The following is a 430,820-nucleotide window of genomic DNA, read 5'->3' as shown; positions in this document are numbered from 1 at the left end:
GGTGGTTTCTGCTCATTCTTGGTTTGCTTTTGGTTTTTTTTTTTTTTTTTTTTTTTTTTTTTTTGAAGTGGGGTATGCTTGGATATTGAAGGAACATCCAAAGGCACCAAAAAAAGTCATCCTGCTTTTTTTATTATTATTATTTCTGAAATGGAAGAGCAGGATTACAGAAAAATCTTGGAAGTATTCAAGGTAGACAATCCAGCTTCACGTCACAGTGACCCCTTATACGATGACATTTGAGAAATTACAGCTCAGTAATTTTCCTAATCAATATATTCTTATTTACCACTTTACCCAAAGCCCGTTTGCACTGGCACCAACGTACGTATGAGATACTGATGAAATCACCTAGTTCTTAGAAGAATAAGAAGTACTGGAGAAAACACGGCAAAGTGGGATTATTGTTTGGTTTGTGAAGATGATCTGATAAAACTGAAACTTCCGCATGAGGAGGAGATGCAAATGAACTGAAATGCACTTTGGATATCTGAACTAGAATCCATGCGAGATAGAGAGGGGAAGCAGTGAGGAGAGCACTCATTTCTTTTACCACAGTACTACAGATCACAAATCAAAAAGAAACCTCAAGATGAAACAACCACAAAACCTGCTACATCACCAAAAGGATACACAGAGGCCACAGCCTGATTTAATTCGGCTTTATGCTGGAAATCTAACAGGCCCAAATCCTGCAGAGACATGCTTTCCTAAATGACAGAGGAACATTTATTGTTTCAAATTTAACTTGGTCAGGTTCCTGCTGACTTATAATGAGAGTTCACCCGAGTAAGGCACAGGTAGGAATCAGTGAGACTGTAGCCTAAGGAAACAGCAGCTTGAGTGGAGGATGCAAAACACCAGGCTCACTGTGGAATGAAACCCTCACATAAAAGGAGAAGAGGTCCTGGGCATTTAAACGCAAGTGCCCAGATTCTTCTCTCATTTATAATAGTCCCAGTCCATTAACTTCAAGGTGGAATGTCTGTGAAGCCTGCAAGTTAAACAGCTTTCTCTTCAAAGCTTTCAGGCTAGAGAATTTTTCTTCCAAAGCATTCCTGTCCACATATCACAGGGCTTTTTTTCGTTTGTGTCAATAGTAAATTATTATTCATTCTGCTTTCTACATGTAGATTTGTTTCAGTAGAGAATGGTGATCAGCTGTTTTCACTGGCAGTTTGAAAAATGGAAGAAGTAAGTTAGGACAGGTGTGGGTACACATTAGGGAGGCAATTAGGTTTGGAAATATTAATTTATCATTTGTAATAAGGTCATGGATTATAGATCTATATTCATGATACCCCTATTATCTCAGAGGTTCCAGTTCAAAGGATCTAAGAGAAAGAACATTTTGTTTTGCATGTTCAGACCACCTGCCAAAACCTAAACTTTTCTGGGATTGGAATTGAAAAAGCCATAACTCCACTTCTGTTGCATGATATTCCAAACAGAAGCCATATGACAGACACTAGTCCAAAATTCAACTAGAGTGGACTGAAATATTGTGAACATTTTAGACTTAGGATTAAAAATTGCTACAGTTCCATGAAGTCTATGTTTACGTGCACTTGTCTGTCCATACTTGCATAGTGCTCATAACTCACAAGCGTGGAGACAACATCATGTCATTTTTCAAAATCCTTTTGAGTTTATTGGCTTTTCTGGGGTTTTAATACCCAGTCTATATCAGGAGAAGGTGCCGTTTGCATTGCTATTATTATTGGTCATTCCCACCCCCAGCCCCAATGAAATAAACACTAAAATAATAATAATACAGGGGGAAAGTCAGTTTAGAATATAACAGAACAAAAACTTTTGCAAGAGTATCCACCCTCCTCATTTCCTGCTATTTCATGTAGCACATTACCAGAAACTTGAACATTGTAATTGCCATAGCAGAAGACCAAAGGTCAACTAATTCTGTCTCATTTGCAGAAATTAGCAGCATACAGGTGCTGTAGAAGACAGTTCACTAATCACGTGTCTAACTACCAAATAATCCACCCCTTTACTTCCACAACTTACTGTGCACTTAGGCCCGTATTATTTAAAAAAATATATATCCACCTGTGATAATACAGAAATCAGTAGAGAAAAGTAAATTAATCAGCTAAGTAAAAGGCATGAAAGGAAAGTAATATTTTAATTCAATGCTTGGCAAAGGCTCTGCTGAACAGGCAGAGTTGGCACCACGCTCAAGGATGCTAACCACTGGCTTTACCAAACTGAGCAGGCACAAACTCCCAAGCGAGGAAACCTTGCTGAGGACAGCCATCTCCTGCCTCTGTGATGTGGGCACTGGCTGCAGAAGCACCCCAGATGCACACTCAGCCCTAAACATACACAAGAGTTTAGAATGATGTGTGTGGCAAAAGCAGAAAAGTTGGAGAGAGGTGCAAGAAGCAGCCACATGCCAAAGATTCTGAAGGCATTTTCTTTCTCTGCACTTCTCTAGGCACTAGGCTATGGAGGATACTACAAGGCTTTAAAAAAAGAACGGTGCTCATATTTAAAATATTTGCAAAGCGATTATCATCCATTCTGCATATTTAAAGTTAGTCTTTAGAAATCAGTCTGCTCATTTACCTTGCTTTTAAAGTCATCTTTTTTGTTTTGTAGAGGTACAATGAAAAATGTCAAGGAAAAAAAGTGTTTGATATTTTTCTTAGAGATTTTTTTTTTAAACTATTCTGAACACAGCAGTGTTAGGTTCAGAAATTGTATCATCAGCCACACGTGCTACAGTAGATGAAAGTCTGGTCTCAAATCAGTATGGATATCTTGGGGGGATCATTACAGGAAATCGGTACAGAAGAAATCTCTTAAGGAGGGATTTGAATTGAGACAAGGAGATCATTTGACATACAAAGCACTGGGGGAACAAGGGGACTGTGAGGATGAGAGCAAGGGAAGGATAAACAGGAGGTAGCCTTCTTTCGCATAATAAAACCATCACACGTAGGAAAGAGACTGTGACTAGATACTGACACAAAAATGCACTGAAATTGGCCATAACTGCAAAGTCAATAAGATGCTCTTAATCTTTCAATAAACAATTTATTTTTAAAAGTTATTTTGGAGCTATTGAAGCTCCTGGGGTGGGGAAGTAAATGCATTTTAAATGTGCTGTACAATATGCAGTATCACAGGCTTAAGTTTCATTTTATCAGATGTATGGTTGAGTCATTTGAACTCTGGATTAGAAGCCAAAACTCCTTCAACTCTTAACACTGACTCCTTTTCCAGCTTTCAACAAATGATTTAAGGTTAGATTCCAATAGCTCTTCTCATTCAGAAGGGCAGGTACTATGCAGGTAGAAGACAGGAAAGCAAAATTCACCATTCAAATCAGATTGCTTCTGTAACTAGCATAAAATACCCACAGTTTCTTGCTAGGTAGTTACCAGAATGAATTACTGTAGTTAACAGTGGAAAAAGTTTGGATATGAGGAACACTAAATTGAGCTGGGAAGAAGTTTTGGCTAAAAGAAGGACTTTTCAAGCTTTAAGATAAAAGTCCTGTAGGAAACTAGTGCAATAAAAATTGTTTTGTAAACACGTTACTTATCTTCTTTGATTTTTCCTATCACGTTCCTTACTTCATCAACATAAAATGGCTACAAAGAGAAAGGAACAAAGAAGGAAGGAACAATGGCAAAACTATAAATATTTCCAGGTGTCGAATACCCCCAAAGTCATAGCATTAAAATACAATTTTTCATTAGACATTTGCTTTTAAGCATACTGCAGAATATGCTGGGCTCAAATAGTTGCTCAGACCAGAAATCACTCAGAGAAGACAGAATTGCAAGTTCTCATTCGCTGGCTTGATCCCAATTCTGCTACTTTAATGTCTCAGCAACAGCAAGGAGACTTTGGGGAGGTCATTCTAGCAATTGACTCTTTCATCAATTATTACTAACCCTTCTCAAAGATGCTACGACGCTTGCATATATTTTCATTACACGACTGGCTTAAAACAAACCTCACCGCCCAACCTGGAGGTAGCACTGTACTATGCAGAAACCTACATTAAAGATCCAGCATCAGTCTCTTGCTTCAGTGGTGACTTCAGTCTGATTTAATAGGGAATGCACACATCGTTAAAAGATTTTACTTCCTCCTCACTGCATTCTGAACTAACCCCTTCTGACAGGCCTTGTACAGGACTTTGTAAGGTATATACAACCAACGTCAGTTCAAAATACATTATGTTTACCCAAGCAAGATAATTTAAGAAGAGAAATGAAGATACACTGAAACGTTAAGGTTGGAAAAGACCTCAAAGATCAAGCCCAACTGCCAACCCATCATCACCATGTCCACTAAACCACGTCCATCAGTGCTCTCCATGTTTCTTGAGCACCTCCAGGGATAGTGACTCCACCACTTCCCTGAGCAGCCTGTTCTACTGCATTACCACTCCAATATCCAACATAATCAGGTCTAGTACTATAAGCCACTTCCATGACAGAAGAGAGCTAATGAAGATTTGTATTCATTTGCCAATAGCCAACCATACTATTACAACATATTCTGCAACTGTGATGCTTTCTAAGTCCTGAGGAGGTGCCAAAGAATTCCGGGATGTTAGGAAGTTTCTTCCCCAAGTGACAGAAGGACCACCACAGAACAGGAAAAAAAAAAAAGATGAACAGATTTGCAGTTTGTGAGGTCAAAATGTCAGATGAAGGGTGGCTATCAAGAAGCAAACCCAAGAAAACAGCTACTGCTGAGAAAGTCAGTTAAAACTAGCCAATGTATTCCTATGCATACAGAAGTTGTTCCTGGAAAAAAAGATCTAAAGGCACAAATGAAACACATTAGAGAGCTTATCCTTCACAGCACACTTAGACTTCTTGGTAGCTTCAAATAGAGGCCAGGGTAAACCTGTAATCTATATCCTGAAATTAGACCCAAGACATTTCATTTACGTAGCAATTAAAAATAGAGGCCAAATCATAAATGTGCTCAGAGAGCACCCATCCAGCAGCACAGCTCAGCTACCTCTGGCAATCTGCCCAGTTTGTTGCCTCGGCTGCGCAAGCATGTAGTAATGCTGAAAGTACCGAAGATGGTCCTTGAATTGCATCCTGGCTCCATAGCTTGCAGAAACAAGCTCAGGTACCAAGGGAATATTATAAAAATTAACACTGGAAACAGTAGGGAAAGTCAACACACTAACACTCATTGACATTACCAAGGGACTCTTCAAGTACTTCTTTATGTCTTGAATCTCAGCTTCTGCCTTTAACCATGCAGAAAGCAGACAAATGGTGACCTAATTACTATGAATTCTTCCATAACTGCTCTGCTAGTGTTCCAAACCCTGGAAAGGTTTCCACTTTCTTATCCTACCCCTCCACTTGCTGCACTTGATGACCTCTGAAGTGTTCATTTCCGAAAATGAGTATAATTTATTGTGGTGGGTAATACGCTTTATTCTAGGATTTAACAGATGCATTTTAACTTTATCAGTCTACTTTCAGTCTAGAAAAGTTCTGTGGAAGGCTTCCTTCCCCTCCTCCCCCCCCATGGAAACCAAGCTCCTCTTGCACCCCATATCAGCCTTGAGTTCTGTACGTACAGCTATTGCATATACCTAAGAATATTTTACCAGCACAGTCCCAATTTTTTCGGCAGATCTCCAAAAACCCAAGACAAGGAGACAGACATAACTTTACATTTGATCTACAGAATTTTTATACTGCCATTTCCCAGTTTTGTGTTGAGCATCAGTACCTTTGTTATACAGATTGAAGATGTAAATATTCCATTCCATCTTTCTCTGTTTCCTGGGCATGGCAGATAACATCTCATTGTTTTGTTTTTCATTTAACAGATCTCGGAACAGACCTAATTTTACCTCATTTCTTTGACTGAAGTAAAGTTCACTAACATTAAGGCCAACATTTAAATATTCGGCTATTGCAGAGAGTGTGGTTGATTCTCAGAAAAGTCAGACCCCAATCCTTCCCAGTTCTTGCAGGACTGGAAAAGAATAAAACCTGCAAACTCTTTTCTTCTGCTTTTCTACTTGCAATGCCGAGACAAGACAATCCTCGGTCAGATATTGACTAGCTTTAAAACTCTACACTAATCTCATTCCTAGCTACAGGTCAGTGCACTGATATATGTTCTTAAATCATACAATCATTAAAGGTTGGAAATGATCTCTAAGATCATCAAGTCCAACCGTCAACCCATTCCCATCATCCCCACTAAGCCACATTGCTCAGATTTCAGACACTAAGGCTAGTTTGATGCTGACACATGAAACATAGCTGAGACCATTCCCTAGCCTGGATCCACTGTTGCAGAATTATCACATCTGTGTGATTATATTCTCATGCTTTCTAAGGCAGGGTGGCTGGCTGAAGAGTGGGTTTTGTTACAGACACTGCTTCTGAATTTCCCCAAAATTTCCAGTCATAAGAAGTTCTAGGATTTGTGGCTTGACCAAAGATTTTAATGGGGGTAGAGGACAGAAGAACAGCAGTTCAGGAAAGCATATTACATAGTGATCAATAGTGTGTCTCAAGTGCCAAAAGCTCCCATCTTTTCAGCTACCATACACAGGCTAGCAACTCGTCAGAGCCACTTTTTTAGAGACATGCAATACAATGTTATATATGTAAATATATCAAACTTATTCCTGTGCCTCTAAATATTTTTACGATAAGAATTAACTTAAGTGTCCTGTCCTCCTTAACAACATACTGTGAAAACAAGTATATAGCATGAGTAGGAAGGAAGCTGCTGGATGCTGTTTTTTTTTTTTTTTTTCTTTAAAAAGAGCAAGGTCACATCTCAGCAACTGAAAAGTAGCAGAGCTCCTTTCATCAAGTTTTTAACTAGAAAAATAGTATGCCCATTTCTTTGTAATACACCTCTGGGCTTTTTTATTATGACTTCATTTCCCCTTGTAATATTGGAACGTCTCTATAATTGTAAAAGTGTAATAGAATCTAATAGAATTTCATTTGGAACTCTGAATGGTCTATGCCATCTCTGCTCATTTTGAGTAAAATAATGATTTTTAATGTCCACACATGGCTTCCCATGACCTTATTCAATCTTTGGGTTGATCAGGAAATATATTGATTCAATTACATACTGATGACAAATGAACTAAAAGAAAGAGGAAAAAAAGGTCAGCATATATTTGAAAATGTAAATCTTAGCAATGTCTTTTGGGTTTGCCCAAAAAAAAAAGTCATTTCAAAATGCCATTTGTGGCTAATAGTGTGGAGTTCCAGTTCCTATCTGTGAGCAGCAAAGAAATCATTAAAGTGTAAGGAGCGTACTCTCCTCTCCTTTTATCATTACAAAATCCTCTTTCCTTTAGAGGTTTGCATGGAAGGACCTCCTTTGGCTAAAAGACCCTTTTCCCCCTCACTATGGAGAGAAGGCTTCAGTTCATAAAGACACTACACGTTACACTAATTTTTCTTTTCTTCCTTTCTCCTCCTCCTCTATTCATCTTGTTTTCCTTGTAAAACAATTACCAGTGCAAACATTTCATCATCACCACTTCATAGCCCCACTGCTTTTCAATATCATCGCACCTTTATCCCCTCATCTTCTATCACATATAAAATGCAAAATGGATTGGTGTGCATCAGTGGTGTTATTTCCAGTTTAATAAACTGTAAGTGTCCATTTGTAGTGTTGCAGTACTTGATGGTATCTCATACTAAAACCCTTTTTAATCTAGACTGCAACTTTACCTCTACTCTGTGAAGCTGGGCTCTGAACCTTAGAAACGAAACATTTAATTGCTGTGAAGCTGTAAGATGTGAACAGAAATAAAGAGCACTCCAGAGCTGAAGCAGTCACTGCATCGTTAGCTTATTTGGTAATGTGGATTTCACACAGTATGTACGCATCCAAGGCTTTGGATTAGCTGTCTGGTCAGTATCATTAACTTTGAAGACCTAATAACGGGTCTGCAAAAAAGCGTCCAACTGGCAGCTATGCAGACTGACTATAATTTTTCACCAGAACTTTCCGACGTGAAAAGCCATTCTGCCCCAAACAGTTCTGACCAGGAGGACGTAGTTAAGCCCACGACTGTACTCTCTAGGTCACCCCCTACATCTGACAGTAGCTTTGCACAGCATCAAGGTTTGTTGCTATGAAAAGTGCATTCAGTGAGAATGGAGAGAGGATCATCACCTATCTTTGTGTATTTCAGGGAAGAGCTTTTTGGGGAGAACTTGCAATAACTGCCATCCTCTCCCAAGACAGTAGCAGAAGGCTACGCCCCTCATGCCTTCTGTGAGTCTCCTCAAATCAGTCTCAAGCTTTTAGGGAAGGAGTGAAGGGAACAGCAGCACAGGGAACTGACCCGTCATCTCATCCAGGGGGGTACACTAGTCACACTATCTTTTTCTGCAGACAAATCTTGCTTTTTAAATTTCCAGGTCTATCATCAGGATACACATGAAGGCAGACAAAAAAAAAAATACAACTCACCAGGATATGGACAAAAACCACAACATCTGAAACAAGATTTTGTCCAAAGCAGTATATTTGTTAATGCAAATTTTTAGGAAACTATACACACTAGAAAAGATCAATCAAGCATTGATTTTGAAAAGGAAAACATGTACATGGAGAGAAGTGGCTGCTTTCTAGAGATTAGTGTTACAAAATAAATTCAAATGTGTCATAACAAGATTTCTCAGTTATTTTTTTTTTTCAAACTCAGTCCAGAACAAAAGCAGATACAGTTTCCAGGATCTAATCAGCTTCAGAGCTGACTAGCACCACAGAACATAAAATAAATTGACTTTTTAAGTTTAAATCACATTTCCCCCCCACAGTTTTTACTCAAATACTCTAAGTCTTTACTCATTTAGAACAAAATTACCACAGGAAGAACGTTTTGCTGTTATCATTCAGTGGAAAATGCAGTTCATTGACAATAATCTCTTGAAAATGCAGGCATGCAATAACACTTCTAATCTGCAGCATTTTTTCTTTGAATGAAACAATGTTGGAGGATTAGTTTGTCTACAGTGGAGTGCTGCTTTATGCTACTGGTGTTTGGAGGGCTGACTTTGGAGCAGTAGAGGCCCTACAGGCTTTTAGGACAAAGTCATCAGTTTCCTGGGAAATGAACGTAAATTAAGTATCTTATTTTCTGCCAGGAGTTAGGATGGCACAATGCTTCTTCTTATTAAAAAACTTTACAATTTGCTCCAGTGACAGATATTGGATAATGACATTTTGGAAAGTTCCAGGAAAGCACAGAAAAATGAAATTAAAGACCTAACTCCAGACCTCCATGTCTGGTGAAATTCAGAACAAGTCCGTTCTTTCTGAGCTAGATACTGAAATAAAACATGGCATACAATGCAACATCACCAAATACGATTCAATTCCTTCAGCTACTCAGTGAAACTAAGACAAGTAAACTCAGCATAATGAAACTTTCTGTCTAATAATCTTTCCTTCTTCAAATTCATTTTAATGCCTTACTCTAGACAATATTCCGCAAAATCTATAAAATTCAGATCATAAAACAAGCCATTCAAATCTAAATATTTTCCATATATTTAAGTATTGAACACTATATATTTTTCAACATGATACAACAAATAGCCAGTTACTCTGAAGCCTGGCAAAATAGTGCATAGACTAATCAGACTTCTTCACAAGTCAGCTACCATAAAGAATTGTGTCCTGTCCTACTTCTCAGCAAACACTTAATGGCAAAGTGTGATAGTGAAGTCTCATATTACCATGACCTCATTAATTTCACAAAACAGACTACAGAACATTTGCTAGCATACTCTGAAGTATTATTGTAAATTATTTAAACTAAACTACACTTGTCAAACAAATGACTAAATTACATTTTGTGCTGCAGAATCCTAGATTTGTTCACTCTGGTCATGTTTCCCAGCTTGCTAGTTGTCTAAACAAAATAAATCTTCCTGCTGGACTCTTTTTACACCTACCTACCCTGAGACCAGTAGTCCTCATGCCTTGTTGTGGTATACAAGGCTACTGCAGAGCAAAGTCCAGGTGAAAAATGCATGAAAGCCCTTGGGCTGTTCGGCTCAGCTGAGGCTTGCAGTTTGACCTATAGCAGAAGTCAGCTTTACGTGGGTGAGGAGGCCACATGAGTTCTCAGTAGCCAGCTCCAGGGTCAGCACTGAGAACAAGGAGACTCTTTTCATGCAGTACCAATATCACCAGATCTGCCAGCATCGTAGTTTCTAAAATATCTCCATAGCCATACTACTCACTATTCACCATTGCCACATCCTTACCTGTCATATTAAATGCTAAATATATATATATATATTTACAGTAAGCTCCAGTGGTCCTGACCTATCCTTTAATAACCCAATCATTCAGGTTAGGCACACAGGAACCCATACGTAGACTGCAGATATATCTTAGTAATGAAGGGTGCATGAAAGAACTTGTTTGCTATGTCACTAGGGGTACAGATTGAAAATGTCTTAAATTAACATCATTTAGAAAATTTGAAGCTACAGGTTATTAAATATCAACTTTGTGCCAGGAAAATTAAAGACACTAATTTATTTTTATAATGCTTTGAAGTATTATATGGCATTTTATTTCTTGATAACCTTTCAGAGTCTAACCCCATTTAATTTACATACATAGTTAGCAGCTCATTAACAGCTCATTAGAAACACCAGGAAAAACATGAGACAATAACAAATCCAGTGCAGCAGAGGGGACCAAAAATCTATTTGGGAAATTATACAGAAATTTCTGCTTCTAAATGACAAATCTATGGTGTTTTGCCAGTACTGGGCCTTCAGGGCTCACAATTATTACAGGAAAACAGTAAAAATAACTCGATTTCTATAGCTGACTATTCTCATATTTATTCAGACAATACTAGAGGGCAATACACTGAAAGATGATCATGTGACACAAGGCAAGAAAGACACAACCAAAGATAAAGATTTTCACGTGTAGAGTGCTGCATTAGACAGATTGCAACCTGGTAGTTCACTGAAGATTATCATTAAAACTGAGCTTTTATGAAATGTTATCCCTTTTTAATTTTTAAATTACCTGCTTTGTTATCACAAAAGGCAAGTGTGCATGATCTATGCTCAAGGAAGTCACAAGGATAGATGTACCACATCAGACAATAGCCTACATAGCCCAGGCAAGCTATCTTCATCAGTGGAGATGAACAGAGTTTCTTAAGACAGAAAAAAACTGTTTCAAGAGCAACCTTTTCTTAGGTGCATCTCCTGTGAAATAACAAGAGATTTTCTAGGTTTGATTACTGCACATCCAGTCTGTCATGCTGAATAGTGACTAATGGACCTATCTTTCATGAAACTCTTTGACAGAGACTCCACGTACATACTGCTTTCATAAAGCACTACTGGATCCATGGAGCAGAACACTTCCAGTGAAAACTGTCGTCACCTTGACTTTGGAGGAATCCTAGAAACAAGAACTGCCAGGAAACGCTGTGCACGCTGGAAGGGGAATATGACAGCCCAGCACAAATCTCACCAACTTTGTCAGATCAAATTGCAGACTAGTGACACCCGAAGAGTTGATTTAAGGGCACCTAAAGGTACATGGGCCACAGAGCCCACCTGAGAAAATTTCCACATGAGGAGATGAAGCACACATATCCAACAGGGAGGATCTCTTTTTCTAAATGCCAAACCCTATCAAGTTCTCCAAACTTTCCCAATTAACCTGCTAGCGTACTCTGGTAAAAATTGAGTATGTGTTACATTTTTCAGAGTGACTCTCCCAGAATGCTATTGATAAGGTAATCTTAGATGGACTCACAAAGATGCCTTTCCCTTCCTTCATATTATTTCCTAGTTTTTCACTTAAGTATATTTAAAGTTCAAAATCCTTTGTGCTTGCACTGCCTTCTCCATTGGGTAACCAAAGTGTCTTCTTTGCCAGACAAATATATCTTCTATTTCTTTCTCTGCCTTCCTATTATCTCAGTAGCTTTTCCATTCTACCAGTTCAGCTGCTTCTTCCATTCAGAAGGGCACTACTCAAACTAATTTAAAGCAGACTCACCTATAGAATATGAGTATGCTCCTATTTACAGGAAAGCAGTGGCACCAGGATATTTAGATAACTAAAATGATTTGTCACAATCATATGAGTGTAGCTGTTGGTGTGTATGATGATCCCTACATTGCAGCCACCTTGTTCTTCCTGGCGTCGCCTGCATTTTCCATCTTTCCTCGCTCAAACCTGCTTGCCGTCTCCCACAAACAGAAACGTGCCTTTAGTGATTTTTTTTTCCTTCTTCAGTCGCCTGCCAGCTCTGCAGTTGCTTCAGCCATAAGCAGCACTTGGGCACTCGGAAGTTGCTGACAGCCGCGCGCAGCGCTCCGCAAGCGGACACGCACGGCGGGCCGGAGCCGGGCTCGAGGCCCGCAGCGAGGCGAGGGGTGCAGGCCGGGGCGGTGCTGCCACCTGCTGCCCGCAGCGCGGCGGTTCGGCCCGGCCCGGCTCAGCCCAAGCGCGTGGCAGCGGCCGGGCCACCACTCGCACAGCCCAGTGCCGGCTGAGCCCCGGGGGAGTACCCGGCACAAGGCCGCAGAGCCCAGCGGGCGGCAGCTCGCCCCTGTGCGGAGATTCGGTTGTGGCTACAACAGCGGCAGAACGATGGAAAGGGTTAATAAATCTTCCGTGAGATTACTCTGCGAATACTACTAGGTAGCAGTAGCCAAAGTAAGTTTCAAAGGAAAGCACCTACCCAACGCACCTTCTATGTAATCTTTAATCAGAGGACTAATTCCCTTCCAGACTATTGACAAGCAGCCCTGGCCAGTAAATCCACACTTATTAAATGCAGCTGTTCATTCGCTGATGAATTCTAATTTCAAATTAGTCTAATGTCTATACAGACATTTAAAATGATTGCAGTTCCAAGCTTAAGTGTGCAGTAAAACTTCTCAGGAGAACAGGAGGGTTTTTTAATTGTAGGGTCACTTACTTTTCAAGCGAGAGAGAACAAATTAAACTAGAAGATAACCACCTCTCCGTGAATTTTCCCCCTACCTTAACAATTAAGGAGGTGTTTCTTACAAATTTGTGTAATTAAGCAGCATCTAAACCAAGTAAATGGGAAACCAAAGTTTTAATGAACACCACGCTCTGTTATTTAACCAGCTACAATGCTACTGCTCATTGTTCACCCACTCCAAATCCTCCTCTTCAACATATTGTTTCTCATCCTATAAACCTAATAGGTATCTAACTGCTTTATATCAACCTTCCAGTGCATCATATCCAAGGCCTTTAAGACATCTCTACATCTTTTACTCTAGTCCATCAAATGATAAAATACTACAAAAATCATCTGATGAAGAATTGCAACCTTTCCGCTTCAGTTTTACATTGATGCGGAAAAAAAGTACATTGAAGCAGAGAAAAGAGTCGCTTCTGTGGCCCACATACAAAAGAGTCAGGCAAAAGAAGTTGGCTTGTGATGTAGCATAGAATGAAAGTGTTGTGATAACAGGCAAGGAAACAAATTAATTGAAAAGTTAAGTGCATGCTATGATGTAAAGGTACAGGCTATGGAGATCTTGCAGTTTTGCATAGCAGAAATGATGAGCGTGTGGAACTCTCCAGGATGCCTCTGCATGCAGCAGTTCACTGCAGCACACCCACACACAGTACTTTGTAAACATCTGTGACCAAAACACACAACACTGGGGGCAAACGTAACTCTTGGTACGCAAGTTTTCCTCCCTGGTTTTGCATAGCTAACCTCATCTACGCACTTAAATATACACTTGAAATTCTTGGAAGCCTCTGCATTCCACATCATGTTAGCCAAGAAAACAAAGGCCGGAATCCACTTATTCCATCAACCTATGCATTCCCTTTAAGAGGAGCAACTGCTATGGTTTGAGTGTTTAAATCGAGAGTTGAAGGGAAGCATCCTCCAAGATGCCAAGCAAGAGACTTCTGACACCTTGAAACAGAACATCAGGGAGAAAGCTAAGCTAATCACACGGCTCTAGACCATTACATTGTGGTGCTCTTCTAGATTTGCACCAACTTAAAATCACAGCTGAACTCAAACCAGAATGGAAAACAAGCTAGTGACAGCGAACTATACTTCCAAAATTACACTGTACTCAAATAGTCAGAGAGTTCCGACTGTTGAAGTAAATTTGGGATCATTTCTACTGCGCACCTCCTTAAGTACGAGGTGAGAACAAAAGAAAATGCAAGAGTGACCTCAGACATAACGCTTAGGAGAATCCTTTGAACTGGGCTGGGGACAGAGTCACACTCATCATTTTCCCAGCAGAAGTCACGCTGGGTGACTGCGTTCCCTTTACAAAACATACGCAATGACCGTTGCTCACTGCTATCCAGCAAAAGGCAGCTAAAACCGTGTCATGCCGCAGGAGAAAATACAGAGCACAAGTGGCTAGAATCCCGAGGAGCAGAGAGATTTAGCACAACAGAGATAAGAAAGGACTAAACTAGTCACGCAGGCATGAGATCATCATAATTTTAATGTTCTATGCAAAAGCATTTGAAAATAGGAAGTATGCAGATGTCAGCGCTTGGAAAATAAAAGCCTCCCTTTTAAGATCATCGATCTAAGGTGCACAGAAGAATAAGACGCATAATGGGGATCAGATACCTACTGAATTTGGTCCTCGTTCCCTGTTGCATATTTGTTAAGAGATTTCTTTTTATTACTTTTTAATTCATTATTGTGAGTGTAATCTCAGTCAAGTCAAATCACTTCATTAATTAAAGGGGATTGAAAAGGTCCTTAGCTACTGGATTCCACAAAGGCCCAGAAGCTCAGACCTGTTTAGAGGAGGTCGTATTTCATTTGCTGCCGATGTCAAACCAGTACCCGTCAGGCCTTTGCCAGGCCCTAGAGACAAGCCAATCAATGTCTGCTCACTAAAGCCCCTCGCATGAATCCATTTAAGCGATGTGGATGCTTCCTGTCGAAAAAAGAAATGGTCTCTTGGTATCTCTGATAGAAATTAGCCATGAATTAAAAGAGAAGCACAGTTGTTTTGGAAGAAAGCCAGAACCAGAATTAATAGGCCATCTGAGCCTCTTGAGTGTTGAATCCCATTTGTTAGCAATTCTTTATGAAAGGCTTCCCCTCCCTCCACCAGCTCTGACCAAACCCTGTACACTGTCTCCTGAAACTCAAATCGTTCAGTTAAATTTTAACCAGCTGAAATATGAAATGCCATCTTTACTACACAGTTTTAGAAACTTGCTTGATATTTGTACTACAATAAGCCATTTGCCCTTCATTTCTTCCAAAATACACATTTCCTCATGACTCACCATCTCCCCAGACTTGCATGCAGCAGGACCACTGTTACAGATGGATTTGCACTAGACATGAGTTTGGCTCAATATAATTTCAGTAATTTTGGCAGAATCTTGTAAAGGCTTTCACTATACATTTAATTGCTGTTATCCTGTGTGGATGGAATAATCTATCTTGTTGCCAATCCTCTGAGCCTCAGAAGTTTTTCCATATGAATTTACTAGCAGTGAAATTAAAGAACTTTTAAACGTCTTGACTTAAAACGCTATAGACTCCCAGTTTTACAATCAGCAATTGAGTTCAAGTCTAAGTTTCCAAAGTTAGCTTAATTTTCTCCAATTTTTGTTGCCTAAGCATAGGAATTATTTTTCCAAAAACATAGCTTCAAGTTCTGCATGCCTAAACAAACAAACAAAAAAAAAAAACAATACATCAGGTTTAATAGAGAACTAAATATTCAGTTCTCAGGGAAGCTTGCATAGACTTCTGAAGTAGCACGTCTCAAAAATCCTATTATTAACAGCTATGCTGCTCAATCCTTAAGTGAAGCTGTATGATCTAGAAGCTCCAGTGATGGATCTCATTATCCAAACACATGAAAAAATTAAAACAACTTTCTCTCTGTTCTCTTCAGCTTGTTTCTCTTGTTTTGCTATAGCCACCTGAGGTATCATATTGCTACTTCAGTCTGCAATGTTTATTATGGTCTGCTTTTTTAATTTTATCTGTATAATCTCTGGAACGGTAAAATGTTAATCTAGGTTGATGCTTTGTATGCTCAGGCTATGCAAATAAATAATTAGTATTAATAATTTTTATAAGCATAGAATCAGGAATTAGATAAGTTTTAGAATCACTAGCTAGCTCAAATGATCTCACTGGGAGAGAATGAATACTTGGAGCAATACATGTTTTTTTTAAACTGCTCGTTCAGAACGTTGGTTTTTGTTATAAGGAAGGTTAAACCTGACCTTTATTGGCTTTACTCCTGCAGACAAGTAGGCAGGTTTACAGTTTATTCTGTCTTGCAGACTCATGCATCTCAAGAACTTGCAGGACAGAAGACATCAGCTGTACAATTTAATTTTTAATGCGACTGGGAAGATTGCTTCTGTTCAAAGTAACCAGAAAATTCGAGTGATTATTTGGCTACTTCACAAATTTCTCACTTGTTCTCACTTTCAATTCTTTTTTTTTTTTTTAATTATTGAAGAATAAATAGCAGAATTATATCAAATGTCTCTGCCATCTTAATTCTATCTAATTGCAGTATCAGTTCATCATTTAGTAAGTCTTGGCAAAAGCACTCCACATATTAGAGCACACAGAAGAATCTTGTAAACAACTAGTCTGCCAGGCATCAGATCTAATTCATTTTCACTTGATTTGCATTGCCTGATTTCATTAACAACCAGAAGATACCCATTTCTAAGCAGTTCACCACAAAAATGTTGTTCTTCCTCTATTTCTGAAGGAGGCCTTGCTATTTAATCATCTATGATCTGTTCTTTTGTTTGCTACAAAAAGAAATGAATGTGACAATTTACTGTCCACTAAAGGAGAAGGAAAAAAGTTTGTCTTTCGTTATTATTCTAAAGCTATTTCAAACCACGTTAATTATGACAGCAGAAAAAGGCTATGGACACGATCCCATTGAAAAGTTCAACAATAAGTCACCATTTTAAAGCACCATTTCCTAGTGTAGATGAGCATCACCAAGACAACTGCTCTGCACAGCTTCAGCTGGTGAAACACAGTAACAGGGCCTTCAGTGACAAGGAGCAGGCTTCTTCCTTGAGAAGTTCATGGCTATACCTGTCAGTGTTTAAGAGGCGTTTGGATAACGCTCTTAATTACATGTTTTAACTCTAGGTCAGCCCAGAAGTAGTGTGTAAGTTGTACTCCATTACCTTTGTATGTCTCTTCCAAATAAAACTATTCTGTTCTATTCATTACATGTCCGAAGTGGAAAACAAAAACAGTTAGAAAGTAAAGTTTGACCTAACTTTATTTTTGCACGCATCAAATATAAACAAACTATAAATATCTCTTCCAAATTACTGAAGCCAAAGAGTTACTCTTTAAAGATGCACTGACTACTCTTACTCTGAGGAGAGATTGTTGGGCCAGATATTCTTAATCATCAGGTTGACAGGTTCAGCAATGAACATGGCTGGGCAGAGAATACCACAGCAACAGGACCCCCACCAAATACTGCAGCAGCTTGGTCAAATGCCTTTTCTCATCCACACCCAGAAAAGGAAAAAAGGAAAAATGCAGTCAGTACCACCATAGCAGTACTGCCAAACAGGCCCAAGGAGTTCTTAAAGCAGGTAAATGGAAGAACAGACACACAGCTGGATTAAAGTGGTTTAATCACTACTATTTCCCAGAGCTCATCTAGAGACAAATAAAGGAACCTGAGAAGCAAAACATGGTAAACAGTGAAGGCTTCAAGAACAATTTTCCTAAACAAGGCTGATGAACAAAAAAACGGGGGAAGAGATTTGGCTGGTTACAAGTTATAAACAGCCCAGAATTCAGATCAGCTTTCAGCAATTCCAGATCCCAGCTGTCTTGCATGTTTGTCTCCATCACAATGGCTGGTGGCCTTTATCCACACAGCACACAGAGTACCCACAAACACCATCTCTATAAAACATCTTGTTCTGGACAACTGCTTTGGTTTGCTGCTGCGAATCCAGTTCCAGGTCACAAGAAACTGTCCATTCTGTCTGCTAAATGTACACAGCACAAGCTTCTGCACCGTAAGCACCATGTTCCAGCCTGACAGCTCTCCACAGGTTGCAAAAATACTGAAAATTCCTACTTGTCCAGTACAGTCGGTCAGCTTTCTCTTTTAATTTATCTTACAGTCTCAAGCTAATTCTTTTCAAAGAGCTATTTTGAGGTTTGCTGTTCTTCCTCCTCTCAAGAGAATTCAGTGGGATTAATTGATTTGAAAAGGTGTTGATGCTATTAATATGGCTATTACTTCCAGCGTGGCTCTGAAAATGGCATGGATTGTTGTTGCAGAAACAAACATGAAGCAAGAAATGTTGTTTTAAAGACATCAAGAATACCAACATGGCTTAGAAGCCACACTCCATGTCCTGCCTTTCAGAAGCATTTACAGAAAACACATGTAGATAAGAAACACGAGATACTTACTACTAAACTAAAAGTAAAGCAGGATGCATGTCAGAAACAAATGTCACTTGTAAATCATCACAAATGTTACAGAAAATAAAGATATTTCATGACACAAGCCAGCAGAAACAACAGCCTGCCTTCATCCAGATATAATCCTTTGGAAGGTAAGTAGCATACAAGATGCACATCACAAGTTACTGAGATGGAGCATTAAAGTATTTTGAATTTACCCACTATTAACTTCAGCCAGATACAAAGCAAATCAGAAAGCAATGAGGCTAAGCCAGTGAACAAACTGAAGAATACTCTTGAAGTCTGTAAAGACTCCTCAGATACCAGTTTTGTATCTTTTGTAGGTACAAAGGATAGAAATATTATATCTCATCTTTTTCAGAATTAGCATACGGGTAGATACCAAGCAGCCTCAACTTCCTTAGCCAAATCAAAGGCATCCTCAGAAAAAGCTTTTTGGCTTTTTGTACTTTCTCTTTCAACAAAGCTGAAACATTAGAGCCCTCAGTTGGATCCCATCTTTCCTGGCAATTTATGTTGTGCTGAGGACAAAGCAGAAAAGTCTCTTGAGCAAATGGATTTTTGCATATGTACTTCAGAGGCTGTAAATTGTGCTATTAGTTAGATCTGTCTTACCCTATAAGTGCAGACACGATTTCAGAATTTTTATTACCATCAGTCTAGGTTACATTATAAGAGCAAACATCGTTGATACAGCTGTATACTAGTTCAGCAAAGAACCTTTATTAACACACTGGGAAGTCATAAAATGAATGCATTTTATCTGCAGTAAGCAGCAGAATACTTCCCCTATCTCCAGACAAGCGGTTCTGGAAGCAGGGGTTCAAATAAAGTTTCCAAACACTTTTATCCTGTGTATCAAGTAGATCACGTGCCATACAAATTTCTCCCGTGGTTTTTAAGTACTCTTGTCTTTAAGGACCCTCCAGTATGTGATGAGGGTTGCACAGCAGCCTGAGTGTTTGTTAGGGAACTAGCAATGTCTTCAGGAATGTTTTCATGAAAATTTTATTAACTCAATATTTTGAGACCACTGTGCTTCTAACTAACTACTTAATCCAAAAGTTGTCAGCAGCAGATGAAGAATGAGAAGATATACACAGAAAAGGCCATATCCACAAGGAAAAAATTCACAGGGATTACTTCTCTAAGAAGCAAGTGTGACAGCCATCCTTGTCTAACTAACTGGCTTTCTGAACTTCTTAGCTTAATATCTTTAAAGGTGTGGAACATACCTTGGCATCTTGCTGCTGATTGTGGTTTAACACATTGACTTCAGAGTAAATCAGCTCTACCAGAACACTTAAAATTTCATCAGCTGCAAACAAGAGATTAACTCTTCAGAGGGAGAGTCTATTTGCTACTCCAGGTAGCATGGTGAAAGCAATGTCAGATGAAGTTATACCCTAGCAAGACTCTTCTCAAATTTCCTTTAAATGTCTTTTTTTTTTCTGTGCAAATGCAACTTTATGCTGGCCTGTGATAAGAAAATTACTACAAAATAAACAAAAAACCCAACACCCCATCTATGATACAATCACCATATAAGAGGAAAGTCTGGTACCATGTGGCATTTACAGCCAGTTTAAGAGCCTCCTCTACTTCCAAGGTAGTTAAATGGGCATTTGTATACACATGAAGTGTGAGCTCTTCATTAATAAGGAATTAAGGTCCACAGCAGTTGAAGTCTAACATTCACTATTTGCTTTGGGCACTTTCATCACTGCAGCCAGGCTGGGGACCCAGTTTAGCAAGGCACCAGGCACGTACAAAAGCTCTATTCCATCCCTGTTCAGCAAAGCACTTACACTAACTCTTTCCATTCCTTCAGAGTGCCAGAACTGCAAATGTTTCCTGTTCAGGTGCCAAAAAAGCTAACTTCCCCACATCATCACCTAAGATGCTGTTCAGGTTCATTGGGAAACCAAAATAGTTCCAATGAACAGCTAAAAAGCAATTTTTCTTCTCATTAGGTTCCTTCCCCCCCTCCTCCTTCTCCTTATGTTTCTTTGTTTCTTTCTCCTTCATGCTATAGCAAACTTTGGCAGCAGTGCTGAATGCTGATGAGACACACACTTACTGGGTGAGATCCCAACAGCTTTTTTTGGCCAATACTGGCATGAACTGCCTCCTCTTTGAGAACTAATGGAGTTTGCTTATTAGGCTGTCTTGAAGAATTTTAGTGCTTCATTATGGTTCTCTGAAAAGCTTGCAAGTTTCACAAAACTACCACATTAACAAAGTCTAGCAACCCCTTAAGCATTCTCAGCATTAGGGCACCAACCTGGCCTTTCTTCTGAGAATACAAAAACTTCAGCAGAAGTATTTTTTTTTAATCTCTTCTAAAAAAAAAAAAGGATAATCACTGGATATATGAAGTACATGCTCATTTACCTTATCACTGTTTTCTTTTTAAAAACCACTGGCAAGCGTAAAGTTATAACAAAAGGCAATTATATAGTCTTCATGATATAGTATTACTAGCATCTCTCAATCCTGAGATGTCACAGCCCTTGGACTGCCCAAAAAAAGGCCTGTTGCTCATGGTCTTCAGTCCACAGTGAAACAGTAACAATCAGCACCCAAACTGAAGCCTTGAAGAGTATTTGGCAGAAGCTATTTGTCTGATCTCTAATTGTAGAGGACTAATCCAAAAACATTTGAGGCTTTCTTAGGTCTGATGATTTACAAATCACTACTTCAAACCCAGTTCTGCTATTTCTGAACACCAGGACTCAAGGTAAGACTTTCTTCCAACACACGCCTAAATAGATGGTTCAAGAATTATTTCAATTAAATTTTAGTGGTGATTGCATTTTTATCCTGCCCAGGATCCAAGTCTTATTGAAAGAAGAAAATTCAGAACCGCTAGCAAGTAAGGTTTTCTAAAGGTACCATTTACTACAGGAAGTTGAAGGCTAGGATTTGGGAAATTGGGCTGATCCCATCTGTCAACGGTTTACGGGCGCTAGGCCCGATTCCGTGACGAAGGGGATGGGGGACCCACGGGCCCACGTCCCGGGAAAAGGGGAAAGGGGAAAAGGGTAGGGAGATGGCCCTGAGAGCAAAGAACAGCGGCAACAATCTGAGGAGAAACAAACTAATTTACTAAATAAGATATCGGAATGCAAAACAACACACTATAGTACAATATAATTACAATTTAAGCTGATAAATCCAATGCAGAGAGAGAGAATGTCCCAAAATCAAGGTAGGCCTTACTCTACTACCGACGATAAGACGGCTGGAGAGCGAAGTGCTGCCAAGACGAGAGACGGCGGAAAAAAGGGACGAGGTCTCGTGATCTGCAAGTTTTTATACTGTGAGCTTTTATCTTTTCCCTCCGGCTGGAAAATGGTAACAGAGGAGCAAAGTACCGTGGGGAATGTAGTGGTCCTTCTCTTCTGAGAACCAGGTACATTCACTACATGATGTTATGATGTGGAGTACCAATAACCGAAAATCATAAAACCATGACACCATCTAACATTTTCTGATCACTAACCTTCCAATTTTAAATATGATTTCAGAAAGGAAAATAACTGAAAAACAATTGGAAGGTGGTTTACAGAGACAGAAGTTAGATTGCATTTGCACATCTAAAATTTGGTTTCTAACCCATTCTTAGTATCTCATTTGAATTTTTTGGCATGTAAAGCAAATCCCAGATTACTCCTGTCATGGAAAGGGTTCTTAGTGCTGTGAGCTTGGATCTGGTCGCTTTCACTATTTTGCTGTTAACCTAATGAAACACAGTGGTCTAACAGAGGGAACCATAAGCAGGAGAATGCGTTTCATCCTCCAGTCACCTCATTTTGTAAAGTTTAGTCAGGAGCTGTCAAAAAAAACCTTCTCTTTACCTTGAAAAAGATGTGGTCAGGACTTCAACTGAACTGAAAGGTTTGAATTTCATTAGGGCTTTAAAGTTTGGTGGTTTTTTTTCCTCCAGACATAACTAGCAGCCTTTGTTCTACACATCAATACAGTTATTTGCATAAAGTATTGATTAGAAGTCATTATAATCACAAAATGTTAATTACACCAATTAATTTCCAATCTGTTTGTACCTTAAGCCTGTTTGCCTTCAGCACAGAAGGTTAAAGCAAGAATGAATCAGTCTTGGCTTTCTCTCTGGGGACAACTTTTTATACATTGAGGACTTTTATCCCGTAAATAGCAAATTCTCGGTATGACAAAGCTTATTCCTTACTTTGTTTAATCTCTCTCCATACTGTTTGCAAGTATTATACACAGCCACCAAACCATTGGTCTTCTCTCCACCAAGCAGTTCTTTACAGTCATCATAATTAGTTAGTGGTTTCATAGATAGCGGAGTACATTAAAATGTTCTAAAGAATACCAGCTACCAGTTGGAGAAAGCATTTCTATGAGACAAGTAATAAGTCAGTGCACTGATCACCTCTGAAGAAATCAGAACCTGCAGCGTTACTCATCTGATCACATTCTCTCTTTCCCTTCTACAGAAAATTTCATTGAATCAATTTGTAGATATACATCAGTTCCTGCAACATCATAGGTTCTGCTCCTAAGGATGGCTGTCATATTCACTCTGAATACTTCAGCCCGTCTCATCACACTACTTACCTTCTATTAAGGGTGTTAGCAGCCCTCTTACTAGCCAGGAAAAGCAAAATAACTGTCACATGGGCACAGACAGCAAGTCCACCTTCCTATCTCTTTTCTTGAGCCATCAGTCAGGTGATTATCTTTTTACAAAATACTTCTTAGATCAAAATACCCAGCCTGCCATATTTAAGAAAATATTGTAAGGCTCTGCATAAGGGGATATCACAAACTCAAATGAGAACATTACGCTGACAAAAACTTGCATTTGATCCTGAACCCTGAAGTGCTTGGTCTGGAAGGTGATATTTCCAGGTGTTTAAAGACCTCACTACTACTTGAATAAGAAATCACTTCAACGTGATGCAGAGGCTGTCTATGATTCCTATTATCAAACACTTACAGAGATCAGCTCACAAAGGATAACTTTCCTGTATCAGGACCGCAGAATTCAGACTACAAAAACTTTTCTGTTTCACTGAACAGAGCATTTCTCCACCAAAATGACACAGTATTTAATCAACTGCATGCAGCATACCCACTGTTTTAGCAGGACTCATTAGTAACCCCTCAATACTGCTTCACATTTATCTCAGACATTAATTAGATGTCTGCACAGGTAACTCTCCTCTATTAGCCCACATGAGAAGCTGCCAAGTTCAGGGAAAACCACTAAAATGAAAGGCAACCACTGAAGCTATTCTAAGATGGGAGATAGACAGCATACCTAGACTCAAGCTGAGCTCCTCTAGCTTCCTAGGTATTGCTCAAATCAAGAAAACTCATGAGTCGCAGTCCTGGATCTTAATATTCTGAGGTTATCAGAGCATTGTAATATTAACTCTTCTGAGGAACAGTTTTGACTTTGCACTTGCATAACTCAGCACAGAGGGAACATCTGTCAAAGTCATTACATAACAAAATAGATGTAAGTTCATGCAACAAAGAAAGATTTTGAATGAAACAGGAAAAGCATCACTGGAATACGCGCTAGCTAATACATTTGATTCACCAGAAAAACCGTTTCTAGAGGTTTCAAGTTCAAAGAGTTTTTCTTTTTGAAACCCTAGAAACAGGTTAAAAATGTCTTGCATAAAATCACAGAGTTCTGTGCTAAACATTGGAAAGCCAGCTCACCTAAGCTAACAAGGATTTGAAAGTAAAATAAGTTACTGCAAGCATCTCACAGTAAAAGCAATTTAAAAAAAAGGAAATTAAAATTTCCTGACAGTTTAGCTTTTGTAGTAGACCACTACATTTTAACAGTCAAAAAGTTAGAGGTATATCTTTATAAAATAAAGTAAAATCTCCCTCAGCCCCCCGTATTATCATTACAGACATAAGGTGATAATCAAACGATGCTTAGAAGAACACACCCACCTCTTTCTCCATCCCTTTGGAAGGGATTTCATGGCTCAAAAAACCCATTGGGATAAAATCAAATGCAAAAACATTTGTACTTGCATCTATGTCCTCTCAGCACCGTTTCTTTAAAGATGAAATTTAGGTTTCAAAAAGGGAAAAGCAAGCGAATACAGGCCTAAGCCTTGGGCTCTGTTAACTACTGTCTACCTCGTTTCACTTTTCTTCGAGGAAAAGAGCAATGGTAGCAGCTGTTAAGAACCTCAGAGCCAGAACTCCAGTGGAACGGAGGCACCAGAAGAGCAGCGAGAACTCTCTATCAAGATGCACACCCTCTGGCCTTTTCCATACTCCTAGGGGCTAGAAGACTTGGACAGGAATGAAATGTACACTGACGGGTTCTGTGTTGTTACATTCCCTTCTGTCTGTAAGAGGACATAATCCGCATAAGGAGAGCCCAAAACATCAGACTATTAATGTCTTCTCAACACTGGAAATCTTGACCATCTATCAGAGGATTATCAAAGACAGGTTTATGAACAAGTCAGACTACAGACCTAATATCATTTATGAGTTAGGGAAGACATATGGATATTTCATGCATGTCAGACAAGAAGAGCATACGATTTCCTGTCATGATCATTTATGAAGTCCTGACCTTAATGTAACCACTCTTTACAGTGCCTATGACTTGTTTTCTTTGGTAGTTTCTGTGAATTAGCTTTTTTGCTCAGCTGTCTTAACCAACTTTTATAACATATAAAAGCCATTTCATGAATTAACAGAACTGTGCTTTTTACCTTTATTTTTTGCCTTTTTCCCTGTGTATTGATACAATTTCATAGTGAAGACAACTTTACATAAGCTATTTTCCACTCCACTGAATATTATGTCATTGTACATGAATATATTTCTAGGTTGATGCTAAGGCAAAATATTGCTGTAAATGCTGTATTTTCATAAATGCTATTCTTTGACTTTTTAATAGATTCATTCTATGCATAATATCAATACCAAGTGTTACTGATGGACTTCTATTAAGCTGCCAGCATTTCTTCTGTTGTCCCCCAGAGTTTTCACCTGTGAGTCAAAGGGAAAGAGAGATCACTAGCTCTTCTGTATTTCAAGGCAGTGAACTGATTGGGATTGAGGGAGAAGCTTCAGTGACTTGAAAAACTCCAGTCAGTAATACAGCAACAGAAAAAGGAAATTTGAAACTCAGAAGTAGAAAGTTGGAAGGTGGAAGCCAAAAATTCAGATCTAGCTATGGATGTGGATAAGTTAAACAGTGATAAGTGAATGCTAGGTCCAGCAAAAGTATTGCAACTGCAAGTTTCTGATAGCATATGAGAAATCTGTATGATTGTGATTCTGACAATGCAGGAGATGACAGACAGCATGACTTTTGCAAATTTAGGCTCCTTTTAAGTATCATTTGGCTCACTTTGGGACATACATTTTGTTCCCTCTTACATAAGCTTAAATCTAAATTTTGAGTAATTGACTCCAGGGTTATATTCTTCTAAAGGAGACTAAAGATCTGTGCTGCCCAGGCTTGTTTCTGGAAAAGACCCAAGAATACTTGCAATAGATACATATTTTATTCTAGCTCTTTGTGTTGGGAGCAATTAAACAAAGTGCATTAAATCCACATGCAGTGACTTTGATTCCTCATCAACATATTTACACCTAAGTTATTCCTTGGCTCTTAGAAATTTTTGATTACTGACATATTTTTGTCCAAATACATCAATTTTGTACCTGCCTAGTTGCATACGATATAAATATACCTTCTAGACATTATGAGTCACCTTAGCTTTTTTAGGGTTTCTGAAACATCACATAAGATTTTATCCATTTCTATAAATATATCCATTATTACAGAAAGACCGAACTTGCGAGATGTAGGCTTTGTCACTTTCTGGAAATAACAAATCCATAAAGCCATTTTTTAAGCTATGCTCTAAATGTTCTGAGTCACTGCCAAATATGAGAGAGCAAAGAATACATATATCGCCTTTAATCATCCTGCCTGTATCATTATACAATAAAGTCATGCAAACTGAGGATAAGTTCAGAGACAGTTCTGTCCAACTTCCTATTTTCCCACCAAAAACATCTGTCACCTTTTAACAGCAGTGCCAAAGCAGTTCTCTTAATACAACTCCATAGCAGGAACAAAGACCCTAGAAAGTGATGTTGGTGAATTCCTGTTCCATTTTCCTTGAGATATATACCTACTAATTTCATCCAGAACAAGAAAGGTCTAAGATACTGTGGTTTTTATAGGAGAGTTCTGCAACAAAACTTTGTATCCACAGAGACTACAAAAGCAACAGATTCTTGCATATTAAAGTCAAATCATCCAGGCCAAAGCATGGGCTAAATAGCAAGGAATTCAGATCTTCAGCTGCTTTTATCCTGTGAAACTCCATGGTTTGTGCAGACCAAGTGAAAACGTTGCCCCTTGTAGTCTAGGGGGGCTTGTAGTATATAGACAGGGAAGAGATGAAGTTACCACAAAGCAGTCTGAATGCATTTGATCACACCTGTTCTTGAACAGGCAATCTTCTGTGGTTTATTCTAGCAGCTGAGCGCAGCAGAAAGCATGTGGCCTACCAGGAAAATGTCTTCAGCCACCAACCTTCAAAAAGGCTTTCAAGACGTGGGTTACAGGAGACAAGTTAGTCTAGTTACAGACATGAGAGAATTCAGAAGAACCAGTAAAACATATTACTAAAGCTTCCCATACACATGAAGTTTGGGACACAGCTGTTTATAATCCTTTGTTTTTTAATGGTGAATCTCCACCTCACAAAAAAAAAAAAAAACAACCACCCAACAGTGAAAAGAAACACATTCACATAAAGCATAAAGTATTTGTTTTAGTTTTGGGAGACCAACCAGGAAACCCCTAGGAGGTGATGCAGCTTAGAGGACTGCCTATTGAGGCTAAGTCAATTTGCATAGAATTACCTATAATGCTGTTATTTTATTTCTTAGTAATATTTGATTTCTTCATTTATGAAACAGATGGTAGCTCTGAGGTTTGCCGACATGTTGTTCAGTTTGAAATTTCCCCTACGGTGCTGTCAGGCAACCAGTAAGGCTGCTGCACTGGCTTAAGATGGAAGAGACAGTGAGTTATTAGCAGTAACTTTGCATACCAGATAGGTAGTTCCTGGCACAGAGGCATCATCACCTTGACTTACTGCACAGGAAATTTCAGCTTTTACAGTTTAAGGTCTCCATCATCTCAGTTCATATTATCTAGTGCTGAAATCTTCACATCAAATTAATGTTGGAGCTGCAGAGCACCTGAACAACCTGTATGCCAAGTGAACATATTTTTATGTCACTTTTAAAGCTATTATTCTCGGAACACTGTATAGATGTGCAGGGTTTAGGTTTCCTGCCATGGAGAACAAATTGTGACTAGGACTTTGGAGTCAACGTCATGTCAGTTATCAGCTGAGCATGAATCCTAAACACAATAACATTGCCAAAGAGCTAGTCTGATCCCAAAGTGCTTAAAGAAAGCAAATACCAACATGGAATAAAGAATTTCTCTTAGTTTTGCTTTAGGGTGATTAGTACTGGAATACAGTTTAGTTTTAATATCCACAGTCAAGAAAGGCTATTAGTAAATTAGAAATGAGAAAAGCCTTAAGAATAACAAAAAGTTGGAGGACACATTTTTAATAATCACTCGTGCAGCTGAACCTGAGGATTCAAACAAGAGGAGGTTAAGATGTAAACTATGATTGCAGTCTGTAAGGACATAAATGAGGAACAAAGTCTGGTAGCAGATGTCTTCAAAGGCAAGAAGAAAAGTCCAGGTGTTTGGTAACTAAAAATTAAACATGAGTAGAAAAATGCTAGGAGTTCATTCTATTTGAGAGTTACTTTTTACCAGCACATAAGATGCAAGGCTGAAATTTTAGTTTCAAAGGCCTAACCTGAGCCTCAAAAACTAAGGCTATTTAGAACTCGTACACTTAGTTCAGTATATGTAACAACAGTATGAGACAAGGAATTTGCAATAGAAGTTTGTCATCCTCAAGCTCACAGAAGAATGCATTACTGATGCAATGACAGCTTTCATCAGAGTACCCTTTGTCATCTCAAGATCCCTTCATTTTCCCCTTTTTGATGTTCTTAACCACTGAAAAGCCTTATAAGCTGTGTGTCCCCAGTTAACAGGAGGAAAAGATCAGAATAAAGTTCCCTCTTCCTTTTTCCATTCTGCATCCAACATTAGCACGCATGCTTTTAGCATGAGGGCAGACTCTCATCTCCACTGTCTTCTCTACTGCTGGAGAAGGAAACAGAGATGCTCTGCCTGTAAGATAGGCTGCACAAGATGGAGGACAAAAGGATGTTTAACCCATTCATTCCCACTGTCTAAGACAAAACCAATTCTCAGAGCCAAGGCCTGACACTGCTGCTGCCCTTGTCATTGTGGAGGGCTGGACACCTTCGTTCTGTGTCTGCATTTAATGCCTTAGTCGGCCCAGAGAGGACACAGCTGTACACATCGCTGTTCCCTCAGCAGGTTGACCTGAAACTTCAACAAGACTGACATACTGTGCTGCAGCACCAACTAGTAATTTGAATAAAATAAAAATTGAGGACTATGCTTTGATATCTAATATCTTGCCCTTAGGGGAATGAAAATAAAGTCATCCAGTGTCCATAAGAGCTACTTACGTGTTTTCTGGTTTTTGTTGTTGTTTGAGGTTTCTTTGCTGAGGGAGGAGAGGGTGTTTGCTGAAGATCACAGAGCAATGGAACCAAGTTTTCTAAAAGCCCATAACCAACAATAATCCCAGTCACTTTTTCAAAACTTTTTTATAAGCTCATGTTTATTGCTTAATCAAGCACTTCAGGCTGCTCCATTCTAAAGTCTACAAATGTGCTTTAGCATAACTGACCGATTTATATTTGTTTGCTACATTTTTGTGACAATCCTTAGAATGATGAGCAAACCAGACAATATTAAAAATATTTCAAACGAAAAAATATCAAGTCCTTTTGCGAGGAATATCTTGCAGTCAACTTTTAAGATTTATCTGTGAAATGTAGTTAATCTAATTTCAGCACAAGATATGAGTTTTAGGCCTGCCTTTTCTTCCATTAGAAAAATACTATTTACTAGGGAACTTCATAGAAAGGAACCTGAGAAGGAAGGACGTCCATTTACAATTAAATGGAAGAGCACTACTCTGCCATTGTGTTCAGCTGAAGTTAACTCAGAGCAAACATTGCAGAAAAAAAAAAAGAGGCGGCTAGCTGAGTAGCCTGTCTTAGCTCTGATCAACAATGGACACAAAAAGGAGAATGGAAAGAGAGGACGTGAATACTTGTAGAGGTACTTCAGTCTCCAGCCATTACATCTTCCTAAACTTTCCAGACCAAAATTGGTTCGTTTTATTCTGGGTCCTACCTGGATGTTTTCTGGATCTGCTGAATCTCTTTGAAACTTTGTAAACTTTATCACCAACAACATCCTGCAGTTCTGTAGCTTTACCAACATGTTTGTACATGTAGGAAAGAAGTATCACCACTGTTTTTGTTTTCCTCCAGACTGCATCCTGGTGGTTTTATTTGATGCCCTTTAATTCTTCTACTGGGAGGGAGAGCTAGGGAGTGTGTATAAAGAAGAACGTTACCATCCAGCTATCACTGTTAGATTCCCTCACCCTCTGACCACTGAATTGAGGCAAAAGACAGGGCAAAACAATAACTTGTAATTGGATAAGCACAAAATACTTCCAATCTCCTTTAGCCATAAGTGAGACTGTCTTTTGATGCACTTATATTCAGAGGATGAGATATTCCTAGAGCACAGGCTTTCGCTTTTGGTATTTCCACGCTGTAAAAACACAACTTTATCATGGGCACACGTAAACAACTATCCTTGCCACATCTGCACTAAGTAAGATTATTTACAGCATTTTATCTGCTTTGTGAGGAAGTCTGCAATGAAAGTAACCATACATTGAGTTGGAAATATGACTACCATCAATCCATAGTACATGCAAATACTTAATTTTCCATCAATATCCAAATGATGGAGGTACATTGTATTGAAAAATAAAAACAGCTTGGCCTTTGACTTCCTTTGAGATTACTCTCTTACATTAATGTCCTCAAAAGTTTCTTGCAAGCGTTGAAAAAATTAGATGAAAAGCATTCAAGGAACACAGATGATATCCGTTTGTTCTTTACTTATTTCCATCCACACTTAGGGCCAACAAGACAGAGAAGCATTTAAAGTAAGTACACATTGAAACACCAGCACAATATGCCTCAAGGAGAATAGAAGGCCTTGATGGTAAAACCTTATTGAGACGTATTGTCAAGTAAAAAGAACTGCACAAAGATCAAAACCTCACCTTCACTGTGTGCAGCCTTCACAATACATCGGTAGCTTTGTCTCTTCTGCTAAGTTTTTCATATTTACTGTTCCTGAAGATAACCATTTAATTAAACTCAGAGATTGAAGGAGGCTTTTCACTAAAATTTGAATTTTGTTTTGTATCCATTGTCAAAGAGCGTAAATTGTAGAGCTATTAGTGATAGCCAAAGTTTCACAGTACTTAAGCAAAGCAAAATGGAGTTTAACTACACACATATTGACATTACAATCAGCCAGGATATATGATTGGAGCACAGTCATATATGTGCCAGTCTTAAACTAATTTAACAGCAGAAGGGAAGACATTAGCACAGGCTTTAACGTAAGCTAAGGGTAAGCAGTAAGAGGGGTGGTAAGCTTGTAGAGCCATATTTTTTGTATGTCTCTGTGACTCATTGTCAGAGAGATGATTTTGCAGTTCCTGAGTCCTTAGGAAGGACCTGAGCCCTGCACAGTTACTTGGGCATCAGGAAGGAAGAGAGGTAATTAACATCAGCTGGCAAGATGTGCTTGCTGATCAGGTTGGGAAGACTGTTCAGTGATTACGTGCTAACATTTGCTTCACATCAGAACAAACGAGATGATGCAGGAGTCAGGTGTTTAGCTCAGTATTATAGCTCCTCACACTGGGAATTTCCACCTGGTCAGGTGTCAGACTTAATTCCTTTGTGTTCATCAGATTGAACAAAGTATGCAGTTACATTCAATTTTTATTCCACACAGACAAAGTGCACCACATTTACTCAAGAGACACCGGAGAAAAAAGCCCTCATGTTAAGAGACTGATAAATGGAATGGATGCATCTTCAACAGTGCCAGCATCTGGGACATTACTATTTTAATATTTACTTTGTCTGAAGTGTTTTATTTTAGAAGCGTAATTCTTTCTCACCTCTAGAAAAAGCAACATGCTGTAGCAAATCATTTTTACAGATTCATCACTAAGCATGTACTTCAGAATAGTAAATGACATTCAGAAACAAGTCTGGCCCCAGTGGTGGTCAAGAGCAAACAGGAGGGTAACAGATTCTACCTACAATGTCACAACATGAAATGGAAAAGAGAATACATGTGAAAAAACTATAAAGTATCTGTGATAACATCCAGTGCTTTCCACCGCTGCCATGCCGAGAAAGAAATATTACAGGCCACAAAGCTCTTGAAGTTTCAGTTTCAAAGTTAAAGTTCAGAGAACCTAAGTTAAAACTCTCATTTCGTTGAAAATTAACCAAATTCCAGCAGAAAGAAGCAAAACCAAGTTAGCGCTCCAAGATGCAAGCATTTGGCTTGGCCTAAGGAATTGGGCAGCTAAAGCCTGAGATCCAGGCAATTTATTCAGCTCTGACTTTTGACTCATTTACAGACTCGTATTCTCTTTCACTGCAGCGATGGTGTACTCACTCCATACAACCTAACCTTTACTTCTTATGACCCTGCTCAAGAAATAACCAGTCACAAAGGCCACGACTGGTCTCAATCTGGCTCAAAGGGAGTTTGGGAGAAACATAACACAGTAGCCAAGACCTAATTTGAGCAATGTGCCCAACTAACCACAATGCTGAGAAGTGGCCAACTCAAACCAAGTTTGGAGGAATGTCCAATCTATTCCAATGTGGAAGAAACTAATGTCTGTGGTCAGTACGGAAGTATGACTATTAATGAATTCCACAAACAGTGAGCAGGGACACCTCTCAAGGTTACACCTGCTGCAGAGAGCCTTACACTTTGATGCGCAGGGATTCCTTGCTGCTACGCATCCTTGGTAAGTGACTCATAGCTTGCTAAACTTTGTAATCTAAGATATAATCTTAGCAAATCTTAACTGTACACATGTAATCCTTCAGACATAATCCATTGACCAAGTCTGGGACTAGGAGGGGATTCATTTGTACCTAGGCTCCTCACCTCTTCAGTTCAAGGTGCTCAGAAAGCAGGGTCCTCTCTGAACCTTGTGGCTCAGCGAGAGTGTCTTCTGGACAAACATGTTTAACCCTATCCTCTAAGTAGTAAATAATCAAGTGTACCTTGTCATTTCAAGTCTTGTTAAGTCACTGTCTTATTTATGATTAAGCTGTGTTAAATCAATATTTTATATCAATAAATATATTGCTGCTTCTCTCTTACGAGAGAAGCATATAATTCTATTTACTACAACTGCCCAGGATTTCTTTTCTTTAAAGTAAAACCATTAAAATAACTCACAGAAAGCACTAAAATGAGGACAATATATATGGACAATATCTTTCTAACCTTTCCAAAACATATTGGGGGCAGCACGGCAAGCTATGATCACAGAATAAAGAAAATTAAATTTTATAAAGTCTTTCCATCAAAATTTACTTTAAGTGCATCAGCAGAGCTAGGAACTGTCTCAGATTTCATTGAGGAAATACAGCTAGTCCTTTCCCAGCATTTTTTTAAAGAAAAAATTAAGCAGTCTCATTCCTTCTTTTTGCATGTCATTCAGTTTTTAATTGCGTGCCTAGCTCCACGATATATAGATCCATTCTGTATATTCTGAAGTTGTGTATCACTCATTCCTTCACTGCTTCCTCCAGTTTTCAATAAAATTTCACTTTATACTAGATAGCACCTCTCTACCCACCATCAACACAGTTTAGCATAGTCTTCATCAAACAGTTACAACATGATTGATCTCTAATTTTCACTATCCTGCCCCACTGGCAATAACACAACACTAAACATATAATAATAAAGTAGGAAACAAAGGTGATTTATAACTCCTCTACCAACAATATTCTTCCATCTCAGTAGCCTCCAATTACATTAAGATATCACCTACCCTTAAAAAAAGGATAGCTGAATCTTGTCTTGAGAAAGTTTATTTTCAAGTTACACCCAAAGTTTTGTAGACAGAGAGAAATAGCCATTCCATCATAGACTTACTTTCTCACCTTTAGGAAATAAAAAGCCCTACAGCTCATTTCTATTCCCAAAAGATAGAGAATATCCTGCTGCGCTCCCTCACTCTATTCCAAGCATCTCACAGAAAACTTCTAAGTACAAGTTCTTTCCTGCATTGGCAACTGTAACAGGATGGAAAGCACATCAACACAGCAGAGCAGCAAGGTTTCAAGCTACAGCAAGTGAGGATCCGCTCAAACGCGACAGCAGCAGACACAGAAACAAGGAAATTGCTTACTTCCAGAAGGCCTATAAGGTCCTCAGGTTAGCAGAGATATCCAGATGAGACACTCTCCCCTCCACTACCACTCCTTAAATGAGGTCTGGGAAGGGGTGGAGCCAGGGCCCACCCCTTCCGGTCACTCAGGTGCATACAATGCACCTGAGCTTGCCTGGATTGGTCCTGCCTTCCTACCAGGTGCTCAATCACTGCTTCAAGCCATGACTCAGCATTTCCACTACAGCAATGATTGCTCTTCTCATGATAGACAATTTATGGGATAAAATTTTCCCAATTCAGCAGAGAAAACTGCAAAGGTGTTCTCCACCATTTTACTAAAAACAGCAACCATATCTTTTTCACTGCAAACTGCAAAACTCTCAATTTAGAATACAAATTGGAACATACAGAGCCCTGAGTCAAATGAAATATGATGCAAATATTTTTCTTCCTAAGATTCAATAAGACCAAATGTATAACATCATTTTACAAAATGCAATTCATTTCTTAATTAGGCAAATGAAACACTCCTAGTTTAGAAGCATACGAGTGTATAAAGTTAATCCCAACCTTATTTGTTTTTATTTAGTTTCTTTTATATGTACCTTTGTTTGGCTAGGAAAACTCCAAAAGGTTTTATATTGGGTTTTTCTCCTCTTTATTTTAGTCCCACTAAAGTAAAAGATGACAGGTAATAATGTAATGTGTGGTAGAAGGAGAAATGCTGACAGATATTGTGTTACTTTGCTTCAATTAGGCTCTAATTACTTCTTCTCTTCAATTAGAAAAATCACATGAACCAATTATGCCAGATAATGTGTGCTTATCCTATTCAAACCGCACAATGGGTAAGGTCTATTCACATTGATTATCTTCAATTTATGCTTTTAGCCTTTTTTTTCCTTCTGTCTGCATGGCCCATTACAGTTTTAAAGTGGAAGCTCTTAAGCAGTTCACAGTATTATGATATCATTCATAACAATTGTTATGTTTTGATGGAAGAATAATTTTGATGCCTTGAATGCAGAGGGGAGAAATCTCTTTGGATTGAGTGTATTCCAATTTTGCTATTTTGGTTAACAATATTCCCATAGGTTTTTAAATAAATATGATACAAGGTGGTATACCACTAATGGACAACTGACTAAATGGTTGGTTCTATGAGAATAAAGACTGATTTCAAAACCAAGCCTATGGTATTGAACACAAGAACTTCTCTCATTGTCAGCACAGAGGTATCAGCCCTAAAAAGCCCCATCAGACCTCATTCATGAATGATCTGAAGAGCAAAGGGCAATCAGCAAAAGCGAAGTGACAAGTATAAAACCTAAAAGTGGAAAAAATGTAAGAATGCTTCCCTGCAAAATAAAGGAGGGAGAAGCATGTTGTAAATCCTCACCAGCCATAGAACAGCCAATAGATCTGGATGAACAGAAAATACCGAGAAATAAACCTGAATACCGGAGGCCACTTAGAGAACCTCAGGATTTAAAGGATTCTGCTGATACACTGTTTTATTTATGCTTGTGAACAGCTAAGGAATTAACTCCTTTTAATGCTCCAAAGATTAAAATACAGAATATGCCTTTTTCTTTCCAGCAGTTTCTAGAGATGGCCAAACACCAGGTAATCATCAGCTGACTCCAAATGACACTCATCTCAATCAATGGAAACCTTTCTTAAATAACACAAACTACACTCCCACTGAATTACTCAGGTAGAATTTATAGGAAGATGAGCTGATTTCCTGGGGAACGGAGTTGATTTAAAAAAAAAAAAAAGAAGAAAGAAAAATAAAAGTACAAAAAAAGAAAAACAAAAAAATCCAGCGAGATGCTCTCAAAACCAGTAGTATTCTTTCATCAGAAAAACAAAACAAAACAATACCGGCAAAAACAGCAACAAAAAATATCACAACAACAAAAACCATCCCACCCCTTGAGTGCTCAGTCATCCTAGAAAAGATTTCCGCTGACCACCAGAGGCACAGCTGTCTCTCTGTAATACACAAACTGCAAGACAAAACAAGCCTCCTGCTGAGTGAAGGAAATCACCATAAATTCTTCTGTTTAAAATGTGAAAAGGATTATTTTACTGTATTCCTCATCTACTATGTATTATGTGCCACTGCACTGTCCATTCACTCAGTATAAGGTGTAACTACAATTGCTTTTAGTTGCCTTTTATCCATACCGCTCTGAATGCCTTTGCATGATCAGCAGATGCTTCTCTTCTTAATGTTTGGAGGATCCATCAGTTTAAGCTCCTTTTAGTCCATCGCATTCTATTTTAAAACTTACCCAAACTTAATGTTTTTTATTTTCTCCATTTGGACTCAATTTTTAAAGGAAATTCTTTTGCTATTAGCAACCTTTCCTGCCCTGCTATTTAGCTGCCCTAAACAGTTTCTATCCTCTCACAAATCTTTACATGCAGGCATTATGCATTGGCCCTGTGCTTCCAATACAGTGTTATTAAGCGGCATCTAAGCTGCACGCAAGGATTTAATTCTCTTGGCTGTCCCTTTTAGATTCTCTTTAATGAGCTTCCTCATTTTCACATAAATCTCCTTTTTCAAAAGGAAGCACAACAGTAGTGGATTTTTTGTCTCTTTTGCTCCTGCGGGAATACTGACCCTATGTATGTTGTGACGACTTTATCTAGTAGCTATCCATACAAGACTTTGAACTTGTTCAGAAACACTGCTCAAGCCCCAGTCAAGAGTGCACTGCCTTCTATGGCATTTATAACTGGTTAGCTTTGACTGACAGTCAAAATGTTTATGGTGTTCTTCTGCATGACTTCCATCCAGAATTTAAGAGGAGAACTGAAATTTGCATTACCACTGTATTTCTGTCCTCAGCAGTTCCCTGATTTACAGAGATTTAAAACAATAGTTGTTTTTATGTTGCCATCTTTCAAAAATATTAACGGGCAAATTTGAATATGAAGGAGGCTACATCTTCAGAAAATGTTATTTTAACTGGGAAGGTGGAAGAGCAGAAGCTAGACATTAATGACGTTCATGTTAAATATAACATTGAGGTGTTCAGTATAAGGGGTCATCGTTGCCTCCTGAGAAGCACTGGAGAGGAGTCAGTAGGGCTTCTAAGGCAAATGGGAAAAAATCTAGAAGAATTTCTGCATACCCACAATGAGAGCCAGTAAAGTAGCTTAGCCTAAGCACTTAGCTTCTTGATGGGTACACTAGGTGAGATGAATCCCATTCTAAAAGTCTTCTATTATGTTAAAAATAGAGCGTGAATTAAAGAATCAAAGACTTTGTTAAATAAACCAAATTGTGACGGTACAGTGGTTAGGATACTTAAACTAGTTTTCAGTCAAGTACAGGTGCAATTATGCCTCTATATGCAAGTATGAAAAATATGAACACACATTAGGTATAAAACTGAGCTCATTTTTACATGTGGCATAAACATATTCCCTAAAAAGAAGGCTGCCCAAGAATACTAAAATCACATAGTGCATCATAGGGTGGAAGCTAAAGAGTTTAAAAAAAAAAGGAACATGTTATTTTCTGTAATATTATGAAGTGTGTGTTTGTCAATATATAATCACAAAGAACTTTTTACATGACATAATGAATGTCATAATGGAACTCTAGCATTACAGGGAAAATAATTACCTACAACAGGCACAATCGTTTTAAAGTTAGCTGTAACTAAGGGATATAAACAACTGATGTATTTGAGACGCCACTATTATAAGTTGCCACAGCATTCTCTACAGAGTTGTAGGTAAGACAAGCCTGAAACAGTAATAAAATTAAATAATAAAGTTATAATAATAGAATAATAAACTGTAGCTAGGCTAACAAGATTCTCTGCGATTAAAATGTTCTGTAAACTCAGTGTTGGGATTTTCTCCCCTCCCTTCAATCCACATGTTTTTGAAGGCCAGATCTAGGTCCCACCAAAGTCAAGGTATCGTGATCACCTGCCAGGTGGGAAAGGAGCCAAGGGAAAGAGAATTTCCTCGCAAAAATTTTGCAGTGGCAGAAATTTTTAAACGTTAAAATATCAGATGCCAAGAGACTTCTAGTCCATCTGCCAGATCAAAGACTGGAACGTGTTTAAACAAGGACTGAAACTCTTGGAAGCTGATGTGAGCAGCACACATTCCCCTTCAAAATCTTCCTACCATCACTCAAAATTCAGTAAACTTCACAGTCTTTCTGAAATACAAGAACACTTTCTGAGTCATAAAAATGACACAGAAGCATAAGCTAAATTTTTAAAATGCTTTTTGCACTCAAGAAAAAAAAAAAGCAAACAGATTTGTTTTTGAAGACTAGACTTCCATTTCTCAATGGCTCACACCTCTTCTTCATTTTAAGAACATTGAACATGGCAGCTCTTGCTGATTTGATTAGAGTGACTATAAAGTCTTTATAACTGCATAGTGAATCAATTCAATTGTCTCAGTTCATTTTACTAAAAAGTATAAATTTCTACAAATTGTATAGAAAGAGTCAACTGGACAAACTAGTTGTTTTTGTCTGAACTTGGATTCTTCAGTTGGAGGAATGGTAAGGAAGGTCATTGTTTTAAATGTAAAGGACACTATAACATAGAACTAGTAGACTTATTTCTATCGTCTAATAAAAATAAACCACCAAGAAGTAAAAACTTACAGTTCCTGTCGCTATACTGGCCTCTATCCAGAAGTAGAAATAGCAGTACCAACACCAACAGTTCTGTGAGTAGGTTACTTTATTGCTTAAAAAAAAAAAAATCCTTCTCTCTAATCCAAAGCACTCCATTAGTGGAGAGATCATACAAGAAGGGTTTCTACTGAGTTCAGATATGCTCTTACCTTAATAGAACTGCATCTTCTCTTTGCATCTCTTCAGCAGTATTACGTGCTCTCCAGCTGGTAAGAAAAAGAAGGAGTAAAATTAGACCTTGCATATACTTGCAATTATTTGGGAGCAGGTATGCTACAGTAATAAAAACAAGGTCAGAGAAATGAAGTAGCAAATCAGAAAAATAGTAGTTTCCATGCATACAAAAAAAAAAGGGGGGGGGAAGAAAACTCAGGTTTTAAAGTGTATGTGTGCAAATTCATTGTCTCTTGGGTTTTCATAACAGTTTAGAAGTGAAACGCAACTTATGAACATGAAGTATTCTCATGGTTGGTTTAAACTACTGTAAATTGCACTGCATTTACTCCTTATAAATACTACTTAAAAAAACAATTACAACCTATAAGTAAATGCTTTTACTTGAAATGTTACTTTTTATGGAAGACGCAATATCTTTATCATTCGAATGCCTCAAAGTCTCTGAAATAGATTACAAGAAAGACAGAACTGAAATATTTTACCCATGACAAGAATTCTAGTCAGCCTCTTCCTATACGTTACCTGTTCTTAATAATGGTACAAGAACTTTTGTATATAAATGCAAACACACAAATGTCAACAGGGATTGAACAGCACAGCAAGGAAGCAGACACCCAGAAGGAAGCACAAGAGATCAGACTGTCAAAAAAATTTCCTAGTTTTAAATATGAATAATAAAGACTTAACTGAAAACTTAGTTATTCTAGACAAATCAGATTTGAAATGAATTACTTGAAATCAGTTTTAGCACTAAAATGAAAAGCAGGTATATGCAACTCAGTGGGAGAAAATTAGGACTCTTCTAGGTAGACAAACTGCAGTAATCATTTAATCTAGTGAAGTAGCAGATTTGGATTTGGGGATTTATGTTTAACAATTATAATTATGGAGCTGTATTTGTGATGAATACTCTGTGTTGGGAATACAATAATATTGCATTTTTAAACTATAATATAATTTTTGGGCATATGTAGATCATTTTTCTGGCAACTCACTCATTTTATGAATCAGCAGGAGGTTTGACAAGATGAGAAAAAAAGGCTTCCTCCTCCCCAGACTTATATATACTCAGTTATGCCCATTGTTAGTGCTGTCCTGAACAACTTGCTTACTGTGACATGTGCTCCCTAGAACATTTTAAGTGATTTTATGTGTTCTGCATGTATCTCTTGCTTAAAAAATAAAGATTAAGAACAGCTTCAGAAATTAGGTACAGCTCTAAAGTCAATCTAACTATATGTTCACATGCTCTACAATGATTTGGATCTCTGCCCTTCATTTCTGGAAAGGTTAAGGGCTCCTCTGTTCTAGTCTCCTTTTTCTCCAAGAAGTCTACACTGGAAATAAACCAGTATAATCCTCCTTGTCTCCAAGTGTTAGGCCTGATTTTTATCTCTTCTCCATCCACAAAGGAGAGGAAACAGAATCTAAAGGCCTTGCTGGTGGTACCTTCCTTCATTCCTTTCCATGCTCCTCCCAGCAACAGATGGGCTGCTCAGCTGGGTTACTGTCCTTTGTGTCTCAATTATTCTCCTCTCTTACCCTCTGAAAAGCAGCTGAAAGTTAAATATAGGGAAGAAGAAATACACTGTTGGTAAAAGTTGAAAGGAAATGACACTCTCTCTCTTTCTTTCATAATTATACCCGTTCTAATGAATTAAAGCAGGTGCCACTGCAATATGCCACTTATTTGCCTCTAGGGCTCCCATCTAAAGTATTGTTGGTGCCTTTCAAAAAAAAAAAAAAAAAGAAAAAAGAAAAAAGAAAAGAAAAATAATAAAGATACAGACTTTAAATTCCTTAAATAACTTTTCAATTTCTGGGCATTTAGCCCAACGAGTCCTTACTGCTATTGTAATGCAAGTAATAAATAATTATCTTCCCTCTCCACTGACTAAGAAAATGATTGTTCCAATTTCACAGTTGGGGGGGTGGGGAAACAAAACAGTGACTTTCCAGATTCCTTGAGCTTGTCAAGTGAGAAAGTCACAAGTTCTCTTCTTTTTAAGGCATCAGTTGACTCTCCTATTTCCTACAGAAAGCAAGCATTCTATAGAAGGAAGCCAGTCAGCACTGAAAAAAAGGCAGGCAGAGCTCCTGTTCCTAGGTGCTGTCTGTCTGGGTTAGCATGCATATGGAGTTTTGCAAGTTTGTACACCCAACATCTGGAGCAGGGATGCCTCATAGAAGGAAGATGAAGTCCTACAGTAGAGTTTTCTATGACAGGGAATTTGACAGGCATGAGTAGGAGCACTGGGGACAATACATAACTCAAAGTAACGCTACGTGTCCAGGGCTCTTCATTATAATAGCAGAGGCAGATATGGAGCAACCCAGATTTTCTTCCCTGTAAAACAGCAGTCTAAAGTCAATTGCTAATTCAAACAATTCTGGGTATCTTAGCAGCTGCAAACCAGCACGAGGGAACTGGAGCCAGAAGATAATGCTGAGAAGCAGTTGTTAGTCTATAAGCAGGGTTAAAATACCCTTAAATAATACCTCTCAAAGGCACTTAGTTTATAGAAAATCAAAGTGCAGTTGGAAAAAAAAATTAAATGCATTAGACTTAGTACATAAAAAAAAGGCAAGTCATTAAGTGTATTTTGGGTCCACCTCTTCACTGGAAAAAAAAGAGACTAACAATAGCACCAGTGTGACATATCCCACAGTGACAGAGAAGTACATGCTGGGAACAGCTTGTCTCGGCACATCATGTACAGTAGACAAGGTTACACTGCACACCATGTCCACAACTTTGGCTACGTCTCCAGAAGCCAGCACGCTCCACAGGCTCTGCACTTCTCTCCGTTTGGCGTTCAACATCTCTTCCCTCTTTCAGGCTGGCATCTGCGATGCAAGCAGCAACACACTGCTGTGCTAAAGCACTGCTCCAAGGTCAAGACAGAAGAAAACAGCTGCGCACTCCTTTCCTGCTCTCACTCTTCCATGCCGCCTAAATCCACAGTGTCCTGGTGCACTTGTACTCCCAGTGTTATCACCAAATCCAGCAAAAGGCCAAGCATGCTCCACCATAGCCCTGCCCTGCTCACTCACCTCCCTCATGAGCCAGGCCTGAGAATATACTAAATTGTAGACAACATATTTTGAGAAACAGCTTAATTGAAGTTACCAAGGGATGCGAATCAGACTTCATAATAAAGAGACATGTACCAATTCAAGTTTGAGTCCAATTCCCAGAATGGCATTACCTGTGTAGCATTAACTCTTTATTATTCAATGGATTGCTAACTGTTCATATCTGCACAAATGCATTCATGCTTCGTTCATTTCAAGTCAATAATAATGGATTCTTACTATTGATTATACATGAGCCTTTTTGTCCCATCATAATGAAATTTTAATGTTGATGGTCCCCAAACTATTATTTCAACCGAATAACAGTGAGACTTGACAATTACCACGCTCCGCGAATTGCAGAGAGAACTAATAAGGTCATCCTTAATAACTTTTTGTTTACCTGACATTTGGTAATTCTATAGCTATTATGTATTATTTTAAAGTCAGAGGAGTGCTTTGCAAAGAAATGTTGTCTCTCCACAGAATAACATATGATTCCAGCAGGTGGAAGGCCTGTTCCCTGACCCCCACTCACTGCCACAACCTGAGCCCTGCGGCACGGGGGAGTGTGGCTCCAACACCACAAGTCAAGACAGATAATTACAAAATGACAACAAAAACACACCTGTGCTGTTTCCAGCATTTTTTTATCCCTTTTTTTTTGGACAGCCACAGAAGCACCCTCGTCCACAGGTCATAAGCGAGGCGCTGGCTGTCCCACGGCACTGACAGGAAGCTCTGTGGAACCTTCCGGAAGCCACAAGAGGGTCCCTCAGGCAGCAGAGGGAACAACATCCAGCCTCCCACACTTGGCTTTTTCCCCCTAAAAGACAAAGAGTGGCAAACAGGGGCCTGGGGGCACATGTGGTAAGGGAGGAAGGTTTACATGGAGAGAAACCAGCAGTGAAGAAGCTGCTGCATAGCTGCAGCAGCAGCTCTGGGCTGACAAAATGGCCGCCAGCCTCCTCTGGAGGCAATAAGTATATCGGATTCAGACCAGTGCTATTAGGGCAAACACATGCATAGGCGTAGTCAATATTCTTAGGTTAACTACTTGTATAAGCACTGTCATGTATCTGAGCTCCCCAGGACTGCGTTTCCACACCAGACCCACTCAGACCTGTCCAGATGCTCTAGGTTCCTTCAGGAGAAACACTTGTTGGTACAGACCTGTCTGTGCAACCAGGAAAGACACAGTGCATAAGGGTCATTCAATCTAGGAAAGAAGATTTCCATGGAAAACACTTCTCTGCTTGTTCTGGTCCCAGTGCTGCTGGCAAGGCGGCAAAATCCAGGAGTGTAGCTATTAAAAGTAAATAAATAAATTAAAGTAAATAAATGGCATTGATTTAAGCATGAAGATGGATCCCAGTGAGAAAGCTGGAAAGGCTTGCAAGGGACGTGTGGGGGATTCTCTGATCCCAGCCACTTTCCAAGGAAATGCCCACAGTCTCTCAGAGGAGACAGCACTGCTGCTCTCACCAGGGCACAGACGTGCTCACCTGGCACTGCATTACTGCTTGGGATCAGCTGGACAGCAGGAATCAACAGTGAACTCTCTTAATGAACACCATTTCTGGAGCAGGAAAGGGAAGAAGGAAAGAACAAGCTATATCAATAAACAAAAAGATATCCTAGGCCTAGGGTTACTTTTCTGCCTTCCAGTCTCATACTTGCAGTTTCTTGGTTATCCAGCTTTTCCAGTACTGCAATATCCCAAGTACAACAGGGATACAAATGCTAGGAATAACTATTTGCAATTGATACAATCTGTTTTAATTACAGCATTCCCTAGATATACTGAAATAGTTAGGGTTTGGTTTAATGTAACACTCAGCCCAGTGTAGGCAATTTTACATGGTTTAAGAACGCATCTGAACAGAGGAGAAACAAGTACCAGGAATCTGTACCTGAGCCTGCTGAGCAGTTACACCTGCATCCACCACTTTACTACGTGTCACTTATTGTGCAAAAGGTGAGACAGGATTTACATATTCTTAAATTTATTTTTTCAGTGCTTTATTTTACTGACTCCTCTTGAACACTCCTTTCACAACACTGTTTGTAGTATGCCAGGCAAGAGAACAGTACCCGTTCATTATACTCTGAAACTCCTTACCAAAGAACTTTTCCTCACCTAAAGTTTGCAGGAGCTGCTTAGAACAGGGAAAGAACATCTACCCATACCACTCACCATCTCTAGTGGAAATCTGCCTTTTCTGCAGATCTTTATCTTTTTCTTATCAAATATAAGAATGCAGGCTTTTTTAATTTAACAAACCAGCTCTTCTTACCCCCCTCCCCAGCAAAACAAAACAAAACAAAACAAAACACACAACCAAAAGCAACAAGCAAACAACCAAAAAGTGACAAAAATACATAAAACAAAAACATTAAATATGTTATGAAACAGCATATCAATGTTGCCCATACAGAGAATCCTTCAGTTTGAGGAAACAAGTTTCTTTACTTGTTTTACGTGGAGAATCTTAGATTAAAAAGCTGGAAGCAAGAGGTCTTGTAGTGAAACTCCCAATTAGAAACCTCCAAGTGGTTTTGCACTGAACCTGGAGTAGTGTATGGGGTAAAAAAAGAATGATGACCTGAGAAAACAGGATCGAGAATGAAAAAAAGAAAAACACATAAGAAAGACTACTTCAACTTTCTCAAGAAAATTGAGTTCTGTTTGGCTCAGAAAAGGATAAACAACCGTACGGAGGTTTTGCAAAGTCTTCCTAAAATTAAACCAAAGTCAATTACAGCTCAGTCACAAATAGAAACAAAAAATATTTAGAAGACAACAAGCTATTTTTCCAGCTTTTTTTTCCCCCCATATCTCAAAAATATCAGCAAAATTAAAAATAGCTCTATTTAACCTCAGCCCTGTTCCCAGTGCAGTCTAAGTGTGAAAGCTATACTGTGCATAAATCATAGCCAAGCCTTTTTGTATTTTCAGCATCACAGATAAAAGAATTACAAAAATCCCTGTCATCATATATTGGCATTCAGATTTCTTAATTATTTTTTCCTAAATAATATGGAAGTGTTAGTGCTGCAGGGTTCAGTTTGTTTTTAAAGCTATTTTGGGATAAATATTAGAGCTATCGGGATTTCCTGCAAAAGTACACATACTGAGACCTCATTTATTATACTTGAGTGATCAATATATTAATAAAAGTGAAAGCAGAGAGTTGGTTAATTATTTCCATTAACAGAACAAATGGGAAGGAGAAGAAAATGCCACCATTCAAACAATACCAATGCAATATAAGACAGAAAATCACTTCCAGCAGCAGTCATTAAACATCTGGACAAAACTTACACATAGAGTACACTGCTTAGAAAAAACAGAGTACACCACACCAAATCTGCTCTAACTATAATGAGAGAAAAGTACCCCAGAAGCAGTCTAATCAATAGCTCAGATTTTCTACAAGCACACACTCTACTAAAGCAGACTTCTCCATAATAAATAGATGCTTAATACATTGCATTAAGGGTAAATACAGTCACCTTAATAAACACACTTATTTCCTCCTTAAAGATAAAATGCAGTAATAAAAAATGCACACATCTGAAACTCAGGAGAACAAGTTTCTACCACAGCAGTTACATGAAGGCTCACACGTTCCTGCTTCAGATGAAAGATATCCATTTGACTTGTCATAAAAACTGCCCAAATTTTCAGCTATGTGAAAAATTTTTGCTTTACTGATTACACAAGGAACTGTAAAAGTTATAGCATAATGTTAGACTTCAAGAGAGTTTCAATCTACCAAAGAGCTCTGTACCACCACTGCCTGTCCTGTGTCTGATCACACTGCCCCCTCTCACTGCTCTGCATCATGGAGCTAAGCTCTCTTCCCACACGGTCCTCCCCATTTCTTAACCAGTTTTGAGCTCGATTTAGCAAACACAGGGAAAGTTTCATTTGCATTTGAACATCCACATTCAGAGCTCATAAATGAGCAAAATTGATTCCACCTCCTGTCTTTTTAGGGAACTGTAAATATTCACGTGCCTCTCATAGATGTTATTACTTGTACTTGGCTTTAACGTTCCCCTCCCACCTGGAGGTCCCAGCGCTACTTTTTACCAATGAGTTTCAGAAAAGGATTTGGGTCTCTCTTGGATTTTCTGGGCATTTCTACGCTCTGCTGATCTTTCAGGACACCTCTCCCTCTGACAGTTGTTTGGCATAAAGTCATCTCTGACCTCTCTTGTGTGCTCCTCCAAAATGCTCTGCCACTGTATCACTGCTGCATCCTCTGATGCCTTATCAACAGCCTTAGAGTTAGCGACATACCTCAGGAGAAACAGCCTCACAGCCAGTATCAAATGTATCAATATTGCAGTACATAATAAATCCCGAGTTCCACTGGAGCACTGTTTGTTCACAATTCATTTCCCCACTGCACCTTCCTGACCTTGAAATCAGAAGCACAAATGGTTCCCCCTCAAACAGTGCTTGCACGGACATTTCTTGGACCAGCACTTGCCTTGCACAGCAGAACAAGCTTTTCAGTCTCTCCTGGCATGAACCCAAGGTACGCCAGGAACTATAGCATAATTATTTTTCCTGTAATTTGCTCTATTCTCTGCATTTTTAGTTCTTAGCCCAATGAAAAGAAGTGCCCGTCTGTTGGACTAAAGCATTGCTTTTTCTTTTTTCTTTTTCCCAAATAAAAGCCAGAACCAAAAGCTTCTGTTTTGAACAAATTAGTCTGTAAGAGATTATAGTAAATTCCAAAAGCTATACGCTCTCAACCCACCACCTTTCTTAATCATTTATGAGCTCAGATTTGTGCTACAATTGCATATTCTATTTTTGGATGCACCAAAGATCTTTTAGAATTAACAGCATTTAACATGTTCCCCAAATGCTACACTTCAGTTACTTTCCCCCTGAAAAAAGCTCCAGCCATCAGAGGGCAGCATATCTGGCTGTACATCAGGGAGGTTGATGCTGCAGAACCAAAATCAAGGCGAGAACAGACACTCCTCAGTATTCATTGAGGATGTCAGAGTATGGGCTTTCCTAGCATTACAGAGTTCCTGTTTTAGATGTAAAGATTGCTCTCTTTTTGAGACCACGTGCCCAAAAGACTGACAATTTTGCCTTTAGCTGGAGAACCTGTAAAGTCTTGTACTGTTTTCACAGGTGATGTGACCTGAAATCCTGTCATGAGTCTCCATTCTCATAGACTGGGTAACCACGTGATGAACTCGTGCACAGCCACTGCCACCTTTGCTTGCCATAGCTATGGTACAGGCTGAGCCATTGCAAACCCCACTAGCAGCATGAGCTGGAGGTGGCCTTAGGACTGATCTTCATAGTGGGCTTAGAGATAAACCTGGCCAGCCAATAACTGCACAGCAATTTCTTGTCCAAACTAAGGCATATTGGTAGTTGATGCAAGAGAGCTTAAAATTCCACTAAAGTGACTTCATTCCATATCCAATTAAACAATATCTTTCTCATCTTAAAAATCAGAAGAAATAGTCAATCAAAACCTTCTTCAATTTGGCCATCACCGCTCCCAGGCCTCTGTTCCCATTATGGTACCATGATAAGACAAGCCTTTTGTGTTGCTATCCAAGTGACTACTATACCTGTTTTCTGTAATCTAGTTATCCTCTGTGTCTTTAAGTTAGAGAACAAATACAAAAATCTTAATATTAGAGACTAACAACACCAAAAAATTCTGGTAAACAGTAGTGATGCTAAAAGAAAATGGCATTTGCCTTTCAAGCTGACCTTTTGCAGCACAGTTTTAGGGGATCACCTGTTTTGCCCTCATAGCAAGATTCTTCATTGATTTGCTTTCCATTTGATCCATTATATTATATAGCACTTTTGAGCAAAGTACACAGTAATAAAACAAAATATGACAATTAGCAATGACAAAAGCATGAGCCAACAACTAGCGGCCTCAAGTGAGGACAAAATATTAGGCTGACATGAAAAGAAATCAAATCTATGGATGAAATGCTTTTAAGAAGTCAGGATAAAAGAAGCATTAAAACAAGACATTAACAGTGCAAAGAGCAGCAGATTAACAGAAAAGGAAAATCCAAAATATCAGGTCCAAAAGAAGCAGCATGGCATCCAATTTATAAATAGCATTTAGAAGGATTTAAAAAAAAAAAGAATAAAAGAAAAGATTTCTTGGGAAAACTAAGGAAGAATCACTTTCAGTCTGGGCAAATGATTAGGTAAAGCAACAAGAATTTGTCACTAAGATGCAAAGATTAAAATGAAAATATATCTCCAGTCTTATACAACAGACTGGGATTTGAATGTTCAGTTTCTAGATCTGCCACAGACCTGCACTGCACCTTGGTCCAATGACACAAACACTCAAATCCCATCTTGCACAATGAAGGTGCTAGTGCTTCCTTTCTAACTATTATTTAAATCCTGAGAAATACAGCTGCTTGTGTACATTCACATGCTATCACAGCAGGAGCTGCTGCACAGGTCTCATTTTAGGTGAAGCATTTGTGAGCAAACACTAAGACTGTGAGAAGGGAGTTGAAAATATGCCCAAGAAAAGAGAACACAAGGTACACGGCCTACTTTAAAGTTGGCTGAACAACAAAAAATAAGTAAATAAATAAATAAATAAGATGCTCTATGTGAGTAACATGATGGAAGCAACTATAATTTAACGGGAAAAACAAGCACAGAGCTCACAAACATAGCCAACTGACCAGTGTACCAAGTATTAAAGAGAAATCTTACAGGATATTCCCCCTCCAAGCGAACTTCTACCAGACTTTGTTTTCCCCAGAAGCTACTTCTAGGTGAAGTAAGAGATGATGCCTGACCGCGATGTTTTATTTATATTGAGACATAACCCTAACAGGAACTGACAGGTAACAGAGATATACGTCTTCATCCCTCTACTCCTATCCGAGCATCAGCTCCACCACCTTCCAGAGCTTAAGGACCCTCCTTCCCCTCTCACAGGTATATCCTTCTATTCAGCAACAAGCAGCTTCTGTTTTAATACATTTTATGAACTTGCTAAAGCACATTCTTTAAATCTGCACAAATCCACCTCCACTCAGCACACCATTAACATAGCCCTGCTTACTGTAAAGCTTTGCTAGCTATTAAAGAAGATACACTTGGAAAAAAAAAAAAAACACTAAGGTGGCTCAGGCAGAACAGGTATCAAGCTGCTTGTATTACTTCCAAACTGGCTGACAGTGTTATTTGCCAGCACAAATTATCTCTGAGTAGTTCTGCACATCTGCAATTTTTAGTTCCCACTTTCCACACCCCCCACACACCTCCCTTCATCCTTATTCCCATTAGGAATAGCCCAGATTCTTTAATTGACAAGAGACTGCCCACAGTTTGACATTTTTATGTTAAACTAACAGTCACATTACTTTTTCATTTTTAAAAGGTACTATTCTTGATCAGCGCCAACACACATATTATTGAGTGCCTTTCAAAGATGGCATTTAAATATTGCTAATGGAATTTCTTTGTAATCAGTCCCAGAGAGTTTAACTCTACCACACAGTAAAGCCTTCCTAGCATCTGCCATCGACTCAAATAACAGAAGATTCATAACTAACTCTCACTTCAGTTTTTGTAAACATGCTAAAACAAGAAAGTGGCTTTTCAAAAGAGAGCTTGTGAGTGCTGCACTGGTAAATTTCATCTGCAGATGTGCAGTGTTTGGTGAACCTCTGAAGACTTTTCCGATCATGGCAATTAAAGTAACAATTATGCAAGGAACTCAGACCCATTTGGATTTCTTCTCCGTTGTCAAGCTCCTTCCTTTGTCGACAGAGATAACTCTATTATTAACATTACCACAGATGCATATTGCAGCACTAACAAAAGTGGGTTTCAGCCTTAGATTCCTTTCCTCTTACTTTTCAAAAATAATCTTATTACCCACTCTAAGTTATTATGTTATTGAAATAAATTCTGGACAAGTCAGTGGGTTTTATTGTAGAAAACAGCCAACCAGCTTCCTTTAATCTGCTTTTACTCAGGAAGCAATGAAATATTTTTAACACTTCAAAAATCTGTCAGCCTAGTTTGGATAAAAAAAGAAATTGTTGGCATAATTTGGGGTAACATTACTCTAGGGATCACAGGCCAGTGTAACAAGGTTGGCTGTACCCGCTGCAAGGCAGGGACTTGAACAATTCCCTAGTTAATTCTAGCCTAGCACAGCTACCTTGATAAATACTAATGAATCAGACCCTCTCTCTATTCGTGCAATGGACTGTAAATTTGGCATCAGTGCAAAATGCAGATTTTAAATCCAGGGGCAATTTAAGTCAAATATCGCTCTACAAAGAAGTTCCTGTTGGTGCAGTTACTAGAACTATCCTCTTGTAATTGAGAGCTGAACCTCACCTTGCATAGAGCACATCCTAACAAACTGGATGAGCTGTCTCTGTCCAGGGAAAGGAAAGAAAACTCTTCTTTGTATATTAGGAAAGATTCTTACAGTGCCTTGCCATCTGTCCTGTCCTGTCAATATCTGGCCCTTGGGAAGAAGTAACTTATCCAACTCAACTGTGGATTTTTTTTCACCTACACTGATATCTCATCTACTTTTCTTTTTTTTAATATCATGGACTCAGCTGTATGCTATATGAATGGATTCCACAGGCTAAAACTTCCTTTAGAAGTTTAATGTGCCTTGGATTAACAAAAAAAATGACAATCAAGCAATGATTTAGGTTGAAAGGGACCTTAGAAAATCATCTGCTCTAAATTCTCCACTTCCCAAAACAAAAACAGCTTTGTTCATTCAGTGATAACAAAAGATCTCTTTATTTTGTATACCTCTGTCACGACCCCTTAAGAAAGCTAAATAATCTGCTTTCAAACTCATGTAGTAAAAATACTCCCTCTATGTTTTTTCATACCTCTGAGTACTTTTTCTCTGACATATCTGATGCTTACAGGAAGAACTGATCATTAGGAATAGTCCCTTCATTAACACACATGACAGCATGCAGTGCTTGACAAGCCAGAGTGCCTGTGATGCTTCTATAGCTATCATTTTTCTCCTCATCAGCACAGCCACATTCCACTGCTTTCAGCAGTGTCCCATTTTGTTCAACAGGCTCCTGCAGGTTATGCTTTACAAAGATAATGTGAGCTGGTGGCAACACTGCTCAAACATTCCTTGTACACAAAAGAAGTGTTTGCCAAGCCACAACCCTGGATGGCCAAATGGGTCAGATGCCACAGGCAGAGGGCAGGGAGGCAGGCAGCTAGCATACACACAACATTTGACTTCACAAAAGCTGTTTTACTTCTTTATCAGGTACAGTTTGAACACACTGCAGTCCTAATCTTAACTATCACTGTCTCAGTCCAAAGTCTTCTAAAGATTTCGCATGTATCAACTCAACCCAGCCTCTTCCTTTAGCCAAAAGCTTTTGGTGTTGCATGTCCTAGACAGGGAAATGTGCAGGGGGTACCTATAAATTGAACCATTTATTATCATAAACCCATTCCTCTCATGAACATATTTGTCTCTGGGATCATCTCATGCTGGAAGGATCCATACTTCCTAGCACTAAAAGGGTACGTTCCAAATTCCCTGAAGAGTTCTTAACATAAACCGAGATTTCTATAGTCTTTTTTCCTGTTTTGTTCCATTACTAACCTGCATCTCCCTAAGCAAAAGTGGATTTGCAGTAAAGTAAAAGTTCTGCAAAACAAAAGTTCTCTTTTTTTTTTTCCTTAAAACTACTAAGTAGTAATCAGGGTTTGAATTTTGATGTACCAGTTCATCTAAAAATTTAGTTGCAGAGACAAAATGCAAGCAACCCTTGAGGAACAGGTAAAGAAATCCAAGAATGTGGGAAGCTGACAAATGGCATCCTGACATCACACACATCAAGTTACAGATGGGTGGAAGTTATACAGTACATTCAAAAAAAGAGTTAAATTATTTTCCACCATAAATGATGAATTTCAAGCTTTAAAAGTTTTCCTAACACAAACTACATTACTTTGAATAATCAGAAACCCCAGTTCTATTTGTATTCCTACTCAATGGCTTAAAATGAAAAGTTATTCTTGAATACGAATAAAATTGTACTGTGGAATTTCAAATATTTAAATATTTTGGGTCAGTTGAAAACAAAACCATTATTAGCTTTATTTGCCACCTGAGGGAGAACGTGGAATTAAAGAACAACAAAAAAATCCCAAATCCTACACACACAAATGCACTCCCTACTGAAATATAAGCATGGTATCTCTATTGCCACACTGAATTACCTCAGTCAGAGAAGGACAAAAAAAATTTCCCAATAGCCAGAAGGCGGTCAGAGCCGGACTGAAAGCCCTCAGAACCCCTAGTGACCACAGAAATGTTAAGGACCCATAGCTAAACTGCTCCCTGGCTAACACTGTCATATTAGTTCCAGAAATACTGCCAATATTGTGGCATTCCCACAGGAAAACTAATGGAAAGCTATTCAAAATGAGAATCCTTCCTGCAGGTGGGAAGGTATTTCTTCAATCTCAGGTTTAATTGTGTCTCAGCTGTGACCTGGAGCCCCCTTGTTATTTAAGTCCTGAGCCTCCCAAGAGCAAAGAAATCATGCTAAGTTACAGTGCTTTTATACTAGGCAAGATGACGGCTAGATGCTAGCACTGAAACTATTGCAATCTTATTTGTGACGAAGACTGCTTGAAAAGAGATTTGTGTTTTTTTTTCCCCAAAGCACAAAACCTTGCTCACTGACTCACTTCAGTCCTCCCCCCTCCTCCCCCAACAATTTTCCTGAGTTACATGGCATTTCAACCACTTAGAACCAGAAGTCATGATTTCCAGCTTTTAACAGTAATTTAAGAGTAGCTCCTAGAGCCAGGGGCTGCATCCTGCTCTCAGCTCTGTTACACCCAGAGATCATTGAAGTTACTCCAGGCTTCTTCAGCTGCACAAGCCCACTCAGTGTAATGAGCTACCCATGCTTTAATTATTATTAATAGCATTCTTTATTGATTCTTTTATGGATATTAGCTGTCAGCAGGGACATCACAGCATGAATGGAGAAAGGGAAATGTAATAGAAATTAAATGATAGCCTGCAACCAGGCATGGAGAGACCTGTGCCGACATTGTGCTTTGGAGTCCACAAAGGCTTGTGGCCGAAGACGTGAAATATCTTTTAGGTTACACAAGATGTAAAGGAAAAGAGCAAAGTAATACTGTTGCCTCGCCTGTTTCTATTGCAGTAACAATCCACAGCTTTTCACAGTTTATAGGTTGCAGTTAATAACCTAAGCTCAGATACTTCTTCTGTTCAAAGCTCACTGTATTCTTTAGGATTTTAATATTTATCTTAAAAAAAAAAAAAAAAAGAAAGAAAGAAAGAAAGCAAAAAAGTATCTAACCCACCTGATTGCAAAGTTAGCCTCCCATCTGTAAATCGATACCCTACTGTCTCATGGAGTCTGCTGGCAGAGACCAAGAAAACAGTATCTAGCAAGTTGCTCGCTCCCCCAGCCAGCCTAATGCAGGGTAAGATGTTAATGTCAAAACCTAATTGCAACCACTTACAGCAGCCACCACTGAAAAGCACGGAGTCTCCTGCAGGTACTGCCAAGTCAGCAGGTTCCTGCTGTGCCAAGCACACTGAAATGGACCTTTCCCGCTACACTCACAGCGCATAGGGCCGGTAGGAATCAGCCCTGCACTCTGCAATGATATCTACTTTATATGCTAATACTGTTACAACAGCACATTGGGACTGCAGCTGTGGTCTGGGTTCTAGCTCCAACCACCTACTAGAAAGGCAATTTAAGCAAGAACAAAAAGATACAATGCTGTAAAGCTTGCTCATTGCCAGCTCAGTGAACCAAAGCAAATCTATGTCACAGTAATTATATTTACACTGTAAATCTAGGCAATAGCTCTTCAGGTGGTATAAATTGGCATTAGCCCATTACAATCAAGGTAGCCTTATTGATTTAGGTGAGCTAAGGCTCTTATACCAATTTTCTATCAGCTTCCAACCTAAAGCTACCTCTAGACCCAAATCGACCCACAAACAGTGCGCTTCCAGAATGTCTATAATTCCTCTTCTCTGTGTGATTTTTAATTCTAAGAGCTGAAATTTTGGCCCATGGTATGCAATTTTTTATGACTAAAAACTGAGCTAGGAACAGGTGGCCACGACTTCAGGTTTCACCACAAAGCCAGCCTTAATTATAACAGTAAATCACATGGTTTCAGACAGCGCTGTATTAATGCTTCTGATGCAAAGGCTGAATTTTCAGGCAGTCCAGATGTTCTCCTCCAATGTGGAACTTCGTTTACATCCTCAAATCTGATAACTTGCTTTCTTGTTTTTAGAACACAATGGTTTTTACATGCTGCCACCCAACTAGCCAATAACTCATCTGAAATGTGATGGTGTTCTTTTTTCTCCTCTGTGAATTAAGAACATCTGAGACATGAATAGTTCATATGTGAGCACGGGGTATTCTATAGCATTATAAATATTCCAAGATTTTAACTGTTCAACTACTGGGATTAAAAAACACGTTGGGGACATCTGAACAATAAATCTTCTCAATCAAAAACTCACCAGGCCAAGAATATGAACCAGAGGTAGCTTTCTAATACTTTAAGTAGGACATTAGCTACAAAACTTCCCTGAGAAGCTAATTTACTGCATATGGAGAACTTCTGTGTGTAGCAACAGATTATTCTCTCTCCTAAAAATACATTCTGAATTGATCACTTCAAATATGTACACTACCAGACTGTGTATGTGTACCCAGGGCAGAATACATCTTTATACTTCAGTATACCCTGCTAATCGCATGCCATCTGGTAATATATTATGTATTCAAAGATACACATGATATATCAAGACACATACTGTAGGTATATTATAGTGTGAGGAAGGAAGGAATTTATCAGATGTATTCACACAAGTGTAAATAACTTCTCATCCAAGAGAGCAGAACAGTTTTTAAAGTACAATGACATTTTGAAAGATCTGCATTATATCTAGAATTGAGAATTTTTTTTAATGAGTCTGAGCACTCAGTGATGCATTAAAGACTTCATCTGATTCCCATAAAAGTAATTGGAAAGACCTGCTGACTTCAACCATCTCTGAATCAGGCCCAGTAGCACATTAATTGAGGGTGAGTTTACATCTGCAGCAAGCCTAAATTAGTTCTCGGGACAGTAAATCATGGTTTCATGCATTAAATAGTGATATGCAGTTAATTTTACTTCTTGAAAGATCTCTGTTAAAAAGTATGCATTTCAAAGCTTCTCACTACTTAACATTTTAACGCTCAGGAAAAGCTTTATTATATTGGTTTAGGCTGCATGTAGAAGCAAGCAGCAGACCCTTGGAAGATGAATGTAGATGTTAAATTACTCCTACCCAGAGATTAAAAAAAAAAAAAAATGAAATGCACTATGAGAAGATCTGTTTATCTTTAAAAAAAAAAAAAAAAAAAAAGGTTTCTGGTTTTGTTGGTTGTTGTGTGTGTGTGTATGTGTGTGCATGTCTTTTTTTTTTTAAGTTGTGGCATTTAAACTGTATTCTACTGTAAATGCACTTAATTCCTGTCTCCTCTGAGATTCTCAGAGTGAGGTTGGACAAGCACACTCAAACACTTCTCTTCCACTGCTTTACCTTTTGCTGATCCTATCAGATAGTCATTAATATGCAAAGTATGGTATTTATTCAGCTGTGTAGGATTTTGTTTTCAATCCTATTTTCTTTGCCACTTGTTTCATCTCTTATTCAAAGAAAAGAATGATTCATGCTTACATATAAATATGGTATAACAACTTACAGAAGCTGCAGAAGACTCCATTTAGGAAAGGGCAGAAAGGAAGCTATTTGAAGGTCTTAATCTGCACTTGAAATAGTTCAGAAGACATACCCTGCTCCCCCTGTGGGGCTTTGCATCCACCTCAGCCCAACTCCCATAGCTGTGCAGTGAACACAGGCACCCACAGTGCTCAAGGAGCCAGGCGTGAGTAACTCCAGAAACACCTGCTGGACAGGAGGGAATGGGTGATTTCCCTCTGAATGTTGAGACCCAAGGTTTGATTTTCTTCTGATGCTGCGGATGGCTCTGAAGTTCACTGAAACAAGTAGTAACAAAACAAGATACCCAAAGAAACTAAATTTCCTTCTGGAAGGGAGACAAGTGGTGATGAGGACAGAGGCAAGCATCAGTAAATCTCACCCACAGAAATCAGTAAAAAATGAAATGTGTGCAGCATACTGGAAAACTTCTATTTCCCAAGCATTCACTTTTAACTGTCTTGCTGTGAGACAACATTTTTTTAAACAAATCAGTCCACTTTCACAGAAGAGATTACTGACATCCAATCTTGCTTTTAAGTGACCTCTTTAGCACAGCATAGAGAGGACTCTTTTGGCAGAGTCTGTGTAGTCCCCACTTCTCGGTTCCTTTGCAGGTTTGTCACACTGAGTTTCAAGCATCTTAAATTATGGTCACCTCAAACTGCATATGCCTGTTCCTTTTACCCTGCAGCTTATTACTTATAGCAGAATTAACCCATTCCATCTTCACACCACTACCAACAACCTCTGCAAGTGCTGTCTGCAATTATAACATCATCAAGGGTTAGAGATCACTAATAAACAGCATGATATTAAAAGAGATTGGGGAAGAACAGAGATCAAAGAGCATGGCCACGCTGCATAATTTGGGTGACATACTGAACTGATCCAACTACCTCCAGCTATACCTAAGCTTTTGCTTTTCATGGGTTGAGTTTTAGTTAGGGAGATGTGGTTTCACAAGCAGATAAGCCTTTAGAGGGACATAGCCAGAGTGCACTTTGAGGAAGGCACTGTATTGCTGTGCTCATTTTCTGTTCACCCCCCTCCTTTCCCTCTCCATCTTCATTCTTACCTGTCCACCATCTGCAGATTCAACTGTTCAGAGATCAAATTTTGATTCCTATAGATGCCAGATTTCAGCATCTCTTTAACTACAAGAAAGACACTCCTACACTCTGCAGGTTGCTGGCTTTCTCAGTAATTACTGCTCCATCATCATCCCCAAGGGGGAAAAAAATCTGCTGTTGCCCCATTACCAGCTGTCTTCTGATATTACCGTAACTCTTGTCTCCCTCAAGGTAGTTTTGCTATTATTGACCCTGTATTTTCTGATACATTTTGTGATTTTTTTCATATCAAAAAGATCACAGACATTTATTTGTACATACAACTCACTCATGTCTAACCCAGGTCTCTAACTTGTGTTCAGGCTGCCAGTCTGAAGGCTGCTTCTAATCTCCAGACTACTTTATATTCTGTATTACTTCCACAAATCTTTGCTAAAATAAATTTTGATGCAACTTTAACCTTGTCACAGCTTAAAATCTTGAATGCAATGAGCCTTGTATGGAGAAGAGCATGCAACATCTTCCCTGGAGCACCGGGGAGCTCAGATTCTCCTTTAATTTCTTCCCTTGGCTCTGTTCCTGATTCTCCACTCTTGGAGGAAAACGCTTGCTAGCTTTGATCTAAGAAATAGAATCCATTTATTTTTCATTTTAAGCTGCTTTTTCCTTACTTCTAGTTTTCTATTATCCCCACACAGCTCTTTCTGAGAAGACAGCCATGCTGGTAGGGCTGGTGGAGTCTGATACCTGGAGACAGGCCTATCCTGGCAGCTCCCGGAGACAGCCAGCATTGGCCTAGCAGTGCCCATCATGCACACCATTTTAAATTGAGTCATCTTGTTTAAAAAGCAGACACAGACGCATTCAATAAAATGAATCTAAATGAGATCTACCCTTAACTAAAGCCTAACAGTCTTTCAACAATCTTGTCTCCCTATTGAGAATCAACACAGCCTTTGAATCCAATTTAAACCTTCTCCCTGAGTGAAACTTCAGCAGTGTGCTAGAACATTAAAGCTAGAATATTGTATTAGTTGTTTCAAGAGATCAGTTTTCTTTGGATTATCCTGATGCGCAAACTCTAATAATCCTGGCTTGTACTGATTAAAGCTGCCTCCCCCCAACCTGCCTCATCTGGGTACTAACTGCCATCCACTTTCCCAGCAGCAGACACTTTCAATCCCCATCTGCTGAGATATAGAGGTGAAGAAAAGGGGAAAGGAATGAAATAAGATTACTTCACTAAACACATTGCACCGAAGTCTTCATCTCACCTTGTCATCTCTCCCTTCATATTGCACACATATTTGTAGTGTATTGTACTATATATTTTATGCGTACGTATAAGAAGGAATCTCTACCAAGCGTGATCCAGCAGGAAGTCTGTTGACAGCTGGAAGGGCACTGTTTATTTTACTGTTACTTTATCTTACTAACTGCAAAATCTCAACCTATAATTTAGGTCAATACATACTGTAGTACATAATCTATCTCAAACTCATTTAATGCACCAATGCCAGGGGCTGAGGGTATAGCTGGAGAAAGGAGGAGAGGAAAGCCGTTGCTCCTCTTCAAGTTAATTTACGCTATTTTTCCTCACAGTAACTTATTCTTTGCGATTATTAAATCCCCAGACTCTGAAAAAGATACACTTCTATCAATCATGCTGTCCACAAGCATGTGACTTGGTCACCTATGCTGCTCAGAATTGTTCCTGCATCTTTTTCAACCAAGTTAAAGTTTTAAGTATACTATTACACAACCACTTAGAACTTGAGTTTTCAAATGGGCTTGAATAGAGTAAAGAACCAGGTATCAACTGACCTCCAGTAAAAAGCAGTATTGTCTTTCTTGTCCCTTTGGAAAAGGGCTGTATGAGGCTGATGGACTGACTCATGAAACCTTCCTGTTCGCAAGCATTTATTGAGCAGGTTTGCTGAAATATTCATAACAAACACTGAATTCCCAAAACTTATCAGGCACTTATAGCAGTGTTTTTATTCATGAATATATTCTAAAATGCATTGTTTAAAACTCACCCAGTTACTATAGAGATGAAATTTTGCAGGCAGTGGTGTAAAATAGACGAGAGAGAGCAGCACAATTTGTAGATAGGCCAGTATTCAAAATGGTTCAGAAATTTACACTAGAGGGTTATTTCAAGACCGAAGGTGAATACATTGCAGAGATGAATCTGAACTTATGTTACTAACACCTCAGAAGAACAAAGCTGGTGAAGATCCTGGATGTGGAGGTGTTTGCAGATACCTCTACTTCACATAGGAGAAAAGGAAGCAATTTACCATTCACAGAGAGGTAACAGCTTGTGTTCTTGTCTGGCCAAGGCTGCTTGACATCAGGAAAATGACTGCCTGTATGTTTACGTGACAGCTTGCATGCAGAAACTCTGATCTTGACCACAGCCTCTAGATGCTGCTAAGATAATGACTATGCTTCTGAAAGTGTTAGTGGCTGGCTCATGATTTCTACAGCATAAAGAGAACGTAGCACCCTATTCTAAGCTATGCAGCCTTGTTTCCTACAAATGCATTATATAACACTACTTCAAAAGCTAGAAATATTTCCCAACTACAAGCCCCACTTTCTAAAAGCTAATTAAACTGCTCTAGGATTGCAGAATGTGTAATGCTAGAAAACAGGGAAATGTAAACTGTGGTTGTAAGAGGATCGTGCCGAATGCTGATGTAGTGATTCATACATAAGTCTACCCAATTTTTCAGCTGCAGTACGCATTCACTGCATATAAATTCTTCACTCAGCACAGGCAGTATGCAGTTCACCCCGTTCTTTGAGAACTCAGCCCCTTATCTGTATGCAGACTGCTTTTGTTCTGAGCCTTTCTTCATGTTCTCCCTCTCTTCTTAATTAACAGAAAACAGTTATGAATATTAAAGAAGAAATTAACAACAGTGTAAATAATTTCTGGGTGTTTGTAGATTCCATATTTAGTTTTTAATTAACCCCCACTGGTTTCAAAAAGCTGTTTAAGAGAACGATATACTTTCAAAATTTCCCTTGTGTTTAAAAAAGAAAAGGAAATAAGGTAAAACTGTGAGGCAGCAGCTTGGCATCGTGGACTCCAGCATCACATGAGGATGTCATTCTGACATTATTTCTCCTCCACTCTGCTCAGGTTAGGACCTAGTTTCACTAGAACTGTTCACATACTTCTGCCTCCATTTAACAAGCGAAACACAGGGGATCTGGCAAAACACTGTGTAACTGCGATAACATAAGTCATCTTCTGCTGAGTTAAAAGTTAACCAGAACCTAGGAACTGGTCAGCTTCAGTGGGCAGTTAATGCCATGTTTATATCACTGACCACAGCTAATAGCCAGTATTTTAGAGAAAGATGCTAAAAGCCCTGGTGTAGCTATTAGAGAATCCACTTTTTTACGTGTAGGTCCCTTAGTTACCCCAGTCTTATGGCCTTGGGGATTCTGTTTTGACTCGTACAACTCTTGTCACAGCTGCTCCACATGTCCTCACTGGCCATTGAAATGCCCAGTTTCACAGACATCTGATCAATCTATCCTCTTTCAAATTCCGTCAGCAGCCAAGGTCACGGAATAGGCTCTTCTCGTTTGAAGAAAAGTTCCTCACCAGCTCTTAATGGGCTTATTTTTCCATTGTTTTGGCACTCATGTAACATGCAAGCACGTATCTTGAAGTGAATCACTGCCATATGCACAGGGAAGTGTATGCATATCATATCATCAAGAGCAATTTGTGTCTATTTTACACTTCTAGAAAAGATCCAAATGAGACATCCCCTACCATCGAGCTGTGTGCAACAAACTCTCTGGAGTCAGTGGGAGATCTGCATGCGAGAACTCAAAGACAGTCAAAAACATCCAGTTTAAATAAGCCTCAGGAAAGCTTTAAAATGTGCTTCCCAGTGCCAGTAATGGGCTAGAGCATCCTCTCCCTTGTGCATAACACCCATTAGCGTTAATTTGAGTTATCCATGTTCACTGGGAGGAGAACATGGCCTGGTGCGGCTAAAGGAATTCCTCAGTTTCTCACCAACACCATTTATCCCCTCTGCTTCCTCACACAGCTGATGTGCACTCAGGTACCAGAGAAATACCCAGTGCTCTGCTCTCAGCACGAAGGCTGCACAGCAGGCAGAAATTTCTAATCTACAGCAGCCTAAAAGGTAGCTTCAGACCACTTGACAGATACTTGGGTCTTGGTGCCTCTGCAACAGCCAAATGACAGTATACTTGCATAAAAAAAGACATAAAGGGAAAGATGTATTACATTTAAAATGGCATTTTTAGGAACAACTATTGAGATGTTACTGGGAAAACCTGACAATGGCCACAAGTAAGGCAATGTACCTTCATACACAAGCTGGTTTTCATGCTAGCTAGGCCATTAGCAAATTTCAGTCCCTACACATTAGAAGTTAATCCTGCCTCAGGCAGCATCAACTTACACATTAGCTCTTTAATGTAACAGCCGCAGTGCTGGAAATGAATCATCTGGTACAAATATTTTCCCGCATGACTCCACTCCCAATTCCTACATTCCCTTTTCTCTTCTGCAGGAATCTTTTATATACCGTATTAGCTTGCAAGGCTGGAATTATCATGTCAGTATTGCATAAGGTTGTTTTTATCCTATATACATTAACTCTGAGCTTCCGTGTGTGGGTGTGTGGGGGTGTGTGTGGTATCTCCAGCAACACTCAATGAGTTGTGCAAGGTGAGAATTGTGATGTGGCATAAAGCCAAGGCTGCTGCTGACCAAACAGCAAAGACTTTAAACATCCTTATGAAAAACTCTTTGTGCAGTTTTCTGTTAGCACTTGGGTCATATCAAAGGTGCTGTGTATTTGTGAAAACCTGCACAGATCAAAGCATCCTGAATTTCAGGACAAGTGATGATTTATTTAAAAATGCATTCTAAATGCCTGATTTATAAACTATTAATAACCTAACAAGGGACAGAATCTATAGTGTTTTACTTGTAGACTTCTCGTGCAAAAACTGCAAAATAAGTAGTTTAAGAATGAGCTGGATTGATTTCCAGCTTGTGTAAAATCAAGCTGATTTCACTGCATCTACTTTTGTATGGTCGAATCATCTGTGTTTATGAATAATAAATACGTTTTTCAGATAATCAGAATGAGATTAAATATATATTGCTATCCTAAAAAAAAAAAGATCTATTTCATAAGGATGCTGTCTTAAAATAGTCTGAAAAATAGTCCTTTAAATTGCATGTTTAGATAATGCTTGCAGAAATATCAAAGAAAGAAAGTATTTATAGAAATTAATGCAAGAAAGTCACTAGAATAAGAACAGCAAAATTGTTGTAAATAGGCTTCTCAAACTGTTTCACAGGAAAGTCACTAATGAAACCCTTGGAGAGACTATAGGAAATCTTCAGTTCAACAACTCAACTTCCCCCTCACCCCCAACGTATTTTCTGATGTTCCCTAAGGTGCCTGCACTCAGAAAATACCTTCACAGAAAGACAAGTTCAAACAACTTGAAGAAAAATGCATGTTATGTCATTTTGATAGGGTGAGGTTATCACTTTCTTGTTCATAGACATCTCTGGCACATCAGCTGCTAAAGAACCAAGGACACTACTGTCTAAGTGAAGGTGACAAAGCCTTTTTTGGTTAAAGCACCTTACTTTTCAGTAAATGCTCCTGATGTATCCCTCCAGCTGTTGGACATCTGTACAGTACGTTTTTTCCCTGCAGCCTTATCCCTACCCAAGTAGAGTACCCAAGCCTTATTCCTTTAAAGAACTTTGTTCCCTTTCCTTTAAAGCAAAGGAATCTAGAACTGGAGATGCCAGCAGATAACGTGGTGGCTTGATCACATTGCCAGGGCAAGATCATCACCATCTTTATACGTTTGATTGCTATATCATCATGGGCTTAAATTACTTCATCAGCAAGACTGCCACCACTCCCCCTTGGCAGATCATTGCACATTCTGATCAACATAAAGGACATAATCTCCCATGTGCCTCTAATTCCTTTTTTTTTTTTTTAAATCTATCTCATTATGAGCAGATAGGCTGATATTTCAACAGAATTAAGCACCTAGTATAACTCTTAACTGTGATCTATGCACTGCTGAAAGGTAACAGTATACTACAGTATGACAAGTAGAGTCCATTCATTGTGCAAAGTGCTCATCCCCTCCATTATCACTGGAAAATCTACTGCGCTTTTAGTTTAAGAGTAATGTCATTTGTTGATGCCTTGCAATTTGATGGGATTTCCATTCATTAGCAGTAATAAAAGAACCACTTTTTATTCATCAAATTATTCTAAGTGACAGAAAAAAAAATCTTAAAAAAGCACATGCACAGCTGCTTTCTTTCTTGTGCAGTTGGGATCACCCATCTCAGCACATTAATATTGTATTAGAGGATGTAGATCGCTTTTTCATTCTTAATTGGTACTTAAAAATTTCTCTCTAGTGAAAATACTGATTGATTTGGTGTTCAAATGAACTTGTTCATCGCAACTGCAAATACCCTGAATACTAAGTAGTTTAAAATAACTTGTCATAACAAAAAGGTTGATTGGATGTATCTAGAAAAACTGTTATTAAAATTAAAATGTTCACTTCAGAGCTATTTTGTAGTATTCCTGAGTAAATAACATTCTGAAGGAAGCCTGGAATAAGTTAGTTCGTTCTAACTACACTCCATTTTTCCGTATTGCCAGGTTTAAGGAGTCAAAAATTACCAAACTGTAAGAGATAATGATCAGACTATAGGACAGTAAGTCACACTCCTTATATTTGCTCTTTCATTTCCAAGTCACTTCAGTTTTCTTAGTTTCAGAGTTTTCTCTGCAACCACAAGAACTAGTTGCTTTTCTTTTTAAATGTGTAAGAGAAACACACAGATACTTCTGACCTAACCACATCAGTCAGGATGAAAAGACAAACAAGAAGTTTGGCAGGAGTTATGAGAGTTGATTGCATTTCTATTTTATTTCTGTATCGCTCAGCTGATAGTGTTTACTCATCAGCCATTACAAACATGCATGGTGGCAGCGAGAGTTGCAGACACACAGAATCATAGAATCACCAAGGTTGGAAAAGACCTCCAAGATTATCCAGTCCAACCATCCACCTATCACCAATATTTCCCACTAAACCACATCCCTCAGTACAAGATCTAAATGCTTCTTGAACACCTCCAGGGTCGGTGACACCACCACCTCCCTGAGCAGCCTGTTCCAGCGCCTGACCACTCTTTCAGAGAATAAATTTTTCCTAATATCCAACCTGAACCTCCCCTGGCACAGCTTGAGGCCATTCCCTCTCATCCTATCACTTCTTAAATGGGAAAAAAGGCCAACCCTCACCTCACCACAACCTCCCATCAGGTAGTTGTAGAGAGCAATAAGGACTCCCCCCTAAGCATCTTCTTATCCAGACTGAACAATTCCAGCTTCCTCCACTGCTCCTCATAAGTCTTGTGTCATAAGAAGTGCAATGGAAGGCGCTGCTGGGGCAACACACAGTCATCTGTGTAAATTCTATGTGTTAGCACAGAAGACAAAGCTTGTGATTTGGCAGGTTCTGTGAAGACCTGAGTGAAAAGGTAAAAAGTTCATTAATTTGCTGCATGTTTATGGTCCTTAGTATTTTTGTTCACTGTAATCAAATCCAATTGAACGTGAAGATTTATTAACCAACTCTTTTGCTCAACAGAGTAATGTATGATCTTTATTTAACAGCTCTTGACACTTTTTATTTTTGTGTGCTTTATTCTAGGTCTGCTAAAACAGGAAAAAATGTGTATATCAGTGTATTTTCTACTCACTACTTATCGCTTCCTCAATGTACAGTGCCTTTAACAAGTCTCTGACTTTCAGGCAATGCTGAGTCTGAAACCTTCCCCCTTTCTAAGAGAGCACCCAAAACTGAGAACACTCTACAGCTTCTAGTACCTCGGAAAATGTGGGTTATATGTCACCACTTCTTTTTTATCTTCATTTTGGAGAAATTAATTTGTTCTTAATGTGGTTCGTTGTTTTGCTTTGTTTTTTTCACTCCTTGTTCTGCTCCAGCAGTGTTGATTGTTTCATCAGCAGTGGTCACAACTCAGGAGAAGAGGGTGTAGGCAAGTCAATTAACACTGCTGTAGAGCAGAGCCCAGGAGAGGAACGGACATATGGTATGCAATGATGTGCAATTTACTATTTTTTCATTACTTAGTAAAGAGAGTGAGCTAGAGGACATTCTTGGTCACATTAAGATGAAAGACCAACTATAGTGCTTTACTAATCTGGCCTCACTTAACATTCATAGATGTTTTACATGTCAAGTAACCTAACCTCTTGAAAATACACAGGAATAAGATTGAAAAAAAAATGGATTCTTTTGCTATACCAAATATTTGCTTTCATTATACATTCATTAGACTAGGAGAAGAGCTGGAGGGCAGAATTTAGGCTGCTTAATGTTTATTAAAACATCTTTTGTTAGACATGAAAAAGTCCTAATAGGTCATCAAATTCATATCATTCCCCATTGCAGTCTGACCCATGTTTATTTCCTCACATGCATCTAATCAATTTTTATAGCTGCTCTACAGTAGTCAATTAAGAGTTCTATTAATAGTAATGAATCCACAGCTCCAGCAGGCTGGAAATATCTTCCAGGATTTCCTTGTCAAGTATTTTTTACTGTGAGAAAGAGAAGTGCAGAGAAGCGAGCACCCAAGTACTGGCCTTAGGGGTGCTGGCATGATTCTGCTTTGCAGCCCAGGGTGGTCCCTTCTGGCCAACCATGGGCAAATAGAACACAGGTCTCCACAGCTCCGTCTTGCTGTGAGGAGTCAAAACAAAGCACACAGCCACTTCCCCCTAACTCCCAGACAGAGGAAACAGGACCAAGTGTAGGAGAAACCAATCTATTTGAACACGGTTTTATTTCATTAAACCAAAGGTGCGCAGCTTTGTCTCAGAGTGATCAGAGGACCTTCTCCCTTTTAACAAGCAACCACAAATAGGTTTCCCATGCTCTCTTAATGGGGGCAGTCAGTGAATGGAAGGTACAGGAAAGTGCAAGCAGGGCCTATATACTCCCCTGGGTACCAGCAACTACAGAGCAACGCGTTGGCAGTATGGAATATTTCTTTTCCATCTTTCTATGGGTGTAGACTCCTCCCAGCACAGAGCACATTAACTGCATGCTGTTTCTTTTTAAGTCCATATAGGCAGTATTGTGTTAATTAATACATGAACATGTGTCAATACAATGAAGCCTTTTTAACCAGCCAGCCAATCTTACCATTTACATATGCACTCTTTTCCTCATGATTCTAACAAAGACGGGAAGAAAACAAACATGCAACCTCCCTCCCACCTCCCCCCAAGTTTTTGACCTTTCCGGCTTTTTTGTACTCCCCTTCTCCTTATGAAACTGCTGCTCTCAGGAGCTGGCAAGGAAAGCCACCCATTGATCAGCAGCCACAACAGAACTGCAAGGCAGGATACAACAATGGTTCTGGCAGCTGGAATGAAAAATGAATCTGTCTGTCTCTAGCTAGCCAATTCAAAACCAGGTTAACAGTACCTGAAATTCATCACCATCTAATGTCTTTGTGAGATGAGACTGATGTCAGTTTAATTTAATAGGCCAGGCTGAAAAATGCGACAATTCAATAATTGATTCATGAGTGGATTAGACATAGCTGCCTCAGGGGTGGCAGCATCCACTGAGGGGTGGGACGATGGCCGGGGCAGTAACAGTGTTATCTGCCTCACACAGTCCAGCTGATGAGTCTGCCGGGCACCAGCCCGCACCCACACTGCTGCAGCAGCACGCAGAGAGGCCCTGAGCACACCTTGGGAATAAAAGCCTACCCTTCATCAACTGGTAGGGGATAAGCAGGGGAAACTGGTGCTAGAGATGTCTGTGCTGTATATCCTGCTGGGAACAAACCAAGGACTACAAGGTACAGAGCTGTCAACCAGGTGCTTTCTGCAAGCACTGAAATTCACTAAATAAATAAAGGGAGAAAAGGGAGTTGAAAGTAGTCCTTCCAGCGACATTCCTGCTGACTTTCCTCATCCCAGACTCATTCCAGTCTTCTTTCCCTATTGGATACCTGTAACAGCAGTTACCCTTGGGCTGCTGTTTCTCTCTCCAGCTCTTCAACTTCACAATCTCTTCTCCTTTCATGGCATGTAGTAATGCACCATCTTTTTCAAAATGCTTTCTTAGTTAAAGCTAAGAAGCCTCCAACAACTCCATAATGCATTCTTCAGCTGTCACACTTCAGTTAAGACTGCTCCTTACATGTATCTTTATAGGCAATTAGCAAACTAGTTACTTATGGGAAGGTAGTAACCGTTGTTTCAATTGCCATCTTTTATTTGCACAAACTGAACCAGAATGTCTGAACAATCATTTTGCACTTTTCATGCAAATTATAAACAGACATGCTGTTACACTGCACTTTCTCACAATATCAGCGCGAAATATAAATTCACTTTTAGAATGTACTTTAAGTAAACCTCAATTCTACACTAAATTCAAGTTTTACCAGAATTCAGTAATTATTCAGATAAACTTTGCATCACTTATGTTGTTATTTATTATGTTTTAACATATTAAGGACAGAATAACGAATTCCAGTAGTGGAAACTCCAGTCTGGACATAAAAAAACGATCTGTGCTGCATGCTGCAGAGCTCTTAGCAATCTAGTAGTTACCACAGCAAACTTCCACCTTTGGAAAGCAAATATTTCAGAGAGGAAGGGTCAGAAGCTTGAGGAATTATATGGTACAAATTGTTCTTAAAATGTTATTTTCAAGGCTGCGATCAGACCAAGCAGGGGACAAGCACAGGAAAGAGCGCTGCCTTGAAGTCACTTCCACCAAAGCCACACTCTCGTACAAACTCCAGCCCTGCCCCCAGGAGGGGCCTTCCTGCTGCACCAGCTCCTCCAGCACTCTCACAACAACTACTCGCACTCTTTTGGCGCCAAGATCCTCCCAAAGCACCTCACCTTGTCATGTTTGGATGTCAAGGAACATACCTTCACCTATCATTGCACTGACATCACAAGAAGTAAAATGGCATTTTTTCATTTTATCTTCAGAGGACATAAGCATTTCTTGTGCTATGAATCTGAACCTAATACAAGTAGATGAGAGTTGGAGAGAAGAATCAAAAGAAATTCATGAGCTTATTCTGCTTTCTTAATAAAGTAAGACAAGTAACCAGACTTGGAGACTCCTGAATCATACAGATTCAATGTATTCAAGATACCGTAAGTATAAAAATGATGCATAGCTATTATAAAAAACCTATTCTCTTTCTACATAGGGCTGAGCACTGTGTCAGCTGCTTTCTTCCTGGAAACAAAGCCTGGGTTAGACTCAAATATGGATTAAGCTTTAATATCCAGACAACATAAACAGCCATTCATTCATTAACCCTTTTGAATGTAATGAACCACAGTCTAGCACATATGGACTACTAAAGAGAAATTCTAAGTAGATAGGCCCAGAATCCATGCTGGAAACAACACAGAGATAGCACGGTAGGAGTAGCTGCAAAATGTTAACTGGTTTACTCCATGAGGGAGGAGTTAAATGGTATTGCTCTTTTAATTTCCATTACAGACTATTAGGATATGCCTTCATGCCCACAAATGAAAGCTGCCATATCTAGACCTGGCTTTACTGGTGGTAGCTGATCCAATACATTTTAAAGCCACTGCTGGCCACCATAACTGCGATTTTATTGTCTTCAGTGCTGATGTTACACCAGCGCCTCAGAGTCAGGCCAGCTCAGGTTGCAACAAGTGCCCTGCAAGTGCATAGTAAATAGCCATTTCTGCTCCCTGATACTCAGGGTAGCTAGGGATCACCAACAGTTTTTAGTTTTTAGACTCCATTGACATACTACTCCTTTTAAACTTGCAGTTTGGCCTATGGTTTGTTCCCCTAGGATTTTTACCTTTATTTTTTTTTATGATAAATCAAGACTTTTGGAGCACTTCTTTCCAGAATGTTTAGTTCTTTCTGCCAAACATGCTGCTGAAAGAAAACCAACCTCTTTCCTAAAAAGGGCAAAAGAAAACCTAGGAGTTCTGTGCCTGAAATGAACACTGAAATTCATCAAGTGGCAATCCAAATGAGAGGCTGATGCTGCCCTCTTTAAACAGCAAGGGACAGATCCTCCCTCCATGTAAACTGTCAGCATTTCACTGGAGTCCTGGTGTAAACTGCCAGTGCATCGAGATCAGGATCTGCCTCGAGTCATGTTGCCTCTTAGATTAAAATATTAGTTGAATACAGCTCAAGTAAAGGAATTCTGTATCTATAACGGTGAACTAAAATATCTATGCTTGATGATCTGCTGTAAAGAGGAGTAAGAGATTAGCCTGTCAACTTAGGTGGACCCCACCGCTCACCCTCTGAGCAAACTAATGATCCAGCAATGGCTGGTGGCTACAGATCTCCAGTTTTAATAGTGCCACATAGAAAATGCAGAAAAGAGACTTTTCAGGGACTTCTTCCTTCGGAGGTGTGCATGTACCACTTAGTGCTGCTGAGGACAAGAGAATCAAACACTGGTGGAGACTTTTAAATTTTAACTTAACTGCGAGGCTCATACTTTCTCATTGCAATGGGGTACTCTATGGATGTGTAGCACAATTTCTGGTGTGCGCCCAGAGGTCTACTCAGGGTACAAGGACTTTCTTTGGTGCAGATGATGCTATACAGCCTTGCTTTCTCTCGTATGAATTTATACATCAAAGTTAATTCCAGTAAGATGTTTTCTAACACTGACAAAACACTTCAGACAGGAAGAAAAATAAAAAATAAATTCAAAATGAAAAACACTGTAGAAAATTTGAAGTTTTTTTGAATTATTTTTACAAAGCCAAAAGAATGAATCATAGTCAGTATAATCATGCAGCCGTTCTATAAAGAAAACATTTCCTGCTGTCTTGGACCCATTTCAATGGCCCCATCTTGTGTCCCAGTTATTTTTAAAGCAGGATTTATTTACACAGTAAATAAGGATGGAGGTGGTGAAGAGAAGGGGAAAAAAAAGCCAACAAAAAAACCAGCAGTCAGTCTTCTCTTAGGAAAATAAGACTTTAATTAAAAAGCTTGCCATTGCTCTGCACTTAATTAGGGCTAACACAGCTGTTAATAAGTTTCTGATTGATAGTAAACCTGATGTCTGCACAGAAAACTACTTACTTGGTTCAAAGATGCTGATAGTTCCATACAGAAAAGATTCTGTTTTGTAATTGTGCATAATGTTAATATTTGAAACATCCTTAAGGGTGATTGTACCTATTAAAATTTCATATGTGAAATGAGAAATAAATGAATTGGTGTTGCATTTTTAAAGGATCGGATTACTGTTGATTAAAGCTTTGTCTACACTTGAAATTTCCCAGTAGAACAGCTCTACCAGTGGTTCTAGTAATAGGAGGACAAGCAGAGATAGGCTGCCAGCAACTACCACCATTTAAATTACAATGTCATATAGATCTGGTGGGTAATGTGTTACACAGGACTGTGGTTATAATGTGGCTGTTACAGTTACTGCTGCCAACATCGGAACTGTTACTGAGCATGCAATGGAAAAAAAATGGAAGAAAAAGCCAATATAAGTGCAGCCAGAAAGTCAGTGTTTGTCAGTAAAGCTGAGATGGATTGGAGTATTTAACATCTCACGTGGTGGATAAATATCAAGCAGCAGTAAGTGAAGGGGAAGACATAGTGGAAGGACAGAGCAAGAGAGGGAGAGAGGAGTAAAATGATTTGGAAGTGGAGGACGAAAGCATTTGAGGATGGTATACTTCACAGAAATAGGAGGAAAGAGAAATGGGCTTCTAGAGGTAAAGGAGAAATATGAAATTCCCATGCAATCTACTTTAATTTTTCAATAGCGTTCCTCCATGCAGCAAATACAGTGAAGAGACTAAAGTAGGCTCTGAGGGTTGAAAGAGAAACACAGAAAAGCCACATCAAAAGGGGAAACAAGAAAGAGATTTGTGGAAGAAGAAAAGAAATCTTCTGACAAATGAAAAAAAAAGAAAATCAACAGAAAAAAACGTAGGTATTGAAAAGAGTGAAAAAAGGCATAAAGAAAAAAGAGGATAAGGAAGAAAAAGGAAAAATGCATGGAGCTTATTGTAAGAGCTCTGTTTTGTTTAACAAGAGGTTTAACGCTAGGAGTGTCACTGATATAAAAGCTTCTTCTCCCGTCTTCGGGAGGATGATGTTCCACTCTTCTGCAATTCCAACACAAGCTTGACTGCTCTATCCCTCCTGGCCCCTTGCTGGAGCCCTGCTGAGGAAGGATGCCACAAACAGCCCAGTGGCACTGCCTTCTTGATGCATGCAGCCCATGGCCTCCTTCCCATTCACTTCCTCCCCTGAAACAACTCAGTACTGAGCAGGAGGCTGTTTACCAGCTGCAGATCTGACAGACTTGCACAAGAGCTGCCCTCCTCCATATGAGCCTCATGCCCCCCATACATGTTTGAAAAGCACTAACACATTGGGACAACAATGGGCATGCATGGGACATGCACACAACAACGCAGGGCAGACATCAGGTCTGTGGCCAAAAGGTAAGAGGAGCTATGGAAATGAAAACGTACCTAGGCAAAAAAAGTACAAGTAAAACAACCCCAGGAGTGCAGAGTGCAGTCAGAACAGGTGAGATCAAAGTCAAATCTGCTGAGGAGCCAACCACAAAATGTTCACGTTAACTGAAATATCTTCAGATTGACAGAGCTGGGAAACGTTTTAATACCTCAAGAAAGAAGAATGCACCCATGACAGGTAAATAGCTCACTCTTTAAAGATAAATTAGACTTACTGTGTTCTGCTAGTGCTGTAGAAATGACAAAATCCTTTGATGTGAAGTAGTAAGTTTCCAAGTTTCCTTGGTTCAAAAGAGTAGTGGTGGTAGAAAATGTCAGCACATCTGCTGGGCTTCTGAAAATGTTATCTGCGTTAGAAAGGAACGCATCTGAAAACAGAACAGCAGCACCCTCAATGCTGTGCCCCATCAGGGAAAGGAGTTCACCACTGTGCATCTGCGGTGATCAGGTAGGACTGCCCCAAGGTTGGCTAATGATGCAGCCACTGTTTTAATTGAGGCAGCCCAGGCATGCCCTTCCAGTGACTTTCTCGCTAAATGAAAAGAATAAGCAGTGTCAGTTAATAGCTGAGGAGATGGTTATTTAGGCCACAATCTGACCTAACATTTCAGTGTCACGAGAACCAGAAAGCAGTTTGGACTTTGTAAAAGATTTGAACCACATCAAATAAAAACAGTGTGACTATTAGAGCTCATGTGTGAAGTAGACTTCACTGCTGTTTGAGAGCACAACACAAAGAGAAAGAAAGGACAACTTCCTACTTAAAGCAAAATTCTTAGTGAATTCTGACAGAAAAGCATAGAAAGCCATGGCTTTCTTCCACTCATTGCATTTTGCAGAGCACAGCTTTTGTGTCCAGCTCCTCGATGGACTTCATGACTTTCATCTCACCTGCACAATGGAAACTAGAAGAGGAATAGTCCCCAAAAGATGCCTGATTACACACATAGCTCTGTTTTTCACTGAGAATGAGGGTGATACGTTACCTTTTTCATATTTTAAGCTGTCAAAAAGTTCTTAATTAGTTCACTGCAAACAAGATCTCTCCCAGTTTTCAGGTATCTTCAGGGACAGATGTTGTACCAGCAATAGAATTACTTCACACCTGTATAAAATCAAGGCTGTTGACAACTCTAAGAGGAGCTTTGTGATTATTGTAAAGAACAGAAGAGATTTAAGCAGGTGGTGTCTCCTCAGACTGATGTTCGCAGCAGAACGACTCGAATGAGCCTCAACAAAGAATTTAAGGAAATGTTTATAACCGATGAGGAGAACATGTATTGTGCGCACATAACGCACCACAATGGCAGTCCATTGCTGAGACCTGTCCTTAGACAACGGCTTTGTCTGTGGAACAGTAAATTGCATTGCAGTTTACACATACATATAATAAACTTAAGCTTAACTGTAGCTCATCCCTTTGAAAATGGAGATTAACTAACTTGTAAAGGCCGCTACTCTAACACCTGCTTTATTTAAAGGATTTAATCAACTCACCAGAAAATCAGCAGAGAGAACCACAGCAGTTCCATTGTACTTAAAACTACATTTCCTACTTGTCAAGCTTAAAATAATTTCTGCTTTAAAATAAGCAATTGACAGCAACCTAAAACAGCAGTTACAAATTCTATAGACTGAAGCACTTGTGCTATAATGCCTCGAGCAAATTTATAAGCAATTTCCTAGCATATTCTCACAGTGCAAAGCGCAGAGTTATCAGGAATCCCTATTACAGATTCCAGCCTCATTTTTCCCTCTAAATGTTTGTGACAAAAGTAAAGAAAGTAAAGGGAAGTAAAACACAGCAAAATGGATTTGTGAAAGCAAACTGCCTACCTGGCATGGAGCCTGTTGCTAGAGAACAAATAAATTACATACGTTTTTAGGCAATTCTATAATTTTTTCTCTGACAAAAATACTATCAGTGGATGTCCTCTTACAGGGTAAGAGTTCACACTTCTGTTAGGTTTCTCAGCATTAAAGGAAAGCCAAAGCTCTCAGATTAAAGGGTTCAGGAGAGTAAATAGACAAACACTTCAGGATATATTTGTCTGTCTTTATATACTCTGCTCTTTTTGGCACATGTAATAGCTGTTCACTCTTAAGTTCTTCAGAGCTGATGGATGTCCTGTGATTTCTTTTTGGTTCTGGGTGAGACAGCAGACTTCAGTATGCTTTTATTTCCCAGTCCCAGTGTTGGATGCGCCAAGGACTTGTCCAGCTCTCCTTTTTTTTTCTTGGCACTCCGATTCTGCTTTGTATTTGATACTGGAGATACTAGCCTACCTGCAGGGAACTATAATTTAAAAACAAAACTAAACTAAAACAAAAACAAACAAAAAAACCCCAGTAAGTAAAATAAAGGCTACATATTTAAAAACATACTAAAAAGGTGAGAGCAACAAAGATATGAAAAAAGGTATGCAACAACTACAAAACACTTTCCTAGTGTAACTCTATCATATTATCATAAAAATACGTCAGCAAAATACCATGCCATAACACAAGAGCTGCTCTCCCATGGTACAAAGAGACAGGCTTCTTGCCTTTAAATTTAACATCCAGTTCTGAGACAGAACTTCCTTGCTTTAACAACCATATTTGACTATTTTCCTGATTCGAGTCTCCACTACCAAGGCTTCTCAGTCAATTCCACAGTTACTAACTCATCACAATGCTCAAATACAACTCTAAAGTGTGCCTTCAGCTCTCATAAAAATGGTGCTCTCTGATATCTCTTTCTTTGATCTGCTTCAAGGCCAAAATTCAGCAAGCCTATCGATGCTCTTCTTTGGACAAAGTCTGATTTTTCGTATAATATTCCTCTCTTCAGAAAACAAGACAAGGCTAGTAAAACAACTGAATGCTCCATGGTACTGTTCTTGTTAATTAACAAGAAGCAGTAGTTTTAGTAATGATGTAATAATCATTATCACAGTTTACACCCACGGAAGAGTTAAGCTTAAATCATATTCCTAAATCTATATTTAGGAGCCCAAGTGTCAAAATCACAGTCATCTGAAAACATAGGGGGCCTTCAGCATTGTGTTTCTTACCTAAAATGGAGACCAGTATTTTATCAGGACATACACAAAGCAACCAGTCTGCGATTACACATTGCTTAACTTAAGGGATAAAGTAATCTCCCGGTAAAATGTTAGCAAAGGCACCTGAGAAGATACTCATAACATTGGAAGGGGAGTGAGATTCTTCTTTCTATATGTTACTTTTGATAAAGCAGGTGTGCTACTTTTTTCTTGCTGATCTGTAAAATACTGAAGAGGCTGAAGTAATAACCTGATACACCTTTGAGGCTTACAAAGGCCCTAGGGAATTTGCATCAACGAATTAAACCTGAGCATTGCTGTATTTGGGGGGAAAGGAACAGTCCAGCTAAGTGAAAACATCTGTAGATCTGTCAGCAGTAGAACTCTTACACAACTAAGCTCCTGGAAATGCGCTAAGCACACTTTTAATCCTAGGTGAAATCATATTTCTCCTCCCTTGTAAAACACAGAGAAACATACTTTAGAAAAGAAAAAAAAGAGAGAAAGTAAGGTACTGCAGTATGGGAAAAATAATCTGAAGGGCTACATGATGCTCAACTCAGAACTGGCAGTTGCCGTCAGAAATCAGGAAAGAGACCTTGGAGACATCACAGAGATGCTCTCTGACATTTACATCATACATTTGTTGTTGTTGAGATTGGTACTGAGAAATAGACAATACATAACCTTTTTCTAACACATGAAACTTTGGTGTCTCTGTGTCTTCAGCACTGTACGCAATTCTATTCTCCACATCCCAAGAATGATACAGAGGATTTAGAAAAGTTACAGAGAATAGCAATTAAAATAATCTAAGTGGTAGAGCACTTATATATGAGAACAGATTAAATAGTCTGGGACTTCAATATGGTGAGAAGGTGACTGAGGACAGAAATGATGGAAATTTTATTTAATGACGACTGTGACACCACATCCTGAGCTTCTAGAAATAAGGGCCCTGCGATGTAGCTCATACTCCATGTCTAGGCTATGGGCTACCATAAAAAAAGATCTGTAGCGCTAGCATCACCACCTCTACCTTTTCAAATCTCATCTCTGACAAAAAGTAGTTTTCAATATTTAATATAAATTCTATCCCCATTACGCTCTGACAGCATTGCCTGACCAAGCTCTTCAGAGAGACCGAGGCCGAAGAAGGCAAACCTTCAAGACCTGACATTTCTGGGCATGTTTAGCAGGCAAAATCTTGATGCCCATGAAGTCTGAAGGAAAGGATGGTGGTTTCGGTATCTCCAGCTAGGGTGACATGAAACAGAATTTCTAGAACTTTGATTTTGGCATATCAAGTGTATTTAAATCCTTTCTTGTATATAGACCCCTCACTTTCAATTCACACAAGAATATTCAGCTGTAATAAATATGCATTAATACTCCATATCAAAAGCTCATTCTTCACCAAGCAGACTCTTTGAAAGCAGAATCCACCCAATGTAACAATCATGCCTTTAGACTGCAGCACAGCAAGCTACCTTGCGACTGATAAATCTGAGAGCCTTAGAGGTCACAGCTAACACAGAATCCCTAGTATATGCATTATGTTTTTTCCTTAGTGCAACTGAAAGATAAAGAAAGGAACTATGAAAGAAAACTCAGTATCTTAGGCAATCGTGGGAAGAAATCAAATGGCTATCCTAAATGCTAAACTGGATTTCAGTATTAATTGGGGGATTAGATGTTTGTTCTTTATGAACAATCACTTCTTTTCTTCCTGTAGTTAGTATCCCAGGATGGCTGCTTACATTAAATATTGCTATCTTAGGACCCTTTTATCTGCCACATTTCTATACCCATGCACACATACACACACACTTGAAGAGAACAAACAGGAGACATTACCTGTTACAGAACTGATATCTGAGTCAAAAATGTTTCCTCACTGGTCACAGTACTTACACAACAGCTGTGCAGTGGAGAGTTCACCTTATATCCTAGTATTTATTCCTATTCTTACTCTACATCAAAATGTTTCACTAGACATCACCGATTTCTCCTTGCACCAGCTGACACTCAGCAATTCTGAAGTCACTCTTAATTCTACTTATCATTTACTTTGCTGTATGTTTTTAAAATAGGGAATACTGCCTCATTTCTTTTGTCAATTGTTTATTACTATTATTTCCTTATTTTATTTCTGGAGAGAAGTAGAAGACCTTTTCCTCACAACTCCTTCAGCTATGGATCCCAGAGATTTGCAAAGGAGATTTGACCTATACGCTCTTCCAAGTTCTTGCTACAAAAACAAAAACTACAAAATGCAAAAACTAAAGCATAGCTCTGGGATTTCCCACCGCTCCTGTTTCTCTCTAGAAGAGTTTGATTGAAAGGGATCTACAAAGACAACAAAGTCCAAGTGTTTGATTACTTAAGTGCTAACCAGAAGTTAGAGCCTATGACTGAAGCCTAGCACCTCCCCCTGCCTCCCCTCTTCAGGGAGGTTGCTTCTTGGCCTCTCCTCTCAACTGAGCAACCCCAGTTTAATATCACCAGCAGCCTTGCTGAGGTTGCTCTCTGCTTCTGCATCCAGATCCTTTCCCCTAGGTTATTATTAGACTAACAGTACTCTAGCACTGCTCCCGTTTGTTTTACGCAAAGACTGGTATTTATAAAATATTTCCTTTGCTTGAAATAAGTGGCTATGAACATATACATACCAAATGATGAAGGAAGAAAAGCTCGTAAGCAGTAGGCAGGAAGTTTTCAGCTTTAAACACCTCCTCATCTTTGGCAGATGCAAATTTACATCTGCAATTATAATTACTGTGGGCATAACTGAAGGCCTCTTTTGCAAAACTAATTATGTAGCTAAGTACATCGTGCGCAGTGAATTGTGCCTGCAAAATCAGAGGCTGAGTTTAGGCCTTTTTAAACGACCGAGGCCTTACAGTGCACAAGATAATTGTATACCACATAAAAGAGGGAGTTTTTAAGAAAATGGGACCATTTAAGTTAATTATCTATGTTGCCTCATTTGAACACCTGTTGGGTGTAATTCACCGGCACCTGGTGCCAACAGTCAGCTCACCAACTGACAGACCACATTGTTTCTCCTTCTTTTGTTTCCATTTCAGCTTTTTTTCCTGCTCAGTTTTTAAGAAGCAAAATGTAGCAGAGATATACAATTATTATTGGGAAATAAAGTATTTTTTTCCACAAGCACATCTAATGTACCCATAAATACACCAAGTTTCGGCCTGATGATCTTCATTCTGTCAGTCTCAGTAGTACATCTGCCAATTAGTAAGCACTAAGGAGAAGGACAGGCTGAAGTGATCATTTTCAAGAACTGTTTGGAGCATTGGTCTGGAGTATTTTAGGTAATATGTTGGGGGGAAAACATTCATGTACAGTATTGGGAAAAAATCTTTTAGGTAGCACCAGTAAACTGAGAGCAGGCAGCAGAACTGGCAAATTCTTGATTCCTTATCAGGAGTTCAGAATCCCATCAGCATACCACTGAAACAATTAAAACAGCAGAGAGATCAACAGAAGAGCCTTTAGATAAGGCACAGTACACAGCAAATGGAAGAAGAAGATATCTAAAAACACTAGAAAAGCTCTGCTATCATGGGGAAGTTGACACAGGCAAAGAAACACCTTGATGCACGCAGAGGGGTCAAAGAGTCAAAACAAAAATCAAAGTAACTACAGACAAGGCAAAGCAGTCCCTGTTTTGCCTGCTTCCCAATGTTTCTGCACAAGACAAGAAGCTAGAGACAATACTTTTGATTTAGTTCAGAGAAATCGTGGATACAATTGCCAATTGTAAAATGAGCTTCTGATCCACAGAAACGGAAAATCTAAGCATAACGTAACTAAGAGGGAATAAACTGAGAAGGACAGCCACAAACCAGTAATTACAGATCGTATAAACAAAAGGGAACTTGTGTACCAGAAAAATATCAGAGTGCATCAGGCAACTGCTGTTTATGTAATTGAGAGATGACAGCAGAACCTGCTATTTTACCGGTAGCAAAAATATTGAAGTGGTCTCTAATTCCCTATTTTGTGCAGAGTTAAGATGCGTGTGTGAGATTAAATCTACTTGTGTTCTGAATATTTCAGCCCTTATCATTCTTTTCAAACACCTCCTCTTCTGAAGCACAGAAATCACTGCATTAAAGTAATCCTCTCACATGTCACCCAACCTGCATGCCATCTCTTCAGTCAAGGGAAGAGAAAGAAAAGCTGTGCTCTCACCCCACTCTAGCCTTTGCCTCTAGGCAAATTTATACAGTACACTGAGCCCAGGGCCCCTGCACCTTCCCTGAGTTGTCTCACCGCTCCTGTGACTCGCCACACAGGAGTCACACCTCTGCCAGTCTCTGAAAGAAAGCCACACTTAGCACTGCCTTCTGTCAGGAAACTCGTCAGTCCTGTCTGCGGGCAGCAAAATCAGAGCACTGAGCGCTCTGTGACTCTCCACATCCTGATTGCCACAGCTCAGCCCCAAACAGCCCAGCACTGCTGGGGGAGAGATCCAGGCACACAGAAATGTCCAACCCCTTGCAGCTGTGGAGATAGGAAATGGGAAAGGGTCAGCAAGGCCTCCGTGCTGAAACGAGGGCTCTCAGCTGATTTCTTTTCAGAAATATTATGCGTCTTCAGGCACTGCAGTCCTTCATTAGATCACATTTCTCAGGTCCTTGCATAACTTCGGAAGCACATTTAAACGTTTTCCAAAATGGGAATGCACACAGATGCTTGTTGCTGAACTGGGGCTGCAAGTCAGACTCCAAAAGTTTCAGGCATTTGCTTGCAAAAGTCAACCTGGCCCTAAAAGGAACAAGAATTCCCACAGGTGGCACGCACAAATGTTTGTCTTGCTTTTACCCTTCATTCAAGTAGACTCCTGTACCTGCAAATTCCACCAAAACTCACAGCAAGAACACAGAATTCTAATCCAGAGCCAATCTCCAACACGTTGAAAACCTCTTCTAAGAAAAACAAAAATCGGCAGAGGGAAAAACAAAAAAACATCACAAGCTAAACAGAGGCACTTTTTAACTTTCTGTTAAATCAGCCCTAATACTAAATTCTTCTAGTGGGAAGTGAAGAAAAGGAGGTAGAGCTACTCATAGCTAGAGTATACTGTGATCCATACAATAGACAGTATTAAGTAGAAAAAATGGAATAGAGCATATTTTTAAAATCTAGCTTAACAAAGTATTTGGAAATTAAAGTTTCAAACTGAAATACGTGCATCCACAATAATATCTGTTGAAAAACAAAATTTGCTCTGTATTTCATGAACATTACAGTTAGTATATAAGTAACATGCAGCTGCAGACTCTGCAGAAACACCGCCTAGAGGTAATATGATATTTGCCTTTCTTAAAAACTTAGTAGAGCTCTGCTACCCTGATGTCTTCTTTTGCTTTTACTTTTTAGTAGACTTTAAAAATTGTAAACATATCCGGAAAAGTTTTAATTGGTGTAAAGCTCAAAATAATCAAAACTAGTAACAGAACTGCATTAATTAGTATTACTGGTAAATAATTAATCATCAACCCTTTGCATAGCCCCCGGCCAAAACTATATATGGTCTCAATCTGACAACACGTAAACCTCCAGAGGTAACAACTTACTTGAATTGAACTCGAGGTCATTTGTTTAGCTGTAAGTACACGGCAATTTTAAATGAAAAATTTTATTGTTGAAATATTGTTCTAGAATATAAAATTACTGCACCTATGTTTAAGATGCCAGTTTTAATCATACAGAATGACTTGTGACTTCATAAATTTTTGGTACAGATGGTAGGGATTTCCTGGTGGGAGACCACGGTGCCAAATGCATTTACTCCTGTGCAGAAGCTCACATGTCACTCGGCACCAAGGGGTTAATTTTTTTTACACGCAGAATTCTCTACATGATAATGCACTTCCACGTTCCCCATCTGGCTATTGTAAAATCACAAAGGCTATGAAGGCACGAGCATAAAGTAGAAACTGCTGTCCTGATTTTCGGTGGTGATGAGAATCAGCAACTCCCACCAAAGTAAGTTGGAAGCCACAGGTGCTCAGTAGCTCTGAAAACCAGGCCGTAATAAGACATCTTAATGAGCATTCATTAAAGAAATCTGCACAGCATCACTGACCACTGCCACCGATGGTGACGTGAGACAGGCTAGAAAGACCTTTGACTTTACCTCATACGGCCATTCTGGCGTCCTTAGCTCCTTACACAAAACAAATCATTTTTGCAAATGAAGAAAAGAAAAAAGTTAATTAATAAACTGAAAACCTGTACCAAACAGAGGTGGGGATGTATTTAGTGGTAAAAACACTGAACAGGTGCATCAATATTCAAGAAAACAGGCATGTTGGTCAAAAACAGTTTTCAAAAAAGTCAGCAGAGCCACATCAGAACCGTGTGCCACCATGGCAACCAACATGGGCTTGCATTTGTAGACATTTTATAGTTGAGACAATTGGTCTGCTGCCTACTTCTTAACTGAATGAAAGCATTGCAAATTCAAATCTACTCTACCTTGAATTCCAACCCAAATGATTCTATGATTTCATGAAATATTGGTGTGGCTATAGAACACAGTGTAAAAGAATTTTCTAGCTAGTAAAAGCTTATCAGAAGCACATCAGTTACAACCTAAAAAGAGCTGATGGATTGGGGGGCTTTCAATACTTCCCCCACAAGTGTTCTGTTGCTCAGTGCTTGTTTTCTTTTTTCTTTTCCCTCCTACTGAAAATTGGCAATACAAAATACTTATATGCCAAATACTTCAGATATATAACACAAGATGAAAAAGGGGACGTAACAAAATAAAGTGGGCAGGTAGTGACAGGACAAGGGGGAACAGTTTTAAACTAAAAGAAGGGAGATTTAAGTTAGACGTTAGGAGGAAATTCTTCACTCAGAGGGTGTCGAGGCACTGGCACAGCAGCCCAGAGGGGTTGTGGATGCCCCATCCAACCTGGCCTTGAGCACCTCCAGGCATGGTGCATCCACAACCTCTCTGGGCTGCCCGAGCTAGTGGGGGGCAGCCCTGCCCATGGCAGGGAGTTGGAACTGGGTGGGCTTTAATGTCCCTTCCAACCCAAACCATTCTGTGGTTCTATGAAGAAATTATATCTCCTCAAAACTCACCGTGAACCACGGGTTATAACATAATTCATTTGCTGTGGTTTGGTGATCAGGATCTACTTTCGGAAGTAGTCTCACTATATGTTTTGCTAAAAAACCAAAACCATCTCAGTGCATCACGTTTCTGTTAACAATAACACATTTTCATCTGAGTGCTTTAATTCAGAAGAGAATATTTTACTTATGTTAGTTCATAATATCATTTATTTCAATTTATTTTTAACATCAATTTCACTTTGCAGAAAATGCATACTACTTAAAAGCAAAAAAAAAAAAAAAAAAAGAAAGAAAGACCAAAACTACTGATTTGTGGAATTCATGGCAATACTGTCAGCATTTACTTTCTGTGAGCACTGTATACTCACCAGCTTCACTGTTTCCCAGATAGGATTTTCAAAGCACATTTCCTTGTCTTATTAGGTCAGAAAGCTTCTCTGAAGCTTGGTACAAAAGGTGGTCCACCTCACAGTCTGTAAGAAAATTAGGGTGAGTGAACGGATACCTATTATTTTTCACTCTTGAGGCAAAAACTACCTATTATGGGATCACTGTAAAATCAAAAAGTTCACAGGACTGGAGAAACTTGAGAAGACCTCTACAAAAGTAAGTAAGGTTCTGAAAAATTTGTCTCTCAGAGAGACTTAAAGGGAAAAGGTTATGAGGTTAAAAGGTGATTTGCTCTTGGTCACCAGGTTTCCTCATAAGGAAAAGATAATTGATATTATATGGATTTCATATGGATAGAAGAAAATTAAACTGAAAATATAGTGTGTTGCTACTCTGTGACCCCAAACCACTTGGCTAACTGAAAGCTAACCTGTTGCCACCTTATGAAGTATTTCCATGACAGAAATTTGCTTGCTTCACGTGCTTTATTCTTACCATTGCATTTGCTTTTATGCCGAAATATTTTTTTCCCATCAACCGTTCAGTAATTCTGTTTCAGCAACCACTGCATTTCAATAATAAGAATGATCATTAATTCCCATCCCACTGGTTTCAGACTGGTGAGCACCAACTGAGCTTATAACCATCACAAGAACTGAAAAAAAAAAAGCTGCAGAGACTTTTCTCAGAATAAATCAGATTTTGGACCAAACAAAGGTCCCTGACTCAGTATATGAATCACTATATAAATTCTCTACTCTTATATCCTTATTTTATTCTGTTTTATTCTTTTATTCTTCTTTGTTCTTATTTTATATAATAATTCATTTTGGTCATACAGTGTGTTGCTTGCATCCCTAAGGTCAAATTTCCTGCTGTTCAAAAAGCGATACGCTCAGTTCCAAATTCTTACAGCCTAAGAAACGTTCAGTTCAGAGTCTAATATCAGGGTGGGGTTGGAGGGAGAGGGCAGAGAGGACTTTTCTGCAGTGGGCAGAAGGAAATCAAAGTGTGATGCAGATAAACACACAGAAGTACATAGTAGTTTTTAGTAGTACAAAAATATACTATCAGAACAAAACATTGTTTTTGTCTGTGTTGTTGCATCAGACTCTATCCCCTCTCGCTTCACAGCACACGCTCACCTTATTACCAGTTGTAGTCTCAACGATGTGATAACAATTAAAAAAAGGTAATACAGATGGAACTAAAACAAATGCATCTTTGAAGTTATATTTGTGTTGATACCTAACTCAGCATTTAAACTTGGTTTGCTATTTGGTTTCTGCGTCTGTTTACCAACAGAAGTGTTAACCAGAGATACCAACTATGAATGTTTATTAGCAAATATACTTTCAAAAGAAGTTCAAGAAACGTTTAGATGTACTGAGCAACATGGTTAATGGGAAATATGGGTGGTAGGTGGAAGGCTGGACTGAATGATTTTGAAGGTCCTTTCCAACCTTGGTGATTCTAGGATTCTATGAAAGTAAGTATCGATCTGTGCTCTACTAACCTAACCGCAAATGAAGGAGTGTATCACGTGGTTTGTATTTTCAATCAAAACTAATAGGCAGATTAAATTTCTAATAGATTTTACATCACATTCATGCACAACTGATACATAAAAATTACACTGCAAATACTTTCAAGAAATCAATACATCCATTTGTTGCCATTTAAAACAAAACAAAAGCTAAGTTTGCCAAATAAATTATTTGCATCAAATTATGTTTTTAGTTCTACTCTCAAAACACAGAAGTAGCAGCTGAAAATGTAGCTATCACAAAGTGCTGAAGGATGCCATAATTTTTAAGGTAAATCATAAAATTAATATAATAGCATGTTTTCCTCAAAACTTCTAATATTACAATATCTTCTAAAAAATTCTGTCTTCTTTTATCCCCCACTTCTCCTTCCCAGTCTCCCTTGGGACTTAAAACCATGTGGAGCTCAATTTAAGAATAGGAAACTGGAGGAACGCTTTCATTTCCGGACACAGTGCTGTAAGTATTGGCTGTTGACAGTGCCCATCATTCTGTTACTCACAGACAGGATAAATTCTCCCCAGACTAAAGCAGAGACAGAGAGCTTTGGCTAAAGAAATCAAGTTAAGAAGGTGAAATTCATCACATGGAATCTTGAAAATTTGCAAAAAATTTTTCCACACCTTTAGAAAGAAGCAAAAATTACTACACTTTCACAATAGGTTTCTTATTGCTGCAGTGTAGGAAGTAATTTATTAAGTGTTCCAGATTCTTTAGTGCACAAAGAACCATTGCAGGGGCCAGAGTCTCTGAGCACGCTCAGAAGAATAAGTGAGAAATCCAATAGCACATTCTGCACAAGAAGAGCTGCCCCTGCCCCTTTCCCATTAGAGAGCAGCATGTGGCCCACAGTCCCCAGGTATGACAGGCAGCGGGACTCTCGCTTGTCGGCTCCATCAATGTGCTAATACACTTCTGTACTTTAATGGATTTTCTTTTTGTTGGTTACTGTTGTATATGTTTCTATTAGTATATGTTAAAATAGAAATGAAATGGAAAGTACAAAGTACACCTCAATTTAAATTACATATAAAAATCCATCACACTGGCATTGCCCCATTATGCAGAGGAAATCCTGCGCATTAACATTCATGAAAGCAGAGTTCATGAGTCACCTCGGGGCTTATGCTCCCCATATAGGTAGAGACTGAGGCTGTCGTGGCAATAATACCCTTGGTACTAGGATGGAGCGTGCCATCTGCACTGCCAAGGGAGCTCTGGCAGCTAGCAAATTGCCAAGGAGGCATTAGCTGTAGCCCAGAAGGGTCAAAGTTGTGATGGTGGCAATAATGGCTGTAACGGCATCACTCAGCTGGTTAGAGCAGCGTCAGCACAAGCACTGCACAGGGTGGGAAGAAAAGTCACTTGCAAAAACAGAATTAAAATCAGAAGATGATCTTAAGGCTTTTGTATTACTATTTCCAAATTAAGCCATAAAAAGGAGTGCGAACTATTCCATTAATTCATGCACGGTATTTTCATTCTTGTTTAGACAACACAACAAGGGGTGAATTAATGTTACTCTGCTCTGACGCGGCCGTGATTACAAAATGCTAATTTTAAATAATATTTATATTTCTAATTAAGGAAGAAGGTCCAAAGTTCTGAGTTCTACCCGTAATCAGCGCAGCCCCCTGCTCTGAACGTTACAAGTTCTCAGACGTGAGTTGTGCTGATTGCAGGCACTGCTCAGGGCTCTTATTACCCACCCAAACCATCCAATTTCCACTGCCCAATTTATAATAGATTATATTATGGTGTGAAAATCCTGCCGTTGTGATGTAAGCATTAATATCGAGAAGTACAACAATAAAACTCATTCTCTATCAGCATAAAAAGTACACGCAGATTTGAGAAATAAAAAATAAAGGCAATAAAGCTGTGAGCACTTCATCACGCTGACATGAGAAGAAAAGTGAGCTAATTGCTTAGAAAAGAAACTAAGCAACCACAGCAAACAGTGGAAAAAGTCAAAGAAAACTCAGCAAAGCGGGGGATACAAAAGACTTCAATAAACATATGCACGCGCTTCTACAGATGTAAAGTTTCATTTCTTCCTCTCCTAAGAGCAGACTGATAAACATTCAAAGGACACAAATAACCCCAACAAGGAGCCCTTGAACATCCCATTACAGGGTTACCGCAGGCAGGCATGGAGAAAAGCCCTTACCCTGATTGCATGGTTTGTGCAATCCACTTGAGGGTTTGACCAATAATCTGTAAATCAATAACTTATTTCTCATACATAGCTCCTGCCAACATATGAAAAAGACAGGCCTAGGCTCTCAGTTTAGTTTGACAGCATTACACTCTAATATTCTGCAATATTGTATTATTTCAGGATTATATACTGGTTCATAAATAAAATGCTCAATCTGTAACACTGAACTATCAGTTTTACTTTCTTTTGCATAGAAATTCGCTCGCATACAAGCAGTTATGAGCGTTTGATCTTTTGTTAAGGCTACTTTTTAATTTTGAAGCAAATTCTAAGTACTTGTATTATAAATGGTTCTGTATGTTTTGCATTACAAGACAAGCAACTTACAGCATGTACATATTGACACCTATGCTCCAAACGTCACACTGCTGGCTGTAGTTGTGGGCACTGATAACTTTGGGGGGTGCCACCCAAGCAGAAACAATAATATTAATAATACAAAGAAAAAAAACCTTTAAAATGCTTAAACAAAAAGCGTGGAGAATGTGCTGATGTGGTATAATTTATTCCCATATGTAAAGAGGAACCAACAGCAGATGTTTAAATGAATAATGTACAGACCTTAACAATTCATGCTGATGTGTCTTCACTTTCATCATTTAGCTCTTAAGGGGGGTAGTGGCATTGTGACTTTAGCTGTATGAGTAAACTTAGCATTGTTTTTCCCCACAGTAAGTTATTGAAGAAGTATTCATAAAACACTGGCTTACAGAGCTGCAAGACACCCCATGAACTTTTTTTCTTCTCCGAGAAATAGGAGTAGTACTAAAGAGCATAGGGTTTTTGCAAGACACGAGAACCTCTGTTGACATGTTAGCTAGAATATGTCATATGATGAACCAAATCAATGCCAAAATACCCAAAAAATAGAAGTACAAAATAGATTTATTTATATTCTATATTAAAAATTCAATAATTGTAGTCTATTCATTTATCATCTTGTATTGTTTCATTCATGTCAAAGAGATGATGGTTTGGGCCATACTTTCTCTATTACATCATGGGAGATGTAGTCATAAGTTGAAAGCAAAAACTACAGTTTTCACTTCCAGAATCAATGGAGATGACGTATTTTGCCCTAGGAAGGAAGAGAAAATTAAAAAATCATCATGCAATGGAAGAGTAGATTGACAGAGACTATTTTATTCAGCGTTGTCACACCAAACCAAAAAACTCAGTTAATCAGCATTTCAGTTTTTAATGATTTAGGTAGGTACCAAGCTTTAGATATGTATTTATTGTGTCAAAGAATGAGAAATGGTTAACGGAATGGTTTGATAATACCACAGCTGGTTTATAAAGATCTTTAGTGAGGTATTGCCAAACTGGCCAAAAACCACAAACCCAGATATCTTGTTTTCAATTGACTGCTTTCAGAATGATTTAAATGAGTAGTAGTACATGCTATTAACACCACAGCAAAACTTAGCATCTTATATTGGACTTGAAGATCTCCAGAGGTCCCTTCCAATCCTTATGATTCTATGATATGTTTATATCCTCATATATACAACCCATCCAAGAAGTCAAATAAGAACAAATGGGGAAACAAATGGATAGCAGGGCAAAATCAGAAAGGAAAAAATGAGGAGCAACTAGCAAAAACGTAACTAACAATGAAATAATCTCTAAGTACATGAGTAACAGGAAGACGATGAATAAAGGCTCTGGCACTGCACTCAACAAAGAATGCTCCTGATAGATGATGCTCAAAAGGCAAATGTACGTAATGTCTTGTTACATCAATCTTGACCAAAATGTTAACTGCGAGCAGGGGATAGCACTATCAATATCCATGACAAAGGGGCAAGACCTCAGCTTTTCACAGAGAAGCTAAAGGTTAGCAAGTACTTAGGTCGGAAATTTTAAAATCCATTGTAACCAGTAACATTCATTCCAGAGTACTATAAAAATGGGCAAGACTTTTCAGAGCTATTAGTGGATCAAGAACTTTGCAGAAGGCAGGTAAAGCACTTGAAAACTGAAAAAGGTAACCGTGGTATCTATCCATAACAGGGTGAAAAAGCTAGCATCAAAGAATTACAGATGCATACCATTATTTTTAATTCCCAGGAAAATACTAGAAGCAACAAACATCTAGAAGAAAGGAGATAAGTAACAGCTATTATGCGCTTGTCAACAACAAATGTCCGTGTAGCATAGGTTGGCAGGCATCAGGGTTAGAGGAGGAATGCACAGTAACCAAGAATCTGTTTTAATAAGGCTTTGGATAGTGTTTCATATGACTTTTTTCATAATATTGTCTACATGAAAATATCACAGCTACAGTGCACACATGCTTATAAAAATGTTTCTCAGAAAGCAGCTATTAATTGTTCATTGCCAAAGCGGAAGGCTGCATCAAAGGATACTTTGTAGGTGTCTGACCTAAATATGATCCCATTATAATTGATGACCTGGAAGATCCCAGAGAGAACAAGCTTATTAAATCTGAAAACATCAAGCCATGAATGACTGTAAGCATATTGCAGGACAGGCTCAGAATGCAAATACATGGAGAAGATTTGGTTAGGCAACAGTTCAAGGACTGTTGTGAATCACAAGCTGAAAGAAGTTAACTGTTCTAGTATAACCTGCAAGGCAGGATTAGTGAAAAGCAGCAGCTCTGGGAGAAACTCTCTTTGTGAACATCTGTCCTTACTGAGGAGGCCAAGGCCAACACTTCTCCTTCTTTTCCATGTTAGATTATTTGAACACCCCGGGTGAAAAATAGGCCACCAGCCCAGTTCCCATCACCTACCCCCTTCTTCATTTATGTGGGCTGCAGGGTTCTTAAATAAATTGGCAAAAGACAGTCATCACCTGTGTTATATAGGAAAGGGTCTATATTATTCACAAAACAATCTTTCCACTCAGACCAGAACTGGCAGGGCTTCAACCAGATACTGTGCTCTGTTTTAGATACCCTTTTTTAATATAAGAGATACCAAACAGAGCATGGTAAATCTCAAAGATCATAAATGCGAGACAGGACTGAGAAAATTCAAGTTATTCAGTTTAAAGAGCAGGAGATGAAGGGAGAAGTGTGATATCAGATTGCTGAGAGAAGGAAGGTGGCTACCTGTTCTTCATACCCACGATGGATAGACTGAGAAATAATACCTTGAAAATACAACGCGCAATTCCAGCCTTCCTGCAGCCTCACACATAGGCTCCCACCACCTCCCTTAGGTCAGCTCTGGCAATTACATGGCTGCAGGTGAGTTAACTGAAAACTTATAATGAAAAAAGTGATTAGATCATGGCCTGTAGGTGTAAGTTTAAGCTGACTGTCAAACTGAAGGTTCGGGGCAGACAGGAGGAAAAATTTCTTGGAGGATAATGAAGCATCAGAATTGACTGCCTGGGAAGATTAGGGAGTATCCATTACTGGAGGTCTCAAAGTACACTTTACACAAATATTCATCAGAAATGTCTTAAGTATAGCTGCTGCTTTCTTTGGACAGAGAAATAAATCAAAAGAGTCAAGGTCCCTTCCAGTGTTGAGGACTTTATGTTTCTGTCGTGATTAGTAAATTGGAAAGTAATTTCATCCCATGCAACCCCCTCACTTAAAGACGTATTTAACACTGCTAGTATTTCATCAATCAAAATGTCAAAAGGACTAATTATGTTCCTCCAAAGAGGATTTCTCTTTCTCTTCAGTCCATTACAAGTAAGCTGTGAAATGCATTGCTGCTAGATACCATGGAGGAAAAGAACTTCAGAGAATTCAAAACTGAGTGATATATCAGATAGTGAAGTGAAATATTTTATAGCATGCAATATAATTTGGAAAGGGATAAAAAGCTTGATATTATAGGATTGCAGAGCAATTATTGCTTAAATTGGTGAAAAAACTCACCTGGAAAACATGCTTTTTTGGATAGCTCATGTATGTCCTAATTACCTGCTTTCCTGTCTTTTTCAACTTTTGTTTCAACATCAGACAATAATCAGGAACAGTGTTTGGATGGAAATTTTCTAAAATGAAGTATTTGGGAATTCAACCTAATTGTTTAGATGGAGATTCCTGAGATTCTGCAGCATGTCAGAAGTTACAAATTAGCTTTTTATAACCAGGGGGAAGTACTGTGACTCAGGCAGCATTGTCTTGTTTCAAAAACATGCTGCAATAGAGGAAAAGCTGATTTTAAGCAAAAGAAGATGTTATTTGCACTGAATATAACTTAGTTACAATGTAAGGTAAACTAAGGCAGTTTGAAAATAACTGCATGTGTAATGAAAATACAGAGTAAGGATTGCCTGTAATGGATGAAGTGGTAAAGCTCATGAGAAAATAACAGATCTATGCAACTGTTCTGCTTACCTACCAGAGATATATAATAGAATCACAGTATCATAGAATGACCCAGGTTGGAAGGGACCTCTAAAGGTGTTTTTGTCTATTTTAATGTAACTGTTTTCTCAACATTCAAGCTTAAACGAAGCATCCTCCAAAGGGACAAGGTAAAGCCTGGCTGACCACTTCACATTCTCTGTCAATAAAGCAGGTCAGGCAGCCCAACCCAACAACAGCATGCTTATGGTGGAGAACACTGCATTGCTATGGGCAAGGAGGGACAGTAGGTAGGTACATACAAAGCCAAGCTGCTGAAAAATCAGATTGCAGGTTTTAAAGAACCTAAATGAAAACCTAGACTATCACATCACCAAGGAAAACCATGCCACTTAGAGTTACATCATGCTCTTGGTGGATTTGCTCCTTTTCATGTTATCAGTGTCTATGAGACACACTTTCCCAAGTTTACATTATGAAGGAATAAGATTATTGCATTCTGCCTCTTCATCCCTTTAAGCACTGTACATTTGAGATCAAAGTGAAATGGAATGGAGCCTTATTACAGTTGCCTCTATAAGTTAATCGTGAGGAGAAAAAACTACAAGTCAGTGTCTATCAAATGGTCATGCCATAAGCAGAACAATATCAAAACCCTGGAACTATCATATCTTGAAGTTTGTGAGGTTTGGTCACAAATGCACTTTTTCTGCTTTCCAGGATATTACAGTTCAGCCACTGTACACTTTTTGTTACCAGGAGACAAAAGAGGTGGATGTTGTAACAACTCCTTTCCTCTTGTACAGGTTTATTTTTCTTTCAAAATAAAATATGCATGCATGTGGCATATCGTGGTTAGCTTGAAAATATTTATTAATATGGAATAATTCCCGTTATATATTTGTATTTTGGATATTAGGAAATATTTCATTTCTGAAAGAGTGGCCAGCCATTGGAACAGGCTGCTCTGGGATGTGGTGGAGTCACCGTCCCTGGGCATGTTCAAGAAACATTTAGATGTTGTACTGAGGGACGTACTGCAGTGGGGAAATATTGATGGTAGGTGGATGGTTGGACTGGATGATGTTGGAGGTCTTTTCCAACCTCAGTGATTCTAAGATTATATGATTTTACTCTGAGTTACTGGAAGCCTAACCAAAATCCTGTAAACAAAAGATTGGTTAAAAAAAAAAAAAAGAAAGGAGAAAGTTCATAATGTCCCAGTCCTTAAATCAGTAAATTACCTAACACCATGTGACAGAAAAATTGGTTGTATAATTATCAAATTTACACATATGTTCATACCGTTAGTTCATGTTCGTATTCAAAAACAGCATTTCTTCCTTTTCAGTGACTACAGAGAATAAAAAGAGCTCTCAACAGATCCCTGGTACAGAATCTTAAATATACCTATGGGGGAAAAAATGGTAAATTAAGGATTCCTACAAGTAGAAATGCTGTGAGAGATGAATAATTTCTATATCCAATAATCCAGAAGTATTTATGAGCCTATCCTATCTGCCAATTCTAAATTTTTATCTAGATAGTTTAACTCTGTAGTGTGCTATATAGAACTGTAACACTTCCATGAGGTGAAAGGAAAGGCAGATGATAACTAACTCCTAAACACAATACCTGTCAGAAGAACTCCACTTCTGTAACAGATTGTGTATTTAACTACTAATCTAAATTAATTCTACAATGCAAAGCTGTGGCAAGTTAAGAAATAATAATATATGTTATTATCCACAGCTGGTGCAGAAATAGAAACAAAAGAAAATGGAAGCAGTTAATGGAGTTGTAAGAAAAATACAGCTCTAAAATAGCATGAATGTAGAGCATGCTTTTTCTTTATCAGACTATCTTCATCTATGAAATAAGTAATAGATAAGAATAGCAAATAACTCACGTCAAATGTATGAACACTTGGAGATCAATGAACGTATGGGTGAGACAGAGGAATTTAATTACCATTGGTGTGCTGTTGCTGAAGTAGGACTCTGAATGATGCACTTTGTCTGATTTTCTGTAAAATGTCCTTTAGTACTAAGATTTCTCCATGCTCACACAGCTCCATTACAAGATACATCCGCTAAGGTTAATAAAAAGACAATGTAATGCTTTTGGTATTTCTGAGTTTAGTGTTTCTTTTAATATAATGACAATATATAAAATGGCATTGCTCCAACTGCAGTGATGACTCAGAAGCCCAATGCTTTTTATGAACTCAAAGCAAAAGACAATTGACCTGCCCCAAATATTGCCAGAGTTTAGAGTACTACAGCTCTCAAGCAAGCATTTTTAAAATGTATAAAAATACTACAAGTTCAAAACATGGACTATTTCTGTATTTAGCTTTACCTATTGAATGGTCTTTATTTCAAGCCTTGAGTTCTCACACTTTTACCTTTCCAACTTTCTCCCTCATCCCATGTGGGGAGAATGAGAAGTGGCTGTGGGGGACTGAGCTGCCTGCCAGGGTTAAACCACAACAGCATGTGACTGACCTCATGCATCAGCCCCTTGGTTGTCGAGTCAACAAATGAACAAAATCCAGAAAAGACTGAGCAAGTAATTTACTGAACTTGGGACAGATTAACCATGTCTGGAAATTATTAACAAATTCATACCAAATACAATGAGGTAAACTTTAGCCCTTTCCCTCCACGGTTAGCTAGACCGAAATGTTTAGGCTAATTTATAATTTTAAGGCCTATCAACACAATATAACATATGTTAAGCTACCACTTACTTATCTCTTCTAGGATAAGCGAGCCCTTGGGAGTACACATTCCACAAAATGTGGAAAAAACAACATATCTATTGGGTGCACAGACAAACCTTCTCTATGAACTGGCAATCTTCAGAATGATAACATGAACATAGCTGCAAAACTTTAACTCATCCCATTTGTAGTGTCCCTTTGAGGTAAAACAACAATGCTACATCTCTCTAAAAAAAAAAGAAAAAAGTAAGAGTTTTTGAATGTTCAATATTTTAAGGTAATTTGTTCAGCATATCTTCCAGTGAATAGATTCTTCAAAATGGTGAAAAGCTTCTGCTGTAGAATTCCCACTACACCTCCTTGGTGGTGTAAATACCACTCTGTGTTTTCCAGAATGTCTTTCTATAACCATTGAAAACAATGGTAAATTGTCACTGCATGTAAGAGTTTGAAGAAACATTCTCCGTACAAGAGATTTTACTCTGTTATATAATGTTTTAAAGGATTCATTGCGAAATATAGTCCTTGTTTTACTTCAGTGAAATGACTGCAAGTAACTGTAGAATATGAAGAAATACCTACTGCCGAATGCAAACCTCAAAAACACAGAGTGAAAAAGATCCAGTTCCAGTTGGTTTATCTCCTTTGTGCATGCTGGATCCCTCTGAAGTTGTCCACAGGGTCTGTAGCGTCACTGATGGCTTGGCTGGTAACACACCTCCACAACACATGGGATCTTCATTGCAACGGGGGCAAAAAAAAATACAAAACTGATTGGTTTAATTGAGTCCAAGCACAAGGTACATTTTGTAATCTTCCCCTCACTGTTTTCAGCCATCTGTTCAGGCTTATACAGGCTCTGCCCAAGTTAAATAAAAGCACAGAAACTGGCAAGAACATGCTCACTACTTGAAGAATTGAAACAAACCTGAGAGGAGTGGGCCCGAGGAACACCAACACCTTGTGTTCTAACCGTAGCTGTCTACTGCAATGGCAAGGACAAAGATGGCATGACATGGCATACTGTTTTGGATATCAGACCTGCAAAAACAAATACACAGTCAAAAATTATACTTCAGCTTGTCTATCTACAGCACAAAACCGTAATAGATTTTTTTCCTTCAAAACAAATGGTACACAATATATTTTTAGCGGATTTCAAAATACTTCATTAAACCTGAGAAGTTGTTGAATCGGTGTAAATCAAAACAAATTTTGCTTCTAACTGGCACCATGTGAGGATGGACTTCAGCAATGCTGCCTCTGTGCTGATAACGAGAGCAAGTATTTCTGAGTACTCTTGTAATTCCACTGGAGAGCTTCAAATTTCCACATGATTCCTCAAAGTCTACTTTTCTCAAAAAGTACTGCACAAAGCCTCAAAGGAAGCTAAAAAGCACTCAGGAAGGCATGCTTATCTAAACTTTTTCAGGCAAGAAGGCTGCAGCTCAATTCCTCCATAATGGAGGACTGAGAAAAGGCAATACCTGAAAGCATCAGGGATTAATTAGGGAACTATTCATTACTTTTAACTCTAGGAATACCACTGAGTTAAAGATGTCCATCTAAAAAGAGAGTTCTTATATTCCAGTCTCTGACAATATTAGTACTCTTTTTCCAATCACCTAAGACATTTTTACATATAATTTGATACAACTATTACAATCTTTAATTATCTTAGCAGAAAAAAAGATCTGATAACTAATGTAAACAAAAGCAGCTTAATGACACGGAAACATTTTCGTTCTCTTGAAGATGTTCTACATAAAAAAGGTTAAAATAGTGATTTTTTTTTTTTTTACATTTTGCTTCTATACAATTTTTTTGCATCTAAAAAATGCTGAAATAACATGTTCTGTTGACCAATCAATAAATGGAAGGATATGTGTATAAAACTTCATCAATAAGGCTATACAGGAAAAAAGGAGGGATCATTGTTCCAGCAAATTCTCTGCCCTAAATACTTTAACTACTTAGCTATGACAAATGTACATTTTATACAATTAGAAGCTGTACAGAAGAGCAGACAAATCCTTCCTTTCTTTTTAATAAATAGGGACAGTACCATACACATATGATACAAAGAGGAAAATAGCAAAGGAAGAAATGTTACACGGAATCACAGAGAATTGCAGCTTAACACGACAGCTTTAGGCACGTCGAAGCATTTCCCTATCACACTTGCTTTCTTTTTCCATTGTGAATTAACTGTGTGATCAAAAAGAAATGTGAAGTTATTTTTCCTTTCCAGTCCTAAAGCATTTTTAAGCGCTTTTGAGCAAAGTTCAAATGGTAAGGGATCCAAAAGGAATGTGAGCTCATAGTGATATATGTAGTTGTTACTGGTCAAGGCAGATACACTAATGGGCACATTGTCGTGAATAAAGAATGGTCACACACCAGGAATTCCCAATTTTCTGGTGCTGAAAGGCAGGAGCTACTTGGACCTTAATCTAACATCCCGAATCCTCTTTTATTTCAGTGCTATGATTTTTAGCATTTATGATACTCAAACTTGATTAAAAATAAATAACTGCCAGAAGGCTGGGTTTTAAGCCTTACTGATTGCTCATTTCTAGTTTTGCTATATCTACTTCTAAACCGAGTCAGAATTTAATTCTTCTCTCAGGTATAACACCTCCTTTGGGATCTGAGGAGTTACACCACCCTCCTGCTGTAATTTTCCTCATAAGCTAAATTGAGATAATGCCACTTATAACACACATAATGCTGTAAAACATTAATACATGAAAAATCTTTTGTACAAGAAGACAAGCACTGTGAGAGTTTTGAAGTAATACTGTGGTCTCCTCCTGCAACTTTACCTGTAAAAGAGTGACACCAAGAACACACAAAGGCAGGGCCAGGGCCTCAGTGTAGCTGGCAATATGTGCGTGCAAAAGCAAGATGACAGTGTCTGCCTACACATAGCTTACAAAAACTAAGAACTGAAAGTATTTTCATGTCATGCAAGTTTGCCCAGCATCTGGCAGTGCACCAATCTTTAGAAAGGCCAGAACCAACTCTTGCCTCTTGCAAAAAATGAAGGCTCAGTAAAAGACCTTCATATCCAAACAAAAACAGTTGTTCCTATTAGTTAATAAATTAATACATAACTATTCATAAAGAATATGTGTTTACCATCAGTTTAAATGAATTTATTTCCCAGACTGCAAAAAGTTAATTTCAGGAAATCACATGAGAAAACCCCTAGAATGTGGAGGGCTAGTTCCCTTCAGACACATGGAAAACTCCTACAAAACACACAGAAAATCTTTTAGAAAGCAGAGGAGGCATTCCTAGAAGAAATAAGGGAAAATACTTGGAAAGCATAAAGAAAACTCCTAGAAGGCAGATGGAATTCCGAGAAAGCACAAGGAGATTTTTCTAAAATGCACAAAATTAAATACAAAATACCAAGGGCAGAGAGAATAGCCTGCAAAGCCCCTGGAGAATCACTGCCCTGAGGGGACACTTTTCAGAAAACTCAAGTAAGAACCTAAAAACCCAGGAGGAATGTTCCTGGGAAGGGGACAAGGAGAATTATTGGATAGCATAGGGAATTTCCTGGAAGTAGAAGTGGGAATTTCTAGAAAAGACACTGGAAATTGCTGAAACTCATGGGAGAAAACTACTGTGAAGAACCGGGACAATTACTAGAAAGCAGACAGGAAATAATCCTAAAAAGCAATGGGGAAATCACCTGGAAGTAAATGCCTACCAAGCTGAAGGGTGAATTCCTTGAAAGAAGGGCAGGAATTTTATAAAAGCACGTGGAGAATTACTTTGATACTCACATAGCAGGCTCTTTCCTGTAAAACATTACAGAATTATTTTTAAGATTGCATGCATTTTTGTCTGTAAACGGACCAGAAGTGCTGGGATACATTATCACTCCTTACCTCCATGACACTAGGGACCAGCTACACAAAGAAAATGAGGCAGAGGGTAGGGAATGCCTTCACTCATTTGGCTACATACTATGCAACACAGAAGACCTCCTAAATTCTTTAAGGGGAATGGTTCAAGGGCTGTCCTGCAGCTGAACACCTGGGAACAAAAAGGACCAAAGACACATTCCTTCCTGCAGGACAAACACCACTCCAAGGCAGACGTGTCTCCCCATACACAACAGACTGTGATCTGAAGCTCTCATCCTGAACTTAGATACCTGGAAGTATCATGATGTTGCACTGACTGTGAAATACTTCACTTTTTTTTTTTTTTTTCCCTCTCTCTCAATCTAGCCCTAAATATTCCTTTCCTTCAGGGCTTTGGAAATGCTTATTGACAATTATTTATCCATGGACATACCTCAGAAAAACTGAGGACAGAGCTTCATTAAACTATATCAGCGTTGCAATAAGCAGGTATATTTTTGGTGCAGAAGTACAGCCCATGGTAACTTTTATCCATGCTCCTCCTTTCTTTCTGGTTTTAGTTGACAGTACTGTATTATCCCTTAATTATACTGAAGATGCATAAGTTATAGCAGACCAATTTATTAAAAGAAATAACACCAACTACTACAATTACTACTTAATTACTTGTTACAAGTAACTGTTAGTACTTATTAGCATAAATATCTCTGACTTCATCAAATGGTAGCTTTTATATGAGGTTTTGAAAGTCTGAAATAGATTTGGAAAAGCACAAGTAACAATCAGGCATGGGATTCCCATTAGTTTTGATTGGATGAAAAAAAAAAATCAACCTCAGTACCAAATTAAATAGTCTTATCACTTAGAAAAACAAACAAAAGCCCTACCCTACCAAAGGGTCTGCTGGGGAGAGTTGGGCTTACAAGCCTGAAGGGTAAGCTTCAAATGTCAAGAAAAAGCCTTCACTAGCAAACACAGACATCCATGTCACTGAACACATCTGTGGTATATAGTCTCCTGCAAACAAGCTACTAGCCTGTTCTGCACGAGCCTAATGTCTTCATCCCTGCTGTGGAGACAGAACTCCCAGGGACAGTATCAGAGACAGAAAAATCAACTGCAGGATTTGATCTTACATTTCAGTAGTTTATTTTATTTATGGCCACTTACCAAAAGTACTCTAGAATATGTCCAATTACTCCACCCACCGATACACCAAAGTATATTATCGGTTTTATACTGACTGTGAAGTCAGCACGAAATGTCACAAAGAGAAATTCTAGTGACAAGCTGCAGGAACCTTAAAGCAGCTCGGACTGACCGTAGGATGATGAAAAGCCAACTACCATGAGCACACGGCACAACGACCTTGAGCCTTCCTTGTGTGCACACAGATACATGGCAATTTTAACAACTGGTCAGAGATGGGCACTATCTGAATAAGCAAGCTGTGGTGAAGAGGTGGAAAAAGTCACTATACCTTTCCTTCTTTGGCAACTTCTGAAGATCCCATAGTGGAACCATAAATGCAACGAAATAAATTCTGAAATCATTTGCACTGAGATGTTGATGGTAAATCCAGAGAAGTCAATGACGTTATTCTGCATTTACACCCAGGTCAGTGGGATCAGAATCAAATGCAATGTGATTAAAATCAACAGAGCACATCATCTGCAGATATCGCTGCCCCAAAAAAACGCAATAAGCCTCAGGCACGCTATTACCAGATTACACGATTTCACTGTCAGGTTGACAAGTTTGAAGAGCAACTGCAAACTGTGGAGGATTTCATTTTCACAGGCAAACGTTCCTTTCTTTCAATTAAAAGAACAAGACTGTATCATTCCTTCAAAGTTAAAAACTAAGTTTGTTCTTAGCTTGTAAAGTGCTACACAGAAGCATTCTTAGAATCATAGAATTACCTAGGTTGGAAAAGACCTACAAGATCACCTAGTCCAACCATTCACCTACCACCAATAACCCAACTAAACCATGTCTCTCAACGCTATATCTAAACGTTTCTTGAACACCTCCGGGGACGGTGACTTAACCACCACCCTGGGCAGCCCATTCCAGCGCCTGACCACTCTTTCACAAAAGTAGTGTTTCCTAATGTCCAGCCTAAATCTCCCCTGGCGCAACTTGAAGCCATTCCCCCTCATCCTGTCACTAGTTACAAGAGAGAAGAGGCTGACCCCCAGCTCACTACAACCTCCCTTCAGGTAGTTATAGAGAGTTATTCTTGCCCTGTATTTTAGCAAAATAATTACTTTTATCTGGAACGTGAAGAACATGGAAGTTTAATTTTGCTTAAAATTGACAGTGCTTTCATGCAACACCACCAGAGATCACAGCACTGTTAATACCAGCATTACAGTAGAGGTAACACCGCAAAGTGACTCTGCAAATTGTAGAACTGCCTATAATGATTCTGGTTATAGTATGCTTTGAAATCACATTTGTTCTTATCAATTCACCGAGAAGTCTGTATTAGTTTTAATGGATGGGATTATAATAATCCCAGCTCTGAATTCTTCTGAAAGTAAACTGACATGTCAACATGGCACTTGCAGATATCTGACAGAGTCCTTTCAGGTCTCTTTCACCCACGTCAAAGGACATTAACCAAGGCACTCACTGTATGAGCTAGATTGGAATCTGTTATGAGATCCACTTAGTTAGATGGCCACAACAAAACTACTGATCTGAAAGCATCAAATGCAGTCTGCAAGGCTTCCAAATCAGAACTGAAAGTCCTCTCAGCAAAATGGATTCAGACTCCAGCAAAACTATCAGCCAGCAAGACCAAACTAAGTAGCCTCTAGTGATATGTTTGAAAAAAATCGGAGAAGTATATCAGATACACTAAGCCTGGGGGACTAGGAAACAATGAATGAAATGCATGGGAAAACCTCACTGTCTGGCAGCCAAGAACAAGACAACAGCTCAGGCAAGCAAAATTTAATTAATTGTTGCCTGCTGAGTTGTGTTTAAAATTCCTTCCTGTACTCAGCAGCTAGAACACCCAACCTGAAGCTGTAACTGAAAAACATCTCAGCATTAAAACACACATCGCAAGCCATTCTATTTGACACTGTAGCACTCGTATAAACTGCCAGGCAGTTATCAGCCCACAAGTATGCAGAAATGACATAATATTTTGTTTCTACTAGCAAAATAATCCAACTCTTTAAATAAGGCAATCTACGTTAAGTTGTTACAGTGGATAGTAACAATCATTGTAGACAGTTACAGAAAACCCAGCAACTGACACTTTTGCTGTATATGAACAAAACGTGGTTTTTAGATTAATAAACCTTCTAGGGCAACCATCATGATACACACGTATGAGATGTACGAACATGCATGTAAATGTACATGATTGTATGCGCACTTACATTGCAAGTGCATCTCAATTACTTGCTATTCTTAATTTCTTCAGTACTTTCAAATGCAATGTGTTTTGCATCTGTCATATTGAGCAGCTAGCTATCTGACTGCCCAAGGACCACATTAGAGGGGAGAAAAATCAGAAGCTTCCACAAAGCTTGGTTGTAGCTTCTTAGGTCAAGTTCTAACACGCTATAGGGCTGCACATAAAGCTAGCTGTTGATGTCCTTGTATTACTTGAATGTAACATTACTGACCATAACACTTTTATTAATGAGAAAATGAAAGATTTTCACCTCTCTTTTCCTATAATTATTTTTAAAAGAATTCTTCAGCTTTTTCCTCAGCAAGTCAATACATCTCTTTAATGCCACTTCATCTCCTTAGACGGGATCACAATCCCATAGCTCTTGTCCGGGTACAATTTTCATTTCAAGTGCACTGTCAAAGTCAGAGCCAAAACCCTAAATTCAAAGAACACAGAACTGCTTTACCTAAAATAATCAAACACGAAGAAAGACATTCCTCTGAGAAGCGTGCCTGACTGCATTCATGCACAGCTTTACCGAAAAATACACCAAAATATTTTATTGCCTACTTCAGTGCATTTATTTGATGGATGTCCTCATGTTGCTATTCATTAAATGGACGCATAAATAAATAAATAATTCTAAATGACTTTTTATCTTTCTTTTTGTTCAAATATTTCACAACTTAAGCCTATCTTATTACAAGGCTCTTCAGGAGACTTAAATAGTATTAAAATACTATCTTCAATTTAAAGGGCAAAATACCTGGAAAATTAAGGTCACATAATGTTACAAAACCTAATGGAGTATGGATTTCTGCTTGAAATACTTCAACCAGAAATCTCAGTAATCTTAAATCTGTCTCTTCGAGACGTAATAAGTTTTAAAGGTTTGAGTGAATTTCAGAGTATGTTTTGTACACCCTATAACTCTGAACTGAGTGCAAAGAAGCACTGCACTCAGAGTAGCAGGCTGCCACAGGAAAGACCAATCTTTGGTAACAAAGGCACTCCCAGGGGGCGTTAGAAATAGATATCTGCAGTAAAATGTTTTGAACCAGTAAATAAGGTATGATTTTCTTGCACTACATTCATGTTTAAATACACATAAATACCAGACTAATAATAAGCGAAGGGGTTATAAGACAAAGGGTGTGGCATGCTTAAAAGATGTGCGGGGAGTCATATCCCAAAAAGCTGCATCTGACAGTTATCACAAGCATGTTTACACCTGTGTTCTTCTACCACTTGTCTAGAGGTAAAGACAGTCAGCTTTTAAATAATCGGAGATGCCAGACACAGGGAAAGTAATTGCCAGCCATGACTTGTTCAACTGAACACCAGAACTCCCACCTGCCTTATTTCAGCTGTCCATACAGAAGGAAGCAAACAAAAAATAGCCCTTGCCTAACCTGAGTCACTGAAAAGAAGAAATCTGCCTAGGTATTTATACAGGTTATGTTAACAGTTCTCCTGAAACCTACAGGCAAATTTTAATCCTTTCTTCAGAGGCTCTTTGAGCTTAGACACCTCCAATAGACACTGACGCATACATGATATATTTAAATGCAATACTGTCTTAGGCACAAAATCTCTAAGAAAAAAGGGGAAAAAAAAAATCCATGTTAAACAAAACTTTGAAAGAACATGACCAGTAAGACCTAATTTGAAGACTGAAAAACAAAATCAAAGCATTACAGCTTCTTTCCAGGAAACATCTGGATAGCCTACTCCATGAAGCAATAGAATTGCAGCCACAAAACCCCTCTTACTCACGTGCTGTGTTCGTGTGGAACTTGTTTTTATCCTTTGTGCACAGGGCTTATAAGTGCTTCAAGCTAGGGCCCTGTTATCTGTTTGACACAAGTCTAGTACTCTATTGTCCAGTGGAAATGTGGAGTACTTCATTTCACTCTCCACTGATGAAGTCGAAAAGAATAGCATCACATATTTCCGGATATCTTTCTCTCTGAAATTTGGGAGGAAAAATAACAACAACAACAACAACAAAAACCAGCAACAACAACAAAACACAAAAAAGCCAGCTACAACGATAAAAATGCATTTACCAGTTAGATTATGAAGGAGATGGAGTCTATGGCCAAAGTGAGGTGTAAGCACTGTATAACTGTATAACCACAATGCCCTGATTCTTTGGCAATTCAGATCAGGAACTCATATGTCTTGGCTGCTGTCCAGTGGTACATACACCTGGGTTCTTCTGGAAATCGATGCCTGGGGAAAAGTTGGGTCTGGCTCTGCACATGTTGGAACACAAAAAGTGGAAAAGCAGGAGGCAGGAGTTCTGAAGCAGTCTTACCTTCTCCACCACATACATTCTCAAGGTAGGTACTTGTCTGGAGACAGATGGACACAAATTCTGTTACAACACATAGCTAAACTTTTTTGTATGATAAAATAAGCCTTTTTCTCCTAGAAGGTCACCTTATATCTTCAAAATTACAATAAAGAAAAACATTATCCTTACAAGATGGTCTGAAAACACAACAGCTAACAACCTTGCAGACGTGTACAAGATGTAACACAACAAGTAAAGGGCTGGCTCTTCAGTGGATGAGAACCAGGGATCACAAGGAATGGATGTCTCCACTAGAGGCTGGACTTGGACTTACAGTTGACTCCCAGAGCAACCTGACAGCAGCCTTGCTGGCTCCCCTTGAATTATTTCTTTCCATATCCAAAATCTGCCTGGAGAATTTCTGCACTCAGTTGAACTGTGGCATGAACACTGAGCACTGCATCATTATTGCCTTTGGTTGAGAGCTCTCATGAGCTGACATACCCACAGCCTGCTGGTCCATATTTTTTAAGTATTAATATCATTTCTCTCAGTTGCATTCCGCAGCACTGATGAGAGACCATTATAACTGAATAAAACAACAACAGCAACAACTCTTCAAAAACTAGAATGTAACATAAAAACCTGCCCAACAAAGTGATTAAAAACCATGGCACCAATGCCTGTAGAACCCTGGTATTCCACTGGCTCCTATGCGAAATCCAGTATGTGAAGCTGAAACAAGTAAGTTAGTACATGTAACGCACTAATATGGGTATGTAATGAGAAGAATTCCAGCACAGAAATCTGAATGCTTCATCGTTCTATCTTTATATGTGGAATATGTACAAAACCGTGAATTGTGGTTGCCCACTCAGGTTAGAACTGCATTAAAAATTGTGTTTAACACAATAGGAACAATATATTGAATTTGATGCCAAAATTAAACAGTAATTAGGAGCATGGATTAAATTACATTTAAAAGTTTTTAGCAGTCAGTTCACTCTTAAGGCCAAAGAGGTAAATTGCAGTTGCATAGATACTTCATGCAAAAATCCTGAATGTAAACCCAACAAATAATTGTAAACGTTTAAAAAAAATATAAGCTACAATTCTAGCAATGAGTTACAAATGCACATAATCTATTTGTAAATAAGTTATTTTCAGTCATGTCTACTGCATCATTTATTTCACCCACAAGGTGGCATTTTTATTCTACATTTTCATTAATAGCCTGGATGGCCTACCATTTATTAAAAAAATACTCAAATGAAAACTGGAGGACACTGTACAAAGGCATGTCAGAATTTATATATTCTTAGCTCACCGATATATCTCCTTTAAAATCAAACATTTACTGATTTTACTGTTTAGATACAAATCAATTTGCAAGTCATAGCATCTAGTTCAACATTCTTCCAACTCCACTTATCTAACAAATATAAAAGACAAATTGCTTTAGATATGATTGGAGAAAATCTCTTGGTGCTCTGTGTGCTAATACCCAGTATTTTCAGCATTAAAGTCTTAAAAATACGAACATCATAAACACAGACATGGCTATCTTAACCTGTAAAGCTAGCCTTGTACCTGTCTGAGACTGACCAAAACATTTCAGATATCCAATACTTCTGCCAAAAGATCTGCATTTCAAAAGATATGTAAATTTTGTGAGTTAAAAAATACAAACAAACAACAACAAAAAAGACAACGAACATCAGCAAAATAAGTGCATGCCAAAAAAAGAGTTCTGCGCTGCAGGAAGTACTAGTACGTATATTGCATGTGTAAACGTCTGTATCGTTATGTATTTAAAATAAACTATATCACTACATGTAATTGCAGATTTTACTGCATCTGTAAGGAATGCACTGAAGGCAACACTAATTAAAAATTAATCTTACATTACACAAAAATTTCTTCAATGACAATAAGTCACATTCTAAAGCAAAGTCACACAGCAAATATATTAAAACAGGAAAAAGATGAGTGACCTAATAGGCTTTTCTGTGATGAACTAATAGAATCTCTACTGCCTTGTTTAAGTTTCCTGCTAGAAACAAGCAGGCATATTTCCTAATTCTGTGCCTTGTTACCTCAGTAACAACATACAAACATACAAATTATTTTTTTCTTTTATACTAAAGACAGAAAATTTTGCACATTGCTGCATGCACACAACCATATGCTAACTAACTACTTGATGCAAAAAAGAGTTCAAAAGACCAACTGTAATTCCCAAGATTGGCTCTCTGGAGAGAGGAAAAGGCTGCAGGAAACCACTCCTAGCATCTTCCAGAGTATAATATATCACATTCATGAGTTTTACTTAGATCTTTCTTGAAAATGAAAACTCAGTGGTACTAAATTAAATGTCATTCATTTTTATACTGTCATCGACATGCAATTTGAACAGTAATAAAAGGTAGAAACCTATCAGGATTTAAGAATACAAACAGAGAAATATGAATTATACGCACTGTTGTAAAACTGTATTTACTGAATAGAAATGTCAAGAGTAAAAGTTAATTCTTACAGTTACTTTACTCTGCCCATCCAACACACCTTTCTATACTAGCTTTTAAAGACTGCCTACTAATCTTTAAATTTAATGCAGTAGTTTCAAACTCCTGCAATCTGAAGACCTCTGAAAGGTTTCCAATAACGAGACAAACCATTTCAGAAATTCGTGCTATATAATGAATGTGAAATTGTCTTCTTACTGAAAAATAAATGAAAGAAGGTAAGCGAGGAAAAAAGCACCCTCTTACATAAACATTACCTGAGCCATTGATCTATGGCAAATAGCCTCCGATAAACCATAAGCACCTGTTCTCATGGCATATTAAAGATTTGTTCTAAAATAATCTCTTACCTTCAGCAGTGGAAAAGCAGAAAAAACAACATGAATTCCATGTGGTTGGTCTTTCTGCAGGCAGGTACAGGAGCAAGAAAGTAGCTGCAGCCCTGGGACCTCAGTCTGAGTTTGATGAAAATTTATCCAAAAACTTATGAGCTAAACTAACATGAAAACAGAGAAGAATGGAAGGTTTTGTTGTTGTCGTTTGTCCTACTACAAAAGAAGCTGAAACTTACAATGTGATGTATCTGGCTTTTGTGGATTTCAGAAAGACAAGCAATAAAGGCCATTCAAAGATGAAAGAAAACTCCTTTTGCCACTGGGATAAATAAAGAAGCATTGTAAGGAATCAGGTGGGACAACGATGTGGTTTGAAAAATAAACCGCAAGAATATTTCTGAAACATATTAAACAGGATCTTTCTAGCAAAATATTCCATATTTTACTGACATTTAATGTGAGAAAGGATGATAATCTCCCCTTCAAAGGAGCTTATAAAAGAAAGAAGTTTGTTGTCATGGTTTCGTGATTTTGGGTTATTGATATTCCATATCATAACATCATGTAGTGCACTGGGAGTTAAAGAGTTAATCCTCCAGTTCCATGGATCGTGTAGTTCCAAGTACATGCCCCAGAAGAGAAGAAAAACATTTATACAACAAGAAGCTTATACAGAAAGGCTTCCTTGAGTATGTCAATAGCAAAAGGAATACTTGGGGAAATGTGCTGAATGAGGTGGGTGCCCCTAGTAACAGGAGAGAATGCAGTAACCGAGAACGCAGAGGTACTGAATGCCTTCTTTGCTTCAGTCTTTACTGCTAAGACGGCCTCTCAGGAATCCCAGACCCTGGAGATAAGAGAGCCTGGGGAAGGGAAGCCTTCTCCTTGTTTGAGGAGGATCTGGTCAGAAATCATCTAAGCAAACTCAATGCACGCGAACACACGGGCCCTGGCAGGATGCACCCCTGTGTGCTGAGGCAGCTGGCAGAAGCAATTGCCAAGCTGCTCTCTATTATCTTTGAAAGGTCATAGAGAATAGGAGAGGTGCCTGAGGACCGGAGGAAAACCAATATCATCCCAGTCTTCAAAAAGTGCGAGAAGGAGGAGATGGCAAATTGCAGGCCAATCAGCCTCACCTCCATCCCTGGAAAGGTGCTGGAACAGCATGTTCTGGATGCCATCTCCAAGCAAGTGGAGGAGAAGAAGGTTATCAGGAGTAGTCAGCGTACACGTGATGACCTCTATAGGTCCCTTCCAACCCCTACAATTCTGTCATTCTGTGATTCCTGGAACTATCTGATCAAGCCTCAAGACTGAATTAATGCAGTTTCAGGCAGCCATAAAAATGAAGGTTTGAAAAACATCCACAAGACAATATGAGCCACATGCTAAACTAAACCCTGTAGGTCAGATAACATTCCTAAAATCCTGTAACAAATACAGCTGCTGTTGCAGAAATGAACTAAATTAACCAAAACTGTCAATTATAATGGACCACAGGGAGAAGGAAGCAATCAACATTCTTCACTCTTTCAACTACAGTTTGTTGCTGCACTCCTGCAACAACAAATTGTTTATTAAATAAATTCTCCTTTCCTGTAAAGGTTCTACTCCCTTCACTTTTCATATTTAAAGCTATATATAAACACATTACACTAATCAAAAGGTATATGCTGCTTCACTACTCTTTATGCATTTGGTATTTCATTGAAAACTTCTGGTAGCGAGTGTTCCCCACCTTGACAATAGACATTCAATCGCCCTTGGAGCTCCTGGGTGCTCTACCGAGTACTAATGCAGAAGAGCATCATTTTTAACTATTGCTAATTACCATCTGCAATGAAAAATGCTATACACAGAATATACTAATTCTGATGAAAACATCTCAACTTCTAGAGAAATGAAATAAATGGGGTTCAAAACTTGCAACTTTTCCTCCCAAATGTATGAAATATTAGATGATCATGAATGCCTTTCCCACACCAAAGACTTTGATTTCCTTCCTTATGAAATTAAAAGCAGTTACAATTACATACAATTTCTTTCCTTCTGAAGAGTTCCAAGTACTTCTTACTGACAATTATTTCTCAGGAGAATAACGAAGATTACAAGATTTTACACACCTCCCTGACCAAATACAACACACACAAAAATAATTTTCATTGTCTGCATCTTATGCAAAAGCATATCCTGATTATTTTCAAGGCATTGCTTATTGTATACCATAAAAATTCAGAATAACGAAACATGCTACATCTATTTTTCCCTCCCTTCAGTACTGCTAAACAACATATAAAACACGTATCCTGCTTGGAGCTATATTCAGGAATCGTAAAGAACACTACTTGTTCAATTCACCTGAGTCTCTACTTGTATCTAAGGGAATCACTGACGTTTTTACCAGCAATTTTACTGAGTAAACTTCTCTCTCATTTTTGTACAGAAATATTTCCTAATTAGGATGGCTTTTCTAAGTAGATACAAAATGATAAATTGTGAAATAAAATGAATAACAGACTATGAAAGCCCTTTTTCATGTTCAGCCTGCTCTCTCTGCAAGTACACAATGTCAGCTCCTTGTATGACAAGAAGAAAGGTATAGTAGCTAAGACATTTCATAATATTCAGCTATTTGCATAAAACAGTAATATGTAAGAAATTGTTTTCTGAAGGACAGCAGCATTTTCTATGTGAAATAGATGGAATATCTTTAATAGTAACATGTAACAGTCCATATATATTACAGTCTTAAGAAGCTTAAATAACCAAAAGTTCTTTATTCCATTAAAAACTGGATATTTATGATACATACTAAACAAATACTTGCAAATTGGGATGCACTGAGGAGAACACAATGATTTCAGTAATTACTAATTTCAGTAATGTTTCCTTACACAAGTAGCAAATTCTACTCTCAAATTTAGGTACCAAGAATTTGGTCAATCCAGTCTTCAGAAAAAAAAAGTGATTTCCTAGCTTTAAGGCTGTTTATTATCTCCTCCTTTGCACAATTGTAGTGCATTTTTTGACAAATAGAAAAAGATGGAGTTGTGCAACCTAGTTCTGGGATCCAGATAGGCGCTCTTTTCTTACCAGGGCTACTGATAATTTAGTTGTACTTTTGTTTCACTTAGACCACCTTCTTTTCTCACGAGTTTTCTCTAGACATACTCAAGAATCATGTAAATCATTTGCCAAAACAGATATTAATTAGGGTATATGCTTGCTCTGCATGACTATCAAAGAACTGTGGAATGTGTATAGGGCTTTAAATGTTATGCCACATGATGTTTAATAAACCACACATAGAAAATACAGAAATGCTTTTCAGTAGACAAATGTGCAGCAAACACACATTCTTTCAACCCTTACTTAGTTAAAATTTAGTTGATAAAGAAATAAGACATGCAGCTGTCGACATTAAAAGTCATACAATGTTACCACAGCTTTAAAAGAGTATTGATTTAAGAAATACGTAATTTAGGTATTTTCCTTTTCACTTCAGCATTAATTATCCCCATGTCTGATCAGTGCCAGGCAATGCTTCAACATTTTTTTTATGAGTTAAAATGTTAAAAGCATTGGTATATGGCAATTTAATGGACATAAAATTAAGAATTGTATCTAGTATAAAAGCTGAAACATTAAAGATAATGTTGTATGTATATATAGAAAAGAATAAGATTAGTAAATGACATCATAAAGGATATCCAAATGTCTTCAAGAAGAAAAAGCTTAATCTAATGAGAGTTTGGGTTGTCTTTCTTTTGATAATGACCTATCAGTCAAAATGTACAAGCAATTAAGGGGCTACAGGCAAATTTTCTGAAGTCATAGAGGACTTATTACACCTACAGACAAGAAAACGCCATCTGCCATTTTTTTGTTACTGCTTACAGCTTATGAGAAATTATGAAACAAACATTGAAAGCTTTTAAAATTCTCAGTAGCTCTGATCATCATTTTGCTTTTTCAAGTAACAAGCTATTGAAGACAATTGACTTGTTTTTCTTCACTAAATTTTTCATTATAATTATATAAACTGAAATTGTTCTCCAGCACAAACAAGAATAAATCTGTTACCATTACTGGCATCATCATCGTTCATGACAATTTCAAATTTGAGGCTCTCTCCTACAGAAACCTATGATGATTCCCTCCAAACTACAGTGGTATGGATTAATGTCTTTCATAGAATCACAGAATCACTAAGGTTGGAAAAGACCTACAAGATCATCAAGGCCAACCATCCACATATCACCAGTAGTTCCCACTAAACCATGTCCCTCAACACAACGTCTAAACGTTCCTTGAACACCTCCAGGGTCGGTGACCACCTCCCTGGGCAGCCCATTCCATCACCTGACCACTCTTTCAGAAAAGTAATATTTCACACCACCACATCTTCTAATCATAGAGAAGTTAAGAACGAGTATCTCTTGGGTTTGGAAGATCATGCTTTCTCAAGCATTCCAAGAAAGGGAATTTATACCTTGAGGTCTTTCAGGTGAACCAGAATACAATCCCTACCTCAAGTGAGTGGAGATTTATTTATCTGGATGTGTGTTAAGCTGCAAAATTACAGAATACTAAAAAGCTAAAATTACCAATACCTGGTGGGCTTTGTGCTCACGTTACATTCCATCTATGCTCAATGCAATAAAATGTCAGCTTAGGGTGGCATGTTAGCAAACTAACATTTTCATGCTAAAAAAGACAAAACTGCCAAAGGAGATTTTGCACAACATAAAAATATGCTTGTCCAGCATTCAAGGTTGTACTTGGCACAGCAGGCTGGAATTACTCTACTACAGGATTCAAAGTCAGGAATCTCAAGAACCTGTAATTTCAGCAAACTTCTCGATCATCTATTGACCCCCCAAAAAAGTTTGAAATTTACTTTAAAGGAAAAACTATTATTACCAGCATTCAGATAATGAATGCTCCACTGCACAGTCAAAAATTGTATAGAAATATGTACCACAAAAAGAAAGAACAACCTGGCATAACACAAATTACTTTGAAGCAATTGGTATCTTCTGGTTTTATATGCGAGTAGCCCACTGCAAAAAGAAAAATATGTACAGGAATCAGAAAAGAGCTCTGTTATTTAAATGTATTTGCATAAGAAATGGTACTGGTAAAAACTTCACACCCCATCTCCCTCACTCTTTAGCTATCTTCTTCTACAAGTCTATCAGCAAAGCTGCCACGAGCAGATGCTAGTGCTGTAATTAATTCTCAGGACCCTTTTGTTTTACCATAGGGAAAGAACATGAAATACTTGGGTGAACTAAATTGAGCATCAAGTACATTCAGTTTGCTGATGGCAAATTGATTTTTTCACAGCAGGCTATCAGTACAATTTCAGACAAGCATTTCATTAAGATACAGCATACATAACTCCTTATAACTTTGAACTACCTTCAAGACAATACTAGGATCAAAGAGTAATCAAGTCTTTAAGGCTATTCTTAAAAGAAAAAATGGGCACTTGACACCATGTTCTCCAGACAGAGTGAAACAGAATCAAACTCAAAAGCTTGCTTGTTCTGCATCTCATTTTACTAACAACATAACTGGCATGAACTGATTGCTGCATGGCAATTTTTATATGAATTTCCCAGCATTTGTTTAATGTTCTAAATATTTTTAAATACCTGAAGCCAGTTCTAGATGAAAACCTGCACAACCCCTGTTACGATATTTTGTTCCTGGATGGCTTGTCACAGCAGGGCTCCTCCAATAAGAGGCACAGAACAGTGTCTGTAGTGTCATAGTGTCTGACAGGTAGCAGGGCCATTCTTCTGTTCCTTTTGGGAAGTTCTTTACAAGGTTCTAAGTGCCACCAGAGAAAACCCCCCAAAAAAGAGAACTCTGATCAATGCTGCTCATGCAGTCTAAACCCCACAGATTTCTCCAAAATCTCACCAGACAGTCCTCTGCACCACCTGATCCGAAGCAGGAGGCTACTTGAGAAGCGAGGCTGAGCTGGAGAATGCAGACAAGAGTACCGCCCCGAGCCGATATTAAAACTATGACATTTCAGTAGAGTCAAATATGCTAATTATCCTCTTAGGCTGTAATTTGGCTTCAAAGTAACTGCTCATACTGAATACCTGTTCAAGAAAAAAAATAATGATTCACACTGGTAGTTCCTCTAGGTTCCATTCAATTAGCTGCACTTATGGTACTGCCAGCACTCCCCAGCCCACGGAGTCCTATCTCACCTGTGACAAAGCTCTGTTCGCTATTCCCATCAAGCACCTCCTACTGTCCCCTGGCTTCCTACTCTGTCTTTACTTCAGCTCATCCTGTACTCAGCTACAGCCTCACTGGCTCCAAACTTCTCAGTGACCTTTTTTTTCCAGCTTCTTCCTCAGCTGTCTCTGAACAAACTCACCCTAGTGCTTCATTCCTTTCACTGTCTTTTATCCTCTTGATATTCTTACCTTAATTCTAGCAGAAGAGGCCTGAATCTCTCTGCAAGCATCCAGACTTAGTCCCAGTGAGAAGTATTGGAGGAGTTTAAGGGCAGGTTGGATGGGGCTCTGTGCGATCTGATCTAGTACTTGATCTAGCAGCTGGCAGCTCTGCCTGCGGCAGCGGGGTTGCAACTTGATGATCCTTGGGGTCCCTTTCAAGCCAAGCCATTCTATGATTGTGTGGATCATCTTCACTGCTCCAAAACAAACCTAAACCTGCAAAGTCAGCCACTCAGACTTAGGAGAGCCTACAGTCTCACACCAAACTCAGTAACTGGATGCATGCAATATGTATGTAAGAACACAGTCACCAGCCTCTAGTGGTCGAGTTGAGTTCTGTCGAGAAAGAAATATTCAAAGCAGGCTTGTAAGTAAAACAAAAGTATTTAGTTCAAGTGGCCCTGAGTTATGTCAAGGTGTTACACTACAACTCCAGTTCTGTAATTGCAGGAGGTTTTGATTTTTTTCACCGCTGACTTTAAGAAGAAACATTTGTTAGCTAAAAAGAGCTTTAGGTGGTGTGTTTGGTTCATTTTAACTCAAGCCAATCACTCTGTACACTTGAATATCTTTAAAAAAGAAAACTCAATACACAAAATATGGGGAAATACATTATTTTTTCCTTTGCAAACATGAAGACTCCAGCGAAATATCTAACTGCATATGAAAACTCAGAGTAAATGTAACTAATGAATCACAAACAGCTTCCCCAGTTCTGTAGCACTTCCTTAAGAGCATGAAACAACCCACTTTTTTTAATTGGCTGTTCCTTGTTGCCTTTTACACAGCATTGCTTTCCCTGTGAGATTTAAATGATAAGTAACTGGAAATTAGGAAGAGAATTAGTCCATTATTCTGTAGCAATGACACAATGATTAATTATATTAGTTTACTGCCCCTTCTGCTTTAAAACCCTGCAGTCATAAAATGAGTTTTGTTCAATATTCCAGAAGGGATATGAGAATTAAATTTATACAATTTAACAAATTCCTGCAGGAAAGCCATTCTCATCTAAGATAGTCGATGGATGAATCTTCTAATTTACAATAATATGCAGATGGCATACCCCTTACCGAGCAATGCACAGATAAGGAAGCTTCCCAAATGAATCAGAAAAAGACTGTGAAGAGACTTGGGTGGAAATAGATCTGGCAAGTCTGAGTTTGTGAGTCCTCCTGGAAAGCAGTTAAAAGCTTTTTACTCTAATTCTATCTATACCAAACAATTATACTTTCTTTTACCTAGTTCTATGCAAACCGCCCAATATGCTGAACACCCCTCACGTCTCCTAAGCCCGAACATACACGCAATATATCAATGGCTTCTAGGGGTTATGGGTGGCAGATGGAGGTTTAGAATCACTGCCACGCGGACACAAATCCACAAATCTTCCTTGTTTCTGGTAAACAATGTATTTTAAAAGAAGCATCTACTTTTGAGAAACAATGTTTCTGCCACGTTTCCAGTGCTGGAAGAGAGCCAAATGCAGCCTTCCCTGCTCACTGTTTGCCTTTTGCATGCCGTTATTACAAAAATAAATTTGTTTTTCATTAAATTATTTTTAACAGAATTGTGTGGTTATGAATAATATCAACATTCTGAGAAATTACATCCATATCTTAGCCACAGAGCAGCTACGGAGACAGAAGCAAAATGCTGCATCTAACCCCCGTACCTCAGTCTTGACAAGAAGTCTATTTCTCAGCCTCTTTTCATTTATATTTTTTCTTTTTACAATACCAAAACAAACTTATTGCAAAGTGTTACTTGTGTGTTTACATGAATAATAAAAAACAAAACTTCTCTGTAAAGAATGCTCCGTAGGATCAGGGCCTAAACAATTATGAAGTAGATGTGCTCAAAGAATTTGAATGTTTGCACTGAGATATAATCAGGATATGATTACATTATTGGGAGAGAGGGAAATAAAACAGCAGTAAAGCTGAAGGACATATTTACGGCTTGATTTAGTCAATTGGCATTTAATATCACCAATATACTTCATTTCAGTAAAGTAACTCTTATATGACCTTTCCTTTGATCTCTGGATAAACGGGAGTGCTATGGGCAAACAGAGAAGGCTGTCAATGCCTGTTGGCTAGGAATACTTTTAATATCAAAATTAAACCCTGTACTTTATGGCAAATTCAGTTCATAATGAAAACAGACTTGTCGTTAAATATGGAAGAGTACTAGTCCCCAGCTGCTAAGTCAGAAAAATCTAGGTGGTAAAAATTTACTCATTTTAAGACAAATTAATTTTGTAACATTCAACTCATTTAAAATAAACTGCGTTAAGCCTACAAATAGCATTTGACACACAAACAAACCCTGCATTGTGCAAAAATGCATGATGAATAAATGCCACCAGTAGAGCACAGGGAAAGTGTCTCCCCTTCCACCCCAGCATTGTATCAATCCCTTCTGCATCTCTGATGTGCTACAAACAGGCACGTGTACCTACTGCAGTCAGCTGGGATTCCATTTAAATAGCTGGACTGTAATTTCAGGTTGCTCTTTGGTAGCTGTGTGCTAGCTTTGGTGAGCGAACCCAGGCCCACAGTTTTAGATTCATAAATTCTGGCCTGTTCATGAAGCTCTGGAAGAAGTTGAACGATAAGGGCCGCCTGTATCAAGTAGCTTCATCTCTGGCATCACATTAACCCAAAGAGGTTTGTCTTATGAAAAGTACGACGTTCTTAAATATTGGTATTTCTAATATATGTAAGTACTGTTCTTAAATGATAACATTTGCCAAGAACATCACTTCCAACTGTATTTCAACCAGCTACACCTGTTTTCCCAGTTTCTCACCAGGGGAAAGCCAGCAGGTGCGCAACATCATAGCAACACCTACGCCTGCAGGTATCTCTCAGCTCAGGAGACAGCACCTTTGAGGATTAGAGCATTAAAAGCTACATTCAAGCAGTAACTACAGCTGTTATTTCTTTCTTCTCTCAGTTTTCCAATAATACCGTCATGGGTACAAACATCTGAAGTATCCGACTGAAATGTGTCTGATTTTCCAGTAAAAACCAAAGGCAAAAGGCTTTCTTTTAAAAATCACTTTTACTCTGTTCATTGTACTTCATGAAACACTTGCGTGAAGAGGCTGCAACCTACCTGAAGTACTGCAGAGCAGAGTCTCACCTGGTGCTGAGTGGAAGCAGCCTGCCTAAAATCAGTATCAAGTCCCCCTAACTTGAGTGAGCGTTGGTCCTACAGATGAGAAACCTAAAAAAAAAAAACAAACTTAAAATGTTCTCCCCAGCTGTCACTATCACCACATCAAAAAGGCCTCTGGAATCAGTATTATTCATGTAGTCTGCATTGCAAAGGTTTAATGTTACACCCCAGATATTTTCCCACTTATTAACTGGATTTTTGAAGAGTAAGGTAATAGCTGAATCATTTACTCTGCCTAAATTAGCTTGAATGCCTTGTATGCCAGCATAGTCATCATTAGCTCTTCCTGAAGAAAGATTTTTCAGTGCGTAGACATAAAGAGATGGGTATGTATTTGTCAGGCAGCCATGGAACCATCCGCAAACAAGCAAGATTAGCTCCTGTCATAACTTCAGGAAGACCCTTTGGGTACAATTTCAGTACATTCTCACTAAAATTGGACCACTTGTGCTTTTCTTCTTCTAGGGTGCTGAATATTTCCTTGCATCGAGTGAGTACATAAGTATGCTTCAATTCCTAAACATTTGCCACCCCTCAGAGATTGGGAAGAGCCCCGTTACCTAACCCACCTCACTCATTCTTTCAGGCAGCCTGTCCAGATGAATTCAGATTCAGTCTGAGAAAAAAAATGCATCACAGCAAGCAGGGCCTGAGGTGACAGTGACTTAGATATGTCGTGGCAGTCTTCTTCCAGTGGAAGTGTTCATGTGTAACACATCAGCTACAGACAAAAAATTTCACATTTCACCCCTGTGCCTTGTGAATCAAGAGCAACTCCGACTCCTCTAAGATACCTATCTGCATTGTAGATTTATGTCCTGACCCACCGTTGCCGAATAAGTGCATTATTTCAGGCGTGCTCACCATTCCTAGGGAAGCAGGTGAATGGCAGCTCCAGCAGCCGCCCAGCAGTCACCTGGGATATGGGCAGGACTTCTCTGCACAGGGCGGGTGAGAAAAATACGTGACCTAATCCTAGGCAGGTCTGCTTTCCAGGCAGTTTGCCCCATTGTCCTCGGCCAGCTGTCTGACCGGCCAACTGCCTTTTTGGGTCAATTAGAGGTGGATTGCTCTTCTGAGGCAATTGCACGCTTACAATGTGCAGACTCTTTTTATAACCTGTAGTAATCCCTCTATTCAGATCAGAGAGGTTTTAATATAACCTTTTCCAGCTGTTCTGGTGGTTGCTCCCAACCTGCCTGTGCCACACTTCACCTGCATTGTGTCTGTGTTGGGCTGACCTGGCTTATTCGCATACAGGTCCATCATTTGTTTGTTCCATTTGATAGCCTGTCTCTGTGTTTTTTCTATTGAAAAGTTCAAGTTGAATTTGTCTATGTACCTTGCCAGGAAACTTAAGACCAGCAGAAGCAAGTAGTCCTGTCAAATAAGGGCATCGTATGAGAGTAAGCATTCAATATCAGCCCAACCCAACAATAGTGAGGCTAAAAGACAAAACGCATCAAAGCCTCAGACAGAAAATGACACCTTCTCATGCTGCATTTCATCTTTTTAGTTCAAAATGTTAAGCACAAGAGTGACATGTTTCACTGCCCACTGGGAAAGCCGCTGCGCTCATCTCAGTCAGAACAACGCAGCCTTGACCTTCATGCCATAATAGTGAGCTAAAGTTCTTGAAAAGAGGCATTGTTTCAAAAGCAAGCTGTTTTTTCAAGGGTGAGAAATGCCTATTAAGGACTAGGTTGAAACCCCTGAGGTCAGATTACATTTGACATGTGACATCTAAACTTCTTTATGTGAAAAGGGAATTTAGAAAGCTCTCACTCTATGCTACTCAGCTGTGCTTTGAACAGATCCAGTGTAAGTCTGTACTAAAGGGAAGTTCACGGGAATGCTTTAGGTATGGCTTTAGATATCCTTTCTATTTATCTAAATATTTATCATGTGATACCTGCTTCTCTCCTCAGGGCCCACAGAAAACAGTTTTTTTGTCTTGAATAGGTATGGTGTTACGTATGCAGTAGATAAGGCACCACCACTAACATTAGCAGCACCGGAGGAAACAATTACAAGAGATGAAAAACCTTGCAGTTCATCATACAGTCGCATGTCACTGAAACAAAACCATACACAAGACGCACAGGAATTTTTGCATCCTTCACAGTACAGAGCATAATCATAAGCTTATAAAGCGCCAGCACCCCTAAGTAATTGCCATAATAGTGACGGTGTGACATGAAGAGCCGCAGTGTCACTGCCACAAGTGAGATTCTGGAGGCATCATTTGGACAGAGGAACACAGCAGTAAGAGCTTGCCTGCAACTTCACACAGCCCGACTTCTCAGATCTTGTGAAGTGCTCCACTTTTAGTAATTTCTGCATGCAGCTTCCTTCACGGGGAAAAAAAAAAATGGTATAAAAGAGTGCAACAATTAGCAACACGTGAAAAGGGAAAAAATTTGACTTGCATCTTCAACAATCATTTTACAGTCTCCGCAGTAATTGGGATCCTTGAGCTCCATCTGCTGGTATGTGCAGCCTGCAGCAGCTTGCCAGGCTCCCCCCCGGCACACAGCACGGGATCACACCGAGTTTTGGAAAACTCCGTCATGTTTTGACATTACCTGTACACAAATAAATGTTATTTGACAAACACTTTCAGCTTTGCTCTATCATCTATTCAAATTTAAGCACTGTCTTTTTCTAGAAAGAAAACAAGGGGGAAAATTATTTTCTCTCTTTCCCCATAATACTGGATTGAGAGAGAACTATAGGAAGATATATAAGCACTGTTTCCTACAGGATACTTAAGGGGAAACAGATGGCTGCTATTATGGCTTTATGGAGGTCTTACCTAAAATGCTTATACTCATCTGCTATGTTACAGTTTGATTCTCTGTTATAAATACATATATTTATCTTTGTAAAGGACTGTACAGATCGTAAGCTAGAGGAGACCGTAAAAGCTAGGTAGCTGCTTCACCAGGAAAGAAACCACATCAGAATCAGAAGGCACAATGACACTGGAACTTGTGGGAACTAAAGCACCCGTCGCTTATAACAGCTAAAATCATGCAGCAACTCAGCAGAGGGAGCTAACAGCCTTGCTTTAGGGGTACCTACTCTGCCAGCCCAGCAGCCTGCCCGCTCAACATGCACATCGCTACCACGGGGCATCCAAAGGGAAAACCTGAGCCCCCAGCTCATGGAGCGGTTTCCTCCTGCCATCCATCCGTTCCTTTGTTTCCCACCCTTCGTAACGCTGAGTTTGAAAGCTAAGCTGCATGACCTCAGTTAAATCAATCAGCCTTCAATGCACTTACACAGGTACTCTTGGGGGAACAATTTGATCGGCCAGTCATTTAATTACAGGCTACCGAATTAATAATGCAGGAGAACTTAACTCAAAATGAGAAGGAGGGACAGGTGGAAAGAGGTGATGTAATCAACAAAATTATTCCTAAGGTAGACGTGTGGTATTCGGGAGCAGTAAAATGCCATAAATGCAGAATGGTTTGCAGATATCTTTCCCATCTCTAGCCAGGGAGCTAGAGCTCTCGCCAGTGTGATGCAACACAGCACTACCAGGCTGGGAAGAGCTACAGATACGATGCAAGAGCTACGAACACTTAGTGAAGCTGTCACCTCAAGAGAGCTCCGCTGTGATTTCCTTGTCCAGCAGACTCCTGCCAGCCAGCATCTGCAGAGGTTTTTGAGGTGTATATATAAGATCAGAAAAGAAAGATGAAGGCGTTCATTTCTCTTGAATGGTAGGGAAAATTACTTCTGGGAAGCCTTTATGAACTTCATTCCCTGGAGATAATCCATCCTGTCTGTAATAACTTGGAGATAACCACCATCTCTGGCTAGGTGAGGTTAAGCACCCACATCAGCACAACTTTGCATGCTGTAAGGCAACAAGAGGTGTGCACCAGGGCATGGTGCGCTGCCCCACACCCTTCACACAGTAATACTTCCTGATGGCATTGTTTCTCACTGCTGACATATTTGTAAGTACATCACAAACATGAACAGGAGCTGTCTTACCAGCGTTCCCAAAGCCCTCAGAGAACACAGTGAAGATGAAAGAGGAGTGTCCAGCATTTACTTATAACATTAAAAAAACATCAGCGTGTTAAGTCATAACCCAAAGCCCATCTGTATGTGCTAATATGTTGCACTGCAGCTGCCTGAGGTACTTACAGTTATGTGCAATTATGAGCAGCGCTGAGTTTGAGTGGGAGGTCAGGATGAATTCTGAATTGAATTTCACTTCATCTAAGCTTTATATTGTTTGAGGCTGTGTGTGTGTGTGTGTGTGTGTGTGTGTGTGTGTGTGTGTGTGTGTGTGTGTGTGTGTGTGTGTGTTTTAATATAGTAGAATGAAATATCCTGTAAGACTTTGCTTAAATTCTGTAATATACAGAACAACTCAGATAGCAGGGGAAGCTCTTTACTCAGAGAGTGGCGAGGTGCTGGAACAGGCTGAGAATGCCCCATCCCTGGAGGTGCTGAAGGCCAGGTTGGATGGCCCTGGGCAATCTGAGCTTGTACTTGATCTAGCAGTTGGTAACCCTGCCTGTGGCAGGGCGTTGGAACTTGGCGGTCCTTGAGGTCCCTTCCAGCCCAAGCCATTCTATCATTCTATGAACACTTCTGCATTGTCAGATGGTTATATAGCTATTGTCTCATTCTATCGGTACCTTCGTGGCTCGAGATGAAGGGTGCTCTCCATTTGCTGTTCAGCTGCAAGAGAGAAGCACTTAGCCCAGCAGTCTGCACATTCTGAAGCGTTGCACCACAAAATACACAGCACGGGCATAAACCACTTACCTGGCTTAAACTGTTTTAATGCTGTTGTGAGAAATATTAGAACTGCAAAAACAGCAAAAAGGTAATTATTTGTAGAATCAACTTGTAAGTTACAGTATGATCCAGAAATCACTGCATAAAATCTCCCACCACTCTGCCTCTTTATCTTTCCTAATACAACACAGTTGGTAATGAAAGTTTTACTTCCAGCATCTAAAGATAGCACTGTTCCGCTGCTTTTTCCTGGTTGCTCTACACCGACATTTGCTAGGTCCAGTATAAAACCAGGTTAAGCTCTGTGAGTTTCCACAGAAGTAATTCAGTGCTTGAAACACTGTTAGAAAGCTGTGTTTGTCCTCTCTTCCAGGAAAGGGGCTCAGCCCAGTGCAGATAGCGACCACAACAGGTCTGTCTATCTGCAGGACCAAGCCTCACCCCGCCTCAGGGGTATGGTGCAAGTATTAGGCCTGGTTTGAATATTTCATGCTTTCAACTGTATGTTTCCTACAAGGGGTCACAAATTCCCCATTTACCCCGTATCTGCACTACGTGAAGAATCCCAGGAATTTTGCTGTACAAAATGAAATAGCACCAACACAGTTTCTCAGAGGAGATTATGAAGAAATAACGGGCACTACTGAGTTCATAAGAGGTGCGAGAACAACTCCTGCTCTTACTAACTTCATCAGAAGGAAGAGCAGGCTGATAAGCAAACAAGGTAAAATATTCAAGCATGCTTCATTTTCTGTCCTATGTCAGTGTATAAAAATGAGTACTTCTTTAAATCTAAACTGAATACATGACTGTTAGTGAGAAACATTGTCAGTGAGTCACTAGAGCATGGCAAGCAACGTTCACCACAAGCAACCACAAGTAAAGGAGTGTCAGAGTACAGCACAGATCATCTAGGAACGTAACATCTACGTTATGCCTAAATACCAAAGTGACATCTTTATCTCTCCACTAGAAACCTGAATTCCATCACTGATATTCACTGCAAACGTACTAAGCGCTGCCTCAGCATCAGACTGTCTCTGGAACACTTCTGCACAGACAGAATTGTCCGAGGCACTGCAGCCAGGATCCAGGCTAGCACCTTGCAGACCAATCCGCAGCACAACCATAAGCCAGCACTGCTGCTTCCACAGAACCATTAACCATCTGGAACACTCTCTAAGGGTAGTAACATACTCCCTGACCTTCAGACACTACCTGCTCAATTTGCTCTGGGAAAAACACTTGCATGTCTCATCTCCTTGCTTATCTACTGCAAATCTATACCATGAGACAGAATTTACAGGGAAGCATGTTATAATTACATCCTATACAGGAAGAAGTTTTAGAAAAATACCCATCAAGAACCTCATTTTCAGGAACTAGGAACCCAAACAAAGCAAGTAGAGCCAGGTGTCTGACGACAGATCTGAACATTGTAATCTCCACTGTAAGTACTCCCACTGCAGCAGACACTGCTCACAACAAAGCCATCCAAATTCCCACCTTCCAATATATCACAGTACAAACCTTATCCAGTTCACTAAATGCTCTCATGAAAACACACAGAACTACACACTAAAATGGACTTTCTAAACGTTTAGTAGTCAGGAACAGACAGTAGGGTAGCATTTCTCAAAAGCAATCGCTCTGCCTCTCATTTCTTGCACCCAAACTACAACATAGCTCCAAAAGACATGCATCTTCCTCAGCCCACAGCTACAGCCAATTTTATTTCTGCTCTCATTTCCTCAACCTATTTTTATTTTTCCTCTCACTGACATCTAAAGTTCAGAGAAAATCAAGTAGCATCTAGTTTTGAAGTCTATTCCCTGTATTTCAAACTTGAAGGAACTATGCACTCCGAAATTTGTCTACTTTTTCCCATTTATATAAAGTTTAAAAGTTAGCTCTGTCTTAATTTTCTTCAGAGCAGCACAGATGTGACCCCTGCAGTGGAAGAGAGATTCCTCAAGCCTGCAGGCCTCCAGGTCAGCAAGTTGCTGCTGATGGTTTTATATTCCCATAAGCCAAGCAAGGAGGAACCAATCAGCTTGGAAAACACTTGCAATGTCTGACTGACATTTTTGCCAATAGAATATTAATTTTTTTAAATTATTTTTATGATTTCTTCTGATTAAGTACACTTGAATAGTCTTCTCATCTCACTAGTCAGTGTTGTGTTCCCTGGAACATTAACATACATTTAAGCTCCAAGCTTTTTTTTTTTTTTTTTTTTTTGCTACTTTTTAATAGTGACTCTCACTAACTTGTACTAATTAAAAAAGCTAATAGGCAAAATACCTACTTGGTACAAAAAAATTCAACACAAATGAGGTCTGCTTTCCAGTGTTAGCGTAACTGGTTTCATAATCACTCTGCTTTGTTATTACTAGTTACCATCAATGTAGCTAGTAAGTCTTAAATCTTATATAACCCGTACATTAGTTGAAAGCAGAAGTAATCAGAGCAAAAATTTCAGATTGATGTGCGTAACGTGATGGAAAGCGCAGCACTGACAGCAGAGCAGCAAGGTCCTAGGCTGCAACAAGCAAGAATTTGCCCAAATACAGCAGTCATGGGCACAGAAATGAAGGAAAGAAGCTGCTTACCTTCAAAAGCCTCAGGTACACAGGGGCCTCCAGCAAGATACCTATGCCTCCACTGCCAACCCTTAAATGAGGTCTTGGAAGGGATGGACCCCTTCCAGTCACTCAGGTACATTGCATGCACCTGAGCTCCCCTGGGTTGGCCCTGCCTTCCCACCAGGTGCTCAATCACTGCTTCAAGCCATGATTCAGCATTTCTACTACAATGTGCAAAAATACGTTTCACATATTTTATTGTTCAGCAAAGCACGTTACATATATAAATATGCAATCACTTGATAATCTAAGTTGTTAAACACCTGTTTGTATTAACTGTAACGTCATTCATTCTGCTGTAATGATACTGGAAGTATACCTTTGAAATTGTCTGGAGGGGTATAAAAGTCAAATGTGTAGCTTGTTATTTCTTCTTCAACAGATTTATTACTGAAGCACAATTATTCTCTACCTCAGCCACATAAGCATAAAGATGATTTTCCTATTGCACGTGTAACAAAAGGTAAAAGGAAAAATTGTGACCTTGGTTGCATTTGCAGGAGCCTAGTGCATTTGCTGGTGTTTCCACAATGTTCCTGGCACTTGTTTCTGCTGCAGTCCAGTGGAAAACTTGGGAGATTCCTCCTTGCTCTCCCTTCCTATACATTCTGAATTGTGAAACAGGTTGTGTGATAGAAGAAAAGTAACTACATAATGTATCACTTTTGTTTGGGCCACGTGGGCTGTTAGATTTTAGAAGGGAGATCTCCTTCCTTTCATACCTTAGTGCCAGTACCAGCGTGTAATTGGGTTTCAATAGAGTAAACTCCCTGAGAATGTATAGGCCTTGGTGGTGTGGCACTTAGCAGAAAGAACATATCAAGCCAGCAATCTGAGGGCAACTCCTGAAAAGCATAATGTTATGCTTACAGCACTCAAGCATCACATTACCCTTTCTGAATGCTGTTGACCCACAGTTTGGGCGTGAAAGTATGTGAAGACATACTTACAAATTCAGTTTTTGTTTTCCTTTCCAGCATGACATGTAGTCCATGAATATGTTTAAAAACTGTTGCTATGTCTTACAGAAGTAATCCCAAGAAAAACAGGTTAGCCTTAAGAGTGCTCAGGCCATAGTATCCCACCAGAACTCATCCGGACAAATTTCTGACATACGATGACAAACTAATGCACTCCTATTTTTAATAAAGGGAAAATATATCTTGGATACATTTGATTAGAACAGGCATTCTCCAAAACTAATGATACAATTTACAAACTTACAGCCTTTGCGAAATAAAGTATGTTCTTGTTCACTCCTCCAGGAAAAAAAAAAAGAAAGTGATGAGTCTTTCCTATTTCCACCTTTACCACCAGCTGAAAGCTACAGCATATCATTTTTGCGCCATTAATGCTAAAAGATTGGTCTTTAGCAGAGGAATTAATTGCCAGCTGAGAAAAGATGACACAGATAAGGGTGATTAATTCAGTTACAAACCTGCACTTATTTCTAAGTGCCAAGATACTTACTGTTTTGAGAACACAGGTTTGACAGAAAGCAAGCACATAAGAATTCACACATGGGAATGGTAAAGGGTATCCCTTTGATCTCACAGTTTTCCAGTCAGCTTATAATAACCAGAATTTTATTTTTTCAAAGAAAGGAAAGCATCAGGTCACTACCAAGTTAATGGCAAACAGTAAGTCACAGACAGCAGAATATAACATTCACATCTTATTATTTGATATATAAACCTTTACTTTAAAGTGTTATCTAAAATAACATACATGGTTACCAGACCAAATAGCCCATTATAAACTAAGCTGAAAATATCATCTTTATTTACAGGACGCTAATTAAAATGAACTCTAATTGTGCATGAGATCTGCAACAACCCTTCTCTCTCAGAGCCAGAGCACAGCCCAGCTTTACACTGCTAGGCAGAGCTCTATAGAGGAAGACGCTCCTCACATACACGGGGAGAAAGCATTGGCCATGTGAATATCCGGCTCATCTGCTTCTGGAAGAGGAGGAAAGTAGCTTGCAAACCATCACTCTGATCAGGCATCATGTTTTGTTACCTATCCCACCCCTTAGGCTTTGCAATTACACGCTATCCTTTGCTCCAGTGAACTCTAAAGTTGCTCTTTCAGCCCTTGGAGTTGTTCTGCCAATACGATGCGCCATTTAGGACAACAAAAGCTTAGGCATCCTTTCATCCTGCATGAGCTTCTACATATACACATTACCATCATCTTCTAGCACTGCTAATCATCACGACTACAAGAAATAAACAGAAATAAGAGAAAATCAGAAGTACACAATGTTATTTTATAGGCACTTCTATAACCATGTAAACTGCTCCACAGTTAAAGTTATCCGCTTTAAAGAAAAACAGCTGGCCTGGGTTATGTAGTAATGCTGCCTTTGAGGACCTCAAAAATTCTGCACTCCCTTACAGAGCATGAATTAAATACCAGGAGAATCACTCCTTGCAAACCGAGCATCCAGCATGCACTCAGCAGCAGCTCACACAGAGCAGTTTCACATAATGCACTAGCTCTTTAGTCATTTAATGAAAACGCTCTGCTTCAAAAGAAACAGCTAATCAGATAATCACATTAGACTGTATCCCATAGGCCTCGAGCAGTCAAGCTCCCAGAAACATCATTGAATAAGACAACAGGATTATGTCTTATGACCACACATTGTATTTATCACAAAGCGCGGCCGATATTCACACTGTCATTACGAGATTATTACATGGTTACCCGTGTTCTATAAAATAGAGATGTCATGCTGAACAGATTATGAAGTGGTACTGAAATTTTAAATATTATTAGCATGTTACTTTTATTATTAATCATTACCTATCACCAAAACGTTGGTACTTCAGTGTAAACATCGCAAAACGTATACGTGATTTAACAGATGGAATATTGACAGAATCAAACACTTTTGATCTGTTATCTATCCACAAGATCTACAAATAAGGCATATGGTCAGCAGAGTAGGAGAATATAAATTAACAGCCCGAGTGCTTTGCTTTCCTCCCACACACCTTAACTCTGTCAGTTATTCTGCTGGATTCCTCACTGCAAATCCGGTATCTTCAGGAGGTCACACCTGAGGAAGGCTGTTAGCTGTCTGAAACGTCATTCTTTTAGTTTTGTCACTTTCCTGTGTACAAAGGAAACAAACAGTGAATAGCTAGAGGGCTTAGTCTTTAAAAAAAAAACTTGACAGAGTTTTCTGCTAGGAAGATAACTGCGTGGCCTGAGAGACTTCACTTGTTCACTCTCACGCACTTATACACAACTGACACTTTATTCCACCGAGAGGATCTTGACATAAAACTGTAGAACTGATCACATCTCTGTGATAGAAGCTTGACAGTTTTCCCACACAGCACCGTCAAAACTTCCCATCGGTAGCTGTAAACAGAATTAGCAGGGTGGCCACTTAGCAACTAAATGCTTTTGTTTTTGCAGTCTTACAGCGTGGCGCCGCCTCCTTTTAGGTTGAACACACTCCTGTTCATGTGATGGCCAGTGAAAATCCTGGGGGGGCATTTTGCTGTTCTGGCTCTCCAGCTCTTCACAATCACTGTCGTCTTGTTGCGCTGAAGGGAAGTGCCTATCCGGATAAATCTCTTTCAATTTGCCCTCAAAGAATATATCTAGACATCGTCCAGCCTCAGCAACCTCTGAATCTGGCTGTAAGGGAATAAATAACCATTCAGTCTTACTGCACACAGAAATCAGCAAGGATGAAACAAATGCCCACCTTCCCTTAATGTTTTGTCTTGATTCTCTCTGCTACGTCTCCATTAGTCTCCTGCACTCTTTCTACAGGCCATTAGTCCTTCTGCATTTACAATGTAAGTAAAAACCAGATGCTGCTATTAAGGGAGATGATTCTGCACCTCTAAGAAAAAGAGATGTGCAGTGGACTGTAAAGAATAGCAGTTGCCATCACTTATGAATTTCTATGCACCTGAATTTGCCTAGCTATTTTGCTGGATACGCATGGCTTTTTGCAGTAAACTCAGCACCATTCTAGAAAGTTGTCAGCTCAAATGTCCTCTTCAATTTTAGATCCATATGCATCTCCAGCTCTCAGATGCACATGTATCTCCATTTCTGTCATTTAAAAAAAAAAATCTATGTACTTTCCAGAGAGTAAAACTGATTAATCCTCTTGTTTATCTCAATCCTATATCCAATGCTAATGGAACCAATAGTATTATGCCACTGTGACAGCTTTAAAGTGCAACCCTCCATGCTGTAGCCCCTCACCCATGTATATTAGAAACCTACATAATTGAACTTTGCACAGTTCCAGAACATGAGACGCACGTCAGTCACAAGTTCCTCAGGTGCAGAATAGTGGAACTTATCCTTTTTTTGCAGCTTTTTTCGTATGATTGACAAATCCATCGGCCTTTTGATGATCTGATAATAATGTTGAGCCTGCAATAAGAATAGAATACAGGTATGTAATCTTTTTAATTAAAACATTTCCTCTCCAGTGACTTCTATCCAAGTTTGGACCGAAGTCACTGCAGAGGATTCCTCACAGCAAAGAAGAGAGCTCTGGTCTTCTGGTACCTACACTTGCACGTTCTCTTCCTGTGTGCCTTTAGGTTTGATTAAAATGATGCTTGCTTGCAAGATCGGTCTTGAAAATTACATATTTCAACGACTACTATGCCATTTGCACTTCCTAAAGTTTACCCCCAGATAGAAATGTCATCATGTAACCATAATCAATAATATATGTAACACTGATAATTAGCTACCATTTCCCCCAAGCCATTACAAAAATAATGTGCCGAGGTACTGGAAGCTGATACTGTGGGAAGCAGTCTGCCAAGAGTGACTGGAAATATGCTACTATGCGCTCTTCTTAAAGGTCAGCAAAAGTCTTTTTCAATGGCCCCAGCTACCAGGATTTCTCGTAAATCTTTCTGGATTGAAACCTACTTGTTACATAATGTTACATAATTCCATTAGATCAACGCAAACTTTATCAGGTGGAATGGTTTTCATCTTGTAACTTGGACCATTCCTTTACATATACCTACTCTTTTTCTCTCATTTTTCTCCTCCCACTTGTTTCATTTTGTGTTCCACTGTTAAAATTGCATGAATCTACATCTTCCTTAAAATAGCCAGTTAACAGTTGAGTACATGGATAGAACTGCAATCTCTACATCTTCCCTTCAATACAACCACATTACTGCCTTTGTGCAATAGACCAGAAAACAAGGAGTCCGGGGTTATTTCTAGAGAAGACTTCTTCTACAGCAGTACAACATTCTTCCTGTATACAAGAGGTCAACTTTCATAATTACTGGAACACCTCACATAGTATCCTATCAGCACTATAAACTGATGCCCAAACCTGACCTGAGAACACTGGCCAGCATTTTCCTGCCTCTGACCTGACACCTTCAAAGCTCTCACAGGTGGGAAACAACTACCCCTACCTAGGAAGCAACATTATTCAGAAAAAAAAAGGCTAATCAATATATTTTGCGATGACAGAGGGGAAACGTGCCAGAATATTCTTTGGCTTCCCTCTGACACGGAGGTGCTCAGTACTTACCAAGGGGCTGACGGGTTCATGGAACGGAAGGCTCATACTACTGCAGAACAGGGAAAGCACCAGCTTTTCACACTTCTGTAGAAGCCAAATTTGAAATACATTTTAATTCAAAACAAGCGAGTTACATCCTCGTTCTTAGTTAATCAATCCTGCTAACAACAAGGGGAGTTTTTACATTATCTGTGTACTTTTGATGCAAAGTGGCATGCTTCATTCTAACCTGGGAGGCATTTTGCCTTTTTGCCTTTTCTAGTTATGAAAGTGAAAATAGTAAAAGAAATGGAAAAAAAAAGCATTATGTAACATATTTTGTATACACATGTCTACCCTGGAAACTCCTTGGAATTCCTCACTGTCACAGTTTCTAATCAATTCCATTTTCTGAAAAGAACTTCACTAATCAACACCCAGACCACAACTATTTCTGGTCAGTTGCACGCAGTGCAATGCAAACAGAAATCACATAAATGTTCACTAGTCACATCCAGCACTTTACAGACACAGTAGCTCAGATCTGGAAACATCACAGATGAAGTTGTGGTGCGCGATGCTGTGGCTCACAGGCCTTGCCAAGGGACTGCAGTGCTCTGAGAACCATTGCCGATGCCTTTAAGCACAGTGCCTAATCCTAGGCTCCACTTGTGCAGTGCCAGCTCAGCAACTGCACTCAGCAGTGTGGACTCAGCATCTCTGTCCAGCTGTCACTAATATGCACAGGACATCTGTTTGGAGCTTCTGGCTTCCTAGTGCCAAACAGACCTTATGAAAAGGTTGTTTTATAAGAGATTTGGAAGAGCAAACTGGTAATGAAGATGCAAAAGGATAAACTTTTACCTAGGAGGGTTTAGCAGTGCCTAAATGTCATCTTAAAGGGGATTACTGTTCCGTATGAAGCCAATAAGATGACTGCGATTCAGCTGAGAGTCAAAAAGTGCCTGCATCAGAAAATGTCCTTGCAGCTGGCTTAAGTAGATGTCTGAGAGGGTGCCAAGTCTTGAAAGAAAAATATTTGGTGGCAGAGAGCCAGGCACAGTTGACACAGAGAAGCTTGCTCTGCTACTGAATGTGCCTTACTTGTTCATTTTTCTATTGCATCACATTCATTTTAAATGAAACAACAATTTTCTAGAAAGAACAGAATGATTTAAGTGAATACTAACAATGCTTTTGTTGTATTTACTATTCTCAGAAACATTCTAGGAGCAACCAACTCAGATCAGCTGACTTTTCAATGAAAAGACAAAGTCTTATGCTGGGATCATATGTCCTTTCCTATATAGTAACAGGATATAGTTATTCCCACCTTCTGATCACAGTCATCAAGGCCATATTGTGCATTATAACTGTGAGCATAGCGTGTGTTTTCACAGTCGTATTCTACCTCTGGTTTCACTGGATTACGGCAGAGCGTACACACCCATTCTCCCCTGTAAAATAAGAAACCAAGAACCTGTGTAACAATTCGTCAGCCACTTTGTCAAACATAAAACATCAGAAATAGCTACATTTTGAAACAATTCTCATTTTTAACATGTATTACAACTGCAGACGATCTTAAATCTTAAGCCCATTCTATTATATGTTCTTCAAGATACTGGAATACAACTCAAAATGCAGTAATTTCAGGTTTTACTTATTGCACTGCTTCTGTTACAGACAAAAAAACACCAACATAGTGTTTGAAATCACATGCCTCGATATGTGCAGCTGTACTGATTAAATTGCTGTTTAAAATAAATAAAGGAAATAACAGCCAGCAATGTGAAAAATAGCCAAGAATAGGGTCACAAGGCAAAATTTGATTCATTAGGTAATAAATATATCAATTATCAAGGAAAATAACAATATCACAAAAGTAATACTGTGTGCTAGCACGTGGGATCCCAAACCAAACAGACATGATCGTGTGTGGGCCTAAGCACTGTTCCTAGTAGACCCATTTTCAGAAACCCCTTGAAGAACTTCATGAGGACAGTGATGGACTTCTGCAACATCGGGACCAGACATATGTCTGCTATAGAACTATGAATACAGAAGTTTAGTTAGTGCAAGTAATTTATTTCAAATTTATTAGAAATTTGACTTTGCCTAGGAAGTCTATTTTACAAGGAAAACTTATTTTTCACTGTGCTTTAAAATGAGAGGTTAGTGATGACTCAGCTCTTACAGGAAAAAAGGGAAAAGCCAGGACATGGAATTTACTGCTCTTTGAACAGATAGAACAAACTAGAATCTCCAATATCCCACAAGGTATTTGCTCAGCAGAGACTGCTATTTGGCCTTAGCACAAATGAAGTAGCCTTTGAATCCACCTAGAAGTGATTTATAACTGACTTCAGTACGACACAACACCAGCAATGCACATTATTCCTGAAGTTTGGTATGCAGACATGCTCCTAATTCTGTATCATTGTCACGTACAATTTGTCTACGACAAGTTACTAGGGACTATATGTTTTAGAAAACCTATGTCCTAAATAAACAGTGCCACAGAAACTCCATTAATCCTAAATTTCCCGTAAGACTGGCTGGACAAATAAATATGAGCTCAATTATTGCCTTTGCTCTTGTATGGGGGAGCTGACATCTACACCACAAATGTTACACGAAAGTTAGAATTTTATTTTTCTGCAGTAAGATATAACAATGTTTTAAAAGCTCTACATCTACCATCTCCTTCATTGTAGTGGCCAGCTAACTTTATAGAAGGCACACGTGGCTGGGAATAGTTGTTAATATTTCATCTAGCTCCTAGTATGTAAGGCAATTCTTCCTGTTCTAAGAAAATAATAAAAAAAAAGTAAGTAAGAGACACAGCTACCTCCTGTTAGGCTGACACATACGTCCTTCTACCCCAAGACAATAAGCAGATTAACAAGATGCCATATGTACTCACACTGGAAAGCTGAGTAGGGCTGGAACATGGCAGGAGAGATGGAAGACCTTGGGGCAGTGATCACAGCACAGTAGTTCTCCTCCATTAAGACAGACGGCACAGAAGTCCTCGTTCTCAATTGTATTGACTTCCTGAGTAACTGGAGATTTTTTCATGATGGAGGTGCCATTGGTGAGCTTCTGATCAACAGATGGAGTATCTACAGGGGATTTTATCTGTCCCACAGCCTGGGCTACGAGACATTTTCTGTCATCTGAGTTCTCCTCTTTGGATTTCAGTCCTTCAGGTGAACCACCTTTATTTATCTTGAAGAAAGAAAAAGCTGGGATAACACAACCGTCACTTTCATATACAAGTATATGACAGCAGCAGTTATCTGCAGAAAAAAAATGGTTTCTCTACAGTGAACTCTTCTGCAGAGGACACTGGGGTTTGGCAGGCCTATGCTCAGCTGAGCATCTGTCAGTGGTTGGACGGGACGACCTGGCCAAGTCATTTCCTCCACATACCACAGTGTTATAGCACAGACAGATGTACAGATCCCATGTCACAGATACCAGATACAAGATACTTGATGACCTTATTTGCTCTTTATGGAAACTGTATGTTATGTGGCACATCCACCAGCTGTGATTTGTACAGGAAGCAACTAAAAATAACCCTGAAAACAGTTTTTCTTCCCAGTAGAAATTCCAATTTCCTTCTGTGGGAAGAAGTTCACCTTTAAGACTTTGAGGAAGTGATAGAATATTAAGTTTTTAAAAATCTCTAACACTGCTATTTCTGGAATTGGTTCCTATTGCTCATGTTGCAATGCATGATCAAGGATTCAGGTCAGTTTCAAGCTATTTGTGCTGTGTTTGTAACGTGACAGACAATCTAGGCTGTTAAAAACACAAAAACGCTACAGCTATCTGATCTCAGAGACAGACTTCTCAGAAATGGAAGTAACAGGAAGCTACACAGCAAACAAAAGCTGCATCCTCTTACTTCAGACCATCACAGACATATAAAGGATGAAATGAATCGATAAATCTACCTTAAGCGTATGATGACTTTCAGCAACTAGGAATACAAGTCAGCAAGACAACAGGGAGAAAGCAGGTAAAACTTCAAGAAAATCCCACTCACCTTTATAGCCATACTTGAAGACTGGGTTCCATTCTCAATTATTAGGAGGAAATTGCCCTCCTGCCCACTCTCCTGTGGTTGGAGTTTAAAAACTGGTAGCACCCCAGATTCTGATGCACATATTTTCAGACGTTCCAGTCTCACATAGGGGATCTTCAGCTCTCCAGGGCAAGCACTACCATGAAAATAACATATGACTAAATTCAGTCACATTCCACAAAATTCTCCTCCCTACTCATTTTCAACAAACTTCATGTGCTATTCTTCTCTTTTTCCTTTGTAACTGTGACTGTTGGTTAAAAGTTGACTAAAAGGTTAACTAGCTAAAAGGTTTTTCAAATGCCAATTCTTTATGAAATTGGAGTGCAAACACTTTCATTAATCATGTGTGCAAATCCATCGGTACCTTCTGCCCTGTCCCCATATAAATTGGTATACAACCCAAGTCACGTTTGATGCTTTTCAAATTAGAACACAGCATAACACTCAACCTCAAAATATAAGCATGGCAATAGCCAAAACCGAAATGTAATAAAATTCTCAAGATAATGTTAATCCTGTTCCCGTCATACATTTTTGGTTTTAAACGGGGCTAAACAACTTATAGTTGTTTAAATGAGATACATTTTCAAATATTTATATGCTCTGAAAATCAGAAGAGAATAGCAGACATGCAGGAACTCACTGCTTCTTTTAAGCTGTTGTTTTCAAACATAACTTTCAGAATGATTATCTACAAGGAATCTTGCATTCTTCTTAAAACAAGTTTTCCATTAGCATTAAGTATGAGAAATTTTCTAAATACACGAGTAGAATTCCATGGCCAGAGCTGTTTTATAAAAAAAGACTGTTACCTGACATTCTGATTGCCTTTCATAACCATTTCAAAATGTTCCTTTTCGCAGTTATTGGAATCTGGAACAGAAAATAAGAAAAAATAAAATATTTATAATATCAGAGTCAGATTTGGGTAGAATGTACTTCAATATTCATGTATTTCTGACTGCTGTTTAATATGATAACATAAGTGAATTATGTGATCGTTTCATCTGTATGTATATTAAATGTGTGTGCTATTTTCTATTCTGGGACACAGTCTTTGTCTTTGCCTTAACTACAACTTCTGTCCTGTATATGAGGAGCCTTTCCAAAACATTTTGCTGAAATGGTTACATTCCCTTGGAATTATAAACATACACAGACATGCTGCATAAATCCACACACAGGGAACATCATAGGTGATCCTCTTTGCTATACAACTTCACTTGACAAAAACAGGCCTACAGTTTGAGGCTCAGGAAGTCTTTGTAGCCTCCTGTTCCATGCTTAGAAACTTCTGGATAATTTCAGATACTTGAAAACAGGAAGGAAATTGTGACTCCCATCTGCCTCTTTGGGACAAAAGCTACATTATATGATTCCTTTATACCCTCTAGCATACGTAACGTAAAAACATATTAATTCAAAAATATCCATTACATAAGAGTGTACACAACTATAGCTCTTGACTGACACTAGACACAAGCAATGAAACAGCTTTGGAGAGATGGGATAGGGGCAGAGATGAAACAGGGTCAGAGATGAATGCTCCAACAGATGCTCTCGTAAAGAGCAGTCCACTGACATCACTCACAATAACTTTGTTAGGTATTATTTTGACATGGATAATATTAAAAAGAAAATAAAGCAAATAAGTCTATCTGGAGATAAGTGCTATCAAAACACTTTTTAAAAGAAAACTAGCTTGGGTCCATGGTCCTAGCCCGTTGCTTAAAAGCAATGTGCCTTCAAGATACTCTATCATTGTTCTCAGTCACTGGAAACAAATCAATCAAGACTAACAAGAAGAAGTGTATTTCATGTCATTTGCCTACGACTTGCTAAGTTGAAATTTAGTAGACAAGGCTCTGGAAAGAATTACTGAAGGGCGACTGCATACTGATCTGAAGCTCTTGTTGCCCTTTGTCAAACCAGAGGATGTTCAAGTGGTGTTGAAGTCCTAATATTCATCAGCTTTTCCATCAGTTACTAGGTTTATGAGGTAAGAGCACTTAAAAAAATATGTGGAAGACATCAACCCAGAGGAACTGAAATCACTTTAGAGAATGTTTAAAATTCAAAAATTATCTTAATACATCGGGGAAAAATCTCCTAACTCAGCTAGAATGAACTGAGACAACTCCAAGTATCACATTTATGAAGGAACAGTTAGGTGAATGAAATCACACGGGAAAATAACTGACCAAGATGGGAACTGTTTCATAGAAATAACTAAGGGTTAATGACATACTATTCACTACATGCAAGTCAATCATGTAATGGTGCTGCAGAAAAATGGCAAACGATGTCCAGTAGCTGTAGTGAGGAATGTAAAACACAGGAGCTGCTCTGTTCAGCACCCCAGAGGCCTCAGCTGGAACACTGCATTCAGCTGTGGGCTGCACAGTAATTGCAGAGCCCAGAATAGCACAGATGGAAAGAGGCGGTTAAAAACAACAACAACAACAACACAGCAAAAAAAAGCCCCACAACTGAGCCATGAGGAGCAACTGGAGCCATCAGATTTGTTTAGCTGAGGAAAGAGGTGAGAGGGTCTTTACAAACCACGATAAGAAAAGAGGTTGAATGAGGGAAAATGGCAAAATGATGTATGATCTTGCTACATCCCTTGGGAGTCAGGATAAGAAGTGTTTTGCTCTAAATTAAGCTGAAATGTTTAGATTCGATATCAGAAGAGGACGAGTCACTGGAGATACACACCAGAAGTTGTGGGGTTTGGCAGCACAGCCCCACTGAAGCCACTTAATCCTACTGAGAGCCACTAGCAAAGATATAACGCCTCTGCAACAGAATTAATCTCTCTCACTGGCGAACGCTGCATACCGTGACAATATCTCCTCAGGTCTCCCCTCACTGAACTTCTTCAGCCAGCGGGAGCAGGATGGGAGTTACTCACTCTCCACGCTCTCTTGTGGGAAGGAAACAGCATTGAACTCAGTGCTCCATTCTTTCCATCCCTGGACTAGCGCTGTGCACAGAGCAAATCTGTAGTGTGTGCTATGGGGCGTGTGATTCTGCATGCTGGGGCTGCAGGCACTACACAACTGCTCATCTCCAAGACTCAGCCTGACCGAGGCACAGCTTTTTAGGGGCGCAGTCGATCCTTGCTACTCACACAACTGATTGTGGCATAACTGTCACCATTTGGCATAGCACATACAGGAGAAGACAAATTCATCCCCTTGGCTCACTGAACTAGGTCTTCTTTGTACTAATTAGAATTCCCTGAATGAAAATACAGCATGGAGATAGAAATATTAATTCATCTTTTACAGGCAAAAGCAGCCAAATATTGGCATAAGTCACAGAATAACAGCTTGATCCTGAAATCCCTTGCTTGCATGAATAGTTCCATTGACTTCTAGAGTTTGCAGGAATGAGGCTTTACAGTTCAGCACAAGGATGCTGGCGATTTGCCCGTGGAAAGAGTTAAATAAGGTCTAATTCCCCATTAAGACTAAAGAAATAGGCCTTGGCTGAAGGGAATGTTCCACAGTAGACAGAGCCAAGCAAAAGCACACACTGTGCAATATATTAACCTCACAAAAATTTGCTCTGCTACTGACGTGAAGGACTTAGCAGAAGGCACATCACATTTCGGAAGTAATTTTTTTTTTAATTGAATTTGGACTCTCCAAACCAGCTCTTCAATAGTCATAACTGCAGGTCTCACTAATGGGAGCACTTCTCAGAGAACAAATACTCTAGGTACTTCACACAAATGCACACGTTTCTGGCTCAGAGCTGAAGGATGTTACAAATTCAAGGCATATCATTTTCAAGTTTTTCTTCACAAATGAGATCAAACACTTTTCCATTGGATTAAGTACTTGATAATTGAAGCCTGCTGGAAAAGCACATTTATGAAAGCAAATTAATATGCAAACCATTTTGCAATGCTTGTAATGCACAGTAATAAGAAAGAAAAACCCCAAACCTAAATGAAGCAATGAAAAGCCTGGTACCTTCTTCATTTCTAAGTGGTCTCATCTTGGCATTCACAGGAAGAACAGAATTATTGCTGAGCAGATCAGAAGGAGAAGTACAACACTGAGATTTTTTGACCGAAAGATTAATAGGTTCTTCCAGAACATTTTGCATAGAAAGACTTAATTCATTCACTACATCTTGCCCAGCTGTAGCCAAGCTGTTTTCTGGATGATGATCCACAGTATTGAAGTCTTCATTTTCCAGCTTCAGGGGAAAAAATATCAAAGCTTATTATTAATTTTCTTAATAAAAATAATGTTAATCAGTCAAGTACCAGAAGAAAACTGTATTTACTGAAACAGCTGTTTTTTTACATGACTAACCATAACATGTGCTATCAATGAAAAGTGATTCCATTTCAGTAGAGAAGTTGGAGTGATTCCTACCTTGCACTTAGCGCTGCCCTGATGATGTGCATCACCTGGTATGAGGGTAGAAGAAACCCCAGGGCTCAGCTCAGCCGGAGTTCTTCCCAACGCCAAGCTGTAGCTGGGCACTGGCTCTGGTGGAGTATCACAGTCACAGCGGGTGTTCAGGGATGGGCTAAGTGCTGCAGAGCCTATGCCTTGCACCTGTGGATCGGCCGACCTAGATAATCTTGTTGAAGGTAGTTCCATTTCTAAATCGTTTGAAAAGCCCACAATGCCTAATGATGCTGAACGCTGGGAAAGGAAATAAAAACAGTTTGTTAACCAGTTTTTATAAGCAAAATACTGCTGTTTCTGTATTGTATTGGACACTCTGCTATTGGTAACGAAGCAGTTGAGACACAAGGTCATGAGAGTATCTATCGTAATCTGATACCATTTCCAGAAGCTTCACAGTCTCCTTATTGAAACTGCAAATTAGAAAAAGGAGATGCCTAGGTTATTCTTCTGTGATTTACAAAAATTGCTACCCTTTGATCACTCCAAGGGAGACAAAATTTTAACCCCCTACAACAAAGGGGAGATCTAAGCATGGAGAATATTGCGCTTAAATCTATCTTTGATGCCAACCCTACTAACTTCCATTAAGTCACTCCAGGAGAAATAAGATTCAGACCAAAAATTCCATCATTTTACTTAGAATGAAGATTTAGAATAAATAAGATTCAAATCTGATGTTAAGTGGATGAAACTTGTTACTTCACGATGCTAAATACTTTACAGTAGTAAATCCATCCCATTAGAACTTAAGACAAGTGCCCTTTAAATACCATAACGTAAAGTCATCTTACACATACTAAGAATGAAAGGATCTGCCATTCTAGATGCAAAAGAAACGGAATAGCGTATTTACTGAAGCCTCTGCAATGACAGTTTAAGCAAGATGCACATGCTAGTGTCTTGTGATCTGTCACTGTCAGAAATACTGTTATGCAAAACAAAGCAAATCCACTCATCTACGTGACTTTCCTAAGCTGCCTTACATCCAGGAACACGTGGCTGAACTGAAATCGGGTCTCTGCTAGCATCCATATGAAGCAAATACAAGCAGCCTTAAGAAGCATGCAGATCTGTGTCATTTCAATATGCAATTTTCCATAGTTCATTGGTGTTTCATTACCCTTGATAATTGACTGAATAAATCCTTTTTTGACTATAATACAGTAAGTAGTACTCATTACAAAATAAATCAAGACAAAAAGAAATTTGCTGATTGCATCTGAATTAGAGTTTAATTTCATTGTTGTACTGATTTTTCTGCTAGGGGCCTATGGCTCAGAAGTGAATTTGAGACCCATTTCCTAGATTTAATTAGCATTTTTCTCAACTGTTACTCCAGTTTGGATTTTCACTTTGTCCATCTTAATCTGGCAGTGGTAAAGACAGTATAGACATACAGACATACTGAGCTGTCAGATGTGCCTGTGTAAATCCTACATAATGCCAAAGACATCAGTCTCAAATCTCTCCGCCTGCAATGCATATCACCTATGTGCTCAGAGAACATTCTGCCCACGGACATCAACTTTCATTTAAGGAGGTAATTTGATTTCCTTTTCCTCAGTTTGCAATAAGTGCTACAGCAGTGGCCACTGATTCAGGATCATATTCAATGAGACAAAATGGCCTGCATTTGAGACAAAAAGGTCAGCTCTTCTGCAGTTAGGGAAGGTCTGTGACATTCTATCGAGTGTTCTAGTAAGGCTATTTTTAGCAGTCCTGGAGGGGCCTTTTCCTTGTATTAGGCACCCCAGATACTGCTGGGTCTCTGCAACCAGGGTATTACACATTTTCTTCCTCTTGAGGCTACTTTCCCAAATCCAAGCTTTCTGGGCTAGAATAAATTCTTGAAACCAGCTACAACTAGTTAAACACGTTATTCCTACCTTACATGTGAATCGAAAACTAGAACACAGCAAATCAGGAAATGCATTGATGGAGGCACCATTTTCCTTATCTCCCAAGCCTAAGATTGCTCAGGTTTTGAACCAAAGGAATACATGAAGGTCAAAAAGGAATCCAGCCTTCATGGCTGGATGCTAAAGATGACCACAAATACCAGAAGTGTTCAGTTCACGCCATAATTTGTGACAGGTTCCCGCATGCGGAGTGATGAATGTGGCCCCAAGAACACCCCAGAGTACACATTCTATTTTTCATTCCACCACTCTTTATCACATGCCTTTTTCAGATGGTAAAATAAATATGTGAACTGTTCTTAAATCACTTACAGAAAATAAACAAGAAACAGAATTCCTGCTTGAACTGAACAGAGGGACCGTAATCAGCCTTGCCTTTTCCCTTTACTTCAAAGTCCATTGTGAGTACTACTTAAGTCCCCGAGACGTAGTTAAATATTTATTTAGCTAGATTCTCCAAAGTATTGGGCATCCGTAGGAAGTACCTAATGATGAGCTCCATTAGGAATGGGCATGCTGGGACACACATGTGGTAAGAACATCACCCAAAGCTGTACGGCACATTCACCAGAGACCTTGTGGCTGTTCACTTCTTCTAATCATTATGCACATTGTCCTTTAATTGTATTATAAAACTATGCCATCATGTGTTACATATCAAGGCCTCAACCTGTGACGATCCGCCTATGCGTAACTGTATATGCTATGGGTAAAATGGGAGCTCTGTTACAATAAGTAGGATTGCTTCTGGCCTCAGAGAGCCAAGTTTACTCACTGGGTCTACTCTTACTGAAGGAAAAAGAAATAGATACATGCCTAAAATTTTGTTACAACAAATATTGTTAGAAAGTTGAAAATTAGTGGCGCTGTATGGCTATATATTTTTTTATTCTTCTAGCTAGCATCAGTTTCTTAAGAGATCTCTTTAGATTATATAAGCTAATATAAAACCTTACTCTTGTTAAAAAGAAAAAAAGAATAATGAGGCCATCAAACTGCCATCTGTCTTTCCCTTGGGGCAGAAGTTAATTTTGTAGTTTTTTTAATGATGAAGCAACATTATGATCTTTCAGTGAAAATATTAAAACTCACAGTTAAGAACAGACACATTCCGGTCTGATCCACGGAGCTGCTGTCAAGTGTGAAGTGAACAATGCACTGGGAACAAGGCTCATTAATAACCTATTAATTCACTCCCTAAAATAATCATTTCTTTTGCCATTAGCAAAAATTTCTCTTTTCCCTTGACAGTTCAGCTAGTTTTTGCAGACGGGGTGCCTTTAAAGAAAGAACTGATCTCTGTTTTATAAAAGCTCTATTGCTTTTACATCGCACCCTTTGAACAACAACAAGCATTAATTATGCTCTTGGGTAGATGGTGGCTTCAGCTGTAGGTTAATTTTGAAACTTTTGACATTTTAATGTACAGCCCGGCACATCCAACTACATCTGTGACATTACAAATGAAATTCTCATTGTCTCATAATTAATTTTGGTCTGATGATCCTTATAATATAATGGCAGCTGCATCACCACCCCAAAATGCCTCCTATCACAAATTCCATAGCTATGGTAGTGAAAGGTAAGAATAAAGAACATGCAAGGTGCCTTCAGAGAACAAAAAATAAACATATTGTTCAGTTCAAATATTTCTTTGATCACTCTTGCATTTAAAAAGGTCCAGTGTAAACATGCAGCACTAATACAGAAGAATTCTGAGAAGCAAATACTTACCTTGCAACACTGGGATTAGGATTTGTTACGATTGTTTTGGCAAAGTCTCAAGGCTGTTGACATTAAGGGTCACAGATAAAGAAAGCTAAAACTAGGAACCACCAATTCTCTTTGCTATAAGAGAAATAACACGCTGCAAATGCTTGCAGAGTAATGAACGGCTGCTATTAAGTGGAGCAATCCCCCTGGCAGCTCGTTATGCTAGGAGGTTAAACAAATGTACTACTCCAATCCAGTTGTTTGACTCACCACATACAGCAGCACCGATAACACAGTGTACACATGCTTCCTATTCATATTTCCCCACTTCAGAATAGAATCCAAAGGATTTCCTTTCTGTTTGTATGAGAAAAAGAATCCAAAGCTTCCTTAACATTTTGTCTGAATAAATTGGAGCTGGCTTAAAGTGGAAGGAGGAAGAGATTCTACGGAGCAAACAGCATCATGTTTTATTTATCCTTTTTTTTCCAGGTCAAAGCAAAAGGTTTTGTTAAATTAACATTCCGGGAAATGTACCTAATTGCATTAAGCATGAACACATTCATGCTATAAGCAGCTCAATTCTTTAAAGCAAAAAAAAAAAACAAAACTCTGATACTTTAGAAATTTGCAGGACTGTTCATTCCAAACTGCTTTAGTCATTTCTTTCACATTTCTTTCACACCTAATCCCCCTAAAATCACCAGTAATTAGGAAAAAAAAAGCAACAAACTCACTCCACCCATAAGATCAGATAAAAAGTCCTAGGGTCAGATATTAAGTTATTACTTTTAATCAGTAAGCAATGACAGCATGTTCAATGCAATACCAGTGACAATAAGAACCTGCTCCTTGCTCCCCAAGGCTTCCCTTCCCACAAATTTTACATTGCTTTTGAAGGAAAAAAAAAACCAAAAACAAAACACACAAAAAAATGCCATTAATTAAGCACTTGCCACTAAGATGGAAGAGCTGTCCTTAATAAAGATGTTTAGGACAAACGGACCGGGGGCAAAATACCCAAGAATGCTACTTACAACAGAGTGAGATTGACCACTTTCTGATAAACCTGCAGCACTGGTGATGCTGGCATGGGAAGGCCCAAGAAGTCCCCACACGTTGAGTCCCGTAGGCAGGGCCCACAATGAACCACCGAGTTAGTCATGCCACCCATCAAATGCCACCATTGCATAAAATTGGACTAAAACAGAATTCTCCTTCAGAATGCTCTCAAGAGTGCTCCTTGGATGGTATGGAAATTTTTATTATTTCCCCATTTTTTGTTATAGAATGCCGAGACCAATAGTACCAAACTAAGCTCAAAAATCATTAGACAAATTTATAGAGGAGGGGTCTGTGAACAGCTGCAAAACAATTGTCTGGGTACAACCTGCAGTTCAGAAGGTCTCTAAAGGGCTGGTTTTCAGAAGCTGGTATAGTATATCACCAAATCATCAACTTAAATTTGTGTGATTCTTATGCCCTTTCCTAACCATCTGCTATTGGATACAGTTATAACTGAGCAGATAACGCCATTCAGTAATAATTTACAACTACTGTGTCTGACATATTCAGAGATATAATTATTTTAAGCAAATGGAGAAATAACAGTGCAAGGGAAGAAATCTTCAAAAGTTCCTGCTGAGGAACGTAATAGAACCTTAGCTTTACAAATGCTGCCCTGATTCCAGCGTTCCAAAGGGCAGAACCACGAGTGCCAAAGCCTATTACGTTTTTAGGACGAGCAGGGACAGGACAGAATGTACCACAGCCCAGGACCCAATCCAACAGATGGACAAGGTGAGGAATCCTCCCCTCCCAGAAGTAACGGCCCTGGCAATTAGGTATAGATATGGAAAACAAGGACCGTATGCCTCTTACTACTCCTGAAAACACAATTAGGCCAAAAATATCTTATTATTCTTGCCTCTGTTGCTGAATAGATCTCTCTCCAGTCCTGTGTGCAAGTTATTAACTTGGTAGTATCCTGTGTAAAATCAACAGGCAGACCATATCACTACAGATGGTTGGTAACCCTCACCACAAAGCTGTAATTCTAATTGAGCACTCATTCCTTCACACTGCCACACAGCAATTTCATGACTTGTATAAAACCTATTTCCCAGAGCTCAGCACAGTTCCCCAAAATAAAAGAGCAAGTATCACAACAATTATCTTGAGATTTGTCCACTGTCTTGCTGGCATTCTTACAGGAGAGGCTGGGTATTTAACTGATACAGAGTGACTCCACAATTCAAAATAAGGGTCCCAGCTACATGAGTGAAGCATACTGATAGGAGAATGTGATTTTCCACGCAGACAGAAAACTTCTATTTCTAGTGTTGAAATTCTAAAAAGGTATAATCAAACTCAATTTTTTTTTTTTTGCGCTATGTCCAGTACTTCAGATTTATATCAAACACTCAATGGTTCTGAGCATAGAAACATTCATTCTGCACAAAAACCTCAATTCAGAGAGTAATTAGAGGTACCTACAAGAAGACAGAAAGGCTGACAAAATACCATCACTGTTCTTCCAAAAACAGTGAAACAAATGAAAAGTAGCCTACACAACAAAAAGTTACATATCTAGAGACTATACCGCACATGCATACAGAGCACATGGGCACAAACAGGAATTAGTCCGAATCCCAAGACAGTAGCTGCTTTGATGTCACTGTTTCTCATTGATACCAAACAGAAATTCCTGCTTTATACTTCCGGAAAGCCAAAATTCTGTCTGCTCAATAGCGCAATGCTTAATTTTTGTCTAGACAGAGGCTGAGAAGTTAAGACCTGAGGACTTTTTAAAAGCGTCTGAAGTGTTTCATCATTGCTTTTCCACTTTTGTTTATCAATAATCAGCTTTAAATGTGAGGGCAGAAAACAATATTCATCAGAACAACCCAAACTGGCATCTCTGAGCTCAAAGGCACTCAGAGCACACATAAATACGATCCCATATACAGACAATTCAACTAGTTATCCGTCCATAATAACGAGTGCATACTGTAAGCATGTTTCACAGTTAAAACACAAGTGATGAATTACAAGAGCAATCAAGCCTGGTGCCTCTCCAAAATAAAGAAAATCACTGGACTAATGGAAATTTTTTTTTGAGAGAGAGATCTGAACAAATACGTCACCAAACAGTTAATTCTGGGTTTTGCTACATCCTGGTTCATACAGCTTTCTCTTTAAAAAGAAAACAGAAGCTCAGCAGCCAGGGTCCACTAGCAATGCTGCACACAGTGAAGGGTGTCAGAGTTTAGGAAAACTGCAAAACGAGGCCAGGAAGACCAACACCAGACACAATTCTTCTCCCCCTGGTAGCAATAGGTTTCTCTAGACGTTTTCTCTATCATATTTTCCAAGTGCCATATTTTAGACTTCTCCTCATTCACGTCTCTCTGAGCCCTCCAAGAAGATAAGAGATGAAATGTTCTGAACATAGGCTGTATAAAAAGTGGACAGACACCTACACAGAAATCTTTGTCTGAAGACAAGTGTGGAAACAAAAAAATCAGGTGAAATAGAGATGATAATGAATAGACACATCCTCCTGTTCTTAAATAAGAACCAGTCTCCCATTTAAACTTAGCTTTATTTTAGTTGCCAGCAAAAGCAGTCAGATGCCTTCAAACAGCATTCATGACAAATATATTTCAAGAATTTCCTTCATGTGTTGTTACCCTTCATCATTTCTAATCAGCCATTACCACAGCTGCCAAGATATTATGACTTCACCCAAAACAGCTCATTAGAAAGGATAAATACAAGCAAAGACGGGGTACTGAAGCTCTTGAGCATCCTCACTTCTTGCAGATATACCAGGAAACCAGTAGAAACTCTACAGATCTGTGTCGTCTGCAAAAGAATATGTACATCTCAACACCAGTAGAAAAATGTCCCCATTTTTTATCCTAGGTGTACCCTCTTCTTGCCACTTCCTCTACCCGCATGGCCTTTCCTCCTTCTTTTCTCCTTCATTTTCCCATCAGACTGCATCAGTCTCTTGCACTTGCACTTCAGTTTTCTTCCCTATTTCTTACTTCTCATTTCAGCTGTTAGAAGAAATCTTCCACTGTAGGTCCAGAAGAAAAGGATGGCTTCTTCAAGGTGCATGTATAGAAAGAGCCTCTGAAAACTAATTCATTAACATTAATGTTTATTTTCACAAATAACTTTGAGGGTGTGTCTGCATTACAAGAAAAGTATGTGTTCATGGTCTTACACCTTATGCACATCTTTTTTTAGTATTTTCCTATGGCAAAGTTGGCCCATTTGCAGAGAATGTACATAGCTTTCCCCATTCCTATGCTCAGTGGTTGAGGGAGATCTGCTTCCATATGTGAAAGTCCAGAAGCAAAAGGCATCATCAACATCTGAGAATGCTGGGACGCCACCAGCCTGATCCAGAAATGCCATCACATTTACAGGATTAATGCACAATTACAGCTGCAGATTTCACTGTGGCTTCCAAATTTGATTTCCGTGCTGCTTCCATACCCTCAGTAATCATTACCTTTCTTTCTGTGTCTCTACAATTCCCAAAAAAGTCATAACTACATTGGGTCAATAAAGCAGGATAAAGTAACTTCTTTTCTTGGGCTAGCATGGAAAGACAAGTTCTTCCACAATATTACATGCACAAATTCCAAGAAAATATATACAGGAAACACTTCTACGTGGCACAGAACATGAGTCATGCACACAAATACCAAATAGATTTGAGCAACCAGAATAAGAAGTGCTGTTTGGAGTATTTTTAATAAGCTATGGAGAGGCAGAAGGGAGTTCACCCACCTCAAATGCATCAGTGGTATTCAAAGCCAGCAAGGATCTACTGAGAAAGATGAATTCTCCTGTTCTTGTTTTTACTTTTGCCTCTTCTTCAATAGTTAGAGATGCCCCGCAGTGGGTGTAAGGATTAAAGCATGGTTCTGTCACACACTAAAATATTCTAGAGATACAGAGATGTATGGGTTTTCTGCCTATATACAAAGAGTATAGCAGAATTGTTATAACTCTTTCAGAAACTACATCTTCACTAAGAATTCTTGTTATTTCCACTATTTTTAAGGACACCTTTCAGGATTTCATCAGAATCTGCGAGTCCTTTTTCAAATTCAACTGCTGCTAGTATGACAGTAGAAAGACCTGACAGTTAAATCACTAAAGACAGGAAGTGGACAGAATTTACTCTGTGAAGAAGCAGATACTCTATTTATTCACCAGTTCATGCTTAGTAGTCATGCCAGCTATATCTAAACAGTGCTAGCTTGTTGCTCTCTGGGCTACAGCATAGTGTATAGACATTTCTAGAGGAAGCACACAAGGTTACGCTGTGATTATCTCTCAAGATTTACAAGCTGTTTTGTCAGCTTTTACTGTATTTTAATTTTATTCCACCTTGACTGCAAATTCCAGTGCCATATTACACTCAGTATCGAATTACGTTTTCCCATTCACGTGTTTATTTATTTTTTAAAGTTCTTTATACCTTTCTCACTGGATGGAAAGTTGATTGTTGCGGTGTTGTCTCAGGGGAGTGACTGCTGACACTGACTTCTTCATCTAATGATTGGGACATGGATGGTACATCGCTTCTCTCAAGAGGAACTACAGGCTTCTGGGCATCAAGTTCAGTGGAATTCTCACAGACCTATAAATCAAGATTAAGAGTTAGTGTTTTCAAAATCTCAGTAAAAACAGTAGCAAACTTGCATCAACATAGCATCAACACAATACAAAAAAACTGGAAAGACAAAGGTGTTCAAAGTAACTCTAACTAGAAAGATAAATGAATATATAGAGAGATATTTCTCTCAAATATTCATAGAAAAAGATCAGTGAAGCTGCTGAAATATACCAAAAGCCTGCTGCCTCCCTGTACAGGTAAGCCACTAAGAGTCATTCAAGGTGGGAACTCTACAGAGTTTACAGAACGGGAAATCTCAACCATCCTTCCACTGTAATTCTCACTGTTTTGAATGAGTTTCAAAGCCTTCTTATAGTGCCACCTTATCTTCCTTACAGAGTTTGGGTGCCCACAACCAAGCACTGTCCCTTTTTCAAAGGTAGGATCTCTGGACCGGGATTCAGCAGATGGGCTTTATTCCTTCTTTGCTATAAAAGTAAAGCCAGTCATTTAATTTTTCTGTCCTTCATTTACCTATATACAATGGATGAATGATGATGCTTTTATCCTCCCACCTGCTGCTTGCCTTGTCTCTTTAGAGAGTCAGATCTTTGGGATCTGGGTTGTTTATGCAGCACTTTACATAAAATTTTGGACAGATCTCCATGAGGCGTGAAGCTTCTGCTGATTACTAACATAGACAAGACAACAGAAGGTTCAACCTACAGGAAATCTCAAAGGTGTCCCCCATTTCTGAGCTTATGTTGATCAAAAACAACAGGGAAGAACTTTGAAAACTTACTTGTGCTTCATCTTCAATTTGTTGCTGAACTGGGGCTGGTTGCCTCACTATGTAATTTATCTGACCAACTATGGTCTGTTGAACATGCTGAGGTGGCTTGGCTTGGTTCAGCTGCAAGCTGGACTGTCCTTGGGCCTGGAGAAGAAGCTCCAGATCCTTTTTCATCTCCTCCAGTTCAAACTGGTGTTGCATTATGTCCAGGCTCTGCTGCATGACTTGTTTGTGGGTGTTTTCATATTGACTTGGAGGTGGTGATGCTGGTGACAGCTGCTGCTGTGGTGGCTCCTGCACGTGGTTAGACTTTATCTTCTGAAGATGGCCAAGCTGCACTTGCACAGTTGATGTCTGTGAGCTAAATGGCTGTGGATGGCTTGTGTGAACTTGCTGAGCCTCATGTGATACAACAGCATAACCCAGAGGTGCAGTCTGTTGCAGCTGCTGGGATGATAAGTGCTTTCCTGTCCTTCCAGATGCATTCTCAGACTCGGACCTTGACTGCTGCTCTAGCCCAGACTGTGCTGGCTTCAGAGGCTGGGAAACACTCCTCTGCTCTTTGTCACGTTGTTGCACGCTGTACTGCAGAGGAAAGTGCTGCTGATGCAGTTCGGGAGGCTGTCGAAAATGCTGATGGGGATGTATGTTCTGGTGAGAAGGCTGAGCTTTGTTTGGGTGAGGTATACTGAGGCAGAGTGAGCAACACACCGGAATAGGACACTGAGCTGCAGGGGGAAACTGATGTGGCTGGCTATTCACAGGCTCCAGCTGTGACACTGGGCAATGGTGCCCATGATACAAGGGTGTCTGTAATCCTTGCACATTGCCATAGAGGAGGACATCTGAATGTGTAAAGGGTCCACCTTCTGTAGTGAAACCTCCTGCAAAAAAATGAAATAAAAGCAAACTTAGTCTCCGAAGCTCTTGCCCAATTTACATAATGAGAACTGTAAATAACAGCCATTCCTTTCTCTTCAGTTCATATACAAGTGGGCTCATATCCTACCCAAACAGTTCTTCAATATACCTTCAAGATAAATTTTTCAAGATTTTGCAGTGATTTAAAATCACACTAAGCTCCCACTGACGTCCATGGAACTCATGGCTGAAATACCAGCAAACGCTTTGAAAAACTACCCTCAACTCACATTACTTTAACTGATGGATATGGCTTATACTTCCACTCTTCACTAAACTACAAGCACATTTTCCCATCCGTAAGCACAGGTAGAAATGACTGCTTTCAGGGTTAAAGTAAGAAAAATAAAAGAGATTTATGTTATGTAGGAAAGAATCATAAAAACCAGAAATAGAAATGGCCTACGAACTGATCTCATCCATGCTTTTTGCCAAGACAAAATTATTCCCTGCACCACTTCTGCAACTGTTCTAACTTTTCTAGTTTTAAATATCCTAAAACGGGATAAAAACCAACCCTTTATACCATCGACCTGCCCACCAAACTGAATTTACTGTAAAAACCCGCAACAGCTGGAAAATTTATAGCTGGTGGAAAACAAGCTGAAAGTATACACACTCATTATATATGTAATACTGTCAATATTACACAGTCAATGTCTTAAAGCTATCTTTGTGCCCATTAATTGTAAGCATCTTAAGCACTTTTCAGGTCCCATGGCCAGTGAGATACTAACAGACCTGAAGAGCATGAGCATAGCTGAGATCAGCTACGTCTAGGTAAGGCAGAGAAAATAGCATCAGCATCACTGCAAATACTCCTTTTCACTCAAGGTCCTGGACGGAACCGGTAGGGAAACAGTGTTGTAGTTACAGAGTTATTGCGTGCTGGGCCAAAACTGCATTTCACATGCATCATGCAAAGTTAAGGCTGTTTGGTAGCCAATTATGCTACGTAATTCTAGCTAAAAATGTAGCCATTTGCACAGTGTTTTGATTAAACTAGTAGTTGTGTTCTTACATTGTGATTTTCTAAGACAATCAAAAATGACAATTACAGAGTACATTCATAGGCAATGTTTATAGAGTAATATTTATAAATAATGATGCCTTTTAATAGAGGAAAAGCGTGACAGTTTTCATTCACAACAGCATTTCTTCAGGGCTGTGACAGGTAGAACCTAAACCACAATTCAAAAGAAATGGAGACTGCTTTAAGGAAAGTACATATAAGTCTTGTCTGTCCTTGGGCACTTGCCTAGTAAAGAACACTATGTTGTTCTTACCAAAATTGGACAGTTGCTTACTCCAGTAGGAGGGATCCCAAGTAAATCTGATCTTCAGAGGAGGGGCTACGTCTGTGTTAGAGTTCGTCTCTAACAAGCGCTGGATCTGAAATACAATCTGGGGACGAATCAAAGGATTATGATTTTATTAACAGTTACAAGAGCATGAAAAGTGTTTTATTGGAGAAACATTAAATCCCTAATACATTTCTCACATGTACTGTATAGTTTTACTTTATTGAAAAAGTAAGCATTGCTCTTACCAGTTCTTTACTGAAGAGAAATGGGATGCTGTTTTTACTGCACACTGCCCAGTTGACAAAGTTCTGCACGTGTTCAACCTGTGTACTTAAAACCACAACACCTTGCAGTTGTTGCTCCAATTTCTGCTTCCTTTCATTTGTGATTTTCTGTTAATAATGTGGAACAGTAGGACACAGTTGTCATCCCTCAAACACACATAATGCACACAATCATTGGAGTTATAGCATGCATGGATGCTCTTATTTAGAATCTCTTTAAACCATCAATCATAAAGATAAAGCAAATCCTATTCAACAGATATGTCCAAACTCAGGAAGAAAAACAGCTTATTCAGGAACAACTTACAGCATTCTGGCCTTGGCTTAGCTGAAAAACGTAGCACAAGAATAGTGTACAAGTCAGACTGAATTTGCTCATGGAGCTCTTTGTCATCTCTTACAATACGTAGGAAAGAAGACATAAGAAAGAATGCCAGCAGAGGGGAAGCATGCAGTGTTTCCTCAGAAAGTCCTTCCAGTTTCCAGCAACTCACGATTCAGGGACCACAAAGACAGCAGATAAACTACCACCCTCAGGGTGTTTCTACCACATATACTTCAACTGGACATGTAAAACTGAAGAGTCAAAACTGTATGGTCTTTTACAGAAGGCGGGCCCTCGGATCATTTTCTAAACATGCTAAGTGTAGTGCTAGACAAATGAAGCATTAACATCAAAAGATGGCTTTGTAAGTACTCAAACTGTGCATGTATTTCTCTATAATTGCATTATAAAAGGTGGTTAACGTAAGTAAACATTTTGCCACTTAATCATAAATCCTTGTCAACCATTGATTCCACATAAAATTCTGTAATAAAAAAGTATTTGAAAACATAAGCAAAGGGACAATAACATTCACAATCTATATTCTTTCCATTGGCACTGGGATTTAATTTTAATTTAGTTTAATTTCCCAAGGTATGAAAGAAACTAGCCTTACTTACTTCAAGTTGTTCAAGAAGGATGTTTGTTCGTTTATTGATTTCATTTATCAAAACCATCTTGGCCATTTTGATTTGATTTTCTACCTTTTTGTATACATGTTTTACTTCAAGCAACCTGGGGGGAAAAATATACGTATCCCTGGATGAGCCAACTGTTATATCATTTATTCAGTGTTTGGTAGGTATTTGTTATAAGGACTGATCTGACTGTTGACAAAGAACTCCAATGAAAGTTCTATCGTTTCCTCTAAGTTCTCCCACAGTTCTCTTCCAATTTTATACTAGCCTTGCCTGGAAATGCAGTTGTTTTGAGATTTCTTGAAGAAATACATTATTTTTAAAGTCATTCTTATTTCTATTCCTTGCAAAATCTAGTTCAGAAACAGCAGATTATACAAAGAAATCTTTGAAGTTAGCTGTCACATGTCTCATAAGGACTATGGAATCCCGTATTACAATGCTGTGAGATTTGACACATTCAAATTCAATAGTTTTAATCTTCATATTATCTACCCTCCAACAAATAGTATCTGCTTTTAATTGTAGTAACCTGGTTTTAGTGAAAATAGTATTCTTACTCATCACCCATTTCCTGAAATAAATGCATAACAGTTACCTGTCTTCAATCTGTTTAGCTGAAACCTGAATGCCACTTTTTTTCTCTTCCACTTTAGCTACGACATTTTCCAGGATAGCTCTCTGATTTTGCAAAGCTTCATCAAGATGTCTGAATCTACAAAGGAAGGGGAAATTTTCACTATATGTTCATTTCTGTTGTTAAGTTACTATTGAGAAGCTAGACATTGACTTACTTTTTCTTTCATAACCTCAAATAAAGCATTGTTTACATTTCCTGCTATTGTAATAGGTTAGAGGAGAACCGTTGGATCTGGCAGCACTGTGCCATTGTCATCACTGCAGCATTGTGCCACTAAGTACAACTGCCCACTGCCAGACTTCACCTGCTGCTCTACATTTCCCGTGGGTAGAGCTTGCTTCTCTCTCTGCAGAGAGAGACTCCTCTAAGGAGTCTGTGCCAGACACACAGCTCACAAGGATCAATTTTTCCTTATCTTTAAAGCCTGAATCCCATGGTGAGAGGAAAGGGAGCAGTTCTAGCCACTGGATTTTTTATTGAACACAGCTCATATGTGTCCTAAACATAGGTCATTACTCTTATTTTCCTGGTAGAATAGTACAAATACAAAGGCATACAGGTATTTAAGAAAAAGAGGTCACTCTAGATATCTAGTGGATTGTCAGAAGGCCTTGGTTTAAATTTATTAAAATTTGAGCTTAACAACATTCCTTACCAGCCCAAAAATTAATTATTTACATTGCTGAAGGTTGACAGTCCGTGTTGATTAAGAGTTTATAATGTGTGACTTGATCAATGGGGACTTACACAGACCTGAACTTCCAAACCTGTACACTGAACACTCAGATAAGGTCATTCTTTATTTTTCTAGCCACAACCCAACATCTTTGCCTATAGTACATGTATTGTAGGAGCTTGACTCTGTAACCCAGACAATCCATTTTAACTGTCACAGGTACTGCTCTTCTCAAATTTCTCCTGCCTTTTTTTCCAAACTTAACTCCTGTGGATTCACTTTGGCTTTTTGTGTTTGAAAGCAGAAGTTGTATGCCTGAAGCAGAAGAAATAGTTACGTTCAAGACAATTGCTCTCAGATGGACAGTCAGGAGAGCAGCTGCCTTCATGTCTGTCTGGACATAATCTTCTGCTTCTTTCCTACTACAAATGCTGTGACAGCTATCCCAAATTTAACACCCTACATAAAGGCAGTGCATCTCACAAAAAGTCATGCTGTCACAGTGTATAGATAATTCCTTACACAACTCATACACCTCTGAACTGAATAACAGATTTGGGCCATGCTAAGGATGGAGTTGAGCTCTTATCTACTGTCTCATGCATGTTGGTCATGGGTTGACAGTTGGACTTGATCTTAGAGCTCTTTTCCAACCTTAATGATTCTGTGGATCTATGATGGTGCTCAAGATACTCCTCTACACTGCATCTGACAGATAATACAATTTGGAAGGTACTCACTGCTGAAAACTGCATAGAATTCTGTACAAACTATAACTTATGTGTTACACTCATTGAGCAAAAGACAATGGACCTGAGTTTGTTGTGGCTATGAAGCTAGACTATCCTGAAACTTCAGTTGCTAGGAAATGCAAATGGAGCAGTTTTAAGTCTAAATTAGCTATGTTTTTAGATAGGATCATGAAAATACATGAAGCAATCAGTGTCTGGTACCTGTGTTCCTTATGGTCTGTCAGCAGGCAGCTGCTGCATGTGAGGATATCACAGGACTCACAGAAGAGCTTGAGCGGTTCTTGAGCGTGCACCGGACAAAGTAAGGGAAACTCACTTGCCTCGTCTTCAGTCGCTGAGGAACATAAAGCAATAGTGTCAACGACCAGAACCACTACTGTAGGTCAGGAACAGAACTGCCAAACTAGTAATTTATAAACCTTGATGTTATTTCTAAAAATTCAGAACTTGGAACAATTTGATTATATGAAGCAGGGGCATTTGGTTTGAGGTTTTTTTGTGCGTGTGCATGTGCGTTGTTTTGTTTTTTTTCTTCCTAGTACATCCTACAGATTGATCACATCAAAGAGACTCAGGAATTAGTAATCAGACCTCTAAACTCTCGTGATGATTAAATCCCTCTCTTGGTTTTGGATATCTCTTTCATGATTTTGAATGTGTTGGTCTTGCAAACCAATTAACTGCACTGTAAAATGTAGAAAAGCAAATACATTAAAGAAACTTGAAGTAGAAGCAAAAAATCTTTTTAAAAACAAAAGTCACAAGGAACTGTTTTTCACAAACCTAAGTTCATTGTGAACACAACTTCAACAACTAAAAGATATTGGTATTAAACACTAATATCTGTTCTTATAATCATTTTCTAAAGAGTAATGTGATGAAGACTGTGAACAGACAGTGGACATGTAAAGTGGAAGTGCTCCTCCTATAGAAACAAACCCCTTCTTTCCTCCCTGGATATAGTAGAATTATTTCAGAAGGAAGGAAGGAACACAGTCAACAATAGAATGTTTAAGAAACTCTAAAACGTGGCAAAGCAAAATTCCTTTCATTACATTCACAAACGCAACCACATTAATTTTATTTAAGGAAAAGAATCACCCCCAAAACTCAGAGACTTATTTTATCAGCGTAAGGACCACACATTGCTAGCACTGGTGAAAAGCATTCTTTGTTCAAAACGGTCTTAAAGCCCAAGCAGCACTAAGGTACAGTGACAAATTTATTCAGGTCACTGTTCATATCCTCTGTCCACAGGAATATTAGCATTATTAGTACTTAATCATCCATAAGAGGACAAGAAAAGCATGACTGCATCCTCAAAGTTTTTCTACAAAGCCAATATCCTGTTACTTTCGACCAACACGTGAGAAATTAAACAAAGCAATCACTTAATATTTATTTATACAAATTTTAAATGAAATAACAATTATTTATATAACATTTTTGCCGATATAAACTGAGAAGTATGTTTCAATTTCCACACTACAAACTCACCTTACTTATCTAAATGTAAAATAAAATACTTATGGCAGGGACCATGCCTCAACCTAGCAAAACAGAGCCTTTCTAGAACTGACCCTCTGAAGTGTTGCAATAACACATATGCCCCATGTACAGAAAGCTAAACTCATTCAGTCACTTTCTTTTCAATTTGTAAAAAGCACAATATAGAAGTAGAAAGGCTACAAAATCTGATGGCTGATAAAGAAAATGAAAACACGCAGAAAATCCATGCCACATCCTAATGAAAATATGGCAAACCTTTCTAGATTGCTGTCTACTCTGGATATTTCTGAGGTGGCTGATTTGCTTCCTCCTGTTCCAATGGCTTTTATCGGCTCTTCTTGACATAATGTGCAAGAAGATAATTTGTGATAGATTAGGCCAAGATATTTGTATAATGGAATTCTACAATTTACGTTCTCATAAAGTATTTACTACAGTATCATGCTTTACTCTTCAAGAAAGTTTTTTTTTAATATTACTATGAATATATTATTATTATGCTAATAGTATTCTTCAAAGAGGAAATTGGATCTGAGCCTTTTTAGCCCACTTATATATATACATATGATATCCCAATACAAACTATATATATAGTTTGTACATAGTTTATATATATATATCCCAATACAAACTTATATATATATATATATCATATATCCCAATACAAACTATACTCATTCCACTAACAACTTTTTTTCTCTGATTTAATACACATATGCAGCTTTGCATTAAAACCTACAGCTGACAAGGCAAATAATAGATAAGCAAGCAGGTGGATCCTCTTCTTCCCACACTGGGTCAGGTATTATATATTCATGGAAAAATAAGAAGTCCATAATATTTATCTAAAGTTGAGAATGAGTTGGAGTGTTGAGTACATGCAGAGTAGGCAAGCTCGCAATATCATGTTATTTCTATTAAACTCCAGCTTATAACAAGAGGCAGTCTTAAGGGTCAAAGTATAATGAAGCTAAATAACCATCTTATGTAATGATTTTTCTTTTCTGGCAAGTTTTTTCAGTCTCTGGATAATTGTAATCATCCCAGAGAAATTAGTGTGGTTTTTTCAGTACTGTGTCAGATTTAAGAGACGAGCAGATCTCAAATGCAAACTGAGGATGAAAAATCAACATCATCTAATTAGAGCACAGATCCAGGGCCTCTGCTGCTAGCAAATCTCTGATTCAAGTGACACATCAGCGAGAACTACCACTGAGCCGTGGTATTCTCAACCTAGGTTATACTAAGCTCAGACCTATACCCTCTAGTTTTAAAATGAGTTGAACTCTAACAAATCCGACATGAAACAAGGGCACAAGCCTGCTTGTTTTTTCCTAGGAACAAACATCTTGATCAGATCTATTAAGTTAGAATTGAATAGAATTTAGGAATAAAAAGATGAGAAAGCATTTTAGTTTGTGTTTTCACCTTTGTATTTGTACAGCACACATAAAACCACAACTAAGCCACAGGGAGATTTTCTTACCATCGTTTATCAGCAACATAAGCTTACTCAACATGAAATGAAATTATAAACAGTTGGAGCCTCAAAACCACTGTTCTTATCTTGCCATCAACTCAAGAAGAAAAACACATTGTCCATCCAATCAGGGCATTTGAGGGGGAGTTAGGGGTCTTTAGTTCACATTATTCTCTAGAAAAGAGACTCAGTCAATATTTGAATATCATCTGTGCTTGTCCCTGGAAGTGTTCAAGAGAAGTTTAGATCATGTACTAAAGGACATGGTTTAGTGGGAAATATTGGTGAAAGGTGAACGGTTGGACTGGATGATCTGAAACCTTGGTGATTGATTCTGTGATTATTATCATTATTACACTTTCTTTTTGTTTACATTCTATTTGTCAATGGTATATCACGTGTCAAGTAAATTGCCTCAAACTGCATTTCAGATGAACAGCTGGGACTTAAAAGAACTTCATCTATGGCAATAATGAAGTACAGGCTTCTGTAAGCAAAATCCTAAAGTCAAAATCACACATTATAACTTGTGTAAGCAGTGAGCTACAACTATGTATATTTCTTGTTCTGTTTCCTTATAAAGAAGGGTGATAGGGCAGCACAAACAACCTCAAATGAAAGCAAAGGGTAAACTTGAATCATTCTATAGAATTACTACACTCTTATTTTAGGTTCCAATTTGCTTTTGTAAGTTAATGTTAGCATACGCCTCTGTACTTAATCTAAGTAAAGAAAATAATCAGCAGTAACAGGAGATGGCAATCCTCTCTGTGGATTACTGCTGCACATGGATGAGACATTTGCAGTGGGTTTCATTTGTGTTTGCTGACAGCAGTACACCGACCACACTCAGAAACCACACTTTTCACTTACGAAAGGAACATCCTACAGCAGTCACAGCCTTCTGCTGCCTGGGGCTGTCCTTCCCACACCTTGTCCATAAACATGACAATTACTTTATGGCAGTTTCCTTGAATAAATTACCCGAATGGGGACAGAAATACTGAAAAGTCAAGGGTAACTGGTCTGGTAGCCCACCAAACCCTAGCCCAGCACTCAACTGACTGAAAAGGTATGTGGAACAGACTGTTGCCATGAAACACAAATATCCAAAATTTTTCAAATAACGTGGAATGCTGATAGTAGCAAGTTCAGACCCTTAAAGCTAAAGAAAATCCAAATAACCTCTCATTGACACTATAAGTCTCACTCACACAGAGCACAATGTCTCTGGCACAGAGCCTGCGACTGCTCCATTTTCAAGTGAATAACTGATATGAGACAAAACATGAACAGTCCAGCATATCTTCAGTACCTGTGCAGCCCTTCAGGGATACAGACAGGAAGCGATCTCCAGTTTCCTTGCCATGTCTGTGTTCCTCTGTACACGTGCTGCACAACCACTTATTGCAGCTCGTACAGAGACTGTGAGCAGGTCTCTTCTCTTTACACGTGGAGCAGCTCTAAGAAGAAAAAGTGCAATTACACACAAGGATAACAAATTAGCCTGTAGAAACAGACTGAGTTAGATAGGTTAGCCACCTATTTTGCTTCCTTAGATTAGTGTCATTTGAGTGATTTTAGGAATTCGGTTATTGCTGCAAAAGGGAACAGAATAAAATTAAGATTCAAAGCTCTTAAATCACATTGGTTGTCTGTCTGTGCTCTAGCGCAATCAGATGTAATTACAACATAGTGCAGGAACAATTCAGCAAAAACCCTAGGGTCCGTGTCACACACAGCGCCAGAATAAATCACCATAATGACTTGTTTCTTGTGAACCAGAAAACCCATGAAACTATACAATAAGACTCACCTGATTCCAGTCTAAGGAGGGCTACGGGAAGTTACTTGTGAAAATGATTGATGCAATTTGTGATCCCTTTCTCTTATAACAAGTGTGCGTATAACAAATGCTATACACGCACACTTATGTATATGTGCAGGTATGTAGAGATAGGAAGGTATTTCCTGTCTCATGAAAGATCATCTAGGCTCCAAAATAAATATATGACATGCTAAAGAGTCAAATTCTTAGAAAATTGCAATGAGATAACTATTTCTTTCCACATTACAGCAATTAGCAGAAGCATTTTAAACTACAACGTCAGTATCATTTATTCATTGCTGTCCATTACTAGTTTTTTATTAACCTACGAAATCTACAGGCTAGAGTCCACACTTACTTTCATGGATATGAAATTGCATATATAAATTGGAGCTACTTCAGTAGCGCTACTCTAAATCTACATTGCTTTACTAAAAATTGGTTTGTTTATTTGTTGTAAACATTGTATGAACCACTGACATAATACAGCGCAGCTGTAGTAGAACAGGCCAACGATAACGCAGTTTAGAACACAATACAAACACCTGCATATTCTTAATATAAAACTTACTCCCTACTCTCTGAAGAGTTGACCAATCCAAGATCAATTTACATATTGATATCAACTGTGATGAAATGGAAACATAAGACAGACATGGGAACATCAGCTGAACCCAAACTTGTAACTAATGATCATCTCTGTTAGGAAGGTTCCCGAGTCCCTCTGGGGTACTCCTGTGCTCCAGTGAGAATTCTGCTTTACTGAACTGCTCATAGGACTCCCAAGGGGTTGGAGAACAGAAAAAAGAAAAAAAAAACCACATTATTTTAATGAAAGTCTGAAAAACCAATCTAGTACTTTTGAAGATAATAGATTTTCTCATTTGATTTCCTTTCTATACCAACTCTCATTGAAAGGTAAATGAAGTGAGTCATAGTAATTAAGAAATCCCATTACAATAAGGTCATTCTATATATTCAGCAGTATCCTCTGAATTTAGCTCTTCTCAGAGAGCATATGAATAGATCAATGTGTTTTAAAGTTACGTGGTACTCTTCAAGCACCTTAGATCCGTAAGTGACCGCACACTTTGCTCGCCTTGATTTCTGAATTCCCCCAGAGCACTCCATGGACAACATTACGTGCTCTTTCCTTTTTAAAAATGGAGAAGATGAAACACAAGTGATTGACAGAGAAGATGTACGTCCCATCTGTACTTGTTTACAACTATATTGATGGGTCACACACATAACTCGAAGAGGTCTGAAGCCTTCTGCATGAGGCAGAACTGAGAAATTGTTGCTGCACCCACAGGAGTTCAGAGCAGTGGAAAGATAGATCTTCCATCACATCTTATGGAAAAAGTATTCCAGTTATCCTTTACATCCATCCCCCAAAAAGAAACTGAAATAGGATCTGATTGTTTTAATGATAAAAAAAAGTCACAAAATAGTTATCTCCCACAAGATTCAATGGGTAATCTTGGTGTAACCGTTCAGCCAGTAGTCTTTGTTTCTGTTTACTTTGTGTTGAGAGCTGAAAGGGGATAATGAAGTATCCAAGAAATCCATTATCTTCCAGATAATACATAATATATACACAGTAATTATATGTGCAAGCAATATTATAATAATAATATATACAAAAATAAATTGTCACAGATTCAGCCTACATCACTAGCATCAGTATATTTTTTTAATTACAGTCAAGCTCAATCTTCAAATAAAGTTAGAAGAGTACTGTGAAGGCAGGAAGTCCATCCCTAACAGCGATGTACTTACAGTCTACAGAAGCAAAACATAAGCGTCTGTTGTTCAATATGATCTGCTCTGTTTGTCAAACAGTGTCAGTCTGGGATTGTTTTAACAACTTCCAAGGCACCCTATAGAGTGGCTTTCACTCACCTTTGCCATAGCTGAATTAGCAGTGGGAAAATCCTTGAGAAAGCAATTTTCAACTACATCTCTTGCAAAACAGGTCTGTTTGCACACCGGGCAGGAAAGAATACCTACATTAAAAAAAAAAAAAAAAGACAGACAACACAAATAAAACAGTGTACACCAGCAATATGAACCAGGAAATGATAGAAACCACACTTAGGTATTGCTGGCTTTTTTTTTTTTTTTTTTATAAACATCACACCAACACTTAGCTGCAGGAAACTAAGGTATTCTTCAAGCCTTAAGTTACTTATGGCCAGATCCAGTTCACTACAAAAGGAAAAAAATAAATCAACAAAATCCCTAGAAGTATACACCAGAGTTTGGGTGATTTATCAATTTATCTCAGTATTTATTAAGGATATCCACAAGTCTCAATTGCCACAAATTTGATAAAAACTGAGCTACAGCTTAAGCTGCACACTCTTGTGACAGACCTACTTGTGCTTTCTGATACTAGCTACAGTTCTTCTAGATCAGCCTTGCATTACCAGAGGTACACCAAAGCATAAAACACATATTGCCTCATACCACTTTTACAGTACACCATGCTATCCAACTGAAGTCACAGAGAAGTAACACGCCGTTAGCAGAAGCAAAAAAAAAAAAAAAATCAGAATAAAGGTAAAAAAGTTTCAACCAATCTGATTTTTTCAATAAAAATCAGAATTGCAAGATGTCTATCACAACAAATCCGCAAGTGACAAAAAGACATCAGGCCGTGTTCCACTGACATTCCTAAAGCAAACAAAGCAACGCAGCAACGTGAGGAGCAAAACCTAGCTCCACCTCCATTAGCTACTATACAACTGGGACAAATCCTAGTGTTAGCCTGGGCCGGGAACTAGCACTGCAGTTCAAGAAGTTGTCCATAGCACAGAAGGAAAAATACAGTCGTGCAGTTATTCATCCCTAGGCTTCTGGGGCTAGCGTCCATATTTTGCTAGACGGTCTAGTGCTTTTCTGAAAAGGGAAGTGCACGTTTCGATCAGGTTTCGGTACACTACCTTTAGAGGCTGTGGTGTCAGTCTATTTTTACCTTATCTCAGCAAATCTTTTTTTCAAATCTCTTTCCATTCTGCTGAGAACATAATTTTAAAGCTATTCTCACCTGGTCAAGTGACCACGGACGATAACAAATAGCAACATTTTCCATGGCTAAATGACGCAAACTCACTGAGGTAAGTTCTTTTAAGAAAGATCGATTACAGCTTCCTACTAGACTGACACTGTTTGATGTTCTCTCTCTTTGACTAAAATTACTTTTAAATAAGGAGAGTGGCTTGCAGACTAATTTAATCTGAAGTTGCCTGCTACTCTTCACACGAGATGGCCACCAGAGACGCTCAGGTTCCCCAGCAGCCTAGTGCTACCTGCCCTTGCGGTACGGCTGCTGCAGTCCCCAGCCAGAAGCACAGTTCTAATGCTGCGTGCCTCCCATTTTCAGACCTGGCCTATTGCTGTTTTGACAACAGGACTTCACGTTATCAGAGACACACAAACCACAAACCCCTTCTACGTTACCGGTTCAGACAAAATCAGTACGCAATCAGATACCTAAGTTCACTTTCTTTCAGAATGCTTTGAAAAAATATTGAGTTCTGTTGCACGTCCTTTGAAGGAAGACATCTTAGAAACAATCACTGCCACAAGGTTTAGGCCTTTTTAGCCTTATTATTCGAAGGAAAGCCACAGTATACTGCTTGCTATTTTCCAGGGTTCCATTTACAACAGAACCATGACTTGGGGGCTCAAGTTGCAGAGTATTGCCTGCCTCACCCTTGTTTCACCGTGCATTTTGTACATCGGTGATCATAAGGACATGAGCCCCCAGGTGGCCATGCTACCCAGCTACCAGGCACCCCAGGGGAAAAGGCAATGCAAGCAATTGCCAGCACTGTGCTCATCTCCTGGGTACAGGACCTGAACCTCGTCTAAGCATGTTCCAGTGACGGAGTTACAAAGAGGCCAGAAATCCGTTTGATAAAGATGCCCATGATTGCAGAAAGCTGCAGAAGCCTGTCAACCTCTTCCTCTCCTTTGTATCCTTAATGTAAGGAGCATAGCTAGAAGGCTGTCTTATTTACCCACAGTCTTTGTGGCTAATCACCTTCATATGTTACACCCTAGGACAACTGGATGCTTTTGTATTAGTCACAGTGTAACCACCTCAAGCTTCCCCAAATTATGATTGTGTGTCTTTTAGACATTCCATTAAAAGCTCGGTTCTCTGGAGAAATATAACAACAGCAGGAGCAATGCAGTACTGAAGACAAGATGCATTATCCAGACAGTGCCCCAACTCCTTGCAAATGCTGCGCGCTGCGAGTGTCAGGGAATCGCAGCATTAATTCCTAGAAGGTGAAACTGGGCAAGTTTCCACATGAGCATCTTACAAAGCAACACAGCCACAGAAATAAAGAGGCAAATACATTTTGATTGATAAGCTGGGAAGTGAAATACCTATTTTGCAAGCAGCCTCTCAAATAAGGGACATGCTGTAATTCTTGGTGCATTTGATAGGAAAAATCTTGTGACTTCATAGGGAATTGCCTCTAGCTCTCTGAGACCTCAAACCAGTTTCTTACACCTATAACAGAAACTGCCCCAACAGCGCCAGCTCTTGATCAGGCTAACATAGAGATAAAGCCTCCATACTGAGCTACATAACATGCCAGAAATTGACCAAAAAGGAAATTCTCAGGAGGTTACTTTCTGAAGGAAAGGATGCACGGCCATCACAGCTATTCCTTCGCTGACACACCACACAGATGAGCACACGGTCTTAAAGCATTTCTGGGAGCGACAGCTTACAGGAAAACAGAGGTAGTGCTCAGGACTTTGCCACAGCAAGAACAACTTCTGTCAATCCTCCACATAAGGTTAAAAAAAAGTGAATCCTGAAGTTGCATACTGTATTACAATTTAACACGCTGCCCAGTCAGTGCAGAACGTTAAATCAAATTACACCAATTGAATGATATTTAATGTAATGCTTGTGGCCTCAGGCTAGTTCACATGAACTTTAAATTGTGCAGATCTGTTTCAAACTGGCAAAGTATAAAAGCACATAAAGAATGTGTTAATTTAAGAACAGGCAATATCACGTTTCTAATATTCTTTAAAGAAAACTTCAACACTTTTCACCTTAAGAAAACATTTTCCCGTGTGTGGCTTTTAGTTCTGCACAAAAGCCTCCTTATGCACACTAAGAGAGGCAGTGGTATTAAGGAGTTTAAAGCCACGAAGATTTCAGGGGTACATGACATGATTAGTACCTGGGGATATCTCAAAGCAACGCCCAGGATGCCGTGTTACAATTTTTCCCCATATTTTAGATTTTAGTTATGCTACTTGCACAGAGCAAATCCCACGCAAACAGGTCAAACATTGCATCAGAACCGCCACCACAGAAGATCCAACAAGGCACAGCTTTGATTGTATGCCTCAAATATCCAAATAACTTTGAATTACAATGATCTCCAATCCAAGATAGAATAAACACTGTAAGTTAACAGAAGAAACAACGGGGACACTGTGGTTGTACTGCATTGGAAGTAGTTTCCTACTCTTACGAGAGCAAGCCAGCAAGCACCATTTCACATCTCCTAATACTGAATTTTATACTTCAGACTCCACTAGAAGCACAGAGGAGGGATTCCCTGAATGTGGAAGCATTGAAGATCATAGTGGTTCATCCAGCTTTACTTCCCATTTCATGCTTTTTCCATTTAACAAAAGCATGTGCTCTCTGGAAATTCCCAACTTTTTTTCAATATAAATTCTCAAAAGAGTCTGATGAAATTTTGGCAAGATAAATGCACTACAGAACAGTTTGTGAAGCAATTGTTCTGAAATTAAGCAAATCTTACATAGAAGTTAACAAAGAGCCACAAGCAGCAGCTACTTCAACAATACAAACCCAGTGCAAATCATCAGTAAAGTACGACTTCCTAGAAACCCTTTACCTGTCCTCAGGATAGCCAGTCACTTAGCTACACATCAAGTCACTTGTGTCAGGAGCAGAGGGTTATGAAGCAGAGCTGCACACACACAGAGCGCGCCCCAGAATCAGGCTTTGCTGTATTGCAGGTGGACGTGGCTGCACCTTCCACAGAGTACCCGGGGCTGCTCTCCCCTCCTCAGCAAGAAATGCAAACAAGTCAGCAGGGCAGAGAGATGTGCTGGTCCACTACAAAGTGCATGGGATTTTTCTCTGGCCTTCCTGAGATTCATTCAGGCCTGCATTAAGTTGCCTTGATTGTATCTTTCCCTGAAGAAGTGAAATAAAAACCCCACAGATGGCATGAATGGCATCCTCCTTCCTCTCTTGCCTGGGTCCTCTCTTAGTCCTCAGAATAACCTGGAGCCAGTGTGCAGGAGGAAAGAGTAGAGCTTTTCCAGGTTCCAGTAGCAGCAGGTCTCATAATATCATTCACACCGTGGTACACTTCACAGACCATTCCTTAAGTGCTTCTCTTGTCTTACTTCCTAACCACTGCCTCTAAAAAACAGCTTTAGCTTGTTTGAAGAGTCTTACTTTGCAGATAGCTCGTTTACATATGTTATTATTACACACTATGGGTGAAGGGAAGAGTAGCCAGGAGCCCTAGAGATTCACTGCTTCTACGTATGAGAATGATGCAACTTCTGGATCCAAATAGCAATCCAACGTGGAATTACAGCGTTCAAACAACAGAGTTTATACATTAAGAGATCAGCAGCCAAATCCTGTTATGATGCAATCGTGATGCCCAAATGAGGGCCACTATTGCTACCAAAATCTCCAGAGGTAGAAAAAAAAAAAACTAAGAGCTGTTGATACAAACTACATAGAGTTTGTATGTAAACTATATCAGTAGGAAGGAGAAAGCAACATTCGCATAAGCTGGCTTTTCAGAAGTTCATTACTTCCAGCTCTTAATCTGCTAAAGCCACTATTTGCAACATCACACCTGGTCGCTATTGAGGTGGGCACACATTTATGAAGGCTAGCAAGGACACTCACGTTGGATTTGTGTGCCTATTTGCAGTAATCTAATTTGTAAGTTACAGAGCTGAAGATAATTTGCAGCAATCATTCCTGTAAGCGCAAACTAGTCTCTGCACCACATATACAAACGGAGCAGAAAGACCCTTTGAATGTCTAAATCCTCAGTTCACAGACTTGTTTCAAGGTCCTCCAGTCCGGTCAGGTTTGAGCAGGAAGCTCCCTCAAACTGGTAGTCTGGGAAATGAACCAGCGCAGACAATTCACCTATTATTGCCCTAAGAATTGATTAGCGTAAAGTAACAAACAGTGGAGCTATCATACACCCTGCATTTATACTGGCTGTCCGCATGCTGCACCTATCCCTCCGCTCTTTTTCCTCCAGCAATCACCAGAATAATTATTCTCAGAGAGCATTAACTCCAGCTCAAGCTGCAGGCGTAATTTACACTTCCTTGGAGACCCAATTACAGGTTATAGGAAACAGTTCTGAGGACAACCTCCAGCCATACAGCTTTGCATTTATTTAACCAACCCCCCATTGCTTCCCTTGCCTTTTGGATCGGGCATCCGAACAACCACGTGAGAAGGGCTGAGTAACTTTAAACACATTTTAGGATGACTAATATATTTTCAAGAGTGCCCTCTCTGGAATAAGCTTTTTACTTCCTTTTTTTAGAAATGAAACAAGCAAATTGGTGTTCTCCTTCAGAACTAATAGGAGCAATGCGTTGCATCACTTGCCTTATATGATCACATCGAAGCCATGTTATTTGGGGCGTCAAGACAGAACAGCTGTAACACCAAGAAGGTCAATGTACTCCACTCCAAGCCTCAACGTGGACAGAAGAACTCCACAGAAGTGCATTTTGTCTTACACACAGACACAGTACAAGATAATGCACGGTGTTGGCGCCTGGAGTCCTCTCTTGCGCCAGCATACCATAATCCTTATGCCAAAACATCATTGTGAAAGCAAGCCTAGAGCCAACAGAGTCAGAACTCAATCTCCTTAAAACAACCCCTTGAAGATGCCTCTGAGGATAGTAAATGCAAGTATGGCCAGTGCTCGGCTGAGTGTTGGATGTCCCTCACTGAAAGGCCTCCACAACGGGGAATCTGTGCTTATACAGACCACCCCTCTTATAAGACAAACAAAACCACATATTTTCAGCCAGCAATGATGGAATACAGCAAGCTAACACACGTCAACAGACAAAGCCACATTCTTTCTTTCTATTTAATATTCTATTTTCACTTATTTTATATGTTCAGTTTGCATTTCTCTAACATGGAACCCCGTCGCGCTAGCTGGCATTTAAGCAAAGACCTCAGACCCTTAGTTGCTCACAGAAAGCTAGCATCAAACAAGTGTGGATAGTTTTAGGCCTCTGCACAGAATGTGGAAAGAAATGACACCGGCACACAGAAAGGTAAGTGAAAACTGAACATCTTAAAGTCCTCTTCATAATAGAAGCACCTGTTGGAGCCACATTCGCAAAGATCATTTTCTTGTTTCACTCAAACTGCAATTAAACCTCTCTGTTCTCACAGCTCTGAATAAATTCTAACACGTATGTGGCTTTTCTGTAAGATCTCAGTCTATCTCAGAGCTTTCATTCCTGAGTTGACTTCAACACAAAGACTGAGATGCACGTACAAAAGAAAGTGTCCAACATCAACCACCATCAAAGGCCAGGATTGTTTACCTACATCTCTTTAGCATCTTTATATGACAACAATCAACTAGAAAACACCTTTACGTTGGTATTTATTTAGACTATTTATATTAAACGTACTATTTATAACACGAGATATTGAATCCCACAGATTTAAGTATGTATTTGCACCAAATCTCAGATTGACTTCACTTGGAAATATATTCATTTTTTCCATTTTCATATTCTGCTTAAAGAATTTATAGTAAGTAAGAAATGCATTTTTTCCTACAGGCAATATTTCACACTTAGCTGAAGTGGTTTCGCACTTGTGATATTTACAGTTCATCATCAGCACATATATATGTCCATAATGCAGACTGGGTTGGTATTGTACTACCTATAAATCAGGAATGAGTACATAGAAGATAAGCAATATTCAGTGTCACGCCATTAAGGGATTTCACAAATGTATCCTGGCTGACTCACGGTGGTTGCAGTTTCAATCACTGATTGAAGAGACACAGATGTTTTGGTTTTGCTGCTCTTGTTGCTTATATATGGACAGAGTGTTTGCACCTGGTGTCTCACTTCATTTACAGTGAGTCTTCACTGCATTATTTCCCTCCTCTACCATGTCTCTAATCTCACTCTTTCCCATAGAAATCTCCCAACTACAAGAGAATGAGGAAGTAAACAGAGAAACTTCAAGAATACAGAAGTGAACCAGTCCTTGTTCCAATTTGCTGTGGGCAAATATTTCCCGATCTGCTCTCAGGTGCCCAAATACACATCTAATATCTTAATGACTCATGAGAACCCCTAGCTGCACTTCATCCAAGATCATCATGCAGCATAAATTCCTTTTTCCACTTTGCAAACAAAAACAAGGCGTAGAGAGGAATGACTTTGGTGTCAAATGAGTGCACAAAAAAAAAATAACGTAGTTGTTCTTTTCAGCATCACTATTACAAAAGAGGCCCCTCATACTTAAAGCCTGGTGTGACTGGGCATCAAAAATGTCAAGGAGGCATTTACTTGAAATGACTGCTTTGCTCTGTCTGCTTCTCCCACCTTTATGCCTTTTCCTGTCTGCATCCTCCCACAAACAGCCTTTCTTTCTCCTTTGCCATTCAGTTACTCCCTTCTCCTTTATCTTCTGTGTTCTGCCAGCTTTTCAACAGTCACCTCCTAACGCTACTTCCATTTGTTCTCAAACCTGAACTTACCTAGTTTATGTTATCACATCAATGCAGATAATCATCACCTCAGGGAAAATATCTTCTATCCCTGCATGTTTCTAAAATCTGCTTTGGAAGAGATAAAAAACGATGCTGCTTATTCATCTAGAGTTCAAAGCCTGTGGAAATACAAGTAATCTACATGCCTTTGCTCTCCTTATAAATTAGTAATGAGTTTGGAATGCTTCCCCATGGTAATTAAGCCTCATTCAGTTAAAATGACTGCATTCTGAGATGCAAGTCCCTTTTCGTTCCTAAAAAAGTTACATCTTTTCTATTAACATCATCACTAGAAACTGTACAAATAACTTCAGGATCTCAAAAGCTACAGTCACAAAATGCTTCACGTCCTTGCCAGCTTCAGGCAATTCGTTTTGGCGAGTTACAGCGTATCCCTCAATCGTAAGTGCTCACATAGAGTGAAACCACACTTAAAATGAAAACAAAAGGAAAGCGCAAAGAGTTTCAGTGCACCACAATACCCATTTTCTAATAACAATTGCTGTGCCCTCCATTAAGAGCAAAGAGCCGGATGTCAGTGTTTGCTGTGGTGTTTGCAGGGGCAGGAGGGGCAGAGGAGGAGGAATATTAACTCTAACCATAACCACTACCACAGAGAAGTCCAACATGTCCAAAGGATTAAATAGTAGCCTAGCAACTACTTTCTTGCATTTCACTGTATATTTTAAGCAAAGCCAATATTCACGAAGTCACACTTGGTAAATGAAACCAAGCCCCTTCTGGAATACATAAATGTTGCCTGACTGCATCATTTCTACTCAAAGCATTGCTGTTGGATGGAGAACGTGTTAAAGGAAGCTCTTCTCAGTCCGCTCCTTGCTCATACACACCTTGAGTCTCCTAGTTTATTCTTTCAAAGTAGCTACAAAAAGTATTTCTCAAGCCATCTATTTTTATAATACTGTATTACAAAGCGCCTAAGTCAGTCAGAGGTTCTTAAACATTACCTTCATAAAGAACTTCACACCCAGTGGAAATGTAGCTGTATCCCTGAATCAGCTCTGGAAGGCAGTCCTTACAGAAGGAGTGAAGGCAAGGCAGCATCCTGGGGTCTCTCCTGCACAGGTCCCATTTGCACACCAAGCAGTTCCTCAGCACATCCAGGGGTTCCATTGCCGTTGGCTGAGGTTTGACATCAAAAACATGAAGAGTCACAAAATGGCTCATGACAGCCCCTCCACTTCACAAAACACTTGATCTCTCAAGCGCAAACTAGAAGGCAACAGCGGGATGCACCTTCTCAGAAACAACACTTACTCGGTCCCTTTGAAGAAAGAGGAAGTTCCTTGCAGCTGAAAAATCACATAACTCGCTTTATAAAAAAAAAAAAAAAGAATATATTTGCAGATTGTTGTGCAGGAAAGTGTGGTTTAAGGTTTACAAACCATGATCCCACTATCTCTCTATAGTACCTGCAGCTTTTGTAAAAAACTGAAGTAATCTGTTCTATTGATCTACTTACAAAGCTGATACCGGGCTGAATTGTCACATGCTGTACATTTCCTGCTAGAAGCACTGAAACTGTGCAATAAAAATGATGATATTCTCTGACCGCTTTTATAATTTCACCTCAGTATTTCATAGCTTGCAGGTAAAGCAAATAAAGACAATCATAACTGATCATACCTCCATCATTTCAGCAATGCCCATTAGAAAGCTGCCTTGATAAAGGTAGTGCAACTTCTGCCGAGCTTCTTCCTAGAAACCTAATAAAATGCACTTTGCAGTGATCAAATTTCACCTGTCAGGATGAACACAGACCAAGTTATAGACCAAACTGGAACATTCTGCAAGCAGGACAGCACTTCCTTTGCCAACCTAGGCTCCTCAAGGTAAATTGAGTACTTCGCAGTTCATGTTCCACCCAAATCTCAAATGTCCAGAGATGTCCAGAGACAGACTGCAATGAGAAACTTTTGCAAGTTGCATCGGAGAAGGAAAAGCAAGCAATCTCATCTCCTTGGAAGCACCCCTCCAGCTGACTGAACGCCCTGGTGGGGCCAGAGCCCCACGTGGCTGCCCACTGCCTTGGCACGGTGGCCTTGCTGCCAGCAGTACAAACTTGCAACTGCCTCCAGATCTCCCCATCACAGAAGAGCAGCAGCTCTAATCTTAGGGATGTGCATTCTCTTGGGGGGGTCCAGCTCAAAGCAAGATTCCAATGGAAATGGTTAGCAGAAAGACCTTCTTCTGCAATGAAACAAAATTATAAATGTCTCAGAAGTCCACAAAGAGTTTTGTTTTTTCTTTTTTGAAGTATTGCATCCTGAAATCATCACTATTCAAAATACTTTAGAACAAGAGGACCATATGCCCATATCAAACTTCATACCCAAGACCCCACTTCTAAGAAATGGTAGATATCCACCAACTTTACTGAATTCACTTCAACAAATTTAAACCTACCAATAAAATTCACAATTGTAACATCAAAACAACTGGTCCCTGGAAATGAGCTGTGGTGATTGTACCCGTAGTTTAAGTAACAGATGTTACAAAAGCACCTATTACAGAATAGAATCACAGAATCGTTTGAGTTGGAAGGGACCCATAAAGGCCACCCAGTCCCACTCCCTGCAATGGGCAGGGACACCTGCAGCTCAATCAGGTGCCCAGAGCCCCTCCAGCCTGATCTTGAGCGTCTCCAGGTACAGGTTATCCATCACATCCTTGGCCATTACATGAGCTCATCTTCCACAGGCAAATGCCATTAGGGCAGCACAGCTTCTTGGCTCGCACCATCTTCATTTCTTGCAAGTACCATTGCTAAGACAACAGACCAGATCCTACAAAAACATGCAACGCCTGCAATAGGAAGTTGAGGTCTTAGACTACCACATTTTTTAGTCAGAGAAACCACAGCCCAGGACCAAAGCACTAATGCAGAGAATAAGTGCAAACACAAAACCAAATACCGGGATATGCTGTACCAAAATGAAGGCCAGATAAGCGGCTGAATGAGAAGCAGGTTCCATACTCTTTTTTAATTTATGCTTTTTCCATAACATGTGAAACTACGTACAAGTGTTCTGGCAGGAGGGAGAAGGATGATGGTGAGAAAAAGCATTAAGTTTCCAGCTGAGACAGGTATGTAAATCAGCAGCCACGCAGCTATATTACCAGCGGCTTGTCTGCACCGATGGGAGACATCAGGTCCAGCAGCAGAGGCTGCCAACAAAGTAACAGCAGGTGAAGAGAGCTAGCAGCAGTCTCTCCTGGAAGGGGAAGGAAAGGACCTGGCTTTTGGGCCATCAGCCCAAATGGTGGGAAACAAGTTTTTCCCTCACCAATCACCACATAAGGACTCAAATTCCAAACACTTGATGACTTTTTACAGAAATACCAGTACATGTTTTCATTAATGTGGCTAAATTCAAGTGGTAGAAGCAGTGAACTTTATTTACTCAGGCCTCCTACACTTTCATGAACATTTCCCAGATGTTCTGAACTATCTGGGAAATACACCTGAGGAATATGTTCCAGAGTAACCGGGCAACAAATCCAGCCCAAGCCTCAGCATGAAGGACCAAACCCAATAGCCCTGCTGCCCTAAGGCACCACGGCCACAAGCTCGTGCCCAACAGCTGCCCCACCGAGGGAGAGCTACTGAGGCAACTGAAGCCTTCTACCAACATTACAACTACGTAACTGTTTGAGAGGCATTTTAAAGCAAACAAGTCTAGAAATTCACACAGCGCAGCTGGACAGCTGTGCCACTGCTTAGTGTCACATGGCACTGCTTCTGTCCCACAGCTGAAAGAACTGCGCGCCCTACACCTGAAGAGTGTACTTGGTGCTAAAAAGCTGACATTGCTCCTCACAAAGCCACCTGCTCGACTGACCTTCACAGCACCTGCAGAAAGATGGGCTGCGATATCTCCTTAAAGCAAGGGACGTTTGGGAAAACGAAAAGCCGAAGTACACTGCTAACTTGTAAGGATAAAATAGGAGGTTCTTCAAGTGCCAAATGCTGGCACTGGAATCAGGCAGTTTCAATTCACGGTAAGCATCAGTCAAACCACTACACAAAACAGACAGAAATAACTACACAAACAAGACTTAATGTGAACAGCATCGGGGCAAGACAAGAAAAAAAGTCAGAAAATTCTATAAATCAACACATTTTACACATTGGTCTTTATTCAAAAAATTTGAATAAAACAAAGGCCTCTATGCCACAAGCACACAGGCACCACCAACTTCTTTGATCTTCTCTTCCGCTCTTCTACTGAAGAACTTTGCTTTCACAATTACAGGCTGCTTGGGCAGCTTGCCCTTGCCCAGGACTTTGTAGTAACCCTAGAAAGATTAAAAGAAGAAAAACACAAAAAAGACAACAACATTTAGTGCTTGCAATCAGCTTCCAGGCTCTTCCGCTCTGTCTTTTGCACACAGCAGTAAAAACGAAAACCATGATCATCACAGTGACCTCGTTCCTCATCCATCTCTAATGTAAGATTGGTAAAAATTGGTAAAATATATCCTGCATGAGCTAGTGCCATTGCAATCGTTCAGAGAAGTAGAAACTATGAGGTAGATCAAGCTTTTCCAGTAATTTAGAACATTTGAAGCTGCTATCTTCCCAAAACCACATACAGAAAACACTGATAAGTCTCATAAAGTAGTCATCAACCACATCCCACTTTTCCAAAGGACAGAGCAGCTGGCTGCACTTCTACAGCTAATGACTAACCAATTACACCTGGCCCATGTTCTTTACATGATGGACCTTAAATAGAACTGAAGACAGTGCCATCATACTCAAACAAAGCACCTGCGTGGTTTATTCTGATCTGCAAGCAGTAGTTCATCTCTCCCACTGGAATCCCCTCATTTCACTCCTGTCCTTTGCACTGAAAGGACAACGGTGGCATAAGGCCCGTTAATACTACAGCCTTTAAAGTCACAGCCTGTTAGAAGTGGCTGAACTGGCCAACAAAGAGGCATTTGAGATGCAGAGCACACCTACTTGACAAGCTAGTTACTGTCACTGATTTGGTGGCTGACTGAGATATGAGGTATCGCAGCCAGTGAATGAGGATCAGAAGTTTATGTCTGAGAACGATAGCACACCAGAACAACAGAACGTGTAAAGATGTGACTCTATTCTCAGTATTAGAAATGACTTTCCGTAAGTGAGAACAGGACTATCATGTTTTCACACGTGCTTTTGGTAATTAAACAGCCTTCTACCATCTTTCAAAAAAAGGGAAGTCATTCTTACAGGAAAAAACATAAACACCTGAAGTACTAATTTACCTAATGATATGCTAAGATGCACAATTATGTCCCAAGTTTACAAATATTCAGGCACTGCAGTTTATTTGCAGTTTACCATTTTATTCTGGTATGCGAAGCTAAGCTACACGTTAAACGAGTAGGAACTGCAGAGTTGACTGTAGGAACTTGAACTGTAGGAACTTGAATCTAAGCAGAAACTTACTGAGCGCACAACATCGATGACTGGGGCCAGTCCAGCCTGGTTTTTTGCATAATTGAGTCTCGTCTGTTCAGTGACAAGGGTCCATAGTTTATCCAAATTGACAGTGGGACAGAACTTTTGGTTTTTCTTCAAGTGATAGTGCCTCATGCCTACTTTTCCAAAGTAGCCAGGGTGACTGTGAAAGAAAATAGATTTCTTGTTAGATCACTTTTAATTCATCCTGAATAGGTAGGATTTCAACACTGAAACAAGGACCTTGCTCAAAGTAATTAAAAAATTTCAAAAAAATTTATTTCACTTTTGCATTATATTTTTGGTTTTATTAACACACAAGCTATTAAACTGTAATAGTCAATGCCACCCAAACCCAGGGAATTTTTTTTTTTTTTGAGCATCTGTTCTCCCTCAAACTCACAACTGAATGCGCCTCATAGTAAGTCTGGCCCAACACTGTATTTCCCCGGCAAAACCAGCTCAGTGAATCCAGGTAGGACTGCACTGCGTGAGGAGCTCCAGAGCTCCTGTCACTAATCTGGTGACTGACCGAGACAGGAATGGTCACAGCCAGTGAATATAGATTAGTGGTTACTTTTCGAGTACTCTAGCACACCAGGACAACAGGCACTGTCCAGACGTGACTCTAGTCTCGGCATTAAGACAATAACCCTTACTCTCTATGGTAGGCAGCTAAACAGAAGGTAGTTTTGATTTATGTAACATTTCCAATTTATGTAACACTTGGTGCTTGCATCTGTTAGCAGGACAACGTTGTAACCAGCAAGTTTGGCCAAACTTACTGAGTTCTGCAAGATGCCTAATTTAAGAATAAAAGCCTCTGAGTTTTGATACAATGGGGACGTGAATTGGTAGCAGCTATAAAGCCACACTTTGTGTTAGAAAAAAAAAGGGACTGTAAGTAAGTTCAGTGGTTCACATATGAAACGTGGTTGTTTCTATCTCAGAAAGGTGCATTTTTTGCTAGTACGAACTTAAAACATTAGCTTACTATTTATCAAAGTTAATCCTGTGATGGTGCATACCACCAGCATTACCACGGCCTCCAGGATGCTTCCTGTGTTTGCCTAAAAAGAAAAATTACGTTCGTTACACCAAGAATACGAAACATAATGCTTGAACTTAAGGCCACGATTAAGTGCCAACTTCAGCTAATTACTCTGAGGACTGCAGTCTTATTCTGTCCTCCGCATTCATCTCAATGCAACAACCAAAGCCAAGTAAAAGACTAACTGGACAGAAGAAGAGCCAAACCACAGTGTCTTTATCTTACATAAGCAAAAGACACCAGCACTAGCACAAAAAAAGGCGACAAGACCAGGCATAGCAGTCACCTGCACGTTTAAAAAGTCGCCCAGCCACGTTCTCAGGCTGCACCTCCCCAGCTCACCGCGCGGAACCCTGTACCCGGCGACACATTCCTGCAGGAGAAAGCCCCGCTCCCTCGGTCTCGTCGCCCGCACGGAGGTGGCTCATCCGCGGTAGCAGCCCCCACTCACCGATGCGGCCGTGCCCATGGCTGACGTGCCCCCTCAGCTTCCTGGTCTTCCGCAGTCTGGAAGGCTACGAGGAAGCGAGAGCGGCGGTGAGCAGCGCGGCCATGAACGGAACGGGAGGGCCCCACCCGCCCGGCGGCCGCACGCCCAGGCGCCATAGAGGCCCAGGCCCGCCGGCGGGACGCCCGAGCAGCCTCACCACGCCGCCCTCCCCCAACCAGCCCCATCCCATCTCATCCCAAACAGGCCACGGGCACGGAGAAGGCCCGCTTATCCCCCCATTTCCAGGCCACATCCCTCAGCGAGGGGCGGCAAGACGAAGCAGCCCAGAGGCACCCACCATCTTGTCAGCGTGCGCGATCGCAGAGAAAGAACGCAGAGCTCGCGAGACCTGGGGAAGGCACGGCCGGGAGGAGCCAGCTCACGCGAGACTTCGCAGAGGCTTCCGCAACGTGCGTGGAGTCTCGCGAGATCGGCAATGGCGGGGCTTGTTAGCGCTTGTGCTGAAATGGGCGGCAATGGCATCTCGCGTGAGGGGTGCTTGGGGAGCGCTGCCCGCAGGGGGGAAATGGCTAGCGCTTGCATTTCCGTTAAACTTGCTATTTTACACTGTACGGTTATTTGATGTACGCTTTCAAAGCACTGGTATATGTTTGAGTGTGAGGGAGGCAAGGAAAAAAGGAAATGACTTCACCTTTTCAGTGAATAAACCCTCGCTTTTGCTCTATGAGGCTGATAGCAAACCAGAACCACTGTCAGGTTAGGAATTGCGCGAGCCTCAAAGCTGTAAGAAAGAAATGGCACTGCAAGGGAAGAAAAATACAGTGTGCTTTTCATCTTTCAATGCTTTTAAGTGCAGTTGACGCCAAAGAGCAGCAGGCTGGATGGAAGGCAGCTGATTAGCACATCAGAAACTCAAGCAAAACCCCACCATGAGCTATTCTTGTTCTACTCAGATCACTTAACCGAGGCAGCACCAAAGCAACCTGAAAGTACCGCCGTGTAATCGTGGAATCACAGAATCGCTGAGGTTGGAAGGACCACTAAGATCATCTAATCCAGCCAGCAGCCCAGCCCCACCGTGCCCACTCACCACGTCCCTCCATGACTCATCTCCAGGGCTCTGGAGCACCTCCAGGGATGGTGACCCCACCTTTAGGAAGTCTAGGAGCAGTACGGTACTTACAAAGACAGAAAGGGATTTGCTGCTGGCCCACTTGAAGGAAAAAATAAACATTTCAAGAGATGCTTCTGTTAGGATAAAACTAATCAGTGATATAAAATGCCTTAGCTCTAGTTAAAAACATTAAGTAGAATTAAAAACGCTATGTCACGAAATAGCAAACTTACTGAAAGACAGATTCGTAACAACCATTTTGTATTTTAATTGCAAATTCACATTCACAAGTTCCTCTGGTTCTGTACCCACTCAACATCAGAAGTACACAAAGACTATAAAACAGGTATATTTACACGGTTTATTGGGAACCATACATACATACATGAGGAAAGGACGTACTGTACCTATACGTTGCAGCTTGCATGTCAAAGAATGGAGCTCTCCTCACAGTTAGCAGTCTTAGTGCAGAATGGATTACAAGGAGTTTACTGACCAGCGTTCAAACCAAGTGGAAGCTTTGTATTGTGAACCAAGTACCTCATTATCAAGTTACGTTCTTATTTCGTTTTTAAAATTAATGAGAAAGAAAATTAGGAAAAAAATATACCAGCTCTGCCACACGAAGCCAGCCCTCGCACACACAACCTCTCCCACAGACCCACAGGTCCATTCGTTACCGCAGTACTCAGGCATCAGTGTAGTTCTCACAAACATCCCCTGAAGTCAGTGGTTCTGCTGAGAGCTGCACGCAGTCAGCTACTCATCTTTGCACCAAGCATAACTCAACTCATACTAAAGAAAGCACCTGTTATTCTCAGGAATATACAAATATTTACCACAGTTTTCTTTGCTCATTACAAAATCAGTTACAAAAGCTTACAGCACAGTATTTACAAATTCTGTCCAAATACACGGACACTCTGTAACAGCATGGGCAATCACTCAAAGCTGCAGTCAGCTTTTTTTATTCTCCCACATCCAGGTCTGGAGCTGCAGGTGTCCCAAGCACAGTGTCATACGTAGTCTTTGGGTTGGTGGTTCAGCAGAAAGGGATCAGTTCTTCTTGTGAAGGAACTTCATTTTATTTCCTAAAGAAAATGCACCACCCGTCACTTTTTCACATACTAGAAAAGCCAGCTGCAATCAGAAGTTACTTAACGAATGGGTGTAATTTGCAATGCAATTGTTGTTTAACACCAGCAGGGAGAGCCAGCTAACACAATACTTAGTAGTCAAGTTTGTTTTTTTTTCTTCAATTATGTTTTCAGGCTTTTTTTTCCCAATTGAAAATGAAAACGTTTCACAAAGACCATAATGAAGTATGACTTTAAGTATGTTTTCATTGTGTTCTTTTGTTATTTCCCATCCCATATCAAAACCTCCGTTTGGTTATCTGATTTCACCTCAATTTTTTTTTTTTCCAATAATATAATAAAGAAGTCACATGAAAATAAATTCCAAAAATACTTCTACAGAGTTTCCTCACCAAGGCCTCGCAGAAACTTGTTCACTCCACTTTGTTCAGTGTCCGGAAGCTCTTCCAAATACTGTTCAACCCTCTGCTCAAAGAGACCTGCGGAAGAGGGGAGAAAACTGAGCCGGAAAGCGCTGTCAGGCGGGATCCCGCCGCCCCCTTCCTCTGATGCTGCTTCCTCTCGCCGCCCCTCAGCTCTGCCCCCGCCGCGGCACAAAGCGGTCTGCACCCTTACCTTTTGCCCTGCATTTTCTCAGTTCTCTGTCCTGGATGAAACCAGCAAACATTTGGGATTCCATGAACACTTCCAAGAAGCGGCGGATGCTCTTGGAGGCCACGGATTTACGGAATGCCTCCCTTTGGAAGACACGCTCTCCTTTTTCATTCTGGGTTAGGAACAGGGAATAATGGCCAACTGTCTCCACAAAGAATCGGATAAAAACCTCAGACACTAATCCATTCAGGGTGTTACATTCTGCAAAACAAGGCAGCAATAAGACACCACAATCAGCTGCTGCGGCTCTCGGCATTCTCCCCACCCCGGGCTGGGCACCATCGTCTAGGGGTTTACTGATGCTATAGTGATAAGAGAAAGGAGTTGTGCAGCTCCTTTGCAGCCCTGGATGTAGGTCAGGTAGCGGCTTTATCATCAGGAGCTGTCTGTCTACGTAACTGGTGTTTTGTAACCAAGAATCAACAAGAAATACAAATCCTCAGGAGACAGCTCAGGAAATTAAAAACTTTGTGGGTGCAGCATCAAAGTGATACCTCTTATTTTAAATCTGAATAACTCCTTACTTGACGAACTTCTGTGCAGCTCTGAGAATTAAAATTTTTGCTTGGAGGATAATAAACCTAAACACCAAAAACAGATCCAAAAGTATATGTTGTACAATTTAGGCTTTCGCCACTACTGAGATATTAAAATAGTTTTAGATATGTAAAGCAGAGATGAGTAGAAATGAATTTTAGAAGCTGAATAGAGTCCTCCCTTGTACCTGTTAACCACAGGCGGTTACATTCAGCCTGGGCTCTTTTTGTAATTGCTGGAAAGAAATGTGAACCTTCCAAGGCAGTTTAGCCCCTCCAGCACTGAAACCACTTTCTGAGGTTCCTGCTGCTCTCCCTGAAGACACCGAGAGCCAACAGCAGCTCTGAACTCAGACACACCCCTCAGCACATAAAGTTATTCTGGATTGAATCAGAGCCAAGTTAACTGCAACCTCTGTGTGATAAAAGGCTTAAAACTACTCGTGGAAGTATGTTTCACTTACAAAGATATCAAAATAGATTGCTGATTAAGGTATCGCTGTGTGTTGATGCTATCAGTCCCATTCCCTGTGCATTCAGAGATTATCTTTGATACTGCAAAATGTATTTGAGTACTGGAGTCCCATCTTTTTTTCCCCTGTGTAGAAAGTCAGAATGCTACCTACATGCCTGTTTATGAGTTTTCAAATGAGCTTACCATCATCTGAATCACTATCTGAATCCTGATTTATCAGTTCATTCTTTCTCTCTAGAGCCTGCTCCAGAGCAGCTTGCAGCTTTCTAGGTAATAGCGTGTCTTCATCATCCATCTGACAGAGGAAAAAAAAACATCCTTAGAACACATTCATCTTGTGCAGTAACTACAGCAATTACTTTTGCACAGTTTAAGGTTCATAAGAAAAGCACTTTCCATCAGTTACTGTCATGCTTACGTAAATGAAATAATAAAACCCTGTGTGCAGCTATCATGTATTTCTAAACGTTTCTTGTCACTCTTAATGAGTTTAAAGCCAGAAAAGATAATCCAAAGAGCAAGGCAAAGATCTGTATGCTTGGAATCAGCTCTTCACATGACAGAGAGTCCAAATAGTTGTTTTACTGAATATACATCATGTGAAGAGCTGCCACATGTACACACAGCTGCTCTAGTTGCTTTTAGGCAACTTCAATTCTTGGTAGCTGCTTTTACTTATGTCCTAGGGCATCTTGTTTTCTGGGCTTCTGCCCCATTGCTCTCTTCATTTATTTAATGCTTGTTCAGAAAAAGCAAGCAGAGAGAGGAATATTCATAAGAATATTCACAGTCATACTTTCCAGGGAATCCTACAAGAAAATTTACTCACCTTGCCTACCGGTGATTAGTTCTGTAATTACCGAGTGCCACATTACTATCTCCCTGTTCACAACCCTTCTTCTCCCACCACTCTCAGCCATTCCCCATATTTCCTCTCACTCAGAGACTTCTCTTCTTTGCAATTTTTGTCATTTTCACCCCAAACTGAGTATTCTTGCTAACGTAATGCTGTTTTTGAACGTTTGCTTTGTACTGCCAATACAGGTATTGGTTTCTTTAACAGCCTCAATCCCTTTCGCGTTCCTGAGGAGAGTAGTACTAATTTGAGGTAAAACAGAAAATGTGTCTTGCCCATTGCATAATTCCCATCAAACATCTATGATTTAAAACAAACAGCCTAGTATGATAGGACTAAACAGATTGCTAAACTATGTGACAACATTTCAAGCTATACTTACCTGTCTGATGAATCGATCTGATCCCAGATTAACCATCAAAGCCTGAAGAAAGAAAACATTATGGTGAAATATATCTTAAGAGACAGAAAACATTCATTTGTGTCTGTTTTCTAACAGAGAAGGATTGTCTGAATGGTCTCAAGCCTCATCACAAATCAAATTTCCACTGTGAAAACAGTTAGAAAGGAGGTTACAAAAGAGGAAGATGAAGTTATTTTTGTAGAACTAAAGTCTAATTTCACATAGATCTGTAAATACGTACAAAAATTAGAAGAGGTAGGTTGTTTTTTTGTTTTACACCCTAGCATGTTATTAATTTTTGCTAATGTGTGGTTGAAAAGTATCTGAGGGAGGGAGTTAAAAAAAACGGTGCTGTCTGAGGCAGTGGGGCTTCTGGAGGGCAAGGGTGTGACATGCCAATGCTAATGAAGCAGTGAAGCTGTGAGAAGGCGCTGGGAAGATGTGGGAGAGCAATGTTAGGAGCGTGGGAGGAAAACAGCAGAGATTTACAAAAGCCTGAAGCACAGAGTGCCTTGAAAATGAACACACACACACACACAATCATAGGAAAATGACAGGAAAACGGTAGGAGTAAGAAAGAAGAGCATGGCCTTGAGGATTTTGGTGGTGTTTTACTGGAACAACTGAAGTGCAACTCTCATTTCATTTCCATTGTAGTGTTAGCAAAGTCTCAAAAGTTACCCTTCCTCACAAAGAAAAAAAAAAAAAAAACCTTAAAAGTTTTATTTTCTCTCCTGCCTATGCATGCACAACTGCCATTAGCATTAACCAGTGCCATAGCAGCTGGCATTTCATGACTTCCTTGCGACAGGTACAACACAAACGTAAGAAATCGGGATATTAGCACTGTACGTAATTGTTGCCCCAGTCAACATTCACTTCTTTCTGTCCTCAGGATCGAGGAGCAAGCAGCAGGCTCTCTCCAGGGCCAGGCCAGCTTCAGCCCTGGCAAACAATTCTGGTGCCAGCCATCTCCTACCTCCTCCACAGGCAGCTCCTTCAGCTTGGGCAGAGAGCTGGAGAGCAGGCCCACCAGGAAGGGCGTAGGGCAGCACACGATGTCGATCATGGACGAGGGCAGAACGGGGATGAAGGTGTGCTGCCAGGAGAAGGGGTACAGCAGGGCCACCACGGCGTGTGAGCAGCTTGAGAGGGTGCTGAGGAGAAAGGAACGATTGTGTGAGCAGAGCTTGGTCTTCATCCAGACCACGCACTGCCTGCTGATCAACTCAGCGTGCTGAAATGCACATGCTGCCCGCATTTCCCGAGATGCCTTTGGGCTATCACTTCTGAATTCAAGTACCCAGGCTGCGCTGCAGCCCGCACCCCACCTGCACCATGAGGTGTGGTAGCTCCTCCCCTGCCCGCCTCCAGGTGGCATGGAACGAAAGCTGAAAGATGAGAATCAGTTTGTTCCATCATGGCAGCCCAAGAGACTGATCAGGAAGATGGGGCTGAACCTTCCCAACACCAGTATACGATAGCCACTTTGAATGAGGCCTAACACCCAAAGCAACTGCAGTACTTAGCTGTCTGACCGCCTTAACAGCACCGATGTTTCCATGTCAAGCATTGACACACACACAAGAGACAGTGAAAGGAAAAAATAAAAATTGAAACAGTGTCCCAAAGAAAAATGATTAAATCAGATAAAAACAAGATAAGCAAACAAAGCAAAACCAAAAAAACCAACCACACAATAATAATTGTTCAAAGGGTCGTTAGTAAAAGCAACCTGTGTTCCAAAGTTTGTATGTTTGTGTGACAGCAGCATACTTTACTGCAATACATTTTGATGGACTTTGTGACCAACTCTCATGATAACAGTATTAACCCTGCTCAGAAAAGTGCTCTGAAATACCCATGAAGTTAAGGCTTCATATCATTCACGGAAAATGTACAGCATATACCATCCCTCCAGCTACTGAATCTGATTCCCTTTTACAGTCACATGGTTTCCAAACATTAAAAATAAAGGAAACTCATTACCACGCCAGTTTTAGCAGCAGGGGAACAGAGGCATGCTCTCTGTTACAGAGCTTTGATTTTGGGCTGCATAATAGTGTTTCCTTCTTGCAGGCAGAGGATGACAGAAATTTGGACAGTTACCCAGCCCAGCATGACCGAGCTAATTTTCTCACAGTGCAAACTTCTGCTGTGCTTAATGTAGCCACAAAGAACTATAAATAACTAATAACTTCAGAGCTGTTATTGCTTGAGAATGATGAGGGGAATTTTCTATTTCTTCACTGCAAGTCTTCCTGGAAACTTTAGGGGGCATCAGGCTTCTACTGGAATAACTCTCAGAAGCACTTCTGCTTATAGATTATGCCAGGGCCAGAAGAAAGGTTTTGCCTGTTTGTTCCTGTCAGCGATTAACTTCTGAAGATTGCTGAAGGGGAAAACTGAGAATAAGAGGAGGAAGAGAGAAGTTTGGGGAGCAGTAAATGCATGTCTCTTTACCCTGTTGTTTGCTGCTTTGTTTAATTTATTTGATATTTGATTTAAGATCTGTCAATTACAGTGCGTTTTCATAATTTACATAGCCTGACACAGGTTTCTTATACAGAAAAATCAGAGAATTAGAGCAATACATCATTTTAGAGCATACAGTGTGCTGCCATTGACTCATGCTTTGGTGCTACAAGTGTGGGCGATAGCAAACATAACAGTATGCTTCAGAAGAGCTGTGAGGAGCAGTGCAGGCTCCCTGCGTGGTTCTCAAGCTCACTTTAATGACGTTGTGGCATTTTTAACTGCAACCAGTTCAGTCTTCTTACATGATTGACTAAAAAAAGAGCCATGTCGAGCTAAAAGCAGGAAGGCAAACATTCTTCTAACATTTGGTTAATATTTTTTCCCTTTCTATAGAATGCCCTTTTGTAACTTGCTGCTTTACACGCAGTGCTGTGACGTAAATCAGCCCCTGCATCCTCTCTGAGCGCTATTCCCACGCCAGGGGAGGACACTGGGCTCTCCTTCAGAGCTCTCCCGGGGGGCAGATGGGGCCGGGAGCAGCTGAGCACAGCACGTGGCAGCACCCTGCTCCATGGCATCCTGCAGATCAACACCACTGCCCTTGTCAGCTCCTCCGCTGTGTGTGGTAAGGCTCTGCACATCCGTTTGGCAAAATTCAGCCCCAGAAAATGGTTCCCTGCGAGACGTCACAGGCTGACCACGCAGAAAACACTCACTGTGAGCCCCAAACACCTAGAATGGCATACTCCCCTCCCTCATGCTGATGCTAGAAAGCCTGGAAGACCCATGAAACCAAATTCTTACGTGTACAAAGCATCCTTCCACAGCTGGAAGGATTCCCCATTAGGAAGGATATACATCTCCCACTTCAGTGTGAGGTTTTAACATTCTGTAAGTTCACCTTCAGAAATGATGGGTCTAAGGGAACTTTAAATCTCTGCCATACAGTTCCAATCCTCTCAAAAGGGCATTATTCATGAAAAGCATATTCAGTAAATGAAAATAAAAATAAAGCCCTATCCTGGAAACAAGCCCACTCCACTTTTTCCTTTCAAGCTGTCCCAACTGTTCTAGCTGATAAGAAATGTGAAGTAAATAAGATGGTTTATTTTCTCCAAGATGTGTGAAGTGCACAAAGTAAAGCAACAGAATGGTCACAGAATATTTTCAAAATATTTTCATTTTTAATATACCAGGGCAGTTTTGATGATGATAAAAGAAATGACATGATGTCATACAGCATTATTAATGCATGAGTCTATCAGTAATGATAGGAAATTAGAGACATTTTTCCTTTGCAAGTTTAGAACCTGATGAATCTTTTCAGATATGGAATGGCTACATCATCATCAAAGCAGCTCTTGAAGAACAGACACGACAACGCTGCATCTTCTTTCTACCTATGCAAAATTGTTACCGCTTGATTCTGATTTACCCAATCCAGGCTGTTAAAACTGGGGGAAAAGAGCTGGATTTCTCCTCTTCTGACTCAAACCAAATGACTCATTTTTGCAGCTTCTAGCTAGATCTGCTCCATTAACATTTCAAAACAAAATCGTGTGTTGTTGCTACAGAAGAGAACGTGGTGATGGAGCAATCTGACTGTGTGGCTGTGGCCGTGAAAAAGTGCCCCAAGTCAGGAACGGGTACGTGCAAACACAGGCACAGTGAACAAAAGCTGCATTGAGAGGCACAGCATCAGATGCAGGGGGAGCTGGGGGGGCATGACAGAAGATGACTGCAGAAAGTGTATGGGACAACCTTCCGGCCAGGGAAAACATGAAGCAAGAAATACCTTTGTGCTTGTAACTCAATACTGAAGCCAAACTGAAAAAGAAATGTTTGAGAAGTGAAACTGTCACTGGTAACCCACTGCTTATTAGAGATTAAAGGATGTCTCTGTGTGTTCATGTATAAGGCCTGCAATTACTGAGGGGCCAGGAGATCTGTCTATTCATAGCACTGCTTTCTTTTGGTTGGCACTGTGTTCATGTGACCAGGACTGAAAATTTAATTTGTTGTCACTGACATTTTTAAGCTTGTGCATCTGCTTCTGGATAAATTTTTGCTTTCCGATTTCAGGCAAAGTGATATGGAGCCATAAAATAATTGAGGTGGGAAGAGACCTCAGGAGGACAACTGATCCAACCCACAGGCCTGACATTAGGTCAGCTGGTGTCCAGGAACAAAGCCAGATAAAAAAAAGCCATTATTTTATTATGTAGGATGTCTTTGATGTACTTTTCTGTGAAAAGGTTGCGTGCTTTGGTGGCAAGGACTTGGAGGCTGACAGGAGGGGATGACCTGTGTGCCAAGGATTTGTAGTACGGAGATGTAAACACATTGTAATTGTGCTATGTTAGAAACCACCTTAGAATAAATTTTTGTGCATACTAAAAAGAGACTTTTAGTCCCTTTTGAGACTTCTGTTTTCATCTGATCTGCCCACAAGTATGCAGACAAGATGTGACAGCTGCTTCAAACCACGAGTACCTGACTGCTATGGAAAGAAAGCTGCGTGAATGGCTGTACAGTTGGCTCTCTTTGTCAGCAAGGCATGTTTCGGCATCTGAAATTTGAATACTTTGTGCTTGCCTAGAAGCCCTTCAGGGATAAAGCAAATTACAGAGAATCCTTCAAGACTTTATATGGCACTATGGAAGGAGGCACTGTAATTTCCGAATGAGTCAATAAATGTTAATTTTAATATATTATTAATGCATTTATTAACTCTTAATGGTTTAATTTAACTTTAGTTAAATACACTGAACTCAGCCATTTACAGCAGCCAGAATTCACTACCATTTTTCCTCCTGTCACAGCTACACCAGGCCGCTGGGACTGTGCAGAGAGATGGCAAACTCCACAGGCTCAGCTGTTATACCTGTGCTTGAATGAAAGGCAATCATGATGGAAATCACTGCCATTTTTATAAACTCCTGTTTATTTTCTTTTCAGGCTTAATTTCAGATTGAATCTAAACTGTGATGTAATATTTTTCTGCTGATGTTCTATTTAAAACCAAATTAAAAATAAAGGCTCGAGTGCCTTGCAATAAAATTGAGAACACTCCTTAATAATTGCTACACCTGTTTGCTTATCGCCTCTATGTTCATTATTAATTCGATCAGGCCAACGTGGTAGGTGCAGATACCAAACTACAGCAGCAGTCCTGATCATACCTGATTCTTGAGGTAAATCTGTAAATACCTGTACCTGAAAATCAGTAAGTTTAGGATGGAGTGGCTGCATACTTGACTTGAAAGGGGGCTATGAACTTCCTGAGTTTTCTGTTGCTAAGTCTGACCTTTCTCTAGAATAATCAATGAGATATTTAAAATGAGATCGGTCTGTACCTATTTCATGGAAAGTTGAGTGTGTTTTACCTGTAAAAGCCAGAGTAATGTCATGCATTGTGATTTATTTTTTTGAAGTAAATATGTAAGAAAGAAGTAAACTAAGAGTCATGACTCTTTAGTTACTGGCTTAAAGCACACAGCTAATACTGCACCTCTGATCAATATCCAACTTCGCTGCTTTGGATGAGGGCGTTGAGTACACCCTCAGTGTTTGCAGACGACACCAAGCTGGGGTGAAGTGTCAGTCTGCCTGGGGGTAGGAAGGGCCTACAGAGCAATCCAGACAGGCTGGATCGCTGGGCTGAGGCCGATGGGATGAAGTTCAACAAGACCAAGTGTCAGGTCCTGCAGATGATCTTAGAGGTCTTTTCTAACTTTAATGATTCTATGATTCCTTCTTTTCAGGAAATATGGACAGATCTATTCATGCATATTTCAGGCTATGATGTTTTTTTTTTTTTTTTATGCTGAGATCTGTCAATAGAAAGCTCTGCTCATAGACACTAAATAAAACGGAATTCTCTAGTGTAAATGTGACCATGGCAGAGGGGAACATAGAGATAATGGAATACTCCACATATAATTGATGTGAAAAATATGGTAAGCCAAGTTCATTAGAGCCAATTCAAGCTCAGCAGCCACTTTTGAACGTTTCAGACCTAGCTGCTACCCGTATTTCAACAAATACTGCTATGGCTGTTTTATGCTCCCTAAAAAAAACGAGAGATCTCCTCTCTCTGGTTAATACAGACGTACTGTAACATTTACTACCCAGTATCAGCAGTCATAGAATCATAGAATCATAGAATCATAGAATGAGCTAGGTTGGAAAAGACCTACAAGATCACCTAGTCCAACCATCCACCTACCACCAACAACCCCACTAAACTATGTCTCCCAACGCTATATCTAAACGTTTCTTGAACATCTCCAGGGACAGTGACTTCACCACCTCCCTGGGCAGCCCGTTCCAGTGCCTGACCGCTCTTTCAGAAAAGTAGTACTACCTAATGTCCAGCCTAAATCTCCCCTGGCGCAACTTGAAGCCATTCCCCCTCGTCCTGTCACTAGTTACAAGAGAGAAGAGGCCGACCCCCAGATCACTACAACCTCCCTTCAGGTAGTTATAGAGAGCGATGAGGTCTCCCCCGAGCCTCCTCTTCTCCAGACTGAACAATCCCAGCTCCCTCAGCCGCTCCTCATAAGGCCTGTTCTCCAGACCCCTCACCAGCTTCGTCGCCCTCCTCTGAACATGCTCCAGGGCATCAATGTCTTTTTTGCAGTGAGGGGCCCAAAACTGGACACAGTACTCGAGGTGGGGCCTCACTAGGGCTAGTTAGTCAGTTAGCAGTGAGCTAACTGAATCCAGAAGCAGGTGACAATCCTTTACGTAGCAGAGGAATGCAACAAAAGAAAAATATTATCAAGGAGCAGTGCATTTCCCAGTGCAGGTGACTGATCCATCAAACTGGGAGCGCTGGTACTGCAACATGCCCATCAGCTTCAAGGATGCTCTCTTGTAAGATATCTGGTTTGGAAAACATGTAGCAGCAGCCTGATGCAGAAGTCACTCTATCCACTCTATGCATCCTAACTGTGCATTCACCAAGTGTGAAAGAAAGTCAGGAGTTAGTGTTTCCCCAAATTTGAGTGCTGACATGTATTCTGCAAGCCAGCTCTGCGATATCTCATAGAGTGCAAACAAGGCCTCAGCGATAACACTGCAGGGAAAGGGGACACAAACCAAGAAGGACTTACATATTTTCTATATCACATCAGCTCAAATATCCTTCACAGGATTGTTTTGGCTATGCTTACAACTCAAAGAGTATAGCAACTTATCCCACATACCCCTCAAACAGTGCATTTTTTCCCCATGAAAACAAGTCAAACACAAATCTTGTTTTGCAAGAAGAGTCACACTTCAGGTATAATCTAGAGCAGTGCAGCCTAAGAAAAGATGAGACTGAAATTCACGTAAGAGAATGATAATATGGCCTCACCTGTCTGGCTAAAACAGTGCTGTTGCTTCTTACCAGTGTGGCACCAGATTCTATGGACTGCCAATGGTGAGTTACAGAGAACTCTAAAACTAAGTCCTCCATGCTACCGACGATTCCAGGAAAGTGATTTTTTAATTGTAAACACAGTGGTCACAAGCCACTTTTTGGACTTGTTTTCTCTGTCTTTAACTCATGGAGCTAGAACTGCTGTGTCAATGAGTACAGCTCACAGAAGAGACTTGCCCAAAAGTTTGCATCACCTTCCACGGCCCATTTCTAGTCCCTCCTCGCTGTATTTTATAGAAAATTGAGCTGGCAACATCTTCATCCATAAATTCTTCTCTGACCACAACCCCTTTAGCATAAGCTTTCAGCACCCTCCCCTACTTTGTCTTATCTCATCCTACATACGTGGTTGCACTAGCAGCCCTACTGTAAGTATGTGAACATCTCCTGACAGCACACTGCGAGCCCGCAGGGCAGCATGGAGCAGAAAGAGTGAGAGTCCTTGGTGGTTCTTGCCTGTCCCTTCATTGCTCTCTCATGAAAGTTTGTTCAGAGGCGCGTGCACAGAAAAGCTTTTATTTTTGACATGGCAAATATATGCCATCTTACCAGAAAAAACATCACAGAACTTCAGGTAACGTTTTAATACCCTGGCTTATGACACAAATCAAGATTGCATTGCGTGAAACTAATAGCTGCAGACACTCTGTCCAGAGTCCTCTCTCTCAGAGAATATCTTTGAAATCTTTGATTTAAAAGAGAACAGAGAAGATTTGAATGTGGGGAATGTGGTTTTAACCAACACACTATTTTTTTGTTTCCATGATACTAGTGGCATGAAAAGAGATGCAGACAAAAGCCCCCAGAGAAAGAGACATGCAAAGTGCCCCACAGAACGAGAATTTGGCTTTTCAAGCAACTGACGTTCAATTCTACTTTTCACAAAGCTCAAGCACATGGGATTTCTGGCAAGAAATCCTTCACTGGACACGTCATTCACCTGACGTTATGTCACATGTTTGAAAGAAAACACAACGTTTCAGAGGGGAAAGTTATCCTTAGTGCCCACAAAGTTAACCAGACCCTATCTGAAGGACAGTTTCTTAACATAACTCCATAACAAAAGCGATTCTGGCCTAGGTGCTCCAGAGGAGTGCTGACTATTTATTCTTTCCACACTGGGACCTTCATTCCCACAAGTCATCGTTAACATTCACACTGGTGGTTTCTGATTCACAGGCAATCGCTGCAGTATTAACAACATGGCAGCTGTAAGGCAGGATGAAGAATTTTCCTATATAGTAACAAAGGAAAGGAAAAACAATCCCAACACCTTAATCCTTCTTATTCAAAAGCCATAAAAAGAGAATCATCTATCTAAATCCTCTTGCTGGAAGCTAGAGGCCAAATTGAGAAAATGTTGCAACTTATTGCCATATGGTTATCCCACCAGTAAGCAATCCAGAAGAAAATTACCAGACAATGCAGTACTCTTCTTACGCCATTCCTTTTCATGGGAAAGTGGAAGGGGAAAAGAATTCTGTTGCACAAATCAGAAGTTGGAAAAAGAGCTTTGGTCAAAGCATGAAGTCACCTGACTAAACATCACTGGAAAGGAGGAGCAGGAGGAAAGAAGGAAAAGGAAAATTTTACAAGCTTATTATACTCTTCTTGTAATGTGGCATATTAATAAATGCCATCAAAGTTTACTGCATATTAAAAAAGTCATGACTGTTTCTTTTCTATGGAATCATGAAATCTTAAACAAGACAGACTTAGCAAGTTAATTTTGTTTCTCAGGCTGTCTCTTCCACCTGACACATTTCCTGAGAAAATACATTTGAAGTACTCTCAAGACACAGCTCTCCCACAGGCATCAGTCATCGCAGAATCGGAAAGCCAGATTGGTACCACTCTAAGTGGTACAAAATACAAGTATCTCTTGAGAAGAGAGAACAAAGTGCAAAAATTCTCTCTCAAAAATCTTTAGGGAGACCTTTGCTAATTACCTTGAACCACCAATTTCACATCGCATTAAACACTTTCAATGCTAGCCCCTAGATGGTAAGACAAGGCACTCTGCATCTTGAAGGACTGGGCTGCATACAAAACATCCTACGCAAAGAAGATTACAACAAAGAAAGGAAGCAGAATACTAAGAAATTGGAGCTACATCAGGACAAATAATCACATACTTTATGGAGGGTTTAAGAGTTTTGAGATTTTTTAAGTACGCATGCTTCTATGTAGTGGTATTTCATAGTACAAGCAGACAGAGAAAAATCAGTCTCACAAAAGGAAAGTGATTGCAGAGAAGGTAGCAGAGAATCAGACTGTAGAGGATGCTTCTTGTTATAAAAGATGAAGGCAGCTGCAGGTTACTGTCCCTTAAGTAAAACAGGAGTGGTATGTAAATTCTGAATCAGTTTCAAAGGGGGGCGACCCAACTCTCACTGGAGGAAATGGAAAATCTCTCTAGTTACTTATATCAGAAATTGATGTTCTTGCTGTAGAATAAACTCTTCATATGGGGCATGATTACATGTGGGGCAATCATACAAGTGACGATTTCTTTCACTGCAGGAATTAGTGGAAGAAATGTCCTAGCTTGTGTTCAGTATGTCAGACAGCACAATTATCCTGACCATCTTCAGAAAGCATTTAAAGATCTTTGGATAAAACATTCTAGAAGAAATGACAGTCATTCATACTCCTCCTGGCTTTAAACAGAAGATCTACAAGCTCTTGCACATTCCAGCAGGTTCAGTAGGTTGTATCTCTAAATATCTCTTTGGTGCACAGCTGACGGGGAAAAACTTTAGCTTGAGACAAAGAGTTGAACTTCTAGCTCAATAAAGGACTAAGCCAGATATGACCAAAAGAACATACAGCTGGATCTTCTGCATCTTGTCCTAAGAAAAGGTACAGATCAGTTAGAGATTGAACACAGTAAACTCTCCCTCAAAAAAATGGTTTGTGGCAAGCATCTGCCGTCAAGTTCACCTCACTGTTTTTTGTGGAGTTTTGTTGTGATATGGGAAGTTAAAGGAAACCTTTACTGGCCAAAGTTCACTATCTGTTTGCCGAGCACACTTTCCCTCTTTGTCTCAACGTGCATTTTTACCTTTTAACCTACAGGTTGACAAATTTTACAAGTTTTATGATATAGCAGCTACTGGAAAGGAGCAGCAAGCATGTGAGCCCAGTCAGGCCTCATTACTATTATTAGCTTGTGAGAATTGTATCCTACTTTTATTACATGATAATAATAACAAAAAGAAATAGGGAATGAGCCTTCACCTTATTAATCTGTCAAAAATTTTAGCGCTCTTTCTTCTCCATTTGACCTTGCTACAGAGCTGAGAAATAATATCTTACTCTTATTACTAAAATCTTGCCACTTATCTCCTATTTGAATTTTCACAACTTGAGCTACAAGATCAAAAGCATCTCTAATATAGTTTTTCTAGGTAGGCACTGAGAGACTGGGATCAGGCTGCCTTGTAACTGCTAAACGTGCTGTTTCCTAGCATGAGCTCGTGACATCCAAGACAACAGATTCAAATAGGAGGACAAGCGTCAGTACTCCCTGATCATAACAAGGACAGTCCTAAACTATCTCCGTCCATGAGATTAGGAAAATACCATTGTTTGTTCTGAAAGCCTTTGCACTTGTGTACAAGTACACTCTGCTCCATTTTTGCTCCTCAAAGTTAACAGAGACATGCCTGTGGGGTGACTTCCTGCAAGTATTTACATATTTATGCTTCTGATCTGAATTAGTCAGTTTTTCTGTCTGGAGCCTGACCTTTGGTCAGGTCTGAGACCTGCTTGAACTTTCTAGTTGTGCTGGAATAGATTTCTCCTGGAAGTCCCAAATATTTCAGGAAGGGACACAGAGATTTTTATCCTTAAAAGCTGTTAAGTCTTCCCACCTCATGGGTGTCTAGCTTCTTCCCACAACAGTGCCTCTTGACTTCGAGGGGTGAGTGCTGCAGAGGAGGGTTGTTTGGGGCTGTGGCCCACCAAGTGACAGACTGCTGGTCTGTGTCACACCAGGTTGCCCCATACAGTCCAGGGGATGAGATCTGGCAGAGGGACAGAGAAACAGGAAATCTCTTTTGGGAAGGATGGGGTCATCTGCAGTCATCCCTGAAGGAGGAAGACACTGATGTGCAGGGGCTGAAGCTGCCCTGAAGTTCACTGTCACGACATCCATCGTTGCCTTATCCTTGTTCACTCAAGCCTCTCTTGCACATTTGTAAAACTTGTGGGTTTATTTATGGACTGCCTGAGACTGGCCTGGCTCACACCAGCCTGAAGTGTACCCAGGCCAGCCCTGTTGCCCAGCCCCAGCTCCTTGCCCTGCCCCTGACCCAGCACAAGGATTCTCACTGCAACCAGGCTGAGGGCCCGACTGGTTTGGAGAAACGGGAAAATGAATAATCCCTACTGTCTCTGAGCTGGCACGGCCTTCTGGGTGAAAGAGAGCATGGCCTGGGGCAAGAATGAACAAGAGAAGCCAGAGAGGAGACTGCCTTAGCCTGGCAATGCTTACATAAATGCACGGCCCACCTTTTCCTTGGGGTACGTTTTCAAGCTCACCTATATGGTTTGGGAGCATGAAACGCATGCCTTTCTACAGCAACTTTCCTTGAGGCCCATACTCATTCATTACTGAGAAGTAGCTGAAATATCTTGGGAAAAAAATATATGACAACAATAAGAACTTGCTTTGTCTTTTGCAAGAGCACAGACTCTACAGACATCTTTCACAGCCCCTAAAGTTTTCTGCTGAAAGAAGTGCTTCTGGATTTCAATCCACAGCAAAAGACTAGCCTCATCCAGACACTCGCACCGATTTATTTATAAAAAATGAGATTATAACAAAGGGACGCTGAGATGTCCAAGCCCTTCCTTTCTCTCTGTTCAAGCATTCAGGGGAAAAGCCAACAGACTTGTTCTCACAGGCAGGAATACCCTACCCAGCAGCAAACATGCCTGCAGTTGTTTCCCCCAGCGCAAAACTAAAACAAGCAGAGTAATGTTTTTCCTCCAGTGTTTGCGTTCTATTTATTTTCTGTTGCTACCTTTGTGCCTGCAGTAACACCAGTGTCCACTGCGCCCAGGAAGCCCCTGATTTTGCATCTGCTGCCTCGCTTTGTAAGCCCCAAAGGACTGCAGTAGAGAAACTCTCCCTCTGCCGCTGACAGCATTGTGGGAATATTCAGGGCTGCGGTGAACAGGCAGAATTACCAGGAACATAAATAGGGGCTCTCAGCTGGGACAGGGATTGGAAATTGGGGTGGGACATACATGTCAGCTGCACTTTCAGCAGATGTTTGAGGAACTGGAGTGTTATGTTTCCTTTTTCTGACTTATTATTCTTCCAGATTTTTCTCTTATTGTCATTATTTCTCTGTTATCTTCCTGACAGTTTATGGAAAGCAAAATGTTGGAAGGCCACTGACAGATTCAGACAAATCTTTGAAGGTGAGCAAATAGTCACAGGGATTTATTCACTCAGTTTCAAGTAGAAAAAAAAATACACAAGTAGCCCATTGAGGAAAACAAATCAACAACAATGAAAATACACAAAAACAAACAAACAAACCCAACTAACTGCACACATGCACAACTAGCCAAGGCTAACTCACAGCTTGTCTTTCAAACCTTACTGTTGTTTCCTTATTTCTGGTAGCATCACTTTCTGTATTGAAAGATGGCAACCTCTTCTCAGCAAAGATTAAGGACTCTAAGTTTTCACACTCTGGGCACTATAAGAACCATAAATAACAAGTTATTGAATGAATCTCACTTCAGTAGGCATGACTTTCTGAAACTTGTATTATGTGTGAAGTCATTTATTGCTTGGAGACCTGTTAACTAGGCAGTCATAAAAACCCATTGCATCTCATTGTTTGAAGCCTGAACTTCATCATTTATTTCTAAGCTGCTTTTGGGGTACATGCAGAAATCAAACCCTTGTAAAATCTTTTTAATTTCCTGCTCTGGTACCTTGGGCCCACAGACTGGACCTGTAAGATATTTCACTTCTTTTTTTTTTTTTCCACATTACTGGTAAACTCCTTCAGTTTCAGCCATGACGCCCATAAACAAAATTCATGTCAGACAAGCCAAGGGTTCCAAGATAGACAGTTACTAGCTCAAAGCCTGAGTGTTTCATTTTAGACTTCATCCCCATTTAAACCATTTAAACCTCAGTAAGTATTGAATTTAAATCTACTTCTTACTGTCGCTTTCTCTGGGCCTTTGTCAAAGGACTCGTTATTAGTTTCTGTTTTACTCTTAGAGCCCTGTTCTATATCAAGTGTAAATGTGCACACGCACAGAGCGAGAAATAGTCTCTGTCCTGGAGCATTTAGGGTCCCAGACAGACCAAACAAAAATAAGGAAAGGAAAGAAAGGGAGGAGCTATATTTCTGGTATGTGTCACACAGCAGGTGAGAGGGTTCAGAAGGAGAGCTCAGAATTCCCAAGACTTAATCTTACCTACCTTACCTACCAGGGCAGATTATGTCATACTCTTAATAGTTGTTTCTTTTCTCTGAACAGTGCCGAGAAATATTATAGGACATCAGTGAGATCAGCTATCCCAGAGAAACTCAAAGGAATGGCTGCTCTCTGTCCCCTCGGCAGCAAGCCTTCCCCGCTCTACTGTGCCCACAGCCAAGATCAAGGCTTGAGGTACTTGGCCAACCAGGACAACACTGCAAAGGAGCAACTGGGAACTCCAAAGCAACAGCTTTGGCAACAGCATTGCAAAATTTCCTCTGTAATTAAGCATATAGTAGGAAAGTATTCAGAAGAAGTACATCAGAGTATTTTCAAAAGCTACCTGCCCCAATGTTCCTGGTGTGATTCACATATCTTCTAGCGTACTGCAGAAACCCTGAACTAGCTCCACAGTTCTCACCAGGAGTTTATAGGAAATTAAGTAATTCCCAATGGTCATTCAAAATAAAGGTTACTGACAAAGAAAGGGATGAAATAAAATGTTCCTGTTGTTCTAGACAACAAAAAGGACTAAGGAAATAACTTTATAACCTGAGATAAGTCTGCAGCTTTAAGGAATTCTCCCCTAAAGGTTGTAAAGCTTTTACTATGCAAAGTATTTTTGCTATTATATACACTGGCGGCCACTAAGTGCAGCTATTATTTCTGGCGGTCATTCAGAGAAGGTCAGGACAGATAAAGTGTTTAACAGAGTTTGTTTGGGTAGATCCATCTGTGTTTTTAACAACCCATACTGTCTTCTGTGTCCTTTTAAAAGATGCCCGATTTTTCTGAATCTAATAAATAACAGTCTTTGCTTTTATTTGCTATGTTTTACTATTTGTCATGCTACAGCAAAGAAAGTCTTTACAATGCCCACATTTTCCTATAGAGATTGCTTACAAACACCCAAAGAAGGGCTGATTCTTTGCTGAAGGGCAGAGGTGCAGCCTACATGGAGCTCCCATTTTCTTGGTAAAGGCTCCATGGAGCCGTGACCTGTCCATCTCCCTCCTTACACTATGGGGTGAGCACATGCCTCAGAGGGAACAAGGAGGGGAGGTTGCAACCATGGGGCAAGGAAACAAGATGTTGAAAGGCCTTAGCAAGGAGCTCAGCATGGAGTTTCACAAAGAAAACATTTTCAGGTTGCGTGAATGCCTAAATAAAGTATCCTAACTAGTTGGAAAGGAGTGTATTAGCATCATTAATGCTCACACTGCATGGTTTGGGAGTGCAGAATTTCAAACCTAGCCCCATCACAAACTCTCTGTACTGCACAGAGCAAACCAAGCATCTCTCAGCATCCTATTGGGTGCACTGTATGGCCAAAGCACTCCAGCGAGGATCTCTGCTACAGTCTAGGAGTACTTCGTTTCAAAACAGAAATGAAATATTGCTAGGACTATATTGCTTTGAAACACTGTGCAAAAGATTTGTTGACTATGAAGCAGATAAGTATTGGTACCCCCATTTTACAAGCAGAGCTAGAAAGTGACAGCTAGAAAATGTGTTCCCCATCTGATGCAAATAACTTGCACTGAAATAAAATTATATAAATCTTGCAAGTGAGGGGATCCTCACATCTGACAGTCATTCTAGGCATATGTTAAAGCGTTTTGTATCAGGAGATAGCACCACCCTAACGGGTGCTTCAGGTCCCTTTGTCACTTACCTGAGCTTGTCTGCTACAAAAATGACACGCCGCTCCAAGAGGAGAGAAGCAAAGATCCTGATGATCTGACGCACACTGAGGCACTTGAAAAGGCATTCAAAGTCCACATGTTCCAGACGCGAGTCCATTGGCCGCCGCAGCTCAATGACCTGAACACATTCAGCAAGTATCAGTCAGTGTCACTGGTCAGATCTGACAGCCCCAGGGGCACCTGACACCCAAGCCTGCTGAGATGACAAAAAGAGCAATCCCCATCCTCTTTTGGAAACTGAGGCAGGAGGGACTACACTCCAGAGAAACAGTGCATTACACAATCCACTATCATACCATTTTCTTCCCAGAATATAGTCATGTGCATTAAATCTGTTATTTCCTAGGGAAGCATAATTCTGCCTTCTAAACACTCCGTCAGAAATGTAAAGCTTGGCTGAATCAACAGAATGAAGTAAGTAACAAATTGAAAAAACTAGAACTGGAAGCTTGCAGGGTTGAATCAATCATAAAGACAAAGTATACTTGGTATCAACTTGGCTTGCAGTTCAAATTCACTTCTAGATGGGAGCCAGGGACTGAACTCAAGTGTTGTGCAAAATTTAATCCCCATTTACCTCATTTTTCCTCTTTTACAACACGTAAGTCACTAGCTAGTGTTTAATCATTTTTTTGTTGTTGTCATAAACACATGCACATACGTGTATATATATATATAAATATATATATACATAACTGGGGAGTCTTAGATGATGACTTGTGAAATTGTTTTAAAGTCTAATTGTCATACTTCATCCATGACCTCCGGCCCTCTCCTTCCTTTTCTCAAATGCATTTTGCTTGATTTTATTATATCTTCTCTTTACTCTGCAATTGACATGCTCAGTTGTGAAGCTTGAAGACAGAGGAAAGAAAAGAGACAGAAAAATAACATGAAGAAGAGAGCAAGAGAGGAATAAAAATATGAAGTGATGACAGAAGATGATGAACTACTAAGGAAACTGAGGATACAGCAGGGAAAGGGGAAAAGCGGACCAACTTAAAGCTGTGTCGAAGTCTCTGATAAGTCCTGTATCTCTGTAGACTCCCGTATCAGGAGGAGCGCATATACATCTCCTTCTTTCCATGTGTCTAAAAATCACCATCTCGTTATTGCTTTAACTTCCTTTATGTTTTCATGCACATGATACCATATTCCACTAGCATGCTGTATTGCATTCGAAGTTGAGTAGCCCTTACAAAATTCCTCACAAACACACTGTTTTAGGGATATAAACAGCAGCAACACCACAGGGTACTGAAAAAAAAACCAGTTCCTACCAGTTAAGTTGTAATACTCTTTGTGTTTGAGATGCCCACTTCCATTCCATAGCACTGGGGCTGGAATCTCAAACCATATTTAAGTGCCCAATCACGAGGAGCTAATTTTGCTGCAAAACTTCCAACACTAATATCTCGCTGGGGTGTAGGATGCAATGCAAGTTACAGCAGCTTTAGATGCCATAGATGTTTTCTGTTATTTGGCGAAGCCTTCTGCTTCAGTCTGCTCTTCACAAAGAAACATACTGTCTACTTCCCAATTAATCATCATCTTTGTTTAGGCCAGAGGAGCCACAATGGAAGGACAAGATTCTGTTCCTAATTAAGACAGTGCATTCCATTTAAATAACGAATATGTACTAGCATAACACAGAGTAAAGCTCAGCCAGAAGAGCTGTTTGTTTGTTTGGAATCATCTCAATATTATTCTCTGGGAGAGTTCAGATGCTTGAGCAGAGGATAGAGTAGTTGCTGATCCACAGTTCCCAGATACATTCGCGTCACAAAGGCATTATCAGGTCTCACTGCTGCTATGCCAAGCAGCCCCTCAGTTTTCCTTTGCTTCTCCAGAAGAAAACACAAGTGACTTAAAAATGCCCAGCAATTCACTTTTAACAGGCACCCCTTACATTTCATCCCAAGTGACATTATAGGTCCACTTCATTACACTTGGAGAAGATACGGTTCAATTTAAAAAACAGTAATAGCACTGCAGAACTAACACTAGGAGTTGTAAAATAACCATAAAAGATTTTTTTTTCTTGCTTTTGCTAAGTGGGTCAAATTCTATTCTTACCTGCAGTGAATAATTTCTCTGCGCAGTTGCTCATCTGAATGGAGCTATTGCATATTAACATCAGGACATACAGAGTATAGAATGACGTGCCAAATATCTAGTAAGCCTCAAGTTAAACAAAACTTCAAGCAAAGCACCAACAGTGTCATTTTCCATAAGGCCTATGTTTTATAATGCTAGGTTTCTGGCTACTTGAGACAGCAAAAAAAAAAAAAAGTAATGTTTGCAATAACAGGCAACTTATTAAAAATTGTAAAATAACTGATACATAACCATAAATTGGTTTATAATATCAGCAGGAACCAGTATGAACGTATCAATGCTGGAGCAGATCCTGCTCTTCTCAATTTAAGGAGTACCATCCCATATGACTTGCACTGTCTGTACCTCCTGTTTTATTTTTGTTGCTTGTTTTAGGCGTGATGAGGGGGAATGTTTCCTGTTATTTTTTTTACCTCGTTGCCAGCTCCAGGCAGAAAGGTTTTGACTTTGATTGTCTTTCCAGGTGCAGGAAAAGGAGATTCCATCAAACTCCTCATAAATGGATAAACCAAAGCAGCAGATATGCCCCTTCTCCTTTCAACCTCATCCAGGATCTAATCCATTAGTAAGACATAAGATAGAAAATAGAACAGGTTAGCACCACATACACCTTTGAAAAATCTTCAGACCCACATGTGCCTAAGCACACAGCAGATCTAAGTTTAATTTTCTTTTTCCATACATTTCTGCAATGTCATTAAAACCACAGCATTTGATCTTACTGTAAGAGTGACTCATCTTCCAGTTACAATATGAATTCCTTTCATGCATGCAGTTGAACAAAGAAATAAGGAAGAAACAACAAACCTGCGAAGCTGAAGGAAGTTCAGTCATGGCAAAATGGGACCTATATTGTTGAGATTTGACCTGAACAACAGGGTGAGCTGAAGAAGAGAAAGATCAACACAAGCACCATGATCACAGGCCAAGTGAGTGTCAAGTCTCAGCTGTGAACCTGAGGTTTGCATTAAGGAGGTCATTTTTTCCACTGCAACTGATTGGGCAGGGAAAAACCATGCTGGCAAGAAAAGCAACCCTGCCATGCCATGATGCCATCAGGGCTCCGCTAGGAGAAACCTCTAGATCTGAGACTCAGCCATGGTGACAACAGTAACTTCGCAGTCTGCACCAAGCTGGAGCCAGCTGTGAGCAGCTTCAAGAGGCGTGCCCAGCTGTTTACACTGGGTGCCTGCACTAAGGTCATTTTCTGTTTAATATGACGCAGAGCAAGCAATCAGGTTTTGAAATGAGCAGATGGAACTTCTTACAGATAGAAAGGACTATTATTTTCTTCTTCTTTTGGTCAAATGGGCCAACATAAATTAGATCACAGCTAAGCTTTCCCACATTAGACAGACCACATAGATGATAAACCTAAAGAAGACAAGAAAGCAAGCTTCAAAGCAGTTAGTGGTTTGACCTGAAAGGCTGATCTTCTAACCACCACTTGAGACCAAAAGGCTATGCATGTGTTAGTGGAACTGAGCCAGGCATTTTCCCTTGTTTCTCTTGGAAATGCTTTTTCACTGAAACAGAACATTAAAATATACTTAATCACAAGCTGGTGACTTACAATGATAGCTAATGACACCAAATGCCAACAGAAGCATTCACTGGTGCATAGTTTCTCCTTCCTCTCTGCAGCGCACTGAAGGCTGAACTCTAAAGCAAAGCTGCATTCCTTTTCTGTAGAAGTGGCAGATAACCACTAGCTTATAACTGACTAGGTCTGGAAGTAAGGACATCCATAGTTCTCAAGCCTATCTTAGCAGTAGGTATTACAGCAGTGAACATAGATGGCTTCTAGGAAGATGAAAATAATGCAAGTTATCCAAACCAGCATGACACATATTTTAAAACAAAGAACTCCTTTTGCCTTCCTGATAAATAATACACAAGGTTCAGTATCTTGTGGTCTTTCATCACTCACATTTTTCTGTAAGACTACTGTTCCTTGTTTTGACTAAAATTGCAGAGGGCACCATTACTGAATTGTGCAATTAGGATAGACCAGGTTTCTCTCACTAGACTGAAGAAAGAGACTGATTCAGTTTTCAAGAACTGCCTCCATCCACATCTGTCTTCAAAAACAATGGAGAAGCTAAGATTTGAACTCTTTCTCCTTCCTTTAGAAGCTGTTTCATCCAGAACCTTTCCAGATGAGTTGCTTGGAGTTTGTGCTTAAAACCTGTGCTAAATCCAGTCCAGAGCTGGAGTCGGCACCACGTCTTGCCAAGCACCCTACTTTCATCTTGGCACCTGCATCTTCAGGAGACGATCAGCACTCTGCAGTACAGTACAGCTCCAGTGGGCATTAGGTCTTTTTGCAGCCCAGCCCCTTCCAGAGGCCATAACTTGAAAAAAGGTGTAGGTGTACTACAGCCCCACTCACAACTCATATGTAATTCAGTGAGAGCCTTCCCTTTTGCTCAAAGATCAAGAATCTGAGGGCCATGTCATCAGGCCCTGCCTGCCAGGTCAGCTGGGATCCGCTCCTGGTAAAACCAGTGAAATTGCACTCACCAGTCAGCCCTCCAGCTGACTTTGACTGGACGAAAAGACATTTTTCAGATTACAGATTTAACTGGGAAAGCAGTTTATTTGCAATTTCAGTTTGATCATTCCTGTCTGCTGCAGACTTTATATCCCAGCTGCAGAGATATTTGGTGGTAAGTCGGATACTCACATTTCCATTTTTCATACTTTCTGCTTTTTTCCCCTCTCCTAAGGCTTCCTTTGAAAGTCAGTGCATTATCAAAATTAGATAAAAACTTAAAAGCAAACAAAAAGCCTTGGGACTTCCCTCCATAGTTTCCAAGACTGTTATTTTTTTGAGCTGTGTTATCCTCCCAGAATAATGCATTCTGTATTACTCACAGATATCTGTGTTTAGATACGTATTATGTCTAAGAGTCACTCTTATAAACCCACATTGCAGAGCTTTATGAAAGTCCTCAGAAGCAGAACTGCAATTAACTATTTCAACTCAACTGTTTTTCTTCACATAAGATTCGTGTTAAACTAAGATTTGTCTAGAAAGGCTGTTTAGATGAAAGGTAACATTCCACATGATTACTAGATCCTATGAACAATATACATGCCATATTTTTATTAACTTCAATGGTTAATGCGTTTGTTTCAACTTTATTCCTATATAAATGAACAAACAAAATTCATGTTTAAGTCCTGCCAGACTCCTTGTATCTGAAGTGAAAATCCCAAGCAAATTAAAACATTTCTATGTTTTAATATGAATACTGTATCAAAATTTGAATGGGGGAAGAAAGCCTTTTGACAGCAGACGTATCATTGTTCTCCACAGATCACCGGCAAATCCTATATGGTACTCCTGAGGCACTCACTAGATATTGCAGGACTCTTTCAGAGGACTGGAGGTCCTAAACTGGCAGCCAAAGAGATGTTTCTAATGTTAATCAATCAGTAATGCTTTGAACAGTTTATTTCAATAACCTTTTGTCTTACAAAAGAATAATGCTTGTAGCCCTGGAGATGTCTAGCAGTTAACTGCTTCAATGGCTACACAATCCCCATTTAGCTGCAATGCTTTGCATCTTGTCTTAATACCCTTCTGTCAAGAAATTTATTACCTAAGTAAACTACATCAGAATATGATGCAACTTTGGATTCATTAACGTAAAGGCCAGTTAAAAGATTATACATCCTTCCCTAGTCCCTTAGAATAAAAACATCATGTCAATGCTGTTAAGCCTATAGACTTCACATATCAAATACTCTTTGTTCTTAACCTCATTATTCCGCAGCGTACTGGAGTAAAAGTGGTACTGGCCCATCATTCAAACTGTAGATGCCAAGAGTTACAGCTCAGCACAGAATGGCTTTGGAAAACACTGGAAAAACCTACAGTCAGCCAGATCATACAGATACCCAGATGTTTTTTGAATCAAGTTCTGCCTCAGTCACAGAAGTAATAAGGCATTCTTTGATGAATCCAATAATAGGGATGGAATATCCAAAACAGCAACTACAAAATACAGTTATATCCCATCAAAGGAAGAAATTCTTCTTGTCTGCTTCATTGATGTGGATATTTCTCAGTAAATATTCAAGTTAAAAAGCAACATTGGAAAAAAATCTTCTTACCTTGGAAAATAAGTCAAAGCACCCCAGGCGGCTGATGACACAATAGACTTCAGGTAGGCGTGGCCCTTTTCCACTTGGCTGATAACAGTAAAAAAGAGACTGAAATTATATATTGATTTGGAGCCATTCAGAAATATCTCTCTGATCACATCGTTGGCCATCACGTGAAGTCTTTCACTATCCATTTCTCCATCAAAATAGCTACTCTTGGAAAAGCATCTTATTTCTCCCTTAAGACGGTAGGCTAAAAAACATAAATAGCGCTTATCAGCTTTGGAAATCACAGCACACTGGAGCTGTATTCCAACATTGCTCTGACTTGAAGCCATAAAAGCACATTTAACTATGACTGTAAGTCATTCCTTATACCACCACTGTCCTCTGCTCCTGCTGTGGTGAGGCCACTCCAGGACCATACGCCGGGAGACGAGAATTATGGTGCTAGGGAAGTAATCACGGCTGTAGTTCCTGATTGACTCCATGATGTTCAAAGACAGCTTAACTTACAGAAGGCAAGCTCACAGACCTAAACAAAGGCAAGCTGCATGAGCTGAATCATTAACTTTCTCAGATGCATGATAAAAACGAAACTCTTAAATAACTTAAACTGCAGCGAGAATGAATCAGTGATGCATATCTCTTCCTCCTCAAAAAAAACTGTCAACATGGTTTTCTGAAACCATCGTACTGAAGATATTTCCTAGAGAAGCAAATGGTTTAAACTGCCATGACTGAAGGATAATCTCTCAGCATACTGCAGTCTGCAACACTGCCTGTGCTCGTGTCTGGCGGCACTGTGTGTGAAAGAAGGGTGCAACCACTTGCTGGATTTTGCTTATGTACTGAAAAAGAGTTACAGTTAAGTCAATACCAAGCACTTTAGAAAACCATCCTCACTGGCAAGGTTCTCAGAGCAGAGAGGCAGTCTGCCTGTGTCCTGTGTACATACAGTGAGCACAGGTGGACACATCCATGCACAGCAACTTACCACTGTGTTTTTAACAAGCTGTGATACAGCATTGCCATTTCATGTAGTTGCAACTGATTTTCACCAGTTTCACAGGCACACACTTCCTAAGGGGTGTCATTTTAACAAGGCAGTTTGCTGACTTCAGGTACTGTGACACACACTCCCAAGACACAATGCAAGGAAGTCCTGGTGCTGCCTTGTGCAGGAGCTACATCCAACATGGCACAGAGCAGCTGCAGCTACACTGGAGAACTGCAGTCTCCTAATAGCAAAAAGCTGAAAGCAGGGTCTGAGATGACAGATAGACTTCCTACTTCCTTGTATCTAGTGGAGTCAGCTGTACTTGTGAAACACTGAAAAAAAGTGTCTGTAAAAGAATCACCTGGCACCACTTAGCTTGCTCGCACAGCTGTACATTCTTGCTATGCAGGAGTGATAGAATCATCCCCAGAAACTCTGTGATAAAGGAGCTCAGAATCACTGTTTCCATTTGCTCTTGCCCACTTGCATATTTAGCCAAGGTGGCTGATCATCTCCTGTGCATCCACGTAGAAGGCTGCCACATCATTAGACTCTGCAGATACAGTGATTAACAGCCTCCCAGAGTGTTTGGCATTTACGTGCCACATGCATCAAGAGGAACTGAGGGGTAGCTGTGCTTTTCAAACTGGAATATCACAAGCTAGGCTCGGACAGTCAGCAGGTGCCTGGCCTGTTACAATAGAGACCACAAAAAATACCCGGACTAAGTGAATACAGATGCGTCTATTTCTGGATCCAAACCTGCTCACTACACGTCACGTCTCAGAAAAAGCAGAATCCTTTTTTGTCCATATTAGGTATAAAACCCTTTCTAAAGGCACTGAGTGATTATATCAAGCATGTGGGATTTTGGTTAAAATCATTGTGTCAAATCTACAGGAATGCCGAAGCCATGCCAGGAGTCTTGGATAGCTCCCAGCCAAGAGCTGTCTCACTGAGTGCCAGTAAAAACATCACATTCCTGGGTCATCTATAAGATCAGAAACAATAACAGCTCAGCACTTACTCAAAGATTGTGCTTTATGAAATACCACTGCTTTCAAACGTTGTAAAGGTTACATGTCTAGGAGCTCCTTGCACTCCTCATATAGGACATCCTTCTCTGTTATTTCAAAGCTGTTTCCTTGCAAACAGCACAGCCTCCTGAGTGCATACAAATCATCTGCAAGAGGCAGTGTAAAACCCTCAGGCAGAGCCACTCTGAGGGGCATTATTTCTCAAATTTCTGACACTGTCAACTCTTCACATGAGCTCCCCTCTCAGCCATTAGTTTACACTTCAAAGACAGATCTAAACCACCTGCTCATTGTGCTGCAGATTTGTCTCTTTCCCAGAAGAATGTTTGGGATAACTCAACCTTCCTGTCTCCACTCTCCCTTCTCTGCTTGGACTTATCTCCCTTAACTAGCAGAGACTGGGTTGCACCCAGCCAGTGGTGCTGGTTTAACCTCCCCCCTTTCCAGAAGAGAGCACATCCAGTTTTAAGGCTGTGCTCTACAAAATAGCTGCAGCCTTGGAGTCCCATCCTGCTTCGTTCTCTCTTCTATGCAATCAATATGCCCAGTTCAAGGAAGATGTGTGCTAAAGGAGCACAAGCTGGCTATGCCTTGACATATCGCCTTCCTCCTGAAAGAGGGAGGGTGGAGAGAATGATGTTTTGGTTTTGATATGTTTTTTGAGTTGTTTTCAGGAAGCTCAGGATATTTTCAGCCTTAGTCCACCAGAAATTAAAACACTGACTACTTTTGTTGATAACAGGAGACAGATTCCCAAGAGCATGAACATAAACTGACAAGAACTTGGCTATGAGATGGAAGAGCTAAGATTTGCTTCAGGGCTGATCCATTAAGTGGTTTTGGACAGTCTTGTTACAATGAGTTCAATCTGATGTTTGCTGAGTAAAGTCTCCTCCAAAACCTGCTTCATCATCTGCCTTTAGCAGGTGGAGCAGACGACCTTTGCTTCTGAAAACAAGCCTACCACTTTCCTCTTTCAAAGCTCACCTCCCTGCCCAGGTGCTTAAAATCCAGAAGATGTCTTCAGAGATCCCCTCCCAGTCTGGCATTGCTGAGATGCTCTCACACACCACACACTCCTGCTTTCAAATCAAGGCAGTGTGCACAACCATCAGTCACTCAGACATGTAACTCAGTGGTTTGGGACTTTAAAGAGATAGACAGGAAAGCTCCTGCTTTCATGGCCCCAGAAGTAACTGGGGAACACTGGTACCAGTGTGTTGACATCACAGGAACCAAAGCAGTGGGGATCAATGGCAACATTTCTCCTCCCACACTTCTCCTCCCAGCCTTTCTATCTACCTGAAGACACCCTGGATGGAGGGGGAATGCAGCTAAAACAGACCTACCAAACAGCACGGAAGAGAAACATGGAACACAGTCCTACATTCCATGTCAAAGCAACAGAGAGCAAAAAACAGACTAACATCAACCTGAAGACTCCAGAGGGGCTGTACCCCTTCCTCCCCAGGGTGGGCCAGGATATCTTGACTGAGATCTTCTGGATAATTCTCCAGAGAGCATTACTGTGCTTCAATTGCAATTTGCAGTAATTAAGGCAATGATCATATAATAGAGATAGTACATAAAAATATTTAACTGTAAACGGCAATGCAAATGCACATAGTGCACAATGTCTATTCCTTTCTGCAGGATCGTGAAAAGGACACTATTTGAATTCTGCCTGGCACTAGGACTGCCTTGGAACAACAAAAGGTGTAGATTCAATCCGAAAACCTTAAACAGGGAAACATCAAGACAAAAACAGGGAGATCACATGAGGCAGGCTGGTGATGTCCAGCTAATAGGAGTCAGCATATGCAGAACCAGAGATGTTCCTCAAATGGCATCAGAAAACAAACAAAATCAAGTGTTGGGAGTCTGAAGTTATTCTATCAGCCACAAGCCAGCTTCTGCAGCAGCTTCAGTTTCTTGCTAGGGCCAATCCAAACACAAACCATGAAAAAGCTGTGGGTGTTTTAAATCCAGAAGCTTATGTTGAAGTCTTCATGTTATATGTGAAACACAAACTTTAATGCCAGAGCATCCAACGTACACAGGGCTGTCAAACATGCTTGAGGAAAGGCAGGATGGAGGGAACACGGCAACAGGAAGAAAAGCTTTTCCAGTGAGCTCTTCTCAGTTCCATAGACATAGTCTGCATCCCACAAGAGTTGCTTCCACAATGTAACAAATGCCTCTCTCCTGCCCCAGCAAATGCAGGATGACCTAGTTCCACCTAAAGGCTGCTTTTCATGTTTTAATGTACACACTTTGTGTTCAGGCATCTGCTCCTCCTCCTGACTCCTGGGACTGGCTTGTCTTAGCCTAGAAAAGTGCCTGAAGGAGCAGTTTTATGTGAGAGAGAAGAGAGAGGTAAGATAGGGTAAAAGACACCCTGTGAGTTTTTATATTTCTGCAAGTACAAAGTTACCAGCCAGAAAATCCTGAAATCATCAAGCTTTCTGTTCTGTGTGCCTCCTATTTGGTAGCAGTTGGTAGCAGAACATTGTTTTAAGGATGCAAAAACTTACATTCCAGCATTGTCCGACTAGAACTAACACTTCTCAGCATCCACAGCAACTCCCACAGCAGTAAAGCCCAAGATGCATTCAGGTTCTCATTAGAGCACCTTCCCCTCCGTTCCTTCTCCACAGGGCGCTTCTGCTCTCCCTTATTCCCCATAGCACCTGAGGCATTGCAATGCCCACCAAGGAAGGGAGTGAGCTGCAAGGTGAAACTGATCCCTCGGCAGGATCTGCTCAAATCACCTTTGCTGCTGACACGTCGTGTCACAGAGCCACAGCCCAGACACAGCCACAGAAATGAGCCTGGCAAATTGATGGAATGTCTCATTTGCAGTAAAGTGGAATAGTGATGATATGTAATATCTCAAGTATATTGGCCCATTTTCCTTTATATGAAGCAGCATACTTCTGGTATCAAGTGACCAGGAAAACAGCTACAACGTTGCCTGGGAGGTAGCAAAATGCAACTGGAAAAAACTTCATGCTAACTATGAAAGTGCAGATGTTTGCAGTAGTACAATAGGTTACATTCCATTCTAATCCTGTTTCAAAAATGAAACAAAATAATATAAATACATTTAAAAGGGATACTGTACAGGATTTGCTATACAAACAGAACATAATTGTCACTTTATCCCTTGAGGTACTTTTAGCAGGGCTTTGGATACACACACAGGGGGGAGAAGGGTCTGGAAGAATGTGAAATCCAAAGGCAGAAAAGTGGGACAGTTTGTTCATATCTCAATATACCAAAGAAGAACTAGGCTGACAGGAAGTTCAGAAGCTAAAAAGTAATTATTTTCTAAGCAAAGGCACCAGAACACCGAAAACTGCAAAAAGACACAAGTAGTAAGCCGGATGCTACCTTGCAGGGTTGGATGGGTTGGTCCATCTGGCCATGGAAGCAACTGACCATCCCCCCTGGAAGCATTCAAGGCCAGGCTGGATGGGGCTTTGAGTGACCTGGTCTAGAGGGAGGTGTCCCTGCCTATAGCAGGGAGGTGGAACTAGGTGATCTTAAAGGTCCCTTCCAACCCAAACCATTCAGTGATTCTTTGGAGCCTACTGCCAGCAGCTGCCAAGTTCTCCAGAAGATGAGAGAAACCTCCAGCTGAATATTATGAGCACCCTTCAGGCTGGGGAATATTTTCTACTGAATTCTCCCTGCAGCAGTTGGCTTATAATGAATTCAGGATTTTCTTACAGTTCTATATTGAGCAATATGGCCCCATCTTTCTTATACGTAGTGTTTGCTGAGAACTTCTTGTAGTTCCCAAGTTAGGGTTGTTGTGTTTGACAGGTTGGGAATGGGACTCCTCTGAGGAGATATTCTGGACCTTGTCAGAGAGTGCTCAGGAAGTTACACACCTAAATGCAAAAAATCTGCTTTAAAGCCCAAGCCTCTGGCATATAAACAGTTTCACATGCTCAGAGTTGCCTGTGCAAATTCCATGTTTGCACAGAGAAAATAAAAAATTATACACGTGGCTGAAAATATCAGACATATCAGCTTCTGCATAGCAGGCTTTGGAACCAGATGAAACATGTTGGCTTAAGCGATCTCCCAGGGCAGCAGCAGATTAGCTTTATAACAGGCTCTATAATTATTAGACAGGTTTAGCATGAGAGTATGTACTTTTCCTTTTTTTCTCTTCCAAATTGGTTGATTTTTGCCATCAACAACAGCGGATAAAAACAGCCTGCAGTTATGTCTCAAAACACCATTTACATCTAAGTATGTAGTATTGATTAAATTGTGAACCACAATTTCCTAGTATGCTAACCTATCTTTTGCACTAGGTGAAAGTCCATGTTCTATTTTTATCATGCCTTTAATGTAAAATGGATTTCACAGTGCCTTGAGTGACTCAGAAATGCCTATGTTAATCTTTCACTAAAAAAATAATTCAACATTTCTGTGAATATGTCTGATACGTCTTTTTACTGTAGCTTTTATTTCAGTTCCTTTTCAATCCAGGATCAACTGTTTTGCGTGTCACAAATGTAAGCTCTGCGCATGAATCCAAACTTGCTGACATTTTCAGAACTATAAAAGCCTTAAACCACCCTTATATGGTAGAGGGAATACATTTCAAAATTCGATTCTAGTCAACATTTTCTGAATATACCTTATTATCTTTTTAAATAACAATAGACACACACTAAAAATTGGATTGTACTGCTGCACTACATCTCGTAGTGCTTGTTTACATCAGCAAGAATACATTCTAGCTGCTTCACTTCATTATCTCAGAATTGCCTCCTAACCAAATTTACTACAAGATATGCTTTCACTGACATTTCCTTTCCACAGATAAACTCTGTTATTTTGGCCCACTCTTCCACACTTGGACACACAGAGTAAGCAAGTCTCTGTGATGCTACCTATAGCAAATACCGCCCACAGAACTGATAAACAAGTTTTCTGCTTTGTTAGTTTAAGCGAAATCTCTTACAAATAGAGCACCCACGTACAGCAATACCTCCCAGACAGAGCATCTGCTATCTGCACGACAAGCAGCTTTGCCATAGACTTGAGTAAGGACAGGGTCAGGTGCCAGCAGCACACAGAATGGAGCGTGCTGTTCTAACACAGCAAGTTGCACTGTCTACTGGAAGCCTCTGAAAGCTGTGGAAGGGAGGTGCTCCCTGCTTGGAAAGAAGGGAAGTTATGACAGCAAGGGAAGGAAGGGGAAAAGGGAGAGTGTCCTTTTCTCTCAGATAGGGTTACCTAGTTACAATCTTGCAGCGTTGCTTCAGACATTCATTTTGCACAAGAATGTAAAAGGCTCCTGTAGTATTTGTTATCCATATAAGCTCTCTAATGAAGTGTAGTCATGTGGATAGTACAGGAGCTGTCTCGTCACTTGCAACCCTATCCAAGTGGTGACGAGCATTGGCTAGCACAGGGATGGCCAATGGCTGTATGTGTTGCTGCCATCCCATCAGTTCTGTGTCGATGGACAGCAGAATGCCTGCTTGCACTGTGCTCCATCTTGCTTAATAAACTTTGCACGTCTTTCTGCAGTTTACTTTCTCTCACAACACGTAAGCATGCTGCTGTGCTCTGAATTCATCTGGTGACCAGTCTATTTCCCAAGAGATGAGCCCCATGATGAGATAGAATTGTGTGGCAGGTCAAACCAGGTACCTTTACCAACAGCTAATCACCCTGGTCATGAGGACAGAAAAGGAGCCTCAGAGCCTAGATTTCCCATCACAGGCATCACCTTACTGCGTGGCCCTGAGAAAATGCTGACTGTGGCCTGCCCTCCACCATCACCCTACTGGGAAGGGTGGCATATTTACGTACACCACAGATGTGCTGCAGAGTGATTTAGGCAGCACTGGCAGAGAACTTTGGAGATGTAAGCAGGCATAGAAGAAATAAACTTTACTCACAAATGTTTAGAAATACCATGTTTGCCTTTGTCTGCAGTGCTGTAGTATTTCTGCTGCTGTTTGAAAGCACATGATATAAAGAATTTAAAAGGTAAATGCTCACAGAAGAATTTTTCCACATTCCTATAAACTGCCTAAAGGACTTGGGATCCATTTGATTCAGACAGACATCTCGAAGTCTTATTTTAAGTTCTTGCACTTCCAAATTTCAGAGCAAGCAACCCAGTTGTGTTGTACAATAGTGGGAGACACCCTCAGACTATAGTCTAGAGATATGGTTTAAGAGAATTCTACAGTTTGAAATAAAGGTGATGTACTTACCAACAGCCTCCTGCAATAGCCAAACCTCCGACTCCCATCTTCCCCAGTCAACATGAAAGAGAAAGTCTCACTAGAAGGAAGAAAATTGACCTGATCTTACTATCAGAACTGCAGCCTAAGCACAAAGTAGGTCATTTGAAAAGGGATAGCGCCTTATCCTATGAGAGACTGTTCCCACTGAAAGGTCTTCCCTCCCTCTGTCCATCATCTGGACATACTATGAGGCAAAATTCCATCAAGAGTAGAGTACAAATGGACAACCTAGTTATTTTCTTTTAAGAAGAGATAGGTGCTGAATTTCAGTGACACGGCAGTGTCTTTGTAATGCAATGTAAGAATCAGATTTTGAGAGCAACATTCAAATGCTGTGTATCCTTTATGTTTTAGTTATGTCTTCTTTTGGACTGTGTCTTGTTTTTAAAGGGAGAACCCTAGATATACTCTAAGAGTAGATAAATTATTTTCTAATCTAAAAATAACACAGATTTGCAAAATCGAGGTCATCTTACATTCTTCTCTGGGATAAGAACAATTTTTGACAGAGAATTAAAGCAACAGTTTAAGACTATCACAGCAGCAAAGGTAAAGGGATGAGTTTGTGAATTTTCATACAGGCTGATAACCATTCCTGACTAATTTGCAAGTTTGAAATGTCATTATATATAATACTTCTACTTAATGCCAGGGTTTATATAATTATAGCAGAATATGCTAGGGATAACTTGTTTCACAAACATGGGCTCTTGGAAAATCTGTCTAGCAGAGCAGCAGCAGAAGAGGTGGAACGCTGTGAAAGCAGGGCTGCATTGCTCCCAGCAATGTTGCCCTCACAGTTTTACTTCAGTGTGTTCCATACTTCACTGCTGAGGTGCTTAAAAGTACTGATATAGCCAAGCGACACTGAATATAATAGGGTTATGTGACACACATCATACGTAAGCCAATAAGACATTCCATGTGTATTTTCAGCTGCAGCGATTCCTTCAGGTGAATGCTAGCTCCTTGCCATCATTGAAAGACCCTTAAGACACACACTGAACGTCTTATTTCATTTACACACATCTCATACCATGCTTCTTTAAAAGACACCTCATATTTTGGGATTTCTCTTATTTCTGCTCCTTCTATTACTAGTATATCATCAGACAAGTTCAGGGGAAAAAAAAAAATTTGAGGTTTCTTTTGAATGAAAAAGAAAATGGAAGCCTGGCTCTCCCTTCCTTCACCTCTCCTGTAGTCATTCATACGTAAGTGTAGGAAGACAGTGCTCCTCTGCTGGAAAAGTGCACATCTCCAAAAAATTCTCAGAATAGCGTTGCCAGCACAGGTGCCATGCAACATCAGGTAAGCATTCTGGGGTACATGACCAGGGCAGGTAGTGGGTAGCGTCCTTTTTAAGGTTTATTTTAAATTCTGCCATTTACATTTTAGGATTTGGCACTGAGATAAACCTTCAGATCTTTTCCCTTCAGCCACACAGGCTTGTGAGTCAGGCAGAATGGGGAAGAAAAATAATACAGAACCAAAAAAAAATTAAATACAGCTGCTTGAGCCTGAAGTGGCCAAGACTTAAACTGCTACTTCCATAATTGGGCATCGGCAAGCCTGCAGCTGCTCCAGATGCACTCCATCAGCACTGTGAAGCAGAGGAGCATCAGAGGATATACCTGTTGTATTCAGAGACAGGGAGCCAGTCTTTAGCATCAGGAAAGCAGAACTGAGGGATGGCCTTGAGACGCTCCTCCGCTTCACGCATTTGCTTGGTTGGCCTTTCTAGCTGTGGGGGGGAAGAATTGAAATTAAATCAGTTACTGTTAGGGCCAGCTTCACAGCACCTCTTAGGAGTCAAGGGGAGGTAGTGGTTTGCTGTTGAGCTCTGAAGAGCAAGGGCCCATCGACTGGTTCCTTACTGGTGCTTGGCAGAGTGAGGCGTGACACCAGGGCAGGCTTATAGAAGATAGCACAATACAAATAATCACTGGTGGTTTGCCTAAATTAACCCAAACTCCCCTGTTGCACAATGTCCAATTAAAGCGCACTCCTATCTGAAATTTCTTTCTGCTGCCAGAGCACGAGAGCCCTAGTTCAGGGAAAGTCTTTCCATTGACTTCAGTGAGTTTTGGAACAAACCCCGACAGAGCTAAATGGAGTTGAAAGAGAAATATTTAGAAACTGTATTTAAACACAGTATTTAAAGCACCTACAATCGGGCCAAACTCTCCAGTGCTGGAAATGACAATTTCGTAAATAGGGAAAGCTTTCTGTCACCTTCTCAGTGCTCTTTACTTTGTACAAATTCTGAAAGTTGAATGATTAACCTCAATTAAGAAATAGATTTCAATTAATCTTCCCACTTATTCACATCATTGATTTTAGCAAAATAAGTATCTTACAAAGCATTTAGAGTAAGTTGGACATAAGAATTTTTCTTTTACCTTGGGAAACTGATACGTCACTTCTGGGAGGTAAGTGTTTTTAGAGGGCTTCTTTTTCAGTGATACTACCACAAAATATTCAAATAACTCCCGTTCCTGCCATTCAATTAGCTCCAGTTCCAGGGTTCGATAACTTGGAGCTCTCTTCAGCATTGACTGGATATGCACTAGGCGCTGGGTATGAGCTAGCATCAAAAAGAAAAAAAAAAAAGATACAGATCATTACCTGGGAATATAATGCGTACGTGTGAACCACAGCCATTCACAAAGGCAGATTTAGATTTATAGTCACATCCAATCCTGATTCAAAGATACTCCCTGATGCAGTGATGTGTCTTCAGATCTCTCCGGTGGATGGGTCAGTCACAGCATTACCAGTTCCAATAGGCCAGTAAGTGAAAAAAAGTAAGTAAAAACAGCTGCCTGCATGCTCTTCCCACCTCTTCACACCAGGATCTCTCTGCAAGGGCAGTCAAACTATTAGCAGCACATGTCCATCCCTTAAGGCTGTATTCATTGACACAGTTCACAAAAGGCAGATTTCCCCTTGTAGGAGGGAAATAAGATGTCACAAGCACTCCATCGCAGCAGTAAGTAACTAGCAAAAATAGAAGAAATTCCTCTGATGACCAGCTGGTATACAACTAGTCCAACAACAGAAGAATTATAAATTATTTTGATAAAGAGCTTGGGTCATGATCTGACCACACAAGTAGGGAAGCCAAATCCCAAGAATGAACCTGCAGTAGATAGGTAAGAAGGCTTTCTCCTCATCTTATGACAGTAGCTCTGCATCCCTGTGTTTTGGTTTTTTTTTTCACCTCACTTACTAATAACATGATAGATTTTTAGTAATAAAATCTGGTTTTGCTGCATCTGGCCTTTTTATAATCTCTCCATTTATCAGGACTCTTGAATATAAGACAGTAACTTACTGGCTTGACTTAAGAAGAGATTGTGCAGGTACTGTGTGCACTGATAGAAGAACTTCATAGAATCTTTGAACGGCTTAGGTTGGGGGACCTTAAGGGTCATCTAGTTCCAACTTCCCTGCAATTCTCAGGGTTGCCAACCACTAGGTCAGGCTGCCCAGGATCCTGTCCAACCTGACCTTGAATGACTCCAGAGATGGGGCATCCACAACCTCTTAGGACAACCTGCTCCAGCACCTCACCACCCTCTGAGTAAAAATATTTCTTCTTAGCATCTAACCTAAATCTCTCCTCCTTTAGTTTAAAGCCATTCCCTCTTGTCCTGTCACTATCAGACCACGTAAAAAGTTGGTCCCCCTCCTGCTTGTAAGCTCCCTTCAACGACTTGAAGGCCGCAATGAAGTCTTCCTGGCGCCTTCTCTTCTCCAGGCTGAATAAGTCCAATTCCTTCAACCTTTCTTCATAGGAGAGGTACTCTATCCCTTTGATCATCTTTGTGGCACTCCTCTGAACCCACATCAACAGCTCCGCATCCTTTCTGTACTGGGGGCCTCAGGCTTGGACAGTACTCCGGATGGGACCTCACAAGGACAGAGTAGAGGGGGACAATCCCCTCCCCTCCCAGGATACTGTTGGCCTTCCAGGCTGCAAGAGCACACTGCTGGCTCATGTCCAGCTTTTCATCCATCAGGACCCTTAAGTCCTCCTCAGGGCTGCTCTCAAGGAGTTCTTCTCCCAGTCTGTAATCATACCTGGGGTTGCCTCGATCCAAATGCAACACCTTGCACTTGGTCTTAAATCTCATTAGATTTCCACTTTTCAAGCATGTCCAGGTCCTTCTAAATGGCATCCCCTAACTTCTATTGTGTCAGCTGCACCACTCAGCCTCGTGTCATCAGCAAACTTGCTGAGGGTACTCTCAATCTATTCCACTGATAAAGATGTTGAAGAGCACTGGTCCCATGACAGTCCCCTGGAGGACATCACCCATGTCCAGATCAGCCTCCACCTGGACATAGAGCCATTGACAACAACCCTCTGGCTATGATTATCCAACCAATTCCTTATTCACCTAATAGACCAGCCTTCAAATCCACCTCTTTCCAATTTTTAGAGATAAGGACGTGGTACAGAGCCATGTCAAAGGCCTTGCATAAATCGAAGCCAATGACATCAGTTGTCTTTCCTTTGTCTGCCAATGCTGTCACTCCATGATAGAAGGCCACCAGATTGGTCAGGCATGATCTGCACTTAGTGAAGTCATGCTGGCTGTCTCAAATCACCTCCTCATCTCGCATATGCCTTGACATCTTGTTCAGGAGAATCCACATCATGATCTTCTCAGGCACAGGCATGAGGCTCACCGGCCTGTAGTTCCCTGGGTCTTCCTTTCTCCCTTTCCTGACTATGGAAGTCAAGTTTCTCTTTTTCCAGTCACTGAGGACTTGGCACATGATGGTGTGACTTTGCAACCACATCAGCCAGTTCCTTTAGAACCCTGGAATAAATTTCTACAAATTCTCTAAATTCTACAATATATTCCGTATATTCTATAAATTTCTATGACATCTATAAATTCTACGAAATTCTATAATTTTCAGACTGTAGACCTATGAAACAATGTAAGAACTGCTATGCTGGATCATACCCAATATCTTGCCTCCAACTGCAGTTAGCAGTAAGCACTTAAAGCAGTGTACAAATAAGAGAGCTTATACATCCAACCTCATTCCTTTAAGTTTGCATCCGGTAGCTATTCTGGAAAACAGCAGCATCCATGAAGTGACTGACAAAGAAAATCTATCAAAGGTCCTGCTCTTTATGATATGACACAGTTGCCATACCCTTGATAGATCCTCGCAGTTCATTTTGTCCATGCATTCCACATTCATGCTCCTGTTGTAAATTTTGTAAAGCTCCGTAAATGTTGTAAATTTTGTTAGCTCTGCAATAATGAAGTTAACATAATTCACAAAGGAAAATACATGTCATGGACAGGAACAATGCTCGGTAGTAGGAGATTACATGTTGACAGGGTCTGTGACACCGTCTGATTAGAAGGTACTGAAGTCTGACCTCTTACCTTTAAACCTGTCATCTGAGTCACTCTCACTCTCGCTGTTCTCATCTGGAAAGGAGATAGAGTGATCAGTTAATGCAAAACCAAAGCAAACATGAACTCAATTTACTGCGGTGAAACTGGGAAAAAGCACATTGCACACTGAACCTTGTGATCCAGACATGCTTTCTCCCATGTTTTCAAACATCTTGAAATAAACAGAGTGGATGTTTAGATTATCTTTTCATTGGATTAAGTTATCATTTTGCTTGAGAATAAGAGCTTTGTGAAAATGTAGAATTAATTCGCCATTGTAGCAAATCATTGCACTGAAGCTCAACCTGCGTAAACCATTCCAGCACTTTTTCAAACTTGCAATTTTTTTAACAATAAAGTTATGTAGCATTTGAGAAGTCAAGGGAAGCCTTATGAACTTTGTCTGGTAATATTTCCAATTGACAGAATTGATCAAACTGGGTGAGAGTACCATGCAAAAGTAACTTTAAGACAAGATGTGTTTCTTTCACATTAAAATTTCATCATACTCCTACTACAAACAGCCCGAATTTTCTTCTGGAATCATACTTTTCCAGAAGCAACCTGAAGTGCAGGCTGAGTTATATTTGCATGTTCGTGCCAGGAAAAAATATGAATGAATTATAGAGATAAAATTGTGAATTTTGGAAAAAACTTACAGACACAAACCACCCAAAAAGTGAGCTAAAGAACAGGCTGGATGAGTCTAGCTGGTCCTGGGATTACTAAGATAGACAACAGTGAAAATCTCCTTTATTTTTAACTCATTCCCATTTTTTTCCTCTCACAAAAAAAAATCATCGTTCACAGCAGAAAGTTCTAAACAAAGTTGAGCCTGGAGTAGATGTGAACAGAAGAAGGAAATCTGTTAATTCTGTATCAAATGGATTTACTAAACTATGATGTGTGTGCCGCACCTCTCAGGGATGCAGTCTCAATGTTGGACATGGAAAGTTTCTTCAACCGTTTTTTCCCTCTTTTTGCACTGTAGATGGAATTGATTCTCTGGACAAGCTGCAAAATAAGAAAGTGAACCATCAGTAAGGCAAACACATTACACATTTACACATACAGAGTAGTGTGCTGCTTTGAAGCCCTATTATATCAGCTGAGGATTTGGCCCATATGGACTTCTCCTCCCATCCTCTTCCAACTTGTGCTATACTTACTGACCTCTAGAGGTGCTGCATTTACTTTCTCCAATCTTATCTACAAAATTATTTTTATATTAGCCTCTGGTGCTAAAGCCAGCAGCAGCCAAAATTTTAATTCCTGGTAATCATCTTTATAACTTCCCTCTACAGGGCTAATCTGGATAACAATCTTCTATCCAAAATAATCTGAGATAATGGAAAATATTTCTGTTTAATGACTTTAGAGATTGGGATTACCAAAAATTAGTAATTAAATTATAATTTCTAAAGAGTCATAAATATAAAGCAATTAATCTTCATAAAGCTCTAATGAGTCAGTAACAGTATATTTCATTCCATAACAGCTTTACTCATAGAAGTATAATACAATTTCCAAAAGCTGTTTTACCTCAGCTTTGAGAGCAAAACTCAGAGGGAAAAACCAATTTGCCATAGACACAGTAGAAAGTCAGCAACAGAGCACAAATTTGGAACAAAATTTCACTCAGGCCTTCCAACAGCTGAATCATGCTGGCTATGTTTTATAATGAGTGTTAATTGAAACACATACCTAATCTGAATGGTAAATTTTACAGTTACTGCATAAATTCTCTTTATACTTCTACCAAGCACAGTAAGAACTAAACAAGACCCCTCCCCCCTCCATTTCCAAGAGTACATAACTGTATATCAAGCACCCAACCACATGCTTATCAGAGGGAGAATCCCAAAGGAGCTGGGTCAGCAAACCAGAGGAGCTAACCATAACTAAAGAAAAATTAGTTCTGGGGGAGAACAGGAACCATCCTATGAAAGGTCTTGCTGGAATTCTGTGCTCCATTCACAGGGCTGCCCAGTGCTTTGTCTGCTTGAGTTGTTTCACCAATAGTGAAACCTGAACAGTGGTGAATAAAGTCCAGGTTTTTTTTAAAGCATTTGGATATGGTTTCATAAAGGATCCTTGTTATCTTCCGTTCGAGTTTTGCATCTGTTGAGGCACAGGATAGTGATGCAGAACAGTTATTCCTCAGGTTCAAGTTTTTCCTCTAATAACTAACATTTGTTCAATAAAAACATGAGATTATCCAGTATTATGAGATTCTAGAAGCTACAGCTGTCAAAAATAGAAATAATTGCGAGATTTCTGATAAAACTCTGAACATTCATATGCTTAAAGCGTAATGTCATATGTGGAGAATATCTATCTATCCCTTAAATGTGACAAATATGAAAGCTGGGTACAAAAGTAACATCCAAACTTTCCAAGCTTGACTCAAAACCAAGAAGTATGCTACTGTTACTCTGTAACTTCCTCCGCAAATGTATGCCCATTTGTGCAGTAAAACAGTGTATTTCGTGGAAGTAAAATTATAGTAAATAGTAAGGGCATAAGATCAATTTCCTTCCTTTTGTTTGCTTCTGGCGTAGTCAGAATTTCAGACTAATTGACAGGAACATAAAAATCTCCCTCTGCTCACAGTATTTGCAGTCACATACTTCAATATACACTCTCTAATAAGAGCAGAATATACAATAAAAAAATAACTATCTTCACAGGCCAAAAATGAACATATTGGCAGTTCTCTCTGTTGCTGATGTACTAGAAAAGGTCTGATTGGTCTTTCTGGCTGCTTTGTTGTTTGGTTTGTTGGGTTGGGTTTTTTTGCTTGTTCGTTTCTGTTTTTTCTCTTACACATCTCATTTTGAACTGAAAAGTTTGAACTCCTTGACAAGTAGAAAATCATTTCTTGCTTTGAGATAGCAGGGTTATGAGGATTGGGTAAGTTGTAAATAAATGCAGGAAATACATTAGGTCAATATTTTCACAAAATCAAAGAAATGATGGGGGAAAAAACTCTCTTCAGATGCCACTGCATGTTATAAATATTAAATGCTTAGCCATGACACATTCAAAATCTTTAAGTTAGGTACACAAAATGCTCTGGCCCACAGACCTTAAAGAAAAATGGGGAAAACAGAATTAGACTGAAATCAACTGTGTGCAAAGATGGCAGTCAAATGTTTGTTTGCAAGCGCAAACAAAGTGCAGGGTTACTCACTTCTAGGGAAGGAACTTTCACAGTAGAGGTGTGTAGAAAAAAAGGAATATATTTTGTCTCCAAAGAAAAAGAGCTTTCAATAATGGCTAAATGTTGGATAGAAAATTGCAAGCTTTTGCAGGCAGGTGACCTATCCCCAGCATAAGAATTGTAATTGAGGCCTTGCAACCAGAGGACCATTTTCTGGGACAAGATCACCCTGCCAGTACCTTTGGGATCCTCCTGGCCCGGCGCGTAGATAGCAGCTCACTTGCGGTACTCAGACTGTCCTCATTGAGGCTGGAGGGGGAGGAGGGAATGCCAAGCTGAGCCAGCAGCAGCATATCATCATGGCTGTGCCGCTTGGGTAACCGTGGTAAGCGGTGGCTCTTCCTTTCTGACCAGTTCCCAACGCGCAGAGACTGGCTGCTGGGCTTTGAAGGTAGCTGTGGGTACAAGAACAGCCTGAGCTCTTCCCCTCCTCAGCAACATTTAGTGCAGAAGAATCTCTGTGAGTGAGTGGTGACTATATGAAGACATCATGATAGGTGAGCCACAGCTCTACAAGGTATGTGCGAAGACGGGTAAAGGTCAAAATGAAGAGAAGAGTGTCAATATCTACAGCTTTATCTAAATTTCAAAACAATAAACTGCATTTGGCTTTGAATTTCCATGCACCCACATCACTTCAACACTATGAACATTCAAACCTAACCTACAGTTTGGCTGACATCAGAACACTGATACGATGGGCCTGATCTCTCTCACTTACAATGGTGAAAATCAAAAGTGACTACACTGAAGCTGCTATTTTATTCCAGAGAAAGCAGAAAATCAAGCTTGCTGTATTTAGACAGTGTCAAAGTTGTTTTAGGATTTGTTAATATGCAAAGACCTGGTTACAACTCTGTCCTGCCTTCCCAAGCAATTTACTTTAAAGGACAAATTGGTTATCACTGCAGCAGGAAAGAAAAATCTCACTGACAGGATTAAGTACTGGCAGACATCTATCTTCAAAAAACTGGGGCTCTCTCAGAGCAGCTCTGCCTAGCTCTTAGGAAGGTTAATTGCAGGCTGGCAGGGTCAGGTCCTAGTCTTCTCTTCCCAGCTTCCCTGTGATGCAAGTGAAAGATAGAAAGTTTTTCCCTCCATCACTCTGTCCCTCACCTTGACTGTTCACCTATAGTCCTTTATGTATGAGCTACAAGCATCATGCCTTAAAAAAGTACCATTTTGTTAACAACTGACAGCTGGCATTCACTGATATCATATTAGCAGTATTAACAACAGTACACCTGCAGTAATAAATATCCCATTTGTTCTAGTTGGAGGGGTTATCTATCGCAGGGCCATATGATCTGGAATTAAGTGTAGGGTGTGTCTCTGTACATGTGGGTTTTGCATCACAAACAGAGTGTCATCAATAAAACACCTTTTTTTTTTTTTTTTTTTATCTCATGACTTGAAAAATTGGAAATAACAAATGGGAAAGGAGAAGTTACTATGGGATTCAAAATTACCACAAGCCAGTGTTTGAAGTCTCTGCTTACCACAGGTCTGCATGCCAGGAAAATCTACAGCAGTCTATACTTCAATGAAAGTAAGAAAAGTTTAAGAAAAGAAAAACTTTTGGAGATGATTGGTGAAAGCCTGTTGACCTTCTGATCCCGTCCGTCTTGTTTATCATCTGAAGTCCTGTTGCTAAACCAGCTACGTTGCTATGCTGGAAAAACTGGGTGATAAATTGTTGCCAAAGCTGCCATTTTTCAGGAAATTGAGACTGTTCTATTTTTGGTCATTGGAGAATTACCCAGGCCCATAGCTGACCTGCTCTTAGTGTCCTTTTGCTCTACGTATCAACAAAATGACAGCACAATTATGGCAGGACTGAGAGAAACTCCTGGCAGCGTTGCAAAAGGAAGCGACCAGAATAAAGAGCTCTGATGCATAGACACCAGAGAATACTTACTTATTGAGAAACTATACAGAAGTCACTTTAATCCATAAATTCTTTGGTCTCCCTTCGTAAAACACAGAACAGTGGATGGCATATAATGGACGTATATGGTTCTTATCATACTCGGACATCCATTTGGATGGCCTAAATGCTATCACAATTACTTTTAACACAGAGTACAGCCAAAAATACTTGCTATTTGTAGTATGCCTGTCGCTACAAAATTACCTTTCTCCTCACTCTGCCTGATTACTCACTATATACTCTCTATTCACAAAATCAGAATCATTGGGGTTGAAAGGGACCTCCAGAGGTCACTTCCCACTTGCTCCCTTTTCAGTAGCTTTGCAGAAAACACTCCTGTTTTACAGATGATGGACCAGGTGTATGCTAAGAATCCAGACAATACTTTCATCTCTACGACTGTGGTGCTTACACGTACCCAAATATAGTGAAAGAAAATATATTTTGTTTTGTTCTAGATCAGTTTACTTGAAAAAAATGTAGATTCTTGTGACCTTTCATTAAAATGCAAATTTTCTGTTGATTCAGTGCAAAACAAAGTTCCTTTAAAAGAGGTTTTGAATCTCAAAATTAAGCATGTGATAAATTTATATTTTTCCGTATTAACACAATGATCCCACTAAAAACAAAGCAACCTAGCACTTTGTAGCTTTCACAGAAGACACAAAGCTTTGGAAAATTCATCACAGAGTTTGAAGGTGTTTTACTTTATGCTGCCAACACAGCTTATACAGTTTTGTTAAATGCAGACACTCTGTTTTTTCTAATTATGTTATTATTCATTTCTTCACTGGGACAGAGAGGGAGGCAGTATACTTTGCCTTCTCCACCTTACAAGAAACCATGCCATACAAGTCACAATAGGCCCCGTGTAACAATACATGGGCAAGATTAAGAAGCTGACCTCTCCCTCCCATCCTACTAAAAACCCCGCAGCAAACATTGAGGTAATTCACAAAGAGTTGCAACCTACACTAAAGATTTCAGGGCCAGATTCAGCTCCTCAAACAGCTGGCAGAAGAATTCTGCTTAGACTCATCTGGCCATAGCCAGCGCTCATCAGGACTATTCCAAACAGCAACCAGCTTCTGCCGTGCAGCACTGAGACTCTCCATTGCAGCTGCCAAGAGCATTCGCAGCAACGATTTATGGATTTGATTGCACTCGCTTTCCAGATACGCTTTTTCATTCAGTACAGCTGCTCTTCCTCCTATGCCACGACTGATTCTCTTACAACAGCTTTAAACAAGTTTTCAAGTGCAGAAAGAAATGTGCCCTCACACCCTGTGACGCCGTGCATTACCTGGGGAGGTGATGTGTATTTCCTGTCCTGCGGAGTCCACATCCTGTGCAAAGAATCTAGGGAGTTCTCGGAGAGCTGATGGGATTTTCGGCCCGCGTGACGGCCTTTCAGCTCCACATCCTCATATGGGTTTTCCTTGGAAGACTCTCCTTCACGTTTTGTTTTTTTTTATTTTTTTAAGAAAAGAAAAACAGAAAGGAATGTAAAATTAAAAAAAAATAATCATGTGAACCAAGTGAAAAACTTTTAGAAAAGCTCCTCAGCTTTCAGCATGACTCATCCCTCTTGCTGCAGCTGGAAGTATTTGGAGGAGAACTTGGCTATGAAGTCAACTTTTTTTTTTTGCTTTTTTTTTTTAATAAAATGCAAAGATTTCACAAGATGTGCTTCTGAGCATCTGCAGCTGTGCAAAATTTATTGATATATAAAAACTAAGGCACATAACTACGTTAAAGTATATCAGTAGATTTTACAAATCTATAGCAGCCACTCACAGGGTGAAAAGAACAGCAATAAATAACTGTTCTCAACATACCACCCTTACACGCGATAAGACAACTTCTATTTGATGCTACTTTCATTTTTCTCTTGCCCAGAGAGAAGGCAGAGAAAGCTCAGCAGCGCCAAGAGAGAAGACTGGAAAATGTAGAAAGATGAGGGAAGAATTTCTGCACCAACCATGCTGCATCCTCGAAGTGTTGTTTAAAATACATCATACCTTCCAGCTAAGCAGCCATTCACTTCAACTTACATAAAATTAGTATCTCCTGGAAGGGCACTGGTCCCACCAGTAATACATAGAGACTTGATCAGTTAACCACTAAATATGACACAAACGAAAAAACTGAAAAGCATACTGCAATCTTTGTCTTTTCAGCCTTTGAAAACCAGAAACAAAGTTTGTAGTATGTATTTAAGTGAGATCCAAGATCCTTCAGCAGCCATTTCCATCTAAGGACTGGTGGAGCAACTCATCATCTTTGCAGGAATTCCAAACTCAGTAAACCTCTCATCAAACTAAGCAGCACAAAGTTGAATGAACACCATCAATAAAACGAAAGTTTTGTGTCCTCTTCTTTAGACAACACATAGTCAGCAACCGGCATAGAACTTCAGGCTTTTCAAACACAGAGCCCTTCCAGTTTTCTAACCACCTTACTTAGAAAATCATCCCAATAAAATCATCTACTCATATTCAAAACCTGAATTTGCAGAAATGTGAAACTTGCAGGAAGTTCAAAGATTTTGGACAAACACGTTTTTGTAGCTTTATCTAAAGATGACTATGAAACTCCTGGGTTTAGTGCAATTTATATCACAATTCTAACTACTACATATAAGCTTTAGAAGAAATCCAGACATTATTGCGTACTGTATTAATCAAGAACTGAAGACAGAAAACTATACCATGGTTTACATTTCACACTGTTCCACAAAATATTCATCACTTTTAGAGAGGTGACAGCCAAGGTACAGTTATTTTCAACGAGAGCAAGTCTTGTATTAATATCCTGTCTTTTTGATTATCAGGTATTTTTCTAGACAAAATATTATATTTCCTGGTTGCACAAAAGAAAACAAAAACAGTTTGTGCCTTCAACTTTATTAAAACACGGAACTGCTTGATTCATCAATTGCAGTGATAAGAGCTTTCACTTAGCAAGTTCACACATTCACATGCTACAAGTAAAAGTACAGTTTTGCTTCAGCAGTACACTAAGATTCCTAGTCAAACATAAGGAAAGACTGAATGCTTTAGCATTGTTTTAATTAGAGGCCTGAATGACTGCTGCTCTTGAAGAATGTTTGAGTTGGCAGACACAACCTATTATTTCATCCAGAGGGAATCTGATTCTAGAGGCTGCACTATCAATAGTCTGTCCACACGCTGCGTGGAAAGAATGCTTTCAGGTGAATGAGGTATGCAAAAGAAAGACCTTTTGATGCATACAATGAACAGAACGAGTCTGAAGCAACAAATATTCTTTAAAAAAATGTAAAGCCACACATGTCCTTAGAGGACTATGGAACAGATTAACTCTTTCTGCAGGAAGAAAAATGAATAGATATTGCACAGTAACTGTTACTTGTAAGTGCTGCAGTTCTAGATACGATAATCACAGCAAGAGTTAGCTTTGCAAAATGCTGTTACTTACTCACAGCTAAATGGAGTGTACTAGCATAATAAAATTTCTTGTAAGCCCAAGTCAAGTATAGGTCAAGCATGAATTTTAGAATGGATTAAAAGATTCCAAAATACTCAGTTACATTAGACAGTAATTAAACATATGTTCCTTGAGAAAACAAATTTTATTGCGTTAGTCTGCTTGCTGTCCAAACTCCCAAGAAGAAACAAGTTTATCAGTGGAAAAGAAATCTTTTCTAAAACATAAAGCATTTTATAAGTTTAGGGTGATTCTCCTTCCAAGACATCATGGAAAGCAGAATTGTTTGAACCCAGCTAAACTCAGCAACACTAATATTGATATAAAATATTAAGTTTAGAAACAGGCCAGGAGAAGTCTTGGATGAGAGGAGAGGGAGGAGCAAGGAACCAAGAGCAGAGGCTGCTTTTCTGACTCAGATCCTCTACCAGAAGAAAGCTCAGGCCAAATTCCTCTTCAGTGTAACGTGGAGGTCAGTGGAGACACGACAGGGATTTTAACCCTTTCCTTATAGCTGACTGATTTTTCTTCAGAAGGCTGGATTGCCATTCAGTAACACTTCTATTGTTCTCATCTACTAAAAAATAAAATTATCTCTGTTGTTTTTTGTTTTAATGATGTCTTCAGATTAAATATGCCTCATCTGTCCATTTTTTTAAAAGAACAAACTCTTTTCGTATGAAATCTCTGGTACTGAAACAGTCTGAAACAACCTGGTTTTGCTGATTTGGCATTTAAATATCTTGTTCAGTCAATGAACTAAAAGAGATTATTTGTTAGCATCAATCTTCAATAGTTTTTAAGCCTGAGATAATCGCTGCTGTTCTATTTTTTTAGTACAGAAGCTCTTCTTGTTGGATGAGACTCAAAGATCATACATGCAAAAAGAGCAGTTTCTGGGTGTCAAGAACTCCAAGAAAACCAAGACTAGAAGCAAGCAAAAGAGATGTGTGTGGGTTTCCTAAACTGACTTAGGACAGCATTCAACCCCATCCAAGTACACAATAATACACTTCCACAGGCACAAAGACCTGGGGACAGGTGGCTACCAGCAGGTGTGGATCCCAAACCAGAGGAATGGCAGTGGTGGCAGCTGCTGCTGTAACATGAAAACGAGGAAGGCTTCCATATAGCTGGGCTGGCTCCATAAGTTTCCAGCTTTGATCTCTGTATTTCTCCTCAACACCATCACTACTCTAATCCCAGAGACCAAGGCAAGGAATGTTTACAGTCTGCAAGCTGTAGTGGTTTTGCATTCATTTGGATTTGCTGTAAAAGGAAAACACATTTACAATGAAAGAGTAAAGTAATGTCCTTGTTCCTTCCATATGGATGTCTCTATTGGATGCCAAAAGGAGAGAGACTGCACACTATAGGGCCGCGCTTGTCCTAATGAGACTGATCTAATTGCTGCACAAAACAAGAGCAGACAAACTCTGTCTTCAAAGAAAGCTGAATCAGACCTCTAGAGCACATATGGTCACATGGAATAGCAAACTTTTGGTAATTAAAGTCTCTGATCAACAGCTGTGCTCCCGGATCAGTCTGATCAGTTCCTTCTATAGGCTTGTTTATTTTTCCCTTTTATTTTTCCTTCAAGTTTCCCATTCTCTCAGATTCCATGTACTGAACTGCTGAGTAAACACAAGGCATTTATCTACAAGGCATTTAGCTTCAGAAGGTCTCACAGGTAATTTAACTATTTGTCCATAGGGGAAAAGGAAAAAAAACAGATGAAATAGCCAGGGATCTTTAGAGAAGCCATGAGGAATGCAGTGCCTTGAGCTTAAGCATCAAAGAGTTTCCTCTAGCGGTTGCAGTTCCTCCATCCGTGACGCTCTGCAAGTCAGCCCCACCGAGTCCAGAGGCAGCACACAGCATTCCTCTGCTCCTCCTCCCTTGCATGTGGCAAATGGGAAGCAGAGGCAGACTCAGCAAGCCTGTCTCATGCTGAGAAAGGAGAGAAAAGTAAGACTGAGGGGAAAAAGAACAACAGGCAGACACATCTCTATAAATGGCAGAAAACAGGGGAACACGTATTTTCTTTCTAGATTGGAGAAATAATTTTTAGAGAAACCATGTGATTCACTGAGTACTGGCTGTAACTTCTGCCTTTAGCACCAATAGCAAGAAGAAATAAGTAGCGATTATATAGCAATGGAAAAGGCTCATTAAACAGCCTTAAATGTTGTGCCTAAATTAGCCTAAATTAGGAGCCAGTGCTCACACAGAGAAGATGCCATCTCCACAGAATGATGTTGAAAGCCCAGGCTCCTGAGCCACATGGCCAACGTAGGTGGTGTCAGCACCTCACCATTTCCTGTATGCTAGCACTTGTGCACAAAGTACAGTGCAACTAATTTATTTTATATTATAAAGAACAGGGAGATCAAAGCTTCAATTGCCTTCGCAGGGAATACTTGGGAACAAACAGCACATCCCTCAAGAGGCAAGGAGCAGGAAGCAGTGTCAATACATGGGCAGGAAAGGGGGCCCAGATAGGTGGAACCCAGACTAAGTAACACTCAAGGGGGTTGTACCCAAGCAAGTCATCTGCATGAGGGAATAGCAAGGGAGTCATGCACTGTGCAGTCTTACAACTCCCAAGCATCTCTGGGGCACCTAAGTCCAAAGAACTGCTAAAGAGTAAGAAGCCTGGTGTGTTCTATGTATGCATTACTCATTGATTTTATTCATAAAATTACATGATCACCAATTCACACAACCAGTGCTGGAGGAGCACTCATCCATCAGGACGTTTACAATCACGTTCAGATCAAATGGATGAAAACCACAAAATCCCCACGCTTTCATAAAATATCTGAGCTTAGATCTTAAAGACATAGATGAGCTCTTTCAACATCAGAGAAGCTGCAACTGTGCATCTCAGCTAAGGAATTTACCCCAGGAATCTGTTGAAAGGGGAACTATTTCAATGTCAAATTACAGCTGAGACGCATAATAGTTGCTTTGAAAAGCTCTTTCTAAACAGCACTAGGTTACAAACAACCACCCACTTAAAGTCCTGTCACCCGGTGCAGCAGATTAGTACTGTGTTCTCAGAAAAGTAGTAGAGCGCCTGCAACACGTAGGATGATAAGTCTAAAATGTGATCAGCCTTTTGAGCCCTGGGCAATGGAGATTGTATCACTGTTTTCTAAGCTTGTCCAATTTTGCTTTGCCAGGCAATAAATACAAGAAAGACTGCAGAGACTTTCAGCTCTCTGCTCTCTCTACAGGGACTGCAAGAGCTTCCATTTGTAACCATAAGCACGAATTAGCTGCAGAAAACAAGTTTGTCTGATAAATGAATAAAAATACTCTCCAAAAATTTCACCCATTTAGCACTCAGTCCGAAATTACGTGAATGAAAGTAACCAATGAGCAACTGTTAGCACAGTACAGCGCGGCCATGCAAAAAGGGCTTGCACTTCAAAGAGGTTGAACTCGGTTGACTTCAACACAGCCTCTCTATGAATTTAAACTAGGGTATGGGAGAGCATCATCACTATCACCTTACTCTTCATTTCACTGCCATGCAGTAACTGACTAGAAAACCTGGATAAAAAGCTCACAGAGAATCCAAAAGAAGCTGTAAGGGTGATGTAGCACCGAGACAGACTCCACAGAGAAAAATAGGTATCTAAACAAATCATAATATGATGATTAAAAATAACTTAAGTCCATGTATCCTAGTGTGGCGTACAACCAGCAGCCTGATTACCAATAGGATGAGACAGCTAAAGTGTTCGGCCCTTCTCTGACAGGCCTATACAGAAACTGTTTCATTTAACGCTCTCTGGCTGCCATTACCCTACATTAAAATTACCACAATTACACTGTTGAAAAAACTCACATGATTTTTAGGCTTTGAAAGGCAAGTGAGGGTCATGGAAGAAGACAGAAACACACATTTCTCTGGTCACTGCCTGCACCATCATTTTGTATCAATCATAGCTCTGTCTTTTACTAACAGATTATCCAGAAAACTATTGCTAAGGGTCTGATGAAAAGCCCAGAGTGTCTTCAGAGATGATTAGCACAGCACTGCTGGCAGAGGCGCAGTCTCTCCAAGTTTGCTTCAGCTTCACAGCAGCCCAGCAAATCCAGTTTCTCCCAGATTCATACAACCATTTTGATGTGAGATGATTAGATGTTAGAAAACAAAGCGGTATTATAGTATGACAGACAATAATGTGGCATGTGATGATGGGATTTTACTGGAAAAATGAAGAGCCCCAGCTCACTAACCCTTTTCCACGTTTACGGGAAGAACTTTGCAAAATATTCTAATTTGAAAGCAATGTGAAGCTGAAACATCCTCCAGCTGGACCTCAGTCATCATTTCTGCAGCTTTTGGCACGCTTAATGGAGTATTCAGTAAAACAGCTAAATCATCCCATTTGTTACATGACATGTACCATGTCCAATTTACATCAAAATTCAAAACAGCTAATCTGTTCAGGAGAGATGAGGTGCTCTATCACAATGTTTTGAGAAACGGACTCCACGGGGAAGGAAGATAAAGCCACCGGCATTCCCTCCACACTCGGGATCCTACTTGAAGAGCTGCACCTGCCTTTTTTTAACTGCTCAAGCACTCACCTGGGTTATGCTGCCCTGATGCTGTGTCTAATAATACTGATCTGAGACATATTGCTCCACCTCCTCTCTTATGTGGTCTGACACATTGTGAAATAGTGACAGATCTAGCTCTGTATGTTCTCATCTCTCTGGAAAAGACTGTACTTACCCACATACAACAATCACCTGTGCTCCACTCATTTCAAGGAGAGCTGGAAACATCAAAATAACATTTTGCTTCCTGACTGATAAACTGAAACTTGAATACAAGACTTAGGGAGATATAATTAATTCCTCCTCAAAAAAAAGAATGGGGGCTTTATAATGGATTATTCATCACCCAACTCTGACTATGAGGAAGGCCCATGCCAACCTTGAGCTAGCTGTCCTGTTGTAGTGCAGAAGTAAACAAGAAACTCATTCTTGCCAAACTGAAATGAGATACACAGATGGACAATAGAGCAAAACAGATAAACAATTTTGTATGACCATGTGGTTTTACTTTTCAGTCACCTTTGGCATCAGTTGTAGCAAGGTTTCATAATATACCTCCAGGCTCACAGTGATTAAGTTGCTATCCCCTCTCTAATCTTAAGATGCAAAAAATATTTGTCAAGACAAATATCCAGCTGTTGGAAGGGCTCAGAATTACCAAAATGTGACACTGAACAGGTCCAGAGAGCAGGAGGGTGCATAAGAAATCCTCCCCAGCAGGTCCAGCTGCCCCTCAGGCCAAGGGCTGTAGGAAGCTCACATCAGGAGCCCACTGACAAGATCCCACTTGGAAACTCATACTGGTTACAGAGATTCCATAGCAATATGCTGGGCACATTGCTTTACTTTCTAGTCTGATTTAAGCCTTCAAAGTAGACATGGTAGCTGTCTGCAGCTCCTTTAACTGCCTCACTTCTTCTGTTTTTCTCCTCTTCTTTTTCACAGAAGGCCAGATTTCCCACACAATTTAACTATCACCTTTTATTTAAAGCCAATCTGAAATAATTTAACTCAGATGACTGAGAGCTTCACAGGCTCCAGAAAAGCTTTCTGACTGGCTTCATCAATTACTTCTCAACAAACAAATGCAACCAGAGATGGGCCTAAATCCAAGCTGTCTTTAAGCATTTCTGTGCCGGGAAGACTTCATTCCCATGAAGAACATGTGATGACTGTCTTACACTCCTCCAAGGAGCACAGGCAAACCGCAGTGTGGAGACAGAAAGACATGAGGAGAAGATGGAGAAGACTTCAAGGCAAGCTTTCAAGCTGGCCTCTGTCACAATGAACAATATCAAACCCCAGACACAAAGGCATGTGCTCTTTCAGAACCAGAACTCTACTAGCTGAATCTCTACAGACTTTGGATTCCCAGGGACTCAGCTGTCAGGGAAAAATCAAAACTTCTCCAGGGCAGGAGCAGATATTTATGCTTCTTGTCCTAACAAGTTGATGGAGAGAAATAAACTGAAAAATGATTTAGAGGAAATTTCCACCTGTTGTGCTCCTTCCCTCACTCGAAGGAGTTACAAACAGTAAGTGTTCTTGCCCTGCTACAGCAGATTTCTTTCTCTCTATTTAATTTCAAAATTGTGAATGCAACTTCTCTTACAAACTCAAATGATAATTTACACGGTTTTACTAGATTTTCTCAAGACAAAGGTACAATTGTTCCATTAACCTTGCCTTCACTCTACTTGCACCTTTCCTGGTGATGATAACAAGTGCTTCCTTCTTGATGTCAGGTGAAAAATACCACAGAGACAGCAGAGATGAAATAAGAGTATTTAAAGATCTCAACTGTATTTAGGGGAACAGACTGAAATACTGAAACCCTATGGCACATATGACAGGAAATACTGTTGTCCACAAGCACAGTAGAAGCAACTGTCTCAGACATCTCTTAATACTATGATAGTTTCTTAAATCTGCACAAAGCCAAGCATGGTTTCCCCAAACGGATTCATAAAGCCACATCAATTTTGGTCTGATTAAAGACTCACTCGAAACCACAAGAAACAAAACAATGTTAAGTTTACTATGACCGCCACATTCCTGTGAACACTAGTACAGAAGATGAATGAAGTCCACATGGTTCTCTGCACATGGAATATAGCTCTGTTTAATATTAGGAATATGTACCCCTTTATAGAAGTGATTTTTGGTTATAACAGAACAGATCATTATGTTCCAATCCAGTATCTGTCATGAAATAAATGTGCAGCTATTTCATCTATTAAAATGTACATTAATATTACAAAATTAAACAAAGACTTTTTCCTGATGTTGCTGGACATCAAAGAACAATCATTTTTGGTTTAAAGTACCTAAAGGTTTTGTGTTTCTTTTGGCACAAAAAAAGTCAGCTCTCTAAATAATGTAAAATAGCCACAACAGCTCATCAGTGTCCTCATCATTAAAGAAGGAAACAAGGACACTGTTTTAGCTATCTACAAGCATTCAGGGAAGTAAGATATTCAACCAGTTACAGACAAAAAAAAAACAAAAACCACCACTTCTAGAGCAACTCTTGCAAAGAAAATTTAATGCAGCAGTGACCAAGTTATTTCTAGCTTTGAAACAGATGTAAATCTATACAATAAACTCACTCTTACAGGCACCTGATTTGCATGTTATGAAAGTGCTACTTAGAGACCGAGGTCTAGCACTACTGGTATAAATTATGCAGATGTGATACACAAAACTACGATATTTTCTTTAAGGCTGGAGATCAAACTACTTTGGCTTGTCTTTAATCAAGCTTGACAGCTTATAAGAATTATATTGACCTGGTATTCCCTCCACACTGGCTGTATTGAATGAAGTGATTTGGAATGAGAATGTTAAAGAGCAGTACAAAACAATGCAGTTCTGTGTTTATCCACAGATCAGAAGTTTTGCAATCTTTTTCCATTGCCCTGCCAAAGTGCCCAAATTATAATCTGCAGAGAGCAAGCTTATAGTTCCCATGAGCTGGAAGAGACCATTGTGATTTTATTTTACTGAACCCAAGATTTCTTCTCATTTGAAGAAAGATTCTTACCAGAGCGAAGTCCTGCTTTCACTTAGGCTGACAAACCAGGGACAGAATTGATTCAGTAGGTCAAAGCCCAAGCAAAAATCTGTGGTCACTGTCCCTTGCTATATCAACTGCCGTGACCGAAAAGAGTTCTGTTCTATCATATTTGATTGCCTTTCAAACATTTTATGCAGTATTAGATTGCCTCTGGGCCTCCTTTCTACCAGACTAAACAAGCCCAGCTTCCTCATTCTGTCTTCAGGGGACATGTGTTCTAGGGCCCCGACTATCTTGGTACTCCTCCAGTTTTCAGTAGATAAAGATTCGTTGTCCAAAGGAAAATGAAGTATCCTTTGTATCTACTGCAATAGTACAACACTGAAGGAGTTAAAAATAGTGCAGATATTCATCATTTGTGTGGAAAATCTGTGCTCTGAAGGCTGCCCAATTTTCAGTAATTATAACAACTTTTTTGATGTTAAAAGAATGTATGCGCAGGCCATACATTTCCTTCTAAGACCAAAAGAAACATGTTTTTCTAGTGAAGCTTAATCAAAACAGCATTTTCATTGTGCATTCCTGATGGCTCTATAGCTAAAGGAAATTCATTTTTCTTTAACTAGCAACTGGGACTGAAGGGAGACCAGGAATCCAGGAATCGTGCTACCTACAACCATTTTGGGGTAGTCCTCCCAGAAGTCCTGAAAAACCTCTGAGGTTAATCTTGCTATTGGATAGTTTTGTAAACTGTATCTATTTCAGCTCTTTACATTTTTACACCTCTCAAGGCTTCATGTCAAGGCCGTGATAAAAAGAATGCGAATGTTTGTATCTTGAAAGGCGTGGAAAAAAGCTGACAAGACTATTTCCAGTAACACTCAATGAAGTTCAAAAGGATCAAGACCTCCTGCATGCAGACAGAGAATTATGTTTGCTCTGATACATCAGAATCATTTACCCTTCATTGAATCTCTCTTTACCAACAGCACTGAATGTTCTTGCACAAGGCGTGTGTTCAACAATGCACATTCTGAACACAAGTACTCAACAAGCCATTGCGAGTTCGTGTATTGCAACAGCTTCTTACCTACAATGTCTTCATAGGCATTTTCTTCTAAAGTGCTCTTAGATCCAAATTTGTGCTGGCTCTCAGTCCCATTTTCAGTTGGGGAGGAAGGGTACAATGACTGCAGACTTGACGCATCCTCAAACTCAAAGGATTTTCTGAAGTTTAAAACAATAAGTAATTAGTAACTAGAATGCAAAATTACTCAAAAACTTATCTGAGCAGTTAAGAAATGCATATAAACTGACTGAAAAATAAATTCCACATCATGCTTTAAGAGGACTTGTAGAGGACCCTCAAGTCCTGTACTGACAGCAGTCTTCAGTATAACAAACTATGGCACTTTTATGAGGTTGGAAGTATTGTTATCCCCATTATACAGAGAAGGAGAAAATACAGAGAAAGCGTGTGACATTTTTCAAAGGTTACAGAGTAAGTCAGCTACGCAGTACTCAGATTAGAAGTTTTTCTGTCCTTGCCAGAAGCCCAAGAAACATGTGGCTCTCTCTCTTCAAGAAAAAGACATTTCTCTGGAAAGCTTTCCTCCACTGGTTGCCCTAGGAGATGTAAACCTCAGTTTGAAAACACTTGCATGTCTTGAACCTTCAGATAACTCCCCAAGTAAAGGACTGTGTAAAAATGTAGGAGGAAATAAATGCTGTCTGGGGTGGATGAGTAACCCTGGGTGATGCCTGGGTTCTGAAGATTTGGGCTTTCTGTCTCCAAAAAAAAAGTGAGGAGCAGTTGGCCCAGATGGGATCCTGGAGAAAGAGTCCTGGCCCCTCCTGCCCAGGTTTACTCCCCTTACCATGGGTAAGAAGTTTGGCCCCACACCTCTGACTGGACATAGGATAATAATACACACTGCAGGAAGCTGGAGTCCAATCCCTCCCTATTCCCTGGTTTGCCCAGCACATGTTCTCTGAGACAATATCCACACTGAGTTCGGGAGGTACATGGTCTGTACTGCCAGCTCTACCAGACCTAGTGTTCATCTGACTGATTGATTTAGTGCTGAAGACAAAATAGAGTGAAAAATGGGCTCAATGAAGAGCGTTGCTGTAAGGCTTGCATAGGCTATGCTGATACTTCACTGTTACCCAACATAGATTAACATTAAATCATCCTACCGCTCCTCTCCCACTCGTTGTCAGTGTCAGATGACCTGCAGCCTCCAGGGAACATCCATCTCACATGGATATGAAATGTGGAAGCTACCTAGGCACCAGGTCCTCAGAATAAATAAAGAGGTTCTTTGCTATCAGGCTAATAAGAAAGACTTCTTCCATTTTATTGTGAAGTTAAATTAACCACCAGAAAAGCTGCTTTCAACCAAATTATTAGGAGAATAAATATCCACCGTCCTTTCTCATGGCATTCCAGCTTGTGAAAACCACACATATGTTCCAAGGAAATGGATACCTACTTTGTAAGATGTCAAACTGACTTACAAGAATCAACAGACACACATGATAGCACGACAAATTCTAAAACTTATACCGCTCTAATCATAAATTAAATTGATAAACACTGCTTCTGCTTTGGGCTCATGACTACCAGCATCATCCAGGACCAAGAGTCCATTGTTGAACCATGTTGCCCCACTGTTTAACAAAACATCCGGAAGCTCAGCCTGCAGAACAGCAGGCACAAGCACAAATTGCACCTCTTCCTGAAAAAAAAAAAGCTTTCAAAATTTCAGCTCAAAAATGAATTGCAACAAAACACTGTAGTTCTTAGATGACTTGTATGGCCCCAAATTCAGTGTGAGCATGTGCTCAAAGACTGACTTTGTTAACTTAGACCTAAATCACAAGGTGATCCTGTGGCAAGAATCATTTCCCATGATCCATTCCTCCCACCACTCACCACACAGACCACTTTATACATTTTGTTTTATGACTTGCACCTCAGCTTTCCAATAAAGGCTATTATTTATAACTGAACACGGAAAAAACATTGTTTGTCTTCTGTGTTTTGCATATGCTGTGCTGAACAAAATGGAGTCAGTTTTATTTCACAAATTCTCATTAAAACTTAGATTTGTTTCCTCTAACTGAGATTATTGCCAGGACTCCAAGATAAGCGCTGCTAATCAGAGCATGGCTTCCCACATTTTACACCTTCTCCTTCTCAAAGAAAAGAAAAAAACACCATCTGATCCATTTCAGAAACAGGTGTTCCTTGAAAGAAGAGAATCTGAAGGCTACTCTTATTTTCCTTCCCCAGCACATTTCAGGTCAGGTTGTGCTGACATAAACTTATAATTAATTGAGACAACATCAAGCTCCAGATACAGAATTTGCAGTGTTCCTCTGAAATGTTGTCTAGTAGCTACTTGCAAAGCTCATCACTAGATTTCAGCTGTATATTGTACACATTCACAGACAGCTGAACACGTTCAAAATGCAGTAGTTTGAATGTTTATCAACGATTCCTACAGTTTTCTACATGGAGAACAGAATGAGTCTTACCATTTCCAAAAAGTCAATGGGAATCATGTAATTAAAACAAGTCAAACTCCACAGGCTACTGTGGAAACATTGCCATATACTCTGTTCATTATTAACTCAAGAATAGTCTGTGCTAAAATATGGTTTTCTCAACATTAATCCTCTACAGCTGCTGATAGTAACTTAGGACAATATTTCTAAGCACTGAGTTAAACAACATCACCACTATCGCATAAAACCGACACGACTGTTGTGGTAGCAAGCTTTGGGAACACAAATCTGCTGCAGACACGTTTTGCAGTGAACAGACAGACAGGACTATAACAGATGAGTTATGGCCCTGCTACAAGGGGATAATGAAATTATGCTCCATTAAAAATCTCATGTAAGGGCATGAGACCTAAAGTCTTTTCCAGGGATTGAGGAATGCAGGTTGGAGAACTCCAAAACTGTAGCTATGCAGGAGTATTTCACCCGCGCATCCCACCCATGCAGTCCAGCAGAAAAAAGCACACAATTCCTAGAATTTCTCAGGTCAAAACCACTCTATTAGAGGGAGAATCTGAAATACCATAACTAAAAAAAATAAACCACAGCGACTAATTTGAAGATCAAGCGCAAGTCATTTCCTTGAATTTTACCTATTCTGGGATTTTCTGTGAAAGCGCGACTCTTTCTTCTGCCGTCTGGTCACAGGGGGTGCGGGGGTAGATGGGAGGGGGGGAGGAGCAGCAGGCGTAGGAGATGGAGGTAGGCCATTGCTTGGTTTACTTTTGTGGGTTTTGTCTGCTTCGTACTCAAAGGTGCGTTTGGGCTTGGGGACAGGATTCACCACGGCGTTCGCTGCGCTTTCAAGAAGCAGTTTAGGGTCAGCAGAGTTTGCGGTAACCCCCTGCTTTGTCTTACTGCTTATCTCAGCCTCAGTAGGTGTTTCTGGTTCACTCCCCAAAATAACACTGCCTCCTTTGCTATTACTTAGGTTTTCACTCAGTCCCTCCACAGCACTCAGAGACTTTTTCCTCCCTTTATCAACACTGTAACAACTGCTTGGTAACTGGGGGAGGCCCCGGCCAGGCTGCTCTTTTAGCGCTTGCTCGATCTTCTGTATTCTGTTGAGCACAGCAGAGGACTCTTTCCTCACGTGGCCCTTGAGAAAAGTGGCAGAAGGAAGGTCGCTCCTGCCTGGTCTCTTTTCTACCCGATGGCAGGAATCCCTGTCCAGCAGTTCCTCCTCCTCTGTTTCTGGGTAGGAGCACTCAGAAAATGTTCGGCTCATTCTTCTGAACCCTTTGAAATCAAAGGTCTTGTCGCTGCAAGGAGAGGTCAGCACGCTAGGGCAGCTCTCACTGCCCGACCTCTCCCCAGCATCCCTCTTGTCCACACACGTGTTCATCCTGGGAGACGGCTCCCGACGACACTCCCATTCTGTGATCTTCTGCCTGATGTCCAGCACCTGGGAGCGGACGCTCGTCCGGCTGAGGGAGAGGTTCCTCAGGTTCACAGCAGTGCCTAGGGACAGAGTGCTCCGGGCCAGAGGATGGCTCCCTATTGCATCCCCATCCTGAGCCTCCTTTGGGGTCTCCTTTTGGTCCTCCGCCTTGAACACAGACAGCCTTTTATCCAAAGCTCCCACGCTGACAGCTTTGAGAGGGTGGCTGGGAGAGTCAGTGTCCGATGGGCTCGTGGAGGTGCTGTGCAGCGCGGATGCACGACTGCTCCAGTCCTTGAGACGCAGCCGGGAGCCAGAGGCTTTGGTGAGACGCGTGGAGTGGCAAGAGTCCTCGCTGTCACTGAGGGGGTAGGCTGGGCTTCTTGGTGGGGACAAAAGAGGCGGTGGAGAGACTGACTGACACCTAGAAGCAGAAAGAAATAAAGCATCAAGTCCTGAGGGAAACTACAGCTATTTGCCAAGCTTCTTCTGGCTGCAGGCAAAGCAGGGGTTGTTCGTACACCACAGAACTACCCCAAAGCCACCAGATACCGTTCAGCCACAGAGACTGGAAAGGGAGAAACAGTACTTAGCTGAAGTCAGTGATGAGCTGAGCACTCAGCATGTTCAAAGTATTTGACCCCCAGCTTCTCCAGATTTCGTGAGTTTAAACACAACTGAAACATTCTCATAGCAAACCATTGCCTTGAATGCATCTACCAGCTCCAACAGGACAGCTTCCTCACCTCCCAGATTAAGGATTCCCTCTGCAAGAAAAGGGGATTGTCAGGGAGAAGATTCCCACTGCAATAATAGTAAAGACTGACCAACAAGCAGAAGAGTTTACTCACTGGCTGCTTGAGTAAACCAGTTTCAAAAGCTGACAGTTTTTGACTCGTAATATCTGATGCAAAGGATCCTTGTGGTCAGCAACAGCATTTTTGCAACAGCATTTCAAATCCCCAATGTATACAGTAAATTAAGTAAGACTGGAAAAAGAAGATATGTTTTGTCTTTGGTCTGATGTTGTTGCAAATGGATTAAGTTCTCCTTATCAAAGAGAACAGAAGTAACTCTATCAAAAGAATATTACAGACTGAAAAACACAGACTAATCTTCCCACATTCCATAGTGAAGAATATTAGCTGTACAGAAAGGTCTCGATGTTACCTTGGAAAAACCCCTCAGAACAAATTTTTGCAGTGATTTGCAAAATTAGCCATTGTTACTGGGGTGTTGTATGTTGTTGCAAAGACTTTAAAAACAAAAAGACAAAAGGAAATTAAACAACCCATTAATCAGCTGGCTCATCACTGATGAGCCAGCAATAAAAAGCAATAAAAAGCCAAAAGCATGTCAAAAAAAAGGGGATTTTTACTGCTCTGCCACGATGCACGCATACAACCAGAAATAATCATGGCTCCTTTGACATTTTGCCCTGGGAATCTCTCTGTTTCAAGAAGCAAGGAAAGAAAAGGAAGAATCCTAGTGCAATGTCTTGCATATGCAGCCAAGTTTCTGTTCTACAAAGACCATGAACTTCAAGTTGAGTTTTTGTTGCTTTGACTTTTTTTGTGCATTTGCTTTTTATAAAATATCTTGTACACATAAAATCCAAGTGGAAGAATTGCTTTGACCAAAAGAAGCCACAGGAGCAAATGTCAGCTGTAGCAAAGACGAAAAGGCTCAGAAGATCCCTGCTGCTGCATGGTTTTCCCCCAGCAGCCAGTAGATACCCACAGACACAGGTACCAACCTCTATGCATGTATCCAGAGCACTAACGTAATTCCTAAGAAACATACTTTGAGATGGGATATTTTCTTCTCCTTGAAAAACACAGTCCCAAACCAAATTATTAGGTTTCATCTCAGTTTCCTACAGTTGATGATACTGTGCAATCAAGGCTCAGAAGTATTGGAGAAAAAGAAAAGTTCTGGTAAGAAAAGGACAACGATGAACTTATGACAAAAGGCACTTTTCTCTTTTTCAGAGTCCTGGGAAATCAAGTCTTTTTTTTGCACAGAAGTTACACTTTCTGGTAGCTTCTCTTCCTTCCTCATTTTGAAAAACTAAACATATATTCTATTGGAAAAAACAGATCTCACGCCAGAGACAAGGGCAAATACTTCACTAATAATTACTTAAAGCTCAGTGAAAACTTTTCTTCATTTTGGGTCAGAGAGGGTGCATGTCAGAATACATTCTTTTCATTCGGGGTCCTAGAAGTTAAACTTCCTGTCATTCTATGCAGCTTCAGACAGGTGTCTTAAGAGATCTCAACAAATCAAAAGCAGGTGACAGAGGATGAGGTTTTGGCTGGCTGTCACAGCAGAGTTTGCAGAGAATTACCTAGAATTACCTTGGCCTACACTCCTTTGCGCAGCACCTGACAATGCAACTTAAATCAGCCTCCTCAGACCTGGAGGGCTGCCATGACTCCTCATTTTTCCCAGCTCTCTTGTCTAGATCTCTTCAGTTTAACACCATGATTATAAGATGTGTATTACTCTTCGCACTCCTCTAGCTTAGACTCGAGATCGCATTCTCCTTATATCTGTGTGCCATGTACACCTGCCCTAGAGCTGCGCAGACATTTGCCTCAACAATACAAGGATTTTTAAGTGGAAATGTATGTCATGTATAAGGAGCACAGCCTCCGCTGCATCCTTTGAAGTCACATTAGCTAAATCCACTGTTAGGATTCTAAGGGACAGGACAGACTATGAGAAGAGGCTATGCAGAATTCTTCAGCACATTAACACTTCTTCCCTTTGCAGCATGGAAAAATTGACATCCAAATTAATGAGGCCCTTTGGGATTTAAAAAACATTAGACTCCAAATGATAATCTGTATTGGCAACAGGAATAAAATATGAGCCAACAGGGGGCAAATTAGTAACAGGACAGCAGAAGCAAAGAACATACCGACAATCTTCTCTCTGACTTTGTGTCAGTATAAGAAACATGCTCTAAGTACTACTGTCACTCTTCCTTATCTGGGAAGCTGTGACCGTCTCCAGCCACCTTTATGATGCACACAGACATTTTCCTATCATTATTATTTCTTACTTACATTGTGGTTTATAGATGACAATCAGACCAGGACTTCAATCTACAGATATCACAGAAACTATGTGTGCAACAGCTCTGCTACAAAGAGCATAAAATCCGGCAGGAAAAAAAAAAAAAAGAAAAAAAAAACTTGCACCTAAGAACATACAAATTCTCCAAGGAAATCTATAAGGGCTCTTCTTCTAAGATACAGTTTACAAACCATTCCAGGATAAGTTTATATAAATGCAATACACTTTTCCCTGTGTAAGAAAACAGCTTTGTAGGTACCTTACTTCAGCTCCATTTTACCTTAAGGGGGATGAAGCATAGCTTCTATTTATTGGATCCATGCTTTCCATTCTAGACACCAGTCTTATATTTGACTCACCAAGCAAACTTATTTGCATGATGAACAGGCTATCAACATATTACGTTGATCTTATTGTTCATAAATTCTAAGGTGTCTTGTTTGTGATGAGGTGTTACAATTTGTTGACTATTGTGACTTTATTTTTCTACTGTGCAATTTTACTTAAAAAGACAATAAAAAAATTCAGGAATAATGTTTACAGTTATGCAGAATATCAGGACTCTCCCCAGAATAGCAAGCACTGAACACAGGACCCCTGAAAGCATCCTGCTATTCCTGTGTGAACCAGACTCCTAGCCTCTGTTTGATGTTGCTCATCCAATACTGTTTTTAATTGAATACCACTGCTGTTTTCATTCAGAACATTTATGTTCCTGATAGAAATAGGAACACCATCTCTCTCTCATCTTTCCAGTTGTTTTCACTGCCGGGAAGAGGTTTGTTGACTCATCAGGAGAAGAGGAAGGGGGAAAAGCAAGGCTTGCATGACCCACAGAAGTTGCACAGTGTTTCTTCTTAGAAAATATAAGCCACTCTTCTAAATCCCAGGCTCATAATGAAGTGGCAGCACTTAATGCTTGATCTTGAACCCCTGAAGGCAGTTCCATAACTCCCACTCACCTCCTCTGCACAAGTTTGGGAATGCAGAGCAAAAGGCCCTTTAAGATATGTGTGCTGTCAAGTACTTGGGATACAATAGCTAACAGATAGCTTCACATTGTGTTATACTGTAAACTTCAGACATTCGGGTAGAAGAAATAGGAATAATCCAACAAGAAAGAAAAGAAAAACCTTGTCTCTTTGGCTTCAGGCATGCTTTCACTAAAGGACAGTGGCAAGTAACAGAATCAAGAAAAAAATTCCAAAAGCCAAACAACAGATAATAAAACGTTTTCCTTGCTCCAAGTAACATACTTCTCTTCAAGCAATATTCTCTCAAGGGCAAAATAATTCCACAGTCTTTTAAATGGATATTATTGGACAGAGACAAATAACTTGTTATCTTTCGTAGGCAGTTTGTTAAGCAAAATGGTTTTATTGAAGTTTCCTGCATACAGAACGATACATGCGGCACCCTACGAGCATGTCATTACATACACCGTCAAAATATTGTGGATAAACAGCATAATAAACAAATGCAGGTTTCTTAACAAGTTCACTTGAGCAGAACCTTCCTCCAAGCAACGGTATTTAGGATGATCTGTATTTCACAAAACACACTGGAATGAGTTGCTCCAATTCCGCAAGAGATAGATGTATTCCTCCAGTACTCCAACTGCTGGTTGGAAGGTGGGTGCAGTGAATTGCCATCTCAATGGCAAACACCTGCCACACAGCTCACCACGACATGTAAAAAGGTGACGCACAGACCCTGAGCTACCTTCACGGTGGGACTCACTGCTGCACAGCAAAGGGAGCAGATGGAATCTGAGAGATTTCCATCCCTCCAGAGCATGTTTAGCTTTGCTGCTGTGAATCATTCAGTAGCACTTGCAGCTCTAAATATATATGAGCTTAAAGTTCCAATTCACTCACTTCAGTTTCTTTTTTCCTCACTCAAACACAAACAAAAAAGTTGCTTCACAAGAACTGTGATTCTCAAGACCATTCTCAAATAGAGATATAACGTCCAGTGTGTGTATTTTCTCTAATAAGGGCTAGTATCATCAGCCATCTACTTTCACTAGCATAATAGGTTACAGGGGAACTCTGTATCTTATTCACAACATCAAGAGAATCACTTGCTGCACGGCTTTGAGGTAATTTGCACCCTAACCACCACAAAAGAGAAAATTTAAATGCTGAACTTATACCCTCTTTGTGAGGTCCCTAAGCAAGGCTGACTTGAACTAAAACTACGGGTGGTGGAGAAGGGCTGGTTCTTGGGGCCATAAATATCTGATCCCTCAACCCATATCTCATCCCAAAATTGCGAAGTCTCCAGTTTTGAACAGGACACCAGCCTTTTCCTACTTCCACAGTATGGGTGCTAACACTTGGCTGTGTGGAAAAAAGAGACGACTTAATTCTTGGAGAAGATTCTGAAAGTGGGCAACACAAAAGCAGTACCAAAAGCAGCAAGCCTGACCTTTTGGTCCAGTTAAATTAGTGTACAGCTCCTGCCGCTTCCATTGCCAAACATTAACTCTAGAAAAGGGAAGAAATGAGTGGCAAACACAGCATAAGCTTTACAATTCCTGTAGCTTCATTAGCTAGCTTTTAACAAGAGGAGGCAAAAAGAATGGTGGCTATAAAGCTGCCTTTATACTTTTTTTGGATGTCAGAGTAAGGTGAGCAAAAAGAATTTGCATTTGTTGAGGAGTTTGTTTCCATGATCCACACAGGTTTTATAAACACTAATAAAAATCTTAAGTTGCATTTCTGATGTGGGATTAAAAGTGACTGGAGGGTGGTTAAGTGACTTCCTCGAGGAAGTCACTCACACCATTCTAACTCTTCTGAAGTGTCAGGAATGACCGCACTGATCATCCCATGCTGAAGCCAGACAAGTCAGAAGAAGCTGCTCAGCACTCTTCTAGTTCTGCAAATCCCATTGACTGTGCTTAAACCAAAACTTACAAAATACTAACAGTTTTTGGCTCTCTCTATTCCAGGTAATTTCCTGTTTCAAAAAGGTCAGTCCCCCAGGAGCCCATTTACTGAAGAGCGAACAAGGAATGCGTTGACAGAAAGATACTGGGTCTTTCCAGGCTCCTGATGATGAGATCCCATCATTTCATAGGAACACGGAAGTTTGGCAAGCTGAAAGTCACCCAGCACTGTTTATGTTCCTCAGGACTGTCTCTCCCCCTTTTGCTGGGAAGATGTTGCTTTACTAGTATATTATTTAGTTTTTCTGCTTATCCCTGATTTTCCTCAGAGCTTGGTGTCCTTTTAACAAGATGGCCTAATGCATATCAGAGCAACGATAATAAAATCTGAATTAGCTGTAACTGTATGCATGTTATTTGGTGTATTTAGCAGATCTGGTTGCCATATAAGACTAGAGACTTCTCGTTGCTGTAACAAGCATTTAAAGAGATCTGAAACAAAAGCAACAGATGTTTCTCCTTGTGTGAACAGCAAAACTCAACTTAAAAACAACAAAAACACTTGATTTTCGCAGTAATTGAATTTCAGAGAATATTTCTCAAGAAATATGTGAATAAATCTATTTTTACTCATTATAATGTGACCCCTCCAAAAAAAAAAGCAACTTTTAGACAGCTCAATTCTGACTGCTCTCTGTAGCTAGTACAGTCTCACACTGCTCCAAGGGCACTGTTGCCAGGACATCATCCAGCAAACAAACAGAAAAGCCCTCTGCTTTCAGAGACATAGTTGTGAAAGCTCATGACAATAATCCATACTTTTACACAAATAAGATATGGAAGAACGGCTACAGTACAAAAAGATGCCAGTCGTGCTTTCATAGGTGTAAAGCAGTACATTAACTGAAAGGCTAAAAAAGCATCATGACTGTGAAAAAATGTTGAGGGACATTTGGCAAAAAAAAAATTTCTTCCTCTGGGTACCAGCACTGGGAATAACTGGGTAGTCAGACTGGTCTAACTGGGTCCTTAGCACAAGGGTCAACTGCGCAATCATCACAAAAGTGTGGCATGAAATGACTTTGCTGATTAGCCGAGACAATCCAAGAGGAAACCATGTATTGATGATACTTTGGATTTTGACTTTCTCTTTCCAAAGATAAATGACTGTCTAGATTCAGGCAACTTCTTTGTACGCTGCACTAAAGATGAATCAAATCTTTTATTATATTAATTCTACAAGGAGCAGAAAGCGACATCAGGATGAGTATTACTGTTACTCCTTGTAACTGAGGGCCAGGGGAACATTAAGACCAGCCAAAAGGGACCTTCAGGACTACTGAGTCTAAATAGATCCCATTTCGTTCAGCAGTAAGCCTTTCTGTTAGAATATATTCTGTGCATTCACATAGCATGCACTCTATCATAATTCTCCATATATGTCAAGTAGGCAACTACAGGTGGTATTTAATTTTCTTAAGTATAAGTAAAGCTTATGATAAGTAAAGGAGATGAACTTTTCACACTCCATGCCAGGCACATGGCAGTTAGGTGGTTTTTGAACTGATTCAACACCGTAATGAAGCAAGAAGTGGAACCTGTCTTTTCTTGCCTCTGGCTTGGAAAGGAAAGTGATGTAAGTGGCAACTTAATAGCCAGTCTTCCACCAGAGTCCCAATTATTTTTGAGCTCTCACCAGGAGTACAGCTCAAAATCCCCCAAACCCTGCATAACAGATCATTTCCTCCCTTTACTGCTGACTTAGGGATTTTGACAAAAACAAAACAGAAATTACTTTCCAAGCTTAATGGTGAATTTGCATAATAAGATTGTTTGCAAAAGAGTCAGTCTCATGAATGTGTGCTATTGTTAAAAAAAATCACAGCACTTAGAACAAAGCAATAAGATCAGCCAAAGTGTATGAAGATCCAGAAGTGCTTAAAGACAGAATTAAAAAATAGAGACAGTTACTGAACGATGGCTGCCAGGACTGTCAAGCAAACAAACAAAAAAAAGATTAAGTGCTATTTTTAAATACTCTAGTTTCTGTGCTCTCAGGCACTCAGTTCGCAGGAGTGATGGTGGGCCATGCTAGCAAGAGAGTGTTGTCCTACAAATAAACCCCTTCAAAGCTCTGAATCTTTACTAGGTTGGTTCCTAGAGAGAAGTGCATAGAAACTCAGCTGGCTGCAGTTGAACTGTGTTTTTATGGCTTACAAGCAATGTCTGATTTACACCAGTGAAATTCAGGAGTCTTTCTGCCAAAATAGATTACGTGAAGTGGCAAATATGCTCTGCAATTGTACAAAAAAAAAAAAAAAATCCACCAAAAAGCATAACACAAAAAAATCTCCAAATAAATCAGAGCTGACAAGACAGGTCCTAAATACTCAAATTAGACTGGATTTGTAAAGCAAAGACAGCAAGAAAACCTGACTGCGACAAATGACTGTAAGATAAAATGTGATCAATCAACAGGCAGCAGAGGTACGTGCCCTAGCCAAGAAATTTCTAAGGGCGAAGAAGATAACAGGAAATTGTGAAAATATCTGGAGTAAGAGGGCTAGATTCCCCACTGATCTAAATTTATGGCAGTCTTCTGCATGGCTAAAAGGCAAGCACAGGGTGGTTTTTAGACTCTGCCATGTTTAAGCCTTTTCCACCCCCCTCTGTTCAGACAGTGCCCCAAACACAAGCAATCAGGCACAGAGGATTCACACATCTGCACTATACCTTCCAGCCCAATGATCAGAAGCTGGTTGCAGACGGAGAAAAAACTCAAAAGCAAGAACTGAAATGTCAGATACAGCCATTCTTTCTTTTCTAATGAGGTACAGCTCACAGGTTTAATAATGATGGCCCTCATTTTTCTCCTCAAACTAATAAGTATGGATCAAAGTTGAGAATGGAAGCCTCCCTCACAGTTACTCTTTTCCTTATCAGGTTCTGAGTAATAATATTTGCAGTAGGTATTTCCACTGTTATGTCTTCACTTTCTGTGATTTTCATGATGTTCTGGAGGCTGTTCGGAGCAATTTACTCTCACCTTTCTTGTGATCTCAGCTTTTTTGTTAAAGAGTGACAAGACAGCAAATGATATCATGTTCTTAAATCACGCACAACGCACAAGCTCCTATGTCTCTATTTAAGAACCACCACTCCTTGAAACTTGTTCTTTAACAGCATGTCTGAACATGATTGTTCCAACTCCCAGTGCACATGGAAGCTCTCAGCTCTGCTTTTTCAAAGCACAGGTAATTTTTCAACATGCTTCTTCATCTGGCTGGGAATCTCAAAACATTAAATGTTTTGGAACTCACTCTGTCAGAGATTTGCAAGTCTTCCATGCTTACATGCACACACCTTGGGAAGGATTAAAAATTACTTTTATGAATTGTGATGCTTAATTTTTAACATAACTGAGGCAGTTCTGGGGTCGGCAACTTCTAAGTCTAGAATTCTGGTTTAGAAAAGCTGTTGTAAGATAGGTTCCTCTCTTTTCTGCTCTCACAAGCCAGTAAACCTTGCATGGTCATTCTACACTTCACCACAATACTCTGTACCCAAAGACAAAAGAACAGAATTATAAGACAGAAAGCTGCAAGTCCTGGCTGCACACAAATCCAGAATACAACTAAGCCTGCTTTCCCTGCTTTGCTTAAAATTTAAATTTTAGGTCAAACAAAACATCATCAAATAGACCTATGAATAAATATGTTGTAGAGACAGAGAAAAAGAAGGGAGATTAGAACTCCATCTGGTTTTTAACAGCTTTTCTCAGTCTCACCCACTCCAACAAATCGCTTTCAGAATAAACACAAAACACTCTTATTTGCTTCTCCACAATGACATGCTGTCCTTCCAGACCCACTGGTTTAGTTCTGGTTCCCAATTGCTACTGCTGTATCATGCAATGTATCAGCCAACAGGTGCCAAACTCCCCTTTGCTGGCCGTGTTACCTCTTTGTTCAGGTACTTCATTGCTCCAAGGGGCAGAGATCTGAGTTTGGAAGTGCCACTGGTGTCCAGTGAGACCCTTCTGCATACATTCGCTTTTCTCAGTTTTCTGCTCTCATAAACCAGTTTAACACAGCGAGAAAGCATCCTAGAAAAACAGGTTATAAAACTGAAAGCCATTATCCATATGTCTGTTATGAAACAGACATTCCTAATTTCTGCCATCATTTCAACTATTAATATCACAATCCAGCAAGTTTGAGGCCTGAGACATCTGGACCCAGTGAGAAAATACAATGTGCCACAACAGGATAACACCAAATTGATTTAAAAGGTCTGAAAATGTCTGTGCTGCTTGCGGAGTTACTGCGCTTCGTATGAAATAAAATACAAACTATCTTAGAACCAAATCCAGTGCATTGGAAGCTCCTGAATTATCTCTGTGAATCCAGCACAACCTCAGTATCAGCCCTCAGCACAGCCTGGCTCAACAATCTTGTGAGACCACCCCTGGGTTGTGAAGGTAGTTCACATGTAACGTAAAGCCAAGGGAAAAGAACTCTTTAGATAAAGTTAGAAATCAGAGTGTTCAGACCTCTGAGGGGCCTCATATCTGCAGTAACTGGGGGCCATCCTTTCATCACAGCAACTCAGTTCAACTTTGTGCAAATTTCTGCATAGGCACAAAGCTGAATCAAGGGCACATTATCAGCAAGCTTCAGATTACGTGACTGAGATGGGATGTTTTTCCTCACAAGGGCAAATTTTATGTTTCTGTTATAAAGATGAAGCAGCAAGACAGCTTTCTGTTTGTTACTATATTACTCTTACAGTGGTAAGACTAGAGAAATACAGCCTGTTTCTCCATCTCCAGCTTAGTTTTTGTAAGTTTTACCCTCACTCCTTCGTCTATTGGAAGACTGCATTTCCACCTGCCTGGAGCTCCAAATACCTGTATGCCTATAACTTTGACTATTTTTTGCATTGCAATAAAGGGAATTACTACATTCCTCCGTTAAATTCCCAGTTCTTTTTGGGATCAAACCCAGAGAGCCCTCTCTCCTACCAACACACTCAAATTCACTGCAACCTCTGAAGATGGTCTGAACAGTTTTCCCGTTTTTTTTCGTTTTTGTTTTTTTCTAAAAGAAAAGAGCCTACACTCATAACAGATTTTGTAGTGGGGAACATGAATAGCATCCCGCAGAAATCACAACTTTTATAGGAGACCTTATAACTCTCTATAACTACCTGAAAGGAAGTTGTGGTGAGGTGGAGGTTGGCGTCTTCTCCCGCATAACTAACAGCAGGACTAGAGGGAATGGCCTCAAGTTGCGCCAGAGGAGATTCAGGTTGGACATTAACAAAAATTTCTTTTCCAAAAGAGTGGTCAGGCACTGGAACAGGCTGCCCACAGAGGTGGTGGAGTCACCATCCCTGGAGGTGTCAAGAATGAATGTTTTACTGAGGGACATGGTTTAGTGGGGAAATGTTGATGGTAAGTAGATAGCTGGACTAGACAATCTTGGAGGTCTTTTCCAACCTTGATGATTCTATGACTCTATGAACTGCAAGAACAATATTAGAAGTAAGATCTATTCAGCACCTGGAAAAGCAGAAAAGAGCAGAAGCAGTTGGTAAGTGAGACATTGCCAGTGGTGGTTCAAAGCATGGGAGGAGAAAAGGCAGGGCACTTGGTTCTTCCTCTAATACCAGAAAGAAGCGCTCAAGTGCTATGTAGCACTTCGTACGTTCAGAAGAAATCTGCTCAAAGTCTCCTTTTCCCCAGAACAGTGAGGATACAATGAGAGCAACAAAGGAGCACAATCTACAGGTAAAGTAATAAAATATGTTAAGAGTTGACCCTCTACATGTCGTGAAGGGAACTAGCTTCTCTCCTATTTAGAGGCTGCATTCTGCCTCTGGAGGAGGAGTGACTTGAGGCTTCAGAACCCTGGCCTTTCTTATCATCATAATTTTCCTCAGTGGCTCTGACCTCATGGAATGCAAAATAAATTCCAGCTATGACAGACAAACATGACCCTTGGTACACGCTACAGTGTGCACAGATTTGTGCACATTAAGTAAAATGGAATGCTTCTCTTGACTGTGAGAGGGAGTTTTCTCTCCGTTTCAGTGATGGTATTCCTTCATTCAATTTCTTTAAATATTTGTGAATCAGAGTTTGATTTTCTTCTGGCTTATGTCAGCACAAATCAAGAGTTAACAAAGAGAAGTTGCTGAAGATGCAAACTGATGCAAAACTCAGTATTATGGGACGATTTAATGCACTGACCTGAAACAAATGCATACTTATGAAAAAAAACAAAGCTTCAAGTCTAAATAACATTTGCACTGAAAATTAAATTAGGTTTCTATATCTGACTTGTTGCTGTATGCTTTGTTCTATTTTCTTTTGTTAAACAAGCCAGGAAAATAAGGAAATATGTTGGGCATACCCATCACTGAGTGACATATGAAGGACTTCGCCAGAAAAGAGTGGTTGGGTTTTGTTGTTTTTTTAGCTGAACACAATTTTGAAAAATTCTTTGATCTATTTCTTCTCCAATCTGTTGGTAGATACACACAAAAAAGAAAAAGGAAAAAAAGCCAACCTATAATTTGCAAAGCCTGTTGCTTTCATACTTATCTACATAACAGTCCAGTCAAGGCTAAATATAACTTCACCCTGGCTCTAATTCAGAACAATTTCACTGCATAACAACAGAAGACGATCAGTCAGTGCTCCATCACTGTTGCACAGCAATAGTCAAAACCATGATCTAAAGGAAATTTTCCTAGAGATTCAGACATGAGCTTCTCTTTGCTTTGTTTACTGAGATTTCAGTACAAATCTCAACAGGAACAAACTTCCATCAGACAGAGACACTCATAATCACTGTTCACTGTGATCAAGGGTAATATGAGCGTGTACATTACTCACCATGCTGAAACGAGCCTCTCAGACCACATTTCATCACCACACCTACAAGAGCAGTGGGATCTCAAGCTTTAATTTGGAGTCAGGACAATATCTGGGTGATTTGTATTTCCCTTGTAAAGATTTTGTTCTCACAAGACCTTGGCTTCTTATAAAACTGTGGATTTTGCTCTTCTGTTGGCCTATTAGCTTTTATAAGAAGCTGGACAATACACTTTTATTTTTCATATTTTACAAGGGAATTTGCATATATTATAGCCCTGAGGATGAAAATCATTTGCTACCACTGACACGCAACAGGAACATTACACAATAATAAAGAACTGCAAGGTTACTTAATACAAAACGCATTAGAGTGACTTAGAGCAAGCACACAATTTTTCTTTCTCTCATCGTTTCCATTTGGGAAAGAGCCAAAAAAAGTCTCATGTTCCTACAGGAAGATACAGAGATAGCATCAGACAAAGCAGCAAGAAATGAAAATTATACAGAGCAAATACAGCAAAACCAACGTGTGTATGAAAGGAGAGAGAAAAAGCAACTAGTGATATTTATAAGTTCTTCAGCAAAAAATCCTTGTTCTCTTAAAGTCTACGAACACTAATAACAAACTCCCTATTACCCAGGGGCTCTCAGCTCATGAATATGTGGAGCAGCAAACTTAAGTCTACATTCTGACCCTAAGTTACTTCCCTCAGAGCCCTACAGACTTTAGCCCATGGTACTGTTATTGTTGCTTGAAAAGCAGAAATCCTTGTTATTTATTCAGTGGAAAACAATATCCAAGATGTCTTTTGCCCAGAAAGCAAGTTTCTTACAGTGCAATGAGTAATAACTTCAGTAATAAAAAATCAGGCATAAAAGCCAACACACACAAATGCTTCAGCAGCGCTACATTTAGCACTGGCAGAAGGCATAGGTAAAAATACATCTTTGTGACTTAAAAATCACCTTTATCACTTACGGAGAAAAAGTGGATTCTCATCAGACTAGACAAGAAATTTGCATTTACCTAGGGAGAGAAATTAGGTTCTGTCTGGGAGCAAGAGAAGTTGGAGAGAAAGGGAAGAGATGCAGCATACAATCAGGTTTCAGATCCACAGCGTCCCTTATCCTACACCAGAGCTGCAAACACTGAAATTAAAGATCTCTCTAGCACTACCTTCAGTGAGCAGAAAGCTGATGCTCAGTTTCTGCCTGTGAGCAGTCATCTAACTGCGAAAGCAGGAGAGAGCATTAAGGAATTTGCTGCTACAGTACTTTGTGCTCCTTCACTTCAGTTTTCACTCGCTTCCCCCCACACCTCTGGCAAGCATACAGCTGTCTCTCACTGCGCTCACTCAGCTCTCCCAGACAGACTTACTCAGAAGCTCTTCCCTCCGGGAATGGTGCAGAATGCAAGGGAGGAATTCCACGTCCAGTCCCTGTGGCTGCTCTGTCCTCTATGCTTCCTGAGAGCTTGCTGCTCCACTTCTCAGGCAGCAAATGACACAGTCTGAGGACGTTTGTCAAACCTCTGTCCCTTTGTGTGCTTAAAGGGAGGAAACTGGCATTAATGTTTAACAAGACTAACACCAGCAAAGCCTTTCTCCGCTCTCTGACGTGCTGACTTTGAAAGGACAGGTGTGTGAGAAATCTGGCAAGCCAAACATTTCCTCCTGGTTGCCTGCAGCTTGGGAAAAAGTTCTGTTGTTTTGTTTTTATTATGTTTTGGTTTTGAAGTTGCAAGGGCCAGTCATTTACAGTTTGTTTCCGAACCTTTAAGCTGAGGTGATCTGGCTGCCTGCTGCTAACAGAATAAGAGGAACTGTACCAGGCACACCAAATAACACACAGATAGACATGGCAAACAAGCCTGCCAGGCCTGAAGACCAATTGGATGACACTGCTGTCTAGAAATGAAAGGGAAAGGTTAAAAATCCACATGCAAATGCTTTCAAGTCTCTGCCAAGAGTTTGGAAAGGACACAGACTATCTGCCACCTCCTCTATTTGCCTATGTTGACATAAAGTGGTTTTCTAACTCAGCAGCAAATCAAGGGGGTAGAGGTTTCAGCTGAGAGCCATCTGATGGTTGTGCAGTTATTCAGCTGATGGCACTGCCAAGCCCTCCTCCAAGCCTCCGCTGCAGCCCCGAGGCACAGCTGCTTCTATGGAAGTGTTCCTCTGCACACACACAGGGCTGAGTCAGCTGCAGGCACCTCCTGCTGACAACTAGAAGGTTAACCAAACTACCCATACCTGAGCATTACCAGCCTGTCCCAATCCACTGATGTCCCACACATGAGCAGTTCTGCTGCCTGCCAGCATCCACCACAAAAAAAAAAAAGGTTTTCAAAGGCTTTGCTAGCAGGATTTGTATTACAAAGCATTTCTATGCTACTTCAATAGTTTCTGTTTTCATGCTTCAGATAGTTGTGCTGTTACCTGGAAAAAAGTCTACTTCTGAGAAATTCTAATGCAAAGTTCCGTGTGCTGGAGCTTGGCCCAAATGCAACTAATCTCACAGTAAGGGTTATGAAACATCGGAAGTTTTGAAAAAGTCATATCTAATGAAAAACATAAAGATGGATGACCCAAAAGCCCTATACACAGCTAAAGACTACAGGCACAAACTTGCGAGTCCTTGGCTTTATGCAGAATAAATGAGATGTACTTCTCTCCTACAGAGGGCTGTGCCCTCAGGCTGGCATTACTCTGAGACATCGTGCTGACACATTCTCTTGCTCAAAGCTTCCTAGGCAGTATAAGCATCTTTTACACCCATGCACTGTAATAATACGGGTTGCACCCAGCTGTATTTCCATTAGCTCCTGCTTTCCTCTTTGCAGGGAAACAGTTAAAAGTTCCGTTTCCTTTTAAAGCCTATTTGCTGTTAATGTTCCCTAAGTGTGAATATAAGGGTGATACTCAGTGTGGATACTGTATCAAGCACTTGGCTAATTCGCAGTTTCTATACACCATACTATCCAGGGAATCGCAGAATACTTATTAAGGCTACTTAGAGGACAAAGTCAGTGAAAAGAATGTGAGAATGCTACATCAGTTCACTTCTTACTCTGCCTTTTTGGACAAACTGCTTTTTTCCATCAGGGAAGAAACACACAGCTCTTCCACTCCTCAGTATTTCATTATGTTCAAATCTTCCTTTTAATCTTGACAAGTTCCGTTATGTCTCTGAACTTGCTACTCTGCTCAAGTGGAAAATAACTTTTCAGGATAACTAAATAGCACAGTAAGCTGCTAAAAGAACATTGTCTTTCATCTCTAAGCTTCTGGCTCAAACTTGGATCGATTAGGGTGGAGAACAGAAATTGTTCCCCTACACCAGTGGCTTTCCAATAGTTGAAGTGTAAGAAGATGAGGGTCTTAGAGCAGATATTCATGGAATATGAAATATCATTAGTAAAGCTCATAACTTGTATCTTTGTCAGTGTATTCAGAGACATCATCATCATCTCTCTGGTCCAGAAAGCACTAGGTTTTCATTCCTAAGAACAACTTCCTCCAGAAACTAAGAAATACTGGCAGTACACCGTGAAAATGTTTTGCACACTACTCCTATGCTGTAAACCCTGTGGACGTCTGTCTAACTTTTATCACCACTTAAAAAAAATAAATTAAAAAAAAATGACATAGAACTCCTGTTCTGATTTTCCAATGCAGCATTGAAAGCTTTAGCAAATATCTTGCTTACTGCTTTTACTCACTACATTTCAGTGCAGTAAAAGCACTAGAAAGACATCAGAAACACTTCCAAAACCCTGCTGTTGTAATAATTCACTGCAAAAATATATGACTGCTTAGTTCAAGCCTTCGTACAACTGAGTTTACTCATGCAAAAATAGAAACCATCAGTGATTAAATAAATATAGATTTTAGTGTCAGTCTAAGTAGTCTTTGTACTGGATCAAACACAATTGCATTAAACATGCTGCTTTCAGTAACAGGTCTCTGCTTTTTAAAGACTTGTTACTTTTCATTTTTTAAATTATTTTCCAAAGTTCTTAGCAAATATAAACCCTTCAGAAGAGAAAAGGTAATTTTAATGATGATATACTATTATATGAAAGAACCATGCATTTAAAGAGCCATGAGAACCAAACTGCTCTGGGAAGTAGTTAACCCGGGAGGCTATTCCTGCTGCCTTCCGATAATAATAAAGCAAACTTGACGTGAAGCTGCCTGAAAGAAAATGCAATCAAAAATATTTTTTTCCTCAAAAACCTGTGCACACAGGAGGGATACATTAACAGAATTTCCAGCTGGGAAAAAAATGAGCTGCTTGACTAGTTGTGTTTAAGGTAAGTAATGTTTCTTCCTGAACTGATAACATCTCAAATGAAAACAAAACAAAATAGCCAGCTATTGAAATGTTGTCAAAAATTCCCTACCACAAATTGTTTGAGGAAGCCCAAAAAAATTAGGTCCATTTTCCCAGTTTTATCTCTTCATCTAATTAGAAGCTCTCGCTTTTTTCTCACAAACTGCCCTCCTCTCACATCTTTAGACCTTCAGACTGTTGCAAGAATATTTCTGCAGCCTTTCTAAAGAGATTTCAAACACGGACCCTCTGGTCCACCTCCCCAGAGGTCACATCTGACCAGGGCGAGGGAGGGGAACAGGACACCTCAGGCCATCATAAGTCAGCACACCACCAATGTTTCTGACAAAGGGCAGCAATTAAGTCAAAGCCTCTATTCAAGATTTTCCCAATTTCAGGGTAATTTCAACCAATGCTTTGATCTGTTTCTGATAACAGCAAGCACCATCCCTTCTCCCATGGGCTGAGTTCAGGGCTGAGCTGCCAGAGTTCTCCGACCCAAACACACCACCAACCTCACCATGTGAACAGCAGCTTTGCATTTCTTTCTGAACCAAACATGGCGTAGTGCTGCTGGGAACCAGCCTTCTGAAATCTTGTCAGTGGCACAGTTCAAGCTGTTTCATCTTTAAAGGAGTACAATGGATTTTGCATCAGTTACTCCATTTCTATGCTTGTTTGGCTGAATCTTATTTGTATTATTTTCTAAACATCAACAGCAAGGGGTGTTCAGGCTGGGAGCTGTTTTAGACCAGACCACCCCACAACTGATGGAGCAAAAGAAGCTTGCATTTTGAAGGGTACAAAATTAAGAACTAGCTTTAGGCAATCGCAGATCACTCCTTTCCAAGCCAAAGTCTCACTCCACTCCCACCAGAATCTTTGAAAACAAGAACCTGTACACCCAACTATGCATGAAACAGCAACTGCCAAGCCACTGAACCAGATCTCCTTAAAGGTGTGCAAAACGACCAACTACTACCAGTTCTGTTGCCTTCTCTACTATTGTCTTCAGCATCTACACCTGTGTGTCCACTGCCAAGAAAAGTTCTCTGATTTATTTGTTCTCTGTTTATTTGTTTTGGTGCTGAGTTGGGGTAGCAGCAAATACACCAGCATATTTTCACACAGTATGTCATTAGAACACAATGTTGGTTGGCATCCAACCATCCCACTAGATTTTGCTAAGCTTAGATGGGCACATCATTAAGACATTTTTACACTAGAAGAGTGCTTTGGAGAACCCCTACATGTCTGCAACCAAGGTGTTATGGAGACTCGTTTAAATCATTCAATGAACTTTGGAGTGCAGGTATAGAGATGTTCACCCATACTGTCTTGAACTTGGGTGAAAACCACGACTGAACGCAGCCATCCATAAAAGGGGAAGAAGAAGCTTTTCTGTCACTTACAGCAAGACTACTCACAAATTTATTAAAAAAAAAAAAAAACAGGAGATGATGGAACATCACCATTTTCTGAGACAATGGGAACCACATAGTAATTATCGGGAAAATTGTACACTTAAGTGTTTCAAAGAAGAACAAAGCCTCATTGTTTTGGAGCATAGAGAGTCTCACACCTTGAAGAAATTGCAACCAAAATACGTTAAAAGAGGAAAAACAGAAGGGAAAATGTACTGCCAGCACAATTTTAGGATAGTTGAAGGACACAGGCTTCCTGGGTGCACACAAGGGTCTCGAGGCATGCCTGGGAGATGAAGATGTGTCCTCTGATTTCCAAGTTATTGCTTTCTTCACAGTGCTTTCCAACCAGAAAACTTGATGCAAGTAATAAATATCATAAATCTTTAAATTCATATTTACATTAAATGGACATATACTAAAAAATTACACTGTGTTTATCTTACTGTTTTAATAATATTTTTCTCATGGTAAGACCAAGGCTCTACAATGATGAACACAGCCAGGTATCTCCATCAACGCTCACCGTAATAGAAAGAGAGCTGCTTCACTGTGACCTGCCTTACCTGTTCACCCACAGCACTGAGCCTGGCTCTGAACACAGCTCTTGTCCACTAGTCAGGAAATCACTCATTTGCGAGTACAGGCAGACTGCGCTCCATCTGGATGAATGTCCTGACAAGAAATTTGGACAATGTCTACTGTTTAACACAGAGCTGAAACTCACCGTGTGTTTGGTCTTAACAGAGTGAACAATCGCCACTGATGCCCATATTACAATGTCAACAGTACCAGAGTATCAGTTAAACGTAATGCCAGACCCATGTGCAAATTCTTTTCTTTAAGAATTCTCAAGGTTTCAATTCTTAAGGCAAAATATTTCTAAATCCTCTGCAAAAGCCACAGCCACAAAATTCTTTCTTCAAAGGAAAGAAAATATTTCAGCTGGGTTTATTATTGAGTACTAAGAATTAATTTTACTCAAAAAAAAAAATATTTGCTATAAATTGGATAAATTTGGCTTGACTAGGACTTAGTTATCTGTAACATCCCAAAACAAGAAGTAAGCACCAAGCACATGCAAAGACCTGCTGCTTGAGAAACAGGGCATCTGGCCTGCCCTTGATGGGGACTCTGCAGAAGCAGAGAACCTGGGAAGCCAGCCCAGACCCAATATCTGGATTAGCAGCAGGTGAGTGCATCAGCCTGAGCAGCCTTCCCTCTGAATTTCAAACAATTTTACCTGTAACAACAGCAAATAATCCAGGATTCATGATGAACTCAGACATAGTCTTACTCCACGGGCTCAGTTAGTTGAGAAATATGTCATTATTTTATGTTATATTTAAAGAATTGTAAACAATTAACCAAGAACACTGTAGGTACCTTTAAAGAGATACGAGTCATTTGATTTATACGGTGAATCTCCTTCACCTTCACTGGAGGTAAGCCAACTCCTAGCAATTAAAATTCTCTCCCATTAACTTAAGTTCTGAAGGTCTGAGCCACAAAGCCAGCACAAACAAATCTCGGTGTATGTCAGGCTAATAGAGCTGACAAATGGTTGGTGACAGCTGGAATGGCCTTAATTACTGCTGGGAGATAAAAACCAAAACCTATACTTAGAGGTTTGTGGGTTTCCAGGCTAAAAGAGAGATGTAACTCAAAGATCAAAAATACCCTAGTGGAAATCTGATTGCTAATGTGCACAGAAGTCGCTGCTTCAAAGATACCAGTCAATTAAAGCAGATAGAATGAACTGAAAACAAAAGCACAAAGTTTTGTGGATAAGCATCAGTCCAGATTTCAGTTTTCATCACACAAGATTATATTCGATTCAGAGATCCAACCATAAGTATTTAGAAAGAGGAACATCTACGAATGTTATTAGACTAAGGACTTACCAACTTGCAACTCTGTGCTCAGAGTAATTTGAAGAAGTAATTATTTGCTGGTACAAATTTTAGACGCCCTGCACTATGCCCCACTGGCATCAGTAGCCACAGTTTATCGGGTTATTAAATCATGACTGCCCAGCTGGAGAGCTCTAATTCATTGAGAATGACACTACTTCTGTATGGATTTGGGTAAAGACAACAGCCTACAACAGAAACCCAATCCATGCCGAAACTAACATTATTACAGTGATGTAGTTTTCCAGACTGAAAGACGCATAGTCCTTTCGCACAACTGGAACAAAGACTGGCTTCTGCTTTGGCCACCTTCCCAAATCAAGCCCTGTGACATTAAACTAAAAGGATGTTTGTTCAAGCTTATTGTGGCAGTCTCTTTATGTACACGCTGCTAAAGTCACTAAAGTGATAGTTTTTAAAAAAATATTTCCTATAGTAAAAATTCATCTTTCAATATTTATTCTGTTTCTCATTCAAACACTGCTTGTATCAGGGCAACACCACCTAGCAGGAGCACAGTTCTTCTATTTCCAGATATTTTTGAATTTTTTTCTCCTTTTTTTTTTTAAGGCTAAATAAACTACAAATTTGAAAACTATATTTTACTAGGCAGAACATAACCTCATAAACATAACTACAGATTTATTTTAATACCATATAGTTCGGGTGTGATTTTTAAGTCAAACAGAGCTGGTAGAGTCATTTCTACATTTAAAATTGCACTGGAAAAATCACAAGATTAGGACAGACACTATAAATTAATGCATTAATTCAAACTAAATTTCTGCATAAATCACAAAGAAGAGAAACATTAAATGATTTCAAATTAATATTATTTTTTGAGTTAAAGCGAGCCACTGTAGGGAGAGCTGCAATTGATCCTATGTTGATCCTCTTAAGTATGGTGCATTCAAACCAAGAAGACATCTGGTGCTAAACAGTCACGCACCAGTTGCGAGCTGTGAGCTCCTTTGTCTCCCACTGGAGAGGTAACAAGATTTCACAGAGCCGCTTCCTGCCAGAATTGTTAAGAAGTCACTTTCAGCTACACATGAGATGCTTTCCTAAGCTTCTGCTCCTTGGCTTTCACATCAGCGACTCACAAAACAGGATTAAATTTGTGCCCTTGAAGTTCACCAAAAGCCAGAATTATAGTGTCATTTTGTAAGTTTAACAACCATTTGGCAAAGGTTCTAGTATCAGCTACATATAACTGACCCTTGTTCCAAACATCGGTATGTTCCCACTGAGTTGGGCCAAGGAGCATCCCTAGTCCTGGCTCTGTTATCAATCAAGACCTAGGCAGATTCCTAAAGAAGGATAGATTCTTTTTTTCCCTGTTCGCCGTCCAGAGACCTCTCTGCTGCCACTCTCCACTCCCTTCCTCCCCACGCTGAAGATTGCAGGTCTTGCCTCATAGAGACAACATTCCATAACTTTAACCTTCCTTGTCGTCTTTTTACAATATTTTTTCTATTCAGAGTACAGTCAAGCTCATACTACTTAAGACACACATAAATGTTCATTTTTAACAAATGATCAATGAACTTGAGGTATTTTCAGAAATAGTCAGCATGTCTGTTTATTTAAACCATCTCACTGTCTTAAGATCAAAAGGTTTTCTTCTCCTGTGCGCTCACTGAAGAAATCTGTGAATCCCACCGTCAGTTTCTTCGGTGAGAATCACAGTTATCCTCCTCTAAAAAAAGTCTTCATTTTCTTCTCTGTCTCCCCCTCATTTCCTAAACTGTCATTAGCACAACTGTGGAGGAGAAATGGCATGAGGGGTGCCTCATGCCAATGGGACCAAACTCCAACGAGGACCAAGGAGTTTACTGCAAGAATCTTGATGCTTGCAACACAACGTAGAGAAATGCTATAGATAATGTAGGCATGTTCTCTCCATTGAAGATTGTCATGATTAAAATTCAAATCCACGATCTATGACAATTTGTTTTGCAAAGGAAGTTGTTAGAAAGACTATTACAGATTTCACTGAGATTTGAATCTGAAAGAGATGGCAACACTATATCACCATAACATACCTTGCATCTGTATAAACTGCAACAAGAATATAGCACCAAAAAAAGGTCTTAGACACCAAGAGACAAATACACCTGTATTATGCCAGTATCAGCTCTTACTGAAACTCTACCCCACAAATTATATTTGCAGTCTTCCAAATCTCCATTCAAATTTGGTACCAAAAGGAGACAATGGCTGTTCAGTTTAAGTGGATCTTTGAATGTGTTTGCAATAAATTCTGCAAGCTTTAAAGTTTTATAATGCCAGCATTTACCCCACTGATTTACAGTCTGACAAAGAGGAAGGATCCCCACGGCTGACTCAAATATCCTCTTACAGGGTTTCACAAAGACAGGTGAAGAAGATTACTTAAGGCAAAATAATGGATGGAGAACTGGTGCATGACAACCCATTCATCTCTTCACCCATCGTGCAAGTGCAACTCAAAGATTTTCCTCAGCTTTGTACGTACAAAAACACTTTCTAAAAAAATCTAATCAAAACTGATGGCAATGATAAAGAAAGACAGTTTATTTGACAGTTATTATCCAATAAGTCAGTATCCTACAGTACTTTCAAAGCTATTGTCAATGGTTTACGGGCGTTTGGCCCGGTTCTGTGACGAAGAGGATGGGGGACACACGGGCCCACGCCCTGGGAAAAGGGAAAAAGGGTAAGGAGATGGCCCTGAGAGCAAAGAACAGCGGCAACAATCTGAGGAGAAACAAACTAATATACTAAATAAGATATCGGAATGCAAACAACACACTGTAATACAATATAATTACAATTTAAGCTGATAAATCCAATGCAGAGAGAGAGAATGTCCCAAAATCAAGGTAGGCCTTACTCTACTACCGATGATAAGACAGCTGGAGAGTTAGGTGCTGCCAGAACGAGAGACAGGCGGAAAAAAGGACAAGGTCTCGTGATCTGCGAGCTTTTATCTTCTCCCTCTGCCTGGAAATGGTAACAGAGGAGAAAAGTACCCTGGGAAATGTAGTAGTCCTTCTCTTCTGAGAACCAGGTACATTCACTACATGATGTTATGATGTGGAATACCAATAACCAAAAATCACAGAACCATGACAGCTATTAAGAATGAAAAAGATTCTAGAATAAAAGAGCAGGTCCAAAGTTTTCTCAAGTCTAGACCAAGTTCCCACACGCTGTCTGCACTGATGAAAGGGTGATTAATGACACGAGAATGGCAGATATTATTAAGGATTTGGTTTTAATAGCCTCATATGTGTATGCCTCTAGGAATTCCTTTAGACACTCCTCCTCACACCCTCGCTATCCTTTTTTCTATAGATTTGAAGAGATCCCAAATGCGCAAACTAACCAAGTGGGAATTGTATAACGATAGTAGGTCCATTTCTGCTGAGCTTTAACAAAGCTACTGTTGCATAATATCACTAACAAAAGGCACTAGGATGTATGCCATCCATCTCTTCAGCCAGATGCATGATTTAAAAAGTGAAACTAGAACAGTACCTGGAGGAAGAAAGGCAAATCAACATAATGAAAGATTTAGACGTAAGAAGGGTGTGAAAATGCCTCAATGGAAGTCAGCAGCAGAAGCTAGACCAGGGTCAGGGTTCTGCCTAGAGCAGATTATTAATTAAGGTGATTATTAATTCCCCTCTACTTTGTAGGTCAACCTATCGCTTGGTAATCAGGACAAGGCCATCCATCCAACATCGGAAAATGTCCTGAAACCACTGTGATTCAATACTATATATAGACAAGAGAGAAAGTAGAGCAAGAGAAGTGGAATATTAGACACAAAAGGCAAGGAAGTACCAAACATGTGCATCGAGTATGAAAGGATGACCAAAACTGAGAAAAAAGTGAGAGTGTTTAAACATAAAATAGAGATTTTGCTTTAAATAAAGAGTAAACTATCGCAAGAAAAATAAATTTAATTGCCTCCATTCTAGAAAATCTCAAAAATTAATTCTGTTTTCCTTTTTTTGTTGTTTGTGGTTGGAAAAATTAAAAATACAATGGTGAGTATGCCAAATCAAGCCTGGATTGGACATGACTTTCAAGTTGACCTACAGCTCCCTGCTAAGATCAAAGCCAGCTCTCTTTGATCTTTCTCTCCAAGCTTCTCCATCTATGCTTGTTATTCTACCTGGCAGCTAAGAAGACAGGGATTTCGTGTCTCTGATATTTCATTTTCAAGCAAGTAAATTAATCTGTAATTACGTGATCTACTCACTTGAATCATGATCTTTACTAATTTATTTAAAACAACAAAGCTCTCCCAGTATAACCCTCCCATACATACATTGTACTGCTGGCAGCTAGGGACAATCTTGGTACAGCTTATCAGGTGTGCTACTCTTATTCAAGCATGGCTGGAACTGATCCAGCCTTCCCTGGTCAAAGTGATTGGAGCATGTCAGTCACATTAGTACAACCCATACTCCCAAAGTGTCCAAGAAATAAATGAGAATTCCATCGTCTTTCCCACATTCATTGCTGGATGCAAAACCATTTTACCGCACCCTCCTTAACGCCTCACAGAGTTTTGAACTTCCTAAGGTGGATACATGATGAAGATACTATGTCTAATACCTAGCATAAGGGTATTACCACAGTACAGAGACTCCATAAAGTCAGTGCAAGTTATTTGCACGTTATTCCTCTATGTCATGAATAATGGAGGGGTTTTTTTTGATCCAAAAGGAAAGAAAAGTGAAGATATTGATGTGTTATTAGGCAAGGAAGTGCAGAAGAGGGATTCAGAACAGACTGTTCTACAGGGACTGCAGATTTAAACAAAGGTTTTGCAACTGCCAGTCACAAAAGAAGAGGAGCTGGTGGACTTGTCTTCTGTGAAGGCCACAAGCTGAATCAATCAGCATTGTTTTGTAAAGGCTGTGGCCAAGAACAAGATTCCTTCTGGCTAGGATATATGAACTTGTTGACTGCAGATGAGTTGTTTATTTGCATTCCAAAGCAATATTCCAAAGAAGAGTTGCCCAAGGGAAACATCTTTTCTTCAAAACGCTGTCTTTGATCATTGTAAAATAACGGACAAGTGAGCAGTTACTGACACTACACTTTCTGCTGTATCATGATTGAAAGATGCCTGTTATTAACAGGCATCTGCATCATTGTGTGCAATCACATCACAGCCTCCTGATGGACTGGAACTTTATCAGGACAGCATTTTCAAACCAAACATAAACATGATCAATTTTGCAAGCCCACTGTCTTCCCCGGCCTAGTCTAAACAGTCTGATTCCTTCAGGATTGCCAGGCCTGGGAAGTTAAAGCATCCTTGGCTACAGTACTGAGTCTGGGGAAAACATCACATAGCAATGAGACAGGCTACTTTTTTTCCCCTACCTGTGAATGGTAAAGCTGATCTACTTACTCCATAAATTACTTAGTGCTACAGAAAGAAACAGAAATAAGCAAAGCAACAAAGGTGATCCTTGTGCTTTACATTCAGCCCTTTCACACTTGCTGCTAGGCCTGCAACATAAGGCAGTCTCTTCCCACTCTGTCAGTGCAGATGAAGGATACAAAATGTGACAGAAACTGATGCAAAACATAAACTGGGAATTAGCAATCCAGAAAAGCAGACATAGATACGTGGTCCAGAAATTTAGCCCTAGCCTACTGAGGCCTACACAATGCCTTCCATGCAAGTCCTTCCTTGCAATCGCTTCCATCATAACCTGCCAGTAAGCAACAATAACTTCACAGAAATGTGCCAAAAACAGGTCTTCTCATACCTCATTTCCTCCACTTTATAAAAAGTTCTCTCAGACCTGCAAAGCTCTCTGTCAGAATAGAGGTTGCTTGCCTTTGAACAAAGACTTTGTTCCAAACAGTCAAACTTTTCTCAGAGTCCACATAGCCTTCAGTTCACTTACCTATCCAGAGTGTCCTGAGGCACTTTACTCCCTCCAGCTCTGCTGTTGACAGTGGCATTCTTGTTGGCAGTCATGGTCATTTCTGCTTTCTAGAAATCTGGATATCTGTGAGAAGAAAAGTCAGTTAAGCTACAACAAGCCCAAATGACAATTAACTTTTCAAGACTGCTGTAAGCAATACACTCTGTAAAGGCAAAACTCCAGAAGGCTTTTTATTCTATAAAATGCAATCATTTTTGTTACGGCCCTGAAAAACTACACCCTATCTCTCTACTGCTGTTGCTTCACATCCACATCCAAGTTACTAGCATTATAGTTATGGCTGGCATTCCAACCACACAAAAGCTTCTAAATCGAAGGGAGATTTTTTTCATAACTCTAAAATATAGGCTCATGTATATTATGGAAATACTTTCAAACAGTGAAATATATTCAATAGCTAGAAGGTTGAATATAGCTTTCAGATCTGCTTGTGACATGAAAATGTCTACAGATGGTTTCTAGCCTATTCCCTCTATTAGCCACACGACTGTATATGTAAAACTGTCTTCTGACAGCTTAAGACCTCAGGTAATATAAAGAATCATTACTAATTTCTACTTTTTCCCTAGTAATATTAAGGCATGAGAATTGGTTACAAACCAAAAGCTCTAAATTAAATTTTAGTCGTGTTGAAAACCCTACATAACCAGCCACGCATTCTAGAATTCCCAGTACAGGGGAACATTAGTGTCTTCCTGACTTCACTAACTCCTGACTAATGGTCAACCCAAAAAGCTGCCAGAAGCACATAAATATTGTTTGCTCTTCTGTACAGCTAGGAGGCAAAAAGAATACCAGATGCATGGAATAAAGCCAAAACAGAGATGGCAGACAGTATGGAGACGTCTTTGTGAGTGAATTCCCACAACAGGTATAAAACCAGTAAACAGAATGCTAGGATTCATCCTTGTTAGTATAAAGAGGTTTGGAAGGAGAACTTGGGAAAAAAAATCTAGAAGAAAAATCTCACAGACAAACGCAGAGAAAAGGCAAATGGCAACTCCACCTTCTCAAGGTCCCTCACACTCATAAGAAAGGAAGGACAGTGAGTGGCATTGTGCTCCCAAATGATGAGCCTTACCTGCTGTAACATCGCTGCAAATGAGCTATGAAACAGCCCAGTATTATGATACATTTTGCCCAAACCCCACTACCTCAGATAGAGATGTTGTGCTGAGTCAGAAGGGAGAATGTTATGCTGCAGATGTGGGCTAGAATGTAAGCCCAAGGATGTGAAATTATTAACTTCTGCCACCATACCTCACTGCTAACTATATCACACACTTCTCTTCTGTAGAGTGCTGCTCTTAGTGGTGGTTTCTTCTGTCATTGTACTCACTTAAGAAATACTTTGCAAAAAGAGATTGAAATACATTTTTGTTTGCCTTGAGACCACCATGAAATAAATGAGACAGTACTTATTCCATCTGATGTTACAAGGATCCTGGGCTCACCCAGTGTGCTCTCCTAGTGACCTGAAATTCTCCTTCACTTGTAGGCTAAAATATATACCACGATCCAAAGTACTGCCACTCTGGGGCTGACCAGAACTACCAATTTTTACAACCATTAATGGCATACTTAATGCAAAAATAAGGAGTATTACAAAATGCCTTGTTTACTCAAACCCACAGTAAGTCCAGACAGCTTGAGAAGCCAACTGTAATGTGATGCTGAAAAGCAAGCCGGGTATTGACAACACACAAAATTCTTGCACAAACACACCCATTGCACTTAGAAGGACATTCTCTAAACCACTTTATTCCAAACAATTCCGCCACAAATTGGGTCAGAAAATCTCCTGGTGATTGCAGTGCCAAATGCAGAGTTAAGCACACTGACTACAGATTCCAGATCTACTTACCCTTCTCTGGTTTTCTTCTGCGTTTCAATGTTCCCAGAATGCATGGAGAGTTTTTTTTTCCAGTTGGTAACATTTTATTTACACTGAAACTCCCCAAATTCCTCCAGTGTCTCAGTTTTACTGTTTTATTGTTAAGACTGCAGGGCTGTAAAGAGCTGCCTGTTCTGGCTGGAAAAAGACTTGCATGGGAAAAGAAAGAAAAGCCACTGATGCTGGTCAAACTTTCTAGGGCTGTGCACTCCACGGGGAATCAGGAGCTTTTCTAATGTTTTCCACTCACACGTTCATTGCTTTGACTGTATTAAATGTAAAGCACTTACTAGCGGTCAAGGTGAGAAAAATAAGACATACAAGTGTGACATAAGGTGAATAACTGTTAGCAGGTGTATGTTACAGTCATTTTGCAAGATTTGCTTTTCTGTTGAAGAACAAAAAAGCTAACTGGACCCGGAAAAATAGGATACTGACCTGGCACCCACAAAAGATAAGAAACAGCAGCATAAAAGCATACTAAGAGTCATCCATCTTGCACTTTTCCCATACCCAAGATCAAAAGGAAAAAAAAAAAAACAAGCATACATTTACATCAAATTGTATGGTTTTTATGGAAGCTTTGCACTTCTCAAATTTCAGCTTTCCAGCAGCTTGATAAAATCACTGTAGTCTACATATTTATATATAAATACCGTATATATACAAAAATACCAAGTAAACTCCACATTTCAAAGCTAACTTAAATATCAAATATGTCAAACTGGTTTGTTTTTAGCAAAATGGGAACTGAATCCTAAAGTGAGATTTCACAAGATGCATCAGTTCAGTGCTACGTTTGTTTCTCTCCATGCATGTGAGAATCTGTTGTACACAGTAAAGACTTTTCTATGTAATTTTTCTTTACTGTTTATTTCTCATGAGTATTTTGCTTCAGGTGATGTTGGTATAGTTCCAGCGTAAGCAGAGAAAATCCAAATATCCAAACAACATGGCAGAAAACTGGTTTTCAACAATTTACTGAAGCACCTAGAAGTGTAGTTAAAAGCACGCAATAATTTAAAGTCTTAAACAAACAACAACAAAGTCTCAAAGCCAAAAGGGAGGGGGGAAAAAAAGTGGAACCAAACCATTTAACAACCATGTTCTTTCAGGGCCTTTTAATGAGCCTGACAGTCTTGTAAGTTTATATGAATCACTGTTTTGGGAAGAATCACATCCCTTTGGTTTATGTGAGAGCATTCTCCATCATAATATTTATATTTTATTCTTCATGAAGCAATGAAAAAAGATCCCAAGAATTATGACATAGTGTTAAAAAACAAATCCAAAAATAGTCATGTCACAAGGATTCTGCACTGCCTAATTAACCAAGTAACTACACTGGCCTAAAAAATGAAGTATTTTTATTTATTTGTAACGACTGTGAAACTCTTACTTAGCCATAACCTGTATTTCAGTCTCTTGTGGTAAGTGGAAGAGGGTAGATTTAGACTGGATATCAGGAAGAAGTTCTTTACTGTGAGGGTGGTGAGACACTGGAACAGGTTGCCCAGCGAGGTTGTGGATGCCCCCTCCCTGGAAGCATTCAAGGCCAGGCTGGATGGGGCTGTGAGCAACCTGAGCTAGAGGGAGGTGTCCCTGCCTATAGCAAGGGGTTGGAACTAGGTGATCTTAAAGGTCCATTCCAACCCAAACCATTCTATGATTCTAATTTAATGAGCTAGGTGGTAGAATCTGGACCTTATCGACTATTAAATCCATTTAGTCTAAAACTTCCACAAAAGATCTGGCAAAATCAAAGAGCAAAAAAATTAAAAATGGTGTGATGGCAACAAGCAATCTGCTGCCAGTACCAGACAACACTTATCCTGACTGAAAATGGCTGCCTCGAGGCACGTATTTTCTAACAATTTTTTACCACTGTAGGAATTCCCAATGACAGACTATTCCCTGTGGACCATCTGCCCCCTCTTAAAGATTTCCTTCCACTTCCTGAATGGTAAAATTGAAAGTGTAGCCTGAAGCCTTTTTATGCACAAATGGGGCGCTGGAAACCATCACGTTTTGCGCCAGTGAACCTTACGGTATTACTGAATCTTTAACTCCATTCATGTGTGCTTTGGGGCTAGAGCTAGGCTTGAAGTAAACACATGAAAAGTCACAGCCATCAGCTCCTGTGTAAGAGAATCACATTTAACCTGGTTATTTGCATCTAGGTTCAGATGTCTTACACATGTCTTAGATAAATAAATGTCTTGAAATAGCTTAAATAATGAATGTATTTTCTCTATCTTCCATTCTTTTGGTAAAATGGGAGCAGAGGAGCACTTTTTACGTGAAACTTCTGCAGCCCAGCAAACATGCATGCTTTTTTTTGTGTTCTGGGTGGTTTTGTTTTTTTAATACTCTGCTCAATAGCTCTAACCATATGGTTCTTTTCCCTACTTAGAACAGATTATTGCACTCCACTTTTTGCACTCATTTCTAGGGTATATTTTCCATTAAATATACACTTCCAATAAAATAGTCCTTAGGGTATGTTGCAATCCTTCAAAGTCAGGTTTCTGAGTGGTGGGAACACTAGCACTGTTTATGTGGCAGCTTAATGAAGAAGAATCCGGATTTGGCTGCTTACTGACAGGCACTGAACTTGTACAAGGAGAAGACAACACACATGCAGACACAGCCCTCTCAGCCAGGCATTTGCTGTGATCCAAGCTGCAGCGTAGAGCAGATGAGGCTCAAAAGGTGGCAAAGAAGAACTTGCAGAGTATGCAGAGTTCCTAATGACTTGAGAAGGGAGCCAAGCTTGGGAGCCTCTCTCGAGAAGGCTCCCAAGTTCTCTCCTTGCATTGTAATTAACACAGTTGCAAATTCTTCAAAGAAAATGTGCATGTCCAGCAAGGGCACCAAGTGTGCTCTGACCTTTTGCTGTTACTTCTGAGCAAGGTCTGTGGGTGACGGTTCACTGTATGTAAAGTATTTGTTGTCTTGCTTGTTACAAAAATTATATTACATTTGAGTGTTCCTAGACCAAAACAATCCGTACTGCAAGAAAGATAATGCTATCAGTACAGTTTGGGTTCTTGAGATCTGCATATGTTCTGCAGCTTTTTAAAACAGAGTGCTTTTCTTCTCAAAATTCCACTTATCAGGAAAATATGGGGTAATATGGATTTTGTTCTGCCCCACAGGGCGGAGACCTGACAGGAGGACATCACAGGGAGCAGTGCATGCTGTGAAGACCAGCTCATTTTTTCAAAAACATACCTTGTGATAAAGAGAAAATCTCAGAAATACATTTTAATAATGACTGGTTTAGCCTATTTATTTTTCTCTTAGCTGTAGCTACAGCAGAATGTCTGTAGGCATTAGAAGTCAGTTAAAATAGATAACATGCTTTTCTGAGCATTTTAGGAAATCTTGCCCACATTTCAAGAGCTGTTCTACAGCTGAACTTTTATTTAAGAGATGCAGCTTAGCTTTGTGGCAGTTTGCCTATTTTGTTCCAGTAAGACAGACAATTATGTCCTCCTAGAACAACACGTCAGCTCTGATGAAGTGGAAAGTCCAATTAAATCTTAAAGGATTTCTGCCTTTAGAGGGCTTCTGTAGAGACTCCAAAGAACATTGTTACAAGGACTACATGCTTGCATCAGGTATACTTGTTCTCTGAGCTGGGCCACAGTAAGTTTAGCAATGCAGTGCCATACAAGCTAGCAAAGAGCTAAAATTCGCAGCTCAACAGGGCTGGTGTGGAGAGATTCAGAATTAATTCACTTATCTTATCCCAAGTTTTCTTTTTACAGAGCACAGCCAAACTACAATCACACCAACAGGGTTCTTGCAAGACAAAAGAATAAACTGTCCTCGTGGCTGGTCCTAAAGACTTCAGAAACAGACCTTGTGTTCCCAGCAAAGCATACAAGCCTGAGCTCTACTATGCTCTAGCGTATCTCTCTCTCTCCCATCTATGGGAGAGAAAAAATATCAAGCCATTCATACAGCTGCATATACCCCAGTCCCTGGCTGAGTACAATGCTTGTAAATAGCAGATACAAAGGAAAAGTTTGTCACATTTCTCACCTTTATGACACTTTAAAAGGCGCATATTTTAGCTAGTATTAACTCCATAATCTCATCCAAAGTTCCTCTGCTTATAATCCAGAGAAAGCCTGTTTCCAATCAAGTTGACAGCCCTCTGCTAGGCTTTCACAGTTAGGTGACAGCCACAATTCTAACACAAATTTACTAATACAATCAACAACGGGTCTTGATGCAACTTTGTTGTAGTTGAATACATTGCAGTCCAAAACTTGTGTCCAAATTAAGAGTTAAGTGCTACGCTTTCCTCATACCATCAACACTGGTGGGGAAACCACAGCTTCAAAGGGGAATGAAAACATGAAAATAGAAGAGTCCAGTGCATAATGCAAGTTCACCTGCCTTATAAGGTGGAATATTCACTAATACTAGGGTGACCATCTTTCTCAGGCTATGGAGGACACATTGTATTTGAAGAACTTCTGAACATACTTACAAGAACTCTCCGGTACTTAGGGTGTTTGTTTCATCTTGCTTGCTTCAGTATTAAAGAAAAAAACAATAAAGTTTTGTTTGTGCTCTGCTCTCAGACATCGCTAGAATTAGATTTTAGTTGAAGAAGCTGGACTGAATCCAGCTTTTGGACTGAAACTATTTTCCTTTCTGCACAAGTGAAAGATGTATTGATTCAAGCCACATCTATTGCAGACCCTGATAGTTCCTTTCTACCTAGACTGTAGCCTACATAAGACTTCCTTCCAATTTAGGTAAATGATAACTATTGTCGTACCAGCGGGGAAGTAAAGTAATTGTGACCCTACCAACCTGTTTGTGTTAAAGGAGCGCTTAGAAGAGCTCTCACTGCATAAAGAAGGCCTATATTTTAAAAAGTACATTGACAGGTTCAAGAATATCTTGATTGGAAACATCAGGTAGAAAGAATTTAGAACACAGCACACTTAGCTGGTACTATTATAATCTCAGAGGAAACTTAACTCCACAGCAACATGGGCAGTAGGGCCGGTGGCAGGCATGTGCCATGGCCTTGTTGCTCCAGTAAGAAGACAGAACAATTCTGGCGGCAGTGTGAACTTGCACGGCCTTAGCAAGCTTTGAAACGCCTTCTCACTAAACTTAAATCTCAACCTGAAATGCCGTGGCCCTATTCTCTGATGCTTATGCTAGCCACACATTCTCACTCCCTCACACTCATACAGCTGCCTGGTTCAAAGAATTGACTCATCTGAAAACCAGTCATGTTGTTTGTCTTTTGTTAAAGCTGATTTTCAGCCACTCATCCAAGTTTTCTTTAAAACGCCTTCAAAATATGTGCTACTTAAAACTAAATTCCAATAGGAAGACACAGGGATAGTTTGTACTGTTATCTAACAAAGAGAATATATAGGAGTTGAGAGGACAAATCCCAAGCAAATTGCTCTTGTGCTAATGCCAAAGGTATTTAGTATGTCCCTATGCGCTTACAGATATTGATACTGTAAACAACATTTTTACGTTTCTCTTTAAGGCAGAAATGTCTTTGTGAACTGCACTATCGACGTTATAAACACATTTCCAGGGTGCATATGAGTAAAATAAAATTTAGGCCTTGCAAATGTGCAAGATATTTTTGCTTTTAACTTTTTGAAGATGACGATGAAAAGGATAAAAACATTCAAAGTATTTTTTTCTCAGACACGAACACAGCAGAAATTTATGCATATGATGTAACGAAAACTCCATATAGATTTTAAACAGTAAATCTGGTTTTAGATGCAAAGCATCCACATTACTCTCACATAGCTTCAGTTAGCAAAATATATTCATACCTCAGTTCTGAATCAGGCTTTTGTAGAGAAAAGTGACTTCTCCTGCTGTGCTCAAGCATTGATCATAATGTGGTAACTCCTTTCAACAAGTCCTATAATAGACTTTATGAACACCTCTTTGTTGAAAGCCCTCAGTCATCACATTTTGTAAAAAAAAAAAAAAAAAAAAAGGTTTAGTACAAAATAATCCTTGGCATATGTACTTCAGTTTTTGCAGCACTAACACTTCAACGATGGCCAGACGTCTGTATGAAAATGACCAACTTATAAATAGTGTCTGACATATATTCCTCATTATTATTCTTCCTTTGTCCTCACTCTTCATCTTCAGGTTATTTACATGAAAATACCCATTCGAGTCTCACAAGTTCACCTGCTCCTGTTGCTAATTCGTCAATGAAATCATAATCCTCTAATTGAAAAATGAAAAATATTTGCACAATAACAAATTGTTCTTGTGACACAAAAACAGATTATAATTTTGCTAAGGAGTGAGAGTAAAATAGCTTTAAGGCATAAATGTTCTTTTTCATTTGCCTGAAAAAGAACACGTGAAAGAAATGGAGAAAAGTAGTTTAAAAGAAATATTCCTTCAAAATAGGGTGTCCTTCAGCATTTTCACAGAGCATCACCAGTTCCTAAAAAAAAAAATCTATATTTTTATACTGTTATCGTATATATTATATATGTGATATAATTCAAGGCTGTTCAGCACAGACTGCCAGTGAAGAAACCAAGATGAAAAGACTTGAATATCATTTCACTGTTGAGCTCTCCTTACCCCAGGACTGACCAATAAAGTCTGCTGGACGGCTGAGAAGCATCCCAACTTTCCAACTGCTCCAAGGTTTTGATTCATTAGAGCATTATGCCAGGCAAAACATGGGTCACAGCTACAAAACAGAGCAAGCTGCTGTCCCCAGGGCTGTTAGCACACCTCCCTTCCTTCCTGCCAGATGCACATGGCTCCCACTCAGAGCACCACTGAAGCGCACACTGCAGAAGTAATAGCGGTTGTATCACTTGCACAAAGTTTTAATACTGTTTATGATGGGAGGAAGAGTACCTTGTTGCAGTTGCGTAGAAACTTGAAAGGATTCAGTCTTCACTTTGCCATAGATTTCCTATGAGACACCGGGTAAATTGCCTGAGTTATGTTAGTCAGGCTGTTTCCTGACAGCTTCTATGTATGGAAATCTTCTCTAAAAGCAAGCTGTGCTACCCAGGAATGCCTGAAGTATACACAGAGAGTGGCTCTTGCAAGACTTAATATACTGTACTATTAAGTGCTTTAAACCTGAATTAACTTTTCAGTGTAGAAAAATACCCTTCATTTTCATTTCCCAATTCCTACTCTATAAAGCAGAAACAAATCAGAACTTGTCTGTACAGTAGATAATTTATAGTATACTAATTATTCCACAGTAACTCTCCATGTAGATGCTCTTAGTACGTTTAGGGTAGGTAATACCCTTCCCAAACCACCTTGTACAAGGGCATGCTTAGGAGCAAGCACATAAGCAGTGAATTATAACGGAGCAGGAGTTGAGCTACAAATGAATAACTGGTCTGTGCAAGAGATACTTGAGCTTCCTCTCCCATACCCTGTGAGACAGCAGCAAAGTTTATCCTCAGACAGTTTGAAAACAGTTTGAAAACCCTTGAAATTATCCTTCATTTTGCAACAGACTTCTTGTGACAAAGCGAGAAACTGGGAAACTGCCAGGAGAAAAGCATTGAGATCAAAGGAGTTTAACTGGCCAGCTTGAGTACTGCGATTGGTATCACTCACCAGATGACTCTTTCAAAAGTTTGTCCATTTTCAGAAGGCCATTGGACTTCTTTTAGTCTGCTTGCTTCAGACTCCTTTTGCAGAGCCCTTCCTGAGAGCAGAGAGGTGGAAAGGCACCTACCAAAGGCCAGGATGGCTACAGAAACACTTTTCTTCCAGTGCCTACACAGACAAGCATAACCTCTACCATGCCAACAGCAATGCTTTTTCCTTCACCTGTCAGTGATGACAGAGTGGGAAAATGGAGTGACAGATATGTGCCTCATCCTGTCTCTCCTCTCCTGACAGAGTATGAAGAAGAAAAAGGAAACAGACAGAAAAAGAAAGGAAAAATGAAAGATAAAAATGCTGATGTGGGGGGAAAAAATGGAAACGCAAACAAAGAAGATAAAAAGAAATAAAACAAGGATTGATGAAAATGCTACCCTGAAATTCAGAGAGGCAGGTTAGGCTGCTTGCCACACTGAACATTCAGGTCCAGGCAAGCTTTGCAAAGAGATGTAAGAGATGTGGTGACCTTCGGTACGTTTGCCCACGCTGTAAATAAATACAGGAACAAAGTAACTGCACTGTTAAGTCAGAGTAATAAAGCAGAAGGCCTGGATCAACATCCAGCGTGCGTTAACTATGCTCTCCCACTGCTAAGCAGAAGCGAACAGGCAGAGTGGCTAGCAGGCATAGAAGAAAGCCTCAAACCATTTTTTTTTTTTTTTTTCTCCCAGAGATCTGAACTGGGTTTTGCTCCCAGTGAAGGCTGTAAGCAGCATTCAGTAAAGGGCAGTCTGAAGATAATTAACTCTCCTGGCCAACACAGATGTCACCAGGAGAGGAGACCTAGTTCAGAGGAAGGTGGCAAGGAGCATCTGGAAAGGGACATGGAATGAATGCTTCACGAGTGTCAGGAGGATTGAAAAAGTGTCAGGAGGATTGAAAAACAGAGATCTTTAGCAGAAGTAAGTGATGACAACTACTGATATTATCCAGCTCAAAGTCCTTTGATTTCTCTCTAATACTACGCAGTGAAAAAGTACCAAACTCACTGACATAAGCAGAAGGCAATTTGACATTATCTTAAGGTGCTGTTTTAAATTTAAAGTGACAGTAGAAGGTCTTGGATAATAGTGCCTCAATAAGGTCATGAACAGATACGTGGCATTACTATGAGACTCTTCTGTTTAGATCAGTATGTCCTACTAATTGTGTTACTGTTCCGAGTCAGTATCCTCAAGAAGGTCCTGTCCATGACACTTAAGCTGCCAGAGAGCTAACACTTCAAATGAAGCAACTATTCATTGGGATGGACTGTCCCAATATGTTGATATAAGATCATCCTGGGAGGATGAGGAACTGGCTGGAGATTGCATGGATATAAGTAGAAAACGTTTGACAAAATTGTTTTGGCATGTACAAAGAAATGAGAACAACCTTGGGTCTGCCTCTTTTGCACTTGGCGGTTACCCAGGGAATCTGTGGATAGGCGCAGAGAAGATTTTAAGTTTAAGCTTTTCCAAAGCACGGTGGGGCCCAGACATGCAAGTCTCACAATAAACACATGAGTAGCAAAGACAAGCCGTTCCTCCCCAGGTTCTGTGGTCACTGACAGCCACCCCCTTCTGTCTGCTGCATCTACATTCCAGTGAGCTGACATGTCTTGGGGCAATGAGCACCTGTTTTGTCCACAGTGGTTTTCTGATTCAGATTTCCTTCATGTTTATGAGCCTGTTGGCTAACGACTCCCTTTCTTTCAACCTCTACAGATTTTTAAGCCAAATTAAACAAACCCCAAAACCCTGTGCTCCCATGATGATGAACCACAGCAGTGTGAGCAGACAGAGAGAGCTTGGTTGGTTCCCTAAGCTCCAGCTCTCATCTCAGAAGACTGAGGAGACAGGAAGGAAAAATGGGAGAGGAGTATGATGCCAGCAAAGAGAGTGAACCTGTCTTCCTCCTAGCTGTGCCACTGAAATAAAGGAAGAATACTGTAAAGAAGAAATGGGAGGAGAGGGGAGGTTCAGACCAATTTCAGAGGGTCGAATACCGGTAGAACAAAGGTGAGATGAGAGATAGCTAATATGTAGTGCCAAAAAAAAAAAAAAAGAAAAATAAGGAAATGAAGAGATATTTTGAAGGAAAAAAGGGCAATAAGGAGGAAAGAGAAATACGTGCCCCTCCTTCCCCTCCACTTTGAGGGCACATCGGTGTTCATCAGAGAAAGAAACTCATCTTTCTTCACTTAAATGTTCTTTCATTCCATCGCTAATGTTTTCCTCACAGAATGAACTTTCTGTTTCCCAAATATACCTCAGTAAAAATGGATCTGCCATATTCTGCTGAACACTGTGGTAGCCTGATGTCAGACCTCACTGAAAGAGCCAGGGACTCCTGTTGTCCCTCAAAGAGGGTGCGATCCCATTCATGTGGGAAGTTATCAAACATGCAATGGCTCATTAAATATACAAACCTATACTGAGATCCAAACAAGCCCAAACTCAGTTTTTTGAGTCTCTAGTTCACGGGCAGAAGCCTAATCCCCACGCACATACAACCCTCTGGTGACTGAAGGAGGCCAGCAGTTTCCAGAGTCCTGCAGTTTTTGTTTAGAGAACTGACTCAGGCAGGGGGGAGACAGGAAAGAGGAAGGGACAGAGAGAATATTGGCAGTCATGTCAGAATCACAATAATGTAAACTATGTGCAGCAAACTGCTTCTCGTCCCTTTTGTTAACAAAAATTATAGTAGCTATAGCAACAGAAAAAAAGGGGAAAGAAGAACAAAAACTATCACGAGACTTTAAAATCCCCAAAGAACACATCTTTCTAATATGGAAAAATCGAGATTTATTGCACCAGCAGCTCCCACAAGGCAGGGCTATAGTAGTGCACAATGGTTTCAATTAAAAGCACAAATCACTAACCAGTGCAGCTGGGCTTAGTGGTTGGCAGCCAGCAACATCTCCTCCAGTGAGCCACAAACCCTTCAGGGACTGAGCTAGCTTCTCGTGCCGTGTGATGGGCCCTTCAGTCCTGTTTCTAGTGAGTTTACCTCATATCCTCTGCTAAATCCTGTGACAGAGTGACTAATGCCACTGCTCAACAGTGAAAAATCAAGAAAAAAACACTCCTGTAGTTGAGTCTTGTGTCTGTACCCCTTGCCAGCGGTCACACACATCCCTAAGGGGCCTGCCAGCGGTACGGCACCGCACACTCAGCATCACGGAGGGAAAAGCATTGTGGTCCACTGCTGCCTATGTGTATTTTCCTTCTCAAATACACACACTCACAAGCTCTAAAGAAGGAAGGAATGTCTGGCACTTCTGCGGTAACTATCTGGCAGAAGCATCGCTTCATTTTCTGGCATCTCTACCAGGGTCTTAGAACAATTATTTCAGTTCCTGATTCGAGCAGTGGAGAAAGAAGATCAAGTTACATTTCTCTCCAGCCATCAACACTAATTCAGTTTTCACTAAGTCAGCCTTGCTGGAATTTCACTCTTCCACACTAAAACAAAAAAAAGGAAAGTGTGAATCAACACTGAAAAGCCATTCGAAGAAATATAAGGGATTTCAAGGATTGCCCTGCACAAATGTAAAAAGCACCAGTAAGATCCAATAGAGAAGGAGCTCTTTCTTGCTAGGATGGATATTTTTATAAGCTAAAGGGATGAAGAACTTAATCTACTGCAAAGGAAATTGTGCCATAGTCTCCAGTTACAACCACTCGTGTCACAGCTACCGTGTAAATGGGTTTTCTTCCTTTAGAACCTACAAGCTAGTTCATGAAGCTGCAGAGAGCATCTTCCCGTCTATCACAGGTGCAAACAGCCACCAGAAGACAAGGCACTTTCCTCTAAAAACAAAAAAAGCCAGCTCCCACAGCACAGACCTTTATCATCTGCATGAAAAGGAAACTCGAACAAGATACCACAAGCACAACTGTTATACATCTCCTTTCATCAGGCCTCCAACTGCTAGACAGTGAAACAACTGAAAGCATTTAAACCTGTTTTAATATTCTTTGTTGTAGGAGGCAGTGAAACACCCACTCGGCATACCGAGCTGACTGCAGCACCTAACCGCTAGGGCCTGTGGCTCCTGCCAACATAGAGTTCCATCAGAGCATCCTGCAGCAACAAGTGCTCCCAGCAGAGCAAGGACATTGAGCAGCAGCTGCAGGCACACCAGCTCTGCTCCCATGTACATTGCATTCAGAACGGCAGAGATGAGGAAAGGAATTTTAGAGAGAGACAAAGCAAAAAGAAATCCACAAGCTAACCGTGAACAATCTCCAACATCTTTTAAGCCTTTCCAGGCTGCAAGATGGTAATTGGTGATTTAAAAGAGCTTCTCTTTCCTTTTATTAAAATTATTTACGTATTGCTGTGTACATGACATGTTAGAGACCTCCCAAGAGACCAGTCGCTGTTCCAAAGTACTTACAATTCTACGACAGGAATTCCATAAATGAAGGCACTAACTATATTCCCAGACGCAGGCTTGAATTGACCACCGTACTGGTGAATTCTGCTAAGGGAAAAATCTTTCTTCGCAGAACAGGAACCAACCTGATAGAAAGCACTGCTACAAGACTTAACCATTTCATTCTGTTGCTGAAGAAGATCAAAGCCCACGGCGGTGGTTCAAGAAGCACCGCTGCCCGTGATCCCTGCAACCTAAACCCCTTCACGCACCCTTTTACAGGCTGCTCCCACACTGCATCTTGCTCAGGTGATGGTGACTTCTCAGATCTCAAGTCTCACTTCTCTGCTTGCAATAGGAAGAGATGACAGCTCTACTGCCAGTGAGCACAAGTGAGCGCACAGTCTCAGAAACAGATAAAGAACAGCCAACCCTTCTTCATTCCACTCAGCTGAACACGTTTGGAAAGAACAAGTAGCCAGCACATTAAGGAGCAGGGTCCCCTTTCATGTTTTCCAATCAGTCGCAGAGACGTAATGTGCAATCACTTATGTTTAACAATATTAAAACATTTAATCTGAACTTGAAATATTCGTGTGAAATGATTAATTTTATCCAGACAGCATCTGGAGCATCAGTCCAGCTCCAGTATTTCTACCCAAAGTTTTAGAACTGGTTTTCGTACATTAACTCAATTCAAAACTGTGAGTAAAATATAATTTAGTAGCAATTTTATTTTGCAGTGATCTCACTGAAAAGGCATATCCAATGTTGCCTTTGTGACATAGAAACAGCCGCAGGATAAGCCTGAGGGACATAGATCAGCACTCCAATCAGATACAATTTCATTCTCTTTTCCCTTACAGAGAATGTTTTGGCTTTTCACCAAACCGAGAGCGTTCCACATGCCACAGGGTAAATTTGGCATAGCATCCATATGGAAATATATCTTTCTATGGTCTTCATGGTGTAAAAACAATTATCTAAACACAAGAAAACTCTCACTCCAAAAGGGGATAAACCCATAGCAAGGTTTGAGTCAAACTTCCCCCATCTCATGGGAGTCCACACAGGAACAAACTTTCAGCTGGTAGCTTCATACATGCCTGCCACTGAGGCTGGCGTTTGTATTCCATTTCTTCTTTCTCATTTATGCCAAGCAGCGTAGAGATCTAATTTGAGTCTGTTTAGTAAACAGGAATCATTTTGTTGCATCTTTGAAAGCGTTGTTACTCTAGAAAAGTACTCTGCATCAACCTGACTTTCAGAATTACACCGTCTACTCCCAACACATCTCATCAGCAAACAAAAGTGTCCAGATTTTTGTTATGAACAGGTATATAGTCAACTTCGAGAACCTGAACTATCATTTTCATAGTGTTTACATCCATGTAGTTTTCACTTGAACTGTAGTTTCAGACTCATCTGCTAGTGTTCATGGAGAACTATATCAGAAATTAAATCATATCCCAGACTTCCCTCCTGCGTCCTATTCCTTCACTGCTCCTCTTTCATTTCACTTGTGTATAAATCTAACACCAGTAAGTAGAAAACTCAAACTGAGCACCTGCATGTAGACAAGTTATTACAGATACAAAGGCTTGTATGGTTTTGTACAACTATATATGCACAATACTGCAGTACATAATTTAATAACCTTCACAAACGAAACCTGCCTTCCAGTAAGTAAATTAGCTAGAATAAAGTATAAGCAAGAATAAATAATGCCTTTCTGCTAAAAAAAAAAAATCCACCGTTATAAAACAAATGAGGCCTTTGAGGCTTATAAAGTCCATTATGCAAAAACTTCTCAGTTAAAACTACATGCAAACACATATTTCCCTGGGTTTTATTAATAAAATAAATCTAAACATTCAAACTAGAAATGAAGGAGTTTTGTCTGGCAAGATGTCTGCATTACCAAATTCCATATGGCTTCAAGTTGATACCACAGACTTGGCCAGGATTCATTCAAAACTCAGTCCTCCTCCACCAAAAGGTAGACAAAAACCAGTGAACTTTTTAATGATGTTAGGACTGTGATTTGTACTGCAGGAGCAGATAGAATCCTAACTGTGCCTAGCACGCAGCAGGCTAACAGCAGCTTTTATCCTTCCAGAACAAAACAAATATCTTTCGTAACAACAAAAGGTAATAATTTATAAGATCACAAATAAACTTTTAAAAAACTTCTGTGACTGCCTACTCATATGACAATTTGGGACTCAAGTATGTTAGCTGAAAATATTGAAATGTATGGGAGGCATAAAAGCATTAGGATTTACAAGTTCTTGTAGATCACAAATTCCAGTGGCTTCTCCATAGAATAACTGCATCTATTTTCTGACGTTTATTAGCTGCAACAATCTGAACTCCTACCCAGACAAATCTTTTCCTCCTTAACCTGAAGAATTTGCAGTTGGACATTTGTATTCAAAAGGTTTTCTCTATCCTGTGTTTTAGAGGCAACAGCCTTGCTATGGATACTTTTTCTGATCTTTCAAAGTTTAGGGGGATGAAAAACACTACGTTCAGTTTAGCAGAATCTTCACATCAGCTATGCTTCAGGTGGTGCTCTGAAGAAAATACATACATGTGTGAAGATAGTTTCAAGTTGGAGGACTTTTTTTGTTTTTCAAACTGTAGCTTAATTTTATGGCACAGATTCAAGGCATTATCCAGATATCTGTATTTTCTTAACCATTTGACCAGTCTTCCTATTAAAAAGCCAGTACAGTTGGAGTTGCTCTGAATGACAGATTCTCCTCCAATTGTAGCTGTACCACCAGAACATCAAGCAACTCCTCCCATCAGTTCTTGCAGAAGCAAGTTTTGGCCCTTACAGTTTTAATGAGAAAACTGAATCCACAACACAAAAATGAGAACCCTTTGGTAATGTAACCACACCCCACATTCTGCTCTGTGCCCAATATCCTCACCCAGCCACAGATACAAAGCAGAAAAATACCATCTGTTGAGGTTTTTGCAGATGGCAACTCCAACATCGTGCCATTTTGGACTTTCTTCTCAAAGGATCACTTCACATGGACTCTTTTATAGGGCCTGCATTTCTTTTCTTTGGGGAGGGGTGCATGAGGGAGCGATATTTGGGCATGGAAAATAGCTGTGGGCATGAACAATGGAGAAATAGTATCTATAAACTGAAATGAAGTCTTTCAATTTGTGGAAACAGCTGGAAGGAGGAATGAGACTTATGAATAATGTAGCTGAAAACTTAACAGACACCACTGACAAAGAGTTCTTTTGGATCCTAACTATGGCTACACTTCTAAATGACAGTAGTTAAGCCTATAAGTAAGAAGAATTATGCACAATAATGTATTCGGCACGTTCTATTTTACTATGCTAAAAATAGTCATCTCACCTTCTCTCCACACAATTTTTAGGGAAAAGAGCTTTTTCTGCATTTCGTGTACTTAATAGTGCTGTGCAAGTGTTAGAACGAGCACTCATTTATAAGGCTATGTAAGAAATGCAATATACTTGTACCAATTCAAAGATGCTCCCCGAAAGAAAAGAGAAAAATGGCCCTTAGAAGACGTTGACTTGCTGATATACACAGCACAGTCTCTGTGTGAGTGCACAAAAGATTGTTCAAAGTCAGTTTTGCGAAGCACCAAGTGGACTTTGCTGTCAGGAGCTACACCAGGGGCAGATGAATAACCCAGAAGTACATACAGCAGCTCTACATCAGGGCGATGCATAGAGACATGTAACTGCCTTCAGGTGAAGCAGAGCCATGCTCCTACTTGTTCCAGCCTCTCACTGCTCCAGCTTTGATCTCTTCCCCACTCCTTTGCTCCTTGGTATACAGCATTTATTCCTCTCCGGTCAAAACAAAACTGACTTTCACCAAAATCTACTCATCCAGGCAGCTACCAAACACTGTCTTCAGATATTTCTCAGAAACACGCTACTCCCTATGTCCTGCAAGAGTTTGTGTACTTCAGAGCTTATGTATCATTGAAAGTTAATTGCAACTGCGTGAATGATTTAGGTGTTTCTGAAAAGGTGTATCACCCTCAGTACAGATGATATAAAGTGAATATTGTCTGCTTTAACCAGAAAATACATTCAACGTAGAAGTATTAGGATAGGCAGTAAGCCTAAGATGTACGTGCATAGTCACCTTTGATGGAGGATCCACTCAGCTTCCCACTTCTCAGTAGGTATTTTTTCACTCCTACCTCACAGCAAGAAGCTTTCAGGCATCAAGAAGGAAATGTACTTCTTACAAGGAACAAGAGGGTGACTTATAATGTATGTCACTCAATACAGCATCTTTTCAGAGAAACTATGCAATTGAATGTCCAAAGAAAAGAGATGGAAAACAAGGAAGCAAAATTCCACATGAGGAAACACCTTAGTAACCTCTTCAAATATAATAGAAAAGTCTTTCAAAGCACTGTCAACAAGGTACTTTACCCATGCTAAGGACAGCACATTTATTTCAATAAAAAAACTTTCCTTCTTCTCATGGAAGAAATAAAAGCTATTTGCCAGCTAAATCTTTTCTTTTAAAGCTACTCTGCTGCAGCCAAGCCCTATTACTCATTCTGCTGTTATAAAAGATCTCTTTGATGTCAATGGGTCAAACAGCAGATTTAACACAGTAATCTGTCTGAAAACTTCAGTGGTAAGGTCAACAGTAAACCAAGGTAAAGAGTTTTATGCAGTACTAGTTTAGTTGGGAGCTTTACTTCACATAAAAACTGAGAAGTTTATCAACTTGTGCTTGTTATTTTATCTACTACTATGTTCTGCAAACAGACAGCAACAGCAAAAAAAACAGGATGCGGAGAAAGAATTTGAACAGTGAATGAAGCAATCCAAAGTCCTCTTCAGACTGACCAAGTAATTTGAGACTTTGTCTTAGCCTATAAGTGGTATCTTAATGCATGCTCTCATTCAGGGCCATGCAGAAATGAACAGTTCCATGCAAAGATAAAGAAAGCAAGGAAGGTGAGCTAGGCTCTAGCTAAGGATACAGTGTGAATAAATTAGAGAGGCAGCTGTAGAAGCATCAGGATGTCTGCCTCGTGTAGACACAAAAGATAGGCAGACAGGCAGGTAGTTCATCATGTTTACAGCTTGAAGGACAAGCCAGAGAATTTTATACTGGTAGCCTAAAACATGCTCCTATTTTCTGTACAGATGTCTCTGAAAGTTCATCAGCACGTTGAGTCTCAATTGCTTCATGTTGTTCTTCTCATCAAAGTCCTCAGTAACCCCCTGAGAGCACGTGCAAAATGTGGAATTTGGGATTTTTTTATTTTTTTTATTTTTTTTTTTTTACAGCTGAGGAGGAAGACAAAACTGAAGTTCTCTTTGAGCATTATAAACAGCAAAAAAAAGCAAACCCATGTCATCCATTTCTCAGAAAGCAAACAGACTCCCAAGCACAAGTTTCAGAAGAAGACAACATATGATTAAACATTTTCTTTGGAAAACAGGAGTCTAGGTCAATAGTTTATGAACAGAACAGAATAAAATAGAAGTATTTACATTGGTACTTTCATTAAGAAACTAAAAAACAAAATGTACTGACAGATAATTGTTTAAATTAATGCTTTGGAAATAAAAGATTTTAAAATACCACAACTAATTTAGTTGCTCAAGATTCCTACTCTCTGTTTTAAAAGAACATTCTTGAGAAGAGTTCCCAATCATGTTGATTTTCATAATTTATCTAAATTGTGTAACAGTTGTCAGAGTGAAAAACCAAACACTTGCAACATCTTTTCCTGCATTGCTATCTACGCATACCTTTACCAGTGAAGGCTATTAAGAGAACTTGAACTAAATTTGAAAAAAACCCACAAAATTTGTCACAGTCAAAGGGAAGGATGTAAGTGTTCCTTCTACATCGGAAATAAGAGATCTGCCAATGCAGTAAATGTAGCTCCCTCCATCACTTCAGAGAATCCTTAATTCTTGCAGCAACATTGTTTTCAGTCTAAATTGCTGTTTGCTTGTCATTTGAGTCTTGTCACTCCTATTTTCCTCAGTTTTTCTTTTAGTGAGATATCATTTTGCTTTGGTTTTGAATGAATTCCTTCCCCAAAACCAGTTCCTGCAGAGTCCCTAACTTCTGGAAACTCCAGACCTTGTTTCAGCTTTTAGTCCAAACTCCATATGCTGTTATTTAGAAAATAAGTTTATTAGCTCAAAGAATAAATTTGACATTCCTATGCTTTAAGATTATGACCTACCAGAAAGAACAAAGACAGATAAATATACCCTTAAAAACATAATTTGCCTTTTCTCAGCCAGTTACAGTAGTTCATCACCTTTAAATATCAGCGAGAAAGAAGAAATTTAAGAAAATAACTTTCCAGTTAACGGATGTAAAAATTACAACTCCAACTTTTTGCCTAAGCTTTTCTTTTCTGTTTGGTGTTTTGCACATCATTTTTGTCTCTGTCAATATTATAACACAACCTATCTGAGAGGTTTAAAAGTAAACAGCTGTAGGCAGTAGGAGAAACCACTGTATGGTAACTGACAGGATGTTTTGGCTACTACTTCCTCTTTAAGCACCTATTTCTCAGCTGCTATTTATCTGCTCAGGGGCTAGAAAGTTCAAACATCAGTCCAAAGCTCCCAATCTCCTAACACATGCTACCTAAGCATATTTTATTTTGTTTGTATTCCAGCTTGTCCATGTGAACATAACCAATACAAACTGATATTTACTACAGACTGTGGCTTCCATCAAAACTTCAGATGAGATGATAATAAGCAACGTACACGGCCGCGAGGCTGTCTAGCAGAGTTCTACCTGTCTGGCAGGTTAAAGAGCTGAGGCACAGCTGATCACCATAAAACAAGACATGAACACTGAGAAATGGAGGTAAAGCAGAAACACTACTGTGACTCCTCTGAGCACGAGCCAGTTCTCCTTCAACTAAACATAGAGCCATTTTCAATACATACATTTCAGCAAACAGTTCTTAACCTGCTTCTTTACAAAACCAAAACGTTTTTCCCGCGGCATATACGCCAGAGTCATCTGCAGCAAAACAGATTTTACATTTGAATAATCTTAACAGTGGAAGAATGAAAGCTTTTAAAACGCGTACCCTTGTCAATGCTGGAAATAGCACAATTCCAAACTAGAGACTAACACTGAAATACAGCCCAGGGGCTGCAGTTCCATTCATAAACTGTTCCACTCAAACACAAGGTCTGGAATGAATTTTATCCTCATGTTCAATCATAGAGCCACAATTTATTATAGTGCCGCACTTTTCAGTTTCAAAATTATATCCCTAGTATTTTTCCCTGTCAAGTCCAATGGAGACTAGCAGACTTCTCAACCGTGATCATCCACAAAGAAAATATGCAGCAGAATCCAACTGTACACAGACACAAGGAAGCAAGTCCAGTTATGTACCACAGGCCTAAAATAAAAGGAAACCTACTGTGTGTACACAGTTCCAACCATTTAAGCTGGAAAGTCACCAGCGAGGTCCTTCCACTAGCAACAGCATAAGTGGGCGTTGGATCTCAGCTGTATTTCAGCTCTGCTTGTAGCTGACCACGACTGTCTGTGCAGCACACTAGCTCTCTTACTCCTGTGTAGTATGACTGTAATGCTTCCTGACAACTTCAAAACCCAGAATAAAAAAAAACAGAGCTCTCACTCCATCACATTCTGCAGCTGAGATGTGCCACAAAGATACCGGATCACTTTCACACGAGAAATTTTCACAGCTGTTGTGAGACCCCCTCCAGGGACCACTCTGATCTTCAGCTTCAAGAGAAATCTGCATCCAACTGCATTGTTCAGTATGATAATTTCAACCTGCAGGTCCAATGCTTTTTGCAGTATTTGTCTCCATTTTTCTACACAGTGACTTTAAATATTTCTCTAGTAAAAAGAACACACCAAAAATCGCAAAAGATATGAGAGTATTTTAATCAATACGTCTCTGTATTTAGCAAGATTGGAAGAAGCATATGATGCCAGAACACTGCAAACAAAGCAATTTAAGTAACTACAACAAAATCCTTGGGTCAAATTAAAGAATGGGAGGGGGGGTGGTTGCGAAAAAGAAGCACAAAACCTCTAAAATCAACCAGCTTGGTAAGAGCTTCAACCCATGAAGTTCAACCTGTGATTTGTCATTTAAACATTAATTTTTCTCACCTAATTCACTACACTTACTGCACTAGAACTCCACCACTTGATCAGCATATACTTCTAACACACTATAAAATCAGTTTTCCACAGGACATGGAAAAGCAGAAACTGGAGTGCAGGCGACATAAACCATTAAACAAAGACAAAGGAAATGACAACAGCCATAAGGTACAGTATTTTTCTACAGCGAAAATGAGTGATTTTCTAACTATACCTGCTAACTATCACCAAAGTTTCAAGTGCTAATAAAAGCTTTCCAATAATGACTTAAAAGCATGTGTTTTGTCCAGTGTAAAACCACCGCTGCCACATCTCCTTGGTGTGGTGTTTCTGTGTTTCACTGACTTGGTCATCTAACGATATGTACAATAAATCAACCTAGATCCCTTCAAATTGTGCAACTCTACCTGGTTGACACTGCACAACTGTTTTACAGGGGTGGATGACAATTTAAAATGAACCCTGTTGTGACAACAATTGCTGCAAAGTATCTTTTTAAAATTCTGCTCTGTTTTATTAGTGGCTAAGGTAAAAAAAAAAAAAACGTTTTTAATGCTTTTATGTTAACTAAAGAGCACGGTAACTATAACTCCATCAGAAAGAGCTTCGCCTTTTATTTCAGAAGGCACTACGCCAAAAGAACTTTGGTGCATTTTCATCCACCTATTTTCTATTGCTTCTTCAAAAGCTTCTGTCAAAAGACAGCCAAAATTCATTTCTATGAATCATCAGTTGTGTGAGATCTAACTATTCAAATATTTTAAAAGACAAGCCTTTCCTTTCCTTGTCTTATCACAGCCACGCACACCAGTTTCCCTCCAGAGCATTCGTCTTCACATCTTTCCCACAGCTGGAAATAGGGGCAATTTCTTTCCCATCCATTAACATCTTTCAGATACAGAACTGAATGTGCTGTACTGCACAGCCCCTTGGATATCCACCTTCTTATCTACTGAGAGAGGGAAAAAAAAAAAATCTGTATAGCCATCTAAATGGAGTCTCAGTTTTCTGAGACCCAACCTGCTGCTTTGTATACATCATAGATCTATTGTCTGGAGTACCTCCTCTATGAAGAAAAGCTGAGAAAGTTAGGGTTGCTGATCCTAGGGAAGAACAGGCTCCATGGAGACCTTGTAGCAGTCTTACAGTAATTAAAGGAGGCCTACAGGTAAGGGACCCTTTTTACTGGGGAGTGCACTGATAGGACAAGGGGGAATAGTTTTAAATTTACAAAAGGGTAGGTTAATGTTAGACATAATGAAGAAATTGTTAATTGTGAGAGCAGTGAGGCACTGGAACAGGCTGCCAGAGAGGCTGTGGATGTCCCATTCCCAAAAATGTTCAAGGCCAGGTTGGATGGGGCTTTGGGCAACCCGATCTAGTGGGAGATGCCCCTGTCCATGGCAGGGGAGTTGGAACTGGATGGTGTTTAAAGTCCCTTCCAATCCAAATCATTCTAGAATTGACTCTAATCTAGTAGCAAGTTCAATCCTTCATAAAGTTACGTGTCAAGTCATGAAACTACATGGTCCTAACCATGTTTAAGTAGAAAAAACTTAGATTTTAACTGTAAAACATGTACTTCAAAAAGTGTATTAGCTGGAAAGTTTTAAGGCAAAAAATAGCCATTACCTGCCAATATTAGCAAAGCTGTATCCTGTTTGCGATTCCCTGTATAGATGGGCTGAATGCTTACCAGCAGATCCGATTCAATTCAGGAAAGGGTAATTGTGTTATACTTTCCAAAGCTCTGAGGTCCTTTTTTTTTTTTTGTATCAGATTATCTAATTTATTCAATTGATATCTTCCTTCTTTTGCCTTCCCTGCTGAAGTGTATCCAACATTTATACTGCAAATCATTCTAGATTTCAAGATTGGTGTTAAAAAGATTTTTGAATTCTTTTTGAATTTTATTCTGTTTATATCATGTGATTTGTCATACCACATTAATAGATGATCTACAGATAAACAGTTGTATACTGCTTCATCTTGTAGCGTTCAGAGAGGATTTTGGAAGGAAGAAATAAGATAAATATAAATAAAATGCTCCTGCACTCACCCTTAGAAAACAAACAAAAACCAACCAGCAACAGAACAAGTCTGACTGTTTACTCCACAGGGTCATCCCTGGCCAATGTACCTATGCAAATCTCCACATCTCTGCAAAAAAAGTCAGTTTGATCCAGAGGTGTCCTGTTGTCGTCAGAAACCAAGGCTTCCACTCACTTTCCCCAAGGGTTCAGTCTGACCTTCGGCATTTCCCTGGTTGCTGAAACAATGAATAAAACTTCTTAACAAATGATGAGAGGTATTAGCTCATCACTGGCTCAGTCACACACGGCAAGTACTGCAAATTACAGAGGAATGCAACTAGTCACAACTGGCTGGTTCATACACAAAGAACAGAACCAGTCAATAACAAAGAGCAGGAAGAATATTTTTCTCTTCTTATCCTTATGCTTTCCCAACTAGGGTCAGTAAGGGATTTGCTAGAGGATTTGCTGATAAAAGACAGTCTATCATATTTTTCAGACCTAAGGCTGCCACAGAAACACAACTGATGTGGCAGCCATTAATGAGCACTGTCACTAGGGCAATCTGTCCAAGCTGATGGATTTCCCACTCCTGTTCTGTGGCAGGCAGCAGTGAAACAGTCAAGCGGGCTCTTAGTTTCACTCAGCCACTGTGACAGTCCTGAACCATTTTGTTTGGGGAACACCATATGTCTGTGTTTCCAAAAATATATATATATTTCAGAATTCCCTGTCTGCAATTATGTGATTGGCTTTCCTGCTTTTAAATCAGATTGTAAGAAAATGTGGAAATCATAGAATTATAGAATCACCAAGGTTGAAAAAGACCTACAAGATCATATAGTACTATCACCAATATTTCCCACTAAACCATGTCCCTCAGTACAACACCTAAATGTTTCTTGAATGCCTCCAGGGATGGTGACTATCACCTCCCTGAGCAGCCCATTTCAGTGCCTGACCATTCTGTCAGAGAAGTATTTCCTAATGTCCAATCTGAATCTCCCTTGGAGCAACTTGAAGCCAGTCCCTCTCATTCTATTGCTAGTTACATGGCAGAAGAGACCAACCCCCCAGCTCACTACTACCTCCCTTCAGGCAGCTGTAGAGAGCGATAAGGTCACTCCTGAGCCTCCCCTTCTCCAGACGAAACAATCCCAGCTCCCTCAGCCACTCCTCATAAGGCTTGTGCTCCAGACCCCTCACAGCTTCAGTTCTCCTTGAACACGCTCCAGGGCCTCAATGTCTTTCTTGTAGTGAGGGGCCATAACATATTCATCTGATGAAGAAAGAGGAATCTGTCCTTTTGTTCAGGATTTGAGGACATCTCACAGCCTGGCCACAGCAGCAACACCTGAATTCTCCAGATAAATGGCCACTTTACAATCCATCTGCCATATCCAGTACACGAGCTGCATGGATTTTCCAGAAAAATTATGGAAGCCTTCAGCATAACTCTACTGGCTTCATCTTCTTCTACCTGAAAATCTGGCTTTACTTGTAGAATAGATACACGCACACAGACTAACAGAGCTATTAGCTGCACAAGAATTGAGCTGGGCTCTGCCAACAAGGTGCTGCAGTTGGCAACCTCAGGCTGTCCCCGGACCCTCTGTTCTTTCCAGATGCTCATAAATCCCCAGAAAACGTGCTGTGCTTTTGTACCGCACAGCACTGATTTGTGTTTACATTTGTTTTCTACTGTCCATGCATGTCAGCCAATACTAAATAAAACACAGCAGGGACCCTGGCTCTTGATGCATCTGAGCAGAAAACTGGATAACATCTCCACAGCAGAGGAAAGCAGATCTTAATACAAATGCCAAATTTGACAGTGTATTACAGTATTCACTGAGTCTGGCACAGAAGAGATTATAACTTGCTGATGGTGTCCTGTGTACAACCAGCTGGTAAAGCAACCCCCCTCACAACGCACAGCTCCAAGCATGTAGGCTTAGACTGAGCAATTCTAATCACAGTAGGTTTCAGCATCTGCCTCCAAACAGCCCTTGCATGCAACAAATCTCTTTTACAGGGGGAATCCAGTTGTAAGAGGAACCTGGACTCAGTTGCTGGCTAGAAAGAGAAAAGGCCCCGCAGTCAGTGTTACCCTTTCAAACATCTCCATGATCCCAAGGAACAAAGCGACTGGGAGAAGGGCAGAGCCAGTACATAGCAATAGGGTAAGGGCATCAGCTGCACAGGCGTTTCAGGAGCATCTCCTCCACACCCTGACAGCTCTAGCCTGGCTCACAGGAGAAGCATTTCTGCCCAGGGCATCACCTGACCACCCCCACAGACACAAGCTCACTGCCTTGAAAAACATGCACTCTCCTCCCAGCCCACTGCAACCTGGGGAACAGCTCAACCTTCTCACCTCATGCCACACTTTGCTCTCACCTTTTGCAACTCCTGTCTCACAGAGTGTCACGAGCAGAGGCAGACAGAACAGTCCCAGGACAGTGTCATAACAGAGGCACGTTGCTGTTGGAGAGGGAAGACCTGCGCAGATCACCTCATGCAGATCCAGAGACAGGAGTGACTCTCCTTCCCTGCCCAAGCCTCAGGTCATAGAATCATAGAATGGCCTGGGTTGAAAAGGACCTCAAAGATCATCGAGTCTCAACCCCCCTGCCAAGTGCAGGGTCGCCAACCACTAGACCAGGCTGCCCAGAGCCACGTCCAGTCTGGCCTTGAATGCCTCCAGGGATGGGGCATCCACAACCTCCCTGGGCAACCTGTTCCAGTGCGTCACCACCAGGTCAGGGAAAGAGCCTCTAGCAGGAACTGTGCTTCCCATGCTGGGGAGCAGTGTCTTGCTTACAGGCAGCATTACAAGGACAGTGCTTTCCACTGGAAATTATAGGGTTGGCCAGACAGCTGCTTGTGCATATCCAGGGGGTGATAACCACTCCACTTGCAACCTACTGTAACGCACTGTTACTAATAAAAGAGCTGCACTGAAAAAAGTGTTTGCCCTTTGGATGTCATACGTTCCCAAAAGCCAATCTGCTGCCCCAAGCAAAAGCATAGGAAGGTCAGTGCAATGGTGAAACCCAATCTGATGCATAATAGAGTAGCTCTAATCCAGATAATCAGCTGATTATACAAAGTATATTCAGCATCCAAAAATGTTTTTTCACTCTTCCCTCTGAAGACTGTGACTTTTTCCAAAAGCAAGCACTAGAATGAGTCACTTGGAAATACTTTCAGGCAAACTTCTGAAGGCTGAACTGTGATATGTCCCCTTCCTGATGACAACATCCTAGAACACCCTCGGGAGCTTCTCAGCAAATGCTGGGTGAAGAGTGCAAGAGAATGAGCTGTGCAGTTTCTCACCTAACCCAGCACAGGTCTGGACATGCTGACACATGAAGATGTTTTTGTGCCTACAAATCTTCTGGATAAACATGATTGTGTTCTACATCAGAGATTTTCTCTATAACTTTAGTCAATTTTCTTGGCTTGCCACTCTTGACAGCTCACCCATGAAATAGCTCTCTCTGGAATACTCCATTCAAATTAATCAGAAGTCAGCTATTCTCCTTCTAAAACTAATAATAGATGGTCTGCACGGGCCTGTGTGAGACTGAAACATGGGAACACAAATTGTGCAGCTGCAAATTTTTCCATACTGCTGCAGCTTTCAAACTGCTTTTTGCTCTCCACTAAGGAGACATGAAAGCACTTTGTAAGAAGCACATTTTTTACTGTCAGAGTTGTCCAAATGTCCCCAGCATGTCCCTACTGTGGTAAATGTTTAGTGAAGTCTTTCAGCTTTCAAGCGTGTTTCAAGACAGGGAGAGATGTTCTGGCCATACGCTAACAGGCTCAGCTGGACCAGGAGCACAGCATAATTTGATGGCTTGTATCCTTTGGATGCCAGCTGAACAAGGGATGCCAAATTGTGCTCTTGCCATTGGCAGAAGTTTTTGCCTCTGATTCATCTTCTTGTCATCAAACTACAACAGGATGGGGGGGAGACAAAAACAAAACAAGAAAAAACTCTTCATGGGGGGAACTCTATCTCTGACTGAATGGAGAAACGGGACTCCTTTGAACACCCCTTTTGTACAGCAGTTCGTCTCCCAGCAGGCAGAGAGGATTAATGCTATGAACATTGAACTCAGAATGAGAGCTGCCACTGGAGGACAGCCATCTGTGCAACACTCCACTAGCTGCTAAGTAGACTCTGTTGTTGTCACGTGAAACTGAGGAAAAAGTGGGAAGCATATTTGCAAATCCTGCTGCAGAAACTAAAAGAACACCTGCCTCTCCCAGGTCTGCTGGCAGTTAGTACCATCAGGGGACTTTGCCTCTACCGGCAGAAGGTTAACTTTCAGCCTAAAAAATTTAAAAAAAAAAAAAAAAATNAAAAAAAAAAAAAAAAAAAAGCACTTCTCAGGCTTTTAAGAGAAAGAAGTTTAAATCCCAGGCCGGAAGCCTTAATTATAAAGGATTTGTGTGAAAGTTGCCAGATCTCTCCCTGCTCTGTGATCAGGGCTGTGCCAAGGATCTGCTTTGTGTCACACTAGCAACCGTGTTAAGTTCAGCAAAGCAACTAGGTCAAAGATGCAAAGGCAGAACAGAGATCAGTGATTAGCCCTAATGAGCCCCTGTGCTGCAGAATGACAGTGCAATTATTTCAAGGTTCTTGCTGCAACTAAAGGTATCCCACTTACATCCATCATCATTTTGCACTTCACATTTTATGCCTTAGAAAGTCTCTTTGTGTCACCATGACCTGAAGACAGCAGATGAGAGGAAACAACAGTGAGAACGGTTGTTCACATTGGGGGAATTGAAAGGAACTTACAGCAAATGAAGAAAAGATTTGAACATCCTCATGAGAAGCTCTTCTAAATATGCAGGCCTGTTGCTCTCAATCAATGAATTCTACTTATTGTAAGCATGAGGTTACAGGGAATGCTGATCTTGTGTTGAAGAATTTAATGGTATATTTGTATGTATTTCTATGATTTGTCCACAACTGTAACACCAGGTTTTCTGAAGTTCACCCGACCTTCAAAGAAAACAGCTGAAACAATTCCCTTGTTTTTCTTAGTGTCTTAGACTTCCTCTAGGAAGAGAAAGTGAAAAGACTTGAGCTACTTAGAGAAAGTAGTAAGAGCAGAAACAAGCATTGAACGATATAGACAAAGTCAATCCTAGGCGTCTAGATAGCTTCACCTCATTCATGAATCAATCTGTTTCCAGCTGATAAAGACAAACATCAACATAGCAGTTCACCTGGAGCTCACCATGACTGATAACAGCCAAATGTCTGCTGTCAGCCTATGGGTAGAGAGAGTAAGAGCAGTTACGCAAAGGATGGTCTTATGTAAGATAAGAACATTAAAACATTACAACTCCATAGAAAAATTACTAGCTTAATAATCAAGGAGATGGAAAAAAAAATTAAAAAATTTTGCCACATCCTTCTACTCTCTAACTAAGCGCAATGAGACAAGACACAACTGATCCCACCAAAAATTACACAGCAAACTCTCAGGAAACTCTGGGCCACTAACTATCCAGAGCCAGTGTGGGCATGGAGCCACTGACAGCAAAGCAATCGATGCTTGGGACCAACAAGGAGATCTATGTCAGACAACAGTGTTAAAATATCTCTCTTCAAGATACACCTTTAATATATGCAAATTTCATTTGGAACCATTCAGATGTTAGGACATATAAAAATGATGCCTTGTACCGTTTTTCAAAGTAATAGGTAAATAATGCAACACAGGCCATTACGGAAAACGCCACTCTGCTAGAAACACTGGGACAAAACTCACTGTGCTTCCCACTACATCACGCAACAGAAAAGGTCAACTCCAAATACGCAGCCATTGCCTTTGGGATGCCCAGTGTGCAACACCAGGCAGAGATCTCTCAGGTGTTTCAAACTGTACATTTGGAAATGTAAGCACTTACAAGCAGCAGTTTAGATTTTGAAAATAATGTTCTACCTCAGAAATTTCAGGTACTAATAGCGTTTTTTCCACAAATGAACCTTAAATTTAGGTAATCATCACAGTATTCCTTCTTAAGTAGGAAGATGCTTGAACTAGTACATCAGCTCCACTGATATTTCATTTATATTCAAGAATGGCACGAGAATTTCTTGTTGAAGCTCTCTCAACAATTGATATTTACTAAGAGCATTATTTATTTACAGCATAATGCTGATCAAATCTGGTGGGAAAAGAGGACATGAAATGCTAAGCTATGCCAAGCAGCTGTGATTTCAAACAAGACAGCTGCCAGTTCTATATCTGCATTACAGAAAGATTGCCCTCTCCTCCTTCACGTGTACTCTACTGAGAGATCACAGTAATAGCAGTGTTTTCCCATGAATGTCTTCCCAGAAATCCTGCTTGAAGCACAGTTGATACCTAATAAAGGATCACTCCTTAATAAAGGAGCGCTTTGCACACACACACACTCGCAAATAATGGCTCTGTATGAAAGGGAGAGGAAAGGTGGAATAGGTGTCCATTCATTGCACTTTCCCCCTTCTAGAACGATGGCAGCAGAAAGCAGAAATGAGCATCATCATTATCTCCAGCATGCATTAGCATCCATACGGAAGCCAGTCAGCAGTGTCTGGCATTGTTTGGTAGAATACAAAAGACCCTCTGTTTGGAAAGTTCAGGAATGAAAATGGAGAGCCTGTGGCTTGGTCCTACAGTCAAAAGGCTGAAACAGAGGCAGAGAAGTTCTCAAGCAGAGGCTGATCTGAAGCCCTTTGAAGTTGATGGGAAAACTCCCATGGACTCCAGCACACTTCGGATCACATCTGAAGTGCACAGAAAGGAGCAAATCAACATAAAAGTAGAACCAAGCATCTGCTAGAGGAGAGTTTTAAATAACGTAGGCATGACCTAGTCTTCTCATTGTTGTTGGTACAGTGGATTTTTTGCGATATTCAAGAAAGTAGAACTTTATCAATTTTCCAAATCAATTTTCATAAGGGCACAACAGTGGCATGTATATTAATCATTACTTTTCACTTAAAACACTGTGCATGCCACTCTACTATTTACCAAGAACTATGGCATTTAACAAACATCTCTGAGGAAAGGGGGCAAAAAAAGCTTCTTTCAAGTGTTGAATTTTAATTAATGTTTTCTACTTTATTTCCCTCCCAGCCACTCCCACAAGGACTAGACAAAAATTATGAAAAACACAGTCCAGGACTGAAAACCTTATTAAGAACAATGCTGCCAGCATCATCTATTCAGAAGCAACAGATTGAGACAGAGCCTGAAGCAGAAGCAGCACATTCTCCAAACAATTGCTAAGGGATCCCAAGAGCATAGAGATTCTAAATCCTCTGCTCAATTAAGATACAATTAATTTTCTCATTAAAGAAGAATATAGGATCATCCAAGAAAAAAAAAAAGAAACGTATGCTGAATTCTGTAACACTTCCATAATTATTTTCTTGCATATAGCTGTAATTGTTGCAGAGGTTTTTAATTTTGATGTCTTCTAGGTCCTGATGATGTTTTCTGGGAATTAATTTGTTAGAAACTTTTTCTTGAACACTTCTTGCAGCCTTTGAATAAGATACAACAAAGAGCCAAAGTTTCTTTTTTTTTTCCCCAAAAAAATGCAGGATGTTTCCTCTTTTCCTGGCTAATAGAATCCAACTGTTGCTGCATGACATCATTCCCCAGAGTTAGGGAATCCAAGCTAGCGCAGACGCTCAGCTGGGAGTAAACACAGAAGAGGGGGGGAAAAAAGTACTTCAAGATTGAAGGAAATAATGTTAAAAAAGCAGTTTTTGTTACCTGAAATTTGGAGCATTTCCCTTTCCACTCCATTCTCAGATTTGTATTTCCCAGACAAAACTCTGCCTTACTATGTGAAGCAATCAGCAAAACCAGTCGTTTAACGCCTAATACCTGCTGTGCTTCCCAGAACTCCTTCATATGACCTTTCGCAGCACTGATTCCAGTTAAAATGATTGCAAAGAACACAGACTGGCCAGGCCAGTTGTCATGGAGATCTCTCTCTCTTTTTTCATACACACGCGCACGCGTGCGCACACAGATTTAAACAATTCTGGGAGGCATCCACAAAACAGCATGCCTTTTCATCAGCTAAGTTTGTGAAGCATTCCACCCCTCCTCCAAGCCCTCCCTTGAGTCAGCCCAGGAAGCTGAGATTTGGTAATGAATCGATTGTTGAAATCAGAGATATCGTCTTTAAGAAGAAAATAATAATTTAAGGGGAAAGAAAAGAAAGAAAGAAAACACAACACAGAAGTTGTCGTTTTTGTTCCAGGAAGGAAAACAGATTTTCTTCTTTTCAAAGCTTTGAACTAAAAGTAAATCTTGCGTTCTAACCTGCAGGCTATATGCCTTTAGTCAGCTTGCTATGAATTTGATATCTGAGAGCACTAAGACTTTTTTTGAAACACAATCATGCAGATTATGTGAAATGCTGCTGGCATTGCCTGACTGCTTACCTTGCTCTCTCCCAGTACCCAGCCAGTGACTTAATTAGCGCAGGTATTCATTGCGGTCACTCAGGACTTCCTGCATCCTTTCATGTTTCTGTAATTAAGAACAAAATTCTGCTGGTCAGGAACACACAACTGTTTTTTAACAAAGCAAACAGAAAACAATCCCTCAGCGAAACAAGAGAAGGCAGACACACTGCAATTTTTCTCATACTGACTGTAAGTTCACATGCCTCTTAACTAAAACTCACTAGCTCCAAGTTAAAGGAGAAACCCACTTCAATGACATTTGAGAATACGAGGATCAATTAATTTACCAAATTCATTGCCAGCATGGTTGCAAAATCAAGGCAAATTCCACACACAAACAAAGAGACACAACATTTTTTCTTAGACAAAAGAATTCTAAATTAATGCCCAGCAACGTGATATAGGAAAGCCTGCTCTGATTAGTCGCAAGAGGAAAAAAAATACTTTTGGAAAAAAAAGAACATTAATAAAATTCAGTAGAACTGTTTGGGCTCAGAAGAACAGCGCTGTGCCCGAAGTTTCACACTTTGACAAATAGCGGGCAGACTTACTCTGTAGAGGATTTAACTGGAATCAGTCATCCAAAACTTTAAAGTTGCTTAAAAAAATACTCAAGGGACTGCATGACGGCTTTCTGCAATGAGTAGCGTAAGCAACAGTCCCTCTAGTGGGCGTAAAAATGTAAAGCTGACTGCAGAGCCAAGTAGGAACTCAATATATTTGTTCTCTCTCAACTACTTCTCTATGCTGTTTTGAAATTTCTCATCTAAATTACACATTTAGAATAAAACTAGCATTTGCAGACATTTAAATGTTATTGATGGGGCTCAACAAAAGGAAGCGCGTACAGACATTACATACCAACACACCTAGACTTATGCACAGATGTAAGAAGTTCCAACATATTTCTGTTCTGCTTGTGTTTGTAACTTGACAGCAGAAGTGGGATAAAAAAACTCCATCCAGTCTGAGATAGCCAAGACGCCGTATAGGATCACCTGTCTCTACATATAACTATTATAAAATATAAACTAGACTGGAACATAGCACTGACTACACTTCTGAAAACCCTACATTTTCTGAATGGCAGAATGAATGGACTGCACACTTAATTCTCCTCTCTTCCTACCAGAAACACTGTATAAAGGCTACACAAGGCGTATTTTACTCTAAGAACTGCATGCAGACATTTCACAGGTAGATGAGTATAAAAAGCTGTTTAAATAGTCAAGAATCCAGAAGATGCTGGAATGACATCAGGTTAAGTAGTTTTTCTAGACATGAAGGTGGCACATGCTAAACTTGCAAGTTCATGCTAAGTTCCCTCAAGAACACATCAGTGAAGCCCAGCAGAACCACAGGAATCAAATACAAAAAATTATGACACACTTTTGTCTTGAAAAGTTTTCCTTGGTTTGTGATTGAGTTAAACTCACCACATGCTGCAAGAGGGCACAGTTTCAGCAGTGTAACTGGGAAAAGGGGGAGGTAGGTAACTCCTCCCAAGAAAGGAATGTTTTACCTCACATTAATGCAAAGGCGTTGCTCAAAACCATGAAAGTAATTTTTTTAAAAAGCCCTATGTGTTTATTGATCAATGAGCAGATGAAATGATTGACTCTTGTCCATCAGATTCAGATTTTCTGTAAAACCTATTAATGGTAACCCAGGAGTGTCTACCAACAATCTGCATCATGTCCCATTCCAGAATTTATCACAAGGCTCAGCAGCATTTCATTAGGAGATCATCTCTGCATATATGGCAAGTATCTATGGGGAGTATGTGCAATAGCATTTATAAACAATTGAAAATGCTTGTTGCATTACACATCCACTCAGTTATAGTCAACCATTTCATACAAAATAAATGAAATAGTTAAAATACAAAATCTATTATGCACGTACAACTCTGCAAGTGCAAAACACAGTAGTAAAACTACGGCCCAAACTTTGGTCACAGGCAGATAACTATCACTACGGATCCCAGACAAGCAACTTTCTATTCTAGGTCTCACGAGTACACTTTCCAAGAAGAATTTTTTTCAGGTTGGCCCAGGTGAAACAAGAACCATTTTTAACCTGGGCTGGGCTTTCCATGAACACATCAATATCCCAAAACAAAAATTGGAGTAGTAGAGGACATAATAAACAGTTTATACTAGGTTAGTTGCAAAATAAAGAAGGAAACATCACGGCTACACTGTAATTGGAAAGCATTAGAATATGCATCCTCCTCCCCTGCAGTAGACAATCCATTACTCACGTATGGCTGATGCTTAGTTTCTCATTTCCAACACACTTCCCATTTCTCACTAGTTGAACATGCTCCTTGTGTGCTCTGTGGTCACAAGCATAAGATGCAGGAGCCACGTGACATCAGCGGGAGCAGACATGCACTGCAGAGGATGATTGTACAGTGAGAGTCCTCAGAGGACACAGCTGGGGTCTGTGCCCTCAGGACTGGGAATGGAAACACAAGCTGCTTACTGCAAGCTGCGTGGTATAAGTTTCTTTTTCAAATGCTTTTCAAATCAAGCTGTCATGAGCAACAGGAGAGGAAACAAACATCAGATTTGCTCCTAAATGATTCATGAAGTCTTATCGCTTTCAGTAGGTAAAAACACAGCTTAAAGGTTTAAAAAGACAAAAACAAATTAAGCTGCCTATAACAACAGTTCAAATCTCTGACAAGTGTAAATGCAGATCCATCACTGAACCAACCTCAGTGACATTTTCTTTTCATTTTTTTTTAAATAGAACTAAACTCCGTATAAAATTACTTGGGTACAATGATTTATGATTATCCCCCTTCTCACATAACTTCCTTCCTTCCAGAGGGAGAGTGCCTCTCTCAGCTCTACATCACAGTTACTGGCCATCTTTCCAGTGGCCTCAACTAACATGTATCAAATTGAACTTAAATAATCTTAAGACACAACAGCAAAAAGTGAAGCTCAAGTGCTGACCCAGTATGTTTTTAACCCAAGACCATGGAAAGGCAATTGCCTGCAGTTCCTGCTGACCTCACAGGGAGAGGCAGGGAACCAGGTTGCACTTCCTCATCACTTGGCAGTGACTTGCAAAGGTAAGGAAATAAGGGAAGAGGCCTCAACTGTCTTCTCATAACACAAAGCACGAATGCACAAGATAAATTGTGCCCTTTGATCTCTACTTAGAGCGCAGCACTCAATACATTTGATTAAGACGTTCAGGGACTACCAGCGGAGACAAGAGGACAACACGCAGGGCAGCAACAGCCATACTCTTCGGACAAGTCTCACAAAGTAAGTTCTACAAATTAAGCCTAGAACTAGCCTTTATCCTTCAACACTTCAATACAACGGCATAACAGCACAGCAGCAAAGCAAGTGCTGTAACACCTTAGAGTCCCTACTGGGGGCCTCCACACTGAATAAAGCTTCCCCTGACTTCAGAGACACATTATCAATTTGGACTCACTAAATCATGCTTTGATGGAACTAGTCTTATTAGTAATCTATAGTACTTATTATCATAGTAATAATACAAAAGTATACAATGCCTCTGCGAGCAATAAAGCAACAGATTTGACCCAACATATGAGGTCCTTTGGTTTTGGTGGGACTGCGTACGTCTAAGATCAGTTAGCTATGGACTTGGTTTTCTTCCCCATTTCAGTGTCAGAACCATTACTCGTAGTATTTCCACAACTCTCTCTCCTAGCAGAATTAAAAATTTCCATGACTTCTTTAACAGCCCAACAAGGATCATGTTTGAAGCACTGTACTGATTTCACTGATCCAGAAGAAAAAAATACACATATATATAAAGACATACACACACATACCATATGTATCTAGGAAATGACTAATCACAGTTGAGCACACTTTGAGATGTTGCCAAACCCTTTATGGCTCCATATCCCAATTCAGTTTGATCTCTTTTTGTATATGAAAGCCTGCCATACTTTGGTCTGACTTCGGCCTCTCATCTGGGTGCCAGATAATTTGCCAAAGTTTCTAAGTGATTCAGTGAAATTAAGATGATGTCTGTACCTGGGAGGTCATGATGAGAACCTGACGCACATTTAACTCCTGCGTGAACACTCATTCAGAAATAAAGTAGATTTACATCGTGGCTATTATTGCTTTAGGACCCGATTCAGCAAAGTACTCAAACACTGACTTCAAAAGAACTTAAAAATACGCCAAACACGTGCTACAATATTTTACCCAAGTAGTGCTTTAGTTGTGTATTTTAGAAAAGACAGATGGAAACAGTTTTTATTTTGCCATTAAAGCTTTAAGATCCTGTTTGATGACATAATCAGGACACATTCTCCGTGCTAGATGTACTGATGAGGTTGAAGAACTGCTGAGCAATAAGCAGAATAATTCCTTAATAAAACAACTTCAAACATTAACAATACAGAATTAACTCATGTAAAAGCCTGGTTTGAGAATTATCCATAACTACAACCTTATTCTCGACAGGAGACACATATTACAGCTCACCCTGCTAGGAAAGTGGTGCAAAGCCAAACCAGCCATACAACCTGGCTCCAGGCCCAGCCGGCCAGTTCAGCCAGCCCGCAACATCACAGCACTGCAAACTGTTTCAGATGGCACCAGGCCAAGCCATAAGGATAGCCAAAAGGTGGGAAGCTCATGTAAGTAAGCCCTTCTCCTTAATTCTCCTGAGCCAGTCCTGTCTCCAATGCAAGCACTCCAGCCAGCTTCCTTCCTGCGTGAGCCTGTGCCGTATCCCAGGAATGCCTGAAAAGGGAAAGCAGGAAGCAGTAGGACCAAAACTGATGGATGGAGGAAGCTCTCGAGGAGAGACTATTTGTGTTATCTGGACACAAGAAGAAAAATTTGCCCTTTGTAGGTGTTAGTTTCTTTATGCACCACTTTTTACTACATATACACACCCATCAAGCATGGATTTATGTCCCAAGAACAGGGACAAATGAGATAAGCAGGATTCGTCTGGGAACAAGTCATATCAGCAGAGATGTCAATGGGTTGCTTGAAATTCCACTGAAATTCTGATTTGACCCTACCTTAATGCAAGATACCTAAATTTGTCTTCGCTACTGCTTCTTTTAGGTAAAAGCCAAAGCACAAGTTTCTACTGCCCTTGTTCATGGTGAACATCCTGCAATAAAACATGCTATGCATGGGACTAGAAGTTAACAGAAAAAACAGATCCTCTCACACTTGGAATTGCAATGCATGCAGGGCTTACAAGAATACAAATCGTGTGCGCAGTTGACCAAGTACTGCAAAACTCTGACTTAATGCAACCAATGGGGCAAAACCCTTCTTAGAACACAAACAATGATAAAAGATAGATCCTTTAAACTAAATCCCCAGTTGAAGAGGCTTTTTTCAAACTGCTGTTTATGCTACTTTACCAATGACTTTCACTCAGGTAGTGGGACAAAGAACAAAGATTCTTGTTGGGAACAATCTCTGTTGTTGTATTGGCTCTACAGAGCTTGTAAAGTGAAGAGCATCTTTCAGCCAAGTAAGCAAAGGACACAAGAGCAAATATATTCAATAACAGTGCTGGCTTCTGAAGCAGAACATGTGTGCTGGGTGGTATTTGTGTGCGTTTTTCCAATTCCCGTGAAAAAGCTTTTAAGTTAAATTCAAAATAGGAAATAAGAGGGCCCACTGACCAAGCATGCAGTGCAATTCACCTTGTTTATATGACAAAAAATCACAACCAGTATTGCTGCGCTCTCTGTGAACTCCAAAATAAATAAATAAATTGATAAATAACAGCAACATTTCTTGTGATTCCTTTTGATCATTAGCTATAAAAGTTCACAGGAAGTTTATGCAACCCCCTCTGACTTATCTTGCAAAGCCTATTAGCCAAGAGTCTTTAGGAAGAAAATGTCAGCTTGACATTCCTTTGGACAAACAGCAATGACTTAGCTGGGGGATAACTTCTGGAGTTTAATGGTGACTTGAACAGTCAAGTTGTCTTGGAGATTCCGTAAACTGCTGGTAACTTGCTGGGGAGGTGCCTGTGAGTCCTGCTTTGCATCACTGGGAAGGAAGGGAATTGTGAGCACTACCCAGCACTCACTCCTCCAATCACCTACATCCCACAGAAACCAAAGCCAGCAATGGCACATGTTCTCGTAGGCATATAATGAGTTTGTCTTGCTTACCGCCATAATCACAACAGCATGCAAATTTTACAAGCTAAAGACAATGAAGCTATTTTCTTCTCCACTATTCATAGAACAGATAAACAAAATATTGCTTTGAATATATACAGCTCCTTTCATTCTTGGCCCTTAGTGTGCTCTACAGAGCTGGGTAAATGTCACTGCTGTCCAGCTGCTTGGAACAAAGGAGTTAAGTGGATCTGTGTGTGAGGCTGCACACTGGTCGCCTAAAAAAGATCACACAACTGAGTTGTGCCCACGAGGCTCTGCTGCCTCTCATGAGGTTGTATTTAGACCCTGCAAGACAGTCAGGATCAGTCCAATTCCAAGGGACACTGGAACAATTTCCTTCCTGGAAAACAGTTTGCTTGGGCATGGGAAACTGCTGAAGTTAAGCCGGTAGCTTAACTAGCTTCCTAGCTGGTTTCCAGTGCCATGCAATAAATGAAAGTCAGTGACAGAAGAGCGACTAGGACCAGCTTGTGCCAAAAAAAAAAAAAAAAAAAAAAGACATCTAAAACCAGAATACAAAGACAGTTCAAAAACATATGGTGAACTTTGGTGAAATTTCCAAGTACCTCAGTGCTTCCTGGGTTAAGCAATGAATAGACATCCAAATGAGCCACAACCATGATAACTCCAAACTGAGAGCAGCCTGGGGCTTGAGCTAGCACAGCTGCATTGTTTTCAGAAAGGAGGCTGTGCCTCCCCACAGTGCCCCACTGCACTGTGGGGCTGTGCAGACCTCCTAGAGTCAGCCCCAGGGCTCTCTGTGCCAAGCTCCATTGTGCAGCACAGACATCCCCTGAGCAAAATGCTGCAGACCACAGAGGAAGCATGTCCCATCACTGGGAATTCAGCTCCAAGTGCTTGAGCTCCAGATGAATGCCAGAAAAGCAAGGTCATTGGTCCTCCTCCAGCTCAGTGAACTCTTCCAAAAGGAGGTGTGGGATGCCTCCGAAGACAGCTTCACATCCAGGGAAGGACTCAACTGAATCTGGTTCAGTCTGCTGGTAGTTACACACCCACCACTCTCCTCTTTAATACTTAAAGAAAAATAAAAAGTTAGAAGTTGTCATAAGCTGTCTTTTTTTTTTTTTTTGCTTTACTCTCATCAAGACAGAAGGTTCAGAAATAAGATTTTGCCTCCTCCCATTAAGAAGCATAATTTCTTCTTTTAATTACGTTATTTCCCTTCCCATTTTAAGACAAAAGAAGAGAAATAATTTTTTTTTTTTTTAAAAAACATCTGACTGAAAAGGGTGGAACTTGGGAAAGTACCAGTATTTTTCTTCCAAGTCTGGGAAAACTATACAGCTTATATAGGCCAGGACACTGTTATGGATATTTTTCTTTAAAAACACTGGATAAGGTCCACGTAGTCACACAATGTTCCCCATTGCTGTGTACATCACTTTAAGGGGTCAGACAACTCCCTGGAACCGCTGCTTCTTGGAATTGATACTATGAAAATGGTGATGTCCTACAATGCCAGCTGAGTGGTGGCCATTCAGTGGGCAAAGAGCACATGGAGCACGTGACCATTCCCAATTCATCACACAGTTGTGCTGAGATTTAAACATGTAAATATGAGCTGCGTCACTTGCAGCTGGGTGTGTGTATGCTCACTGCAAACACAGGCTAGCGCTTACCATGCTGGAAGCAGCCTATGGAAAACCTGAACCATAAGATGCAAATCATTAATAGCATGCATCACAACTCGCTTTGGGGAAAATTCCCCATTCAAGAACAGACATGCTGATTATGACACCAGTTTTCTCATTTCTTGATGTGTGAAAATCCCATGAGTAAATATGAGATCTGTGCGCTTACTGGAAGCACAAAGCAACGTTCTCAGTTTGCCAGAAAGATCTGAAAGGACATTTTGCATGTATATATATGGGTGAAATCCACACTGAAGGAAGCAGAGAAAGGACTCAGCAAGGAGTCAGAAGAATCCAATGCTGTTCTTGATTTTAACCCCATCCTGTGACGTGACCTTGAACAACTTTCTTCACCTAGTAACAGGATACCTGCTTTTCATTTGTCAGAGCTTCAGAAAGCCAAATAAGCATTACTGAAGTGATGCAGTAAGCAGCAGTCTCACCTTAGATGTCAAACCATACGTATTGTTCATCGTGTTATACAATTCTGTACATAAAATCAACCTCCAAGGCTGTTTCCAGTTTCTTAACCAGTTCCACATCTATGTGCCTTTGATACTCCCTCCAGCCTGAAAAAGGCCAAGCACATAGAAGAATTCTTCGTCATCCCTAACACTGAAATCTGAAACTTTGCTCCCAATTCACACAGTCCCAGAGCACAACAAAAGCAAAGGTAATCCAGAGGGAAAGATTTAGACCATGCTTTCTCCTGCCTGTGTATGAAATGAAGTCACAGGTTTGCACCATTTTTCTTAGACAAAGATTTTGCATCTGATCACACTCTAAAATCTTAGATACTTACACTGTAAGATTAAGAAAATAAACCTATAGCATAGGCCATTTTTAAATCCCTTCCATCTGGCTGCATTCAGAATAAGCTTTATTGCACCTGTCTTACACAGTGGTGAAAAAGTTCCTACACAGACTGGTGCTTTATCACCAGATTCACCTCTTATTTACTGCGCTGTGATCTGGAGCGATTCTTATACCTCATCTCCTTTAGATCAACTTCCAAGCGTAACACACATAATTTACAAACCACCTGTAACTTGATCAAATCAGGAGCTTGCCTTTCCCATTCCCAGATATCTAGGACACTCATGGAAAGCCAGAAAGCCACCAAGACATATGTTAAGACTTTTCTTTAAAAACACAGTGCCATTTTACATCCATTTGGAACGGCATTTAAAGTATTTTAGGAAATGTAGCCCTTGCCTGTAAGTTGCCACGAGCCACAGGTAACCGAATCCATCTTGGTTTTCTCATCTCTAAAGATGTGGTAATAAATAAAGATTATTAGAAATACCGTTAATATAAATGTATTAAACCTCATAGGGTGCCCAGAGACCGGTAGAAGAAAAGCATCGCTGCATTGAGAAAGAAGCTCTTTTCATTTAACCACATTCTTACTACTAACCCCATTTAGGAGATGGGATTGCCATAATCCTCAAACGTTTTCACTATACAGTTCTAAAAAACTCAGACTGGGCCGGGGAACGGAAAAGATATGTCATGCACACACAGTGAATGAAAGTCAACTGCTTGAACACCATCTCCTGAAAGAAAGAGCCATCCCGTTAACACAAGAGGAGGATCGCACAGCCACCCACCCCCATACGCAGCACTGCACCTCTGAGAACAGCAACAACAACAGCAGGCATCTGAGGTGGAGAACGGAGCAGACCGCTATGACTCATGCTTTAAGTCTAGTCAGTGAAAAATCTGGCAGAAATGTATTGTTTGACTATGTCTGTGCATTCCCAGGAGATTTATAGCTGCTTATTAAATCATCTGTTCCTGTTAAAACCAAAGAAATTGTATATGTTTCACTGAATTTTACATCTGGTAGAAAGACCTCTTAACCATTAATACAGAGTAGAGGTTTTTCTATCGGGTGAGCCACACAAAAGGTTTTAAAGACCTTATTTGTGACAGGAAATAAAACCTGCCAAGGGATGGGCTGCAGGGGGGATTGGAACCCGCTGCATCAGCAGATGGGTCTCCCTGCTCGCTTCTCTGTTCTGCTAGGTTAATTGTCAAAATCAGGTGGGTCTTTTGAGTGAAAAGCAGTTTCTACTGAAGACAGGAAAGGAAACAAGTAGTTTCTACAGAGAAAACAGGCATGCCTTCAAGGAAACAACTGCTCTGGCTTGAGACAGGGTTTGTAGAGCAGTGTCACAGAGCACAGTAACACACACTGCTGGCGAGGGACCTGTCAAACTGCAAGAAGCATACAGTGGCACCGGCCAAGTAGCTGTTCTTCACACAGAGGTTGCTAAGCTCAGGAGCTGGAGGGTAAACACCACTAGCCCCGAAGTTTCATCTTAAAACCCAGTAAAAAGTCAAGGAGCTATGTCCAGCCCTGCTCTACACATGGACATGGCTGCCTGAGCACTTGCTGCTTTGTGTACAAGCGACTGAGAATGAAAGAGTATTTGCTTCTGTGTGTGTAGGGATGCATAGTCTGCTATCTATATCCATTCTGTTCAACTACAGCAAGCTATTTTGTTATTTCAAAACTCTCTGTTGAGCATCTCCAGCCCCTACCTTTCACACATATTATCCACTGAAAAAACCTGCACAAACAAGCACTTTCCTTATCCCATCTCCCCTCCTCTATTCTCACTTTTTTGAGTTTTTTCGCCCTTGGGTGCACCTACAGCTTAGCTCCCTGAGATAGCCATCTCTCAACATTATTTAACGTCATTAAATAGAAGCTAGTTTCTGAGCACACATAAGTTAATGTTCTGAATTCCCAGGAGATAGGAAAAATGTGCTCATTCTACTTAAAAATAAACAAAAGTCTAGGCACATTTGCTGAACAGCCAAGAATGTAGGAATACTGTATCCATGGCTACTTCAGTGATGACACTGGAGCAGGGACATACTTTAAAAACACAGAAAATGCCTTTCTGGGTCAAACCAGTGGTACATCTAGCTCAAACCCCACCTCCAGAGGTGGTGAAATGCAATGCCGGTCAGGGCAAGCCCCTGACCATAGCTGCTTTCTATCTGTTTTTCTTTGTCTGTTTGAGACTGTAGACCACGGGCAAGAAGACCTGAATAGCAGAAAGATTTGCAACATTTTGCTAACAGTGCATTTGTTGCTCTCACTGTTCAAACAAAACGCTATTAAGCCTTTAAAGTGAAATATGACAAAGAGCCGTGTCTAAATTGCTGTACTTCACATAAAAGTCAGCAACTTGGGAGTTTTGGAGCATAATAATAAGACCAAGACCCATACCCGTCCACACACACGGAATGCCCAAAGTCCACAAGCAAGGGAGCTTAGAACCACCATGCCCACGGGCACAGCTGTGGCAGATTTGCCAGCACACACTGGATGCGGGGGACAAGAAGGGATGGGTTTTCAGCACATTTCTCTTTCATGTTTTTGAAATGCTGCCTTGTAAAAGACAGCCTGCAAGAAAACATGACAAGATTAAGGTAGGTCCTGCTGAAAATACACCGCTATGCTATACAAACTGATTTATGCAGTAAATCAGGTTACACTCAAAACACTAAGGCAGAGCTGTATAGCTCTGGTTCTATTATATAATATATAATATTACATATTATTATATATTATATAAACTGTATGTTTATTTTTTCTCAAAAAAGAAGAAAAAATTCTCTGCCCTTATTTTTTCTCTGTCTCTCTTGGACTGTCTTCACTTTATCACTCTGGTTCAATGAAAAAGGAACAAACACACATAGCAAATCTGAAATCCCAGCAGCCTGTATGAAAACAGGAGTCAGCATTGTTATGCTCAGTAGCTTACAGTCAGTCTACAACCCTACAGCTGCACAGACCCAAACCATCACTACATTCCTGCCTTTCACACTGACTTTCTGGGGTATCAATCAGTTGTTAATTGATTAACAGAATTATTAACTGACTTGTTAGCAATCAATGATTTATGGAGTTGTACATGATCAGTATAACACCACCACACTACAGCCCATTCCGGGTGAGACATCATGACTCAAGCATACCATCGCTGCAACTGACTGCCCAGCAAGCTTTGGACTGGTCACATGTGACAAGTCTCACTTGGCAGTGTTGGAAAATCAAGAGCATCATTTGATCCTGAATAATCTTCCTCACATCTTTTGATTTGGTTCTCCTTCCTTAAGAGGGAAGAAGTTATGCTAATTAACATAACTTTCTTGCTCGACTTTGTCCTCTGTGCCCCGCACACAGCCACACCATAACACACTATCAGTGAACTTGGAGCAAACATGAACCCAGGCCAACTCATTCTCCATCGATACCACGGCCTCAGTGGATGGCATAGACACATGTCCTCAGTGATCCGGCCATGTAATACATGTTTTCATAGCATTGCAAAAGAGAGCTTTATACTGCTGAGGAAGAAGATGGGTCATTTTATTTCACAGAAAGCACACAAATACCACTGTCCCCTCTCACTGGGGAACACTGTATGAGAAGTTATGAGACCTACTGTAGCCTTCCAGACCAGCACGAAACCTGAGTCAGCCCTTAAGCAAGCTGCTGAAATCAGTGCTTAGCTTTCAAGCACGTGTTCAAATATTTGGCCAAGCTGGGACCATTTTCAAGTGTGGGATGCAGAAGCCCACTCAATCATTGCTCCAACAAGAGGCTACAGAAGTAATTTATGGGGGCAAATGCTCTCTTTGCCAGAATCCTTCTGTTCTTCTCAAGCAATTGTTTCATAAGGAGTGCTTCTGTACCCCACATCTGCAAATACTGAGAACAGCTGCCAGCCACAATAGGAAATGGTTTACACTGATTGAGCATATTTCTGAAACCCCACGAGAAGAAAAAAAATACATACCAGTAACAAGAAACCCAAGAGAATTTGATCAACTTTATTCTGCGCCTTTGCTGAGAAGTAAGGATCTTTGTTTTCTCTCTCAGCCCATCCTTTTATTCACAAAGGGAATTACAGACCTAACCAATTCTGTAAGTGGTTGTTCCCTGAATCTTGTGGTTTAAGTCTTGGTCAAAGTAAGATCATTCACACAGGAAGTATGACTCTTAGGTGGCAAAGCAAAGCCGTTCTGGTTCCCAAAAATCTAACATTTAGCTTATTTTAACTGTACCGATCTGCTGCTTCATTAGCCCCTGTACCTCAAAATGATTGAGAGGCAGGCATCAGAAGAAAAAACAAACTGAAAATCCTTAGAAAGAAAGGTGACCTAGAGGCCAGAACGGAGCTAGAAACCACGTATTTCCAGCCCATTCACACCCCTCACCTGCAAGCACCTGTCACATCCATACAGGCACAGCCTATGGCCTACTGATGAGCGTGTGGGCAGGATAAGACCCTCCAAGCCCTAGACACTTGAAGACAAAAGATTGTTCCTGTTACTAATGTGTCTCACAAAAATGCAATCAACATACCAGCAGCTGGGCTCCAAAGCTGACCCACAGAGCATTCAGCAATGTAAATACAGACAGCACACTGGTAACCTGCCCAGTTTTAAAGCTGTAACGAAGCAGTCAAATAAATAACAGAACATTCAAAAACCACCAGCAGAGTGACCAGTTAAACTCCTCTTATTTGGTTATTACCGATGCAAAGATCTTCTATGTCTTACTGTCTGAATCAACATGCAAGTTTCTCTGAACTCCAAATCCTGGAAGGCTTGGCTTTTGGGGGAGGGATTATTTTTCAGGTGATGTTTTTGTTCCTTGTGGGGTGGAGCTTTTTTGGTAACAGTTCAGTGATTTCAACTCCAGCTCACATTCTACAAGCGTAAAACTGGGTAGGCATTGAGAGGCACCAAGGACGAATCAAAGCTTAAAGGATCAGAACAAAACCTCAAGACACTTTCTCCCCAGTTATAAAACTTTGAGAGCAAATTGGTCTAATCTCATATGAGTTGCGAGCATTAAAAAAAAAGCTCTCTATTTACAATCCTGCTCACCTTCATCACAAACCTCAGAGCTCCTACTAGAACACAAACAAAGTGGAGAGCATGGTCACAAAGTTTTATTACTTTGATGCAGGAAAAGAATGTCCAGCTTCTGAGTTAGCACATCATTTTAAATGGAAAACAAAATCAGCATGAGAATCTCTCTGAAAAGTTATTCCTTCCCTCCTCTTTTTTTTTTTTTGTCTAAAAAATACTTTCATTAGAAGGAAGAGTACAGTATATGCTTGGAAAACTGCCTATTACTAAAATCAAATGCAAAACATAGAAAAAAATATCAATTTTTGATAGGTATACTTGTCATTCCAAGGACCACAGCTTCATTCTCAGGGATTTTCTGAAATATTTGTTTACACAGAACTGCAGTTCTGGACTAACAGCCTCTCCTCTGGCAGAATCTTTGGTCTTGCTGGCAGCTTGGTAGCAACATTAAAGTATTTCCAGTGACATCAGTAGGAAAAGAACTACGCAGTAAATAATGTTATTCCAATGCATGTTTGACCGCCCCTTGTAGATACTCATCGACATCAAGGATAATGAAAAATATCACCTCACTCTCTCAGATGACAAGGTGCTTGTTCCTTGCCATTCAGAATATGTCACTGCTGTCCATGCTGTGTAGATGCAGTTATTCTCCTGTAGTCTCCAGACAGCTGAGAGAGAGGCTGAGGCACAGTTTTATCTCCCACTTTCTCTACAAGAACACACTAGGAAGCAGACAGTGAGAAGAGAGAATCTCTTACTACAGGGTTTAAGCATTTCCACGCCCTGAGACAGTTCCTTGAGACACTGCAAGATGTCATAAAGAAATTACAAAAACTTAAGAACAAGTAAAGATTAAACTCCTCCTATTAGCTCTCTACATTTCAAAACTTTGGGATTCATGTTTCCAAGCTTTTCCTCAGTTGATATGAAAGACAGAAAAGGCCAAGATTCACTGATAATGATTGAACTCTAGGAAAACAAGATATTTTATCTTACAAGATAAAAAAAGTCGCTATAGAACTGGTGGAGTTGGCAAGAGTAAAAAAGATTTTTTTCTTCACATTTATCACTCACCATCTCCCACAAAACCACGCTATAAGAGCACACTGTGACAAAACAATCCTAGCTCTATCTTTAAATATTCTTAGTCACTGTAATTATACACAGAGCAAACATGAACTGCTTCACTTGCCAGCAAAACACAGCAGCATGGGGACTACAACATGGCAGTCCTTAAAGAACGAAGAAGGGTGAAAAAATAAGCCAGCCAGGCTGGAATTTGAATACTAGAGGGTCAGACCAGCACACTCCAATGCCGGTGTCTGCACTGCTATACTTCATGACATAAATGAGAGACTTCTGACAACCATGGTTTCAATGACAGCTTTCTCTTCGTGACTGAAAGCTGGCAATGACTTCTTGCAGGCTGCTGTCACCATCTTGGGAACCTGACACAGCTGTAGTCTCCCAGGGCAAACGGGCATTCAGGATATGACACATTCTGCAGACACCACAACCTACCTACCACAACTCCCTCTCCCAGAAAAAGAAAAAAAAAACGATATTTCTTGGAGATGAATATCAATAATTTAGAAGGGATTCACCAACTTAGTGCATGAGGTTTCACACTACCAAAACTTTCCAGTACCATTTCAGAGCAAATAGCAACATATTCATCTACACATCAGTCTTCCCTAGCTAGGTTACTGTGTTTGAGAACAGTCTTTCTTTTCAATAGATCCGCTCATAGCCCACTTCATAGCCATTCCTGCAATAACAGTTTCCAACTAAATCTCCATGTGCTGTCTAAACTTCACTACCCAACAATATCCTTCAACTGCAAAAAAAAAAAAAAAAAAAAAAAAAAAAACATGCTACCAAAAGCCTTTCTTCTAGATCAAACTGCAAGCAAACAAGCTGCTATATGCTCTTATCCTAAACAACCTGATCAGGACTCTTACAAAATAAACACACAAAACCCCCAGATGCGGCAGCTTCATCCCAGACCCCAAGGGACTTCTGTGTACATCTCATAATCCTGAAAGAGAACAGCCCATCTGATGTTCCCTTCTCTGGAGAGGCCCCAAGCTGCAGATGGTGGCTGTGTGAAAGTACACTGTTGAGGCACAGATCAGCCTATGATTATTTCTTGTTGGATGTACAGCTCCCTTTGAATTCTCTCATAATTACAACAGCCTTGTGCACACATGTTCATTGGCCAAACTGTGGGTGGGAGACACATCTGGCTCCAGCTCTCCACATATGTTATAAGGCTTAGTTCACAAGACCACTGAAAATGAGCATGGGCCTTTCCCTTGGCTTCACCAAGCTTGGGGCCAGACTCATGTTCTTCCATTTAAAGAGTATCAGATCCATGCTGAATATTTCTGTTCAAATCTAGAGTCCACTAGGATAACGTTGCAAGACTGAGAGAGTAAACTGCTCAGCCACCTTTGTCCATAGACTGGTAAGGCAGATCTCATTCATGCACTCAGTGTTCATTTCCTCCCGATTGACTCGAGAGGAATTCAGGCAGAAACTAGCTGTCAGTAATCCTAGACTGGAAATTAGAAAAATATTTCTAACCTCTATACCAGCAAAGTACTGGAACAGCTTTCCAACGGGCAGACGCACAGGTTCAAAATTGTATGTGCTGTGTAGTTTGTAAGGGACATGTTCATCTCCCAGGCATTGGCCCTAATGGCCCAAAAGGACCCTCCTAGGGTTGCTGACACCTGGGGCACCACAGCACTGCTGCAGGGCAGGCATGACCCACAGCAGGGACATGCACACACAGCCATCCTTGTTAACACTTCAGCCTCATGTTAGCCTGCCTGGTGGGAGCACAGGCCAGAGATAATGGCCAAAACTAGAGTCTAGTTTTGGAAATGTTCTATTTTGGTTTTCGGAGATTCACTCTTCTTCTTTATAAACCATCTTTCGAAACAGAAGATATTTTTTTCTTTCTTTTCTCTTTTTAGATAGAGAGATTGAAGTTCGGGGAGTTGCTTTCAGCTAAAGAAAGACACCAATAATCAGGTGCACTGTTTGAAGTTCCAGTAGTTATTACAGACTCCGCAGATTAACACATTGATGCACAAAACTATTACAAGTCAGAAGTGGGGCATATAGTAAACAGAGAAATCAAGCATTCAGCTTTCAAATATGGTTTCTCAAAATGGTATAAAACTCAATCAGCTTTACAGTTGTCTCATATACTATACACCATCAGAAAACCAAGATATGATTTATTTCTAGAAATAAATCTGTTTTGGGAGAGATAATAGTTCATATACAGCTCTTTGTTTTCTAAATGACCCATCTGCATAGTTTGTCTCAATTTTCAGAAATCAGAGATCATCTTGAAAATAAGTGTAACCAACGTATAGAAGAGATGGAGACTAAACGATCTAGGTATTTCCATGAGTGTTAAAATGGAGAAGAATAGCGGAGCAAGTTGTGGTGCTTTCAACATTTCGTTCATTGAAAAGTAAGATTTGGTGGTACAAAATCCACTCTGAAATATTATGTAAGTAAATAATAAAGGGCATATTTTTCTACAGCATTTTCTAAAATAAAATGTATTGAGATCTCAAAGCTGAAGCTGTACTTTGAAGTTGCAGTTTAATTTCAAAATTTAAAAAATCCATAATATATTTCAAGAATAAATGTATATTGCATGTTATCCTGAAGTGAATCTTTTGTTTTCCAATTCAGATAGAGAAACTCCCAAAACATCAGCAAAATTCATGTCTCTTATGAAAGCACGCAAGTGCAACCTCACCACCTTTCCTGTGCTTGGCAGTAAAGTGCACATGTAGAATCCAAGTTCTACCTTTTAGAGTATCCCTCTGCAAAAAAAAAAAAAAACACCATACATATTAAAAAAAAAAAAAACCATCTCATTAGGTATCTTCTGCCAGTAACAATCTTTTAACTGCTCAGTCAACTGAAGCAGCAACACCTTTAAAAATGAAGAAACTGGTACACCTACAGTGATTCATAGCCTGCACAGCAAACACTGCTTTTCAAAATGAAAAGCCAAAGAGAAAGCCTACTTCACCAAAAGAAAAACTGTACTCCATGTCACAGACAGGCAACATTGCTGTTTCCTAAGAACTTAACACAAAGTCTACTTGTTCAAACCATTGTAACAACAGTGCCTTATCTCAATAGACTTCAGCTTAAAAGCTGTGTTCTGTATCACATGCCATTGCATAAAATGGACTCATAAGACATCAGAGTTTTGCTGTTCCTTGGTAAGTCTGGACAATTCATGTTTTCTTGCTGAAGTGCAGATAGCAAAGCATATCATGATTTTTTTTTTTCAGAAATGTGTTGTCTGTAAATAATCATGCAAAAAAATCTTGAGTGTCACTGCCTGCACATTCTGTTCAGGGGATTTTTTTTTCCCCCAGAAGGTAAAGAAGGGGCACTCTGGTCCACATATCTAGAAAATACATGCTTATTCTATATTTGAAGAAAATAAGAGAGACAGATAATAATAAAAGGCAAAAGAGCCTAGGATTGGTGCCCTGAGAGTCCTACATGTAGTCCTGGTTTCCAGTAAGGAAATATTGAGGAAGAGAGACCTTGTATCTTTTCTTCATGAAGAAGCCTTCAGGTTCCAAATTCTGTCTACATTGGTCAGATTCAACACTACCAATTTCCTTCAAGAACCTAAACTCATTTTCCACAAAAGATATTCTGTTCTTCAGATACTGGTACATAATACTAAACACGTTCAAGAAGTCTTTAGTGTAATAAAAAAAAAAGCAATGCTCAGTGAAGGACACAAGCCATATGGGAATGCAGGTGATTTGGAACAGAACCCAGAAGTTTAAATCTTTAGATTTCTGGACATAGTGAAATTAGCCAGGGCCTGTCACACAAGTAAACTTTCCCACAAGGTTTACAACACAGGAAATGTTGAGACTAGGAACAACAAAAACAAATGCAAGAAGATAGCATTTATCTGAAACTAATCAGGTACTAGCCATCTGAGAAAGATTATGTCAACTTCCTACATATGGGTTCTTTACCAGAAAGGGAGAAGCACTATACTCTCAAATAACAGATGTGAGTGGCACATCAATTAAGATTTAAGATGTACGCTCTTTGAGTATCTGCTCATTTTCTTCAGAGGGATAAAGCAAAAGGATTCTCAGTGTCAGAAAAGGATTTCCAGTGCAACAGAAAATTCTGCCAAGGGCTCAGTTTACATGTGGTCCACCTTCCACACTGAAACAAGATTGAGTGCTCTGCTATGAGCTTTTCCATTGGAGCAGCAAGATTCAGGTACTCTCTTAATTTAAAAAAAAATAGTAATTAAATAAAATAATCAACAATTCACTGTATTAAAAAACAACACCACCACCAACCCCCAGGGCAAGTACTTGAAACAATTGAAATGGAAGGATGTGAAGACAAAATAAAAGTGTTCTTCAGAAGAGAATGAAGCCAAAGGCAAAAAGAAAGATGACAGAAAACACAAGCAGAGGAGCAGGGACATACACACTGAAAATTGAACTGAAGTAGTTTAGAAGAGGACTATATACAAATGGTAGTGCCACAAACAAGGGAACAGAACAAGAATAGCTTTTAAGGACCCAACAATATTCCCCTGGAGCCCTCTTGCAATCACATTCAATGTTAGAAACTTCGAGTCCCAAGGGTTAAGATAAGACTTGCGCACAAAACCCAATGAGATACGAACAGAGAGAAAACTCCAAGTGATCAGTGAGAGACCAACAGCATCTATATAAGGAAGACTGTGAGATGCTTACATATCAATCTCTTCTCAAACAACTCATGGGATTTGGGAGTATGTGATAATACTCAGCAATACAGAAAACAGCCTGCTGTACTTCAGAATTTCTGGAAGAAGCAATAGAAGATATTGTGGAATATTCTGATTTGCTGGCTGTAACTCAAGATCTTGAGATTTTGCTCTTGATGCTTATTCTTACTGAAGTATTAGCTTTTCAGGTGCTCTCCAATACCTCCCTGTCAACATCCCCTGTGTCTGTTAAACACAGTCTCTCTCGAGTTACATCTGTAAAAAGTTAATATGTACTGCAAGGTCACAGAGCAGCACCAATTCAGAGAAAATTTGTCAGAGGCATTAGCTGCATGGCCAAGAGCTGTGTTGATTTCTTCCCAGTAAAAAAATTGAAGTATTTCAAGTCCACAAAGGTGAAGAACCACCCATCCGAGTCATGGCACCATGTGTAGCCTGGGAAAAACACAGGGATGCCATTCAGACTTCCAAAGAAGCTGTGGATGACCCATTCTCGGAAGCATTCAAGGCCAAATTGGATGGGTCCCTGGGCAGCCTGATCTAGTGGCTGGCAACCCTGCCCATGGCAGGACAGTTGGAACTGGACGATTTTTAAGGTCTTTTCCAACCCAAGCCATTCTATGATTCTGTGAAGTTGCTGGAAGTAATTTGTTCTGAAATTTGAAAGGTAAAAGCTTCTGGTGCAATCAGTTCAGTACTAGCTCCACTCAACTGTAACTGATGCCCATCTCCTTCAAGGAGTGTATTTTCTTTGGTTGGAAAGGCCAACAGATCTCCCATTGTCAGGATTTTGATAGGCAACCTCTCAAAACACTTCCCAACTGTCCAGCGTCACTACACTTTCTCAGAGACACAGTCATAACAGGTATTTAGCTGCTGGAGAGTAACTCCAAAATACTCTCCAAGATGAAACTTGAACAAAATAAATATAGCTCGCTGGTATGAACACAGTTATTTCCAGCTTCAGTCAGAATAACATGGCTGCCTGCAGAAAAATCACTTGGGTGTTGAGCAGTGCACAAGCCCTACAATGAACATTATCTCCAGGAATAATTAAGAGCTGCTAGCCTTCTCTCTCTCTTTTTTTAAATTTTATTTTTGCCCTTTCTCCTTTCTTCTAAGAAATGTAGCATGTCCTTTAAATACCATAGATTTGCTACCAGCTCCTCTGGCTTTTGTTAGTAGTATATCAGCTATCAGATTCAATTTCACTAATGACATTTGTAATGCTCTTCTCCTCACCCTTTATAATGCACCCCCACAATCTTTCACAGTCACACTTTAGATAATGATACCAGCAGTATTCTACCTATCACTACAGCTCTGAATAATAGCATCACTTCAAATTCTTCTCATCTTTTCTCCGGTCATTTTACTGAGGTCACATTTTGGGGACCCATTCTACATAATACTGTCTTTCATACATACTTAAGTATGTAAAATTTCTCATCTGCTTTGTACATTTTCCCTGCCAGCACGTTTGAATTTCCCCCTCGTCCTTGGTAATTTTTTCAAAATTAGTTCATTATCCTTCCTTGAATTACTCTGTTAAAGATATTCTTTTGTCGTGGTGATAACATTTGCAGCTGGACTACTGAAGTGCCATGATCTTCAGGTCACCCAGTATTTTCTTTTCACAAGCCTCTCCTCAGTTTGACCAATTTTGTAGAGTCATTATATCAGGGAACAATTTCCATTTTACATTTTCATCAGCTTCTAAAATGGCAGACCTGGAGATGAAAACCAGTGACAGAAGTTTTACAAAAACACAGACGCAGGAAGAACGCATGTTTGCATCTTCTGCAAGCATCATCCTTCCACAAAATGAAACATAAAGCCTTTCACTGGGCACAAGGATGAGAATTAAAAAAAAAAGCTGAAGCAGTTTTGTTCTATCTGCTTAGGCCTCATACACAACAGCTAGACAGGCTAGCTATAAACTCCTTAAAACTATTGCTGTTAGTGTGGTTTCCTCTGACCAAGAAGGTCAGGGATCTTTTTTGGCCAAGAACCTTAATGACCTAACAGCACTAAAGACGAACCTTTTTCTGCTATTTGTCTGCATTCTTCAGGCATGAGGAAATGAAGGGGAAGCACTGAACTATGTAAAGCTATGAAAAAGAAAAAAAAGACAGACATTCCATGCCACAAAGCTATTCAAGTTAGCATCTCATTTATATTCTGCGATACAAAAAAAAGGCATCTCCCATGTGTTGTGGATTCCCATATATAACTTTTCAAGATCAATGTCACGATGCTTTGAGTCCTGTCACCCTACAACCCTTGGGAATTGCTAGGGGGTTGTATATTTGACCACTTTTTAGCATATTGTACACGGATGAAGGTTAACATGTATATCTCCCCCGCTTGTCCTATTTTTATAGCTGCCTTTTTCCGAAGGAAAAGGTACCTTTGTTATTTCCTCCCCCTACGCTCTATTAATGCGTGTTGAATGACCAAGAAATCTGGCACCAAATACTAATTGGTACTTGTAGACAGTGCTGGAATATGAATAAAGGTAATAAAGTCAGCCAATGGAAAATACTTCCATAGAGACCATGGAATTGGCTAGCAAACGGCATAGCATAGCAACAAAATGCAAGGAAAAGTAGATTATGTAAGGGTGTGCCATATCACCTAGACTCCTTCCAGTGCCACTAATTGTGAGAACGATGGGTCTAGATATAGCCATGCCTGTTTCCAAGCTAAAATCCCCAAAGTTCCTGAAATAAAATAGGAGTGCATTTCTCTCTCTTACTCATGCATACTACACAAACCTCTGGAAACTGCTCTGCAAACTGGAATGATAAAACAAAATGTCAAGACAATAAATGGGGCATTGGAGCTCTGCTGTTTGTTAGAGGAAGGTCTTTCTTTGACTTGAAGGCAGTAACTTATTTTCCCTTAATAAACAGCAAAGTGATGCAGAATAAGTATTGTCTTTTAGAATGCCCAAAAAGAAGACAGCAGAGCAGCACATTTCTTATTTACTTTCTCAGTTACTCCTAAAAAATTCAAAAACGAAATCCACCCTGCTACAGGTATATCTTAATATTTTCATTACACTTATTCTGTAGCGTCATAGCAAATACTATTCTTACATCGGTTGAGAAATAGCAGAAATCAGTTGTTGTTTGGATTTTATATATATATATATATATATAATATGAGGAAACTCATTATAGTTAGACCTCTGCTCCTCAACTCCTATTATAATCCCAGAAATTGCAACTGCTACAATATATCAGCAGTGAAATGGTTAAAATTTCGTTCTCATTTACAGACTAACATTTAAGCCTACCCTTAGTTTTATTCTTCCTTTTATTTGAGCTAGAGAACTTCACTGCTATTTACCTATAGACTTTGCTTTGCTTGGAACGGTAAGTTTAATTTATGAAATAAAATAAAAGTGTTTATGCAGAAGTACTAAAGCAAAAACCTTGTTAAACTACAGTAAATTATCATAGAGTTAATTCTGCGGGTACAGGACTTAGAAATCCAGCTTCGTCCTTGGCACAGGCAACTAACTCCACTCATACAAGTTATTTTATCTCCTTCTACTTCGATTTTTTAATCTACAAAATGGAGATACTAGCTAAAGTCATTCAAGGACAAGACAATACTCAAAGCTTCATTCTTCAAATTTATTCAATGTTTGGATGAAACCAAAACCTTCACGTTGCACAATTAATGCAATAGAAAGCACAGTAATGACAGCAGAGCAACGAGGTCCTAGGCTGCAGCAAGTGAGGATATGCTCAAATACAACAGCCATGGGCACAGAAATGAAGGAAAGAAGCTGCTTACCTTCAGAAGGCCTCAGGTACACAGGGATCTCCAACAAGATACCCTTGCCTCCCCTGCCAACCCTTAAATGAGGTCTGGAAGAGGTGGATCCTGGCTCCACCCCTTCTGGTCACTCAGGCACATTCCATGCACCTGAGCTCCCCTGGGTTGGCCCTGCCTTCCCACCAGGTGCTCCATCACTGCTTCGAGCCATAACTTAACATTTCTACTACACACAATAAGGGTCATGCTGCTATGTCCATTAAAAAGCAGTTGTTGAGTTTGTTTCTGCTTCATTTAGGCCTCTCTACCACTTTGACCTCTTCAGAAACTTTTCTGGTATAAACTTAATTCCACAAAATGTTCACCATCATCAAAATAGAATATTTTAACCATGCTTCATCTAATCAAACTTTCAATGTCTCTGATTATCTTTGTAAAGCACTTTGAAGCAATGAAAAGCACTATAGTGAAACTATGAGTAATTGCTTGCACTATTACAAACTGACGACTTCAGAACACACAAGAAACATCTTTATGCTTTTATTGACTTGACCACTGCTGCAAGTCATATGATATTCCTCATATTTCAAAGTCTTTACAATTAATAACTAAGGGCCTTGCAACACCTTTGAAAAATAAATAGTGAAAAGTGGGCTGTGACACAAATTGCTTCATCTACTGCTGAAATACAGCTGTCTCCAGAGCAAAGCAAAATATTCATTTAACATTAAAAAGCCACACAAGTATAGAGGGAGTAAGGGAAAAAAATATTATTGTAGCCATTTAGAGCAAGGGGAAGTTTGTGGAGGCAAAAGTGTAGTTAACCAAACCAGAATTTAAATAGAACCCTGTGCTCGATGCCAAACTGGTCAGAAATATCCCATGTTTCCAAATTTGGTAATCTTCCAGGATGAGTCAAAAGCATTGTGTCCAGGAAGTCCCTATAGAGGCCGGTAAGGATGGAAAGGAGGGGCTTTTTGTTTAAATTTATGAGCTAGCCTAATCTGTACTGTTTACAATTGCTTAGTAGGATTGGTAGCCTGAGCTCATGTTATCTTTAGGTGACACTTTAATGTTGCAGGGCAATCACTATTACATTTTCTCAAGCTCAGAGTGGCAATAATTATTGTTTAAATCTGGGAGATGCACTAACTCCACAGGCAGAAAGGCACACGCATTCAGTCACTAAATCCAGACCTGATCTATGTTTTCTGCAAACCACGGTGTCCAACTGGGCTGCACCCTTAGCTCCTTGCTGGACAGCTGATAGATATCTTCTTAATTCAGGATACAGATGCCACGCACTGAAACACAGAACTAAACATGCCCTTGTGAGGTCTCCTACCCACACAGAGAGCCGTTCACAGCGCTTTTTAGCACATGAAAAACTATTTAGCCAGAAAGTCTTAGAGGACCTTACAAAAACTAGTTTCACATCACACATCTTGCTTTGCCAAACCCACCAGCCTTAATTCAAAGCCAGATTTCACACCGTTTCATATTTTTAAGCAAAGTTAAAACACTACCGTGCTCAAAATTTTCTCACTCTTTCACAAACAGCAAAGGAAGAAAATCCGTGAGAAAGGTGTTTTCCTTAATCCATCTTTCAAACAATACAGCAAAAAAGACTGAGGTTGAGCCTGACAGTGAGAAAGAGCACTGTAGGCGCTCATCTGCTCATCCACTGCTGGATGGAGCTTCCATCCAGGACCATGCTCCTCACAGCAGAGCAGTCCGCCAGGAACAGCTTTCTGCACAAGTGGAGCAGAAACCCAAATCAATACGGGTACTTAGGAGTGTGCTCCCAGGTGAACAGTAAGTGGGCATCGCTCAGCCTTAAAGAGGGATATATAACCTCAATCTTGTCAAGTAGCAACCATGGAAGAGTGCACGTTTGACTCCGTTTTTTCAATTCACTTGGTGTTACTACTGAACAAAGTATCAAAAACTATCAACGGATCAGATTTCCAAATGGGAAACAGAAACCCTTGGAAGATCTAACTTCATTTTCACTTTCTTGTTGTGAGTGGTTTTTTCCTCCCCCATTATTTCATTACCTTTATCTAAAAAACACAATATCATGCTGTTTGCAGGCACTTGCGTTTTGCTGAAGTAATGCAAATATTTATACAGCTCAAGGTTTAAACTTCTACTTCCCCTATTTTGAACAACAAACATTATAAAAAATAAATGAAAGTGACATTTTCAGGATTTTTTTTTTTTTTTTTTTTGCTTAAAAAACAGATGGGATTTTAAGCCCCAAATATGCAGTTGGCATTTGGCCTGCTGTAAAGGCATGCCCAAACCGCCTGAGGGTGGAGCAGCTGTGGGGGTAGGGGCAGGTCACAAACTGTCTAAACTAAGGAGACTTTTCAGGAGTGAATGCACCAGGTCAGAGAACAGCTCTGAGGAAAACAAGTGGTGCGTGTCCTAAAAACCACTCCCATTCAGTCTCACAATGCACAAGTTGAGACCACTTTCAAAGTTCTCTATCTCTCTAGTATACCTTCTTCCTCCATCTGAAGTAGAAATTGCTACCAGGCCTGGCCTCTTGGTTAAACCATCGCCTACCGTCAGCTAACGTGGAAAGGAGAACTTCCAGAGTAGCAACAAATCTAGTATGCTGCTGAAAGAAACCATTGCTAAGCACAATAAAATGTTTGCACACCAGGCTCTGTAAAAGTGTCTACAAGCATGCAGGAAAAGGCCAGAAAAATTACTGGAGGAAAAAAACATCAGCTCACTTTGCCGACCCACACCCCCTTCACAATAGAGAAGCAGCTCACGGTTGTGCTCCTGACCACGAGTAGAGAGCCACTGCAGAAATCAAAGTGCAGCTGAGAATGTAAATAAGGCTCCCATTACCTATCATTTTTCTTCTTCTGTCTGTATTTCATCCACATGGGTAAAAATATTTGACCCAAGTGCAATCCATTTACACTATAAAAAGTGGATTTTGCAAATGTTGTAGATAGGTTTCCTCAAGGGTACTAAAGTCACTCAAGAAAGTCAAGCAGAAGGCATATGTAAAAAAACAAAAGAATCCAAGGGAGTGAGAAAGAAATAGCATCATTTGAAAGGTTTTTCCAGAGAAACAGTTATCTAAAACCTAATTAAACCTGAAAACTTTAGAGCACAGTACACATGCATGTGAGACCAACAAACCATTTCCTACTAGGTAGCTGCCAAACAGATTTGTTACGCATTTAACATAGAAGTGAAATAAGGTATTCACACAGCATGATTAACTTTAAACATGTTTGTACCCTTTTCTTTAAATGATACCATAACCCGATAGAAGCTACAATTACTAGGCAATAAGAAATGTGGTGAGAAAAAGGAAAGTCAGAACTTCTGCTGTATCACAAAGATAATATAACAGTACCCTTGTGTAGTGTTGCTTTAATAAGCCTATAAAGCCCACGTGCTTTGAGTCCCTAACAACAGTGCCAAGCTGGCAGCCACTGAATTATCGGGTGACTTGGAGGGTCCAGAAACTCTGAGGGAGTAGTCTTGAATACCCTTTGCTGGGTCATACATTATTGCTATTCCTTTCCTTTAAGGTTTCACCTCATATTTGGCAGAGCCGCATGGTTGCAGCTCCTTCCAATGTCAACACCTTTTCTTTGCTTGGCTAGAGGTGTCAGCACAGACCAAAGACGACGTATTGCCTTCCTAAGTTCAGAGCTCCCTGAGTCACATGCAGTCCTTAGGCTCAATCTTCTGCTGACTGCAACTTTACAGTAGAACTGCCGCCAGCCTTCGGAGTGCTATTTCAGGCCATCACGCCTTTTTCAGGTTAGGAAAGAAATGCAACAGTCTGAAAAGGTAAATCTCAGAGAAAGTAGGTTAATCTGAGCATTTAGGAACTTCTGCTTCTTCAATGTGCAGATCTCAGGAATATGTGGAGAGACATCGGTTATCTCTTCAAAAATTGCAGACCTACTGAGGTTACAGGTAATTGACTCACCTAGTGAGTCAATAACAAAGCGGGTCATAGGACACAAGATTCACAAGCTAGTATCTCTTTACCAGGGTTTATATCCTTCTGTAGACATTGTACTTGATAGTAGGTGCTTCTGGAAAACAAATGCTTCTCTTCTGAGGAAAGATGGGTGATTATTCCCAGAGTGGATAAAAAAATCGAAGAGATAAGAGTATAAAGACACTGACATTACAGAATAAAGATGTGCTTTTCTGAATGAGTATGACAACAAAAGGAAAGCAGACATTTAGGAGTAAAACTGTTTTAAGAAAGAGGTATTTTTCTGTTTTAGTAGAACATACACAGGTACGTATAAATGGGTAACTTTAACACAAGGAAAACATTGAAATGATAAGTTGCTGAGTTTTGCTTGTAATACTCGATCATATTCCTAATGTGAAGATCCTGAGTTCTCATTAAGAGAAACATGTGGATGTTTTAATGTTAAACAGTTAGGCCAAAGCCACACTGAGAACTTTTGTATCTGGTTCAAGCTGACTTTAATGGAAAATGAACATGTAATTCCCATAAGTGACTTAGAAAATCTCAGCAGGGTTATACAAAAAGCCCGAGCATTTTTTCATCTTCTTGAATCCAGCCCAGTTAAGGCTCTGCAGAGAGATGAGAATTCATAATTAAAGATAGGAGACTGTAAAGATGGATTCTTTGTCTCCCAGCTCCCTGGTGAGGATGAATTATAGGGACAACAAACACACCTGCAAATTAATTTATGCATTAAAGTTAACCTTTGTTTACACCAATAAAAAGGAGTTTACACCCAATTTAGTACAGAAAATGCTGCTTGGACACGTTATTATCTTTTGAATAATAAAAAATATACCCTGCATAAGAGGTAAACCTGGGCTGCATGCTGACATCTACAAGTGCATCTTTACTTCTTAACATAACTTTCTAAATGGAGGTGGGAGTAGTAGATACAAAACAACTGCTGGTTTTTGACCAGGGAGAATGGCTATGGTTAAGTCTCAAAATATCAAACATAAAAAGATAGAGAAGAACTCACACATTCAAGAAAAAAAAATGGACCATTAATATACTTCTATATATAATTTAGCCTATTGTTATATATTTGAGCTTTAGCAGTTAAGAAACACAATATTAAGAGTCTAAACTGTTCTCCTTGTCTTATCACCTAATCATACAAATCTTGAAATTAAGTAACATTACTTTCCAGCTGAAAACAGGTATTCAGGTATTCTCAAGCACTGAAGGGCAGCAGCAGTATTGCCAACTAAAGGGCAATATTCTGGGTATGTATCTACAGTTCACGATGAAAGAAAATAATTCACCTCACAATATATTTCTCTTTTTCCTTAAACTGAAATCAAAAGTAAAAGGTTTTATCTGTTTCCAGGATTACTTTCCTGAACTTTTTCATCTATATTTGTACTTTTCTACCAGAATTATGTGGAATCTTCTACTCATTAACACTATTAGGTGCTTTTAGATTTACAATTAAGGATGCTACATTACATCTTTAAAAGATGCGTGCATTGCATAAATGAAATGCAACATCTCATCATCTTTTTGCCATTTTAGATTGTGTCCGTACTCAGCTTCTGATTGTTGTTTTGTTGTTAAATCATTTGTCCTACTCCAGAAACTACTAATCTTAATTTGCTTCAGCAGTCCCTATCACTCAGATTAAAACCCACATCCTAAATCCTAGAGATGAAAATAACATATCCTTATTAGTGGCGAGTGTTGCATTTTAGAGCTAGTGGAGTTGAGTCCCTTTCTTGTGTATTGACATACATAGTTTTTTGTTTTTTTTAACGAGTCTTGGAATAAAAAAAAAAAAGTGTCATGCTGACACTTAGTATCATGCTAAGCCTCTATAAAAAAAATTTCCGTCAAAACAACTGACATGTACTTGGCTTTTACTTTTCAGCTAAGAGGAAGGGGGGTGGGGGGAAATGTCTGGACACAGAAAGAATTTGAAAAGTCATAGCCAAAAATAAAGTGATAGGCAAGTAAGGGTTGAGTACATATTTCCTATATGCTGAGATAACTCACCTAGTCCACATCACACTGCTTTGTGTGGTCTCTACCCCAGCTAACCTTGTGACTACATGTTTATCTGGGCTGGACAAAAAGGTGTGGTTGCCAACCTGTTCTGCTGCACAGCGTAAGGGAAAGGGAAAAGGAAGCCTTGGTCCAAGACAAAGCATTAAACGATCCAGGACTGGATTTCTTCTGTTTTATTCATTATCTGTAGGCTCATTTATGCGTATGCCCCTTGAAATTCATCACATATTTTAATTTCTCACATAAATATGTCACTGCATTTAATTATTGTATTTATGCAACATATCTAAAAGCTCAGATTCACTTTTAGGGGGCAAAAACCTCTATCATCTGTCAAAATTTAAGAATAGGCCAGATTCTTTCTTCCATCACATCACAGCCTACCCACAGTAGTTCTGGGTAGACACTTGTATGCCAAAAATTACAGTCTCGTTTATCTTATACTTTCTGCATTATTAAACTTTCTGCTAAAAAAAAAAATGACATGGGATTGAAATATTGATCACCAAAAAAAGAAGTCTGTTTAACCCACGGCAGCAAGTACGTTCTCTCCTCTATCTTAGATGCTATGCTTTGATGCTAGGTACCATCCTCTTCACTATTTCTATTGGCAGACATACCACAATATACAGTGATCCCCCTAACTGAAAAGATGAGACAGTCATTTCCCCTCAACAGTATATCCTGTCTCTCTGCCAGGAACAATCCATTCTCACGGAGATGGATGGATGAAAAACAATTTTTTTTTCCCCTCATAACTTTTTACCCTCCACTGTTACTCTCTCTCTGAAAAGTGTTTGCCACTGAAAATATCATGGCTCTCCTACTGTTTCACTTGGGAAATATCATCTTAACTCCACGTTCATCAACTTCTCTTTTAGTTTCTCCAACTCAAAGATAACTGCCTCACAGGGAAAGAACTCAATAGCAAACAAAGCCAGAACTGAAGCTGAATCTTGATCACATTTTGTGTGATGCTGGCTTTAGAGCACAAAGCACAGTGACTTCTCAAGGGCCTGCAGCTCAAACAGCTGACGTCAGGGAATATTGATGATGAGCAAGAAATCCCAATGCTCATAGCTGATGGAAGAATCTGTTACCATTTATCCTCTTTGTAGGTCCCAGTGAACCCCCCCAAAAAAGTGAAAATATGATCCACAAAATCTAGAGCACACTACTGTATACAGCCTAGATGCAGTGGCAGCACAACTAGAGATTATGATACACACTCCTCATTAAAGCCTGGCTGCTAGGTTTAGAATGCTTTAAGAGGGAGGATCAAGGACTTAAAGGAAAAATAAGAAACACATTAAGAAAAGCCAAAGAGAGAGAAATGACAAATGCTTTCCTGGGAGTTGGCAGGCAAGCTTCCCTGAAGCACAAGGCTTTAAATGAAGCTTTAGTTGCATGCAAAATGGCCACAAGTTATGTGGCCACAGGAAAAGCAGGGCAGTCCAATGAAGAATAGACCCCAGCTCACTGTATCACTGGATAAGAAGGTAGCTCTCTCACCTGGCAGTGATATCTCCCTTTGCTTCCCAGGCCTGGGGATGTCTCTGGAGAGAAAGAGCAATTCTTCTACTGGCTGCTTTGCTACTACAGCGGTGAAAGCCTCAGAGGGTCCTGCTTCCAAGCTGTTGTCAGACAATACCAGCTAAGGGCAGCTATGGCAGCCCAGGTGCAGTCACAGACTTCCTATTCAAACAGGGAACCTTGCCATGCGGGGTCTTAACTTCTACTTGTCCTAGGGACAGAGGAACAGAAGTTGGAGCAGCTCTCTCAGAGCACAGCAACAAGAGAAGCTATCCAGATCTTGCAAGTGAAGCAGAAAGAAAGTTTCCAAAGAAGCAGGCCAGACTATTATGAACAGCAAAGAAACACCAAAGAGCTACTAAGCAGGCAAAGAACTCACAGCAGAGAAATGCTCGGTCTCAACAGGGCAGGCAGCAAAAAGCTGAAACAGTAGCATGCCTTGTACTTGTCCCAAGTATTAAATGAGTGGCTCCTTACATGCACAGCAACAAACAAAAGAATCCTCTGGTTTCATGCAACAGGGAACAGGCACCTGCACAGTGTGTGCGCGCTCAACTGTTGCTCAGAGCGTGCCCCTTATTTCCTAAGCAACAGGGTACAGAGTAATGACTCTCTTCAGCCACCCATGCTAAGCCAGAGCAACCATCTTGTTAGTGCCTTCTGATCTGGTAGAACTGGGAATTAAGCATGAAACCAAACATCAGAGCGCAGCAAATCATAGAAGTACTCATGTATGGAATTACTCCCTGCATGAATTATTTTTTAAACATTACAATTAAATAGTTCAGGATTTTTACTCTGGCGGTAGATATATCCATCAAATAGTAACTGAGAAACATACATTCAAACCTAGTGGTGCATGACTTGTATCCACAAGTACTGAATGCTGTTTAACAGTTTTGTAAATTGTTATGTAATATTTAATGTAATATCAGCCTGTGGAGTGTTTCAGACTGTTTTAGGCCTCTTTTCTTTCTGATCCCCTTCTTTCCTTTCCTGCTCTGACCTCACTTCTTTTCCGAGCCAGCCATTTCTTACACAGTCTGGGTGAAACGGGGGATTTGCTGCTCAGAGACTAAAGTTAACCATTTGGCAGGGATACAGCAGGCAGCAAAACACAAGCAGTGGCGTGGAACTGCTCCCCAGTTTGCAATGTAATGGTGGAAGTGCTCAGAGCCTGCCACGGCACAGGTGATTTTGGCAAGCTTTTACGCTTCGCTGATCTGCCATACCTTCAAAACAACATTCCCAGTTAATGATGCTCATTTAAACAACACCGGCTAAGGGGAGCTTGTGAGCATAGAGACAGAATTTAAAAATGAGGCATGCTGGAAACTCCGATCATTGAGATCTTGTAGCACAGATGAGAGAAGCGCCTTCCTGCTGACTGAGGCAGTAATCTCCACTTTTCATTAGCGCACTGTGCCCACTCAGAATGCAACATGACATCGGGCCAGATATATTTCCCCTTCCAGTGACCTTGAGCGATAACAGTTTCCACCAGGACAAAGTATCAAAATCATTCAAACCTCATTTATTTCATTCTGTCTTGCAAAAACTGTACTCCCTCCAAGTAGTAACATTGCTGAAAGCAAAAATGTCAAGAGGCAAATCCACCTCCTGACTCGAAGGACATCTCAGAATAAGGAGAGTCCGTGTCTGCAACATCTGCTCCTCACAGAAGAAGGGTTGTGAGATCTGCCAGAGGAGCTCTACTTTGGTTTCTGCACCAATGCTTATAGCAGGTCAAGCAGGGCCCTTGGCATCGTGCTAATTGGTTAGCATCCATCCCTTGCAATCCAGACTGGATGTTGCACAAAGACAAATAATCCTCTTCTTAAGGAGGGGGTGTGGGGAATACAAAGCATTAACTTAGTGTGATGACCCCATCAAAACAATTAAATGAATAACAGTATTAGAACTTTATACAATGAGTGTTTTTAATGACATGGGAGTTAGGAACTAATGTTTAATGTTTCAGCTCAAAGACCTAGTTTCCTGTGTTGGCACCAGCACTAACTCTAAATGCTCATACATCAAGCATTTCTACAGCTTAATTTTAAGGAGAAATTAGGAGGCTGATACACTTAAGTCAAATCTACATCCTGTTCCTATGTGTGTGAACACAGGGTGCATTTCTGACAAAAATTCACTGTGCTTTCAGTGTGTCTCTAGGGACTTTTCCATTTGCACTAACTCCCTGAAATCTCAGCCGCACTGCTACGGATGACAGGTTTTCAGCAGAAGGATATAGCTCAAACAAATATGTCTTCAAAAAAATGGCAAAAGGTAGTGTTAAAATGAACATCTTATCTTGTTTTCCACAACCGTATCAAATGCATCTCCAAGGTTAGAAGCTTACAGCAGAATGTATTAAAAATACTGATTGGATGAATTAGCATCCATTTACCTAAACAGTTCTAACTATCTCTGCATACGCTCCAAGTAGAAGATTGCTCTAAACATGTTCACTATGGATTAAACTAAAGTAATCACCTTCAAAACTAGGTTGGCTAAGGACATAAAGTTACAGAACTCAACTGACGAGCAGGAATTCTTACTGTAACCCAGTGCAACTCAGTCACATCTGTAGCCTCAGGCTTTCCACAACAAAGCTATCATTTCAAATTTCAAACCCAAGTTGAAAGGCATTCCCAAGCAATAGGATGAGCTGGCCATGAAGCATTACCTTGCCCGTTGATCCCTATCTCTCGGGTGTGCTGTAAGGTGCATCAAAAAGTTCAAGTGCTAATGCAGAGCAAAACTTAAAGGCTTGGTTCTTGCTGATTGCAAAATTTCTACGGAAGCTACAGCTGTTCGTATTCATAGCCTACATGAATGAGAAGAGGACTTAGGACTGGTTCTCCACAAGCAAATATTCCCATTGTTCAAATCAGGCCTCTTACTCTTTTTTGCCCACCTAAGAAGTAAGGACCAGGAAAATGGTAACCATGGAGGGAGGAGGATCTTCACTATGGCTCCACTCTATTGGGTCAGAGCTCTGGTACAACGCAGCACACAAAGACTGCCAAAGACTGTGCCATGCCTTCCAGGCAGGCAGAACAGCTCTTCCATGACATTTTGAACTTGATGAATCTCACTAGGAAAAAAAAGTGGGGGGAAAAAAAAAAAAAAGAAAGCAAGATGCGGGAAAAGATTTTACAGTCAGATCAAGAGTGACAAACATTAATTCTCAGCTGACATATCCACCTGAAAAATGCATCCAGAACTCTTCCTAAAAGGGGAAATCTCAGGTCTTGCAGGGTGTGACTCCCCAAAGCCTGACGAAGCCACTTATAACCTCACCAAAGTTCAATGTGACCGTGAGTGTTTACAAGCGTAAAGACTAGGCCAAATCAAGAATGTAAATATTTGCATTCAGTTCCCCAAACTTGCCTCTATCTGCACCACCAAATACGTCTCAACTGCAGACCAAAAAATCTGAAAAGCAGCAGTTGCTCATGGATACCAAACTAACGCACACAGCATTCAATATTAAAGGAGGGGAAACAAACAAATAAATGAAGTAATTTGCAATCTAAATTGAACGTATGTTAAGAAATCAGTGAAGTCTGGACTGAAACTTGATTTGACTTGGCTATCATTTGGTACATTTTGAAAGTCTGAACAGTCCAGGTTTTGGTCCTCTGCCCTGTAAGAGACCAGGTTACACTTAACCCTATCTAGGTTGCTCAAAACACACCATACATGACACGATGGATCTAGCACACATAGAGAACTTTGACACAAACCACACTCTTTTAAACCACCAAAAGCAAGTGCTTCTGTTTCCCAGGCAGAGGAGCTGAGGAGAATCTTCAGTGGATCCAAAGTAATTTATTTAGCAACCACAGTCCTACAGAGAGAATTGATGGAGGATCCTAAACTGACTGGAGTTCTCAAGCACCCATACTTTTTTCTAACCCCAGCTCATTTAGCTGTAGATGAAGATGGTAGCCAGGGATGCACTCAAGATAGTTGTGACACATCCTGAGCGTTAATACACAGTACCCTCAGCTGCCAGTTCCCAGACCCTCTCAGAAAGCGAGAAGCCTTTCAGTCCCACACCTCCACTGTAGACATCAGTTGAAAGAACCAGAAAGCTAAGCATCTCCCCAAGACCAAGAAATTTTCTTATATGTGTACAAGGTAAGAATTCTAGCCTCCTCACTCCCACTACTGTAAACTAGCAAGAAGTCCTCCCTGTTTATCTAAGTGGGAAAAGTATAAATCTGGTTCTTCGGTTTTACTGAGCTGTGGGAAACTTGGTTTTGCTCACCAGCTAAAAGCAGACTCTTCAGCGCACTTAGCAGTGACCTCTTCACAAGGGGCTAGGACCTTTTCTTTAAATGCCCCTACACTAAAAATAGTTCCGCTTCCTAAACATGAATGTTTAGCAGTTCCAGGCATTCTGAAATCCTGCATACCACTTGTTTTTTTTCTTTTAAACTGGCAACATTTATTTAACCAGCAATTAAAAGAAGGAGGCCCAGCCGCCCCAGTGATTCTTCCCAGAGGGTCTTAGATGTTTATGAAACACAATGAAAACAATAAAGTGGATAAAATCGTGCTATTCCATCAAGTCCTTGGCAAGACTTCCCAACCAAGAATAAATTGGCATGATACATTACAGTCAACAGATTACACAATGGTTCGCAGGGTCACAAATAATAAGGGGTCACATGCTCCTTTAAAGGGCTACAGTATATGTCAAAAGTCAGTTGACTAAAGGGAAATCATGAGGATCAGTTCTGAGCTCCTTGGAGCAAGCTCTGGCAGCTACAGCACAAAAATGCAGGCTAAGAAAGGTCAGGAGGTCCTTCTCCTTCCCAGCACTAGGAAACGCAGTGACAATGCTGAGCAAGCTGGCTATGGAAGTTTAACACCCTAAACCAAGCCAGGCAGGATTCCCCCATTTCTGCATACAAGAAGCATATGTGGAAGGTTGACAGTGTTCCCCAGTGAAGCCCAGCACCACCCACCCCAGCACACACACCCAAGGAGCTCTGCTCCACGCTCCTCCGTACTCCAAGAGGAACCAGTTCCATCTCACGAGGAGAATGGCAGTTCCTGTCAGTCTGCTCACTCTTAAGGGTACATAGACTGCAGATAGTTTTAAAAGAACCTTGATTATACTCTCAGGTAATTTGCTACAAGGAATCACAACTGCTTCAAAGTGTTGCTTTTCCCTTAAATAATTGATCTTAAAGCAAGAAGGAAATGAATGGCCAAAGGTATGAGTCTTATTCTCATCCTTCGGACTGGTAACAGATTTCCACTATCCCACCTGTACAAACTGATCGTGAAGATGAATATTGTACTTTGACATTTCTGAAACATACATGATTTTCTCAAATCTGATCTTAAACATAAGATACTTCTACTTTTGCTCTATTATCCTTCCACTATACAGATTTTTTTTTTCCATCAACTGTCTATATATTAATCATGAATAAACAAAACACCATTGATTCTTGAAGGCAAGTCAATCTCACTTCGATTCACCCTGCTCTGACTTTGCATTACCAGAAATCAGACTACAGCCAACACTTTTGTCCTTTGTTTGCCACAAGTTTTGATCATTCTAGGTGGCCCTTACTGGATTACTCTGTACCTGGCTGAAGTTAAAGACTGTTTACACAGAATGAACCAAAAGAAAATCTATAACGCAAAGTCACTGCAACAGTAGAACAAGGGGGATAACAAACATTGCTGTGGACCTATTCCATGCTATTACAGTATGCATCCGGCTTCATTTGGCTTCACTGTTAAGATTCGAAATACATTTGAGCGATAAAAATGAAGTAAACATAAGAGGCTCTCTCATACGCAGCCACTACTCTTTGATTGCAGTGACCCCTTGCTCTTTGGTAAAGCAAATGCTTGGTAGCAAGCCAAGAGCAGTACATCTGATTTTCCCACCAAGCGAACTGCTGAAGCAGCTCCCTTAGCTCTTCAGCTGCATCTGCCTTGGGATCCTAAAGTCTTCCGATGGAGTCCAGGTGGTTCTCCGACTCTTTTCAATGAGCACGCAAACATTACAGCCAGCCGGGCAGCCGACGCGAGCAGGCACAGGGGGAGAAGTATCGGGCTCCCCTTCTCTATGCACACTCGAGCCCCAAGCCCTGAGGGCCGGTTCGCCTGCCCACTGGGTCAGCCCGGTCCCCCCGCGGTGTTCTCCCGGGCGCTTCTGCCACCGCCACCCACGAGAGAGGAGCCGGCCCCGGGGCCCGGCGGTGCCGAGCGGCACGGGGCGGGAGCAGCGAGCCCCCGCTCCGCCCTGCGCGGGGACCCGGCGCCCATCTGCGCTCTCCCGGGGACAGGGACGGGAGGGAACGGGACGGAACTCGCGTGTGGCGCGGGCCGGGAGCTGAGGCTGCCATGCGCGCCCCGGGCCCATCCCGCTGCGGTCGGGGAGCCGCCGGGCCCCGGGAGCCGCCACCGGCCCGCCAGCCCGCCGAGTATCCCGGCCCGCCCCGCTCCGGGAGGCGGGCGGCTCTCGGCACGCACAGCCCGGCGCCGGGCGGTGGCTTCTCCCCCAGCCCCGCTCCCCTGCCCGGGATTCCCGGGGACCCGTCCGAGCCAGCGGCGCGGCTCCCGGCTCTTACCGAGGCGCGCAGGGGAGAGCTCCCGACGCCCGCAGCCCCCGTCCCGCAGCACGGGCGGTCGTAGCTCTTTTGGAGAAGCCGAGAAGAGGGAAAGAAGGGGAGGGGGCAGGGAGGAAGGGAAGGAGGAGGGAAGGGATTGAGATCGAGGGAGAGAGAAGTATGCCAAGGCAGGAAGTGGGGACGGCCACGGCCAGAGCGGGAGATTAATGGGAAGCAGCCAGCCGGCCGCCAACAAAGAGCCCCGCTCCGCGGACACGAGTCGGGTCCTCGCCGGGCGGGGAGGGCAGCGGAGCGGAGCAGCCCTCCGGGGCGGCGGGGAGACGCGACGGGCAGGGGGAGGAGGGGAGAACCGAGAGCCCGTCAGCCAGGCTCCCGCCCCGAGGAGCAGCGCCGGTTCTGTCCGTGAGAACGCGGGCAGCGCTCGAGGCCTCTCCGGGAAAGGACGAGGGGAAACAAGAGCGCGCTGCGGACTCCATCCACAGAACGTTATGTACGCGTTACGCATATTCCATAGCTGGAAATAAGCATCCCAGCAGCGCACGCACCTCCAGTGTTAAGCGCGTGCTCGCCCTCCTTCCTTCGGCTGAGATGGAGCCGAAATGGCAGCCGGCGTTAGGCTTGCGAGCCCCTCTGCACGAGGACGCCTACCTGCACCCCGCGCCCACCTCGCACGCAGCATGAGGCGCCTTGTCCTGACGCGCTCGTGGCCCACGACAACAAGGAAACCCGGTGCAAGGGTCCCGCGTTTCACAAAAGGCCATTCTGTTTCATGGGAACGGGCGTAAGGGAAACGAGGGAACTCATGGGGCTCCTCGCGTGAAGGCGCGTTTCCACGCGCGGGCTACCCAGCCGCCCGCCCGCGGACAACGGCCGCGTTTACCTCAGCCGGGAGCTGCATTTGAACCTCCCGCCCGGCCGGGCGGCGCCCGCTGCCTCTCTGCGGGGCGGAGCGGGGCGGGGCGCCCCCTGGCGGCGGTAGGGCGGGACGAGGGGCTGCGGCGCACGCGCACGCTGCGACGGCGGGATGGAGCGGGCGCGCGCGGGGCGCACGGCGGAGTTGGCGCGCGCCGTGCTGGAGCGGGCGCGGCGGCGGCGGGAGCGGGAGCGCGCGGTCTCGGCCCCGGTCAGCGCTGCGGGCGTTGGGGGGAGGGGCGCCCGCGCGGCGACCTCGGTCACCGCGTCCTGCCGCGCGGCCGCTCCGCGCTTCGTTAAGCACGTGCTTAATTGCAGGAGGAAGACTCGGAGCGGCTCACCGCCGCGTTCGCCTCCGTCATGAGTTTCTTGGCCCAAACCACGCGGGAATGCGAGGTAAAGGCCTCCGGGGGCAGCTCAGCCGGCGGCGGGTGACACCGCGGTAACACTGTTACCGCACCAACGGCGACCGGCGCGTCCTAAAACAACCCCGGCGCTGCCGCCGGCCGCCTCCAGCCGCGTGCGTGACCCGAGGCAAGTGAGACCACGGTGGTGCTTGGGAGCCGCTGCTCCCTCCGACCGCGGAGGTGGCTGCGGCGGGCCCCGTGCGACAGCAGGTGGCAGCAGCGCAGCGTGCAGAGCGATAGGCGACCTGCAGCGGGGAGCCCCGCGCACCCGCACCGCTCTGCAGCACGAGCTGCTCCTGGCACTGTTGTCACCTTCAGCTGAGATCAAACCAGCTAACCAGTACGGGAGGCCAGCGGCTGCGCGGTTGCACAGCAGATCTAGAGTTGCTAGGAGCACGATTGTGATGCCTCTCTGTGTAACACTTTCTGTTCCAACTGTTGCCCAGAGGTACTACAGCCTTGTGCCAGCCTGTAGGTGCAGAGAGCACGAAGTGAAACACATCTGCAGGTACCACAGCCGGCACGCGGGAGAAGAAGAGCTTGAGTCCTCCCAAGACCAGGTCAGTAGGGTTTGGTTTCCTTTTAAAGGTTATTCCTTCCATCACCATGGGGCATAGTGTCTGTGACACTAGGTTTTGCCACACGCTGATACGTTTGACATCACAGACACATGAAAACTTGGACTGATCTGAGCCTTTGGTTGGGCAGGGTCTCTTCTGGTGACAACAGCCAGCACTGCTTCAGCCCTGTTGCAGAGGGGAAAGTTTAATGGACTTGGAGCATCCTCTCTCTCAGGGACTGCATTTACCTTTGTGTGGTTATAAATCGGAAAACAGCATCTTTTTCTTTCCAGACAAGTGCAGCCTCTGCAGTGTCCAGTCAAGCTAGAACTTACCAGCAACATGTAAGTTTAAAGAATAATTTATTTTCAAATATATAACATTTCTTTATCATTTTTATTTAAGCTGGTTAAAATTTACAATCGGGGCAGAAATCTGGTGATGGCACAGATCAGTGAGTGGTGTATTCACCATCCCAGAGCACACGTGGGCAGAAGAACGGGCAGAGACTGACACAATTAATTATAAACTAGATTGTGGCAATCCGGCACAGTACTAGTCAGGAGTCTCCTTCAATATTTCAGACTGATACAGAACATCAAAACATTGTGAATGATCTGCAGGCAGTTATGATTTGCACCAGCAGCAATAAGCCAGCAGTCTTATGGTCTCACCTCATTTGTGCTCCTGCCACATTCCCCTTGCTGAACAAAGCACGCAGCAGCTGCTTGGCCAGTTATGCTTGGCCCCGATGCAGTCCCTCCAGGAGAAGAAAAATCATTATTTTTTAAAGCCAAACACCTCACCCGGTCAATTTCAGGAACTTCTAAGCCACAAAAGATGACAACCATGGAACCTGTGCCACAGTAGGAATTGATGAGAGTAACGTGGTGTATGGATGACATCCTTTATTATGTTCAAAACAGTTTAAGGTGACAGCTTTCAATTTTGCAAGTAGAGATTACAGCATGTTAATTATTTCCGTGGATTATATCATTAAATACTTTGAATGTGACACTCGTGAATAGAAACACTTTGCAGTTCTGTCTCTATATTGCCTGTACATTCTGAAAAATAATCCACATTTAGACAGCAGTTTAAATGACTTTTTTTTTTTTTTAACTCAAAATCCAAGTTTATATTTTTGTGGGAAATTTAACATGACTAAATAGTAAAGAAATGTGTTTATTCCCCCTTCCCTGTCCCTAAAGACCAAGAAAGCTTCCAAAGACATCTACATCGAAGTCTCTCCTGGCACTTATTCTATCACAGCAACCTCAGAGGACATGGTGAAACAAACCCACCTGGTGGACGTCAGCGCCGGACAAAGCATTGATTTAACTTTTGTGCTATGACATTTATCGTTTGCTGGCAATCATGGGAATAAAATACTAGGATTTTTTAAAGCATATAATGAATTATGTGTAACCTTTTCATATTAGCATTTTCACTGAATCCTCTTCTTTGGGAGACCATTTTTATGGCCTGTATATTTATTTGCAAACTTAATGCAATTGTATGCAATCCACTTTGTACACTGATTTTATAAATATTTGTACATTGTGTCTCTTAATTCCAATCATGTGACTTTGTAATTCCAGGCTCTTAAACTTGAAACAATTAAAGATACAATCAGTGGAATAGTTTGGTCTTTGTGATGCCAGTTTATTTTATATTACCCTCAGACGGAAAGTCCATGTCACCTTCTTGACCACAAAGAGGGAGATTCCGGTGGTGTGAATGCAGACATACACACCAGCTCTGGCACTAGTTCTAGAGCGGCTGACCATCTGTCTCAAAGTGCATTTCCCTTATGTATATTTTTCTAATTCTGATAAAGAAACAATGCCATTTTGGGTGTGCTTTTTTAATGGCCAGCAGGTGGAGGGAGATGATCCTCCCCTTCTACTCTTCCCTGGTGAGGCCACAGCTGGAGTGCTGTGTACCATTCCGGGCTCCCCAGTTCAAGAAAGACAGGGATCTAGAGAGAGTCCAGCAAAGGGCCACAAAGATGATGAGGAGCCTGGCGCATCTTCCTTGTGAGGAAAGGCTGAGAGACCTGGGGCTGTTCAGCCTGGAGAAGACTGAGAGATCTTACCAATGCTTATAAACACTGAAAGTGCAGGAGTCAAGAAGATGGGGCCAGGCTCTTTTCAGCGGTGCTCAGCAACAGAATGATGAGCAAAGGGCACAAACAAATATAGCAAGTTCCATCTGAACATGAAAATCTTTCCCGCAAGGCTGACAGAGCACTGAAACAGGCTTCCCAGAGAGGTTGTGGAGTCTTCTATGGAGATACTCAAAATCTGCCTGGACACCTACCTGCGTGACCTGCTGTAGGGAACCTGCTTTAGTAAGGGAGAGTTGGACTCAATGATCTCCAGAGGTCCCTTCTATCCCCAACAATTCTATGACATTTACTATCTAGGAGACCAACTCAACAAGGTGCTTGAATAGGTGTTAGTGCTCAGCACAGGCACATAACTACTGACAAGCTTCAAGTCCTGTCTCTGCAGGCTCTAAACTAGGCTAACAATTGCCTAGCTGCCTTTTTCAGCAGAAGGCAGGATAACCTGAATTGTCTTCTATTACCTGCTGAGCAGCCGCAAGCTGCAGCTTATTTCCAAGTTCATGTGCTTTAAACATGAATGATCCCACTAACGTACTGGATGCTTACCTCTCCCAAAGGATCAGATTCCACAGTTAGAATTAGTGACATGCTCTACGTAGTCTGTAATCTCTTTGTAGCTGATGGTATTAAGGTTTCAGTTAATGCTGAGGAGAATATAAAATTCAATGGCTTGAACACCGAACCACTGAGAACTGTGTTAAGCTACACATTCCTTACTCTCCGGTGACTCTCTCTTTTGCTTTAATCCTGACAAAAAAATAAAGTAAAAATTAGGGGCTGTCAGGCAGCATTATTTCTCGATTTCTTCTGGCTTCCCCCAGAGACATTGCTATGCCAAATTCCTCCGGCTAGCACCAGAGGACGGTAGATAAACTGGAGGTTTATTAGACCCTTGCTTTGCATCTGCTCAGGCTTTCAGCACTAATACTAGTTTACCTGATCTCTCCAGAATTGTAAAGAGTTCATGTCCAAATAATTCAGTATAACAGTAGTCAAACCCTAGAGTAAAGAATGAGGATGCTGAAATGTTGTCTGCTTGGAAATCATGTCTCAGTCACTAAAATGGTACAGTTATCCATAAAACTCTTCTATGAAGTGCCTAAATCAGAACTTTATTTGCGATAGTACAAGCAGTTTACCTGAAATTTCAGCTCTTGAACTTCATCAGCTGTACAGTTACTGAATTCCGATGGATCATGTCTCTCTCTGCTTTATTGGGAGCTCTTTGCTGTTTTTTCCCTCTCCATTCTTTGCTGATACAGTTTGTATTGCCAAGTTCGTCCTTTCCTGAGCAAGCCGCTTCATGTTTGTTGTCCGACTCTGTTTTCTTTCTTGCACTTTTATATCTTTGCTTTCCTGATGCTACAGAACCTTCCTCCTGGAAGACAGAAAACAAATCCATTGGCAGTCCACGAACACTCAGTATTATCACATGTATCCACTGCTATGACTCATGCTGCTGGTTTTGAGCTAGAATGAAGCTCCTCTGGTTTCTTTCTAGTTTTATCAAAAGGCAAAGCATGTCAGCATTGCATAGATATGACACTTGGCTAATACAGAGCACTCCTGTCTGGAGTTGCATGTTGGCATAAAAATTGTAAATAAGCTATCTTTTCTTGGGTTTTATTTACACTGAAGTTCAGAGCTGACCATTTTCAGGGGCGCTCATGCAGGTCCTTGCTTCTGCAGGACTTCACTGGGTCAAGGTCAGTGGACAGGTGGCTCGTTTCCAAGCGTACAGTCTTTGCTGACTGCTCACACTGTTACTGATATAACCTTTTACATTCCAACAAGGAGCTTCAGGCCCTCCTTTTTTTTTTTTTTAGTTATTTTTTTTAATTAATGGAGAAGTTCCCTCCATATAACAAAATTGGTGGAAGGCCATAGCAAGCAATTACCACAGAAATGCCAGTTTCCAAACTATTAACATCAATACTTGTTCCGTTCAAACAGAGCAGACCAAGTCAGTAAATACAGTATTAATACAAATTACCTTACCCCTGTTGACAGCTTGAAATCCTGGCATTTTAGGATTTCTTTCATTGTGAATGGCCCTCTGAGAGGATGCTCAGTGGTTTCAAACACTGCACTCCAATCAGGTGGTGCAACACGGGACATGTCCACAACAGAGATGGATTTAGATTCCAGCTTGCCATTTGTACCTGTGCTGCTGTGAGTGCCAATTCCTTGGGGGAGAAAAATTGCATCTTAGCCTTAAGCATAGGGAAACTAGAACCAAAACAGAAATGTTCACTTAAGAGACAAAAATGCACTTTAAGTCTGAAAGGAATTCTTTTGGATGATTGATTCTGCATAGACTAGCTATGAAGGTTAATAAAGATGCTGGCATCACTAAATGCATAGGAAAATGATGAGGTAGAAACTCAGCAAGGGTTAGCTGCCTCCACGTGAGATTCATTGCTCTGGTAGTTTTCCATTGGATGAGCTGCCAGAAGAAGAGCGAGCATGCAAGAAAAGGGGGCAGAAATGTTGGCGAGGAGGAAACAGCGCATCAGCAGCTGACAGGCAAATGTATGGTATTTATACCAACTACAAGCTAAGTGAGTGCCCATATGAAGGGGGCACAGAATGCGCTATTTCCCTCTGGCTGCTTCTTCCTTTTTACGGTGTTTAAAGGTACCTGAATTACTGGCATGAGACTTGCAGTGGCTCCTTCTCCAGTATTTCCACTTGGGTCCTGCAGATTCCTCCAGCCTAGGCTTCTCAGGATGACTGGGGTCTGTGTTAACAGCACTGTCCACTGCAGCATTCTGAGTGGGGAACAGCTCTGGATCACCCTCTGAATCAGAAGAGGGGGTACGTGCCGCCACAGCTGCTAAATCCTCTTGTTTTGGACCTTCCAGTTCTAGAAGGTGTGGAGAGGATTTGCTGCTGGGCTCTGACCCTTCAGCTTCTCTCTGAAAGACCTGAGACCTGGGTGGAAGAGGCCACCAGACATCAGAATGGCCATGGCAGCAGCAGAAGCACCGGACACAGGCTGATGAACAGCACACACCACCACCATGACAGTGGAGAAGTGGCCAGCAGGGTGAGCAGAGCAAGCTGTGCTTGGTGAGGCTACGTGCAACGCAAACAGGAACCAGGGCGGTTTTAGGACTGCAGGAAAAAATGCACGGGTTAGTGTCAGGACTTCCTCTGTGCCTTATCCTGCTGGAGAAAGGCATGTGGATCATCTCCACAATCCTCCCACACAGGCTAGGGGGGATCCACAGTGCTACACCTCGTGGCAGCTTCACTTTCTTGTCATTCCAGAACTGAACCAGAATTTCTTCATCTTCTGAGGCTGTTGAGAGAAAAGGCATGCAGCTGTGAGCAGCTGTTCCGCTTAGGGAGCACACACAGCTCAGGCTCTGCAGCTTGGGGCACGCTTTCTAGTCATGCCAGCTGCAGCATCAATGACTGCCCCTCACTGTGACACTTCACTGTTGCTTTGTGGAGGGCAGAGCGGGCGCTGCTGGTGTGATGGCACACCTGGCAGCATCTTTCTTCCCAGTTTTTCATCAGATGAACAAGTCAACATTGGCTGAGTAACTTTTGTTGTTGCTGCCAAAGCTAGCAGTAACACTCTGGGGACACGCTACCCATATTTGAGCAGTCAGCAGAGCCTGTCAGACACAGGAAAAGGAATGAGCTGCTGAAATGCCATGCTTGGGTGATAAGGTCACCCCCAGGATACATCCTTCAGTATGAGCAGGAGCACTCTAGCACAGACGGATGCTTCCTGAGAGCTGCCACATTTGGATCTCTCAGGAAAAGGCCATTGTCCTTCACGCAACAGACATGGCCCCGTCTGAGCACACAGGAAATAGCAGATGGGTGGATACAGAAGGTGATGTTTTTGTGGGTCACAGCTTCCTTAGGGTCAGACTGGCAAGGTTACACGCTGATATCCATCTAAGGCCATATCAGCTACCTCAGCTCCTGGAAGCGCTATGCAATGCTACAGTGAGTTCACTGACGGTTCTCTGGCAATAGCACAACAGAGTTCATCTCAACAGTCTCGCGTTCCCAAGCAAGGCGAGCAAGACAAGGGCAGCATCCTTCTTACCTCGTAAGGGGTCCCTCGTCTCAATGCCCGTGAGGACAGTTCCGGGGCCAAACCTCACCAAATCTGGTTCCCAAGGTGCCAGTACTTTGTCTCCCGGCAGCAAGGAATGCTTCATGCCGTTGGCATACTCCAGGATGTCATCCTTTGCTGTTTTTTGCACACAGACCGAATGCCTTCCATGCGACTGAAGTGGTCTGGTAAACTCCACCAGGAACATTCCCCTTTCATTCTGTTACCGGGAAAACAAACAGTTCCTCTGAAAAACACGTTGTTATGTGTTAAGTCACGTAAGCTCCAGGTATAGTCCCACTGGATTTCACAAGGCGTGCTGCATGCAGCAGGCACATCGAAGCTGTTCTTCAGGCACGCCCAAGTCCTTCCTCATTACATACAACATGAACTCACTGCCGGGGAGCTGCTGGAAATTTTTATTTTCTTGTAAGCTAAGGCCTGTCAAGAGGCTTTCAATCAACACTGAAACGAGATACTTCCCTGTTCTTGAGAAAGAATAGACTCTTTTTTACCGTTAAGTTTGAAGTGCTAACAAACTGATGAATTAAAGCTTTCACTAACATTTCTGAAGGCACTGAGCCATTGGTCTGAAGCCGACTCAAGCTGGCAGTGTGTACATAACACACCACCAAACACTTTTCCTGCGCTGGTGGCTATGTGTCTATACACAACAGTGGCCAGCACGCTGTTCACAACAACTCTGATGCCATCCAGGCCTGGCACGACGCCCAGAACCAGCTGAGATGAGGCCCTGCTGTGCACACAGAACTCAGGTGGTGCACAAGGACTGCTGCAGACTGCATCCACCACACTCAGCCTTTGCCATGGGCAGAGGGGTGTCCTGCAGCCACACTGAATTCACCCACCTCACCTGAGTTCAGTGGATGGCCCACATGCAGGTGAACAGATCCGACTGACAGTGCACACCCCATCACAGCTACCCACATGACTAAAGCACAGAGACTGTCACTCACCTCTATCTCCTCTTTTACTGTACCACGGTAATAAAATCCATCACGCTCCCCTCTCACCAGAACAGGGACGTTTTTGTCTAAGATCACTGATCTCTGCAACGTGCTCAGCCTCTGCCATGCTGGGCCAGGAGAAGGAAGGCAGCACCCAATCCATTGGCACCTTGAATAAAAGGAAATATCTCTCAGTGGTGAGAAAAATCAACTTCTAGGGGTCAGGCAGAAATATATATAATATATCTTCTAAGATGTAAGAACAAGGTCACTGCATTCCCACTTTTTACTCAGTTCTCTTTGGTTTGGGATTGAGAGGAAGAATGCCAGGAATACGCTGGAGCCCTGGGCCAGCCTCACTTGCACTAGTACCTTTTCTGTCTACGTGGCAAGCTAACACAACCCTTAAGATCAGGCAAGAGAAAAAGATGCTCCAGCACAAAGCACAGCTTAGAGGCACTCGAGCACTGTAGCTGATGGTTTAAGCTCAAAACAGGGAAAATAATTCCCTGTCACAAAGCATTAGAACCGTTTCACAGAAGATCACTGCTCATGCAAAATGCTTTTGTTTATCCAAGTAATATTAAGGACTTCTTTTTTGATTGCAAGTTTGCTCCAGGCTTTGCTTTCCATAATCTCCAGGGTAGCAAATCATTTTACTTAACGCGATCTAAGAACAGCAAGCGCGAGGGCGAGGAAAGCACAAATGATATCCAAGTTGCAAACATATTAACCTGACACATTCCAGCCTGTTTTATCCTATTAAATATCATGCAAAAGAACAAATCACAGATCCAACAAGAACTTAATTTTACCGCAGGGGAGCCAGGGGCTTGGTGATCCAGGCGGGATGCATGGCAAAGGAGCTCCTGCAGCAGTGGTGGACAGCAGGGATGGCACTGGAGCACGGGAACTTGTCCAGAGCCGGCATCGCATTGCAGTACCTGTGGTCCATGGGCAGGAATCCTTCTGAATGAGCCATTCTTGCAAAGGCAGCTACCTGCAAGACTACAACACAAGCCATCGGTAGCTGAGAAGAGACAACATAGTGGCATTCTCCAAGCCAAGCAAATGTTTTCCAGACTACCCTCAAGATCTCCATAACTTTTACTAATTATTCTCATGAAATAAAAGAAGACTGAATTCAAAGCATTCAGTCTGGTATTTGGTCATGTGAACCCATAGCACTGACCTCAGTGACTTTCACTCATTCAAATTTGTGGTTGGCAACTCTCACAGCAAGTGAGTTGGAAATGGATGATCTTTGTGGACCCTTCCAACCCAAGCCATTCTGTGATTCTATATATCTCCATCTAGTAAAGGGACATAAACATCCAGGGAAACACCCTTGCCATGGAAATCCCTAGGAAAGCAATGTTTTTAACTAACTCCAGCTTTTGTTTCCCTCTGTAACACGCAGCTCTTCTCTTACACCTACACTCTCCTTTACAGCTTCCTTATACACAGAGCCAGCCCAACCCTCCCCATGTTACAAGCTAAAACAGAAACTGCAGCTGAAGTTCACATAGTTGAGTAGACAGCTTCTGACTGTAGTGCTAGAACGCAGTTGCCTGCAATATATCAAGAGGAAATATTTTGATCTCCCAGCTGCCCTGTCATGTTGTACAACAAGAGGATTATGGCTTGCTATGAGAAGAATGAGATGCTGAGATTTGATGAGTGCTAACTACTCAGAGGCTGTCACATTAAGATTCATGAGGTGATGCTCTCTCTGATAATCTGACAAATGTATATATTTTTTTTTTTTGCTTAGAAATATTTAGCGTGCTGAGGGTAAAATTAGCAATGGAGAGCCAGCAACGTATAAACCAAGTGCCTAATTTACCTTTATTTTGTCTCATAAAAGATACAATCAGCGATTCTATCAATTTCTACAAATTCTTACTATATGTAATTTCAAACACATGTAAAGTCAAGTAAATTAACTACTGAAAAATGTGCCTTAAAATGAGCAAATCAACACATTACACTCATAGTTCACTACTACACAAGTTCCCCTGTTACAAACTGAAACAAGCTGGAATCCGTCATGTTTTCCAAAGGAATGCAAATTCCAATTCCACATTAAAGCCTGCTGTAGAGCTGCTTGGAGCTGTCCTGCCAAGAGTCAGGCATTGCACAGATGTACAAAGCAGGGCTCTGACAAAGGCAGTTATGGAGCACTATGAGATTTCCTGGATAGTTCCACGCATTTGGACCCAGAAGCGTTTCAAACTTACCAGCTACTGCTAACACTAAATCTTGACCATTTGCATTTAGCCTTGAGATAGAAACCTCGTCCTTTTGCCCTGCTGGATGCAGGAAGCATTTGTTGCCAGCGCTTTCTAGTTGCTAAGGAGGTCACCAGCATGGCTACCACCGGGAACTGACGCGCTGACCTGACCCAGCTGCAGAGACGACCCTTCGTCTGCCACGTACCAGCCCAACTGCTGCTAAATGCAGCTCTGGGGATCCAGCTATTGCACAGAGAGACTATGAGGGCAGAGAAGGGATTATAAAAGGGCAAAACTTCCTCCAGACCTTCACGTACTAAGGCATGACAAAAGAACTACAAAGCTGTAGTTCAGATTCACAATCACAAACCACTACCACAAATATACTGGCTGGAAATGTGGAGAGCCAAAGCTGGGAAGAACTGAGATCAGATCCCTTAACAAACTTATCCTTTACATAATAAAGGGGGAGAATTAGCAAATTCTCCTCCTTTCCTGCAAAGCATATATAAAAAAAATGCCAGAGTATCATGCAGAAATCTTGCTGCTAATCTCTACTGTGATCCCTGTTCTTCATTTCCTCCTAAACAAATGTTAACTCCTCGATACGTGGTATGTCTGTGCAGTGTGGGCAGGGAAATACTTAATTGCATTTAGTAGGCATTTTCCCATTCACTGCTATTAAAACATGAGAACACAGGGATGGATGACTGCAATTAAGGACAGCCAGCTTTTACAAAGTCTGGAATTCTTTTCTCTACACTTTCCTGTAACCAGAGATGAACTGCCCTCGTGTTGCCAGCCGAATTGCTGTTAAATGCCAATAACACAATTCCATGACACACAGCAAACGTTAAGAACATTTTGCCAATCACAAGATCAAAGTCTCTTCACCATATTCACATAAATCTGTTCTAGACCTATAAGCTGAAATCATCAATAATGCAGAAAAAGAGACTACGGGGAAGAGGACCCCAAAAGAATTTCCTTCACAGGATGCAATTTTTCCAAGGCCAGAATCTTCCCAACCCTCTTTGTACTGTACGACTAGTCCTAATTTTTAAGTGCATGGAGAGCTGGAAAAGAATTCCACTTCCAGTAGAAATTAGGCTGAATCAACAGTTTTAAAAGAGATTACATTTTTTACTAGTAAGAATGAAACTGCATTTGCAAGAGATCGTGCTCTTCCTACGCCCAGTAACAATGTTTCAGAGAGCTGCTCCCCTCCTCCTTCCAATTTTAAACTAAATTATCCATTCTGTTGGCTTTGAACAACATTCCAGGGAACCTTTATAACGACCTCCTCTCTTTGAAAGAGAAAACACTGGCAATAAGAACAAAAAACTCCTATGAAAGCGCATGTGAGAGCAAACCAGCAGCACTACAGAAAAATAAAGGAATCTTAGCCTCACCGCTGGAAAGATTTTATTTTATTTCAAAGCATGAAGAATGTGATAGCACATACAGTTAATTCACATGTGTAAGTAATGTATTTTTTGTTCAGTAACAATTTTAGATGTGCTTTCCAATTTCCATGAATTATCTTAGACCAATCAGGTGCAGTGTTCCCAGTCATACTTCTGTAAGTGCAGTTACTACCTACAAAATTATACTGCTTTCCCGTGGGCTGGTACCGATGCATACTAGGATCTGCTTCTAAATGCTTCAGGGACGTGCACATCATTAACAACATAGTCGTGACTACCAGGTTCCCATGCAGGATATCTTTCCCTTGGTTTGGAAGTTTAGATAGCCTTCAAAAATTGGCTTTGTTTGTTAATTGCTTTAGGCACTTGGCTTGGCTCCACGACATTTTTTTCTGCTGCCACAGAATCACTGTACAGAACAGACTGTAGGTACCTGATGTATTTTATTGCAGCACGGAGCGTCTCAACTTTGCTGAGCCGTTTCTCTAAGTATTCCTTAGGCAGATGATGTCTCAATTTAGCATAGCCTTCATTGACACATTTAACTCTCTGCCTTTCCCTCTCATTCCTCTTCCTGATGAAAGCTGGCCCATAGGAGTACTCACTCCTGCTGTAACTGGAGTGGGGCATTTGGTAGGAAAAGCCACAGGGCTCACTGTAGAAGTTCTCCGTGATGAGATGTTCAGGCATGAAAGGAAGGAATGACAGATCTTCAGAGCAAGCGACCTGGTTTGTTTCTGGGTACATGTGAAACATGACCAGTGGGTCTGCACAGAAAGGCCGGGGCAGCTGTACGCACTGAGTGTCATTAGAGATGGACAACTTGTCCATGAGATTACAGTAGCTTTTGCCATCCATCAGGTTCTGCATTAAACCTGGAAATGCATAATTACAAAACACTTAAAACAACTCATACCAGACAGGACAAAATACTCACCTGTGCTTACTAACATTTGGTATAACTGGCATTTGCCAGATGAGACCTCTAATGTATTTGCAACACTTCAGAACATTGGAAAACCATTACAGGCAGCAAAAAATATCCGATTTGAAAAAAAAACAAGAGGATGTAAATCAGCTACACTGGTTTAAAAAAAACGCACAACAGATTTTAAGAAAATAAAACTGTTAACAGTTTCTAAAGGAAAAAGCAAACATTCTCCTTTCACCTCTGCTTTAGAAATGAGGAGGATCGACCTTTATGAACCCCACAGAAATCTAGCTTGCTCCAAACTTTCATCTTTACAGAAAACACACAGAGCAGGCCAACACTGAAGGCATTCTCTCCACTCTATTGACAATTCCAGTGACAGACCCTCTACTCATACCAAAAAGCCTTCGAAGACAAATTACTTTTCATCTCTATTCATTTGATGTCTCATTCACTGCACTGTCTTGACTAGATGCAAAAGTTGTGCAGGGAAGGGATCCCAATGTTAATTTTATGTCTGTAAAGTATTCGACTGATTCTTCATATAAGTTTTACAAAAGGTCTAGAGGACGAAGTAGGACTAAACATGACATCTTCTTGGGTCCTCGTGCTTCTCCACTTATCTCTGTATTAAACACAGATATGAAATACTAAATACAAGACTACTGATAAAGGATCGTGGAAAAAAAAAATGAATATATTAGATGATATTAACTGAGGCGGGGAAGCTTGTCTTGATAGTATCACTTCAATTTTAAATTATTTTACATAGTAGCTACTTAAAAATAAATTTAAAGCATACAGTTAGTTTTCAAAGAATTATGATCCATCCTTACTGATTGCAAGCAGTAATTCCCACCCAACACAAAATCTATCCAAAACACTTTTAACATCCTCTTCCTCATCTATACTTTGCTTTCTAAAATACTTAGATTACACCCTCTATAACACGAAAAGCACAAGATATACAAGATATACCAGAAACATCTATGCTGCACTACTCACAACAACCATGAAAAGCTTCAAATATTCAGACCACAGTTCCATAACAAATTGCATTCTCTTAATCCCTCACAAGGATAGAGATATTTTAATGTTTTCTAATAATTTCACATCTGCCACTTCCAATAGTGAGAGAATTTTCACTCAAGAACCCAATGTAACAACATTTTCCATCAAAGTACATCTGTATTCAGTGTTACCTGTATTTTCTAATCAAAATGGATCTCACTACAGAAATCCTGGGAGTTAGGAATTCCTTCATAGCATGTTGTTATACAAGAGAGACAGCCATGTGCATCTTAAATGGATCTTTCTGTAGGTACAGTGATGGTATGCAAACACATTCATTTTAAATTAATAAGCTTTCTGAAAGAAGTGATTACATACAGTCATAAAACAAAAATAGCAGATAATCATCTTTCCATTTTGTAACACAAGTTGTGTTATTCCACAAATTTTCTACTGTAACAACCTGAAAACATTGTCAGAATGAGAAAAGTTTGTTGAATGACAAAAAAAGAAAATAGCAAAATATCTGTATACAGCAAGAAACCAAAAACAACACAGCCCCTCAAGATGAGATACTTGCATTATTTGTTTAGCGCTGACACTCCTGCTGCTTAATAGCATTCCATAAAACTGTTATCTGTTGCCTTACTGTCTGCACAGAGCACATGTTAGAATCCTCTTCCCATTAGACCAGAGACTCACCAATCTTCAGATGAAAGTAAAATCCAAGGAAACAGGACGTGCTAATTTTAAGACTGCTGAACAATACCTGAAAATATCTGAATGATATTTAAAAAAAAAGTTAATGTTCCAGTTTCCTCGCATCTTATTTAATATAATAAGCGATCATGTTAAACACAATGAAATAAAAAGCTACAGAAGCATTGTTACTGACTAGCTGATAGAAGTGGTTTAGAGAAACATTGATATTCAGTGAAGATCTGTAGCTAGATACAGCAATACACAGTTCTCTTACCTGAATCATGCAGTTTGTTCCGCTGAGTCAATGACTCCTGGGATTTATAGCCAATTGACAACATGCAAAGTAGCTTACAGTTAGATCTGCTCATTTCTGGTTTGGTTTTTCCACCCACACCACAGCTATGATGGCAACAAGACCTGGCATTAAGGACTAGAAATTTTAAAACCGTATTGAACACAACTGGATCACCTGAAAAAGTAAATGAGGAACGTACTTTGTTTACACCCTGGTACAGTTTACTAAAGCGGTTTATAACTCCTTTATTGGAGTTTCATACACTAATGTCTAAACATAATCATCAGCTAGAATTTAGTTAAATACTTACCGTTAAAATAAACACACAAACATTTGAATAAGATGAAATTAATATTACATTTTATGGTCATCTCACAAGATCTGCTTTGTTCCAAGTTCTTTTAAGTTCTCCTCCACTTTGCTATCTCAAAGCCTGAACACTGAGCCCAAGTATAACCCTCATTCCCACTTTTTTTTTTTTATTCCCCCCTATCTGGAGCAAAGTCCTGCATCCTCCTTCTACTCCAGCTTCAGACCTTACCAGAAACGCAGCCAAGATGTAGAGCATCAGCTAGAACTGGTAGGTAGGCATGTATGCAACAAACAAGTTATTTTTCTTTAGGGCATCCTAAGTATATCACCATCATAACTGATTATTGACTCATCAGGGTTAGATGCCAAACACAACCGTGTTTGTGTAATTTTTTATCCTGTCAATACCCCCTGTGCTGTTTTGTACTTAGAGGAAGAACCCTACACCTCCACCAATTAGGCGCCTGTTATAACTACATCCAGATTAATTCTGGTTTTTGAAGCCTACAGGACTGACAAGAGAAAGAAGCTCTGCATCTGCCAAAGGGATGGACTCACTGCAAGTGTTATGGGACAGCCACGTTTCCACTCAAGATACTGAAGAGCTATGCATACAGGTACAGTCTATTTTCCACGCTACTTTGCTCCCCCCCCCCCCATCAATTATGAAAGCTAAAACTGTACCTGCCAATATATAATACTGTTCTATGGTACCATTTCCTTCGGCACTGGAAATGAAAATCATTGTAATACAACAATATAACTAAACATGCCTAGCTAAATTTGAGTCAGGGATTAAAAACTTGTTTCAATCAGCAATTTGGTGAGCCATTCTTTCCCTTATCTAAGCACTAAACAACTGCATATTTCTACTCAAAGCATTTTCAGAGAACTGTTTTTATAAACGCAATTTACATACAAGGGTAATGAGGGAGAAAATGATGACATCTAGATAATGTGCATCCATTTTTCAAAAATCAGTTTTAATTGTTACATTCCAAAGAGGATATACGAAAGTTAGTCATCTAGCAACTGTATGCCTCTTAAGAGAGATGAACACAGAACCACAGATAGAAAAATACACCTAACTCCCAAGATGACAGGTGCTCAAGAAATTATGTGCCTTATACCATCAATCCAGATAGATGCAGAAAGATTTTTTATAATAAATATTTCATCATATACTAACTCCTGAGACTTTACCCATGAAAAGAGAGGAAGATTTCTTTTAAAAGAGGTATCATACACATACAATATATTACGCTTTTAAAGCAGAATAGAACAAAATGTCAACACTGTCTTGAAGTGTACTGCATTTGAGTTTATCTACATCACAGTCCTTCAAGTGTGCAGTTCAAAGAGTCAGTGTCCATTTAAGTTCTGCCTTATTTCTGCAAACACCACCTGACATACAAGCATCTTGAAAAGTACAAGTGCAAGAAACCAAATGATGAATACAGCCAATCAAAATTTCAATCTCTGACATGAAAACTGCACTGCAAGGTTTCAATTTCCGATACCTAGCATCAGCCTGCAGAAAAATCCAAGTGTATTTACAAAAGGTCTTTACATAAAGCAATTAGTGAGTTGTAAGTAGTTACTGTGTTCCCAGGTACTTTTAACCACATAAATAATAAAGAGAAATATACAGTTAAAAATCACCATAAAGTCACAACTGTAAATAAGGTACCACAGTAGCAAACAAAGCAAGCTATCTCAGGGTTTGTTTTCTTTTCAGTTTTATTAGTAAGAGACAACTGAAAATGTGAAGATTTCTAGCTTTTGGTTAACTAATTTCTTTTAACTGCTTCCACTTCAGTACATTCTTTCAAATTTTAAATACTTATATATATATATATATTTTTTTTCAAATCAGAAAAGAATCATTGAAGAAAACCCTTTTGAAGTGGTAGGTTCAGGAAGACAGAACTCAGTTCTTTCACTTAGTCTGCTTTACTTCTTGGAGTTACTGCTGAGAGAATTAACTCAGCACAACATGACGGTCAAAAACAGACTTGCGTTGCTCTTGGACCTGCAACTTCCAGCGCTGTTGGGCGTACTCCACTTTGTTCAATACATTGGCACGACTCCGAGAACGAGCTAACACATCATGAGCATTTGCAAATGGCTGGTGATCCTGGAACAGCAAAAATCCTTAGTTAGATCTCAATAGTTCTATCACGGAATTGCAGTAGATGTTCTATTTTGTTGGTGGTTTTTGGTTTTAAGGTAAAACAAGCTATTTTAACTAACTAGTCAGTCACAGTGACAAAGCAAGTATTCAAATAGTCAAAACTATACTTTTCATTCAAAGTAAACTCCACAGGTTTTCCAAATAGACCAAACTGCGTCACTGCAAAATCATAGAATGGCTTAGGTTGGATCGGATCTTAAATATCATTCAGCTCCAACCCTCTAACACAGGCAGGGTTGCCGTCACTAGACCAGGTTGCCTAGGGCCCCATCCAATCTAGCCTTGAACGTCTCCAGGGATGGGGCATCCACAGCCTCCATGGGCAACCTGTTCCCGTGTCTCACCACCCAGATGAGACCTTCATCCATGAGCATCTGCTGGAGTCAAATCTAGAAGAGACCCAGATGCCAGGACCCTCCTGTTATTGTCATGAACGTACTTTGTTTAATGTGACTTTAACGGTGAATTAGTTTTCTGCCAGCTCTCAGCCTGTTATTGTACAGCAGTTCAGAATGTTCATATAAAGATTGTATGTAAAACCAACACACTCCACTGTTTAGCAAACCAAACCTATTGTACCAAGCTGTCTAAAAGCAAAGTGTAAATACAGCTGTTTAAGTGACAGAGCTCAACAATAACTGAAAGCTTTTTTAATATTTACTCTGTCTGTTTTCCAACAATACCTGCAAAGCTCAGTTTTCTTCAAATAAATAAAAGCAAGTTATGAACAGTAAGAGTTGGAATTGAACTTCTTATTTGGCTGTCAAACTCTTTTGGACAAAGTCAGGTTTCTAAAGCTAGAATGGAAAGCGTTTCACGTAAAATACATTAAAAAATATCATAATTATGTCCCACATTAAATAGTTGTTTGCCCTTTTCTATGCATGTACCTCACAGTACTTTTTTGTTGTTGTTGTTTCATTATGCTTTTAAAGACATTGACGTGAATGGATACTGTATTTGTGACATAGTTCAGCACAGAGTAGCTCAGTGATGATTCTTAGCAGTAGAATGATTAACATTAAGGATATTAATGGATGTCTGCAAGTCCGAAAGGCACACATGGGCATCACTGGGCTAAGAAATACACTAAAAACAAGAGACAATCCCTGACTGAAAGAGCTATGAACGTACATAAAAGATTATGCAGTTGGATATATCTAGAACACTAAGTTCAAAGGTTACAAATCACTTAATCAATAGGTAAACAAAAATCACAACAGCAACACATTTCCACCATAAGATAAATGAAGGAAGGGATAGCATAAGATAAGCTAGATGGTACTGGCAAGATAGCTACTGTCAATTTTGATGTGAACAACATGAGGAAAAAAGAAAAGAAAAGCAAAGAGGTCTCCCAAAGTGGCTTATATTCATCAGTTGCCACTGCCACCAATGGGCAACAGGAAAAAACAAGCAAAGTGTAGCAAAAAAATCAACACAAATGGTATTTTCAGAGTGAGACAGAGATCAATGCTTTAAGAACTTGCAACAAAGGCAACAAAGGGAAGGCAACAAAGAAGGCAACAAAGGCAAAAAGTCATGAAGAACCTTCAGTTAATTCACATTCACTGTCACAGAGGAAGGGATGATGGGAAATGAGTAACATGAACTAAACAATGAGCTTAAGTGCTTTTTGTTCCAAGCACTGCTGCAGACATGAGCAGCAGTGACTCTACAAGCACACAAGGGTCCCAGTAAATTACAGCAAAACTTCAACTTGTAAAAAAAAAAAAAAAAAAAAGTCACAGGTATAGAGCTCAGCATTTACCACTACTGATGCCTTCACATCTATGAAGCTCCTGATGCAGCAGGCAGTCAGAACTGCACAGGGCTTTTCAATACATTTTGCAAGTGTTGCCATCATAGCTTTGTTTCACCATGAACAAACACATTTATCTCCTCCTATTAACTGCCTAAATAATTGAAGGAATGACAAAATATTCTTAACGCTAATAAATGCCGCAAATCATTCTGACTAGCTCCCATTTATTTCAATAGTACTTATTACAAAGCGTTTGTGCCTGCTGAAAGGCTGAGCTCAGGCAGATGGAAATCTTCCTGACTCGTAGACTTGGTTTGGTTTCGGAAATGCCAGCTAAGATTATTCTGCATCTGATGTGTACCTCACCAGTAGAATCAGTGCTGCTTAAAGACTCAGTATAGGATTTATCTCAACGCTGAGACTTCAAAATTGTTTTAACAGTTTGTATGATACAATACTGGCGCATTACCACCAACACGGCTCCTGTTTAGAATACTTACCCCACATTAGCTTGTAGCAATAACTTGACCAGACAAGCAGACTCATCAGCTTTACAGAACTCCTTAGAGCTGCACAGCCATAGTCCATATTTTTATACAATTCTAAGTCCATCTTCAACACAAAGATGCCCTATTCCCACCAGTCTTTCCTATCAACACTGATCAGGTACTAAATGTCTCACTGTTTCCAATGCAAGGTTTTGTAAGATCTTATGTTGCCTCCCTGTAATAGCACTTAAAAAAAAAAAAAGTTCCATTGTAGTTACAAGTCAAAAACACTATACTGGAGATGGGGAGGGCCAGTAAGGGAGAGAAAATAATTTTTCATCATTTGCCATTGATGGACTAATTCCCTTTTTTCTCCTGAAAAAGGCTGTTCTGATCTGTGGGAATATATTATATTATCACATTCCAGTTTTTAGTTGTAATACAAAGAAATTATTTTAGCATCAATCACTACATTTAGCATCAATAAATTCAAATTGAAGCAACAGAAGATGTAACCCCTCAGTATATACTTTCTTTTTGGAGAAGGAAATCTAAAATCGATATATATAAAACTATATAAAAGTTGATCTTTAAGAAGACCATATTGATTATGAGCACATCAGAATTTGTACCTCCTATATGAGTTTACCTCCTTTCCTCTATTCTTTCTCTGAGAAAATAATCTGCGTTTAGAGCTGGGGTAACAGAAGCAATCCTCATCTTACTACTTTCTAGCCCAGTGAAAAATGAAAGCGTGGCTTCACACAGTCATTATACAGCTTTCCAACTACAGCAGAGATCATCCTCTCCCTTCGGGAAAAGAATTTACACTGCCTTGCAAAAAAATGTTCCCAAATAATCATTTAACAATTAACCCACACATACACGCAGTTGGATAAACTCACCCCAATGTCTTCATCACTCTGTATGAGCTGTGAATGTCCAAAGAGACGTCTCTTCAGTATAGGTTCCACTAGTGTAAGGTACACCATGTATAGAAGAAGTAGGCCCAAAATAGACAGGTATATGATGATTGTAACCTGCACAACACAAACACTATTTGTCCCAGTTATGACATCAGCTCAGCAATCTCTCACCAGGCAATGAGGAAAAAAAGAACTGTACAGTCAAAGTTTGTGACGAGCCGGTCAATCTTCAGTAGTGTCACTATGACTTAAAATCCATGAACAGCAAAAAGCTGTCATCTATTAAATTGATATTACAAGGTTTTGGGGAAGACAGATAAATTAGCTTGAAACAAAGTCTCTCTTAGTGAGGCCTTGCTAAAATCCTATGCTCTCCTTCTTGAAAGAACTTGGTACTCTCTCACCTTTATCAAGACTACTGTTCTATTACAGTTAAACTGGTCACAAATTTTGGGGTTCCTGCATGGTCTCCATTCTTTAGCATAGATTTGCATTCAGTCACAGAGCTCACAAAGAAAAAGGGGAAGAACACAAAATCCTAGAAGATCTCCAAAAGAAGGAATCTGTATAATAGAAGAAAATATGCACCATATAATCTATTCACTCCAGTCAAGGGCTCCATGGCTCTAATAGGGTAAGTACAAAGAACAAAGGAATCATCAGCTAAAGCAAACATGATTGATTTTGCTCTTTGTAGCTTGCCAAGATAGAAAGTAAATTTACATCAAGCAAGACAGCTGAATAATGAGAGAACACACTAAGAAAAATATGAAGTCCAAAGCTTGACAAAATATCACAGAACACTCAGAATTTCAGCAAAGTATAAAGCTTAATCTCAAAACAGGATAACTTCAATGAACTTCTTAAGCTCACTCCTTCAGCTATGGCTCAATTCTACTAATACTACTCAAGATAAATTATGAACAGCTGACAAAAAAAAAACCCTTAAGACTTCTTTAGAAGAGTTTTCCCTTTAAAAAGAGTATTTATTTAAAAGACCATAGATATATTTACTATTCAGCTGAAGAATATATACCAACAGAATTACATGGTTTACCTTAATTGTGACAGAGCTTCTCTCTTCATATTTGCACTCACAACGTAAACAATATGCTTCTACATCAGGTCCAGGGACAGGCATAGGCTCAACCACATGAAGACAGTCACTGAAGAAAGACAGGAACAGCTCAATCAGTTGAGTCGGTTTTAGCTTACTTATTCCCTTATATAGACAGACCTCACATCTTCAGATACATACAGATCCCAGTTCCTTGTGCTGAGAATTCACCTCTGCTTAAGTTAGGCTATTCTAAACTGTAAGTATTGAAGGACTTTTTTTATTTTTAAATCACTACTCAATTATTTTTATTTAAATGACAAATTCATCTACTGACAAGCTGCTAAACAACTTAACTTTCTAACTAAACATGTTATTTTGACTGGAAATAAAGCTGCCAGCATAACAAGTCCAAGAATTTGAAACCCAGCACACATGCATCATTTGACAGTGACATCTCTTAAGTAAATCCCAGCTATTACATATTTTTTCCTCCTAATACTTAAAGAGTTTTATTCTGTTTTTCCAGTATCTGAAGGAAGATTAACCTCTCTTTGGTGTTTGTGAACAGAAGCTTTTTTTTTTTCTTACCATCACATGTTATAGGCGTTAAGGAAAAAAGCAGTCATCAGACGAGTTGTTTATTTAAGCAATAAGACTGTGAATAAACAGCATTCAGTTTTAAGCACTGGAACCAGACAGAAAAACATACTTTGACTTAAAAGCTTACAAAATCTAAGACCGTTCCCATACCAAGAAGCGTGGTTGACAACACTGTGAACATTCTACGCTTCAGTACTAAAACCCAGCTGCCATGATACAACAACTTGCACCACTACTTCCACCAATAACTTAGATAATTTGGGGGTTTTTTTGCTGACTCAGTTTGGTTATTCAGTTATTATCCCAAGCTCCCTGCAGAGCACTTATGGAACAAATTTCACTTAGATCCCGGTCAACTCAATGTCTGTGGAGTCAGAAGCAGGTAATGAAACAAAATGCCTGGTGTGATAGCAGCAGCTAACAATTCAACTCTATACCGGGCTATGTGAAAATGTTGCAAATCCACATGGACAGAAATCAGCTTCTCTCTTCCATTTTGTTGGTATTACTTCTTTATAACTAGAACTGTTGAGTGTCACATCACAATCTCAGGAGAGGCATGGAGGGCTAATTTTTTCCATTTATTTGACATCAGAATCACAATCTCCTCTGTAAAAGAGTGCTGCACTTCAGATGCAAAATCAAAAGTACATACAAGTTATGAACTAAGACATTTCTGTAAAGGTTATGTCAATACGCCGCTCAAGTAGAGAAGAAAGCAGGCATGCTGCTTGGGTACAGTTGGACATCTGTTATTGTGAATGTATCAAATAATATCAGCAAGCTTTTTCTCTAGTTCAGTGTTTCACATTACTATGGAGGATAAAAGCTCTCAGAATCTTAGTTTTTATTATATGTTTCCTTGGACCATGATTCCATGGCAATTTAAGAGGAATACATGGAAAAGGTAGATTCTTTTCTAAAGGGTGTTCCCACTCAACTGCCCCCATGTTAGCACCTTCTCCCTTGCACTCACAATAACTGCATCAAGGAAGCTTTTCTTCCTAGGGAACCTAGGCAAGTCAAAAGCACAGTTTCTGTTCAGCCTTCAGTTTATCCAGCAAAGCAGACAGGGTGTCTTCCCTCCCATCATGTCCATGACTATCATCACAGCAGTCAGTCTCTGGACATGAAATATCAACACATTTCTTTCAAAGTGGGTTATTTAAATGAATACCATGTAGGTGCTTAGGCTTCTACACAAGAACCTACAATGCTTGCCTAGTGTGTTGTTTGTCAGAACTGACTAGTCAGCAGTAGCTCCAAACTCTCAAATGGAGAATACTTCTATTGGTGTTGGAGCGCTGTCAGTTCATACTGACGTTAACAAAAGACATTGTTTGGCAGTCTGCAAGGATGAAAAAAAGGACCGCTCCAGCAAAAGAACTGAAACACCTAAATAAGAGTATCATTATGCAGGCTACAAGTTCGATACTAAAGATTAAATTTTCATTTTATGTCTGGATAAGCGGGCAGTAAGCGATCATACTGCATGTAACTCAAAAAGACTCTAAAAATTGATCTGGCTCTTGCCTCAGAGCAACAGATCTACGTGTCTGAAGGGCAGAGTGCATCACCCTGTCCTATACAATAACAAATCACTGGCACAGAGTGTCAGACTTGGGCTTCTGCATAAAATTGTCTACTTTGTTGCACATGACCTAGCAATAAAACCCTTTTAAAGTAGCAAGAACATAACTCAAACAAGAAGATCAAAGCCATGAAATATTCCCAGGTGGTCTCACAAGAAACAATCTCAAATGAAATTTAAGACAGAAAAATAGGTTTTAGAGATTCTGTAAGTACCATTTACCTGTCACCATGAAATTAGTCAAGACTTCAAAGCTAACTTTTCCTTCAATCACTGTCAATATGACTTAAAGTGAAACAAAGTCTTTTCAGACAGTAAGGCACATTCTAAGCAATGTCCACTGAAAAAATCCACTTCATTTGCAGAGGAGTAATAAGCAACAAAACTACTAACAGTGCTACTCTGAAATGCCAGCTGCAGCTGGAATTCTCTCAGTATGTTTCACTACTGCATTGACTATGACTAATTTGTCAGAGCAGGCCTAATAACATTAAGTGAGCCACATGGGACAAAACAGTAATTTAGATTAGACGGTATGCTTTATGTTCATTAATGTAGATCGAAATTTATGGTGTTGTTTCTCACAGTTCTTCTGTAAATAAGTCAAGTCATAGCTCTTAATACATATCTGTATCACTAACGTTATTCCTGTAATTATTTCAGTGGGACTACTAAGGGGCATGAAATGTTCATAATCAAGTTGCTAATCTGCTGCTATTCAACAGACTAAAAAGTCTTGTATTAATTCTTGATATATAAGAGTTGTCAATGTATCAAAATGCATTTTGCACTCTTGTAGGTTGACTCAACAATTCCTGAGCACTTCAGACCTCGGAGCAACTCCAAAATATACTGTTTTAAATCACTGCTATTTCCCTTTCTTCCCTAGCTCCTCATTCCTGCCCATGCATACTGGTCCTCAGCTCAGCTGAAATCTGACAGATGCCATGGCTAGTCTAAGCAATACAACAGAACACATTGCCAAGACACAGAAAAGCAAGATTTCTCTCTCTATATGGGAGAGAGGATGTGCTGCTAGCTATAGCACACTCTCTGATTGTGATCTTGAGGAACAAATCTCCAAAACAATCTCTAACTGATAGGCCTGGTTTCAAGAGCAGAGAAAGAGGAGAGAATAATCCCTGTCCTAATTCAACAGACACACTTTTTCACCACGATACCACTTCTGGTCACTGAATTCACATTACAACACCCCTTTCCCTTCTACTATTTCCAAGTCTTATGCAGTAGAAACTAATAACATGCAAACAAGCAATCCAAAATAGAAGACGGAGAAAAAACAGGGATTTCAAGCCTCATCTCTTTTGATAGCTGAATTCTGAAATGCTTTCAAAAGCAAAGGCCCAATAAGTTGCACAAGAGATGCTCTTGGCACCATTACAGGATGCTTACAGATAATCACACTCTTTATAATTTCCGATGATAAACTCACCAGTCCTTCTGCGAAACGTTTTTATTGTAGATATGGCCCGAGTGGTCTTTGTAAGGGGGGCAGATGCATTTACATCGGACGTCCTCCGAATTCTGCAAAGCAAACCACACGCCGTTCGTCAGAACGCATAAAGCACCGAGTTTATGTCATACACGAAGAACTGAAAACAAACTACCTTCGCAGATTTATCTCAAGAGTTTAACACAATTACCGGAATAAATAAGTAAACAGCACTCTCCACACCCGCTCCTCCCCGCTCACCTTAGCCTGAGCGCCCAGCCCCGCCAGCACGGCCAGCAGCCCGCAGAGGCACAGCCAGCCCCCGAGACGGGCCGCCATGTCGGCCCGGGGCTCCTCGCCGCTCCGCACCGCCTAGCCGCTCCGCCGCGCCGCCGCCATCACTTCCGCCTTCCGCCCGCCCGCGTCAGGCGCTGTCCGCCCGTGATCACGGCCCGCGGGAAGCTGCGGCAGCGCCGCGTGGTTCCGAGCGGAGCAGGACCCGTGTTGATTTACATAAACGGCGTTTATTTAACAGTGTTTCTGTTAACAGGAGGCACAGCCAGTGTTAAAAAGCATACAGGGTTTAACGAGTTAGTAAAATACAAAAATAATAAAGAAGTATGAAATAGAAGCCGGGCCTCATCTGAAACCGTGAACAAACACTCTCGGCTCAGAACAGCTTCCAGTGCTTGTGTGTCTGCTGAGAGTGCGAATGTAACGGCGCCTGTGTCTGCCCGGGGCGCTGGGGGTGCTTAAGGTCTCCCTGCACCCCGTTTTCACAAGCGCTACAGAACATCCTCATCACACGATATTGAAAATAGACACACAACAATGCTTGGGGTTTTGTTTTTCTTTATTAAAAACAACGACAACAACATGCTGTCCCAGGGCCAGTGAGCCAGTCTGGCTCCGTCCCATGCCTGTCCCATGGGCAGACATGTCTGGCACAGCATCAGGCGCCTGGAGGGAGGCCTGTCATGGGGAGTGATAACAAAACAGTTCTTCTGGCAGCTGTACTGGAGCTTTCCATGCTTTTCCCTTCCATATTCCTATGCTGTTTCTAGCAGGGGTTGCCGCATCACGCCCCTTGTTACTTAAGATGGCAGAGATGGCTGGGGTTGCTGCTTTTTTGCCCCTAAGATGGCAGAAGTCACAGGGGTACGCGTGCCCTCCTACCTAAGATGGCGGAGGTGGCAGGGATGGTCATGGTTGGCTCCTGTGTTAGATAAGACAGCAGAAGTGGCAGGGTTTGCTGTGTTGTCCCCACAGCTGCTTAAGATGGCGGAAGTGGCAAGGATTGGTTTCTCTTTTTACTTAAGATGGGTGGGATTGGTGCTCCTTGCTACTTAGTTTACTTGGCAGGAGTTGGTGTCCCCTACTTGAGATGGCAGGAGTGGTGGGGCTTGCTGTGTCGTGTGCTTAGTTACTTAAGCTGGTGGAGGTTGCAGGGCTTGGTGCCCCCTGGTACATGAGATGGCAGTGGTGGCATGGTTGTTGTGTTCTGCCTCTTGGTCCTTAAGATGGTGGAGGTGGGTTTCAGGGGCACGTAGTGGGGCTGAGGGAGAGGTAAGTAGGGCGCAAGGGGCAAGGAACTTCCCTCTCTGCAATGAGGAGACAGGAAGAACACAGCACACAACCCATAGAGCTGCCTGTGGTGCATCCTTTTGACCTACCAAGCCCAGCTGCACCCAGGATTACCCAGGCTTTTGGAGCATGCAGGAGATTTGCATTTGCCTCTGTTGTTGGCAGCAGACCAAACCTGAGCTATGTGGAATGCAACCTTCTGGGCATACTGTCCCTCAGGATAGGGAACAAATCATGATTATGAGCCAATATCTAAACACAGTTTATGTATTCTTAACAGGTCCATTGTCAACTCCATGTAGAGTTTGACAACATGACAGCCTGCCAACAACAAGTTGGGATAATCCTCTCCAACAAACATCCTGGATGCTTTCCAGAGTAAGTGAGGATAGGTCAAGACAGAGTCACATTTTCCATAATGCCTACGGCAGGGCTTTTTTTCAGAAATTTCCCTGTAGTTTGTGAAGCGAATTGTGAAGGATCACAGATCACTTGGTGACAGAGAACATATGGACCATGTATAACATAACACATACTCATTCTCCTAGCTCTTTTCTCTCTCAAAACATATGAAGTTTGTTGTATTCACGCATGCCGGTCTGTGGCACCAAGTGTATTTTTTTTTCATGTAAACAGGCTCTGACAAACTGCAGAACTTACTTAACTGGTTCTGTTAAAGCTGAACTTAAAATTCGTGTTGCTCATCCCTGTAAAGCACATTATAGAATGGTCAAAAAATGCAAAAGTATTGAAATGTATTAAGAGCAATAATAAGTGGCATGAGACATGCAGGTTACATATAATCAAGTTTATCCATAACTGAACACACAAAGGCAACTTATTCAAATCTTAACATTTTATAGACAGACAGATATGCCTCTGGGAAAATTTCTCTGAAACACTGCAGTGTTCCCTATTTTTCATATGCTTGTGAATTATTTCCATTTAAGAACAGTGTTTACTTTCAGAAGGGCAATAAATGGTCTTCAGAAGGAGTGTTTTTGGATGCAGTCTCTTGAGACCTGGAGATGAAGCAATTTTGAAGTTTTCCCTACTTGGGTAGGAAAACTCCAAAAACCACCTGATGCTGCTAGGACTGGATCCAACTTGCTTCTTGCACATGAGCCAGTGCCAAGCCATGGAAACTGTTCACATTTGTTTCAGATTCTTTGGCACATTTCACAAAGGAATAGGAGACTGCACATTTTAGCTAATTTTCATGTCCCCCTTCCCTTGCCTGTCTCTTTTTATCTTTCTTACATCCATTTGCTATCCTAAATGACTGTATTTGCAACATGGTATATAATCAAAAGTTGCTCTGTTCCCTCTCTCTTTCCTCAGGCTCCATTAGGTGACTGTAATTTCATAGGAATTAAAATAATCCTTTTCATATAGATTACTTCTCAATTGTACTATTATACCTTGTTTTAATACAGCGAATTGTGTAATGCTAACAGTGCATCAGACATCTTAATAAATGAGCTTGAGTTACTATGGAAACACAAAACACCTTTGTTTAAAATTCAGTGATAATTGCCCCTAAAGTCATGTAGCGAGTATACATCAGATTTCAGCCTTAGCTAAACAATTCATCTTTTGAATGACTGTATCTGCAGCAAAAGTGTTTTGAAGCATGAAGGTGGCTCAGTGTCTTCCTAGCCACCCACGCTCATAGTCTGTGATTGGCAAATCTACTGCTGAGTTGAAAAACATGCTGAATCTTTAGAAAAACATAGATGAAGTTTTAAGCAGATGTAAATAATGCGCAGCTTCACTGCGTATGGAGCACCTCAGTGTAGGAAAAGATTTCTGATAGACTGAGACTAATTTTCTAACACCCTCAAAGATTTCTAATATACAGTCAATAAAAACCCTATTTTAGATAGCTGAAGAAGATTTTGGGACCTTCGTGCCCTTTCTGGGAGCTTCCTCAAAGCCAGGGATACCAAAACAAAAAGAAACAGGATCTTGTGTTCTTGGTGTAAGAGGGCGTAAACACCTTTTCTAGAAGAATCATCATTTTTTTTTACCCTAGAAAATAGTAAGCAGTGATTTAGTAAGAAAGATTGATGTATTAATCCTTAAGAAAAAAGCTTTTCTTTTAACAATTAGATTTTTTTCAGGGGGGTTATTTATTTATTTATTTTTCAGCATACCAGTATCAAAAGCAGTACTACTAAATCACTGTAAATTCAACATGTAAACAAAGGGTGATTCTCAGGGGGAAAAAAAGAAAAGAAAAAAAAAAAAAGGTTACCCAATCTGTAAAAGTGTTATTTTCAGCTGCTCTTCAGCTTTGCAATCTTCCAGAAGGAATGAAGATGAATTTCTGTCTTCAGGAGAGCTCTCCAATGTTTCTCTGCGGGGTCTGAGCCTTAGTGGAGTGCAGTCTGCCTCCTGCGCTCCTCACTGGGTCCTTAAGAGATAAACTCTCTTCAAGTTAATGCATCTGAGCTTTCACATGTTATTAACATAAAATGTGCTTTAATAATAAGATCTGCTTTGAGACTCACAACAATGAGCTGGCCTCTCTAAACTAAACATTACACTTTTCCATTTGTACATGTTGGATTAGAAGCATTTTTTGTTATAATTTGGTAGCTTCTGTCATATTTGTTTTCATCATCAGGACTCGCACAGCTAGTCCCCCAGCAGCTAATGGCACTCCTTTTGATAGTTCCAAGGCTCTGCTTCAGAGGCTTGCTCCAGAGACATGTCCTTTCTGCTCAGTCATTGTATAGATATATTTTATGCAGAGCTTTGTGTTTCCAGGCACTGTATGCACAGAGTATTTGTCTGCTCTTCCTTTTCCATTGCAGCATCCTTTCCAGAACTGCCCCATCCCATAGCAAGCAATGCACTAAGCCACATCTTTATTCCTCTTTATTGTGCTGCACTCATTCACATTCAAATAAGAGTATTTTAAAACCTTTTGTCTGTAGAGTAACTTCATGCAATAAGTGGTAACAACATTGGACTCGCTGTGTCAAGCAATTTGTGCAGTGTTTGCTTCACACTTTGCAAATAAATGGGCACTTTGTGTCACTGGATATTCCTCAGGTCAGGTAGGGCAGGCAATATTGATGATAATTTTAATCATTTACGGTATGATTATTTCTTACTAACGCAAATTACCATCTTTTCATATCAGTTTATCCTATTCACATTCAGAGCTGGCCTGCTTGCTCTTCTCAGCTGGGAAAATCTTTTCATTATCAGTGGTTATATAAAAGAGTAATCTGAAGGGATTATGTAAATGAGTAATTGAATCAGCACTGTTGCAGTCACTGCCAACGTGAGAGCAATGTGACATTTGCCCAGAAAGAAAAATGAAATAAATACGGATTCTCTTCTGTCTATTCCTTATATTCAGTTAAAAATTGAAATGATGGCAGTACTTGTTGTTATAGCAGCCTTTACTCAGCAATGAAGTGTGGGAAGCAATTAATTACAATGTCAATTGCTCTAGGCTAATGAGAGATTCACCTGCTAGCAGATTGGTAATCAGCATCTATTCGAATACGTTCTGTCACTAGTACTGCATCTCTTAAATTGCGCAGTGCAAATTTCTCTCATGAGGTTCTGTCTGGGGCCAAAGCCTATGTGGCTCTGCTCATGTTAGCTGATATTCTGCTCTAATGGTCGTTGGTCTCTGCAGAATGCAAAGAGAAATCGATGCCGGTGGGTGAATGGGGCAGAAGGTTTGCAATAAAAGCAAGCTTCCTAAATATAGCTTATCTCACAGACCCATTACATTACGGTAATGCAACGTAATGGCTAGTGGCTTCCTTTTGTAATGGAGACATTATTTTGCAGTCTGCTGGTAAAAGTTATGTAAAACCTTTCACAACATAAATATATGCATATGGAAAGTACAGGCTGGGCAAATTGTGTTTAACTCTACATTTCTATATTTGAATTGATATTTGTGATGCAAAGAAAATGGAGGGAAGCGCTGAAGGAGCTCTGCATTTATTTTATCTTTCTGTTCCAGTGAATCTGCTTGACTTTTCTCTGGGCTGTAAGACTTCAAGGTCCTTCTCCATTAATACAAGATCAGCCTGTCTTTGGGCACACAAAAGCATTATATTAGTGGCAGCTGGCTCCCCATATTTTGCATGTGGGGAGAATGCAGTGTTATGCGTATAATTTCAATGTGTCATATGTCATGTTCTTATCAATGTAATTACTGGTGCATGGGCCTTCCTTCACCAAAGGAGATATGCTGCAAAGACAAGGTTAGCAGCTTGTGGATGAGAAGGAGCTTCAGCTCATTAACCACAGTCTATAAGTCCACAACTCTGCCTTCAGCACTTGCAGAATGAAGAACAAGTACTGCATTTGTTTATTTAATCCAACATTTCTGCACAGTGTGCATAGAAACACCACAGCCAGTGAGAAATATATTAGAGATAATGTAAGGCTAAGGTGACAACACAATTACAGACCTCTTTGTAGTAAACTTTGTTGTAACTTTTTTCAAACTTGTTGCTAAGTAGAGGGGCTTTAATCAATAACCTCAACGCATAACCAGGAAACCTTTCCACGTGTTGGCTCCATTTTCTTCCCTTGCCTGCTATTTTGGTCACTTTTCCAATGCACACTCCATCCCTGGATGGATGTGGCCTCTCATTCACACTTCAGTGTCAATAGGAAATGAGGAGCATATGCTCAGCATCTTGCTGGACCAGGCCAGCAGCAGAAATGCGGTTACACTACAGATGCCTGCTTTAATTAGGAGCTCTTTACTTTGTCAGCAGACCTAGGCAAGTAAAATTACAGCTTGGAGGCAATGAATTGCATTTGGCTTTTTTTACCCTTTTTTCAGCTAGGATTTTCAGCCTTTCTCAGATCTGGTCATACTTTTTGCATTTGATTCTATTTCACTGGTCTCTGTGGTGCAGTGTTAATAATATTATTTGTTTATTTATAGATATATCATTCTATATAACCGTAAGAGCAGGAATCTCTGCATTCTTCTTCACCCAGGTAACTGTTCTTAACCATTGCTTATCCCCAGCAACTACAGCATCACATAAAGTATTCTCTGCAGGCATAAAGAAGTTTCTAAAAACTCCACTTATGTGGACCTGCACAGGAGAGATAAGTTGCATTCAAAGGAGCATTGTGCAAAGGGGTTCAGATACTTCAGAAGACCACACATATTGACACTATGGCAGCATTTTGTATTCTTAACATGTTCACTGTAGTGACATACACATTGGTCTACACTCTTTGCCTTCTGCCATTAATCGTTGTGGATGCCAAATTAACAGGCTGTTGAAATGTGCACAGTGAAAATCAAGTGAAATCATCCAAGTAAGCAAGGACTCCAGTAACTGCTCCTTAACCTTGTTTCAGAGGGTTCTTAGAGGAGATGGTCGTTTCACCAGATATTTTTAATGTCAGCCCTTTTCCTCTGAGATCCATGTCTAGGTGCTCACTCAGTTGATGTAAATACTGCCCTTTGGATTTCATTCAGATCAAATCTCAGCTAGGGAAAACCTGATGGCTGGCTCTCCTCGTGCTGCTGAACAGCATTGATTTTGTGCCACCACATTACCAGAGCTTGTGTAGAAGACGAGGTGCCCTAGTTGCACCGTTCCCATGACAACACTCTGCAAAGCAGCTCCCTACCAGCTTCCCCGGCTGCTTCATTACATCTGACTGCTGTGCCAGAGAGCAACTTCCAACCCCAGTCAGCGCCTCTTCTTCCAATTAATAAAAAGTGTTTTACAAGGAAAAAAATATCTGTTTGAAAGAGAAGTGTTCTGATTGTCAGAGTACAAAACACAGAACTCCCCACCACTCAAACATGGAGAGCACAGCTGGGTTTAGTTTGCTGCTTTGCACTGTGCACTGCTATTCGGTAAGGTAATTGGGAATGACTGCTGGTTTAGCTCCAGGGCCTGCATTTGTTTTCACTGGTGCTGGGTACAGTGTGCCTGTTTCTTCATATGTGCTGAAGTGAATTAAGATATAACAGAACTTCAAGGAACTCCTGATTTCATGCACTGGAAGGCAATGACTTGCTGGGATTAATTATAGCAGAGAGGTAAGTCTGGCTTTGTTAGGGGTGAACATCATCCCAAAAGCTGCACACCTCCTGGCTGTGCCCAGCAATGAGGCCTTGGCGAGTGCAGCAGGAGCCCAAAGGGCCTAACACGGGTGAGTCAGCCCAGTGGCTCTGCAGGCTGCAGCCCAGGGAGCTGATGCTCTTGGAATGGGGAGTGGGGATCATATAGATGAATTCAGGGCATTGAATCTGGGTGGCAGTGGAGGAAACAAGCTGAGGTTTCCTGTCTGCCAGTCCAGTGCTATAGTGAGTTGAAGGGGCACTGCAGCTGTGGCAGCAATCTAGACCCTCCACATGCTGCAACCCTTTGAGCATCCCTTGCCCTGCACCTCTGCGACCATCCCTCATGTGACCCAAAGGCCTTGCACACCCTCAGTGCAAAGCTGCCCCCACCTCTCCCAGCTCTGCACAAGATGTTTCCTGCACCACATCAGAGGGTGCTGGAAGGCCCCTTATATGACAGCACATGACCTCTCCTGGGCATGTACTCCACCAGCAGTAGCCGAGCTCATCGTGCCCTGGCTGCTGTGGCTGGGTGGTTAGAAAGCAGGCTGTATGCTGTTAGTTCAGGGTGCCCAAGCTCACAGGAAGCCCCTTGTGCCACTTGCTGACTGCAGCATGCATACTTTGGGTCGCGTTATTCAGCATTGTCTGGCCCAAACATCTCTGTGAGCTCAGCAGTATCCTGCACATTACCTTTCACTTAATTCAGTTACTGGTTAATCTACTGTGCTGTTTTATTTGATCTGAGCCTCAAAGAACAAATCATGTGTGCTGCAAATTACACAATGTCCATCATTAACTTCAAGCAGGTGCTGAGGAACAATTAGATCACCGTCTGCAGTAGCTTCCACTTAACTAAGAAAAGACAACTCTAAGTAAGACAGATGCAGAGAGAGCCCAAAGATTACTCACACTGATAATGAAATATTAATCAAACATCATTAGCAGTCTGCGGAGAGCACAGTACATCATGTGCTTCTGGGCGTCCTTTGCCAGCCAAGAGCACCCACCAAGGGTCCCTTACTTCAGGAGCAGAAATCAGCTCTGCAGCTTCAAGGAAAAGATCGCAATTTGGAGCATTTTCCAGACTGAGTGATGTGGCTTCTACATCTACCTAAGTACAGTTTGCATTTCAGACAGGCAGCATTGTGCTCACAGAGGAGCAGAGGGCAGGGCTGATTATTGCCAGTGTTTTCAAATGGATTATTTTTGCATGCAGCTTTTTATGCTCAAGTTCCTTCATTCTGCTCTCCTGACTGCCTTCCTCACTAGCCATGAGGTCCTAATTTTAACTCATCAGCCTGGAGGGTGAGTCGGTTCTGCTTATATGGTGTCTAATGAAGCCCTGACTGGACCGATCCCCTACACAGGATCTTCTCTCATTAATTGTAAGGCACCAAGCAGGTCACTGGAAGGTGGCTCGTGACCATAATACCACACGAATCAGTGGGCAGAAAGGGCTGTGTGCAGACACTTCCTTGCAAAACAGTATGATCTTGGGTGGAACAAATTTTTATCTAGGAAAACGCTAAGATGTAAATGCCAAGTTGATTAACCCTCATACATAACTTGCTTTTAAAACTACATGGCCATCTCCTTTGGGAGGAACAAAATCCTATTTTTGCCTTCTGTGAGCCTGAAATGTCACTGAATCCTGAACCAGGAAGCATCATAATGCTTTCAGTACAGAGACACTCTGTAAGTAAAGAGTTTAAAATCCACACATTCCCTCTTTGAACTCCTGGACCAGGACAACACAAAGGGGCACGGTGCTCTGCTGTACTGGGTTCCCAGCCCCTCACACCACTATGACCCAGTGTCCCTGCAGCACCAGCTCTGAGCCATGCTTTGTATCCTTAGGGCTTTCTCACTCCCTCTGTGACCAGCACAGGGACCAACAAAACCCTGATCTTTGCTTGAGTCCAGATCTCTGTCGGCCTGAATAAAGGCACGTCAGTGGGCTCACTGTGCTCATGCTGAACCTCATACTCTGCTCAGGTACACCCTTTGGATGTAGGAAAGAGCAATGAGTCACTCTCAGGAACATTTTTTCTTTTCTAATTAGTAGCCAGAGCCTCCCACTGTGGCCCAGTTCCTCACACAGAGCTGTTTGCCCTTGGAGCTCTCATACATTCCCCGTGAGTCAGTGTGTTTTGCAGTGATGGAGTGCTGATAACTCCCCATGCTCCATCTGAGATGTTTGTGGAGGAACAGAGCACTGAGGTTTATAGTAACACGTACAAAAATATGTATTTTTTTTTCTCATTGAGAACATCATTCTCCATATTGCCACTTCATTTAAGCAGTCTGTTTCCACATTGCCTTGGCCTGCATTGCTGTGAAGGCACTCTGCAGCTGGGAAGGCCTGGGATACGAGGTGGCAGTTGCAGGGCATGGCTGCCACTGCCAGCTCCTCTCCTCTCGTGTTCCCCAAGTGGTTCTCTTGATGTGACATCCTGTTATTTGTGAGTCCCTGGTATTTTTAGGCTCTTGATTGTCTTTTCTTCCACTTTGAGAACATCCTGGGGAAGTGGCAGCACCACTCCAGTAGCAAAATCAATAAATCAATGGCCTTTTTAGCTATAGCGTTTCTAGTGAAATGTCACTGATACTGGCAGCACCGTCTCTAGGAGACTTAATTTTCCATCTGCAATGTGGTTATTAACAGAGGAGGAAGAGGATGAGATCAGCACATGGTGACACATCTAGGCGCTGCCAGAGAATCAGGAAACCTGGTTTGAGGGGAAGGTGCACGTCTGTTGAAAAGCAGAACAGTGATGTGCAAAATACCTGAAAGTGAAATCAAGCAGAGACTTTCACACAGGGAGTTAGACATGGGTGTACCCCAGACAAGCCCAAGTGTGGCCCCTGCAATGCTCTTTCAGAGGAACTGGATGAGTTTTGGCGATGCTCGGTTCAACAGGTAGGACCCTGTATGCAGGTCTGGTGCAGAGAGCACCGCTGGCACTATTTCATCCTCAGGGTGGAGGGCAGCTCACAGCATGACAGAGGTGTGCACTTAAAGCTCAGCTTACGAGGAAGGGCAGCCTTCACCTGATGGAAACCCAGTACCACTCTCAGCTCTTAAGCAAGCAGGTGATAAAGCAATGCAGCCCTCAGCTGACACTTGCCCCATAAAACAAACCAAGCAACAGCCCTAGAACACATTTGTATGGAAATAAGTAATCTGGTTATTTGCTTCTGAGACACATGAATCACCTTTGTTTTCAGAACACATCGAGCATCACGGTATCATCAGCAAAAAAAGTACTAGAGAAGCCCATCAGAAGGACCTCCCCGGAGCACTATTAGAGAACAGACTGCCCCTCAGATAATTGTGGAGAAATGCTCCAGCAGGTCTCCTCTCATCAGCTGTTCTCCTGGGAGAGGCTACAGAAAGCTGTCGGTGGAACTCAGCATGGTACAAAATGCTTGTACCAAAGCACTAAAGCATTGCTGTAGAGTTGCTCCAGCAGCGTTCACAGCATTTCCACTATGATGGGGAGGACATGCCATGGCAGCACCAAGGCATAGAATCATAGAATCATTAAGGCTGGAAAAGACCACTGAGATAATCTAGTCCAACAGTTGACCCATCATCACTATGCCTTAAGTGGCTTGTGTTGCCCCCAAAGAGCCAGACAAACACAGCAGAAGCAAATTCATTTTTTCAAAGGACAAACCAGCACCTGCTGCATTTCATGCATCCCCTGGAAGGGAGATGCCCGCTAGCAGAAGGCTGTAACTCCATATACTCTCACTTCACCACGAACATGCTGTGTGCCATTTCACCCGCTCATTTCATGCTGCTGGTCTCCATGTGGTGTGAAATCAATTCCCAACAATCACAAAAGCACCACAGAACCCCATCAGGGAAAAGATTTAAATGAACTCTATTCTCAGTAATAAGTGCACTGAAAGCAAATAATTGCCATATCCAGCGTACAAGCAAATAAACAGCAATAACAATTAAACTTTATTTAGATCTAATTTGACATTTAGCACAGTAATAAGCACAGAAAGAAGTACCAAAATACCAAACTCATAGCATATAAAATAATCAAATATATTTCATATTTAGTGAAGTCTCTCTACAGCACATCAGTGGGACTGCCCTAGGCAGCTCAACCCTGTATATATGTACATAGAGCTGTGTTATATAAAATACTGTATGTAGAGAAAGCACTGAAACTTACCACCAAAATAGAAAATAGCTCAAAATTCAGATACAGATTTGGTAGTAATACTCAATATTGAAAAGAGGTTCGAGCCCACTGCAGGAGGTGAAGCTCCAGCTGCAATGCTATCGCAGGCTTGGGATGTGCTACGGGGCACAGCTAAGACTCACTTGTGGGACAGTGCTGCAGGAGCTGCCCTCCCACTGCCAGAGCACACAGCCAGTGCAGATCTGCCTGCAGTGAGCTCACCATCTGCATCAGTGAGTGCAGAACTTCACAAGGGTCTTACTGCATTTTAAAGATGCCCCTTCAGCAGATGGCTGTCATTAATTCCCATTAGCTTTAAAAAATCTAGAAAGCTGCTTTTGCAGCAGGTCAAGCTTCTCCAAGCAGTACACTACTTTTGTTCCGGTTTGCAAGCAAGCAGCCTGTGAAGTAGCAACCAACCTTGGTGCTACGGCATAGCAGTGCCAAATGGAGTACTTGTCCCGCGAAAATTCCCACTTGCTGTGAGGGAGGTCAAAGTTAGCGTTGTAGAATCCCAGGTGATGTGTAAATAGGTATAAAATTGTGGCATTCCTGTCAGCAACACCGAAGTACAACTGGAGCCCCAAACACAAAGAAGTGCTGAGCCAGGGTATTGATGTTTTACAGGCTGGGAGAGCCAGAAGAGCTGTGGTTCATCAGTGGACCTGTGAGGCACTCCATCTGCCCTCCTTCCATAGAATCATTAAGGTTGGAAAAGACCACTAAGATCATCTAGTCCAACCATCAACCCATCCCCACCATGCCCACTAAACCATGCCAGTCAGTATGACATCTACCCTGTTCTTGAATACCTCCGGGGATCACTACAGTGTAATTTTGTGCTCCTTTGTTTCTTCGGGGCACAATGCAATGATTAATTTTCCTGCCTATTCCCACTGGGTAGGCAGCCGAGAGCCCTTCAGGGACTTTCCCAAGGGAGGAGACATCCATGCACCACGTACCGGAGGATGCTCTGAGCTCGTCCCATGCATGCAGGTGGCTGCAGAGCGCACTCTGGAACCCTTCCAAGCAGCACTCCCATGCTGCAACTATGCAGTCCAGCAAAGGCCCTACCCAAGGGTAATTTTGTGATTGCTCCTCCTCATCAAGACAGCAGTTGCATCCCTAATTACACAGCAGCAATGCCACGGCTAACAGGATGTACTATAATTCATAGATGGTATTAGCATTGTTACTGTACTATGAGTAGTCTCTTGGTAATGGCCCTTTGAACGTGACAATATCAATTAAACAAATATAAATGCTTAGCCTCTGGAAAAATCTTTAATAAAAATTTCATTCTGATAGCCTCCAATCAGTGCTAAGTACAATTACTCATATGAGGCCACTATAAAAATTATTTTTCTCATCAGAAGAATTTCTAAGGTTTTCCCAACCGTTCATAATAAAGAGAGCACTATAGAAAAGTCCAGAAAATAAGCACACGTTTGTTTCTCAAAACCCAAAGATAAACATGACAATATCTCTAAGGTACTGGCTACTGAACAGGTTTCATTTAGCTATACTCAAGCTGTAGCCTCGTATAAATGTTTTCAAGCAGCACATTGCTGTTTCATTTGGAACAGCTGCAGAGACTTTCTTTGATGTCGAGCTCTTGTGTGGGGACGGCATTTCCATTTCTCTCTATGCTTCCAAAGTGCTGAAACGGGAAGGAAAATAGACTTAATATAATCAGTTTTTCCGTGAAAAAAAAAAAATTGCCTTGAATGCAGCAGCAAGAAATAATTCATAGCTGCAGTTGCAACAGAATTGCTGGGAGCCTCTCTCATTTGTATTTCAAAGGAGATGGGGAAGCAGCCCACGTTGTGCCCCACAGCCAGCCCAGGGCACACCGGAGTTGTCACCCACAGAGTGGGCAGCACACATTCATCTTCCTACAGAAAACGGAACAGAAAACGGAAGCTACAGCAGCCAGGGGCAAAGTGGGAAGAGGAGGCAATGCCACTACCTCCAGGCAAAATCTCTCCTGCGCTCTGTAAAAAAGCCACATGGGGTTGTTTGCTGCGCTTGGTAAATATTTTCCACAGAAATGTTTGTTTGGGAATGCTCTCAAAGCAGTGCTCAAGGAGTCCTCCCAATGACCTCAGTACATGCCCAGAGGCACTTCCTTATGCATGTTTTTGCAGACACCCCCTTTACTGTGCAATGGTTACCGGAGAAAAAGCTGCAGAAGCTGGAAAAGGCTCCTGGAAAACCCAAGGGCTCTGGTAGAGAAGAAGAAGGGAAAAGAGAAGGCTCCGAGGAGACCTCATTGTGTCCTTCCAGTACTTGAAGGGAACTGACGTTTTACGTGCTCTGATAGTGATAGGACAAGGGGAAATGGCTTTAAACTAAAAGAGGGGAGATTTAGGTTGGATGTTAGGAAGAAATTCTTTACTCAGAGGGCAGTGAAATGCTGGCATAGCTGCCCAGAGAGGCCGTGGGTGCCCCACCTCCGGAGGCACTCAAGGCCAGGTTGGATGGGATGCTGCTGGGTAGCCCGAGCTGGTGGCTGGCAGCTCTGTCCCCCACAGCTCCACAGGTCCCCTGCTCCCGCAGCCTTGCTCCCCAGCACACTTACTGCTCTTCTCCCCCAGTGCCAACGCTGTCCACAAATGGGATTTCCTCCCTCTCTGTCTTGCCCAGAACAAGATGGTGTTTCTCCAAGTTTATGACACACTGCAAATAACAAATGCCTTCATGTAATAGGGAAAGCCACAATTCAGTGGTCTCCAGCATGGGCAAAAGCCCTGCAGGAAAACCTTTACCTTCAGGGACTTCAGTGTCTGCAGGCCAAAGGAGAAGGGTTTCTCACTGTCTTCTGAAAAATAAGAACATTCAGATTTATACAGTCAGAACCATCTCCCCTGGCTTTCTGTATCTCCATGCTTCCCTGATGGCTGCTTTACTAAGCAAGACCCACTCCAAAAATTGACTGAATTACTCTGAAGGAGAGTAATTCAGTTCTACTTGAACGCATTCCCAAAGCTCCAAGGTTTCCCTAAGGTACCCAGTGGGGTCCATACCCAGAACGGCACTCACCCACGACGAGCGCTGCGCACTCCACACGGAGCGCTCCCACCATGAGCACCAGGCGGTCGATGCGGCCGATGATCCGCTTGCTGTGTGGCAATGAGATCTCCTCCTCCTCGCTGGGGAGCGCTTCCAGGCGCTCCCTTAACCTGCACGGTGAAAACACTTCTGACATGAAGCAGTCATGGGTCAGCCCCTTCGGGAAGGAGCAAACTGCATTTGAAGGGTACTCAGACGTGGAGCACTCTCAGCTTGTTCCTATTCGCAGGCTGCTATCAGAAGGTGCTCTCTTGGCTGGTTTGCTGTGCTGTTCTGCCTCTTTTTTATGCAAGGAATCTTGTTTCTGTGTTTCCCCAAGCCTTAAGGAGCGGCTGATCTAAAGTTGCTCCTAATGTAGTGTTGGTGGAAGCAAGTGATGCTCCATGTTTCATTCCATCAGCTGAGCTAACAGCACTGTCCCCATGCCTTACAGCCAGGACAGGGTAACGTTTATGTGCAGGTGGCAGTGCTGTCTCCCCGCAGTGGAGGCTGTGACACATAGATCACATTCAGACCAAGAAAAGCAGACAAGAGTTTTTAGGGATATCTCAAGAACAAAGATTTCTTCTTTCTACACCCTAAGAACTATGCTGACAACACTGATTACTTATTTACCTTTGGTTCGACTTTTAAACTGAACTGGAATCTGATGGAGAACCGGTCAGAGGCAGTAATGTCTCTCTCAGATAGAGGCTGCTTTTATTCCTGTCTGTTCAGAGCCAGAGAAGCCAGCGCAGAGGTTGGGACTGCCTATGTCATTGAGCACAGCACCAGGACCAGGAGAGGCAGCCAAGAGAACAGTCCGGATCCCCTCCATCTCTTCACTTAGAGGCTGGCCTGTAATTGCTGCCAGGAGCACACCAAGGAGGAGTTCGGGAGCTCTTAGACCCTGAGCTGACTTCTTCTGGCCCCAGGTGAGTTGGAGTGTGTTTTTGGGGGCAGTCATTTCCCAGGGCCTCTCTCCAGCTTGAGGAAAGGCACCACAGCCTCTGGCTTTGCTCTGTTTCCCCTGTGCCCTCAGGAAATCTCTTCCTGCTGCACCCCAGGGCCGGAGTTAAGTGGGACTCATGTTTTATCACTGCTGCACACACTGGGCTGCTTTGAAGCAAGGCATGCTGGAGCAATGCCTGGTGTCACGCAGGGCCTACCACAGCGAAGGCAGAAAAGCCCACCATCAAAGCCCTGGCTTTAAGCTGCTTGGTTAATCTGCCTTCAGCTTCTGTCACCTCAAAACATAAACAGCAAGGGAGCAGCGGGAAGCTGGGGAAAGACAGCACTATTGCAAAAGTGGCAAAGGACCTGCACAAGTAATGTGAGCAGGCTGTCACAGACCACCAGCAGACAGCTGGGATGCACTGAGCAGCTGATGTGGTATCCTGCAGGATGAGACCTCTCCACTTGCACTGCTATAACTTATAAACTGGACTGAGTTGCTTCACAGTTTGTAGTAAATGCAACCACATTCCAGCTGCTAAAGGCTATGGTGCAAACAAGTAGTCACAGTCTTGACAGAAAAGAGGCATAATTCACCTGTGGCCATGCAGCAGTGCTCATGCAGCAAATGCAATTGCTTTTTTCACAATCATTGCAAGTTAGTGATAAAAAGCAGTGACTGCATGGGAATTAAGTGCCCAAAGCTCCCCAGTGCCTGCCTCCACTCTCTGAGATCAGCAGGAGCTTTGCTGCCAATGGCTATCAGTCCATTCCTTAACATCCCTTTCCCTTCAGCAGGGAGAAGTCTGTTCCTGGGAACAGCACCAGACACCTCATTCACAGCACTCAGCCGTGTATCTGCTTCATAACCAGCACTGGAGTGAGTGTGGCCAGCAGCAAGGCCCACGCTTTGCAGCGCTGCAGAGCTGATCTGGGCCCCAAGGGCTTCACTTTCTTCCAAGGACAAAGAAGGCCAGAGAGAACTTCGGTTCTTTCATCAGAAGCACAAAAAGGCGCTGAAAAAATACAAGTGCATTCAAAGCTCTGAATGGTGCTTTCAGAGGCTGATCAGTTTGGTACAAGCACCTTTCCATCCCAGCTCCCTGCAAGGCCATTTAAAAACAACCAAGTTGTGATTTAGTGCTGCAGTAGCAGGTCCTTACCCCAGCCGGTCCAGGCAGGAGGCCGACATCAGGTTGTGCTGTGAGCCAGTGTCCACCACGGCCTTCAGCTCCTTCCCAGCACACTGCGGGGAGCAAGCAGAGATAGGAGACAACGTGCAGGAGGGAAGGAAGGCTGCAGGAATATCAGCGTTTCCTCACACCAGCCCAACCCTTGCTCATCCCCTCCAAGCCGTGGCTCAGGGCACACTCTGCCACATGCACAGGACCCACTGGGTCACCAGCATCAGCCCCAGGACACGAGAGCTGACTGTGAGGCTATCAAAAATAAAATGGGGAGGGGGGAAGCAACAGGCTGGGGAATGTTACCTGGCATCTCACCATCAGGAGCTCCTCGTCCTCCACGCTCCTGGAGCTCCCCAGTTTGGCTTGGTTCAGCCTATTGCTCTGTGCTGGGGCATCGCTCTTTGAGGCCCAGCTGCCCCGGCTGCCCCGCAGCTTTGATAGGTTTGTCTCCATCAGGCGTCTCTGCAGGATGTTGTGTGGTTGCTTTAAGGAGACACAAAGGGAGAGCAGGGCAAAGTCAGAGGGAAGCTATGCAGTGACACGCATTGCCATCCTCTGGTGCCTATGGGCCCACTCTCGTGGCAGGGCTGCCGCAAGATCTCTTCTCACGATGACTGGGAACTTTCCAAACTTCCAGACTACATGGATTCCTGCCAGGCTGCACCCATTTGTTTTTGCGCCAGCCCTGGCTAACCTGGCTTTGAATAAAGAAAACTACTCTCTTCTTGGAGAGAAGCATGCTGCCTCTCAGTATCTCCTCCGACTGCTTTCCCAAATGCCTGTTTTGTATTTAATACTCGTCATGGATGGATGCACACACACTGCTGGAGGTGAAATGACTCCACTTGATTATCTGCTCACTTCTCTGCCTGGCTGAGCCCCCCCTTATGCTTTCTTTTCCTTGTCATTTTCATTTGCCTGTGTAAGACCTTCCTCATTCTTGAATTTCTTGCATTCAAATTAAATATGCCCGTATTACAGACATCTGCAGAGGCATCTAAGCCAGCAAACCCCGAATCCGAAGGAATTTCAATGGGATTAGGATAATTTTGAGAGCCTTGTGCTGTAGTTCCCTGAATTAGTCAGCACGCGCCCTCACGCAATGCCTCATCTGTAACATATCCCGGGCAGCATGTTAAATAACAGTGCTCACAAGAGGCTAATGCAACTTGGCATCTCCTAAAATAACTGCAGCCACGCTGATGCTTCAGATCCCACTGTTGACATAGGACCAGTGGTCAGGCCAGACTTCAGTGATGAGAACAGGTATATGTTAAAACCATCAGTGGCTATTGGGACACATAAGCTCCTTTTCACTGTTTTTCTGCTTACAATTTGTCACTTGACATGAGATTTCTTAATCATTTCCAGCTGCAGATGCTGTGTCTGACTGGCACACTCAAGAGCCTATCTTGTGTAGAAGAGATAGCAGACAAATACCTGGATGAAGTGCCCAGCAGATGGAAGCCTGCCCATCACTCGTCAGTCACTGCCTCGCACCCAGCCCTGGCCGGATGTATTTGGGACTGACCAACATTTCCGCATGGCCATCACCCAGAGCATGGCCAGCCTAACTCACTTTGCCAGAGCCCTTTGACAGAGCGTGCTGGGAAGTCATCGTGCGTTCATTGCTATTTTGACTGCCATCTACCTTTGACTTCAACCTACATATTTTTTACTCCAAGTTCACCTACAGGTGAACTTTCTTAAGCCCTGGATTTATGTTGGCTGCCTGGGATCCATCACTGTAAGGAAAACACCCAGCATTCAGTGAACATGAGTTACATCACCAATTTTGTTGACGTTTGTTCATCTAAAAGCTGTGGTGCATGCTGACCCCAAGGGGCGCAAATGTGGCCTCCTTGTGCTCCACTACGTAAATAATCTCACAGAAGGGGCCGAAAAGATTCCCTGCAGCACCGTTCTGTCTCAGGCTATTAATTAGTTTGCTTTAGCTTGAGCTTCCCTTGACTCTTGTGTGCAGCAGAGTGAGGGGTGTTAGTCACAGAGATGACTCAAGTGATGGATATGAACATGGTGAACAGATAACGTGCCAGGGGACGTTTGCAAATGTGCATTTTGCTGAAAACCTGTGGTCAGACCCTTTCTGGGAGGGAAGGCCTCCTTGGTGAGAGATCTGGAAGCCAGCAGTGTGCTCTCTTAGCTCAGGTCGGCAGTGCAGCTAGGACCAGTGTGCCAAGTACTCCAAGATGTTGGTGCTGCCTTTCTACATGCCACACAAAACTGCTGAGACCTTTATAAAAGAATTAAATGTTACATACCATTATGCATGCAGATAAAATAGGTTAGTTCCTACTACTGATCAGAAAAATATAACCGCAAACCAGGACTTTTTTTTGATAAAAAATCTCCCTTTCTATCCTTGAGACTTTGCAAACACCTACAGTCCCCCAAAACAACAGAGTAGAAATGCAGAAGAAATGAGCGGAGACACCTGGTGTTGCTGAACCTATTTACCACTGTCTGTCAAAGCCATAAATAACTCAGTCCAGCTTTGTTCCTCTCTAATTTATAAACAAGTACGTCACTGCAGCTTGTAATGTGCATTTCTTTGGCATCGTCTCACTATTTAGGCTTCCGGACCTGGGGATGACAAGGCTTGTCACAGCAGACTCATTCAGGTGAAGACAAAAGTCAGGCAGATGCCAGTCCCCCCCAACCCTCACCGGTCAGAAGTACACATCTGCATCTCTGAGGGACCACTGCAGGCAACAGAGCCTTCGTCACCACTGTCGGCCCCTGAAAGGAGATGACGTTAGGTCGGCGATGTCTGCACTTGGACAGAGCGGGTCACCGCTGATGGCCAGGGCTCAGAGCCCTGCCTTGCACAGAGGGGAATCTGGATGCTTGGCCCTGGGGGCCGACTGCCCCCGTGCTTCTGCACAAGTCAGGAGGAAGCAGACAGCTTCTGCTGAGACCCATGGGAAGGGAGAGACCTCCTGCGTCAGAATGAGCAAGTGCCTCTTGGACAAGAAGCAGGAAGGCTGTAAATCAGACCATAATCTACACAAGTTGAAAGGGCAGAGAGGAAAAAATTCAGCACACTGTGGTAGGAAAACAGCTCACAAAAGATACCAGGAAAGCAGCTTTCCCTTCCCCTTTTTTCCCTGGTGCTCCTCAGCCTGCCCTCTCCCTAGCCACTACCGTACTGGGCCAGCCATCCTCAGCTCCGTGTCTCCGGGCCCTCACCGCCAGCCCCCACCACAGGCAGCTGCCCTGGAGACAGGCTCACCCGTCCCCACACCTGCGAAAGGCTTCCTCCTTTCTTCTGCTGGGGACGATGGAAAACCACTTCCCAAAGGAGTGCCACAGCAAGGTGTGTACCAGTGCTTCCATCAGTTCTTCCCCAGCCTCAGGGATCCCCTGTTCCTCCAGGGTAGCACACAGGCTGCCCAGGGAGGTGGTGCAGTCACAGTCCCGGGAGGTGTTTGAGAAATGTGTGGGTCTCGGGGACATGGGTTAGTGGGCATATTGGTGCTGGGTTGGCAGTTGGACTAGAAGATCTTAGCAGTCTTTTCTAACCTTAATGGTTCTATAACACCTCCTGTAACATCCCCGTGGCCATGTTGGGTCCTCTCGAAGCAGTGCTCACTGCCAACCTGGCAACGTACAATGGTGGCAGCATTGCTTTGCTGCGATGTGACCCGTGGCAGTGGTCTGAATCTCACGGCACTGACATGACCTGGTGTCTTCTCTGGTGCTGGGAACAGGCCAAGTGTGTGCCAGTGCTGTCACTTTGCAGACTCCTCATCTGTGGCACGGAGCTTGAGACTGTGGCTAGGACAACCCCTGGCCACCTGTCCAGTGTCCCCTGCTGTGGCCATGGGATAAGGTGGCTTTGCAGTGGGGTGGCCCATATCAGCCCAGCTCTCATCCCATCCTGGATGGAGACACACTACAGCCAGAGGAGCTGAGGACAGGCCACATGCCTCCAGCATTCTGTACCTCCTTCCAAAGACATGGAGGGGATCAGGAGCCACGCAGTGCCCTGGGGCTGCCTAGGGAGCAGAAAGGGCCCATTTTGCTCAGCCTCACATCTGACATGAGCAATGATGCCTCTCTGCACTGAAAACAAAGCCATGACACTGGTGGGACCCCAGCAGCTGCAGCAAGGAGCTCTGTGCTGACCACAGAGCTGGGGCCAAGCCTGGCCCTGGCTGTGGTGGGGACAATGACCTCGTGTCTCAGCACCCCTGCCTCCTGCTACCTGTTGTGTTCCCCACCCAGGTGTGGCAAAAGCCCCCTGGGTTTTAGCCCCACACGAGCTGTGACAAGCTGTTCAGACTCTGCAGATAACAGCAATAACCACACTATCACTCTGTGAAAGTCGCTGCATAGCTCCCTGACAGATAGCTGCAGCTCTATGTGACTTGGCATAGATCCTTCCAAGCCCTCCTCCAGCCTGGAGCTGTGGCTCCCTACAACTGCAGAGCGTTTGGGATGGCAAAAATCACTTCCAGGCAGCAGTGCAGAGAACAGCATGATCATTGCTCTCATCTCACCCAGAGCTGAGACTGAGCCAGCTGAGCAGGAAGGCTGTGACGGAACAATATCAACCCACTAAAAGCAAAGATTCACCTTATTCAACAAACATGTATCTACTACTGAAATATATATATATATTGTTTCTTACAAGGCGCAAGAATTTTGCAAAATTTAGGGCAAACGTAAAGAAGCAAAGGAGATTTCTGCAGTAGGATGTTATTTTCTAGACTTTGCTCCTTACATCAGAACTTTTGCTGTTATATTTAAGTCCTATTCCCATGAAGGCAAGCCCCAGTATTTGTGCACATCAGTATTCACAGGAGCTCTGCAGCCCCGGACGTGATGGAGGATGTGGCATATCAGCTGCAGGATCACAGGGATCGTGACATACGTATATATTTAAAACACAGAATTTAGTTTCTTCATAAAAATCATCAGATGTGCATCAGCCTCTATCAAAGTGCAGTCTGACAGTTTGATATCCATAAGTACTTCCGCACCTCTCAGAGCCCTTTATGATCACGTTGCACGTACATCTGCACCGCAGACCAATATATATGTATGTTTGGTATGAAGCCATTTTGATTTACTCTGCTTCTGAGACGATTTTTGTATGGAAAGCAGCATCCCATTTTCCAACACTTGTGTAAACGCCAAAAATTAAATAATTCTCAGCTCCTAGCACAGACATCTGAATGCACTACTGGCAAACAGCAGCCCCTGGCGATACCCAGCATCACATTCCCACTCCCTCTCCTTCACGTACATTCCTATACCAATTTCCCCAAGCAAGCAACTCATCCTGTTAACAGTAAAATAGCATGAAAAAGCCTCCCCCCCACCTAAAACTTCATCAGTCCCCTCACTTGCTCTCAGGAAACGCGGTAAATCTTACAGTGTCCTTGGAAGTCCCCAGTTTCTTCAACCCATCCAGGGGAAGGAGGTCCGCAGAGTCCTTGTGAATGAACTGCACCGCCTGCTTCATCCTCCTCTGCTGGCGCAGCGAGGCGGCCTCCCGGATCTCCACTTCTTTCCTCGTCGGCTCCGTCAGAACGCCCGAGTAGAACATTTTGACGCGGGTGTGCAGATCCCGCAGAGCCGGTGCGGGAGACGATGCGCTGCCTGCGCTTTATAGCCCAAGCGCCGTGACGTGGGGAGCCCAGCAGGTAATCCAGCCCCGCGAAGGAGGGCTGGGGTTCAGCGCGACGCGTTGCACACGCAGCGCGGGCAGCAAGAGGCTCAGGGGATAATGAGCACCGTTCCTCCCCGCTGCCTCTTCTGACTGCAGGGTGAGCCGCGGGCACTGCCCCGGGCTCCTGTTGGAAGCCCCGCCGCTGGGCCAGCTGCCCGGCACCGCGCAGCAAAAGGTGACGGTGGCTGCATCGGAGCTCCGCACCAGGGCCAGCCCAGCTGCGCTCAGCCCCTCCTCACAGCACCTCCGCGAGGTGGGGAGAGAGCTGATGAGAGCGCAGGATGCAATAAAACGCAGCTGGACTGTTTCGCAGCCTCCCAGAAAGGCCGTTACGCAGGAGCTGACACGAGCACCCACCGAACGGTCTGTGCGCGGGAGGACAACGAGGCCAGCAGGTTGAAGGGGGCTGTAATTTTTTTTTCCCCGTGCTGACTTAGCTCATCAGGCAGCAGGAGCACCGTTCTGCTACCGGCACGTGTGCTGAGGAGGTGAATGCACCTGATTTGTCACCTGGGGGACTGCCTGACACTACCTCACCTGATTAAACAGATGTACAATTGCGTCAGCACTCTTTCAAAAGCAAGAGAGTGCTGAAGAAAACCACAGGACTTCGCTAAAAACAGGAGAAGGTTTTAAGCACAGAATGTTTTGGGTTGGAAGGGATCTTAAAGCCCATCCAGCCCCAACCCGTGCTGTGGGCAGGGTCACCACTCACCAGGCCAGGCTGCTCAGGGCCACATCCAGCCTGGCCTTGAGCACCTCCAGGGATGGAACAAGCATAAATCATATAAAGGCTCCGTGTTGGAGGGGCACTCTACCTGGTTTATTAGCAAATGCCCCCTCAGCTCTGGTTTGCAGCAAGAAGAGTGAAGCTGCAAGAGCAGGTGGAACACAAAAAGCATCCCTCGCACCACAGCTCCAAGACGACAGCTTGCATATTAAATTAGCAAACAAGTGTTTACATCCCACTTTACAACTGTTTTTACGGGCTTAGAACCTAGTCACGGTTGCAGCTTCACCAGCATAAGGAAAGAAGAGCTGCTGAGTTGGTTCATACCCTCATTTCATCTTCTTACTCAATGAAACACAAAGAACAGGCTGGCATAGCAAGAAGTGGGTCGGCTCCCAGCCCTCTCCACTGTTTTTTTATTTATTTATTTCTCATCTTTCCTTAAGTGATTTGTTAGTCTTTGCCATGCCCCAGAAAACTGAATAGGAAGAGGACAGAGTGGCATAATACAACAGAAACAGAGGAAACAGCAGGCAAGAATCCTGGAATAAGGAACAAAGCCCAGGAAGAAGACAAATCTGTAGAGGAAAGAACTGGGTTCCAGAGGAGGGTCTGTGGCTGTGGAGAGCTTAAGAAAATGAAATCAATAATTAATGCAGAAAAATAAATGACCCTGTCCATCAATACAGGCTATATAATGGCTAGCTCTAGCATGTTCCGGCAAATAACAGGAATTTTAAGGAAAAAGTTTTTTACAGTGAGGGTGATGAGGCGCTGGAACAGGTTCCCCAGAGAGGCGGTGGATGCCCCGAGCTTGGAGACATACAAGGTCAGGCTGGACGAGGCTCTGGGCACCTGATCCAGCTGTGGGTGTTCCTGTTCATTGCAAAGCATTCTAGGCCAACTAGATGGCCTGTAATGGTCCCTTCCAACTCAAATGATTCTACGATTCTCTGATACTTAGGAGACTGAAAAATAGCTTTTTTCTAAAAAGTCGGTTAGCCACTGGGTCTTTCCAAGCTCTCTGTGGAGCTGGAGACACCATAGAGTTTTGCTTTCCTGCTCTTCCCAAACAAAAACCCGTTGCCATATCTCTCTCCCACAATATTCCTCACACCACTTTCTTCAGGAACTCCTCCTGGGCAGGCAGCCAGGAAATGGTGGATGGAGGGGGGAGGAGACGTTTCTCCCTGGCAGGTGTTGCACTCAGCTCTAGTTATGCTACGCAATAAGAGTATTGAGGACAAAAATTTCAAAATGGCCAATTTTAAGAAATGCCGAGGCGCACTAGCTCTCCCTCTCCCATGTGTGCTGGAGTTGAGCTGCAAATATTTATTTTGAAGTAAGCTATACGTATATTTCAAGTGCCAGCCATAACTGCATCATTCATAGTTCCCAAATCTCAGTGGAGTTCACTTCCCCCCTGCCCGCCAAAGGCAGCTCAGGTGTGAAGGCCGCCTCTGCTGCTGGGGCTTTCCACGCCATAAATTTTACATGCAGGTCGTTAAAAATATAGGAGGGATCTTGTTAAGGCGAAAGCCATGCAAGTCATCGCACAGCACACAACCACGATTTTCTCTCTAACACAGAGAGACCAAGGAGCAGCAGGGCACGCAGAAATGCCACTGTCGCTGGAGACTGGAGAACCATGGGAAGGAGAGGGTGCTGCGCCTCCTCGCATTGGGCCCTGCGCCAGGCCACGACTCTCCTTGCATCAGTCCCTCAAACTCCACAGCTGCGCTCTGCACGGAAAGAGATCCTGTTCACAGTCACACAGTGCAGTTGGGATTCCCTGGTTCATTGTAGACTCAGTGACATTTCATGCAATAGATAGATTTAGAGTCTCTTCACACGAAGCACATAGAAAAGGTAGAACTTGACTACACCTTGGAGAAACCAAAGCTTCAGAGCACACCTGCGGGAGTGACTGGGCCGAACAGCAGCCTCCCCACTCACCTGCTGCAGTATTCTGAGACTGCTTCAGCTGATTTCTTGAAGGAGTTCACTGTAACATGACAAAGGGCCTATGGACTCCCCGCACCAAGGGAATTACAGAATCATTAAGGCTGGAAAAGACCTCTAAGTCCAGCCACCCACTTACCATCTTATTGCCCACCAACCACATCCCGAAGTACTACATCTCCACGTTCCTTAAACACTTCCAGGGACAGCGACTCCACCACCTCCCTGGGCAGCCCATTCCAGTGCCCAACCACTATGAGCAGAAATTATTCCTAATATCCAACCTGAAGCTGTAAGATATTTTCATTATCACTGGGGCTAACAACGCCTACCCAGCCGGGTATCTAAGATGCTGATAAATAGCCAGTGCAACAGCAGGAACTGCACAGTGTTTGTTCCAACAGAGACGCAGCATTGTTTTCACCCTCACATATTTTCCTCGCCCGGTCAATGATTTTCTCACCTTCTTCAGCTCGAAGGACAAAGGGTTGCACAGCAGCCATTACAAAGCCCCAGTGATGCAAGCAGCCAGCAATCTTTCCATGTTTGCTGGACACAAAGGAGTCCATTCTTGGTCTAAATACTCCAATACAACAATCCATTTCTGTCCACCAACACAGTTAGGCACCTGCTGGTTAAGCACAGTTAAGCACGATGCCTTGCTGAAGGGAGATTTCAAGCAGATGGTTCTCTGGGGAATACTCCTCCTTCCCAGCATGGAGAAAACCCACTCCTTTGTACACAAAATATCAGTAAGCACATAAACCCCTTGGGGTGTTTGCTAGAGCAATGGCACTGAAGCAAAGCCTTTTCAGTGCTTAATGTATACATTACCCTGGGAAACTTAATAGATCAGTGTTTGCTTTTAGATCTGCAGGGCTAATTAATCATAAGGCAGCTGGTCAAATTTCTCCTTGAGTCAACACCTTGAACATTAGTGGAGATAGAGTGGGGATACATGACACCCAGAATGACATCTATGCCTAGCTACAGTCATGGAAATAGTTTACTAAACTGATTCTAACTTGGCAGCAAGAAGTTTTAAATATTTACCCATAGATTGCTGCAGGCATGAAACAATAGGTTGTCATTTTCTCCCTCTTCCTTTATTTCTAAACTATTGAATTATTCTCAGAAATAACTGGCACCATAGGGAGGTGCCCACAATGGACCAGAAGAAAGGCTTCCATAGGCACGTCAACCAGAAAAGGAAATTCCAACAAGGCGTATCCCCTCATGGTGAGCAGTACAGGCAGGCTGGTAACAGACAAGGAGCAGATTACACAGCAGAAGGAATCCTACATCTTGTCTTTTGGTGACAGGCTGAGAGGACACCCAAGAGTCTGGGTGTGGTGGAGCACAGGGTATTTGGAAGCTCCTTGCCACACGGTGGAGCTCGTAGTCCTGAAAGGAGTCACTCACGCCTTTTACCCGCACGCTCTCTTGCTTTCTAGCTAGAGAATTTTCCTCTGCTCTAGTCTAAATCTGCTGCAAAGATATTTCTCATTCCAGATGCTTTGGAGAGCTATGATTGCCAAAGAGCAGTATTTTGGGGAGAAGGTCTGTGAAATGGGCTGCCTGGAGAACACAGAGCTCAGGAAATGATGTAAAATCAAGAAAAAAAAAATCACTATTTCTGGGTCAGAACTAAAACAGGTCATCTCTGAAACAGAATTGCCTTTGACAGTGACAAAAATGACAGCATCTCCAGGGATAACAGGAGTTTAACATCATTAGAATTTCCAAGTTTTCCTGCAAAAGCATCCAATGAGGCGCTTGTTTCAATTCATGCCAATGTAGGACTCACCAAGGAACAATATTCTTACTATACTGTTAAAAAAGACTGACTGAGAGCCCCTTCTGCCTCTCCAAGTTACAGGATTACTCACAGAGGGATTTCATGTGACAAATATTTCCTCCTTCAGAGGGCAGGAAGAGGATGGCAGAGGGAGTGGGCTGTTCTGTGGCAATTCTTTGTCAAGTCTGAAATTGCTGTGATTTCCCCATAGAGAAAAAAAAAAATTGATGAACTCTCGATCTGAATGTTTTAAGTTCCAACAGAATTTTATTATTGCCCAAAATAAAGATATTCATTTTTTTTTTTTATTTCACCATTTATATCTAAACATCTTTATTCTGGAACTTCAAGACAAATCAAAACGTGAGCCCAAGAGTTTTATCTGAAATGAATACTGTAAAACATCCAATTTACATTGGCATTGGAGGGGAGGTCAGCACGGTGCAAGTCAAACACAGGATCTCTCACCTCTGTGGCGCTCCTGTGTTTATTTTATGAAGCCACAACTCCAACACACTCAAGCGTGGCAAGTATAAGTGAGCCACCATTGTATCCCCCTCCACACGGCGCATGCAAAATTGCAACAACTCATAACTGGTAAGATTTAGTGAGACATGTTACTGGATACTCAGTGCTAATATTTGCTATCGCACGGAATTGCCAACAGTACTTCAATGTAACTCTCCGAACACAGCGGTTGTGTTTGCCGTGTTGTGGGTTAGTTAAATTCCTCCACCTTCAAGTCTAGTGAACTGAGAAATACTTCAGCCTGTGCTGTATCTGTATAGGAAGCCAGGTGCCTCAGGAAAGCAAGGAAAGAGGCAGCATGTGCATGGCAGGTACCAACAATGAGACATGATGCTATTGATGACCTGTGCGCTGAGGTGATCCTGCCCTACCTTGGCTGTCATTCACTGCAAGATCATCTGTTCAACTACAGATACAAATCAAGACAATCAGCTAAAAAAAGGGGAAAAATCTCTTGCTGATTGTACATACAATGGTCTATTTCCAAAGACAAATGTTCAAAGTCCATTGCTGACATAGAATCATAGAATGGTTTGGGTTGGAAGGGACCTCAAAGATCATCAAGTTCCAATCCCCTACAGAAGGCTGGTTGCCATATGCTAGATCAGGCTGCCCAGGGCTCTATCCACCTGGCCTTGAATGTCTCCAAGGATGGGGCATCCACAACCTCTCTGAGCAGCCTATTCCAGTGCCTCACCACCCTCTCAGTGAAAATCTTTCCCCCAGCATCTGATCTAAATCTTCCCTCCAGCCACCAGAGGAACGGGCTGTTGCCCAGCTCAGGCAGGGCACCAGAACTCCCACCATTTCCTCCAGCTTCCTTCATGGCTTATTCTGTCTGGAAGTCAACGACTTGCAACCTGCGTATTTTCTTGCTGGTCATTTGGAAAAGGAGGGGAACAGTCATGACCCACTGTCAGAGCTCAGTTCAGAAGGGTTTTCTCCCACTGTGATCTGGACATGAGTCTTTCTAGGCCCCATATTTGCATTTTATGAACACAGAATGATATGAAATAGAAGCTCATTTACAAACTCAATGTCTCTTCTCCAAAAAGGTAGACTGGTTCCAGGAGCTGGGACCAAAAGCTGCTAAGCAAAGAAAATTTGGATGGGATCGTGGTGCTGGTGCCCTCAGTATGGTTGCCTGGGAGCTCCAGTTTCCCAAAAGAATATTTCACACTTTGGGGAACGTCTTGCAGAGTTTTCAGTGGATTAGGAAATACTCTTCTAGATGCCACCAGAGCTGCTGCAGCCAGCCCAAGAACACCAAGATGCTTACCCTCACTGCATTAACACATCTGTGCATGAGCTGCTGTGCAACAAAGCCCCCAGGTTTCAGCAGACACTTAGTTTTAGGTCTCCTGCTATGGAAGACCTAAATCAAAACCTACTGCTGTTGGGCAGTGTGGGTTTTAACTAAATTTTTTTCCCCTAGGGCCACATGCTGCCCTCTCCTGGGGAGTGCTGTGGATGGTACACAGGGCCACCACAGCCCATGGCACTGCTCTGATCCCCGTGGTGTGAATGGGATAGATAACAGAGGGAGCTGCAGGAGGAACATTCCCAGGAACAGCAGCTTCGTGCAGGCCACCACAGCCTACATCTCGTTATCAGAGCTCTCCATATCCTTAAAAAATCTCCTTGTTGGAGCCCCTCCTTAATATGCCAGGCAAGAATGAGCCCTGAGAGGTGCAGAGAGAGAAATGAGGCTGTAGCAGGTTAAACAAAAGTGTACCACAGTGTGAGCTTACAGCATCCCTAAGCCAGACCTTCATCAGGATTGAATTTTACTGCTGCATTCCCGCATGTAGAAACACATCGTGCTGGGCAGGAGAGCTATGGGCTAAGAGCAAATGGTCAGGTTGTGCCCTGTACAGAGGTGGGACACGCATTTCTGAGCTGCCATGTCCACTCAGTGCTACAGGCGCTGCCAGGGGAGCTCCCTGCACTAGCTGAGGATGACAGCAATGCCTGCAGTGTTGAGCTTACAGTTCTTAGTTCCTTCTTCCACTGAATGAAGTTGCTGTTCTCAGCATGGATGAGCCTTTTCAGGGTTTTATTTTTGTAAGTTTGCTGAGAGAATTAGCACCTATGGGAGCCCGGGCACAGTAGCTACGCTATGTAAGCCAGACAGCCCCCTGAGCACTTTTCTGCCAGCCCTGTTTTTACTAACAGGTACCTCTGCTTTCCACACAACCCTCACACCAGCACTCCATCACTAACAGCTAACGGGGGGCCACCCACATTCATGAGCAGGACTGTGCCTTACACAGGCTTGTCTTGTGGGACACACAGAGCCAAGTTCCCAGTTTTCCAGACTGTTCTCGAATTCCAAATTAAATCCCAGATAAATCACGATCCCGTCTTACCCCAGACTGTTCTTCACGGCCAGCCTGCTCAGATCAAGCAGCTGTGGGTTTTGCTCCAGGCAGCACCTCCAGCAGACAGCTGGCATTTTGCAGCATGTCTTTCAGCTGGTGAGAGGACACATGTAGCTAGAAACCCTGGTCATGGAGAGAGTGTGAGGAGGGTGCCAGTGCAGTGACAAGGAATTCGTAATCTCTGGCTGTAAATCCCAGGCATCACATGGATAGGCAATACTGCACAACTGAAGGGCCTTCAGTACCTCCAAATGCAGGCATAGGGTGTGTTGGAAACTTCTTTTGCTCCTTTAACCCCAACTCTGTCCTACCGGTTTGTGGGCAGGGAAGTAGTGACAGAGAAATCTGCAAAATAACATACCCGGAGAATGCATGTCCTACAGCAGCCCCAGGTGCCAGCACACGAAGGATGAGCAAGCACATTCCTCACCTGCAGTGCTGGCCAGCAGTGCCACACCAAGCCCTAGCCCCACACTGCCAGCTCCCTGCCCCACCTGCCCTGTTACACACTTCTAAGGCTCCCTGCATCAGCCCAGAGGCTTTTCTCATCTTTGCCAGGCACACATGTGCCTATGCCTGCAGCCATCACATACACCCTGCACCAATTGCCATTCATTTTTTCTTCTTGTGAACTGTATTTGCACATGTTGTTTTCATGACAGCTTTCTACCTATCTTACTCTCATCAAATGAGTACACGGCACTACAGACACACATACACTCACAAGATTAACATACCTCTACATTCCTCCATCTCCTGATTTTATGTCCAGGTAAGATTGTCCATCCAATGCACATTCTCAAAGCTAATGTACATGCTTAGTGTTTTGCTTCACTTCTTCTAGCACAGCAAGCAGGAGAGAATGCACAAAACATGTTGAGGCTACCACTGCTATATTGGAATCCCACAGATGAAACTCTCTCTAAGCCTAGTCAAGCATAAACATACACCATACTTAAACATCTCACAAAAAATCAGTGATCTTAGTATAATGTGAAACACTTGAACTCAGAAAAGAAAATTGCTTCTCAAGTGACCACTTCAGGATATTTCAGTTTCCAATGTGATTTTCTCTCTCCTTAAAACAATGAAACAGAGTCATCACAGATAGGGCATTTCATGGCACATGACTAAAATACACGTTTGTACGTCTATGGTGCATATGGAAGGGAATTGTTCCAGAAAAAGAGAAAAAAGAAGCAGGCTCCAGTTTTGTTAAGACAAATACAGCAGCCAGCCAGTGTGAGGGGTTTCTTTAGTGAATTCAGTATGTACAGACACATTCAGTAAGGAAAAAGATCTCAAAGTTGTGCTTTCTAGCTTATTTTTTGCACTGCATACTAAACGAGATTTGATACACGCACCTCAAAAAATACAGAGAATGAAAATCTGTTCTATAAGCAACAGAATTGCTCAAACTAAAGGGGCAGCAGCACGATCTGTTATAGGATGGCTTGGGTCCATAAATGCCTAAGAACAGAACTACTGGTACCAGTCCCGAGTTTGGTTCAGGTCCTTTTAAAGAATCACAAAATCACAGGGGTAGGAAAGGACCTCAAGAGATCATCGAGTCCAACTCCCCTGCTAAAGCAGGTACCCTACAGTAGGTTGCACAGGTAGGCATACAGATGGGTCTTGAATATCTCCGTAGAAGGAGACCCCACAACCTCTCTGGGCAACCTGTTCCAGTGCTCTGTCACCCTTACCATAAAGAAGTTCTTCTTTATGATAGTACAGAACTTCCTATGTTCAAGTTTTAGGCCATTACTCCTTGTTTTATCACTACACACCACTCAGAAGAGCCTGGTCTCATCCATTTGCCTCCCATCTCCCTTTAGATATTTAAAGTACATGTCTGTCTCCTCTAAGAACAGCCTTGCACATGAGAAGATTGAATGGAGCAGCGTTAAAAGGAAGAGAGGAAGTCCATGTATATTCCAGCTGTGAGAAGTTTTACATCCTGCATCTATAGTCTTTACAGAATGTCATCTATATACATGATAAAAAAGCCTTTGTATTTCTGAGTTTATTTAAAGCAGAAATATTTGCAAACTGTTATTGTTGCATTATCTTCCCAAGGATTATCACACCACCATTCCTACCCCCATACACATATCAGACCTCTTCTGATTGCTTTGATTTGATACGCTTCAGATCTTGCTCTCTATATTCCATGATGACACTTCTGTTACACACATATCCCAGTGTCTCAGTCAGAATTTCAACTCCAGTTCTGGGAGCTCACCAGATAGTTCATACCAACATTCCCTGCCCTGGAAGCTGTCTGAGTGCTCACATGTCCATCACTGCCACCCCACACGTGGCAGCATGCACAGTATCAGGAAGAATATTTGAACACCACTCTTGTCAGCTGCGATTAGCCTGGAGCCATCCTACGTTTCCACGACCTCAGTATTCCTGTATGTCAATTACTGTGCTGTACTTTCACACCAACTGGAGCCAGCTTCCTACAGCTAGCAGCTGAAATATAACTGTATCTCTTCCAAAAGTGTACCAAATGAACCCAGATGGCTACCTTTGTTTTAATACAAATCAATCCTTGTACTGTGATCAAAGGAAGCTGAGGATCAAATAAACTACTGAATAAATTAAGGAGCAGACATTAGGATTATTTTGATAGAACATTTTGATAGACTGATTACAACTAATAAATCCAACGTGGTATCACAGAAACGAGTATAGAAAAATAGTATTAAAATCATTATCAAACAACTCATTCATAATTTCAAATGATCTAATTTTTATTTTTTAACTCTAAGAATTGAAGTCAGTGGATTTAATGAAAATCTCTAACAAAACTAAGGGTATCATCTTGAAAATATTCTGGGAACTTGTGTCTTAGCACAGGTTTTCACCTCTGCTTTTTATACTGTAAGTTTGAATAAGTTACTTTAGAAAAAAAAGTCAGATTAATCTGCAAAGTAATAAGACACTGAGGAGTTACTTCAGGCAGTTGGCTCTGTTTGACACAGCTATTCACAACAGGTCAACCATTTCCAGCTCATCATACACAAATTGTTTTTAGCACAATTATTAGTATTAATACCAGGCTAATTCTAGTCTTATAACAGCCAAAAATAGGTGCTCTATTTAATACACCAAGAATCGTATCTCTGTGGGTAAAAGATGCAGGCTAATAACATCCTACAGCAAATAGAACGCTACGGTAAGCAATTGTCCCTAGGATATGAAGCCTACCTGATGCGCGGTAACTTGCTGCACAACCCTTCATTTGGTTACAACACTGTTATTTAGCACAGCAAAGACAACTAAAAATATTATCCAATGTTTTCATGCAACTAAAAGGCCACTGGTTTATTTCTTATTAGAAGTAAGTCTGAAACATTTCACATTAATTTACAACCAAGAAAAAGATCCTTAAGTATATCTCATGTAGGTGACATCAAGTCATTCACTCAATGCTAATTATTATTTCAAAAGTTAAATCCTGTTTTAAAAGGTTAAACATTTTGCAATTACATCTTGCCAAAAAATAGCATCAGTCTACAACCACGTAGAGAGCAGAAACCGAATTTCTATAGAGCCGCTACCATTTCTATGAAGTTACAATGCCAAGTGTTCCAGCATTCTGCAACAGTCACTGCTTCTCCCAATAGTTAAGATGGCAACAATTCCCTCTTTATTTTTTGCTGTGCACACAGAACCTACATAAATGGGAGAACTTTAATTCATAATTTCAGATACAAGGTAACAGGAGTGCTTCCAAGTCTTTTACTTTTTATGTAGACAATGAACACAGCTGTGCATGTGGAGCAAAAAGAATTTTTCTTCAAGGGCAGGTTCTTCTGCTGTCTTGGGCCATACATCATGCTGACGTGCTTCTTTCCTTTCACAGACAGCAAAGAAAACGCCCCATGCACATGGGAGTAACGGAGAAGTAAAGCTGAGATCCACCATGTCACCCATGGTGAGAGACCACTCCCAGAGTGGCCCACAAGATGAAGTGCAATGCAACAAACCCAGAGATCGAGTCAGTGACTCATATGCAGAGCAGGAAAGCCCAGTTTAACCAGTTAACAATAGTTGGATGTCTGAAAACACGGTTTTGTTTCCTTGAACCCTTGATGAAACCAATTGCTATGACTTGCATGTCACTCAGCAACGTGGAACAGATCTGTTCAAACCTGCAGCCTTCTTGTGGGAGAGTTCAGCACCCCCTCAAGCAGAGAGCCTCCAACCCTCAGCAGAGCCACTCTGCTAGGCTCAGCGAAGGCATGCCCAGAAGCTGGCACACCATGGTCCTCTCCTCTTGTGCCCACCTGCAGCCTCACACCCATCCATGCACCCCAGGCAGCACTGCAGCATCTCATCCATCTCAAAGTGCTCCTTTGTCACACAGAGACGGTTGGTGGGTCCCAGCAGCTCACTGACACACTGCATCTGGCACGTGAAGCCACAAACAGTGGAATGGCAGAGGGCTGTGCAACTAGTAGGAAGCTATCTTGGAATGCTTCACTTGGCTCTCAGCGCAACAGTACTTTCACTACAGAGGTAGCAAGCCTTTCCCATCACACTTCCTCTTGCCTTGGCATCCCTGAGCCACTCCTTAATGTTACTACCTCATACTTTCTTCTAGGTATCTGTTGTTGTCCCTCCCAGGATGGGCAGCAGGGGGGCCTGTTCACAATGAAGGACACCCACCAGCAGAACACAAGGACCTGGCTTCCTTCCCACTCTTCTGCTCATCTACCCTCTCTGCCTCCCCACTCATCCCTCAGCCTCATTTGCTCCTTTTGCAGCAGGTCTGGCAGCCCCGTCCCTGGAATGGGGACTCACCAATCTGCCACAGACACACACGGGCAGCACCTGAGGCAGGGCAGGAGCCCATGTAAGCCAGCTAGGACACAGCTCTCCCTCTTGGCAGCAACACAAGCAACTTCCCTCTTCCTCTCAGACCACGGTAATTCCTTCTGGGCAACATGGCATCAGTGGTGTAACACTGCTTTCCCTTCCCTTCGCACCATGGTCAAGACACATCCTTACCACGTGAAAGGCCGCACTGTCTCACATGCCACCAGATGGGGCACGTGCAGCATGGCTATTCAGCAAGATTCATGAACATGCTAGTGTTCATTCACCCCTAACAGTGTACAGAAAGGATTCTGACTCTGGCTCTGCATGGAAATTTCATCTGTCACACTGTGGACATGGTATTATTCACATATAACAGTTAAATACCATGTACAAGTGCAGTGAAAACCAGGGAGATCCAAGCTCACAACTGAAAAGGGAGCTTTTGTCCTGGCCATGCTGCAAAATATCAATACCTTTCCTGAGGGGGCAGACAGAAATCACCAGTGGACACTGTGCCATTCAGAGCACTGCCAGAGAACAGCTGAGAAAGATACAGGTCCTAAGTCCATCTCCAAGTAAGTGGGACTGAGGCCATCTCCCTTCAAGACAGAATGCCCAGAAGGTGCGTTACACTGAGGAAGTGGTTTGCATGGCCATAGGACAGCGATGTAATAGTCAAGTGGACAGAACAACACCAAGACAACAAAAATCATTTTGATCAATATTGTTCTCCCCACGGTCTTTCAGAATACTCTTTGCTCAAATGAGAAGCACAAGCTGAAGAAAATGACAGAATCTGGGAGTCTCGAATGGCATGAATAGCTGCATCTGTGGTCTGGTTGAAGAAAATCTTCGCAGATCCACTTCCCTCCAACAAGAAAGTGAAAGCAGCCCTCCCCTGCTCTACAAGGCCATTGCAAGGTGCTCAGACAAGGTAAGGGGTATGAGGATTGAGGGTCATGTAAGAACCTTAAACAGCTGTAAACTGTGACGTACAAGAACACCATCTTTGCAAAGACTGCATTTAAAATGGTGTTTATGCTTAGCTGCAGGTGCTCAGAGGATAGAATTTTATACTTGTAAAAACCAACATATCCCGGGCCTATGCACAGGGAGAGAGCATTGGGATTTTGCCAAGAATTTGTTCTGTTGCAGCATTTGCAGTCAGCCCAAACTGGAAGCATCCAGAGGGTCAGGGTCTGCTTCCCATTCCTGTGATGCCCTGCTACCATTCCACTTAAACCAGCAGATTATCAGTTCACTAGCATGAATCTAATGTGATCCAGACCCAGAGCATTTGAGCTAGCATTCAACCCTTTGCTTATGCTTCATATAACATACCGTTCAGAGAAAAATTACATACTCTGCAATTCTTGGACTTGCTGGCTTGGATTAAACCATTTCAATCTTAGTTCTGAATTTCCTCTGCAGCAAAAGTTAAGAGAGACATCAAACTTGTTCTCACTTTCAGAGAGACTGAACAAGAACCCAACTTGGTGAGGTAATACACAGTAACAGCAGCCCAAATTTCAACCCAAACCACACCACTTAGCTTGTCTGTCCTCATTAGCTCTTGGAGTTACAAATGAAGCAACAGGGCAGAGCTCTCAAACTTCTGCTTGGCACCATTTAGTTACGTAAATTATGGTCAGTCTCTAATTGACAGATCCATGAAGTACCCTTGGTACCCAAATGGTATTATCTGGAAAGGAATCAAAACTCTGTTCACCAAAATATTTATATTAGCTGAGAAAGCCAAACTCTCCCAAGAACGGAGCTGGCAAGCTTCCTCAGAGTCTCTCTGCCAGTGTAAAGCACAGAAAGCAGGCCCACCTACCACAACCCCTCTGTGCATGCCAAGGGCAGGTTAGTATTTTAAGAACAGTGCCAGCTATTTGTAAGGCCTCAAAAATCTGGAAACTTTGGAGCGTAGGAGCCGAATGAAGGATCTTGGGAACATCTCTCTTGACTCTTGGGCTGTGTACTTGAAGTAGTTCTGTGGATGTGCCAACACATCAAACAATGCTTTTATCAACTTCTTGTCCTAGAGAAAGGAAAGCAGATTTTACAGTGATTCCACAGGGAAATTAGGGTCAATATCACCAAAGCTTAATGACTAGTCAAATGGTAAAAAATTACAGACATTTTACTTTCCAAGAGCAAAGCTGACATTCAGGCTCCCGGGAATCACTGGAATTTTACATTTATTTTAATTAGTGACAGGATTTCTTCCTTTCTCATACTTCCAAAAACAGCAAAGAAAAACAAAACAAAAACCGAACCATCCAACCAAAAGAAAAAAAAAAACAAGAAACTATACCACCTTGGTGCTGATACCCAGCAAAAGAAAAGTCTACCTGAAATGTCATCCACTCAACGTACCCATTCAATTATCCCATAACTGAGGTGAAGTAGATTCCACCAAGAGATTTTTCACCCAGGAAGGACAAGCCCTTGCTAACCTACAGGTTACATGTAGCAGCACCAAGCACTTCTCCAAGAGATAAAATCCTATGTCACTCAGTTCGCCCACTGACTCTTTCCAGCACAATCTACATTAAGCTCAGGGGACTACCTTTATCACAAAAAGCCACCTATTTTCTCAGTAGATCCGACCTACCTTTAATATTTCTGGGCAAGGAGTATTTTACCTACTGCTCTGCACAATCAGGATGTGCTGATTCAAAGTGGCATGTGTCTGTTGCACCAAGTAGCAGATCAGGTGCAGAGCAGGAGGCAACCTCACTAGCACATGGGTGTCATTTTCATTCAAAACCAACATTTTAGTGGAAAGAACATACCTTAAGTATTTCTTGATGATTTTCAGATGCATAAAGTCTACCATCCCGAACGATGTCTTCTATTAGTTCTTGGTAATCCTCTATTGAGAATGCACAAGAGAGTCCTTTGCATGCTCATTTTATTTCCATATTCAATACCTCCCTTAGTTCTACAGTGAAGCCCTACCCCCAGAAGAACCAGTGGTATTTAGCTCTCATATCAGCAGTTATTCCAGTGCTGCACTGTTAAAACTTATCTGCAAATACCCACAACCCATTCTTGACTTCTTTCTATGATAAGAGAAAAAAGCTAAGAAGAAGCTTTCTTAAAAGGCAAACCTCCTGGCCAATCAGAACTCGAAAATCTTCAAAAGGAAAAGCGTCATCTGAAAAACCATCCACTATTAATGAAACTCTCCAGATCACCATGGAGGGGCACTCATTCACTACTCCAGTGTGAACAGAGATTGGCCACATTACATTCACATCACTCATGCTGAAGGACAAAGCCTCAGTTCCAGTCTCACTCCTGGTAACTCTGACAAGGACCAGAAGGGCCAGAGTTTCAAGAACAGGAATGTTTCTCCTCCACTACAACTACCACTGCTTCACAAAAACACTTATATAAATCAGCCTGTAAGATTCAGGAGCAAAATGCGAGAGAATGACCTCTCTGATAACAAGTTACATCTTATACCAGCAACACAATCAATTACAGAGGTATTTTGGGCTCTGCCCAATTCTTAACTGGGAGCAATCTGCCACCTGATGTAACCCAGAGCCAGGAAGGCATAAAGGTTGGTAAAAATTGGATGCTGGCTTCAAGTTCTGCATTTTGCCTTTGCAAGTCAGAGCTGTTTGGTTAGGTTTGTGAGAGACTGGAAATATGATTGCACTTAAGACTGCAGTGCAATGCAGTGATCCTTAACCTAGCTATAAATGAAAACAGCTACTGGAAGTGCCCTAACAGTGACACTGCTGAGAGCGCTGGGCTACCCTGCTTTTCAGCGAGGTCAAGGAGCCCACGAGGAGTTCTGCACTACTGCAGCTGCGCTGCTCCACACACATTCAGCTGTTCACATCCACTTACCATCATACGTTACGTAAGGAACTTGGAATCCTTTGGCACTGTTCCCTTCATTCGACTTGAACTGGATCCACAGCTTCTTAGACCTAGAAGTGAAAGCTATTGGGCGTTCGTAGGTCTGACAAGTTTCATATGTGGTCACTGAGTTGGAAGAAGCTTTCAAAGAAAACACACAATAGACAGTTGTCTGACAATGCCTTTTGCTAATAGGTGTATACAAATTAGATTAAACTACCATGACAAAAAAATGCATGCTACTGTTAAACAAGAAAAAAACAAACAAAAACAAAACAAACAACCTATCCTCTTTGTATTGTGGCAGGCCATCAGTGGATCACGAAATCATAGCATGGCTTGGATTGGAGGGAACCCTAAAGCCCACTCAGTTCCAACCCCCTGCTGTTGGCAGAGTTGCCACTGACTGGATGAGGATGCCCAGGGCCCCATCCAACCTGGCCTTGAGCGCCTTCAGAGACAGGGCTTCCACAGCTTCTCTGGGCAAAGAAGGGATGGCAGGCCATCAATGACTAGCTTCTTAGTCCAGGAATATTTTCCCTTTCTCTAAAAAACAGTCTACTGCTTGAAGGAAGTGCTCATACTAGAAACTGATGTTATTTATGCACACATCAAGCACCTGCAGGGACTAGCAAGCATCCCCTCTTCCCAACCCAGGCAAAAAATGCTTTGCACGATCCACAAATAGTTGGCTTGAACCATCTACCCCTTCTTAAGAATATTTCTCCCTTGTTTCACCTGAGCAGCCTTGCCAAATAGAATTTCCCAATTGTCATTTAAAGACATCTTACTCTTAAGTACAGGACAGTTGCACTACAATTGTTTAGTTTTTGCAAACAGCAATGCACATGAGAAGCCTGTGCTGCACACTGAAATAGATACCATATGCCTCAAAATCCATTTCAGACTTACAGCTTTTTCGCATCACCAGGTAGTCCCCACACTCATCTTCTATTGGTAGAAATATTTCTGGAACCACAATCAGAATGCGGCGTTTTGGCGGTGGGTTAATATTCCAAGTGCATTCGGTGTTTGCAGGATAGTCCCCAGGATAATTGGGTGATTCAATATACCCAGTGTAATCTCCCAGTTCACCTCCACACTGCCTATCTGAAAAAACAACGCAGCATATACGACTAGGAAAAGTAAGGGCATCCTTCAGCTCTCTATGCAGGCACCGTCAGAAGCAGTACATGACTGACAGGCACACAAACTTTTCTGTCTATATCTGATGCAGCTCCCTTTGACAAGCTTCACCTCACACTGCTGCTGCTTCTGCCTTTATGGTTTAATGCACGTTAAGAAAGTACAGAATCACAGAATCATTAAGGTTGGAAAAGACCAGTAAGATTATCTACTCCAATCACCAACCCATCACCACCATGCCCACTAAACCATGTCCCTCACTGCCACAGCTACTCTTTTCTTTGAACACCTCAAGGGATAGTGACTCTACCACCTCCCTGGGCAGCCTGTTCCAAAATACAGATTATCCTCTGTTAACATGGCAGGTACTATTGACCAAGACACAGTCAAGTAAAAAAGCATTTTTAAAAGGACAACACAATGGTCAAGCAAGGATGCTCCACCTGCTTGTACTAGACAGGACACTTTCACAGAAGCATCAGCTGAAGTCCAACTGGAGCCTGCTGTGTTCTCCTCAGGCACCATATCTGCAGCAGAACCAACAAGAGATATGCCAGGGCTCTTCCCTTCTCAGCTCAGCAACTCAGCAGCAGGAAAAATGCGTCCCATGCAGGATGCTCTCCCTGTGCTCCCCAGCTCTGGGTGCCCACAAGGTTCTGGGCACTACGGAACCACAACAGCTACGTGTGGGTGTGACATGCCCGTGGAGCAAAATCTCCAAGTTCCCAGCTTCTATAACAAATGGTTCCCAGAAACTTGCTTATATGCGTGCACGTACATATCTGTGTACAGATGTGCCTCTGAGGTTCTTCTGAGAGTTGCCTCTCCGTTTTGTACTTTCCCTCAGTTTGCCCTCAGCTTCCCACACTATAGCTCCCATAATCTAGAAGAGTGGCTTTTTGTAATTGCCTCTTTCAAAGATTGTTATTAAGAAGAAATTCTTACTAATTTAATAAGTTCCGTAGCCAACTTCTATTCCTTTTAATTGAAAGGAAAGAAATCAAGATGCCAAGAATACAAACTTGTTCTGCTATGCCTTGGGAGAGAGGATTTAACAGCATGACCCAGAGTGACACAGCACCAGCTAGCAAAACACAACCAACACTCACCTTATCAGGAAGGATGAAACCAGTCTGCAGAAATGGTCTCCCATGAACCTCAGTAAGTCATGCTGGAGATGCAAGCAAGCAGCAAAAGAGGAGCAACACCACTGCCTTCTCTCCAAGCCCCCTGGAGCAAAGCTAAATTTTGCTCTTAAGGCCACTCTGAATATTGACAGCCTGGTCTTTTCATTTGTGACAGATGATAAAACCTATCTTGCTAGACTTACTTTTGCACTGCGTTATATTTGTGGATCCGTCATAATCTGTAGTGGTGTTTCCAGGGCAAGAAATACAGTAATTCTGTCCAAACTCAGGCTGGTATGTCCCAACCATGCAGCGAATACACCGATGAGTTGTCGTATTGTAGAAATGGCCAGGTGAACACTGAACTGGGAAGCATTTAAATATGCAGCATGATTAACAAGTCAAGAGTACAAGCCATATATTATCTTCACTCTCAACACCATCCCCATCTGTTTCTTTTCATTTGTAGGACTACAAACAAATCTCTTCCTATTCCTTCTGCATCATTTGACAAGTTTACTTCTCTCAGCTCAGCTTAACTTCTGAATAATTTATTGCGTTGCCTTCAAATGTAGCTTTCTGTGCTGCACAGTCTCTCATTTTTCCTTTTTTCCACTCTGTTCCTTTCAGGCTCTGCTTACTCCCAGATAATTGCCCTCGCTGAGTTTTTTATTCAAGCAGCTCAGTTTAGAGTTCTTCCCTATGTGGTTCACTGCCATTCCATAATCCAAAACACTTCAAATACAAGTTCCAAACAGCTCTTGCACCTGCGATTCCACATCTCACATGGCCACACACAAAACCATTAGCTCTTCATTCCAGTTGATGCAAGAAATTCCTTGAATATCTACTCTAATTTGAAAACTAGGCCTTGTTTACAGACCTGTTTTTGTTCGTGTTAAATAGAATTAAAATCAGTTCCTCTTATCTTGAGCCAAAGTTTTTGGTCATTTTTTTTGTTTAGCAATGTAACTTTGCAAAATCAAGTGCAAAACAGTATTTGGTGTATTTTTATTTTCACTCCACAGTGGAAAACCTTGGGAGTAGATGGCATGGCAGCTCCACTGCACTCAAGTTTAGAGGACCATGTGAAGTACTGCACAGTTAAGATGAATAACAGCCATTATTAACATGAAAAAATATTTTCTTATTTACACTTTAGAACTGCAGTTCTCTCCTTCACAGTTTGAAGTCACTGGTTAAACCCATGACGTCAATACAGTATACTGGTCCTGATTTTCTCTAGGGAAATCTTTTTCTTGCAGCAAAGTAGCTTTTCCATCAGAACAGTAGGATTCATCAAATCTTGGTCTTACCTTTGGTCTCACAGTCCTGAAACAAGGACGTGCTGCTGTGTCTTGTCGTCAGACCCCCTCCGCAGGGGAAGCAGGACACTCGCCCAGCTTCAGGCTGGTACGTTCCAATGGGGCACGGCAGACAGGGCTTGAAGCCGTCAGGAGAATATTCACCTGGTGAGCACTGATCTAGAGGAAGAAGAACACAGGAGCTTCAATTCATACATTATAATGGAGGTAAGTAATGAGTTTGCAGATGACCCAAAACTCCATCGTGCAACTGTTTTTCCTCTTTAACCAAGAAGTGAGGGCCAGGGTTTCAGAACGTGAGTGACAGAAAGAGCTCAATACATAGAGCTCAATCAAGAGCTCAATACACTGTACCCTTCAAACCTGACACCAACACTGATAACCCCTGGTGCTGGTGAGCTCTGGTGGACTGGAACAGCCTTCACACTTTGTTGCCAGGCTACGCTGGACACTAAGCCTGACCAGTGCTTTCTGTTAATCTGTACAGAGCAATAACGTAGCGATTATCTCTTCTTTCTAAAGAACTCTCAGACCTCTGCCAAATGAAAAAAAATAATACTGAAATTGAGACATCAAAAATGTACTTCCAGATTTCTAAAAGTATTTTCATATTAGTGATTGGTGAATTATTGTACTTCATAACTGCTGAGGTTACTGAATTGTCCGAAAAGCTCAAGTGCAACCAGGAATCGTGCAAATTCACTAAGCATTTGATGTGGCTCAAAGACTTTTAAAGCAGAAATATTCTTGCCAATAGTGATTCTTGGATAATGATCATCTGTGCACTGGATGGTTGTGTTCTGCATGACGCATGGATAACATCAACCAGACTGATTATACTTGAACACATAGTCTGATATTATCTAATAAACCCAGCTATACTTATGGGTATCTGACAAAATCTGTGTTTGAAACTTTTCACAAAAGAACTGATTTCAGTGCCAGTATTTAATAATCACCCTGTTCTGGAAGGTAAAAAATAGTGTTGCAGTTGTTCAGCCGTGCTGAAAAATTCTGTCCTTTTAAAGACCTGTTACAATAACAAACTGTTAGTTTTAGTTTATAGCTCCAATAAATCACTCAGTGAATAGCTGTTTTGTTAGGAAGTTAAATTGGCCTTGGCTTCATTTCAGGATATATGACTAACAACAAGCAGAGCATTAACTACTGGTCATGATCAGTGATGAAGAATGTTGTTTATTGCTGATAAATCGAGTGTAGTAGTAAGTGTTTTTCCTTCGCTTAAAAATAAAATACAGCAGAATTATGCAATGCTCCGTAGCTTATCGATGAAAGCTAGTGCAGAAGGAGACTGTCTCAGCTCTTGGTTCTAACTTTTTCCACCACACATCACTTCTGCTCTCTTAAGTACACACATTCATGTGCTCCCAAGGTTTTCTTCATTTTATAAACATTTCTACAGAACACTCATCACTCCTTGTGCAACTTAACAAAAAACGGATGAAGTAAGGCTTTCATTGCAACAATCCTAGTAAGGTAAGGAAAGACTAATTACAGCTCTGTGATGAGGAGACACAATCAAGGTTAGCAAAGGCGATTCTGAGAAGCAGCTACTGGCTTCAGGAACCAAGAGGCAATGAAAAGATTAGTGAAAATCTCCTTCCCCACAAAAGCCCCATGGTTCTACAGGCAATCCATCCACCAAGCATCCTCAGTGGAGGCTGTACGCCTGCTCTATCCCCTCCATCTGTCTTTTTCCCTTCTTCTTAATCATGCACAAAGTTCAGATTGTTTATGTGCATTTTGGGCTTGTTGCTGCTGTTTTGTTTTTGAACAGTATACTACTTTGCACTGATACATATAAAATCATACAAATTCCACCTTAAAACTGTTTTCTGAACTTACTCTCAGTCCAGTAGGTTGGCTAAGAGGGAAACGTGTCTCAGGCAGGAACCAAATCCACATCATTCATGTGACAATGTTACTTTTGAGTACTTATGCCATCAGCTCTCTTGTGACAGCTTTACCATTTGGATCTCCTTGAAAGCTCTCGTTGTAAAACTGTAAAGCTTTCTATGGTACAAAACTGAATTAATCTAAAACTTCTCAGATCGTTCAGCAAAGTCCATAATTTTTAGAAATTTGCACTGAGTTAGTAAAACCTAAAGGTTCTCCTTGAACATCAGTGAGACTCTGAACACCCTTACAGGCACTGCACAACTGAACTCTGAGAGCAAGGGAAAAAAGGGGCAGAAGCATCAGAGGGTCTGTTTCTGTGCCTTACCTCCACACTGGGACACACTGTGAGTTCCAGCTAATTTTTGGTTTCCAGGATTCTGGGGACTGGGGCAAAAGACACAAGTTATTTGTCCTTCCTCATCCTAGTAAGTTCCACTAGTGCATAAAACACAGCTTTCTCGTTCCCCATCACAGTACACTCTCATACTGCAGCTAACTAGCAACAAGAAAAAATATCAGCTTACTAACAATTGGCTTGTCCATGGAGTTTTGGTTTGTATGATACCACCACCCCAGGAAGGAAGTGCTGGCCACTCTCTGCTCAGAAATTACTTGCTATCAGGGCCCCAGCACACAAAGCTGCCTTCTAAGACAGGGTGGGTGAGGGGAACACTAGCTGTTTTCACAACAGAGGTCATTGGTTTATTAGATAGCATTTGTGATGTGGCTCCTGGGATTAGGGAGCTCAGATCTGGATGGAGAGGTCCACGAGGGTACTCCACACCTTTTCATGGTTTATGGCCTAAGAAATGTATTGGTTTCTTTATGCTACTATCTCAACCCAAGCTTTCCTAAGCAGTACAGCTGCCCAGACAATCTGAGCCACAGATGCAATCCCTGTAAACTGCTCCTTGTTCCTCCCCAGAGAGGAGACCCAGTCCAGTCATCTCATTCCTCTGGAGCACAGAGCAGGGCTAATGAGAGAAGCATGTTTAGAAACTCATCGCACTCACCAGGACTCAGTTTAGCTTAACAGACAGACTTGGTGTTAGGTTCAATTATAGTATCATTAACCATGGGAAAAATACTTCAATACAGATACCATCCCACAGAAATCTGCAGAAAGTTAGGATGGCACAAATGAACCCTCTCTGAAAAACAAAAAATAAAAATAAAACGGAGAGTTCAAAACTTCTCCTGTCAGAGCATCTGTTTAAATGAAACTAAAAACGCCTATGAGCCTCTAGGAGTTATTATGAACTCTAGGAGTTTCACAAAACTAGAAGCTGCACAGTCCCTCCTGACACATGGGAAATACCCACTCAAAACAACATCTGAGGATGTGCAAATAATGGCATAAATCAGAATCCTCCTTGCTGGCTTTGCTCTTTTTTCAGAAACCGGATTGTTTTTCTCCAAACGAACAAAAGAACCAATTGCCTCTAGTAGACTTCATTTCTGCAGCCACTGTCTTTGTTGGTCTTCAATGCCCATTAAAAAAAACTGGTCTTGAATCTCATGCAGCTGTTTTAAGGGGGGAAAGGGAAAAAAAAAAAGAGTGAAAGCTTTTCTGATGCAAAAACAAGAAAATAAAAGAAGAGGGGGCACAGGGAACCAGGATTAAGGGTTACAAAGACACTTAGAGGCTCTTCCTCTCTTTTCAGCACATCGGCCTTTGAGTGTTTGCTCCTCTAGACAAATGCTGTAGTATTTCAGTGGATAAGAAGGTGAACCTTATAAAGAAGGTCATGATCCACCATTTTACCGTTTTCTTAAGAATCACGCCTTGACTTTATAAGGATAATTACCAACAACTGGCACAAATCAATTCTGAAACCGCATCCTTTATGTTATTGTACCGTAGCAGTTCACACACTTAGGGCACATGAGACAGTCATGTCTTAAGGACTCGTGTCTTAAACCTATGGTTGCAAACAGGCTAACAAAAAGCACTCTGACATTTAATCATTTATTTTTTCTTGACAGTTTTATAAAAACATAAAAAATAAATGCAATTTGCAGTTCTCCATTGCATGGAAATGCAACTACCAGTTGCAACAACTGCAACAGCAGTCAGCACTTTCCTCTTTAAATATCTTTTATCATACTTCCATGGTGCCAGTATCATATCACATTTAAGCTTTAAGACTATTTTGTTAATATTTTGTCTGCATCCTCTAAACTAAGGGGACAAAACTGCTGGATGCTGAGCAGTGAAAGGCATCTGCATCTCCCACCCAAGATAAAGCTGCTCAGCATTTACATCAGAGCAGTACCTATACCAGTGCTCATGCTTGCTGTTCTCTTAAGTGGCTGCTCTGTGGATTAATCCATTTGTAACTGCAGCAAGGTTGTGCTGACATATCCTTCTACACAGCAAGTTCAGCGAACATTACTTTTGTCTGCCTTCCATCATATATTAAAATAGTCACGTATCTAACAGGAAAAAATACTAAACACAAAGCTGTACTTTCAACTCCACGAGGCACAATCAACATATGACAGCACTTAAGTGGTGGCAAAACCAGATGAATTGCTTGTTGCTTCTCCCTTGGTGGAAAATACCTGCAGGCAAAACGTCTACAGTAGCTGTCTTTTTCTTCTCTTTCTGTATGGATGCCACTGTTAATCAGATTATGACAAGGAATCGTCAGTATTTGAAGAGTTGGTCTTTGGCTATCTGCTTCAACTCTAGCTCATACTGAAGAGTAACTACTTGTAGCCTAATTAGTGAACAAAAACTGCATTCTCCCCAAGACAAATCTGCTCTCAAAGCAGCACACAGCATTTCCAGCATCCTCAGATGGTCCAGTCTTGAAGTACCACCATTCCAATAGGCAATTTTTTTATGATAAGATTTACTGCAGTGTGGAAAGATCACACACACTGCTGTGAGAATCCAGAATTCTCTGGGAAGGTTGATGAAGGTTCCATTTCCCGTGATGTACATTTACAGCGACCTACAGCAGGCTGCTCCATGTGGGTCATTCTCAGGACTTCACAGAATTAATGAGCCAGTACTAAATACGCTTCCTCACTGGCACAGAGCTTGCACGCTAGGTAGGAAACTACAACATCTGGGCCACAAAAGCATCAGAAAAGCCTGAACAGGACTTGATGCTAAACAGCAAACTTGGAATGAAATACACAACTCTTTGGAATCCACTGTGAATTCCCTTTCACCATCAACAGCTGTTAAAAGAACAGCAGACACACATGTAACCATTCAGCCCACTAAGGACGATTACATCTAATATGTTCCTGGTGCCTTACTAGATCTTCTGTTCTGCAGCATGTCCCACTGTGTCAGCAGGACTCAAAGCAGGAAAACCAGGAAAAGCACTACCTCAGCAGAAGTGCAAAGCAAATGCAGCCCAGTTACCTGAGATAAATGGGTCAGAGCGGGCACTGGCCAGGTTTCCCCTCCTACACTGCTCAGATTCTACTGACACTTCAGACAGTGCTGTGTCAGTAGAAATCTACTGCAGTAAGAGGGCCAGAACAAGACTGATTCAATACAGCTGTATCTAACCCAGAGAGATTCCAAATATTTTGTTTTAAAACACATATTTGAACAACAGTGAACTGCATTCCACTTGCTATCTGGATCACAGAAGACTTGTTAGGCCCTAGCTGTACTTTTTCCATCACTGTTTTCTGCTTCTCTGGTCAGATTGAGCAAAATCTTTTTGCCAAAGATTGCTGCCTGTCCTGAGAACAAATCCCTCAGTGGCACTGAGTTCGTCTGCTGACCCGGTATCTCTTGCTATAGAGTTACTTCCGCACCAGAATCATTACTATGCCTGGATACACAGGGCCACAACCAGCCCAGTAGCTCTCAGCGGCTCTGCAGAACAGTCAGATCAAAATAAAATGAGAAAATCCTGCTCTCACACACACCCACGAGCTCGCTTCTTTCTCTTCTTCCACAATGCTCCTGCCCCATTCTCTCCTCCCCAACCCATTTCTCAGGTCCTTCTGACCAGCAGTCAGACAGCAGCAGTGGTCGCCCAGTGCTGCTTTACCAACACAATCGGTTTTTCTAAGGAAATGAGGCATGTGTAATAGCACTGCCTCTGCGTGTTGTACTCTTATGTTCCCTCAGAAACCAGCAAACTTTTGATTTAGCTTCCAGCAATGTGACAAAAGGCGTGGAGAAGTTTCAAAGGTACCACGTTTCTGTAAGCTTAATGTAAGTATGTGTGGAACATAAAAGCGGAGAAGGGAGACGTTAGCATCTATTCAAGTAAAAGGTGTTGTGGAGGCTCCACCCCATTTCATGACAGCAAATCCACCCAAGGACATGAATAATTGCACCTTTTTAGGCATAAGACCCCCAGGGAATTCTATCTTACAGAACTCACTGCTCCCACCAGAACCTGTTAAGATGTGTAGGGTGAACCGTGGCACCATTGCAGAAAAAGAGTCCAGACCTTTACAAGTTCCTCTTCAAAACACTTGTCTTCATATACGCTCCGCGTCTCTGACTGCTTTTGCCACAGACAGGCTATTTTCTGACCTTCTCCAGAAGGTCCCTTGCTCTCTGAACTAGCACAGAAGTGCCACGTAAGCAGTCCATTTGTAATGAGAAAAGAAACTGGCTCTGTGACTACCTAAAAATAATTGTTTCCCTGTTGTTCCACTTCCCAATTGTAACTCACATTAGTTGAGGACAAAAGCAAAGATGATTTCTCTGGGTCCACTTACCTGTAGAGTTTTTAGCTTACTCATTGCTACTGTTTTTCCAGATTAAATCATAGATGGGCTTGAAAGCATATTGTACTCCATACAACAGCCTGAGGCAGAGACATTTTCAAATCATTCCTGCAGCATCAGACACAACAGCTTGAAAACATCCACCTAACCTCAGCGTGATGAAGGCTTCAACGTTTTTCAGGCTTATTATAATGCTACAAAAATTATATACGTATAAATGTACGCTTTTTTCTGATAGAATTCCCAAGTAATTCCCTAGGCTTACTTGCTTACACAGACATTTTAAACAACAAAAAAAGCATTTTTTCTGTTATTTGCATTCAAGTTTTTTCAAAACTAGATGGGAAAATTGATCCTAAGCCTGAGTGGGACGCTGCTGGAAGATGTACTAATTCAGCCTGACAAGCATTTTAAAGGCTTGCTGATTCACAAAACCACTTACATGCTACATACCCTACGCAGCCTGAACTAGCCGTCATGGCTGTTAGACCCCTGTCAAGACAACATCTGACCCTTCTCCTTAACTTTTGTGCTTTGGAAGTATTTATTGTGGGTTTCACTATGGCGGGGCCCTTTAGTGTCATGATAATTGAGATTTTTTTTTCTCAGTACTGGCCTAGAAAACCTCTTTTCTCTGTGAAGTTATAACTCTGACATGAAAACTCTCTGAGAATTAGAGCTTAACCAGCAAAGTGCTCAACAACTTCTTTGGAATAAGCAAGATAACAAAATGTTCACAAGTTCAGAAACACAGGATTACACCAGATGGAAAATGCAGTGTTTTATAAGTAACACTGATGGTGCAACGGTGCCCGGCATTAAGCCCTCAGGTTTTCTACCTTTGAGTTTACTGTAGGTTTTGCATCATCCATAACGAAGTACACTATGCTGAGCACTTATTCTACTGTACTACAGCAATAAATACATAGAGAGACACATATCAGTAGCACAAACAGTACACTCTACTACACCCCACACAGTCCTCCTGCCTCCTGGAGGAGCTTCCTGCGATGCCTCCATGCCTGCCAGACCTGAGCAAAACCATAAAACGCTCACGATGGTTTGTTCCTAATTTACACTCACTTACCACATCTGCTACCCACATGCATCTGTCCCACACCACATGACTGCTGTGGCTCTGATAGCTTGAGGGACTTCCTGGTCACTTCATAGTCCATGCCAGAGACACGAACCCGGAACTGGTCCCTGCTGACTGTCTTCCGTAAGGTTCGAATGGTTTTACGGAACCTCTTCTCTGTCTTTTTTCGGGCACAGCGCACATCACACGTATCTGAAAAGTACCAAGGGTGAAACCTGAATAAGTGACTGTGCACAAAAATCCACCCGGTGCCACTCACTGAGAACACAGCTTTTGTGAACAAGTCTGAAATCCCTACGGAACGGGCAAAACCGGAGGGCTTCAAGAAAATTAATCAGACCAGAAAACTTTAATCCATGGGCAGCTCTTTGATCTTAGAAACCATCCCCATCTCTCTTTTTGAAGCATGAAACTTAATTTTCAAAACAGGAGATACTTTTTAATTATCATTTTGCATAAAGACAGAAGTGAAAAATACAGAAATTAATGAGAAGCAAACCATAAGAAGCTTCAAATCGCACCTTGGATTATTTTCCAACCAACCTGTCACCTCCTTTTGGCTCATTTCAAGCTCAAAGTCCGCAGTGATAAAAATCTCTCTGGTTCCTGGCAGTCTACTGAGGGCTCCATGGACTTTCTTGCCGGAGCTGCACGTTAGGTTTACATAGTGGAAGCTCTCCATTACTGAATTATGTCTCTCTGTATGAACAAAATTAAAGGAAGCAAAAGCTTGGCCAGCTATGTTATTAGATACTCACCAGTCTTTGGTGCAAATTTAATCATGAACACTTCAAGGGGAGCAAATGACTCAATCCACACACCAGTAAATGAACATTTTCTCCAGTTTCTCAATGGGTGTACGCTCATGCAGAATCCTGACTGCTATGCACCTATGGATGTACTTTGAGGTGGAGCCCCCAGAGCTGCCATGGCTTTGAGGCATGCATGATTCACTGCTAGGATTAGAGCTTGGTTGCGGCGCTCAGCCTGCATCCCCTGGGTTTTGCTAAGGAGGTTCCAATGAATTTGCCTTTCTACCATGCAAAACATCTTAAAATTGTAACTCTGCCTGCACCAGGCAGGCTGCTGGAGGGAAACGATTCTGCACTCACATGAAGCATGTGAAAAACGCATTAGCTTATAATGGTGTTTAAACTAAGTGATGGCTGCATTCACAAGACATTTGGAGACCATTTTCAATCCCTCAAAGAAGGAAACAAGATTTAGTTAAAGAAAACATTCAGAATAAGCTCTGGTTCACAATTATGTACTTTCCGCTGAGTATCTAGCATAGTTCATCACTGTTACTCTTCTAAGGACAAACAAACTGACATGCTGATTCACTGTATTATTAAGAAACTTTTTTTTCTCCTCTCCCCCCCCAAGTATCCTCATTTCCTGCTGACTTTGTATATTCTGTCTTGGAACAGATGAAGAGCTGACCTCACTACGTCCATCTGGGGCTGCTAAAGTATAAGAGGAAAAGAAGAGAAAAGAGGAATAATCCTTTAGCAATAGTCAGTGTAAGAGGCCCAGAGCATCTTCACTGATGCATCAGAGAGTAAGCAGCAGGCAATAGAGGAAAAAAGAGAAAGAAAGAATAGAAAGGAAGGAAAGGACAATATCAAAATAAAAAGAAGTATGGATGATTTTACCAGGAACTTACTGGCAGCGATGCAGACAAAGAAGCAGGACTTTCCTAGCAAACTCTAAGGTTGTCACAGGAAAGTCCTGTCACCTGAAACACCTACTGCAAGAATCTTGGCTGAGAAGGAGTATGATTCATGGGGTTAGTAAGAAGTAGAAAGTTTGCACCCCTCTGTGCACTTCCTATCAGGAAAGCATTTAAAAACCGCACAGATATTACTCTAACCTGCTTACCTGCATATTTAAATTCATACCTGGTATCATCTGTTCCAGGCCTTCTTGAAACATCTCGGTCTTTTTCAAACTACATTTTCCTTCATTTAATTTAAAGGTTACACTTATCTTGATGGTTGAATTATCTTCAGAAAGAAACAACGATATGTTATTTTAAAAAGAGAATGGAAAATTTGGAAAAACCTAATATCACAATGATGCTATCAAAAATATGCTGACATAAAGGGAAAAGCAGTCATCACAGAGGATCTAAAGAGACGGCAGCTTCCTATTGCTGTGAAGCTGGTTCTCAACTGGAATTGGAACAAAGTGTGATAGATTTCACTTAAAATAAAAGATAGACAGAATGAGATCAAATCAAGAACTGCTTCTGGGCAAAATCAAATAAATGTTGGCTGAAAAAAAAAAAAAAGAGATACTTCAAACAACACTAGTTCAGAAAATGATTTACTTTTATATAACACAGCACTTCATCTGTTTATCTACAGATGCCTTCTAAACTCCTCTGTCCAACAACTCAACCTAGAACTTGTATATTGCCAACACCTTCAATTTGAATGTCTGAAAAGAGCCACAGTACTCCTGGCCTCGCAGTTCATTCCATTACCAGTCCATTTCTCTTTCCTTACTCTTAAATCTTAGATTGGGTGATGCTGATGAAGCAGTACAAGGGGAACTCTGCTGTAATCATGAACTGCAGTCAGGAAGTAGAGGAAAGAAAAACAGAGGGAGCAAAATGGAGCATGAAAGTAGAAGGAAAATCAACAGAACACCCCTATTTCACTGTCATCTATTGGAAGAAATCAGTCACATCATGCAACAGTAAATCTAGTAATTACCCAGCCAAGTGGATGCATTTGTATTTTGCTGCTTTTTCTTAAGTTGAGATGAGCTGCCACAGGTGAGAGAGTAGGCATCTTGTGTTCCTAACAGACAGACCATACAGACAGACAGTAAAGACATAGGGTCTGTGCACAGACTGAAGACTCCTGTCATATAAGAGGCATTCTTAATTTGTTGATCTGCATCATCATCTTCATCTTTTTCAATGATGTTATTCATAAAATACTCAACAATAGTTTGGGATTGAGGGATTTAAAGGATTCAGGAAGGAAAGAATCATCCATCCCAGAAGCACCAGCCAAGTCTGCGTGCTGTGTCCTGAGGCTGGAGGGACTGTGCAGGCAGAGCTCAGACCCCACGCAGGGCTGGAATGCCTTCGTGCCTTTGAGCCGTGGCTCTCAGGGCCAATTAAGGAATGGCCCAGGGAGCACAGAGAATTCTGCCCTGTCCCCTTCAGCTTCAAAAAGACGGTTGTCATGAGAAGGGAATCTGAGGGTAGAGTGGTTATAAAGGACAGGGAAAGGGGGGCTTTCCTGGAACACCAACCGGGATACAGCCTTTTATCTGTACTAAAAGAGGAAAGGTCCCTCTTGATTATCTGTTTCTTGAGGCTTCCATGAGGGTTATGAGTTTTGCTACTCTTTCACTATCTGAAGAATCATATGCTTGAGCTTTTTTTCACTTTTGTGCTTAGTTGTTGGGCTTTTGTTGTTGTTGTTTTGGACTTACCAGAAACTACCCGAACATCTGAAGAGCAGCTTAAGAAGCATCTATCACTCCCACCACTCTTAATGCAGTGCAGCAATACCTTGGGTGACATATTACCAGGCAAGGACTCCTTTATCTCTAAACAGGATAAAACAAATACTCACAGGAGAAGTAAAACGTATACACACATGTTGCTAAGAAATAAATGGGTATGCAGCTTCTTATGCAGCTGGTACCAGAGAGCACCCATGCAATTAATAGGCTGTTTAGACAGAAAAGGAAAGCAAAATAACATCACTGAAAGATCCCATAACATCCATCAGCAAACTTTCTCATGCAGGGAAGCAACAGGGAATAAATAGATAAAAGCACATGAAAGAACATCAAAGTCCCCCAAAGTATCTCCTGTTTTTTTTGGATTTGTTTGTTTGTTTGTTTTTACCAGTTTCAACATCAGTACCGTCATGCCTGATTAAAAAGTAAAACAGAATGCAGGGAACAATGACTCCTACCACTTAACTGGACAGACCAAGATTTCAGATCTGTCTACAACCACTTGGCCTTCAGACACATCAGGAGCACTAATGTATTTCCAGGGACCTTACCAACACAATCCTTTTTATTCCAGTGTAATTTGTAGTTAGAGTGGCACAGGCATTCATAGTCTCCCGGTGTATTCACACACAGCTGTTGGCAGCCACCATTGTTGATGCTACATTCATTAATATCTGTAGAGAAAAGGTAAATTAGGTTTAGAAAGTAACCACTAATAAATGCGTAAAAAATATTGCTTAGTAGCGTTTAGAAAAGCTCTTAGGAAACTCATCTTGAAACAGTTTTGTTTTCATGGAAATCTTCCAATGAATGTCAAAATCAATCAAATGTTTTGGGAGAATTGATTCTTAAACCACACATTAGAAAAAATATATCCAGCCTCAGCAACACGTTAACGAATTAACAAAAGGAGAATAAATCAACTCTGCATTGCACTGTATATAATTAATATTTCTATTTTGGAATAATGACAGATAATACAGACAGGATTCACACTGACAGTTCTACAAAGCGTTCAGATAGAGATGTCAATTTCAGAATGCTATTTCATTTCAAGGGGATAAATAACAGCACTGAATCACCACCACCCCCTCTGGCCAACTGGCCAATTTCAGGGGCCTTGCGCAGCTCAGTAATTGCCCATAGAGAAATTACTAACATAACATACTGCTTTTGGTGCACTGTTGTTTGCTGATGCAGAATATAACTTCCATTGTGTAATCCTGAGCTCTGCTGGAATCAGAATGGTAGTTCCCTCCTTTACTACTTCCAGGAAGACTTTTGAACCTTTGGCTGAATTTCTGGGCTGGAAGGGTTGAGATTAGTGACATAAAGTCCATCTGGAGGCCAGTCACCAGCGGTGTACCCCAGGGGTCAATGCTATTTATCCTCTTCATTAAACCTGGATGATGGGACAAGAGTTCACCCCCAGCGACTTGGCAGATGATACAAAACTGGGAGGAGTGGCTGATACACCAGATGGTTGTGCCACTATTCAGAGGGAACTCAACTGGCTAGAGAAATGGGCTGACAGGAATCTCATGAATTTCAACAAAGGGAAATGCAAAGTTCTGTCTCTGCTTCTCAGATCCACTCTGATGCCTGCTTCTCATCTCCAGTAGCTTTATGGTAATTATACATAAAACTACAAAGATGTCACCGTGGAATTCTCAGTCAGTCCCAAAGAGTCCCAGTAAGTTTGGGCAACTAAAGATATCCAGTTCTACATACTTTTCTCAGTGGTAACCAGAGTACTTGTCACTGCTTTCCCCAGTTATTTGTTTTCCCCCCAGATAAATAATCATTTGGAGACAACACTATGAAATAGATTACTAAACTGAGCTGATTTCAGAGTAAATACATGTTACTATCAGAACAAGGATAGCAGGCATAGAAATGAGCAGTCAAGGAATGATGAAAAAAAGAAGGCTACACCTTAAATCTGTACTGCTCCCAAATATACCACAAGATTGGCTCAAATCTTCAGTTTTCATCGACTTTTAGATAGGAATCTGAGACAATGACACCCTGTTATCTCCAGCACTTAATGTCTTCTTCCATATATGTCAGAAGGTGCAACCTCAGTACACTTACCAGCACTGACAACAGCTGGCAAATGCCAGCAAATGGAGGAGTTGTTGTAGTACAAGGATTAATACCCACACAGAAATATGGTACGAAGAGGCAATTAGCACCCAAGAGATATATTACAGTTCCTTTTCCCCAGTGGTGGTCAAAAGAAACTGAATTAGCGTGGAGGAATTTATAAGAAAAGACTTCCTTCGGCAAATAGAACAGTGTTACTCCCTATCCACTCAGAGAGGATTCCCTGTTTACCAGTATAAAACAGTGATGTTGCAGCCCCTTAATCTTCTCCACAGGCTTTTTAGAAGCAGAGGTTAGGACAGATCAGACACAAAGAGACCTCTGAATCGTTATGTCCAAGTACAAGTGTACTCATTTCAGCTCAGAAATAAATAGATCTCACTTAGAACTAAGTAAGCAGAAGCAGTCAGCAAGGTCTTGCCTAAAGCTAATACGAAATAGGCTTATTTCCATTTAGTGTTCAGTTATCCATGCTTCCTTGTGGTAATTCTGTAAGTTTGTCACAGCAACATCAATACCTGACACGTGCTAAGCTTCCGTCTTCCATCTTCCTCTGTTCTTGAACATTTCACATAGGAAAATAGTAAAACGTTTAGGAATACTGCTCTTGGCCAGTGTAAATTAACATCAGCTAGAACCCCAATCTGTATTGTATAATGATCTGACACATACAAAGATAACTCGCATAATTGTAATTCTTGAAATCATCCAGAGAATCCTCTTCTTAAAGTCCTACTCTACTCACTATTCATTGAAGTCAATGAGACTTTTGCGTGTGAAGAATCTGTCAAAATAAATCTTTCACGTCTAGGTGCAAAATGCATCTGTTTATTCTAATAGTCACAGGTGCTTTCTGAAGCCAGCCTAGGAAGGGAAAATCACTTGAGCAAAGACGGAAGTGAGCAGGATTTGTTTTCACTTTCACTGCATCTCGTCATCACAGCGAAGAGTAAAACTTACTGCAAACACTTGATGCACATACACAGGCTCATGTCCTGCACAGACACCAAGCAGACCCGTGGCAACAGTACTCTGCCAGCATAGCCTGTGGTGTGTTTTTGTAACTCACCTCCACAGTGCGTGAAGCCATAGAGAGCGTATCCTTTGTTACACGTACACTCAAACGTGCCTGGATGATTGATGCACGTATGGTCGCATGTCCGTTCAAAAGAGCATTCGTCAATGTCTGCGAGTTTTAAAGGGACACATCAGTATCTTTCAGCCTGACCAGGGAGCGCTTATGAGCTAACAAAGTTGGACAGGAAGATGTGCAGATTTATGTGAACTAAGCAAATTCTTTTAAAGTAAATAACACAACATGGTGAAACAACAACTTTCAAGAGAACGGTTGCTTCGCCAAACAAGCTTTTTCTTGGCAAATAGGAAAACTGTTGCTACATTTTAACAATTACGTTTTAAAATGAATTACTCCTCTTCTTCGTGAGGGGAAAAAAAAAGCTGGCAGAAACCTGTTTAAGAAAAGTCCACGTAGGTCTGTGGAAATAGATTTACCAAGAAAGTTTTGCCTTCACGCTTCCCCAGAGATAAAGTGCGGGCCAAATTCTTAACTCTGCACTAATATGCAGTGCCTGAGTTAAGACTGCTGAACATCACAGAGTGCCTTGAGATAAACCTGAAGAGAGAGGACTGGAACAATTGGGTGATTTGTTCCATGGATCCACTATACCGCACGTCTAGATTTCAATGTCAATTTCCAAAAGCTTCTGAGATCTGTTTTCTCCAGTGAAAACTTTCCTTGGCATTATAACCATTCTGCACACATCCTCTTTGTAAATTACAGTTAGTAAAATTGTCTAATCATGGACCTCATGACCTAAATTGAATGGTAACATGATGACATTTCCATCACTTTCTAGGGCACTAAATGTTTGTTATATTAATCAAGAGCACCTAAAATTCTTGTGACACTACATTATGCATGGACAGAGAGATACTGGCTTTATTTCTCCCTGTAAATTATATTAAGAACATTAATAGTAGGGAGGAAAAAATAAGCATTATCCTCAAAAGGGTATTTTTAATATGATGCTATATCATTACGCCACTAAAAATACCTCCTACAATAGTATCAAGCCAACTGTATTAACTCAACAGCTGTTTCAGAAATTTAAAAAAAATTTTTAAAAAACAAAAACTGAGGAACGGAAATTATTCTGGAGTCCATTATCACCTCATCATTGTAGTATATGTCCAAACCACACCGATTTGTTCTACTTTTATTGCCTCTCCAGCGTACATACCTTGACAAGACTTCTCATCTGTTAATAATTTAAACCCTTTTCTGCAGCTGCAATCAAAACTGCCAACAGTGTTTTTACAGAAATGATCACAGCCTCCGTTATTGGATTGGCACTCGTCAATGTCTGTAACAAAAACAAGCAAACAGATAAACCATGAGTGAGCAGAATACATTCCACATACTTCCACTGTCAGCTCCAGAAAATAGTCACGTTCAGTTGGTGGGGAGAAGCCCAGAAACAGAATCTAATAAATCTATTACAAATCTTGAAGTTAGATCCAGCTCTTAAGAATGACCTCGTCCATTCAGCCTCACGACTGCGTTACAGCTTTCATTCATCTTTTTTCTGTCGGCTACCTTTCAGTACATAAACGCACATAAGACCATTTCCATAAGCTTTGTTTGGAAACACTTAACTTAAATGCTCTCCAACAGCTTTCAGCCCTTTCAGAATTCTCTCAGAATTTCCTCCTACTAAGCCCTGCAGAAATGTGACTCGAGGGACTTCCTGATCTGTCCTTTCCATGCCAACATTAAAATGAGTCTTTTATCTACAGTTAATTGACTCGGGCATGGGGATTCCATCATTTTTTGCCTAGCAGAACATTTAATTACAATCTTAACATTTAATTATAGGAAAATATGTTCCAATATATTACCAAACACCACTTTTTCTCCTTTCCAGTACTCTAATTATCCTTAGAACTGCTTGAACCAGCATTAACTCTACTCAGGCTTCTCTGAACTACACTCTAACATTTACTTACAAATTTCTGTAATACCCACTTGACTGTGGGTAGAGACAATGGGACCATATGCTTCTAAGAACCTACAAACCTACATCTCTGAGCTCTATTCCTTCCAACCCTCACAGATACGCAACGAGGCCATCTTGGAGAGGGGACAGAAAGTGGTGGGTTGGGAGGGGAGAGCAGTGTGCATTTCTGCATATGGTGTACTGGGGTGTTCTCACAAGGAAACTGCATCGCTTCTGGCTGCCGTGCCTCCTAGGATCACATTACAAATACTGGCTTTCCTCCACACGCTGGATTACCTTCATTTGGAGATGAGTATCAGCAAGCTGTTAGTACACACACGTACACAAGTATAAAACCCACCTTTGCATGTCTTCCCATCAAACTGGAGTGTGAATCCAACAGGACAGCTGCAGTGAACTCCGGTAGATGTATCTTTACACGTACGATCGCAGCCACCATTATTAACTGCACATGTTTCTAGCCAACACAAGCAAACAAACAAAAACCGACTAAAATTTGCTGAGGGATATTATAAAGGTAAGAAACATCACATCATACAAGGCACAGTTCCAAGCACACTGATGTTCAACCGCATTTAGCCTAGAGTTCACTCTAAGGGCCTCACTGTGCTCACATCCACACACTGGTCTCCAGAAACATCAAGCAATCACTGATGAATGTCAGTGGGTGTGATTTTTTCCTCATGGAGAAATTCAATGACACATCTTTGCTTCATCCACACTTCCATGTCAGATGCCATTCTGTCAGACTGCCCCTCTGCTGCCATCTGTTGCATAGCAACAAACTGTAATGGGATATTGGTGGGAAGGTTCAGCCTCCTCTGCCATATCACTGACATCCACCTCTGACAATTGTGGGCCAACATGATAAAACAGGAGGCAATACTTTCAGAGCAGCCGTCGTGCACAAGCAACTGCCAAATCTATGTGTTGCCTCAGCTGTGTCCAGTTTTTTGTGGACACTCTGCAGACTGACATATTGCCTCTGGATTTTTCATCACTGAGGCCAGTTCTATTCCATGCACAAGAGTACTCTCAGCTGAAGAGAAGCAAGTGAAACATGGCCCCTCCACAATCACCTGGAACAACCGTAGTACAGAAGGGACTGAGCTGTGCTCCCATAGTGAAGTAGAACCATGGAAACACACAGTACTTTGAGGGTAAGTTCCTGATCTTCCTGCTGACAATCACAAACGATGTACATAGCTTCTTATGCTTTATGTAATAACATTCTGTCCTTAAAAGGTACTACAGCACCTCAAGCAGAATTCACAGAATGGCTTAGGTTGGAAGGGACCTGAAAGATCATCTAGTTTCAATTCCCCCTCCGTGGGCTGGCTGCCACTCAATAGATCAGGCTGCCCAGGGCCCCATTCTTACTGGCCTTTAACACCTCCAGGGACAGAGAATTCAGCTCAGAACTAATTTGGCCACATTGGAAAAAAAAAAAAAAAAAAAAAGAACAGTTACTCAATGTAAAAGGTTTCAGCAGCAAACAGCAAAATTATTTTGGATAAGCACTTTTACCCATGAGTAACCGTCGCTTAACCCGCTTGTCCACATCAGCTCCTGCTGTAGTGTTTCCCTCTGGAATTTCAACAGCAGCCTCTTCCCTCTCTGCAAGGAATGAGAAAAAAGCAGATGAGCAAATATGCCCTGACCAGAAATCTCATATCCATATGCACAGACAAGAAAACGGTGACGTCACACACTGAATTATCAGAGACAGTTGGATCTAATTAGGCAGAAATAAAATATTTACAAGGAAAAAAAAGTAAGGAAGAAAACCATGAAGACCCTTCAGCCAAAGCCATGGGAATATGTGGCTGCTTCCATGCAACTCATGCCTGTTTCAGTATTCTCAAGTTTGGTAAACAGAAAATGCAGTACTGATGTGGTGAACAGTAACAAGATGAAAGAACTAAATGAACAGCCATGAGCTGCTCTGTTACAATCACGCTGTCATCATCTATTACAGACTAACACAAGGACAAGCAGTTATGCCTGAGCTATTGATTTCAATCAACAGGCAACAAAGTCTCCCAGAGACTGGTTTATAGGTCTCAAGTGCTTTCTTTACTGGATAACCGCTTTTCAGAAATTGTCCTTTAATTGAATTCAGAGTTCTGGGGTTTTCATATATGTACTGCTTTGGTTACACTCTCTGGCTCATGCTGTATAAGAAACTTGAACTAGAAATCCTGGAAAGAAGGGAATCTTCTTCGGTTAGTGACAAGCCTTGTGTTTCGAAGGGACCAGCACTAATTACAGGCTGCAGTAGTATGAGGTAGCTACTTACATAGGGAAGCATAAGTTGCCTGGACCCAACCAACTCACTCATGCACTAGCACGTTTTTTAGTTTTGGATTCCTTGGCATTCTCTAGCTCTACTATTAAGAGGAACATTAGTCATGAACACACAGTAATGTCAAACCACTCTTGACTTGGTCATCAGCAAACACTACTCCTCTTCTCTATATACTGACCCAGGCAGGTTTTCCCATCCATATGCATGATGTATTTGGGGTGACATCCACAAATAGGCCCATTATCAGCATCATCACATGTATGTTGACAGCCACCATTTCCATGATTACATGTTACTGGGAAGAAAATATACATTAGACCTCGCAAGTACTTCCAGCATCTTTAAAAGACAGCACCCCATTTTGTCTCCATCTGGCCATCCAATACACCTTCTTATCATGTCCACTTCCTCAAAAACTCTGAGAGTCAAGCAGTGCACTGTTCTCTTGTAGAGCTGAACTTAAATGATGGTACAACTCCCAAACTACATATTCTTTGGCAAATTATAGATTGGTGCAAGAGTGTCCTGCAAAGCTATTGATTCTGGTTTAGCCCCAAAAGCTGTCTTTAGGCGTGTCACACCAGCTTTGCTGTAACATATCAAATCCCAGACCACCGCAAACAGAACACTGTTTACTTTGGAAAACCATAACCATATGCAGAACGTTGCATACAAATGCAGCTTCTCTGGTTCTTGGACAGCTCAAATCCTGGTCGGCATTCACAAGCAACCCCTCCTTTGGGTGTTTCTCTGCAGATGTGGGCACAGCCATGATCTTTATTCATGCAGCTCATGCCTTCTGCAAAACAGAACAAAGGCAAGAGCATCAGCATCCTCAGCATTTCTGTGTGCAGGCAACAAGCAAATAAGATCAGCCCAATATAGACAGCCATCATACGTTACTTCTGGGGAGGCTCCACAGCATTAGGGCAAAAAGCATGAGCTTACATACTAAAAAGGCAGAAAGTCCAATCCTGCAAAGCTAGTGGCCTCAAGGCTTCTCCAGCTGTGATCTTTCCTGTGTCCACGTTCTTTGATTGCAAAGTCAAAAAGCAGCAGTCCTAGGTTTGTGCAGCATCTACGTTCTCATGCAATGCTCTCACTTTATACCAGTGGTTATAAAACCTTCAATAAAAAATGCACAGTGGTTGGTACATGGCAAGTTCAAAGCCTAAAGTGAAGGTCTTAATTATCCAATTAAAATGAAGACTCGTCAGACACAGGAACGTCATAAGATGTCAGACAAATCATAGAATCATTTGAGTTGGAAGGGACACTTAAAGGCCATCTAGTCCAACTCCCCTGCAACGAACAGGGACACCTGCAGTTAGATCAGGTGCTCCGAGCCCCATCCAGCCTGAGCTTGAATGTCTCCAAGGACGGGGCATCCAACCACCTCTCTGGGCAACCTGTGCCAGTGCCTCACTACCCTTACTGTAAGAATCTTTTTTCCTATATCCATTTTAAATCTCCCCTTCTTTAGTTTGAAACTATTTCCCCTAGTCCTTTCACAACAGATCCTGCTAAACAGTCCGTCCCCTTCTTTCTTATAGCCTCACTTTAGATACTGAAAGGCCGCTATCAGGTCTCCTCCATCATTCCCACTTCAATCACTAGCCTACACAGCTGATTCCCAAAGCCAAGGACCATCAGCAATGACCAAGTGGTGAGCAGGCAGACATGCAAGCTGTACCTACGCTGTATGGCAATTTTTTTTTCCGTCAACTCTTAATTTCTTTTTCCCCGATTTCAACAAAACCTTTCTAAATAATCCCACTGGGGATTATCACACCATTTTGTATTTCTGCACACCTCTCAGTGGGACACTGATTTGGTGCACAGTATCTGCTGAAACCCAAAGAAGCAGCAAGGTGACACTAGTGGCTTTCTTCTTCCTGGTGCACCTCATAAAAACATCACATCATTTTTGTCTCTGATAGTTACAAGCTCTTCATGCTCCACCACTCAGTGACTGCCACAGTGTCTTGTATGGCCCCTGCAAAAATGTAGAGTCAATTAAACAGATAGAAATGGTTCCTAGAATTAATGTAAAGGTTTATTTCACCTTAGCTGTGGTTCAGCTAAACCAATGCCATGGTCATTGGCAAGGCAGTATCATAATTTGTATGCCCACAATTTAAAATACACAGCTACTAGCTGCTTTATCAGAACACCACGGTTTTGCCGAAGCCTTTGCTATTGCTACAAAACTGGAAAAGGAAACAGAACGCTCTCCTTGGGTATACTGTGAACACACCTTTTCTATCAAGTGCATTGAATGCTCTGCCTTGGTGCATTTAGCAAGACAACACGTTACACCCAAGTGCTCTCTTTCTTCTTGGCAGGAACACCTCATTTGAAAAGACTCTGTGCCACATACTCCAGCTCCCAGGGCTTATCCCTCTGCCAGTCTGCTCCCACGTCAACTCAAAGAACTCCAACTGAAGTGAGCAACAATCAGAGAAATGAAAGCTGTGACTACGCTGCTAAAAAGGGGCAGCACCACATCCTATATATTTTTGAAACTTCCACAGAGCTTTTTGCAGGCTCACTGATAAATGAAAATAAAACCACTGTATTGGCAAGCAGAGGTCAGCTCCTTGTCATTACCTCATTACTTCAGTTAGGTCCTTGCTTGGCACACAACCAACTACAGCACCCTTTCTCTGTTAAGAAAGCTTTAAGTAACAAAAGAATGGATGTTGCAGAGCCTGGATTATTCTGCTCTACTGGCTTTTTGATTCCTTTCCCACAGCGAGAACTCTTAGAGGCCTAACGAGACAATGACACTTAAATCCTGCAGCACACAGACACAGCCCAAGGAGCCCACATGAAAGCTGCCATCCACTAATGTGCTGTCATTCAAGAAATGGGACAATTCATGAGACCACAAATTAGCCTCATTAACTCTTGTGTTTTTGTGACATTTCTCTTCTTAAACATGCAGTATGATTTGGTCCATTAGCTCAGCGTTGTCAGAACACATTAAGAGAATTAGCAGCTTAATTTCTGTTAACAAAGTTGTTGTCATCATTTGGTTTGGAATTTTTTGGTTTTGCCTCAATTGATCTACCAAGGAGGAAACTGTTTAAGTAGGTAGTTCAGAAAAGTTCACTGATATCAGACAAATGGTTTAAATGCTGAAGTGGGGATTGCTCATTTCTGCAGAACTGCTAGCAGAGTTCAATCAGGCCTCCACAGAAAGCTAGAAATGCACTTTCCAAACCAGCACACATTTTAATATCAGAGTGTCCATTGTGGAACAAGGTACGTGCCCAAATCCACCAAAATCTAGCTGATCTGAAAGAGAGCATTTTATAGAGGAGAAATACATCCACACCTCCTAGCATTTAGTATCAATCTGCTGCACATTTCCAAAGGTGGTAGAAAAGTTCACCTTCCATCTGACCCCAGTTTACAAGGATCTATAACAGAAACGTACAACTCCAAGCACTGTTTGACAGCAGACTCCATCACAGATGCACAGTCTTCCAGGTCACATGGTTCCAGAGCTGTTCTTATGTCACACTGTGGTCTAGTCCCACACTAGAGAGAAATGCTAGACCAACACAATCATACCAGGTGAAAATCAACTTGAATGAATTATCAAACTCTCCTCTGATAGCTACCTGACCTTGAGTTCCATGTCACAGTCCTGGAATAGGTGACACGGAACCCAGGAGATAAGAACAAATAAAATCAGAAGGGTATGTGTGCCTGAGGCTTCCTAATTATCCTGGTCCTTAGAAGAAATGCAGCAGCCTCAAGCCTCAGTATTTCTTCAATCTACAGTTCACTCGTTTTCCAGTATTGCAGACCACTAAGAAGAGTGTGCACTCTTAACTGGGCTCAGAGACAGGGAAGGAGATACTGACTTATATTACAGATAAGAAATAAAACTAAATAGGTGGGCTAGGCAGTAGGTGGCAAATGTTGTTTAGATCAATGCTGCGACGTCTCAAGAGAGGACTAATAAAGGATATGCACTGACAGATAAATACACAAGGCAGAGACTTAGCAACGGGTGGCAAAGGAGAGAACAAAGTGAGGGGAGAGATACAGCAGTTAGATTTGGTTTACAGCAGACCTGCCCACCCAAGAGAAAAAATAGTGGGGAATTCCATGGAGAGCTCCTTCATAGTAGCGCAGGAAGGGGCAGGGGGTAAACAGTCACAGAGTTATGACCTGAAAAAAGTTTTAAGAACCAAAAAAAACACTTCTGTATTTCAGTATCAAGAATTCCAAAGGTACAATTCTTAACGACAGGAAATACTATTGCTGTTAGCTCAAGAGAGTAGATTATACTCAAGAAGCAGCAAATAAGAAGAGTTGGATGCTTTTCCTCTCTTGGCATCGGACAAGATGAGGAGTTAAAGCAACTGATTTTCATTCTTGGATTCATCATCAACGCACACAAACATACACCATTGCTAGCAAACACAGAAACGTGAAGGGAAAAGCCTTGCCCTGCCACTGCAGCCTGCTGCTCTGAGCAATGGCCTGAGAAATCGCCCTGTATCAGCCGACCTCCATGAGACCAACCCTGGTACCAGAAAAGCTGATAATACAAATTCAAACAAAAGATCAATTCTGCTACGTCAGATGACAGCCATCTCAATGCATGCATCTCTGGATGGCCATATATGTCTATAAAGGCTGATCTCTTCAGTATGGGGATTTTTAAAGTGAGATTTGTTTATTCATGCTCAGATTCCTCTTATAGTCATGCCAACGATAAGCCTTAGATTAAAGAAAGCTTTGCAGCCTTAAATACTTCTGAGCAAGATACTCACCATACAGTTCAATGGACAAATCCCCGATCTGAGCAACCACTTTAAAGTATTCCTCAAGGGCATCCAAAATAATTTTGTTCAACCCGATATCTAATTAGACATCCAAGGCTCTCTGATCTCTCAAAGGTCGCTTCATAAAGGCTTTACTCAAAACAAAGAACAAGATTTGAATACCTTTGGGGCTGACAAACTATAAATCTCCTAGCCAAAACCTAAACACTATACAGGGAATCTAAAAGGTACCTAGGGGTAATGTAGGTATTGGAACCAAAGTGGAAATGGTCAGAGCTCACTGTTCTTCAGTTTGTTGCCACTCCCTGTATCAGGATGTAGTTCAGCTACACAACTAAGCATAAAGTACACTAGGAGTACAGTAGTACTGCCTTTTAGAGCCACAACATGCAGACATACAGATGGGATCAAAGGGACAGAAGGGATATGAAGTGCCTTCAAAGTCACTTAGAAGATCCTGACACTCTGTTCTTTTTAAAAGGAATTAGGACTTCAAGACCCTTCTCAGCCTTGAAAAATTCAAACTCAAAGTATTTTTGAAGCTGCTGTAGAGACTTTGGAGTGAACTTTTGTCAAAAACTCCTGCTTGGTGCCTGAAGGGAAGCAGCCAGTACCTTCCGAGCGGTGGATGCATGTGTGCTGGTTGTCACTGAGAAAGAAGCCTTCCTTACAGCGACACTCATAGCTCCCCACGGTGTTGACGCAAATATGCTGGCAGCCACCGTTATTGAACATGCATTCATCTGTATCTGAAAGACAGAGAAAGAGATCAGATTTGTACCTGTCCTGTAGCAATCAGAGAATTCTTTAGGTTAGAACAGACCACTAAGTCCAACCCTAACCCACTCCCACCGTGCCCATGTCCCTCAGTGCCACATCTCCACGGTTCTTGAACACTTCCAGGGACGGTGATTCCACTGCCTCCCTGGGCAGCCTGTGCCAGTGCCTCACCACTCTTTCAGAGAAGAAATCTTTCCTAATATCCAACTGGAACCTCCCCGGTGCAACTGAAGGCCATTAACACCAGGCAGCTAAGACAATTTAGACCAGCCTGTTGTTTCGGCACCATTGCAAAAGTATATTTTTGCTCCTCCTCTTCCCCTGCTTGCAAGTTTGCCCAGTCAGTCACCATGCTCCCAGAAATCCCGGCCAAGCAAACCAACAGCAGAGCAGTTTTGGGGCAGTCAGAAGCAAAGTACCACCACAGCTCCATATTCCATAGGGAATGTACACTTTGTCTTGGAGCAGCTACAGGAGCTACTAAGAAAATTAGCACGTTTATGTCTAGTCTGAGCACCCATGCATAGTTCTGTCTGTGTAGGACACAATTTCAGCTCCAAACCTGTGCAAGCAGCATAAGGTAGTTTTCAATAAAATCCTCATTCTGATGCAAAGGTGGAACAAAATCAAACACCAACTCCAAAATCAATTTGGCTTAAATATAAAACCTGCCTCCTCTTCTTCCTTACCTTCACTCTAGCTACAAGTCACTCATCACATCAGTTCTGACACTCAGTTTGATCTGTTATCCTCCTCCCTCAACCCTAGGTTATTAGCTTACCATCAAGGAGTTGTTGTGTTGCCTAACCACAGTCAAGGACAAAAAAAGCACATGCCCTGGAAATAGGTTGAACATTGATTTTAAACTACACTGAATTTCAACAATACTAGAGAACATAGAAACACTCTATTTGTAAGATAACAAAGAGAAACAAAGAGCAGAAAAACCTTCTGAACAACAGGATGTTCATAAAAACTCCAGATCTTCAGCATTTAATCCTTTAGTTGCTGCAGACTTTTGTAACCTCTACTAGTAAAAAAAAATAAATAATTAAAAATTCCTATCCCAATTTCCAGAGATGCCAGTTTGAACAAGAAGCAAAAATGCTCAGTATCTTAATTAAAAAAAAAAAAAAACCAAAAAAAAACACGAATAAGGCAAAGCATTGCTTAGGGAAAGCACTGATTCCATCTGTAAGTTCCTATGGAATACCATGTTTGCTCCCCGTTCTGTTCATTGTTCCTGTGATAATAGCACAATGTTTTTAATTTAACACTTCGGTATTTCTGGCATAAAACAGCTGCCTTCCAAAAAAAAAAAAAAGGAGAAAGAGAAAGGCTTTTAGTAAGAAGCATAATGTAGCATTACAGCAGATTTAATTTCTACTGAAGGCAGTGAGTAAGCCAATTGGATGCAAAAGAATGTGACCTGCTCATAGCTACAACAGTGGCTGACATATGCCTATCACAGAGAAGCAGAGTATTCTAGAGCTCTACAGTGACGTGAATGTGCAAACAATCATGAATAAACAGCCACCATAAGCCTTCAGTACCACAGTTTTGAACTCCAGCAGATGTTTCTGTCTTACAGGCTTTGGAAAGCTTACAAAATATCATCTCTTTCCAACAAGTAATTGTCTATTTGGCTAAAACCCAGGAACACAGCTGAGATCTTCAAAAATGAGGGTGAGAGGGGAACGACCATGGTGTGAACAAAGTAAATAAACAGATTAAGAGAAGATGTGATCCAATTTGCTGCATGCCAAAATATTTATTTAAAGTTTACATCACATCTCAAAAATTGGCTGGTCAGTGCTGAAAACTTCATTGTATGTCAGTGGCATTCTATTTTGAAAAGTCTGCCACGCAATACTGAGCAGCTTCCCAGCAATGTAACAGGTGGTAGATTTTGGTCTAAGTTATGCCTGTGCCCTACTGATCCCAAACAAGTCAGCTGAAGCATGTTCTAGAATGGCACCCTTTGGTGCCACTGTAAGAGGCAAAGCGTTAGTGCGCATTCAGCCCTCCCTGGTAACCTCATCTGAACTCCGGTGTGTTTACACAAAGGCGCCAGAGAAAAATAAGACGTCCTTCCTAATATGTTAAAGCATCAGCAGATACTTTGCTTCCCTCTCTGCTTTCTTTAGTGAAATACTTGGAATTTGGCAACTTCATTCTCTGCTCAGCTTACACTCTAACAAAGTCAATCTGTGGTTTTTCAGTAGGTAAAGCTCAACACAATCCCACTGGAGACTCCAGAGCTTTTCTAATGTCGCCCACGGATGGTCTGAGCCCCTTCTGATGTGCCCTTAACCGGTGGGAAATAACCCAGTCAAGCCAACTGCAGTCTTAAAATCACGCTGTGGGAGCAAGTTTCCTAAGATTGATGTTGGCATGGAATTCTGCCAGGGAACATCCATGCATGGTGTGCAGCAGGAGAGAGAAACTTAGCAAAAAAAAAAAGGAGAAAGAGCATGAGAGAAGAGAGAGTTGCAGACTTAGTAGGCACCAGTGCTAGTAAGGCTTTGTAAGCCCTCGATCTGTGAGCACCATTCTCCACCAGCCAAGCTGATGAAGCGCAGCAGGTCACCACCACCTGCTCAGGATGCAGTTACTGTTACCTTAGCATCCTCAGACTCCATGTTCATGAGTACACTCCTTACCCAGGCAGTTGTGGCCATCGTGAGCCAGCATAAAGCCATCGTAGCAGGTACAGCGGTAATTCCCCGGGATGTTGAAGCACTCGTGGACACAGCCTCCATTGAAGTCGTTATCACATTCATCAATGTCTAGCGAATAAAGCAAAAGTCGGTATGATGGATGTGTTATAGACAGTTTGTGATGAGACCATGTAAATGTCAACATCAACTGCTGCCCCAAACGGTCATTGTCTTGCAAATAGACCATACTTAACGCGTTACATGCTGAACGTTTGCAAAACGTGACAAAATACCCTGCAGTTTCTGTGTGGATTTATCTTATAGCCCAAGATTTTAAGGCTGCTGATTAAACAACAAACTAGTGGTAAGACCAAGCGACAGTGCGAGGTTAAAAGCCGTGTAACTGGCTCTCTTTGATTTTGTAATGAAGAAATAGAGAAGGTATTTTGATTTTAGGATTATCCTGAAGAATAAATCATCCTCCTCACTTTAAGATACAATTTTTTAATTTTCTATTTTGTCCTCTTAGGAATATCTCACATTTTCACATGTAACATCATCGTAAGTTTTAGTAATCTCATCTTTACAAGGCTGCCTGATGAAGGGATGGCATAAAGCTCCATCTGAAGGCCCTCTGAACAGTCAGAGGCTGTGTTCTGGGCTCTCTGCAACAGGCAGGAGTAGGATGAGACGATCAAAGGGTGACAGTACGCAAGTAAAAGTCAGAACACTTGTATCAACAGATTGCTCTCATGCCCCATCATGGCAGAACTCAAGTTGACTGACAGCTCATATGGACACCTCATACAGTTATTCTGGGGAACTCTGTGCTGAAGGGCATCGCTCACACCAAAATCTTTAAAGTATTCAAAATCCAAATATGTTAACACGCATTTAACATGGATGATTTGCTTCAGAACAGCAAAATTTATAAAAGAAGATGTGCCACAATGTGGGAGACCACAGCAAATTGTTCATAATATACCTATGTTCTGCCTCTGCTGCTGGCAGGAAGCGTTTCTCACACATTCATGTATCACAGTGCTCCTTTCCCCTCTTGTCACGGTTCAGCTACAAATAAACTCTGAAGGAGCCCCATATACTTCACCGCAGCCAGCGTAGGTGAGGGAAGCAAGGTGCTGACCATGCACAGTTGTACGTGGGACCTCCAGAACATTTTTAATGGAAGTGAGAGTGTTGCCCCAGCATCTCTGGCTGATACTTGCCTTTGTCTTCACAGAGAGATGTGGTTCCTGCTTTGGAGCTCCCACCTGCACAGGGAACTTAGACTTGCTGGTGCTATCAGCTCAGTAAAATACCTCAGGATCTTACAGGGAGGGAAAGGGATGCCACTGCTGACACAGAGCACAGAGGTTCTGTGACATTACCTTCACATTTCTTCCCCTCACCGGTGTAGCCCACTTTGCACATGCACTTGTACAGCTTGGGGGTGTTCTGGCAAATGGCATCTGGGTGGCAGTCATCGAGCCCCAGGGCGCACTCATCCACGTCTGTGAAGAGACAGCAGGGTCAGCGGGTGCCAGGGATGGGGAAGGGGGCATGCACCCTGCACGCATCGCAGGCCATGCGGTGTCAGGCTGCAAGCATGCATACATGCACGTGTTTGCAACCAGAGGCAGAAGCATGCAGAGACTGTATCCAACCTTACATATGTATGCTGGCTGTACCTGGGTATGAATGTATCTGTGAGCAACTCAGGTCAGCCTGTACTAAGCTTTCGTATCCATGGATAAACACATATACACTGGTCTGTTATGAGCAGGGACCTCTGTGAGGTTTAGCTGACAGTTCCGCAGAGATTCTACAGAGAGCAGGAGCAGCTATGGCTGTGTCTCTCTCTTCATGGAGCAGTGGAGAACAGGAGGAGCACAGTTACCCTCCTGGGTACCAAACACAGTCGCCGGAGGAGCTCTGACACATCCATGCCATTGCCCTCAGGAAGCCACTGACCTCAAATCGATGGGAGGACTTTACAGAACTGAGTGGCACCGACCCCAGCGCACTGGCAGACCGACTTACCATTGAACTGATGTACAAGCTACTATCAGTGTCAACCTTTTTAAATACAAAAGCAGTGTCTGTGAGCAGCACCGCCGTCGCCCGGCAGCCATCAGAGCACGGCAACGCCAACATCCGCGTGGGAGCTTCGGGGCAGAGGAAATAGGGAGAGAGAGAAACACGGACAGGAGCAAGTCCTGGGGATGGAGAAGCACAGACAGGAGGAGAGGAAGAGCCGTTACGGACAGCAGAGACGTCGGCTCCACTCGGCAGAAGAGAAGTCAGACGCACACAGGAGGCTTCCAGCAGCCGGCACAGAGGGAGAGCTGCAGCAGGAGCACCCGCGCACCCCACGCAGATTAGAGAGCGGCTGCCGAAGCAGCGGGATGGGCTGCAGAATATCAGCAGAAGGTGATTCCTTCCGCAGCCAACCCACTTCTACAGGGGGATCGCTTTCTAGCTGGAAATTTCAGCCAACACCTCTCCCGTTTACAATCACAGCATTCATCTCTCTCTCTTTCATTTGCAGTCACGGAACACGCCTGTAGGTACCGCAGCGCTGCCAACTTCTGGAAGCGCTCGTTAACCCCTCGCGGAGTCGGGCAGCGCGCAGCGGGGCAAAGCGCGGCGGCAGCGCTCCGCGGGCTCAGGTGCGCACAGCGCAGAACGCGG

The 430,820-nt window shown here is 41.0% G+C and overlaps 9 protein-coding genes and 2 long non-coding RNA genes across 34 annotated transcripts; 1 reads left to right on the top strand and 10 right to left on the bottom strand.

The window, feature by feature from the left end:
* LOC110401937 lies at positions 93,335 to 111,080 on the bottom strand. Its single transcript, XR_002440701.1, has 3 exons — positions 111,001 to 111,080; positions 93,811 to 93,923; positions 93,335 to 93,618 (listed from the first exon to the last, which is right to left on the bottom strand). It is a non-coding gene; the product is annotated as an uncharacterized LOC110401937 (long non-coding RNA).
* LOC110401606 lies at positions 115,557 to 122,421 on the bottom strand. Its single transcript, XR_002440462.1, has 4 exons — positions 122,391 to 122,421; positions 119,806 to 119,847; positions 119,676 to 119,718; positions 115,557 to 117,596 (listed from the first exon to the last, which is right to left on the bottom strand). It is a non-coding gene; the product is annotated as an uncharacterized LOC110401606 (long non-coding RNA).
* Positions 122,604 to 168,087, bottom strand: TRIM66 (tripartite motif containing 66). Of its 3 annotated transcripts, none has more exons than XM_021402320.1 (20): positions 168,011 to 168,087; positions 167,701 to 167,875; positions 158,808 to 158,911; positions 156,390 to 156,537; positions 152,287 to 152,419; positions 150,616 to 150,732; positions 150,000 to 150,114; positions 149,016 to 149,162; positions 148,753 to 148,870; positions 146,555 to 147,429; positions 145,615 to 145,776; positions 136,438 to 136,713; positions 136,027 to 136,255; positions 132,856 to 132,916; positions 132,002 to 132,176; positions 130,871 to 131,175; positions 129,278 to 129,401; positions 127,975 to 128,049; positions 126,684 to 126,836; positions 122,604 to 126,080 (listed from the first exon to the last, which is right to left on the bottom strand). In XM_021402320.1, the coding sequence occupies exons 2-20, from the start codon at positions 167,864 to 167,866 to the stop codon at positions 125,811 to 125,813; spliced, it is 3,753 nt and encodes a 1,250-aa protein (XP_021257995.1). In that variant the 5' UTR covers positions 167,867 to 167,875; positions 168,011 to 168,087; the 3' UTR covers positions 122,604 to 125,810. The 3 variants fall into 3 exon arrangements, with proteins under 3 accessions (XP_021257995.1, XP_021257996.1, XP_021257994.1); XM_021402321.1 differs by adding an exon at positions 166,721 to 166,798 and having other exon boundaries at positions 167,701 to 168,051; XM_021402319.1 differs by having other exon boundaries at positions 167,701 to 168,051.
* On the bottom strand, positions 170,859 to 174,492 carry RPL27A (ribosomal protein L27a). The gene is made up of 5 exons (XM_021402333.1): positions 174,048 to 174,492; positions 173,711 to 173,774; positions 173,203 to 173,278; positions 172,197 to 172,371; positions 170,859 to 171,052 (listed from the first exon to the last, which is right to left on the bottom strand). The coding sequence occupies exons 1-5, from the start codon at positions 174,048 to 174,050 to the stop codon at positions 170,924 to 170,926; spliced, it is 447 nt and encodes a 148-aa protein (XP_021258008.1). The 5' UTR covers positions 174,051 to 174,492; the 3' UTR covers positions 170,859 to 170,923.
* ST5 (suppression of tumorigenicity 5) lies at positions 175,069 to 333,344 on the bottom strand. 14 transcript variants are annotated; one of them, XM_021402305.1, is made up of 23 exons: positions 326,465 to 326,618; positions 326,065 to 326,296; positions 295,172 to 295,259; positions 262,517 to 262,621; positions 255,249 to 255,357; positions 235,273 to 236,484; positions 232,200 to 232,336; positions 221,351 to 221,499; positions 218,297 to 218,512; positions 215,812 to 215,908; positions 214,883 to 214,927; positions 211,868 to 212,052; positions 211,100 to 211,209; positions 209,433 to 209,502; positions 201,154 to 201,231; positions 197,445 to 197,585; positions 194,883 to 195,031; positions 179,825 to 180,002; positions 178,825 to 178,866; positions 177,770 to 177,881; positions 176,537 to 176,776; positions 176,314 to 176,400; positions 175,069 to 175,915 (listed from the first exon to the last, which is right to left on the bottom strand). In XM_021402305.1, exons 4-23 carry the CDS (start codon positions 262,572 to 262,574, stop codon positions 175,881 to 175,883), a joined length of 3,450 nt encoding a protein of 1,149 aa, XP_021257980.1. In that variant the 5' UTR covers positions 262,575 to 262,621; positions 295,172 to 295,259; positions 326,065 to 326,296; positions 326,465 to 326,618; the 3' UTR covers positions 175,069 to 175,880. The 14 variants fall into 14 exon arrangements, with proteins under 14 accessions (XP_021257980.1, XP_021257983.1, XP_021257985.1 ...); XM_021402308.1 differs by having other exon boundaries at positions 326,563 to 326,580; XM_021402310.1 differs by lacking the exons at positions 326,065 to 326,296; positions 326,465 to 326,618 and adding an exon at positions 333,239 to 333,344.
* On the top strand, positions 333,718 to 335,986 carry AKIP1 (A-kinase interacting protein 1). The gene is made up of 5 exons (XM_021402332.1): positions 333,718 to 333,816; positions 333,924 to 334,001; positions 334,459 to 334,572; positions 334,866 to 334,916; positions 335,784 to 335,986. The coding sequence occupies exons 1-5, from the start codon at positions 333,718 to 333,720 to the stop codon at positions 335,925 to 335,927; spliced, it is 486 nt and encodes a 161-aa protein (XP_021258007.1). The 3' UTR covers positions 335,928 to 335,986.
* C6H11orf16 (chromosome 6 C11orf16 homolog) lies at positions 334,950 to 345,982 on the bottom strand. Of its 8 annotated transcripts, none has more exons than XR_002440338.1 (9): positions 343,990 to 345,201; positions 342,565 to 342,757; positions 341,759 to 341,918; positions 340,773 to 341,001; positions 339,345 to 340,007; positions 338,702 to 338,889; positions 337,843 to 338,081; positions 337,250 to 337,450; positions 334,950 to 335,428 (listed from the first exon to the last, which is right to left on the bottom strand). XR_002440338.1 is itself a non-coding variant. In XM_021402326.1 (9 exons), exons 2-8 carry the CDS (start codon positions 342,729 to 342,731, stop codon positions 337,851 to 337,853), a joined length of 1,608 nt encoding a protein of 535 aa, XP_021258001.1. In that variant the 5' UTR covers positions 342,732 to 342,757; positions 343,990 to 345,201; the 3' UTR covers positions 336,216 to 337,450; positions 337,843 to 337,850. The 8 variants fall into 8 exon arrangements, 5 of the variants coding, with proteins under 5 accessions (XP_021258001.1, XP_021257999.1, XP_021258000.1 ...); XR_002440339.1 differs by having other exon boundaries at positions 334,950 to 335,332; XM_021402326.1 differs by lacking the exon at positions 334,950 to 335,428 and having other exon boundaries at positions 336,216 to 337,450; positions 337,843 to 337,978; positions 338,009 to 338,081.
* ASCL3 (achaete-scute family bHLH transcription factor 3) lies at positions 345,399 to 349,479 on the bottom strand. 2 transcript variants are annotated; one of them, XM_021402331.1, is made up of 2 exons: positions 347,933 to 349,479; positions 345,399 to 346,285 (listed from the first exon to the last, which is right to left on the bottom strand). In XM_021402331.1, exon 2 carries the CDS (start codon positions 346,278 to 346,280, stop codon positions 345,729 to 345,731), a length of 552 nt encoding a protein of 183 aa, XP_021258006.1. In that variant the 5' UTR covers positions 346,281 to 346,285; positions 347,933 to 349,479; the 3' UTR covers positions 345,399 to 345,728. The 2 variants fall into 2 exon arrangements, with proteins under 2 accessions (XP_021258006.1, XP_021258004.1); XM_021402329.1 differs by having other exon boundaries at positions 348,055 to 349,479.
* Positions 349,626 to 359,166, bottom strand: TMEM9B (TMEM9 domain family member B). Its single transcript, XM_021402328.1, has 5 exons — positions 359,000 to 359,166; positions 358,739 to 358,830; positions 355,092 to 355,200; positions 354,014 to 354,148; positions 349,626 to 350,798 (listed from the first exon to the last, which is right to left on the bottom strand). Exons 1-5 carry the CDS (start codon positions 359,075 to 359,077, stop codon positions 350,643 to 350,645), a joined length of 570 nt encoding a protein of 189 aa, XP_021258003.1. The 5' UTR covers positions 359,078 to 359,166; the 3' UTR covers positions 349,626 to 350,642.
* On the bottom strand, positions 370,355 to 381,905 carry NRIP3 (nuclear receptor interacting protein 3). The gene is made up of 7 exons (XM_021402753.1): positions 381,200 to 381,905; positions 376,102 to 376,281; positions 375,775 to 375,857; positions 373,649 to 373,788; positions 373,375 to 373,427; positions 373,188 to 373,285; positions 370,355 to 372,266 (listed from the first exon to the last, which is right to left on the bottom strand). Exons 1-7 carry the CDS (start codon positions 381,371 to 381,373, stop codon positions 372,251 to 372,253), a joined length of 744 nt encoding a protein of 247 aa, XP_021258428.1. The 5' UTR covers positions 381,374 to 381,905; the 3' UTR covers positions 370,355 to 372,250.
* Positions 391,525 to 430,283, bottom strand: SCUBE2 (signal peptide, CUB domain and EGF like domain containing 2). Its single transcript, XM_021402126.1, has 22 exons — positions 430,154 to 430,283; positions 429,518 to 429,640; positions 428,133 to 428,258; positions 425,304 to 425,438; positions 420,558 to 420,683; positions 420,063 to 420,179; positions 419,104 to 419,193; positions 417,917 to 418,033; positions 416,800 to 416,922; positions 415,608 to 415,724; positions 412,984 to 413,106; positions 412,400 to 412,516; positions 411,667 to 411,753; positions 410,848 to 410,952; positions 409,490 to 409,645; positions 408,935 to 409,138; positions 401,203 to 401,370; positions 400,090 to 400,251; positions 398,526 to 398,723; positions 397,602 to 397,754; positions 396,533 to 396,612; positions 391,525 to 395,775 (listed from the first exon to the last, which is right to left on the bottom strand). Exons 1-22 carry the CDS (start codon positions 430,281 to 430,283, stop codon positions 395,623 to 395,625), a joined length of 2,910 nt encoding a protein of 969 aa, XP_021257801.1. The 3' UTR covers positions 391,525 to 395,622.

This window comes from Numida meleagris, chromosome 6, assembly GCF_002078875.1.
Source record: "Numida meleagris isolate 19003 breed g44 Domestic line chromosome 6, NumMel1.0, whole genome shotgun sequence".
Taxonomy (NCBI): Eukaryota; Metazoa; Chordata; class Aves; order Galliformes; family Numididae; genus Numida; species Numida meleagris.
This window is presented reverse-complemented; position numbering and strand designations above follow the sequence as displayed.

Bases quoted from the DNA above. Each gene is read 5' to 3' on its own strand.
- TRIM66 (XM_021402319.1), bottom strand. From the start codon at position 167,920: ATGAGCCATTTTGTGACTCTTCATGTTTTTGATGTCAAACCTCAGCCA. The intron at 150,115-150,615 runs GTAACTGTTATG...TTTTCCCCCCAG, and splicing joins GCTAAACAGATTGAAGACAG to GTTGCTTGAAGTAAAACATG. The intron at 147,430-148,752 runs GTAAGAACAACA...ATTTTTTTGCAG, and splicing joins TAAGCAACTGTCCAATTTTG to GAGGTTTCACTACAGAAGGT.
- RPL27A (XM_021402333.1), bottom strand. The intron at 172,372-173,202 runs GTAAGCTAATGT...TTTCTTTCACAG, and splicing joins AGGATTAACTTTGATAAATA to TCACCCTGGCTACTTTGGAA. The intron at 171,053-172,196 runs GTAAGTTTCTGC...TAATCTTTCTAG, and splicing joins TCATCGATGTTGTGCGCTCA to GGTTACTACAAAGTCCTGGG.
- ST5 (XM_021402304.1), bottom strand. From the start codon at position 250,861: ATGTGGATTTTTAACCTTTCCCTTTCATTTCTAGACAGCAGTGTCATC. The intron at 178,867-179,824 runs GTAGGAGATGGC...TTCTTTCTTCAG, and splicing joins AGGAGCTGCCTGTGGAGGAG to GCTTTGATGGTTAATCTGGG. The intron at 175,916-176,313 runs GTGAGGAAACTC...CATTTTCTTTAG, and splicing joins CAAGTTTCTGCGAGGCCTTG to GAAATAAAATGAAGTTCCTT.
- AKIP1 (XM_021402332.1), top strand. From the start codon at position 333,718: ATGGAGCGGGCGCGCGCGGGGCGCACGGCGGAGTTGGCGCGCGCCGTG. The intron at 333,817-333,923 runs GTCAGCGCTGCG...GCTTAATTGCAG, and splicing joins AGCGCGCGGTCTCGGCCCCG to GAGGAAGACTCGGAGCGGCT. The intron at 334,002-334,458 runs GTAAAGGCCTCC...ACTGTTGCCCAG, and splicing joins AAACCACGCGGGAATGCGAG to AGGTACTACAGCCTTGTGCC.
- C6H11orf16 (XM_021402324.1), bottom strand. From the start codon at position 342,731: ATGGCTCATTCAGAAGGATTCCTGCCCATGGACCACAGGTACTGCAAT. The intron at 341,919-342,564 runs GTAAAATTAAGT...CTTTTATTCAAG, and splicing joins AAGCCCCTGGCTCCCCTGCG to GTGCCAATGGATTGGGTGCT. The intron at 340,008-340,772 runs GTAAGAAGGATG...TTCTCTCAACAG, and splicing joins GACGAGGGACCCCTTACGAG to CCTCAGAAGATGAAGAAATT.
- ASCL3 (XM_021402331.1), bottom strand. From the start codon at position 346,280: ATGCAGAACCTGATGGATGGCAAAAGCTACTGTAATCTCATGGACAAG.
- TMEM9B (XM_021402328.1), bottom strand. From the start codon at position 359,077: ATGGCGGCCCGTCTCGGGGGCTGGCTGTGCCTCTGCGGGCTGCTGGCC. The intron at 358,831-358,999 runs GTGAGCGGGGAG...TTTGCTTTGCAG, and splicing joins GGCTGGGCGCTCAGGCTAAG to AATTCGGAGGACGTCCGATG. The intron at 350,799-354,013 runs GTGAGTTTATCC...TTGCTGTTCCAG, and splicing joins AGAGTGATGAAGACATTGGG to GATCACCAGCCATTTGCAAA.
- NRIP3 (XM_021402753.1), bottom strand. From the start codon at position 381,373: ATGTTCTACTCGGGCGTTCTGACGGAGCCGACGAGGAAAGAAGTGGAG. The intron at 376,282-381,199 runs GTAAGATTTACC...GTCTCCTTAAAG, and splicing joins TGGGGACTTCCAAGGACACT to CAACCACACAACATCCTGCA. The intron at 373,789-375,774 runs GTAAGGACCTGC...TTCACCGTGCAG, and splicing joins TCCTGCCTGGACCGGCTGGG to GTTAAGGGAGCGCCTGGAAG.
- SCUBE2 (XM_021402126.1), bottom strand. From the start codon at position 430,283: ATGTTGGCGTTGCCGTGCTCTGATGGCTGCCGGGCGACGGCGGTGCTG. The intron at 425,439-428,132 runs GTAAGGAGTGTA...TCTGTCTTTCAG, and splicing joins CGATGGCCACAACTGCCTGG to ATACAGATGAATGCATGTTC. The intron at 412,517-412,983 runs GTAAGGTCCCTG...TATCCTGTTTAG, and splicing joins GAATAAAAAGGATTGTGTTG to AGATAAAGGAGTCCTTGCCT.